Below are 576,716 nucleotides of genomic sequence, written 5' to 3' on the forward strand. Positions count from 1 at the left end.
GATTTTCTGATTGATAATAAAACCGTGTGTAAGATAATGTAACCGTGTGTAATTCGTAGACTAGTTATAATATTTGAGCTATTTCTTGAGAGCAAATTGATTTTTTCTCAAAGTTTAGTGTTGGATTTAACAGTTTTTTAATTTATTATTAATGTTAGCTCATATTCTAATTCTTGTTTCTCTCGTATCCTTTTGTTAATTAAAAATTTTGTGGCATTTAATAAAGCTACAGTTTTTAGCTAATTTATCAGTTGCTTGATATCCATTAATGTAACAATGTCCCGGTATTCAAAAAAAGGCCATGCTATTTGATTTTTCTTGCAAAATATCCGCAAATTCTTTAACGTCAAAATTTTGTTTTCAGTCTGCAAACTGTCTGACGTATAAAATTTTTACGGATAGAAATGTAGTAAACTTTTTACCCGTAATTGACTTTGAATTTTGATCATTCGTAAACGTCAAAACAAAAAAAAATTTTTTTTAGATTTAAAATAATTTTATACTTACATATTAAAAATTAACAAAAAAAATATTTTTTATATTATTTTTAACGTAATGATAGTCACTCAATACATCAAATTTATTTACTGAATTACTACGTCAGACTGTCTGATGTAGTAATTAAAAGAGAATTTAAACTTTGACTGAAAGTAAAAACGCAGTAGAGTATTCGTAAACTCAGACAGCTCAGATTTTGTAAAACCTTGACGTTTAAGAATTTACATTTCTCTAATTACTAAAAATAATTTAAATAAAGAATGTACTATTAAAAATTATTTTAATATTCTTGCTTAATAAATTAGATATTTTAAGATACATATTTGTATTTTTCTGTATTTTACTTGCGTGTTCCATGAAGTCCTTTATTTCAAAATTGCAATAGTACATCTTATGAGTACATTAATAAATATTGCTGTGCAGCAATACAACAAATATTTCAATTTTTAAATCACAAATATCCTTCCGATTAGAATTAAATGCAAAATTCCAATCTTTATCTTTTTTATTTCTCTGGGATTGTATAATTGGATGTATGTATGTAATTATGTGTTTGTTAATAATTCACTCGTGCATTCTAATTTTTAAGTAAATGATTTCATTAACTTTCATAGATGATTTAAACAACAACTTCTTAGTACGCTTTGTTAGCTTCGCCTAAATGTATGCAAATTATTTTTCAAAATTATTTTTATAATTCCTTTAATGTTTATTTTGCATAAATTTTCTTTCTTATTTATCGAATTGAATGAAAAAGAATCACGATAAAGTTGCTTTTAAAAGTTAATTTTAAAAATAAATCCAAAACTATATTATTATATTATAAATTTTATATACATTTATATATTCATTGCCTACAAATTTTATTGAAATTAAATTTTGCAAATTTATACAAAACTAATAATATTTTGAATATTTATACAAAACTTATATTTTTATATTGAATGAGGCCTGTGATGGTTTTTAATCTCTTATTAACAATTAAATTTTGAAGTAAAAAATATTGTAATATAAAATATATAAAAACAAAATTTAAATTTATTATTTTTGTGTTTCTGTAACAAATAAATACAATAAGAACTGTAGTAGCAACACGGAAAAATAAATGTAGGTACTATAAAATATTCCAATCAAAGCGAATAAAAAATTAAGAATTTTATAACATCTCTTAATATTAACTTGCTTATATAGATTATTAAAAAATTATTATTAAATGAAATACTATTACAATTATTAACTAAACAATTAGTTCAAAAACAGGTTTTATGCGTATATTTGTAAAAATATAAAATATTTGAATTGCAATAGTAATTAAAAATCATTAATTATTGGATTTATCATTATAATATTGTTATAAAATATAATGTTAAGATGCATTGTTAAATAAAGTTAGGACCTCGATGTGAAATAATTGAAAAAAATAATTTAATAAATTAATTGAAATTCTAAAAATAAAGAGCATTAATTCGAATTTAATATTTATGTATAAATAAATTTTCAATATAATTTGTGTTTCTTAAAGAAATTTATTTAAATTTTAGTTTGTAACATTTATTTTTTTTTTTTGTTTTTTTTTTACTAATATTTTTTATTATATTAATTAATATCAAATATATTTTAAATTTAATATATTTATTATTATTTAATAACATCATAAAATTAATTTACATACATATATTTTCTTTATATAATTATATAAAACAAAATTTACAAATATTTATAAATATTATTTCTTGGAAATTTGAAAAATTTATAATTACATTAATAGACTGGGATTGTTATTTTTTATTATACTGATCGCAAACTTTATTAAAAATTATCGTCAATTATTAATTTTTTTATAAAAGATTAATTGGGGATAATTTTTAAGGTTAAAGCAATCACAAGAGATTAACTCTGGTTAATAATAAAAGAAAAATTTATTTAAGAAGAAAATATTTATGTAAGTAAAATATTTAATTTTATTACATAAATATATTGTATATTCAAATTTTGTAATATATATATATATTAATATAAAATTTATTTATAAAATATATTAAATGTATAAAATTTTCATTTAACTGAGTAAATTTTATAACTCTTAATTTTTAGTGTTTCTTTTTTAGATTTATATTTTCTTTTTTAACTTTAACTAGATTTATTAATTATTTAATTATTTAATATTGTATTTTTAATTGTTAACTTAAATTTTATTACATATAAATTATATTGTTAAGTTTTTATTGAAATTTTGTAGAAAAATTGTTGTTTTTAATTAAAAATTATAATATTAATTTTAATTTTTATAATATATTAATAATTTTTCATTTTTTAATAAAATTAATAACAAATTTTTATTTAAATTATATTTTATAGTTATATATAATATTATATAAATGTAAAATTATTTAAAGCAAAAATTTCAAGAAAAACTAAATTTATTTTTAATTAATTGCAATTTCTATTTAAGTACAATATATTCATTTTTATTTTTAATTTGAATTATTTATATATTATATAATTTAATATTTTTTTTTTTTGTATAATAATTTTAATTAAATTTTTTGGAATTTATTAAGTATTTACAGCAATGCGTTAACAAATGTTTTTCATTTAATGAATTATGATTGTGATGCATTCCAACTTCACGTGTATAAATATCCAAACCATATTGTCCTTCCTCGGGGAAACTAAAAAAAAAAAAGTTAGAGAAATTTTAAAAATATCGTCAATATTATGAAGTATTATAAAAAATAAGAATACATAAAATTTTTTTATAATTCAAATTATCAAAAGAAATTTGAATTTTAAAATTGCAATTGTAATACCCAATCGAGCTTATAGGCGGTTTAATTGATAAATTTTTGATGATCAATTGCAATTTTAAAGCCAGTCTAAATTGTTTTACTATTTTAATTTATTAGAAAGGACATAAAGAAATTTAATTGAATAATAAAAAATTGCCATTTGTAAATTAATTTCTTCCTAAGCTTTTTTAAAATTTTAATAGCTTATCTATTAATTCTTCTCAAAATGTTTAATAAAATAAACCATAATTTTTCAATTCTAAGTTTAGGCGTAGTTACTTTATGCAACCTTTCATACAAAAGTCTGAAAATACTAACTTTATTGTAAATGTTACAACTTCATCTGAAACATTATGCGTCACATATTTTGATAATTTCTTTTCTTCAATACCATTTTTATGTAATGTTGCCATAAAATCTGTTAATAATCTGGACATTCTGAATTGTATATCAACTCCACGATTTGCAAATATTAAAGGTTCCTAAAAACAAAGAAAAAACAAACAGTTAATATTTAAAATTTAAAAAACAGTTTTTTTTAAAATTTAAAAAAAAAATTGAAAAATTTTTACTTGATGTGTAATTGGTATTAAACCAAATAATCTTGTTGCTTTTGTTGGTCCCCATTCTCCGCTTGCACAATCTGGTAATGGTACCATAACAGTTTCAAGAACTTCACAACAAATCTAAAAAAAAAAATAAATAATTAAATAAAATTTTAAAATTTATAAATGTTTCCCTTGGGATTATACCTTAAATTTACAAACAGATTTAAATTTCATTGGTTCACCGGTGAGGTATTCTTGTGGTGTTACAGCATTTGCAAATATATCTAATAAAAATGCACCAGAACATGGTGCATGAACTCTGAATGCAACAATATTACCAATAACTGATTGCATTACAAAACGTTTTAATGAAACACCATCAAATGAATCCTCTTCGCTATCATAAAATTTTAAATTATAATGAAATATTAAACATGATTGCATATCAGATGGCATTGCAATTCGTACTGTAGCAGCTCCTATAAAATTTTCAACAAAAAATTTATAAATAAATTATTAAGAAAAAAAAATAATGTTTACTCTTTGATATACCAGTATCGTCAGTATATACAACAGCACCATATCCTTCATCAGCAAAATGTAAACCATAACGGAAGAATAATGATCTAACAAATGGTAAATTTTCAAATTCTTTTAATGAAATTGGCCTTTTTAATAGTTGCCATTCCTCTTGTAATGGGAAAAATTCATAAATAAATTCACGTGGATCAGTTAAGAAATAATGATCATCATATTCGTATCTATAAAAATCAAGGTATCAAATCAAGGATTATTTATTAAAATTAAAATTTAAAAAAATATTTATATTACCTCAAGCTATCATTTTTACCACGACCAGTTTTTGGTGCTTCTTTAGCATTTACCAAATGTCTAGCACCCCAATTACATTGAACAAATCTCCATGCTCCAGCAACATAAACAGCATTCCATGAATTTCTAAAACGTGAATCTTGAAATTTAACTCCAGGTTGATATCCAGCACTTTTTGAATAACCTTTTATAACAACACAATGTAGGCCAGCATAACTGCATAAACGTTTAAATAGAACATGATAACTTTCTGTACCATATTTAATGCCTCGTAATAGACCCATTGGTGTATCACCACGTAAATCATCATCAAAATGCATTGCATTCAAATTTTTTACTGTAATCCAACGGAATATCGTACGTGCTTTTTCTATATCTGATGTACTACGACCGACTAATTGTCGTACAAGATCTGTAAATGTTTTTTGATCTTCTTGAGCAACCTAAAATTATTAAAAATATGCATTTAGAAAAAAATTTATTGCTGTGCTTTCATTTTCGAGCAAAATGTAATTTACCGATATAGCAATTCGGTCGACATCTTCGAATTCAATTGGATCAGTGTATATTTGAAATTTACTAACTGTTGGTGGTGTTGGTTTTGGTGGTGTATGAGGATATTCTGCCATTGATATTATTGCTTCTTCTGGGAAATCATCATCTAAGAATATACTTTCATTTTGCATATATTCACTTCGGCGTGCACTTATCAATTCTAACATTTCACTTGATTGCCGATCGACTAGAGCAGCGGTTTCAGAACGTTCATGTTCTAACATTTTTCTAGTTAAACTCTCTTTCTTTTTTGTTCTTCTTAATGTCATATTCTTTTCTAAATCTTCTTTTTGTCTTTCATGGCGTAATGTTAAAATATTTTGTTCATCACGATTTCGTCTCGATGTTGCCAATTCCTTTTCGAAACGATGTGTTAAACGTTGTAATTCACGTTCCCATTCATCTTGAATTTCTGATTGTATTTTTCGATCTTCTTCTTCTCGTTTTCGAGCAAATTTTCTATATAAATCATCTTCTTCTTTTCGATGTTTCATTTCAAGACGAGCTTGCTCTTCGCGTGCCTGTAATATAAATAATAAGAAAATATTGTTAATGAAATATAAGTTGATTTCAAGAACTTTTTGAATATTATTTTTAGGACTTAACAAATCAAAATACTATTTTTACATTTAGCAGGTTTTCTTTTAAAAAAACGGAGATTTTTTTAAGTGAAATTAAGATTTCTTGTTACTTTCGGGCCTAATATTAATTTATTTTATCAAATTCTAGTCCATTGTCAATAAAACTGAGTATTAAACGATTAATTCCTTAACAATGTTGCGGACTTCTTATCAAAGATCGCAAACTGTAATATTTCCTAATGAAGTTTTACAGTGTGCATGCATGTACTCACTTATAATTGAATTTTTTTAATTAATTTTTTAATTTAATTTTAGCAATTTTTTTTTAATTAACATTTTATTACTATAAAATTTTGCTATTAAAACTGCATAATTTTGGATTTTATATGATAAAATCTTTAAAAATCACCTAAAAAATTTCAACAAAATTTCGTAAACGAATGATAATTATCATTCCTATTAACAGGTTGCCATAAAAATATAATAATCTTAAATTGCATCGCAAAATGAAAAAAATAGACGCACTTAAATTATTGCGAACTTTTAAAAATAAAAAAAATAATAAAAAATGTTGTCATATTTGTATGTGCACATTTGTGTAGATAAAAATGTTTAACCATAAAAATTAGATTAATAAAAAATATTGAAGTATGTGAGAATGTGCTTACGGTATGAAAATGCAAAATTTAAAATTTGTACGCGTATACTTTGAAATTTTAGGCCAATCTTGATTAGAGAGCTAAATGTTATTACAATATTAAATATACAATGAAAATTTTAATAACAAAAATTTGTTAAGAGTCAATTGCAAAAAAGAAGACTCGTAAGTTGTTTTACTACTGCTACTAATAATTATTTTAAAAAAGTATAAAGAGGGGAAATTTTACCATCTATCATTTTCTTGGTACAAAATATGCCTCAATTTTCAAGAATCAAAAAATTCGTGACTAATTTTTAAAAAGTTGTCGTATTTATAATTGCAGACTATTATTAACGATAACCCTACACATCCTTATACTACTAACATTTCCTTCTGCCGAACCTACATATACATATTTCTGAAATCTACTAAATCCCCTTCGATATATTAGTATATAGAAATATTTAAAAAAAATTGAAGCCAATAGAAAATGTTTTGGCTCTAAAATGAGCAGTGTAATGTGGAAAAATATTTTACAAGAAATGTTTTTAAATATTTGAAATAGATACAAGAAACTTTGACTTGACCATCAAAGTATTTTTCTTTTATAACTTGTGAGTTTTAACTTTTTAAAGTTATTCCAAACCATTTCAAAATTTTTCGATATGGAAAATTTAGTTTTTAAAAATTACGAGATTAGTTGTTAAAAATTAATGTAGCTCTACAATTAATGATAATTCTGTTTGGAAAAAGGCAAATTTAATTGCGAAAATTAGAATTCTAATTAGAATTTTTATTCAATTTGTTAAAAATGTTTGGCAAATATTAAGATCCTGAAAAGTTTTATTACTTAATCCAAATAAATTCTTATAGTACATTAAGCAATAATTTTATGTTATGAAGGTTTGTAAAATTGCTGCCATGGTAATTGACTTTATATGTTTTTCTTGATGTCAATGAAAATTCAGTAATCTTAAGCTTTACTTGATACAGTACGCCATAAAATATTTTAAGACTTTCATATATAGTTAGAGCCCTAATTAAATATTAAGACATTTAATAACAATTAGTAAGTGAGTGCAAACAAGAAGTGAGCAATTTTTAAAAAATATTTCTAAATGCCGAACTAAACATTAAAATTTTTTTCAAGTATTTTTTTGCAATAAATGTTATTTTTTTTGGTTTTCTTTTTAAAATATAATTATGAGACATAGAAAATATTTTCAAAGTCACACGTTACAAGTTACAGTTTTTGTTGTTTTCTTTCTGTTTTTTGTTATATGGTAATTTACTAAATAGTTTTTTTTTGTACAGTAAATTTTTTGTTTTTCTTGTATACTGTGTATAAGAGAACACACCTTCTTTGACAATGAATTTTATTATTATATAAATTGTGTGTAAAGTGAATATGGTCAAGTTTATTATTTTTCCATAATGCCCTAGTTAGAGTACAATTTCAGTACTTGAAAAAATATTGATACAAATATATACGTATAACACTTAATGTAGTAATTACGTTCTCGTAACAGATATGCGTTACCTATTATGTTAAAAATTTATAAGAGTATTTATAATTAGAATGAAATTAAAACCACAATTTAAAAAATATGCGGGAATATTTAAATTTTTTTTTTGTAAATTTATAATGCTTATGAAAATAATTTGCTCGGATACCACATTTCTAACAATTTCTCAAATATATGCTAAGTGATTATAGATCTATAAGTTTAGGTTTGATGTCCACCCAGCTCTTAATTAATATATATAGAAATACATTCATAAAGTATGGGATTTCTTTTATTTTTTGTATGAGACTACTGTCATCATAAAAATAATTTTCTTCAAATTATAATTTTAATAATCAAACGCGAAATCATTTCATTCTTCTATACAATTGCCAACTTTTCGCAATTTTTGAAATGTGGAAGGCATACCTGATAAAAACGTCAACAAAGGTGTGCAATGGATGGGCTATGAACTAAAATATTGTAATAAGAACTCGATAAATTGAGTAATGTGAACTTTATTACTCCAATACTAATATAAGACTTAAATGCATGTAGTTAATGAAATATATGAGTTTATAAAACAATAGAAACAAATTAGTGTTGCCATATATATAATAAAATATTTAAAATTATTATAACAACATGAAGCTTCTTCTCAAGTTTTGATATAGGTACTCATTGAAAAATATTCAAACATATGAAACGTTGCCATAAAACAATATTTAATTACTAATCAAAATTTTTTCAAACAAAAATAGGATAAGCTCACTTGCACAAGCTGTGGCTTGGTTTACAGATACTCATTCAAAAGCTTTGAAAAAATTTATCATATTACCATATTCAATTAAAAACTCCTCATATAAAAATTTGAATTCACTCTTTTGCTGCACTGACCTACCTTTTCCCATTTTACTATTAAATCATGAATTGCCATTAAAGACAGTTTATTGTATAACATGTCATTTCAATCAGGCATTGACCAGTAAGAGAAGAATCAATTATTAAGTTCCGCATCAGACAAATACACGTACATATACGTAAGTCAATGTAAGCGTGGTAATTAAATGCACTAAAAGAACCTATATAAAATTTAATTTCAACTAATTTTTATTGAACAAAATAATTTTTTATTTTATAAAAATAAAAATATTATAGGATATGAAAATAAAAATTTTAAAATTAATATCAAAAATGATATTATAATCTCTTTAAAAATATTAAACTATATCTTGAAAGGTTAATTTAAATGACCTTAAACCATGGAAATTTTATATAGAAATATAATTTTATTATATACAAAAATATGCACACATATATGTAGTATTGTTTTGTATAATTGAATATTATTGTGAATGGTTGTGAATTGTATTGTGATCAAATTTATATTATATTTTGTTAAACAATAGATTTGCAATAATATACTCTTATATACCTATATATTGTAGTTAAATAAAAATTAGGTTAAAAATAACTATTCATTTTACTATATTCTCCACTCACTGCACTGTAATATAGTGAGGTATTCATGCCATTTAAAATTGAATTTAAAGAATATTAGTGGGAATTCTGAAAGAATCTAACGTTTTGAAGAGGTTTCAAAAATTTCTTTTTGAATTAAGTGTTTGTTATAACATATAATGAAGCATGTATATACTATGGTCGTACGCAGTCTAGTGATGAGAAAATGCAACTAACACAAATTAATGATTTCGTAAGAGATCGTCGAAGAAATTCTTAAACTTCTAAGAGATAGCAGAAAATCCATTTATATAAATTTTTAAAATTTTTGTGGTTGCACTCTTTCATTAGGAGAAAGACCACGTCTCATTACCCAGACGTGGTCTTTCATTTTTCGATCTGCAATCGCGGTTCTTTCAGAGAGAAAAAAAATTATGATATCGAGCTTCGTTTTGTATAGAACACTCAAATTTTCTTCGTAGCTGGCTCTCTTGCATGCGAGTAAATAACAATTAAAATAATTTTAGAATTTATATAACGTCATATCTTGTGCAATACCGCATAAAACTGAATTCATTGGTTCGTCGTTTTTGAGCTGAGCAATTGTTTGTCGTTTTAGAGACGAGAGTTCGTCATTTTTTGTTATGGTGCATATATGTATTACTTTTTTGACAAGAATTATATATAATTTTAATAGTTCAGTATGTGTAAATATGATGTTTTAAAAAAACCTCCGCACTAAAGTTGAAGTTGATTCAAGTTTTTGAGAGAGGGAAAAAAAGGTGTACTAAAAATAAAGAGAATGTCAAAAATTCTAATTTTCATGTAAAATACATTAGCTCGTCGTTTAACTGACGAACCAATGAAATCATATTTTTCTAGATACAATTTTCGTCTAAAATAAAATTTACTTAACATAGTTATAGTATTTCTACATCGACAAATTACTAAAATCACTATAATTACGAGTATTATGCCAAATCTTTCTAGAAATTCTATATGGGCCGGTTTTGAATGCTACTCGCTACTATATACTCGAAAATTTCATTGAACTCTGAAATGGATGAAGTTTTTTTGTAATTAGTTTGAAAGTCACATTACTTGGCCTCAATCACCGGGTTCCGAAAAACAAAAAACAAATATCCTATTGATTACTTTAATAACTTCTATTTTAATTTAAAAAAAAAAAAATTTCTTATATTTTTATGATGCAATTTAGGTTAAATTGCATTTTTTCTCATGCATTGACATACCAAGGTACTATTGTAGTGTAATCGTAATGTAAGTATAATGTATACAATATAATTGTATAAGAATATATTATAAAAGACCATATCTGTCATTTCAGAATAAAGAGACGACAACGGCAAAATAATAAAAACGCACAAACAAAAAAAGAACGTACTTAATGTGAGTGTGTTTATGTGCATACTTTGGCTGTAAAAAAAAAATGGTGGGTATTTTTTAACCAATTCTACCCAAAAACCACAAACAATATAGTGAAATAGAAAATTATATTTTAAAATTATTATAATTATTTGAGAGAAAAATATTATGAAGTTTTAATTTTTCTTGCTCCACATTTTATAATATTTAAAGAATTGTTGTATATGTATGTAAACATATGAGTAGTAGTTAAAATAATGCAGGTGTGTGTATTCATATTCATATTTTTTACCTATTGTTTTTTGAAGGTATTTTATATGTTGAGGAAAAAAAAATTAATAAAAATTTTTCTTTAACCTATTTGGAAGAAGTATGGAGCTGTAAACTATATTTTTTAAGTATGTATATATAACGGTAATAATCATTAAAAAAGATAAATTTTTGAATTAAAATTAAAAACTCATACATAAGTCAAGTAAATAAATTATTTTTTTTTTGAGATTTATTAAGATTAAACTTAATTCTACAAATTCAATTAGGCAATAAGAAATTTCATATCTTAAGTTGATATGATTACTAAACGGAGTACGCAGAAATTTCCACATGTACCATGGTACATTTGTGGTACATTTATGGTACATGTAAAGAAGAAGTTCTTGGAAATTATTAATAAACTTGGAATTCTAATATTGTTAATTATTGTTATATTTTGTACAACTTTTAGATTTATACAAAAATGATTCAATGTGAGAGTAAAATTTTATGTACTATAGAAAATTTGTAATATTACAATAAATGTTGTGAGGTCATACTCGTATTAGTTTTTCTGCGTATTATTTCTTATGAAGAATGGTAATCTAAATAAGATTGTTTATCTTTAATTGTAGTTTACTGAGTCCCCCACATAATACACTAGTTCAGTCAAATAATAAGATAAAATGCCATTTTTCAATTTAAATATAAAAACTTTATGATGTTAAATTATAGCCTCTGCTTTACTCATTTTTACTTTAGTTTACCTAACATGTAATTTTGTTCTCCTGCTATATTTCAATATTACTCGGATATCCTTGTTTTGTAAAATTTGCATTTCGTCTATTTTAGTTTCTCTCCAAATGAATAGGAGTGAAGAATAATAATCGAAATAAGGCAAAATCATTGTATTTATTTTATATTGTTATTGCATCCGCCAGTATTAATTTTTTATGTAGTCTATAAATTCTTTCAATATTTTTTTGTAGTTATTTTGGTTTTTGCTTAAATGTACTGGAAATTATATTTAAAAAAATTTCAGAGTAAATTTATGTATATGAGTTTCTAGAATGTTTGAACTTTAATAAAGCTCACTTTTATAGTAAAAGATTACTTTAATAAAGGGTAAACGAACTGTGTGATAAGCTAGTTTTCTCTCGTATTTTTTTTTTGGCTACAATTAAAATTTTGACGAGAAATGTGGAAAATGTTGTCAATTCACATTATTCAGCAATAATGTAAACTCAATTATTGAATAAACAATCTGAATAAAAATCTGAGCAGTGCTAAGATAAAAATATTATTTACCGTTCTTTTATTTATTCCAATCAATTTTCCAATTACGAATTTTCAGCATATCTTTCATAATATACCATCAAAAATTCTTTAATCGTAAAAAAAATTCTTCAAATAACAATTTTTCAAAAAAATAAACTATTGTTAACAATAAATTTTATTGTGAATATTTTAAAATATAAAAACTAAAAAAAATTCTTTTTGTGTTAATTTACACTAGGCTATTACTCGTATTGTCAAAGATCAAAATGTCACAAAAATCATATTATATAATAATTTAACATATCTTTTGTGTCTTGAATTTCTCAATGAAACAAAAAGTGTTTGGGAATCAAAGCACATACAAAATATGTAGACACACTAAATTTATTTTCAATAATAAAATCAAAAAGTTAATTGGTCGATTTACTAGCTAAATAGCAGTTTAAATGTAATGTATGCATTTAAATGTAACTACATTTACAGTGAATATATATTTTACTAAGTGCATAAATAAAATTTGAATATAGGGTTGCCAACTCTTCTTTAATAGTATTAATGATATTTATTTTAATTAATATTTTATATATAAGGTTTGGATTCTGTATAGACTTGAAATATTCATTGAAATTGAAGAATTATAAAATCATTTTAGAGTTTGCAGAGAATGAAATGTATAGAGCGAACATAAGTTCGTTCTCCCATTGAAAATAAGATTTCTTAATTTGTTAGAAGACACAATAAATAAATATCTAAATGCAAATTTAATATTTCTAATTTGACTTAGTCAGAAATTTGAATTGTACTGCTGAGAAGATCAAAATGATGTCAGCTTTACTGAAGAGAACGTCCAATCCCGAATAAAATATTGTTCATATTGAATTTAAAATTGAGTAATTATCAAATTAATTGCAAGTTTCTAATTATAACCACTTATAATTAAACTAGCACTGTATATAGTCTTATTTGGGAAAATTTTTGTTCCTATAATTTTTGTTGCTTAAACGTATACGCCTATAAATATGTTATTTACTTTGAATTTTTTTTATATATTTTTAACTTTGTTTTATGTTAATTTGGTAACACTTTATCATATTTTAAATTTTAATCATATATTTTTGTTTTACACCTTTAATAAACCACGTCTACCATATAAGTCCATGCATATCTATATATGTGTATATAGAGCAAAAAAAATAAGAAAAAAATTTACATAATATTTTGTTTATTATCCTAAATACACCTCTGCTTAATTTTATTTTTATAAAATATACAATAAGTTCAGTAAATAAAAATTTTGCTAAAAAATTTTATTAGAAAAAATTTACAAATTAGTATATAGTTATGTAATATGTGTATGTACATAATGTGTGTGCATAATATATTTTACATTCACATCCATTACGAGTACATGTATGCATACATTAGTTATTTATTTTGGTGGACTGATACATAGTTGTACTATTAAAATAGTTTTGTTATAAGAAATTTGAATCTTATTATGGTTATTTAAAACTAGAATTTCATTCACAATTTTTGTTTTCATTTTAAAAATATTTTCAAGACTGTATAATGGAGCATTTAATGTGTGGTTTTCATTGATGGTAAAATAAATCAATGTACAATATATATATATATATACATGTGTATATATTTATGTAGGTGCTCGTTTGTACGAATTAATATCGTATAGAATGGTAGATGGCATGGCAGTTGATTTTGTACTAATAGAATATGAATAAGGGATTATTTTGGTAGTGTATTATAAATTTCTTATCAGTTTTGTTTATGATTTCAATTTTGATATATGAGGATTAAATAAATGTTCCTTAAGTGGTTGAAACGAGATGAGAAGTAGTTATGGGGAACATAACCCCGGCCGAAGCGCTTGAGCTTTAGCCAAGTCACAGTCTCACACTCGCATTGCAGATGTTCCATCGTCTCGTCCTTAAAGCACAGATGACACAGCCGACTTTTCGTCTTTCTCATCCTTTTCAGATGAACCATAGTTTGATAATGTTCAGTGAGAACCTCAACCATCAGCCTCATGTGGGGACGACTCAGTCAGATCAGCTCTCTCTTTCTGTCCCCACGAATTTTTTGGAATACCTCATTCCTAGGCCAATATTTTTTTTACTTGCACGGATCGGATTTATTGTTACACGAATTGCGACTGAGAGTTTCTATAAACCAACTACAACATCGTGTATTTGTATTTGTCTTAAGTTATTTTTTAAATATCTAAACCATATAGGAAATTAGGAGTAATTGGATTATTTTAACAAAATTGAAATCGCTTTATTTATTATTTAGTTAAGTGGTTTGCGATTTTTCCATACTGATATTGAATTTTTTCTCTTTTTTTTTTTTAAATTAAGCTTTTAAAAAATATTTTTTTTTTTTTAATGTTTGTAAAGTAAAAAATATTTCAAATATTTCACCACCATGTCATTTTGAATTAGTTTCAATTTTGAGATTTTTCTTTTTTTCTATATTTAATAATAGCAGAGCAGTGAAATAGCGCAGCAGCACCAGCGCACCAGGTTTTTTTGTTTGATTAAAGCAGAGCAAATGTTAAAAAGCTGAGAATTTTTTCTTTGCTTACAAATTTTTTTTATTGTTTTGTACATTATTTAATTTTGTATTGTCGCTGTTAAAAATACAGAAAAACCAAAAAAAAAAATAAAAATAAAAATTTTTTGTTTTGTTTTTGAGAATGCATTGCAATATAACGGTATTTAGGTAAATGGCCATTATGGGAAATTTTTAAGGCAAAAACAAAAACCAAAATAAGAAATATGTAAATTCACCTGTATATAAGGTATTTTTTTTCTGTTATGAAATATTTTTTTATATTAAAATGGATAAAATTGATATTTTATTATACAATGTTAGGCCATTTTTATTTTATTTTTCAATTTTATAAGATTTATATCTAATTATATAGTTGACTGTTTTTGTTTTTTTGTGAAAAATAATTTGTAAATTATTTTAAAATCAAAGTTGCATAAATATTTGGATTAGATTTTGTACATTGATTTTTATGGGATATCATCGCGTCTTTACAATATGCATTCAAAATAATAGAATATAAACATACAGTAGCGTGCAAAATAATAGTACTATGGTGAAAAATTTTGTCTTAAAAATATTCAATTTAATTAAAAATACCAATAATTTCTTTTCAATATAACAAAAAAAAAAAAAACTTAAAATATTTCTGTCTTACAACAATAGTTTCATAAAAATTAGAAAAGTTTAATTTGCAGGTGGTTATATGCATGAACCTTTTAAAATTAACACGGCAATACTGCCAGTATATTGGTATAGTTTTTTATTATCGTATAAAGAAACTAAAATTAAATATGTATTAAGCATCACCATGTTATTGACGTGTACAAGAGTTTCAATTCTCAAGAGGTCTCCAGTCGTATTTTATTCGTTCATTTGGTTATAATGTTCTTTTTGAGTGTCTTCTGTTTATTCAATGATTTTTTCATTCTTATTTGGTGAGTATATGAGATGGAATTCAGTGTGAAATTCAAAAATTAATAAGTTTTCGTACAGAAAAGCTTAGTACAGAACATTTAATGCTGAATACAATTCAGGGCAATCAATTTAATTTAAACTAACAACAATCAAGTAAATAATAGCTTATTGTTTCGTCACTTAATTTGAACCTAATCAAGATTGGAAGGAGGTAGCTAAATAACGTATAACGAAATCAACAATTTCATATATGTATTAGATTTGTTAAAAAAAATTTGATAACAAAGTGAACTTAAAATTTGATAAGAAAGTATTGGGACTCGCATTTCAGGCACAATAACTTTATACAATACCTTTGAATTAATTGAAAATATTTATAATTCAAGCAACTAACGAGCTAGATTGTCAGATTGTTAGATTTCAATGGAACCGAATGTAGCAAGATAAATTTTGCTAATAATTTAGGGGAATTACAAGCACTTAGTATTTATAAAGAACTCAATAATATATACGAGCATCTAGTTTCGGAAGCTATACAAGATGAGTGTAACAATTATAACTATAAATAGTTAATCGTAACGATATTATCTTAAGATTAGTTTTTGTAGTCTTTACGATATGTAAAAGGAATAACATGGAACTGAAAATCCTCTTTGGTAAATTGTTAAATTAAATTATGGTAAAAATGAAACATTAAATAGATTGTTACATTATCAATAATGTTATAAAAGCTTTCCCATACATGATTTTCTAATGTTTCCTGCTCACACCAATATTTCAAAATATCTATAATTATATTAAAGTTTTCCGAATTGAAAAATAAATAAAATCTGGGGATTGTTTATTAAATCGATAATTTTAATTGCTAAACTGATTTAAAGATAATTAAATAATTATATAATGTGCGTTTAACACGCTTTACTAATAAAACGAATGCTTAATGCTTCAAATTGTAATTGAAATAGACAAAAGTTCAATAACCATTTACTCGTATTATGATATTTTAGAATTTTATATTGATTAAATCTTAATTATTTACCATTTTTGATTTGCATTTCAAAAAGACATTAGAATTGAATAAGTTCTAACATACTATTAAAATAGAAAAATTAGGTGGGGTAGCGAGAGACATAAGGTTAATAATAACAATATTTTTTGTAACGATAAGACATTTAATGTATTTTTCATATATAGGTTATTGGATTAGATTGTGTACCTTAATAACTATTATGTATATACGAGTATGTATAATATTATATTGTATATAACAAGAAAAATGTAATGCAGGTATTTTAAAAACCCTTAAACTCATACTAAAAATAGAATAGAGTTGGTAAAGAATTGAAAATTCATTTAGAACAAATGTTGTAGTAAAAGCGATTAAATGTTTTTATTATACGCACGAAAATTGATATGGGGGTGGAGGGATTTCGGTAGAGGTTAATGGTTTATTAATTACAAATGCTACATTTGAGCATAATATCTTATGGATAGTCTCCGTCTTTGTTAATTACTGTATCATCTTACTTTTAATGAATCGAAAATAAAGTTAGAAATTGACTTAAGTGCGAAGATTTCAACTTGTCTCGGGTGTAATGTAAAAAACATAGGTACGTAATATGGATGTCTTTGGTAAATCAAAAGAATATCCCTAAAAATGAAATATTTTTGCTACAAGTCTATTTATATCAATGAATGAAGTAAGGGAGGCGGAAGACTATACTGAATATTGCTAAACTTTGACAAATCTTTAAATCTACAAATTTCCTTGTAATTATTAAAAAAATTTAAGGAATGCTGCATCATTAATATGAAGTTCAAGGGAATTTACTTTTGTCCATATTTTTCCTAAAAAACATTATAACTCAGAATATCAAGTTTATAATATAAATATATACGTACACACATTCACATAATAATATATGTAGATATCCTCCATATAATATGTTAATTTTAGTTTTTCATTTCTTCTAACTTTCTTCAAGCTATATAATATAAAACGGAGATTTTATTCTCCAACATCTTGTCAACTTTGATTTATGTAGGTCGTTTTATATACTTTTGATCCAACAAACGCAATACAATAATGTGATTTTCAAATACATATATACAAGCACAGGTACGTTATATGCAATATATATAAGAATATAATGTTTTATTAATATGTCTGTGTTAATATATTTTTACTATAAATATTCGTATATATATTATGTGCATAAGATCAAAAATAAAAGAAGTAGAGAAAAGTAAAATCATGAAATCATGTTTTTAATGATTTAATTTAATTTTCTTATAATATCCCCCCTGGAGTAAACAAGTTGAATGAACAAGTTGTCAGCTTTTACTTCTATAAATATTAATATGTACACAAAAATATAGATGTATGTATGTTTGTTTACGAGAAGAAAATAATAATAAAATTATATTGTAAATAAATATTACGACTATAATAGAACAATATAAATGGTATATATTTTCCTAAGATGATGGTTAGTTGGTATACTTTCTCAGTTGGTTAGCTATTCTTATTAGAAAAACTGGTTTATTTAAAAATATTTAATGTATACAAACTATACCTACATTCAGAAAAAATGTGCAAAATGTTCTAATAATAGGTAATAGATGGTGTTAGATGGTTAAATATAAAAAAAGTATTAAAGAATTTCAAGGAAATTGTGCTGAATAGTAAGCACTAGTTTTTCTTTGCAAAATATTTTTAATCAAAATCTGAGTCATGAGTTTGGCAAAAAATATGGACACTTATGTGTCAATATTTTTTGCCACACAACAATAATATTCTATATCACATTTATACAAATTTATTACTTAAATTCAGAAATTTAGGTTATGGAATTTTCATGATCAATTTATTTAAATACTTTTACTTAAATACCCGTAAAATATTTAAGAAACAGGAAAAATATCCTGTAAAACCAAAATTTTTTTCTATGATCACTCTCTTCTCATATACAGACTTTATTGAATATTTAACCCTTATTTACGCATATGAGATGAAAAAAATTTCAAATGGGGGGGAAAGAAATATATAAGAGAGCTCCAAACATATCTTCACTCAATCTAACGTATACCTTCCTATTTTGTTGTCAACTACAGAAATTAGTTTTAATTAGTTGATTAATAGAGCACCATCGGATCAGTATAGCATGTATTCTAGTTGATGTCTATCTAATGCGACTACTTAAGAAACAATTTTTTACGAATATTCATAAAGGCAAAAATTTTTATTTTTAATTTAGATATTTTTCAATAACAATTTTGTTTATGCACAAAGTTGCCTAATGAATTGGACTAAACGTTTTTTCTTGGAATTTTTCTTGGATAAGCCAAAAAATTAGTAGCTTTGCAAAAGCGATTAAATAATTTTTTTATAATTATTTTAAAATTGTATTGCAAATTATGCTTTTGTTGTCTAGATCAGATTTTGAATAGAATTTCTCTTAATTTTTGTTTTCTTAATTTTACTGAGGTAACTAGAGATACCAACCGGCTAATTGTGCGATTTTCTTGATGCACTCAAGGGTTAAACAATATTATGCAGGCATTATTATACACAAGCTTACATTGTTATTATATAAAAAATATCCAGTTATTTTCATCTTATTAAATTCATTTTTGGTAATACAACAAGAGACAAAACAACTTTGTCTGGTATACTCATATTGCAATACACATATAAGAAATTAAAATAAGAAAAATAAAAAAAATTCACAATTTATCCATAATAATTTTAGTGATCTCATGATAATGTTATACACACATATGTATACTGTGATTACTGATAAATAATCGGTAAAATGATGATATTGATACAATGATTATGATAATGGTGATGATATTATTAATGACATGAAAATATAGGTAATAGTATCGAATATAGAAAAATTATGGAGTTTATTAACAAGTTTTCCTGTTTCACTTAAATATGTAAAAGAAAAAAAAAACAGAAAAAACAACAACAAAAAAAAAGTGTATCAAAATAATTCGAATGAAAACTGCCTATACAAAGAGAGGACAACAAAAACAGAAAAAAATTGAAAACTTGTTAATTTAATAATGTAGAGTTTTATACAATGATTATTTAAAAAAAAACAACAACAAAACATACAAAATTCAATTTATTTTTACGCTGTTGTACATGGGGTTGTACAAAAATATTTCACAGAAATCGTCACAACAGAATGTTCACTCAATGCAACGGATGCATTTTTTTGTTTCTTGTTTTGGTTTTTTTTTTTTTACATCTTCCTATATACATAAATAACACAGATTTTTCGTACACTGATTGCAGAATTGAGTGAAAGTAAATTTTTAATTTTTTTTTGTTGTTTTTTTTTTGTTTTTTGTTTGATTAATGTAGTTACCAATAAATTCTTGTGTATTTGCTTTTTTTTTTGCTGTAATCATTGTATATCACATCTATACACTTCATCATTGTTGTGATGATTATCATCATCATCATCATCATCAACTCGGCATATCATGAATATAATTATAACAGAAGTTTTTTTTCAAAACAAGTCAAGTACAATAAAAACAAAAAAAATTAAAACATTTTAAGAAAATATAAAACAAATATAATGTATGTATGTATGTAAGTATATTGTGATATTTTCAGGAAATGGAGCTCTGCTGTTGTTGCTGTTGTTTAAATATTGCAATAAGAAATTAAAAGAAGAAGAAAAAAAAACACAAGTAACAAATTTTTTATATCTTGAATTTTTCCTCCTTTTGTTTTGTTATTTAAGACCCAAGATTGCGGAATTTTTGTAATATAAAAATATGTTAAATTTTTTTATTATTTATGATTCGTAATAATTTTTAATTTTTAGAAAATTAGTTTAGTAACTCATCCAGTAAATGCCATCCCAAATTATTTACATTTTATATGAACAACCTAGTATATACAAATGTTATCGAGCACAAGTTCATATATATTAATATAGGCTGCAGTATATTGAGATCTATAAATATTGTGGAAATTATTATGAGTAGCGCATTTAAATCATATAGACTGAATTCCTATACCAATTCAATAGATGCGCTACTCATTACAATTGCTAAGTATTACTGGCAATTTAGCAATAATTGTCAAGTAACATTACCTAATTTAAACAAACATAAAAATATAGCGCAGCTTTAAATATTAATTGTCCGGTAATGAAAATTCCAGATTTTAAATTATTGTGTTTATGAAAATTTTATAATATTTGCAAATAATTAATTTCACTGTATCAAAAACTATACATAATTTGCTTGTATAACAGGAATTAAATTTTAGCGCAGATTTTAGCAGAGCTCAATAAATGGATCTTGAAAAAATGGGAAATTCATATAAATTTTTCATACCTAGACATTTTACACCAGATTGGTAGCCTGATTATATACATACATATGTCGTTTGACTTTACAAAATTTTGTAGTTCTGTATCTTGGAATAAAATTGCTTTTATTATTGACGAATTTTGCTTATAATAAGGGAGTTCTTGCGAATTAGGAACTAAATTCCATATATATATATGTTATAAATATTTCACTGCCAGTATCTTTTAATTTAATTTCTTTAAACAATAACATAAGTGAGGTAGGGTTCAATATGATTTTACAGGATTTCTATATGTTATCAGGAAGAGTTTAAAAAGCTGATTTATTTTATAAAGTCAAAAGATAATTCTAGAAACGGAACGCCAGTTTTAAAATGGATAAAATCTAGGATTACTAAAGTGTCCTATTGCCATAATCTGTGTAAAATATTGAATAATTAATCGTATAAGTTATTAAGAAAAATTGTACACATGAAAGTCATTGAAATTTCATTTAAAATTAATATCATAGTTAAGATTGATTTAAGAATAAATTTTAGACAAAAAGGCAAATATAAATAAAATTTTTGTTTTTATTATTTAGTTCAGTTTCATAATACATTCATGATCATTAAAAAAACTTGAAAAAAAATTTATTAAAATTAGAGTACTCGTAACTCTTAAAAAGATTCAAATAGTTAAAAAAATTTGCAGGTTAAGAAATTAAAAACCTTCATCAATCATATTAAAACTCTTAAAATACATTTACAAACATGAAAAAATTTTATTTGAAGATCATGTATGACAAGCCCTGCTTACTTTAAGGTAATCAAATTTTCTATTTTACTTATTAATTGTAGTCGTAGTTTACATATGTATTTGTTTACATATTAAAAATGAATTTTAATTAATTAAGGATAAAATTAAATGATATATAATAAGTAAGCAAGTAGTTATTGCGGAGGTATTGAATTGCGAAGTTGCAATGCAATAGACAATATTCCTCATGAAATTCGATAAGTCCGGTCAGTTATATTTCGGCATATGAAATCTTTTATATAAGCACAATAATAATGTCATATTGTCTCTTTTATACCTAAATTTAAAAGAAATATGTGAGATTTTAGAGAGTTTTCTACTGAACAAGAAGAGGGAAGGGTGTTTTAGATGACATATTAGATTTTGGAGAGCATATTTCTTTGTTTTGCCAAATCTTGCTTAACAATATTGATAAATAGTAAAAACATTAATGTATATGTTGAAATTTCTTTTAATATTAAATTGAAAGAAGGTGGGGAGTATTGAGAGACCTTGATGCCCATCCTGGGGGAGTTTGATGCTCTCGCTTATAGGAGCGAGAGGTGCTGGGGGACTTTGTTCTAACGGTGGCGGGCTTACGGTCTTCTGGTCCTCACAAGTTGCTTCAGTTCATCAGGAGGGTGGGTCTCGAGTATGTGTCGTAGGGCATGCCCCGCACCCGGATGGGGGCGCACAAGACATTCTTATATGTGGTCGCGGTGCACTGTTGTCCCCGTTGTACAAATCTACAAATCAAATCTACAAATTGATAGTTAAGGGGAGGTAAAAGAGCTGTGTTGAATCGTGTACAATAAAATATTTTCAATAGTATTGTACTATATTAACAAAGTATACATACAATTTTAAATACATAGATAGAGCTATACAATTTGAAATTAGAATTTTCAATGAAACTTTATTATATTCTGAATGAAATTTCTACTTCATAATACGTGAGTTAGTATGCGATTTCTACTAGTCATTTACTAATGTTTACTTAAGAAAAATGAAAATATGGAAATTTTAAATGTGAATCAAATTTTTTTTTCAAGTTTTTGACAACTTGACGAGATGAAGAAATTTTATTTTCCTTCTTTTCAAATTTATTTTTTTGTATTTCTTTTAATTTTTTTTCTATTCAAGTTTAAATTACCGCAAATTTTTTTTTTTTTGTTTTTTGCTTGAAAAATTTTTCAAATTTTGCAATAATAATTGAGGTTATGTTAAAGTTATTCAATTATGTACTTTGAATATTAAAAATACATACCTACATATTTGTACGTTTGTATATATTAATTTAACCATTTGCAGGTTTTAAAACACAAAAATTTGATTCTTGAAATTGATACGGTTCAAAAATTAACTAATTCAATTTTATTTTTAAATAATTTAAATTAGATAAGTTTAAAAATTATTATATTTGTTTACTTCGCATAGAAACACATTTATATACATATACAGTATATAAAGTTTTACGAAAAATCGAAAGTAATAAATTTTAAAGACAAGAAATCAAAACGCATTCTCATTTTTGGTTTTTGGGATAATTTTAATGGATAACATTGGTATTAAATAAAATTCGACTTGAGTGCGGGTCTTTTAAATGAATTGTAAAATTTATTTGGCTTTTTGTCAATAATAGATTTATTTTATTTATTTTGACGTTTGCAATATTGGTAGCATGTATATTTTAATTTGATAATTTGTTCAAAATGCACGTATGTATGTGTATACTAAATTTTAAATTTGTTGGGTCCAATGTATCAAGCCTTGGGCTCATTTTTATATTGAATATTGAATTTTTATTGGTCATGTATTTGCGTGCAGCACAATAATTGTATTGGAATGTTGTACAAGTAATCAAAAATTTTGCTTCTGTTTAATTTGAAAAAAATTAACTACAAATTTAGAATTAAAAATTTTTCTAAATTTTTTCTAATTCTCTATTGCTTTTCAAATTAATATGTTAATCATTTTTAATTTTGTTTCGAAATGTCATAGTATTTGAGAATATGAACATAAAAGCTTAATTTGAACATGAAAATTTTATGTATACGAAGAGATTTGAAGGAGTGATTTTTCTCGGTGTATATAGAATCTCATATAAAATTTTAAACGAGTATAAATTGTCTTCCGAAAAACTCTGAAAAACTTAAATATAAGGTTATTTGGGAAACCTAGTCCTTTTAAATTTATAAAACCCCTACTTTACGTAATTTAAATCTAGTATTTTTATCTATCCTATATTTTAAATAAAAAATTTCAAACGCCTTAATGTATGTTAAGAATTTTAATAAAATTTGCATTAAAAATTAAATTTCGAATTTCTGAATACTAAAGCTTTTGGACAATGTATTTATTATTGTGCATATACTTTATCTGTGTATACATATGGTGTTTAATTTTAGTGATCACAAAACGATATATTGACATTGGGCCTTTTCTAGAAAATATGTAAAAGTTATTTTAATAAAGTTGTGTAAAACAAAATTTTCAATACTATGTAGTTGAATAAGAAACTGACAATTTAATTACAAATTATAAATTTTGTACAGAAGTTATCGTAAGGGATTAGAGTTCTTAGCGCCATTGTAAATTTTTACTACAAGAATTTTTCCATGGATTGCCCTGTTCCTTCAATAAACTCCTCTATAATATTTTTTATTATTGCATTTGTCTTATTTCAAAATAAATTATTTTTACAGAAAAAAAAATTAATGTAATAAATCAAAATAAAATTATTTCATAAATTTATTTAAACTTTATTATTATTGCAATAATTTTAATTTCCTAGAATAAAGCATGACTTTATTACATACATTTTACGCTTTTTTTTTACGAAAAATTTTCAAGATGATGTAATATAAAAATTAAAGGAAATTAAATAATACTTTGACTTTGTTTTCGCTTCGTTTAATTTCTGTATTGTAGTTTTTTATAATTTTTTTGAATTGAAATGAAATTTTAATTAAAAATTAGATTTTTTTATATTTTTTTTTTAATATAATTGTAATAATCTAATTTTCATTTTATGGAACAAAATTTATTTTTAATAAAAATAAAATATTATTTAATAATTTATTCAATGGAAAATTTTGATATTTTTAATACAAATTTTATAATTAAACAAAAAATTTCGCATATAATATTCGCCTATGTGTATTCAACATATATGTATAAACATGTATATGCACTTTAATAGTTTTGGATTGTGGCAACAATGGATTTAAAATTGATTAATAAAAACAAGTAAAAACATTTCAGTCGGTATAAACCGATTGAATTATTCGCTACACCTTGCATTACTCGAGTATATAGCAATTACTCGAATCTTTGAAACATTTCGATAGAAACTTAACGGACATGTCTCATCTATAATTGAACACACAACTGCCAAGTTTCATGAATCTGCCCTTATTATTTTTTCAAATATTAAAATTGTATGGCAGCCACCCGTACCGGTGCAGCCATCCCATTAAAATTTTTAAAGCATATGTAGAATTTAATTGGACACACGTAAGCAAAATTTCATATTTATACCTTTATTAGTTTTTGAAATATTTAAAATAAACTCTTTCAGTTGCATTGCAGCTACCCGGGCCCGTTGTCCGAATTCGTCCGATTACAATAGGGTTCGCTCTTGGCACAAAAGAAACAACTTGTGAAAGTTCAACTTGTGACGGATGGATATGTGTAAATCAACGCAGAATTTTACGCTGAGCAAGAGTATATATAAGTGTCCGTATCGCAGATAACCCCGTCAAGTAGTTAGAAACTTCATACCAAAGTTAATATACCCTTCACAAAGGTATAAAAATAAACACCAGAATTTCTTTTAAATGCACTGTACACACAAATAATGATAACGGATTATTTTAATTATATACGGATTGATATGACTAAAAAGCATTGCCAAATTCAAAGAATAATTTTGTCAGAAATTTATTAATTATAAGAGTATTATTCGAAATTATAAGAAGTTTTAATTAATTTTATTGAATCATGAAATTTTTGCAATTTTTTATATTAAAATTTATAATTGATAATTTTAATGGCAAATATTTTAAAACAGTCTTATAGCTTTCAATGATAGCAAAAACAGATTTTAAATATTCTTACAATTTGGTTCATAAATAATAGTAAATATGAATAAAAAATATAAGGTATATTCGCTTTAAATTTTTTGTCTATATGTTTATCTGTAACAAATTAATATTTATTAGCTAAATAAGTCAAAATTTATTTTAAATCTGGCAATATTTGTTTAAATGTTTTATTTCGGTTTTAACTTTTCATGGAGTGAAGATCACAATATCGAAAACACATTTTAAAATTTTAAACAGAATTTTGTGATTTTTAATTCTTAAACCACCAATAGACGAAAGGAAGCCGTATTGTGATAAAAAATGTCATATTCTTATTGTTTAAGGTAATTTGAGTCACATTTATTGTGTAATTTGTTTTTAGTATTTAAAGTTTTTATAAAAGAATTTGATATAGAGGAAGGTTTATAAATATAAAAATTATGCGGATACTGCTTCATCTTATACGAGTATTTGACCATACGAACCTTTACAACGTGAAAAGAGAATTTTTACGCGCTTACGTTCAATTTAGGTATTTTTTAATTGCAATTACGTATGTTTGAGCATGACAAAAATTTCTAAAAAAACTTGCTTGCTATATTTTTCGTGTGATATTTTCGTTTTCGAAATTTTTTAATTCGATTTTATTACTTTTGCTCAAATATTTATGATTCCAGATTGAGTTAGGTATTTTAGGCATATAATGCAACTTAATTTTAAACAGTTTGCAATATATTTTAGTGACCTTTAAGTATTTGATTAATTTATTTCGATTTATTTCAATATTACGTAATATTAAAATTAATTTCTAAGTAAAAATTTGTAAAATAAATTTAAAAATTAAATACACTTGGAAATTAATTATTTAAATTAATCATGAATTTTATAACAAAATCTTTGATATTTTTTGCAATAATTTGCTTAACTAATTTTGGGAATTGTGAAGGTAAAAAAAAAATTAATTTAGCAAAAATTTAACAAAGTACGTTTTTCAATTAATTTCTTTAATCAATCGAGTAAAGTTTTTAAATAAATATTCTTTCAATAATTTTAAAATTTTTTATTAAAAAAATTTCCATGTGGTTTTTCCAGCTAACCATTTCTTTTTCTTATACAGTTAAAAATTTTGCATTGCAAGTATTCTAGTTAGAACTTTTGTTAGAAATTTCATGTCTTAAAATATTGGAACCATATTGGTTATGAATTTTGACTGTTTGATTTTCTAAAAATTATGAGAAGCTGTAAAAGCATATTTAAATTTCAAGCATAAAATTTTTCAAATTTTTGAGAATTTTCTAATTTAAGCGCTAACAAAACATTTATCTCTCATTAATATTTTTACTAATAATTATAATTCCGTGATTTTAAAGCCAAAAATTTTATTTAAATATGAAGCCATTAGGGTTTGTCGATATTCTACATTATCATAATTTCTGTACCTCTGACTGTTATGCTTTTAATTAATTATAATATTAATATTATTATTTTATTTAAAGAAATTTCAGATTTAGTTGATTTTTCATGTAAAACAACATCAGATTGTTCAGAATTTGCAAAAGCATTTCAAAATACAACTTGTATAAATCAAGAATGTAAATGTTATAATCAAAATTTTGAAGAAGTTCGTTGTGAACCTCCTCCAGTAAGTAAAATTACATACACTATTTCGCATTGAAATTTTTCTATAAATTTTTTTTTACAAAATTTGGCAATAAAATGTATAATAATTTGTTTTTTTATTATTTGAAAATAATTTAGGAATCATTTTACAATAATATCATAGGTGGTGGTTGCCCATGTACCCAACAGAATTCTGAATGTAATACTAAAACACAAATTTGTTATTGCGAGAAAGGATATCAGGCGACTCAAGACAAACGGCGTTGTATTAAAAGTAAGGAAAGACTCTTATTCCTATTCACATTGTTTGCATTTTGAAAAATATAAAATTTTTTTTGTAGAAAGTGTTCTACTCGGCGAAGCATGTGAGGATGATTCACAATGTATTTATCAGGAAAAGTTCTCTGAATGTAGTTTAAAAGAGAAGAAATGTATGTGCCAAAAAGATTTCATAGAATTTAATAAAGGCTGCATATCAGTTGTTAGTAAGTATTATTTATATTACTCCCTGCCACGCAGAAATATTGAATCAACATACAATTTTACAATTAGTATTGGAAACCAGAATTGTGTTATATTACAATGTTCCTGCAATTTCAATTTTAAAATTTAACCATTAAAATACTTTTATTGATTTATAATTTAAATATTAAATTTTCCGTATTTATAGATCTTGAAGAACACTGTGAAAGTAATGATCAATGTAATAAGAAAACAAATCATTCAATTTGTGCTTTGAAAAAATGTGCCTGCAATACAGATTATGTAGCAAATTTAGAGAAAACAAAATGTTTACCAGGTGTCGGACATGATGGTATTTGTTCTGAAGATAATCAATGTAAATTAGTATTGGGTGTTGGATCAATTTGTGATAGTGGATTATGTTCATGTGATATTAAACATAAATTATTAGAAACTAAATCGAAAACGGATGGTAAAGTACATTATACATGTGAAAAGGAAATTCGTAAGTTTATTAGAATAGTTTTATACTATAAGTATTATATTTTTTCCAAAAATTTTATTGTACCTGTAATAGGTTATGGAGATTATTGCTACGAACATACAGACTGTTATACTTTTAAAGATAATTCAGGTGAACAATCAATGGAATGCTTTCATGGAGAATGTGCTTGTCGACCAGATTTTACACTTAAAAATGGTACATTTTGTGTAGCAAGCGGTGGGTATTTCCTTGAATCATACATACAGTCAATCAGAATTATTGTCATTGTCATTAATTTTCTTCAATTAATTAGATAAATTTAATGCATCTATTTTTGTTTTAAGTTTTTGTTTTAATTATTTATTTTAATAATTATAATTTAAATCTCTTATATTTTTATTTTTAGGTGCACATACCATAGGAAATATTCAATTTGCTTCAATATTGATTGGAATTTCATGTTTATTAATATCAATTTTTTGGAAAGATTCCGCATAATTAATTGTTAACATCTTGTATGATGGATGAAGAGCTAGTAGCACAATTTAAAGGATAAACATTTATTTGAAAAATATATTATACATTTAATCTTTATTGAATTAATATTGAATTTAAATAAATATGTATATATATGTACATTTTGTACTCGTTTATGTAAATAATTTTTGTAATATAAAATTTTGTTAAAAAAAAAAAAGATTTTTTAACAATGAAAATTGTAAAATATTAATTTTCATTTTAATGAACCAAATGTTAACTTATTTTTACTATCTGAAATCTTGTAAACTTTGTAGAGCTGTTAAAAAATGGTTTGTTCTGAGAATGTTATAGAGGATGCCCTCTATAACAAGTTGCATAGTAAGGGGACATTGTGATGACGTGCCTTAAATTTTTTTTTGAAAGAGGAACATTGAGTGTTAATGGTTTAATGATTATCTGAATTATTTTCAAATTTCATTTAAAAGTTAATTGTAAATTAATGTTCCCCATATTATTCTAATGCACGTTTTTTTATCGATGGACAACTAGTTCTCATAATCATTCAATGTGATAATCCCTTGTCCCCTATTATAATTTGTGATGTATTGTGACACATTTAGCCAAAATATCCGAATAGAGAACTGAAACAATTTGACAAATAATTGACAAAGAAAATACCAATTCTAAAATATTATAAATTTTAAGGTATTTTAAAATTTATGCTTCCGAATGAGAATTTTTCCAATTTTAAGATTTCGAAAGCAATAATATTTAAGTGTAAGCACTATTGCATTTCTTAAATAAAATTTGTATTTACCGAAATTGATTCCTATTAAAAAAAATTTATTGTTGAAATATTTTATTAAAATTTATTTTATTAATTCCATTCAATCTTACGCATATCCTTGTAATTCTTGTTAATTATAATAGCATAACTGATTCTATGTCTATATTAATTGACATGAAAATATTTTCATTATTATCATTACTATTTGATCATATACATATATAATTGCAATGAAATTAAAATAATTTATATTAATTATTTTTATATTTATATTTTTATAATTAATTAGTTTTCACTTTTGAAAGTAAAAACTTTATTTTTTCATATTTAATTTTTTATATGCTTAGCAAACATGAGGCTATGGCATAAATTATAATTATTTAAATATATATATGCTATGCAATATGCAGTAACGTATGTATATAGCTATAACGGAATTTTACGGTTTTTAATTATTATAACATAAGTATATTGTATGTTCATTACTATTATTATTATTGTTATTACTATTATTATGGCTTAGTATAATAAATTATGAAAAACATAAAAAAAAAATTGAATTTATAAATACAAAACAAGTAAAAACGTTTCAGTCGGTATAAACCGATTGAATAATACCCTGCACCTTTCGTTATTGTGTAGCAATTACTCGAACCTGTGAAGTCATTCTATAGAAACTTCACGGATATGTCTGACCTATAATTGGACATCCGACTGCCAAGTTTCATGAATCTGACTTTATAATTTTTCCAAATATTTAAAATTAGCTTTTGGAGTTGTATGGCAAGTACCTGAACCTGTCAAACAATTCCATCAAAACTTCACAAATATATCTGATCTATAATCGGACACACAACTGCCAAGTATCATGAATCTGACTTTATTATTTTTCCAAATATTTAAAATATGCTTTTGGAGTTGTTTGGCAAGTCCCCGAACCTGTCAAGCAATTCCACTAAAACTTCACAAATATATATGATCTATAATCGGACACACAACTGCCAAGTTTCATGGATCTGACTTTATTATTTTTCCAAATATTAAGAATAAGCTTTAAGACTTGTATGGGAGCTACTCGAACCTGTCAAGCAATCCCATTAAAACTTTAGAAATATGTCTGACCTATAATTGGACACACAACTGCCAAGTTTCATCAATCTGACTTTATTATTTCTCCAAATATTTAAAATTAGCTTCTGGAGTTGTATGGCAGGTACCCGAACCTGTCAAGCAATTCCTCTAAAACTTCACAAATATATCTGATCTATAATCGGACATCCAACTGCCAAGTTTCATGAATCTGACTTTATTATTTTTCCAAATATTTAAAATTAGCTTCTGGAGTTGTATGGCAGGTACCCGAACCTGTAAAGCAATTCCTCTAAAACTTCAGAAGTATATTTGACCTATAATTGGACACATGACTGCCAAGTTTCATGAATCTGACTTTATTATTTTGCCGAATATAAAAAATTTGCTGTTGGAGTTGTATGGCAGCCACCCGAACCGGTGCAGCTATCCCATTATGATTTTTAGAGCATGTGTAGAATATAATTGGACACATGTGTACAAAGTTTTATATTTATAGCTTCATTAGTTTTTGAAATATTTAAAATAAACTCTTTGAGTTGTATGGCAGCTACCCGAACCCGTTGTCCGAATTAGTCCAATAACAATAGGGCTCGTCCTTGGCACAAAAGAAAAAACTTGTGAAAGTTTGGTGTCGATTGCATTATTCGTTTTTGAGTTATCGTGCGATCGGACGGACGGACGGACGGACGGACGGACGGACGGACGGACGGACGGACGGACGGACAGACGGACATGTCTAAATCGACGCAGAATTTTACGCTGAGCAAGAATATATATATATGTCCATACCGCAGATGACTCCTTCAAGTAGTTACAAACTCCATACCAAAGTTAATATACCCTTCACGAAGTGCAGGGTATAAAAAGCGAGTATATTTTGTACTTGTATGTTTAATAAAAATATTGGAAAATAATATAAATTAGAAAAAAAAAAAACTTATCATTAACAACAAGAGACCATTACAAATTATTGCTTTAAGACAATAGCCGTGAAACAAACATAACAATAAAATATAAGTGTACATATACTTATGTGTGCACTATGTGAAGGCTTATATTATGCATGTATTCTAAAAAAACGAAAAAAAAAGGAAAGTAATCAAAGTATTTAGGAAGAGAGAGAAAAACAAAAAGGAATCAATAATCATGACAGTAAATTCCAAAAAAAAAAATGAAAATATAAAATATTTAACTGCAAGCTATTTTTATTGATTACCGCGTGCACCTAATGGTAGTAGCATGTTGTCTGATTATGGATTTTTGTGTTTCTAGTAATTTTTTAGTATTTTTTTTTTTACTCGATTTATTTTTGACATTATTTATGAAGTCACGATTATTGTGAAGTCAATAAAATATAAAATAAGTAAGTAGTTTTTTATTTAATTTTTTAAAATTGAAAACCATAATAAGATTCTCATTGGTTATTTTGTTAAAATAAAATTTTTTTTTTGATAGCCATAACGAATTTATTGTATTTTGTTGTTTTTTTTTTTGTTTTATTATAATATTGATTTGTAATATTATTACAATTATAATTTTAAAATTTATAAAAAAAAAAATATTCTGTTTTTGTTGATATTTTTAAAGTATTTTTGTAATTTTGATTTGGTAACTCTTCAGTCATTAAATAATTATGGAATCGGAAGCATAAATTGTACAGGTATGTACATCGTACGTTTTATTTTAAATTTGAGACGATTGGTTAAGCATTCTATTGATTCCGCTTTTATATTCAGGTACAGGATTCTATTAAAGTTTGTTTTAGTCCACAGGTATTGGAATTTTATCAAATTACCCCTTTAAACTTTCATAACAAAGAGAGTCCCATTCCAGAGTATGTTGTTCAATTCAAAACATCTTATAGTAAAAATTTTGTATTCAATTATATTAATGTGAACTCTATTTGAATTGGTATTTTATTTTTAAAATTTAAGTATAGAGGGGATTTACTTTGTATACCTCAGCTGAGAATTTTATGAATTTTGTATAATATCGAGAATATGAATTAAATGGCCAGATTTCGAATGTATACGTTTAAAAATATTTACATACAATTATCGTAAGATTTCTAATATAAAATACAAGTAAATTCGATTATATGGCAATTAGAAACAAAAAATTAATTTATTGCATTGTATAACAGGAACTTCTTAAAGTCTATATTGAATTGAAAGTTTTTACATTTAATTATGCGAAGTTCATTAGTAAAATATTTAATGTATAATAATTTCGAAATTGATTGAAATGCTAACTGAATCAATTTAAATATTTTTTTTCAATTTTCACTTATAATAACAAAACAAGTGCATGAGTTGAATATAAAACCATAATCAATTAATTAATATGTATAGGGTATTAAAATTTATTTTCCGTTTTTCTAAGTAAACAATTTAATTTAAGTATTATAATAATTGTTTATATTGAATATTATATAAAATATTTTACTAAATTATAATTAAATGTGGACCTAATTTAATTATATAAGTAAATTTAATACCACAATTCTAGTATAGTACTTAGAATAAAAATGTTGTTTCACTGTTGAATTTTGCTGAAAGACCATTACAAAATACGGAAATTCATAAATAATAATTAGTTCAAATACTGGAAATTGAGTTAATTAATTTATAGTACACTATTTATTCAAAAAAATTCCTTCCAATATGGAGCTTCCCAATCAATTGTACACTTTACTAATTAAAACAGTAAAAAAAAAACATCAGTGATTAGACCAGCACAAATGTAAATATTAAACACTCGCCTCAAACTGGGATCGAACCTGCAACCTCTCGGTTACAGCATATTCCGATCTCAGTATACTGACCACTGATCTCCCGAGAGGGTAACAGTTTTAATGCACGCAGTTGATTATATTTTAAAATTAGCTGTATCTCGTGCTTAGTGAATCGAAAGTGAAAATTTCAAAAAAAATTTTTAAAAATTTAACTTCATTTTAGGAATGTGAGGAACTGGACCTTTATAGACCGATTTCACATATTCAAAAATAATAAACAGACACTACTTTCTTGTTTTATTGAAATTTGTAATTATTACTCTGAAAATTCAAAATGTGGCCGACTATGTACTGATTGTTACAGATTTTTTTTTAATAAAAATTTTATAGCGTCCATTCTCATTTAAAACTAGAAGAAAAAAATATAAGCGATTGCCAACTTAAAATGTTTCCATTTTCCATTTTTATTTTGCCTCAAACTAAAATCGGACCTGTACCCCCTCGGCTACAACACACTCCGATTCCAGTATCCTTACTACTGATCTCTCGAGGGGGCAGTAATTATGATGTGGAAAGTTCACAACATTCACGTATTTAATGTAGATTTTGGAAATTTTTCTAATTGTTTTTAGCCTGTTTATAATTTTGTAAAATTTTTAATTTCAGAAATTTTGGGATTTTTAATATTTTTGTTACATTTTTTTTTTATTTTAATACAAAAGATTTTTTTTTTAAATATTCATAATTCTGATAAAAAATAAATAAAGAACAATAGGAAAAAATAAATTAAAAATAGGTGTGTTTTATTTTGTACAGGTGAAAATAATATTCCGAACTGAATATTTAAAATTTAAATAAAATAAACACGAAGTTGTGAGCATATGAGGAAAGCAAGTAGCAACAATAACAGTGACGGTGAATGAATTTTACTTATATTCGTTGCATGCGTTATGCTTTTTATCACTTTAAATTGCATGTCAACAAAATTTAAAATTTAAATTTTTTTTAAAAATTAAAAAATATCAAATTGATTTGAATATAAAAATTTTTAAAGTGAAAAAGGTAAATGCGGTAATAATAATTAACTGTTAAGTACAGGTAAAAATTTTTGAAAATTTTATATTCTACTATATGAAATTGAATTTTAATTCGCGACAGTATTGCGAATTCAGAGTGTATATTATCAGAAACGGGAAAGTGAAATTACGTGATAGTCTAACGCAAATTAAATATTTCATATATGCACATATCTAATAATACATGACAGTGATAATTTTTTATAGTATTAGAAAATTGGTTTGTAATCTTAAATTTTCTGCATAATGACTGCACAATTTTTAAAATAATTAGTATATATGGGTTTTAATAAATTTAAGCTATTCAGGAAGTGTTTTAGTGTCTCAAACCAACTCACATATCTAATTAATTATGGGCAAAATCCATAGATTCAGAAAATCTAATTAAGTTTTTCATTCAATTTTAAGTTCAATTTAATTTAATTAGCACTTCCATGTCTCATTATAACTAAATCAAAACCAAAACTGAGCACAACCCCTATCAAATGACACAGTGTTAATATTTGCTTTGGAAAATCTGAAAATCAAAATGTCTACAATAAGAAAAATTATCAAAATGTAGACATAGGTATAAATATTATAAAAAGGAAGAATTAGGTCACATACCAATTCATAAAAAATTTTTAAAAAAGAACTCGTTAACACTTCACCTGACATACACCTGAGAATGAGATTTTTAAATTCATTCAAATTTTATTGTTAAGTTAATAAAAAATGGAATTGAAATTTTTTTTTCTCCATTCAAAATTTAACATAATATTTAAATTTTATACCCTATACCTAAATACTAAAAAAGTAATTGTATAGATTTGCTCCAAGAAGTGACTCTAATGGTTCTTTAATACTAAGGGGGATCAACGCTCTTCTCACGTCGATTCACAGTATTTAATCTAATTCGCGATCCAGTTACATGAGCATTATTTACAGGTTCCTGACAAATCTCAGTATTATGTACATTTGGAGCTATGAGATCTGGGGGGGTCTCACAAAGCCCTACCTGAAGCACTTGAGCCTCACACTAGCATAACAGACGCTCTACTGTTTCATTCTCTTCCAAACAGATGCGACACAGCTCACTCTTCACCTAACCTATCGATTTCAGATAAACCAAGGTGGACAATATCGAATGAACAATCAAATCACCAGCCTAATTCTTAATACCTTATATAATGATATTTAAATTATTGATATTTAAATTTTAAAGATTATATCTTGTTCCTGTATACTAGTATAATAAAATTACGGCATTACTATAATCAACTATTCTCAATTTATTATTGCTTATATACTCAATAATAGTTTTTAATTAATTTGTATTACAGTACAGAAAAGTACAGGAGAAAATTTTTAATTTTTTGTTCAATACTTTAAATTATTTAGCAATATATACCCCTCCCCCCTCCCCTTCAGACTGATTCACTATGTAATATTGACCGAATAAGATTACCTACAATGCCAGTGCCGTTTACCATCTCACAGTTTTGCTCAGTATTATTTTTAATACATTTTCCCAATAAATGTAGGGTATAAAATATTTTCCATAACCTAAATGGAATTTTTGTTTGTTGAATTTTTTTATTCTCTCATACGATCATAATATTATCACACCTTGCAGCTAAAATATTAATCAGTTAATCATATTGCAATATTTATTTGGAGTTGCATTGATTTTAAAACTCTTTCTCCACATAATATACCTTTCCTTAGACATTTCCTTTTTGCAATTTGATAAATACGCATGATATACATACATATAGAGAGAATTCAAAGAAATTGAAAACCACATATAAATTAGATTAATGTTGGTTAGTTCAGTTTAATTTTTTATTGAATAAAGTCGGCTAAATTTAAATAAGATACCCGATTATATAAACCAACATATTTTACTTTTTACAGGTTAACTTGTGTATATCTACGCATATCTATACGTATATGAGTAGAGCTTGGTGCAATGGTTTATTATTATGCAATTTAATAATAAACAAGCAAAAAAAAAGTAAAGGGAAACAGTAAGTTTTAATGCCAAAAAAAAAAACAACATGGTTACATGATTGATTACAATATTTTTGCTCGATGACAATTTAATTTGTCGGTTTGCTGCTGTTTTGATTTGATTATTGTTTGTAAATTTCTATACTACTTGTTAAACGTATGTTTTAGGTTGAGCCACCACCAAAAAAAAAAAAACCAAAACAAAAATTAAAATACCAAAAATTAATTGAAAAAAAAAGTATAGATATGGTAAAGGTAGATTATAAAATTTATTATGATTAAAATATACAAGAGATGACGGAAAAAGATTTTAAATTGAATTGGTTGCGGTTTAATTTAAATTGAATTGTAATGCAAATTTATATATGTATGTATAACCATAATGTAAGCATTTATTATGTAATATAAGTTAAATGTAAATGGTTTATGAAAAATAAAAATTATTTTATTGTTAATGAATTAATAAAATTTTAATATAGACATTAAAAATTTATGCCATTTAAATAACATTTTTATATATTTTGGGTTAGAGAACAAGGATTATGATAATTTTTTTTATTTATGTGGTTTTACACACGAATATAACACACGTATCTACAGCTATTTATGGCATTACGCTACATATTATGTATGTACTAAATAATATTTACATACATGCAACAAGCTCAAACTTTAATGGAGTAAAACTCTACAATGGATTTGGAATAGCCTTAGAATATTTACTAAAATATTTGAAGAAGAATTCATGGAGTACTAAAAATTTTCAATTAATACAAAGTGTTGAAATAATAATTTTCCCCTGAATTGTATAGATTTGCTCCAAGAGGTGACTCTAATATTCCTTAATACCAAGAGGGATCAACGCTCTTTTCACGTCGGAATTTTGAACTTCTTAGAAAATATGATTTTCTCCTAGAATTCTAAGAAATTTTTACTTGAAGAAAAGGCCTCATATTCAGAATCTTTACTTTGTACATAGAATATTATTCAATGGCTCTAGTTGGAAATCGTATATTTACACGAATTTATCCTATTTTATGTTGTCAATATGGGAAATTTGATTCTTAGAAATAAATTTAGGTAATTAAGTAAAATAGCACAATTAATGAAATAAGTCAAAATGCTATTATAAATATATTTGAAAAACTATTATACGTTTGTTAGTTTAATATTTCTGTTATACTAAAACTGTTATACTTTTGAAAGTTTAGTATTTCAAAAGATTTCAAGCCAGCTAATGTGATTAATAGTTATTTCAGTATAAGAACTTGATCAGTTTTCATGTCATTTAACTGAATGTTATTTAAAATACTTTTAATAAAAAATGGAAAACCTATAATAGAGGGAGTTTTGTTTTCCAAATTTCATTTACAGTGTCGGGGCAACTTAATTAAATTAAATTATTTCTTTAAATTTAGCAAACTATAGAATTTTTTCAAAATACTTGCATCGCTACTGATATGATTAAATTCATATCTGTTATATTTTGCTATAATAATATAAGAAAATTGTAGCAGTACGGGCGCTTATATATTAAAAGAAAAAGTAAATAATTTTTGTATTATATTTTATTAGTAATTGTTAATAATAGTAAGATGAAGGTTAAAATTTATATATTTGTTATAATTAAAGTTCTCCCAGATTTGTTTTACTTTTATAAATATACGGAAACATTTTAATTTAACCGAATTAAAAGGTCAAATATACATAAAAAGTCATTATGATAAAAGTAATTAAAATTTTTATTTTATACTCTTGCAATTTTTGGAAAAAAATCAAAATGTGTGATTATGAAATTTTTATTCAATTAAATATTATGCATGTACTTAAAATTGAAAATCATGAAAAATGTTAATTAGAAATCGTATAAGATTTTAAGATCATGTAAAATTAGCAAAAACAAGAAAGAAATAAGTATAATCTAAGTAAGTAATTTGTTTTTTGTTTTGTTTTTACGTAAGCATTCGTAATAGTAATCTTGCGTTATACTACGGGTACTAGCCAAAGATTAAATTGTTACCCAATTGGATCATATTTGTGTTATAATTTTTTTTCTGTTACTTTTTCTCTTAATTTTACATTTTCATTAAAAAAAAAGAAAATCAATATTTAAACATGATCATTTATAATATTGGTGAGCTTATGCTATACCTACTTCTGTATATCTGAAAACCGAAACTAATTATTTTACATTGGATTTTCGGACTACACAGTTATACAATCTCTTTTAGATATTTAGAAAAATTTTACATACAATTGTCTTTTTTTTCTAATGTTTTAAGTATTTTGGCAACAAAAGTTGGGGAAAAAAAATCTGCTTAAAATTTAACACAGGCTATTCACCTTGTGCGTCATGATAGATAAATCTCAAATTTTTATACACAAATGGGTTTTGTTAGGAAACTAATTTCGACCCGATTTAATCTTAAATAATTTGACAATTTAATAGTGTCAAAATTAAACATACACGAATAGATATTTTAAACTCTACAAGCCGGGCCAAATAGCAAAGAAATCGTAATAAAAAAATGGACGTTGAAATTGATTGCTTCATTGATTTTGATTTTTCTCAAATTTTTAACATTGTTTTTTTCTTAGACGGTAAACTGTAAACCTCAAATTTCAGCCAATCTCAGACATTTGTGAGCAATTTATCCTGTTAAAAATTATCGTTTTTCAAAATAAGGAAAATCCCTCTTCAACTGCTTATTTTTTTGAAATTTTACGATTTATCAAATTTCATTAAAAACAAACAAGTAACTATCGTACAGTTCCATGAATTTATTAAGAGTTTTTTTAATACTGTTATTATGCTAAATGTATGCACTGTATACAACAATGTAGAATGTCGTCATTAACAAATGCGTTTTCTCTTGGAAATGTGCTACTTCACAAACTATTTGTTTATATCAAATTTATTATTTCATTCCTTTCAAATTATGTTATTGTAATTATGGCATTCGAATATTTTGTTTTAATTTAAACTCATGTTGTGTTTAACACTATTGCATACATGTTGTAAGTACAAGCATTCATATAATTCGAATGATTTAATAAACAATTCAATTTAAAACATTAATTTCATATTATATGAATGATGGTGCCGTTAGGGTTAATGAAAATAAAAAAAAAAATATTAGCTATGTAGAAATTTAATTTTTACAACATAATTTTATTTAGATTATTACAATGAAACAAACTATAGGTAATTTTTGATTTACTTATATTTTTCTATACTTTTTTTCGTAAATGAATCGAATAAGCATAATGTAAATCAATTTTTGTTGCGAAAGTTATCATGAAATATTATACGCAATGTCATCTTATATTGATACTGGTACAAAAGATATATATATATATATATATATATGTACGTAGTATGTATATAACATAATAATGTTAATTTACATATTTACCCGTATGAAAGGGTATTTATGATCGCACTATATGAACGTTTTTAAGTTTAGGTATAATTGAAAAATTGCTATAATGAAATTTTAAAAATTTAGAGGTCAATTATACGAACATATATGGCATTTTTATGCTGGCTAGATTATTAGGCTAGATATTTAATTTCTTTATCAATTTTTTAATTTTAAATAAATCACATGCTATTGTTAACATTTCTATTATAAAAGAATTAAAATTAAAGTTAAAATTAGATAATAATTTTTTAAATTCTATGTATAATATAAAAATTTCAAACGTATATTATTAGAAATTGCTTAAGGGAAATATTTGATAACAATGTTCAATAAAGTATTAAATTGTTAATGAGATTTTCTTTGATTAAATCTCTTACATAATTCAAATACTCAAATATTCAAATAGTGAATTTTAAAATAAAAATTTTAATTATACCATTTAAAATTTCATGGCCATGTATGACTTAGGATAAATGCATTAACAAGCAGAGTTAGCCTTACTTTTATGTACCAATAAAAGGAATTTTGTTTGAACGAAAAAAATTGGGATTTCGTTAATTTGACCATATTTTTCTTAAATTCAAAATTTTGTAATTTATTAAGAATTTAATAAAATTAAGTAAAAATTTCACTTTAAAATTTAAATTCGGTTGCAATGCTAAACTCATTTTTTTAAATCGTGAATTATTCAGATTCAATGTTGTTCAAATATTGTTAAAATTATCCCAATTTCATAAAGTTAATTAATCCTAAATATATGCAAAAAATTGATAAGATTTTATAAATTTTTTAATTCGAAATATCTGGCAGTTAACTAGCTGGTGAAAATTTCAAATTCTTTTCGAGTAATTTTTAATTCAAAATTTTTAATAATTTCGTAAAACGTAAAATTTACCCAATTAATTTACATAGCAGAGTAACGTAAACTATTATTTATTGAAATCAAAAATGATGCATGTATAAAATATAAAACCCCATGTAGACATTTTCTTCTTCAAAATATGAAACGCATGTAAAATTTCGAAATCAATTTTTAAATACAAAATGCGTAAAAAGCCAATACATACTACTCGTAATTGATAATCAATAATATTGAAAGAAAAATGAAGATTTCATTTTTTATTAAAATTACAAAAAAAAAATTAAAAAAAACAACCTTAATAAAATGGTGTACATACTCACATAATATAATTCATAATATGCATATTTTAAAATGTATGTATGTATATAGCCATATATTATATTTTATGATTTCAAACACAAAGTCTTGAGTATGATGGAAAAAGTTACAAAACAATTGTTCATTAAAAATAAAAATTTATCAAAAATTAAAAGAAATTGATTATTGTCTCATACAAATTTAATTATATAACAAAAGAAAATGGAAAACATGTAATGATAAACTGTTACAAGTGGATTTTATCAGGGCCGGCTTAAAACATAAGAGGCTTCTTTAACTACTTTTTATGACAATTATTTTAACATGGAATATTTTTCTCTTAAGTAAACGGAGAGCAGTCACATGTTAATATGAAAATTTATGATTTAAATAAAATATGTTTTTTAAATATTATTTTGGGTAATAACAATTCCCGATTTGAAAATAAAGTTTTTAGGTGATAAATTCCCGGGTTTTGAAATAGGTCCTAAATTTTAAGAAATTTTGGGGATAAATTCGGTCTTACAGTAGTTCTTTTAGACGTAAAATACACAAACAAATTAGAAGAAATTAGGGAACTGTTACTAGAATAATTTTGGAATTCTTAAATCCTGAATCCCCCTCTGCTTTTAATATATCAATCAATTTAAATATTTTTTTAATTAATCCAGTCATAATTTTCATTACATATAATATTAAGTAAATTTTTCAATTATAATTTAAAGTAATAATAATATTTGTATGTAAATCTAAATAATTGCCTGTTCTTTTCTATTATAATAATGTTGAATCTATAATTTCAATATTATTCCAATAATCTATGAATTATGCTATTATATTAGCGTCAAATTATCAAGTAGCATATAATTTTATAATAAAATCAAATGATAAATGCAAAACAAGAAAATTATATGCATATTTAGAAACACTAAAATTTCATTGAAAACATCAACAATCTAAAAATTAAAAAAAAAAAAAAAAATAAGAAAAATTAAGAAAACTTACCAGATAGAAATCAATTGGTTTTTCCCGCCTCTTATTATATGCTTTTTGTATTTCAGTTTGTTTGAGTGCATGTGCAATATGTAAAGCACTTGCATCAAATCTACCATATTTATAATCTGAATCAATTTGTGATGGTGAACTGATATCACGGTTACCGCCACCGCTACTATATCCATTTGGTGTTGATTGACGTGGTTGTCCTATATTTTTTTTTTTATATTTAAATAATAATTTATTAATTATTATTATAATATTATATTATTATTAATTATTTTAATAATATATTTAATTATTTAAGTTAAATTAATTTCTTGATATTTTTGCTTATTTTATAAAATTATATAGAGAAAATCTTATTAATTTAGCACACATTTAGATTAAATAATATATGTATAACAGTTGTCTATGCACATTTTTATAATAATATAATCTGAAGACAAAATAGCGATTTTATTATTATAATTTGAAAGATTGAAATAATTATTATTTGTTTATATTTTTATTGTTGGTTGAATAATAATGTCAAAAATAGAGGAAAAAAAAATTACATATGTTGCAACAAAATATTGAACAATTAACTAAACACAATAAAGAAAGTAAATTTGTAAAAAAAAAACACATTTTGTAAAATATACAGGTGAAATATGAGGAAGGAAAGTTGAGTATAGAGCAAGTCAGTTGAATAAATAAATTAATAATAGTTAAATTGCATATTTAATTTTTTTATTATTATTAAAATTTCAATCTATGAATTTCATTTAATAAGTTTTTTATAGAGCATAATGATTGGTGTTTTAAAAAAATATTAAAAATTGGATTGGAATTTTGCTTATACTCTAGATTAGTTTAAAATTAATGAAAGTTTTTTTTTGGATTATTAGACGTACATATAATTATTTGGGATCAGACTAAAACGGAATTATGAATTTAAAATAAAAGACAATTTTATGGTGTGTGTTTTAATTGTTTTGAGATTTTATATTGAAATTTCTTTTATAAATGAAATAAAATTCGATTAGCTGCAGAATTAGATAAATTTTTATATGAATGAATCGTTTATTGAATCTAAGCTCCTTTATGACCTTTGATATTAGAATAAATATTGGAAATTTCTTCATATTACTGCAAAACAGATGGATGACTTAACCAAAGGAACGAGTCTAAGCAGAAATATTAAAAAATTTTTCTCCTTGAACTGGACTTGAACTAGTGATCTGCCGCTTTTTAGGCGAACACTCTACCACCTCATCTTCTTTTATGATTTCTTACTTCCTTTAGTTTCTTTTAACAATGATAATGTATACATACAAATATTTAATCACTACTTCCAAAAGCAGATGTTGTGCAATATCTTAGTTAGAATAAGAGGTGACGTAAGATCGCTTTGAACGTAAACTGTTTAAGTATTAGTAGACTTTCAAAATCGATGAAATACTGCTTTGAATTTTTTAGCCGGGTGTTTAAGCTCATTTTTGTTAACTAATTTTTCGACATTGCAATTTTTTATATTCTTACTTAATATTGCAAAATAAGATACGATTTTTTACTCTGAATCCCAAATTTAGAGATAACACGATTAATTTCGACATTTAAAACTTTTTACTTATCAATACTTATATATAAAAAAAATATTTTTTTCGAGAATTTTTAAATGCAAATGTTTTGTTTTTTTTTTTACAAAATCTTCTTTTGAAATTTGCAGGAAATGTGCTTTCATAATACTTTATTATTTTATATGTGCATATTACAAAATTATGTTGTTAATTTTTTTTAATAAATTAATTGCACATATTTATAATGTTATACTTGTGATTTAATACATGAAAAATTTTAATAAATTTACAAATTTATACCACAATAATAAATAAATTTAAAAGTTGAATATAAAAATAACTTTGAGTACTTTTACATAAAGTAGCACTTAACATGAATTTGAAAATAATTAGAGTATGTAAATAGTGTTAATTATGAAGAAAAAATAAAAATTAATTTACACAAGAAATCTATTTATTTAAATAATATGCTGCTAATCAATTATTTAATGTATTTATGGCATTGAACTAATTTATAAACTATGCGAATATCTAGATTAAGCAAAAAACAATTAAAAATAAGAAAAGAAAAAAAAACATAAACTGTAAGAAAAAAATTTTTATTTACCATCGATTTCAGTCCTTGAACCACGTATCTGTTCATTAACATATTTACTTGAACGAGGAACATTTAATGCTTGACGTATTCCAACTGATGTTTGATCAAGATGACCAGGTCCACTTTTTGGTACATGTGAACTACAATATACCTATATAAAAAATGTATAAAAAAAAATAATGGAATTAATAATGTTGTATAAGTTTGTCAAAAAAAAAACTTTATCTTAAGTTATAAAAATTATTAAAAATAGTGGACCAGTATTAAACTCAATAATTTGTAGTAAATTACCTTACAATTGCTAAAGGATTAAGGTAAATTTTTGATTTCAATGGATGTTTCAGTGTAAATATATGACAAATGTATTAAAAAATAATTCATCAATTATTGTCTGATTGGTTCAATAAATAGGCGAGAACAATTTTGGTGTATGTTTTGTAAATTTTCTTGAATATGCGTTGAAACCTTTCAGCTGTATTTAAAATCGGGTCACGGGACTTAAGTGAATTTTTAGGAATTAAAAGCTCAAATTATATTCACAATATTCAACTACACACAATATCATATTTCCTTCCAAATATTTAGAGACCAAATGCGTTATGACAAATTGCAGTATAATTGTGTTTGGTACTAGAATTCTTCATTATTTTACATAAATCTTGTATTTGAATTACATGAATCCTGAATCACACAACATAATGCAGTATTTGTGAGTGGAAATATATAATATATACATATAGTTTTAAGTACAATTTATATACAAATAATAATTCTCTTTAAGTAAATTAAACATTTTAACTACTTATATATAATTAAATTATTTTGCGACATTAATTTTAATTTAAGTCAAAAATAAATAACGAGTTATAGATTTCAATCTCTACCAAAAATTATATTAATTAACACAATTAAACTGTCATATTAGCATAAAATAAGCATAATTACAATTCCATTTTATTAAAAGAATAATAAAAATAAATTATAAACCTGAAAAGATTCAAAATTTTATGGAATGAAAAAAATTTTAAAGAAAAAATTTACATAGTATGGGATAAAAATCTTTAACAATAATTTTAATTTCAACTGGAAAAGCGGACTGGATTAATTGAACTTAATTCATTATCAGAGGACCACATGCAAACAAAGATTTGTAAAAATTTGATTTCTTTTCGAATACACTAATTTTCCAATTGAAATTATTTACATTTAATTTTTAAAATTAAAACTTTGAAATTTATAAGGCAATTTTTTTTATAACACCTTGCCAAAATCACCAAAACGTAAAATTTATTGTTATATATTAAATATTCGAAAAATACCAACAAAAATAAGGATTTTTATCAATTAATTGGAAATAATTTTTTATATTTTTTCTCAATCTATTGCAAGTATTTTTAAATTTATTTTTAAATTTTTAAGTTTTTAAATGCCCTAAAGACCTGTTTCCTTTATTTCTATATGCCTTTTGTGTTTTTTCTGGTTTGTTATACGTTTTGAAATGCCTATAATTATTGTCATTTCACTTTTCAATTTAAAAGGGTAAAAATCAAGTGTAAGAAAGAAAAAAAAAGAAAAAAAAAAGATTTAAACAGATAAAAAAACAAATTCAATAATTTTAAAAATTTATTTGACATCAATTGCGAAAATAAAGAAAAAAAATCCAAATAATAAATAAGGTATTCACCTTAAAAATCTCATTGCACTTTAAAAATTTCACTTTTTCAACCAGCGTTCGTTATATATGTTTGCATATAATTGTATGTTTGTTTGTATTTACGTATGGATGTGAAAAACGCCGAACCTTTTGCATTGTATATTTTATAATTATAATGTTTTTTTTTTTAAATTTTGCTTCCAGTACCTATTACATAAGTTTTATACTATAGGTCACACACAGTATAAAATTATGTACAATATGTAATAACGTCATATTCGTCATCAATTAATATAAATTTGTAATTAATATGGCTTGCGGACTTTTCATATAAAATTATATGGTTTACAATATAATTACATACTATATATCTTCATTATACCACTATATATGTATCTTTTATATTTATCTTGCATATAACTGTATTTAACAGGTAAAAATAGTATAAACATATGATTATTAACAATTAAATTCGCACCCTTAGCTGTTGGAAGGTAGCATAAAATAAAGTGGTGGGCTTTATCAGTTGAGTCTCTTCTTGTGAAAACAAGCAAAAATAAGTCATGTTCCTTTATCTGTTTTCAATATGAGTTGATCTGATCATACAGTTTTGCAGTCTGTTAAACTGTCCTAACTAGCTCCCGCTGTATGTAGTAAGAAAATAAAAGATGTATGACTTGTTACAATTCTCAAAGAAACACGAACGAAAGTATATTTTAAGAAATTAACAGAGTTCGCCGTCTACCAGTCCACACAACTTCTTCTCACTATCTTGAACACCATCGTGTCTGCGAACTAACACGGGAGTAACTAGTTGTTTCATTCAATTTCAATTTAATCTATACAGCAAATTTTCAAATTATTTAATATCGGATTTGATTAAAGGTAAGCCTTATTTAATAACGGATTTGAGCCTTATTATCATTGCAAAAATAGAGCGGCTTAAGGAGTAAAAAAGCTGTTCGAATGTAAAATATAAGATTTTTTAAGCATAATAGTAATTTTTCTCTATGCATATAAACATAGAATGCTGAAACTAGATGAACGTGCCTGTCCATACCAAGCGTGGTTATTCTGGGAAGCAAATCTACAAATATCACTTTTAGTGGTATATAGTGATCACTTTTACGTAGTGAACGTTGTTGTAATCGAATATAGTACAAGGATTAATAGAAGATCCGATTCAAATGTCATTTAAGTTAATATTTGATTTTTTTTAAATTTTGTGCTCTTCTTCTTGGGGTGTGATTTGTATACTTAAATGATAAAAGCTTTATTTTCATTTATTTAAAGTTGATTTTTCAGTGAAAACGAATCATTTTTCAATTCCGGTGTTAATAATATACAGTTTGCTTTTTATAGTATTATAGGGGTGGTGCGTATATGTGTTATAAACATACTTAAATAAAATTGGACATTAAAGGTGTCATATTTTCCAGTTATATTTTCTGTTATTTTAGTTTACTTTGTTTTCCATTTGACTGAGATCATCTTTGAACTTTTTTAATTAAACAGGAATTGTAGTTTTATAGTAAAAATAATAATAAATAATATTTTTTTCTTCTTTAATTTTATTGTTTATATTAAAATTAACTTTTCAAGACCTACATATATTGTTTACGTTTTGAACATACCCAGCTTTTTTATGTACATATATACAGCAAGCGGTCATAAGGTAAAATATAAATATACTATTTTAAGTTGCATAATATTTTCACTTAATTAATAATAGTGTGTAGTAATTTAACTTCCCTTTCTCGTTACTTTTCTCTTGGATAAAATTTCATAATATAAATAGGTATATGTATGTGATTAAAATTGCCCATAATGAGTATGAATACATGGGTAATTTTAATGCGATATATATATATAATAAAAATTTCACATTACTACTCTTGTATTATTTGCGATTCACTCGCGTATATAGGCTTATGAAAACATTTGAAATTTGAGAATAAATGGAACTTGACTTTTTTTTTCAAGATTTGCCATAAATAATATTTAATAATTAAGCCGAATTTGATTGAATAACGTAATACAAAAAAATGTTTAAGAATACTATTTTGTTTATTTTAAAAGACGGGAATAAACAGAGTGCCCATTGAAATTTAAGATTAGTACAATTTAAATTTTATAATACACCGAACCCGGCTCAAAATCTTTTACATTAATAAATCTTGGCAAAAATGTTAATATTCAAGTAAAATGAATAATTTTCTTAAACAATTAATAAGCATTTTTTTTCCTTTCCCCACTCCTAGGAGAAGCATAAGGCTAGTGCATGACATCAGACTATGTCATACCTAAGTTTCATTGCGTTACAGAGTTTTAACTAGATAGGTGCCTGCCGTAGTTTTTCTTTATATTTAATATTTAAAAGCTAATTATTATTTATTACTTATTTTTCTTGGATTTTCATATCGAATTAATTATGAATATATGAAAATTACTTGTATATACTAATTTGTTGCTTCATAAATATTGTATATTTAAGCTATAATATTGAATATAATTTTAATAGTGACCTGACCGGTGTTTGAACCCGAGACCCTTCGGTTAAAGGACCGGTGCCATAAACACTGCACCAATGGTCAGGCAATTAATAAGCATGCCACTTTTAAATTATTTGGAGCGCTACAGTATCATCGTTTACAAGAGAACAAAAATTAAATAGAAATATCGAGAATATTAAAGAAGAGATGTGTATTAAAAATCCAAACCAATATAATATAGAGTACTGAACCAGCTTAGAGTCAGATTTTAAAGGTAATGAATAATTATAGCAGTAATTATTATAAGTTAAAATTCATTGAGACTTTCGAATTCACATGAGTCTACAAAAATCTCCAAATGGTCTCTGATTTATTATTTAATTATTAAGTTAGTCCATTTAATTCAAGTAATCCAGGAAAAACAAATTATTTTTTTTAAATCTTCCGAATATGAGAAAGCAAAACATTAATTACAAATTTTACTTTTTTTCCATATCCATTTAAATAATTTCTTGATTTCTCATAAATTTTTGTTTTTTACTTTTTATAGTGAATTTATCCGGTTTCGTTCGTTATATGTACAAAAATATAAAAAAAAAATAAAAATTAAAACAATAATAAAATAAAAAACAAAAATTAAATGAAAAATTCGAGAAAATTAACCAGATTTTAATTCAAATGAAAAATTTTCGAAAAATTATGTACTCTCAAGCCATTTAAGCTTAATACACAAAATGAGAATTAATGAAAATATTTAAGCACGTACATAATATTTTAACGATCTCATTAAATGTTTATCTATTACCACATTATTATATAGTATAGTTTTAATTTCGAAAAAAAATATAAATTTTTATTTCTTATTTTATTTCTGCTATTTCCAATGTATATAAAAGGCTCATGGCAAATTTATTTCATCCATTTTTATAACCAATTAAAAGTAAAAGTGCACATACTTATATTTAAAAGAGCATTCTTTCACATTTCTGTTATAATTCGTATACCTATATGTAATAATTCTGCTTCGAATTTGGTATTTATAGGCGGATTGCTTCCTTTAAACACATACTACATAATATGTGAATGTGTACAGTATAAATTTGTTACTTTACAAATAAAATTAAATTTTAAGATGTAGAAGATTTGTTAGTTAACAAATTATTTTATGACATATAATTGTAAATAATGAAGGCTTCCTTCAGTATAAATGATTTTATTCACTATAAATTTAAATAATTTCAAAATTTTATATGTATACATATGCACAGGACCGATTCTGACTTATTAGGTCTCCGAATGGTACACCGTCCCTCACCAAAAAAAAATTTACTACGTCAATATTTTCTGGTGCTCATCGCAAATGCTTACTTTACATATGATAACTCAGGCGCTGTATATACATATAATACGCTGTATATATATATATATAATGCTCGTACTGACCTATTTCTATAGGTTTGTCGTATTAAAGTATTATAGCAATTTCTAATTTTTAGTGTTAGATTTTATTTTATAAAATCTAAAAGTCGTAAATATACTACAAAAAAAATTGCAAAAAAAAAAACAACATTCATGTTATGTAGTTTAACATTGCCTTTCGGGTCCAACCTTGCGTCAAATTTCAAAACTTCCATATCGTTCAAAATAAAATACCGAAATTTTATGCAGAATTGAATCTTTGCGAGAAACTCATTCTTCGGAAGAAAATATTGATTTACTACTCCTCTCTCGTAAAAATGGCCCTCGTAAAAGTTACAAATGACATTTTTGAAACAACTTACTTTATCAAAAGCACATAAACTCTTTGGAAATTCCATAAGCGTAAAAATATACTGATCTGCTCTTATCGTGAAGTGTGCAATAAGATAACAAAGATTTCTTCAACGGAAATGTGTTATTTTACGAATTATTGGCTTGATTCATTGTTTATATAATGATAATATACTTGCTAATTTTATATTTTAATTATTAATTATATTTTATATCTTCAATATTTTTTAGATTTGGTTGAACTTTGTTTACTGAATTATTATTTTAAATCAAGTTTTAGGATAGACGTAAATAAAGAAGCTTGCTGTCAAATTATATATGATTACGAAAAGATCAGTGAATATAAATAAAATATAATTAAATTATTTATTAATTTAAATTAGCCCTCCAGGTAACCATATCAGGTATATATTTTGTATTATTAAAAAATTTGTGGACATAATTGCTTATGGAGCCAATAATTAAAAATACACAAACCACTCCTTCTATGGTTAGCATTTATGCTAAAAGCGAAATTTTTCATATAAATATACTTATAAGGTAAATATGAAAAAATATATTGATATAATAAACAATAAAATAAAATTAAAATAATAAACAGTTAGACAAAAAGAAAAATGGAAATGAAATAATTGTAAAAAAAAATTTTTGCAGGGTCTATATAAAACTGTGAAGGGTCCCACAAGTCGAGTATACTAATTACCACAATCAGACTTGAAGTATAAAAGCAACAAGTTCGAAATTTGAAAGAAGAATTTTTGATAAGCACCTCTCTGTTTGAGGCATAAATAATGAGTGTGTAATTTGTAGCTCCACCATGCCATATAGTTTTAATTTTTATTTTGATACTTACGAGCAGATAGTACTTGTGGTGAAATTTCTATATGGTGAATAATGTGTATGGTGGGAAAATTTCTATGGCGTTATACGAACTACATAAGAGAAAGTATATGTTCCGCCATTATTACTTGTGATCCAAAATGAATATATATTTTATCACTCGATTACAACAGATTTCAAATGAATATGGTTAAAGAGTTTTTCTTAGCAGTTAAGAGCTTTTTAAGGAGTCGTTTAACACACCGATCTATGTATGTATGCAAGAGACACTTTTATTCAAGTAAATATCTTTAAATTATAATGTACTACTCAGTCGTATTATAAATGTTAGTCTACCTGTATTTGCTTGCAATTCTCTCAAACATATAACAGTTTTATTGTTATATATATATATATATATATATATATATATATGTATATATAGCAATATAAACGAATAAATGTTCAAATGAGTTATAGTACGAAAAAGGTAAAATTTAAAGGTAGAAATTGAGATTTTTCTGTTTTAATTTTTGTTTTTCAAATAATACAGCAATTATAAATAAATAAATAAAAATTAAAATAAATATAAAAAAATATTAAAAAAAAAAATATATAAAAAGAAAAATTTACTTTACCTCTTTATCTTCCTGTCTATGTTGATTATTGTAATAAGTCTTTAATGTTAGTTTTGTACCGCAATGAACGCACTTAAAACATCCGGAATGAAAAAATGTGAAATCTTTAAGAGGTCCAACCCGATCAACTTGATAAACGATTTCATTGCAACGTAAACATTTTGATTCATAAAAATTTGGTCGATACATTTTTGTTTTATGTTTTTTTTATTTGATTTTGTTTGTTACTATTTGAGTGTATGTTTGTTTATTGAGTTTTATCGTAATTTCTTATTTTGTTGTTTATTCTCTTTATTCTTTAATTATAGTTTCGAAAATGGTTAATTTTTAATATTCGTTTAATTTTCTTTGAAAATTTTGTAAGTAATTCATTTAATTTTTAAAAATTTTTTTAGACTTGGATAAATGCATTATCATATTGAAATTTTTCCAAGAGGTTGTTTTCTTCTTTAATTTTCTACATACGTTCATATATAGAATATTTCGTAATTTTTAATTAATCAATTTAGAATATTGCGTTCGATCAATCGATTTTTTTGTGTTTTTCTCAATATGTTTGATTCATTAATTTATCCCGTCATCTTTAACTGGATTATTTGAGTATTGGCTATTTGTTCCTTTACGATATAATTGACGTTTCTTTTTTGGTTTGCCTGTAAATATAAATTAAATTAAAATTGAAATTAGAATATGTAATGGACATGTTCGTAATTAAAGAAAAAAATTTTACAATATTTTCAAATTAATTTTTTTCTAAAATATATCAGTTTAACGCCGGTTTAATTTCTCCTATAAAAGATTTCGATAAGGATTTTAAGAATTTTCAACAAATGTTGCAGCTTTGATTCTACAAATTTTTATGGACCGCATTGCATACAATAAGGGAAGAAACGCACAACTCCTAAGTAGGGAAGTGTAAATAAGCTAATTTTTGCTTAAACTAACGGTCTATGGGTCTGTGAGTCTGTGTGTGCACGCGTGTATCTCAAGTTCAACTAAACCGATTTGGATTGGATTTCACGTTTTTACGCATATAAAGAGAAATAATCAACTAATTTTCTTGAAATTTAATATTCTGATTGATACCGAAACTAACTGGTGAATTTTTCAGGGAATTCAAATGACATAAGGTGAACCTCTTCTAGTTGCAAATACTACATTTTGGATATGTTAGCTAATAGGTATGTTAGCTAAAAGCTTCATAGCATCCTTAAAATTTGAAAGAAGCGTCTAATACACGTTAGATATTGCGGTCAGTTATGTGCGGATCATACCAGATTTTTTGAAAATAATTTCTGTAAGATTTCAGGCGGTATACGAGTATTATCAAAAAATTTTCAAAAAACATTACAATATTTATGTGGTACTTTTGGTTTTATTATTTTAATTTCTTAATTTCATAAAAATATTAAATTATAAGAGGGTGAAACATAACCATGTTCCTGTATATTAAAACATTACAAAATATTTATATTTAATTCACGTATAATATAATATGTATTGGGTTTATATTCTTGCAATATTTAACAAATTGGTGTACTCTTAATTTATCACGATAAAAAACTTGTTTTAAAATTAAGTTGATTTTTACGTCGTTTTTCCCATTTTTCAAAGAACATTTCCATTTTTAATTTATTTTTTTTCTCTTTTGGTTATTATTTATTTTCGTGACCCGTTAAATCACGAATTTTATTTTGAATTCAAATGTATATAACAATTATAAAAAGAAAAATTGTCATAAAATCTTATATCCGCGGCATAATTATTATGTTTTCTAAATGATCATTAAATAATTTATATTACCAACACTTTCAATTGTATTCTAACATAATACAAAGTACATATTTAAATAAAGTAAAATAAATAAAATAAAAATTTAGATTTGGACATAAATTATGTTTAGTATGTATTTATTCATTAATCACTAATTTCATGAGTTAATATTGTACATATTCCGAGTCCATTGTAATTTCTCTTGCGTAATATCTTTTATTTAAAGCAATAAATTATTCAAGTAAGGTAAATAATCTAAAATTATAAAAAAATTTTGTAAAAAAAATTTAAACATGCATAAATAATAAAATATTGACTAACTTTAAGAAAGTGTTAATTTTTAAAGTAAATTTGAAAAATCGAAATTGATTTGGAATAAGTTAATTATAGAATTCTTTTATAATATTGACAACAGATTACTTTGAAAAGCAGTAAGAGTGCTTCACCAAAATTATATTGAATTTTACATTTTTTTATCAATACAAAATTTAGCATGCACTATTTTCATTTAGTATGTCTTAATAAACTTCAAAAAAAAATATTATTAAATAAAAAAACTTAAAAAGCTCAGCTGTTTTTCTGTCAGGCTTAAAAAAGAAAAATTAATTTTTTTCGTTGCCAGACTTAAACTGCCAGAATCTTTCGTCAAGTGCAGAATCTACGATTATATGTTTATTTTGGAGAATTTAAAAAGTTTTGGGACTAAAAACGCATGACGCGTTTATTAACAGATCAATATGTAAGAAAGCTATATACTAATTATACCTATGTATTTATTTGTTTTGCGTTTATTATTTATGCGTTTTGACGACCCCAGCCAACTTATAATTATAATTTTTTCACCAGACAGTGTAATTGACTTGACGGTTTAATTCTCGGAACCAAAATTAAGAAAAACGGAATTCAGAAACAGCACAATAGACCACTAATACACTGATACACTAGTACCTGTACAATCCACAACATGATTCTGTGAGCCCTATAAATTTTTGCATGTACATACATATATTTACAATATACTTAAACTAAATGAACTAAAACTAATTAAAATATCAATTAAATTATTATTTCAGATCTTAATCGAATAAATTGAAAAATTTAACGAATTATTTTATCTCAATACTTTTTAAATATTACAAACAACAATAATAATAACGAAATTTATTATAGGAAATCGAAAATGCAGAAAAAAATTAAAAATATTTTATAATTGGAATGTTAAATTTATAGAAGATTACAAAAATTACTGAATAATTTTATAATATACTTAATAAATCAAATTATTTTAGAGTTTATCTAAAATATCAAGTGATCTGGCACCACCTGCTGCTACACGCTTGTACTATAAATAATTGTAAATGGTATAACAAAATTAAAAAAAAAAATAATCGATCTAAATTATTATTTTATCTACAACCATTACAATATTCATATGTATATCTATATGTAAGTACAAATAATTATAATTAAATTGTATAAATCAACCCAATGGTTTATATTTTATTCTATAATTTATGATCACCGCCATCTACATATATTTTTATACATTTGCACACTGATATACATTTATACAAATTATTTTTGCATGACATAAATCCCTAATTAACTGATTTCGAATTACCGTTAAACATGATTGAAATTATAACCCATAAATAATTATTTTTAACAGTATAGAAAAGAATAAAAATAAAATGAAAAAATAAGATAAACAAAACAAAACAAATAAAGTACTGTATAAGTTGTCAATGTCAAAAGCTTTATTCTTTCTGTTTTTTTTTTTTGTTTTTGGATATTTATACATTTTCAGTCTGTGTAAGTATATGTGTGTTTACGTAATAATACTATTTCTTATTTACTTTTTGACATTTCATGTACTTACATACATACATACTTGTTACTATTTAAATATTAATCATTGCCAAGTCACGAAAATTTGTTGTTTATTTTTTTTCCTGTTCTTATGATTTTGCTTTGTTTTATTTAATAGTCTGTTCTAGTTCCCGGAGCATTACTATATAGCAAAAACTGAATTCTAGAATAGCATATTATACAATTAGCACGTGAGACATGATTTATTCTATTTTCTTATATTCATTTTTATTTTATTATTATAATACACCTATATTTCATTTAATTTATAATTATAATTTTAAAATAATATTTACTTTATTTTTAATTTATTGTGAGTTTTCAAAAAAAACAAAAATGAATTTTTTTATTTTTGAAATAATTACGAATTAATGGTATAATAATGATCTCTCTATGTGTATTTGCAATAATTTACGGTCATTATACACGAACAAATTTTTAATGTTGTATTCCTTATATCGTAAAGTAAAATTGTAGAATTCCGTTTATGAGTGTTAAACTTCGTTAATTTCGCTAGTTTGTATGATTGATTAAGTTTAATTTGATTGCAATTAAAATTACAACAATTGATTGTAATTCCATACACATTATATAGGTGTTAGTTAAACCTGAGCATATTCAAAGTCGAGAACATTAAAGAGAATACTCAGAAAGCATAATATCAGAGTCCAATTAAATAACAGACTATTACTAACACTGATGGTAGTTTGTTAAGCCTGCATAAGCAAGGAATTATTATAATTACAACTTATTATTATAATCAAACATGTTCGATTAAATACAATCATACAATTAATGTTTAAATATTAAAATTACATTTTGATAAAATTATCTTGTCTTTATTAAATGTGTACAAACACAGGGTTAATGTAAAATACTAACAATTTGAAAGCCCTTGACTTCAAATCTTACAACAATGCATTCTCATGTGAAAATCCTACAGTATATGTGAATATTCAAAATGCATAACTTACTTTGTGTATTTTATTGTTAAGTTTTTCAAAAGTTAAAAAGTTCAAAAATCTACCAAGTGAGTTCATAATGATTCTGAAAGGGAAACATTTTTAAAATGACGTGATTTCTATGTCTTTATAATTTTTTTTTCAACAATAAAAATAGAAAAACAAAAATGTAAATTTTGTTGAAATAGATCTCAGGCAATTGTTATAAACAATTGAAATCAGAATCGCACATATTTATTTATAAAGATTTTAATTTTATATTTATAATAATCATAATTAAAATTTAAAATGTTTTAAAATTAAATTAACATTATTTTGCTTTTTTTATGTATAGACGTAATTATGTATACATATATGAATGTATACACACCTTTTGTTGGAGAATTATTTATGTTTTTACGGAAATAAATTTAAATTAAAAAAGGAAAAATTTTTCGCAAACAATAGGTTTATTGCTCATACGTATGTATTTGGTTTATAAAAATAAATATAAGTGCATTATTTAATAAATTTGATTTAAATTTCATAGATTTTTTAATTCAAATAATCTAGAAACGCCTGCATATATGCAATTTAAAATGCACACACGCAATTTTGTCTTGTTAATTATAGATGTTGGTATAAAATGAAGCTAAACATCTGAAGGTGTTTTAAGCACTGTTAGTTATGAATAAGTCAGTTAGCAGTAAGAAAAAGGCAGCAAATAATAATAATTATGTTCCATTATGGAATAAATAATACTTGTGTCTATGTATGACATCTCAATTTAAAACTACTTCAAAGAAAATTGCGTTCTCGTGAGTCTCCTGTATTTATTCAGTAGTTTTTATTTACATGTCGTTTAATTCTCTATTTATCCTCTTTTGTTTATCTTCGGGCATCTAGCAACAAAAAATTAAAGGCTTTCCTTCATCATAAATAAGGATGAAGCTCATAAATATGGACATTCTAACATAGGGAATAATACCGTTTACACTTTTGTACGAAATTTGAGTTTGTAAACAATTTTATTGTACATATCAGATGAAACTTTGACTACTATCACTTTTGCAGTTATTTTTCTGTATAATAAAGCACATAAATACTGCAAAAATTTTTAACCTAATCCCCATTGTTTCTTGAATGAGAAATAAAATCAACAAACGCTAACTCTTATTTTTCTTCACACCATAAAACCACATACAACATAATTGAAAATAATTATATAAAAAAAGTAGGCAAAATGGCAAATTCAAGTATATATACTTATATATATATGTACCTACTGATTTGAAGTTTAATACTATTAAAATTTTTTGTTGACGCTTCAATAATTTAATAAGATTTTTATTTATCACAATTCACAATAGAATAAATTGACATCCCATATTATCATTATAACCTTTAATAACTCTATTGTTTTAAAATAAGAGTTAAACCCTAACTGTAGAAATATTCATATAAAAGGTATTATAACAGATTTTAAGGTTATCCATCATAGGGTATTACTTCATTATAAAATTTTTTTATAAGAATATACATGTGTACATATATGAATAGACAAAAATATTTTTATCTTCGAAAAAATTTGAAATGATTGACAAAAATTTTTTATATGTTACTTTTTGGTTTTTATTTTTATTATGAAGAGGATTTTATTTCAAATATTATGCAATTCAAAATATGGAATTTCGAGTTCTGTTGTGAAGGCGTACACTTTTACAATATATAAAAAATAAATATATAGGTTTTGTTATAAAGAAATATGTGACATTATAACTATATGCGATTCTGAGGCTATTAACAATTGTTTTATATATAGTGAAATATTTGATTATTATGTCAGTCAGGAACTTTCTATACTACATTTATTACGCGAATTATGTGGGATCTATGATTAATAGCTCTCACTTCTTTTGAAAAAAAAAGATCTTTTTACAATTTTATTTTTCATTGGATATCAGAAAGAAGGAAACTGTACTGGTATAATTCGCAAAAAAACAAAATTACAGCCCATATACCGCACACGTCCGCCACCTAAAATTTTTTTGATATGTTTTCAAGTTAGATATATTATAATAAGGTCTCAAAAACTTGGCATAACGGATAAAAGGATCTACTTCAGCTCACGTCTACCTCACGACTGGTGTTTTTAAGGCGAATTCTAATGTCTTTCCTCATAAAACGCCAAACTGCCTTGACATAAGTCCAGCTTTTACCAGTTTCGATATATACTTTTGCAATTTCACGAGGCACTTCTGGTCCGATTCAATGCAATAGCAGAGAATAAATCGACCTGTTTCAGAAATTCATTTCTAAACAATGGAGCTAAAGATTCACAAAGTGAAAATAGATGGCAGTACTATAAACATTATTGTTTGAGAAAGAAATTGAATAAAAGTTCAAAAAAAAAAAAAATGTAAACAAAAAAATTTCAATTAAAAATTTATGCATAATAAATATTTACAGGTTCATTGACCTTGTAAAATTGAAAAACAAAAAAATAATAATAATAATAAGAAAAACGTTGGAAAAACAACAACAAAATATTAAACATAGTTTCTCATTTTTCTCATTAAATTTCTTCTTGTTTTTTTTCTTTTTTGCATTTCTCATTTCAGAAAAAAAAGGAGTGTTTTATTAAAAATGAGTGATTTAGATGAGTGTTAAGTTGTTAAAGTGTTTTTTATACTTACATATATGTATGTAAGTATATGTGTATGTTTACTAAATAATTGTGTGTATTCATAATTTAATTGCATTTTTTAAGAATTTCAAACTTTTCTTTATATACAATAAAAAACAAAAAATCAACATGATTACATTATGGATTTTTTGATGTGATTGGAATAATTTTATTGAATGAAATAAAGTTTATTCACTTGTAACGTGACGATATTTAAAAATTGTAGTATTTTTCTTTTTCAATTTCAATTTATGGTGGAGTGCAAAAAAAAAATGCATTTAATGGGAAAGTTGATTATGAAATTATGCTTTTTCTTCAATATATTTATGATTTGGATTAACAATTTTCTTAAATTTATTTTTTAAATCTAATAATAACTAACGTATTAAGTATATGAATGAATATTCAATTAGTATTTTTGCATTAATGCAGTTTGTTTTCATTTTATTATCAGAAATAATGGCCATTAATTTTTAACAACTTTTTGATAATTTTGAAATTAAAATTTCTATTCCAGATATACGAGTAGTAGGAAATTTTACAATATTTGAATGTCTCAACACAATATTTGATTGTTGTTTCTAAAAGGGAAACAACAGATTATCATTTAATTTCTCCGAAAAATGTCTAGAATTGTTAAGAATATTCGGTTTTATCGGATTCGGTGTACATAACACGAAAATATATAATATGTGTTAAAATTTTTTGTTTTTGTTATCCTACTTTGCTCCTGAGAGCAGCATATGGTTTGTGTATCATATCGTAGAACCAAGAACCAATTTCTTGCGTTATTGAGCTTATTAAGTAGATAACAAGTCTACCGTAATGTGTTAAAATTAACAAATCCATATTTAAAACCGATTTTTCAACTACATTATTATTGAAAAGCATCTTAAATTTTCAGGAAATTTTTAAATTTTTAAATATTTACTTTAAAAAATTTATTCATATACATGTGTAGGTATACATTTTCCTCATAAATAGAATGTAACAAAATATTGTATGAATAATATAGCGGAAAAATAATATATTTTTTAAGTTTTATTACCATTTTAATTTATTGATAATTTTCTTCTCTGTTTTTTAACTACAAATGCATTAAGTTTTTATTATTTGTTATATTATTACTGTTTAACCCTTAGTCACTGTGCCTAAATTTTATAAGCACATATAATAATTCTGGGAGACTTAACAAACCAACGTCGTAAAACGGAACAAGTGATAATATTTTTAATTTTTTATTTCGTATTTATATAAAATATTTAATTGCATCAAAAAAATTATTTTTACATAGTTATTTTAAGTAACACATATATGAGAGTCAAAAAGCTATTAAATGCATTACAGCCATTAAATATAATTTTGACGCTATTTATATTTGGAGTTCATCTCCAAAAACCAGTGATATCAACTATAAAACAGCAAATATCAAGTATGACAAACTAAATGTGCCCATGTTGGTAAAATGAGCACAATACTAAAAGAAAAGGTATGTGCTTACGACTATATGAAACTTCCAAACTCAATCACGAAAAATAAAAGAAAGAAGAGAAAATTATTTTTTTTATTTTATCTCTTTGTGGTACATAATTGTGATTAAGGGTTAATAAAAATTATACAACACCTGTAATAATTCATATTTGTATGTTTGTATTTATATATGTAAAATTGTATATGCGTATTTTTATTTGAAAAAAAAAACGCAAAATGCATAAAAGAAACATAAAAATTATTTGCTGCATTTTGCGGTATGGCGTATACACATAAAGTATTTTTATTATCAATGAACCCAATTATTATATACATATATACATACATATGTTTATATTTTGTGTAGTAAGTATTATTGTGAGATACGTTTGAGTTCACCTGTATGCATAAATAATACGCAGGTAAGTTTAATCTTTAATCGAGCAAAACGGAGTAAAATTTCACTTTTACTTTTTAATTTCTTTTCTTTTCCTTTATTACTTTTTTTTTTTTTAATGTACATAATATTCTTGTTTTCTTTCTCCATTTCCATTTGTTTTTTATCATTATTTCTTTTTATATTATTTATTGCTTATGAAACTGGTATATAATATTATGTACTATAATATGTGATGCATGTATAACAACTTGTACATACCTTATTATTAACTTGACGATGGCCTATATTTTATTGCCATATAAATTCAAGAAAATTGAACAAATTTTTATAGTATTCTTACCATTGTAGGTAATATTAGTACATATAACATTATTATTATGTTTGTTTACCAATTATGAGTTTGTAGAGATGTTGAATGATCAAAGAACTTTATGCTTGAATATTTTTGTTGTAAGTATATAAAAGGTTAAGTAGTTTTTGTCCATGAAAAGTCCATGAAAAGGTGAAAAAAATTCGGTTCCCAGTAAACTTCTCACAAGAATTTTGAAGTTCGTTCATTTTTGAATTATTGAAGCCGTATCTCTCAATTAAAGTTAATTATAAAAAGAATGTTATAGACCCCGATCAGATGCGCTTTTGTGTCTTGTGCGATTTGTAATAATACAATAATTTTATATTTAATTTAATTTGCAGTCAATATTAAGAATTCAGGGCAATATTTTTGAATTTTCGGAAAGTTTATTTTTTTGAGAAATTGTTATGATATACAACGGTCTGCAAGAATTAGCTAAGCCCTATTGGTTCACTCGAAATATATTGCCTGGTGAATACATTCCCTAGCATGTTTTACTTTTATCAAAATAAAGATTGAAGCGTTAACAACATAGAAGGCATACTGTGATCTCAATTTTCTACATAACTTGAGAAGACAAAAATTTTTTATTCTCAGTTTTCTAATGTGAATAGATTGAAAATAACAACCTGTAGCAATCTCAACCTCCATAGTTTTTGCATCAAGTTCATAATTTCGATCCTCTTGCACAACTTATATACTTGTCACCCACAATTTTTTGCCTCTATATATACTCTATCAGTCGAATCTTTGTTAGTCGAAGTTCAATGCCACCTTTTAATTTTTACATAGTTCGGTCAGAAATTTGGAAATTTTGAATTTTTTTGTTAAACCATCGTAAAGCTTCTTGTATATAGAATTGTTGCAATATGAATTTAACAATTTCATACATAATGTGCTTATATACATAGGTGTGATTGTGTACATATGCATATCTTTACGATTATATATGGTTATTTTATGTAAATTTGCATGGTTAGTTTAGCTTTAAAACATATTTTTTTTCTCTTTCATATTTTAGTTTATTTTCTTAACTTTTAAATTGCGCATTGCGTTACGGTATACGAAAGTTTATGTGCGCATTTTGACTCAAAACCGTTTTTTTCGTTTTATATTCTCTTTGTCATTATTATTATTATTACTATTATTTTATATACCAACTAAAGAAGCAGTAAGATACAAGTAAATTATACTTGTGTATATTTGCAGAAAATGCAATTAAATTATTGACCAAAAGTGAAAATATTGTACAAAGTTGTTTTTTCTTTCGATTTTTTTTAATTAGTTATTTTTTTGGTTATACGTTAATCCTCTCATATAAGTTGTACAAGTATAAAAATATAAGGTGTAATGTGTGTATAAGAAAATTTTTCGATTTTTTTTTATATACTTAGTTATTTACTAATTATCTTTATGACTTTTCCAGTGGTTGAATATTTTACTTCCTTTAAAATGAAAATGGTAATACTCGTAATAACAATAATGTAAAAAAAAATATTAACTTGTGATGAATTGAAATGCTAATTGGCTGGTTTTTATTGTATAGGAAAGTTTTGACAAAAATAAGTACTTTGTTTTTCCATTTCTTAAAGCCCAAAATGTATAAGTGTTTTCAGACAATGACTTTCTTTCAAATAAAGAAATAAAAACAAGAAAAATATGAAGAAAAAAATTACATTTTGTCTCACGTTAATGAGTATGAATTTTTCCTTTAAAAATAACTTATTTTATTTTATTTTTTTAAAAAATCATCTTTGTGGAAATGAGTTTTATTAACTTTGTAGATATATTTAGAAAATATATAGATACATATATATTTTATTAAAATACAAGGAAATACATAATTTGATTACAATAGAAATCGAATATTCAAAATTATACTCTATATACATAACACGTGTATTAAATTAAGGCAATGGATGTATGAGAACAAACAATTGAATTTATTCAAATTTAATAAAATTGAACAAATTTTTCATCTAATTTCTAAAACAACTTCTTTGAGAGTTAAAACTTATCTATTATCTGAGAAATTTTCGGGGAAAATTTACTTTAACTGAGTGTTCTTAATTAATTGAATGTAACTGCGATAACATACTTTAGATTAAGAATAAGGTTATTGTCGCTTAAGACTAGCAGATTATAAATTGCTGAAGAGAGTTATAACGAAATGCATATTTTTACTTTCGACGACCATAGTCAATCGTGCTCCCGTATCTCATCTCATCTATATACTTTGTTTATTCAAGTAAGAAAGCCCCACTCAAATCATTTATACCTCTAGAACGGAACAATCATACAAAATATGTATAACAGTTTTATTATCGTCCTCCTATAGAATTTACGCAAAAGGGAATTACCTAATTTGTGTTGATAATATTTTACCAAATAATATTTAGTGACGATGTTAGCAATAGCACGAACTTAATTTTGATCCATTCCCAAAGTAACTTTGAGGAAAACTTTCTTGAGTAAGATGAAAGAAACCATTTCGTATAATGATTTCTTTTCGTAATCTTCCAATAGAGTTTCGATTCACCCTCAAGTAGAAGGCCAAGACTGCTCTAAACGGCAGACTTACGTAGCCATTGACGACAATTGCGTTGCCCCTTTTCCACTGTAATCCGGCGATCCAAATCAGTTTAGAATTAACGTGAGCCTTGAGATTAGTAAAAACTAGCAATCTTACTATTAAGTTATCAGAAATTTCGAAAATATATATTTAAAAATTAAGAAATTATACAGTAGTTATGTATATATATATATGTATATATATATATATATATATATTTTAAATGAAGAAAAGGATCATGACAAATTTAATATTATTTAATTGGTTAGAAATTGAAGCAATCACGTTTTTAATTAAATTTAATAGGTCTATTAAAAAAATATATATACTTATATTTGTAATTAAATATGTTATTTCCAGAAATAAACTTAAATATTTTGTTAAAAAAAAATTCAAGTTAATTAAAATTTAAACTAAAATAATTTTAGTCAAGTTATTTACAATATTTTGTAAACATGTTTGCACTATGACATAATAACCGATTTGTCAAATAATAGACTGGGAGTGTGAAACAATCAATAGTTATTATTCAATAGTACTTTTTTTTTTCCATGTATTTTGTGTAAATTGTACTTGTTCTTGTTTTATAAATTTCATGGTTTGTTAGTTGATTTAATAATTTCTTAAATAGTTTTTTTTATTTAATGTTAAACATAACGTTTTGTTAGTCATACATTAATTACTTGAATATTCTCTAAAAATAATTAATTGTAAATGCTAATTATTTTATTGACTCATTACAATACAATATGTTTTACCTATTGTACTACTATGAGCATGTCAAAAGAATGCTTCATAGAACAGTTTCGTATTTTGAAAATAATGTATAATGATTGATGACACAATGAAATGTTCAAATCATAATAAATTCCTTATAAATTGAATTTTTAAGAATAACTGTTATACAATAGTAAAAGTGACATAATTGTTATACAATAGTAAACTGACATGAAGTCCGATGGTATACTGAAAGTGATGATAATTTTTTGAAATTTCAAAATGATATTGTCTAAATATTTTTTATTATTATTTATTTTATTTCATACGGGAAAATGGCGCAGAGGGAACAAAATTAAAGATTTATGCAATGATCTACTTCAATTTCGGTATTTTTTAATAATAACAAAGTTTTCAGACAGAGAATAGAAGCAATAAATGAAGAATAATACTAACATTGAAAATAGCTAAACTGAAAGTGCCTGAATACTTAGTTGAACAACACACTCTATAGTAAAACCGCAATGAAAACATCTTTAATTTATGCCCGATAAATTATAAATTTGTAATGAAAACTTTTTTAACAAAAATACAAATTTCATTGCAAATTTTTGCATAATTATTTTTCAGGTAGAATTTGAAAACAATTTGAATTTATACAAAAATTTTTTTCGTATTTTTAAATTATTTCTATACAACTTTTCTTAAAACTCTAAAAATATAATATAAAAACTTTATAATAATGTCACATTTATGCAAATGTAGTCTGCATGCATACTACAGAAAATATGCGTGAATATTTAAGAAGACAAAATGCAAATTCAGAAATTACCTTAAAACACAAAAATATTTGACGCAAACCAATCGTGTTAATAATCGCACAAACTAAAATTATCGTTTAAAATTCTAAATATACATTAAAGTTTACATATTATCTCACAATTTCCAAAGATGTTGCCTAATCTATATCATTAAATTTTACACAATTTAAATATAATTAAAATTTCTTCATTATTTTTTAATTAATGTCATTGTTAAATGTCAATTTTATATGAAAACGCGCAATATATTTATTTTTATTTTGTAAAATTATAAAACAAATGACTTAAGAGAGAAACTTGATTTCAACCTTAAGATTTGAGACAAGACGAGACAACAAAAAAAAAATTTTTTTGTTTTTTAAGTAATTTTTGCTCGTTTTTGTCTTTTTTTTTATAAATTCAAATAATACAAAAAAAAAAGAATAAAAATATTCTAAAAACTTTCGAATTAATTTTTTTTAAATAATATTAAAGAAAACACAACAACAAGCGCAAGAACAAAAAAAAAATTAGAACTTCTGTCTGTGCCGCGCCATACATCGTTTTTTACACTTCTAGTTTTTGTTTTTTTATTTTTCGTTTTTAGAATTATTTGCGATCTTCAAGGTAAACTAGTTAAATTTGTTTCTTTTTTTTTGGTTTTTTTTGTTTCGTTCTCTCTTATATACAAAAATAAATATTATAATATTTAAAATAAAATAACAAAAATTCTATGTACTCGTATGTATATTGAAGGCACTCTTATCCGAAAAAATTTTTTAAAGCTGACATAATTTTGCATAATATTATGTTTATATATAGATTTATATAAATAAATTTGTTTTTATTATGTAATGTTTTATTAATGATTTTACATACAGTGTGTTTCAGTTCAATGTTCTTTACACATTTAATAATTCACATTCAAATTTAAAATGATATTTTCATGTACTGAGATTATAAAGTAAATCAGTATTCGACAGCCGGTACATTGTGTTGACGAGACGACTCTGTATTATCTACAGGCAATACGATACTAAATAAATTCAAATGAGAATTTTTTGTTTAAGAAGAACCATTGTTTGTTCAGAGAGATTTCATTAAATAAAATTCGAATGGCATTAAATATTGAAAAGTTCAGTTTATTTTTGGTGATTTTTCTAAAGATTACGATAAAATGCTTTTACGATTTCGAATTAAATTTCGAAAATTGTGTATTACTCAACTTATAGGAAGCAATTTTTATAGTTTTGTTATTAGTTTTGATAGAAAATAAAATCATGTCAGTAACCCTCCTTAAATGTATAGTGCAACAGTTAAAAACAGTTCTAATTGCATTCCTATATTTCAGTACCATTGAGTGCATCTGGAACACCCTATTTCCAAAAACATTTATCATACAGATAATCTATCAACAGTAAAATAAATTATATAGAATGACTTTGCTTATGTCTACTTAAAGTAAGCAAAAAATTAAAAATAAATTATACTATATAAACGAAATGGTTAATGTTAAGATTAAAATTAGAATTAAGCGTAAAAATAAAAATATGACAACAAAAAAAAAAATTCAGTGTTGTTTAAACAATAAATTAACTGTAATTTAATGGGATAATATTAAATAAGTAATTTATTTGTTCACTAAATATTTACTATAAATTTTTAACACAATAACCAAAAAAAAAATAAAATAAAAATAAGTACCGAAAATTCTAAAATTTGTGCTTCTAAAATTGAAGCTCATTTAAAAGGAAATTATTATTATAATTTTTTTTTTTTTTTTGGTCAAAAATGTGGGTTGTCTTCTTGTTTTATAGATGGTATTTTATATCTGAGCAGGAAATATGAATTTATAATTTTAATGGTTTGTTACTAGGCCACATATACATTGTATATTTCTATAAAAATAGGAGAAACTTTTTAAAATTGTAGAACAAAATCTTTAATTTAATGAATTAATTTTTATCTGTCATTTTTTCGTTTTTTATGTATTTAATCTAGAGATTAGAATTAAATTTGCTTAAAATAGATCTTATATATTAGTAAACTAATTAATATACTTCTAAATTAAATGTTAATGTTTTTTGTTATTTTCATTAAAAGTAAAAGTTTTCTGTCCAATATAAGTTAATTCTAGTTCTAATTTTATAAAATTACTTAAAACAAATACGATTTTTAATTAAAGATTTTTCTTAAAGAGAGAACGTACTTCTTGAAAAAGAAATTCAATAAAATTTTGAGTCAAAACGATTTTAATGTACATTTAGAGTTTTCTTTATCATTTTTGAATTTTTAACAAGCAATTTTAATGGTAGTCCTATACATGTAACAAGATTTTTGAGCTCAACTAAGAAATATTAAAATTTCGTGACTGATTTCTGCGGTAAACTTTAAAAAAAAGATTAAAATATTGCAGAATTTTAAAAAATTATGAAGAAATTTTCTAGGTTTGTTAAATTTGTAAAAAAATTTTACTTCAATCCTATTGTTATATATAGCCAATATGTTATATTATTTGATGTTGAAAAATCACATATAACAGAGATCACATTATACATAGCACCCAATTATTTAAATAAGAATAAAAATAAAAATTTTAAAAAGTTTTAATTAATTTTGAATATTTATTTCATTTAAATTAATTTTATTTTCTAAAGAACATTTGAGACTTTCATTCTGATTATAAAGTTTGATAATAGTAAATTTGAAATAAAAAAAAAATAGGTTTTTAAATATCATGTCAATCATTGAATTAAACTTAAAATAATTGCAAATTGAAATATTCTTGCCATTTTTATTGCAAAATTTACTTTTATATTTTATTGTAATTAATTCAGCGATTTAATTGTGTGTGCTTGTCCACAAGCTCATCTATCTTCATTGCAATTTCCGATTTAAATAAAAATAATAGTCTGCAATTAATTAGTTCATCCATATTATTGCATAATTCTTAGGATATTGTGCATTATTGCACTCAATGCAAGTGATCATTCAAAAAATTAATCAATTAATTTTAACTTAAACTTAGAAGACAATAGATTTTTTTGTATTACAATAATGAATTGAATTGAAATTTGATAAAAGGTGTAGCAAATCTTTTGTTATAAATTAAAATTTAATATAATTATATTATATTACAATATTATAGATGTATTGCATGAAAATTTCAAACGATAACACGAAAATTTATAGATTACAGGGGTTTTTAGGAATATATAATGGATGGAGGAATATATAATAAATTTAAAGAATGCATGAATTGTCACAATTCAAAATTATTTCTCATTGAAAATGTTGAAATTTTTTTTTCTTATTCTGATTAAAAATCATCAACAGAACTGAAATTTATTGTTGAAAAATTGATTGTATTTTTAATTGCACTTTTAATTGCAAATCATTCTTTGGAAGTTTTACAAATTTGCATGATTTTATACTATTGTTAAAAGTATTGAATAATTTAGAAATGCAAAACGCAAACTGCAAATTATGTGACCTACACTACCGAAAACATTAATTTCTTCTGAATATTTATACTTTAAAAAATTTTGCAAAATAATAATAAAACGTTAAACTAAATCAGCTCTTAAATTAACTAGCAAATTAAAATTAACAAAATAATTGTTGTTTGTGTATTTTTTTTTTATTTAATTTTAATTTTCTAAAAATTTACATCCGTTCTTGAAATAATTATAAAATGACATTTTTATGTTGTTTTACATTTAACATACTCGTATATTTTTAATATAATTAATAAAGATTTTTTTTTTCGATCATGGCATTGATGCTTTTAATTTTGAAAAATAAAAATAATAAAATATAAAACAAAAAATAAGAAAATGCAAATTAAAACTGCCCTCAGTCAATAAAAAATATTTTTTTTTTTAATTCATGATTGTATTTAAATAATATTATAGTAAAACACCTACATGTAATTTAAATAGAAAGAGACAAAAACAAAAAATAAAAGTATCATTTAAAAATTCATTCATAATGAAAAATATTTTTAAAAAAAAATTGAAATTACAAGAAAAAAGAAAAATTTTTAAAAAGTTGAATGAAATTCATTAAAAATTTTTTACTTAATACAAATTTAAACACACACATAGTCAATATTCACAACATTACCTACAACATTCATTCAAAATCAACACACACATTACCTACATAACCCATACAATGATGGGTTAAGACAAAAAAAAACAACCTGTAAAGTTGAAGAATAGTGTTGTAATTAAAAAATTCTTGCGATTCAATGCAAATTTTTTCCCATTATTGAAATTAAAAGTTCATTAAAATTGAATTTTTTTCAGTTGATTTTGTTCAAATTGAAAAATTCACAGTATGAAAACTTTTAAATATGGCTTACAATTTTTTAATAATATAAAAAAATTTTTTGGTTTGTTATTGAACTCGAATTAATATTATTGTGAATATTACTTATGGGAAATTATAATAAAATGGCACAGTATGATAATTTTAGTGTTGACATCTTTTTTGATTAACATTTTTCTTTAACAGTCTAATATTTTAGTAAAATAGAGCAATGTTGAAATTTATATTAAATTATACTGTAAATAGCTGATATTTATAGGCATTAAAAATTTGTTGCTTAGAGAATAATTTAATATCGAATTTGGAAAATTTACATTAATTTTGTGTATCTCATTACATATTTATGAATTATGACTAAATAGAGACATTTAAAATAAGCCATCTTTATAAAACTTATTTGAATAAATATGATTTCTAATAATCTAAATGAAAATTTAAGAAAAATATTATTAATATTGGAAATTAATGTACTTGTATGGTAATAGAGTTGACAGACATAAGGGCTAATTAAAAAACAAACAAACGTAATTTATAAAAATCTCAAAAAATATTAGAAAAAAGCCTCTAATTTATTAAATTTCTGTTAGATGTTGTTTAAGAAATAGTCCCATAGAAAATCTGTAAAAAATTGTGGATAAAATAAGTACTTACAAGTATTGTTTTTAGATCAATTGTAATTAAGCACACGATAAAAGTTCCAAGAGTACACGATTCAAGAATTCAAAAAGAAATTTCATTTTACGTCATCATATTTAATAAATAGTTTTAAATGTTGTAATGTAATTCACTTCATCCATATGGTTGATTCCATTATGCTTATTGCCCATAAGTTATTGTATTAAATTTCTAAGTATCGGATGACACAAGTGAGTAATGGCATGCAACTCATCTTACTGTTGCTTGTTTTGTTCTTTAAATTTAAATTGATAAAAGAGAAAAGGAGTAATTTAGTGTTATTATTAAATTACTGACATCACATTTTTAGTTTTAGATTGCCAAATATGTTAAGATTATAAGTTACGTACAATATTCAGTCATTGTGTGTGTGTTGGAGATCATTACAAATATTTTTTGAAATCATGACTGACAAGAATTTTTTCCTTTCTATTGAAATTTATAGAATAACGTACCATTTAAGGATATAAATTCAGTAAAAATTGAATGCATATTTGAAAATGTGATGACAAATACAACATTGTTTTTGTCAAATAAACTACTTAATTGTACTTTAGCTTAAGTACTTCAAAAATATTAGTCATACTGCGCTTTTTTCATAATCTTTACCTTATTTGACTTGTAATATTAATTACGATTATTATTATTGCGGTAAATTTCAAAGAGTTTGTTCTTAACATATAACAATATGTTTTATTTCCTAATCTTAATAAAAAAATCCTCTACATATTTAATCTGTTCTAATGTAGTTATATATAAGTAAAAATTATAATATGAATAAAAATTAATTATAAATTTAATTCAATCTTACAATATGAATGAATCATTAAATTTTATGAGTTTTTAAACACATTATAGTCTTTTATTTGTAAAATTAAATAGATTAAAAACTTGACATTGAATCTAAACATTTAATATAAAAGGAAAATATGAAATGAATCGTTCTAATTTATTTTATTGTTCTAGGTCATTATAATTCAGCTGAATATGCATATATACATACATATATCCGAATTAAGATTAAATATTTAAAATAATGCCGATTATTAAATTCAGAAAATAGAATATAGCATGTACTATTGAAGCGCTTAAATATTATTGGAATAATTTAATTTTGGCTGTTTAAGTAAGTTTAAATTAAAATTACAGCATAGGTATATATAGAGGTATATCATATGTCGCGGTTTGTGTTATTGGAACGTTTCTATTAGTGGACTTACAAGCTACAATTACTCTGTACAATTTTAGAAAACCACTTTTTTTTTGAAATCCCTCATTCATTGGAAACGACTTCATTCGATTGGCCGGCTGACGGATACAAAATATTTTGGAATGACACGAAATTAACTCTAAACTTGTAGTTTCTCAGGTGAAAGAACAAAAAAGAAATTTTGCTAGGTCGTAATCCAGGGCAGGGCATATTCGATTCAGGATTCAAAATTTTTGGAAAAAGTACTGCGTAGTATGAATGGGGTTTCATTTTAAAATTTTGTATGCAAAAAAATTTGATTCTTGTTTTGGGACTTAGTTATGTAATTAAGAGTGAAATAAATTTTTGCATCTCTTTGTATAGAAATACATATGTATATACATATATTTCTTTATTTACACACTTGCTCTTAAGACAAACTACTTGAGTAACAATTTCCAACTAAGTATATACTTGTTATGAATCTGATTTAACCTGGAACTATAAACAATTGAAAGCTCTAATTCTTATATAATTACTCTGTCAAATGAACATGCGTGTAGAACATGTGTAGAAATATACATTTATGTAAAAGTAGAACTTCAATTATAATATTAATGTTTTTTTTTGTTATACATTATAAATAAATTACTTAATAAAATAAGTTGCAAAAATATTATGCCAATAAAATTTAACTGCTTCTCTATATTTGAAAGAGTTTCAAATTACCATTATTCAAATTTTATTCTGACCACACACTAGATTTGTTTATATGTATTATGTAAAAAAAAATAATAATATTGCATGAAATCGCGTCACAAACTATAAAAGAATAACAAAAATCTTCATTTTTATAATCGAAATACCAAAATTGGTAATTCCATTATATTGTACAACTATTATGAATGTATTAATGTGCAACTTCGCTTTTGTAAATAAAAAATCCTATACACATATTATATGAATGTCCATTGAAAAACTGTTATTTACTACAATACACATAATATGGTCCAATACAGTTTAATCATCTGTTTAAATAAAAAATTTTAAAAATACTATAATTTAATCGGGTATGCCTATATGAATATTTATATACATACGTTACGTCGTACATTATATAGATATACTTGGATAAATATTCGTAATGACGTGCTATATCCATAAAATTTTATTATACTCGTAAGGTATTATATTCGGGGGTGGTTATATACAAATGCAATATTTACATACCCTCCATATATGAATGGCATAATGTTTAGAAATTTATTTACATAGGTATATAACCTATGTATGTATGTATGTACATAAAATTCATATTCATAATAATAATGATAAGTTTACCATATTCTTCTATAATATGCGACACTTTAATAAATTATATTTGATGGTAAAGATCGTAGGTTGTTATTGGTATTTAAGAAAACAAAAAATAGAAATATTTTTTTTTCTCATTTTAAAAGTTTTTAATATACAGAGTAAGTGTACTTATATGAATATATGGTATATACATATAATAATGTATATGAATATATGGTATATAAATATAAGTAATGTACATAAATATGTTGAATGAAAAATGTATTAAAAAATAGTAGTTAGTAGCGCCGAAGGCGTTATTGATTTTTAAGATTTTTTTTTGAAAAAAATTTTAACTATAGGGTGAACAAAAATATATCGGTGATTCATATCGGAAAGTAAATATAAAACTTGAAAGTTATACATAAATTTTTAATTGAAAGTTCGAACTATAAAAATAATTTTATTATAGGGTTTTTATAAACCGGAAATATTTAGTAATTTTCATTTTTAACTTTTGCAAAATTTTATAAGAAAAATTCAAAGAATTGAAATTTACTCATATATTACACTATTATTTATTTTTATGAACAATATTCAGAATAACGTAAGCTATTTATTTAAGGCTCTAAAAATGTAATATAACATTCTTATCAATATTAATTGGTATGATGAATTTGAAAATAAACAAATATGAACTTCTTTTATAATATTTTCAGAATTTTCGATATTAATTTTAGGTTACATTACATAATTCTCTTTCTTGTGCTTTAATTACAGTGAAGTTTTGATTTAGAATAACTATACTGATTAAAATTTTGTCAACAAGCGAGAGAAAAATTAATTTTAAATGTTATACATATGTTCTCTGTACATATTATAAAATTTTGGCATAAGGAAATTCTTTGTCTATGGTTTTGACTTATATTACTTTCATAAGCAGTCATTAACATCTATAATAGTTTTTAATAGATTTCTCAATTTTCGACTCTAAGTATTAAGAGTTTTGGTTGGGAATTTATGATTTCATATTGAAAAAGGACGAGTCAAAAATATTCGATTTAATTTCATTTTGAACCATTTACATGAAGAATATTTATTTCGCATTCCTCAAGAATTTTTAAATTGTGTAGACAAGTAAAAGGAATCGGAAGGCAGAGAAGTCAAAAATTTAACCCAAGTGGAACAGGCCTCCTCCGGTTATTAGCTGTATTATATATTTATGGTAACCTTATTAATAAAAAATAAGTTTTAGGAGTCTACCTATTATCATTTTTATTAAGACACTCCTAGTAAAATAACACTCTGTATTTCTAAACAAAACAAGCCCGTATACCTAATTATATACATATGTATATTTTTTTTTGAAAAATTAAAATCATAATTGAAAATAGATTTCGGATTTAGAAATAAGAAACAATAATATGGGTTATATTTTAATAAAAAAATATACTTTTTATATAAGCCAATTTTTTAGCTGTGAAAAAATAAAATTTTAAAATAAATTTCTAACTGTTATTATTTTTATGTCATGTTCATAACTTTTGACATTAAACTCATTAAATATGTTATGTCATTTTCCATATTTTTAGGAACCTATATAAATGTATACATAGCTTTTAGATATTTGAAAAAAAAAAAATATCAAAATTTATCAATGCATATAAGGCACAAGAAATGCATATTTGTCTTCAAAATATTTTTAGAATTTTTTTTTGAGGAAAAAAAATAACTAAATTAATAAATATTCAAATTTTTATTTGATACGTCAAATATTTGACAGATAATGTCAAATAAAATTAATTTTCTTATGCATGTATATGGGGATATACTCGTATATGGGGGAGCGCGTGAGTGTAAATTTTCAAAAATTAAAAAAAAAAAATTTGTTTTTCTTAATCAAATTTCATTTTCATATGACCTTGGATCTTATATAATTGTCTATGTCAATGGATACGGGCATATTATGTGTTTATAACCTATATATATATGTATGCGTATATGTATATGTGATTCTATGTTTATTTAATTTTTTCCGGATAGATAAATTCGGGTGAATAAATTGGAAAATTATGGAAATTAGATTATTTTTTTTTTTTGTTATTTAGACGAATGTTTATTTAGAATTTTGATCTAACAAGTTTTAATACGATTATAAATTAAATTTAATGTTATATTTTTTTTCATTTATTTATTATTAATTTTATTTTTTTATGTTTTAAACATTTTATATTTTTTTAATTTTTTTTTTTTCAAATTATATCGCATAAAAAAAAGGAAGCTTATATAGAATTTATAAATTTCCAAAAATATATTTTTAACAGTTAATAAAATATTTTGTAAAAATAACTGATTAATTTCCGCTGATGAAATTTTGTAGGCCTGGTACACTTATGTACATACATCCATACGTACTACTTAAATGATAATCTTTTAAAATGAAATGTTAAATGTCATAAAAATGTCATTAAAAATGATATTAAAATGTTATACATAATTTTTTGAGGTTAATTTGGAATTTGAGTGTTATAAATTAAAGATGTTAATGTTGACATTTAATTTTTTTTTTTTTTTTTTGGGAAATTTAATAATAAAATATTTTTATGTTGCAAATGATAGTTTTTTAATTGTTTGTTTATTTTAATAATAACCTGGAACTAAAAATGCATATATGTATGTACATATGAAGAATTTTTAAATTATAAATTCGATTTGGTATCGAGTATTGGAGATATTTTATATATGTATATATATATATGTATATATACACCAAATATCTACACATTTAATTAAATTATATTTTAAGCATTATAAATTTATTATTAAGTATAATATTTTTTTAAAGGCATGTAAATGGAAATTAAATATAACCTTTAAGTCTAATAATGAATTTTCTATAAAGAGTAACTTTTATAACTTAAGGCAGTTAAATATAATCCAAAAGGTATTATGATATTTAATAGTTAAATCCTATTTAATAAACATGTTTATGTTTCAAATATTTTAAATATGTTTAAAACTTTTTCTAATATTTTCCAATATACATTATAGGTTTATTATTGTTATATACAGGGTGATTCCCCAACAAGTTTGGAGCCGTATACCAACGGGTAGAGGGTCGAAAACGAATAAAATTTTTGTTCGGAACATAGTGTTAAAACAGAATCATTTCCGAGCTACAGGGATATTAAGAAAATTTGGTGAAATTGTAACACACTTGATTTTTTTTTTTGCTTATAACTTCCGTTCCAAAAAAGATGGAAATTTTAAACAAATAATTTTTGTAAGAGATTTCAGTATAACTTAATTTAAGAAAATGTAGTTTACATTCCGAAAATTGTAATCAATTTTTATTTAAACTTTTACACAATATTTTTTTCAGCACATAAATGGTTTTGTAATTACTGTGGTATAATCCCTGTGTATTACCCCTTGGTATAATTCAACATTTTTTTATTTATTAAAATATTACGGTACTAATGAAACATTATCCAAGGAAAAAAATTGAAAATTCAATTAATTTGGGTATTTTCCTTTAAAAATTGCTCGAATTTCTTAAAATTTTCTTTATCTAAGTATAAAATAAGCAATTTTTAAGATTACACAGGAGATTGATCGCTAGTCTTAAATCCACTTGATTAGTGAACTTTATTAAGAAATTGAAAATTTAAAACTAAAATCTTCTTTTACATCTTATAGTTGTTCTTGTCAACTATGTAGGCATTTATAACATTACATTCTATTTTTTCTATATTTTTCTCAAATCATTTAATACTTTTAAAATAACATCTAAGTGAATGAAAAAAAAATGGTTCTCTCCTAATGTTTCTTTTGCTTTGTTTAAAAACACAAAATGTTTTTTTTTCAGTTTTTTTTCAAATTCATTTAATTTCTATTGATTACACCCTTTTGTAATTCAAGTCATTTTAATATCACCTCTTTGTCAGTTTTGAAAGGTTTTCAAAAAAACAATATTTTTTTTTTGTTGAATGACAACTTTAATAATAGCAAAATGAAAGCCAAATTGAAGTGTGGAGAAAATGGTTTTTTTTTTCTAAAGGTTTTCTTGTAATTTTCTTAATAAAAAACGTATAAGCAGTATTTTTTTTTTACCAGAAGCAATTTAACAGTGATAAAGAAAATTTAGTAGAAAAAAAATTTATGGTAAATATTTCTTAACTTTTGTTATTTACTATTATTTAGTATATAAGTATATATGTATGTGTATTTTGTTATTATTTGAGGCACACCCGAAGAAATTACTTAATTGTAGTAAATTAACAAAAAAAAAACAAAGTTTTCTTTAGTAACAAAAAAAAAATTTAATATCAACATCATGGATCATTTACAATACCTAAATGAGCACATATTCGTATATATACCTTGCATATGTGATAGTGATAAAATATAATTTTATTGTAAATAGTAAAAAAAAATTTTTGCTAATTTGTTGTTAAGAAAAATTTAATTTTTTTCGAGAAAGTTTTATAATAATTTTACAATTGATAATGGATTTAAAATATAAAAAAAAAATTATTTTTTTTTTTTTGATTTAGTCATGAGCGCATTTATTATTTGTAAGATCTCAATAAAGATCCACGAAAATCACTTTTAATGTTCCTTGTACTCGTATAGCTATATAAATCCCATGTACCCATTAAATGATAACATTTTTTCTTTGACAAGGGTTAATGACATTTTAAAAATTAACTTATTTTTATTTTTTTTTATTTGTTGTAATACAAAGTTATTGTTCTCAGTTCCATAAAAGGTGTTAAGTTTCATGTTTTGAATATAATGAGTTTTTGTAATGAGCCTTACTCGTATACGTACAAGTTATTAAGTGCGTTAATAAATAAATGAGGAAAAAAAAAATATTCAAAATTATGAGGATTTTTTTTCTTGTTTTTTGTTTTTCTCAATTTGTTAGTTGTAAGTATGAGCGCAATCAATACATTTTAATAATAATCGCGGGGGGGGGGGAGGGGGGGGACAGGTAAAATTATTTTAGTAATATTTTTAAATTTACTTTGAAATAATTTTACCTGTCAGAGTTTAATGTTTGACAGGGTTTGTGTACTTTGTAGTTAGTTATCATTGGTTTTGTTCAAGGTACCCCGAAAACTTTATAAAAAGAAACCTAATTTTGTATAGGTTTTAATTCTGATATTTGTAATATGTTGCGGAATCAATTGGCATCGTTGGACAGCCCAACACGTTAATTGAAATGTTAAATGTTTTCAAGTATTTTTATACCCGTACGAACGTATGTTCGAAGTGTTCGCCAATGTGTTTGATAAAATTAGTTGAAACTGCTTGGCTCTTTCTGGTAGCTAACTTCAATAGTAGTTTGGTAACTTCAATAGTAGAAATTTTACATAGATTAATACGGTAATATGGCAACTTAAAATCATATTCAGTCCCATAGTAAGCTATGACATACTTATTCGCATGTAGGATAACAAATTCGTACGGGTTTCACAGAGTTGATATGGTCAACTCTATTTTTTTTCGTTTTTCTTTCATTTGTTCTATTTAGAATTAAATTTTAACTTAAATTGTTGAGTTAAATACTTAAACCAAGTGCTTTGAGGATGTTATTTATTGACTCTATCTATATAGGACTTTTATTCTTTATCTTATTCGCAATCGTATTCTTATATTAAAGAGTAAGGTTAAGTTCATGCGACGGCAGTGCTAAACTAGATCTGCAAATACAAAGAATTTTTGTTGTTTTTCTGCTTATAGCATAGAAGTAATTTAAGTTGATGATTTTGTGAAAGTTTGACAAAATTTTTGGTAGTGACAGCAATTTTACCCTGTCGAATTTGTCAAATGACGTTTGTTTTGTACTTTTAATGACAATTCAAAATAAATTTTAAGCGTTTTGAAATATTTCACTATATTATATTATGTGCGGCGTAGTTGCACTACAGCGGTTGAATTTATTTGCACACATCATACTTATTTTTGCAGATTACAAAATATGAACTCAACCTAACCTATACATAACTATATTAATGGAATATATATATTACGAGGGTCACTATTTATATTTCGGGTCTAGCAATAAAAAACAAACGAAAATTTTCACGGGACAATTCCATTTTTTGACCGAGATGAATTTTTCAAGTCACTGTAAACAAAACAATTCGCGCTCGAACGACAAAACGTTCTGAGTGAAGTTGTCCTAAAAAATGTCAAACTTTCCAATGGAAGTGTCAGATTGCACCTGGCAGCACTAGTATTGCCAGGACCCGAAATATAAATAGTGACTCTCGTAATATAATCCAATTAGTTTATAAAGTAAAATCCTCTAATTGAAGACTATATCTGTTTTTAATCTGATTTTACACATGTTTTTACAGTAAATGTTTTTAAATTGAAATGAAGCAATGCTTTATGTCTTAAACATTCCATTCTTAAAACGGACGAAGTTGGCGATAAATATCTAGGACCAAAAATCATTAGTGATATTTTTATTGGTGTCATTATATCATGGCACAATAAAAATATTCCATTGAACAAAGTTGTCAGTCAAATCAAATGTCACAATTGGTAAACACTCGTTTTCCTCTAAAATTTATGCATGACTATTCAAATTAAAAGTATGTGTTTCACTTTCAAATTTTTCAAATAAAAAAAATTCACGTAGATATACGATATTTTGCTTATAAACTTTCACTAACTATACTTGTACTTGCCAGAATATTTATAATATTACCAATTGATTGCAGTTGTCAAAAAAGTCACATTGCAATTTTTTTTTCACTTTAAATATACGCCACTCCACATGCTGTTCAAAGTTCAAAGAAATATTTACACTATAATTTTATAGCACTAAATACGCGTGTTCCCAATTACACTAATAGCGTGTATATAAGTAGTTTCTAATTTGAATTTGATAGAAATTATGTTAAAAACTTTCATTTGTATTTTTGTTTATTTAATAAATTTACAAAATAAGAATAATATTTTTTTACACTTAAACTTTTCTTTTTCAAATTGCAAAGCAACAAAAAAAAAAATTTGTTTGTAAATAAAAACAAAATAAAAATTTCTACAAATGAAAATTTTGCTCTAATTCCCCATTGACTCAATGAAAATTGTAAAAAAGAATCAACAGAAAAAAAAACTAATAAAAAGTGAGTAAATAAATAGCAAAAAAATAAAAATAAAATAAAACTGCACCTCTAATCACCTACCAATAAAGTTTCATTTAAACTTTTTAGTCATCTTTAACCACAGTGTTTACTACTATATACCAAACGCATCAAATTAATCCACACCTGTATGACAAGAATTTTCTTCAGGTTTCAATTTTAATCGACAACATGAATTTAACTAACGTGTAAATTGTAAGAAAGAGAAAAACGAAAAACAAGAAAAAAACTTAAATGAACCAAATAAAAAAGTGTGTAAATGATTAATAAAATTAGTTTTCTATTGTATACACGGTAACTGATATCACTTGTCGTTCGTTACCTACACAACACTACATATTATTTATAAGTATGAAAGTTAGATATTAAATCGTAATCGAGGTTACCATATTATTATTTGTTTACGTTATAAAAAAGAAATTTAAGAAAAGAATTGAGAACAAAATTTACTTTATGAAGTATAAAAGTTTTATTGACTTTAAACTAAATTTTAAATTTTTTTTTAATATTTTTTAATTACACTTAATATTTACAATTAGAAGAAACTTTTTAAATATAATAAAACTGAATAATTTTATCACAGCATAATTATACACACTAAATAAATAAAAAATAGAGCCCGTTCTTACAAATGATTTTCAAAATTGTAAAAGAAATGTGAACTCGTAAGTGTATAATTTTGGAATCAAATTAAGCGAATATTACAATTGCGATAGTTAATATCAAGACTATAATAATTTCAAAGGTCGCGCTACTCTACACCGCCTAAATGTTGTTTTACAACAAAATATGCAAAAATTTAGATTATTTTTGAATTTTTCGCACATTTTATTAAAAATTTAGTTCATTACAATTATGTAGGTGACAAATTATATCATTTGAATGTCCATAATGAGCATGCCTACAGGCTATAATATACGAAAATCAAAATTTTCCAGGATTCGCTCAAACATTGTCACATGGAATGCAGCAATCTAGTCCTGAATGCTATGTTTCACCTTCGAAATTGTTGCTAACTTCTTCACAAAGACCGTACTTTTCAAAAAATCCCACAAAAATTAAAAAAAAAACCCAATTTTTGCATGGTTTATTTAGAAATAACACTAGAGGCGAGACTCTTGAAAGACCGTATATTTTTAAATTACGTTTTTGGTTTTCGTATTGCCTTTGTGAACCCAAAATAAATATTAAATAAAAAATTTTATTGTGGCGAATTCCGTTTTTGTGTGGAAATATTTGACTTGTGATGAATGCATTGCATAAATTGCCGAAATTTTTCTCTTATAATCTAATAAGTAATATTAATCTTTTACATTTACAAAAATGTACGCCTTGAAATTGTCTAGACATTAGAAAAAAATTTACAAAATTTAAATATAAAAAATTTCAATACATTTTTCATTTTTCAAGAGAAAAATAGCAAAATCTATAAAAGAATTAATGTGGGAAATATAACTCGTATGTAAGTATGTATGTGTATAATAAAATCAAAATTATAATTTAAATTTTAATTTCAATAATATTTTAAAAAAAAAAACTAGTGCAACAAACACCTTAATAAAATAAAGAAATTATTCGCTAATATGAAAAATGAATGAAAAAATAACAAGAAAAAAAAATAAAATGCTGTGGAATAATTTTTTTTTATTTTCTTTTTACTTTATATTACCTGTTCGTTTATTGCAGTTTTTTAATTTTTTTTTGTTTTATTAGAAAAAAAATAAAAACAGGTTGACATGGCCTTACTTTTTGAGTTTTGAAAAACAAAAGATTATGCTTAAAGGTTTATTTTGCTTTTTGCTATTATTATTTTTCTTTTTCTCCATTTACCTTCTACCATACTATTTCAAAAGCAATATTAGATATGCAGCGACGGTAATGTGCTGTCTATCGTACTTGTAGAATGAAAAAGAGATTTTTTTCCTAAAATCTTGTGCATACTAAATTTTTTAATGTTAGATATACAGTATTAAATGTTAAAGATTTTGAGCGTAACATAATAATGTTATATTGCAATAACATAACACACTCTTCTCTACTAGTTTAGTAGTGCTGAGTATAGACTATGGGTTCTCAAACTGTTGCGCTTCGTGACCCTTTTATCGGAAAGAATCGATACTTTTGTGATGCCTAACATAATTTAGAGATAAAAGAATAAAATATGTTAGAAAGGAGAATGATTTACAACTTTTTTTGTTTAAAGATTGAATTAGAGCCTTTAATAGGCATTCTTGCGATACCGTATAGCGCCGACATCTATTATGTAATGAAACAAGTGTGTGTAAAAATGAATTTGTATACAAAATTTTGTACTACAACGAATTTTTTGTGCGTTAATAAACTTCATGAAAAAAGTGTTGCAGTGGTTGATGCTGCTTCTGTTTTTTTATTGCCTTCTATAGTTTTGGCCCTAACAACATTTGCTTTAGCTGCTTTGGATGTCTTAAATTCCTGAATAGTAATTAAACCTAAGACACTTCTTGTAACATATGAAAATTGTGTACTCATATACCCATTTGTGCATGTGACATTAAAAAATCGATTGATTGTAACCAACAGATGCCTTTCGTATCGAAATCTTATTTCTAATGTTATTCATGTAAAAAAAATTTAAATTTACTATAAATGAAAAATTGTATATTGGTTTTTAACATATTTGAAATTTGATAAAGTATTTGTGGCCCTAAAATATAGTTTTACAGCCCACAATTTGAGAAACCAGAGTATAGATACTTTACAGTATTCTTATGATATTCTCTTTTGATTGAAAATTTTTTTTATCAGAAAAATTTTCCATATTAAATATTACCTGTTTGTATACTTTATAAAATGTTCGCAATAACATAGGTAATTTTTCTCATTCAGTTACCTTTACTCACACCACACACATTACATGTTACCATAATATTATTGCACAATACTAACAAAATAAAGTAAAGAATTGTGTTACATTTTACATTTGCATTACAGGAAAAAATCTCTCCAAATTCTTTTTGTTAAATCTCATCATGATCTTCCTCTTTTCTCAATTCTCTTCTCAAATGAATTACTATTGTTACTCATATGAGAAATGCAATATTAATTTTTGTGTTGCTCATTTTGAAACTAAAGTTTGTATTTGTGAGTAAAATTTGAATTTAAATATTTTTTGTCTAACGTAAATTCTTTTTTCGCCTCTCTTTTCACTACATTAAGTATTTTACGTTTTTGTTTTTATACCTAATAACATTTTGTTGGAATGATCGCCCGTTTGCCAACACATTTGAAATTATTACAGGTTATTTTATTAGTAACTAAGTAGTAAATATGTACATATATAATAAATGAAATCAGTCAGGTGTGTTAAAGTGTTAGTTACAATATTAAAAATGAAAAATTTAAACATTACCACTGTAATAGAACGTACTCGTATAATACGCGGTATATATATATGATGTGTTAGATGGAAAATAGAAAATAGACAAACGAACACAGGTAGAGGAGAAAAACAAAAAATCAACAACTGAAGAAAACAAATTTTACTAAAAAGAAAAATTTTATAATGGTAAGTCTATTCGGACACATTTGAAAGCGGTAATAAAAAATAAAAAAAAAATTGAAATTTCTTGAATTCATACACTTTATATATTATTCTATAAGATATGACCCTTTTGAACTTTATATCGAAAATAGGTAACCTAGCTAGAGCTAAATGGTATTTCTAACGTGTAGGAGATTTTTCATAGAATATAAAATAAAAGAAAAACACAAAATAAATGAAAAATCTTTTGCAAAATGCTTTTGTAAAAAACTTAAATTTTTCATTTTCTTTCTAAATATTTGTGGTTTCATTAATATTATATGCGGGCAAAATACCACTAGTGTGGTATATTAGCAATTGTTTAAAATATTTTGAGATTAAAAAATTGGAATGAAAATTATTTTTGTTTTACTTATTAATAAAATTTATATAGTATAGTGTAAGTGGATGTGCATACATAAGAGTAGTAAGAAAAACGGAAGAAAATTGGTCATTTTGTGAATTTTTAACATTCAAATTGAAATTTAATATTGTTATGAAGTTTTTAATATAAACAATTAATTACACCTTCTAACGTTAAAATTAATATAACAAATTTATTTTGAAAATAGTGTCGTATACTTAAAAGAAGATTTATAACATTTGGATAGTTATGTTAAAAACCTTCTTTTAGATAAAAAAAATTGAAGATAAGTGCTTTTTAGTTTCATTTTGTCCATCGTCCTCCGTCCGTCCGTCGTCATGTTTACAAAACTTCTATAGACTTTAGACTTTTGCTAGAAATTTATTTTCGTAGAAGAAAATTTTTCTTTATTCCTCCCCCCGCAGAAAAAAAATAATAACACAAATTTTCGAAAAATTTCGAATTTTAAAAAAAAAATCAAAAATAGAAAACGAAAATTTTGACTAATTATTGACGAGCTTTATCTCGATAACTATGGCTCAAATCTAATTGATTGTAAGACCAAAAAGAAAGAGCAATCATTCGCATATGAAACGATGCGACATAGAGTAATCGATTGAACCATCCAACATAGATATTTATGTCGCATGTCACTATGTCGCATGGTTCCGAAGTAATATGCATTTATTTTCATGCACGAAAAATCTGGGGTGCAGATATACTGATAGCCTTAGTATATCTGCAAGCAAGTATATCTGCACCCCTCCCCCACTCATACAATTTTGTGCTGGAAGTTGATCAAAGATTAAGCCCTGAAATTATTTACCATCTTGTACGACACACTCTACAAATTTGATATATGAATGAAACTGGCTTAGATAATGTAGTAAATTGCTTTTAGGAGCTTTATTTTCACTTGCTGAACTGAAAAGAGCTTCTTTACAAACCGTTGGTTAGACCCAACTCTATTTGTTTTTGCTTATTCTTGATTAAATTTTAAACACAAAATTTAAAAATAATTAAAATAAATTATATTAGTTAATTATGAATGCACATACATATGTAGTATGTTAATTATTAATTAAAAATATTATTATTAGTTGTTTTTATTTCCTTTATTTTCATATACATACAATCTGCCAAATTTAAATTGATTGATTAACAACCATTTGTTAATTATAATTTTGTTTTTTGATTTTTTAACTTCATATATATATTTACACATACATACTTACATAAACGATAGATCATTCACACTTTTCATGTAAATATATTTTTTAATGATAATTTTCGCTTTCACTATATATAAGTATAACTTTTTTCTATTAATTTTGTTTTTCTTTCTTTATTATCTTTTTAAATATTATAATTAATACTGAAATGATATTCATACTTGTTCATATAATATATACAATTCAAAGTTTTTCATCATTAATAATCTATTATTAATGAAAATATGTTTGTATAAATAAATTAAATAGAAAAATAAAAAAATTCAATTATAGCATTTCTCATCAAAAAATTTTATGTATGTTTGTTTAATACACTCTATACATAGTATGTGTTTATTCTCCCTCTGCACCTCTATTTTATATTCATTAAAATAAACTTTAATTTTTCAATTCAATCAGCCAAAAAAAAAAAAAATTAAGGAAAAAAATTGTTATTTTTGAACTTCTTCTAAAAGTTTTGATGAAAGAAAGCGGAAAGATAAATGACGGTATGGTTACATTCTTTTCTTTATAAACCGTATACACAATAAATGTACATAATATACAAAGGATAGGTGACCTTTTCTGAATGGGGACTAATCAATTATCACGTCAAATAAAATTTTATTTAAAGAATGGAAATATTATAATAAAAGAATCATCTATAAAATTTGTGGTCCAGGCTCTCTTTGTTATTTTTTCGCCTAATACAAAAAAAAAGTTGGTAAAATCAATAAATCAATTTTTGTATTGTTAAATGAAAAATTTCTTTGTTAAAATGTAAAGAAAACCATACAAAATTTTTTTTAATCTTTCATTTTTCTATTTATTATTAAAAAATCATTTAATTTTAGTTTATAAATCATATAAGAGGCTGAAGTGTTAATTTTTTAATTTGAAATTTAATTCTATTTTATTCAAAATGAGAAATGTGTACAGTAGAAACTATTAGAATAGAAAAGAATAGTTCAATGTATGAGAAGGTTTCATTAAAATTTTATTATTGCAATCAACCTTTTTTTTTGAAGAACTTTTAGTAACACAAATAAATAATATAAATTCTATTCTTTTGAGATTTTTGCTCTCTATTCGATTCTATTCTAAAATTTTGAAGACAGCAATATTTGTAGATGATTGTGAAACCAGCTAAATTCAAAAGTTTTCTTAAAATTTATTGTAATTTTCTGGTCTTACAAGTAAGTGTATTGTTAGTGTTACATAGCACTTCTTCTTTTGATCTTGTAAATTATTTCAAATATTTCAAGTTTTTCAATATTTTTTATAGTGAATATTCCATAAGCTACCAGACTTATATTTGAATGTGTACTTATGCGTCTTAATTGATATTTCATTCAAAACTAATTTATTACTTGGCTAAAAGACTCGAGAATTCTTATTTTTTACCTCTTTTTTTTTATTAATAGTCGAATTTTCAAAATGTATTCATATTTTAATATAGTCCGATACTACTCATTAAGAATTGGCATGTTATACTCGTATTTTAAATTGATTGACATTGCAATTAATATTAAAAATTTTTAATTGATTTTGATAAAAATTTTGATTTAATTGACATATCAATTAAGTCGATAATGGACTAATCTGTTTATTAAATTAATTTTATTAAAATGTTTTTTAAGTATATGAGAACTGCAGGCGACATTCAACGACATTCAACATTCAACATTATTGACAATAGAAAATCAATTAAAATTTCACACGAATCTTGTATTACAGTAGAATAGATTAAAGATCTTTATAAGAAGATCTTTATAACAAGATCTTTTTTAGCAATATGGAGTCTCATATACTCATAAGCGTAAAAATATTTGATATTGAAACAATATGACCAAGATCTGAACATTTTTATAAATTATTATTACTTAAATATGAATTTAATACAACCTGTTACTATATACTTAAAAAAACAAACGCAGGTGATCTCACAATATTTTCATAAAAAATATGAAATGAAATATGAAAATTTGACCTCAAATTATTAAACATTTTTCTCTATATAAGCATCATTACCATTTTACTTTCAATAAATAAAGGTAATTTATGCATAATTTAGCATAAAACCAATCCAATACTTATATTCCAATATTTATGACTTGCTCTTTTATTACTTATTTAACTTAATGCAATTAAAGTGTATTGAAAATTTTTTAAACAAAATCCTCTTGACAAAAATAATAAAACAAAAACAATGTTAAAAAATTAAAAATCACATAAAAATCCTTGTAGTACAAAAGCAAAAAAAAAATTTACTTTTATTATAGGAAAGAATTTTAATTATAGTTTTGGAAAAAAAAATATTGTAAATAATATGAAAAAGAAAGTTATTTTATTGATAGTTTAAATAAACCATCATAATTCTTAATGGTATTTATGACTTAGCACAATAGTTCAAACAATATAATGCACTGGTGACTATAGAAAGTCATTACATACAGAATTATGAAGAGTGGCAGAGTTCTCTTTTAACATGAAAAGAAAATATTGAAATTTATTTCGCTCAAATAAATTTTTTGTTGGTTTTCTTAGAAGTGAAATTCAATTGAAAATATTTAAGGTACTTATTTTTAATTTATTTATTTATTTTTGGTCACAAGTTTATTAAATTTATTGCTATACTTTATCCAAAATTATGTGTTTTCTGTATTTAAAAAATGAAAATTTTCTACTTATTCTCTTGATATGATTAAATTTCTATTGTTACTCTAACACACTTGTTAAATTTGGCAAAAATGAAAAATAACCCTTTATTTTTCTCGTTTGCTAGAAATGATGTATAAAATAAAAAAATCATGTCCGCGTTAAGTAAAAACTCAAAATTTGTTATTGTAGTTCTACTGTAAAAGCTATTGTGAATCAATAACCTTATATAGGAAATAAGTTAGATTTAAGTTACTTTGATATTAATACTAGGTTAAAAAGCGTATAAGATGATAATTTTTGTAATTAATAAGAATTAGAACTGTCATATCCGATTACGTAAAAATTTGTATTAAAAATTCAAATATATAAATTCGATTTTTCCAAATTTTACAGAATTTTGAATAATAGGACCAATTTTTGCTTTTATTTATTTAATATTGAATTGAATGCATTGAATTCCGCTAGTAAAATAAAAATTGACTTTATACATAAAAAATTTTACATTTCAACACTCTCCAACGAAAATGTACTAACCCAAAAAATAAATTATTTCGGAGAAAATTGGTAAAAACACACTATTTAAATTAATTTTTGTGATAAAATGAATAAAATGTTAAACCACAATTTGAACATTCTTCACATACAACTGATAGGTAAAATTTTTAATTATTTTGGTTTAAATATTTGGAAAATTGCATTTTTTGAGTTTATATACATTTACCGTAGGGGTGCAATATATAAAATATTCAATAAGATATAAAACTTTTATTATATAGTATTTTTGTTTAATAAATACTATGATGTTGAATTAATTTTGAACAAAAGACTTAAGTGAGGAACATGATTTTTTATAGACTGTACATACGTTACGTAGTCTCTTCCTCATTTACCAGCATATGCATATACATAATTACGTATAAAAAAAAAAGCTCATAAATTTTCGGGTACGTTAAAATATTAGTAAAAATAAAATATTAGGTTGCTACTTTTTCAGTTAATAGAGAGTTGTACCCTATACTTTCTCTGTCAAAAGCAAGCAGTAAATTAAAAATTTCTGTAAAATATAATTTTAATGAACATAATTTAATATTTTCGATATAATGTTATAAAAAATAATCGAGTCCTTGAAATTTTTGATAAATTCGACAATATTAGAAATTTTGGACGTTAATATAATTACAATGAATTCATCACAAAAGTTTTCAAAGCAGGATTAAATAAATTGCCTATAACTAAAAAATATAAGATTCTATAATTCTTTTGAATGAAAGAAATAAAAAAATGATGAATTATATAGAATTTTCATTAAATTTTAGCATTTTAAAATTAAATTGCGTTAAGACATTGTAGAATTCATTATTGAACAAATATTAAACCACATTTATTGTATATTTAGTGACCCTAAGCAGATGAACAAATTATAACATTAGGAAAGCGCAAACTATATATACCCGCATTATTATAAAATATGTGACAATAAAACATTATACTCTGAATAGCGATAAAAACTTATGTTAAAAGGCTGTATACAAGATACTGTATAAAACACAGTATTGCAACATGTTATATAAAAACATGTTAATGATTTTCGTCATTCTCTAATATAGCTGATTATTTTGAGTTCTTATAGCATTACAATTTATAGTTGACTAGATCAACTGAAATATTTCACATATATATATATATATTTAAAAAATAATGTTATATGGTATACCTATGAAAGTATATTGACGGGAATCCATAAAATTTAATAACTCTGATGTCAGAATTTTAATTTTATTATAATAATATTAAAAAAAACTAAGTATTTATATTAAATATTTATATATACATATATAGACATATTATTATTAACGTAAAAATAAAAAAAAAATTCACAATTTTTCTCGAAAAGATAACAAAAAAATTCAGTGTTGCTAGTAGCGTTCTGAAATTCCTTAATTCATTTTATTTTTTATGATTTTTTTTTTTATTATTTTTAAATACCTTTGATGGAAGATTCTAAAAAGAATAGTTTGGATTGTAATAAACAAAAACAAAAAATAAGAAAAATCTAAAATTAAAAGTTATTTTCTATAAGCTTATATAGTCATTTTTCTATATACAATGTGTTATACTATCTAATTGTGAATATTTATATATAGAGATGGTATTAATTTTCAGATAATTCTCGAAATTATATAATGACCAGATTTTAACATTAGAACAAAAAAAAAAAAAAAGAAAAATAAAAAAAAAATAATTTTTTTTTATTCCTGATCAAAAAACCATTAAATGTTAAGTTTCTATTTTTAGTTATTTTTTTTTTGTTTTCTCCTTTTGTTATTCTGCCTTTCAAGACATCTTATTTAGAACTTTTTAGAATATATAATAAAAAAAAAAACAACACAGTTGTTATGAAATCACCTCAAGAATTCACAATTCACATCAAGAATTTAAGAATAAAAAAAAAACACTGCTTTTGATGTAATTTAAAAATAATTTTTGTGCTTTGCAATTTCGAATTGATGTAAGACAGTGGTAATATGACACCATCTTCTTTAAAAATTTATTCTAATTACAGAACCAGTAAGCTAGTATATATATATGTATAGAAATTTTCCTTACATGTATCAAGTGCGAAAAACTTAACTACATACAAATAAAATATTATAATAAAGCCTTTATAATCAGAAACTGTACAAATCCAATTTTAATTCAAAATTACGAAATTCTAAATTTTATAAAAACAATCTGGAATACATATTGTCATCACTCCATTCTACATTGAAAATTTAGTTGGTTGCGTGAAATTGGTTAGTTGAATAATTTTTTGTATAAAAATTCTGTTATATAGGTAAAAAGAATTTAAATAACATTTAATAACAAGCATTTGACACAGGTTTCATTTATAAAAATTTTAAAGCAGTCTACCGGGATTAATGTGAGCAAGTTTGCATCTTAATCCTTTTTTTGAACTAGGACTGTTAAAGATGAAAGAAGTACATGTACCATAAAAGGAACGTTCCAACTATTGATAAATTACCAAACCATTATACTAAAAAAGTAATTGTGAGAATAATTTCTTAATGGAACGCTGTTTTGTTATTTTTTATACTTGTTATATAATTTTGTTATATATATAAGAAACTAATCAGTAAATTAAATATTCAAACCTTGACTTCATATAAAAATCTGTGAACTGTTATACGTTTAAAGTGTATAACACATAAAGTGTTATACATTTAGAATGTTATATGCCTGCAATTGGAACGATGTAAAAGTATTTTATAGAATTGCTTTGTGAATTTTTTAAATAAAAGAAATTTTATTTAAATAATTCACAAAATAAAGAAGAGGAATTTGGAGACAACGGAATATATTAATGGAATAATCGAATCTTTCAAATAAACAGAAATATAACAAATACTTAATTTAATTTCCTATATTTATAAAATTTTTGACTTATTCAATTTAATTTCTTAATACCTCATATGTATTCCTCATATTATTTAGAATTTTAACTCTGATATATGAAAGATTCTATAAAAATAGTTTTGATAATCACCATCAAGATTTTAAGAATTTCTGTAAATATATAACGTGTGTACTTATTTGAATATGGGCATGTTATACGTTGCTATGGTTACAAAGCTTATACAAAATAATGTTTTTAAACGACAATTAGAATTTTGTAATTTATACGAATTTTTTTTTTTCTAAAATTAATTCTATTGTAAAGTTGAATTAAATCACAGTTTGTTGTTAACACTCTCTATCTAGAATATGTAGCTATATAGAAGTAATTTAAAAAAGTTTTGTTAATTTTCTTATATGCTTATGAGAAAAATAAGTATGGGCTAAGTGTATAGAAATCTTTGGAATGAAAATCTTTTATTTTTTCAAAGAAATCTTAGCGTTTTTTTTTTACATTTTTTTTTATTTAAGTAATTTTTTGTGTAAATGTATATGTTCAGTAATATTAGAGTGGAACTATACAATTTCTGTATAAGTATATAAAAAATATTTTGAAAGAAATGTTTGTGCTACAATGCTTCTTAATTTTTTAATGATAAAATAGCTATGGTGTTCTTACGTCATTTTATTATGAGAATTTTGATTTATTAAAGACAAGCTATAAAATTTTTTCGTTTTTGTTAAAAACGAAAGAAATGTGATGAACTGATGCCTTTAGGTAATAACATGGTAAGCAATGATGTTTCTGCCTTGTATATATATACAAATATGAAACGATGTTTGTATACATAAGTAAAATATTAGGTGTATTTGAAATAAATTGATGAGTTAATTCTATGTGATTTGGAATCAGGAATCTTTTGAACTTTTTTGAATTATTCAAAGATATACGAAAGTAAATATAATTTATAAAAAGAAAATAAAATGAGAAATTCGGGCTCAACTTTTTTTACATTTTCTTCAAATAGTTGTCTAGAGAATTAATCGTTTAACATATATAAAAACCTTCTAAATTTTGAAATAAAATTGCAAAATAAATTCAAAATGATGGAAAACATGGTAGCATAAATTTTAATAATTATAGATTTAAATTCTCTATTCTATCGTAGATTTCCCTATAAAAACATAAAAAATTTCAAATTTTAGTCAAAAAACGCTAGAACGATAAATAAATTACATTAGTTACAGAATTATTATATTTGTTTGCCATTGTATAGATTTTATTTTTTTGAAAAATTTCAAAAGTAAAAATAAGTACATACACAATTTCATATTATTTATCGCCTAAGTAGTTTCGTATAATTTTTATTACCCCAATTTTATCTATATCATAAATTCGAAGAAATTCCGAAAAATTCGTATACTATTCTAAAAAAAACCATCTATATATTTAACTTTTAAAAATAATGATTTGTATTCTTTCTATAAATGTGAATATACGAATATTTCCATAAGTTTGTGAACAAAAGTAATCACTGAAAGTAAATCCGGTTCACTATTCCTATTTTTAGATCTAATCAAGTAACTAGTTAAGTAATATGTACTTATGTGTATTATAAAATAAATTTATCTTGGATATAGATAAATGTAATCCTAGAATTTATCCTGAAATCCGGAAGTTCACTTGATAAAATGGGCCTGTAATTATGCAACAAAATGTTATTACATTATGTTCTGGGGGAGTAGAAACAAAATATGTACATAATATCTTCAGCGTTTTCAAATACATGCAAAAATTTTATTGAAAAAAAAAATTTTCGAACATTTAGCATGGCCTATTAATAAAGTTATACTAGTTATACTCCAAATACATGTACATATATTACGTTTTTTTTGGATTGAGCTACACAGTATTTTACTAATAATAATATTATTTGCCACTATATTGGTTAAAACTTAAAAGATTTGTTATTGTTATTCAATTAAGCAAATTATAATTAAGGCATTAAATTCGAGCAAATATGAAACAAATATTTAACATACCCTTGATTTCTTGATTAGTAAATTGATTCTCTTCAATCCTTATATTGTATTTCGATCTTTTATATTGTATAATTTTAAATTTTCAAATTATTATTTTCATTTTTATTTAGCAAAAAAACTTGATAGTTGTGTGCTTATTTCAATTCCCAATTCAATATTAAATTTTTCAATTTTATTTATTAATTTTATTTTATTTTACATGTAATAATATGAATACTTTGTTTCAAAATTTTTATTATAAATTTTATTGAATTTTTAAAATTGTATTTTAGAAAAATATTCCAGCATAGGCAATTAAAGTGTATTTGTTATAAATTTCGAATTTTTTAAAAATTTAATTTTCTATTTATTTATTTTCTTCCGTTTAATATATTTGTATGTAGAAAAAATTACTTGACTTCCAGCAAGTTTAACATGTAAAATATTACAAATATACAAAAAATTATATGTATATATGGTATGTAATAACTAGATATTAAATATAAAGTATATAAAATCGTTTATAGTTGAATAAAATGTAATTTGTATGTAAAAACTTGAATAGAATTTGTGTGGGCTTATTAAATCTAAAAATAAAAACGTGTAACTACTTACAGGTAAAAAAAAAAACAAAATACGCGAGAACAGTCAAGAATTTTTATTTTTTACTTTTTTTTTTTTGGTTACTTTAGGTAATTTTCTATAGAAATCTTGGAAAAAATTAATTGATGACGAATAAGACTTCCAAACACTTTAGTATTGAAAAAATACACTTGAATTTTGTTTTCTAAAAAAAAAATTTTTTTTCGACAATTCTTTTCATTTAGTTTAAATAATTGTTTTGTTAATTTTAATAATTTTTTTTTTTTTACTTTTTATTAAGAGAAAATTCATGAATGTATATTTGTATATATATATATACAATTATGTATGTAATTTTTTATTATTTCTTACTTGTTACGAGTATAAACTTGATTTTCCGTAGAAATGATGAAAAAAAAACAAAAATAACACAAACTAATAAAAAAATTTCTAAATAAAAAAAAAACTTTCTTTTAAGAATTTCAAAGTTGTTGAATATAGAAAATCTAACAACAATAATAAGAATAACAAATTTATTTTCTATTTATTTCAATGTTAAAAACACACACATATATATACACATTAATATTTCTTGTGTACAGGTAATTCACGTATACAGGTAAAAATCTCAGTTTATTTTACAAAACAAAAAAAAACAAAACTTGTTAAACGGACCGAATTCTGTAAGCATACACACATATATATATATTTATAATATTTATACAGTAATGCATGTATGTATATATCTATATATGTATATATTGTTATTGTAGTAATTAATTTTTTTTTACTTTCGTGATTTAAAAATTAATTAAAAAATTAGAAAATATTCAAGTTAAATAACAATTTTTATATATGCTTTTTTTTTTATAAATTTCAACAATTCACAAAAAAAATTATTTAAAATAAATTTTCTAACATTATTATTCTTTTTTGTATTATTAAATTTCTGAAAACAAAAGTAATTACAAAACAAAAAACAAGAAGTAAAAATAAAAAAAAAATAAAATAAATTTAATATTATTAACGCGCTTAAATAAAAAAATATCCAATCGATTCGGAATTAAACTCACTACTGATCTCTGAGATCAAAAAAAATTTCTATCATAGCAGTGGTATGGTAGGGTAAACGGAAAGTAAAACACAATTTTCCATGAGGGAAAAATTTACAACTTAAAAAATTAACCATAAACATTTATAAGTAAAAGTAATAAAAAAATTAAATTGAAGGGGAAATAGTTACTCTTTTAAAAGAGTGGCTCTTTAAACGAACAAAAACAAAAAACGCTCTTCTCTTTATAGTTTATATTTAATTTTAGAAAAAGAGAAAACTTATTGAAATTTTTAAATTGAGTTGATCTGTGGATTTGTAGATGAAGCTTGAATTGATTTAATTTGCTTAGAATATATTTGAGTTACCTTCTCCAATAAATTCTCAAATAAATTCAAAGCACTACTTTATGCAAAGAAGAGAGTAATAATCGTAATTATATTGTTTGTATTAAATTGATTTTGAACAATTCATTAATTTGTTTTTGAATTAAAAATATTTTTGTTCTTTAAAATTTTTGATTACTGAAATTTTAAAACTTTAAATCTTACAATTTAATCTGATTTAAATTAGAATATTAAATTTTCTAATAAAATGGGAATTTGTAATTTGAACTCAAAAAAATTACAAATTTTTAATTATTCAAAATTTAAAAATATTTTTTTTTCTGTTTAATTAATTCTTTCTAATAATTTTCAATTCAAACTCCAATTTTTAATTTCTCATATGTATTTATTAGTCACTCTCATCTTTTATTCAAATTTTATAATTTAGCTTTAACTTTATTATTGCTCTCTTTCTTATATTCTTATCGGAGGAGAATTTTAAAAATCATAATATTTGAACAAAAAGTAAAAAATTAAAATCATAATAAATAAAAGTGGTGCGACAGGTATTTTTATAAACTCATATTTTAGCCTTAAGCCACAAAAGAAAAAAAGAAAAAGAGAAAAAATAAATTTTACTAAACTTTGATTTTCATTATGAGAATGTGTTCGTCTTATACTATTGTGTAGCTACAAAATGTACAAACTCAGCTACGCAGTAATTCACAGAAACAGTGACGTTATTCGTTATAATATAAGCGGTTTTGTATTATGTGTAAGGTAATCATATATGAATTACATATTTATTCCAAACAGAAATTCTTAAAAGAAAAACCTGTAATAAATAAAAATTTTCTCTCAGGAAACTTGTAAAATCGTAATATATATGAATTTTGAATTAAATGAGATGAAAATAATGGTGAACGGGAGATTAAAATAAAATTAATAAAGAAAATGAGAAATTTTTTTTTAAGCTCAATTTTATAATGTGTTGTATTGGGTAATTTGTTTTTAGTATAGGATTTTCTCTCACAGAGAATCACAATGTTATGTTATTATGTAGAAATTTTGTATTCTGTTAAATTGATATGTATTTTTACTTTATTTCATATTTCGAAATTAATGAAGTGAAAGAAAAAAGTGTAGAAAAATAAAAAAATAACAAAAATAAAAAAAAATAAAAGAAAATGTAATTTTCTTGTTTTTACAGAAGATAAAATTTTATACACATGTGTATGTTTGTGTATATATAGGCTCCTTATATCCGTAATGTTCACCTGAATCTTTTTAATTTCCGTAAGTTGATGTTAATTAAATTCTATTGCATATTATATGTACATACATACATACATATGTAATATAAATTTCTTTGATAGTCCTTATGCCGCCTATGCTTCTAAAATGTGTAAATCTATTAATGGTCAATTTTTGAATGATTTTTTCGATGATTTTCTTTGCAGTGAGCAACTTTAACATTTAAGAGAAATTTTCTTGTATATTTTATTTTTTTGATATCGTTCTTCTTATTCTTCATCACCAATTTTGTAATCGAATAGAAAATTTTTATTAATATTCTATTTATTTTTTTAATGCAATTTAATATCTTACCAGATATTACACTTGAGACAACTAGTGCATTATTAAATTAAATGTTAGTATGTTAATTTTTTCGGCAAGTGTGTACGTATGTATTGGATAGATGACTTTTTATATGAGCTTCCAAACTATGTGTACGAAATATAGTATTAAGAGTGTTATGTGGGAAATATTTTCATTTCATGTAATATACTGTCATGTCGTGCGTCTATTCATTATTATTGTTCGTATATATTAAATGAAATGAGCATACTATGATATAGCAATATACTTGCATGCAAGTTAATAAGCAATGATACAATGAATTAAGGAAGAATAACAAGTTGAAAAATATGTATGTAAAAAGAATCAAAAAAAAAAAAGAGGCGAAATAAGCGCACTGCTCAGCTGATGACGATGATGAATTAAAGAATTTGGATCCGGTTTTGGGGGCATATGAAGTATACAAGTGTGTGAGTGTGTATGCGAATGTAATATCACTGTGGAAAAATTATAAAAGTAAAAAAAAAAATGAAAATTTTGTTTTCCTTTATTTTCTCAAATTCAAGTCACAAGTTGATATTTGAGTTTAGTTAGAAATTTTCGGCTGGTATACTCACTAGTACAAAGAAATGGAAAAGAAAATCGAGGAAAAACTGAGAGAATTGGCAATAAGCAAGGATGACAAATAAAATCTGAATTTTTTTTTTTTTTTTATTTGGAATTCTTCTACTTCTTCATCTATAGTGGGTTTAAAATATTTTTCTTAATTTTATATATGTAATATATGTGTGTATGTGCGACTTCAAATATTTTTGAGTTTATATAAAATTAATAACCAGAGATTGTATGACGCTCATGTAAAAAAAAAAAATATAAAATAAAATTCAAATTGCAATGAGAATATTGAGAATGAATCTAGTTTTACAAGGTTGTGTTATGGCATTACAATGTGCGCTACATACGAGTATACTCTCATCTAACTTTTATTTAATGTGGTTTTTATGATTCTTCTCTTCTTTGTTTTTGTTTTTTGTGATTTTTAGTTTACATTTATAGCAGCATTTGCTGTGTCGTTAAAAAGTCTGCAATATTTTCGAGGTCAATTGAAATTAAAAATTAAGATTTTTGTGGTCTCATATAATTAGATTTCTCTTATAGATGTCAAAAGAAAATAAATTGGAATATGATTTAATATTAATAATATTATTGTATATTGTATATTGTGCATATATATATACGTGATTTACATGCATTTGTATGCATCTGCGTGTAATATTGTGGGTATTTTTTGTTTAATAATTTGTAGCTATATGATGAATGAATTGGAGTAAGGGAAGTCTATACCTATAAATATATGGAAATTATTCATTTTTAAGCACATTTAGATTAAAATTAAAAAAATGTGTGTATGACTGTCATTTTGTCCGACTACATTATAAAAACAATGTCATTTTGAAAAGAAATGATTCATTTGGAAATGTGCTTTTTTAAAAATCGTCGCTTTGATTCGAATTTTTTAGACCAAATATGCATTTTTTATTTGATATTATATTAGGGTTAGTTAATTAATTAAAGTTTATATGTAAAAAAAATTATGCCCTTAAATGTACTGGGCCTACAAAATATTATACATCTACTTTTCGAAACTTATATAAATGCTTGTTATTTTGGTGTAATAATATTGTGAGATCAAAATTAATCCATATTAACGACCCATAGGATCGTTTGTGATTCCCATCCCTACTTACATTAGCACTATACCTAGGCCCCTTTAATATTGCAGTATGGCGGCCACTTCCAACTTCGAGACTTCCATCGCGGTCACTAAACCCCTTCCGAAGCATCCCAGTCAGAAAAGAGTGACAGCCTCATGTTCACAAAATAAGTGCTCTACCGTTTCGCCTTCCTCCAGGCAGAGACAGCAAACCTTATCCCTCGCTTTGTCCATCCTTTAAAGAATCATATAATAAATTAAAAGCTATTGAGCGCACGTAGCACGCATAATTTTTTTTCTGTATTTTGAGCAGAAAAATTCCAAAAAAAAAATTCACTTGAAAATTTTAATAATATATTCGTCATTCATACTTGTAGAATGTAGTGTATATTTTCCAAGGACAGAAAATCAAAATCACTAATGTGATGTAGGACAACAAGACTTTAAGAGAATTAAAGCAGTCATTCAAATTAGCTCAAATTTTTTCAATATAATGACAATAATTTAAAAAATTTTAATTCTCTGTTCTAAATTCAAACTAAATTTTTTTTATTGCATATATTTAGGATTCATAAATGAAATTTTTAGATCATAAAATATTTCCTATTTTTTTTTTCTAAAAATTTTGCATAATTTCAGGGATAAATGTTATTATTTTTTTAACGATAAAAATAATTAATTTATGATGACGAAATTTTGCATATATTTAGGATGAATATTGTATTTTTTCATGAAATAATGCAATTTATATGAGATTTAAATTTGAATTTAAAACTAATTAATGAAAAATTTATTATTAACAAATTATTAATTTTGATTATTAAAAATTTTATTTCTTGTTTTTCATATTTCGGGTTATTAAAATTTTGTTCTATGAGTGGATTAGGTCTAGTAGGGTATAATGAAAATATAGAAGGTTATACTTTTTTTTGATTTTGTGGAAGTCTTTTGGGTAATTTTACGAGTAGGGACGTATTGATACGCATTTCATATATAAGTCTATTGAGAGACTCCAATTTCGATACAAAAATTTTCTTTAAGGGCAATAACAGAAATTTAATGCAAGCCAATAAATACGAGGCTAAGAGCAAACAAATGACATTGTAGGATTTTGCGTTCTATTTTGATTCTATATGGCGAATTGGAAGAGGCTTGTTAAGGAATTCTGGGAACATGAGTATTTCGTATAGTGTTCTTTCATAAAGAAGGCTAAAAAAAACTGAAGTGTTTTTTCTGGAAAGTTAAAAAATTCTAGAATTAAATTTTTTCCCCTTTTAAGTTTTTTTCTTTTATTTTTAGTTTTCATTTTAAATACAAATATAGCTAGCATTTTTTTTCAAATATTTTTTTTTTTTTTGTATATAATTTAATTTTTTTTTATATAATTAATTAATTTTAATTACAAATAAATTTTTTTCATTATTTCATATAATTTTCAAATGAAGCAAATTTTAACAACATTTAATAATATTGAATTTCTTTATTATTAAATTTAAGAATTTCTATATTATATATATATTTGATATACATACATACATATATATATAGTGGAATATGATCGGGTTGCCATATGGTCCTTAATGATTAAGTAAAGATTTATTGTTGACTTTATTTCTATGTTTTTATCAGAAAGCCGATTATTTAAACAACGTGGAATCCATTTATGTACAATATATATATATATATATATATATATATACATATATATATAGTATAATATTTGTGTTATATAGGTATAGATAAGATAGGTATATATAAGATTTTCAAAAAAAATCTAAATATTTTTAAAATTGAATAATAAAAATTACAAAATGATCATTCATAATATTATTGATAAAAGTTTTCATATCAAAAAAAAACTGGGTGGGCCGCCATCTACTTATTTGCAAGCTTAAAATTTTAATAGTATATAAGAGTATATAAGAGAATATATATATATAGTAGTATAATAATAAGTATTTAATCTGGGCCCAGTATATTTATATTTTATGCACACAATGTTTTATTTTATATGCAGAGCAATAATATTTTATAAAAATCTAATAGCTATAATGCCTTTAATTTGTAAAATTTATTAATAAATATTTTAAGTTTTAAGATTAAGTAAGTATACATCTACAATTCTTTGGGTATATAAATAAAATGTGAATGATCATTTTGTAATTTTGTCATTTTGATATTATTTTTTTGTGCAATAAAACATTGTCTCTTTTAAGGATAATTATTAAGGATATTATTATTATCTTTTTTCTAGATGATTAAATTAGGTATATATTACATGTAGTTATGAAAATAGAGTAATATAATAGTATATACAGGCTGATTTTGTAATGAGAACTTTAGCATATACTATTGTTTAGGACATTAAAAATGTGTTAAATTTTAATAGATTCAATTAGTGTCAAAAATCTTAATAGAGAGATTTTAAGAATGTTTTGGTGAAGCTCTTAATAAAATTTAAGATTTCAAAAAATTTTATTTCGAAACAATTTTTTGAGGAATTTAGGATTAGGTATGAATTAATATCATATCACTGTATTATCTCGTGATTAGCATTAAAATTTTTGTAAAATTTTCTTGCAAGAACAGTATAATAAAGAAAAAGAGAATTCAAAATTTTTAACCCCCACTTCCAATAACAAAAATATAAAGAATATACAATTATAATAGTCATTGTTTATGTTAAGGTCTTCTCTTAGCTCTTTCAAGAAAAAACTTTATTTGAAGCTTATATTTTCATTAGGTTAGATAATAAGAGTAAGTAGAATTTCTACTAAACTTTATATAAAATCCATGTGTTTCTGAAACTAATTAGATGTGACACTTTAGTTTACAAACAAATGTTGTTAAACAAGTGTATGTTAAAGAACTCACTATTAAATCAACCTGTATATGAGAATATATTTCATATTATGTATTTAATTCGATTACAGTTGGCAGCTCTTTACACCTTTTTAAAAAATAATATTTTGTTTTAAAATTTTTCGAATGCAAAATTAATTTTTTAATTTTTCTCATAGAGCACATGTTTATTTTATTAACAGAAAAAAATTATTCTCACATTTAAATATTTGAAAAATAATTTTATTTTAATGAAGAGCTTAGACACTTGAAACAAAAAGTTATTATCGGAGTTGAGCTGTAGAAAACGACGAGATTGTAAAACAATAAAAACATAATTTCTTAAGTTTTGCAAATAGGAAATTTTGCAAACCGCTGGCAATCCATCTGCAATACTTGTAATGCAAGCCCACACGACTATTCTCATACAATAATGAAACATAATTCTCTTATACTTCATTATTTACTTTATATTCTATATGGTGGTAATGAAAGAGTGCACTTAATTATATTAAAAATTTTACTTAATCATTAAGAATTCATTCTCTTTTTCTTGTAAATTATTTTTTGTCAATTTGTAAATTAAAGACATTTTTCTTACATAGTTATTAATTTCTATATTTTTTTTTATTGATTTTTAATAATACTTTAGCTACAAAAATATTTAAATGGGAAATTGTTTTCTTTTTTTTTGGTAAAACAAAATTTCCCATTTAATTTTGAAGAGCAGAAAAATGCATTTTTTATATAATTTTTTTTTTTTTTTTTTTGAATTTTTCTTTATTTTATAAAGGTTGTTTTTCTTATCTGTTTTTAATAACAAAATAATATGATTTTTCTACTGCACAATGATATGTCTTCTTTTTACATATATACATATATATTTATATTATAATTATATTTGTAAAAAATGTTTAAATTTTGTAAAAAAAAAAATTATGAAAATTTTGTGAATTTTAAAATAAAATGAGAGTTGAAAAACAAAAACAATTTTGGAAAAGAGAGAAAGAAAATAGAAAATTAAATTGAAAAATTTTATATAGTATAATTAGAAAATTTTGTGTCTCTTTCTCATGTTCTCGTTTTCACTTAATGTAGAAATAGAGTACAAGTAAAGAGAGTAATAGTGGTAAGATGAAAAACAGAAAAAGAACAAGAGCGATTTTTCCACGACGAAATGTCAAAATTCATATAGAATACTCATTACGAAAATGACACTGCTCGGATTGAAGCCATAATTTTAACTGACAGTAAAATAGCCTAAGGTGCTGTTAAAACCTACAACTAAATCTGAATTTAATGAAAAAAAATAAAACATTATCGGGTTATCATCAGATTTTCTGTCAGATTTTTTAAAATAACATGACGGAAAATGAATTTTTAAAAAAGTTTTGCCACAATCTGCCGATTTTTGTTTTTCAAAATTATTGTTGCCAGTGCATAGATTTAAAATATTAAAAACATTATCGTCAAAAGTATAAATGGAATTTGATATTTAAATGCTCATCAAATGTTATCGTAAATTAAGACTGATGTGTAACTGGCACCTAAAATCCTATTTTATGACTGGCGACTTTTTTTGACATAAAAGCTCATTTTGCCGTTCTGAAGTTCTTCTCTGTTTATAACGGAAATCGTTCGCCATATGTATTTGTTCTCCATTTTGGTTCTATTTTTACACTGATACTTTCATTAAGTGTTGTTGTATTAAAAGATATTTCCGATATTATGGGCGAAACTTGAACATACTTTGTTTAAAAATTTACTTAAAAATCGCAATAGAACTTGTATGATGGAATAAATATTCTGTATGACAAGATATTCTGTATCATAAATAAATGAATGAAAGTGTGATATTTTGTATGACAAGATGAAAAAAATCAACATTTAAAACCAAAATTAAAACTCAAAATTAATTTGTTTTTTGAATAAATTTAAAAATATATTTACAATTTTAATTTAATTAATAGCTAATGTATATATATATATATATATATATAATATTTACTAATAATTATTAATTAAATTTCAATTTTTTTTTCTGTTTTTTTTTTTTTTTTTGTTTCTCTTTCTTAATAAACATTCACATTATACTACAATACTATTTAGTATATAAATGAATTTGTTTTACATTGTATAATAATTTATAATATTACATATATTGTATATATAACAGTTTTTATATTAACATTCGTTTTCATAATATACAAATTATAATAATAATAATAATATTATGTATTAAATAGTTTTAAAATATAAATTGTAAATATGAATAAATATTTTGCTATAATACACACTGTAAATATATAACGTAGGAATGTGCATGTTAAAACATTCTAATAGTGAAAAAATAATATTTATCTATAGTTATATACGTATAACTATTATATTTATATACTGGCTTAAAAAATATAACGTAAATATGAAATATTTTTAATATTATGTATAAAGGTATGTAAATTTTTAATATTCAACTAAAGCTATGTTTGTGTTTTATCGTAAAAACTCAATGGAATTTTATTATGATTCTATTATTCGCTGCGAGTAGATTTATTAAAAACTATAAGGTATTAGATGGACATACAATTTTTAGTATTACAACTGTTTGATTGCTTATTTCTGTTTAATAGGCATATATACAAGCTCACACACTAGCAAGGCTTTTAGTGAGTGTTTGAATATAAACTTATGAAATACAAACAGGCAATCAAAGAGTTGCAAAACTAAAAATTTCATGTCTGCCTAACTCCTAATACAAGTATGGCTACTGTGATAATGTTAAGACATACATGTACATAATTATGCGTATATAACAGTAATGTCAAACATTTAGAAAATCCTTAGAATTTAATCAAATAAAATTAATTTTCCCATATTTAAAAAATATATATTATTTTTAATATGGATTCTATGGAATTTTAGGGCTCATATAGTTATGCAGTTTTTAATTTTTGCAATTGTTTGATTGCTTATTTGTATTCCAGAGGTATTCTCAAGCGCGCACACATACAACTAACTGTATGATCCCATACAATTAAGCAATCAAACAGTTTGCAATCGTTTACAAACTTTGATTGCATTTGATTTGAATTGACGCAATCGTTTAGTTGGTTAGAGGTGAGAGCAACGATTCTACAATCAAGTAGCAATTATGTAATATTAAAAATTGCATACTTGCCTGAGCTATTATTTTATTTGGTTAAAATGTTCCCAACAATATGTAATTTGAATTTTAAGAATGATATAAGGTCATCTGAGAAAATCGTTATCACTTTAAAAAATTCTTCTTGTACCATCATGCATTTGAAAAATTCTAAATCTAATTTCGGAATATTGTTGAAATTTAATTAAAATTTGAATAATTATTATTGAGTGAAATTCATACAATATTATAGTAATTTGAGAAGAACTTAATGCGAGAAGAGAGTTTAGTGAATATAATGAGAGAATATAACTGTAACAGAGTAACAGAGCAACATTAAATAAAAAAAACATTGTAGAATAATAATTAAATAACAATAGTTTTCAAAGAGAATTCTGTAATCTGTCTATAATAATAATAATAACCACTTTCAGTTTGCGATATTTCATGAATCCATATTATTGTCTTGTCATTTTAACATCATATTAATTATACAATACATGTTAAAAAGGGCTGGATCGTTTATCTCAATATTTTAATCGGAAAATGAGAAGAAAGTGAGTATAACTATCATATACTTGTATAAGATGTAATTTTAAGTGGTAAGAGTGAGAAGAATTATTTGGTATTCTGTGTCTCGTTTTTTCTTCTAAAATGCATACAAAATTTATTCACTATTATTTTCTGAGAGGGAGACGTTAAGTCGATAATTTGAGAAGAAATGCAAAATTTCATTTAAAAAAAATTATTAATAATATTGGACAAGTGAAATATCCATTAGAAAATACTGAGAATTCTGAAACGATCAGGTTGAAAATGTAAATTAAATTTTCAAAATTATTTTATTAATAATAAAATTTAATTGTGACTCTCCGCAGCAATTAAAATGAGTAATATAAGAATATTATTACTCAAATAATAAATTAGATTTAAAATTTTCAATTTTATTTCTCCAAAAATTTTCAACTTGTATACAAATTACAACACATTCGAAAACTATATTTATTACTCTTCAAGTATACAGTATACCTTATTTAACATTACGAATTTCAAGAGATTAATGATAAGAGAAACTTTAAGAGATGATTATTATAAATGACTTACGTACTCTTCTATGTGGTGTAATTATTATGAAATGAAATTTTAAAATTTTTTTAATATTCTGTTTCGGTCTATTTGTTCTCATACACAATATTACAATATAGAGATTAAACTACATTACATTAAATTTAACATAGCCTTTTAAAAATATGGTTTTCTATAAAATATTAAGTATATATATATATATATATATAGATAGGTAGAAGATTTTCAGATTCAGAAAATTGGATACACAAATTTTTGCTATAATTGTTTTCTCTTTTTTTAAATTAAATCTTATTTAAAGTTTAACTATACACCATAAGTATTATAATTAAATATTTTTCTACATAATTTTATTAAAATATTCATTCACATTTACTCTTTTTAAATAATAAATATAATAGTAATAATAAGTTTTTCTTTTGTATATGAATATTTGTATGAATTATAATCTAAATGTATATATACATACATATATTTATAAGCATATAGGTAAAATATTTGATTTGAAAAATAGTTATTTTTTATTTAACAATAATTGTTAAGGATTCTAATTTTGTTTTTATTGCATTTTAATATTAAAAAAATAAATTAAAATCAAAAAATAAAATATTTGTAGAATATTTACAAAATCATGATAAATCTCGGTATGGTCTAATATTTTCTATTAAAAATTGAATTTACTTTAGAAAATATTTGGAAATTTTAAGTCACAAGAAAAGTATGTCTTTCATTTGATATTTTTTCATGGATAAAATCAACGCAGGACGTTCGATTTTCTTCAAACACTCGAATTAATAAAGAGAATGAGGTTTCGAATTAATAATCCAAAAAAATTTTGTTGTAACATTTGGGATGTGGTCTAGCAATAGAATATATTCAATTTTAAGAATCACGATGAGATAAGAGTTTTGAGCAGATTTTTTCATAGCTAGTCTGCAATATCACTATATAGGATATTGAAACTTGCAATTGGAACTTAAATTGAAAAGCAAATCTTGTGGTTTCAAAATAATCTTCAATTGTATGTTTTGAGATCAGCTCCATTATACATAGGTCAACTGAGGAAAAAAAAATATAAAATTAACTCGAAATCCTGTGGTTTCAAAATAATCTTCAATTGTATGTTTTGAGATCAGCTCCATTATACATAGGTCAACTACAACAAAAAAAAAATTAAAATTTAGATCAAATGCAGTGTTATCATGTTTTGTAAAAATTCCTCACATATTTTTATTATATACTTTATTATAAGTTTTGTATTTATTTTTGAAAATATTTTCGTTTCTATTTAATTTTTAACTAAAATGCTTAAGTAAAATTTCACTTTAATTCTTTTCTATTTCTATTTTTTTTTTGTTTTAACTATTTATAATACTTTTCGTTTATTTTTCTTGTTAACATTTTTGTTATATTTAAAGATCAATTAAAATTTTTTAATATTTTTTAATTGTGTTATAAAAATGTTTTCGATATAATTAACCTGTTCGTTCTGTAAAATATTGGTAGCAGGTGATCTTATTACACACTATTTATTAGGCGTTATTCACCACAATACAATTCACCACAATCAATTACATCCTATTGACCATAATATTTTCACCACAATATGAAAAATAAGTCTATCTGTAAATGAATTTTAAAATTTCTTAATTTTAACAATTTAATTCTTCAGCTAATACACATACGAGTAATTTCAATTAATTTTAAAATTGTTAATGAAAGTATCTAAATCCGTGATACTGAATCCGTGAAAATTAAATTTTAACATGATTTTGTGACTTTAAAAATTTTTATATCTAGAAGTACAAGAATTTCGTTAATACGGTCTTCGTCATAAATATTTTTTAAAATCAAAATTGACTTTTTCAAAAATTTTTTAAATATTTCTTTAATTTCAGCTTTAATTTGAATAAAATTTTACCATTTCACGGAAATATTAAAAATATGAGTGAGAATTGTAAAATATTTTACTCTCTTATTGTTATTACATTTAACTTGTACGGTTTAAATACAATAATAATTTAATATTGACAATTTGACATAACAATAAATTTTAAAGAGAAAAATTTAGTCAAATTTTCATTAAAAAATAATTATTCTCTTAAATGATTTAGAAAAATGCATCTATGTAATTTGTCTCTCTTTTATTTATAAAATTTTATTTATTCTTTTAACGTATATACTAAAAATTCTCTTTTTGAGACAAATTTGCGCTCTCCCGTTTTGTTTAACTTTTAATAAATAATATGTAACAGCGCACTTTCAAGACAGTAAAATTTTTCTTAGTATTAAAAATGTTTAAAGTTTAATATTCCACTCATGCTGTTCATTTACTTTTACGACGACTCTTGTTTATTTTAAAAATGTAAAACAAATCTATATGCATACGGAATAATGTTACACGCATGCCTTAAAGTGTTAAAATCACCTGTTATCTTTGATATGTAGAGATGAATAGGTTAATTTTTAAGTATTCTTAAATAGTCTGAATTTTTTTTTTTTATTATCTTTTATTATCCTTTTTTTCATTGTAAAAGCACTTTACGCAAAAAACAATAACAATAATTTTTATTAAGAGAAAAATAAAAAAAAAAAAAATGAAAAAATTACACGCAATATTTTTCAACAACAACAATATTGTTTAGCTTCGAAAAGGACTTAAAAATTATATAAGAATTTTTTTTTTTTTTTGAATTTTTTTTTTATTTAAATTTTAATTTTTAATTTTTTTTTTTTATAATTATAAAAAGTAATTTTTGGAAGACAACGAATTAAAAAAATTAATCAATTAATTAATTATTATCAATGCTTCTATTTTTTTTTTATTTTTTTTTTACATATATATATAAAAAATATAATCTAACTATATATTTAATAATTTAATTTGTTTTTCTTTTTTTTTTTGCATTATTTTCATTTTAGTTTAATATTTTAAATAAATTAAATTTGAAAAATATAAATATTTATAAATTAGATTAAAAAAAAAAAAATTTAATAATTAAAAATTTAAAAATATTTTTTTTTTTTTGTATTTTTATTAAAAAAAAAAAGAAAGCTAATAATAAAAAATTTTGAAATTTTAATAAAAATTTTTTTTTGTTTTTTAATTAATAAAATTTAAATTTAATTTTAAGTATAGTTATTATGACCATTTTGGCCAGAATTTTGATGATTATTTTGTTGCTGATGATTTGTGTTGTTGTGGTGTTGTTGACGTGATGATGTTGTATTTATATTATTTGCTGTTATATCATGTTGTGTTCTTGGTAATTGTAGTACTGTATCACGAAAATCGGCAACACACTGGGACTATTTTGGTATATTTGAATAAATAAAAAAGAAAAGAAATTATGTAAATATTTTATTAAAAATATTAAATTTAAAAAAAAATTGGATTTTTATATAATTAATAAAAAAGATAAAATTAATTGTAAAAATTAAAATTACTTCCTTTATTTAAAATTAAATGAGAAATTTTTAAAATATGTATGGTATACTATAAGAAGCAGGTTATTGGGAATAAATATTAATTCTGGAAGATGTTATGGTTAATAGATGTACAATTTATATGCACTCTTTTAGTTGGCCACTCCTATACTCCTTGCATAAATAGTAAAGTAATTTAATAATTTAAACAGAGGATATATAAAAACCGTACTGTAATTCCATGACATATGAATATTCAATAATAATAATCGTACTGTAATTCCATGACTATTCAATAATATAATTGTGGTGACAAAACTGTGTTATAATATTCACATTTAGCTATATATATATCAATCGCTCAGTGTATTAGTGGAGTATCCAACATTTTAACAAAAATGAGTTATTATGTTCAATAGAGCTGTAATGGCCTAAAAAATTGTTTTATTTCTCCTAAATTTTCAGTTTATTCCTGTTTTTACGCTATTTTGACATAAGTTCGTTTTTGGTTTTTAAAAATCTTTTTAATTATATAAATAATTAAAATGCAGTTTACTCAAAATGTCATTTTTGCAAGTAGGCCACTAATGTACTATGAGTTCCTCATATATGCAAGAGAATTTTGGATACTAAAGAGCGCTATATAATTTTTTCGAATAGTTATTTCTAATGTTCAATTACAGCCATTAAATTTCAGCTTATTCAATGGTTTCCATTTTGATTTGCTTCAAACATAAAGCAGTTTATTAATTTTTTAGTTGTAAAATGTCCAATTTCAATAAAATATTCTATATATTTGATACAATAGTAAAAAATATTGAAATTTTATAATATTAGATTATTCATGAAAAGGAAAGCGTTAATTATTGCGTGTAATATTTTAAAAATCTTGTAAAATAAGACCACAATCAAAAAGCACATGGAAATTTTCGGTATATAAAATTGAGTACGATTAATGTACTGTTACAATGTAATAATACACAAAATATATTTGCATGCTTATATTTGCGAATTGCGTGTTTAATTGACACAATTTATTAAAATTTAAAAATTATTAAAGTTAGACAGATATAGAAGAGAAAATCAACTTAATTTTTGAATGATTTATTTTGGCTTCCGTTGCGACTTGCCACACTATAATTTCATATCACATTTTTTTGACATTTCTTTTACACTCTTAATATCTTATCATCAACAATGTTGCAATTTTCATATACGTTATATTTTCTGTTACGTTACAGGTAATTAAATTGTAGTAATCTAATATTCTCATTTCAAACAAGTCTAAATAAAAATATACGTATCACAACTATACAAACCAACTACAAAAATTTTTTAATTGTCTTGTTTTAATCAACAAAACATTAAATGACATAAAATTGTTGCACGGTCATCTGAATTGAGACGTATGAAAACAGCCATTAGGAAAAAATCATTTATGAATAAATTTGTTAAATAATGAAATCCAAAATGTCAAATGTCAGCGGTCACCTGTCAAATATCAACTGTCACCTTTCAAATGTAACCTGTTAACTATCACCTGTAAACTGTCACTTGTCAAACACTTGCTACTTGTTAGTTTTATAGATATGATAAAAAATCTGAAATTTCTCACTAATTCGATTTCCGCGGCCTGAACTTTTCAAAAAATTTGTAGGTTCATTGTTTAAGCAGCCCGAATTTTTTAAATTTCATGGAAATTAGTTTATTGTTTCTGTTTATACGAGTATGTGCAAAAATCGGCGCATAATGTATAAAATTTCATCGACATTGGTGTAGCTGAACTTGGGATACACGCTTGCACATACAGCCAAACACATCGATAGACTGATATCTCTCTAAAAGTAGTCTATTGATGCTTCTTTATTATGGAGATATGCGTTCTCAGTCGACATTCAAAATTTGGTGCCATCACAGGCAATGCAGTCGGTAAAAAGACAAATATTAAAATTATCCAATTGAATTTGTTATTGTTATAAAAAAAAATTATGTAAATTATGCATTTTTTATTAAATATAAACATTGTAGGATTTTTGAGCCCACTATAATGAATATTTAATTAGACATTTATATGTTTAGGTCGGTAGTATAAATAAATTATTTAACAATTATGCATAATTAGCGGAATAAACACTAGCATGATAATATTATGATGGTCAATAGAATAAACATTTTATTTTTGTAACAATACTAAATTTTACTTGTACACTACCATAATTGTGTATACATATGGCATTTTGCTTTTAGAGAAATTTTAGTTTGGGCAAATACAATTGTGGGAATTAAGTTTTTGAGAGAAGAAAATTTATGAGTCCTTATTGATTTATTTTTCTATAAGTAATAATTGTAGCTGGGAGAATTTCTAATGAAAAACATTTTTTTTAAACATAAATTTTTTATTTTCTATCTGACCATCACACAATTTGAATGAAAACAATAAAAAGAGTGTTAAAATATAGTTCATTCTTATAAAAAATTTTCTAATAAATTAAAACTTAAAATTGTTATAAAACTACTGAATAACAGGCTTGAAACTCTTCAGAATTCTTATGAAAACTTTCTAATATCATTTTTAACTAGCCATTGTTTATAAACGATTTAGGAGTTGTATGTATACATATGTATATTAATATTACAGTTTTGTTAATAAATTGCAGATTGTTCTAACCGGCTCATTTCATTGGAAATTAATTTTTTTGACAAAATTTCAAAATGTACTTCATTGTTATACCAATTTTTGTGTTATACCAATATTTGTGTATATTAAAGCACAGACGGTCAAATATTTTTCATATACGAGTATACTTCCTCATTGGTGTTTCTTTCAGATTGAGATTGCATGCTGACATGCACATTTACAAAAAAAAAAAGTAGGAAAAATAAATCATTAAAATTAAACTGTTATACGAGTATGTACCATCATTTTACAGAATGAAATATTTATCAAAAAGAAAAAAAAGTATTTGAGCTGGCATAATTTAATGATATGCTCAACCAAGCTAATTCTACTTGACTTACCTAAATGCAAAATGCATACAGAATTGTTGTTATACACAACAAATTTTATTGTTATACCATAATAGTTTCCATATTAAAAAAAAATATTTTAATGAGATGCACACACACATATAAGAAATTTATGCAAATTATATTTAGAGAAAAAATAATGCATTCATTGAGATGATATTGAACAATATAATTTTTTGGATTTTGTTTATTTTAATATACTTTGGCCCAAATTATATAGAGAACCCATCTATATATGTATACTGTAACACAAAAATTCATCCTTGCACATATTTAATGTAATGCTATCATTATAATTTTGATTCATTTTAATGTCAAGAAGATTCAATGAATTATCCTTGTTAATTATTCGCACTATAACGGTCAATCATGATGTTTTAATGAGATATTTTGCTATTCGAGATTTTCTGAATTCAATGTGATAGGTATCGTAAGTAAATTGGTATATGTATAGGGCTATATGTTGAATACAGGTTTAAAATTCAAATAACATTATGTTACCATTAACAATTATTATTGTTTGTTACAGTTTCTAATAAACGTGATTTATTTAATGTGTATATCAAATTTACATTGAAATTTATAATACCCTAAGGGTCGTTTAATTAAGGGGTTTGAATTTCTTATTATTAACATAAACTATTTGTCATATTTATAGAATAATAAATTAATTTTTATCTGCTCTTAATATGCAATTAACTATTATTATAAAAAATAAAATTTCGGAGGAATCGGAACGTTCCTTATATTTAAGCTTTAAGGGAAAAACTTGTTAAAAATTTCGAAAAAAAAAAATTTGTTCAAACAAATTAAATTCAAAATTTAGAATTTATTAAAAAATTAATAACCCGTATAGGGTTGACGTTTGTGCCTCAATGCCATCCAAAATATAATAAAGTAAGTTTTATAACATTAAAACTTTTGAAGTTTTATAGCACTTATTTAAATCGTCATTTTAATTATATCCAAGTTATATAAGATTTTTAATCAGTTTTAAGTCAATTGTCAATTACATTTTATATATATATTACGAACAGATGCACAAACATGACCAAATACTTTCAATACTCGATGTTTAAGAAGAATATTATATAGACAACATAGATCATCACTTTTCAATTGTTCAAGTAAAACTTACATATAGTTTGCACGGATATTTCTCCGGAATTATAAAGAATTCGAATATATAAGATTATCGAAAACTCTCAAGTTCGAACCAGATATACATTTTACTCATAATCGGGAAATTTCTGATCTGTACTTCGGGTACACAGGAATAACTTTAGGTTTAATATAGTTAATGAACTATAAATTTTCTATCACATTAACATTTTAAGGAATAGAACATCATGGTCCATTATTATTGTTACACGTTCATAAAAAAAACATAAGCAAAATTCATTGAAACGAGTGTAAATCAAAGCAATAATTATTAATTGCTCATTGTTACATTAAAGAATTCTAATTATGTGAACACTTTACTGCATATGTGTATGAGTGTACGTGCATATAGTTTAAATTAACCTTTGCAATACAAAGAATTTTTAATGATAAATTGACAAAAATCGTAATTTCATAGTTTCCATATTATGATAAATTCATAATATAAGATTGAATATGTTCAAATTTTTGTGAATCAATTTTGATTGGTTTCATTCTTTATGGGTTCCGCTTTAATTTTTTTATGGGACATTAATAAATAAATCGTCTTTTGACATGAAAATTTATTCTGAGATAGCAGAAAAAAAAAAAAATTTTTTTATTCAAAATTTTTGTTCAATGCCATGGACCATTGATTTTAAGATTTATGGTCAATTTCATTGCGGTATGATAATAAAAGGCTTTAAATTTAATGGAAGATGCATTTATTGTGCAAAAATTTTGTAGCATCTTTTTTTTTTAGTTGTTTAGTTTTTTGTGCTGTTCTTAATTTTTTAAAAGAAATTTGTTTTGTTGCTTTGAATTATTTTTTTTTTTTTGGGTTTAATTAAATATGAAATTAAAAGGAACGAAAAATGCATAAATTGTGACCGGTTTGGACAAAAATTTTTGCAGGAGATTCAGGAAATTTATTTAAAGATAATTTGATTTTTTTTATTCTTTTTTTGGGGTTAAAATTATACCAAGCTGGAAAATCCTGTTCTAAAATTAAAATATTAATTTCGAATTTATTTTTTTTTTAATTTTAAAGTTCTTAAATCGGTCAAAAAACGCAGGAAGAGAAAAAAAAAATAATTTTAAAATTTGATGGAGCAACTTTTTTCTTTAAAAATTCAATACTTTCATAGCAGGAACAGCATATTATGTATGTAGGATGGATAGCAATTGCTTTCAGATATAAGAATGGGAAAAAAGTATAAAATTACATATTTTTCTTAAATTTCTTTTGCTGGCAATATTTGACACATAAAACCTGTATAACAATGCGAAAATAAGCCTATATAGTAAAAATTGATTTTTATCTGTTGATTATTTTGTATTTGCCAAAAGTTGCTCATTAAAATTTCAATATCTTATGAGTGTATGTAAGCATAAATTACAGATACGAATGATAGTATGCACTGTGTGCGCTGTATAACACATTCACATGCGTACATTTAAGTTAAATTTGAAAGACATTTTTGCAGTGAATATAATAAAGAAAATGACAAATAAAATTTAAAATAATTGACGTATTCAAGAGAAGTTTATTAGAGTTTTCGAATTTTTTTCGAGGGAAACACGTTCTTATATTTTGATTTTAAGAAGCTGCAATACTTTAAATTTAAAATATTATTTTTTTGTACTTCAAAAAGGGTTATTCTTAGTGAAAAAATGTGATTTCGGGCGGATATAACACTTTTAATTATAATTCTGAATTAATAATTTATTCAAGGGATAACTTTTCAAATTCTAAAAATATTGCCTCCAAAAATTCATTTTTATATCGGATATTTAATAAAGTGTCGTTCCATACAGATAACATTTGGACCATAACAAAATTTTGTTATTTTGTAAAATAAGTCAATTGAATTTCAATGAATTCTTTGCGTAACAGAGTAAGGCAAATCGCAATAAATTTAAAATATATTTCGTTCTCTTTTATTGATTCCAATATTCTTATTACTTCATAATGTTAATTGGAAAGAGTAAGGCACTAATTTTGTAGTTCGAAGAATCGGACATTATTGCAGACTTGCTTGGTATTACACTTTTACCAACTAATTAAAGTTTAACAGTTTCAAATGGAAAATTGAAACAAAAAAAAAAGACAAAAAATCAAAAACTTACCACCACAAGTGCAAAAACAATACCAATAACACCACCAGCTAAAACATCTGACCAATGATGTTTATAATCTGATATACGACTTAATGCTGTAAACCATGTTATTGAGAATAATAATAATTGTAAGAAATGTTTGAGCAATTTTGAACCTCTCCAATTCATTCGAGCTTGTAAATATATCTGAAATTATATAAATACGATTTAGAAACTATATATTATGCTCTATATGTGTACTTATATAATAAAATTATATTATAATTGTTATATTGAGTGTATATAATATGAAATAATTATGTTATTTTTTTTGTGACTTACAATACAATAAATCATTGTAAATGCTGAAAAACTAGCATGTCCACTGGGAAATGATAAACGCATATCTTTTATCATTCTTGGTGTTGAATTATGTGCCTCACATGTAAAATCTTCTATATAACGTCCTAAATTAATTGGATCATCACATCTTGTACCATCTGGCATAATTGGTTGGCATACCTTTTTAATTGAATAATTAGAAGAAATAAAATTTATTAGTATTAATGATTATTTTTTTTTTAATTTTAATGTTATAAAAATTTAAATTTAATATTTATGTAAATGGCTTTTATAGAATATATGAAATATTTGAGGATTTCTCGGTCGAATAGTTGCTTCTCTACTCTAAGCTTTCAAACTATGATAATATTATTTGTGCTTCTCTATTTTGCATGTTCTCTATAAGGTAATTTGGACATAATGTAAACAAATTTATAACTTGGCTTGATTTTATAATCTTAAAACCGTTCAGTAAATGTTACTCTTCCAATTCTATTCTTCTACTTCTATAACATGTAGTAGTTTCAGAAAAAACTACTATTTCTTATATTTTCTCTCTAAACTATTACATTATTAATATTACATTTTTATTAAATTTTCAAAAAGATCTTCATTAATATTATTGATATTGCGTGCAATGCTAAGCGATTCTAAATGCGAGAATTAATTAAAAAAATTATTATTACACCTTGTACCTGTAGAATTGTTATACACATTCACCATACGCTTTAATCTTATACCGCATTTTACACGTTCTTCTAATTTAAATTGAATTTGAAAATTTTAAAATTATTATTTCAAATCATGCAATTTTAAAAAAATATTAAATAATATTTTTAATTTAGATCTCTAAAAATGTTCTCAATATTTATTTTTTTTAATATTCAACAATGTGTGATGCACGACTCTAATACCAATTAAATGACAAGCAATTTCGAATATCTTCATTTTTTTTTTATAAAGATTTTAAATTGCAATTAAAATAGAATTTCTGCTGTTTGCAACAAGATGCAAAAAATTTTTTAAAATAAATAAATATCGTCTATCATAACATCATAGTTTTATATAGAAGAAAAAAAGACAGAAATCACTTTAATGGTATAACAAGTAAATTGTTATACGTTTATAATAGAAAACCATTTTTACATGTTATAATCACTACAATGTATTTTCTGAATTGTTCGAATAAAAATTATGATTTTAAGCCAATTTAGTATAAAATAATCTAAGATTTTAAAAAATTTTGTAAACTTGTCAATGGTTTGTGCTCCATGCTTTTATTATACTAATAAAAATTGAATAATTCTGTTCGGACAAGAGTGAGGAATATACTCACTTTTGTCAATAATTCAGTCCAGTACTACACTGACCAATTTAATAATTATCGTATATAACACGTAAGTAACTTATTACGTTAAAATTTATATTAATTAACAAACTAGCGAATGTTAAAAAATTGGAATGTTAATCAATGAAAATGGTGATATTCTCGTATGTGCCCCAAATACCCTATAGTTGAGTTAATTAACTATAAATTTTATATTTAAATTTAAATAAACATCATTATCACTCTATAACTTCATCATCATTAATACTGTAATTGTTGTTTATAAAATACTATCATTAATTATAAATTTTTAACGCCGCGTTGTTTTCATAAAAGGAGTTTAGAGAAAAAAAAAATTAAAAAACAAATGCCTTTTACTTTAATTTTTTTGCCGACTTTTGCATATTCTTCAAAATTCAAATACACTGCCATGCATGCAATGTAAAAATTAAATTGTAATTTCAATAAAATGTAAAATGAATTTTTATTGCTTAGATCGCAAAATTTTGTTTATGTAAAATTCGTTCTCATGAAGATCAATAACATGTTTACGATATGAGCAAAGTGAAGAGAGAGATTTTTTTTTTATAAGAACATTAAACACTATGCAAATAAAAAAAATTGTACGCATGCAACATTTCAAAGTCAACAAAATTTATTTTTGTCTTGTAGAAATTCATTTTTCATTTTGTATTTATGTTTGTTTTTTAACACGATTTCATGTTAACTAGGCAGATGTACTAAAGCTGTAAATCAAATTACATATTTAATAATAATTTTTTTATTTATCATGTTTGAATTAAAAATTGGTAATATATTATGTGCAATATTATTATTAAATTTGAAATTCAAGGACATTTCAGTATAACAGTTAAAATTTTGTTTTTTTTCGGAAATGTCAGGAAATTTCGAAAAACGGTAAGAAAATAACAGAAAAATGAATGTTTAATTTTAAAAATTAAATTTTAATTATTAAAATTTTTTTAATAGAATTGCCGAAACTCATGTGGGACTTGAAGGAATATCGTATTTCTGGATTGCATGTTTTATTTTTGAATTCTCAATAGAATTCTTTTAAATATTCTATTTTCTAATTTTCTGTTATCGTACGAGTATATAATTTTACGTATGTTATGTGAATATAAAATTAACATGAAAATACTCATAATTTACAAAAAAAAAAGAGAGTGAAAAACTTCTCAGATTTCTAATATATTTTCTCTAATTTCTATACGTAAAAATTAAATGTCTAATTTCTTATAAGCAGGTTGTAGACGCACCAGTACAGTAGTGCAATAACATTAACTAAAGTATAATAACATTACTATAATGCCATAAGAAAATGAGAGAATAAATGTTTTACTTCTGTTATATTGAGAATATTATAAAGTGTTTAGTAAAATTGGTGATATTTTATAAAAATTATTGATCAATTAAAGAAAAATATTCATTAACAAAGTATGGGCTATTAAAAAAATTAAATTTAAAATGTTTTTACTGTTCTTAAATTAAAATTTATTGAATTCAATTTATTTTCGAAAATTATTGTTATTGCTTTATTATTTGCATACAATTAACAGTTTTGCTACACAATTTACCATTAAATAATCTAATTAACGTTTAAACTCTGTAGAGTGAATTCGTTTTTGTTATAAAGAATCATACGGTAACTTTTAGTCATTTTGAAGAAACTATTCCAAGTAAAAAAGTCTAGGTTATACTTTCTAACAAAATTAACATAATTTTTAGTATAAATGCGAAATAAAACTTTTTATTTTATTATAGGTTTAACAGTAGGCTACTTAAAATATGAAAAAAAATTGTAATTTTTTGATAAAATGCAGAGTACATACTTAATATAATATACGAGATAATTTATGCAAAATTTCAGTTGGTATAAGGTATTTAATTTTGTAAGATTTAGAAATTGTTAAAAACATAGTAGTCAATTGTTTCTAATATTTAAACATTCTGCAATAACAAGCACAAGCTTCATATTAATTAAGTATTTCTCGAAAGAGAAATATTTGACGTCATACTTATTTGTTTATATATTCACGACTTATTTGTTTTTACATGAGTACTGAAAAAAAATTCAGCTTGGAATATGTGGGCATATTTGGTATATGCTTGGTATAAGAAAATTAGAAACTACTTTGGCAACATAAAGAAACTACATACGTCAATATGAACTTTAAGCTTTAGTGTTGAATTTTCTTAGAAATTTTCTATAGAGTGTACTAAAATTTGAGGCAATAAAATGACATGCCAAGAAAATCGAAAAAGTATTATACATGACTGAGTAAATGCATATTTTAAAATTAAAAGATGGATTACTCTCTCTTTCTCTACTTATTGTTATATAGCATTTATTTAGAACATGAAAATGGTCAGTACCACCTGCTGATATCACGTATTTGAATACGCAATAAAATACTTCTCAAATTCGGAAATTGATATTATTGCTTCGTTGCTTTTTCGTTCTCTTTTTAATTTTTTTATTTTTACTCTTTTAAACTGCAGAGTACGTACTTTTTTTTTGAGCAACACATCGGGTGAAAATTTCATTTTAAGTGCGCGGGAGAAATACTCATAAATTTTTAAAACTATCTTTTTGATAAAGTGTAAAATTACTTATGTTGCCGTTTATTTGCTTAAATAAATTTATTCATAATATCAAAAAAAAAATATTAAAATTAAAAGAAAATCTTTTTTTATGATTGCCTGCAGAATTTTCTTATCCATAAATAAATAAAGTTGCCTCCAAAGCTGGTATTTGTTTTTTTGGCTCCTTTTATTTTTTGCATCTCAAATTTTTTTATAATAAGAGTGGAATAATCTTGAATGGTGAATAAATAATCTTCTTCAAATAATAAACAAGAAATTTACACAATGTGAGTATAAAAAAAAATTGTTGTTTTTGTTTTTTTTTAACTTGTACTAAAACTTTACGTGTAGTTGATTATGAAAAAATAAAAAAAATTACTTGTAAAATTTTTAAAAATTTTATGCAAAATCTTAGGTGATAATTCATTATTAAAATTCTTTTCGATTATTTTCTGCGTTATGTGGCATGTACCAAGATCTGTATCTGATGATAACATGAATTTTTAACATAAAAGTTTCGAAAATTCTGGGAAGAAATCAAAAATTCAAATGAGGAACAAAATCACCTCACCTCAAATTTGTTTACTTACAAAATAAATTACAAGAAATTAATTCAATTTTAATTTTAATTATTTATAACAGAATTAATGGTGTCCTTTTACTTTACTATGTAAGTTACCGAAAAATTAGAAGCTATAAAAAAATTACTCAAATATAACATTGAAGTTGTCAAAATTAAATGAGTTGAAAAGGAGTTGAAATTAAAAGGGGCTTAACAATAAATTTAGTATTTGTATAACAGTTTACGTTTTGTTGTTCTATCTTGGTTTTTACATAACCCTGCTTTCAGGAATGTCATTTGCGTAAAAATTGCAAAGTATCATAAATTGTAGTTAGAAATTTCATACTTTCGGGTTTGTAACTTAAATAACTTTCTTTTGGTAGAATAACGCATTTTGTTATTTAGCACTCATATGTTTAGTTCACTTTGCGTTTAGGAATTCGGTTATTTTTCGAACAAGGTGGTGGTCGAAAACTGGGAATAATTGAAATAGGATAGCAATGGATTCTAGTTTATTTTTTGATTTACAGTAATTTTTATTTTCATTCGTCAAGGTTTTTTCACATATAATTGCAAATTAATTTTCAATTTGACAATCCCGAAATGCAGAGATACTCAAAATTAAATATTTAAAGAGCTTTATAGTATGTTTATATTATACATGACCGGAACATACATGACCGGAACATCTTATAGCAAAGGGACGTTAAACAACAATTTTTAATATAAGATGATTAGGATAAGGCAACTCTTCAAATTTTTCTCAGTCAAATGAAATGTGTCCAAAGTCTAAATACGTGATTGATTTAGTTCAAAGTGACACCACTGATTAAGATTAGTTAATTTTAAAATTTAAACTTAAATTTTGCTTCCACATAGTTTTTTGAATCCACATGTAAATATCGTTGTTTGTGTAAGTATTCCATTTCGGATTTTGAATTAAACTTGTTATGAATGGATGAACAATTTACTCACGTTAACTTAAAAATATGGGGACTTCTCTTATAAATTCAAACGCAATTTAATTTAAAATTTTTTTATCGTGATTACCTTATTTTCCAGAGAAATTTATCATACGCGATGAAAAAGGATTTAAGATTTTCATATTTTTTTTTTTTGCTTTTTCATACTAAGCCAAATTTTCATATTCTTATCTATACGCTTGATTAAAAATTATGGTTGTCAGTTAAAATATAAAGAAAGAGTTGCAGTAAGATGAAAAATTATTAAAATTAAAATTAAATTTTGTCCTTGTTATTTTCATAAAATTATTTATTACGAGTGTATTCAAATTTTGAGAAATGGGTGCACTTCAAATATTCTTTAGCAAATTCTTATATTAAATTAGAAGTTGAGATATAGGAATCGTTATTCATAGTGATAGAGGATAGAGAATTGTGGTAGAGAGAAAAGAAATTTTTTATAAGAGTAGAGAGATTGTGAGTAAAATTCTCAATATAATTTCAAAATTAAGGAATATTTCGAAATTTGGTTAGTTCTTTAAAATTACAAAAATTTGCTATTACAGTTTTTTACATTGTTTCAATATATCCACTCCATGACAAATTCACATGTCAATTTCGAACCATTTACTGCTTACATTCTACATTTGATGATGACTTTAAAAAAGCAGAACCGTATAATTAAAATTTTAAATGAAAATTGCTTTCAAAATTAATTGGAAAAAATCAGTTCAGATTAATCGATTCTTTTACATTATGACAAACATAATCTGATTATGACATCAATGTACACAAGCACATGTTTGTCATTTTACAATTTAATTCAAATCCAAAATGCATTTGAAGTGCAGTCTAATAAATTAAATTTTTATTTTCTCTAATTCAGAGTATATGCTTTTGCTGAATGAATAGCAATGAAAGCCCAATTTCAAGCCCATTACAAGATTAAAATTGTTTTATCCAAATGCTTTTTTTAATAATAAATTATAATGATAATTAAAATTTAGAAAAATAAAACAAATTTTGAAAACAAATTTCTCTTCATTATCATTATGAGGGGGAAAAAAACGCATTATTATTTTTATGCACATAAAAGAAAATTTATGGAAATTTTCTCATCGATTTTTAAATTTTACACAATTTGTTATAGAGAAGATTCATCAAACTTATACAATAAAAAAAAATTTATTAAATTTTTAATTACAAGATTTTTTATTTCTTTTACTATAGAGGATCCCGCTCTCTTCAAGAACGCCAGAATATATAAATATTAGGAAGAGCCCCCTTGAAAAATTCAAAATATTTACAACATAAATTACAATTTTTTATATGATAATTGCATTGCAGTGTTTAAATGATATTTTTTTTTCAACACATTTCTCCCATGTAATAAATTAAAATATTAATTTAATTTTTTTTAATACTTGATTTCAATTTCATCAATATTACGCCCATTTTTAAAAGAAAATTTTAATGTACAATTACGTAATATCAAAATAATTATTATTTCTGCTATAATTTATTTATTTGGAATTTGGAATGATGCAATGAAAACAGTGCACTTTTGAAAAGTTCGAACAAAATCTAAGAATCTTGACGATTTTATGAAAAATTCCTATTGGATAGCAGATGCCCTAAGCGAGTACAATTATAAAATCACATTTTTTCTATACTTTTTGTCTGCGCGATTTAATTCTTCTCAAAATCAATTGATTTCTTCTAAGCCACAAATATTATCTAAATTCACTTAACTTCTAATTCAATTGGTTTTTTTTTTATTATTTTAATTTTAGAATACAACCGCCTCGTTTACAAGTTATAAGAGTTTCATACTAATGTTGTCTTCTCTTATATGACATTTTTTTTCATAGAATTTTATAGAATTTCCGAACAGAAATAAAATTAATTATTCCCATATATTTCTAGTGGAAAAAGCGATTTCAATTAATCAAAAAAAAATTTAAAAAGAAAAAAAAACATTAACAATAAAATTTTTAATTTTTTAATTTTTCATTGACAGCCAATTTAGGGTTCACATTTCATTTTTTTAAGCGCATCTTTTTCTAACTTCACAAAAAAACAAATTCAATGTTTGTACATTGAACTATTAAAAAAATTTATAAAAAACTTTTAAGAATTTTTAGTAAAAAAAAAATTTGGGGAGAAAGTAATAAAAAATGTTAAATGCATTTTCATTTTATTTTGGAAGTTTTGATGAGTAGATCATAGGAGGGGACCTCGGCAGATCTCTCATTTGTATACCATCATTGTTATACCATATTGCCGGATTGCTATACCAGAAATTCAATTTAACAACTGCAAGTAATTTCTTTAAATGTTTAAGTTTCCATTTTGGTTTTCGAATTCAAATTGAAAAAAAATATTGTTAAATCCATTAAATTTGAATAATATTTAGACAAGTTCACTTTCAATTTAATATTCGAAATTTCTATTTTTTTTTTTTTTTGTTCTCAAACAATTTCTCCATAAATAATAAAATGATTTCAAAACTTTGCATATTATAAAAGAGGTCTTCAATTCGATTTTCATTTTAAATGTGAAAATTTTATTCAAAACTTCTTGTGAACGAATCAAATATGGCATGATAAAAATGACGGCCAGCAAAATGATATTTTTAATTTTTTTTTTAATTCAGTTTTTGGTTTTTAGCACTTTTACAAAAAATTTTTTGAAAAAAGTGCTTATTAGTTTCACTCTGTCCGTCCGTCCGTCTGTCCGTGTGTCTGTTTACAAAACTTCTACACCTTTGAAGATAGAAAGCTGAAATTTAATACGTACATAGATCATCACTAGAAACTTATTTCTGTAGAACAAAATTTTTATCTATCTCCCCCCCCTCTAGAAGTTATACCCCCCAAAACCATAAAAATGGCCTTTTTTAAATATTTGTTGCAATGAAACCATAAGCATTTTTGAAATTTTGCAAACGCAGAAAGGCAGTGGCTTGCTTCCCCTTGCGCAGTATACTATAGTTCAACTTAAGAAAAACAAAATGGCCGCTCAAATTTACCGTTATTTAAAGTCTTTTTTTTCCAAATTTTTGATGTCGTTTTTCTTCTAGACGCCAGACTGTAGAAGCTTGAAATTTTAGATATTAATAAATAGTTCATTTTGTTAGAAGAAAATTTTTTTCCATCTTCACCCCCTCTAAGGTAATCACCTCTTGAAATTCGTAAAATTTGAATTTTTGACACCTTATATTTCCGAAACCGCAAGCTTTTCCAAATTTCTATAAACGCATAAAGTTAACGGTAAATTCCATGACATTAAAAAATATAATTAGTTTTCTTAACTCACACAATTAACCCTTAAAATCGAGCATTATGTTAACCCCTGTTTATATTAATTTTTGCTTTATTTCAAAGACTGCATAAATCGTTCATCCTAAATATATGCAATCCTAGAAATAGTTTTGTATATGAATGAAAATAATTTTAATAGTGTGATAGGTATACATAGACTGTATTTAAAAGCAGAATTTTCACTTGTTGAAGGGAAAAGTGCTACGATACAAACCATTGGTTTGACCCAACTTTATTTATTATCAAAAGCAAAATCTATACAGGAATTAAGTTGAAAATTTCAAAATTCTCTTTTATATAGGATTTAATATGAATGATGCAGTTGAATTCCAGAAATTGAATGATTGATTTCATGATAAAGTCTATGTAGCTTAAAGATTATAGTCTTATCCTTCTTAAATATTATTGATGCTTTTCTATATATATATATGTAGTTTTAATACATTCCGAAAAGAAAAACGAAGACGCCGACAAATAAAGCGAAAATATGTCAAAAAAAAAAAAAAAAAACACTTTTAAGATTTTATCTTGTAGCAGAAGAGCTCAATGAAATAAAATGAAATTGAGAATTAAATAAAAGAAGAAGAAAATAAAGAAGATCAAGGACGATTGCCTTTTACGATTATTTTTTTATTTATTGTAAATAGAAGGTATTATGGTTACCTTGAAAAATCTCTTATATTTAGAATAGAATAAATTAAATTATTTTCTTTTTAAATTATGCACTTTGTACACTACTGCTCAATTAAACGTGTCTGTCATAGTGGCATAGAAGACAATAATACTTTATTGCTCAAAATTGGAAAGTGACTTAAATATTCTCAATTTTTAGGTCGAGCCGACAGTAGTTACTTACTTCAATTTCGTAAGAGAGTAAATGAGTACAGATTTACATCATTACATCAGTGGCTTCAAGCACAAATGACTTAAGTCTGTTTTAGTGATTTCGAGATAAATGCATTTTAAACTTTAAATTTAATTTTGAAAAAAGTTATGAAGTTTTTTGAGCCAATTTTTTTTTTGATCGAAAGATAATTAAAAAAGGAAGCGATTAACTCATAATCTGAAGTAAAACAACTAATAGTATTCTCATAATTATGAAAAAAGTGAGATAGGCGGTTATACAAAATTTATAAAAAGCACTTTGCAAAGCATAACTCGACTTAGGCGATTTGTGAAAAATTACTTTTGCATTTTCGTCAAACTTAAGTCGACTTAAGCTGTTGTTGCAAAACTGAATATATGGTTTTAGGTGACTTAAGTTATATTGAAAAGGGAAGAAATAAATGTATTATTTTTACGTTATTTGATTTTTCACTCTTTTTCCAAATCATTGTCATAAAAAACATAAATTGAGGTAAAAAATGAATAAACTTCAAATAAAAATTATTTCTAAAAGTTTAAAAATAATTTTTTCATTAAATTTAAGAAAGGTGACAGTATCTTTTATTCTCTCTCGGATTCTCCAACTAAATATGGATGAGTATCTGCTAAATCTCCAGTCTTAATCGTTTTGTAAAATTTGTAAACCAAAAGATTAAAAAATTGCATTAAGTACTCTAAGTTTTTCTTTTTTGGGACTAATTTTCTCTTCTTCTTCAATTCGGAGTATATCTTGAAAATCTAACTAGTTAACACCTCGTCTTAAAATATAAAAAATCTTTGTATAAACTGTTCTTGTAAAATATTTTTGGAAGTGAATTTTTTTAAATCTGTGGTGCGACTCTTTCCACTTAAGAGAATTTCAAAAAGTAATTCAATTACAAAAAGGCTTCATTGTGCAACGGATCTGACAAAGTTGTTACATTATTGTAAAAATTAGTACATAAAGTAATTTCTAAAATGAGTTTATGAGTTTGGTGTTTGTTATTTTATTTATGTACTACTCGTATAGTCCATATGACTTTCTTACTTGTTCATAATGATACTAAATGCGAATTAATTAAAATTTTTAAATCAAAAACAAAATGAAATCGAGTGTGAGTCATTACAACTACTGTAATGAAAAGTCAAATTTGATAGTGAACTCGAACTCGTATAGAAAATAATGATTCGATACTTGTGAAAATTAAATCTTGGAGACGTATTATTAATTACATAAAGAAAATGGTTTGCTCGTCAGTTTTTCTCTAAGTTCTGCCGTAAAAAGTATATAGATCTCCTTAAAAAGTTGTGGTAAAGTAAATTGGTTCGGAATTTGCTCTCCTATCATAGAGTATATAAGTATTTGATTATCAAATAAACAAAGAATATTGTAAGTTTGCTCGACATTTTTATTTTAGCTGTCAGCATTTACTTTTCAATTAAGACTCCATACAAATTAACCACGAGTCAGTTTCGAGCGTTCATGTACTTGAGTGCATTCAGCAAGCCCAGTCGCGAAAGATTAAGCGAATTTTCTAACCGTTCGGCAAATTGTAAAAGGATTTTTCTTAAAAGAATAAAAGTAGAAAGCCTTTCATATTTTTTTATCTCTACAGATATGTTCACATGCCCTATAGGACTCAAAAACTTGCTTTTGAAGGTTGTCAATTTTAAAATCAGGATCATTAATACAGTCACCACGACCAAAGTCAGTTGCGGTTTTCAAAACTGTATTAACTTCGGTTTTCAAAGTAAGATCTGTAGTGTAAATACTTGTTTATTAACTATAGGACCAGTTTCGCTAATTTCTATGCTTTAAAACACACTGAATCCGTTACGTTAGTTTCAAATATATTGCAATACCTCTAACATCCGCCACAATAATCTCAGCTCTCCTAGCAAGTTCCAAAATTTTTAACGTACATTTATTAAGCGTGAATAAAGTTTATATTGGATAATTTTTGCATTATTTAACAATTTCCAACATCAGCACATTTAAAAACAATAATAAAAAACTGTCTTTGTAAAAAATACTTCCTTCGAAATAACAAAAATATAATAAATATTTGAAAATCGAAGAAATTTAATCTTACGGAAATGAGTAATAAAAAGTATAACAAAATATTGTTATTCCCAGACGTACCAATTTTATTTATTGAAAACCCTTGCAAATTATATGAATATCCTAACAAAATGTCTTTTACTAGTGTATAATAAAAGTGTTGCTTTGTAATACAATAATTAGAATGAAAACTCTTGTTAAACACAAAAATTTGTTCTTCCTAATAACATGTGTTTTACAAGGGCATAATAAAACAACACTTTGTTTAATAATACAATTAGACCACAAAGGCAAAACAATCTACCATCAGGTAGCTAGCCACGTGTCATCTTAACATGGGAACTCCGTCAATTGAAAAAAACATTTGTCGCAGGTAAATCACGAAATGACCTACAATATTATTTGTTAAATAAAAAAATTCAAATCTTAAACATGGGATATTTGGGTAATTAGAGCACTAATAATGCAGGTAACTTCTGCAGATGTTTTATATTTTGTGTTAAAAAATACAATTATTTTCTTGTCGCTGAATGTAAGATTTAATTTTAACTATAGTGAACAAGTTTTAAATCATGGACATAAAGTAACTACACTATATATCACATAAAATAATATGTTAAGCGTTATAAAATATTTTTTATTATAAAAAACTAAAAAATATTCTATACTGATCATGTATTATTTCGAACACTAAACGCTTAACTTCGATGTATTGTTCTTATTTGCACGCGTTATAAAAACCTAACTCGACATAAGAAGCCTTTTGGAATATAATTGTATTTGCAATAATCGCCTAACTCGAGATGAGTTTAAAAAACTACCAATTTTTATTTTACACAAATCGCTTATGTCGAGTTAGTATTTAAAAAAACTCAAAATTAATTTTGCAACAAAAGCCTAACTCGAGATAAGCGGTTGTAAAAATTCATACAAATAAAAAAAAATGTCACTAATTTCGATTTGCAACAATAGCCTATCTCGAAATAAGTGGTTTGTCCAAAACATAAAAAAGATGTTTTCTGCTCTTAACTCGATTTAGGCGATTAGTGCAAGTGCATATGGTTGCCATTTCGAATTAGGTCATGTGTGAATCCGAAAATAACTCCGGCTGCAATAGTCGTAGAACCACCAAAATTTGTGAGCATATGAAACTCAAAACGGAGAATTCGCTGGTAAACATATCTCATTTTTGTCTTAACTCGAGTTAGGCGGTTTGTGTTTGAGGCCACTGACATAAGAGCAAGTAGTTTTCGCTCTTATTATTAGAAAATACATAATAATTACATAAACGTGAGCAAAACTGTATGCTAATTTAGCAATATTTAAATATCGTTAGAATTGTAGCTTAATCTTATTTACATTAAAAATCGTCATATTAGAAATTCTTGTTATCTACTGCTAATGACGTGAAATGCCATATGATTTCCTTTTCAACTGTCATTTTTTCGATAGCTGCCGATTTTTGTTATTGACATACTACTTTGGTAAATCTTTATTTTCGATGTCAGCGGAAAATATTATTGTCGACATGGATTGTAGTTTGAAAAGCATAAATAAATTTACTCATTTTGCAGGTTAGCATCATGAGAGTTTTCTGTAAGCACGAAAAATTTGACAATCTTTAAAATTTAAAAATTTTGTTAAGAAAATATTTATTTTATTGGTTTTAATTAAGTTTTACGTAACACTAAGTGACTTTATTTAAAAATATTAAATTATGTGTCCAAAAAACAATATTTAAGCGACAGTATAGAGAGAAGCGTCACCAACGCTCAAGCAAAATGAGAAATATATAAATGAAACACATGTTTTCTCAATTATAACCAATACAATAAGTGGCAATCAAGATAAAATTATATTGGAAGTGAACCTTGAACCTTACGCTGTCGTTTCGGTTTTTCGTTTTAATTATTTCTTTTTATAACAAGACGTTTTCCTTTTATTTTCTGCTGTTGTTTTCAAATGGTCTGGCATTTTTGTATTATTGTCTTTTTTTTAAAGTTGTTTATATTGTTGATTTGGTCGCTTTAATGAATTCCTTGTATTTATCTGACAGCATTAATCGCTTTTATTTTACTTTTGTACTGCTACCAAGTTCATTCGTACAACTCTGATTCTTATAAGTTTTTAATTAGCTTGAATCCTATATACAGGAGATAATCTTTTCAAATTGTTTCCTACGATATCTGCTTATGTAGATACTTATAATTAATTCTAAAAATCTTGCGATTCTCTTTTGCTTATCGCGAATTAAATACTTTTTCGAGATAGTTTTTTAAAGGCAAGGAAGATGTTAATTACCTATGTATTTATAGAATATAAAAAGACGGTGAAAAGATTTAAAAAAAGGAAAGACAAGAACGACTTCATGAGCTAAACCAGGATATTATCCATTAAAAATAAATGACTGCGCTTTATTAAAAAAAGAAAACGAAATTAATAAAAAAATTGTAAGAAATGTTGATGAATTTTTCTCAATATCTTCATAAATCGCGATGATTATTTAAAAAGGTTTCTCCTTTTCGATCTCCCTATACAGAGTGTGTGTTTTGAATTGAAGAGAACTTGCAAAAACGTTGACTACAAATCCGGCTTTCACATTTGGCTGAATTTTCGACGTTAATTATCGGTTCGCTCTAGAAAAATTACATTAATAGGGTTATGCTTGGGCAAAACAATCAAATTAAGAATAAAAATCATTCGTCGATTTGCATTGATTAGGTGCTGGTTTTTCTCAGAACAACTTTGTTATTTAAGAAAAATTACAGCATATGGAATGGGACTGATCATAAGCTCATACATGAATAAGACCGACTACATATTCTGCTTCAGTCAGAAAAATGCGTCGTTTAATGAAGTTCATACACAGCTCACGTTATATTTATCGCCAATTATTATTGTTCTTTCAAATAATGGATGATATTAAACGATCCTTCCGGATATTTCTATTATGGCTGTATTTTTGTATAAAAATTATTTAAAAATATTTTCTATCTTCATACTTAGCATTCGTGAACGTAGTAATTTTTTGTACTAATCCCACTTGATTTTGCTGTTTGTGTTATTAACGACGGAATAATTTCTATATTATGGCTTATAGGAAACAATTATGCATAATTTGACAATAATATAAAAGATTTATACTTATTTAATTTTAAACTACTTTAAAATATCGGAAAATTAAAGTATTTCAAAAAAAAATTACAATAATATATTCCAATTGTAGAAATTATTTAATGGGCTGAATAAAATCCATTGTAGATGAAGATGGGAGATATAAGCTTATTTTATGTGTACAAAATTTTATAGAATCAACCTATTTCTATCGCATTAAAATATTTTATTCTTTAATGCTTGCATTATTATATAAAAAAGTATTAAACTGAAAATATACTGCCCATAATAAGTTGCACAAAGCAACAAAAAAAATTTAAATGCAAAATTATATTAAAATTATTTTATGATTCAACGATTAAATTCAGATCCTGATCTGCTACACCTGCTTAAGCTTATATACAATATAAAGTCTAAAAGTGTATTGAGTAACATTTTTTATTTTAAAATATTTTCAGTTGAAAAATTTTTTTTTGTGTTTAATTTAAAAGGATTCTCAAAGCGTTTTTTCATCCACATTTATAAATAACGAGAACGAAAAGGATAAAATTCAAGGAATTTAATAAAAAAAAAAAAATACAATAAAATAAAATAAAAAGGATTGTAATGCAAGTTATGCACTGTAAAGGCATAAAATAAAATATTTGTTTTTATATATATGAAGTTTTGTGTATATGGTGACATGAAATAAGGCCCTGAAGGCGTTTTGTTTTATTTTGTATGACAAGAAAATTTTGTATATCCTTTAAGAATAAAATAATTCCAAATATGTGATATTGTTTTTGTTTTCAACCCGTTTTAAATTTGTGAGGACATGCAAATTTAACTAAACAAACAAATTTCAACACAAATTACTTAATTTATAATAGACGTGGGTTTTCTTTGTTTATTTTAGTTTAATTTACAGACTTTTCGAAAATGTAGATTAAGAAATATATATATAACGCAAAATATGCCAATAAATAGCATATTTCTCCCACCCGGTCTAGTAGCAGTGCCGTAAACAAAAGAAGTGTTGAAGAATATTAGTAAAGCTTACTATCATATCATAAAATTGATAAAGCGACAGAAATATGCTGTGAACTAGAATAAATAAGTTGGATGGAACAAATGTTTCGAGGGAGAAGTTGCAAAGGCGGGTATTAGACGATAAATGAGAAAATAATAAAATGAACATGAACTCTAATGGAATAAAAGACTCTAATGGAACTGTACTCAAGAGGAAATATTTGTAATAACACAAATCTGAAAAGCGTTTTTGCATTTCCTGCAATACTTATGAGATTTAATTTATCATGGGGACTTAGTTCACGTCATCGATTTGAAAATAATTCATGTGTAATTTTATGAGAGCTAAATAAGTTGCTATTATTTTACAGAAAAGCCTTAAAATTTTTTTCTATTTATGGATAGTATAAAATGAGAAGAAGTTTTAGACAAGTTGGATGATAAAATTTGAAATTTGTATTGCTGGATAAGTTTTTATAAATTAAATAATTTAAATATTTTGTGAGGCATTCATTGTAAAACTATTAAATTCTATTGAGGGAATTTTTTTCTTGTGATTATCATTCCGAATATATTTTTTGTGATTAAATTAGTTTACAATATCTTTAAAATTGACTTGTATGTCTTCTATGATGTCCGTAAAGTTGAAAACTTGAAAAGTCAAGCAATTTATTTTAAATTCTATAAAATGTGAGTACGTCATGCTAGAGCTATGCATATAATTATTTATATTTAACACATTTAATTTCTAAATGGGATATTAAAAGGGTTTTATTAGGAAAAAAATTTTAAGGATTTCGGAAAGAAAATATTTTGTACAAATATTTGATGTTGTACATTAAACATATGCCAATCCATATAATGAGGACTAGAAAGAGATTTCTGCCTCGTGTTCATTAAATTCCCTATAATAATAAATCTGTATAATCACATATAAAATTTTGTCAAGGTTAGGTAGGAATATTCCTTTGTAATTTAAATATTTAAAATTGAATATTTGAAATTTTTAAATTAATTATGAATTTAAAACAAAAAAAAAAAGGTCGTATAGAAATATTTTATGTTCGCATATATTAAATCCGGAAGCTAATTACCCCTTTTACCGTGTAGGTAATCTAAGAAAGGAATTTTTATACAAAATTTCCTATTTATTTATTTTTTAATATTAAAGGTTTTAAACACTATGGCCAATGGGTATTACATATACGATATAAAAAATTTTAAAATTAAGAATGTTTGAGCTCACTAATTAATAATTACAGACGGTTGAATTAATATCACACGGTAATTTATGTTTGTTTAAATAAGAGAAATTTAGTTATGTATCTGAAATTTCGTTTAAATTCTGAGAGCATGTTAATCATAATCGTCATCTCCGAAAAAAAAGAGTCTTGAATATTAAGGCTTTCTAAAAAATATGTGAGTATTAAAATGATAATTAAATTTAAACCTTAATCTGGGGAAAGAATATTCAATCATACAACTGCAGAATAGATGAATGACGTAATCAAAGCAAGGAGTCAAAAAAATTTCCAAAATTTTTTTCCTCAAAACGAACTCGGACCAGTGACCTATACCGGTTTAACTGAAGTACAGAGATATGAAGTGCATCTTCAATTGAATATCAATTATAGATTAAATTTTTTGATTTATTGTTATATGGCCCCATATCAGGCGGCATTATAATTTTAATTTAAACAATTTCTATTCAAAAATTTGAACATATTTAAGCAAAACTTCGTTTTAAATGGAAAATTTTCGGTTATCGCTGTTCTTTTAGTAAATTCGATATTAAAGATATTTCAAATATTTTAAATAAAGTAATTTTTATTAACAGAAAAAAATGCACAAAAAGAAAAATTCATTTTTGTATCAACAAATAAAAAAAAAAATTTAAATTAAATTGTAAAAAAAAAATTCTGAATGTTATTTTTTTTTCATTCTTATATATACGTATACGTATATATGGAACAGAAGTCTGTTATACAATATGCAAATAAAAATAAAAATTAACACCGTAAAATAAATAACTGTGCGATTAACCGCATAAGTAACCTGAAAATAAAATTCGATTTTTGGTTTTTTTTTTATTATCGTTATTTTGGGTTCCATTCGATTTAAATTAAATTGGAATCCGCAAAAATTTTACCACACTTTAAAATAAATTAAAGAACAGAAAGAAGAAAAACAAAAATTGGGATTCAAAAGCCATCTTTTGCTGTTGGACTTTTCATATTATGTGCACTTTTATATTTGGAAATGATCATTTTTTTTTAATGGACTTGCAACTGGCATAGTAAATACAAAAGAGATAAGTAAGATTATTTGGGATTTTGAAAACATTGAAATGATTTTCAACTAAAAATTTAAATGGTATTTTAGTAAAAAATTTTATTTGTGATTCAATTTTTGGTCAATAGAATTATTTTTATGTAAAATGTTGGAAATTTTTTTTGTTCTGGAACGTAGATGTTAGATTTTCGGTTTCCTTTCTGTTTCGGTTCTTCAGTAGGAAATGTAAATTTAAAGGACCCTTTCTTATGTATTTCATTTTGTGTATAATTTTCATTTTTGTGTATACGAGACAATGCACCAGTTCACACATCTACAATCGCCATGGCAAAAATTAATGAATTGAAGTTTGAACTGCTTCTTCACGCACCCTATTCACCAGATTTAGCCCCCTCAGATTACTTTCTATTTCCAAACTTGAAAAAATGGCTTGGTGGAAGAAGATTTTTTACAAATGAAGAGGTAGAGTCTGGTGTTGATGGCTATTTTGCAGAGTTTCCCAGTTCTTACTATAAAAATGGTATCGAAGCAATTCAACACTGCTGGGAAAAGGGTTTCGACCTAAAAGGGGACTATGTTGAGAAATAAAAATAAATTCTGCCAAAATTTTTGTGTTTTCTTGATTAGGCTACTTAATTCTGGGACAGCCCTCGTAATTTCCACAAAATTGAAATCTGGACATAGCGAACTAGATTTGAAATCAAAATAAATCCTTAGTTTCAAAAATTTTCATTACTTGCAGTTCCTCAGCAATAGAATTTTACAAATTTTTAATGCTGTTCAAATGATTTTTATTATTGAATTAGAATATTCAATATTTCAGAATTTCCACAAACAAACGAATTTAGTACAGTAGGGCCACGATTATAATAAAAATTAATAGTAATAGTTCGATTTTTTATGGTATAGCTACAACGCAATTTTGAACTGTTACCAATGCATTACAATATGCAGTTTATTAAAATTACTATGCATAATACCGAACCTATTCATTCTATAATTTAGAATCAGTTATTATGAGAGTAATTTTATAGAGATTTACTACGATAACACCATTTCTCATATTCCAAAATATTATTATATTTTATGTAGAAATGTCGATATAGCAAAACATATATATAATAGATTTCTAATAAACGATAATCGGATCGAATAAAATTGTTGCTTTTACGAGAATAAAATGCAAGCTCAATGATTTCAAAAAAAAAGAATAGAAATTTTATAAATTCACAATGTTACTTTTAGTACCCAACCCCATAAACAAGTGAGTGTAAATTTTAAGACGTGTGTTTATGTTTCTTTATTTCATAAAATAATAAAAACGTAACTTGGGCTTAATACTGTATGGACAGCTGTTAATGCTTAAATATTTATTAAGTAAGTAGTCTTAATTTTATATTTTATTTGCATATTCTTATAGTATACATTTAAGAAGTAAAAGGTTTTATATTTTAACATGTAAAATAGATATTGAGTATAAAAAAGAAGATAAATGTCACCAGACAAGTGCATAATTTCAGTAAAAATGGCAGAAAATAACAAAAAAAAATTAGTGTTAAAAATAAACCATTATAATTGTCACTAACCGCTTTAAAAATTACTTATCTTATTAATAGCAATAAATTCTTAAATTATTAACTATAGAAATAAAAAATTTTTTTAATTTATTTTAAATTGGTAAGTTGAAATTTATTAAATCTGATGACAAATGTATATATACGAGTATGTTCATGTATGAGCATTGTATTTTGCATGCAACTCATTTTATTAATCTTAAATATTTTGAAATTACTAAAATGTAATGTTATATTTATATTACATAATGTATGCTTATATAAAATAACATAACAATAATCATACATCATAGACTTTGGACACATTATTTCAAATTAATAAAAACATAAATTTTGAAATTCAATTTTAGTACGTTTTTCAAGAATACAAGAATGACACTGAGAAATTTGCTATTCAATTTACTTTGTATGAAAGTTGCTCTTCGAAAGAATGGTGAGTATTATTACGGAACAGGCTCTCATCTCACTATATTTTTCAGCTATTGATGATTAAAAATACGTAGTCTCCTAATATATATTTTCTCTCTCCTAATATATTTATTTATATCTAATTACTACGAGTAACATTTTAGATGCAAAGTGTTTATGTCAATATGTTCAAGTATAATTGGTGACATTTTCATTTTCCGCTCTCTAATTAATGTAGCGAATCTACTCTTGTTGTGTTTGAAATTCGCTTCTTTTTTAATAATAAAACTAAAAGAGTAAATATCAATATGAGAATAGTGAACTAATCAATTGAATGGATAATTTAGGGGGATAAGTAGGTACTACACGGGCCTTACTATTTGATTTGATTTTCATGAATCGTCGTTTTCGAAAAAATGATAAGGTAATATCAAACAATTTGTATGTTATCACCTTTTCATTTCTGCAAATACGAGATCCCAGTTCTACATTATATGAATTTGATCGCAAATTCTATTGAATGAAAACAATTATATTAAATGTAGTTATATATGAAATGTATAGGCTTGATACAGAAATTTTAATGGAAAAATGGCATTAACTCCTAGTAGGTTGCAATGATGTACAATTATTTTTGAGTTTCGCTCCCATTATAACATTAGGGTCAGTTTTATATGAAAAATTTTGGCTTCTATAATAAGGTGGTTAAAAAAAAGTCCTTTTTGTGATCCCTTTATTAAACACTAACTTGTATTCTTTTTTTACATCTTGTTATTTTGTTTGATGACAAAAACATTAAAATTTAATTTTAATTATCAATAACATTTATTTAACAAAAAAAAAATCTCTTAATGTCTAAATTTATTACATTATTAAAAACATTTACATAATTTGTATATATATATATAATGTATATGTATGTTTGTATTAAAAAGCAAAAAACAAATATAAATACTTACATCAATAAAATGAGGCCTTAATCTTCCAACTGAATATTTTGCAATATCTACAACTAATTGCTGTGAACCGGCACCAAATGCAAATATACCAACTTGTTTATAGGATTCAACAATCCATGATGGTAAATCAAAGTCCATAAATCTATAAGTTGGCATTGATTTGTTTTTACCATGAAAATATTCCATAGGTACAATCTGCAAAAATAAAAAAAAAAGACAAGAAAATTATAAGTGTCACATAATTATGTAAAAATATTTTATAAGGTGGGTAAAATGTTAAGGTAAAAATAATAATGTGTGTGTGTTTGAAGCAAAACTATTTTAAGGTATGAAATATTATTTAATTATAATCCTAAGCTTATTGATGATGTCAAATTGATGAAGACTTTAATACAGGAGAGAAATTATTTTTTAATAACTTAAGGTGGTGACGGAACTTGAATATTTCGAAGTCATTATGTATGACGTCTAAATTACTTAACTATAATTATTCTTATAAACAAGATTTTGTAGTCTTGTAATGACTATGCACTAGTAATTTTGTGTTATTTTTAATTTATAAATTATTTTATTGAAAAATAAATTTTTTGAGAATCAATTATTAGTTGCATTGATTGTAAGGACTATTCTGTTGGAAATGATCGTAAAACTTGGCATTTTATTATGAATTTTACTAATACAACATCATAATTGTGAAATTAATAAGTAATGTGCTTATTACACTAATAATTTAACTTAATGGAAATTTCTTCATGCAACTGCAGAACAGATAGATGACGTAATCAAAGGAACGAGTTAAAGGCAGAAAAATTAATTAAAAAATTTTGCTCCTCGAACTGGACTCGAACCAGTGACCTACCGCTTTCTAGGCTGCAGTTGATCCATCTATTCTGCAGTTGCATGAATAATTCTTTAACTGGCATACGAACATTTCAAAATTTTTGAGAAGAAAACAAAATTAATATATTTGTTGAGGCCTATAAGACTTACTAGGCTTGAACACTCCCTGGAAAGCGTAGGAAAACCAACATATTTGTTAATATTTACGATTATTTTTTCGAGGTCTTTCGATTTCGTTTGGATTACGTTCGATAAATTGAAATTCGAAGCAACCAGATTGATTCAGGATATCGAATACTATTTAAATATTAAAACATTGAAACCTATTGAAAAATTTTAACTTGTATAAATATTATATAGACAGTGGTTTGTGACTCAACGAATAAAATATTGTTGAAGAAATCGATCAATGTCATACTCATACATCTCTTTACACACACATTATTTGTTTATATTTCAAAAAAAAAAATTTGGTAGTTTTTGAGTGGAGACACCAAATTACAATTTTCATTTAGTTTCCGGAAAGTAATTATTCAACTATATGAGCTCGATAGAGATTAATTAACAACACATGAAAACTTTATTATTATTAAAAAAATTTTTTGTTGCCTTGCATATCTTTATTCGTTTGGATCTTTTTGATTGAAAGTTGCCGTTCATTCTGCACAAAATCTCCAAAGTATCGAAGAAGAATAATTTTTTTACCGCTTTCTGAGTTTTTTAATGAATTTTTTTTCCACCAAAACATCTTTTCATCAATGATATATAATTTTAACTCCAATATTTTTGAAATATTCTTAAAATAACACTTTTCTAAATTGGTTTTAATTAATTATTTCCCTTAGAAGAAAAAAAATGTTTTCTTAAAAAAACGTGCTTTAATTTTTTTTATCAAGAGAAAAAATCAAAGTTCTCACATTAAAATATTAAATAATGAATTCCCCCCCCCCTTTTAAATCTTAACTGTTTTGTATAATTTTCTCCCAAAACACACAAAAATAATGCGTTCATACCTCTCCCACCCAAATGTACATTTCATACATATAGAAAAGTGCAATGAACCATTTTATTATTTTGTCGGCTGTTCCCCAGTCCATTTTTCCCGTCAAACATAAAAACGATATCGTATATTGTGAAACTATAATGTTATATAATGATTAATGTCAACATTATTTTTCTGGTTTTTTCAAATAAAGGGAAATAGTAAAAAAAATCAAGTCGAACCATTCCCCCTCCGTTTTTTTTTATTTATTTTATAAAAAAGCATACAATTAAATATACGGAAACCTACAAAAATAAAAAAACCAATTTTTCTTCCTAACACCACTTAAATATAACAACTTCTTAAATCATAATTATTATAACACGCACACTTCTCCCATTAAAAAGTCATCAATCTATAAAAATTTTCCTTTTTGATTTCATGAAAATATCCACAAACCTCACTTGACTGTCACGTTACAATAATCTATAATGACAAAGAAGAAAGGCAAGGCAAAATCTAATCATCATATTGAAAACTGAACAGTCCATACCGGTATGTTTGACGCTCAACTTGAATATCAAATCAAAGATTATTATTGTTTGTCTTAACAATTTGTTCTTTTGTCTCAAATGGAATAAACAAATAATAAATAAGAGGGAAAAAACACAAAAGAATTAAAAAAAAAATGTTTACTTTTCTATTTTTGAGCCTAAAACAAAAAAAAATTCCCAAAACATTCCGAAATTGTTTTTTTTTTTATTTTTCGTGATAAAAATTAATAGACAAATCAAAATTTTTTTTTAAACAAACGTTTGAGATGTGATGAACAATCATGTAACAAAATCATGCCGAAATCTAAACGAAATGAGCATAATTTGATTCAACAGTCAACAGTATCACAGCGTTTCTTCTAACAGAAATTTAATACTTAAAGCTGTCCCGGAGTATTTTGTAATAGTTTGTAAATTAAACATTGTCCTGCTTGAAAACCCCTTAGTATTGCAGTTAAACTAAGCATTAAATTTAAATGTTTAAAATTAAATATTTATTTTCCATATAAAAATTCGAAGCCATCTGCTGGAATAAAGTTATATGCAAATATTCCTGCCACCGACCTCATCATTAAAGGTCGTGTTATATTATACATTTAGTTTTTAACCAACTATTACATAAAAATGGAATGCATTTTATAAAAGTTACAATTACAAATTTTGGTTATTTTTAGACATTTTCCTGTCTGTCTCACACTTGAGAACTTTAACCCCTTAGAAGAGTTCTTGAACTTGAAATGTTCCCTAAATATTAGTCATATTTTTTCTCGAACCGATACTACATTCATTTTTAAAAATTGCTAAGCTGCACTCGTTCGCCTTTATAATTTTTGCTTTAATATCAAATATTCAAAATTGTAAAACTAAAATATTTAAATTATTTTTTTTTTCTTTTTTAATATCTTTAATGTCCTTCTGTATCTCTTATATTTTGCACGCGATTACAATCATTTTCTTATGAGTAATTTTGTTTGACCTTGCATGAATAATTTTTTAAATAAAGATGAATTGCAATGTTATAGAAAATGCTACTGAATATACTCATATCTTTCGCAGTTCTACTCAGTTCTTATTTTCTTGAGCACTAGATGTATAAAACAAGAACGTGTAACATTATGATAAATTTTAGATATTTCACCCCAATTCAATTTTTAATAAAATTTTTACAAAATTGGGTAAAAAAATGTGTCCATGTGTTACAGTTATGTTCGTCCTTTCGTTCATTCGTGTGCTCCTTTTAATAAAATTAAAATATATATTTCACTAGAAGAAAATTATTCATATTATTGCCAGCCTCTTCAAAAATTATGACCAAGGTTGTTAAAACGTGATTTTTCGACAATATGCCTTCTCCATCCCAAAATTAGCAATATTTTAAAATTTCATATCATTTACGATATACAACGGTATACGGTTAAACTACAATGGCGTATGTACGGTTAAAATAAATGAAAAGAAAATCTTGTCAGAAAATCTGACAGTGCTTTAAATTACCTGTAACCAATAACATTGATTGAAGTTCGACATCAATTTATACGATTTCTTTTAAGTTTGCTCTCATCCTGGAGGTATGCAATTATTATGACAGTATATTTTAATATGATGATTAATTCGGAGCTAGGCAAATACTGAAATCACTTTTCAAAAATGTGCTACTTTATAAGCCATTGATTTGAATCGAATTTATTATAAATTATATACTGTAAAATGCTTTAGAAAATTAAAGAAAAGGTAACACGTATATCAAATATGATTTATTGCACAAGATTAATTGATTTATTGTGAGAGAGTTATTTATGAAGATTAAAAAAAAAAAAACTAAAATAAAATTCTTGAAACTGAAATTTTTTTTTTTATAAAAATTTCGAATATTTTTCAATCGCTTACATTCTTTAGTTATGGAACCGTTTAAGTTTCTGTGTGAACTTCCCTGTTTTTTTGTTTTTTATAAATTGCTTATAATATTATCTTTATTTTGAGATAGTTAACTACCGTTTTTCAGGCTATATAAATTTTCTTTAATAATATTATGAGTACATAGAATCAATGATAATGTTCTGAAAATTTTCCACCTGCTTGCATATAAGAATAGATGAAGCATAACTATGATGAATGATAAATAATCGATAAATGTTAAATTTTATTAAGTTATTAAGGTATTAAATTACATAAAAGATTAGTTTAAAGATTAATATCTTAATAAATTTTCAGAAAATTTATTCAAAAGTTCGAAAACTAAAAAAAAAAAAATAAATATTTTTAGAGAAATTTAATCCGTTTTTATGGCAATATCGTGGAATTATGCAGTAGAACGTAGGGATTATATGCCATAATAATGAAATTTATTATGTGAAGTGATTTATGATTTAATTTTTTTTTTCGAGATATAAAGGAAGAATTGTTTGTATTATAAAAATTAGTATTGAAAAAAAGAAACAAAATCAGAAAGAAGAATATGAAATTGAATAACTGACACTCTAGTGCATATCCAGTAATAGGATTTATTCCAAAATCAAATTGTTTAAGCGCAAAAGGTCTTATTAACTGTATAAGCAAATTTCATTGCACTCTTTTAGAAGACGTTGGTCCGCCAACATGAGTGCGCTTCGAGAAAAAATAATTTTTTAAATATTTCATTCATAATATATTCTAGTACATAATTTATTCCAGTACCTGTACCAGGTTTGTGAATTGCAGTGGTATTTTGAATTTAAATTGTAGAATTAAGAATCTGTCGTTGATTTCATATCACATAATTCATTCACTTTCAATATTAAGGATACCAATAATGAATATCTTTGAAAATTTTAACTCGAATGAGTTTGTTGATTTCTCTTTAATGATGTTAATGTAAGGAGTATTACACAAACATATCGGACCAAAATTATAAAATTTTTTTGCCTTTAATTCGTTCCCCTGATTATATCATTCTTCCGTTCTGCAGTTGTATGAAGAAATTTCAATTAGTTATTCTTATATGAATTAATAAAAAATTATAAAAAAATTAACAACAACTCGTTGTATTAGTAATATCGGACACATTAATACAACGTAATATCGGACTCAATCATATTTTGCTCTCTTTCCTCTTTGCAATTATAAATATTACTCTCTTTGTAAAAAAAAAATTAATTCTAAAAATACAATATTATATATTGCAGTTCATAATGCTTTTTCTACACTACATAAAAGAGCTCTACTTACATTTTGCTGCATTAGAAATTAGATTAAAGAGCGAAATTGATATGCAAAGAGTAAAATTACAGGAAAGAAATTCAAGCGAGACGAAATGCAAAATATGAACGTAAAATATTAGAAAAAATTGTTCATTCTTTTATCTTTATCTCCCTGAGGAAGTTATTCGGTTCGCTGCAAATAATAGGTACTATTTACGATTATAAATAAATTGATTATCTATGAAAAATGTGTAGCATACTGAAAAATCAAAAAATTTCATGAAAATCATTTGTCAATTATACTGGAAAATAAAATTACAAACACACAATGTATTTTTCTTTTATAGCATGAAATGCATGTAATGTATGTACGTAAGAGTATGAATAACTATCTTTCGCGTGTCATGTTAATGTTTTGCTAACATCAAAATATAAAAATTTTCAGTACATTTATTTTGATTTTCTGTTTTGTCTCCTTACAAAATTTTGCACAATTTTCTTTTATTTTCCGCGTTTTTTGTTATTATTGTTTTCCTCTTTATACCCACTGTTAATTCAAAAAATAATATTGACATTGTAATAAATCTTTTATAGAAAAGATGCAAAAAAAAAATGTACAAAAGAAGAAAATAAAAATCTCTTTTATGCTCTTATAAAACCATAAATCAATTCATTTGCCTTTGATTATAACATATCGTATGCATATACGAGTATAATAAGGGTAATCCGTAAATAGGAACTAGAATATTTCCGGATAATTCGAGTAGAATAATTGATTTTTGAAAATAGCCTATCATTTTAAATAGGAACTTGTGATCTTTTACAGAAAATTCAAATTATAATTTCATGCATGGTTGATTATTAATTTTTTTACGATAAGAACTCAAATTTAGTCAGTATTTATGCACTTATGATTAATGCTGTGGCAAGATTTTCACACAGAATATTAAAAATTACCACGTATTTACTTTGATATGGTCACAGTCAGTATTATTACATTGATGGATACTATTATTAGTTATAAAACATAAAAATATGCCTCTGTTTACTTATGTTTAATTCTGGGAACAAAAGAAATTAGAAGTCTTCCCAGCCATGTCCAGGTACTTAAAGCATGAATTAAATTCATTTATAATTCCATGAATTAACAAAAGAACATCATCTATTCTAATAAGTGCATACAACCAAATTTTTATAAATTTAACCAAATTGGAATTTTATCTAATATTATCGAAATTACGGTATGAATGTAAGTAGCAATTTCAAGTAGAGATTACTATTGTTCCACATGTTATTGTTATTTTAAACCGTTTTATTTTTGGCATTGTCCTATTTTTAATCGTAAATTTTATTCATAATTTCCTCTTTGTTTTCCTCTGAATTTAAATTATTCTGGGATATTACTGATTAAAATGTCAATATGACACAATATGATCGGAACGTAAAAATATTTTACACTATGGAAATAACGTAATCAAATTTATCCTTTTTCTTTCTTTTATTGTATTTATTATGCGAAATTTTAATAATAATAATTGTTTAAAATGACGTCAATGTGTATCGAACAGGTCCCAATAATAATTACGTACTAAATAAATGTTATATAATAATCAATTCCTTTTTTCTTTGTTGTTTTTTTTCATATTATGTGAATAATAAACCATTTCATTCCTTTTAAAAATCTATAAAAAAAATAATAATGAACGCGAATGATAGTGCGCCATTACGGTATACGTTATAAAAATTGAGATTGGAAAATGTTTAACGATAATAATATGATTAATTGTGGTAGACAAACATACTTGCATATCTTTTACATTCGCAATATAGATGCATATATAAAATTGTACTTCATTATATCAAGGATTCAAGGAATATTTATTATAATTTTTCTTTATATACTGAATATGACGCATGAAATGGGATAAGTTAACCTATATAAAACATTAGTAAAAGAAAGAGATTGAAAAATGGTGACAAAAAAATTTCAAGTTTTTTATAGTTTTGAATTTTATTCTTATAAGATAAAATCAATTTGTTATAAAATTTATGTACTTGCGGACTCTTGATTATCGGATAGTTGTGAATTTATGGAGGTTATTTTCATATTATGTACACAATATATGTAGGCAATAAATAATTGTGATAATTTAATGTGATGTCAGAAGATACAATATATACATATATAAATCATTAATATGTATTATTACCATGTTAATATTATATGTAGAATAAAATATTGTAAATAAGGGATAAAAATTAAAATTTTGTAATTCTTTTTTTTTAATATAACATGCCAATTCAATGTAATCAATATAATGTATCAGATTTCAATTAAAATAAAGCTGGGCGAAAACAAGGATTTTTAATGTAGCACTTTTCCTTTTAACAACTATGTGTGTACTACATTATTAAAATTACTTAATATTGGAAAAAATTTTCTTCTATCGAAATATACTATGTATTTATTAATATTAAAAATTATTAATATCTAAAAGCTGCCAAAATTTCAGACTCCTGCATTCTGCGGTCTTAAAGAGAAAACGATATTAAAAATTTAAAAAAAACGGATTTTAGATAACGGTAAATTTTGACGGCCATTCTGTTTTTTTAAAGTTCCCAAAAGCAGAAAGCCACGGTAGAAGAAGAATGCCACTATTTTTCTTAGTTTACAAAATTTGGACAGTGCTTATGGTTTCGCTGTAATTAATAGTTGAAAAATAGCATTTTTAGTGTTTTAGGGGTACAGAAGTACGTTTCTAGCAAAGATCTATGTACATATGAAATTCCAGCTGTCTATCTTCAAGGGTGTAGACGTTTTGTAAACGTGTCCACAGACGGACGGATTGACGGACAGAGCGAAAATAAGAGGCACCATTTTTCAAAATTTGTTTTGAAAAGTGCTAACAAAAAATTATAAGAACTAAAAAATAAAAACAAAAAACAATTTTTAACGTGATTTTAATTACGATGTAAATTAGGTACTAACTAATCATATATCGTAAATTTAATATTATAATTTATTTTTTATGTATAGTCATTAATTAAAAATGAAATAATGTTGTATATGTGATAATTTTTAATCTGACTTTGTATACAATGTTTAAAAATTCCAAAAAAAAAAAATTTAAAAGGACGCATATTGTAAATCATAATATTGAAAAATTTTAATATTTATGCAGTGGCTAGCTAATAAAATATATTGAAGATAATAAGTTGTAGTTCATATGTTGACCACATATAATGTTGAAAGATTACATATAAATTATTTATAATGACGTATATTTTAGAAATATCTAAATTAATTATTTATTAAAATAGAAACTGCACATATGTATACGCATAAGGAAGCTAATAAATATTGTAACATATTATTATAAAATATTATCTAACTTTCAAAATTATTAAGAAGCAATTCATAAATTTAAGCAATTCTTTATGTGTACATAGGATGTAAGTTGCAAGGAAAAAATTATTATATTTGAAAATGATCCGGAATTAATTTATTTGCAATATAAATGGATTTGATTTATTTTGATTAAATTTGAATTTGGAATTTATAGTACATTTGGGAATGGCGTAATCTAAAATATACGTTCTTATTCTGTATCTATTTATTATTTTAAAATTAATTAAAAAATATGCATAGGAAATTTTAAATTATTACATTAACTATGTAATTTATATTTTGTTCATATACCATAACCTATAAATTTTATTCATCTCTGACATCGAAATTGTAAAAATACCGTATTGATACACAATTCAGCAATTGCCATTCATTAGCTGAATTTAGTGTTATTACAGTATTATTACAATTCCAATCTCAGATTAAATACATATTTATGTAAATAATTCTTAAATGTATTGAAATTTGTTAAACAGCTTTTAAAATTTCAGAAGTTCTTATTGAATTTTACAGCAATATTGCGTTTCAGGAAATTACAACATAGGAAAATATTGCGATATCAAGAAATTTTCTATTTGTTCTACATGTATAACAATTTCGTTCTATCAATCTCTCGTAATTAAATAAATAAAATATTCTGTAAAATTTTTGCTTTCCAATTTAGAATTCAATTGATCCCAATTTAGAATTTTAAATATCACAAAATTTATCACTACTAAACACAAAGTCAATGGGTTTTACTAATATTAAAAATTAAATGTGACATAATATTGAAATGACGCTCTTACACAAACGCATATTACGTACATATATGTGTTATTATGTACAATAGTTTTCACATGCACTTAAAATAATTTAAAACAAATTTTTATAATCCGATACAATAGATTTAAAGATTTCAATTTTATTAATTGTTTACAAAACAATATTGTGAACCTCAAGAGTTTTCTAATGCATATACCGTTTCCCTTTTCGGAAATCAATTAAATTCTATTACATTGTTTATTTATCATTAGCAGTTTGTATTAATTTTTATAAAAGAACTATTTCAGAAGGTTTTTTTTTTGTTTTTCCGATAAAACAAATCTTATAAATTCAAGGCAATCAAATAAAGAAAAATTAATTGATAGATTAACAGGGTGTTTTTAAATGCTAAAAAATAGCAACTTTGCGTTACTAAAATTGATCTGCATTTCGGTAGACACTCTTTATATGTAAGAAGCGTCTCGCATTTGGTAAATAACAATTAATTTTGTTTCACTGATTTCTTTTAAATTTATAAATTCAGTGTCTTAGGGTGTCGTAATGCAGTAATATATTTCTCATCTTCGATTCAGCTATATATGTGTAAGCTGAATATATCAAGTCATACAGTTGAATTGGATTTACAAAAATGAAGTTTTATGGTTTTAAAAACGGAATTATTTAAACATAAAATTCACAGTATTTTATTGAAATTCATATTATTTCTATAGAAATATTGGAACTCCCTGACTTCAAAACTGTTCCAATACGAACACAACTCAGTTCACGAATTTTAATTCCGGACTTGTGTAATAATAGAGCCTGGAATTTGTTGAGATTTAAGCACAATATTGTACAAACAATGAAATACAAGAACCCTGTACATGACACACTTGTTCTTATACATATTTGTATGTAAAGTGTGGTTATACTATTGTATACACATGCGTATACAATAGCTTTTATTGTATATTATGAAAAGAAATTTGAGAAATAATTTAATTGTTTTTAATTAATATCAAAAGATTTCGAATGACCTAATTCCGACTCATACTCGTATAATATGTACTCGTGTATGTGAATAATATTTACATACATTTTCAAACAAAAATGCTCACTCAACAACACAAATATAATTATAAATACACAAAAGACTTATACACCTATATATATATATATATATATATATATATATGTATATAGACTTTTGTCAAATATACAATAATTTTCTCAAGATACAACACTCGAACAATATGGGGAAGTGAAAAGAGCACAAATAAATCAAGTTAATTGAAATGAATTCAATCGATAATTGAAAAATTCAAAAATGCAACTCTAATACATAGGTTTGTATGAATTAATTTTGATTTTTGTTTAATAATAATGCGACATTTTGAATGTCAAAATTGTTATATTGGTATTTCATATATACAATTATTTTTCGTTCATTCATATGGGAATTTAATAAATTTGTAAATTGTATAAGTCAATATAGATAACATGTAATTGTATACTAAGTTTCATTTAATGATGGAAAAATTGCAGATATCAGAAATAATTGTTTTTATAGATTGTAATTAAATACGAAGTATTTTTTTTACTATGGTTTCGATTTTTAAACATTTCCAATGAAATTGAAAAAAAAAATGTTCTTAGTTTCATTATCAATTGGTCTGTTCAATCACTCATGCATCTGTTTACAAAAATTCTACAACCTTTAAAATAATCTTTGAACATTTGAAGGTAATTTTCTTCTTTCTTCCCCCGCCTTGATTGTCAAAAGTCATTAGTTCCTTACAAATGCTATTTTTTGTCGAATTTTTGTATCGAAATTGCAAGCAACTTTCTACAACTTTTAAATTCCGGAATTATTATTCCGGAATTATTATATTAGAAAAAAAAATTATTTATTTTGGTAATACGCAATTTATTTGTTTAGAAGGCAGTGTGAGTTACAGGTGTCTGAAAATAGTTCACAATTTGTAGTCATTATAAATGGTACATTTTTTTAGACCGGAAATCCCTCCTCACCTTTGCTAATATCGCCTTGAAATATATTCTAAAAATTTGTGAAAATATATATGTAGAAGCACAGAACTAGTGGGAAATATTTTCTTACAAATAAAAATTACCAATTTTTCTTAGCTGATGACCCTAATTAGCAATAAAATTAAACTATTAATGATTAATACTTTTTTATATGTTCTCATCCTAAAAATATGCAATCCGAAAACTTTTTATATAATGCGCTATGAGAATGCTTTTAATTAAAAATTATTTAAGGAATATGTGCTACTCTCCAAAACGGTTCGAATTTTATTTTAAATAATTTAATTTTTTTTTTTAAATTTCAATTGATTGATGTAATCATAAGTTTGAAATACTATATGGAATTAATTTGATTGGAAAGTTTTTTGTTTTACAAATTTATTTGTTTGTCATATTACAAAAAATACATTCGATGGTATTCAATTAATCTCAAAGATTGGATAATATAAAAATAATAAAATTAAATATTATTGTTATTTCGGTTTGTTATGATTGATACTCTTGTATAATAAAGAGGAGTGTATTTTCAATGGTATTATTTTAATATTAATGGTAAATAATTAAAATGTGATTAAGATAATTTTCAGAATTATTCGATTTTTACTATTCGGAAAACATAAATTTTATAAAATTTCATTAAAAGTTGCATGCTAGAATTCTAGAATATCCTAGATTTGTATCCTTGAAATCCTAATGTTTAGAACTTTGTGTCAAATTTGATATCTATTGGTTTAAACAAAAGTTTTGCCATTTTACACGTTAAAGCAAATATTAATGGCTCACACTGTATGTATTGCTATATTACAGTATAAACCATAAAATTACAACATTTCACGTGTGTAGCCCATAAAATCAATTATTTTCAATAACAATGGCTGTCCTCTTAAATTACATACAAAATGTATGCCATCACGTAACTTTTTAATTAAATTCAGAAAAGAAAAAAAAAAAATTCAACTAGAATAACTTTAAATATAATTTAAATATATTTTGTATATGTGTATGTATATAGCTAGCATAAGGTTATACTTACAATACATAATGGTAAAACTAATCCAATTATATATAACATATAATTTTTAACGGTTGAATCATGGAAAGGATGTTTTAAGGACTCATCATCACAGAAGAAACCTCGTTTGTATGGTTCAACAAATAGGAAAAAACACAAAATTGGTAATCCAACTGCAATTTAATAAAAAAAAGAAAAAAAAATTATTATTATAATTTTTTTTTTGTGTGCGAATTACGCACTACAATTGTAGCATAAATATAAATAAATTTTAATATTTTTATAAAAATTTATAAAGAAAATTTTATTTAAAATTTAAAATATTTAAAAAAAAGAATATTTATAAAAATTTTTTTTAAAAATTTTTCCATTTTTTAACAAATTTTAAATTTAATAGCTATGGTTAATTTTTTCTTCCTCTTTAATTTGGAATTCAAACTTTACCCAAAAACTGTAGTCAAACAGTTTTTCTACAAAAAATTTTTTTCAAGTATCAATTAAATAATTTTTAATAGAATTCCGCGTCAAATACATATTAAGTAGGGTCTTTTGTGTTATACGTTATTTGTAGGTATTAAAGAGTATATAGTAAGTGTTTACTGACAAATTAAGTATGACAATTATGTATGCTTTGATATTTGATATTTTCAAAATGATTGAAACATTTTTAATTAAAAACAAACATAAATCTTTTGAAATGATTTGAACAAATATACACACGCATACATATATGAAGACAAAATAAAAATTATATAAAATTAATAATGATTCTTTAACAAAATATTAATCCCTATATAAATATAGAAAACATGTGTTCTTCTGAGCAAATAAAATATTTAAATACTATTTTACTTATGGCATTATGTTTTAATTTGTGAGTATATCAAATTTCAAATATAATATAATTAAGTTTGTGAGTAATTATGAAGATTGTGTTTATGAAAATGAAAGTGTGTATTAGTATATTCATTTATGTGTGTATTTAATTTTAATCGCCTGTTAAATTAATTTAATTTTAAAATTCATTCCAGATAAATAATCAATATTACAGATTTTTCTTAAAACAACAGGATTTCGAAAAATACATAAAATTAAAATGTCGAATAATATTTTGCACTATAAAAAAATGCTGCATAAACGGTATATTCTTCGAACATTAAGTTCATGTTGTTAGAGCTGCAAAGTTTTAGAAATTCAACCATTATAAGCACAAGCATGTTTAATATACGTAGTAAGAATTAACTAGGTTTTTATTTAAAATTCATTTTAAGTGAGTATATGAATGTGTGTATTATTTTTGAATTATTTATTAATTATGAATTTTAAGCATATAGAGAGACGGAATATAATTCAATATATTGTAACTCAAAATCGTGTTATATAACTAATTGTGTTGATTACTTAACTTTTACTTTAACTCCTATTTCGACCCCTACGTAATTATGAGTCCGGCTCTAACTGAAACTTCAGCGAAACTCTGACTTTATGGAAATTATTCCGAAATTTAAAATCAATTGGAAATATCAGCAATATGAATAAATGAACTAAGTACATGAACTAAGTGCGTATGTATGCCGCATTAAAGGAAAAACAAACAGTTTTATTCCAATTTTTATCAAAATATATTTTATTTTTTCTAGAAATTGCTATTATCGATTAAGAATATTAAAATTTCGATACAATTTTATGAACTTTAATTTCCGCCAGATGTCATTACACTTGTTTTCATTTCTTTCTAGTTTTTTGTTTTACTTATTCTTTTTCTAATTATTTATTCATATACAGTTAATTTTTTTGTATTTATTTAAGAATTACAATAAAATTTTTGTGTTTTTTTAAAAGAAAGTTGTTGAATTTATTTTGCTGTCATAAATTAATTCCAAAAAAATTTTTTTAATTTGATTTATTTCCTTTAATCTTAAAAGTTTTATTTTATGAACTCATACTTAAAAAGTTGTTTTTAACAAGAAATTAATTTATATTTTATTGATTCACTTTAAAATAGACGAATATTTTTTTTAGTAGCATTTTGTTCATGCTATGTCAGTCGACCAAATGTTTTATATAACATACATATGGGCATATTGTATGCAATTGTAAAAGTACGTGTTTATTAAAATTTATAACTCGCACATTTGCGAGAACAATGACATAAATCAAAATTCAGATTCGCAAATTTGCTTTTATTACTATTATACTTTAATATATAAGGCTATGACAAAATAACACAGAAAATTTCGTCAAATATACTTGTAGAATAGTTCTATATCAACAGTTTTTAGCCTTCGACACTCGGAATTAAATTACTCGGCTATAAATACTTTTCACACTCGGCTGTAAATAACTGCGAGAGTCGAACCTGTTTTTGAGTTGTGTCATTATTCTTCCTAATGTGCGAATTGTATTTACATTATATTGCACACAAGCTTTAATCAAAATATTTTAAACAATTTCCTATTATACTTTAGAATCTAGATAAATTTCAGAAAATGTTTCCGCTTACCGTTCCCCTATTAAAACTACTTGTAAAAATTTATTCAACATATTAAAAATTCATTCATAAGAATGGGTTCATAACCTGTAATAAAATTTCGGTTAGTAATAAGATTAACTGTTAATAATTTACCGTTTTTTTCATATTTTCTTTTTATTACAATTCTGTTCATATTTTATTTCTCTGAACGCTTGTGCTCGAGCAAAATGGAAAATATAAAAAAGAAACGAAATTAAAAAGTCAAATGCCCAAGTCTTTAATTCGAAATTGAAATGTAAATAAAAACAATTAAAAAATAAAAATACTAGAATTTACCGTAAATTATAAAAACTATAATAAATATATACCGGGAATAATAGCGGTATAAAAACAAACAAATAGTGTTTATTCTGTTTCTTTCTTTCGAATTTTTAGTAAGCAGAAAGAGAACAATTAAAAAATATTAAAAGAGAAAAAAGGAAAAATTATGAAATTGTTGCGTAAACATTATACAATACTGTTTTGTTGACATAATGAGTGTGTACACTATACAGTATCTATGTAAGTATGTTGGTACGCACTTGCTTGGGAATATAAAAAGCGCATTTATAAAGTCATAAAGCACATAAACATGAGGTTTTTGTTTATTTTATGTTCGTTTTTTTTAGGTCACATATGATTAGAAATTAAAATTAAAATTTTGTCAATAACTGCAGGGTGTGCATTAATTAATGTCCTTATTATAGGAATAAATTGACAAAATGGGAGATGAGCGTCGGAAATACATAATTATAATAGATGTGTCAAAAAAGTGTCAAATAAATTCAAATAAGAAAGGATCCACTTAGCTTATTTCGGGTGAACTAATAAACCGACAAAAAAAAATTGGCCTCACAATAAATGAGAGCAAAACAAAATATTTAAAAATGTCTCGAAACGAAAGACAAAGAACTCCACAAAACATAACAATTGGAGAATATAATTTTGAGGGAGTTGGAAGCTTCTACTATCTTGGAGTAATTATAAGTAATGAAAATAGTATGCAGCAATGCGTACAAGACAGAATCAATGCTGGAAATAGATGTTACTACGCACATAAGAGTTTGCTTTAATCAAAACTACTATCATGATCAAACAAAAATGATAGTATATAAAACTATAATACGCCCAATAGTGACTGGACACTAACAGCACATGACGAGAGTAGTCTAAGAATATTTGAAAGAAAAAAAATCCGAAAGATTTTTGGCGCAAGAAGAATAAATGATGACGAGCATGAAAGAAGAAGCAATGACGACTTAAGCCAATTAATCGGGCATGAAAATATCACACGTTATGCGAAGTCGCAACGCTTAAAATGGGCTGGCCATGTTGTTAGAATGGGAGAAAATAGAACGCAAAATAATATCTTCCGTGAAAAACTTATGGGCCCAAGAGCAAGAGTTCGACCAAGGACTAGATAGATGAACAATATAGAAAATGACACCAGAGTTTTGAAGGCCTCGAACTGGAAATCAGCGGCACAAAATAGAGACCAATGGAGACAAATTGTGAAGCAGGCCAAAGTTCACCCCGACCTGTAGAGCTTCATGATAATAAACGATCACAAGAAGAATTAGTTTGACTTGTTCTATAAGAAGACTTAGTTTGACTAAGTTCGCATAAATTTTAGGTATGATTGTGGAAAATAGTGAAAATTTTGTTCAGAAAAATAACAAGGTTGGTACCTTGGTTTTTATATTAAACACTGCAACATTTTCCCAATTTTAAATAACATTCTAAGTTTTTAATGAAAAATCTAAAAAAATGTCTAAAAAAAAATTTAAAATAAATGCATTTAGTTTTTAGGTTAAATGACAGAAATTGTTAATTTCATAATTAAATCTGGTCTTAATTTGTTAAAAATGAATTTTATAACAGAAACGTATAACATTAATAAATTTGATTAATGTGTTAAATGATTGTATATTTATAAATTAATAAAATATATAAAAGAAACAAAAAAAAAAGTAAAAAAACAATTTATTAGAATTTTTTTTTAATTTTTTGATTATCTTTATACCAAAATGGAAAACAATTAACATAACAGGCACGTGTTAAAATTTTAATAAAAAAAATGTGATTAAATTTTTTTATAAGCTTTTTATGTTTTTGTCATATAATTCAATTTATGTGATAATATTTAAAACAAACATACGTACATGATACATAATGTATATAACAAATATGCACTTAGTATAACAGTAATCAAATAATTAATTATGTGTATTTAATGCAATTACAAAATTATATTTTATATTTACAACTTCAAATGACATTTTATGAGTGAGTTAATAGAATTATGAAATATCAACACAGATCAGACAAACACGTGTTAAATTATAGGTTAAACTATTATTTACACATTCATGTTAAGATGAAAGAGCAGTTTATTTGATCTAAAAGCTGAAATAATTCAAACAAATGATAAGAATTTCTAAGAGTGAGTTTAACGCACACCAGTGGGTTTATGTATAACTTAAAAGAGAAATTTTTGACTTTTCTTTTGACTAGAGATAAGAAGTATAAGTTAATTGGAAGAGGGAATGGTAAGAAAAGTTAACGGTAAATCACGTATATTTTCTGATTTATTGCGAATTATTCTATTTGAATGTTAACGGATGTAAATTTGAAGTAGTATAACAATATTTTTAATAACTATTGTAACTATTTAATTTTGTATTTACTTGTTTTTTTGGCCATTGATTTTTATTTTGTACAATTTACAGAGTGTTATAAAAATTTCACATCAATTGTAGATTCCAGTTCAGATCAATCCTAATTTTAATCCACAACAATTGTGGGCAAAATTCGAATTTTAAATATAATTTTCTTAAACAAAAATAATTGAGAGATATTTAAAATACATAATGTATATGTTCAAGAGAAGCATATAAATTTTTACATCTACATACCTACGATATAAAATGTAGAACAGTTTTTTATTCAAATATTGCGAAAGATATCGTTAATCTATTGTAGATAATTAAAATATTATGAACTCTCACTATATTTTTTTATACAGAGCAATTACATTTATATATACATACATAATGTGTATTTCATCAAAAATTTATAACTTAAAGTACAAAGAAGAAAAAAAAAATTTACATTATTATTATTATTTGCAATCTAGTATATGCTAACTATATATATACTCATAAATGTCATAATTATCGTATATTACAAATCTTCTACAAATGACCTTCAAATAGGAAAATACAAAAGAAATGAGAACACCATTGAAAATCATATAAAGCAATCCTTCTTCTTTATTTTGTGCCCTATTTAATGAAAATGCATTTAATATTGCATAATCGTTCTACTTGCAAATACGAAAAAAATTTTTTCTTCAATGTTGCTTTTGAATTCTATATGTAAAATTGTTATGCATGCATGTGAGTATGTTTTGCAAATGGAACTATGAAGAAAGGAATTTCTATGTCGAAGTATTTTGGCCGAATATTCACTTTCCAAATTTATATTAAATGTAAACTTTAAGTTTAAACTGAGTTAACCAATAAAACCATGCAGTTATTCGATATGTTCGGGCTACAAATTCATTTCAATTAATTTTATATTTTGACATTTTTTACAGTATTTTAATACAATTGAACCGATAGAGCTCATATATAATTGCTGACACATTTATGTGACACCTTAAATTCTGTCTTAAATTGCTGATACACTGACTCTACCTTTAATTAATAAGAATCTTAAATTCATTATAAAAAAATCATTGGAAGTGTAAAAATATTTTTTTATGTGATGAAAAATAATTACATAATTAATTTTACAGTGAAAGTCAAAATTAATTGAAGATCTGTGAAAATTTCATGTTATTTTGTAAAAATCGTAATTAATAGTTTTGAGACCATTCTGAGTTCGTATTTGCAATTGTTACCTATACAGAATAGAAACATAAAATCAGATGATTGCTTAGTAGGTCAAGCATTTGAATAATTTTCAATCAATTTTGTACTAAAACGCGTAAAATCAATTATTTTTCATCAATATTTTTAATATGTACACTGTATAACTGCGAAATAAAGTATATACTTGATGAAAACTCTGAAAGCAATGAGAATTCACAATCAGAAAGATAAAATAATTATTTCCTAGAAAATTTTTTATATAGCATATGCATACATACAACGTTACCTTTATACACAAATACATAGATGTAAATTTTGCAGAAATTTATCCTCTTGATACTACACGTGCTTTAAGATTGTAAATTTTTTTTTTAAATGTTATGCATATTGTTACCTCATTTGAATAGGAAATTCTTAAAGAATATTTGAAATTATGTGAATTTAATTCGAAATGAATAACGTATATTGTGAGAGTTAAAGTAATCTTCTAAATGATTTTCTACAAGGATTACTAATTGAATATTTTACTGCATGCAAAGATATAACAAACAGTGCATAAGTTAACCGCTTCCAGCGGGAGCCAGACAAATTATTTTCACAACAAAACAATTATTTAACATTAGAAATAAACTAAATTGAATGAGACCGTAAGGGGGGACTCCAAATTGTTAATTGAAAAAATTGTTAATTTAAAAAATCATACCATAATTATTTTAACAAAAGATCTACTCAAACTCATCCTGGTATGAAGAGGAAAAATTAATAGAATAAAAAATATGATCAAAAATTTCTTTGCAGAAATGAAAAATTAAAAAATTTTCTTTTAATTTGAAAATTTTATCTATAGATGAATTTGAAAATCAACATAAATTATAAAATGTGTTATCATCATCAATATTATGGTAATTAAGCTTTTAATAATTTGCTGAAAGTCAATGATATTATCTCATTCTAATTTAATTGAACAGACACAAAAAAAAATAAAGAACCTGATTGCATAATTAAAATCCTTTTCATCGCATATCCTTTTTCAAATACATACACATATTTTAAATATGAAGATAAAAATTTAAAAATTTTATTTAGAATACATTTGGAATTTTTGAAATTTAGGATACATACGAGGATGCAGTAGCTTCATGTACCTATGAATTTTTATTTTAAAATCACCTTTGAATATGTGTGTGTATGCTTTTTTTATATGAAAACTATTATAGATCTTTCATGAAAAATTAATAGTCCTTTGTAGAAATTTTATTCAAATTTTAATTTATTCAATCCAATTCTATTGAAATTCACATTTTTCAAATAAATTCTGTTTTTTCTTTTTTATTAATTAAAAATAAAAATGAATCAATTAGTTCCAGAATATTAAATATGTGATGAAAAATATTTTATTTGAAACAAAGGTGTTTTTTGTATAACTATGTAGCTTTGTATTTAATAAATTAAATTACTTATAGATTTTGTAAACTTTAGCAGATTTTTATAATAACCTACATTCTGTTAGTCAATTCACCTGACGTGATAGGTTGTTATTCAAAAATATTGTAATTCCCTGAATAAAATCAATTCCAAAATAGAAATAGAATTTCAACTATACTGAAAAACAAAATTTTTTTCAAAAAAAATATTCCTCAATTCACTTCAAGTGATACGACTAACAGAGTATGGGTGAATATTATTTTCTTTTCCACAGATAAATATTATTGAATACTCCATTTTAAGATTTACTGCGAATAGTGTACTTTGGAACTTAACCAAAATATAAATTCTTACTTTTTACAGAGTCTAATGACAGATTTCACGTCTTTCTTAATGAAACTGTTGAGAAAAATTTCAACTCCCAATTTTACAATTATATTTAGCCCAACCTCTACATTCTCATATTTTCAATATATTGCTTAAATCGTCTGCTTTTATAATAATAGCCTAGAAATTCAATATTTGGAAATATGCAAAATTATGTTAAAAACGGACCTTATATCACTTATAAATAATAGTCCTTTCTGTATAACATTTTTATCTATATAACATATGTATAGAAAATTTTCATTTCTGGTTTTGAAATACATAATATCTGTGAAAATTTAAACGATTTAATTTTGATACACACTGTACAAACATAATAATTGAAGAGACCAATACGGAACAATTTGTTCAAGCTCCTGCAATTTGCATAAACTTAAATTTCGAAAATTTAATATCGAAACTTCTTCGAAGATTCATAATTTAAAGAGAAGACTACAATATAGGACGCAATATCATGGTAAGAAGAAGACAAGTGAAAATATTTTGAGCTCTTTCAAATTAATTAAGCGTATTTCTGATTTTTATCACGTTGTCGATCCATCCATTATACTTTGCTTTGTTGGCTTTTAAATAAAAAATAAATAATTTATATGTAAATATTAATAAAATGGTGGTTAATACTATTTTTTAACTCATATATACATACAAGCTTTACTCAAATATTCAAATTATAAAAAAATTCTATGAATTTCTTAAATTACTAAAGATTTGAATAAATTAAAATAATTACCTATAATCAATCTTAAATTTTTATGTAAATATAAAAAAAAACTTTCCCTTAAGACATTCGATATTAAATCTTAACTATCAATTTACCAATTTTAAAAGTAATTTTTTTAATTAACTATATTGTAAATGACCCCAAACCTCAAATTACAAATAATATGTGAATTGCATTAAATGTTTTTTAATTAAAAATTTAAATGGAAACTGCAGACAAACAAATAGAAACGTTTCGGTCGATAAATGACTTAATAATACCCCGAACCTTTGCAATTTGAGTTTAAAAATTTGTTTTTCAAATATTTAGAAATAGCTAACCGAACCCGTTGCCCAAATTGGTTCAATTAAAATAGAAACCGTCATTGGCAGAAAAGAAATCTTATGAAGTTTGGTGTGGTCTACATTATTCATTTTTGAGTAATCGTGGAATGGGACGGACACACATGTCTGACTCAACGCAGAATTTTATGCGGAACAAGAAAATGTGTGTACAGGTCCATACTGCAGACAACTCCTTCATGGGTTACAAACTCTATACTCTTCACGAACTAGTAGGGTATAAAAACAACAAAAGTAAATATTGGGTTTACAATTTATTAAATAATTGTATTTAAAATTTTAAATAATAGTGATTATCGGGCCCATACCAAACGTATGTAAATTTTGCAATAAAAATAACAATAAAAACAAATTTACAATTTTTATGGTATGACTAAGTATACGCAATGCTTTTACAATTTGTGTGGCAATATTAGTGATTTTTTACGTTACGTTTACATTTTTTTTTGTTAAAACAAACAACAAGCATTTTAACAAGCATTTTAAATTAAAATTAAAATTTTTTTTAATGGTGTAACATATTCAATGTAATTAGTTTATTGTTAAAAAACAATGTAAGATTAGATATAGAATAATAAAAGGCTATCTGAACTCATAAATTCTTAATAAAATTTTTGGAAATTTTCTATAAAAAAAATTTGTTATTTACCCCGTATGATCTACATAAATTTTTGTTTAAATCCAAGCAAGTTAGAAATTTTATTCATACCGCAAAGCAATGCTAAATTTCGGAGTTTTAAAACGATCTGAAAACTAAAGGTTATAGTAAATACGAGCATAGGAGGGGAGAGGGCTGGGGGGTTTTGCTCTAACGGTGGCGGTTACGCTCTTCTGGTCCTCACAAGTTGCTTGAGTACATCAGGAGGGTGGATCTCGAGCGTGTGCTATAGGGCATGCCCCGTACTCGGATGGGGGCGCACAATAGATCCTTATCCTTAGTGGTCGCGGTAAACTTTGTAACAATATTTGTTTTGTAATTTGATTTTCATACTTAATCAGTACAGATAAATGGTAATGGGGAAAAATAAATTAAATATTCATATTTGAATAATAGTTTTCTTTTTAAAATCATATATAACTATAGAAAGTTTAGGAAAAGTTCGGTATTATTTTTTGCACATTGCGTTAAGATTATTGAAATTCGTTCATATAAATAAATTGGAATTAAGTGTCAATTATATATTGTTAATCATTGATTAATGAATGTAATTTGATTTATATACATGTATATACGAAAACCAAACTGCTTACTTATAAGGCACCTAAGTAAAGGTTTGGTGTGGAATGTGAAGGCACATTCTGTGGAGAAGAAGATTTCTTATCTGTACTGAGGGGCACCTTCTCTCACCCGTTGCTCTCGCGACGGCGAAGTTGCGGTTTATTGCGCCTGCCTCAAGAGAATAGATCTCGTGCAGATGATGTTTTGGCATGCTCCGCACTCGGAGGGTGAGGAACACAATGTACACTGTCATCCCGGTTGTAAAAATCTACAAATTGCCAATATATGTATATGTAGATTATAAGAAAATTATATCCAACAATGCAAGTTTATAATTAACACAATGTAAGTAAAACTTATCGGGTACTCATTTATGAAGTTTCAACATTCTAATTTATTTAAATTTTTTCAATTTTCCGACTATTATGTCATTTATAATGAGATAGATCATTATTATTTTAACTGGTCATTATTATTAGAATTTGTAATCTGATTCCTTCCACTTTTTTCTTCGTTCATTTATTCGGTTTCCAAGTATCAATTTAAATTTGATATTCTCAATTCAAAGAACCTTTTAAATTAAAATATTTTAATGATTATTAAAATTATTTAAAAAAAAAAAAGTATAAAACGTTGACATTCAAGAAAAATTTGATATTATTTAGAAAGTAGTAGGTAAGTATTAAATTACAAAACGCAATCTTAATTTCTAAAAACAAAAAAAAAGAAACGAAAAATAAAGTGAGATATTTGATCCGATTTCATAACCTTGCAAATAAATTAAAAGTTCATTGTTTTTATCAGGTGCATTTTAATGTAGTAAATCAGGTGAATTTAAATGTAGAATTTAGGTAATTAGTACATTTTTTATGTTAAATTGTTATGAAAGCAGCTATAAATAAATTATGCATAAGTATTCTAAGTGGTGGCGGTTTTTAATATTGTGTCATGTGTGGTGGAATTGAAGTAATAGAAATTTATTTTGAAACAATTGTTTGAAGTTGAACAGCTAGATCTAGAACAATAATATGAATTAAAAATACAAGAATTTCAAGAAGAAGAATAATGAAATTTGAATTTTGGAAATATAGAGGCCTAGATCAAAAATAGCTATTTAATTACAATTATTTAACAAAATTAGAATTCAGAATTAAAATTAAAAATAAAATTCAAAATATAATAAACGCAATAAGATAATTTGTCGATTTTCTTACTGCCATACCAATTATTATTTTTGAATTATATTAAAAATTTAAAAATATATGAAATGTCTTGTTAAATTTATTTGCTTCAATAAATATTTTTTTAACAACTTAGTAACCTATTCATTTAAAATAAAATTTCATTACAAATTTTAATAAAAATAAATTTGGTTCTATTTAAAAATTTGTTCAATTATTTTCATATTATAAAAATGCTTACATAATATTCAAACTAATTATGTATGTTGTTAAGAAACTCATGTGGAAAAAATTTAATAATGGAATAAATTTAAACCGTAGTCATGGGATTCATCGGAAAATTTTAAGTAAATTCACATGTTCCGTTTAATGCTATGGAAAATGAAATGCATCGGCATAGTTACAGTTAAAAAATTATTTTGTGATGCAGATAATTTTTGAAAATGAAAACATTAAAGTAAAAATAAATCCCAACACTGCAAGTGAAGAGACAAACTGAAAATAACATATTGAAATTTATGAATTGGGCTTCGATTTCCGAACTGTGTACATGATATGCAGCATCAGAAATAATGTCGAAAAAATAAAAATGATACTAAATGATTTAATAAACACAGAAGAGTACAAGAGATATGGGTAAGAATTCTAAAATTGTCAATAATTCAAGATTTTCAAAAAAAATTTGTTAAACCTTTTTTAATATGCTTCAATATTGCTCTTAGTTAAGAGACTTCTCATGAAAAAAACGCATGAAAATGCAAAATTTTTAATTCATTCAGACAATCTAACTTTAAATTTTATTTAAATCAATTGATTATTTGAAATTAAACTCAACCCCTATCTTTTTCGTAAGTATTTTGTGTGTGTTTGAGCGTTGTTATACTTTCAACCTTTATTGGCATCCCACTTAACAAAAATATTAACTCTGAACTTCATAAAACACAATTAATTATTTCCATTTCGTAGGAAAATCATCTAACAAATATATACCATGCCTTCCTACTCAAAAATACTGAGAAAACAGTAAGTAAATTCAGTATAATTAGGGTTTCTACCTTAAATTCCTCGAACGAAAGGAAAAGTTAAAAAAAATTTTACATTCATAAAAATAAAATAATTCTAATTTTTGTTTACAGTTAAATATTTCCTCTTTTTTTTTCTATAAAAAACTCCTGGAAACGACCGAATATTTTAACATAATTTTCATGGAAAAATAGAAAATAGAAGAGAAAAAAATAGAAAATTTAAAACTTATGAGAATTTCCTTTGAACATCCTTGCGATTCAAAAAGAAAAAATTATTTACTCTTTTGACTCATGTATGAAAATAAAATTTCAATTTTATTGGTTTTAATGCTTTCTAATTTTTGTAAATTTAACTTGAAAATTAACACTTAAAATGGAATAAGTATACAAACAAACAGAACAAACCGAAAGAAAAACACAAGAAATCAAATAGAAAATTTCTATGTGGTTGAAAAATTCTACGGAAAAAGAAGAAAAGAAGAAAATTTTAATAATTTGTAGCACGTGCTGTAAATTGTAAATTATTCAAATTCGTGAGCGGTTCAATAATTTCAAATGAAATTAAAAAAAAAAACACCAAAAGTGGAGTTTTTTTTTCAACCTCCTCCAAGGTATATGCAAGGAATAAGAAAAAAGGAATTAAAATATAATTCGATAGCACAAATTATGTTTGAAACGAAAGGCGTTAAATATAAGAGTTAAAAGTATATGCAAAGTTTGTTTAAAATATTTAAAAAAAATTCTCATATTTTGAATTTTCGGCTGTCTAATTTATTGAGCGCAATTCTATTGTTTGGTGTTTAAAGAGAGAAAGTACCAAATTGGTATGGGAGGGCTTCCGTCTGGCGTAGAAGAACAAAAATTTGTTTGAAGAAGTTTCAGTTCGAAAATTGGAAGAGATTTCAACTAGGTCTGTTCGTATCTGCTGAGATTCCATAAATGATGTCACATAATTGTAGTAAATATAATGGTTTCCGAAGAATTATTTGTGGGTCTACTCTACAACTACTCTACTAGTATTGAGCGGTCGAATAAGAGCGCTCCATATACCTTACTTCTGTTATTAAAACTTAGTCAGTGCGGGATAATTTATTGACAAAACGACAACTGTCATTAATCATAGCGGCCCCTTAAGTTGAAAACAGAATGAGAGTGATTTTCTGAGACGAAATGTCAAAATTTATACAGAATACACATATTCAAATGGAACTGCCCAGAATCAAGGGAAATTATCATAGTGAATTTCACCAGTCGAAATTAGACAAGTTTTGTCATTTGTGTGTATGTGACATTTTATGCAAAATACTATTAAATTTATTTTGCCGTTCCGCTTTTGTTCTAATCTAGGTTTACAACGGAAATCCTCGGCCGTTGCTGTTCACCGCCTTGTTTCTGTTTTCACAGTTAATTTAATATTGTAAAAATTTCTAAAACACCTTATAAGGCGAAACTTTTGTATTAAAATTCCATGTAAAACATGCATTCTGCATAATTTGCTTTTGTTAGCATCGAACATTATGTCTAGTCTGTATTGCAAAATCTATGATGTAATAAGGCTCATATGATAAGTTTTATTAAACTTTTGCATATATAATAAGTATTCCATAACCTATTCCAAATATATGTATAACAATTTTCTAATAAAACCAATAATTATTAACAAAATTTGGTTGTTTGCCTATTAAAATTTTAATTTTGAATGTCATAAATTTATTTTGTAATCAAATTATATTCTGTTATATAATTATAGTAATTATTTTGTCTTTTGAAATGTCAAATGTCCGAAGGTAGGGAATGTGTAGGTGTTACGTGGGAATATGTGTTCTTTTTGTAAATAATAGAACATTTTCATTACAATCTTATCAGGTCTGTATAAATTTTCCAAAAAAAAAATTTTTCATAATTTTTAAAAGGTTGACAAATTTCCTGTTTATTTTCTTTAAGTGGGCATCATTAAATTAAAATTTCCTTTAATGCTTGCGTAAACAATGCTTTACTCCAACACACACACAAAATATTCACATAATAGAACATTTTGATAACAGATTTAATTGCAACATTTTTTCTGCCTCTTTGTGTTATGCCTACTAATTATAAAATTTAATTAAAAAAAAAAAACAATTTTTAAAGTTTGTGATTTTTCCATAAAATTTAAGATTTTTCTATATTTTCCAGTATTCTGAATAATTTTATGTTGTTTAGTTAGGATTGTTTTATTTATCAAACTGATTAATTCTCATGAAAATGACAGCAATTGTTATGACATCTTGACAAACGCTTCATATTGAAAATGTAGAAACAAACAAATTTTTTTTTCCTTTCTCATAAAAATTATGAGATATTTTGTTGAAAAGTTTGAAAATGCATTGAAAATCGTAAAAAAAAAAGTTTTAATTTTAAAGTGCATCCCATTTTTTTCTGTTTTATTAATGTTATATGTGGGGAGGAAAAATGAAATGAGAATGGAAAAAATTCATCTATTCATTTATGAATGTAACAATCAATTATACCAAATATTGCCCAAATAAATTTCAAAAGAATTTTTGCTCAGCTGCTGCTTTCCTGTTTTCCTCTACATTACTATTCATTATATAGAATAAAATAGAATGAAAAAATTAACAAAAAAAAAAATTCTTTATGAAAAGATGGCGACGGCATAGGAGCAAAAATAATGAAAATAAAAAAAAAGTCGAGAAAAAAATCCGAACATGGCAATGAAAAATTAAATGCTTTCCTTCTTTTCTTTCTGCTTTTCCTTTCATCGTTCTATTTGCAATACGGCTTATAAAAGCATCATAATAATATTTTTCTCTATGTCTGGAAGTGAAATCCAGTGATGCATTTAATGTCATTTTAATTTACATGAAGTAAAACGAAAAATAATATCTTTTTTTTTTTTTTTTTAATTTTTTTGTTTGAAATACTTTAGAAAATTTCATGGACAATGTGCTTAAATTGTTGTCCTTGTGTCGGTACGTCTATAAGATTTTATATCTTTTTTAATATACGGGGGGAAGGAGTTTTAGTGGTCGTGTTGGATGTATAAAAATTTTAATTTCAATTAATCATTACGAATCGTACTTAAAATGTGGGGGTTATATAAAAAGTTAGCCACTGAGTCTATAGGTGGCTTTTCTTCGCAATTTTCTAATAAATGTTTATTCTGTATTTATACATTAAAAATATTCTTGCCAGTCTTGTTTTTATAGAAAAATAAGAACATAATTTTAAATATTTTCAGGGATTCTTAGAACTTGCTTACTGTAATTGAAAATTTAGGAAATTTTTCGAATATTATCACATATACTTATTTCATAATATAAAAATTTTATTTGATTCATAAGAATTTGATTCACACTTCATTCTGCCCTCCTCTTTTAAATTTAAGGCCCTTAATTGTGATTTTAACCCTTCGTAAATTCGACTATCTTATGTGGATTCACAGCTTGCTGCTCCTCAGACATAAGAATGAAGCGCCTTTTTTTTGAATCAAGGCTCTCAATTATTTCAAAATGTGTATTGAGATTACACTATTATAAAATGCAAAATTGCATGCCTTATACTTTAGGTCAATATTCACCAGGTGTCCACTCAGTACACAATGTTCCGCGAGAATTTTCAAATATGGTTGTTCTACATTGTAATTGTTTTTTAAATATGGGAAAAAAAAAACTTTTTCAAGGGAGTGAATAATTAATCATAAGAAAATCAGATCTTTTTAAAATAAATGATCGGAGGGAAGACCTTGTTATCGGAGGGAAGACTCCAACCATATCGTCGTTGATTAGTAATTACTTGAAATTCACATAAAACTAAGTATAACAAAATTTTTCTTAATGAAAAAATATTTTGATAAATTTTTTAAATTTTAGAGAATTCAAAATTTGTTTTGAATTTTCTGGTTCGATGAAAATTTTTCAATTCAACAATTGGTATGAAGTTATTTCTTGTGTCTTTATAGGGAAATAACCCGCATACAACACACAAAAATGTTTGTTAACAAAATGGCTCCTGCATTTGCTTATTAAGAAAAGATAATTTTCTAAAAATTTCAATATTAAATTTTTTCTACATTATTCTAAAGAATGAATTCAAAACATTCCATACTTTAAGAACAAAAAAAAAAACGTAATATGGCAAATCAATTATGTCACACTTGAAAATATTCCATTTATCTTCATTTTATTAATCTAAAAAATAATTTTAAGAAAATCTTAAATAACGACCTTGTGAGGGGTTTTCTTGATTTATGAAAGGATTTTTTCATATTTCATCTTATGATTGATTCTCCTATCATTAGAATTAAGTCACTTTTTAGCTATTAATTTCAAAATCATCGTATACTTAACATTCAAAGCAAATCAACCATTTGATATCATTTTCATAGTTAAATATTTTCTACTTGAATAAATCCAAGAACTAAAGAACTTAAATGAGAAATTTTAAATGTTAAAATGAAAAAAGAAGAAAAGGATAGTTAAGTGTATACCATTTTGAAAGGTATACCAAGTAATTAAATAATCATTAAATTCTCACCTTTCATTTTTTTTTTTTGTTTTTGTTGATTCTCTTCTTTAAAATTTAAAAACTTCTTTAGTTAAGTATAAAATTAAACCAGATCCGACAGTTTTTACCATTAATTCACAAAGGACATAATTAAAATTTAACAAAAAAAAAATAAGAACGTTTTTTGTATTCAGGTTTTTTGTTTAGGTTTTGAAAGGAATGGTTAGAGTTTTTGCTACATATTTCATGTTTTTCCCAAATTGAATAAGAAAAAATAATATTGTTAATGTGCGTAGTCCTAGATCAGATTCTTAATGAATAATGAAAGTCGAAGCGAACTTTTTTAAGTAATTGTCAATGGTAACACTTCAATTATAAGGAGACCTTACGATGGTTTACTTATGTTGAAAATCAGGTTTCATGCTGAGGAGCAGTCAAAAAAGAACAATTTTTTTCCCGAAATTTTTCTGAGAAGCACAATTAAAAATAAACGAGAATAGGTAGAATTGTCAACTCTGGGTGATCCGTACAGATGAATGATTTCAAGTGCTGAGTGTTAATTTCGATATTGTCGCATAAGTACTCCTGTTATACACTAATTTCAATTGTTTCGACCAGAAACTACCAGATAGTTTTACCAAATATCTACATAATGTATAAGAGCCCTTATAAAATATTTGCTTTTGTGGAATTTCAATACTGTATATACCATTTCTGAGATTTACCCAAATAACTTTTGGAGTTATATTGTAGCTATCATAAGCGCTCATGACACATTTACAGATTTTACCGAAAATAATCGCCATTTTGCAAAATTTTATTAATGTTGCTTTAACAATTTCTAAGTTTTTGGCCCAGTTACTGTTAAAATTGTTTTAATTAGATTTAAAATTAGAATTTTCGATTGAGAAGCGGCATACGGAAAATGAGAATAATAGAAAATTAAAAGGGATTCCCCTAATTAAATACCAGTTTTAGTATTGCATACCTGTTCTTTTTCCAAATATTTTTGATTTTTTGAAAATTTTCCATAACTCATCCCCAATATTCTCATTAAAAAACTAAACTAGAATAGTAATTGTTTATATTTATTCTACTAAATACATTCTACAACATTATAAACTGAAAGATTTAATAAAAAAAAAATCGTTTTAAATAATCATTCATAAAAATATCCTTATACAATAATAATCCCCTTTTTTTTAAGACAAGGATTATAGTATGCTATATAGCTCAGTTAACCTTATACTATTATAATATCAAAAATACAAACACGCATTCAACCCAAAAAAAAGATTTTTTTTTTTTGAAGAATTTTTGACACATTAAATATACGTTTTTGTGCCTTTATATATACACTTTTTACCTGTATTATATTATTATAAAGGTAAAGATGGTGGAAATACGAGTATGGAAAAAAAATTGTAACATTTTTATGTACGGAACATTGAAAAAATACAAAAGAGAAAGAAACTTGTCAACAAACGCTTCATTTTTTTTTCGCCTATTTTTTTTTGTTATATACTTTATTACTGTTGGCTTTTTACCGGCCCCATTGTATTCAATAAAAAAGGTATTGTAATCACACCAAATTTCATAATGTGATATTTATTTAAGGGAAATCGATATATCTATATGTTGGAGGAGAAACGTTAATAAGCTAACTTTAGCAAATTTGTCGGTGTGTAGCTGTCTGTTTCTCTGAGCAATTCATTCGAACAGATTTTAATTAGACTTTATTTTTCAGTATTCTTTTCGAATTGGATCAATAATCAACTTTTGGGAAACATGCAGTTTCTATTGTTGGCAGAAGACGAATTTTTCTGGTATTATAATCCGAGAGTCAGATTTTCAGAAAAATCAAGAGTCAGAGATTGGAGCTTTATCTCAATTCATTGTTACATTTTTGATCGTTATATAAAAAAATGATAAAAGGTTTTTTATACGAAAAACTGAAATTTTATCCAGATTTGCAAATATCATTAAGGAAAAATATAATGCATTCGGTTATGCGATTGCCACATCAGATTTTTATTTCACATTTGTGTTACACTATATATATTAAAATATGTCCTTCATTAAGGATATTACGAGTATATTTATGACAATGTGACTTAATACTTAAAACATGTTTTTAACATTTCATTTACTCTATACACAAATTTCCTTGAATACTCTACATTTTATATAAACGCTAAAACTTACGTCATTTTACTTTGTAGTGAAAAGAACCTTTTTGTTTCTTTAAGTTTTATGAGAACAGCAAAGAAAAAAAAAACGAAAATTTATTTTTCATTATAATAATTATCGATTCATTAGATACAAAGTACCTACAACTATACATTGTTTGTGTACCGTAAATTTTACCGCATTACAAAACCGGTAAGTACTGAAAAATATTAAATTAAATGTGTAAAAATGTTAGTATAGAATAACAGAGAAGGTAATGGTGGATTTCATTAGTCTTATATTAATAAAAGAAAAAAAATATTCAAAAATAATAATTATTGTTGAATATTACGAAAGTATTGATTTTCTCTCTTATAATTGTTGTATAAAGGTTTATGACTTTTATAAATGAAATTTAGTTATTTTGATTACTGGTTTTCTCATTAAATCATTTTATCTATACATATTTGTCTTATAAAACTAAAGGATATTGGAATTTCAAGCTCCATCTACAGAATATGTCAAATTATAAAATAATAAATTGTAAGACACACTTCTCAATTTAAACTAGTTTTTTAGTTTAAACAAGACTTTAGATATCAAACATTGTTCATCTAGCTGGTTTGATTGAAATATTGAATACCTTATGCTTTGATTAAATAATGATGAAATTTTTGATCAAACACAATCAATAAATATTTGAATGATATCGAACTTTCATCAAATTTTGAATAAATGGAGCAATTAACTAAAATAACTGGATAATGTTCGATGTGATCTATGAGAAGAAGTATATGTAAATGAACTTGGTTTCTGAAAGGGGAATATTTGATTTAATTTTCTGTAAATCAAACTAGTTTTAGAAAATTTTTGCTCTTCATTTGAATATACATATATATTTTGCATTACGGCGAATTTTGTAAAATGTAAGAATATTTTTACGGAAATTTTGGGGTATTATAAGAAAACAAAAATCGATTTAAATCAGTATTTGTACAAAAAATCTATACCTATTGTTCAAATATCCGTTCTATAATCCAAAATTCGAAAATATCCGAATAACCTTTTTAATATGCTACAAAAAACTTTCTACAGCATTCAGAGAACAAAATAATTACTTCACTTCACTTTTCTTTAGAAATCATACTAAACCTTTAAGCTTAGTTTTATTCGAAAATACTAATCGAGACTGTATTTTGTCTTATTGTAGTAGATATATTGAATTAGCATAAAACGTTAAGCTGTATTGTAAAAATTATGTATAATAGACCATTTGTTTTGCATATTGTAATTCACTCAAAAAAACTATAAAAATTCAATAAATTTTTACTTACTCAATACAGTTGGAAAAAAAAATAAATTCAATATTGATATTGTTTTAAATATCGTTCTTCGAATATAAGATTTCCATGATTCCTTACCTGAAAAATAAAATTAACAAAAATTAGATTATTTTATTTATATATTTAATTAAAATAATTAAAAATTTTAATAAATAATAATATATAACAATAGTAATTATAATTATAGTGATGCATGATCATAGTTGCTAGATTTCGACAATCAAATAGTATTAATCATACAGTATTAATCATACGGTTATGTTCGATGTTGCTAAAACCCGTTGCTACATCATATTTCATACAATTAATTGTGTTCCTATATAACATAATTAAAAATTGGAAATGTTACACGAAGTTTTTCCTTTTTAGATTATTTAATTAGGTTTGGATTAATAAATATTGTTACAAAATTATAACATTTAATCAAGATTAATCAATAACAGAATAAAAATGTTATTTAATTTAATTTATCAAAAGTGAAAATTAACACTAAACTGTAACAGAATGATCTAATTCTTTGTTGAAAATGAAAGAATTAACAAAATTACAAAAAAATTATTTTTTAATCACTTAAGCAATTTTTTATTTAAACATACAATTTTTTTTTAATTAATCCAAAATTTTATTTAAAAAAATGTTAAAATCCAAAATTTTAACAACTTTAATTTAATTGAAAATTAAAAATTTATTTTAGATTGTTTATTGAAAATTAGGCACAGTCAAAAATGAACTAATTCTTGTTTTCAATTATTGATAATAATATGTAGATATATATTTGATCGTGTCAACTCTGTAATCAATCCTACAAGGAATAAATCCTTATCAAGGACTCATTCTAAAAATTTTGTGGGAACTGTGCCAATAATTCAGAAGATCGTGAATGCTCTTTCTTAAAATAAATATAGTTTCTATTAAAATATCAAGTACGACGAGGCTGTAGTAGCCATATATACATAATTCATTTATTTCAGAACTGGCACCGCTGCATCGAGAACCTTTCAATAAAATAGGTTGTTGTGATTTACTTTCTCTTAGTGTCTTTCTTAGATCTTTTTTATTTATGAACCTATTTTAATTCATTTTTAAGCTGTTCTTGTGACAAATTAAACGGTAAACAAACGTGGCTAAATTGTTTAGAATGCGACGCTTGGGCGCTAGGCGATAAATAACTGTCCTATTCACTCATTATGTAATTTTATTAGCACTAATATGTATCTGACTACAGTTATTCAAATTATACTAATCAATCGAAGAAATATAGCTTAAAAATCAGAAGGACATAAAAAAATTAACTGATTATTGACGGAGTTCTTAATATTTTTTATATCAAGCCTTAGATTTTGCATTTTCGATTGACAGTGGTAAAAGCACAGTAAATATAAAAGCAAAAACCTTTAACAGTATAGCTAATTTTTGACTACCACCTGGTTCTATTTTACATTTATTCATTTTGGTAGTTGTTTAAAATGATCCGTGTGGTTGACATAATTTTCAAAATTGTGACATTCTGTAAAAGTGTGGTATATTTATATATTTTATTGATTTAATGTAAATTTTTTATTTATTCCCAAAATATATTGTAAGAGTAAAATCTTTATGAATTATTAATGTGAATATTAACATGACATATGTATGTTAATGAATGTCATATAGGAATTTTTAAGTAAATTATTAATATTTAATTATTTATATAGGTACTTACAAATAAAATAATATAGAATTAGAACTAAGTATATTTAATTTGAGCAAACTTATTCATAATTCAGAATTCAAATTTATATTTTCAATTTGATATAACTTAGCTTAATCTTAAGAATTTAAATTTTATTTTAAATAATTATATATTTTAATATTTAGTTTAGACACCTTCTAAATATCTTCTTTAAACAGCTATATGTATGAATTTTAATTAATTTTTCTCAAAATTTATTTGAGAACCCTTTAGAACTTGTGAATTAAATTCTATTATCTAACCCTAGGAAATTGTGAATTAAATTCTAATATTATTATTAATTCTTCGACACAGGGAACGGAGGCTCAAAATTAGCGCTAGTCACGTCGACCCATAGGATTCTTTGTGAAATTTTTAACTTAAAAATTAACTCAAATTTTAATCTTACTGGTAAGTTCATATTCTGATACAGATACATCATCCATTGCACTTTAATAATTAAAATTTAAAATGTACTTATTTATTTTGTTTATTTATTTTTCGAAATATTTTTAAAAATTAATTTCAATTTAAGGTATTTAAGGTAAGAGATTAAATATTATAGAACCGCACCTTATCAAGCACAAATATTCTTTAATACTAAAATAGTAAATTGACAGAAATTATATTTATTTTTTTTTATACATATATATAAATAAATTTACGAATATTCATGTATGTATATGTATTTGAAATACATAATAAAAAAATAAAGAAAACAATTTGTTACTTCCAAAATTAGAGTTATTAAAGAGGTTTTTTTTTTTATTAATCAATAAAGATAAACAAAAATAGGTGTACGTACTTCTATCTATACCTAAATACGTTTAAGAATACAAGTATATATGAATATGAGTGTATATGTATGTACAAGGAAATTATATATATATTTTATTAACGGTTAAAAATAATAACAAAGTCATTTTGTACGTAAGTGCCTTTACTGATATAATTAAGTTAGAATAAAGAAGGTAGGGAATTTCGTAAAATTGGTTTTACTTTTAATTTTTTTTTTATTGAATTTTTTAATTGCGATTTAAGTAGATTTTACACGTTAATTTAATTTTAAATGTTAATTTGAATTTTATCAATTTGTAAAGGGAAAGTAGCAGTGGCATGATATCAGTAGTGTTGGCTGGCAGTTAAGGTTTCTTACTCCTTAAAATATTATTTTATGTAGCGTCCACGTTTGTTATACCTTGAGCTTGAATAGAACTTGAGTAATTTTTGTTCTACCTTAAGCTATATCAAATGTCATTTCTATACTATTTTTTTATCATATTAAAATATATAGTTTTGGAAACGGCTTGTTGCAACTGATTTTATTATCTTAATTAAAGGGAAAAGAAATGTCATATTACTTATATTTTAAGTTCCTCATGTGAATATACTTTTAACAAAAACCGTTCTTTTTTCTTATTTTTAGAAAAATTAAAACTCTTAAATGCCTCCAAGTGAAAAGGAAAGGTGAAATTGTTATCTTTCTTTCAAAAAACACGTATTTTGGAACTTATGTACTAGCACCACTTAATGTAAGATATTAATGTCGCTGTTCATGAACCCTTGAGAGCACTGTAATATTTTACAAGAAATTTTAAAAGAAAAATATTTTATAACCATATAGAAAAATTCAATTGTGAATTTCATATTGTGACGTTGCAAGCTTTTCTTTTTAATATATTAAAAAAAATTGGGACAATCATTTTTGGATTTTATATCCTAGCACCATTTAATATAAGATATTTATAAAATTATTCATTGACCCTGGAGAGTACTTTAGCATTTAAATAAAACTTGTTTATATAAGCTGAGAGAGAAAATTTCTAAGAATTCAATTTCTTTTACTAAAGGACTTTTTGACTACTGTAAGCAATAAGGTATTCAAAATTCGTAACGTATAATAAATTTTTTTAATATTCATTTAACTTTACTTTCAATTCATCGGTTCTTTGTTATCCGTTCTACATATTGCTTATACGAAAATTTTGATGGTAATTGACATTTTCATGTAAAATTTTTTATATAATATGGTTTGTCATTCTAGTTCATAACTGCATATTTGATTAATTTTATTTTATTGACATGTAAATTTGATAGTAATTATCTTAATAATATGAAATTAAAAAATATGAAATTATAATAATGTCTACTACAATAGAGTGATAAGTTGACCAACAATGTGATAATTTCAAAAAATTCCAAAACTATAATTATTGTCTTCTGTAAAATGGAGAACTAATTACATTATACAACAATATTATATAATAGATATTTTTACAAAATTTTCTAAAATAAACAATTAATACACAAATTTTGTATGATTGACAATATGACAGCTATTTAACGTCAAACTTGATTTAAGAATATTAAAATTAAGTAGGCTTTTGTTTACTTACTATATTAATTGATAATTTTTTTTTTTATAAATATTAACAATAATATATTGATTAAACTAAATCAGAATAAATTTAAGCGTCTATGTAGTCATTATTACTTGAAGTATTCAAGTAGTTCTTAGTTCGATGAGTTTGTAAATCAAACATTGTTTCTGGATTTTGTTTGATCGAACAACATTTTGATCATAGTTTGACGTTCATACTTATATTTTGTTTGATGAAAAAAATTAAACCGCATTAAAAATCTAATTTGACATTGAATTTGAATGACAAATTTAGTATACACCTAAATTTTTTTCATTAAACCTTAAATAGTAAACTATTTTAAGTTTTTATTGTAGTTATTAATATAGCATACTAGTCAGACACAATTAGATACCAAAATAAATTCTTATTTGTTCAAATTCAAAGCAAAAATATGCTATAAGTAGTCGGAAAATTATTCATATATTTTAAAAATTTATGTAAATTTTATGATGATGACAAAGAGCTTAGTTATAAATACTTATCTTAACTATGTGCTATTATTGTATGTAAGTGCTTACAATGAGCATAAGAGTGCGTTAATGAGCATAAGAGTGCGATTAGATACATTAATGTTAAAATAATAATAATAGTAACAAGACATAATAAAACATAAAAATATTTAAAAAAAATTGTTTAATTTGCAGCTTTACCGTTGTAAAATATTTTTATAACAGTAAATCTGTATTATCAATTTGTAAATACTAGAATTTTATGATCAAATAAACCATATGAACTGAAAGGAAATTTTAAAAGCAATTTTCATTTTGCTACTTAATAAATATTTGTGGTTAATTTTTGTATATGAAGACGATTTAGGTATAGATTCGGATGTAGAAGAAAATTTTCAATCCTTAGAAAATTTCATAACAAAATGGTAAATTCTGACTCATTCCTTTATTGCGAAAGTACGACAAAAAAATTTGTTCCAAACCAACTTGGTTTCATTATGATATTACATATTTATTAGTTATTGTACATGGTGATTCCAAAATAAACACAGATATTCTACATAATACTTTATCTCTATATACAGCCTACATATTTTCTTTTACTTTATTTACTTTAGATCGTTTCCAAAACATTATGAAAATTTTGTCACTTCATTTCATATTTTTTTACTAATAACTTAATTCTTGCTACAATTAGGTAAATTCGGTGAAAATTTCGGGAAATCTCTAATTAAGAACTTGAAGCTGAAATGTTGTCTAATGCTGTCTAATTTTATTTACGTTCAGAATTTATTTTCTGAATCACCCTCTGTGTAAAAGTACACACCCTGTGTATAAAAAGAGAATTTATATAAAATTGAAAAATCATAATATTGTTTTCCAGAATTTTCTTCAGATTTCTGCAATGAATTATAAGCAGAAGTTTGAACACATATTTTTTAATATAATCCTTAAGATTTTAATTTAAAAAATTTTTTCATAAATACTATAAACTAAGCATTGGTTAACCAAAATCTAAAAGAATTGTTCAAAGCAATATGAGACTATTGAATAATCTTTATGTAATAAAAAGTTTTTATGAATATGAAAAATTATATTATTTTCGAAAAACATTGTTGAATTAATTTTAATATGCAACTTTTTCAACTCTCTATGTAGAATATTGTAAAAGGACAAATTATAATTTTGGGTTCTTATTTTCAAACTATGTTAGCACTTATACAACCAAATCATTAATTTGAGACTTAAGTATTGATATTGATGTCTGAGTTTGTTAGTCAAATTATACAGAAGCAAAAGTTCCAAAAAAAAAAGAAATTACCCACTTAGATTATGCGAAAGTGATTTTACATACTTAATTGATTATTTCTTTATATACGAAAAAATGTAAAATCGGCCCGCAATAAAATTCATTTGTCATTATCCTAAAAGTTGATCAATCCGTGACATAGACAGATATACCGATAGACAGATAGACAGACAGACAGAAATTTCTCTAAAAATAGTTTATTTATGCTTTCCTACTATGGAAGAGTGCGTTCGCATCGAAAACTCGACATACGAAATCTGTTGCCATCACATAACCTTCTTGCAATGTGACCAGGAAAAATTAAATGGTGCAGAAAAATTTTCTTATTCTTCTATGTAAAGCGTAATGTTCTTTTCAAGGAAAAGTTTTCACACAAATAATGTCAGCTTAAAAATTTGCACATGATGCTTTCTAGTATAAGTTTTTTTTTTAGAAAAACTTATAGTTCAAAAGTAAGCATTCTTCATAGAACTGGATTTTTCCAGTTAAGTGAAATGGCAAAGTATAGGTAAAATTTTTCGGTATGAGATGAAAATGTCCGATAATTAATTGAATACATATATCTATATTTTATTTATATCTCATGATTGAATTGGTTCAATTATGAAAAAACTGTTTTCCATTCAGACAACAGCTCAATAAGCATTGACTTGCCATAATTATAATTGGCAGCTCTTGAACGAGAATTTTTATTAGAATTGGAATATTTCGTATGAGAATAACAACTAGAAGAAACTTTTTTTTATTATTAATAAAGAAAATTTAATATACTACTGCACTTTAGTTTATAAAAACATCTTATACTTGCTCATTAAAACTTTAAAGAAAATTGATTCTATGTTGGCCTCAAATTTAAATTTTTATTTTAATTATATTAACGTATATATATGTACCTATTCCGAAAGACTATATAAAACAGTTCAATTCTGTTAAAATTATAAAGACAGAAAAACCTTATAACCTTGGCAATTAACCTGAATTTAAAATACATTCAATTTATTCTCAAAAGATTTTTATTTTTTTTTTTTATATTAAAAGTATAAGAATTGTATATAAAGAAAAAAAAAATGAAACTATGTCAGTCTTATATTTTTTTTCTATCTTCAACTTTTTCTATCTCCTTTTTATATACGATTTGCTTGTTATTTTAATCCTTTTTATTTTTATAAACAGAAAATTCTTATATCCTTTTAATTTTTATTTTCTCGATATGAATTTGAAGTGTTGTGAACGGGTTAATTGTCACATAGCTTTTAGTTCAAATGAAAGCTCTTTTGGAACAACGTTACTATTATCTTTTATAAACCATTTCATATAGAACAATAGAAAGTACAAAAATTTCAAGATACTGAAGAGCGCCACAACTTATAGTCAGATTCTCTTTCAGTAAGTATAACAAAATTAGAATTTTATTTTAGAAATTTCCATGAAAAATAATTACAACAATAACAACCAATTAATTAAGAAAAGTATGGCGGTACTTCTATATTCAATAAATTAATCTGGCCCGTTGTGCCTCTCTAGAAAAATAAGGAAGAATTCCAGAAAATCACCCATAAGTTAGTTTTATTCATTTGTTTCTGTTTTTCCTAAAATTATGCATATTTTGTGTTTTTTATATTTGAATTTTTTATGTCAAGTATATTTCAATTTGCAACACCAAGTGAAATTAATTTAAAATCAATAAAATTTCACTTATAAAATTCTCTATATCTACATACATATGTATATGCACATGTATGTTGAACTGTAGCTTTGTATTTTTAATATCTTATAGAAAATGTTAAAAAATGCATGTTATGTGCATATTAAATTGCATATTGAATATATAAAATAAATATTACAAAAATTTCCCACATAATTGAAAAACGATTTGTGGTGTTTTCCGTGACTTTTTTGTATTTATTTAAAAATTTATACATGACTTCGTATATTCAAATTTTTTACTCGTATATACATATATACTTTTTACTATTTTGGCACAAATGTTATTTTTCGTTGGCAAAAATCCAAAATGAATACCAAATAAATTTTTATTCTATAATGTCAAGTTTAATGTACTAAAGTTGCACAATTACTATTTTTTTGTTCGTTTTGTTTTAGTATAAGCTTTAAAATATTTAATAAATTGTAAGAATCAAATAAATTCGTGTGTTCATGTACATAGAATACCTATAATTTAGAAAATATATTGTATAACTGGCATACTTACCTAACACTTACTTAAGCTCTACCTTATTTAGCAGTTATAAAATGGAATTTAATATGAGGATTTGCAAAATAAAATTTAAATATGAAACAAGTAGCATTGCCACATAAATAATTGGAAGGTCAAAAATTTTAATTTTGCATATTTCTACCAATTTCTAACAATTATAAATTGCTATATTAATCGTAAATAAATGTTAATAATTAATCCCAGTAAATGTAAAAGTTCTAATAGAATGTTTGAAATTGTACGGCAGCTACCATAAACGCTCATGATATCTTAATCCCTTCCACCGAAAATAATAGCCATTTAACCATAATTATTTTAACAATATTTCAGTGCTGTAGCTTCAACAAATTCTAAGTTATGACCAAGTAAATTTTGAAGTTGTATGGCAGTTACCACATGATGTTATGAAATTTCAACGGTTTTTAGTCGAAAAATTTTGACATTATAGCTTCAACATTTTTTAAGATATGGTCAAAATAGTTTTTGAGTTGTGGGACAGCTAATCGAACCACTAATCAAATCCAATTTAAATAGTATTCTGACATTTATTACTATAAATTATTTGTGAAAATTTGGTGAGCTTAGCCCAATTAATTTTTGAGTTATTAAGGGGAAGGACAGACATGGTCAAATTGGCTCAGAATTCGACGCTGATCAAAAACATATGCTTAAGTCTACATCTCAGACCATTTTTTACTATTTTATTATAAATTGTAAGGGGAACTTTACTACGATATTTTAAAAGAAATATTTTTCAAGACCATATTTTAGTATTCGAACAAATATAGAGACTAAAATTATTTTCGATATACTTAATATGATCACTTTTTTTACTAATTGAATGATTTTTCTTAACGTTTATAAAATCAATAGTTACCTATATAACGAAATTTTAATCGGCTAGTCAAAATAATATTAATAAAATATTTCTAGTATCAAATTAAATTGTGCTCTAACCACATTTGTTGGTATTAAATTATGTCAAATAATAGCAGCCCCATTTATTTAGTTATAACCAGAATTATTGGTCACAAGTAAATATTAAAATTAAATTGACATTATTTTTTTGATTTCGATCGATTTCTTTTAATATTTAAAATTAATATTTGTGTGTATTTATGTATAAATTATATACATATTTATATTTATTTAAAATCCTAAAAAATAATATTATTTAAATTTTAAATACGGAAGTTAGATAATCTTTTATTGGTTTTAATATGTTCGATGAAAATTTAAAAATTAGGAAGAAAATTTGTATAACAATTACTATCTCCTATCTCTTCTTTTGCATTCATAATATTTATGTATTATAAAAAAATATAGTATTATATTAAAAACAAACAATAATAATAATAATACTAATTGAAAATTATTTGTTTGTCATTCTCATTCTCTACAGGTTACCAATGTGTACATAATTCTGACATATGTACAAGTTATTGTATCCATTAAATTTTCGTATCATAAAATCAAAATACAAGACAAACAATACTCACATAAATACTCATAAACACAATGTTTCATTATAGTATATTAAAATAGAGTTGAAAAACAATAAATATAACACTATAAATAATAATAAACTATAATTTTAATATAGATAGGGTTGGGGTAGTTCTTTAACTTTTATACACTTAATATATTATTATTATGGTATTGTCATTGCTCTTTAAAAATAGTAATACAAAAAAAACCGGAAATGATATATACATATAACAATAACTATGTATATATATTATGTATAACAATAATAACAATAAAAATAGTGATCGGTAGGGGCTTGTTCAAATCTAAAACAAAATATTTTTATATTTTTAATGTTGTTGATTGAGGGTAACAAATAGAATATTAATTTTTATAATATTGTAAAAATAAAAATATTATTGTTTAGAATTTATTTTAGAAAATTTTTATTTGTTTTTGTTATACGATTTTTGTTATTCCGATTTTGTTTTTGAATAATATTTATAAAAGTAGGGTAAAATATTGTTTTGATTTTAAAATATATAAAAACAAAAGGGGTATATCAGGTGTTTATCTAATTTTATGACCATTTTATAAAGTATTATACTTTAATACATTTCTAAATACATATATATATATATATTTTTATATTACTTGTATATAAGCAAATATGAATTGTATAATATTATGCAAATTTATTCAAAAAAAAAATTACATTTTAAAACTTAAACTCTTCTATAAACAATGGGTTAATCACATTTTTGTGTTTCTATCATTTAGAATTAAATGATTTTGTGACAAGTGTGCTAAGTATAATATAACCTTGAATAATGTTAAAAGTTCAATTGTAATATGTATAGGTATAATCTTTAACACCTATTTTACATTGCGTATAACACATATGCGAGCATAAGTATTTCATATAGGTATATTTTAATTAAAATGGACAATGATATGAGGTTTTATTTTGTTTCATCTTCAGTATACTGACGCCTATAAGTAATGCGTAACTGTACATAATATGTGTATAATAACATTTATTGTTCTTGGAGTTTTAAATTCAATATTGCTTCTAAATGGGATATTTAATTCTAAGTTGCATAATAGAAGAAAAGAAGCCAAAAATTGAATTGAAAAAATGAAAAAAAGTATGACAATATTGCAATTTAATACGAGTAAGTTATAATAATTAGGAGTTATAACAAATAATATAACAATTTTAAAAATTGTTTAAGCAATGAACTTTAGAATTTTTGAATAATTCGAATCTTGGAGTCGAAACATAATTGAATATTATGTTTTTGTAAATCTGTAATACTTCCATAGCTGTAAGATGCTATGAAATCAATGTCATAAGATATTCATTGTTAATGAACTGCCAGTTTTTTTTTTCTTATTCAATTAATTAAAATCCATATATTAATTAACTCCAAGTATAATTAAGTACATCTTATAGTTTTCTATATAAAACCCGTAATAAAATATTTCGCACCCGTAAAGCAACGTCGCAGCTATACTCGTACATATCGAAAATTTTACATTAACGGGGTATTTCCGGGGTAAATCTGCAATTTTTCTTTTAACTTCAAATTGCCATTTTAAACATACCTGAAGAGTATTAATTAAGAAACCGTCCTTCGTAATAAAGGCTTGCTATTCCGTTCTTTACTATTACCTTCAATGGTTAAAGGAAAATGTTTGTAATGAATACAATATTTTTTCTGCTAAATCCAACTATGTATGTATGTAAACTTTGAGGCATATGCAAAATTATAGTGATCCTATATACAAGCCTTAAAAAATTACTTAACAAATATACTTCAATCATGTGGGTTAAGTAAATTTAAAAGTCAAGGAAAATTAAATTTTTGTATGACATATTTAACATGTTAAATACATAACATGTTTAAAAGGTTACAAATATTATAACTACAATATATAGAGTCTGTTATATTATGCTAGAATTATAAATAGGGTTATTTACAATATTAATATGTTCAATATAGATAATTGTTTTCTTTTACTATATAGGAAATTTTTTATAGTTCATTTTATTAGTTTAAAAGTTGTCAATTTTTGTTTCTTCAATTGCAATTGAAAGCAGTTTTTGAACAATGATTTTTTACATATTTACATACTTATTCTATGTATGTATGCATGTCTAAGATAGAATGTTATGAATACAGATTCGGTACCGAATAATATTAGATAACAATTCTAAATATAATAAAATAATGAATGCTCCCAAAAACTTAACATTTAAGGTTCATTTCTCAAATATACAAGCCTTACGTGTCTAATACATTTAAGTAAACTAAGAGTTTCGATTCCAATGAATTTTCACTATGCAATGCACAGTGTTGCAATTAGAAAATAATCTCAATCAATATTTTTGTCTTTACACCAATCGATCTTTAATTCAGTCGAGTAAATTATTTGCCTATAATGAATCACCTTGTACAATATTCATATTTCTATACAAGAATCATATTGAAATACAGTAAGTTGATGATGTGTGAATAAAGTTGTAAATTAAATTAATAAAGTGTATTCAACAACTACACAATAACAGAAGTGATATTTTATATTTAAAAGAAATCATGTTAAATCAATATTATAAAAATGTTTATAATATTATGCATATTTATGCATAAAATTATTAAAATTCAGTCCAACTATATCTGTCAATGTTGTATATCCGAAGCAAAATTTATAACGACATCATTTTATTCGATAAATGGGTATTATACTCAGATACCAGGCATTAGTTGTACAATAATTGCCTATATATTTTTGTGTACAAATTAAAAACCCATGTTGTACATTTATTTTTTGCTCATACACACTAGAAAAGTCCGTAGGTTGGATAAGAAAAATCTTTCAAATCTTTTAATTAATTCATAAGCGTTTATAAAAGTTGACAAGTTTTCTTTTATTTTTTTTTTCTTTTCCTTGTTTTTCTTTCTCTTCCTATCTCTTTTCATTTTGTTATTTTTAAATTATAGTTTGAACTTCTGGTATTAAATTTCCAATACAAAAGTTGAGTTGTACGTTCAAATAAAGTTTATCGCAAAATATAAGAGAGTTCAATTTTTGAATAAATTAAAGAAAAAAAAAATTCTTCAAGTCTATTTTGTGTCTAATCAAATTTTTTAATGTTAATTTTGATTATATACCTATATACATATAGGCAGATTGTGTAGTGGAAGGCGTTTCTACATATACCTACTTGCTATAAGTTAATTGAATTGAAATGAATGAAAAATGTGAAAAATTCATAAATTAAAACTTAAATAGACATTGAGTGTTATATATTAGGCCACCTATATACATGCATATGATATATGTGTTGCGAACACAAAGCGTATTCTTCCATTTTTCTCGTATATAAAGGGGTAAATGCACTTTTAATGATTAATTTGATCTTATCTTAATTGAACACATAAAATAATGTCAGATGTGTGTAATGTTAAGGAAATCAAATTGGATTTGTCTTATTTCCAGAAGAAGCAATATTAATAATAAATGTTCATTTTAATTCTTAGAATATCTGAAATTATGAATACGTAAATTATGTATGGTATGTGCATTAAAATAGAATTAGTTCATTTGCACTTATATCAAAAATTTATATAATGATTTTCCTACTATAATAAAATAATGTGGCCTACCTATTTGGCACATGAAAATTCGTTAAACAAAAAGTTTCTCTTCCAGTTTCACGGTGTCTGTGTTCGTTTATAAAATTATTAGATCCTCTCTTTATATACAATAAATGAACTTCACTAAACTCTTAAGAAGCAAACACTTAGCACGAATCATCATCTTATTCAAGAAGATGCCGTTATACCTTATATATATCATAATATTTTATAACAGTTATAACAGTTCATTAAAATAAAATTGATCTTAAACAGAGTAACGAATAAGAGAGTGATTTTAAAAACTTTATTATAGACACGAATCAATAATTAAGTATATAGAATATTTTGCGATAATTGTCATTAACACTATTACTGACCCGATAATTATAATAAGCAAAATTCATTCTCAGAATAAGTACCAATATTGCTAATCTATTTCCATCTTTCTAATATGCTAGCCACTTTCTTTAAATTATTTCATGTTTTAAAATTTCTCCTAAATATATGCAATATGAAATTGTAAAAAAATTATCATTTCAATGGAACACCGTATTTAGGTTAATTTTGTTTTAATTAATACAACATTTTTTAGAGATGAGAACGTTGTAACGGAGTGTATGTTGTCAAAAGGACAATATCAGCGATCAATACTGGAACCCGTTTATAATTGCTGCTTGTATTCCATATACAAAAAATCAATTTCAATGGGAAATCAATAACAATTTTAACATTTTTAATTCACGTTTTTTAAATGAGTTTTAATTGTTGAATTTATTTTTGACAATTAATATAACCCACAGCTTTAAAAAATTACAAAAATTTGTCTATCAAACACATTCACGCTCTCGAAAAATACTTTTTCTCATATGACATCTACTATAAAAGTTTAACAGATTTGTTAATCTTTTAAAAGTTTTTTGTCCTAAATGTCAAATTTTATTGTGACACAGTGATATTTTTTTAGGCCAAAAGCAATTTTCATTATAATTTTTAACTTTCTTTACAAACTTTTACACTGTTAAATTAATAATATTTTTTTTTTTTTTGAGTACAATAACCTACCATTACTCATTGTTAATTTCATAAAAAAAAATAAGAATAAAATTCAAAAACGTAATTTTGAAGTATGTATATAGAAAATAGTTCAAAAGTGCCATTGAAATTGATACACAACTCATGTGTAGGTTAGGTAAATTTATTTATTTTATTAATGTGAATGAGATATCATTGTGTATATCAGATATTAAATTTATGACTTGGCGTAATCTTTTTTGACTACCTCATATACATCAAAATAAATAATACTATATATATAGAGGTTATTTTTCGTACTAAATAACTACCCAAAAATAAGACTCATTCATCACAATATGAAGAAGAAAATAATAATGAGCCATAGAAAGATGAAGTGAATAACAGTCATTGTCATTTTGTATATAACTTATAATTTGACATGTACCGCCGTATATATACACTATATATTCTGCCAAACATAGAGATGATATTTACATAATTATATGTATATAACACGTATAGCTTTCATATACAAATAAATATGGTATTTAATAATTAATTTTAAGTTCATAATATGCACACAATGGTTAAAATCCTTAATAATATATTTATACAATATTGTTTATGATCTGGATAAATTCTACTGACCATTAGTCAGAATGTGATAATAACGAGTAAAACAACTACACATTTTTTATGTCCATGAAATACAATTATTGTCTCAAATGGCAAGCCTACATTTCTCTGCAAACAGAGATATATACAAGTAAACATATACCAGATATGACAAAGAATATGACAGTGACATAAGAGGCTAAGCATTTCGTATTATAATGTTACATAATAAGGCTACACTTATTTGTGGAGGTGGGCTAAATATGCGAACGCGAATGTATCGAATCGTATGGCAATAAGGTAAGGAACATAAGAATATTAACAAATTTTAAAATATTAAAACTATTAAATAGTCTTAGTATAGTCAGTCATCAAATTACTGTCTTTATTATTTTTAAAATATATTTTACTTTCTTTCGTCTTTTTCTTCTTCGTTTATTTAAAAATTAGCTTAAGCTTTCTGTATTGGATTGTAAAGTAATACATCTTTATGACAACAGCAGTAAGGAAGACGAAAATAAAAAAAAGACAAAATTGTCTCGGCAGTAATTTGTATAACAATTCAAAAACATTTATTTTATTTTTAAATAATAATGAAATGACGTCATTGTATATTTTTAATAAGAGAAATTACATTTACAATGGTCATCAAAATAACTTTTTTTTAAATTAAAGATTTTAAGATTAGAGGCATGGCAATCATAAATTCAACATAAATTTATTATTATTATTAAGGAACAGATCACAAAATCTTTATTTAAATTTAAACTTTTGTTAACAAAAATGAAATGCTTTCGAATTATGCTTTTAATGAATCACTTATGAATATTTAATTGAAATTTTTTCAAATTTCTATTTCAAATTCAATATTTTTTCAAATTCAATAATTTTGTCTTATTATCATTAAAATTGAAAAAAAAAACAATCACAATAGAAAATTATTATACAAGAGCAGGAATTGTTGGTGAAAGTTCAAATTTTTTTAAATAATATTTTAATTTTTGAATAATAATTATTTTATAATATTATTCAAGAAGCTTAAATTCTTAAGTATAGGTGCTTATAAATAGTTTAACATAATACAGAATACTTAACTTTTTATTAGAATTCTATAATTTATTATGAAATTTTCATTAGGTAACTAAAAATCTGTTATATACAGTTCACACAATTTAAGTATCCAGAATTTGAAAATAGAACAAAATATTTAGAATATTTAAAAAGTTTGTTCACGAATTTGTAGTTCTAAGTTTAAATTTTTAATCGTCCAATATATTTATAGTAATAAAAATGGAAATATTATTGTATAACAAAAAAATATTAAAATATTTTAGAAAATTATTGTGACTATATAATGGTTTAGTGTCATTTTATTTCTGTTCACTATTGTGTATTCCATTATATAACTGCTGAGTTTTTTATACTCTCTATTGTATTCGGGCATAAACTTTAATATTAATAATAATTTAAATGCTGTTAAATTTCCTCTATGACATTATATTACTTTTTTTATTAATTCTTAAATTAAATTTATAAATTTGTTTTTGTTTTCTGTTTCGACTGCGTATTCGATACATTTTAGAATAGCGTACATTGTCAAGAGCTTTTAATATATAATTACATTTTGGAATTTGATACATTGTAAACTTTACTTTCCACTGAGTTTCGGAAATAAAAAAAATTTTGCAGTAAAACTATATTTTGACGGTATTTAAAGTGTATTAAAATTTTTTCTTCTGCGTTTTGGAAGTCACGGTATTTTATTAGACACATAAATTATGACTCAAATTGCGAGTTTCGAGTTTCGAATTTCAAGTTGATTAAAGCACTTTAATCATTTCTAGTTGAATGAAAAGTGTGATTTATCATACAGCGAGCAACTTTTATTTTGACATATACATAAGTTGAACATTGCTAAATATCAACAAGAAATATGAAAAATGTGTCAACTATGTCAATCAAAAAAATTTCATATTTATGTAATTTAAAAATGTGGTGTAAACCTCTTTTGGTGCGATGGTTTGCAGCAACACAAAAGGTTTATTAAAAAAAATTTATATCATAGTCAAACTATTAATTAAAGCAATAAATTGTTTAAAAAAAAATTATTTTCCTTACAGGTAGATACATGTAAACATAAATTTTGTTAAATAGGTAATTTAAACCTTGTTGCATAATATTTAAATTTTCATATTACATAAAATACATTTTTTTTTATTACAATGAAATTTACCCATAAATAAATTAACTGGGTATAATAAATTTTTTTTTAAAATAAATTAATTTTATCATAATGCACCCACCATAAATATATTTTATGTTGCGCCTAATATTTTTAAAAATAATAAATATTTTTTTGTATTTATTAATTTTAAAAAATAAAATTTTATCCACATAATAACGGTAGAAAAATATTACTGTAAAATTTACCATTGTGAATTTTTATTTTTTTAAAAAAAATTCACCTATAATTCAATTTGCGAATTTTCCTGGAAATGTTAATTAAAAACCTAATTTTCACCAATTACATAAGTAATTTTTAGGAATAAGAATTTGGTTTAATCTCATGTTACTGTATAATACGCGAACTGATTAATTATTTTTTAAAAATGTGTCTTTCTATGTATACGGCTGAAATATTGGATTTTGTCTTAAATGATAACTTAAAAAAAAATTTTTCATTTCATTTTAATATACTCAATTAATTATAATATACTCAATAATAAAAATGTAACAAATTAAAAATTATTTTCATAGACCATAATTTTACTACTGAATCAAGAGTGACTGACAATTTAATCATTTACTCAATAATGTTAATTGAAAATTGTATGAAAACCATTAAGGTTGGAAAATTTAAAAAATCGAATAAATTTAAATTTTAAATAGGCTTTTCGGGATTCAGAAATTAATAAATTTTATCAAATTTTTATCAATGTTATATGTGATGTGCCCAAAAAATTAAACAAATAATGAATCTCGTACATTCCTTTAGTATAAATACGAGTATGGAACTATAAGGAAATTTGCTTCTATTTAGTGCTAAATTTATTGTTCAATAGAAATCAATTAAAAAAAACCTGCCTTCACTTTAATTTTTAAATACAAATAGTACTTTATTTTATATTTTCTATAATCTCTCCCAAAATTTGTAAAATATCAATATGAAAATAAGAATTAATGCATCCAAAATTGCGTTCTACAAAATATTTTCATCAAACTAGAAAAATTATTTTTTTGAAAAATAGATTAACCCAAACAATGGACTCAAATTTATCTAATTTTTTTTTGTCAGAATTGAGTTTATAATTTAAATTCACATTAATAATTTCATTTTTTTTTTATAACTATCATTAATATTTTCATAGCAATATTAAAAATATTATGAAGAAGCAAAAAAAATTTAAAAAATAATTCCTTAATATTCATTTATCAAAGTTATAAATTTTCTAAGAACAAACAAAATAAAAACATCCGAGTCCAATTGGAAAAAAAAAATCTTGGTTAATAACTTAACTATTGTGTCTGAATTTTTTTCTCATTATTTTCTATGAATTTTTGTTTTTTTTTTTTTTGCTTTTCCGACAAACTTCATCATTTATTCAAATTATGAAAATTATCACTTTTGTCTATTCAATAGAAAAGTTTTCTTTTTAAAGAAATAAATAAATCAAGTTATGGAGGAAGATAACAAAAACAAAAATAGGAAATTATAGTTTTCCTCATTTTTAAAGTTTTTCATAATTTTATAAAGAAAATTTCATAAAGAAAATGTAATTAGTTCTCTTTAAATTGAAATGGAAGCAAATTCAGAATTAGAATTTTTTTTCTTACTAAAAGAAAATAAAATAAATTATCAAATTTTTTCATTTGTCATTTCCTTCTCAATTTTTTTATTGGTATATTCTTAGATCTATATTGTGGCATTATCGATTTTCTATACATATTTTAGATTCCAATTCAAAAACTAGAGGAAAATTAAGTTGTATTTTCTTTAATTATGAAGAACTATTTGCCACAAAAATCTTTTAAAATTTAAATTACATTAGATTAGGAATATGTCCTAAATGTATTATGAAAATAAGAAAACCCAAGACAAAAATCTGTTATAAATCGTAATTTTTTAACCATCACGTATAGCATGATAAGAAATTACCAAATCGAGCAATTTTCTCATTTTTTAGCTTGTCCACAAACCATATATTCCGAATTTGCTTATAAGTATAATATTAGTCTAGTATATGTAGCTACAAAATATTCAAAAATATATAATTACTGTACTTTTCATAATAATTGTCATTGATATCAGAATCGTCGATTGCTGTAATTATTTGCATATGTCATTGAATCATTATGAAAATTAAAGTGACGCTGGTTGACATAAACATTATAAAACATTATAAAACAACACATTTTTATTAAAAATTTTAATTAATTAATATATTTAATTAAATATTGATTGAGTCCGTCTCAGACATCTTGTAAACAAAAAAATTTTTAGCAATATGAAATATTTTGACATCTTGCAGTAACAAAAAAAAAAAATTGCGGCATTGCATTGATTTTTACAAATTTTTGCGTTAGCGCCAGATTATGAAATCAAGACTGACTTTTCAAAATTATTATGAAAAGCTATTTTTGACGAGTGTCAAATTGATGACAATTGTGATGTCAATCTTGAAATTGATTGAAATTTAAAAAAGTGAAATTAATGCTATTTTACTAAATTTGCATTACATTAAAATATATCTCTCTAAACCAAAATCGACTAGAAAACGGGTAGTCATAACTAGATTGAGTCACTAGATTGGAGTCACTAGGACTCTAGTTGTCAATCTAGTTAGAAAAAAGTAACTAGATTCTAGTAAAATTTCTTTACTAGAGTTTCTAGTCATATCCTAGTTAGCTTTACTAGATAGTCTAGGTATTATTACTAGGAGAATTTTTTACTAGAATAACTATTGCCGTAGATGTTTATTCTAGTCAAAACAACTTGAAAAACCAGTTCGTCAAACTAGAAAAAACTAGACTTGAGTACTAGAAATTTATCGCTACAACTAGTTGAAGTATTGTGGCATAACTAGAATCTAGCGCGGTATTCAACTAGAATTTACAGCTCTTGCAACTGGGATTCGAGTGCAAGAATGCTAGATGTAGTTAGCTAGTACAACTGGATTTTATTTAGGCATTCCTAGTATTTTTACTTTGAAATGTGGTCATTACAGCTGGAAAGTAGTTCCTGAAAAAAAACTGATTTTTAGACAAAAATTTTTACTATTTTAAAATATTTTCTAATACTCAAAAATTTTATTTCTATAATATTATTTATCTATTTATAAAGATCTGTCCGTAACTTCAAAAATCTTTTTTTTATTTATTCATTTAGATTCAAGTTTTCAAATCTGTATCAAAATATAAAATGGAAAAAACTTGTTAAAATTTTATCATGAAAATTTGGTGTGAACTTACATTAATTTTTTTTCGTTAAAATTCGCTATCATTGTCTGCTACTAGATTAGCGGTTGTGAAAAATGTTTTTCTCGTTGAATAAACTAGGTAAACAGCTAAACTAACTAGAAAAATATTTGCAACAGATGAAAATCTAGTAACCAATACTTGAAACCTAGCTGCTACGTGTAGATTGTTGTTGTGTATTCATGTTGTTGTTTTAATATTCAGTTTATTTCACAACTTCCAATAAAACTATAAAAAGTGGCAATAAAATGTTGCTTTCTTTAGAAAATTGGAAAATAAATAGAAGATTAACTGGCTTACCTTTAAATAAAGTTGCAGATTCTTCATCTACTCTTTTTTTTATATTAAAAGTTCTACTGGAATTCTAGTTGAATTCTAGTAAAACTAAATTCTAGTTAAATTCTGGTGAAACTAAATTACTTGGATTTCCAGCTTTTTAACTAGAATCTCAGGTATTATGAATGGATTAAAAAAATTTAACTAGATTTTCAGTTATTTCGTACTCTTTTTTTTCGCAATCTAGGTACAACAAATGAAATACTAGCTATCGTAAATAAAATTCCTAGTAAAAAAAGCTTAACTAGGATTTAACTCCGCATTCTAGTCGAATTTGGTTTAGAGAGACATTTGCATTATTAAATATCTAAAATAACAAAATTGAATTAATAAAAAAATTAATTTCCATTAATTAAGAATACTTGTAAATTAATTAAATGGACGATTATAAAAATATTACTTACAATAAAACATTCTGTCGTTTCCGAAACACAGGTTTAGTATATAGTTTGTTAGTGTTAATATTACTAATTTTATATTCCATTAAAATGTCAATTTAATTGTTATACAAATTTATTAAAATTCTAATTGATAGCATCAATTTTTTACCTTAATTTCCCGATATTTCAAACAAAAATGTTAATTTATAAATGGAAATCATTAATAATAAAAAAAAAACAATAATATTAATTACTAACATTAGTAATGACAACTAAATCTAAATGAGAATATTATGCTAATTTCCAAAAGATTACAAATTACATGTAAAGAGAGAGAACTTAGAGAGAAAATTATTATTAATTGTACCAAATTTTGAAATGAAGCTTAAAATTGTTTAGAAATCACCATCCATGACGAATTTTTACATTAACCTATATTTTTTGTTATTAAATTATATGGGTATATTATTTAACTGTAATACACGACCCATATAATAGTGTGGAAAACTGATTAAACATTATAAATCATTTTTTATCTTTTGTCTTACAAAAATATTTTTTTTTTTCTTAAAAAGTTTTAAGAAAACTTTAATGAAGTAGAGAACATTTTTTATAACAATGGACTTATCAATGGTTTTTGGGAAAGAATTTGCAGTTATTTTGTAGGTAAACAATAGGTAAGCAATATTTATTTAACAAAAATATTCGATGAATTTGACGATATTAAAAATTTCTTACGTATGCTATATGAAATGTAAATATCATGTTTTTTGAGAAAAAAGAGTCATCAGTACGGGTAGTTTTTAAAATAGAAATGAAAGTTCCAATATCTAGCCTTAATTTTATTAAGAAAATTCTTTATACCTATTGAATTCAAAAGATGTTAATCATGCTTGTTTGCATAAGCTGCGGGCTCATACAATTTTGTATAACAGATTTTATTCAATAAATTAATCAAAAAAAATTTATCATATTTAGGATTTTTGAAATATTTTCAATATTTTATAATACGTGAGGCAATTTAGGAGAGCATAACGCTACATTATCGGTAACATTCATTTAATAAAACTTTGTTATCTATATGATATTAATTATTATTAAAATGCTGACCAGAATCAAAACTTTTTCCGAACTTAATTTAGTTAACTGATTCTAATTAAGGAAAATAATATTTATATGTTTAGCGCCAAAATTAGGAAGAGTCACCATAACTTTCACTATTATTCATCAATATTCTTCAAGTGCTTAATAAGTCTTATACTAAAGTAAGTTTTATAATTTGAATACAATATTAATATAAATTTGTAAGCAAGAGTAAAATGCAAAACAATAAGAAATAAAATCTTAGTGGTTTATAATGGAAATACACGTCAGATGAGCTGATTATGTGTAAATGCATTTTGCAAAATATTAATCCATGACAAGCGGATATCAAAATAAACAAAATTAAGATACCTTCCCGAATATTTTATTGAAAGTATATGAGAGAACTCAATAATAAATTACATAATATAAACAAAGGAAACATATTTTACAAGAATATAAGAATAATTATACATATAGCTACATTATTCATGACATTTTCAAGATATGTGCCCAGCAAATTAATTAGTTCGAAAAATTAATAAGTTGAAGGTATGTGGAACTTATAAATTGAAAATAATAAATATTTTGTAGAAGGATTTTATTCAAGCAAAAGTCTTTGCAACATACAAGCAAAAAAACTTTGTTAAACAAAAATATTTCCATGATCCTTAGACAAAATCGTATTTTGGCCTTATAAAAATCATACTAAATTGCAAGTTTAAATTAAGATATTTTATTATTGAATGGAATTGAATGTACCTCCCTATTTATACGGCAAAATTTCGACAAAATCTCCATAAAATCTAAGATTTAATCTGAGTTTGATTAAGCCGTATATGTGAACACTGTTTGCTATCAGACTTTGACTAACAGTGAATAATAAAAACTGCTCTATTCTCATTAGAATTACTATCAGAGATCATTTCCTTCAAGAGATCAGGTGATTTTTATTTTGGCTGTAATTTTTGTAATTCTTAAATTTTGATATAAAATCGAAGTTGTATCAGATAATTTCAATCTGTTATGTAGACAGTCATCAGACTTTGTCGTAGATTTATTCTTAGATTTTGTCGTATATGTAAGCGGTATTTAACTATAAGTTATTCAATTTAAGCAATAACATAAACAATTAATGTTTGCCATAAATTAGAACAGTTTTCTTAACAAAGCAGGTATTTTCACCTCCCAAAATTATAAATTATGACAAATTTTCAAATAATTATGAAAGGAAATTTTCAACTATAACAATTTCACCCTTTTGCGTGGAAATACAAATATCTTTAAATTTATCTTTTATGATATTGAAAATATTCATACATTATGTAGGTATAGAATAAGCATATACATATGTACATATTTCCACTAAAATATATAAACTTATTCTTAAATTTAATTTGATTATAAAACAACAACCATATTATAAAATTTAATAAAAGAACATGTGCCATTATTCAATCGATTGATTTTCTTTATTGAGAACCCACTAAATTCTTGTTAATGCGTTTAAATATCTTTCTGCATCGGAGTGTATAAGAAAACGCGCTTGATATATGGGTATGTGTACTTCTATACTTGTGTAGATAATTATCCGAATACTGACATCATTCAATTAAATTTTATTCCATTTGGGTATTTTTCTATAGTTAAAGAATTTAATCCTTTTAATATAATGGCAATAAAATATTTTTTTTTGTTAATTAAAATGTTGTTTTAATCAATTAAAATATAAAATATAAATTTTCTTATTTTTTATTTTATGGAAAATAATGATTTTCTGTTTCCTTAATTAATTAAAAATACAAAAATTCTGGATTCGAAGTAACAATGCAAATACATTGAAAAATCAATTTTTAAATTTTTAAAATTAAAATTTTATTTAAAAGCCGCCAACAATTTTTTTGTATTTCCCATATTCTTTGATATTTTAAGTTTTCATTTCCATTCTATAAAATTTCCTATTTGTTTTCACCGAGAATCATTTTAAGGGATTTCATAAATAACCTGGAAAACAGCCTAATCTAAATACATTATTGTTTGTTATGGTTTCAATATGAAAGTTATTAAACTATCTTGATTCGATTATAAAAAAATAATTTTATTTCACACAATGTCACAACTATTACTTAAAAATTAAATTTACAATTACTTAAATTCGAATTGATAGTTTAATTATAATATTCTATTCTTATTAACACCAATTTTAGACTAAATCATATCTTAAAATCTAACAGTATTTATAGTAATTAAAATTAAGTTCATTTCCGGCCTCGTGCAAAATTATAGACGTTTCGTCAGCATTTTTGATGGGAACGATAATTTCGTAATTTCTTCATGTTTAAACATGTTCGATTGCAGACGCTGTGTCAGCAATTTTCATGTGAACAGAAATTAGTATCGTACTGAAGATGTAATTTGATACCACTTGAATATGTAACTAAAGACGGTGATAACTCCTCCCCCTTCAAAGATCTGCGTCCCGTAGATCAAGCTGGAATTTTGGTGCTTCTATGACTGAAATTTGCGGAATCTCTATAGTAGGAACCACTGTTGGAGTGCGTTTTCTCACAACCTTGCTGATGTTTTTCTTGATGACCCAAATGATGATGACTGCAATGATGACGAGTCCTATAGTAATATCGGATGCTATAGAGAGTTGGCTCCTTGGTATTAGCTTCTGAAGTTGTTTTGTGTTGCTGATATGAAGATCGTGAATGTAGTCGAGGCTTAGCTTGATATCTCCTTCTTTTAAATTTTCTTGAAGAACAGGTGGTAAAACTTGCGACGTGGTGGCAGATTCGCTTGTAAATTTCTGACCTTTTATGTGAACGGTTTCGTTGGTATGCTGTATCATAAAGCTTCCAGTTAAGTGTTTGCTCGTGTTGCCACTTGTTAGCTCCCCATTGAAATTATTGAGAAAGATGATATTTTCACTTATGGTTTCTATGATTTCTTCCTTATTGTATTGAAGGCTGCAACTGGCGTTTATTCCCTTTAGCAGTTGATACATACAGTGTCCTTCGTCCAGTTTTCGAATTTTACTTCTTTCGCATATGGTGATGTTTCTTAAATTCTCGCATTTTGTCGATATGCCATATACGTCATCTTTCACGAGAAGTTCCTGATATTCGAGGTAGACTTGTTGGGAGTTTCGGATTGTTGATCTCGCTATAATGTGGTCATAGTACTGGTTGCCTGTCTTCGGTATTGATAATATGTAGAGAATTTCTCGTCCATTGGTTACTACCTGTGGTTTTGCGTATTCTATTGCCTCAATTTCGTTGACGTAGGGTAGTGTATCGATCTCCTTCAGTATTTTTTGGATTTCAATCCTGCTAAGAAGATTTGTGTTGACAATTCCATTTTTTGCTAATTCTGTCGCTAACACGATTTCTCCCAAGGCTTCTTTTATGATTCCAAGTTTGTTAAATATTATTTGTTCGGATCGATGATCTAAGTTCCCTACATGTTCCAAAATGTGGTTAAATCTTTCTACTACTTGGTTTGTTATCCTCATAACTTCACGATTTATTTTGTACTGTTGATTATTATTTTGTATCAGCTTGTCTTGGCTTGTAACGATGTTGTCCCAGTCTGTGGCGTCTGGTGTTCCTGCCAGCCATTTCCATGCTGTACCAATCCAATTTATTGACCGTTGAACTCTTGATTTGCTGCTTCTCAATTTAGTCAGAAATTCCATTATTTGAGCCAGTTGGTGTTCTAACTGTGGTTTCATTATGCTGGTCGAGTTGATTCCATCAACCAAAGGAATGATTTGTTGTATAACCTCGTCATAGCTCTTTAAATCAATGATGTGCACCAAATTGAAATTTCCTTCCAAGATTTGACCTTGTCCTTGTTTAATGGTTGCTATTGCGCCTTTGAATTCGAAGATTTTCGGAAATGCTGTAATTCTAGTGACTGCTAGTCTAAAAAGAAACCTTGTGATAACACCGCTCCAATAGCTGTGTCGGAAGCATCGGTTGTTAGGATGAACGGCTTCTCGAAATTTGGAAATATTAGGACTTCTGAAGATATAAGTAATTCTTTCAGCCTGTTAAATGCCTTTAACTCTTCTGCATTCAATTTGATTCCAACTTTCTTAGATTGATTGGCCTTTATTTGTGCGTTTTCGCCTCTTGTTAAGCTCGTTAGTGGTTTCGCCACTTTTGCAAAATCTTGAATAAATCTGCGATAATATGATGTGAGTCCCAAGAATGATTTTAGGTCCTTCAAATTTGTCGGTGGCATGATGTTCTGAATGGCCGCCACTTTTCTGGGATCGGGTTTGATTCCTTCGCTTGTGACTATATATCCAAGAAATTCTGTCTCGGTGTTGAAGAATTTTGTTTTTTCCAGGTTGACCTTCAGGTTAGCTTTTTCCAATATGCTAAAAATCGTTTCAATGTTCCTTAAATGTTCCTCCTCCGTTTTTCCATATATGATAACGTCGTCGATGTATACGTAGCAGCTTTTGCCTATCTGATCCTTTAGAACATCATCTATCATGCGTTGGAATATTGAAGGCGCATTCCTCAGCCCGAATGGTAGTCTTAGGAATTCGTACTTTCCATTCATTGTTGAAAAAGCCGTCTTGGGAATGTCCTTTTTGTGCATCATGATTTGGTGGAATCCGGATGTCAGATCTAATGTTGTAAAGAATTTGGCCTGGCCTAGGCTTGCTAGTGTGCTTGTAATATCCGGTATAGGATATGTGTCTGGTACCGTTACTGCGTTAAGTCGTTTAAAGTCGATAACCATTCTATACTTCTTCACACCTGATGAGTCGGGTTTCTTGGCTACTACCCAGATCGGTGAGTTGTAAGGGCTTTTCGAAGGGCGGATAATTCCATCCTCTAGCAGCTTTTTGATTTGTTCCTCTACTTCCTTCCTCATATTGGCTGGGTATGGATATGACTTGGTGTATATGGGATCATCAGTAGTAGTTTTAATTTCTGCTTTCACTTGTGTGTCTATTATTTCCCTGTCGTTTATTGGGCCAAATATTTTCTCGTATTTCCTTATTATTCCCATAATTTTTTCTTGGATTGCCTTCGGTAAATGGTCTGCCCCGATTTCGATGGTGTTGACTTGAGCTGATGCCTTTGCCTTTAACGGAATTTTTATATCTGGCTTGATCCTTAAGGTGTTGTTCTTTCTGTCTATAATGGCTTCGAGCTTCTTAAGCGTGTCGTCTCCAATTATACCATCAAAGGTCTTCAATCCTGGCAAAACAAAAAATTCAATGAAGGTGTTGTTTCCCAGACTCTGAAAAAATCTTCCTCCGATCTTCTTGGTGATTGTTATATCTCCTCCAGCTGAACGTATCTTGAATGGTTTTGTTGTTGGTTTGGCATTTGTCGCGATCTCTTCTCTTACAAAATTTTTATTAGCTCCTGTGTCGACTAGAAATTTTAGGAGCTGGTTGTTTTTTGTCTTGAATTCTAAGTAAGGAACGCTTGAAAGGCGTCCGTCATAAAATTTACTTCTTGAACCTCATCATCTGCATATGCTGGTTCTTCGTCATATTCGCTGCATTCTTCTGGGTGGTCATCTACGTCGTCTTCAAGTGTTTCCATATTGAATAGCCTTTGGTGCTTATTGCTAGGCATGTTGCCTACTGATGGTGGCCTCTTGTATATTCCCCTGTAGTTGTCTGGCCGGTTCATATAATTAACCTGACGTGTTTGTATGGATCGGTCAACGTCCATCTTCTCTAACGGTTTTGGCGGTCTAGGTGGAGGTTGCGATTCTCTCTGATGTTGAATGTTGTAAGCCAAGTTCCGTTGTTCCACTGTTAATGGCTGTTCTGGTTGATACGACCTTGGGTTCCCAGCACTTGGTTGTTGTCGTTTCATGGACATTTTGTTGAATGGTACAGTGATTCTGTTGTTATCATTCCTGTTGTGTATAGCGAAGTTTCGGCAACTATAGTTCTGGAGCTCTAGACACGTTGAATATGCTTCTGGCAGAGTTGACGGTTTCTGAAGCATCAAGTACCTGGACAATTCCCCATTGAGCCCTCGGATAAATACGTCCAGTGCTCTGTTTCTTTGTGATTCTATCAGTACGTCTATAGTTTCTTTTGTATAATTCTCGGTCTTGATCTTATTGATTATGAGGGAGAATTGATGGTTGACTCTGGCGTAGAATTCATCTATGGTTGATCTTCCCTGTGTCAGTGTGCTCATTTGGTGCTCCAATGTGCGTATGTCCCGTTTGTCGGCATAATGCAGGGACAAACACTGCTTGATTGCGGCCCATTCTTCGTCGAACAGGTTGTACGATATTAGAGCTGCATCTGCTCTACCTCTAATTTTTCCTCTAATAGCTTGTAATATTGCTCTGTATATGGGTTTGTTTCTGACAACTTCGTAATCTCGTAGAATTGATTCTACGCTGTGCACCCATGATACATACTGCACTGCATCGCCATCAAAGGTTTGTAAATCTTTGACACAGTCCGGAAGTCTCGATATTTGTTTCAGGTCGTCTTCACTTTTCGGTGCTGCCAAATTTGTTACCTGCGGTTGTGGTGTATTGAACTGAGCCTCTAGTTTTGCTAGGCGAATTTCAAACCGTTTGCTTTGTTCAATTTGAGCATTGATGGCTCCATTTAATTTTTTGAGCTCTTCCATTATTTGTTCCATTTTTAACTTTTTATTAAGGTGATTTCACTAATTAAATTATTCTATTACGCGGTTTTAAACTTTTAAATTATATTTTTCTTTCAAATTTTGTCGATTAATTTCAAATTTTTTGTTAAATTTAAGTTTTTAGTTGGTTAATCTTATTAATTTTTCACTGGTTTTATTTAAATTTCTGATTACTTTTGTTTTATTTTTTAATTAAATATTTCTTGGTAATATAAAATTTAATTGGTTAATCTTATTAATTTTTTACTGGTTTCATTTAAATTTTTAATTACTTTTGTTTTATTTTTTGTATTAAATATTTATTGGTTAAATTTTAATTTTTCAATTTATTATCGGTTAATTGATTAATTTTTCAAATTTTCAATTTAATTTTCATTTATCACTTCAATTTTTTTAAATCTTAATTTTTTTAAAATTAACGAAGCTTCTATATTTTTAAAGCTTATTCAGTGAGATGCAGTTAGTTTCCCTCAGTTAAGTTTTTAAGATTAAGTGTAATGAAAAACTACTTACAGGAAAAAAACGTAATTCATCTGTTTGAGTCTTGGTGAGTAATGCGAATAGCGGTTGAGTTGTGTTTGTCCTTTTTAGACGTGAACTTTTATTCTCGTAAACGTCCTACTGCGGCACAATCTTCAACACTTTTTTGTAAGTACGGTTTGCTTCAGTTCCTTTTTCTTTTTATTTCACTTCGGATTTCCACAATACGCGCACTATAGTTGGGTACACTTTTATCGCGATATGCTTATTTTTCTTCTTTTCTTTTAAAATTTAACGAAGAGTTTTGCGATTTCACGATTCAAGTCACGTTGGGCGCCAGTTATTAAACTATCTTGATTCGATTATAAAAAAATAATTTTATTTCACACAATGTCACAACTATTACTTAAAAATTAAATTTACAATTACTTAAATTCGAATTGATAGTTTAATTATAATATTCTATTCTTATTAACACCAATTTTAGACTAAATCATATCTTAAAATCTAACAGTATTTATAGTAATTAAAATTAAGTTCATTTCCGGCCTCGTGCAAAATTATAGACGTTTCGTCAGCATTTTTGATGGGAACGATAATTTCGTAATTTCTTCATGTTTAAACATGTTCGATTGCAGACGCTGTGTCAGCAATTTTCATGTGAACAGAAATTAGTATCGTACTGAAGATGTAATTTGATACCACTTGAATATGTAACTAAAGACGGTGATAACTTGAATAATGCATGAAATGAATACCATGAATAAATTATTTTATTTATATTTTGTTTCTATGTAAGACAACAAACATAATTTTGAATTTTATAAATGCTATTATACGAGTACAACAATATAAACATAACATTATTTTTGTAAATCATTAAAAATGACAATGCTATGTCAAAAATAAACTTGGTTATATAGTAAAAATGTGATAATGTCGTTGTATTAGCTAACTATAGGGTTACGAATAGAGTAATAGAATATCGTAAATGGCAAGGTATAGGCGAGAAATTTCGTTTATGCAGTTGATTGATAATTCTAATTACATATGCAATTGTTTTTTTGAATGAAATGATTTGGTGTTGATCCGTAACTCCCTTTTTGAAATTGTCTAGGAAAGGAATTGACATTAGTTACGTCAAAATTAAAAAATAAAATAAAATTATTTTTTATTATATTGAAATTTTTAGCTAAACTTTAATCAAAAATTTTCCTAGGAAATCAATTCTATATTTTCAAATTGGGCTCAAAACTACTTTGTATGATGAATTATAAAATAAGTATTATTACATTAATTGAAAGAGTTGGCAAAAGATAGCACAATTAACTTAAACAGCCTGGCAAAGAGGCTATTTATTTTATGCTTTTTTATATCTGAAATATTATTTGTTGTTGTTTTCAAAGCTAAATTAACTCAAATTGATTTACCATTCAAAGCCTGGCACCCGAACTGAAACTATTGTGAACTATCGGGTAATATGAATTCGAATATGGATCCTAAACGAAAATCTAACAAAGATAACAAAAGAAACTTTCACGAGCGTGAGCACATTGCCAAATTGGGTATTGTGAAGAATTTAACGTTTTCACTTCGCCTAAAAGAGAAAGTAGGTAGGAGACTATACCATATCACATTTGATTGAGGAGGCCTCCGATTGGAAAAGCATTGGCGCTGCTGAATATTTTACAATTAAGTGGCATTCCTGTATCGTTTCCACTGCGTTCTAAACTATTTTCTCTTTTTTCGTAAAGAAAAGAAAAAATAGTTTTAACGAAACTTTTCTTAAAACAATATTTTTACTGGCAAAACGAATTTATTATACCATAAAATTTATTTAACTATCAATCAAGAAAACAAAAGGAGTAAAGAATAACTTTTTTAAATAAAATTTACAAGAAAATTCAATTCAGAAGCAAAAAAAAAAAAATTCAAAACTTTTTTCTTTTCGTTATGTCTACTTCAATTTGGAATTAGTTTTCAGTTTTCTGGACATTTCCAAAAAAAAAGTATTTATACAAAAGAAAAGGAAAAACAAGAACAAAAATTATTTGTGTTTCTTGGTTTGCTTTTACAACACCTGAAAACTTTGACAACGATGAGTAATCGGTATTTCGTTATAATAAAAAGTTTCAATTTTAATAAAATAAGTAAAAAGAAATTCGGCTGGATACGATTTTATCGCGGTATATTTGAGAAGACAGACGAGAGGCTGCAGAGAGAGAGAATGAAAAATATCTGGCCATTGTTTGTGATGATTTCAATCAACTATATAGTTTTGTTTAGTGGAGCATTCATTTTGTTTTCAGCTTAATTTTATTTTATTGTTGCGCCTACTATTCATAAGATGCAAGTTATACTTTATATGGTGATATGCATCTTTTAAGGTATTTTACGAAACCTGAAAACAATGTTATCATTAAAAAAATATTTTTTTTTTTATTTTCAAAAATTGAAATGTCTTTGAGAAAAAAAAAGTAAAAAATAATCGGAAATTTTTTGTTAAAGAATTTTTAGAATTTTTATGTATTTTGTTTTTTTTTTATAATAAGGCAGGCTAGTTGAAATATTTGACATTTGAAAAGAATATTTATTTACTTGTTCATGCTGTAAGAATGCCTCGGAAATTCATTATAAAAGAATACCTTCGATTACAAAAGAATATAACAGTTTTATTGCTTGTATAACAATAATAAGAAGCAAAATATTTATGTCCGACTATCTTAAAACGAGTATATCATGATTGAAACTGAGCATACGAGTATAATTTTTAATTAAATTTATTACAATAATATCATCAGGAAAGCACGTAAGTATTTATTGGTTACCATATTTGATTTAAGAATATTATGAAAATTGAAAACGGAAATGAGAGATATGTGCGTAAATTGACTAGAAGAGATTTATGAAGCTTAGTATTGTGCTATTTTTTCATACTATTTATTTCACCGCATTTCGAAATGGGAATATTTGACAAAGAGAAGTCATTCCATAAATGACAAAGAGAAGTCATTCCAAAAAATGAGAATTTTGAATATTTTCGGAACATTCTCTTTGAATGTATGAATTTAAAGTGTCAAGTTACTTTAAACAGTCAGTCAGTACTGATATTTCGACAGATACGGGTTATACAATTATCGAGAAAATTGAAGATGCTTGGCAACAATTGCCATTTTTAATAATTATTGGGTGTGGCAACTATTATTGATTTCAATAGATTGTAACTCATAGTTATTTTTGATTAGAATTCAAATGGTGAATTAAAATTAAAGTGGTGAATTATTGAATATTTTTAGAAAAACTTCCGAGGATAAATATAAAATTAAATCTTGACATAAAAATTTAATATAAATACTAAAACTTTTATTTCAAGATCTTTTGAAGGTTTATTTAATTTTTTTTCACTGTTTTTTCATTTTAAATCAATAAAAATTTGTTTTTTATTCAACGAAATTTAATTTATTTATCTATACTATTGCATTCATAAGAAAAACCTTTAAATGACATTATTGACCTTGATATATCCTTGAAGAATTTTAATACTATAAAATATAAAGATATAAACTTAAAATATTAAGAACACAAAGGGTTTTCTCTAAATTTATTATGAAGAATTTCTTATTTTTCTCTTAAAAATATTTCTAGAATCTATGGAGGATAGATTGAAATTTAATATTCCTTTACTGCAGTATTCAAAATTAATTATTAAATTTCGAATGGAATTAATTAAATACATAAATTGTTTGTCGCACTAATTGATTAAATATAGAAAGTAATATTAAATAGGTACTTAAAATTGATTAGATATGTTTTCCGAAATCCACGGCATCATTTAGCTCTTTGGAATTATTCAAATAAATAATATTATTATCGATTGCTTTATATTCAATTAATTTAATTTATTATTCAAAGTATACAAAAATATGAATATTTTTTTTAGAGTCCTCATTGTATAAAATACAGAAGAAATAAAAGCGATTCAGTATGACGTACACAAAATCCAATTAAGGGACGCATTTTATGGGAAGAAAACATCGATATTAAAATATGTAATTGAATTTGACATTAATGCTCTTATTTGGTATTATTTTTTTTGTGAAACATTCAAGTTTATTCAACATTTTCTTTTTCTGGTTTATTTCTGTATTTATTATTTTATTATTAAATTAAAGATTTTAATCAGATTTCAAGTAACTTTCTTGTTATTGTAGAGAATTATATTGGGCCAGCATGTCAAGAAATCAGATTACACCTATTAAAAATTTAAAAATCAGAATGAAAATCAGAAAACAGATTAATTAGTAAATCTTTATCAAAGTAAAGTTTTATAAACTAGCACATTTCAAAGTTAATTATACGTATTACGTAATTGTATGGAACAATAATTTATGTATAAAATTTCAGATTTCTATCATAAAGGGTGTGTGAACTGGTGTCTGTTCAGAGTTAAAAAATAATGAACATCTAAATTTATAATAAATTTTGAATAAGACATTTCTAAGATTTTCTAGTTTATCAAGTTTGGGATTGTTCGAATTGAATCAAACTATTCTGGATTATAAATTTCTATTCAGAGTATTCAAATATAGTTATAGGGATAAGTTGTCTTCAAGACATTTCAATATTTACAAAATCATTTTATGTAATGAACCTATGCTGGCTTGCCTCATTTATGGGCTAAAATAATGCTGGTGCAAAAATAAAATTTAATCGGCCACATAAACCAAGGACGAAAATGTGGAAAACATGTTAAAATTGTAGAATATCATAAAAGGTAGAATAAAATTTACCGAAAATATTAAAAAATTCATAAAATTTCCAAATGCACATAGCACAACAGCATGGAAATATGTGAGTTGCAGATTACACTCTTAAAAATTAACAATTTTTTCTCATTTATATTATCAAAATATGAAATCTCCTATCCAATATTTTGAGTTATAAAAATAAGCTTAATTTCGTGACAATATTATAAATATTAATTTTAAAAAGTATCAAAATATTTGCTCTTATAAAACTCTAGAAATTTGTAAAAAGGAAGGATTATCGTATATAAAATTGAGAAAATATTTATATGCCATGATACTGCTATACAAAAAATTTTTGTCATACAATGTTGTGATAAAGACGGATACTTCTAATATTATTTAAACAGTATTTGAATGCATGTGTCTTCTCTTCGAAGTATGATTTATTCTTCTAACATGTTAAAGGCATTCGTATACGATTGAAATTTTGGTATTCCTTTCCAGAATATACCAAAATTTTGAATTTTCGTCATAAAACTAAAACTAAATTAAAAGGATTTTTTTTTATGATACAAAATATAAAATCAAGAATAAATAACAACTTCATTTTTTTCAAGATTGAGGACATTTCAAGATTCATCTGCCAGCACATTCACAATACAATATAAATTTAGACAACTAATCAAATGAAAATGAATCTTCACATTTGAAACTCAACATCTCAATTTCATAAATATTCTATAAACATATTATGACGATATTGGATTAATGGATTTGTAGCTTTATATACGCGGATATCAAGGCTATAAATTCTTTCTTCACCAAAATTTTGGTATACGTTGACTTGAGTAAAATTATTAATTGTTAAAAATTTTAACAATTTTTTGCACAGATGACTGATGTCCCTTTATGGTCGTCACGTAGGATCTTTTGTGATTCTCATCCTTGCCTATCTTATTTTTATATTTTTAGTTCTGAAAACTTGAAGACTACTTCTCCCGAACTTAAGGCATAAAATTTAATTCGAACAATCCCATAGGGTGGGCACTTTGGGTTTAGAGCAATGCCACTTAAAAAATTTTATCAAACTACTTTTTGCAAAATAAAATATTAGTAATATTTTAAAATAAAATCGTAATTTTAAAATTCCTCAATTTTCATCAATTATTTGGGTAAATTGACAATGCCAAAATAAATATTTTTGATTAATTATTAAAAAATTTCTCTCAAAATATAACTGTTAAGTACAAAACCGCATTCAATTTTTTATAAAATTTATAAACTTGAAAATCTTAGAAATTCAAAATTTTTAATATTTAGCACTATTATTAGATATTCTGCGGATGTACATATTGTAGGGAAAAGATTAAAGCACATCAAAATTTGCATATTATAAAATATGTGTATACCTCTATATACATATATATATGTACATATGTACATACATATAAGTGTTAGTATTAATATGCAAAGAATCAAGGATATTTTTTTAATACCATTGCATTTAAATGGAATAAAAGTCTGTTATGCAATGAATATTAAATTTGCATTTATTAAATTTTCATTTTATTTCAAAGATTCAAAAATTTTTATTTTTTAATTTAAAAATTAAAATTTTATCATAAATGTTATGAATTTAATTTATCACTTAATTCTGCTTTTGATTTTTTGTGTTTGTTTTTAGAAAGAATCATAAAAAAAAAAATTATTAATTCTGTTTTAAAATGTAGGGGGAGAGGGAAAGGGGGAAAGCTTGTTTTACATTTCTAAGCTCTATAATTTTTTATCTTAATTCTTTTCAAATTTTTTTGTCTATTTTATTTTTCATACATTAACAGCCTAGCCGTGTATCTCGCATTTTCATTTCACTTGTTTTTTCACTTTCAAATCAGAATTCTCCGTTTTTTTATATGATAGTTGAATATTCCAATAAGATAACCAATTTTTCCAATACAATTTTAGAAATTTTCTCAAATTATCGACTGAACGTCTTACCAGCATAAACAAACTGAATAAATTTTGTATTTATGAAAAAACGTGCTACGCAATACCGAATAATTCTTCTCACTCGAAAATTATATTATACAAATACATTATTATAATTACTCACTTTCTTCTCATTTGTCGAGTAAAATAGAGAGTTACACAATCAGGCTTTAAAATAATAAAACGTTTATAAAATAACGCAATTGAAAAATATTAGAATTAGAGCTAAACTGATTATCAAATTAAATTAAGCAAACAAGAGCGGTTTGTTTTATATAATATTAGTTCTCCAATTGCCATTCCCTTCGACGTCTAATAGGAAGTTCAAAATATGACAGAAATTAGGTTTTTATAATTATTTTAATACTTCCTTATCAAAATTTTAATTATATTTTTGGGTTCATATAATAATCCGTATGACTTAGAGTTAAATTGTTAGGGCATATAATTATATAATATTTTGTAAAAATCTCATATTTGTTAAATTAAATAAAAAATTAAACAGCTTAAAATTTCATATTTTTTAATTAAATAATTTAATTTAAATAAATATAAATTGTTTACGGTGTTTATTTTGCAATGTAATTATTTTAGTATTCTTATACAAATTCTTCAAAATAAGGCAGTTTTTCCCTTTCCCGCTCATTATTATTCACCTACAAAATATTATTTATAGCGGTTGTAAATATGTAATACCCGTAAATTTACTTGTAATTATATATATATGTATGTATAGGTATATTCAGGTACAAGTTAAGAAATATACTATTTAAAAAGCTATTAAATATTAATTTAATCTTGAATAAACACATAAATTTTATCTAAAGTTCATCATAATTTAAGAGGCACTTAAGAAATATTTGCCAAAATATTCTTTTAAATTTATTTAAGTTGGTATTAAAAAACAATTTATAATATGGGCTAGCACACTACTGAACTCAAAAAAATTTACGAATTGCAACAAATTTATTCCTATATTAGTTGGGCGAAAGAGGGCTACACAATATTGTGAAAACGTCTTTTATACATTTACTTTAAATTTTTTACACTGTCCACAAAAATATGTATTTGATTCTTATAGAAGAGGTTCAATTTTTAGGAATCCATGATTTTGTGAGGGTTTTTCGAATAGATTTACATATAGATTCTAGTCTGCTATGGTTATTCTTATTCTAGTTTTATGGTAAGACACAACCTATTAGATAAAATCTCAAAACATATAAAGTTTTTTGAAATTTATTCAGCGTAATTAATGGGAGGATAAATGGCAGATGAATGGGAGGACAAAGCGTCAAACGTTAAACCCATGTTTATATTATTCCACCTTTTCTAAAATAATTTAATTGCGTTTGCATAATATGGAAAGATATGTACATTTCTGTTGAAAACTCAACATGTGAAATTTGCTTCGATCACAATACCTTCCTTATGTGTGTTTAGTACAAATAAATTTTCTAATAAAAAGTTCTCGTTCTTTTTTTGCATCACAAAATGATAATGAATGTTTAATGTTTATTTAAGAATCAGGAAAGCTTTGCAACAAAAAAACTAGAATGTTTTAAGACTGATAAGTGATAATTGATAAGGAATTTTACTTTGTATGACTGGATATAAAAAATTTTTATGCAGTGTAAAAATAATTTTCTGGTTTCTCTTATTTTTAAATTTGAGAAAATCTTTAAATAAATTTACGTAATTTATTAAAGAATAATAATGATGAATGTTTAGTGATAATTAAATTACACTGAAAGTGATGAATGAAATTTGTTTTCTTTAAATAAATGTTACCATTTAAATTTAATTGAAGTAAATCTACTTCTATTTACTACTAGCTGAAACGTTATTACTGAAATATATAAGAAATGTTGTACATATTTAACAACCGGTACCATATGCATAGATGTTTCTTAAAGTTAGATTAAAACAAGGGGCCTAGGTGACTCATTAATAAATAAATTAACTGTTACTTGTTCCGGTAGCGTAAATTTAATTAATCTTTATATAGAATATTGATATTGTATGTATTAATTATTAAAATGTATGCTGCAGGCAGCTTCCCGTCTTCGACTGAAATCATTGTAGTAAGCTTTTTTTATATAAGAGTGAGTACTTATATAAATGGAATTTGATTTAATGAAATATTCTTAAAAGAATTGTTAAGTCTAACTATTTGCTTTGCAGTAAAGATATAACAACGAGCTCGAATGTTTTCATAAGAAATAAAACTGTCATTCAGTTGTCTACTGTTGATTGTAGCACAAAAATTTCTAATGCATATCATAAAAAGTCGGATATGATTTAGGATTACAACCATACGACGAAGGGTACAAAATTAATAAAAGACCATTTTTGCTTACCCCGGTATGTTGGATGTTCGAAATAAGTATACCAATTTGAGTATCAGCACAAGGGTTAATCTATTAATTATTCAGGTATGTATGGAGATATTTTGCAATATTTTTTTCAAAATTTCTTAGCTAAACTACAATTCTCTAAATTTAAGCGAAAATCTACTTTATTAATTTAAAAACTAAAAATGGTAACACTCTTTATTATTATATGAAAGAATATGAGAGAGGAATGGGTAGATATACGTATACATATTTCTAAGTAAGTAAGTAAATTTATAACAGAAAAACAAGTAATAATACAATCATAATAATGTCTGTATAATGTTAAAATAAATATTGTAGTAAAAGTGACATTGAATTATTTGAAATTAAAATATTTATGCGATTTCTTGTGTCTCTAGGTTGTAAATTATAAAAAAAAATCGTATATAATATAATATTTGTATACGCGGGAGTATTTTCTGTAAAATTCTGAATTAAAAGTAAAAACAAAATGAATAAAACTGGTATTAATCAGTAGGTGTTCTAATTGTGATAAAATTTACAAAATAAAATCGTATGTTTGTACCTACATAAGAAAATTTTCAAAAGAATTTAATTAAATCTTATTAATTACATGCTACGATAATACGAGGATAATAAAATATGTAAGTAAATTTACAAATCAACACCATTTATTTACGTGATTTCTTTACAATGTTATTATTCTTTTCGGTTTTCCATAAAAAAAAAAATAAAAATTTTGTAGTTAGACTTTTGTTGCTATGTTCAGCATGCTCATAAGTTTTACATAATATCTTTTTGTTCCCTACTCTGCACTATACCTACTATAATGTGTTGTAACTCAACTTATGATGAAATTGAAATATTATATTGTATGATTGGGAAAGATAATTGTGAGGAGCATATGTTGTGGAGAAAACTTGGTACCCGAATCCGTTGCAAAGCAATTATTTACTATTGAAGAAAAAAAATATAAATAAATTCTATAATTATTTTATATAATATTTGTGTATAACAATAAATAATAATGTCGCTTCCAATTAACATGTACCTGAATGTTTAAGTAAATTATACAATATTCAAATGAATTACAAAATTTCGTATATTTTCGTGGAAAAAAATCAATTCAAATTATTTTGCACTTTATTTTAATTAAAACGCTTTAAAATTAAAATGTTCCAAATCACATAATTGCAAGACGGGGAGGGAGGGGGAGGGGGGGGGGGGAAGGGTTCCTCTTTGTACCAAATTAATTATTAAGTTTTAAATGGGTGTATAGATTTAGTGAAATAAAAAGAAATTTTTTACTTATAAAATCTATCATCATAACCCTATTATATGACAGAGGCTTATGAAAATATTTACCTATCTTTCGAATTCAGTTCGATTTGCAGTAGCCGTTTACTACCATGAATTCTCGAATTTCTTGAAAAAACATCTATTGTTAGAAAATTCAATATTTTTTCTGCTAAATACAAATTTTTTGTTTCCATTTACTTAATAATTTTAAAATTCAACTCTTGTTCAATTCACGTTTCATATCAAAATTAATGAATAAGCCATAAATGTTAATAAATAAAAATAATTAAATAAATCAGAAAAAAAATTTTTTTTTTAATTTAATTTTATTATTTTCGATATTTCATTTCGCATATTAATTAATTTATATTTTAAATTATATTATATAGTTAATAAATTTTATAAAAAAAAAATAAATTTGTTATTTTTTGCCATCTTCTTTTTAGCAAATTTCTACAAATTTCGGAAAAGAATATTTTTAACAACTTAACTTTATCTCTCAGTCTGTCCTTCCACTCGTTTTATAATGCTCGTTTTTTTTTCAAATATTTCAAGCGGTTTTAATTTAAGTGCAATCTGTAGGAACCTAAAATTTTCGCAGCTTATAGACAAAATAATAAAATTTTGTGGAAAATTACTTCTATCCCTACCGGGTTTTCGCCTTTTAAAATTAGCATTGAATTTGGGTATCAGCACAAGGGTTAATCTATTAATTATAGCTCAACGATTCATTACTTTGAAATAGAAATTTGAAACTTTATTAAATTTCTATAAAATAGAATCAATTTGTGTTACTTAATGTCTTTTTATCAGAGAAGATAATCAAATATCTTAAATTACCCAATTAATCGAACAATTCTATTGTTACGGGTTTTTTAAAAATGGTCTTCTCATCCTGAATTTATGCAATAATTATTGCACATCAAAATAATAATAAGTAATTTAAGTAGGCATACATATATTACAGGAAATCTTTTGCTTAAAAAAAGTTTTTGTTTGGAAATGTGCTACTGGAAATGAGACGAACTTAATTGCAATAAACAGATTTTAAATAGGCAAATCGAATAATTCCATCCAATTTTTTCACTCATAATTTCTAATAACCTCAACATAATTTTTATTTTTTTTTTTAATTTCACTGCAAAGCTGGTTTGGTAGACCATTCATTTATGACAATAATTTTAAATTTATTTCTATTATATAAGAGACTATGTTACTTTGTATATACACATTTGAAAAAATTAAAATGTATTAAAAAGTAGTAATCTTAAACATTAAAAGCATAATATGAATTGATAATATTGGTCATAAATAATACTGGGGCTAGAATAAGAAAAACTAGATATTTTGTAATTTTCTTTAAAAAAATATTTAAAAATTATGAAAATTTTATGCTCATCTGCTTGTATATTAATAATATTATCAATATGAGAAGCAATATAATTAAAATTATAATTGATTTTTAAGAAATGAACTATAATGTTAACCAACTATGATTTCTTAATTTTGAACAATTTTCATTAATTTTTCTTTTAATATGCAGATTGAGAAAATATTGAAGTGTTTGGTAATTTGTCGTATTTTATATGAAAAATTGTAAGAAATGAAAATTTATTTACAATTTTAGATACCGGAATATTTTGGTATAACAAGTAATGGAAAGGAAATTATGCAGGCATGTTAAGAAAAAAATCGTTGAGGGCCGTAAATTTCGGCGGCCTATGCAAATAATTAGAATTATTCTTATAATAATTGCAGTTTTAAATTTACAATTTTTTAATTATTTGTAGAAAATTCTACATAATTAAGAATTTTAAGAGAAATAACTTGGTAATGAATTGATTTAGAGCGCTATTTTTTATGAAATCTAGCATGTTACTAAGTTAAATATGTATACAAAAAGCTATGCAAAATTGGGAAATAAAATCTAGAATCTAATCGACTAGTTTAGGAGCACATATAATTAAAAATGCTATTGAAATTTTAACATTAACAGGACAATCAGTAGCACTAATTTTGTATCTCAAAGAAGAAACTTCAATTAAAATCACTGAATTGTCAATAATGATAAGTAGTTGCATATGCCTGTTAAAATACGAATAACACTAAAATTATGAGTAAAATACTTCAGAGTTCTAATGGTATAGTCGTATAAGTAATTGTAAATTATTTAAGAATCCGTAAAGGATAAATTTAATGTTTTTCTTTTTTAAATTTCTTTTCCTCTATCTGCATATTAAATTCGTTTGGAATTGTTCATAATACAAATTCAGGTCAATGGAAATTATCATATAAATGTATGTATGTATATATATGTATAAATATACTATAATTTTTCAGTACAAACACACGTAAACATTAAGTACTTAAAATAAAATCACAACTCTTTTTCTTTTTTTTTCTTCCTTAATAAATTTAAAGATGTCAAAAGCAGAAAAATATTATAAATTTTAGTATTGTAAATGCATACATGCATATGCACATGTGAAATCTAGGTCTACGAATACAAGGCTGTACAATGTACCTAACGTATACGATATAAGGATGAGAATTTTTATTTTTCTTCCTGTATTTTGTATTCTATTTTTTTCTTTTGAATTGCTACTCTTTGTAATTCAAATAATTAATTTAATATATTAAAAAAATTTTAATATTTTCTAAAGTATATGAAAAAAAAAAAAGAAACCCATATTTTTTACATTTTCCTCTTTTTGCATATTTTTAGTATTCATATTGTGAATTTTTAAATATTTTCAAAACTTCTATGTACATAATATAATTTCTTCTTAAAATTATTAATGCAAATTATATATCTCAACACATATATGTATGTATATATATATAAAGTGCTGTAAAGTGAATCTGTTCTATAGGTTGCTGCTCAATGTAATTTCTTATGCAATGTAGATTTCCGTACACAAATGTGGAATGAATATAGTTATTGTATATGACACTATAATCAATATCTTTAGTAATCTTGCAAAACAATAATAAGTATTGAGTGTAACATACAATATGTATGAGGCAATACACGTCTAAGAATATTTTAAAAAACGTGTGTGCATATAGAATGTTCAATGTTTAATGCATTCATTATTATTGTATAGAAATTATTCTCTCTATATAGAACCAGACGTAGACTAAAAATAATGAAAAAATGGAAATAGTTTAACAAAGAAAAATGAAGAAAACAAATCATGTACATACATATTTATATATACTCGTAACTACTTATGTATAAGATCTAACCATAAGGCATCAATATATTCTTTTTGAATCTTGATAATTCTGATTATTCTCACTTTTCGGAAAAAAAAAACATGAATAGATTGCTAATGTCTAATTAAGACTTGTGAGTAAATAACAGATAAACAAAAGTTGTAAAGAAATTTGTTTGAAAAAGTTTGATTTTGTACTAGAGAACCACATATAATTATGGAGAACGCTCATTTCCATATTATTTTTGGTCAGTTCATTCTATAATATTGCAAAGAGGGTAACATCACTGAGTTGCAGTCTATATTTCTTAATTTTTTTAGAATTCGGCAACAAAACACAATTTTTATATGGTAATTCTTTTGATGATTATATAGATAACCGTGAATTAGAACCGTTTGATATTTAAATATACTCAAACCATTTTAGGTTTAATTCAAATAATTTCTGGTAATATTTAAAACTATTTCAGGTTCAATTAAGAAATGTAAGGAAAACATAATAGAATTGAATATAATTTACATATACTTAATTGAAATAATTTCAAACTTATTTTGATATTTACAACACCACTTTGGTGTAGGGCGACAAATTGAATAAAATCTACATCCAGTCATTTGTATACAATTTTATATTATATTGTTGCTATTTTGTTTTGTAGTAAAAATTTTCAACACACATCAAGAAATATTTATTATATTGCATCTAATTTAACAAAAAAATTTTAACACTATATACACTTTATAGTGTTTGCAATATGGTAATAATGTAAGGCGTATTAAATGATATCAATAAATTGTCGACATAAAATCAATGAGTATGACCACCCACTATTTAAAAAAAATTTTCTTATTTCATTATTTATATTTCAATTACTTTATGGATATGACATTAATTTGTAAATTGATCTCACATTTTAAACTTAAGTAGCTCAAGTTTGAAAATATTTCTGTAAGTACTTACTTACTCTATATTTAACTTTATTGGATATTAAGAGAATGCAATTTCGTGAATGCAAGAAATGTTAATTTTAAATTGCAAAATGAAAAGACAACCATTGAAATTATTTTGTATTTTTATATTGATCTATATTAGTTTCTACGTTTAACCGAGATAATTGAATCCTATATATTATTCATTTCTTATTTGCGTCTATCTGAGAAAATTGATTGACAAAAATTTTATTGGTATATTTATAGTTTACTTATATTTAATGGCCCATTAAAAATTACTTTGTGAAATAGTGACATTCGAATTTAGTATTTAGAATTAATAGTATCGAATTTATAATTATTGATGATGATTGTTAGAATCGAATGGTGTGAATTTACATTTAAGATTTCTTTTAATGTAATTCAAGTTTAGAAAAAGAATAGTGTAGAAATTTTAATTTTTGATTGATAAATAAGTTCAATAAGATGCTAGACTTTTGATTAGTTTTTGAACGTTCAAGAACCTCAGTTTTAAATTGTAATAATTTTTCTTAAGAACTCATTAGCAAAGTGCTTTTAAAATTAAACAAAAACACATTAATTTTGCATGTTTAAGCAAAATACCCTATCAGCTGTGGGAGGCTTATGATTTGGATGTTTTTTATTATATTATATCTTTCTCTCTCTCTCTCTCTCACTACAAAGATATTTTTCTATTCTATAAATTGTTTAATTCATAATTTTCATAATCTTGAAACATAATAGATTTCTATAAATTTCAATTTTAAGTTCAATAACAAAAAAAAAAATATATCTTCCTATATATTGCATTCTGATCATTTTAATTAAGTATGATGAATGAATGAAGCCAACATTAATGTTACATTATAAAAAATAAATAAAAAATAAACAAGTAAAAACGTTTCAGTCGGTATAAACCGATTGAATTATACCCTGCACCTTTCGTTATTGTGTAGCAATTACTCGAACCTCTGAAACCATTCTATAGAAACTTCACGAACATGTCTGACCTATAATTGGACATCCGACTGCCAAGTTTCATGAATCTGACTTTATTATTTTTCCAAATATTAAGAATAAGCTTTTAGACTTGTATGGGATCTACTTGAACCTGTTAAGCAATTCCACCAAAACTTCAGAAATATATGTGACCTATAACTCGACATACAACTGACAAGTTTCATGAATCTGACTTTATTATATTTCCAAATATTTAAAATTAGCTTTTGGAGTTGTATGGTAAGTACCTGAACCTGCCAAGCAATTCCACCAAAACTTCACAAATATATCTGATCTATAATCGGACACACAACTGCCAAGTTTCATGAATCTGACTTTATTATTTTTCCAAATATTTAAAATAAGCTTTTAGACTTGTATAGAAGCTACTCGAACCTGTCGAGCAATTCCACCAAAATTTCAGAAATATATTTGAGCCATAATTGGACAGATGACTGCCAAGTTTCATGAATCTGACTTTATTATTTTTCCAAATATTTAAGATTAGCTTCTGGAGTTGTATGGCAGGTACCCGAACCTGTCAAGCGATTCCTCTAAAACTTCAGAAATATATTTGACCTATAATTGGACACATGACTGCCAAGTTTCATGAATCTGACTTTATTATTTTGCCGAATATAAAAAATTTACTGTTGGAGTTGTATGTCAGCCACCCGAACCGGTGCAGCTATCCCATTATAATTTTTAGAGCATGTTTAGAATATAATTGGACACATGTATACAAAATTTTATATTTATAGCTTTATTAGTTTTTGAAATATTTAAAATAAACTCTTGGAGTTGTATGGCAGCTACCCGAACCCGTTGTCCGAATTAGTCCAATAACAATAGGGCTCGTCCTTGGCACAAAAGAAAAAACTTGTGAAAGTTTGGTGTCGATTGCATTATTCGTTTTTGAGTTATTGTGCGAACGGACGGACGGACGGACGGACGGACAGACGGACATGTCTAAATCGACGCAGAATTTTACGCTGAGCAAGAATATATATATATGTCCATACCGCAGATGACTCCTTCAAGTAGTTACAAACTCCATACCAAAGTTAATATACCCTTCACGAAGTGCAGGGTATAAAAATATAAACTTTATTTTTTTTATATTATTCAATTATAGTTGACGCAATTGAATAATGCAATAATACTCGTAGTTATCTGTATACTGTTTTAACATACAACACGAGCTTGTTGTGATATAAACTGAAATTCAAATTAGTATTACCGTGCTATAATATTTTTGAGAGTAAAATAGTATAAATGCTACTACATTCTTGCATTATGCTTTATAAAAATGTTATTTAAATTCAAATATATTTACCTGCATTATGTAAAAAAGCATGATTCAGGTTCTTGGAAAAAGCAAAATTAGGCAACACTGGAATATAAAATCAATTTTTCATATACGAGAATTTGCTACATCCTACTCGTATAATATAGTAATATGAAAAATGCCCGAACAATTGCCTAAATCACATTAAAATATTTAAGGATTCTAGCAATTACTAGATTTGTGAAAATTTTCTAACCATTTAAACCTGCTTTTGAGTTATCACTTGAACAAACAAGCTGATAAGCGAAAACAGGCCGAAGTATACTGGCAACTAGACTCACAATTTAATGCTGAATAATGTTTATAAGTAATAAATTGGAAAATGCAACAGTTTATTATAGCATATCAACAGCTCATTTTTTAAATTTGCTGAATGCAGTAATACAACTACATTAAACAATACAACGTTAATATGAAAATCATAATTATAGTTTTCACTATATTTAATTCTCTTTTATGTACTTATTTTCATCTTAATAAAACGCAAAACAATATAAAATTATAAAAATATAGAAAAAAAATTGCATTCACATGTTAAACGTCGACCTTGTATATTGCTTTGAAATTGTTTAATGTACATACGTGTGTATGTGCAGTATTCATTGATATTTTCAAAGTTTGCATTATGTAGGTATATACCAAGGTCGAAAAACCGCGATCGTGAATCGAAACACAATTTTTTTTTCTGTTGTGATATTCTGTCATACATTCTTGTTTTCCTTTTCATACTAATTTTATTTTTATATTCCATATTTTCGATTTCTATTTCATTTCACTATATTTATAGTAAATTGATAGTTTCCTTATTAGATTGAATTGAAAATTGTATAATAAAGAAAAAAAAATATAAAAAAAAAATACTTAATTGTTTTTTCTGCTTTGTTGATTAATAATTAGCAATTGAGATATGTCGGTATGGGTACTGTGGATATGAGCCTGTATGTATAAAATTTTGTAATATTTGCAACAATAATTATTATATTTTTTTCGATCGCATACATAGTAGAGCAAGGTTTCGTCAATTCGCTTCAAATTTCACATTTTGAATTTCAAACTGAGTTGTACACTTCTATATATTGGAGAAACGTGGATAAAGTATTTAGAACGAGAAGTCGTGCCTATATTTGCTAGTCGATTACTGCCTGACAATAAAACCGGCAACATTTTTAAATAAATTGACTTTTTACCTTTATTTTTAGGATTTCTAAATTTTTTCATATACCCATATAGGCAAACGAATATTTAAAAATCAACTTTAAATTTTAACATTAACGTAAATTACTAATATACCGATAACAATTTGTAAAAGATAACAATATTATTTTTTAAGTGAACGTGTTTAAGTGCATTATTGTTATACATAGTATGTACATAGTGTATAAAATTCAACACGAATTGAATAACAAACACACAGTAATAAATTATTCGAAAAAAACAAAATGTAAGAATGAAAACTGAATTTAAGTACTAAAATACAAAAAAAAGAATTCACTATTCCTATGCTATAATGTTCTTCTATAGTATACTATATTGCATATACACACATTTATAAAGTCCTAACTTATATTTACGTTACGTAATATACAATACCTTATATATTTACTTATTTAGGTCACACATTTTGAAGGTAAAGAAAATTTAAATAAGAAAGAAATTTCAATAAAAAATTTCTACGTATAATAATTGCACATATGTATATACACATGTATATAGCTCATTCTACCAAGTAATATAAATATCATAGGAACAATATCCAAGTTATACACAATCAATTGTTAAAATTTTAAATAAGAATGTTCAGCTACATTTGTGAGAGTAGCGTGCCTATATATTTAATTATAGATGAAAAGTTCTATGTATTTATATAGAATAAGAAATTTATTTTTAAGTTACATAAAAGAATAGGCATATATGTATGTACATAATGTATAGAAATATATAACTACAAATTGTAAAGACAATTAGATTTTACATTAAAAAATTAAAATTTTTAATCTTTTACAATAACTAAAATCCTTGTTTCTTAATATATGAAGTACCTTCATATGAATGCGAATCCGTATATATATGTATGTATGTGTATACTTATATTGTATGTGTTTACTTGAAAAATGTAAATTCTCTAACAATTTAATTTCATTTTATTTCAAATTATATTAAGACACTCATAAAAAATTATATTCTACAATAGCATCTTATAAAATTGCATACGTAGATGCTACATAATATATAGCCGATTTACATAAATATTTTCAAATAGTATAAAAAGGGTATGCAATGTGCATACTAAGTATATTATATAATCTTGAGATGCAAAGTAATGGAGCATAATATATAAATATAAAATTTACGTTATACCATTGAATGTGCAATTTTGAATAATAAAAATTTTTCAATTAAATACCTTGTACCTTATACTACAATCTTAATATACTTGTATATTAAGATTATAACATTATAATACAAGTAGTATTACTAAAAGACTTTTATAATGTTATAATAAAAGATAAAAATCGAAAGTATAATTAAAAATTATATTGTGCCTCTTAATTTGCAATTCGATTTTATTTATACTTGACTCAATATTAATACATATAAATTTTTGGAAAAAGATTTCGCAAATAAAATGTTATTACATTAATAAATTTTCAAAGTTTTTCAATTAAAATTTACCTGCAATAATAATTTTAAAATATTTATCCAATTGTATGCCCTTAAATTATATACTTTACTAAATGTATTGGAAAACTCATTGAATATTTTAAATTAAATTATAACTTTGTAATTTAAATATTTTAGTTTAATAATTAAATTTTTATTGCTTAAATTTAAACTCTACATAATATACGATCGACCATTATGTACTCTCATTCTTAATTAAGATATGCAATGAGGACCTGGATATTCTTATGTATTAATTGAAAAATCTTTAAATTTCTTTATTTTTTTTTTCTTTCTTAGAAAATGTAACCATTTTTAATGCCAGCAGCATTCTGGAATGTCCAACAAAAATCTTATATAAGAAAAATTGTATATAAAATTACTTTTGTGCTTCTTGGTTGCATTGCAGTGATTATTATACACTTAGTGATAGTAAAAGTGTGTGACAAAATGAAATGCATACAATCTAAAAGTTGGACTGACTTTGATATATGGTTGAGTTCACATGAATAATATCACAGAAAAGAATTCCTCTGTTCTACTTCTGATAAGAAAATTATAAATTACACTCTTTTTAACTTGTGAATATTTTTTTTATGTTATACAATAAGATGTAAGTGCATTTGACACATTTAAATTTTGTGTTGTAGTTGAAAAATTGCAATTGTAATGAAATATTTTAAAGGTAAAAACAATAATTAATTATTTAAATATTTTATTTAAAATTCTTATAGATTTTGTTTACGAATATAAGCACAAAATCTTAGTAAAATAAATCTTAAAATTCATTTCGATAGTTTTAGGTCTATAGTTTAGGTTTTAGGTCGATAGTTTTTCCATCCATATAAATTTATTTTTATTTATGTAACTATAAAATTTTAAGCATTTCGGAATTGCCACTTTTAATAAAATGAATAAGAAAAAATTTTGGAAAAGAATCCTTGATTTAAAAAATTTAAGTAATTTAAAAACACTTACATTTTGAGGTTCGAAAAAATAATTCGAAAAATGTTTGCTTTTAAAAATTCAAAAACTTCATAGAGTTTGACACAATAAACATGCATTTTTGGCAATTTTAACAATAAAATTAGGAATGAGGAAAAAATAATTCGAAAAATTTTTGTTTTCCAGAATTCGAAAATTTCTTAGAGCATTTTTGGCAATTTATAGAAATTAAATTGCAAGAGAGAAAGCTGAATGAAAACCTTTTTCCGGAGAAATTATTTTCTAAGCAAAAGATCTATTGATTTCTATACATCATCTTTTAAATTAATTTAAAATTTTTGCCAACGGATGTGTAGGCGGGCAAAGTAAAATTATAATATGAATAATTAAAAAAAATAAGAACATTTTGTCAAAACTTTTCAAATTATAACAATGATGTATATAATACATAAAACCACATACAATGTTGAAAAACCTTATCAGACATCCTTCATGCATTTTACACAACTTTTTTTTTGACAGAATTGAACTATACGGCATCTTTCTTTAAAAAAGTTCAAATATTAATATTCTCATAATACTTCCGAATCCAATTTTAATTTCAATATTTTTTTTTTACAGTACAGATAAATATTTCTTTCTAAAAATTTCTTAAAAGATTTTGATAACCTTAATTTAACTTTTAAATATTAGAAATTTAATCAATAAAAGTACCCTACATTCTAGAACAACATAATTTTCAATATACTTAATGTAAGTATAACCACAAAAAAAATTACGATTAACAATCAAATTTATTAAGTTATTTACTTAAAATATAAAACAAAGACAATATTTTTTTTTTCAATTATTATTTATTTTATTATTAATGGACCGTAAATTATTAGTTGACAAATAACATTTTCTATTTAGGGTCCATGTAACATTATGTTATATAGAATGTTGTAAATCACCCAGATAGACAAAACAGAAAACAATTTATTATACTTAATACAAAGTTGTTGATAATTACGAATGACTTTTGAATATGGGGGTATTTTGGATGTGTTAGGAAAGTTAGGAAAGGTTAGTGTGGAGTTAGGAAAGAAAGTGTCTTTATGTTTAGCTACCTGGCGTGAGTTTTGGAAACTACAAGCATTTACGTTACTCTTTAGCAAGTAAAAGTGTATGTCATACTAAAATTTTATGATTGTTAATTACATTTATGATTACAACAAAATTTCGAACAAATAAACGCCATCTAATTTTTACGAATCTAATATGCGGAATAATATCAATTAAATCAATTGCTGAATGAGGAATTCTCTTTATGCATACTATATTGATATAACTACATTCGGTTGAATTAAAGAATTCGAAATACTTAAATTGAAAACTAAATTTTCTTTGTTCCTAATGAACTTCATAATGCGGTATTTAAATTTTATACAGAAATTTTTAATTAAGCTAAATTCAGCAATCCTATTTAAAGATTGTATTCCTGTGCAAAAAATTCAGAATTAATATTTTTTTAATAATTTCATATCAAAAATTTTGTAAGCGAGTATTTTAATCGTAATTGAGTTTGATATTGACTATACTACAATATTAGGCTATCGCATATCTGAAGTCTATTTGGGCAATTTTTGCTATTACGACTTCTTAAATGTATAGAAAAATTTTATATACGTAGTATTATGCACGTATGTAGAGAGTTCATTGGTATTATTAAATTAAAATAAATTTTTATTTAGTTTTGTTGTTATTTTTTGCTAATAATATTGATTTATAAGAAATTCATGTGACTATATTTTAGGTATATAACAAAGCTCTCAATATATATATGTATGTATGTACCATGTAAATATAAATATGTTAAATTTTCTTTTAAAAACTGAAGAGTTATGCTTGCTAGAATTTTAAATTTTCTCACTTTTTGTTGTTCCTTTTATACTATAAGTAAAGTAGTTCGTAATAAAAATCAAATTATTCATAATAAATTTAGAAAAACATGCAATCTATTAGAAAATTTTAAATATTTTATTGCTATCTTTATATTTTATATTAAATTGATTTTTGGTCTAGGTCAATGTTTTTTTAATAAAGAAATTTTAATAAAAATAATTTGGAATAATTTGGAAAAAAATTATTGTAGAAAATAAATATTTCTGGTGAGAACAAAATATTTTTTATTGAAAATTTAAAATAATAAACACATAGATGAATTTTAATATTAATTGAATTAAATTGCTAGAATCCTTAAAATTTAAGTGTAAATTTAAAATAATATAAAAATTTAAAAAAAAAAATTAGTATTTTTTTTCAATACAGTCCAGATTTTATAACAAATTCAACTTTCATTACAGGTTTACATTAATAAGAATTGCCATTAAAATTCTATATTAAAAAAGGGGATAAATTCCTATAGGAAATTCTAATTACTTATTATAATTACAATTGTGAAAAATCTATGAAAAAAAAGCGTGCCTTAAATCATGCTAGTTTTATTATTGAATAATCACAGATTAAATTTAATTGCATGGCCGATTATAATTTTGTTACCAGGTTGGTGTTGAAAATAATTAATAAAGAGTTAACAAAATCCGGTACCCAAATCTAGATAATTCCAATATTTCAATATACAGATAAGTAGTAAAATTTTTTAATGTGAAAGCACAATTTTAAATCAATTATTTAATTAAATAGCAATTAATTGTGTTCAATAAATGTGATTAAAATTATTTTGATTCATTAACAATAAAATGATTAAAATTCAAAAAATTATAATAAAATTATTGAATCAATTTACAACTGCGATTGTTCTTTCCAATTTTAAAATATTTTATAATTTTTGTACAATTACAACAAGATTTTTAACACATATTTTGGTATTTAAATTTTGGGTTGAAAATTCAGGGCATTCTTTATATGAATACGTATGTAACATATCTATACACTAAAAAATTATAATCATTTGCAAACTATTATACATCATGAAATACCGTCGTTATAATTAAAAATCAATAAGATCCCAATATCATGGTTGACTGGATGGTTGATGTGGCATGTGCAAGTTGTCCACTGCATTTCAATTAGTACAAATGGTCTGTTCTGAGACCAGTATTCCATATAGACTGCCGTCAGGAGGCCATCCGATTTCCTAAGGTCGTACTTTGGCCACATCATTCTTGCCGTCGGGTATGCAGACATGGCTTTCTATCTGCGGTACGATAAATATTTACTAGCCACGACAGTGAGACCACCAAGATCGTGCATGCTCTTCAAAACACCGGCCTGAAAGAAACTCGACCCATCAGGAAGCCGATACGATTCAGACACCCCATGTACCAAGGCCTAATATCATTGTTATAGAAATAAAACTTTATTTTATTTCAAATTTGAAATTCTAGTTCCTTAGACAGATTACCGTCGGTTTTAAAAAAAATAAGAAGTTTTCATTATAGTTGCTATATCAATATTCAAAAGAATTTTAATAACTTTAATTTAATTGAATTATCTTTAAAAAAATTTAAATAATTCATGACTCAATTTTTATAAACTTGAAAGATTTTCCAACTTTAAATATATTTTTTCCCCCCATTGCAAACATACTACATTGTACAAATATGTACGATAAAAATTTACACAACAAAATTTAAAGTAATTTTTTTTTTATTATTTTTGTTTTCTCCATGAAAATTAGTTTACTCACTTAGTCATGCCTTACTTATTAACAAATATATATACTTAATAAAAATAATTATATTAGTTTTAGTTCATATATTTCAATTATTAAAGGTATAGAGATAAAGAGATTCTAAGAAATTTTAACTAGAATCACATTCCATATTCTGTTTCTAGCTACGTTATTATATTGTAAACATATATTTTGTATAATTATATAAATATTTTAAATTATTATATAAAATTCCGAAAAATAAGTGATTAGATTAAAATCTTGAAATCTCATAGAATTTATAATATCTAAAAGTATTAGTCAACTTGTAATGGCAATTAAAATGTGATTACAGCGCCATAGAATATCAGATACGTTATGTATTTATTTTATTTATGACATTTACTTATGCTCACATCATTAAATATCATAAACGTATAACATTACGTAAATTGTATAACATTAACTTAAAATTTTATAATAATATTCTCATTAAATTATTATTACGTAGTAAGTATTTTACCTTATCTACAATGATTTATCATTAATTAAATTAAATATAAAACTAATACTTATTAAATATGTTTGTGAATATGTAGATTTTACATACAGCCCCGTTCAAGATACGTTAATGCTCACTAATAATAAGAATGAAAAATAAAAACATAGTAAAGATAAAAAATTTTTAATTATGAAAGAAGGCAAGAAAAAAATAAAATTTAACTTTCTTATTCTCGTACGCACCACCATATCGTATTTATATCGTAAGCAATTTTTATGAAATTTAATCAGACTGTGCCTTAGTTATAAGCGTTTATCAATAAAAAGAGAGAAAAGAGAAAAATTTTATATTTTAAAGTAGGTGTCATCAAATTTTGAATTAAGCAATTTTTTTATTATTTGAAAAAATTCGAACAGTCTCCAATTTAATGCAGAAGTAAAGTAATGAGTTAAACAGGCATGTTGGACATTTAGCAACTAATCTGTTACGTTTTTTACTCACCAATTAAAATTGTATTATACTGAAGAGGTAAATTTGACGTTAGGTTCGGATTTAATTATTGACTACCGTTAGTTTTATAAGTAGCATTAGCGTTACAAGACATAAGAATTTTAAAAAAATTTCGTATGACATATTAGAAAACTATTGTATTAATATAATTTTAATATAATATGTACATAAACTTATTGACATTACTGTTAAACACATTTTAAGATTGTTTGTTTGTAAAAGAGGAAAAGTTATTTAACAATTTTGGGAACTACGTCAAATTTTTTATAATCTGAATCGTATGTTATGAATGTATGCAATTTGAATCGTACGAATATAAATTCAAATTTTATATATGCCTAGATTTTACCTAAGAAGTCACTCATCTTATTAAAAATTTATTGTAAACTTTACAAAAATTTGACGGACGCAAACCAAGTTTGCCTCCATTTCTAAAATGAATTCGCATAACTCAATTCTATTTCGAATATTAATATTTTTGAATTCAATGTAAAATTTTTATTCAATATTAGAATTGACAATGATTTTTATTTACAAAAGGCATAAGTAATATAATTTTTATAGTCGTTTAATTTTTAATGCGTTCATTTGATTACTAGATTGTATAACCCCAATAATTTCTATTAAAACAAAAATTCTAAGTAATTAAAAATTCTAATTTAATTTTGTAATGATAAAGCATAATAAAATGTTAAAAAATTGTTATTAACTTTTATTTTTCACTTTGAAATTAAAGCGTAAAATTTTTACGTAAATTTTATCTTTGTTATTGAACATTATTTTTGCAAAATCTGCACAATTTATAGATAAGTAATTTTTTTGTTTACAAGTTGAAAATTAAAAATATTAAATTTTCATTAAGAATTCAGCGTATTTCCTATAGAAAATATTAGAAATTTAATAATTTCATTATCATATGGTTGATTATATTAAAAAAAATTTTAATAATAATTAAATCATGTTATCAGGTCTTATCCTTAAATCCTTTTAATCTTAACAATCATTAATAATCACAAACTTATTGAATTCTACGAGTATTATTTTTATTAAATTTTTATTTCCGCTTTTAATTAATATTCTTAGACACTAAGTATACGCGGGTCTATTAATTATATATACGTACATAATATATAGATAACTATAATGTGCATATTTTGGAGTTTATTAGCAAAAAAAGACATTACAAATCTTTAAATGCAAAGCCCCACATTTAATTTCAGTAATTTTTATTAACTCTTTAGTGTCATTTTCCCCCTATTATAATTTGAAATCGAACAATTAATGGAAGTTTAATTAAAATTTGCTAATAAATTAGTTAATGGAAAAGTAATTTCGATTTCGCTGGAATCACTTAAGTTGTGAGTAATAATTGAACTTTGAATTCCATTAAGTGAGTTCACATTTATCAAAGCTTACATTAATATCAAAATAGTACCGATTACAAAATACTCGTTACTGCTATTAAAAATTTTAATTTAAGTCTAGCAGTTTAACAAATTACTTTAATAAATTTTCTTATCTATTTCAATTATAAATTTTCTGTAAATTGATAAATGTTTAGTAAAATAATAAATCAAATCTTTAAATTTATATTGTAGTAAGGAAATGAAGTAAAAATATTTTAAATTTTTTATTTGGAAATTAAATGGAAAAATTTTTCTCATATACCATTGATCGACTTGAAATTGAATTGTTAATGAAAATTTCTAACCGCCTCCGCAACACGAACTAAAAAATATATTTTCTATAGCTAGAAATACATACACGTACACTATGTACGTACATACTCTTTCTTATTTATTAAAATGTTCATTACTTTTTTATCCTGCTGTTATTTAATAATTATGATCATTTAAAATGAGAATAAAATCAGTTAGTATAAAAAGCGCAAAATCAATAAATCTTTGATTCATAATTTTCCACTTAAATAAAAAAGAAATATGGGTAAATGGTTTAAAAATACACGCGCTGTTATTTTCAATTAGTTTTCGGATTTTATTAAATGATCACGACATTATGATGTCGGGAAAATTTTGTGAAGTTTAATTTACAATGCAATACAAATATGTTTAAAGTGCATATGAAAATTGAATTTATTAAATAGTGAATTTCTCTTTAAAAATTCAAGTTTTACAAAAGGGTAGAGTTTGTATTTGCACATTTACATGTAGCTCCACATTTTCATCTTAGTCATAAAGGTCGAGTAGCGATTATATGGCGATACGTAAATAATTTTCTTAATATCACTTAATTAATTTTGAAGAGATCGAGAAAAGATCAATTTTCAACAAGTATGAATATTAGACGATATTACAATTTAATTTAGTTAATTTTTAAAGGTATACTTATTGGGTAAAAATTTAAAGGGTATACTATTGGACATTTTTTTAAGTTTAGTCGTATATTTGTAAGATTTTAAAAATTCAAATATCCGAACTGCCGTGTAAGAAAAATGTTCTGCAGAAAATTAGTAATTAAACTGCATAGATAAAGTTAAGTCAGAGAATCAATTCGACAGTTATAGTAACAATCCGGAATGATTTCTTTCAAATAACTTTACAAATCTGGCCATTTTCAGCATAATTTTCCCCTTATATAACAGTATTGTTTTATAATTTTTTAATTTTGTAAATTATCTGATATATGAGAATATTTTAGTAGCGTATAATTAACACGTGTATTTTAAACACCAATTTTCATTAAAATTATTAATTCTATATTAATTCCTGGTATTTCAGTATCAGGAATTAAATGACAAATTTGGGTTTTTTTTAAACCTCACATTCCCATTTACGTTTACATATTTTAAAATTAAAATGAAAAATCATTCTGATAATTTGCAATTTTTCTCTTACTTAGATAAAATATTTTAAATTGTTTTCATGTACGTACGTTAATGATAGTTCCTATGTAATATTATATATACGATCGTATATTGTGATAAAAATAATTTTCATCATTAATTCATTATTATTAAATTTAAAAAATAAATTGCAAACAAATTTATTATGTAATTTTTGTTTTTTTTTTAATATTCATTCAATACACTATTCAAAAATAGAAAATGAATGGAAAAAAAATTGAAAATCCACAAAATGCCAATTAACTTTATTTGTTTTAAAATTTCATTGTACACACTGCCATGCCCCCGCCCCCCCCCTTCCTATTCAATTTGTTATCATTTCTACTGCACTTGTTGTTATTTTTAAAAAATTCCAGGTAAGTAATTTATAAAATTTCATTAAAATATTTTATGTAATAGCAAAACATTCCACATAATCAATATTGCATGTGTTTTAAATGTAGATAGTGTGTATCTAGTGATTGTACGATGTACATATTTTGTAAAATTATCGCACTGTACAACATATTTCATATTAAATATTAATGTTTACATTAACCAAAAAAAAACAAATTAAAAATTAATTTAAAAAATGTATGCCATTTACTTATATCATATATTCCACTATTGAAGCACTTTTATGGAAAATTTTTGTATAACATATATAAAAATGCATAAGTTAATGCATGTATGCCATGTATTTTTCAAAAAACAAAAATAAATTTCATATTTATATTTAAATAAATAATGAATATTGAAATTAATATTGTATAGATTACAAAAGTAATAAATAAAATTTAACAGAATAATTATTTTTAATAAATAAATAAATACACTTAGTGAAGCAGCAAAATTGCAAAAAAAAAACCCATCCTTTCCTATATATGTACGTATGTATACCATTGGAAATGTAGGTTTACATGTTATACAGGTATTATATATAATTTAATTTTAATTGATAGTTTAACATTATGAAATCAATCTCATCTACTCATTACATACAGTGAGCAACAAAAGTCTTCGCACCTTTCTGTTTTTACGATTTGTGGATAATTTATAAAAAAATATAAACGTATTTTTATGAAAGTAATATAAAAATTGAAAGTTTTATTTATTCTCAAACTCCTCTTAAAATATAAAAAAAAGAAAATCATAATTCATTAACAAACTTAACAAAAAAGAAAAACATAACAAAATTCATTGCAACAAAAGTCTTCGCACCTTAATAAAAAAAACTTAACTATTTATACATTTTAAATCAATTAATATTTTGTTGGGTATCCTTTCGCATCTATAACAGCTTGGAGTCTTCGGGGCATTGAGTCCACCAAATTTTTGGTCTCCTCGCGAGTTATTTTACTCCATTCTTCTTTTAAAACCTCTACTAACTGCGGTTTACTGGAAATATTATGTTTCCTTATCTTTCTGTCCAACAAATCCCACACATGTTCGATAGGATTTATATCCGGAGATTGCGGAGGTGTTACTAGCATGTGGGGAGTGTTGTACAATATCCACATTTTGACTTTGTGGGCTGTATGCTTAGGATCGTTGTCCTGTTGGAAATAATAAGAATCACTAAGCTGCATTGAATCGGCGCTCTGCTTTAGGTTTTCCTTAAGAATTTGCAAATAAATATCTTGATTCATTGTATTTTCAATGATTTTCAAGTTTCCAACCCCACAGGCTGACATACAGCCCCAAACCATTACTCCTCCACCCCCATGTTTAACTGTGGATTTCAAATTTTTTGGATTCAACGCTGTGTTTGATTTTCTCCAAATAGAAACTTTTCCATCTGAGCAAAAAATATTGTATTTACTTTCGTCTGAGAATATTACTTTATTCCAAAACTCAATCGGCTTGTTTAAATACATTTTTGCGAACTCTAACCTTTTTTTTCTGTTACGTTTATTTATTAAAGGTTTATTTCTCGCAGTGCAAGACTTGTAACCACCAGTTTTTAATGTGCGGCGAACAGTTTGAGGGCTAATATCTTTGTCAAATTGTTTCTTAATATTATCAGCTATTTTGGGAGCACTAATTCTGGGTGTATTGTTAACTATTTGCAAAATTTTCCTTTCTTCACGATTAGTTAACTTTTTAGGCCTTCCACTTCTGTGTTTATTTTCTACAATATTCTCGTTGCAAAAACGTTTTATAATACTGCGAACTGTAGACTTGCTTCTTTTTACGATTTCTCCAATTTGATTGTAGCTTTTACCATTATTATGCAGATTTAGAATAATTTCTCTTTCAGCTACTGTGGTTTCTTTTCTCTTTGGAATATCCATAACTAATAACGTCCTGCAATCAAGACCTCTAAGCACCTACTGAATTTAAAACAATGCGGCGTCTATTAAATAATTTTAATAAAGTTTTTCGAATTCAATACGTTTGGTTATAGTGATTTCTGGCGCTGTTATTGTTATTTTCTTAACTGTTAATTTTTCGAAGAAATGTATGAGGGTGCGAAGACTTTTGTTGCGATGAAATTTGATTTGTTTTTTGTTTTTGTCTTATAACGAAGTAATTATGATGTGAATGTTTTCTATTTTTTTACAGAAACTTAAAAATAAAAAAAACTTTCAATTTTTATATTACTTTCATAAAAATACAGTCATATTTTCTTTAAATTTATCCACAAATCGTAAAAACGGAAAGGTGCGATGACTTTTGTTGCTCACTGTATGTATATTTATATCTGATTGAGTATAGTGCTGATTATTCTTAACTCTTAATTAACTTTAAAAAATAAACCTTGACTTCCATATATTGTTGCAATGTGGTTTTAACTCTAATTTAGGTTAGATATAAATTTCAAACCAAAAATATTATGAATAAATTTACAAAATTTTTAAAATATAAAAAAAATTGCATGTAACCATAATATCGCTGAACGGTAACACTTTTCCACTGCCTTTGAAAAGTTTGTACATTTTTTAATACGCAAATTTTGTTTTTAGAGAATTCGAACACGTATAGGCAGAAAATTTAGTTCTTTTAGTCAAATCAAGGCAATTTGAAAATTAGATTTTCTAATAGCGTAATATTAATTCACAGTATGTGAGTATGTAAGTGGGTATAATGAGTTTATTCCAATTCATATGAGATTCAAACCAAATTTCCTTGAAAGTAAACGTTATCAGTTATAATAATGTCAGTTCGAACTCATTACACAATATCAAACTTATTTTTTAATTATTTTAGTATTTTCAATTATATTTAAAATTAACGTATATACTAATTTAGTATACTATGATATACTAATTTAGTATATCAAAAATTTTATTTGAAATCAAGTGGTAAAAGATTTTTTTTAAAAAACTTAATGTGAAATAAATATTTAGTGATCAATCACATACAAAATTTTTTACTAGTTTTTAAATTGTATGGCTTTGAAAATGAAAAAAAATATTAATTTTTATTAAAAATCATAAAAGAACGAATTAATTTTATCTATGTATGTAATTATATGAAATTTACAGAAGTTGAAATTCAATATTATAATTAATTATTATAATTTGCATAAAAATATTTTTATGTAAGTAAAGATAATAGATAAATTTTTAAGATGTGATTTATCACATACAATATTCTAAGAAATTTTTAATAAATAAAATATTAATTATTAAAACAAGTCACGTTGCATGGTAGAATGCCATTTTTAATGAAAGTGTAGACTTACATAGATTAAAGTTAAGAATATTTTATTGAATTAATAAGTTTAATATAGTAAGTAAGTAATCTACTGATGTTATTTATGATATTGAAGATTAAGTATTGGAAATAAAAATTAAAATAATATCAATTGCTTTATGATTGGAGATTGAATCTATAAAATATCTTAATATCAGACTAGATCAGACTTAATCAGACTGATTACACGGCTTCTATAGTTATCGGGGTTGAATTGAACTAAATCTAAACACATATTCCGATTTTCAATTGAAATCCCTTTAATTTATGTATATTTTAAATAATTTTAATATCTATTTCAAATTTAAATACTTATTTTGACATTGTTTCATTGCCATTTTGTTTCACATAAAATTGGAATTTTTAAATTTTTATCATACCTTATTTCGCTAACCCATATTTGATGACATTTTTTATATTGTAACTTTTTAACAATTCAATAACCATAGAATGAAAAACAGATGAAAGTTTATTTATAGATTTGATAGGTAATAATTATTAGGTACGATATACACATAAAGAAGCGAGAATTACTGGTTTTGAATAAGTGAAAAAAAAACCGGTTTATTTTTCGGCAAAATTTAGGTAGGTATATTTCATTTTTATTTTTGGCAACAAATATTCCGATTTTGCCTGTGCTAATATTTTTATTTTTAAAGCTTTCAAAATACATTGACATTGTATTTAAATATGGTGTTAGACATACTATCAAATTTTTCTCACATTTATAACAATGCAAAATGACAATATTCAATAAAATTTTAATAATAATATATACCAGTTATAATGACAACAGTAACAGTATACTAGTAATTTGATTAAAATTGTTTAATTTTGATGTAATTGTGGATCATTTGAGTCACAATTGTCAGTTCTATACGTCATTCTCGTTAATTCTTTCTTGGATAAATTAAGTAGTAACAATAAAAAATTTAGAAAATATTTTTCTTTTTGTTGGAATTATTGGAATAGTATTTTTAAAATTTCAAATTAATGAGGCTGAATTTATTGGAAGGCTCTGAACTTCAAACTATAAGATTAAAATGATATATTTCAAAATTTTCAACAATATTTTCAAATTTTAGGATATTTGATTCTAAACTTATAATTTGATGTGAAGTTGAAATTGAATTTCTGATTATCAGGAAACGCATTATAATAAGATTTTAATAATTTCTTTTAAAATTACGTTAGTTCAATTTCATATGCAAATTGATTAAGGTCAAATTACAGAAATCATAAAATTTATTGCAAGATACATGAAAGATTACTTAGAAAAAAATAATTTTCTGGTTAATTTTTAATTTTCTTTGGAAATCTTCAACAAGGTACACAACGTAGGTTTAGAAAATATGCAATTTTATTAAGACTTTTTTTTTGACATCTAACTAAAAAAATATAATGAATAATTAAAATTTCGAAAACTATGCTCTCGATTATACAAAAAAAAATATAAAATATTAGATTTTGTTAAGTGTGCCCTGCAAAAGGTCCGTTCATCAAATTAATGCAATAATATAAAAGTGGAACGCCTTAATATATGCAATTTTTCTCTTTTGACATGTTAACTACATTAATAAATTTTACAATTTTTGTATACTTATTGACAATTTTTCTTAAAATACCAATTTAATTTTCTATAATTACAAAAAAAATACAATAAACTACTTATTTTGTTTTCGTTTTCTTGTTTAAATGCATTCTCTGACAATGAACTCTCCATTTTTAATGAGTTTTTTGTATTTTAGAATTGTGTATTTTAGAAATGTTGAGTATTTTGAATGATTTTTCTTCTTTTCTATTTAAACACTTGATTTAAATTAATTATTGTAAATTTAAATCGTACACAACAAAAGCACTTTTAATTTTTTAATTTAACAAAAATTATAAGAACATTGAATTCATTGAGTTTAATTTTAATTTTTCTTTGAAAACTGTAGCCTAGTATATTACTTTAGAATTGTTATTAATGTTTTTATTTTTATTTTACAATTTTATTCTATTTTAATGTTAAATAAAATAGAAAACATTGAATTCCCGGTAAATACAAGTGACCTATTCAAAGTTGCTTTTAAATCTGAATCAAAAGAATTATTTGAGTTTTTTTTTTGGGGCTAAGTAAGCAGCTAACATTTATTGTAGTCATAATGAATATGAGTACAAAAAAATTATAATAGACCGGCTAAAAGTGCACATTACAAAAAAAAAATTAAATTGATTGTGGTTGAAAATCTTTTTAAACGATTTGGACACGTGTTATATTAAAGGAACATAAAAAAGAATCACAATAATAAAAATATAAAATATGAATATGAACATTTTTATTAAAAAATTACCCTCACATTTGTTTAAAACTCATCATAAATACGAGTAATAGTGTAGTTGGCAACGTTTCGTGCAAAATGTCTAAATTAAAGTACTTGTTATTTTTTTTTTTCGTAAATATGCATGGGGTTGATATAAAATTTTTAATTAAAGTTTAAATTTAAATATAAAATGGCATTTAGCAAACATAAAATTACTTAATGTATGAAATATTCAAATTGGTTGTGGGTAGCTTTGTATACGTACTGAAATAAGCAAGTGATTACATAATTTCTTTTATTTCTTTTATTATTATCAATGGTCGCATTTATGACATCATTGGATTGCAGATAAAACTTAAAAATCATAAATTTAATTCCTAATACCTACATTAAATTAGCATGGGTTTTGTGTATATGTATAGGTACGTGAAAGTTGAGGGATTATTATGCCAATCATAATTCAAATTCAAAAAGAATCGGTTAGCATCATATTTTATCCGGTTGATTTTAATTTTTATTTTTAAATCTATTTATTCGAAAGCTTAGTCTGTTTTAGTTCCGCGTTTAATATTAAATTTTTTTCAAATTTTTATTATTTATTTTTAAAAATATTTCTTCTCAGGTGCCGCTTATATCGTATTTCCCTTTTTATATTAAAAATTTAATAAGAGTTTAACAATCGTGATATCTTGGGTTAATATTAATTTAATTATTAAAGTAAATGAATCATGTGTTTAACAATTATGAAATACTGTAATTTGTATACGAAGACAATTTCCAAGAAAATGAAATCGGGAAATATATATAAAAAAATTATTAATAAATATTTAAATAAATTTTCATTAAATGTTTTCATTAAATTTTAATTTAGTTTTCTTTTTCGAGTTTGGACCCTTGATTGTCGGTTAAGAAATTCTACCCAAAAGATTTTTCACAAATTTAAAATATTAAATTGGCAATAATATCGTGCGCACCTTCATATTGTTAGAACAAAAAAGGCAATACAAAGGAAGGATAAACTCATAGCATAGAGAGAACTGTAATTGCAGATTATCCAAAGGTACAAAAATTTGGGAGCGTTTAACACAAAATAATCAGAAACTTTATCAAAATCTTTATGTAGGTATACAAATTTTTTATAACACAGTCAAGTATAAATTATTTCTTCAATATCTAATTAAGTAAGTATGTCAAATAAATTTACATTGCAAGTAGTTTAAACTATATTAGCAAATTGAATGAAATCATTTAAGCATTACTATCGCATAATATCAAGTGTGTACTTATTTTTTTGCTTCTTAGATATTTTTAAAAAAATACTTAAAATATACTATTTTCGTGTATAGTACGGTATTAGTATATGGTTCGTGTCATTACTAATTAATCACACTTCTATTACTTAAATTTTTAAATTCGAAAAATCTAAATTTTTCCAATTGACAAAAATCAAATTTGAATCAAAAGCTGTAATGTAAGCTAATTAAAATTACATTTTAATACATGCATTATTATTTGCACTATATACGGTTTTTTATGCAATGAATAATTTCCAAAAAAAAAAAAAACATTTAATTTAATTGTAAAATTTTTATACAAAATCAAATGAAGAAGAAAATCAAAAGGTAAACTGAAACAAGTTTAATGAAATTGCACTACTCGTAAAAAACGTAAGATTGAAGAAACGGAATATTTAATAAATAACGTAATCTCGTATTGTATACGAAAAATTTTTTTACATTGTACAAACAGCAGTAAGCAACAATTATTTTGTAAATAAATTTCAAAAGAGAATCATTCATAAAAAAAAGCAAAAATGTGTTATACATAATGTATAACGAAAGTTAAGTAAGTATATATATAATTAATTTTTTACACGCTTTCGACATTTTTACAATAAAATAAAAGCAAAATTGAAAAAAATAAAAAAATAAAAGTGAATACGTAGACAAAAACTCACAGCTGTATTGAAGGAATTTTAAAGAGAAAACGCATTTTTATCAGTGTATAGTTATTCGTTGCTCTGTATATAAGTGTACTTTTTATGAGTATATACATATATATACATATATATATCTTATATATAATTATTTATAGTCAACTAACACTGAAAGAATTTTAATAATTATGAGTATTATGACTCACTTGTCATACTTGTCTCGTGAGTCTTGACCATATTATTATAATACATTATCTATATACTAGCATATATATAGGATAAATTTAGTTCATTAAAAATCGATTTGATATATTATTAAGGTCGATTACAAATCTAAATTTTAGTGTTAAGAAATGCATTATTATAATAATTTATTTTGTATAACAGTTGCAGATAATAGAAAAAAGCAAATAAAATTCACTACTTATAAGTGAATTTACAATTTTATTCTTAGATAATTTTTAAAATTATTTTAAAAATTTTTAAGAATTATAAGAAAATTATTCAAAATTTTAAGATATGATTACAATTATAAGTAAAATAAATAGTTTACAAATAATTTTGGTTATCAAAATGAAATTGCCCTAAAATTACCCTAAAAATTCGAAGTAATAAAATAATTTTTAGAAATAATTTAGATAATTAGCTATACTATGGAATTAATATGAAAGGAGCAAGTGAAAATGCCAATTACCGCAATAATATCAATACGATTAAATTCGATTATTCTAAAATTATTTCGAAAATTCGCAATTTTATGCGAAATAGTCTATTAATGTGGAAAAACAGATAATTATAATTTTCTACTAAATTTACGATTAAAATTTTATTGAAATTCAAATTATTATACTTTTAGTAAAATCTATTAAATACGTTAATAGAAAAATTCTGTTATACGTGTCCTATTAAAGATGAAATTTTAACTGATAATACATTAATATTAAGTATGTAGGTATTTTTTACTACAACTTCTTTCGAATAAATAATTATATTTAATATTTGATGGGTTTTTACCAATTTTCTAGTGTTATAATATTTGAATTAATATTATAGTTACTCAGATATGATTTTGTAAAAATATAGAAAAATGGAACATATGCGAGCATTTCGAAATACTAATTAAAAAATTGGGAAATTTAAAGAAATGTTTGACGTACCTATACGGGAAATCAATATTTTAAGGTGGAAACACTGACTAAAGACATTTAATTTTTGCTTTAAATTTATTTATAAACATTTCAGAATTGTATATTTCTCATGATTTGAATTTTATAAGAATTGTAAGTACAAATGCATTTTCGGATTCACAGTTGCAATTGTTAAAAATTAATTTAGATCTTTTTAAAAGACTAAATTGAATGCAAAATTTTAAAACATTAATTTTTAGCCAAACACCAACATAAATGTAATTTTAATTACTTTAAATTCAAAAAATACATTAAATTCAAAGATTACACTCAAATTTCGTAAAATATTTAATTTCACCTTTAAATGTTTTTATATATGTTTAATTTTAACACGTGTCGCAATTGTATGTATTGAAAAAATTTTATTATTCATTTTGTGTACCAACATAATTTATTCGAGGTAAAATTCCAAAATTATTGTTAAAATATTAAAATGTAAAAAAAAATATTCATAACTTCATTTAAAATTAATTTTTGCCTAATTTTCATATGTAATAATATATTCGTGAGGATTAACCTCATTTCCACCAATAATTGTATTTTACCAGAAAAATTATTTCTAAAATAATTAATGAAAAAAAAATCATAAAAATGTAACTTACCACATAATAATAATACAAAATCCATTGCAATTTTCCTAACCAATTTACGATTTGTATCCATTTTATCTTTATTATTATTATTTAAATTCCGACGTAATATCCGATTTGTAAAACCGTTACGATTTGAATTTAATCCAGTTTCTAATTGTACCGTTGTACCAATTGTTGTTGTTGTTGTTGGTGTTGGTATTTCGTTTCCTATTGCACTACCCGATGTTGTTATATTATTTGCACTATTTATTAAATTATTATTATTATTATTATTATTATTTATATTATTGTTATTATTATTATTATTATTATTATTTATATTATTATTATTATTTCTTCTATTATATGGATTAGAATTTGTATTTGTATTATTACCGTTTCGAATACCGTTACTATCGCTATCACACGTAATATTATTTGAATTACGTGAATTAGCTATCGCGATTGCCGTCGTCGATGATATTGCGTTACTACAATCACTCTGACGTAACGGTGTTGTTTCACTGAAAGCAAAATCACTACTCATTTGTACGAAGATTTATAAAAGCCTTTTCAACACTATATAGAATGAATAACAAACAATTTACAATATTATATGTATGTAAGTATGTTTGTATGTATGTATGTATTTAAAAGAAAAAACAATATAAAATATAAGAAAATAAATAAGAAGCGAATATAACACGACGAAAAGAAAAAAAAACAGAATGTCAATAATAATAAAGGTAAACAGGTGAAAATGAAACAACAACAACAAAAATTAAATACTAAAAAAGTTTACTTTTATTTTAAATACTCTATTTTTTTTTTTGTTTTGCTTTTGTTATATTTAAAATTGTTTTTTTTTTTTTTTAACTGATAAAGAGTTATGTTTTAATATAAACCAAATTTCTCGTATTAAAATTCAATATGAATGTATGGCTGGCTCTCTTTTAATACATATACGACGGTCTGGTAAGAAAGAGTGAGAAAATATTTTATAAAAAAAATTTCGATTTTTATTTAACTTTCATTCTTCGTATATCGTAAACTTTCATACATTTGCAATTACGAAATTTTTAACTTTTATTTTGTTTGCATAAATAATTACAAATATAAATTATATCTGTATCTATGTATGTTTGTGTGTATAGTCTACCTCTTTTTTTTATATTATTCCTATTTAAATTGTATTTTTAATTCTTTTTCAATGTATTCAGTTTTAAGTCTATCTTTTTCACTCTAATTTCAATTAAAAAACAAATATTTTTATTTAATTTTACTTTTTGTTTTTTCTTGTTCTTCTTTTTTTCAATATTTCTCTTATATTCTTTTAAAGTTTTGATTAAATTTAAAAAATCTTGAATACTAAAAAATAAATAGAACGTGTGTGTATGACAGACAGAATGCCATGTAATGACGAAATGAACTTGAAAAATATTTGCAAAAAAGAAAAAAAAATTGAAACAAACAAAAAAAAAAACAAGACAGAATAAACGAGATTTTTTTTTGTTGTAATTTTAAAAATATTATTGAGCTTAATAAAAAGCTTTTCTCTCTATATTACGAAAATTGTGTAAAGGAGGAGAATGTGTGTGTTTACGTCATCAATTATTATGTTTGTTATATTTTTTTTCTTCTTCTTCAATTTATTATTTTTTTTCTTTTTGATATTCGAAAATGTCTGATTATTATTTTTATATTGTTGTTAAATTTTTATTGCTTTCAATTTATTTATGTGTGTTTGCAAGTATGTATATAGTGTGTGAGATATGATGATATCACTATTATAGATTCATATAAGAATTTATTTTAATTTATTTGTATTGGTTTACATGTGCACAAAATTATAGCACGTGCATAAATACAATATTATTTAATAAACACAACAAAAACTATAAAGATTTTTCGAATTCGAATTTTATATTGAAAAGTTTTAGTTTTAAAATTTTTTTTTTGTTATTTATTTTTTCTCTCTCAGTTTTTCTCTAATTAATATAAACTATTGTGAATTGACAAAAATATTAAAATTTTAGCGAGAGAGAGAGAGAGAGATAGAGAGAAGTATGACATGCGCACTGTTATTGTTTTTAAAATTTTTTATTATTTAATTTTATTTTTTGTTTTTTTGTTTTGTTTACTATCAAATATTTTATCTCTTTCTTTCAATAATTTTAATATTATTGTTTTGGTTTTTGCTTTTTAATATTTTTATTTGCTTGTTAGAAATTCCTCTTTTTTTTCTGTTTTGTGTTTTGTTAAAGAATTATTGTTGTTTTCTCAATTTTATTTTATTATTTTCAATGTTTACATTTTAAAAACTTGTGATTCACTATCTTTTTTGGGTTCTATTGTGAATTAATGTTATATATGTAGTTATTTCTATGTATTTTGAATATATTTTCTATTTATTTTTTTGCAATGATGTTGATTTTTTCAAAACTTCTTAAATATTTACTTTTTTATTTATTTATTTTGGTTTTGTATTATTTTAATTTTTTTTCTCTTTCTATTTTTATAATAATATTGATATTAAAAAATATTTATTGAATAAAAGTAGAATTTTGTAATAATTTTAATAGGATCAGGTGAATTTTTATTCGTACGTTCTTCTGTATGTTCCTAAAATTCTCTTGTATTCTAAGTGAGTGTCTCTTATCGTAGTTCCAATTATAACGGAATAAAATTAATATTGTATTTTGGAATTAACTGTAAAAGTATGTTTGTAGACACTTTCTAATTTTAGATGTTTTTTTGGTGAGAATTAGCGTCCGCCTGAAAGAAAAAAGAAGTAAATAAAATTAATAATTACTTTTATTGCCTCTTAAATTTTTAAATTTAATTAAAAAATTTATTATTAATACAGATACATTGTATGTAATTAAATAAATAATAAGAAAAATTTAAAAATATTATGTAAATAAGAGCAAGAGAACCACAATTCAAATATTACGTGCGTATGTATGAAAGTCGTTTACGATATTTGTAAGATAATGACATCAAGAAGTGATAAAACTTTAAGTAATAAATGCTATAACATAATAGTCATATATGAATCAGCTTAGTTTACATATCTTTTTAATATGGTTGTTTATAAGAATGTATTTGTATTTTGACAAAAATATTTTGGCGCCATTTAACTGATTTATTTTATTAATCATTAAATTTTCTTTATGAATGACACATAGCCAATTATTTTATAAGAAAATATTAAGAATTTAATTTGAATTTAAATATTATGTATGTTATGCATTATTATGTATGACGTCTTTTAAAAATATAAATACTTGTATATGTAGTAGTATACTGTACCACCTACCGTAAAAATAAAATTTTATGGATTCTAACACCTAGATTTCACCGACTTATATTTGCAACTCCTGGCTTCTTGTGAGGGAGCAAGCAACTTTTTCTCTTTTTAGATCTTTGATGATGTCAAGCGGCGGCGATTTTATTAAAATAATTTAACTTAAAAAAAAAAGGAATGAATTCCAATTTACTCTTAGGTTTTCATCTGACCTCTAAATCAGTACTGCCAAATAGAATAGGCCAAATATCTTCATTTTTAGCACTTTTCCAAAAAATTTTTTGAAAAAAGTGCTTATTAGTTTCACTCTGTCCGTCCGTCCGTCCGTCCGTCCGTCCGTCCGTCCGTCCGTCCGTCCGTCCGTCCGTCCGTCCGTCCGTCCGTCCGTCCGTGGACACTTTTTTTGTTTACAAAACTTCTACACCCTTGAAGATAGAAAGCTAAAATTTTATATGTACATAGATCTTTACTAGAAACTCACTTCCGTAGAACAAAATTCTTACCTATCTCCCCCCCTCTAGAAGTTATACCCCCCCAAAACCTTAAAAATGGCCTTTTTTAACTATTTGTTGCAATGAAACCATAAGCATTTTGGAAATTTTGCAAACGCAGAAAGGCAGCGGCTTGCTTTCCCTAGCGCGGTATACTACAGTTGAACTTTAGAAAAACAAAATGGCCGTTCAAATTTACCGTTATCTAAAGTCCTTTTTTTCCAAATTTTTGATGTCGTTTTTCTTCTAGACCCCAGCTTTTAGAAGCTTGAAAATTTATGGGCTTTTAGACATTAACAAATAGTTCATTTCGTTAGAAGAAAATTTTTTTCCATCTCCACCCCCTCTCAAGTTATCGCCCCTTGAAATTTGTAAAATTAGAATTTTTGACACCTTATATTTCCGAAATCGCACGTTTTTTCAAATTTCTATAAACACAAAAAGCTAACGGTAAATTCCATGACATTAAAAAATATAATTATTTTCCTTAACTCACACAATTAACCCTTAAAATCGAGCATTATGTTAACCCCTTTTTATATTAATTTTTCCTTTATTTCAAAGTCTGCATAAATCGTTCATCCTAAATATATGCAATCCTTGGAATAGTTTTGTATATGAATGAAAATAATTTTAATAGTGTGATATGTATACATAGACTGTATTTAAAAGCAGAATTTTCACTTGTTGAAGGGAAAAGTGCTACAATACAAACCATTGGTTTGACCCAACTTTATTTTTAAATAATATCTTCATTTTGAAGATTTGATAAAAAAATACCCTCCGACATCTTTACGTACCGATATCTTCAATTGAAAAATGTAGTTCGAATTGAAATCGTGATATTTTGAACTTTCAAATCGAATTGAATTAAATCAGACACATACACAATGACATATGCCGTATGCGCATTTATTTAATGTGCCCAATCGATTAATATTGAATTGATTGCAGTGAAGAATATTAAAAATTTACTAAAAACTGAACTTCAGAAAATAGGGGAAAAAGTGTTAAAATTTCCTATTCTCAAAAACTACCAGTAACAGTATAAAACCAGTAGCAGTAAAAAACCTTAATATTGAAAATAATTCTTATGTAAAATTTAAAAATTTTAAAAATCTTTTTTGAAGTTTTTCACAAAAACCCTTCATTTTGAACCTTGATGAGCAAATAATTGCTGATATGACAAAATCTTAAATCAGCAAAAGATTTAGAGAAAGAAAACATCAACATTGTGTTAAATAACCAAAAATATTTGCGCAGATGTAATCAAAAATTTGAAGCGTTCGAAAACAAATTTTCGCATTTCCATGCAAACTCGTACATCTACGTCAGTTTAAAATTAAGTATACTCAATATATCTAGCAATATATCTAATTAAAATACAACATTTTAATTATTTTTTTGAGGAAAAAATAACACTGATTTACGATTGGTAACTGCAAAATTTCCCATTGAACATTTTGTATTGACATTCAAATTTAATTTATGACAATTTCATTTCTATATGAATTTGATCGAGAAATCAATACATAAGACAAGTTACATGTAAAAACTAGTCATTTTAATATGCAACACCATTCAATACCGTGCAAATCATATGCAATATAAATAATAAATTTATAAAGTTGTAAAAGGAAAAAAAATACATGATTTTCTTGTTGCCAACTTTACATGAATTTAAATTTTTTTTTTGCATTTGGAGACACACAAACAAATAAGATTGGATTTTTTTCTTCTGCATTTGATTATGGCAAAGGTAGGTACCACATTTGTTTTTTAATGTAAAAAAATTTTTTTTTCAATTGCTATTTTTTCATTTTTTACCCACCACTCTAAATTTATCTAATAAAATTGTTTTGATTGGCCAAAGAAGCTTGTTATATTCATCCAGGTGGCATTATAAGAAAAACCAATAATAAGGAAAACCAATAAAAATGGAAATGGAATTTTTGTTTAACTAAGTATGCTGCCAGGTTTGTTTTGTATTTAAATTGGAGTAGAAAATATAGAATGATGCAAATGGATTGCATAATTGCATGATATAATGACCAGAATGGAGTTATACGGAGGCAATTATAGCAAATTGTTAGAATTTTCTGAAAATATTAAACAATTTTTACCATAAAATCTCTAAAATGGTTAATAAATTGTGAATTTTTATTCTAAGAAATCTCAATAATTTTCCCGAAACTAAATAATTATAAAAATTAAAGAAATTTTTGAATAAACTATCTGAAAATTTGAAGTAGGGAATTGAAAGACTGAGATAATAAGCAAAAACATATAGAAGAAAAACCATTTCCTGCTTGAATTTCCTAATTTTCTTTTTCTAAATTGCTTCTATTGAAAAATTGTTAAAAATATTTTTAAAGCTTCATGGAAAAATAACCGTTTAAAATGAGTGTAATGAAAAATCAGGTGTTGGAAATTATGTTCCAAGTATATTCCCCCCTTGGGGTTACTATAATTGAATTACAATTTTAATAGAATAATAAATTTTTTAATGTAGCATAGCAAGAATAATTGGAATTCTTTTATGCACAATTTAATAATTAAGTCACCATTTTTTTTTCCCAGTTTTCCATTTCTATTTACTTATCTTTATATTTGCTTATAATTATTTATATAATAACCGAAATTAACTGGAAATTTCTTTGATTTTAAATTGGGTTAAATCTATAGGTAAGAAAGGACTATAGTTATGTTTTGTCAGATTAAAAACTCTTTAATATCACGTTACAATTCATTATTCTATCAGCACTTAATTTTAAATTTCAAAAGTTTATTAGAAAATTAATTGTTTATCCCAGTGATTCTCAACATTTTTTTATCACAGTCCAATATTAAACACTTCAAAATTTTACAGAGCACACAAAGCAAATAATTAACTTAAAAATGATTTATTTACCCGCGAATAGACTGCGACGAAAAGATTTGAATGGGAGATGAAAAACAGTGAAACATTCTAGTCACTCTATAATTCAATGGAACCATTCGTATATATACTTAATTTCGGTTTCCTTCCTGCTCGGATTAAATGACATTATGAAATTGTTTCCAAAGGATGACATGCGTTTTATATAAGCCAATTTGAGGTATATAAAAGTGGATTTGTATAATTATTAAAAAGAATGCGTTACAAAACATGTAAGAGATCAGGCTGACATGCAATCGTTAGTTTTGCAACTATATGATCCCATGCAATTAAGCATTTCGAGTTTTTGTTCAAGTGCTCTAGAATTATTCTTATTGAAATAACAACCATTATTAACTTAATAGGACTTAATTCCTATCAAAATAACAGCGCTTGAGTGACACTGACCATAATACCTGCGATATAGAACAATGAGAACAGTATACGAAAAACATAAGATATACCGCATTACCCAACACGTTTTATTTAGGAACCCATATTTATATGTATGTGTATAAAAATATAATGGCATGTAATATTGTTATAAATTTATTTTGAATTGATTAGCAATAAATCTATGAAAATTGCATCGACATCAACTTTATTTGTTCTTTCACCTGAAAATATGTTGAAATGAAATGAGAAAATACGGATGATAAATTGTATCAAAGAAGATTAAAAAATTCAAGTACACTGTTGTCGTTCTAAGAAAAGCAAAATGTCGGGTTAAACTTTCGATTATAGGATTTAAATATGAATAAGATATAGAAAAATATATAGAAGTGTGAACTATTAGTAAAACTTTAGTATATAGTAAAAAATGCGCATTAGAAAAACATTTAGCAAGTAGTAAAAAATATTGATGTATTTGTTCAATAGAACACGACTCCGCCGTTTGGACTAACCCTTGTTTATTGTACTATGTGGTGAATAATACATTTACTTGAAAATTGCAAATCTTCATTCCCTCTTTTTGAGTATTACCTTTCAGATATAAAGAATACTGTAGCAAAATATAATATTTTTGAATTCTGGACTCTGGTGTAAAAAAAATGCTTGTATACGAGGGAATATTCCTATTCCTCATCTATATTCTCTCCTAATATATCATGCCTTAAATATGCTCTCAATTCATGTAATTGAAATCGAAACAATATTTTTGAGAGAGTAATCTCTTGCTTAATAAATTTGCTTCATATTTGTTATTATCCTATTTAAGTAGCCATTTCATTGGATATATAGGCAGTGAGTCATATTTTACATATAGGTCTATTTACATATAGGTGGAACTCGTCTCACTTTTGAGAGTACACAGTTCTATTAAATTGTAGTAGTAACTTGATTGTTAATTGTTATAAACGTATTAGAAAATCTAAAATATATTTTACAATATTTTATAATCAGATTTTTTTTTTGTCTACAGGAGGATAAGAGGTATTATATTGAGTTATGAGGTAACAAATTTTCTTACAATCATCTGCAAAAAAAAAAAAACACATGAGATGTCTATAAAAAGCAAAAAAAAAAAAAAAATAATTTTTTATTCTTCATAAAATATTTTTTATTTATTTTTTTTTCTTTTACTTTATTAAATTGAAAGACATTGAATGTTTTATAATAGAGGACGTCTAAACAAACATCCAAACAAATATCTTATATATATACAGTTGGATAGTTACTATGTCATTTTGAACTGTGCACAATTCACATAAGGTAAATCTTATACTGCTATTCATTTTTTTTTGTTTTTGTTTTTACTAGAATGTTACAAAACTATTTGGATGTGAATCTGCAGGTAAAAGACAAATAAATAAATCAACGATTAAAATCTTGTACCGATACCTTGTAATGTATATGAGAATATAAACACAAACTGTTATACATATTACATAATACTTGGCTATGTTATATACGTTATCGCTATAAAATATTTGTAACAATTTAGTTTTGGACTATTTGTTGTGTACTTATATGTATATGTTGCCAAATAAATACACATTTATATGTACAGATGTGTTTTGCACATATAGCACAGATAAAATATAGTGCAACTATACTTCGTATATGTTTGTACTATTGTTAATATGTAAGACTATTATTTTCAATTGCTTTGACCGGTTTTTCTATATAAGTTATTATACATTCTTTCTTTTATTTTTTCGTTATATTTTTCTTCATTCTTTAATTTATTTTTAAAGGTTACACCATATATACAGGTGAGATTTAATATATTGGAGTATTTTTCTGTTTTATAATGATAATAAGATTGCCTACTTATATATAGTATTATAGCTCTGCATTTACACATACTATAGATAGTTACTTTTGTACATAAATTGTGTAACGAAGAAGTAAGTAACATAGAATAATTCGATCACAAGCGTATATATAAGGAATAGGAACTTGCCTACTTAGTTGCTTTTTTTTTGAAAACGACAGTTTCTGATTTTATTACTTAATATTAAATTTCTTTAACGAGATACAAAATTTTTAAAAATATATTTATGTAACACTATGGTTAGTTTTAAACGAACGAAATAGGAAAAATAAAAGATGAATTCAAGACAAGAAATTCATTCATGCATGTATAATTTATTATAAGGTTGACACTGCGACAATTCAAATTGCAAAATATTTTAATATAAAAAACCTTTACATATGTGTATGTACTCTAGGTCCTAGGAGAATAAATGGTACAGGTGAGTTAAAGTCATATTTCACTCTATACCTTTAGTTTAATTTTGTTTTAAAAATAGGAAACTTTTGAAAATTTTTTTAATAAATTGAAAATGAAAGGAAATAAAATTTTTTTTTTCTAGAAAACTTGGAATACGTGGAACTACTTCTATATATATGGACACAGATTGCTTTGTAGCAGACGTCTTTTAAATTTGTTGTCATACTATATTTATATTGTAGATAAGTCGCACAATAAGAACGAAAAAATTTTGGAAGAAAAACAAGAATAATTTCATCAATGAAAACTTTGGCACTTTTCCGAGAAGTTTTTGACCAGGGATATTATTTTTTTTCTTTTCTCCGAAATTTTGTGAACATTAAGGTTTCGTGGGAAGGAATGTCTTTAAGTAATGCTCGTAATTGTGTTAATGCAATTAGAATCTTTTATAAGCGGTTTTATAACCTGTAAGCGGGATTAATTTAAACACCTTGTTAGTTATTATGCTTGCTAAACTTAAAATTATTGTAAAAGTATTATACTAGAAAAATAAACACAGCAAACAAAAGAAATCAACTACCATAACTATATTATATTTTAATGAACCTCATCTATACGCAACAAATTGTAGTCCAAGGAGGATTAAAATTGCCGAAAGGGTTGTCATTTGAAAATTCTTGTTTAAATGCAAACAAATCTCGAATTTCAATTATATTGCATCGTGTTATTAATTTATTTTTCAAAATTTTGTGGTGGGTTACCGCTCTATGAGCATTATAGATAAGAAATCTTAGCTCTACAACACAAATTTCGAAAATCAATTAATTTTTTCGATCTGCATTAAATTTATTAGAATTTTTATACTTATTATTAATAGACCATCAAAATTTTGGAATTAATTTTACCATTAATTTTAAAATTTCAAGAAATTCACTCCCATAAATCGTTATGAAATTTTTCAACGCATATTTTTTTCCAATTTATTTTATGATAAGTAAATGATAAGATTATTTTTATTTTATATTTTAAAAAATGATTAATTAATTGTGAGCTTATACGTACATAGAGGCCCACAAAAAGTTTTCTAATCATAAGTTCTTATCTTAAAATTTAATAAATTAAAATTTGAGTGGAACCTTCGAAGAATTATTTTTAAATTGCACAAAAATGGAAGTAAAACGCTCCCAATTTCGGTGTAAATTTTCTGTTATACAGAAATAATAAAGATAATTAAAAAGAACGTGGTTAAAGAACCTGACTACTTAATGTACTTATAAATTCAGACCTTTATTCTGAAAATAGAATTTTTTGAAAATCTTTATACAAAACTTAAAAAAATTCTTCCCTAGTCTATTGTTTACCCTTTAAATATTCAATAGCATGTAAGTACTCTAGAGAATCGAAGTTGTATAGCACCTACAGAAAATTGAAAATTATAAACTTAAAATTAATTAAATTTTATTTTGCGATGATAAATGATCCGTCAGGAATATAATTGGAAAAAGTTATTATTCAATTCTATTTCTGGTAACAAAAACAGCAAAATTTACATAACACCAAACTACAACTTATAATTTATTTAAATAACACATGGTAGCGAACAACATTTTTTTCTGTATACAGGATATAATTTCATACTTATTTTGAATTTAATATTTATATAGTTCGAGACTAACTACTAACTCGTGTTATTACATCGTTATATGGACATATTAGAAATAGTATAATATAATGGTAACTATAAACTGCATTTCCGTGTTATAAAATTGTGGATTTTTATAATAAGTACCCTATGTACATGAATTTTATTTTATAGTCCAAACGTATGGTTTATATATGGATTATAATTAAACATGACCAGTCGTTCGTCAAGTATAAATTCTTGAAATTACATATACGTTCTACGAAAAAACCATATACATACATATGTACATATACTAAGCTACATTTTGTTATTTTAAAGTATGAATATTAATTGTTATATAGTATAAAACAATATGAAATTGATATTTGAACTTTGATCACATGTTAAATGTAAATATTTAATTTTAAAATATTTTATATTCATAATAAAAAATTAAAAGAGTTTTCAACAAAGTATTAAACAAAGCTGTTTAACTTTAATGTAAAATCTGGAACACTACTCTTTGCGAAGGCTGTATTAACAAATTCAGAGTCAAAACCTGAAATTACCATTGAATTTTATGCGAAAAGAATGATATAAATATAATTTTAGTAAGTCTATAGCCCAAAAGAGAACTGGCAGTCTCTGGGATTCTGTTATAAATTCTACAATTTATAACAGAATCCCATATCAACCAATTGATTTGGTTTTCTCAAAATTTTTCGAAAAAAGTCAAAAAACTGAAAGAATATTTGTGAATTCACGAAAGCAGTACATTGCAACTGATGAAATACCTTTTATAATTCCGGTATTATCTCCGAAATTTTATTCTCCTAGGACCGGCTTCCACATTGTAAAATGAAAGGCTTTTTTCCTATAAATTATAGGCCTATACTAACCCACAAATTAAAATAAAATCAAAGATTTCTACAGTGTTTAGGTTTTGAAATTTTCAATTTGACGATATTTCACAGGCTTCCATTAATTTCTTTCGATCATGTTAACTGTTCCTTTTGCATCTCATATTTAATGATTACTTTAACTGAATAACCCTATAATTATGAAAATATTTTATACCTATAAAAAGTAAATAAGATTTAATTTTTAAAATAAATATTTGTTCAGTTTCACTCATGCGAAACAACTGAAAAATGAAAAAAAGCAAAATGTTTCTCATGAACATTGTACACAAAAACTGTAGTTTAAGTTGTTTGTCAGCGACAAGTCACGCAGTTATGAACATTAAGCAAGTAAGTATAATTAAAAGTTTATTCACGTGGCAACGGCATTCCAATATACTCTCTGTTTCTAGTTATTCTTGTTAAAATCTCAAAATGTCATTTTAAAATATTTTGTCAATAACATTAAATTTTTATAAACTTGTGTTAATTCATAAATATTATACAATATTGGAATTTATATTTCAATTTTTTCATTCATCAAGTTACAGTTTCGTAAAAATTATAAAGGAATTGAAAATTTAACAAGTTTTTCTACTTTAACGTGAGTTTGTTTACGGAATTTTTGAACATTTTTTTGGAAAAAAATCAGCTATAAAGTATTTGAACTAGAAATTAAATAATTGTCATTGTAATAGGGCTATTGTGTTATTGTATGATCAAATTTTTTTAAGTTAAAAGTGCTTATACTTATAAACATACGTTATTTTTAAATAAAATTGGTTCAGAATGGAACAATGATTTCGTCCTCGTTTAATAACAGTCAATAATTTGTATATATAAGATCATTCGATATAAAGGTCACCCGTTGGCAATTTTCGATACGCCTGCTGCAACACCCTTTATTTCAATAATATTACAATATTCTTAACTTAATTCTTAAAGGGCACACAAATTATACTCATAGATTCTTGAAAATTTTATTACAATATAAAAAAAAATTTTATAAAATAATGCAACATGTAACCTTAAATTCAACATTTTAAATACAATAATTACCAACAGGTTTATTGATTAACTTTTAAACTTAATTTCATTAAGAAGGCCAAAATTATTTTAACAAATTTTATTAACCCATAACTCACTACTCATGATTGTATCTACCAACTATACTATTCTGGGAATTTCAAATTACACATCGAAAACTCGTGAGTACAATCAAACGGAATGCAATAATTATGTATGTATGTATGTATTAATCAATTTTGTTTTAAATATAATCGAAAAAAGCATATTTTTCGGGGCTCTTATATTAAATTTCAATATTGCAAATTGTAAATAATTTTGAAAATTTTCAAAATATTCTCACATTTCTATTTAAATTTAATAAAGGAAAACATATTTCAAGAATTTATTATAAATTTTAATTTTTCCAAGTAAATGTATATATATATATGTATATAAGTAGAGAGCGAGAAAGAGAGAGCGGAAAATTCTTAAGTCCATAAAACATTATAGTTATATCCGTTTCCTAAATTGTTAGGTATTATTGAGTTAGAATGCATTCCTTGAAGAAAACTTTTATTTTTTGCTGTTTTTCTCTTTTATCATGGATAAGTTTACAAAAAATTAAATGAAAAATTTTTAAATATTTTTAAAAGAAAACTTTTATTTTCATTTTAACGTTTTTCTTTTCTAAATTGTAATGTTTGTCAAGGATATTTGTAAATAGACTTCCGTTTTCGTGACTTGCGGTAATTCAACATTTATACTCTTGTATTTAACTAAAAATTATTTTCCAAAAAGTTGTTCTTTTACTCCTATATATTTAATTTTTAAATGCACTTTGCAATTATAAGGATACAGTCTTGGTCTTGCAATTTTTTTTTAAGGTTATTATGGTTAAATAAAAAATTTTTTTATAATTTTTGACAGTGAAAAAATTTTTCTTGTAATTAAAAGAAAAAACATTTTTTTTTTATTAATTTTGTTTTCTTTGTAGATCATAAAAAGCATTCCTGTACAAGTAATTAGAAAATTCTTATACGAAGAAAAGCAATCTGCAGAATAATTGCAATTTTTGTTTTTGGCTAAAAATTTGAAGAAAAAATTTATTTTTAAAACAGAAACAAAAATGAAATTTTAAATTAATTGTGAAAGAAAAACTTTACACAAAAAAAAAAAAAAACTTTTTTTTTGGAAAATGTTACGCAATATACTGTCGCTGATTTTTGAAGAAAAAACCAAGGATATTAAGATTCACATTGGGTATTTGGGCTCATCTTGGATATGATGAAAATGCAAACGATGGTAATTTTATTTTTTAAGTTATTCATTTCAAGTGTTAAGTAGATTTTTTGTTTCTCTAACTGAATGAAAATTTAAAAATGTTTGTAAAAAAATAAAAAAAATTTCACATATGGAAATGAAGATTTTTGACGAGATTAAATTAAGTCAGAATTTAAAGATTAAAGGGAACATCAAAGTCCTTGAATTTCTTGCCATCATTTTGAAATGTGAAATTTTTTTTATGTATGCATTATTATATAGGGTATTTTACATAAGATAGCAAATAATTTCAGGAATGATTCTTTGATCAATTTCCAGCAAAAAATTTTATAAATAAGGCTCTAATAATGAATCTAGCTTCCGGTGGTTATTTTCTGTGGCATAGTTCGAAAGTTATAAGAATTTATTTATATACAGAAAATATCTGGTAAATACATTTTTCTTCAACAGGCTGTAGCTTGAAAACGAGCATATCTGCACCTTTCGAACTAAAATTATCCCTAAAATTATTTACCATCTTATGCGAAACATACTGTATACACTGATAAATATTCAAAAATGTTAGAATTTAATTAAAAAATCTATGGAATTCAAAATTCTTTATTCCTAAGCTATAAAATAATTCTTATGAAAGTACTAATTTAGTATACTAAATAAGTATAAGTGAAATTAGTATTATGGAAGAAGTATCTATTTACGTAAGCACCGCATTTCATATTAATAATAGATGGATTAAGCACCTAAACAAAAATTATGGGCGGCAATTCACCTTGTTATTGAATTTCAGAATTCTAATCTTATAATTTTAAATCGAAGCTCAATGTGTTTTGAGTTAAAATTATTCTATTTTTATTAATAGTTCTTTACTAGTTAATTAATGTATTGTTTGCCTATTTCTTATAATCGAAGCTCAATGTGTTTTGAGTTACTTAAAACTATTCCATTTTTATTAATAGTTCTTTACTAGTTAATTAATGTATTGTTTGCCTATTTCTTATAAAATTACCAAAATATTTTCACCTCCAATGTGAAAGAAATATACCCAATAAAGATTCAATGTTTTCCTATAATTAAGCTTCACTACTTAATATATTATAGTTCAGTATATTTTTAATGAAAATACTATATGTATGACTCAAAACAAATTACATACACAAACGTATATAATGCTCACATTGAACATCTAAATTATTGAATTTATAATAGTTTGTATGCTCACGTAATTCGTTAAACTTCCTTTAAATTTTTATTGATATATCCTTGAAAAGTTGCAACTAAAAAACAAAAAACAACAAGAACAGAAAAAAAATTCAATAATAGTAAATTATTTTCAAATCATCTTAAAATTGTAACTGAATTGGAAAAATAAAATTTTTTTTCGGAATTTTTATTGAAATATTTTTGAAAAAGTTATATGCACTTTTTCCCCACGTTTACAGCATTATAAACATGTTTTGCCAATAGCAAATCTTTTAACAAAAATCGCATACACAAGTAAAAAAATATTAAAAACGACGTGCACACCATAAATTTGTATACAAGATTATTCCCAAGTAAAACAGTACAAAAAAAAACCCTATGAGTTCATCTTCAAAATTCCTTTACTTATACGAAGTTCAAATAATTTTTAACAATCATCAAAATATTAAATTGAATTTTGAACGTTTTATTAAAAAATTTTCAAATTTCTTATTTGATTATACAAGTTTTCTTCTACAGTACTTTGGTAAGTAAAAGGATTGTGATCAATATTCAATTAAAATTTATTGTTTTCCTTTAAGTTTACTTATTGGTTAACAATTCCAAATATCCTTTTTAAAATTGTTAATATGAGTGTTGTTCTTATAGAATTCATGTAAATTTTCTTTTATTTTCCTGGGAAATAAACAAAAGTTTTTAATCATAGGTACGATTAATTTTATATAGGAAGGATAATATTCAATTTTGAATAAGTTTCTTGTTATTCGGAACAACTATATTGCTTATTCTTGGGAATTGAATAAAAGTTAATATTGTCTCTGAAATTTTTGTATTCTGAAATATTTCATTTAAAGTAATTGAAAGTTAAAAGTAATTGAAAATAAATATAAGTTAAAAAGTCCTATTCTGAGTAATTTAATTTCAAAGATTGATGGTAATTTACTTGGAAATAAATCTAAATTAAAATGTATACGTATTTATTTTTAATAATAACTTCATGAAATTTCATAAATTACGTATCCTAATTCAATTTTTCGAAAACGGCAAAAATTTGATTTATGCAGTTTTTAGCTACGGAATTTCAGAGATATTAATATTCTGGTATGATCATATTCTGGTTTTTTGTCCTACAGAATATGTTCGAAAATAATATAATAAGTGACTTGTGTTAATAGTATTAAATGTTTCAAACTAAAATTTTAAGTTAATTTAATTTTTCTAATGAGTTTGATCTTCTTCTTCTTGAATTAGGCATATCTGCCTATATCTTTATCAAAAACAACTCTTCGCCATTATTTTTTAATTGGTGTGATAATTGCTAATCTTCGCTATTAGTTTTGCAATGAAAATGTCCAGCATTTGTCATATCTTTTTGGGGTCTGACGTTTAAAACTAATTTGGCCATTCATTCCCACCTTCACCAATCGACCTTCAGGCATCCTATTTATGTAATCTTTCAGATTTGTTCGCCTATTTCGTACATGACATACGCTTCTAATATCGCTGCTACATTTTCTGTCTCTCAAGACGTAGCCACATATTTGTCTTAGAGTCTCTATACTTTTATACACGACTGTTTTGTTTTGTATTAACATGTATTTTTTTTCTCCATATATATGTCCATATGTTCAGGACGATACATACCTAAATACAGCTGCGGCTTTCCTTCTTGATCCCGTATTTCTGTTCTGTATAAGCACTTGTTTGATAGCTTGACTATCTTGACTTGACTATTAATTGGTAATTTGCCTTACTGGTTTCTTAGAGATAGTCATAGATCGTCTTTGTTGTATCTCCATATTGTATAGTTTTGAAGTTTCACTAAATCTGAATAATATTTCAGTTATACTTTTATACCTGATTTGATAATAAGGTATAAAAAGGTTAAGGTGTGTTAACTATATTTCTAATAATTTTATCTTTTATTACGTTGAATAGAGTTAGGGTGAGACTTACCGTGTTTGGTAAGCATTCAAATTCAATTTAATGCACCATAAAACTCCTGATAACTGAACACTATTTTGAGTTATTAAGCAAGTTTCATTCTAATTTTATATGCATTGTACTAAAACTAAATCAAAATAATTAAATCAAAATTTGGATATTATAAGGCCTCCATCCAGTAATTATTTTACATAATATGTCAGTATATAGATATAATAACAAAATTTTACGAGTATTTAAAAATTTATTTATGAATGCAAAAGAGTTAAAATTTCAAGAAGATTTTTGAAGGCAACTTAAATTAAATAAAATATTTAAATTACAAATTTTGTATAGGTCTATAAAATATTCAATTCATATTTTAGGTACCTGTACCAAGTAACTATTAAAAATACATTTACAAATACACAATAATAAATCCAAAAGCAATACTTGTTGTTCAAATTTAAGAATTCAAAATTCTCAAATATATGAGAATGCATTTAAAAACAAAAAAAATTTTTATTTTTATACCGTATAACACAATATATAAAATAAAAATGATTTAAATCTAAAAATATTTTCTTTTAGGGAAAAACCCAAAATAAATCCCATAAATCCCATAAATAACACCTTGAAAAGAATGGTTTAATGTAGTCTTCACATTTTTATACACCTACTTATATACATATATGTATTTTATATATATTTATGTATTTATTTACATTACGTAGATTTTCACATATAAAGTTTATGTACGTATAGAACCTAGGATAATATTGTGTATATGTAAGATACGGAGACTAAGAGTAAGATAACAACAAAAAAATCATTTGTTATAGAAATCTATATATGTTTGTATGTAATGTACATGAATATAGGTAAAAACATATTTGCATGTTAAATTTTTTGTTTTTTAAATCCTTGGCCTATAACAATATATTATAGTATAAAATTGTTAGGATAATGCAAAAATTACAATAATACACTTATATATTTACATACGTATATAAGTATGTGCCTTCAGATGTCTGTATAATATTACTTTGCATGCATAAAATACATAATGTCTACTTGGGCTGCCAACTTTATTGTGTAAATGTTGAGGTTCTTAGAAAGGCGTATACAAAATATTTATATTTTTGTTATTAAAATCAGTTTTTTTAAATTCTCAATTGAAAACCTTGAATTCAGCTGGTGGAATGAAAATCACCTATCTATAACGCACAAAAATAATTATCAATTTGAAAATTTTGTTTTAGAATTTTGAAATAACGTAGAAATTTGAAGAACAAGCTATATAAGTCACGACAAGCTGAATTAATTAACAAAACTGATAATAAACTGCCATAACTGCGGTTTCAAATACCCTTTGAGGTTTAGTGTATTTATGTTTTGCCAAATCTACCACACGAAGCCGATCACGCTTATTTTTTTGAAAAAAAAACTTTGATATCGTTTTGATTCGTTCCTCTAACGAAAAACGAAGCCGTTTAGTAAATTAATTAAATACCGAATGTTTGGTAACCTTTATATTTATTTTATAGGTTTAAATTTATATGAGCGCACTCTATATTCTATCATACACACATTCAAATATAATCATGAACGTTGATAAAACAAAATAATAGCTTCAAGTTTAATAAAAAAGTATATATCTGCCTTTAGGATTTTAAAACAAGAAAAATAATAAATGAAACAATAAAAATATTGTTGTTATAATGTGCATGAATATCCTTTTAAAAAATAACCTTCAGGTGAATATTCAAAACTACATACACATCCGCATATAAAAACATCAATAGTAGCAATAAACATTACATAAGATTTTAATGAATAAACGGAAATTTGAAAAAGGAGAGAAAAAAAAATGAAATTCTTTACATATAAAAAAAATTTTCTTATATATTTTTGGCGCATTTCCAAAAAATATTAAAAAAAAATTTGTCTATTATTTACATTTTGTCTGTCTGCCTATCAATTTATGTTTTTATGAAATATTTGACATCACTCAAGGTGGAATACTGAAAATTTGCCCTGCTATTCCAGTTATTATGATCTTATTATATTTTTCAAAATGACAACTTTGGATTTTGTTCGTCTTGCACATCACAAGCTCCATCGAACTGCTATTAAAGAAAAATTGTGCCAAGAATCGTACTCTTATTGAAAAGTATATCACTGCTGCCTTAAATAAATTAATTAGCACTAAAATTCGATACATATGCTATAGAATATAGATATGTATAATATTTCTCCTAAATTTATGCAAGATTTTATGATAAAAGCATGAAATTATCTATCTTACTATAGCGCCGAAATATTTTGTAATTTAGAGCCATAATAAGCTGTACAAAAATCACAAATTCTAATCTCAAATAATCTATTTTATAAACCATGGATTGAGCTCGTTGACAATTTGTTTTTTTTGACTCGAAATACCTTTAACATGTGTACGTTTATCACACCCATTAAAAGCAAAAGGAAGAAGAAAATGTTCATTTGAGGAAGCTTAATCTCCCACATCTAAATAACCATTTTGTTTTTTTTTTTTTTTTGTAATCATTTTTATCAAGTAATCAAAAAAATGTAATCATTTCATAGCTCTTTTGTTATTAAATGTATAAAATACTTTTAAATTTATCCTTTTCTCCTCAATTTTCCACAATGAAATGAAAATGAAAATTTTGTCTCCATTGTATTTTAAAAAAAAAAATCCGAAAAAAATCTTACATTATCTCTCTTTTTTTTTGTTTGGTAATCTCATATCTCTCATTTATCAAATCGATTTCCTACATTTATTTATTATACAAGTGTTTAACATTGTTTGTAGACTATTAGAGAAAAGAAAATTTTAAATTTCACCATTATTCTGTATGCTTAATGTCATTTATATGTATAATATACATATACTCTTGTACACTTATTGAACATTTTAAGTGAAGAGAGAAAGGAAGATTATATTGTAATCAATAAGAATCATTAACAAATGAATTCAATTCTGTGATCATCCGAAATAATGTAATATACCGTAATAATGATGGCACATTGAATTTGGGATAATAAATTTTTATGGTAATTTTATTTAAATAACAGTTTTTATATAATTTAAGTATATTGGTTCATATTATTATAATTAAGTATATGAAGTTGATGAAGACATTTCAAAAGTATCACGTTTTCGAAATCAGTGATAGAGTGAATATTATAAGGATTATTCCGGCACATTTTACACACATTTATCATTATACTATAAGCGAACCAGGCATAACATACCTTCTGATTCATATAAAACTGCTTTAAAAGTCAAAAATTGATAATGGATTTTGGAGCAATTTCATCTTTAATTCCAAATTAAATTTTCAAATCTTCGATATTTAAAAATGCTTGGCCGTTATTCAAGCCCGTATTCGGCACTTTATAATCACATTTAAAAAACTTTGATTGAAAACTCGAATTCTTAACTGATTACGATATTAATTTACGATAAAAAGCGATATTAAAGTTTTCTTCTTCTAAAAAGAAATATCCTTAAATATTTTACAACGAATTAGTTTCTTTTGATATTTAGAGTCTTACAAAATCAATAATAAAATTTTCCGTTTTAAACTTGATAACATTTTTGTAAATTTAAGGAGTCATTAAAATACTAACGACTTTACTTATTGCAATTTTAGTAATCAACAATGATTCAATGTCAACGTCTATTACATCAAAGCATTATTAATCCGCCTACTATACACATAAAATTTTATTTACATAATCTTTTTCTTCTTCTGCACTTTTATGTAAGTTTTTTTTTTGAAAGTATGAAACGTAAATATAGTTTAATCATGCATACATTTACGTTTATATAAAAGTTAAAACTTAATCCAAGTTTTCAATATATTTTGTTAGTGTGGAAATTTTCTTTTCTGTTTTTTTGTTGATAAAAAAAAAAAAGAACAGCCTGAAATGCATTCAAAATACGGGCGTAGTTTATGCTGAGAACATTATTTTTATGATAATGTTACTTGCGAACATATTTAAAATAGGGTGACCATAATTCGATGAGAGAAAAAGAGAACAAACATGAGATGGGACCAAAGCAGAAACAAGTTCTAAATGACATTACTGATTACCAACACAATTTGAAGTATAAAATTGCTTCATACCTCTGTAGCTCAATTGGTAGAATGCCCGCCTCTAAAGCAGTAGGTCACTGGTTCAAATCCAGTTCGAGGAGATAAATTTTGAATTTTTCTCCCTAGACTCGTTTCTTTGATTACGTCATCCTATGTTCTGCTGTTGTATGAAGGCATTTCTATTAGTTCTTGTGAGTTATTAATGATTTAAAAAAATCGTATTCAATCCTATACTTTTCTGATTTTTGCATAAAAAAACCGTAAAATTTTTGCGTAAAAATTTTTATTGTGCTATGTAACTATGATGCTGACTCTCCCGATCTTAAATAATCTCCAACCCAATGCCAACATTACAATCGATAGTCAGTCAGGGATGTTAGGAACGCATTGACGGACGCAAGGTATTATGTTTTCAAAAAGTATTACGTACCTAAATTTTTCGTGAAGAAATCAAAGAAGAAAACTAAAAATAAATGGTACGGCTGTGTATTTTAATTAATAATTAATTTTTCGTTTTAATAAAAAATTGTAGATGTCGCTACAAAAAATGTTTTTGTTGCCTTTTTTGAACGAGTTATAAATAAAATTAGAATCTTTCGCAGGGCACAAATCACAATTGAACCATAAAAAATTTTTTATATTTCTTGAATTTTCTTAAGTAGGAGAATCGTGAAATATTCAAGTAGAATCGTGAAATATTCAAGTAGTAAGATATTCGTTTGAATATTGAGCACTAAAATAAGACGTTACACCATTGTTTGCTATTTGTGATAATTAACGGAGAACAGATGGTCACTCTAATTTACATACATACTATATCATAAACAGAAAAATATATGTTCAAGTGAATTTATAAGTTGGTTTAATACCAGGATATATAAAGATTTTTCTTATTCTTACACAAAATCCAAAAAAAAAACAAGTTACTTATGTTTTTTATCTTTAAACACAGAAACTTTTTAAACTTTTCTTTTCCTTCCATTCTTGTTTTTTACTCAAGCATCAGGATCCATAATCTGTGGGAATTTTGATTATCTCAATTTGGGTTTGTTTTTTTTTTTTGCTTACTCACATACACAGTTTTCTATTGTAATATGGAAGAGAATATAAGTGATGAAAAGTTCAATAAGTATTTTCGTTCAAAAATTTATCCTTATTGTATCCTTTTTTACTCTCTTAAATATCGTCATAATACACAAAAAGTTTTAAAAAATTTAAAAGAAATGGGGAAAAACTGAAGGAAATTCTTTGTTTTATTTATATTTATAGTTTTTTTTTCATATAACAGTTATTTTTTATGTATATCGTACATATAAAACTAAATAAGGATATTAAAAGAACAGCTAATGTTCCTTTTAACGTTAACCTTCTTTATTAAAAATATATTTAAATATTTTTTAAAATATTTTATTAAGTAAAAGGAATTTAAAAAAAAAAAACTTGTTTTAGTTCAGCATAAATGCTTTGGTAATTATGTACATATATAAAATTAGCAAAGTTATGGTTGAACATTTAGTATGACCATTTTTGTACGATAAATGCAATTTGCTGTACCATTAAAACTTTGTAAAACTGCACTAAGAAAAATTTAAAAAATGTTTGAATTCAATTAACTCAACGTTTTTGTAATCATGCACCACCACAGCTTGTTCTTGAAATTTTAATATATATTTGGCTGTTTAGCAAAAATATTGCATAAAATAAGGAAGGTTTTGTGGTAGGAACCGAAATTTGAATATTCTTTGGGAGTTGAATGGAGTTGAAATAGAGTTTTCATTGGAAATGCACTTTTTTGTGATAGGAAAACTGAACTATTTCTGGTGTAGCCTAATAGGGATCAGAAGAGCACGAAGGCGTTTTCGTGATACAGGGTGGATCTTAGTATACTGGTGCGGTTCTTGACGGGGCATTGCCTCTTAGAGAAAGAGGCTGGCAGTCGCTACGATGGATGTCTGCCTGGGATGTGCGGATATCGCGGAGATTGTGCCTATCCATCTCTGTAGAAAAGAAAACATATGCTGCCGAGCCCTTGGCGCGGATTTTGAGATTCGGCAAGGATGTTAATTGCTTCCAGTAGTTGATGTTTGGAATCGTATTACGTGGAGGAGGATGTTAATTTAAAGGTTTGTTAAAGGTCCTCTATTGCATAGTTTTGGTAGAATTAACTTTCGTTAAAATTTATAAATATTTTTATAGTGTTACCGTTGTATATTGCTATGAAACACTTTACTTTTGGGTCATATCGAAATTATTGCTTTATAAGTGAAATAAACCCTTAATCATTTTAGTTTTTGGTGTGATTACCCAATTTCTTTTTAGATAACGAAGTTCTGTTATAATTTCCTTTTAGCCATAATCTTCTTAATTTCTGGAAAACACTAAATTATAATTTATGTTTGAAAGGAAAATTCTGTTCTGTCTTTTTCTTTAAATTTTTCCAATCTTATTATCTTATTCTTAATTAACAATATTGTGTACTAACGATAAAAAAAAAAACAAAAAAATCTAAAGTCTTAATTTAAATATTTTGCCATTTATTTTTTTTTGTTTTTTTTTTGAAAATTAATAGCACTAAAGTGCCTAATTGTAATCCCAATTTATTCATTTAAAATATATTCAAAGATTGCATTCTTTCTATAAAGAATTTTTATTTAATTTTTTATTTTTTATAATGAGAGTTATGGCTATAATGTAGAAAAGTTGGCAAAAAATGTGAAAAAAACATAAACTATAATAAAGTAAAATTGTGTGTTGCGCATGACGCTAACAATAAATTCATTATTGCAAAAAAATATGTAAACAATTTTTGTAAAAAAACTAAAAAAAAATTTTAAATACCATCATGGTTTTACTATTTTTCTTGCATAATTTTCGTATTTCCATAAAATATAATTATTATTTACCTTAAAAATAAGAATGAAAAAATTGTGACAGGATAAAAAGGACAAAAAGCAAAAGGATTTCATAATTGTATTAAAAAAAATGGCAAAATGGTAAATTATGGGAAAGAAATGGAAATGAAAATGTAAACATTAAAACGCGAAAAACAAAATGAAAAAAATTCTATGGTAATTTGAGAAATGCAACACAATGTACCCGTCGTTACCTTCACGTTTTTTTTTCCTTGCCCCACAAATAAAAACAAGTCCTTTAATGACACCACATTGCATAATTTTCTATATATGTATAAAATTCTATGGGAAAGAAAAATTTGAAATTTAATGTAATAAAAAATTTTCTTTTTTTTGGTTTGTTTTTTCACTTCAATTTACAAGGATTTAAAAAAAAAAATCGGTTTATGCGTTCTTTCCTTTAATTTTCTCTGTGCTATCTTTGAAAGTTTTTTCTTGTTTTTTTGGCTTAATGTCAAAACTATATTAAAGAAAATCAAGCGCAAGGTTAAATTTTATTGAAGAAAAAAGAAAACATTACAATATTGAGAAAATTTTTAATTACTTTGAGTTTGTAGGAATGATTCATGTGCATTTTCTTGGAAAAATTTTTTAAAAATTTGTAAGAATAATTATAGTGTTATATGTTGAAGGAATGCAAGACGTTGTCAAGAAAACCTTATCATACCAAAGAGTGATTTGATATAGGGTAACTATGTGGAAATGGGGCATGTCTAGCAATTTGGGCAAGTATGACTGAAGCTTTACTACTAATTTAATTTAGAAAAAATTTATTAAATGTACTTACGGTCTAGTACAAAAATTCAGTTCATGATTGCATTTGAAGGTGTCCAATACCTTCGTCAGAATCAAGTCTATTCGTTGAAGATAAAAAGTAAGTCTAATCATAATTTAGCGATTAGACAACAAATGTGAGTTTCTAGAATCTGTGACTGTTATTCAAAGTATATTTTGTAATCTTGGAACAGCGTAAACAGCTGAAATTTGAGTCTATTCATGACAATATGGCTGATCGTTATTTTGTCAACTGAAATAATCATAATTTTTATCAATAAGAAAATTTGCATTTGTAATCTTTGGCAATTATTTTTATTAATAACAAAATAACTTTATAAAGTACTATGGTAATTTTTGAAGTTATTATTTGCTTTTAACATAACTCAACACACTAAAGTACTCCCAGGCGTATTTGCACACGTGTCTTGCTATTAAAAATTATTTATTGTAGGTATCCTTTTTTTTTTTTGTTTATGTTTAAATAATGTTGATAAATAAAAGTGAACTCTTTTTCTTTTCAAATCTCTGTAAATTGGAAAGTAAGTTTGTAAATTTAAAATTATTGCAAAAATGTGCGAGTGTTGTTTGCATATATCAGGGAAAATTTCAAAAATACTCGTATTTTCAATTTTAGCAATTCAAGTTGTAACAATAAACAGAATGAATTTTTTCTTTAAACTTTTACAGAAAAAACTTTATGTAAGCGTACTTACTAAGTGAATTTTGAAACTAGAATGCTATTGAACATGAATTTAACATTGAATTATTTCAAGTTTTAAATTGATCTTGAATTGGTTTCTTGATAAAGTTTTGAAAATATTTGATTTTTTGAGAAATTCATAATTAAAATGCAAGTTTGAAATAAGTATAAGACGTTCAAATATTGTTTGGTGCAAACTAAGATCTTTATGAAATTAAAGTAAATATCTGGGCAAAGTAAAATTTGCCGAAGGGTGAAGCAATTACGTGAATACAATTTAGCTAAATTTAATTAAAATTCCACTAGATTTAAGTCTCTATATTTATAATTTATTATCTTTGAATTTCATTACATGTGTATTTAAAATAACAAAACATTGAAGTTAGCTCACAATATTAATAAATTGGAAAGAGAGACATTTGCGGTTCGGAAAATTCTACACCAGAAGCGAACAGAGTGGAATAGATCAAAAATCAAAATTGGCACCGAAATAACTCTCATTTTATGGGATTTTGAAAAACCATCAGTTTTTCCTTAGTAGTAATTAAAAAAATTTAATTTGACTATGTACACCTTAATTTTGTAATTACAGGGAATGTGTTTTCAGGTCTGTTTCATGCTTTTATGTTCTTTACAGTAGAACGCGTGTTATAGCAGGTATCATAGTAAGAATCAATAACAATCTGCAAGCATAGGTAAATTATGTTTTAGAAAAGCTTACATTGTATAATAAACAAAGTCGCGTTCAATGAACGTGACGTTAGCCGTGAGAATTTTCTTAAACTTAGAAAAGTTTCATGATTCTAAAGCCAAGACAGTTTAAGTTAATTTACTAAAATTTTAATTTGAAAAATGAAAATTTTTCGTAGAAAATTTTACGTAACTATTAAATTAAAATTTAAAAAACTTTAATAAAATACGAAAATATAAAATTTTTGAAAACATCCTTTAGCAGTTTTAATATTCATTTTGTCTCTATAACTTTCTTAAAGTTTCTTTTTTAAAAAAACAAAAATAAAATAGAGCAAGAAATTTTTTTTCTTTCAAGGTTTCTTGGAAAACTTCCTTCTTAAATTCTTGGCACGCAATCTCCTTTCTTTTTTTTTTTTGTTTCTTCTATTTTTTAATGTTCTTATATTTTCCAGATTTTTATTTTACTGTGCAATGTTTGATTGTCAGAAACAAAGAAAAGAAATAAAAAAGAAGCAAGAAAATAAATAAATAAATAAATGTTTGGTATTTTTGCAATCGCAATTATTTTTACTTTAAGAGTACAGGATATGAAAGGATATTTTAGTTGGTTATCTACAAACATACAATATAATGAAATAGCTATAGTTTAAAAAAAAAAAAATTGAGTTGTCTTATTAAAGTTTTGAATTATGGGTACAATAAAATAATTTAAATGAAAATTGGTTTCTTTTTTTTTTTGTCCTGATTTGATGTCACAAGACATTTTAAATGCCTAGATATATTTGAATTTCTTGAAAGGATTTATTGCTTACTGCATTTTATCCTAACCTTGCAATTTATATTCTTCTATAATAACTTCTTGAATTATATGCATCCACTATACCACGTTTGTCAGATCCCACAGTATATTATACGTACCCATTCCAATTTATAAGGCTTTCAAGAAATTTTAATAGAAAAAAAAAGAGAAAAATTAATGTATTGCGTGCGCTTGTCTCGACTTTTAAATCAAATTAAAATCGAAATTATATAGCTTAGAATATAAAACTGATAAATACTAACTTGTTAAAATACTATTGTGAATTCTATGACATGATGAGTAGGATTGTGTTTTACCTTTTTTTTTCTCTCATATACTGTTACAGAAATGATATTATAACAATAATTAATAAATCAAAAAGTATAACAGGACTAATACTTAATATAATTCTATACGATAATGAGTTCCCATTCCCATTCCACATTTTTACAGAATGTTACCCTATCTAGTTATGATTCAATCCGTATAATTAAATGCATATATACGCAATAAGTATATAATGAAAGAGAGCAGTGAATATAGAGAGTAAAAATAAGAACACGGTTTAAAATATTCCGTCTCTTCTCTCAATAAGTGTAGACAATTTTTTTGTTATTTGATAGGAGCTTGACAAATCGGAAATGGAACTTACGTATAATGAAAAAATTTGTACTAATTATTGATTTTGTCGATCAGAAGTAAATTTTGAATATATTTAGAAAATTTAATTTAGTTCCTCCTGTAAGTATGCTACAATTTACAAAATTTTCATCAGTAACAAACATTTTTTTTCTCGTATGTTTTTCCCCTAATTTCTATATGATTCTAATACAGTGGTGCATTATAAACGAAAAACATAATAAAACATACTCAACTACTGTATTTTGTACAATATTATCTGTCAAAACTTGTTAAAATACTTGTACGTGCCGTTATAAATATAGGAATGGATTATGCCATAAAATATAGTTTCCTATTTATGTGTCATATTATATGATAAGGTTAAAAGGTTATAAGCTCAATGCAATTTAAAGAAAATTTAAAAGTTAATAAAAAAAAACAGAAGAAATTTAGAATAAAGAAAAAAAAAGGGGAAAAACAAAAAAAAAAACTTTAAAATTGCTTACATACATTTAAAATTTAAACAAAAAAAAAGTTTTGCTTTCAAACAGCCTTTCAAATGTTGTCATTTTATTACGACAATTATTCAAAATTATGACATTTAGTTGAAATGATGACGACATTTTATATGATATTAGAGTTATAAGTAAATTTGCATATTAGAATTTATGAGATTTGAAAAGTTTATAAGCAACATACTTCCATGCAAATATTATAAATCACGAGTGTTGTATTAAAAATGTGAAAAATTCAAAAACAATACTTGGCTAAAATTGGTTTATTGTTGAAATAACCACAACATTGGAATGAAAATATGTAGAACCTCTAACTCACATAATAAAATTGCATATAGTAATAAGTTACATACTTATGTATAGGTAGACTAGATTAGATTTGTAGATTTGCTGTGTTCAACCCTAGACCAAGTCAAATGCAGCCATAAAGACATGTCACCGTAATATTCATAACTTTTATTGTATCATTCCAACGTCAATCATTATAAAGCCCCAGCTAGACAATCTTTACGTAATTACAAATTCGTCCAAACGCTATCTCCCATAAGCGCGTGTGTGCTAAAAAATAACCCTCTAAGTGAATAAATCGCGTTCTAGTCAATGCTTCACAAAAGCAGATAATATATTCAACCGTCTCATCTTTATCATGGCAATTCATCTTCATCATTTGAACAAATCAACAATATCCTGTGCTTTCATAGGCTTTAATTTTAATAACGACGTCTTTTTTCACTTAAAAAGTGAAATAGTTCCTCGGGATCGAAAGAAGTTTATAAAAAATGTAGTACTATTTTTTATGAAAAAATTGTTTCAATCGAAAATTCACTTGCTAAGTAAATTAAACAAACTTTAATCTGTGCGATTATTAAAGCTCGTGAATTTAAAGTCTCCTATTCTAATGAAGACAGATATTAAGACTTACACAGAATACGATTTTTGTTCCAATTTTCACGTTATCTTACACAATCTCAAAACTATCACAATAAGTAGGAATAGCTATTAAAAATTGAAAATTAATTTTCTCATTTTTAAATTCTTGTGTTCTGTTCAGTACAGATATGTCAAAAAAAATTTTCTTGTACTTTTAAACACACAAAAAAAAAAGGTACATTCGACAAATTTTTTCCATTGTTATAAAAAAAAAAAATAATAATATAAAAATAAACTAAAAAGCAACCTCATTAGTGTTAAAAATTTTTTCGAGAATTTGAGAAAAAACAAGCAAAAGAAGTTTTTTCATTAAAAAAATAAAAGCAGAAGAAAAAAAAACAAAAATAATCGGAAATTTTTCATTTTCCTAAGTAAAAAGAGCTTTTCATTTTCTCAACTTATTTTCCAAAAAAAAAAAAAATAATTCTTCTGTCGCTCTATGACACCACGTTTTAGCTTTTCCGCGTGTTCCTTAACTACTTTACCATTTTTTTTTTCCTCATATTTTCTTTTGTTTTTAAATGGAATTCTCACAAGGTAACAAACAGAACAGCTTATCTGATAGTTTCGCTCTTGTCTCTCACGTTTTAACTTTTTTTTTCTGTTCATGTTTTTCTGCCTTTCTTGTGTTTTATATTTTATAGTTAATGACATGCTACATAATAATAATTTTATACGGTTGTACGTTAAGTACTGCGTTCTATATAGCATGAAAATTCTTTAAAAAGACCTTAACAATTTTTGTATTATGAGTTGGAAAGCGAAAAAAATCTTATTGTAGACTTACGGTGTGAGGTAAATATTATAGAAATTTTGATACAAAGTTTATAATCCAAAAACATAACAAATTTCATACATTAAAATAATTTTATACATTCGTTATACTTATACCTAGTATGAAACGTATAAATTGTGATTTAATGATTAAGAACAAGTGGCGTACATTCAACTGAAAGTGTTTTAATCTTAAATGGAAATCTGATTAATAGTTAAGATAAATAAAAAATTCTTATATAAAATATTTGTGAAATTTACATATGACAATTGAGAGTGAAATAGAATTTATGAAGAGAGGTGAAAAATAGTTAAAGCTATTATTTTAAGAGCACTGAATGGAAAGATAATGTATTTAGTTAATAGAAAAGAAGCAGAGTAAGAAGTATAAAAATGTATATATGAGAGTAGCTACGGAACAATTATCATAAAGACTTTTAACTGGTAAGAGCGAAAGCAAGAACGAAAATTATATTCGAATAGGACTAGTTGAGCTAATCAAAATATAAAAGAAATGAATTCTATATTAGAAAAAATTGATGGATCTACGAGAGCTGATATAATAAACTCTCATATACATTATAAATATAATGACAGTTTTCTAATTCTCAATATAACCGAAGAAATTGCACAATACCATGTGGTGAGTTGAGAAGTTTCGAATGTCTTGAGATTAAAATAATGAATTTCTAATATTTCAATATCCTAAACAATTATATAGAATATTATTTATATTTATGTTTTATAATTATTAACTTAAATATTAATCAAATTTATGTTAAATGCAATATACGCAATAAATGTGAACAAATTTAATTTGTATACTTATAATAATAAAAACTAATTTATTTTAAAGCAATACTATAATTATATAGCTTAAGTGCATCATTTAACACACAAATAATTGCGTAAATTCATACATATACGTTCTTGCCATTCTCATATACAAAAAGAATTTTAAAGAAGAAACCATTATATTTGTATTTTTTAACAAAGTACATAAGTAATTAAGTTAACAAATGCTTCATAATTTCAATTACAGTTAGAATTAATTGAAGTATATATATACATATGTGTGTATAACAGTGATGTCAAACTATTCTCTTATTTAATTTTAACTACATAATTTATAATATAATTTTTATGTTTCAATTATAAAAGTACACCTTATACAAACAAACAGGCATACTCATTTATTATTGTTATTCTTATTGAAATAATTATATTATGGAGGAACAAAACTCTTCTTATATATACAAACTTATAACCATATTAAATTTATATAAGTACTTATAGTAAAATTATAAAGTTTATTTAGATACTTTTAAGTACATACATACATATAAATAATGTACCTAGATATTCAAATGTGCTTAACATTCTCTCAAATGAAAATTAATTAAAAAATTGTAATAAAAAAAAAAAAAATAAGTAAAAAGAAAAAAATTATTATAATTGTTAAAAAACTTTTAAAAAAACTCATTGCAATATTATTTAAAAGTTACTCTTAGAATTTGTAACGTGAAAATAAGTATGATTGCATGAAATATAATTAAAAAAGTTGACTTATATAATTGAAAATAGTACACACACTTGTGATGCATTCATTATAAAGTGCATAATACAGAAGCATATAGGACTCGTATACAAAATGAAGAAGTGCATATTGTAATTTTTTAATTATAGACTATACAAGTTAGATGAATGCAGTGCTAGTAAACAATTTGTTTTTTCTATTTTATGGTACTTTCCGTGCGAGGCTCTTATAATCGGGACAAATCATATGTTTGTATTGCTTATATAGAATTTCAACTTTAAATATTCTAAATCAAAATTTTATTTTAAATTTTATTGGAATTTAAATTAATAAGTATGGATTGTGCTCCAATAATTTTAAATTTCCATCCAATGTTGTATTCTACATAAAATATAATTTTTCGATATTGTTTTCTTCATTACATAACGTATAAATTTTAATCACGTTTTAGCAATTTTTATACAATTTTTGTTGGAATTATTTCTTAAATTTTTGCTTAAAATTATACCTAAAGTAATAAAAAAAAATTTTTTTATCACGCTAATAAAATAAAATGCGATAGATAATTGACATATTAAACATTTCTCGTAGCGCTACGGAACCTTATAAAATTTAAAATTTTAATTTCCTTGTAACAAGCACTTTTAAAATTCTTTTATGAATTTTAGAAGCAACCATCAAATCGATTCACTAATACCCAAATCGTATCAATGCTATACCATTAAACAACCCAGCAATAAATTAGCAATTATAAGGTAAAATTGCGTTACAATGTTCAAAATTTTATAATTGTCACTGAATCATGATGAACCATATAATTTAATGTAGGTTAGGTTAGGTCAGGTTAGGTCCGTTGTGATACTCGCAGGATTCAAAAAATTTAATGTAAATAATTTGATTATTTCTTAAGTTCAATTTATTTTATGTTTTCTTATTGAAAACTTTTATGCCCTTTTGTTTCATTATGCCATTACAATAATACAGTTATGACAATTCATAATCTGTTGTGACAATTCGTAACACAGTATTTTATTGTAATTTTGAATTTAGGAATTATAAAGAATTTTACCTTATGAAAATAAATTTCGATAGAATTTTCTAAATTAGTTTGTTCTTTGTTGCTGCTTCTTCCTATATCAACTTGAAATAATTAACATTTCAACTCAAGTAAGCAAAATTATTTGATTAGATTGAGTGAAGTCGCCTTTAAATCAAGTAACGTTTATATGAACATAAAATAGGCTTCAAATATACGTTTAGAGCTGAAATATGTTCATAGTATGTAATTAAAATTCATTACCATACTTATTCTATATTTTAGTATTTTTACTTATAATAAACATTAGTTTTCAACTAAACATGAAATGTTTCAGACCCCTGAACATTTTTCTATCATAAATAATTTTTACTCGCAATGACGATCACAATAATGAACAGAATGTTTTCATTTTTATTTTTACGTTATTGTGTTTCATTTATTGTTATTGTTATTATAAACAATAAAATAATAATATAATATTTTTTATATACATACACATAGGTATATATATATATATATTATCTATGTACATAATTGTAGTATATTTTGTTTCTGTACGTTTCATATAACAAAAAATTTCGTTTTGCTAAAAATTTTGCTCTTACGTACTAGAAGAATATTTCGCGCTGGCATAATTTAGATATTTTTGTTATCTCTATAGTACGTACACTAGGTCACTGGGGGATATAAAAATTCATTCGGATTGACATTGAAATTTAATGATTTGATATTTTTTTTATTTCTGGTCTTTTGTTTGTATTTTATCATTTCGTATATGCATACTTTTTGGCAAAATTTTACTAGAACGAGTCATAAAACACATGATTAGATATTTTTAAATAGAAAAAAAAAATTTTGTTTGCAAATAAGAATTGGCAATGAAAATAGAGATAAAAACAATTTGTTTTTTTTTTTTCAAATATGCAACAATAATAGGGAGGTGATTGGGAATTAAATAGACGGTTATATTCAATTGATATAGTATTTAACTGTGCTACAATATAAGTATAGGTATATACATAAGCATATCTCTAGAATGTATAAAGTTTAGCACTGCCAATCGTAAAGCACGAAATCTTCCGCAAAAATTTTTATATTGCAGATAGAAACTGCGTATTTGCCCGTAAATTTAACATGGTATGGAAGCCTATTACTTACATACTTATTGTAATTTTCAAAATGCTTATTCACAAAAATTTATTTTGGAAATTAAAAGTTTTGTTGTTTCATATATAACAGGCAATGGTGATAATCAACTTAATTTCATTAAACTAACTTAACCAAGGAGGAGCTGATAATCGATTTGTACCTTTACATTAAATTATTCACAAAGTTTTATGACAATATAAAAAATCTTTATTCTAGAATTTCTGGCGATGAAGACACAAAGAACTTTGAAAGATAAAAATTTTATAAAATCTTTGTAATCCAATATTTTCTCAAACCATATTTAAAGTGTTAAGGTCAATTGAATACTACGTTATTATAGTAAGTATACAAGGTGAAAATGTGTCCTTCAAATATAAGTATGTATACAATATAGAGTTTTCTTCATGAAAAATTAAATAAATTAAAAATTGAATTCTCAGCCAGACGATATTCTGACTATATGTGATTTCCGTTCATTTACTGTAAAAAAAAAGAAAAGATGAAAATTTATTTTGCTAAGTATTTTTTCTAACAAGCAGAGATAATGTGTGGTTCTCCATCTCAAAAATAGAAAATTTCCAATTTTTTATTATCCTAAACGGAAAATTTTTACATCTTAAACGGATCCAGCTATTATTATTTTGGTGAATATATATGTGAATATATGAATCGATTCATTTAGGGCCAGAAGTCACATATTATTGCTACTCTAATAAGTATTTTACTTGCATTTTCTTGTGATTCCTTCCTTATTTAAATACATTCATCTCTCCACGTGTAACAACAAGTTCACCCCTGTTTAAATAACACCTACTTCCAATTCATAGAACATGGATTTCTTAACTCAAATACTTAGGCTAAAGGAGATATACAATTTTTCTAAAAATTGACTACTAGAAAACTGAAAAGAGTTTTTTTTTCTATTATTTATTTTGAATAAATTTCTGAGTTATTAGCTATAAATAATCCTAATTCCTCATAATTCCTAGTTCAAATAATAATATAAAGAATTTTAATTCTATTATCAAGCATTCTCCCTATGCTAACTGTAGATCTATTCATATATACACAAATAATAATCTTATGAAATATTAAACATCATCTTACTTATATAAAATTCAAATTTATTTAATTGAACGGAAGTCATTTCTAAAATTTACTTACTTCATTTATACTTGCTTAAGTATTTATTCTTATAACTTAAATAAACTAAAATACAGAAATCTTTTGAAGATTAAAAAGGTGTGGTACGCAAAATCTATTTAAGCATTACAAAAATATTAAGAAATTTCACTTCTTCCCCCTTTTACTTTTGCAGTAAAGAATCACAAATTTGAATAAATAAAAATAAAATTTATGCAAAATATTTTTATTTATAAATAAAATTGTGAGTTCATGGTCACAAAAACAAAAAAAAAAACATTTTTTTTCTCTTATTCCATAATTTTTTTATTTTAAAATTTTTAGTAACTCAAAATTATTTTGTGTTTTTTTTTTGTTTTTGCAAGAAAAGAAAGTTCTTTTTTTTTTAAATAAATTCATTTTTTACTTTTAATTAAATCAGTACGAGAATTTTATGTAAAATTTTCTATGCCAAGTCAAGGCTAAATAATAATTTGTAAAATTATGCCGGTTTTTTTTCCTAAGATTGCTTAAAATTCAGATTTCTATTGCAATGGCCATATATTTAAAAAATTGCGTATCTAAAGAAAACATCTAAATTAATTATGATTTTACGATATTTAGTTTTGTCGAATTACATACGGCATATATAACGTCATGTTTTTTTCGGTTTGGTGTTTCGTATTTTTGGCACTGGAACTACAAACGGCTTGTTGTAGTTGCCAACGTTGAATCAACTCAATTTGGTTTGCTATTTCACCACGCAAAGATTTACAACCTAACAATAGAAATCCGAAAATAGAAATCAAGAGACAAAAACAAAACTACGTTTCCTTTAACTCCGATCACTTTATAGTTAAAAGTAATCGAACTACTGAATAAGCTATGGCGGCCAAATTTCGAATCCATTTCTCGTTAAGAGCTTAGAAATAAATCTGAAATGCCTGCCCTAATATCGAAACTTGGGTTTGTGTTGGTGCAAACTGAATCACATTCAATGAAAATCGATATTAGTCTATGTTTCCAAAATTTTTCAAACAAACGGTTTTGACCTGTTCATTGGTCTTTGAGAATACGAGATTTGTCGCCAGTTTAAGCTATTTTCTTTGACACCAAATTAACATGAAATTATAATGAAGAAAATCTAATAGGCACATTTCGGCATTAAATATACCAAAATGTACAACAACTTGTTTTAATTTTAATGAATTTATGAACTTGCTTGTAATTTGTAACAATTTATTATCCGTTAACAATTTAGTATTATGCGAGAACAAAAGGCTATTATATATACTTGGACTAATACTGCTGTAGATAATAAAACTTAAGGGTATAGCGTAAGATTTGCGAAGATTGAAAAATTAAAAAAAAAACAAAAACGACAACTACTTATAATCGAACGGTTCAATAAATCTTTATTGAATAAGTATTTTATTGTTAAGCAGTGAATAATTATTTTTCAATATTTCCTTCACTCGACTTTTAACTATTTTTCTTAAATTAAATTTGCAAAATACTCAAATTGAAAACAACAAACCAAATAATTGTCTGTTACACTTAAATGGATTGAAATCAATTATAGTGCACTTCTTATAGTTAAAATCAAATGTTTTAAATACAATAAGTAACGAATTTGCACTCCTAAAATGGAAATAAAAAATTTTTGCACTTCAATTTCAATAATTTATGGATAAGGATTATTTTTCAATGTCATATTTTTCAATAAAAACATTTAATATAAATATGTTTAGTATAGATTTTTAGAAAACCTTCGAATTTTCATTGAATTTTCATGCCGCCAATAAATTTATTTTACGCAATAATCTTTTATAAAAAATTAATATGGTTTACAAGAACAATACCAGTACAGCATTGTAAAGACTAAGTATAAGAAGAATTGGAAATATGTCAATAATCGATAAAAATTCTATGAGTTACAAAATCTTTATTTTGTCAGAAGCCGGTAAGGCTAGTCTAAAAAAACAGAATTAAAAAAGTGCACTTAACACATTTAGGCAAAGGCAAGAAAATTTTCAAATTGCTGTAAGTATCGGAAAATTGCAATTTTGGGTATTTTAAGCTTTGGATGATAAGTTAGATTTTATTGTCTTGCAACTTTGGGCAGCTAAGATTTGAGTACAGCATTTTTTAATAAACTATACAGTTTTGTTCATTTATTCGATTTGCTAGCGCTTTCCATTATAGAAATACCCGTTCCTTTCAAGTGACATGCAAGTAAAATATTTGACACACAATATCAACTATAACCGACGAGTTGCGAACCATCCCATTTGATTTCTGTATTTTGTTTAAAATACTGCACTCCTAAATCATTGTAAGATAAAATTTAAATTGCGAATTTACTTTCGAATATTCATAAATACTTAAGAACTTACATAAAAGATCAGCAGGAAAATGCGAACACCATCCTTAAACCTGCACCACCATTGATTAATATTTTCTTTATTTTAAAAAATAAAAATTCATTTTTAAGAGATAATCTTTGAGTAAGTACAATAATGATTTATAGTTTGACAAAGATTAAATTGTTAAAGTCTTTTTTTATTTTTTGTATATTTATATATTTTTCTTTAGATTATTTGCATAAATAAATTATTCAATTTTAAAATAAATAAATAAATATTTATTTGTTTATTTATTTATTTTTAAATTTTTATAAAAATAAATTAAAAAATTTATATTGCATAAATAATAAAAAAACACTTAAAATGTATAAGAAAAAATATGGTTTAGTTTAACGATGCGCTGTGGTAAAGTTGTTTATAAAATTAGCAAGTGCTTCAAGAATAAACGAATTGGTATAGCTATCTAATGATTTTAAAAAATCTCTTCAAAAGTTCATTTTTCACTTCTAGTATTTTTTGTTTACAAATTTAACAATTAAAGGCAAACTTTAAGGACCAACATTTTTTTAATTTTTGAATTTCCTCATATTTTTCCGGCCTTACTCCTCTTGGAAGCATAGGCCTTACTCCTCTTGGAAGCATCCACAATGCTTCTCCAACGAACTCTGTTTGGAACCATTCGTTTTAACTCGCCCATGTGATGTTGATCGTGTCGATTTCTTTCTTTATTGTTCTTTGCCATATACTCTTGGGTTGTTCAATGGTTCTTCGTTGCGTGTCTCACTCCAATACCTCTATAGCAATTGTTTCATGTTGTCGTCGGAGGCCAATCCACCCCCATAATTTCTTTCTTATTACTATTGCGATAGGCCAGAGAACCCGGCAGATGATTCTTAAACTTCTATTTATGAATACCTTTATTTTGTTTGTGTATTAATTTTTTGGTACCCATATTTCGGATCCATATGTGTTGAAAATTCTTAATATTGTATTTCTTAATAAATGTAAAGATTTCCAGATGGCCCGTAGTCTGCCATATGGCATCTTAGCCATTCTCAACCGGTTTTATATGTTTTCTTTGGCCCCTCCGGTAGTCGATGTTATACTGCCGAGATAATTATTGAATTGTTCGACATCTTGTATTTGTCTGGAATCTATGATGAAGTGGAAAGGGTTTGATGTGCTTATTCGGAGTGATTTAGTTTTTCTTGTCTTAATTTTCAGATCGACTTCTGTCGCCATTATATGCAAAAGCCTAGTTCGATATATTTCAGTTAGCTTAAATTTATTATTTATTTATTTCAGATAATCTTCAAAAGCTTCTTTAAATTACATCAAAATGAAGGGTTCATCCAATAAATTCCATTTGCAATATGGCCATTCACTCAAAATTTATTCTTTATTTTGTAATAGAAAATACATAAGTATGATAGCGTTTTTCATGTCAAACACAACTTTAATTCAACATCAAACATGAAAAGCGGAAATTTTATATTAAAAATCCTTTTTTTTTTATTTTTAGCCTCCATTAATAAACATTTGTTTTCTATTAACTATTGTTCATACTTAAATAATTCATTTCTTTTATTGCTATTTAAGTATTTGCAAATTAATTCAAACTCTTTAAAATTGAAAAATAACCAGAAACAACTAAAACTAAATGTTCAAGTTCGCGGCATTTCGGTAGCATTCTGTTTGTTTTTAAGAAAGAAGCGCGATATTTCACAAAAAAAGAATTAACAGAAAATTTACATAATGGGAGAAAATATTTACGCGATATTAATAAAGCGGTATCGTTTTTTCTCATTTCACATTTTGCTATACACACAACAGTTTGTGTTGCAAATTATACAAATAGTGGTAGGTGAAAAAGGAAGAAGAAAACAACAATTGAAAAAAAAAATTTTAACTACCTTGTTCATTGTATTTGCTAATTATAACATAAATATTGAATAGAAGGGGGCAAGAACAAATAGTAGAGCGCTTTTATTTGTCAAGCTTTAAACCTATTATTATTGTTTATTAGAATCGCATTTAAATATTGGTTTTCTTTGGTGATTTTTTAGCTTATTTAAATTTCTTACTGCTTTTAAATATGAATGCGAAGGCTAACATACCTTTATATATTTAAAGACATATTATTTATGTTCATACTTGGGTACTAAGGTGTTTTACTTAAAATTTATTTAAGGTGTACTTCCGGTGTTCTAGTACAACATGGAATAGAAATGATTTTTTAAATTCTTTTCATTTCTTTTTCAACAACTTTTAGCTTTTTTGTGTTTCAATTAAAGTCTTTTTTTTTTAAAAACTATTATGCTTTATTGCCGGTTGCTACCGAAGAAGTCAAATTCTAATTAATTATAATTTATAAATCTGTTATACCTAATAATAAAATAACCTTTCGATAGCGGTTTCTTTATACAGTTATATAATCAGATATAATGTAGTTATGAATTAAACAACCGGAAAAATGTGTTATACTTAAAAGGGATTCTAACAAATTAAATAAATTTCTAGTCACGTATAATGTTCTACATATAAAAGTACCCACTTACAGTTTTTTAACAGAGCTTAAATTTTAGTAACCAAAATGCAAAAAAAATTATAATTTCGGTGCTTTTGTCATTGCTTTTATACATCAATTGAGAAACAATAAAATTTACAAAATCAGTTTAAGCATAGTCAACAATATTTATGATACCATCAATAATTCTGTGGTTAGAAGAAAAAATAGTGTAAGTGAAATTACGATTTTTATCAATTCTGTTTAAAAGCTCAATTTCTTTATAATTTGATCTACATTTTGTAAAATTATAGGGTAAAAATCTGATAAGTACTTAATTGCTATTAAAAACTAAATAGAAACTTTGAAGTTAAGTGGCTCGAAATTACAATTAGGTGTTATTAAAATACCGCAATACGAGCAATATTGAGCTAAAGAATAACACATGTGTTTTATGTAGAAGCATTAGCAGTAAAAGAAAACTAAGTATTTTCAGTATAATTTTATTAAAATTATAGTTGTAGGCGTTTTTCTTAAAAAATAAATAATTTAAATTAAGATATGAATATTGAGTACATAATTACAATGGTTGGTTCAGATGAAAGTTAAACCGTACAAACCGTATTCAAATTATTGAATTAAGTAATTAAGACACTCATTTTATGCTATTTTTTAACTAATTAACTCATCACTTACTTAGGCACTCATATTGTTCTAAGAAAATACTCTTGTTAGTAAGAATAAGAAATTTTATGCGAGTCCATTTAGTGAAGACTTGCAATAATAATAATTTCAGTAAGTATATGTGTAAGAATATGTTAGATTGCTTAAACGCACACACTATTCATTGAAAAAAACACTTTCTTAAGCTGCCAAAGACCGCATAAAATTCTTAAAATATTAAAGATGTACGAAATGGTATAAAAATAATTCTATAGCAGATTTTGTTAAAATGATTGGATTTTGAGAACTGAAAAATTGAATGTAAGCTTTCGCGATCATTAAAACCATAATTTTCGGCATATTAAATTTTTATAATTTTTACAATGTTATTTTGCTTTTTTTTTGTTTATTTAATCTTTGCCGCAAAATTATGAAAATTAATCTACATATTAAACCTATTATTAAATCTTTATGCTCATTTTCAAGAATCTTAGTTTTTAAAAGGAAAAGGTTACTGGCATTAGAACATAAAAAAAAGATCTAATAAAAAATCAGAATAATAGGAGGTCAATATTTTAAATTCTTGACCAAATACATTAAAAATTGTATGTATACCTATAGCTAGATATTTCTTATATTGTTTTTTAGAAATTTCCATTCCATGCAATTAAATATAGAAAGAGTTCTAGTGAAAAATATGCAGATTTTTTCTAGTTATTAAAAACCTACTTTTTATCACCAAGCAATATGGTCAACAGATTATAAACAATAAGTAAGTATGAACATTTTAAGTATCATAATTAAAATTTAACAAGTTCAAGAAACTAATTAAATATTAACTCTTATATAAACAATATTTTTTTTTTTCGTAAAAACAATTTGAAATTTATTTAAGGCACTCGACCGTTAAACAATATCATATAATATTAACAACACAGGATGATTCAGAGAACATGTCCCAAATTCTGAACAATTTTCGAGATTTTGGAATAATTTTCGATTTGCTCGTTTATTCTGCTTTTATACGTAAAGTTTTCAGCTTAAATTTCATAAGAAAATTTATTTTCTTAAAATTTTTAAGTTGTGTTCTAAACACAAAGTTCTTAACACAAATTTTGCTATCTTTTTACTTCCCATACACTACGCAGTGTATTTATTACTGAATTACCTTGTGCAATTAAATATGAACATCTAGACGATAGTATTCCGTATTGCAAAAAAAGCAAAATTTTGCAACCACCTTTAAATTATATCTAAAACTAAATACAAGAACACTGCAATGTTTAGTTTATAACATTCTTTACAGTCGTCTCCCTTTAAAATTAACAGGGTAACGTAAATTTTCCACAATGAAATTTATAACGCAAAAAATCAAAAACTAGCTCTAAATCGAATATAAAATTAACTAAAGCATACTGGTAATGCTTACTTATAGTCAAATTTTACATAAAGTATTCAGAATTTTTATGGATGTACGACTTGCTTTCCTTTGCATTCTTTTCAATACGGAACGCGTAATATTGTAAAATTTTTTTAAGATATGCTTAATAGAGGACGTTATACGTTGTTAGAGTTTTTTGTTAACACTGTTTATTTTATATAAATTTTGTGCATGTAACTTGAACTAATAATGTAAACCTATATACAAGTAATATAACATACTTGTTATACTTATATACTTCGAACTTTATGTGGAAGTATGTTGTGTTTATTTAAGAAGATTTTTTGTTTATAATAATCAACTTGCAAAAAAAAAAAAAATATTTTTTTTCCCATTCTGTCCATTTTTACGGGGGACTTTGTTTTGTTATAGATTTTTTCACAATCAAATTGGATTTCATTTTATATACCTATATTCATATATGTGTATGTATGTATGTACGAGTATGTTTGATATTTTGTTTTGAAAATATTAAAGCAAAAATTAAAAGAAAATAAAGCAAAATTCTTATTTGTTTTAATGTTTTCTTTTATAAAAATATTTTTATTTACTAACATTATTGAAATCTGTTGAAATGTTTGTAGTCTTGTTGGAAAAATTCAAATTTAATATTCTTTTTTATAATATTATTTTCCCCACTATTAGAACTAAAATGGTTACAACAATCAAAATACTTATAAGAACACAAGTACTCTCATTGCATATACATATGTACATATATATTAGCATATAGCCTAAGGTTTTTTGTCACAAAAATTATTCCTTTTCTAATTTTTATTGAAACAAGCCCAAGTAAGTACTTGCAATAAGGATTTAACTGTTTTCTTTTAATACAATTAAGTAACAAATCCTAATGGTTCACTTATTTTTTGTAAATTTATTTTAGTTTCAATTTAAATGACTAAATTAATGGATCAATTAACGCTGTCGAAATTTTTAATATAATTATCTAAACAAAATCTATTGAATATGTGTGTTTAATCCAAAATGAATGTGTAATACTTATGAAATATGTAAAAATTGCGACCATTAAATTTACGCAATACAGAATTTAGCATAGAAGAGTACTGAATCATACTTATAGAATAAACGAAATTGTTTAATGAGAAGAAATTTGAAAAAAGTAAGTTCTGGCTACATTGTGTAAGCGTACTTGCAACTGTGTCTACGAATATCTTTATTATTATATTAATATTACTTATATTATTCCATATTATATTTAAGTATAGATTCGATATACTTAACTCTAAGAGCAATTTCTCGATTAATTGGCGTATAATTAATTTAGTCACAAAAAAGGAACTCAGTTGCTATAATATCATGGAAGTAATTAGTTTACTTATAAGTAAGTATGAATGTTTTTTTAAGTTTCTAATTATCTATTTTATAATAATAAATATTTAATGTTGATTCAAAAAATGTATTAGTAGTGATTAGATAAGTAAGTAATCGAAAAAAATTTGGTAAGTAGGTACTTGCTACAAACTATATGCAGCTTCAAAATAAATTTTTTTTTCACTGTTAATTCTAACCTCCTCAATATTACGAATTTATTGAAATCCTACGATTTTAATCAGTCGAAATTTACTTATATTATGACAATTTCAAAAATTAAATAAAGGTTCATTTCTATAGAACAAAATATTTAATCATATTAAGGTTAAATTTTTTTTTCAGTGTCACTCAAAATTTTCCTTAATTTTTAGTTTACCAATATTATTTATTTAAAAATTCTAAATATACGAATACAATACACGAATTTAAAAAGAATTGAGATTAATTTTAAAATCAAGGTGAAGAAAAGAAAACACAAAATTCGACCATAAAATGTTGAGCAAAATAAGAACAGCAAGAATAGCGCCATAACTATAATATTCTTACATTTGTTGTCTTTACATAATTTTAGACTAACAAGTTAGTAATATATTTCGTATGTCATCACAACTTACATAATAAGTATTATATTATTTAGAACGCACTTTCTTTATCAAATTTTAAATTAAAAGTCAAATTTTTTCATTAAGTACGAATAGAAAAATTTATTAGTTTTAAATTATTTTTGAATGTATGTGTGTATGTATGTATGCAAATCTAAAAAATTTCAATCTAGGTAAATCTAATTGCTATCATTTCTATGTACTTATACTAATTAGTTTATAATGTGTAATAATTTTTATTACTTACCCCAATAAAAATTTTTAAAATTTTGAAAGAAATGCCGTCGTATTTTCGACCAAAATATTTAAAGTTCCAATTTTTTTTTTTTAGTACTTATTATTAATATTATTATTATTCTTTCTCTGTTACTCTACTATACAATTTAATAAAGAATAATGAATTTACACAAGTTTGTAGTTTAGAAGTATTTTAATATTATTTTCACTGTTTACTCAAAAAGTTAATCACCAAAACTGATCACTAATCATAAATTATAAAATTACAATATTTATTTTAAATATTAAAAGAATTTTCAGTAAATTAATATGAAAGATGGTGCACAACAGAATAATTATTAATTAAAAAATTGTTCAAAATTATTATTAAAAATTTCTTTATGTCACAAATTTTTATTTAAAAAATCAAATGCTTCTATACTACACACAAGTGATTATTTTTATTTTAAAAATAAAATCAAATTTATAAAATTCAATAACAAAACAATAAAATAATTTTTATAAATTTTTCTCTCTCCAAAATGACTTTTTTTTTTGATAAATATGCGATCACCGAAAATTACAAAAAAAAAAAAATTATTCTAATGATATTTTCAATACACAAACAATATTAGTGTATGAGTGTATGTTTGATACAATTGGTAATGTTGCGTTACCTACTTGTTAGGTCATCAATTAATTTATATATTATACTTATTATTTTTTTATTTATGTGTTATTATTATTATTTTTTGTATTCTTTTGATGATATTATAATTTGCACACCACCATTCAATCTTTTCAATAATTGTTCTTTACTTCAATAATACAAGAACATCTTAAGTATATTCGAAAATTTCGAACAAAATTAATTTGGAGGTAAAGTTCAATTATAATCACAATTCACAATATAAAATCAAATTTTTATGTACATACATATATATGTATACGTAATATATATATTACTATTATGTATGTATAAATGAAGAGCTTAAAATACAATACAACATCATAAACAGCAGCACTTGCTCATACCAAAATTAAAATTCTAATAAAATATGAGAAAGAACTTTTTTTTGTTCCTTTCTCTAAATCAAAAAGCTTTTACAACTTCTTCTATATTTAAATTACGTTATTCGAATGGTTGATTCGAACACAAAAATTTGTAGTATAATTTTTTTTTCTTTTCACTCTTTAATATTTACTTATAATTTTTAGCAACAATTTTCAATAATTATACATAATGTGTATGAGTTTTAAAACAACAACATTATGTAGGTATGTATGAATGATGAAAAAAATTATTATTTAACTGTAATTTCGAAATAAAAAAATAATTTGTTCTAATTTTCTAATAAAATCAAATTTTGTATAATTAAAATTTTTTTTGTTAATCAAATTATGTATAACAAATGTTAATAAAATAATGATCGAAAAATTATTAATTACGATGCAAAGTAATTTCACTTTTTAATTCTTAAAGACAAAATTATTACTTGTATAACGGTAAAAATTTCAAAACACCATTAAGAGGATATCAATAAATTTTTTTTTTTTTTAAATTATTTTTTCTCTTACTTTTTCATGTACATCTAAACTATCCGAAGTTCAAACAAATACTGATTCGAACATTTTTTTATTTACGAAAAGAACAAAATGTCTTGATTGAATTTTTTTATTATTATTATTTTCTTCTTTTTTGTTAAATTATACATTCAATGTAAAATGTTATACAATGTATATACATGTTATGTTTTATGCTGTAATTTCCTATTAGTAAATAAGTGTACAGTAAAAGGAAAATGCGATAATCATCTGTACTACGATATTTTGATTATTTTTCTTGTTCATTTCTTATGGGGATGATATAGAGCTTATTATTGGTACTTAGTGCCATCAGAGGCAATCATACGAAAAATATTAACTTATAAAAAAAGGTTGTTACATTGTTACATTATATTTTGTATGAAGAGAATTTATTGTATTCAAGTAGCTACTATTAGTAACATGATAGTAAACAGTTGGAGTATTTCAAGATAAGTAAATACAGCTGTTATATTTATATACATACATATGAATATGTACATATATAAGAAAATATCTATTACGAGTAATTAAAACGAAATAAATAGTAAATTGTTTGCTATACAAGTAGCATTTTTAATTCCAACAAGTTTTTCTTGTTGTTTAAAATTATAAATAATAACAACATAAAATGTTGTACAAAATATTATGGTAAGTATGTCTGCAATTGCATTTGTATAAATTTTGTTAAAAAAAAGAAACAAATAGAAATCTTGTTTTTAAAATATTATAAATAAAATTTCCAATTGGATGATAATTCATTCCAACATTATATTATTTACTAACTTTATATGCATAATGTATACATACATTTTACCAATCTAAACAAAAAATTATGTTAACAGTTTTCTATTAAAATAAGCATTAGTATCATACTTTTAACTTAGTTATGTTGGATATACAACATTTCATACAGAAAATGTTATGATTTTAACAGTTTTGTATGAGGGATGTTTTATACATACAAATTGTTGTGTTTATGTTGTAAATGATTTGTATTATATTGTAATATTGATAGTATTCGTCTAAGGTTATTATTGTTTGTTATTCATATTTTTGTTATCATACAAAAAATAAAGAAATTTGTTGCTTTGTAGTTTAATGTAGTTGACAGAATTTGTATAGTAAATAAAATTTTTTTTTGCTGTACGGTAAATGGTATTGGGTAGTAAATATATAGTATTGCAAAAATAATGAATGTATATTATAAGTATGTATGTATAACCAAAAAAAAAAATATTCTTTGACGTCATCACAAAAGTTCAATTTGGGCAAAAGCAATATAAAATTTTAAATATTATATACAATATATTTTTATTATGTAAGTAATATTAAAAAAAATTTTTTGTTTGATTCTAAATGTTATACATTGATTTGATTTTTTAAATGTCGAAATGATCCCCTTCAAAACTTATTAATTTTGTCAATCGCATAGCTATCAGGTTTTTTAATAATTCTATTTTTAAATTTTTTTGATATAATGTAGATTTCGAAAGAATTCAATTAATTATATTATTATATACAATGGCAGATTGTTAAAAATGTGTAACACACTATAGAACTAAATTAAGTTTGATTCTTATCATTTATTGATAATAAATTTTTATAAATATTGTTTAATTTAGAAAATCAATAATATTGATATCTTTTAAAATTAATTTTGTATAAACAATGCCTTGATAAAATTAAATTACATTAAGTTTCATGGAGAAGTTTTTTTTATAAATTATTTTAGTTTTTTATTAACTTACTGCTTTTCCCGTTAAAAATTCGTACGGGCGAATGCCGAAAACTAATTTTTTTTATAAAGAGAGTGGTAGTTCCCACCTCGCATGCTGGGAATAGGGCATTTGAATCCGTTGTTGTTGCCGCATTCAATTAGGGACAATATTCTTAAGCCCTTTTGATTATAAGTATGTTGTAAATATAAAATTATGCATGATGTCAAAATTGCGACTAATCAAAACCAAAACTAAATGTTGTACTAAGAAATAAACTTCGCGTACAATAAATAGTATGACGTAAATTGTAAGTTTTTAGTATGTTGACAAGCATAAATTGAAATATAAAAATATTTACAAAAAAAAAGACGAGTGGCTGCTGTATTTCGAATGTAACAAATTTAATGAGATTCACTAAATTCGCAGTAAATGCCATAGTGATTCCTGTCACCACAATTCTTAATTTTCATATTATGCTGACATAATATACATACTATATGTATATATGCGCCTCTGTGGTACAAATACTGTTAATACTAATAATTACTTATTTGACATTATTTACTTACTTGACGTTATTACTTATTTGACATTTCAATTTCGTTATCATTTTTATTACAGCGTAGCGAAAAGTAAATTAAATTCAAATTATGATAAAAAATTATATATTTCATTACTCTTTATACTTTTAAAATGAATTTAAGTAGCTCTTTTACTATTTAGAAATATTTTACGCAAGAGCACGTCCAATCAATCAATGACAATTGATATAACTTGTTTTGACTTACGACATGCATAGGCATAGAGATTAAAAATATGTATTGGCACATTATATATAATTTTTATGTAAATTGAAAAATATTGATAGTATACTTGTCAACACTGTTCTAAATTCATTAAAACAGAGTTTCGGAAAAGCAGTTGTACTTTCTTATTATAGACTCACAATTGCTCAAATATGCTCTACTTTAATAAAATAATGCCAACTTAAAATTATTAAGGTATAAATGGCCATCTGACGATTTGTATTTGAATATACTTTGTTGCCAGCAAATTATATATTGATAACAATAAAAAATTTTTAGTGTAAATCAATAGTCTGAAACCCTTTATAATTTTTAGAAATGCATTCAGAACGCTAATAAATTTAATTAACAAATTTTTCCAACTATAGAAAACATGTGAAAAGCTTTTAATCAAGTAATTTTTCAATAAATTAAGAAATTTTTTTCCCATGCAAATTTAAAAAACAAAAAGAAAACCAAAACTCAAAAATATGACAAAAATGCTGAACAGTTGATTTTTCTGTTATTTTTGTTAGCCATGTCAATTCTATTGCGGTTTCTCTTTATAAACGGTATTTTGATAGAAAAATTCAAAGAACCACTTAAAACATTAAAAACAAAATAAAAGAAAATCGATTAAACCACTTAAACAAATCGACTTTAACAATATTAACGAAAAAAAATAAAAATAAAGGAAGAAAGAAAGATTCAGACAGAAACCACTAAAAATACTAAATTGCAAGGCAACTACTGTACCAAGCTGTTCAATTTTTTTATTATTTTGATTATTAAGAGTTTTAATTTTTTAATTCTGGTTTGAATTCATCAAATAAAATGTGTTTTGTGTTGAAAAATGTAAAATATTCCACTAAAAGATCAATAAAATATACAGGAATGCTTTTAATTTAAAATTAATCATAATATATGAAGGTATGTATTCAAAAGAAAAAAAAGAAAGAACAAGAAATATTTCAAAGTGTTCAAAAAATTGACAACACTGCAAAATGTCAATATTTTTATATTGTTGTATACATGGTAGGTAGTAGACAGCTACACTAATAGCAGAATAGTCACATTTTTATTACAAGTTTTAAAGAACAAAAATGTTCTAATTAATTAAAGTGTATGCGTTGTTTCAAACCGGAAAATCAATTCAAAATTAATTCTAATTTAATTCTAATATTGGAAAATTTAAATTATTTCTTAAAGAAAAGTCAAAAGATTACTTAATGAGATTTGGTAAGTTTATTATCCTTTTAAATACAAAAGTAACTTTAAAATTTGTGCAACATTGAGTAATTTGTAGTAAAACAAAAATCATTAACACTTCCAAAGAATAATAAACCTTGTCAAGTTAACCAAACAACGATTTCTTTGCTGTGAAGAAGAAATAGTAAAGATTATCAGTTCAAGTACTTAAGTCGTAAGGTAAACGGATTCTGACCACGGCTACCTCTATAATTTTGGATTTGGAATTTGTTTTGTGTTTGGATATTGTAATAGGATTATGTTCTTTGTGTTTGATTTGTTGCTATTATATCTCTAAAGGTGTGTGTTGCTTAACATGCTGCTGAAATTGGAGAAATATAGATTAATTTTTTTACATCTATTTCCGATTTATTGTTTTGAGTGATTTGAATTTACGACATGACCGTGTAATGGAAAATAATATCTGTTTATAATAAAATTGGATTCCAGTAGACGTTTTATTGTATATAGACAGCATGTGGAAGAGAATTTGAAGTTTGTTTCCTTATCAAAGAAATAATGGGTGCTTAATATTTAGTACAACATTAATTTTAAATATGATGCTTGTTTGATTTACTAAAAATGTGAATTTACTAAAAATGTGAATTTACTAAAAATGTGAAAAATGAATTTAACGTATCGGAAGAGTTTAACCAATTCCCATTAGTAAATATGGTGTTATGCAAAAATATTTGAACTGGTTAATGGTATTTTTTGTAACATAGTATAAGTAATGTAATTTAGGTTTTTATACTTAGTAAACATAATCCATTTCCGGGAATTAAAATAATTTAAGGCCAAAAAATGTTTGTTTATCATACAAAATTTTAGGATTATAGGAAAAAAAAATATTTTGTAAATAAATTCTTGAAAAAACCAGAGTGACCCAGCAAGAAAACGGAGTGTAACATACAATATGTACATATATTGCAGAAAAATATATTTTCATCTTCAAAATTGGGTTTTTCACCGGTATTAATGTTATCAGTCTAGACATAATCCATAACAAAACAGGAATTTGGTTTTATTCAAAAATTTTATGAAATTTATCAAATTGAAGCAAAATAATCGGCCGTAAATTGTAGCCGTAAAATTCAATGGTGATAAGTGAAATGAATTGTTTTAATTCGATTTATCTTATTGTATCAGGATTTAATTTCAAAGGTTAAAACTAGTCTCTTAATAGTTCTCTTCATGATATGGCAGGACATTTCTTTTTTTCCATTAACATTAAAAAAAATAAAATTTTGTGATCCTTTAAAAATAAAATTTTTAAAAGATTTTTCATGTTTTAAGAACATTATGAGAAATAATTTTTAATAATGGAAAAAATAAAATAATTGAATCATAAATTAAAAAAGGATATGACATTGGAAAATGTAAAATTTTAATAGTGACATTTATTATTATTTTTATTATCATATGATTTTATTCTTATTATTATTATTATGAATGCAATGTTCTTTAAAAGAGCGTGAATTCCTTTTCCAATTTGATGCACACGACTTATTATAATATAAAAATTTTTACACACATTTAAACATTTATGTCGTAGGTCAAAAAGTTATACAATATAAAATATGTATAGGAACTCACCTTTTTTATTTATTTTTATTAGTTATATACGTGTAATTCAGAAATGAGAGACCTTACAATATTATTATGTATAAAAATAAAATAATGTTCTGTGGCGATTGTGAAAAACCGTTTATGATAGGATTGGTATGGTTTGGAATAGATCATGTTTAGCAATTTAAAACTAGTGTTAGAGAAATTAAAAGGACTCTACATGAAACCGAGTTTTTATAATTTGAGTCAATATTTTAATTTAAAAATTTAAATTTACGAAAATCATGGTATGTTTATCAAATTTTCAAAATTTTCTTTAGAATTTCCAAAAAAAAAAAATTTCTTACTACTTTAATTCAACTATCCCAGATCCATCCGAATAAATAATTCGTCCGAATTATTCACCCAATCCGTCTGAATAATATGCAAACAAAATTATAATTAAAGTGTTATATAACATCTTTTTGCTTATCGACTTAGACCATTCTGCCTTATTACCACAGGTATATATAACACCATAATTTTTTTCTTCTTCTATCTATACTATTTTTGTAGGTTCTCATCATCATAATTTCTTATTTAATGTACATGGTAATTTGTAATTTTATGGGAAATGAAAAAAAAAAAAAAACAAGAATGTAGGGCACTAACACACTTATCAGCAGGATGCTCTTCTAGTTTTGCATTGCATATCTCATGTTTATATAAACGTACATACCTATATAATATATTTATTTTTGACATAATTATGTATAGGGACAACAATATACAGGTATATAAGAATGTACTACTTATTGTGCATAGGTACATAATATATATATGTATGTATATACATTGACATAAATCATCATAACATTGTTGAAATTTTATAAAAAGGGTATATGTAGCAATGCAATTTTAATGCACCTCTGAAAGGTTGAAAGAGGAAAAAAAAAACAGTTAAATAATTTTGAGCACGATTTTTTCATATTTTTGTTTTTTTCTCTTTTTTTTCATCTCTTCAAAAATGCAAAAGGAAAAAAAAGGATACTTTTATTTTTATTTTATTTAATTTTTTTTAATTTTGTTTTTGTTTCTGTGTTTAATAAAATTTTTTTTTTTTTTCAAAATTCTTGACGAAAGGAAAAAGGACAATCTTATTAATATTGTTGATGAAAAATAAAATGTTTAAAAAATGACATGGCAAATATATGGTAAAGATTAAGGTAAAAGTTACGAAGGAAAAAGATTGATTAAATTGATGTTTTAATTGAGTTGAAATTAAATCAAGGACCTTTTATTATATTTTATTATTTTAATATCTTCGATTAAATACAGAATCATACAATTTATTATTGAATTTTTAATGGTAAAATGCTTGACTTTTATTTTCTTAAGTTTTCTCATTTCCCAAGGATTTCTGTATTTTTCGAATATCCTCCTTTAAATTGAATTATAAAAATTCATAATTCAATATAATATTTTGTGATTGTAACTGCTTGATTTCCAAATATACGAGTTAATTTAAGAAATATGAGTATACCATCAAAAAATTAATAGGCAAAATCGCTTGGAGCAGAGCAATTTGTTATGTCTCTGCTTACATCAGTACGCTCTCCTCCTGTTTCTCAATAAGTCTATTTATAGTACAGTAAAAGCTTGTAAAACTGACAAGTTTTTAGTTGTAATCCAAATTTAAATTTGATTTTATATTTAGACCAATTTAAATTAAATGTCTCATTAATTTATTGCTTATAAAGAAGAAACCCTTAAAGCAAAATTATTTAAGAAAAACTCAATTTAGGTTATGTGTAAAATATTTCCAAAAATACAATAAGTAAGAGTGTATGTGTTAGTGAGCTTTATTGCACCTATCTTTAAGTGTGTTCATTTCGTAGTAGCTCATTTACAAGCAAAACACGCATTATTTATATAATCATATGAGTCATATGAAAAGTGCATGTTTTCTAAGTTTACTTCGGAGTTTCGCCTATAATTGGACCTTAATCTATAAACAAATTCCGGTATAAATTTTTTATGAAATTTAGACGAGATATGATGATGCTCGTATGATTCATATGTGTTTCGAACCACAGCGAATGGGCATTGCTTAAAATCTTATATTATTATATAGTCTAAGGAACCGGTCATAAAGCTTAATATTTTGTTTTAAAGGATTCTTGTAAATATAAAAAAGAATCAAGGATAATTTTATTCATTTTGAGTTTTGCTCAATTTTTTTTTGCTCAAGTTTTTTTTTTTTTAATGTTAAAATATGATGATAAAGTAAAATAATTTTTTTTTTGATGAAAAATTGCATTTACACTTAAAATGTGAGCAAAAAGTGCAAAAATGATGTTATGCATAATTTTTTTTTTGAAAAATAAAAGAAAAAATATGAAGTCATATAGCGCATAAGATAAAAATATTTAAAAATTTTATTTTTATGTTCATTATTATTCGTCAGGGAATTTTTTTGATATTTAATAATATAACATTATAGTATAATAGTTATATTATATATAGAATGTCATTTTGTGGGTATACAACCCCATTTTATATAATATACTTATTTATATTATGTACTTTGTATATGTAAAGTATTTCAAATATTAATGTGACTATTATTATAAGAGTAAAAAAGAAGAAAAATATTCTTGTTTAATGTTGGCAAACTTCCAACATACTAAAGCTAATAAATCATTAGTATACACACCATAATTTTTGGAAACTTGTTGACTATACATGAAATTTTAATACTTAATTGAAGAGATGACATGACTTTAAATTTTCTAATCAAAAAAACTAAAATACTTAAAAAGAAATATTTGAAATATTTAAGTTTAACAATGTTTTTTTTATAAAAATCCAAAATAAATTAATTGAGGGAATTAAAGAAATTTTTCATTATATTTTCATCCTTTAAAAATTTGAAATTCAATTTTTTTAAATTTTATAAAAAAGTTTCTATAATTTTGCTGTTAAATTTCGGAATTTAGAATACTTTAATAATGAATTTTTATTTTAGTAAACACAATTGGGTTTTCACATAATGTCAAGCCATTGCTCATAAAATTTATTCGTAATACATCAAAGATTTATTAATTAGAAAGGACTTCAAAATTCATAAATAAAAAATGCCACTGCCAAACTAATTGTTTACTTACATACTCGTATATTGATTCAACCCTTGTTAATATGGATTCAATTTTATTAATATTGAGGAAACAATGCTTCTGCAACAAATTACTATTACTATGCCAGGGATGACACAATATGCAACATAACTACATTTTAGATGATTGACACTTTGGATTGTTTTAATAAAATTGAAAAATTTTTTGATATGAAAACTTTGAAATCATCTTTAAGATGAATAAACGTTAGTTAATAAAAAGTACTTAGGCTGTTTTAGAACGTATTGCACTTCACCGCGCTGTAATGTAGTTCATCACACTATTTTTTTTTTATTTCGAAAAATTTATGAACTGTCACAAATTTTTATTTCGGAAAATACTAAAATATTTTCGGATAGTGATAGAACGAAGCCAATGTGGTTTCAAATTGGCAAAGTAAACTTTTATCGAACTTTTTTAAGTCGAATCATTCGTAGTATCGGAAATAAGAAAAATAGAAAGCTCGAATAAAAGAGATTTAAACAAGGATTTATTGTAACAAGTTGATAAAAAAAGAAGTTTAACTTTGAGAGGAATTTTAATTTCACGGGGTTCGAATTAGGGAAATTCGACTGTGTAATGTTTTTAGGTATAGAGAATAACGACATAAGTAAGTTTTTCGTCATTTTTTAGAATAAATACATATAAACTCCGATGTCCGTTCATTTCGCAAATATTCTAGACCTAATTAACGATCAAAATCTCCTAATTTCCTTTTTTCTCCAATCTGAATCGGCCATGAATAATCCGCACAAATATTCATAAATCGACTCGGATTGTCTCTGTATGCTACCTACTTTATTTTTTTCAAAAAATTTATTCTATTATAGAAACTTCTCTCATTTACAAGTTTCCCATATAACTGATAACAATAATCCAAAACTAAAATTATCAGAAGTGTTTTTGATGACAGTATGAATTTCATTGAAATCTAATGCTTCCTTTATAATTTTAATTTAATACTTTTGATTTTAATGTAAATTTAAAAAAAAACTCAAGTTCTCAATGAAATCAAAAGCGTTATTATCTTGCATTCATTAAAAAAAAAAACCAAAAAAAAAACAGAACTACTATCAGAAAGTTATGAATGAGATTGACTTAAGTGACATTCAATATCCAACAATAACAACCGACGACGATAATTGCATTTTTTTTCTCTTGTTGCTCTGTTCGTTCCCACTTTAACCACCATGGTTTTACGTGTTGTTTTTTGTTTTTACGTTTTTATTTTAAATAATTATTGTAATATGATAACACAAGACACACAGCGCCTGAAGGTTTTTGTGGTTTCAAATTGGCAATATACTTAATTTTTTTTTTTGTTTTTTTTTTTTTTTCAATTCACATTAAGCGATTATTTTTGTTTAAGTACGCATAATATTTTTTTCGAAAAAAAAGGAGTAAAATTTATTATTATTTTTTTTTTGTGCATTCATTCATTCATAACAGGCTCTTTAATTTTAAATATGTGAGACGTTTTTGTGTTGTAAACATATGCAACTATGGACAAAAAAAAATAAATTAACTAAAGGAAACAGATGAGAATGTAAAAAATTGCAAGCGATAAAAAAAATTGTGCGCGACATGTGCGATCATTTTATTGTTTGATGCAGAACCAAATTCAAGGCTAATAGCCGCAAGTGAACAAAATTTCCACTTTCGTTCATAGAGTTAAAATGAAGAGTTTATTTATTAAGGAGGATTTTTAATTAATTGCCAAAAATGTGCTATAGAACTCTGTTATTAAAATTTTTTAACCTAGCTAAAAATATTAGAAAGCACATTTAGGCTAATTGTACTTTGCTTACTTCAATAGTGGGGCTTATTCTGAGTATCGAATCACTAAGCGATAGTGATAATTATTCTCGTTCGATATTACTATTGTAAACATAAACCAATTCATACAAAATGATTCGGGTCTATAATAAAATTTTTGAAATTTTATTATAGACACAAACCATCTAAGAACTCAGAATAAGCCCGAATGTTTTCTTATTATTTCAATTATTTTATTAATTAAGCTTGAAATTTTCAAGAAAGTAAACTGTTTCTAATTCTTATATATTACAGTCAATTCATGTCACCTACCGACTTCTTTTACGCATAGATCGCCTGTTTCGTAGGTTTCGAATATGGCAGAATTAAATGTTTAAAAGTTTGTCTTAGAACATACGAATTTTATGCATAAATTTAATTAGAAATGGCGAATACCTTAAAGTTGGGTTTTGCTTCCTTGTAAGTTATATGGATAAAATTTCTTGTTGCTTTTTTCCCTTTTCTTATAAGGTTTGTACTCGTATGTATATTTTTAAAGGGAGTTTTAATATTCAAAACATCTTGAAGAGTTAACAACATTTATAATATTAGGTTAGTGAACTTAAAATTTATATTAAAAAGTAATTTGGGTGCTCAACTTGTATTTTCAATTTACTAATTCCTTACCTACGAAGTAATAAAAAATGAAGATTGATTTGAAACATTTCGGAACTGTTACATTTGGATTCTTGTTGTCATATGAGAAGGTCATGAAGAGTCTTGAACATTTTTTCCGACGACTTAAAGAGGGTTTCTCGAACGACCGGGAAAAAATTATCTATTACAATAATTTTTCTAGTCTTTTTTAACCTACCATTCCCTTACCACTGAATAAAGGCTTATGTTTCGCAGGCTGCCCTTCAAAATTGCTCAATCAAAGTTTTTTTATTTTAATTTTTTCTATCCATACCATCAACCACAACAATAATCAATATAATATTTACCTAAATTCTAAATTCTTTCTTTTGTACAAATTGAAGTTATAAATAAATTTTTGTTATGACATTGTGGTAACAACAATTTTGACATTCGCTAGTATGTCAACCTTTATATTTTATTGCAAATTAATTTTATATGCATACATGTGTTTTATCATGAATGCTTAAAAAAGAGGCGTAAAAATATTCATGTGAGTAATTTGAATCTCACATTTGCATTGACATGATTGTTGTACATAAAATAGTGGTTAATTTTTTAATTACTAAATTTCGAAATCTAAGCAAAAAATATTCAATTATATTTTAAAAATAAATTATATTTTGATTATTTTGAAATAGTGGAATGCATTATACCATGCAGGTATAAATTCATTAACCGCAAAATTTTAATTTGTCATTGTAGACAAAGGTTTTGTTTGTTTTTTGAAAAGAAAATTGTAATTTATGAGAACGCTTCTTGGGGGGGCTTATTTATATTAAATCTATGATTTATGGTAGTTTTTTTATGGATAAAAGTATAAATTATTATAGGTAAACTAGTCTTGTTTAATTACAAAAATTTATTTTTAGGAAACTGTAAAGAATGAAATGCAAAAATATTTTTTCCAAGTAACATTAAAGTTTACCATGTAAGTTGCATTAAAAATGGTGCATATTTTAATTTAGTTTTATTAATAGTAAAATAAAAATTTAATCGTGACATTTGCACTGTTGTACACACTTTAATAATTACTTCAAAAGTATAAAAATTAGAAAATATATCCATTTTTATTCATGAATTATTGTCCACAATTGTAGAAAATAGACGTAGAATACACAGTACATGCAATTCAGCTATAAGTTGAATTTTTAATTACCTGGAGCGTTCCTAAACACAAAAAATTACAACTTACAAATTATATACAAATTGATACTAGGTCTGCCATTAATGAAATATTTAAAATTGCTGTCATAATATTTTATTTTCAACACATACAAAGATTAATGAATAAAATTGTGTAGAGCGATTAAGCCTTGAAATATCGCATTGTTCTTGGTCTTTGATAAGCGAACTGCATCTTTTTTGAATTAATTTAATATTATTAAATTTTACGTAATATTTGTTTTGAAGATTTCTTATTTTTAACTTTAATTCGAAAACTCATTTTGATAGTATCTATTTTCATTGTACTTCTTACTCCGGATTCAATAACCATGGTAGTAGTGTTCAATAACTATCAAATTGTAAAACAACAGAAGAGGAAAGCATGATCGTGAATTCAAACACTGACCTGATTTTAAGGATCGATTTTCTATATTTGGTTCTTTTAAAAATATCTGGTTGACTTGTTTCAATTACACCCGAATAATGCACGTATTTTTACAACAGAAAACTTTTTGATGTGAAATAAGATACCATACAGTCTAGTTGAGTATGTTGTGAGAAATTTTTGAGGTACTTGAAAAATATTTTAGTAAGAAAGTCTATTTATCTGTTCTCTTATTCCCATTTACATATATTTTAATATTTTTTGTATTTATTTAAAATCACTACTTTTAAGTGGCGCTGTTATAAGTTAAAAAACTTAATACTCACTAGCGCTTCTCCAAAAAAATTAATTCGTTGTGTAATTTCAAAAATTGTCTTCTGTGTATCACTATGAACTACATATATACATAATGTAAATATTTACTTAATTTATGTATCCTATGCAACAATTTAACAATCACTTTACTTACTTCTTTAACGCAATTTCAAAATGAAAATGGTTCACATGTAAACTCACTATCTTTTATTTTAATCCTCTTGCATAAATAAAGTTCTCACATATCTATATTATGTACCTTTATGCAAGTTATTATATCTATATGTAAGCGATCCAAAAATTATTTCCATTCTTGTCAAGGAAATAGCCAACAAATCTAAAAATTTATATATTTGAATGGCATTTTCTTACAAATCTTGCTGATTATATAAGGCTTACATAATTTTTAATATTGCCATAATATGTTGTAAATATCAAACTTTAAGGAATTTTACAAGGTATAACAACAATATGTAATTTTCATAATAATAGATTGCGCTTATAATAACTTGGGGGGGCATTTATAACAACCTCAATAGCAATAACATTTTATTTTAAATGGCAGACATTACAATTCATGCTATTGAATGGTTTCTTGTTTTATGAAATGGATAACATGGAGTATTTTTGAAATATTTACTTTATTTAAGAAGATGAGAAAAAAATGATTTTTCATTTTTGAAAGCAATAAAAGGATAGTGGATAGAAATGAGTAATAGAAATGGAAGTTGGCATCTTGGATACGGTAATTTTATTGTATTTAATAGGAAACAAATGGCTTAAATTTAAGGCCCAATATCTCAAAGAATTCTCAATTCCAAACATTTTAATGTTCTCAAGTTTTTGAAAAATTACTAACATAATTTATTCAAAGCATACTGGAGGAGATGCTTACTTTAAGCGGATGTGGTAATATCAAATAGTACCAGAATCTAAAAGAAATAAATGACACAAAATACACGTTTTGTGGACCAAATTTTTTATTCTTAATAAATTGCATCCATGTTTTTCAATAAAAGTAATTTAAGATCATTGAATGAACGGCAAAATATAATTTACAAGCACATTTTTACAAGATTTCACTTTTCTATTTTGGAATTTTTTAAGATGTGCTAAAATGAAAAATCGTTTTCAGTGAGAACTAAAAATTATAGTTTAAGGCATAAGTAATTTGAAACACTGATGAAAATATCAAATTGTTATTTTTCTTCCATCAAAAATTTAATTAATTTTTATAATTAACGATCAACTGATCATCATGAAGTTGATTTCATCTTATGATCTCTTCATATATCTTGAGTTGACTATTAAATATGTACATTTTGTGTTGAATTTTTTGTGCAAACGTATAAGGTATAAATCTAGGTATTCCTAAGGATATACCCACCAATTTAACGAAATATATAATTATGGTTAAATTGAGATTTCATGCCTTAAGAAAATTCCCTTTAAGGTGCAAGCAAAATCATTTTTTGTTTTTACTATCAAAAATGTTAAGGTGTGTTTTTTGCAAGGAATACATGATAAGATCGTTTCGATTTACAAGTAAATTAAAAGTTAAGAAAGTGTTAAAACATATTTTATTGTGTTCTGTTACCAAAAATTTTTATTAAATAAGGTGCAAATCATATTTAGTTTTAATTTTACTTTTGGTATGAAAGATTTTTTATTAGAAAATTATAGGAATTGCAAGTAATTGAATTCAAAACAAATGTTTTAGATTACCAAATAAACTCTTGTACAGTCTTTCTTGTATTTCATCATTAAAAAAAATCAAAATCTGAAATTCAGAGCTTAATTTGAGGAAACAGCAAGGATTTAACTTTCCTAAAATAGTAAATGACTCGAATTTTTCAATACTAATCTATCACTTTTAATTCTAATCGTATCACTTAGATTTGATTAAGTTTTTACGCTATTCGTATAAAAAAATAATATTAGAGCCCCTGAATTTTGTTTTATATGGAAGTCATAATATTGTTAACCATAGCATACCCCAATAACAAAAAATTCCAAAATCACCAGATGAAAATTGTAATTCATCATATGAAAATTGTTCGAAATGTTTTCAAAAATTTTTTTTTTAATTTTTGAAGGAAAATTAATTGGTACACTTTAGGTATTAATGGAAAATCGTTTGGTACGCTTATATTATTTGTACATGAAGGTCAATTGTTGTATTTCTAACTATATTCAGTTCAAATAAATCACTTTAAATAAGAATTCCGGTCCTCTTTTTCACCGATCGCATTCGATGCACCGATCGCATGGACGCACCTCTCCTTGTTAGGAAAGCATAAATAAAAAATTTTTCGAGAGATTTTAGTCTGCTGGTCGATTATTAGCCGCGATCTGTTGTGTCTTAAACTCAATTGAGCCGATTTTAATGAAATTTTATATGTGAGTTTATTTTGGCTGTTATTTTCTTTAAAATTGAAAAAAAAAAGTGTTTTAAAGCCATTTTCATAATCTTGTGTAACATTTTCACTAAACTAGACAATACACATTGCGGTCAGATATAGACTGAATACACATGTGCTGACCACATCAGATTTTTTTTTTAATTTACGCTAAATTCCAAAATTAATCTCCAATAATAATGATGGAGAATATTTGGATAATCACTCCTAATTCTTTAGTAATTTTGCCAGCTTATTAGTATTACAAGCAAACTTTATTTTCTCATAGTTTTTCTTACACATTATTTTCAGGAATCGCACTTTAGGTGTTTATAAAAAATTACGATTCAATATAGTATACCAATATGAACTATACATATTGAAGTTTATATTTTAATCACATACATAAAAAACTTGACAGATTTATGTTTAAGGCGCTTAAATAACTCATTTGTCATTCCACAAACAAAAAGTATATTGTAATTCATAAATAACTTCTGTTTATTTTAATGTTGAAGCATATGAACAAGTTATACCCACAATGTATTATGATTTTCTTACAAAATTGCATGCTATTAAATAAATTATTTTGTTCAATGGCCACGTCTATCTTCACTATTGTAATTCATACATAATAATATGAAAAATGACTTGAGTATGAATGTATACAAGAAACTTAAGTGTACATTTTTGCACTGATTTCTATGGAAATTTATAAATAAAGTACCTTTTGTTTATGTGTACCTATATAGAAATGAATATATGCAAGTACTGCTTTTATATATGATTAATTATTATTCTTTTCATAAACTGTAAAATGGTGTCTCAATTAATGTTTGAAATTGTATATTTAAATTAAAATTAATAATGCACGTGAAACAAGTCGCCATCAGCTAATCGGAGTATAAAATGTTGCGATATTTATCAACGGAATTGTGTACGTTCTATGTTTATGCAAAATATGATTATAGTTTCCTATACCTAATATGAATTATTTTTAGAGCTATTAATTATATATAAAAAATAAAATAAAAGTAAGAATGCAAATATTTAATGTGGTTCCAGTGTAGTTCATTTAGAATTCAAATTTGGAATTCTCTTTTATTTTATTAATTTTATTTATTTTTTTTGTTTTTTGGTGTTGAGAGTGGCTACTGACTATTATAATTGTTGAGAATAATTATAGGATGAAGATTCATATAGGCATTTATTTCTCTTCGTTTATTTCTTCAAATACTAGATAAAATACTATAATTGATAGGATTCGGATACAACCAAATTAATAGAATTCGGAATTCGGATGTGAAGTGCATTCTCTGGAAAGACATGAATTTTGCTTGAAAGTTAATTTAAGATGGAACATGGTGTAAGTGATTAATTTAGGATGGAACAAGATATTTAAGATTTCAACAAGTTTTAAAAAATTCATTTAAAGTTAACAAGGAAAATCATTTAGTCCTCGGGTTAAAATATCAAAATTCATTGTGACTTGACGAAGTTCAAATGAAGAGTGCCAAGTAGATGTGACTTCCATTATAATCATTTAAACCACAAATAAACAAGGGTAGAGGAAAATAGCTGAATGAATAAGTGACGTAGATATTAGAGCAATAAGGAAATGTCAAAAAATGCATTGATATACTCAAATTAAAAAACTTGGAGATATTGTGCCGTAATACATAAAAATCTTTACAAAAGTTTTAATAAAAGGAATAGCTCACAGTTATCGCTCTATCGCAAATTTATGATCGTATTTTGTGTGAGCCATTTAATAATTCCTTAATATTATGTTTAATTTATTCATTTAAATTATGATTTTTTCATAAAATTCTAAATAGTATAATTAGTATAACAATTGTAGTGAAAATATATGTATTTTAAATATTAATAGATTTCTATAAATCATTATATTCTGTACATATTTCCATACTAGTTCAACAAGTCAGCAAATGTATATATAACAATTTAAAACAATAATTATCTATAACTACATAAAATACAGACATAACAAAAAGCAAATATTTACTTATCTGGCGTATATTTTTTAATTGTTATATTTACTATTATCAAGTTACACTATAATTTAAAAGTCTGTTAAAATTTTATAACAATTTTCTAATTTCAACTTAGAGTTTCCTATATACCTATACGTGATTTATTTTCATTATTGTATAGCCGCGACTTTAATCGATATAATATGTCAAAAATATAACAATAAAACAAGATTATAGTGAAATCAACTATGATAGGTACATGTGTTTACTTTTAGCACCTACATGGTTATAATATCGATTTTCGTTATAATATTAAAAGTGTTAAAAGGTATTAAATACGAGCACTCACATTATATTCCATATATAATGTTACAATAATATCCACTGTTAAGAGATTTATTTTTTATGTGTACATAAACCTATAGCACTTAAATGACGTGAACATGGCCTGCATGAAAACTGTCAGTCAAAATATCTATTGTTGTAGTTACTGTCTATGTACAATTTTTTTAGGTTTTTTTATTCAATTAACGAACATGTTACTCAAACTGAATATACACATTTATAACAATTTAATCAGCTTTATAAGTTTGAACATATAATGTTATATTTATGTATAGTTATGTGAATGTGCGTATTTGTCATAAAATGTAATAGCTCACTCAAGTAGGTGTTAAAATATATTTAATAATTTTCCAATATTTTTTAAATTTATATATAATATGCAAAGCGTTTGAAGCATACGTAGATATGAAACATTAATATTATAATTTAAGGAAAGCCTTAAAGGTATATAATGAAATTTTATACTGTTAGAATTTAAAATATTTGTAACAACAACTTCTTCTCACGTACATAGGCTTTAGTAGGTAAGTGCCTAGGCCTAATAGTACTTATACCAAATTTCAGTATTGCAGTGGCAGACGTACTTCCGGTAGATCATACAACACAACTTTTACAGACCACTCTTCAAGCATCACAGCCTCAAATAAGCTTTGCCTTAGAAAATGTGTTTTTATCATATCGCCCCCCTCCAAGGAATGTCACTAAAATTTCGCTCTTCGTTTTTTCCGCTCTCTTGAAAAAAATCATCGAAAGTGAGCAGAAACCACTTATCTCAAGTCTGGAGAAACATACCTGGTAAGTGCTTCTCTAACAAATTTCAAACGAGGTATGAATATTTTGGTGTTTTTATTGTTTCTACCAGTCTACCTCGGCATGCCCTTCCAAATCCTTTGGGACACACACCACCGTTGTCCTTGACATCCAAAAGTATAAGATTATGATCAAATTAGTCGAGTTTCCACCCCATTCCAAGCAAGATTATCCGGCTTCTCACTTCCCATGAACACCTCCACGTCAAAGCGTAACTATCAAAATTACTTTGTTGTGCTTAGCTAAATCGGGGGGAGATATCCTCTATAGCAGACAGTTCTGGTATTTGACGATAATGTAGATTCCGTTCTTTTTAAAGTCCGTTTGATACACTCAGTTCAATGGAAAAGCTTTCTGTCCTAATTCTAATACCAATGCAGGTTCTTGAATGTATTATTTAATATAAAATTTAATAATAAAATAAAATTAAATTGTGCACAATTTTTAATACTCGACAGACAGTATATGTATAGGAACATATGTATTAAAATTAATATTAACGAGAAAAAAAATAGAGTTGACCTTGTCAACTCTGTGATACCCGTACGAATTTGTTATCCTATGTGCGAATAACTAACGTGCCATAACTAACTATGGGGCAGACTATGACTTTAAGTTGCCGTATTACCATATTAATTTATGCAAAATTTCAATACTATGTGTTATTCAAAATACTGGTTGTGCCAAACTACTATTGATGTTGTATGGCAGCTCCCAGAAAGAGCCAAGAAATTTTAGCGAATTTTACCAAGCACATCGGCCCTACTAATATACTCACTTGTGTGAAATCTCAATATCACAGCTTTTATAGTTTCTGAGATATAGTCAAATAACTTTTGAAGTTGTATGGCAGGTACCAGAAGGAGCCAAGTAATTTCAACGACTTTTATGAGACACATTGGCCCTACTAATATATTCGTTTATGTGAAATTTCAATACCATAGCTTTAATAGTTTCTGAAATATAGTCAAATAACTTTTGAAGTTGTATCGCAGGTACCAGAAGGAGCCAAGTAATTTCAACGACTTTTACCAGAAACATCGGCCCTACTAATATATCCACTTGTGTGAAATCTCAATATCACAGCTTTTATAGTTTCTGAGATATAGCTAAATAACTTTTGAAGTTGTATGGCAGGTACCAGAAGGAGCCAAGTAATTTCAACGACTTTTATGGGGCATATTGGCCCTACTAATATATTCGTTTGTGTGAAATTTCAATACCATAACTTTTATAGTTTCTGAGATATAGCCAAATAAATTTTGAAGTTGTATGGCAGCTACCCGAACCGGTACCCCGATCATGTCCAATTTAAATAGGGTTCTGGCACTTACTACAATAAATCATTTGTGAAAATTTGGTGAACTTAGCTCAATTAGTTTTTGAGTTATCGTTCGGACGGACGGACGGACGGACGGACGGACGGACGGACGGACGGACGGACGGACGGACGGACAGACAAAGCTAAATCAACTCAGAATTTGACGCTGATCGAAAACATACACTTGAGTCTATATCTAACACCGTTATTTCTTAGCGTTACAAACGGTAAGGCAAATTTAGTATACCCTTCGAACATACGTTCGTACGGGTATAAAAATACATCTGGTTAATACAAAAATTTTTCGCCTTTAACACAATGTAATTGAATAAACTGGTACTCGTACATTCATTTTTTGACTACAGATTGCTTAAAGCATTTTATTTTATAAATTAGCAGGTTCCTGAATAGCAAGTAGACGTTTTTTAATAAAATCAATTTATTAAAACTTTATTCGCGGTTATGAATATTCAATTACCTTAACAATATAATTGATAAAATGAATCGAGAGCTGATTGAATTAATTTAAAATTGCTGTAGGAAATATTAAAATAAATATTTTTAATATCAAAAATCATTCGTAAAAAAAAAAGTAAAAATTTTAATATTATGAAAACTGAAAATATCGTAATCCATTTAATGAGTTTGTATTGAAATGAACCTATAATTTTTTCCTAGGATGCCTTAAATATTTTTGCATTCTATTTTCCATGTTGTATAGCATTGCCTGTTTTCAATAAAATTTAATTTCCAATATTAAATCCCAACTAAATTACGTATATGATTTCAATATTATTTTAATTGCTATTATAGAAGATTAACTAAATATGGGGGAAACTTTATAGAAATTGTTTAGGTATTTTTTAATAAATTAAATAATTTTAATCTGTTCAATTGAATAATCAATTCTGAAATCTCTTTGCATTAGAACTTTCAATATGGTTGATTTTAATCCCATTATTATAGTCGTATTATGGGAGACTGAAATTTTTTTTGGATATTGGCAAAAAAATATATAAGCTCTGACATATGATAATTAATATAATCATATTATGGATTAGCAAGTAAATATTTTAATACTCTTTAGTAAATAGTCAGTCTTCCATATATACAAATAGATTGCAATGTCATTCGGTTTAAACTGTTGAAAATGGCTAATTAAATTAAATTCAGAATTTTAATTTTAATGCACACACGGCAGTATAGATTTTAGAATAATTGAAAAAATAAAAAAAATATCAAAGTCATTTTCAATTTAATTTAAATAATTTCCAAATAACTTTTAATTTTATTATAATGTTAATAAAACCACTCATTATCAATCGACCGCATTGGATACAGTAAGGGAGGTTATGCAATGGTAACAAATTTTGCATATCGAGTTTTCGGTGGGAACTCACTTCTCCATAGTAGGGAAGCGTAAATAACCTATCTTTAGAGAAATGTCGGTCTGTCTGTGTGGGCACTCGCGTATCTCAAGTTCGGCTAGACCAATTTTCGTGAGATTTAAATGTGATTTTTTTGGCTATGACACGATTGATTAACTTTTGGAAAATATCAGGTCTTGGGAACTGGGCTTTTTTGCGAGCCAATTTTAGATTTTTGCCTATATAAAGAAAAATAATCAACTAATTTCCTTGAATTTTAATTTTTAAATTTGGAATGTTAAAATAATGAACATATAAATTTTTAGGATCGCAAAAATTTTGGGGCTCGCAAATCTGACTGGGTGCCGATCTACGGAACGGATTGATAGAATTTTTTGAAATTTTATATTGAAGTTCTGGTTATTACCGAAACTATCTGGTGAACTTTTCAGGGGATTCGGGTGGCGGAAAGTGAAACTCTACTAAGAGCCAAATTAACACTTCTCTCGGTATGTTAGCTAAAAGCTTACTAACTTCCTTAGAAGCGAAAGGAAGTGTTTGTAAGGCATTTTTTTAATATTCTGTAACAAGTTCGCTTCACTAGACAACACATATTGCGGTCGGTTATGTGCTGACCACATCAGATTTTTTTTTAAATAAAAAATTTTTTTTTTAATTATTTAAATTATAGAACCTACAGAATAAAAAAAAATCAAACAAAAACACACAAATTAATTAATTTTGATTCATTAATAATTGTAAGAGTAATTTAAGTATGAAATTTTGCCTTATCGAATTTTTAATTTAATTTGCTTATTATTAAGTGCAGTCAGACGGAAAGTAAAAAATTTCAGACAGAATTGCTCATATACAAATGCAAGCAAAAATCAAGTTAAGCCTTAATCAGCAGCTTATGTGGCAGCTAATGATAGTTTTTAATTATGCGGTTGTGTTTCTCATTTCGATTGAATATCTGTTTAAAAATTTTGAATGCAGCTAGATAATTTTAAAATTTTTTTGTAGGACAATAGAAAATTTCTCGTTTGGATGTACATAAGTGACAGTAATTATCTAGCTTTTTTTGGTAGAAATAATTATTATTCACATTAAAAAATAATATAAGAAATTTTTGCAAAAATCTATTTTATACCAATTTGTCACCTTTGTAGATAGACCGTGGTACGATTAAATTTTTATAAATCGTATATTAAAAATTTTCAACCAGTTTACTTTTTTGAAAGGCTTTTTGACTCCGAAACATGAATACAGCAATAGAAAAAAACAGTTACTCTGGGTAAAATTTTATTAACTGGTGAAATAAAAAAAAATGAAATTAGTTCAAAACAAAATTTGTAAGGCATTGAAAAATGAAGAATCCTTAAGAGAATTTTAAAAATTCCAAAATAAATACTGAAAAACTCTGACAATTTATTGGTAATCGAAACGTTTTCTTCTTCAGAATAAACTTATATAACAGTTTAATAAAATTTTTTTGCTCATTCACATATATTACAACATTCATAACGATAATACTATTATATGTTCATACAATCAGTGACTTCTTCTGAAAGAGGTCAACATTTTTTTTAAGGGGATTCTCATGGTCGAAGTGTTAACTTGTCAATTTTTTACATTTAAAATTGAAACTGTTTATTTATTGTTGATTTTTTAATGTAATAAATTGCATGTACACTTTAATTAAACATCCTGACACACATTTATTGTGTCAACACACACACACACAAAGAAAATTAAAAAAAATTCGACTACGTGTTTATATTTCCTGATCCTTTTACGATATTCATACATCAACTCTATAAACGAGGGTTTATTATTGAAAAAAAAAAATATTCATGAAGGGGCGTGACAAAAAAAATTCCTGTAATAAAATTTTACAAACATAGAAATTAAAGTACATATGTAATCTATTTTTTTAAATCAGAAATAATTACCCCATGTGGCTGGCTGTTTTTTTTATATCTACCTTGTAATTCATGGGTTCATAAAATTCTGTTATATATTTCTGGTACCTTTATAATAGTTAAAACTATAACTATTTTGGCAATCATTTAGAATATTTGTAAAATAATTGTTATTTTTACAGTTTATTATACAAATAAAATTTTTGCAATTTAAAAATTTACGATCAATAATAATTTTTTTTTTCTAACAATAACAGGAAACCTTCTAATCTCACAGAATATCAAGGTCCTTTAATATATCTACAAACATACTAATTTTTAATGTAATAATGTTAAAAATTTTTTATTACAGTGAAATTTCATATGTGTACTTGGAGGTCTAATATAATAAAAAAAGGATTACGGCATAATGTTGTTGTAATAAGGGAATGCGATGTGCGAAATAAAGAATTTTGTATATGTAAGTTTTGGGCAATTGTTTGCTTACAATTTAATATAATATGCCGATTCAAAAAATGTTAAAGGATAAAGAATTTCAGCGGAATAGAAAATTGCAATATATTATTGTCAAAGACCTGGTGAAAATAGACTTAGCTAAAACTAAGTCACTGAAACAAAAACGTTAGTCAAAGACTGCCGCAATATTGAAGTTTTGTTCAAGCCTAGTCTTGAATCTAGCCTACCTTAAATCAAAAATCTTTTTTATGTATCTTTTATGCACTATATTTGGAATTAGAAGTGAGGCTCATTGACAAAATTTTGGGTAAGATGTTAGTTTATTTTCTAAATTTGCAAGACTCTTAGTTTCAGAAAAGTACAATACCCTCAGTTCTTCCAATAAAAAAGTCCCCCTGATCGATTCAAATTCGATTTTTAATAAATTTTTTTTTCTTATATAAATAATTTTCGTTTTTTTAATTTATATGGTGCCAAGAATCGAAATTTATGTTTATAGAAAGTCCTCTTTGTTTTCATTTGTATTATGTAATGTACACATATTATATACAGACTTACATGCACCCAAAATTTATAATAACAATGCATTTGTGTTACCGTATGAAGCACATATACAGGGTGATTCATAAATGTATACAACAACGTATACCATTGATTAGAGGGTCAAAAATGAATAAAACTTTTATTCCAGACTAGGTGCTAAATCTTAAAAGTTTCCGAGTTACAGGGATTGTAAAGAATTTTCACGAAATTTGTAATTGTCCAAGTTTTTTTGATTATAAATTTTTTTCCGAAAAACATGTAGACTTCAAACGAGCAGTTTCGAAAAGGCCTAGTAAGGAACTTAAAATCAACATGTTACTATAATCAATGGCATATGTTGTTCTACAACTTTCTTAATCATCCTGTACATAAAATTTTTTTTTCTCGGATAAATTTTTGTTTTAATAGGGAGTAGAAAAAAAAATTTATGTTTTTAATTTGGGTGCCTTAAATAATACAAGCGCACATAGCAAGGATTAAAAATATATTTTGTAAGAATTAGTAAAGCAAATGATTCATAACTTGAGTACAGACCTAGAATGTTGAACTATTTATGGAATTATAGAATTTTATATAGAATTTTTATATTATGAGTTTTATCCTTCCCTAAACAATGCATGTAAGAACATTAAGTCTATTAAAGAAATTCGATGCTATATACGAGTATACAATAACTAAAAATATTTTTACTCAGAATAATTGAATTAAAACAGATTAAAAGTAAATGCAAGTTTTTTTCTTTCGGAATCGCGGGGTTTCTGTTCTTTAGAAAAAGAAATAAAAATAAGTACATTTATCGGGGAGGATTTTTTTTATAGTAAATAACATTGTGTTGCCGCGAATGAAGTATTTTTGTTTTATATACATAGTTTGTTTTCGAATTAAATTTTTAATTCTCATTGAACAATCATTTTAAATAAAGTTTTCTTTATCAAAATATTAAAAGGATTTTGGGAAATTTTAAAAGATTTCTGTTTCTTTTTTTCTTGTTTTCTTGTAATTTAAGGATTATAACATTTTCAACGTAAGAAAAAGTTACAAATAAAACTGTAATTGAAAGAGACCACATTTTTAAAAAAGTTATTTGAAGTAGAGCGAAAGAGATTTACGAAAGAATTACAGACGATTTTTAAAAGATGACGAATAATTTTTGTGAAAGAATGAAGGGATTTTATAAAATGGGAAAATTTAAAACTCTTACGTTCATATTAGATGTGTTATTTCGAGTTTTTAGATTAAGTTATCATTAGATCTAATATTTTAGAGAAATATGGAAACTGAATTTGTTTTTCCATGGCATGCTTAATATTTTTAAATTTAAAACTTATTATTTCGGCATCGCAAATTTTATATTAATTCTGATAAACAAAATATTGATGTGTTCAAGTTCGTATAAATTTTTGAGAAAAAAATCCTACATATCTGTTACCTGTTATTATTTTGGACTGTAGATTATTGAAGAAAGATATGGGCAAAGGAACATTTCCAATCCGATCACTGCAGCCAACAATAACTCATTGTAACCCTCCCAATTCCCGCTTAAATTATTCCGATCCCAAGTAAATATCCGGAGATATCCTTCATAGAGTTAGACGTGAGGTCTCCAGTACTGAAAAAGTCCCGCCCATCTACGCGCCTCCTGATGACCAGAACATGACAGTTACTCAGAGGTCTAGAGTATGGCCCTCTTATCGTCATAACGGTAAAATCTGATTTGTCTACAGTTTATGCAAATCATATTCCACCGGGCAACGCCGAGTGATACGCATTAGCTAAGAGATATAACATATTTCAACAGTTCGAATTTCTAAAAGAAGCAAAGTCTTTCTAATTTCATGCTTGATCTGAATTTTCATAGTATTTTGTTATTGCCTCGAATAAATGAGACAAGGAAATGACATTAACAATCTCATTCCGAAAGTACTTTCAAAATATTCTTCAAAATTGCGAATGCTCTAGGTTTTTTATTGTTACAAAATGAAGAAGCTAACAATTACTCATAAATAAACTTTAAAAATTTCCAAATAAACAATATTCTTAAAGAATCTCTTTCATTTTAAATCAAAAGTGCACAACTACATATATTAAAGAGAATCATAAAATCATTCTCAAATCAAACAATTGAATGATTTATTTTTTATATATCAAGGATATGCTTCAATAATATCCTTGATAAAATAAATAATAGATCAATTGAATAAAATAATAGAAATAAAAATAAATTTTTTTTTTCTAAGTCATTAAAATTTTGCAGCTCTCCTAATAAATTTAATTTGTTCAAATTCTCAATCCATGATGGCTCATCAATTGTCTGCCAAATATTTGAATTAACGTTCGAACCAATGTAGAAACATAAAACAAAAAAAAAAACAAATGCTATTTTAGTTTTTAGTTTTTTTTTTTAATTTTTTTTCTAAATTGGAATTTGAATAATCAAATATTTGCACATAGCTAGTCAAATTTGCTATAGTATAAAATTTTTGCCTTAAAACACCCATTCCATTCAAATATTGAATCAAAAGCATTTTTAATTTGTGTGTATACGTTCGTCTGGAAGAATGAAAGAAAACAAATTCGGTTCGGTGATGGTTTCACTATCACGGTGGCTAATTGGTTTTGTGCCGGAAGAAGAATTTTTATTTGAAATTGGTAAAAATTATTTTTTTTTCCTATTAATTTTTTTTTTTTATAATTTTGGAACAAAATTTGTGATTGCTATTTTAGTATTGTTTTAGTCACACTACCATTTTAAGCATTGAGAATTTTGATTAGAAAAATTATTGAAGAAATTTTTATTGTCATGGGACTACCATACCAAATAGATGTGGGTTTGGGAATGGTTGTCATAAATTTTGCTAAAAATAGTTGTACTTTAAGTTGAGAGTTAAGTTCAGAGTGATTTGAGCAAAGGCATAAACTATCTTGTACTTAACTTGATTAACGTTTACAAAATAAAACGTATTGGTTTTAAGAAGGTAGAAAAATATCCCAAAATTAGATGCAACCTGTTAAAAATTAGTTTTGCATGAAGTTTTCTCAATCCGGTTTATCGCAATCACGATAAATTCCATATTACGAACTTTATTGGCCAAATTTCGCAACAGTTTTACCTTATTGAACATAAAGCTGACGACACTTGTATGCACGTGTGTTGTACAGAAACGTAAATTTGAACTCCGTAGTTAGTAGTGTTAATTAAAGCAGTTCACAGTACTTCGAGCGCTGTCACTGCATTCCGTTGAAGTTTTTGCTTCAGGAACTTTGGTATTAAATCTGGAGCCGGAAGAGTTGTAGTAGCCTCTATATTTTGGTAATAGTACTTCACAAATAAGTTTACAGCTTAGTATGCAAACTTTTAACGATGGTACGAGTATTATTATTTGGTGCAACCTTCACTGAGAAATACTTAAGTAACTAATTGTTAAATACCTTTTGTAGTTTACATTTCCTTTATTTAGTTTAATGTTGCAATATGATATTTATTAAAATGTTATTTTTACAATATTTTGTAAAATATAAATTCCACGTCGACTATAACGGTATATATACACTACGTTAATCAGTCTTAACTTCTTGTGAACTTTGCAATAATAAAGCTAATGTCAAAATAGTCGTATGCAAAATAATATTATTCTTTCGGTAAATCAAATTGACGTCTTAAGGTGGCCGTATTGTGCATTAAAGACTCTTAACATATTAAAATAACTTGAAGTGTTGAATGCTATTTAAACGGTATTGTTACTTTGTAACTTTTAAGATTTTGACATTTTTCAAGTGTTTTTGTTCTTATGCAATATGATTTGCATTTTACTTTTTACATGTGTCTAATATAATTTTTAAATTCAATAAAAATGGACACGTTGAAAGGAAATTGTAATAAAAATGGCTATTATAAATATAAGGGTAGTCTTATTTGTTTTTCCTTACTCCATTTGGGCTTACAGGGCTTTTACTTGATATCTCCATCTGGTTCTAATGGTTCTTGGCCAATTTCTTAACGTGATCTGATGTCAAAGCTGCGGTATGTAACGCGACTCTTACAGATCTGCCCCAAGTTTTACTGGGGCGGCCTGGATTTCTCGATTGCTGTGGGTTTCAATCTAAGTTCATTCTAGCAGTGTTATTAATTGGTTTTCTTTCGGCCAATGTACCTCCATTTTTTCTTCGTATTTGCTTGCTAATAGGTTTTTCACCTGTTTCTTTATTATCCATAGGTTCTCATTGCGTATCACAGTATTCTCAACGAATTCGCAAACACTTTATTCACCTTCTATGTACATTTTATGCACAATTTTTGAACATATTTAATTTTTTGCGTGTCATATTAGTGATGATTTGCAATAATTTTGAAAAATATTAAAGACATGAAATACAATGTCATTGATTTATTGAAGAGAATTTGAAAATTTTCCAGAATTTTTGAATTTAATGTAAACAAAAACTATATCACATTGAACTACGTATTTTAAAATGGAAAAATAAAAATGAATATAGATTTTGGAAAAACAACGTTTAATATGAACAAGTACTCCTAAATAATTTGAATTTGTGTAACAAGAATCACAGCAACGTATAACTTTCGTACATTGGAAGGAAATTTTAAAATAAATATTTTTATTCAATTCTAACCGAAAAGATATTTTGCGTGTTTAAAGAGATGAAAAAATTACAAAGCAAGCGAAATATGTGACCGTGTCGAGCAGAGATTCTAAATACATGGGCTCAAAATAGCAAAAATTTGAATAAAGCTTTTTTATCACACACGGCAATGACATATTCGATTTAGTTTGGTTTCGTGGTTCGAAGCTTTTTTCGGATCTGCTAACTCGCAAAACATTTTTTTTTTAAAAAAAGTCATAGAATAAAATTTGTAGAGATTATCAGTGCATCTTCTACGGTATGCCTTACAGTCATACATATTTTGTGGTAATTTTTGCAACTTTTTGGAACTAGAAATTTTAATAGGTTTTCATGATCTTCTCATCGATTCAGAGCTGGCAAGCTATTCCGGCCAGCCAAATTTCCAATATCAGAGATTTTTCGAGTTCTTCTAAGTCCTAAGAAAAACTGAATTAATTGTCGGCCAACAAAAAAAATGCGGTAGTATACAATAGGTTTGCACTTCACCAAAAGAGAATATTTCACACTGTAGCAACAAAAATTTCAAAAAATTTAGTGAAAGTGAAGTTTGATCCTCTCTACATCTAACAAACATTGAATTTGACGCGATTTGATACAGTATTGCATAATGCCCGGCAAGAAATTATAACACCCTCAAATCGTAATGTATGTATAAACGATAAACATACTTATATGAAGTATGATTACATTCATATAACATAATAAATTTAGCTAGTACAATTTAAGGTCAACACCCTTTTCGAAGGTCTAATTTAAACTTTGTTCTATCTGTCATAATATAAATGTATTACATTATACTGCACGAAATTTTTTATTTTGTATGATGCCAATTTAATTCAATTGGACTTTAAAGACTCTTATTTATGAAGATTATCTCAATTGTTAACTCTTATATGTTTACTTTTATAATCAAAAGAAATTCTTCTTTTTATTATATGTTTACTTTTATAAAAAATTCACACTTTACATAAAGGGATTATTAAAATTTAAAATATTGTGTATGACAATTTTTTTTTATTATTTGTTAAATTTTTGCACATCAATTTAATCTTAAGAATTTTAAATTGAATTATAAATAAAATTTTGTGTATACGTTTATATAAGAGATAAGGAGAAAATTAGTGAGTTGGTATTGGTACTAATATACTTGTATAACACAGTATTTTTTAAAAGGGTATTCAAAATTTCCATTTAGTTTCCCAGATATTACTAACAAGCAAAATAGTTTCGTTCGACCTAAACTGATTGAGTTATAGCAATATGTGAGTCAGTTGAACAAAGTTTTTGAGGCGCGTACAAATTATAATAAACTCTACACTTTCACACCAATTTTCATAGGACTTGCCTCAATTATTTTTTTCAAATACTTGAAATAATCTTTTAGGTTTGTATGGCAGCTATACAAACTTGCCGAGCCGTTTCGCAGAAAATTTTTGGATAAGTATACGTGAGCTGATAAATTTCATGCAGCTAGCTTTATAATGTGTGCAAATATTTAAAATTAGCTTTCACGATTGAATGGCACAGAATTCGTTCTATTTCACAGAATTTTCTGGGATCAAATGAAAATTATCAAAAAATTAAATATACATTGGTTTTCAACACTCTTTCTAATTTAGATTACAAGTTTTTGGTTTAGCACAACATACACAAAAGTATATCATACATGTGTATGTGAATCTTATACACCTTCACATACACACACTAATAATCATTAAATTTAAATTACGTCACAAATTCTGTTTATACTTTTCCAAAATTATTTAAGTATGTATAACATAAATAATATGTTGCAAATATTTTTGTCGTATCATCATGTATGATTGTGTTCGTTTTAAAAAAGCTTTGTAATACAAAATGTTTGTCATACAAAATTATCATTGAATCGTTTTCATTCTTTTAATTTTTTTGTGTGGATGAAAAGATTATTGTCCTCATTCGTTTTAGGGTACATACTTGCGAAAATTTAAAATTCAGTAGATATCTGATTGTCAAATATTCGACAATGGAAAAAAGGGATTACGAGGATACAATATATTTGTGTATGTACATAAGTATATCACCCCAAAAATTTATATTCAAGACTTTTGTTATGCCTTCATGTAGTTAGGATTGTGAAAGGTCTGTTATAAAGATATAGGTTTGTGTTAATTTCCAGAATTGCGTAAAAGCTTTATAATAAAAAAAAAAAATCATATAAATTTAAATTTACGTTACTATGTGCACATTTGTAAAAGGGAAAAATTTAATTCTCTTACACATTCTTACAAACCGTATTACACTATATGGAGAAAGAGCTTTCGGAATTTTTGTATGAGAAGACGAAAAGCATAAGTTTTATAAATATTTATCTGTCTGTATAATAATAATAATAAAAATAATAAATACATCCTTATTATAACAAAGGATTAAATAAGTAATGGAAAAGGAAAATAAAACAAATATTTTTCCTTTTCAAATAAATAAAAAGGAAAGCTATCTATGTACACATTTTTCTATATAACGTATAGAGGTACACGAAAAATAAGGGTTATATACATAAGGTATAAAATTTCGTCAAGGTTAGTTAACGATTTTATAGTGCAATTTAAGTAGGTAATAAATTTAATAAGTTAACAAACTGTAACAAATATTTTTAACATTTTATTAAACATTTTGAAATTGTTATTCATGAATTAATGCTACCAGTTAAAGGGGAATTGAGTCTACAAAGTAATTTGACTCTTTTAAAGTTTTCGTCAAAGTACATTGTTATATAGTTGAATATGCAATTTATTATTTAATTTGAATTCGGCAATTTTCTATTATTTTTGGTTTACTCATTTTTGATCAATCTTTAACATTTAGTTACTTTATTTCATAACAAACAGGGATGTTACTTTATAAAAGAATTAGGTGCTTGAATTAACTGCTAGATTATGATATACTATCTACAACAATGTACAGATTTTGACAAAATTCGAAAGGCGACAATTATATTTATATGTGAAACTCTAGTCCAGGTTCCAATAAAATTTCAAGAAGAACCGGAAAAAAGTGAATAAAATGTAACAATGCGGTATACTGTCAGAAAGATAAAGCTCTACAACTTTTTTTTAAGAAACTTTTTCGGAAATCGAACCCGGATACCTAAGCAAAAGAATTCTGTGAGAAACCGATAAAAAGCGGTGAGAGGATACAGTTTTTTTTTTTGTATATGTAAGAAAATAATCTATTGATTTTAGAAATCCTTAATTTAACCCATTAATGGTTTATCACAAATTTCTCTTTCGATTAATTTCGAGAATTTATTATTGAGTAAAATTAAGGGTTGCCGTTCAAATTTCAATTATTTTGTAAATCTTAAAGAGCATTTTTTTTGCAAGTTCTTCATATTTCTAGTAAAAAACAACAAACTTTATAAATTATAAACTCTAAAATAATTTCGGAGTTATAGTTATTGAATGTAATAATGTTGTTCCTGCATAGATTTTTTAGTGTCAATTCTTGTACAAATTCTGGTCTTTTAATTATAAATTACTTACATTTATGTGCGAAGAATATAAAATTAAAGTATAAACTAATATTTACCTTAATATTAAAAACTTAAAGTATGGCAGGTACAACGTGTGCCATACACTATAGAATTAAAATGATGTAAAGACTATTGGAACAACAAAGTTTGAAATCAACACTCATACCTAGTACTTTTTCTATACACATATTGGAACAAACTAAAACAATAGCAGCGAAGGTGTTTTAAGAACGAAGATGTTTTAAGATTCACCTTGCTCAATGACCAGTTTTTTTTTTTAGATATTTTTTAACACTAATGTTGCCCATAAGGAAACTCGATAGTATTCGCAAATGATTCCAGTTTTAATGACTTCAAATTTCAAATCGTTTTTTACTTGTAAGACAGTTACATAAGAAATGATTCTGTTGCACGCCTTCATATATAAAAGTCGCCGATTCAGGAGTTCGACTCTGTCTCTATGTTTTACAATAACAATGTTGTTTGTCAATAATTTTTACTGAATTGCCTAAAATTCAATTCACAACAATTTAAAATTTTAAATTTGGTAATATAAAAATGTTTTCTAGTAGTTGCCTCTCCCAACAAATCCATAAAAAACGAAAGAAATGGTTGGTTTATTGAACTTTCGATAAAATAGTTGAACGCAATTTTTATTTATTTTTCACATGCTTAGAATTTTAATTTAAAAAAGCTTTTCAATTATTTCATTAAAACAGTTATTTTGTTTTTTTTTTTTATTTCCACCTTTTAATAGAATTTTAATAGTGTAATTGGTTTATTGTTTAACCATTTTTTCATTTTCCATTTACCCACATTATTAACATTGTTAACAAATTGAATTCAACTTTTTTATGTGAAAATTTATTAAAGTGAGTAAAATGTGAAAATGACCATTCCATAATTAAATTAAAGAGTAAAAATTTTCATTCGAATAACGAAAATTAAAATTTTTCCAACCGTATGAAAAATTTTTCTTCCCTACACTTTACTCTTTCTGCTCTCCGTTCGTGATTTTAATTTTTATTTTCTTTAATGGAAAATTATTTTTAGTTTTTCATTGATAAAATTTTTATTTTCTTTAAAAAAATTTCACGAGTCTTTTATTGTCTGCTTCATCATTTTTATTTTATTGTGGTTCTAATTTTAAAAACAGGCATTTGGAAAAGTTGCGTATCAAGAAAGAAAAATTAAATCATTAAAAAAAATTTCAATGTCAACGAAAAGGAAAATATACAAAAAATACGCACAAAGTGTGTGTATTTCCCTCACTGACCTAGAGTAAAAAAACTAAATACAAAAAAAAAAGTGATTTTCTCATAAAGTTGTGGTTTTTTCTAAAAATAAATTTTATATTTTTTTTTTTTTTTGGAAAAAAGAGTCAAGTGCGTATAAATAGTACCATAATAATCTATCTATAATGAACCACAAATTATAGCGTTGACAATGCTGTATACAAGAGTGTGAGGGTAGCAGAGTACAGCAGAGGAATGGGAAGTATATTGGTCTCTATACGTAATGAACAAGAGCAAAAATAATAGAAACATTTTTAGAAATCTTAAAATTAGAAACGAAAAATTAAACATTTAGTCACGTATAAAATCCGTGTACTTTGTATATTATTTCTCTATGGGAATACACATAATAGGCAGTAGTACTCGTATATACACAAAGTGGAGCACGTAAATATACTTGTGGGAATTATACTGAAAAGGATAAAGAACTTTTTAAAAGTAGTTCAAATTTTTAATGAATTTTTATTTTCGCAATTATTTATGAAATTTTAAGTTTCTAATTCTGAATAGGGGGTTTTTATTGCATTTAGGACAAGAGGGAGGGCGGAAAATTTTATATAACAACCAAAATAGTATTTTTTAGACCACACACAATACTGTTCAAACTAAATATTTCTTGTTGTGTTATTGTCAAAATTTTCTCATTACATTCAAAAATATTTGTAGAAAAATTCCCAAATTTCTATGTACAAAAATGACAATTTTTGGGTAAAAACCTTATTTAGATTTAAGAACGGGCATCAGTTATTATTTGGTTGATTACCATAAGAATAAAAAATTGTACTGTAACAGAACGAGAAACACTAATCATTTAATGCACAAATCTTACACCTTTTCGTGTATTATTTTGGCTATATAATCTTACTTTTATTATACTTGAAAGGTCCTTAGATTTGTGATATTGAACCTTAAAAAATCTGAAAATAATCCAACCTAAATCATCATATATTTTCGTTAAAAATGATTTTATATTACATTTCACTCTAGTGTAGGTTTGTGTAATAAAAAATCCCCAAAAGTAAAATGGTGTACCATTAGGTAGAATATTTTCAACATTTTCATGAATAAATGATTAAAAATGGATCGTATAATAAGAAGAGAATCAGAAAATAAAACTTTGATTTATACTAGGTTCATTTTCAACTGAATTCACTGCTTTAAAATTTTATATATGTATGTATATGGATATTGAGACACTTGTTATATTCTTCTTAAAACTGTAGAACAAATGCATGGAACGTGGAGAACAATTTCCCGATAAATTGTTGCTTATATCTCTAGTAGTTTAGTTGATAGATCGCCTATATAGAAAGCAGTAAGTTTCGAACTCTTAGATCGATCGAGTACACTTTGAGGAGAAAACTGTTCGATGAGTGCCAAGGCAGAAAAGAAATTGGCTCTGTCATCCATCTGTTCTGTAGTCGTTCGAAGAAATTTTCTTTGCTTATTTTCATTAAGAAATTTACACTTTTCAAATTCGCAAAGTACCAATTTTTTAATTCTCAAAAATTTAAGTTTGACTCAAAAATGACGAAGCAGTAGGTAGCTATTAATATTATATTTGTCGTATATAAATGTGCCCGAAGTCAATTTTCTAATGGGTTTTCCGAGAACCATTTGTCTATTTCAATATTTTTGCAGCATAGAGAATGTACTCTGGCTTTTTTGTTAGAATAATAGCAAAACTATTCAAATTACTTTGTTTTAAGGCAATAACAGGGTCATGCAGTGTTATAAGTCAAAATTTTAAATAACCAACCTCATTTCAAAACTAAATGAATATGCTAAATTTCTCTCTAAAATAATTTTTTCTTTGTTTAATCACAATTTTTTAGCGATTATATAAACACAAACTCTAAGTCAATCTATATACCCAAAAAAAACTATGTAAGGCGACCTTTTTTTTAAGTAAATATCTTTGAAACAATTATATGACATTACACCAGTTAATATATAGGATTCACAATTATATATGTATATGTTGAGGGATAAATGAGTACCGTAACATTATATTTATTTGTATACCGTTAATAATAATAATAATAACAGATAACATTACAATAAAAGAAGCCATTTTAAAAGGCATTTTCGATATTTATAGTAGGTACTTAATAAAAAAAAGATTGAGTAGGTGTATATGAGACATTCTCCTATATACTTATTATAATGAAAAGTCAACCTAATATCCTTTTCAAGGAATATATATACTATATTATAATATATGGAACACCTATATAAACAGGGTGCCTCCTATCAAATACCATTGCATAAGTCCTCATGAGTATACTAAACTTTTGTATGAAAATGCTGTTCCCAGCTCAACAGGTTTGAAGTTACGAGGGTTTAAAGTCAATCTCGATCGATTTTTCTACTTTCTGAAATTTTAAGTATAACTCCGCGTCTGTGTACGACTAGTGCATTAATAAATATGATCTGGGAACCACACAGTAAGGGCTTTCTTATGAATATCTACATTAGTTATAATCTGTTCAAATTTCGGAATTACATGACTTAAAGTTCGAAAAACTTGAAATTTTAACTTTTTATTTTCAAAAAAAGTTAATTTTCTATAGATCACGTAGCATTGTAGCTTTATCAAATTTTAGTACAGTTGGCAACCTTATTAACTTCGCCCCAATTTTGTATGTGAGTCGTCCTGCTACCTGATGTGGTTTAGGAGTTATTGAGAGTCTATTTTTCTCAATAATTGCAAATGTTATTTTATACCAAATTTTTTTCCTTAATGACTTAGAAAAATTTATAACAGCCCATCAAAGTGGTGTCTCTCTTCTATTAAGCAAAAGCTCAACTTAACAACATAGTTTCCCTTATATTTATTAAAATTATTGGCCCGATGAACACAATGGTATATAGCAGTGCACTTTGATACGACACACTGTGCATAATATAGAACATCTTTGTTTGGTCTGGTATACTTCGTTAAAGCGGAGAACCTTTTACAATTTCATTTATGCAGTATCGTATTTTATATTAATATAGAGTTCAATTCAGATTACAAAAAATGCGTAATTTTAGGTTTACGATACAAATATTTTCTTACACTTATATAGTATATATATGCGTATTTGTAACACGTAGGATTAAAAAAGGACGAAAATATTTTGATATCAAAATCAGTTCTTGTAACATATAGATAAAAAACAAAGTAAATAAAAGAATAATACGCAATTTTGCTTTAATAAAGAAGCAAATTATTTTTTTTTTTGTTGTCACATTATTGTGGGAAGAAAATTGTTTAAGATATAGTTTTGCTATTTTTAAATATGTAAGATTTTTTTTTGAAAAAAAGTTTAATTATTTAGTTAATATAAATGCCTATAAATAGTGGGTAAATATTTATGTAGGATAATAAAATAAATTTGAGGACAATTTAAAAATCTACACGAGTTTTGTATATGACTGCGTATAACACACGATTTCATTATCAAAAGAAATGAAATTTTCTTTTTACCTTTGATCTACAAAAATTAATTTTCTGTAGTGTGTGTGTGTGAATGTGAATCTATTTGAAAAAGGAATAGCTATGCAAGTACGTAAATTTATTTATATAGATTTACGTCAGTATTCAATTTTAATCATTTGCACAGCGTGTGTTTACTTTTTAATTAAATTAACATTTTTTTGTGATTTATCCTCTTCTTAATAAACCTTGTCAATGTCAGAATAGCTATTTGAAATTTAAATTAAATTTATTCTTGAAATAGTTATAAAATTAAATTTCATTATCATTCAATCCGAAAATATTAAATTAAAAAAGGATTTTGACGCACAGAGAATATTTATTAGAAAGTTCATTGACCATTAGAGCAAAATTGCTGATTTGATTTTCTTTTAATATCGTATATAAATTAAAAAAAAAATTAAAAATTGAATATCTAATATTTTAGTATTAAGGTCAGCATTATTTTATGAAAAATATGTGCACTTAAATTAAGTTTTCTTACAGAAATTTTCATTGCAGTTTAAATCTCGAACTTAAAAACATTCTTCATTAGGTGAGCAGTTAGTAGTATCAAATCACACCACAATTCGAAATATAACAAGTAAAAATGTTTCAGGCGATCTGAAGCGACTGAATTATACCCTGTACCTTTACAATTTGAGTATAAAAACTTGCTTTTGAAATATAGGCTAGAATTAAATTTTATTGTTAAATGGCAATTACTCGATTACCTGTCAAACCATTCTATAGATATTTCTGATATGACTTCACGGATATATCTAACCTGAAATAGGACACACAACTGCCGAGTTTTATGAATCTAACTTGTTTATTTTTGCAAACATTTAAAATTTACTTTTGGAATTGTATGTGTGTGGCAGCTACCTGAACCCGTTGTCCAAATTGGTTCAATTACAAGCAGATCTCCTTGGTGGAAAAGAAGCAATAATTGGGAAAGCGTTATTCAATTATTAATAAATGAATCAAATTAAGCTCGATAAAAAAATAAAGTTCGAATTATAAGAGATTCAAGTTCGAATTAAAAATAATAGATTCAAGTTCGAATTCGGTAATTGATTTCAAATTAAATAAAATGCATGAACAATATTTGATTTCTATAAACTTAATAGCCTTAATGGATGAAAGCAAACATATTTTTGTTAAAATTAATTTAGCCGAAATTGAGAGACAGGCGTGCAGATCGACATTTTACTAAAAATAGTTTATGTACGCTTAGCTACCATCAACAGTACGTTTTCACCCAAAATTCGTTCGGCATTCGATATTTGGTGCCATCACATAACCTCCCATTGCATGCAAAACGGTCGGTAACAAAAAGAATAATTTAAAAGTCTTGATTCTCTCAGTAAAAATCACTTATGATATCACTTAAAAATTTCTGTATATTTTAAGAATCAAGTCCAATTAAATTTTAAAAAAAGTTTGAGTTTTCTCAACAATAAATGAAATAATTATAAATTTTATAAAAATTTACGCAAGCCGGACGTAAATGGTTTCAAATATTTTAATATTAAATTTCTGAATATTACGAAATATTCAAAATTTCGAAAACAATTACAATTTAATTGTAACAAAATATTAAAAAAGATTTTTTTTGTATTTGTTTTTGTTAATGAAAAACCTCTGACATTTAAACTTTTCAAAGTTTTAATCAAAAATTTTTTTATTTGGTTTTTTGGAATCTTATCTCACTTACTTATACCACAATAGTTTTATAAATTCTTTAACATTCTTGAAACTTGTAAGAAATTAAAAATTTTATTATAATGCCTCTAAAACATTTTAATGTAAAACGGAAGTATAACAGCTGATTATATGCAATATAATAGCATAAAAATAAATATGTATACAGCATAAGGGCTAAAGAATCCGATAGTTAAAGGAAGCAAAGGACTAAAAAACTTGCTTCAATTATTTTGTTTTATAATATTGTTAGTTTGTGTTATATGCATGCAATGCAATCTTTTATTATAACTACAACATACTTTAACAGTAATAGTGTCAATTTAACATTCTGTAGGTGTATTTGTATAAAACAATATCTACAAATATTCTCTTTCTATTCATTTTATATAAACATGCCTATAAGTAAATATTTTATATTATGCACACCACAACAATAGTGTTGTGTCAGTTTAATTTGCATTGTAATGGCAGTGTACTTACAAAGTATTGTAAATTTTTTTTTTTTTAAGAAATATTTTCATTACAATTACTGACATGTAGTTCTCTACTTAGATTATTTGGAAAATGTTTAAAAGGAATCACATGTATAACAATTAAAGTATATTTATATAAGTTGTGTATGTATGTATGTGTGTGTTTATTGTAATAAATGTCATACGTTTTTATATAAGTGCTATATAGAAAAAAATTTTGTAATTTAATATTGTTTTTAAGAAACTTCACATCTTCATTGTAAATAATTTTATTAAAAATAAAGACTTGACATTCAAGGTTATGGGTGTTCATTTAATTAAGTACTTGAAACGTGCTTTCCAAAAATTTTTTGTTATACAATCTCTTTTTCTCTTTTGAGAACTTTTGAGTGTTAGTGAATTTCAAATCTATTGAATTTCAAAGAATTTAAGGATATAATATATTACTATTGTATATGTATAACAGATACCACACTTATATACTAAAATTAACATTGTATTTTACACTGAATTCTATTTAAATTAAAATTCATTGTGATGTTGATTAATTTGTCATATTAATTTGAATTTTATTAATGTATAAAATTTAAAGGTTTGAAAGTGTCCTTGAAATGACAAATTGTTGAAGTTAATTAAATTTAATTTTGAAAAAATAATTTGTATGTAGAAGGGTTATAATTGTATAACATTAATAATTTCAGTGAATTTCCTATGATCACGTTTAGATTTTGAGTATAACAGTTTTTCAAACTACCTCTACTGGTATTGGTAATTTTTGTATTGGTACAGATAATTTGGATATTATGACAAAATCATTCGAAATTTTAATAAATCTTTGAAAAATACTGTGATTTCTTATTAACTTTTCTCCAAAATTTTGAAAATAATTAAGGTCTAATTAAACAAAATATCAATGAAATGTAGAATAAATTAAAGAATATTAATTTGGATTGAGATTCAGATCTACTGAATTCGGCTTTAGCAATTTTTACTTGCATTCACATATTTAAATGCAACAATTTTGATTACTCGTATAAGCAATTACTTTAGTTCAAAAAATATTAAGGCCAGAAACAAGAGAATTAAAAAAAAAAAACTTAATTGTTATAATGACGGCGACCGAAATTTAAAGATTTTCAAGCAAACGACCAAAGTCTTTAAAAAAATTTTTTACTAAAATCTTTAAAGAATATTATATATATATGTATAACAGTTTAAACAGTTTCCCAAATATATGTATGTATTATAAACAACGAAACAAATCTTCATCTACACGTCTTTCTATTTTATTAGTTTTTTTTTTCTATTGTTGATATTTTTACATTTTCTGTATATTGTACAAGTTTACATTACCCTAAAGGTTACTTTTTTAACAAGGATATTATACACTTTTTATATTGTTACATATATACATTTGAACGTGATAAACCCTAGAGGATATTGTTATACAAGAAATATAATATTATAATATGAAACATATTACTTTCATTATTCTATTTATGTTAACGGCAGCCTTGATATTTTGCATTGAAATTTGTTTATATTATTCTAGGTCAAGGATTAGAATTTTTTTTTTGTTTTCTATACATGCAAACAAACATTTTAAGACCTCATATGTAGGTACGTACGTATAATGTGTAGAAAAGTTCGTTTCTATATATTGTTGAGCTTAAGAAAAAAAAGAATAGAAATTTTATTAAGATTTCATTTTTTAATATAAAATTTAATTTTATAAATTTATTGTAGATTATTTAATTAGTATTATTTTATTTTATTCGCATTCAGAGAAAGGGAGAGAAATTAAAATTTAAATAATAGCCATATTTTTACACGGAATGAGGACGAATGAATTTTCCTTCGACATTTTATTGTTACTTCATTCATCCCCTCAAAAATTTCCCAGAATCCTGAGAATTGAAAGTAGATTATTCCGCGAGTTAAAATTTCTTACTATTAAAGTAGACTCTCAGAATCCGAGATTTAAAAGTAGATTATTTAAGAAATTTTTGTAATTTGCTAAAATTTTTTTTCTTTCGCGAATGACAATCTTTAAATTAATTATATTTAATTCGTAAAAGAAACGAAGTTTAATAAAAACTGATTTAAGTGTTTAGAACACGAGGTAAATTCAATTTAATTTCCAGTTGTAATACAAAAATCTAAATAAATTTAATCCATAAATTTCCAAGCAGAAAAGGATGTTCACAGGCTTAGAGAATACTAAAAGAATCTGGGCATAAATAACGATTGTAAGTTTTGTGAATTCCGAAGTCTTCTATAAGAAAGTTTTATAAATAAGGCGATTAAACCCTAATTACTTTTTGTAGATTGATAAGAGAAGTGGCTACTTAATTCTCTTATAATGATAATCGCTGTTGAGCAATTCGTTTCCAATCTAATGTTTCTTTTGGAACTCTAGATGTAGGAACGGTAGACTAGGAAAAGTGGCTAGTCATTTATCAAATTCAAATATTATGCAATCCATGATCTACAATCTACACGCTAGATTATTATGTACAAGTGGTCATATGAAATGTGTATAATATATAAATTTCTCAAAACAGTTATTGGTTTCAACAGTTAATCTTTCTCTATATATAATATGATTGTACTTATTATTTACCAATATGTTATATAAGTAGTTAAATTTACTCAAATATCTTTTATATTAACCAGCTTAGGAGATGAACAACAAAAATAACCTTGAACATTATTTTAATAAAATTTTTCTCATATTATTCGCATTTATTAATTTTATATTATTAATATTGATAGGTGAAGTACCTTTGAAAGACCCAGAAGTCAGATACAATATATGTATATCAGTATATATACGTCAGATACGAATATACTTAATAATTTACACATATTATTTAATATGCATAGATCAATAGTACTCGTATTAAGAGGAATAAATTTGGGAAATCAACAAAATATTTGAAAATAAATTCATAAATATTTTTATGAAGTATAGTAGATTTTATTATTCAATCCGAAAATAATCAATTTTTCCAAAGAATATTAGGAAAAACCTTAAAGAAGATTTAATAATACTACATTCATATTACATGAGTGCCTATACATACAACTATTATACCAATTATATCATTTGTTTATGACAATATGATCTATTTGTAAGAAATTGAATTAGATTTACACAAAACGTTATATAAAATTAATTTTTTATTAATTGAATTAATTCCAGGATTTTTGTTATTTAATTGAAATTTTTCTTTTCTAAATAAGAATTTTACCTTAAACTAGGAACTGCCTATATTAAATTATGAAACCTTTAAATTTTGAATAACATTTGGAAAATTGCTAAAATTATATTTCATTTATGAGATCAACATACCTAAAATAAAAATCTAATTTATAGCTAAAAAGCAATATCAATTACATAGTAGACAATAAGTTCATTTATTATTGAATTAAAATTTCAATTTAGAAACCTTCCATTTAGGTATACGCAATTTAAAAATTATAATTTAACTTTGATATTTACAATTTATTGTTATTGTATACTAATTATGGATCTAAATTTCATGAAGTCATGAAATTTCATATAGTACATTATTTGTACCTACAAATCTATACCCTTATATTATATATGATAGTCTCAGAAAGAAGCTAATTATAGTTTATTATTTTTAAGTTTACTTAATGCTTTAATACAAAAAAAAAATTTAAAAGATTATTCATGATCACTGAAAAAAATTTAACATTGAATTTATGATGAAGTAATTCAATAATAAATTGTTAACATTTTAGTGTTACTAATAATAATTTTATACAATACGACGTTAAATGTTATGACAATAAGTAATTAAATCGGCTCCTATCGGTTTTGACATGATAAAATAATATTGTCCTCAATTGATCATAGTCCATTCTAACTATAATTCAAAATTAATTAAATCGGGGTTATTTTTATATTTTTCTTATATTTTTGATTAATACTCGTAAAATGACACCAAATACCGATTCCACCACTCACTATTTGTACTGTCAACTCAACCACCAAGCAGAGCAACACAAAACACATTCTCATTGTCGCGACATTTTTAATACTCTTTTGAATAAGTTTTTTTCTGCCTGGCAAAAATAAAGTTCAAAATTGTTTTGGCAGGCACTTCGACGTTATAAAGAACTATTCAAAAATTGCCTCGTGAGTCACTCTTCGAATATATTTTTATTATTTTGAGAGGGTTACGGTCATTATATATAAGGAATATAAGCTATCATTATAGATGGACTTCTTTGATCTCTTGAAATGGTACTTATTAATTTTTTTATCCTACGATGTATCGTTATCATTAAAAATATCGTTAAAAAAATCGTTACGGTAGCGGAAATCATTTTAATAATTTTCTTTGTGACCGTTGTTAACTATAATAGGTAAGGCCTTTTTGATTGATCTAGCAGCAGGCCTGGTTCTGTCTTGTTCGGCATCTTTCGCGGTTTTCAAAAAGTGCGCCTCGTTTCTTTCAAAGCGAGGAACAATATGAAATAAACTAAGCAAAATAAACATCGCCCATTGTGCATAATAATTGGACGGATCTACCATATGTGTAATACCATATATTACTTATATATTAGAGTGTTATAATATTCTTTCAATAGCTATAATAAGACAATCATCGAATAGAAATTATATTGCAATTCTGTCTTGAATAAATTTGTATTATTAAGCTAAATGCCTCATATATCGAAGCCTCATTTTAACGCACAGGTATTTAAAGTTTAATTTTGAACATATTTGTATTCACAATTTGAATTTTTGGCAATTATTGTCTTGTCGGCTTAAATTTAATTTTAAATATCATTCTGATTCGAATTTACTTTTTTATTATAGACCAGAATAATCTTAACTTTTTATATACATACATACATTTAATATTTACAGTAATTTTTTTTACCAGTGTAACTTATCATTATTACGTAAAACAAAATTTAAAGAGTCATGTTGTGTGTGGCAACATTTGTTGCTGCATTAGATTCACTGAATCGAAAAAAATACACACATTAAAATATTTTTGTAAAAAGGAAGAAATGAAATATTGTAAACTTTTAAACATTTAAAAAAAAAAATAAATAACAAAATTGTCTACACACATATATAGGTACATAATAATAAGTACATTATGTACCTTTTTATGTACATTACAACCTTACAACTAAAAATAATTTCATGTCTGAAAGTAATTGGAAAAGTTTTTGTTTTATTTTCAAAGAAAATTTTTTATAATTATTTTTTTTTTGTTTTGTAATTTTTTATTCTTGAAAATTTTATTACAAACTTTTGTTCTGCATTATAGAATTTTCCTACCTATGTATATAAAATTAAATATATGTATAATATATTTTGAGGTTCGACAGTAATTACAAAAAAGAAATATAACAATTATACTGAATTCTTTGATGTTCCATAGTACAATTAAAATCATTGCATTATCAAGGTTCTCTGTAGAGCGTAATTCCTATTGCCCTCAGATTTGTAGGTACTTTTTAATTAATTACTTGGACCGACTGAATAAATTCAGGAAAATTCAATCTTATCTGAGACTAAAGATTAAATTCATTATTAGAAATTTCCCCAAGCTGAACTATATTTCACATATATATAGAATCTAATTAATTTTATATAAACCTCTATTCCAAGTAGATGCACCTAAAGCTACCGTAAATCAAATATTTGTATACGTCCCTGGAGAACAGAGAACAGAGACATGTAACTATTTTTCTGTATTGCATATAAGAAATATTAATATTTTTATGTATACATGATTGTGTTGAAAAACATAAAAAATAATTAATATAGTTTAAAAAAATTTTCTAAGCAAAAGTTTTTAAACTATCGTTGATCGCTTTTATTCTCATAAAAAAGTTTATCATCTCACCTAATAAATGGAAAAGTTTACGTTTAACTATAAACAAATTCCATACATAATTGAACATTTACGGAGCTATTTTAAATTTTTTATAGTTTTTCTTTTGCCCAAAAGGATATTTTGTGTTTCCAGTATTATAGCGAGATACAAGAATGACGTGGTACATAATATTCATATGAGTGTAATAAGGGGTAAATTTGTTAAATATTTTGTCAATATTATGAAAAAATAACTTTTAAAATAATAACTTTAGTCATAACAATATTTTCTAAGTTATTTAATAAAAATTATGATTATGGAAAAATTAAAGTTAGCCTTTGCATCACTTAGGTATCCGCACACATCTTGTAAAATCAAGTACAAATTCTTATAAAATTTATAAATTTTAGAGCTTAAACTAAAAATATTAATTGAGTGTAAATTTAAGACATACAGTACATTTACTGTCAGACGAAAAACATTTGAGAGTTCAGGCATTCAAAACCTAGCGCAATTAAGTTATTTTTTATAAGGGGGTTTCCTTAATTCTTTGAAATTTAAGGCTTATTAATCAAAATTTCTAAAAAGTTTTTGACACATCAGAATTCCGAAAAGTTATTTCAAATGTCAATAGCAATATGTAAATATTGGCTAAAATCTTTGGCTGTCAAATCAAATACGAAAATCTATGTTGAATAACTGTGAAATTCTTGGACAATATTTAGCAAACTATATAGTCCTGATTAAATCAACTAAGAAATTATTTTAAAATTATGAAATAATATAGTTTTCCTACCATATAATTATTAAATTCGGATAGGCAACGTTATAATATACTTAGAAGAACACAAGTTATAGTAATTCACCACAATATCGTAGAAAATTTATGCATCATCTGAGAAATTAATTTTTAAGCGTCGCGTAAACAAAATAATAAAGAAACCTGAATGAGAAAGTTTAATTTTATGTCTCTAAGGTGTATTAAGACTAAAAGTAAAGTTTTTATTGTAAATATTTATATAAGTTAGTTTTTTAATTGATTTAATTAAGATATCGATTTCCGAATAACTTTCTGACAAACTATGTAATATGTGTAAACTTTCTGCGCAATAGCGGCAAAATTTTCATACTTATAAGAGACAATTAATATCAGAAATGTGATATAAAAATATTTTTTTAATATTTAAATAAATTAAAATTAATTTTTTATTTGCTCATAATAATTATGAATAAATTTTTGAACTAACTTCTAAATTTAATTGCTTTTAATATAAAAATATCTTTTATTAGATTGGAAAACACCCATAATTTGTATTATTGATTTTACTTTTAGATAATATTTCTAGAATTTATTAAAAAAAAAAAACGCTTAATTGTTTAATGATCTGAATTCAATTTCTCAGAAATCACTAAATTAAATAAACATCACTTTAAATTCGGAAGAGTATGGAATCGATACCCATTTGGATTCAAATGAATTGACTAGTCTACAACGAATTTGATAGTTTTCCTGTAGGATTTTTGTGATTCGTTGTAATTAATGTTTTAATAGGTAATAATACAGTTGATGTAAAAATGACTAAGGAATTGGTCATTCCCACTGAAAGCCACTTGATTTTGTATCAATATCTTCACTCTCTAAGTTTAACAGCACTAGGTTAACAGTTAAAATACAGATAATTCTCATAAAGGAACAGATTCATATCATCTATAAGTCGAATTTTTGTCTTGAACAGCTTTGCTTAGAATTCTAATTTCTCGTCATAGGAGCTAACAAAATTATATATTGCTTCTAAAACACTACTAATTTTTGGAAGATCGAAAACCGTACTTAGAATAACGAGATTTACTGAATATGTCACAGTCTTGATGTCGAATTCCAGAAAGACATCGTCCATGACCACGAACAATATAAGTGAAAAGACAATATTTCTCATTAAGTTTTTTTTTTTATATATGAGGTATGTGCTCTACCTGAAAACCATGATGCTATCTAAAAACTTTAGTTTCAAGCATCGTTTATTTCCTACAAGCCATTGGTGACTCAAATATTGAGCTATTTAATATTGTTAAATGATTAAGCTGTACGTTTGAAAGCCGGAAAAGTATTTTTAAATTTTTGCTGTTCAAATAAACTCATGAGGAATAGTGGATCTATCTAAATACAACAAAAGTCACGTACCTTTCTCCGCCGCTCGCAGTCGTTCTCATCGTTCCGCTTTTCGGCAAGTGATATTTTAGCTCAGAATTAAGTGAGGGTGATAATTGTTTACTAATAATAATATTAAAGCTATAGAGAAATTTTAGCAAAAAAATTTTAAAATTAATACTTGAAATATTAAAGCTTGCTATACTGCAACCTCATAAACATCTAAAATATAGCTGCCTTCTTTTTTTTATCAATTATCTTTTTGTTTTTATATTAAAATGTACAATGCAGCAAACTTTCGAATACAAATTAAATTAATTTTCGCTGGAATTTTCATTTTTAATTCAATTAATAATTAAATTATTTTTATTATTTCATATGCAATTATTAAATTTCTTATACTATGAAAATATGGTGTAGAGTGTGGCGGCATCAAAAATGAAAAATAATTTTTTCTTTTTTTCTTTATTATAAAAATTTGTTTCAGTTAATAAAAAATTATTTTATGCGAGCACGTGATATTCAATAGTGCAATGTTTATTTTAAGTTTTCATGTTAAATTATTAATTTTAGTTTTTTTCTCTTTCTCGCATATAACAGTACAGAATATAATGAAATTGAAATATTTACAACAATATTTTTCATATTACAAAACGCTGTGTTTAATAGTGGTTTAAATTTCCTATAATAATAATTTTTATATTGCCTGGTTTTTAATATTGAAATATAGTAGAAAAAAATTGGACTTATTGCTGTTATACAATAGATACAGAAATTTATAAGGAAATGTTATTATTGTTTATACAATAAATAGAAAAAAAATATTAATTACACTTACACAATATCTTTGGGGGATTTGTTTTTAATATCTTTAATTTTTGTAATATGCAAATCCATGAAATTAAAAAATATTTTTGTATAAAAACTAAAATAAACAATTTTTTAAATGAAAACTATTAAAAATGTGGTGTAATCCAGTACCATTTAACAAAACTAAAAAAATATGTAACGCAAGCGAAGTCTTGTTAGTCTACTGATCTGTTTTTGTGGCTATTATGGCATTTGCTTTCCTAAGTGTCTGGGAATCGAAAACAAAAACCTGAAATATCTTTTGGTTTTTGTACTGGATATAGTGTCTACTAATATTATAATTAACATATCGTGATTGTTGAGCTTAGTTGATATGTTGCCCCTATGTATGTATGTATGTATAAAAAAATTAAAAATTTTTATTTTCTAACCTAAAACAAAGTTTGAATTGTCGTGACATTGAGCCTTTGCTAAACATAAATTTTAAAATTCATTAACTATTTGCTGAAACAAATCATCACACAAATGGGAAATATTGACATTATATAAGTATTTTGAAAACTTGGCGTGTAAAACAATTACAGGTCTTATAAATGCATAAAGCCGATTCTTTTGAAAAGTTTACGTGTACTCTGTAACTTTTAAAGTTCATTCTAATCATTAAAATTTTTATATAAATAATAAATAATTAACGCATAAGTCAAAACGCATAACTCATACATTATTCGGAGGGTTTCCTATTAAAAATATCACCTTTATTTTGTGATTCATTCATTCTTTATTAAAAAAAATTAAGAAATTAAATGATGAGTAAAAATTCTTTAAAGCTTAAAAATTTTCTTTCTACAATAACAATATTTCTTTTTAATAATATAAAGACCTAACAACAAGTTCTGATTTTCTCTCTAATCAATTACCTTGAATAAATACAAGTGGATATACAAAGTGTTAAATAATGTAACAAAATTTAATTATAGAGTGTATGGGAGCCAAAAAAAATTGGAGAGAAAAACTTACTACTATGTTACTATCACGTAACTGCATGTCAAAAGCTATTATGTTTTATCGTATCAGACTATACAAGTACAATAAATATATATACATATATTAGTGTTAATATTGTAACAGGGAGTAGACGTAACAGAGAGACATAACAACTTTTTTTTTCTTATTTACTCTCCGAATAGTGTAACATGCTACACTTTCAAAATAGAATTTTTTTTCATTGACACAGAAGTTAAATTTTAGTATATTGAGTAAATTTCCCGATTTACTATATTAATTCCCTCCATAAATTTCCCGATTTACTTTACAATTAAATATAAGTTCCAGAATTACTTCATGAACATGACCTAGAAAACAAAATGAAGAATCTGTGAATTTTCTTCAGAATCGACTCAATTTTTTGTACAATTCAATTTTCATACATCGGTTCAAACTGAATCGGGTGGATTCAAACTGATTTGGGTATTTAACTTCCATCGATTTCTGTATATCTTAAGTACTACTAGTTATAAACTCAGATAGTAAATCAACATTTATATATTATCGTAAAAAAAATTTGTATTATCGTAATTTTGATTTCGTTTTTAGTTTTTGATTTATAAATTTTTCTATAAAATTTGAATCCTAGATTATTAGAAAATATATATCTCAACAAGGACAATTTTTCAGTGCTTTTGTAACTCAAGAGCGAGTATAAGAATAAAATCGAAATAAATTTCTACATATTTTACGTATGTACCATTTTCGATGCAATTTATCACACTGCTTCAGATAGACTGCAGTTCTTTAAATATGTAGATGGATGAACTCTATGTCCTACATTCACTATATCATTGTTGACAACTAAGCTCTCATATTTAAGAAATAATCTTCTTGCCGAGAAAACTTGGAGCATATATGTATAAAACTTTAATTATATACGTTTGAATAGTGCACAATAAACTTTTATTTATTTTGTTACGGCTTCAATTTATACGTAGAACTTTTCGACAGTAGAACAGGAACAGGTTAAAAAAAAATTTTTTTCTCAACTTTTTTTTTTGTATTTTTAAATTGGGAAAAATTTCTATATTCTAGGTTCTCAATAATCTGATTTATGAAGGCAATCAATACCCTATGCACTTAAATATTGTAGACATAAGATGCATATATAGAACTTTATTAAATACTTTAGATGCCTTCCTATATATTGTGTGTTTTTGACTTGCACATGTACTTCACGTACATTCTTCTATGAATAAATATAGTTTTAGGCAATAATATGAAAACTGAAATATAGAGGAAAAACTTATATGAAGTGCATCATCAGGACATTGTAAAAAAATTTTTGTAGACAGAAAACAAAAAAAAAAGTAAAAATCAAAATTAAAATTTTTTTTTTTAGAAAAATTTTTCGAAGTAAATAAGGAAATTGTGAACTGAATTTTGAAATGAATTTTTATTCTCTTAGGAAAATTCATGAATATTTTTAATAAAGAAAAATTTAATGCAACAGAAAAAAAATTCCAAGTTATAATAAAATCAATGAATTAGTTAAAGGATTCTTTAGCCGAAAATTATTCGAACTTGGTTATAGTTGTGCATAATATTGTTCGAATACGAAACTGAAACTCTCAAGAATTCATGCTGTAAAACTTATTAATTGTTATGCAATATATGTGACGATTCCGAAAATATTCTAGTTTGGGCCAGAAAAATCAAGCTATAAAGTAGTGTTCTATTGTATTTTCCCTTATTTTGGAACCTATAGTCGCTGCTTTTCAAAGTATCTGATAAAATAGTAGCAATCTCTGCTAAATCCCGAAATGGGCTGGAAAAAACAAGATAGAAATAAATGTACTCGTACTTTATTTTTGCAAAATTTCTCAAGATTTTTAAAAAATTCAAAAAAGATGAGTGTAAGAGTCTTTTTCCAAAAAAAAAAAAAATATCATGCTTCATATTGTAGCTCTGTCCGCTTTCAGAAATGTATAAAAGTTTTCTTAATTGGACAATTGTACTGACAATAAATGCACATATTTAGAATTCTTTTTTATCATTCAAAAATTTACTTAAAAACTTTTGACATCACAAAAACATTTTTTATATTATTTTAGTTTTTCCTCAATGAGTTTTATTTTTTCTTTTTGGACATTTTTATTTTCTATGCAAAATAAGGATTCAAATTGAATTATCCTGTATATAGCTCTAAATACATGTATGTATGCAAACATCAGTGTAAATTTAGTTTTTTATAGTAATGCAATTTTATAAAAAAAAAAAATCGAAAAACTGTTTGTTGGAAGGCACATGAATCCTTTGAAAATTTTTACATGAAATTTTATTAAACTTTCACTAAATATTCAAAAAATATAGTATAGGTACACATAGGAAATTGTAGGGGACTGGACAAAGTTATAAAAAGAGTGTATACCTAAAGTTTAAATTTTTTTGTGCAGATTAGTTAAATCAAAAGTTTTTGAAAGTTTTTAGCTACGTGAAAATTTCAACATTTTAATTTTTTTTTTTCCAAGCTTTAAGAAATCATTAATGTTGGACTTATACGAGTATTAAATATTTTAAAAGAAAGAGTGATAAAAATGAAAATTTTATATCCACGTCGTTAAAAGATAAAAAGAATCATGTTATTAAAAAAAAATAGACCAATAAAATTCCCTAGAATTTTGAGCCAAAAAATTGTTTCATAAATGTACGCCAGACGGGTATTCTATTTGTATTAAATGGAGTGTACACTTGTAGTTTTATCTAGCATTAAATTTGTATATTAACTATTTTTTTGAAAATTTTTTTTTTATATTGCTTAAGCAAAGCACGAATAATTATAGAAAGCAATTAACTATTATTTAGACACATAAAATTCTGCTATCAGATTACTACACAAAAGCGTCATTATTTAAATAAGGCGAAGAATGAGGAATGGTAAAAGTTTAGTGGCGACTGAAGTGTGTTATTGTATGAGATACTGTATAGGGATGCCGCGTTAATTATAATATGTCAGTATGAGATACTGATAGCGGTGCTACATTAATTATAACAAAACACTAAATGGGAATACTATGGGTATTGTAACTATATAACACCAAAAAAATCCTACAGTAATTAGTTCATTTCTGCTATTGGCCATGTTCACATTAGAAATATTGAAAAGCTTAGCCAATATCAAATTATTAAAATTTTCTCCAAAAACAAGAGCCCTGCTCCAGCAAAAATTACGGAGCAACGTTCTTCGTAATAAATTGATGAATTAATACTATACGAGCACTAGCGATCACTTTATAACTTCAGTCACTTTATCAGAGCGTCACTTTTCTAACAATAATAACCTACATATCTAAATCTAGTAGCAAATATAGAGGAAATTATATCAGTATAAGCCTCAAATGAGTATACGCGGTCAAGTATACGTAGATATTAGGATATTACAACTTTCGATGATGAATCAATGAGTACATTATGCTTTGTAAATTATTATACCATACGTAGATTTCGGAATTTCACCTTATAACGTGTGACTCACTTTAGGTATACTTTATTTAGGAATAAACACAAAATTTATCCCTCTACATCTTACAATTTTGATGATTTTTATTCAGGTCTCTGTCTGCTTGTAACGTGCGGCAACTGAATGAGTATAGTATTTTAGTGGAATGCATTTAAATATCGTTTATATTAAGTATACACTGTTATATTAGATTATTTTTCTGAATCCCGCTAAACATTTAATATAGCTACGTATTTAACGTTCCTATTCAACCAAAAACTTGCAAATCAAACAACATTTTCAAATTGTAAAACAACCATTCCGAAAATAACTTAATCCATGAATTATAGCTGTACACATATTTTGATATTTGCAACAATTTTAATGTCCTATCTAATCAAAAGCTTATTTAATTTTATTTTATAATGATCACATTTTAATACACACTAGATGTCATACATATTTTACATTTAAAATTTTATTTTTTATGTGATAAAATTTTCTATATAACAAGTTATCAGAATAATTACTTTTACTTAAGAGAACGACCGGCTTTTACTTATAAATAATTTTTACAAATCTAAAATTAGTTCATTAGTATAGTTACAATGTTGCAGGAATTTTGTTTGCCTACTAGGTTCTAAGTTTAGAAAAGTTAAAGAAAACATGATAAACTTATCTGAGTATCAAAAATATGTGATTTCATTTGAATTGAATTGAATTCTTTTAATGCATATAGGTAATACAAATATAATAAGGATTTAGATCGGACACGATTTAATTACATGAGAAAGCAAAATATTTTAATAAATGAGAATAAGCACAAGTTCATTCATTTGGACGGAAAATCTAAATAAATAGCTGTAGAACAAAATTAAAAAAAAACGAGAAAAAAAAGAGTTCAGCGTGTCAACTCTGTGATACCCGTACGAATTTGTTATCCTATGTGCGAATAAATATGTCTAGTTGACTATGGGACAGACTATAACTTTAAGTTACCATATTAATTTATGCAAAATTTCAGTACTGTATTTTCAATATTTTCTTAGATATGGCTAAACTACTGTTGAAGATGTATGACAGCTACCAGAAGGTGCCAAGCAATTTCAACGACTTTTATCAAACAAATTGGCCCTACTGATACATTCACTTGTGGGAAATTTCGATATCACAGCTTTTATAGCTTCTGAGATATAGTCAAATAAATTTAAAAGCCGATCATATTCAATTTGGTGAATTTAGCTCAATTAGCTTGTGAGTTATCTTTGGGACGGACGGATGGATGATCAGACAAAGCTAAATCGACTCAGCATTCGAAGCTGATCAAAAAATTAAACTTAAGTCTATATCTCAGTGCATTATTTGTTAGGGTTACAAACGGTAAGGCAAATTTAGTATATACCCTTCGAACATACGTTTGTATAGGTATAAAAATCATCTTTTCCTCGACTTGATTTTCTGGATTTGATCAAGTGTATTTTGTTCATAATTTTTATTTTAAAGAATGTAAAATTTTCATTAATGATTTTAGATTTTTCTATTAATTAAAATTGAAATATTTAATTAAAAAAAAAATGTCATATACAAGACATTGGTATTTATTGTACAAGTGTACAACAGGAAATTTAAGTCACAAATCAATTTAATTAATATTTTAATTAATTAAGTTTTAAAAATCATTTTTAAATAGGAACTTATTAAATTTATCAGAGAGTAATTAGTTAGAGTACATGTACATAAATTGAGGTTAAAGGTACAACAGAGTAGAAGAACATTGCCACGTTATTCGATACGGGCTTACGTACAATGAGTTTACTAGTTGTTATAAAAATATTTTGTGCCTTAAATCAGTTGTACACTTGTAGGGTATTATAAATATCTTTAAATGATATGGCAATTTTAAATAGGTAATGTACATTCATTTCTTTTATAATCAGAATTGGCACTTCATACCATTTTACGATATGAAAAATTAAAATATGAATATTTTTTGCAAATTTTAAGGACGCTACTAAATCCTTTAGTTAACATATATATAAAAATGTGAATTTAACTGTTAGTAAAAATTCACTTTATGGCCTAAGACAGTTGATTCCGATGTTAGTCAGCTAGTTCCGATAGTAAATAGAATTTAAGATTTAAATTTTAAGATATGGTAAAAAATGAAAATCGCTTGTATTACTGCAAAATGAACAGCCGTCAACCAATAATCGAAATTTTGCAAAATTTATAAAACAAGGTTTCAAAATTCAGTAAAGAAAGCTGCAAAAATTCTGTCATTTTCAAGTCTTCGAGGACTCTAAATAACTTGAATGGGAATTGGGTAAAAATTTTCACCTAGAACTAGTACCTACATATACATAATTTTTTAAAAATTATTTCTGTGCTTGTAAAATTTCAGACGCTGGACGTATGTATATCACAGACAGATGGACGAATGGGGTGAAAACACATACACGTTTTTTTTATTAGGAATTGAATCTAGAAATCAAATATCTGCCGAATGTTATTTATTTTTTTAAGCAAAGGGCTTAGAATTTAATTTAATTCTTATATTCTTAAATATTTGCAATATTCCAAGAATTAAATTACTAACATTCTCTGATATATCAAAGTAGTTTCGCGTAGACAAAGAAACAAATGTTATTAATTGCATTTAAATTAGTCTACACACATATGTCTTGTGTATGAAGGAATCAATGAAAATTAATTAATCGAATCATGGTGAAGAATCAATTAAAAAACATTATGTGGGTATATTTTTACCTATGTTAATTAACTACAGATTAAATATCTATGTATATATTAAAATAAAATTGAAATATAAAAATCAATTATCAATATTTTATATAATTATATTATGTGTTCGTATATGTGTATGTAGAAACATATGTTTACGCACATTAAAAATTTTAAATTTATATTATTAATAAAAATCATTTCATATGTCAAATTAAAAATAAAGCAATTAAACTTTTATTATATTATGCCGAGATGAAGACTTTGATTCTTAAAGCAATGCTATAAATGAAAATGCTAAAATGCAAAAATATTAAATATTAATTGAAAATATTTTTTTTCAATATCTTAATTCTTATTTATGTCCTCTTAAATGTTACGTCAATTATTTTTCTATGTCTCTCACTATATACATATGTACCTGCGAATTACCGCAATTTAAAAATTTAATAATGAAATTTGTATGAAAATTATATGATCAAAACAGTTTTATTTTCAGTTTCTAGCTTAAATTAAAATTTAAGACTGTCAATATTGACATTTCGTCTATAATGTCAAATATGTAATATATATATATATATAGACTGTCAACTTTAAGGCTTAGATTTTTTGTGTTAATATATGTTAAAGTCAGTTAAGTTTCAACATTGGAACCTTTGGTACAGCCTAAAACCATGTGTAATATCGTAAGTTCATGTAGGCTTTTGTATTGAGCTTCGAATATCTTCTTAGAAGTCAATACACTATTCTCAATTTAATATTCAATTTTGGTTGCTTGTTTTAAACGTTCTACTGCCATTTTAATTTAGAATCGTGGGTCATACCTAGGTATTTTGTTTAATGTGCGTATGGTTAATTTGTATTACATTGAGTAATACTTTATATGAGACTTCGCCACTTCTGTTGGTATAATTTGAGTTTATACTCAAATTTAGGTAGTTGAGCTAAACGAATCGTAAAAGCATTCGAAATCATAAGTTGATAACTGCGTTAAGTTTTAATTATAATATATTTACGAATATACCGAAGTTTTAATTTAGGTTCTCAAACAGACATGCAATTTGTAGTTTTTCAACTGTTTATGTGCTTATTTATATTCAATAGGTTTATATTCAAGCGCGCACACATGCAACTGTATGATCGCATCAAAATTAAGCAATCAAACATTTTGTAATTTTTTTCAATTCATTTGTATTGTCGCAATAGTTTAGTTGCTTAGACGTACGTGCAACGATTTTACAATCAAGCAGTAATTGCAAAACAAAAAAAAATATATGTGTATCTGGGCCCTGACTGCATCAAATACATTTATACTCATACATTTTTTGTTTGATATTGTTAAAATATGTTGAAAATTGTTTGATGTTGCTTATCATTTCTATGAACAAATTATCATAAATGATCAAACAAATTTCATCAAATGTTTGATATCTGAATTCCGCCTTACATTTATTTGTAAATTTTGCAGTCATCAATTCATTTATTCATTATTTTATGTTGAGTTGTATAGTGTTTGAAGAAAATTACAAAAATTATTTTAGCTCCGTCATTCAATGCCTACCTAATATTGAAAAAATCTATTCCAATTTAATTTTAATATCAATATTTTTACCTTTATCGTATTTTTTTTATAATATTGAACAATATATTCAAATATATTAGCTACATTATATAGAAATTTTTTCATTTTAAAATAAATAATATTATGCGGTGTAAAATTTTAATCTGGACATGCTTTTACTAAGCACATACACAAATAAATAATATTTTTATGGAATTTTACAAGATAATCGTAGTGGACAAGTGGAAATTTAAAAAAAAAGAAACTTTACAATAGCATGTCATGGTATTTTAATATTCTAATTCAAGAGGACTGGAATAAGTATATTAACATACATATGTACATACATAATGTGTGTGCATCAAATGAAATTTAACTTTATCTGGTTACGTGTATGTAGTAATAAGCAATGAAAACGATAAAGAGTTAAAAGCAAATTTATTTTTTTTTTTTTTATGTAGGAAAAATAAGTTTATTTTTTATGATCAAAAATTGAATTTTAATGTCATTTTTAGAGTATTAAAATAACAAATGAGACTAGTCACAATTTTAACTGGCATAAAGAGTTTTTTTTTTTTGTGCATATCATCGCTTAAATCTAAAGAGATGTCATAAACTTTTGAATTGGAATATTAAAAATTATATAAAATAAAATTCCAAAACTAAATGAATTAATAAAAATATTTAAAATAAAAGTAGTTTATATAGGACAAGAAAATAATGCTAGTTGTTTTTTTAGTAAAATAGTTTGTTGCATAATACGAGTAGTATGTCTGCCAGAACTTGAAATGAAAAAAAAAAGAGAAAAGCTATTTTGTATTGATAATTTCCTAGTAAATTTTGTTTTTATAAATAGGACAAAATATTAATGGCATTTTATATTTTTTCAGATTTAGAGATCTAGAGTAAATATATGTTGACAATAATCAACAACATTCAAATCAGAGAAGAGTGAATAAATTTTTGCGATAACAATATAATGATCATTCAGTGTTCAGTGATGATAATATGAATCTAACATGTTTTGAAGGGAATGAGAGAATTGAATCCAATAACTATCTCTCATCGTTTGAATTTGAAGGAGTATGCAAGAAGCTTCAAACTTCATAAGACATGTCTTATGTAATACAGTAAGTTGCATTAAACATGTCTGGAATATTCATTATTATTTTAAAAACAAAAATGTTACCAAAGAGAGTCATTATAAGCGTAGAATAGTCGTGCTATATAAAATTCATGTGTGCTTGTAGAAACGAAGTCATAGTTCAAGTCCATTTATAACATATGTTATCAAAATTCAATCCCACTGAAAGTAACGATTTTTCGAGCTATTTCATTTGTTTCAAAAATTAATTACAAGATTATAATTAATACTATAATTATTATAACAAGATTATAATTTTTAGACTATAATTAATTATAAATTGCTGCAATAATAACTAATTGAAATAATTGGAGTAATTTTAAAAACGCATGATATAGTTACAATTGTGATTTTTGATTGGTTGGTTGGTTGATATAGCCAGTCAGCTGGTTCACTTTATTGGCACTAAGGTGCCATTTTGCTACCACTACTCCGTGATAACCAGGCCGTCGTTGAGTGTACGATTACAAATAGCCTATCTAAATCAACCGGTTCTCTTGACTAATATATCTAAATCCCCAACGCTAATCTTCGATATCTCATCTAGCTACACTTACTCTGCTCCACGTGACCAGCCTGCCCCCTCTCAGACACTAGCAGAGATAATGAAAAAATTTCTCTTTCTTGTTCATTTCCCAGCAGCTACGGCACGTTATGTTGGGCAATCCCAGCCTAGATAATTTTTAATTGTCGACGTGAATTTGATTTAAATAAATATTTTCTCTTCATTTCTTTTTTGTTTTAAAATTTTTAATATTAAAAAAAAAATTAAGAGATTAATGACTCCCTCCTTAAAATCATCGCATACATTATGATAGTTGTATGTTGTGTATAATTTTAAAACTTTTTTTTAAGATGAATTCTTTTAATTGATTATTGGGCTCACTTACAAGTACATGAATATGTCAAGTATTGTATTTGTTATGAAACAACAAGGGGTCGAAAGTTTTAGAAAAAATTTTTTAATGTTCTGCTTAAATTCTCTTTGTGTTTTTAAGCACTATAATATTTTTATATTCTTCCGATACCAATTTAATAGTAATAAATCTATCAACTTATATGAAGTCATGCAAAAAACAACAAAATTATAACAATTTGACCTAGTTAGTCTAAAATTTTGAGACGGAAATGTATTTTTTTTTTTCTTTTATGATCAAATCAATTAAAATTTGAAATTTCGTAATAATTTTAAAAGGCACAATATATTTTGTTATTTCGAATATTAGGCATGTTACATAAATAAATTGCATAAAGCGTGTACGCGTATATTAAAAATTTATATGAGACATAAAAATTATAATTTCACAGTTATTAGAATTTTTCAATAAAAAACATAAAGAAATTACTTTTAAAATGAAGAAGAAACCATTTAAATAATTTTACAAGATTTCATCTCACAAGTTCTCTTAAAAATATTTCAACTTATGCAATTGAACTCTATATAAATAATGTGTTACAAGCAATAAAAAAAAAATTAGTTAATTTTAAAATTGCGGAATATTAATGTTAAAATTTGAGCTCCTTGTGAGTTCGCCACGTACAAAATCGCCTATAAAATTCGTTTACTATAAAAATGCTATAAATTTAACCATAAAGTGGAATTATATCTACAAGCATAAGTGCATTTAAAATTCACAAGAAAAAATATATGAGATCTGCATGAATACAGTAATAAAAAATCTATACAAAATCCAATTAATCTATGAAAGAGATTAGAATAGTGCGTCGAGAACTACAAAAAATTTGAGTACTGAATGACCCCTTTTCAATAACTTTCAAATTTAATTAGCTGTAGAAGTGCCTATAATATAATCAGGAACTATGGAAATATTCCCATAAAATAGGATGAAAATGTTCGAATAAATTTTACCATTAAAATTATTTATAATTCTATAAAAGGTAAGAACACTAAATTAAGCAATTCATTTCTATATTTGCAGGATAGAAGAACAACTGGGGCAGGCGGATTATTTTCACAAACATTTTGCTCTTACCAATTTATTAGAATGACATTTCTACAACACAATTACCCTAAAACAAAAAAAAAACATGATTCTAAATTTAAATGTGAATGTGAAGGGAATAACTTTCTAAAAAAATTTTAGGAAGAAAACAATTGGAACTGATTATCACGTACGAAAATGTTATGTGAATGTTTTGAATTCTGCAATAAATAGGATTTAATGTTTTCATTCGTGCGGAATTTTCAATTTTTTCGATTTAAAAAAAATTTTTTTTAAAAGAACAAAAAATTTTTTTCCTTATTTTCATATTAAGCACTTTAAAGAATTGAATGCCTTTGTTTTGAGTCCTCAATAATCAATATTTTTAATGAAATATTTTGTATAGTGTTAAAAGAATTGCAGGAAATTTCGAAATATGTGCGCAAATTACGATTGCAATATCCAAATATTTTAATTTTTGAATTAAATGGGAAGTTTGTTAATTTAGATAAAAAAAAATAATCATTAGATACGCTCATTTACTAAATTAAATTCTGATTTCATAAAATCACAGCCCACTTTTAGAAAATTTTAATATTGTTAATATAAATAAAACATTTCTAATTTACATTCTAATATAATAAAAATACATAGATTTATTTTATCCTCTATATTTTGTTATACTTCTTAAAAAATAACCCTTACACAATAATAACAGGCTTTTCTTTAAATAAAAATTTGCCTACACAATATGTAACAAAAAATTTTCCGAACAAAGAGATGTGATTTTCATATACATTTTTATTACTTTAATAAAGTAAGGGCTGGTATTGCTGATGGAAGGGATAAACAATAAATCGAATTGATTCGACACGCTTTTTATATAGAAAATTTAATATTCTCAACACAAATGCATAAATATTTATACAATTTTAAGAAAATTTAATGCTCAATTTATTTTAGCTCAATAATTTGAGACTATTTTGGCTTAGTGATATTTTATTATGTGTGTTTGTAACAACGTGGTATTATTTTAATATTAAACGGAAATAAGATGTTTTGTTTTCATACATACAATATAGATTTTACAATTAAAATAAATGTAGATAATTTATGTTTTATGTTTATTATAAGAGAAGTAAGCACCTGGCTTTTATTATATGTAACATTTCGTTGAACTATAGTTATTTACGTATAAGATTTTTTTTATCAATATATTAAAAAAGGTTATTGCACTTCTCCAGATTAAAATTCGTTTTGTATATGAGCATGTATAACAGTTGAATATAGTAAAATTTTTAATATAAAATTAGACAATTCTAAGAAAGAAAGAGAAAATGTACTATGAAAGTTATGAAGGGTACATTATAACGGTACGTGACTGCTGTAACTTCATGTGCTATGAAGAGTATGTGACTGAAGTTACTGCTGCTACATACCCTTATAATGTACTCTACACTATTATACCAATACTTATACTATAATTTCATGGGAGATATAAACACACAGCTCAATTTATGTATTTGAAATTAACTTTCATAACCGAAGTATTCTATTAGAAATTTCTAAGAGAATTTAATTTGAAGTTCCAAAATTCAGGCGCCAATACCTTTGTAACTATTATATTATTCAAGTCGACAAGTTGCTATTACATTATTCTGAATTTTGTGTCAAAAGCTTTTATATGAATTTTTTTCAGATATTCGAAGTAATTCATTAAAAATTTCTTTTAATTTCTTCTAACTTTCTTATACGGTTTCAAGAGAATTTTAAACTCGTTGTTTTGATTTTATGCGATTTTATAATAATACGCCCTAGCTCTAGTATTTCAAGGCAAGTAAAGAATTTTTTTAATGCGAATTTTTTAAATGCGATTTTCTGAAGAAGGTATCCACGATACAGTACCATGCTTTGCTCAAACAAATAACTGAAAAATATCAGTAAATCTCAATTTTATCAGTGTATTATACGGTACCAGACTTAACTTCATATTGTAAATAAGAAACGTATAACAGTAATATTTTTAAATTACAAGTTTATGAATTTATGCAATTTTTACTAAAAAAATTTTGTTTTCTAGAATTAAAATCAAACATCTAAAAAAATCTTAAATTTTACTAAAATTTTTCAATTTACTATTTAAACACTTCTATATAATAATATTTAAAATCTGTATAACACTTATTAAAACACATAATATTTAACAATATTTTTAACTCTTACACAAACTTTAAGTTAAAATATTTTTAAATATTTCTCGTATCTACATCACGGTAAAGACAAACTTTAATTATTTTATAACCTCAATTTAAAGCTACCACTTTTAATCTTTTATACAAATAAAACATAACTTTTTCAAAAGCAATTATGATATTAACAAAATGAGAAAATAACTTGTAATAATATATAAAAATATTTACATAATTCTTTAGTTTATTGCCGCAGTTGCACCATAGTTTTAAAATATTTTAAATAAAATTCCAAAAAAAACAGAAAACAAAGAATTTTCTTTTTAATTCCTTTATTCAACAAATATACCCTTGCACTTTTACGTTAATTACTAAAAAATATACATACGTTACATACATGCATTTCTTTTCTAAACAAATATATTTGCGTGTTGTATAACATTTTCTAATAAAACAGAGTGCGGTTATAATATAATTAAATTGTTTTAATAAAATTAACATTATATCTTATAGTTATTCACAAACATGTACGTTTTGTGTATTTAAGAATGCCGCAAGCTGATTTACTTGATTTTAACAACACTAAGTATAAGGTATGACAATTATTTTGTTAAATTAATAATTTTTTGTTATTTTTTTTTTCTTTAGCTTGTTAATCTTTCTAAATATTTGTCGTTGAAAAACAGTATGCGGTATATTATTAAAACCTAGCGGCTATATATATATACAAAAGGTTATTGTTAAACTTGATAATAATTGTTATATTATTTTTAAAATCATAGAGAAAAAACAACAACGACTATGTTATTATTATCATTAATATAATTGTTAACATTATTGTTAAAATAACAACTTTAAAGAGATTAAAATAGTTTTCTTAAAATAATAGTTTGTTTATTTGCTGTTAAAATAAAAGTGCATAGATATTGTTCAATGATATACGCCGCGAACACATTGTGCATTGTTAATATTAAAATAATTGAATGATCAGAATATAATAATTGGTTAAATTGTTAAATGTATAATGTAAATTGTTTTTTAATATTAAACGATAAAGATATTTGAATATGAAATCAAGTAAAACTTCTGTATTTTACGAGTATCTTAAATAATTGGGTTTTAAAATGGTTTAAAGGCTTTAATAACGAATTGCGGCATTTTCAATTGGGTATTCAATAAAATGCTTTGTATTCATGCAGAATAAAGAAAAAAATCTATATAAATTTCATTCTAATGATCAAATTGTTTAATAATTTTTTGAAATTACTAAAGTGAAATTGAAGAAGAGCATTTTTCTTCATTGCATTCTTCTTCGTTTATTAACTCTTCCGAAAATTTCCGAAAACTCGTCGATTGTCAATGTAATTATTATTAAGTAGAGGTATTTTTACGAACAACATTTATGCACATATATTTCAGTTACAAAAGTATACATTATAAAAGTGAAAATTGTTTACCGGGATGTACTACTGCATACTATACTGAAATTTATTGTAATATATTATGCCTCTATAAGGATTAAAGTTTTGCCACACAAAGTCATAACAATATATATTCACTATTAATTTATTTAGAAATATTTGAAGAAAAAAAAAGTTCCTTCCATATAACAGTTTTAAAGAAGAGTTGCAGTAAATTAAATGTAAAGTTGCAAAATTTTAATTGGGTGAGTGGATTGGCCGCATTCTAAATTCGCAAAAGTTGATGACATGCTCTATATATCTGTTACAAAAGGTTTCCTATAGGGTGGGGTTCTTTCGCTCCTTTGGTAGTCTATTGTGGTGGATAACTTCATCGTTGCCTTTTGGGGTTCCAGGGTAGGAATGTGGAGCTACGCTGATCATGTGGCCTTTAATAGCGCAATCTGGTCAAATCGGACCCCCTTTTGTCTAGATTTTGACGAGGAGATGAAGAAACCGCCACACATACTATTTGTGACTGTTCTACTTTGACCGTCAGGAGGTGCAGATGGTTTGGACGAGGATTTCTCAGTTAAAAATTAATTTTTAATAAAAAGAACACAAATCTTATAACACTCCAATGTGTTACATCTGTGCTATATCCTATAAGTATGTATGGACTACAATTTAAAATGCTGACAACTGGTATTATCGCATTTCTTTAACTACGGAATAATATTATTCGCATTGTTTGAAACAAAATGTCCACGCCATCATAATAAATAAATAAAAAATTAAATTTATGAATTCAAAATTAATTCTAAAAATTTTTTACCGAGATTTTCATGTTATTTTTTTTAAGAATCAGAAAAAATGGCTTGCATTATAGCGACAAAATTCTAAATTTTAAATCTTTTTTAAAAATTTTGCTACTTAAAATCTAAAAATAAAAAATTACGATTTATTGCGAAATTTTGCAACATTTTTTCCTATTCTTTCTAATTCAATTCAATAATATATAGAGTTTCCGATTGCAATAACATTCAAAATAAAAGGAAACCAATGTGAATTTTTTACTTATTTCAAAAATATTTAAATTCTATTTATGCGTGCATTTACATTGAATTTTTATGAATAAAAATGTCTGCAGTGGAAATTTGCAAAACAGAAAAAATGAATATCAAATTCAAAACACTTTCTATAGAAATGCAAAAATTTCCTATCAAGGACATTATTGATTATTTTTATACCCGTACGAACGTATGTTCGAAGGGTATACTAAATTTGCCTTACCGTTTGTAACGCTAAGAAATAACGGTCTTAGATATAGACTCAAGTATATGTTTTTGATCAGCGTCAAATTCTGAGTTGATTTAGCTTTGTCTGTCCGTCCGTCCGTCCGTCCGTCCCCACGATAACTCAAAAACTAATTGAGCTAAGTTCACCAAATTTTCACAAATGATTTATTGTAGTAAGTGCCAGAACCCTATTTAAATTGGACATGATCGGGGTACCGGTTCGGGTAGCTGCCATACAACTTCAAAATTTATTTGGCTATATCTCAGAAACTATAAAAGTTATGGTATTGAAATTTCACACAAACGAATATATTAGTAGGGCCAATGTGTATGATAAAAGTCGTTGAAATTACTTGGCTCCTTCTGCTACCTGCCATACAACTTCAAAAGTTATTTGGCTATATCTCAGAAACTATAAAAGTTATGGTATTGAAATTTCACACAAACGAATATATTAGTAGGGCCAATGTGTATGATAAAAGTCGTTGAAATTACTTGGCTCCTTCTGGTACCTGCCATACAACTTTAAAATTTTTTGGCTATATCTCAGAAACTGTAAAAGCTGTTGTATTGAAATTTCACACAAATGAATATATTAGTAGGGCCAATGTGTTTCATGAAAGTCGTTGAAATTACTTGGCTCCTTCTGGTACCTGCCATACAACTTCAAAAGTTATTTGGCTATATCTCAAAAACTATATAAGCTATGGTATTGAAATTTCACACAAACGAATACACTAGTAGGGCCAATGTGTATGATAAAAGTCGTTGAAATTACTTGGCTCCTTCTGCTACCTGCCATACAACTTCAAAAGTTATTTGGCTATATCTCAGAAACTATAAAAGCTATGGTATTGAAATTTCACACAAGCGAATATATTACTAGGGCCAATGTTTTTGATCAAATTTGTTAAAATTTCTTAGCTTTTTCTGGTAGCTGCCATACAACTTAAATAGTAGTTTGGCACACACAGTATTTTGAAAAACAGACAGTATTGAAATTTTGCATAAATTAATGTGTCCCTTAGTCAGTTATGGCATCTTTATTTGCACATAGGATAACAAATTCGTACGGGTATCACAGAGTTGACAAGGTCAACTCTATTTTTTTTCTCGTTATTTCATATAATATAGTCTCGCTTATATACAGAAAATTCATTAAGAATTTTGTATACGTACTTCATGTTGTTTACAAATTATTTTAATATTAGTTTTCCAATACGAAACTTTACACATATAAAAATCAAAATATTATTTGACAATAAAACCGGAAATTAATTAAAATTGAATAAATAAAATAATAATAATAATAAAATGTCCTTAAATATTACCATATTAATGGTCATATTAAATTTAAATAATTCTAGAAATTCACGAAATTTTAGTTTTAATCCATAGATTTGTAGTATAACAGTATATATGTATAGTATAATGTTTTTAAAGTTATTTATAAAAATATTCTATTTTTCTATTTTAAATAATGAAATTGATTTGAGTTCCAGTACTATATATACCAATAATGTTATTCAGATAAATCTGTGAAAATTATTTTAAATTGTGAATTTTGAAATAAAATGAGATTGTATTTGCTTAAGTACCGGAATATTTTTCTATTCTGAAATAAAATAATTTTGAAGTGTAGATTCTATATGTATAAAAATTAATTTAATATTTAGTATACAGGTTGTTCGCATACGGTGGAAAATAATTGCAGGGATAATGTTTTTGATCAATTTGCAGTAAAAAATTGTATGGGCGGAAGGGGCAGATATGCCCGTTTTGCAGTTGTAGCTTGTTGAAAAAAGAGGTACCAAATTTTTCATGTATATTAATATCTGCACACCCTTCCCCTTCACCCATACAATTTTTTCCGAAAATTTATCAAAGAATCATCCCTGTAATTATTTTCCATCTCATGTTCAATACCCTGTATCAAATTGAAAATAAATATTCCTATTGCAATAATGATAAAATTATATTGTATGCACATATACTATATATGTATTTGTATATACACTCAAACCCTTGCAAAATAAGATGAAGTATCTCTTATTGAAATAGAAGTTGTGTACAAATTAAGAATTTACTACTTAAGCACGTATAATAGTTCAAAATACAAATATTACAATATATAGAAGTTCCAATATATTGTTGGAATTTTTTTTAGAAAAATGCTGATTTGATGTTAAATAGTAGCATAATTAGATTTAAGTTTTATTAAATTAAATTGAATTTTTTGTATTTGATTTTACTAGAATCAATGCCCAAAGAAAATTTTGTCATACAGGAGTTATAGGAATTCGAAATTTTGTCATATTATAGTCAACTTTATTCCAACATTAAAAGTGTGTATTCTTTAATCCATATATACATTAACTAGTGTAACTGTTGTATTATCGGTTTCTTCAAAATACAAGAACTGCCTTAAGTATTCTTACAGAACTTGGATTAACAACAACTATACATATAAATGTAACAGAGTTGTTATAATGAAATCAAAGATTTTAAATAGTATATGCCCCCGCCTTCTAATGTTATATTGTAACTCAAAAATACTAGAGCAATTCAAAAGATTTTTGTATTGCCTTTACTTCGTTATCAATTTTAAATACAATTTTATCCAAATAAAATATTCCATACAATCTGGTAAGAAAATTTATACAAAATTTTGACATATTGAAAAAACTTAGTTACTACAAATTCAAAAATTATGATATTTCAAGCATATATAAGGAACACGTGTGCTCAATATTTCACATAATATTTTTATAATATCAATTGCTTCCGAATTATTATTTATGATTACATTTACCGCTAGATCTTTATAAACTTTTACTTATTTACAAATAGCAGCACGATAAAAAGTGATAAATTTTTTCTTTTAAAACTTAACAACAAAAAATTTAAAATTTCGTACAGTTTTTACTCTTTATACCCGCACGAACTTATGTTCGAAGGCTATCATAAATTAGCCTCTTCCTTTGTAATTCTAACAAATCACAGTTTGATTCTGATACACAGACATTATTTTACATTTCTGCTCAGCGTTAACTTAGAGGGATAATTTCATGTGCCATGTCAGTCCGTCTGCCCTTCCATATTTGAACTCAATGCGGCACTATGGTTCAGGTAGCTGTAATTTAACTTGAACTTTGCGAACTTGTTTTATTACGGAAAATATTTAGGCCGCATGTTATTGAAATTTCACACAAACGAATATTTTATTACAACTTTGACAGTAATTTCATATAAGTTCACAAGCAAATTTGGTGATTCACATTCACAATTTAGTGATTTGGTGAAAAACTGTTAAAATTAAAATGTGCCACATGTATAAAAGAGCACTAATTTAAAATGAAACATAATATTGAATGAAGCATTGTGCCAATTATCATACGACTCTTAAAATCATTAGTTTGTTCAGCAATCACAGAGTTGACATGGTTAACTCTACTCGTTTTTTTTCTTTTTTGCTATCTAAATAAATTTATATGCTTCGGGTGTCATTATCAATATTGTTAAAGTAAAATAATGACTTGAAAGAAAAATCAATAAATTAATTAATTGAAAAACTCTGCATTCATTATTGCAGTGTTGTTTTTACTCTTTCATTTTCTGTATTTTCTTTTTCATTCTAAAATAAATTTACCTAGTTAATTAACATAACGTTTACTTAAAATTAATAGGAAAGGTAACTATGAATTAATGTTAAAAGTTAACTATTTTGTAAACAAATTGAATTTCATAGGTTACTTTTGTGTCCAAATATTTTCACATATTTTATTTAAATAAACTGATTGCTTAAGCAAACAGTAAACACTATAAAAATTTACATACTCTAACTCATCTATGTATGTATGTATGTATGTATGCCAGTGTATATATGAACGATCATATTATCGGAAATTAAAGAAATTTGTGTAATGTTGTGCTTTAAATAAAGGGTGTGCGTGCGGACCAAAACGATGTTGTAGCTATAAGAAGGTCAACGACATTAGAATTCAATAATTCAAGTTTGATCCCAATTTCTGTGGCACATCTATTGTATAATTATATTGTTATTAAATTCAGTATAGCAGATATTGCTTATTGTTGTTCTAAATAAAGTATATTTGGAATGACTTTCGATAGTGAAGACTAACAAACAGAGAAACCAGTATAATTCCTGCAAAGGTACAATGCTATTTGTACAATGAACCTATGTTCGCTTATACGCTTCACATTATTCATTGGGAATTGTTTAACAATTACAATAAACGTACTCTGTTTTTGGGGTATTTTCAAATATATTCAAAAATTTAATGTACTCTTTAGATTGTGTACCTCATTAAAACCTCAGTGTGCTGTTATTCAATACCAAAATACACACATCAAACCTTTAAGAGTAATAATGCACGTACATACCATTTCGTATCTGGGACGAAATTATTTTAAGATAAATGTAAATACCTCAATTTCTAGTGTTCAGTATCCTAACTGCACTTTCTTAATTTCATTGAAGAGTTCATTAACTTTTGGCTTATGTTAGATTTCCAGAACGGGCACCAGTTTTACATTTTGATAATTTCAGATTTCCCGAGTTATTATTTCAGGAAAATTGATTTCCATAAAGTGAATGTTAAAGCCAAATTTAATTTAATTTGAGGCTCCAATCCCATATTTTGAAAAAAGTTTTCCAAAGCCAAAAGTTACGTAATGCAGTCGATTATTTTCTCATTACATCAACATTTTTTTCTTTTCCTTATTCTTTATCCTCTGTGATCTCTCTCGGCCATGTATTCAATGCATTCCTGCTGTTTAATTTCAATTTTATCAAATTATTTTCTAGTTTTTTATTTTTTCTTTGTAAAGTTGTAAAATATAAATTTATTTAATTTGATTTTAAATTTTATAATTCCAGATTTCTTAGATTATTAAAGCATAATAGTAATAATAATTCGAAAAAAAAGTCAAGGATTACTTAAAATGAAAAGAAAAACAAAAGAATACCTATGTAATGAATACACCAAATTCAAAGTACTCTGCTTTTATAGTCGACTGAACTCTATTCAGAGCATATCGGAAATGAAGTAAGTATTCCTCTAACATAATATTAATTGTGAAGGTTTAAATAGCATCCTCGATTGTTATTGGAACAAATTTAAATTCTTGAACTGACAACACAATTATTAAATGTTACTCTTCTTAAAATCATCCATAGTCCAGTTATTTTGTATCGCGAAGAATTTGTTAAGTTCTTTAAAGCGTAGGAGGCAACAAATCAATTTTTCTTTGTTTTGTAAAAGTTTGTAATATTTTTTTTTCACTTTTTTTTTACAGCTCCTCGCACTTAGTTTGGTTTGGAATAAAAAATGAACCCATTATTAATTGCTTTTCTCTTTCTCTCTCCCTCTGTTTTTTACCGACCGCATTGCATACAATAAGGGAGATGATGTGATGGCACCAAATTTCGGGTATCGAATTTTCGGTGTGAAGGCACTTCTACATAGTAAAGAAGGGTAAACAAACTTTTTTTTAGAGAGAAGTGGTTCGGTCGGTCTGTGTGTGCACGCACGCATCTCAAGTTCGGCTGAAGCGATTTTGGTGAAAATAATATATGTGAGTTAATTTTGATATATTGTTGAAATATTATATTATGTGAGTTAACGGATAGATAAGCTTTTGGGATTATATTAGAACTCTGGAACTGATCTTGTTTCCGGGCCGATTTTAAATTTTTGCCATAAAGAAAAATAATCAATCAATTTTCTTGAAAGTTAATATTTAAATTCGGGATGTTAAAACAATGAATCCATAAATTTTTTGGAAAGATTTTGGCTCGGAAACTGGTGTCGATTATACTTTTTTTGTCATATGTACGGAACGGATTGATGGAAATTCTTGAAATTTGATATTTAAGCCCCAATTGTTACCGAAACTAACTGGTGAACTTTTCATTGAATTCGAGTGGCACAAAGCGAAATCCTACTAAGAGCCAAATTTACATTTTTCTAGGTATGCTAGCTAAGAGCTTACTAACTTCCTTAGAAGCGAAGAGAAGTGTTCGTAAGGCATTTTTTTAATATTCTATAGCACTACTATAACATTTAACTAGGCAATACACACACAACTGTCGATTGTGTGCTGATCACATCAGACTTTCTCTTCTTGGTTTTACTTTTTTATACTGTTTGTTCTTTATCAGAATGTTTACCCATGCTTGCATTAAAATTTTTGTACCATTGTTATAGCCCTTCGGTAGATGGCATATTTTTCTTCTTTTTAATAAAAATTAAAAAAAAAAATGCTGCCACATAGAACAAAGTTGGTTTCTGAATAACCAAAACTTCAGAACCAGGTGACTTTATTTATTTATTTTTTTCTATTTATGATTCTCTATGAATTTATTTGCCTTTTCAGTTTAGATAAAGAAGAATAAAAGGAGTTAAAGAAAAACAAAGAAAGAAAGAAAAACTGATTGTAATGTTGGTGTGTTGGCTTAATTTTATACTCGTAGGTCTTTTTGATGATTATTTTTATGGTAGACCGAAAGCTTGTATGTACCTAGATTATTCCAGACGGCATTTCTTGTTATGTTTAGCTATAAGTTCTATTTTTAAAAAGGTTTTTTTTTTCTTTCTTTCTTTCCATTTTATAAAATTGAAAAATAAAAGAGATTTTAAGGTTTTTTGTGTATTTATGGGGCGCATACAGGCGCTTTGAAATTGATAATAGAATTAAATAAAATTTGTTTTAGATTTTGTGGGCAGATGTCTTAAAGGAATTAATATTTTGTGTATATTTGAGGCATGTGGTGTCATATGACCAGTATAAGCAGCATGTGTCATAATAAGAACGGTGATAAACCAAAAAAATTTATTAGGTGATGAAAATAAATAATTTTTCTTTTTTTTAATTATAATATTAAATCAAGAATATTTTTTATTTTATTACAATAAATATTTAATGAAAAAAGGTTATAAAAATCTGGAAAATTTTATGTTCAAGTTAATTTTATAATATTTTTAATTAATTATAAAAAAATAATAAAATCTAGTCTATTAAAATTGAATTTGTTAAATAAATTCTGTAGTGATTAGAAATCTTAGTCTTTTATGACTTTGTGATAAAAATCAATTATAAAAATTTACATTAAACCATACCCAAACTAGAGAAGAGTAGTAAAAAATTAATATTAATTAAATTTTCAATATTATTAGCCCTTTTCTAAACTCAAATGCGTGAAAGTGCATAAGTTTATTAATCATATCTCTAAAATCTAATATGTTTTTAAAGTCTCCGGTGTAAAAGGGTTAAAATGTAGGCTATTGTTAATGCAAATTATAAATAAACTAAAATTTAATTAATTTTATTTCGGAATGTAACGGTATATGCAATAATAACGGTATATGCAATAATGAGAAATATGTGTACATTATGTTGGTAATCATTAATTCACTGAACGTCGATGAAATTGTTTAGCAAATTTATGTTATGACCAAGAATGTATGACTTTCGACAATTAAGAAAGTTTGAATAAAAATATACTAAAATAACGCTCAGTTGTTACTCATAAATTTTTGAAATGAATCAGAAAGAGTATGAGATAGGAATCACATCGAATTATACAAGTATGATTAAGGCGTATACATTTGTATTTAATTCAGCCTTTAGAATTGAACATCACGCCAATTTTTCGGCGTCCACGCATGTATCGAAAATTCGGGGAATTTAAAAATTGTGTTCTAGAAATCGTCACGTAAATTATCGACTGTCGCTCTATGTCGGTAAGCATGGACATATATTAACATATAACTGTCTGCGATTCAAACAAATTGATTGCAAAGTGAAGTTCAAACAAAGTGGATCCCAAAGGTTTAAAAATTTCAATTTTTCAATTAATGAAAATGAAGCGGTAATGCTGTGTGATAACTAGTAAATTCATATTTTTGAAAGAAAGCTTAAGAAAACCACTATAAATTGAATCATACAATCATACAGTCGCATAATCATACACTCAAACAATTCTCGTTTTATGCAATCATTCAAAAAAAAAACAAAAACAAATGCAAATTAGTTTTTGCCCGAGAAAAAAAAATCATGTAAATTAGAAATTTGTCATAAATTGACTATCCTATGGGGTCACAAAACATATATAAAAAGTATGTCGCAACATAAATAGACTCAATTTTTTTTTTGTCTCCTACATCACATAGAAAATTTGGTTTTGTTTGGGTGGATTTAATAAAAGTCTATTATATACATTTTGCGTCTATTTACAATATATTTGATACAAAATGCAATGTACTCGTTGAAATGTCGTAGTAGGGTGACAACTGACAATATTAATAATAAAATTTTACTATAATACTTGTATAACACTTTTTATTTTTTTGCTACAATATTTTAATTTTTTTTAAGTAAAATTTTAAGAGCACGCATTCATTTTACTATATTATAACGGAATAATTAATTTTTTTTAAAAAAATCCGAAAAAAGCCAAAAACAAAGACCTTGTTAAGAAATGAGTAATTTTTATTGAAACCCTATAGCTATCGATATGTGAAATTTTATAATATTCTTAAGATTTCAGAAGGGAATTAATATGATAAAAATATTTTTCATTACTACAATAATTAATAATATAATCTGGCTTAAAAATGTACCAGCTTGTAATTTGAAGTGACTTCACCTACATTAAGATTTGTTATTAATTCCTCGTTACAATGTGTAAGATACGATTTGAGATCTTGTACTTTATATACAGTTAAATATTATTATACAGAATTGTAAATTGGAATATTGATTAAATTAAGAATTAAGTATTAATATTTATACCGTAAGAGGGCGCAGAATAATAATATAGAGTGTGTTCCACAATAAAGTGCAAAGTGAATGTAGCTTGAATTTCAATAAAAGTACACTTAACGAATTATCGGACCCGATGATCCCCCGATAAGTTTGTAAACATTAATAAATTTCTAGTGTTTGTTTTTATGTGTTTTCCTTACTACTTTTGGGAGCATTTCTGAATTCTATTTGACTTTAGAGCCGTGCTTCAATTTAATAAGTCATAGAGCTACATAAGGCCGGAGACAGGTCTGCCTGTCTATATAAATATATAGATAATTAATATATAATTATCTATATGTATAGATAATTATATATTAATTTTAATATTAATTATTTAAGTTATATAGTATTGGATATTGAGCTATATAATAGTGAATTTTAACGATGGCTTTGCTAGGATTCGAACCCAAGACTCCTCGGTAGAAAGACTGATGCCATAGCGACTGCAACATTGCTCAAAAAGCTTATTCTTTCGATAGTTTAGATTTAACTATTTAGTTCTCGAAATTTATAATAGAATTAAGAATTGAAATACTCAATTTAGAAGTAATTCTTGGTTGGAATAATTTGATGTCAGTCCATTTTAGCAAAGTTAATGGTTATTAATTTTAGTTGTTGATAATTTTGTTCTTAATTTGCATAATATTTTGTTATAAATACAGAATGTATATACAGAAATGTATAATATATGTATAGAGTAGCTTACTGAACATGAGAAAGTGTTAAGGAAAATAATTAATATGCTTGCAATTAAAATGTAAATTTTAATTGGTGATTTTATCAAAGTGCAAATTTAGAAATTAAAGTGAAAATTTCTTGAAGAATAATGTGATGGTACAAATTTATTTGCTTAAAATTTATTAGAGATCTAAGAGATCAATTCAAGATGAAACATAAATTTTGTATTTATTGAAAATATTTTGTATAGCAATCAAAGTAAAATTGGTTACATAAATATTTTTGAATTTCTGTTTTTTTTCTTAATCAAATATTTTCTCATATATTTTTCGTTTTCCGAACTATTATTGGTAACAATCCTATAAATTATTGTACGATATAATACTAAATTTAGGTGTAAGTTATTTTTCAACTATACAAGTAACAATTATTTGCCATTATTTCTGATTCTCTAATAAAAAAAGAAAGAAGCAACTGGTTCTCTTTTCACGACTACAATGACGTAAAGTGGCAAATTAAATTCCAAATTCACACGATTTATCTTCATTTCAAAGCTGAGAATAAAATTTATTGTTCTATTATCAAGTTAACACATTAAACCTGTTTTATATTATACATTATATGGTACTAAGCCAATTTCTCAGAAAATTAACCCTCCATATTATATAAATATTATTTATTGTCCAATTAAAATTGTGACAAAAGTAATTTTATGAAGAAAAAAAAATTTATGTATTCTCTCTATCAGCAGTTTTAGTTTTTAACATAGCACATTTCCAACAAAATTTTCAAATTTGTGAATTATATAGTTTAATTCGGTTCGCCCGTTCTTCTGTGTGCCGGTTTATAAAATTTTTAATTAATTTGAAATAGAAAAATGAGATTTTATACATGACCCAATCTTTGCGAGAAACCTAGATATATCTCTAAGAGAGAAATACGAAGAGAATAAAAATTTTCCTACTTTTCATTCTTTAAATTTTATATAATACCGTAAAAGTTTCTATCGTAAAGTAAAAGAGATAAATATCAATTAATTGTTAAAATTTCGCTTTACCTTGCATCAAGTTTTTCCAAATTTTTATAAAGTTCTAAAAGTGTTACATTAAATTCCTTGCTATACTAATTGTCCATCTCAACTCACCCAATTTGGCGTCGAATCTAACTATTATATTAATGCTTCAGTTATTTTTTGTTCTCATCCTGAAAGTATGCAATAATATAACAAATTTGTATAAATTAATAATAAAAGTTTAGATAAAAACATTTTGATTTTCTTTTCGAGATAGGCCCGCCTTCACTTGTTCTTGTTAAATGTACTACTTTACAAACTATATTTCTTTGATCTGAATATATTTATAACATATTATTGTCTTGTCTTGATCACCAATTGACCACGTACATCATAATTATGTTTTTTACGGTCAAACATAAAATGGAAAGAAGTTGTAAGAAATTACTTTAATCTAATTTTATGTTATAAATTTAATAATAGCTTACACATATATAAACAATAAACTCTATATACAACCGTATGTACATATGTATGTTTGTATTACGATATTACTTTATTGTTCTCGTTTTTCATTTTAAATGTTTTTGCTTTTATTTCTAATGTTCTAAGTTATTGTTGGAACATAAATTTTAATTTTATGCGTTTTCAAACATTCTCAATAAATTTACTCACATATAAATAACATATTATGACCAGATACTAAAATATTATGCTATACATACATAATATATGTATATACGAAAATACATACAGCATCCGTACATACATATATTATATACGAAACATTATAATTAATCATAGTTGAAATTTATGATGTCAATTTTTATTATGTTTTGATGTCATTCTTAGCGCCACCACTATCATCCAATTTGTGGTATTAATACTCTACTGAGACCTACTACATACAATGTCTATCTGGCTGACGATACTAAATACACTCTATAGTTTTCCTTTTAATTTATTGTAGTATACAAAAAAATGTTAAAAAGTTTTGAGATATCATCGCGCTCCGCTCATATTTATTGACGTATCAAGGAAAAAGGAAAAGAGAGAAAACATGTTTTTTTTTGTTTTTTTTTTTATAAAAAATCAATTTTTAAGTTATGGATTCAATTAAGTATAGATCTATTACAACAAGGTCGTAGACATTTGAAAATTGACTTATAAAGAAGAGTATTGATTAATCGATAACACTCTAAATTACATACTTTGTTTTTGGTTGCGTTTCTTATTTTTCTTCAGTGAACAAAATCATTTGCAGACTCAATAGTAACGTGGGTTTCATTTATCTTGTATAGTAAAATTGCCATAGGAACAGTTTTTTTTTTATGAGTAATATGGAGTTTATTGCTTATTGCACAAAATATGATAAATTAATTCAGTATATAAATTTGTGATTCACCAACTTCATTTTATATTATTCATAAAAGCCGTACTATAAACGTATTTGATTGTAAATTGATTTTATGAATAACAAATGGTGTGATTTTTTAGAATCGAATATAACAGTTGAAAAAAACCGGTGGTTCATATAATAGCACATTTTTATAATTAAAAATTTAGCGCTTTATTTAAAATTTTTACGATATAAAATGGTTATACTGAATTGACGTAAAGTTTAGGGTTAAATGGTGGTAAAATGATCCATGAATATTCAAAATCACGTAATAAAATACAATAATCACTTTTTTACAGGATTTCCAGTTTTAAAATAAAATGTGTAATAATGTTCAATATCACTATAATTTTAAAGTGGTACTAACACTACACAGTTCGTGTTTGATTTTGTGTAACTTGCTAACTAACTTGTGTAACTTGTGTAACACAGGAAAATTCCGACATTATTTCTTCAGTTGGAAATTATTATCGTACAAAAGTGCATATTTAATAAATTTAAGAATATTAAGTTGCGTCAACTCTATTATGCTTCATAAGCGTATGTTTCATGCGTATGTTGGGAAAAATAAAGCTATATGACGACAAAATTCAAATTTTGCTTAAGAAGAGTATTTTATAGCTCCATTGTTCTATTATATTTCTTTTAGGTATTATATTAAAAGATACCAGGAAAGCTGTAGGGTAATTTGGTATACCTTAATGAGGGTATTTTAATATAGTGTATGAAGTAGTCGCATACTGTATCTTAAACCGTATGTAAAAGTCGCATTCACTTAAAGCAAATAAAATAGCTCTTGCTTCTTTCTCTTTCTCTCAACAGACTTTCAAATTTATTTTTTAAATATCATGGGAAATATTCAAATCCCCAACAAAGCAATATAATAATAATTTCAATCTTGTCATATTTTAAAAAAATTTAAATCTTTAAATCTAATTATAAAAAATCTAATTTTTCATTCAATATCAACTTGTTTTTTTTCCGCTTGTTTGTTTGTTCTCATGCCTTTTTTATTTTGCAAATATTTGCAAACATTTCAATAAACTTGTAATCTCCTTTCAAATCCGAATATAAAATAATATTAAAATTAAAAATCTTTTATATTATTAATTTGTGCTTTCAAACATTGCACATTGCACTTTTTCCCAGACACTTGGAATATACTTTAAAAATCTACTACTATGCGATGGTTATCTTTAATATTTTTTTAATTTTATTCAAATACAACACAAATAAATAAATAATTGATTGACTGCTGCAACTATTGAGCTTATAAAAAAAAATTACTATTTTTTTAATTTATTTGCGATATTTGAAAAAAAAATCAATGCATTTCGGTTTGGTGTACAGCAGGTGATTGTAAACATGCTGAGCCTATACATATTAAATAAAAAATTTGTATTACATGTATGTATGTATGCTGAATTGTAGGAATAATGATCAGAAGTTAAAATAATTTTTTAATGTCAATTATAATTCAGCAGGCTAACAAAAATATTTTTTGATAAAATAATTTGAAAAATATAAGAAACTGGAAACTGATATTATTGTGTTTCTTTCAAATATTTGCTTTCAAAATTTGTTACTAGCTATGTAAAATTAAATTGAAGACGATTATAATTATAAATGAACTTGGGTCTTGACTGCTATGCATATTAGTGAGATTAATTTAATTGGATAACTGCAGTGTTTGAACGTTAAAATATAAGCAAGTATGTATATTTGCGGCGGATGTAGAATGTAGAATTTTTTGTTTAACATTTTTGCTGTTGAATAAATAAATAATTTATTCGAATATTTTAATAAAATTTTAGAATGCAATTTATAATTTTTATTTGCATATTAATTAATATTTAATAAAATTATTAATAATTAATATTAGCATATTACTTAATTTTATATAAACTAAAATTTTCTTAAGTATAATTGCAATTTTAAAATTATAAATAAATTCAATCTTTAATAAAAATTCATTTTATTGAATGCATATTTTCCGCATAATCCCTAAACCCTGAAATTACTACCTTTTATATTGTTTTTAAGTGTGATTCCCCCATAGAATCGTTCGAATTCAAATAATCAACACGGGCTATATACGAACACATGATCATTTCTTGTTCCTCTACGATACATACTGAAATTATTCTACTTCGTGCACGGGTTTTTAAGTGTGATTCCTCACACAGAATCGGCCGAATTCAAGTAATCAGCACGGAGTGTGTGCGAACAGATAATTATTTGTTGTTTTCTCAAATACCGCGGTAAGTATCTATGTATGATTGTTGAGATTTTAGCCTTAATACAGTCAAACATAAATTTTAAAATTGAAAAACTTAAGTGAGACTGAAATTGTGCTTCACTTTTCTGATTTTTAAAATTTTTACTAGTTTTTTAATAAGAAAATTAAACCAAAATATTTTAAAACTGCAAATTCTTAGTTATTTTAAAAATAAATATTTTTATTGCCATTAAAATTAAAAAAAAATTAAATTTTAATTGCTTTTCACACCTTGTATATGTCAACCATTTTAACGATTTTCTTTTATTATAAAAATTTATCCTCTGTAGCACAAACGTACAGGAGAAAGAATTAGGATAACGATTATCCGTTCCCTACTTAAAAATTTAAGAGGTACAATAAAATATTCGAAAATTTTTGAATGTACTCAAAAATTATTATAAAAGGGATGTCTTCTTTCCTCTTCATGCAGTAATGTTAAAAATTTCATCATAATTTCGAATTTATGTTATGAATTTCTACATTATGGAAGGGCTTAAGAACAAATCCCAGTCGAATAAAAAAATTATAACAATAGTCCAAATATTAAAAATCTGATGTGGTCAGCACATAACCGACCGCATTGTGTATTGTCTAGTTAAATGAAAGTGTTACAGAATATTATAAAAATGTCTGCTAAATACTTCTTTCCAATTTTTAGGACATTAGTAAGCTTATAGTTAACATACTTAGAAAAATGTAAATTGGGCTCTTAGTAGAGTTTCGCTTTGTGCTACCCGAATTCCCTGAAATGCTCGCCAGTTAGTTTCGGTAACAACCAGAACTCAAATATCAAATTTCAAGAAATTCCATCAATTTATTCTGTGGATATGGTGAAAAATGTAAAATCGGCCCGCAAATCAGTTCTCGAGCCCTGATCTTTCCAAAAAAGTTATATGTTCATTGGTTTAATATGAGGAATTCATATATTAAATTTCAATGAAATCGGTTGATTATTTCTCTTTATATACACAAAAGTGTATGTTTGGCCCGTAGTAAACGTCTAGTTGCCGATGCCTGATCTTTCCAAAAAATTTACATGTTCATTATTTTAATACGGGGAATTCATATATTAAATTTCAATGAAATCGGTTGATTATTTCTCTTTATATACACAAAAATGTATATTTGGCCCGTAGTAAACGCCCAGTTGCTGATGTCTGATTTCTTCCAAAAGTTAGGAATTTTTGCGTATGATCGAGCAAAGCTTATATATGAAATTTCAAGTAAATCGGTTGAATACTTTCTTCAAAATGTTCAAAAATGTAAAACAGGCCCGCTAAAAAGTGCAGTTCCCGAGGCCTGATATATACCAAAAGTTGATCGATCCGTGCCATGGTGGAAACAAACTTACATATAAAATTTCATCAAAATCGGTTCAGCCGAACTTGAGATACACGCGTGCACACACAGACCGACAGACGGACAGACCGACAGACCGACAGACCGACAGACCGACAGACCGACAGACCGACAGACCGACAGACCGACAGGTTGCTAAAAATAGTTTATTTACACTTCCCCACTATGGAGAAGTACGTTCCCACCGAAAACTCGATATGCAAAATTTGTTGCCATCACATAACCTACCTATTGTTTACACAATACGGTCGGTAATTATAAAAAAAATCTGCTATATTTTTTATTTTCCCTCACATCTGAATTATTATACGAGTACTCTTTCGGTTCTACTTTAACACATATGTTAATTCTGGGTATTCTAATCTTTTACAACTTATAATCCAATAATTTTTCCTCCTTTATTTTTCCCCTCGCATCACCCATACATTTTATGCCCTCCTACATTACCACTTGTATTTTTTTATTCAACTAATTAAAATTTTTCCTTCTGGCAATCCTTGTAAATAATCTGAAATATTAAAAAAAAAAAGCAAAATAAATTTCTTAGAAAAATTACAATTAAAAGAGAAAAGAAAAAGAGATTAACAATTTGAAACAGATCTAAAGGATTATTTAAAGAATTCGGGAGATGAAGGCAATTAAATTTTCACAAGAATTAAATCCGAAAAAAAATATTATAAAGCCGCATATAAAATTGTCAACTAACTGAACCATAAAAGGGTAAATTTAATGTTGTTAAGGGGGAGAGAAAAATGAAAAAAAAAAACAAGAGAAGAGCAACAGAAGAGAAATAAGAAAAAAAATTGAAATCTGTTGTTTTAGGCGAAAATCCAAATTAATCCAGAAAAAATGTTTTTTTTTTTTTTTGCGTTGTGTAGTATTCAACAGTTTTGAAAAATGGGGGCCCCTACATTTTAATTTGTTATAATAAAAACATATGTATCTCGTGCTTGATTTTGCGTGTGGTGTTTTGTGCCACAATATGGAAGGGAGTCTATAAAATCAACATTGTCAATAAATTATAATCAAAACAATAAAATTTATACAAAAAAAAAAAAAAAATAAAGAAATTTGATATATTTTTATTATTTTTACTGTGGCAAAAAAAGAACTATTCTTTCGGGGTCAGAGTAAATTTTCGAACACTGAAATATTTTGTACAAATAAGTCATTTTTAACAATCTAATAATAATATAAGGCACGAAAGCTGGTGAGCTTCAGAAATTTTTGATAATTGATAGCTATAATCGATCCCATTCCATTTCACTGGTGTTTTGGGCATTCGATACTTCTATAGCTTTGAAATTGTCAGAATTTAAGATTTGCCATAAATTGCTGTGTGTTTGCCAATTTATTCAATTAATGTTTAATAAATATAAAACCTTAAGTTTTTATACTGCAAAAACTTAAAATGAAAGTAAATTGACCCGAAATGAACCTTATTTTTATACAATTGAACTTAACTACAAATTCAATATCGTAAACATATTAAATGAAGAATAAAATGAAAATTAGGTGGTTCAAAATATATTTTTGAAATTATCGATAGCAGAAGTATTTGCTTTGAAAAACTTTCGATGAATTGCCCCTAGTATCGAAATTCAAGTATATTTTATGAAAGTTCAAATTAAAATACTTACCCATAGAAACACAAAAAACAAAACTATTTTTAATGTTTTTTCTCTACAATTTAATGGAGTTTTAATTTCATAGTTTTTGTAAGAGAAAGAATTTATTTTTCTTTTTCCACATAAAACAAAACAAAAAAAAAAAAGAAATTTATCTACAAATCTATTAAAAATTTCATCAAAACTCTTTAATTTTACAAATTAAAGATCTTGAGAGTTTCAAGTAACCGTACAAACAATTAAGTTAATTACTTTTTGCCGCCATTAAAAACTCTCTATGATTTAAAAAAAAAAAAAAAAAAAAAACTTTGACTAATGCAATGCAACAAAATTTCAAAAGAGAAATAAAGTCAGAGGGTGAAGGGCGGGAGGAGAGGGAAGGCAGAGATATGAAAGAGAAATAAGCAGAAAAATAATCTCAACTCAATCTTATTAAATATTTATAGAGTGACAGTGAAGAGTTGTCTAACTTTTTTCTCTGTTTGAATTTGATGAATTTTTCCGTTTTAAGAATTCTTGAAATTAAGATAAAAACTTTTATAAAATTGTATGAACTTTTCAAAGAAGTAGAAGCAGAAGAAGAAGAAGAAGAAGAAGAAATTTTAAAGAATATTTAACTTTTATACAAAAGCATACACGGAATGACCATTTGGGAAATCTTTAAAATTGAAAACAACTTTTTCTCATTTTCTTTGAATCTTGTTCTCTTCTTTATCTTAATTTCCATTTCAATATTTTATTAAATGAAATTAGAGAAGAAAATTTTTTTAAAAAAGTTTTTTTTTTTTATTTTCTTGGCTAAAATTTAATTATTCTGGAATTTAAAGGGTTGTTTTCTTTTCTACTTGTTAAAAATAAAAAGTTTTATTGCATCAGGTTTTTTTTTTGTTTTAATTTATTCAAAGTGAATTTTTTTTTTTTGTAATGTTGATGAAATTTTAAATTGAGAGTGACCACTTCTTGAAATGTGCTTACCGTACCTATATACGAGTAGTTATTTTGGTATTTCAGTATATAGAATTTCAAGCTGATGGATCTTATGTTTGGAAGAAAAAGTGTGATCTAACGATTCTTAAAATTTGCAATATGTGCACAAAGAATTTTTGAAGATAAGATTTTGGAATAGTTATTATTCTATAAAACTGGTATTGGTTAAGTTATATGATTTATTGGTGTCATAGTAGTTTTTATTCTTTGTTGCATTAAGTCTAAAAATTTGGAACGTACCTTGTGTATGAGATTTGCAGAACGACTGTCTAACGCTCGGCATTAATGTGAATACAAGATTAACGAAATTTAATATTAAAATTTTAAAACGAGTTCTTCTTTTTGTCTGTTCTTAAAATTAAAACTGTATAGAATTAAGCCCTTCGCAAATACAAACTAAATGTAGAATTTTATTAAAGTTTTTATTAGGAGTTTTAACTTTAAAAATTGAATTATTTAAGAATCTAACAAAATCCCAGTTTAAACTTGAAAAATTTTATCATACAGGGTGATTCAGCAGAAAGTTAGGAGCCATATACCATCAGGTAGATCGTCGAAAATTAGTCAATTCGGTAAGTTGAAAATTAATAGCTTCCAATCGGAGCCACTATGTTTTGAACAAAAATTTTAATGATTTTTGAATCTCTACCTGATGGTATATGGCTCCTTACATTGAATCAACCTGTATAAATAAATTGTGCATGTAATGATTTAATAAATAAGACTTACCACAGTTTGTCCATTTCCATCATATTCAAAACCTCTTAATAAATTGTATACTTGAAAGCAAAATGTCAGATTCAATACGTGTATAGGTAGGACGCTTTAAACTCTGTTTAATTATTATGTAGGTGATTTATCATTTTTTCTAATTCTTTATCAGTGCTCGTAAATGGTCACATTATTCTAAAATTACGGCCTTTAAAATTACATGAAATTTGTAACTATATAATTAGAATCTAAGAAATGATAAGTTTTTGAAAGTAAATTTTTTTTTGAAAAATTTTTTTAATATTACATAATTTATTCATAAAATATTCAAAAAAATTTCAATGATGGTTGAATATTAACTATACATATGTATATATATAGAAAAATTTAGTTTTAATCAATGTCATATGGAAATATTGTTAAAAGTTTTTTTGTTTAAAAAAAGGTTCAAGTAAGAAAAATGTTAAATTTTTAAAAGTTATCCTTAAAAATTTGTCTTTTTAACTATAATTACAAATTAGGCAGCTCTAATGAATACTTTTCATTTAAATTATTTTTTGGAATTGTTTCTAAATTATAAATCTACACAGGTGAGGCTTTGAATACATCAAAAATTATTTTATATTTCAATGGTTTAAGCCAACAATTGACAGACTTTTGTGTGTAATAAGGAAATATGTACTATGTGAGTGTGAGTATGGGCCACTCGAATTTTTTACATTACAAGAAGAAATGACATTTTCAACTGACTTTATTGATTGTTTTGTTTTGGAAAATAATAAATTTGTATGGAATTTTATGTATTACGCATCTTTATAATATATTATCTATGATTGAGCTCTTAATAGTCGCAATCGAATATTTCTATTCTTGCAATCAGAATGACTGATCGCGTTTTGTAGTTGAATGTGCCGTATGCTGCCCATGAGCCGCATTTTGCTGACGACTGGTTTAAATTTTAAACATTTAATAAAGACTGACACCTGAAACAATATATTATGGCTATTTATAAATATCAAAATTATCAACCTCTCAACAAGTTCAAATGATTCACCAAAATCTTCCAATTAAACAAACAAGAAAAAGAGAACAGAAACAAAAAACAAACGTGGATTTGCAAAATTATTTTTAATAAATTTTTTTAAGTCACGTTCATTAATTATGACGGACAATATATAAGACAAGCAAACCGGAAATGGAAATTGTAATTACATTTAATCTTCCATATAGTCTTTCTTTATATTATTCTCTTTTATTTTTATGGCATTCTAAATTAAAATTTAAATTTTAAGTTTTAAATTTTTCTTATTTTAGATTCATATGTACACATAAATTGTTTTAAATAAGGAATTTAACAAGATTTGACTATGAACACAAAACATTGCAATGTCACAACAACAATCATCGCAGTCATCAGTCATAATATGGTGAATTTATTATGCGCCATCATTTAAATTCAATTATCATCCTACATATTATTATACAAGGAGGGTACTTAAAGTCATTTTAAGTTCTTAAATTTTACCATATTATAAAAAATTCTTATTTTATTCTTACTATCGTACTTCCTCCAATTATAAATTATCGCATATAAAATTTATTTTATTTTATTTGTATGTACCTATAATAAGATATTGGAAGCACAACTGCTTCTCAAAAATATGCTCTTCATACGCTCAATGAAAAAATATAAAGAAAAAAGCAGATTTTAAATTGATTAAGACATCAGATTTGTAAATTTCATCTTTTATCATTTTTGATTTAGAAATGAAAGAGCAGTGAGATTTAATTTAATAAAATTAATAAATTCAATAACCACCTGCTGATAATATAGATTTAAAGTGGAAAGAAAAAATGCACTACACGAAATGTTTTTTTTTTTTTTAAAAATCGCTGGACGCAAGTAATCTGTTTGCAAGCATGTATTTCTGTTCTTTTTCTCAAAATTTCTTGATTTAGTTTTAAAAATCATGCCAGTCAAATATTAAATTGTTATAAAGCTGCATTTATGTATAGGTATGAGTTGAATAATCGCAATATTATTGTTGACACGTTTATTTCAGGTGATTGTCAATTTTTTTTGTATTATAATAAGCTCATGGTTATGAATATTCAGATGAAAATATCTTACCCAAGTTTTGTAAAAAAAAAATGTATTTGTAGAATGGTAGAAAATAAACTTGAAGTCACTTTAAAAATCAACATTTGCAAATAGTGAATTGAAAATTTAGGGGTGACCACTCGTTCAAATTTCTCATGATAATAAAATTGTTATACTTCAAAAAAAAATGTTGAATAAATCCTTATATACAGAACGATTTAGTAACTAGTAAAGAGTCATATGCCATCGGGTAGTTGGTCGAAAATGAGTAAAATTTATATTTTGTGTCAAATTACTTTCTGGACCCTATTGCCTGGAACTGGAAAGTAGTTTTATGCTAATAGAAAAAGTATAATTTTAAAAAGTGCTCTATAGTTCATTAGAGTTTTGATTCTTGGTGCAACAGAAATTTCGCAAATATTTTTACTATAAATGTTTAAAAAAAAGTGCAAAGTGATTGGTGCAATAGACCCCTACCTACATATACGAAAAATTTTCCAACTAGATATTTTCGAAGCATTTTGCAATTTTTTTATACCCTCCACCTTCGTGATGGCTATAATATTAAGTTTGGTACGGAATTTGTAACCATTCGAAGGAGTCGTCTGCGTTATGGGCATGTATTCTTGCTTAATGCTCACCATTGAGCAATTCTTGCTAAAATTTTTGCTAATTTTATATATTCGGAAAACAAAAATAAAGATAGGTCCAGAAAACTTGGCAGTCGTGTGTTCACTTATATGTCAGACATGTCTGTGAGGTTTCTATAGAATGGTTTCACAGGTTCAAGTAATTGTTTTACAAAAATGAAAGGTGCAAGTCGTGTTATACCAACTGAAACGCTTTTGAATTCACATTGATTTGTCGATTTTAAAATTCAGGTACGTGCGTTTCTTGCAGTACTCTTTTTTAATATTTCTGCTTTTAATCTTAATCTTCTTCTTTTTGGATCCCGCCCATTTGATCCTGAGAACGTGGAACGCACCTCTTCTTCAAAAGCTTTCTAAATATTTAAAGTAAAAGTATTAGATTTTGGCTATTTGAAGTTTGAAATTGATTGGAAACAAAGTTGGACTAAAATTTGTAGGAGTATAAAGAAATTTAATAAACGTATTCATTCGAAAATATACAAAGTAAATGCTAAAATGAAATTATTCGAATACAAGGAAGTTATCTAAGGCTAAACGCCTCTCTTCCTAAACTTACATAAATACAAAAAAAATCTCTTACTATTCTTAATATTATGTGAAATCCAATTAACTTGAATAACATTTTATTAAAATTGATTGTTTTTGTGTTACAGATATTAATCTTCATAATAAATTAAAAAATACATATGTACATGTAGACCTATAATAATTATTAATATCAATGTAATATTTCAAAAAATAAAAAAAAAATGTGACCCAAAGCTACAATTTTAAATTCAAGTTATTTAAAAATATTTAAAAAGCAATAAATTATTTTTTAATAGTTGTCCAATTTTCTTCATCCTCATACTTATATTTTGTACATTTTCAACTCAAAATAATGTACAAGAGTGTAAAATAAAAAGGTAAAAATTAAATTTCCACTTCTTCTATGAGTATCACTTTTTATCAGTCAAAGCACGCAATTGAACTAGAAAAATGGGCGTTAATTTTTCATAGTATTAAACATGGTTAACATTTCGCAATTTCACACTCATAGTAAATATATGTTTACAACGACTTACGAGTATAAATAAAAATAAAAGAATAAAAATATAAACAAGTAAAAACGTTTCAGTCAGTATAAACCGATTGAATTATACCCTGCATTTCGTTGTTGTATAGCAATTACTCAAACCTGTGAAACCATTCTATATATATTTCACGGCTATGTCTGATTTATAACTGGACACACAACTGCCAAGTTTAATGAATCTGACTTTATTATTTTTCCAAATACTTAAAATAAGGTTTTGGAGTTGTATGGCAAGTACCCGAACCTGTCAAGCAATTCCATCAAAACTTCAGAAATATATCTGGCCTATAACCCGACACACAACCGTCAAGTTTCATGTATCTGACTATAATATTTTTCCAAATATTTAAAATTAGCTTCTGGAGTTGTATGGCAGGTACCCGAACCTGTCAAGCAATTCCTCTAAAACTTCAAAAATATATTTGACCTATAATTGGACACATGACTGCCAAGTTTCATGAATCTGACTTTATTATTTTTCCGAATATAAAAAATTTGCTGTTGGAGTTGTATGGCAGCCACCCGAACCGGTGCAGCTATCCCATTATAATTTTTAGAGCATGTGTAGAATATAATTGGACACATGTATACAAAATTTTATATTTGTACCTTTATTAGTTGTTCGAATTGGTCCAATAACAATAGGGTTCGTCCTTGGCACAAAAGAAACAACTTGTGAAAGTTTGGTGCCGATTGCATTATTCGTTTTTGAGTTTGGTGTCGAGCATTATTCGTTCGGACGGACGGACGGACGGACATGTCTAAATCAACGCAGAATTTTACGCTGAGCAAGAATATATATATATGTCCATACCCCAGATGACTCCTTCAAGTAGTTACAAACTCCATACCAAAGTTAATATACCCTTCACGAAGTGCAGGGTATAAAAATAGCGTAATCTTTCCTATATACGAGAAATTTTAATTTTTTCCCAATATAAAAGCCACACCATTGCACTTGAAATTTTATAAAACAAGTAAAATGACGATAACACATGCTTTAAATTAAAAATTTACACCCATACCTCATTCAACGATAATAATTTTATGTGAAAATGATATGATTTTTTTACGATAACAATATCGTAATAATTATCGTAAATAATCTTGTTTGATATTTCATTTATTCATGGCTAGAAATTTGTTTTGAAGAATAATTTTATTCTTTTAATGCTGCAAAAATAAATAAATAATTCACCCATAACCCATTCATTCATTCATTGGATTTGTTGAGAAAATTTGTTACCGTAAATTTCAGTATGGTAAACATTCGACTCTAGTCCAACTGAATTTTCCTGCAGAAGTTGTGTTTTTTTATTTTAAACCTACTTCCCTCCTGAGAGGAGCATAGGGCTAGTGTGTAATATCGTAAATAACTATGAACCAGTTTCTTGCGTCATTGAGTTTTACTTCAGATAGGTGACGAGTCTACCGTAATTATAGAAGTTACAATCCGTAATATCCACAGAAGTTACAATCTGATTTTTTTTTCCAAAAGCAAAATATCAAAAAGATCAAAAATTTCAGACAGAAGTGCAACTACAATTCTGCAGTTCAGTGGTCCAAATTTTATCGAACTTAATTTTTAATTTCTGATGGAAATGTAAGTATGAACAATCGAATTTAAATATAATCGGTTTGAGCTCCACGTAAAGAAAGGTATAAGTGTATATCGATACGAAATTAATTCTGTTATACAACATTGAATTTAAAAAATTATTCTAAATCTCGTAGAATGAAAATCTATTTTTTCCAATTCATATCCCATTCTACATAATACGAGACTATCCTATAGGTATATAACACGAGGCTCATGTACGAATTGTACTTGCGATTTAGATCTTATGAAATAAATCATCTACATATATAAAAAAATATTATTTATTGATTATCATAACTAGTATTTTATGATAATGAGAGCGAAAAGAATATTTTATTATATTAATTCAAAAATTTTATTAATAGTATGTATATAAAATCGAAAGGGCTGTAACTTTAGACAAAATTACATCGAAACTATAATTTAAACGATTTATTAATAGAAAATTAAAAATGATATATGAAAACATTTCTATAAATATACAAGATAGGGAAAAATGATAAAAATGAAGAAAATTTGCACATGAAAAAAAATAATAGGCCGCAACCAGTGACGACGTTGATAACATGTAATTAAACAAGCAGGGTTTCAAAGATTCAATGCTGCCCTAGAAGGAGAAGAATATAATGAGACAAACGATACAAAGAATTACTTATAAGGGTCATGTTCATTTTACCGCTTTACTTTTCGAATTATTTGGGAAATTAGTCAGTTTGCAAAGCTTCCAAGTCTTAGAGGTTCTATAACTAAATTTTTGACAATGTCTATCAAAATTAAGTTAGTAATGTATAGTTATGTATAAGTGATGGATAAAAAGGAAACTTGTTTGAAAACATTCTTAAAAATTTTTATTTTATGCACAAATATTTAGAAAACTGAAAGAATTAATGTCATCGACGACATACCGTCAAAAGAAAAAATTTATGAGGCTTATAAATCAGCTCACCAAATTTACTCCATCACGTGTGTGCTAAAGAGAAATATTACAAAAAATACTGAATTATTTTCAGAAACACTACCTGTGAGGCCAAGAGGAAAAGTTAAAAAAAAAAATGCTACCGAATTGATTTTGACCGCAGTTCATAGAATTACATACTACCATCAAATAGATCAGTTAAACCAAATATATTGTATTAACAAACATGTACTTCGTACTCAAATTACTAAGAGACGTCACTGACAACAGAAAAATTATCTGTGAAGAGAGTTTCTTTCTATACATACATATGAGCATCGAACGAGAATAAATCAATTTACACTTTGGATACTATTTTATGGTTTACCTATAAAATAAACCACTATACACATCTGGTGATAAGAAAAATGCTGCAAGTTATGCTAGCTTGTATTATGATAAATTATAAAAGAAAAAACAATTTTTTTGATCCTGCTGTGCAAGTTTCGTTATTATTGAAGGCGTTTAGCTTTTAAAATAAAGAAAAGAGAGTGAGAAATGGGAGTTGATTCAAATATGTTAAGTTTATAAATTATTATTGAAATTTTCTTGTATAAATTTTCATTATTAAAATGTTAATAGTTTTTATCGCAGGAAAGGTTTTTGATAATCGGCTCTTTTGAAAATTTTAGTCAAGCAATGAAGGTACTTACATACATACCTATATATATTGTGTGGATTGTATGATTTATGTAAATACAAGCATTTAAACGAATAATATGAGTGCATAATGTCAATGATTATATTAAAATAAAGTTCATAATGTTAGAAGTATAGGAAAAATTTTTAAATACTTGCATATTACGGGCGAAATAAGAATACGAATGCTGCAAATTTAGATTTTTGAAATTTTTAAGAATTAAAATGCAAGTTTTCATTGATTTGTAATTGAATTTAAAAATGTTGTACGAGTATCAACCAATATCTATAAAATTTAAGTTTTAATTTAAAAAAACTTAAAACTTAAGTATAAGACAAACCATGCTATCAGAAGTGCAGCCACACAAACCATGCTCTTAATTTACTTGGTTTTTAAAGGATTTCGATTGTCTTTATACAATTAATATGCTCAAGTGATAGTAATTAAGAATTTTTACCTGTGACGCCTTAGTTAGATCGACAATAGGCGACTAGTAGTGGATTTTCAATGTTTTCGATTTGGGAATATTATTTAACATATACAATTACAGATTAACTGAAATTGGCAATTGTTAGAGTTAAAAAATTATGTAAATTTTTTACATTATGGCAAATAATTAGCTGTCAAGTTGATAATCCCAACCCGGAAATTATTCTCTCATCGTATTTTTGGAGAGCAAAACGTTTATTTGTGATTAGTTTGATAAGATTTTTTTGAAAATTGTTCACGAGAAAATTTCGATTACAGCCCGAAATTCAAAGGTTTTAATAGGAATTATTAAATTATTAGTACTCCGCAACATCTTCAATAATCTATTTAAAATAGAAGTTTATTTAATTTATTTTTAATAAATTTTAAATTAAATAAGAGAATTTTTGAAAGACGCGCAGTGCAGAACGTTTACAATCACATTATTTAAGACGCCAAGCATTTACAATTAAGAACAATATGTGTAATTACAACAATTTTGAGTGACAAAATATTATGGAACATTATTTAAAATTACCCTCATTATTTCTAATTTATTTCTTAATATCTAATATTTTATACCTTTACAATGTATACGTTAAGTATAGCTGTTTCATTTAATTCCAGAAATTCTCTACTCAATTTAAATCCTTTGTTATTGCCTTAGTCATTATGTCAGTTAAAATACAACCTGCAGTGTAAAAGAATACAATCTGCACCTAACATAATATAAAAGAATCCATAATCAGACTTGATATTAAAAATAATTCAATTTTATTTTAACACTTAATTATAGAACAATAATTATTCTTTTCAGTTCAAAAATGACTTAACAAATAATTTTTAGAGAGAAGCAATAGAGCAGTGCATAATGACGTGTAATTTTGCAAAATTATTAACGTCATTCTACAATTATTATGGCGACTTCATTAAAGTATTTTGTTTATTTTTCGGAATATTGCAGTTTTAACTGACATTTTTAATATGGTAATAAAGACAATCTCACCATTTAAGTTTATTTAAGTAAATGAATGGTTAATTAACTCTGTATGGCAATCAAATGTAAATGTTGCAATTATACTGAATACTTTTTTGTATGATTGCATATATTGTGTACACACACATGTTTATTTAGTGTCTAGTGGAATTTCATTAGAATTTTGTTATTTTCTACATAATTTGCATGAGTTGGTATATGTGTATGTGTGTATATGTATATTAAAATATTGTGTTGCGAAGGTGGTTACATTTTTTTCTGTTCAAATTATTATTCAAATTCATGTCGTGTGTAATGAGTTACAAAATAAAATTAAATGTTAAATATAAGTAGCTAGTTATACGAGAGAATAAATTTAAAAATAAAAAAAAAATGGGGAGTTATTTAAGCGCCATAACCATAAATTATTTTTTTTAATCAGAAATAATATTGCTTTAGTTGTGGCTGTAAGTTCAGTTGTTTCTTAAAAAATTACAACATGAATTCCGAGTAATAAAATTATTTTCTTAAAATTAAAGGAATTTAAATTAAATTTATTCTTTAAAATTATCAGCAAAACAATAACAAAATTTAAAAAATAATTTTAGTCGCGTGATATTTAATCTTTTTTAGGTGGAACACATGTTGATTAAAACTATAATGTAGAGTAATATGAGGGAATTCGTTATATGTGCGAATTACTAACTTGCTGTGTACACATAAATATTACGAAAATGGATAAAAGTAATTTATTAAATTTTAAATTATTTTTTTTTACATTATTATCAATGATTACACAATAATATTATTGTTGCCATTATTTTTAAGGCCCAGACTAACAGTATTATAAAAATAGGAATTTGATTGTACTGTAAACACTATGGGCTGCCTTATATATAAATATGTGAAATAAATTTTAAATGTCTAGAATAAAAACATTTATTGTTTGTTATTCTGAATAAAATTACTTAAAAAAATTAATATAAGCAAAAAATTATTTGAAATTCAAGTCACTTGACAGAATTTTTCAAATAATTTTAGATTAACTCTAAACTAAGATTAAATTTGATTTTCATGTTGTGAAAAGGCAATTATAAACTAGATCATTACAGTAAATATTCCATTAGGTATACACCCCGTGCATCTTAACATATGATATTAAATCGTGCATCTGCAGCAGTACTATTTTCTATAATTTGAAATTGCCATCAGATATAATTCCAGATGTACAATATTACCGTGAAGGGTGTATTAACTATATGGTATAGAGTTTGCAACCACTTGAAGGAGTTGTCTCCGGTATGGACGTGTATATATGTATATATTCTTGCTCTGCGTAAAATACTGCGTTAATTTAGACATGTACGTCTGTTCGTGTGTCCTACTTTCAGAAGTTGTTTCTTTTGTTTCAAGAATGGACCCTATTGTAATTGAACCAATTCGGAAAACGGATATCTGCCATACAACTCCAAAGGCTAATTCAGAAAAATAAATAAAGTTACGTTTATATGACTTGACAGTCATTTATCCAATTATAGACCAAACATATCCGTGAAGTTTTCGTGATATTGTTTGACAGGTTCCAGTAATTGGTTAAACAAGTTTTTATACTGAGATTGTTAAGATATAATTTAGTCAGCATAGAGCGACTGAAATGTTTTTCCTGGTTTTATTTTAATTTACGCAAAAGGCTAGCAATTAGTTGCAATTTTTCCAAATCAGACGTTAATTAATCCGAAATGTTTAGTAAGTGGATCAACTGACCAATAATTTTTTCATACATTAAAAAACCATTGTTCAGTAAAGCGGCTTAGGAAAAAAAATATCTTATCAGCATGAAATCTAGTCTACAATCCCAGATATGCAATTGCTGAATTTTGGGGCTTAGGTTAAAGAAATCCGCCTGTTACTTAAAATTTTAAATTGTTGAACTTTTTTTTTCAATTTTATCATAAATAAATCTTATCACAATATTCCCATCCTCCCATATTACTCTCAGAATACCAGCAATTCTTATAAAAATTAAGCGATAACCTATATTATAACTCAATTGCTTCTTAATTTACGATGTGTTATTTACGATAATGTTTAAGTTAAATTTTTGTCGTTAATAACTACGTTTACTAACCGGAAATTAAATTTAATATTGTTATAAATATAAAAGCGATAAAATTTTAAATTTAGGTCGAATATTTTGGAATATTTTTTGTAAGTATGTTATTGTTATACGCACAATTATTTAAACGAAAAAAAAAAGGTAGAAAAAAAAAAATTAGGTAGAGCAAAAAAATTTTTTTTTTTTATTTTAAGGCGACATCATTTTCTACAACGTGAATTTATAAGCCACTCAATGTGTACATGGCATATATAACAATTTAGGTGGTCTTCGACTCTTATACTATATTATGTACATTAAGAAATTGTTGTGAAAAGAAGTACTTCAACACCCACTTGACTTTGAAAACCAGAAAAATTAAAAAAAAAAAATTGTTTTATTTTTGGCTTTGTATTCTCCGTAAGATTCAATTTTGATACAATTTTTTGGATAATATAATGAAAATGATAGGGGTGGTGTTAATATTTACAAATTTCGGTAATGAAATTTTGAAATATTGAATAAAAATCAAAGTATATAAAGGCGTATAAGTTAATCGCTAATAAATTTAGAAATGAATTATAAAGGTACACAATTTTTCAATTTCAATGCTTAAATAGGAAATTTGTAATGAATGGCGATATTGTAGCTAATAACAAAGTTTATTGAACTTTAAGTTGAAAATCAGTTTATGTGGGATTCTCTTTAAATAAATGGTAACAAATGATATTGACGTAAAGTTCAGGAATTGTTTATATGGTAAAGATTTATAATAGATTTTTGAAAACAATTAAAGTATTGGTAGTGTTTAGGAAAATTTATAGTTTGCCGTTTCTTTTTCGAGCTTTTATTCAATAGATAATCTTGCGTTCAGCATGTCATAAAAATTTAATACTAAGTTATAAGTAAATTTAAGAAAAAATGCAGTAAATATACTACTTTTTACCTTTAATCATATAACTTTTTAAAAAAATGGTCAGTCTCAATTCCTGGGTTACTTAATTGATATAGCTGTAATAGTAAAGATGATTCCAACCTACTATCACTACAGTGCTGAGACCTTAATTGTAAGAGGCTGTATATATTACAAAATATTAAAAAATAAACAAGTTCGTTCCGTAATTGCAGCATATTTCCGCTATGTTAAATTGAATCTGTAATTACAGTTTATAATTTCCGAGTCACAGTTTGGTATAGCTGGAATTTCATTGCAAATTCGAATTTGTTCTATATTCTGTCCAATTTTTCCTAAAATATGTTCCTATTAATCTTGACATTTATATTTTCTGTAACTAAGAAAAGCAAATTTTTGTTTTACTTAATTAATCTGAAGCTTGAGCATCATTTCCTAAATTTTGAATCCAGAATCTCGAATTATATCGAGTCGAGAATTTGGTCACTGTTAAAAATTTTTTTTTAATTAAATTTTTTTCAATATCGTACCAATAAATTTTTATCAGTACACATTATATCTCACCTATTTGCTCCGAAACTTAATTTGTGGTTTTAAAGCTCGACTTTCGATTTTTGAAATTGTTTACTATAAGAGACATGTACATAATTTTATGTAATTCATGAAATTTACCGGAACTTATCTGTAATATACAAAAAGGGACATAGACTTCACCCAGATTAGTCTACAAAAATTTTGCATATGAGTCTTCTTCTTTTGTGATTTAAATTCAATGGATAGATGTCTTACAGAACTAGCTGAAGCTGCATTACAACTAAATGAACAATGTTTTATTTCAAATTCAAAATTTTCATAATTTCTTAATACGTAATTTACTGTAATTTTAAGGTATCACCCATGTACTTACATAATTTACAGCAATAATATTTTATAAAACCTACATGATTGCTAGCATCAAGTAAAATTTCATTTTGATAAAAATGCAACCTTCGATTCGACCTTAATTTAATAAAAATTTAATCAAATCAGTATGTCACTTCCATAGATCACACAGAATTTATCAATTTCAAGAAAAATTTCCCAAATTTTTTTAACCAATTCTTGAAATGTAAAATGTCAATTTAAAAAATAAAACTCCTTTAAATAGTTTCCTCGCGTAGAAATTCTTACAGTTTTGTGCACAGTTTATTAAAAAATGTACGCGTATTATGTAGCTTCCTACACACATGATATAAATGTATACATATATATATGCGTTTATACACAGTAGTTATAAAATTAATTTTCTTTATTTGACATTTTAACAAATTCGCTAAGTATACATAAGCCATAGTTCCTACAATATTTAGTTTGCAAGAGCAGAAGACATTTTCTTGTCTGGTATAGCAATAAATTTTAGAATAAATTTAAATTTGTCTTAATTGTCGGAAATATATTTTACATTTAACTATATAACCAAGAATACACAATTTAGATTGACATCAGGCAATTATTTATAGTTCACTGTCAACAGGGAGGAAAAAAAAAATACTGAATTCTAGTAGCGTAGTACTTGTATTGGGTCTTGGGCTCATTATACACACACCTGTAAATTTATACATTATGATATGTGTGCAATATATGAATGGTGAATAACATATAATATAGAATTTCGAAACAGATAACCAAAAACAACAACCGCAACTATGAACCAGGAAGGAGAAAAATGTAAAATGGTAAAAAATTTATTTCTGATATGCCTGAAACCATTTTGAACATGAAAATGACAATGTTAAAAAATATCTTTATATCATTTTTATTTAAAATATTATATATACAAGACCTACTGTCTAAATACTTCTTTTATACACTAGACGTTATGAAGATAAGGACCTCCTTTTATCTCTTGCAATAGAATGTCAAAACGAGATTAAAGTCATAGACAAAAATGAATTTAAACCAAAAACAAAAAAAAAATTTATGAGTTAAGGAATCAGGCTCATGTTTTTTTTATATACAAATTTTTTAGTAATTTTTCAATGTTAGCCATCCAGGTCCTATAATAATATAATATGAAGAACCAGATATTTGTTTAATGAATTTGATTTTTCATTTATAACACGAGTCACTTTAATTAAGTCCGGTATTTAAGTTAGAATGAGCTTGCGAGATATGGAAAAACTTTCGGGGTTTTACCTTGAAAGGAAAACCAGGGCGTGCATCTAAGCACCCACAGTTGAACGTACCAACCTCAGATGGGCGAATACAACAACATGTAATGCGACAAGGAAGTTGCGATCAAAGTTGAACTTCGCATAAGGTACGTTAAATTGGCGCACTGATAGGAACCCTAACTGGATACTGTCTAATTTGCGGCCATACCAGAAAGATGGGTCGTCCCGCAAGCGTTCTCTGTATCAGCTGCTGTGACGAGGAGTGGAAGAAGGAGGAGGGGGGGGGGGGGGGGCGGAGACGGTGACCCTCCTCGATGTAGGCCATTTTTTTGGTTTAATATTGACTCGTCCAATTGGGCGATTTCATTTAAATTCAAAATTAAATGAATTGAAAATACAATTGCCCTCCCGCTAGCCCCTCCTTTGCTACATTTCTTTTTACATACCTACATACATGGAGCAATTTTACTAATTGAACCGAAATATTTAAGCTTAATTCTTAAAAATTTACTTTCTCCAATTTTCTATTAAATATTATAGTTTAAAACATTTAAACATTTGTAATAAAATTAGGTCTTAGTATATCCCAAAGTAAATGGTACCAGTTATTTTGTAGTCTTCATTGGTTTTGTTATTTTGTTATTCATGTGGTACGAGTAACATCAAAAATTTGTAACATGTCTGTGAAAAATTTTATGTATACGTATCTACTACAATAAACTCAAATGTACGACATTTGAATGATTATATTTAACATGTTAACACTCCTTATATTCCAGCAGGCGTTCAGGAAAATTCGTTACACTATTATATAATTTCAATGTTAACCGAATATAACATTATTTTTTTTATTGTACTTTCATTTTTCTTTTTAAATTTGAAAACATTTTGTTTTTCTGGAACATAGGCACATGAGCACATCCAATATAAAAATATTGCGTATATACATACGTTCTAGGATGTAGGTTTATAAATGACCATTTAAGTTGTAATAGTGAAATTTTTTCTCTATATTGCAATAAAACGAAATTTAGATGGTATTTAAAGATTAAAAGATTTAGTCAGAACATTCATAATAATAAAATTGATATTGATAATAGTTTAGGTTAGTAATGATTATTTATATTGTATATAAAGAGTAGCTGTTATTTAATTAAAAATAAAAAAAAAATTCTGTTAAACTACCACAGAAGCACACAATAGATTATGTAGAAATTAATTTTAAAGTGGCAGATGTTAAGTTATGGAATAATAAGTGGAGGTAATTTAAAAATTAAAACACCTACGATATTTGGATTAAAGAAAAAAGTTTAATGTTTTTTCTTTGACTTTTTAAATTAGAATAAAAATATTAATAGCTTCTCGTTACATGCCAACAGTGACCCATTTTATAATATTTGCGTTACGTATAATAAATTCTTCATTAAATAAACATAACTGTATTTTAAAACATAAACTTTCTAAAGTTTAAATTTTCTATTTTAATGCAAATGAACAAATTTTTTAGAAAAAAAATCTCGTTTATCGTAATTTTAACATCGTAAAAATTTCTGAAATTTAAACTAAAAAGTGCCATCCGAAAAATATGCAATATTGTAAAGGGAAAATGTCCAAAAGATTTTTTAATTTACGATATTCGAAAATATGTTTTGAAGTTTCAATTTTCGCCTAAACATATGCAATTCAAAAATTAACTTTTATATTTTTACAAAAAAGAAAGGATACAAAAAAGGTAAAAATTTAAACTTTAGTTCAATGTTCTATTTGTTAATAATATTTTTCTCCTATTTTCTAATGCAAAAATATTTACAAAACTATAAAACAAATATGCTTGATTATGTCGCTTATCAAAACAGGAATTAAAACTCTAAATCAATAGACACACATTGCTTACTGTCTATCTTAGATTTAGGTGTTAATTTTATTGACAATGTAATTTAAAGTAAATAGATGTTTGGCATCTTGGATTGGTCGAAAATATGTGCTGGTTATATAGAATTTTTATATAAATGGAAATACAGACAATATTATAGACGTAAATACTATAAGCATCCTTTTTATTATTACTATATTTTCTATAAAATTGTAATTTTCTTGTTGGAAACATATGAAAACATATTTTAATAGCAACAGTTTTTTGAATCCATTTTCCTTGAACTTTGTTATAATAATATTTAAAATTTCCAGCATTTCATTTAATCTTCTAAAACTAATCGCCCTTATAAGTAAAATTAAATGTTGGTCGTTCATTTTTCGTCTCTAATATACAAAACTCAATTCTTTGTTCTTATTTAATACAGTTTTTGCCTCTTCCTCCTTATAGAATCCCAAATATGTTACCATTTATAAAAGTTATATGCAAGTTTTATTCGATTGAATAATAATCAAACGTTAATTCGATACTGAATCTGAAGAATAAGAAAGATGTTTCGTCTCTTTATAAAATTCGTTTGCATATTTAAGACACAACAATTTATGCAAACAACTGATACATTCACTTTTCTAAAGTTATTAAATACTTAAAAATTATGTACATAAAAATATATTTAAAAAATATACTAGGATTATAATATCGTGAGATTAATATGCTACAACTAAATAACTCGTAATTATTGGTTTAGAGATATTAAATTTTAAAGATTTAACAATACCAAATAATTTATCATGAAGATATCTAGTTTTGACATTCTCATTTTCAGATATTTAAGAATACTTTTAAGCTAAAATATTGATTGCAGATGAATGAGCATTCGATTCTATGACGCCTAGGTCAATTATCTAAAAATATAAAATTTTCGAGTTATCTAGTTGTAGCATTAACTTCACTATATTATAATCCTAGTATATTTTCTAATAACCTCACGATGTTATAATCCTAGGACCTAGTATATTTAACTGTATTAATTATATACAGTTCTATTATAATCCTAGTATAATGGAATTGTATTAATTATATAATTGGGGCTGTTCTAAGTTAAAAAAAGTATTTACATTTAATAAAAACACACAATACAAAATTTCTATAAAAAAATTTATATTAAAATAATTTATTAATTTATAATAACTTAAAAAACTATTTAAGGAATCGTATTTGCTATTAACATTACATATCTACATATGTATATATATATATATATAAACCAATTATATATATATACATATTATATAAGAAAAAAAAAATGTATGGCTTTCTTTTTACAGAGAAAAATAACGAAAACTGGAATTATTTTTAATTCGATTGATTCAATAAAAATGATGAGTGAGAAATGCATAAAATTAAAATTAAAAAAAAATAATTCTTGTACAAAAAGAAATTAATATTAAAGTGAAAATGAAATGAATCGCGTGTCCTTGAGTTTAACCTCTCTCTCTATACATAGTAATAATAATTATATAACTTAGTTATTTTATAGTAGTGATTTTGTGATACTAAATTCTATTCTTTTATTTTTGCTAAATATTTTTGTGATTTTTTGAATTGTTTTTTTTTTTTGTTCTTTTTTTAATAAATGCAATAATTAATTATTATTATATAAATATTATTTAATAATAATTTAAAATTAAAGAGGGCAATAATTAGAAATTAGTTTAATTTTGTTTCTAAAGTTCATATACTTTAGTAAGTTTTAAATATCCTAGAAGAATTTGAATTTCTATTTTTAAAGATATTCAAAAAAAATTTCATATAAACAAAATAAATTTTTTCTAACTAATTAATTGAGCATTCCGCCTTAAACGTTTCGTTGCTGCAATATCACCTGATAATCTACCAATACTACCTAATGGGACATGATATGATGAAACTCCTGAATAAAGTGATTTTCCAGTTTTACCATCATCATCTGATAAATCGAGACGACGTTGTGCTATTGGTATTTCATTAAATATGGCTAATGGATATTGTGAATATCCTTTAACATTATTATTATTATTATTTAATTGATGATGATGATGATGATGATGATGATGTTGTTGGCCATTTCCTTGAACGAACGGTTCATATATTTGTTGAGTCTTTGGTTGTGGTGATGAACCTAAAAAATACAAAAAAAAAAGAAAAAATTATATTTGAATTCAGTAAACAAGTTAAAAAGGGGGAAAATTTATACGATACAAGCATATAAGCATTTGATAAGTGTTATACTCACTTAACAAAATTGGTTGTGGTGGAAGACTTCCAAATTGATTAAAACTAAATGATGATGTTGTGGGATTCGTTGGTGGTATATTATGATATTGATGAACAAAATGCTGTTGATTTTGTTGTTGTTGTTGTTGTTGTTGCTGCTGTTGCTCATGTTGTTGAATGTTATTTATAAAACCTGCAAGCTCTTGTTGGCGAATTGTTTGTTGATTAGATTGTTGTGATAATTTTTTTATATTTTGTTGATTATCTTGTTGAATATTATTTAATAGAGCTGAAGTTGAAGATGATGATCCACTAGATGATGATGATGATGACGGTGATGTAAATAATCCTCTATTATTTAAATTTAATTGTGATTGTTGTTGCTGTTGTCGAATCTGTGAACCCTGCTGAAGATTATTATTTAAAAAATTTGTTGTTTGTTGTAAATTATTTATTTGACTAGGCTGTGAAATGAATGTTGATGTTGAGGGTAATATACTAATTGATGGCTGTTGCTGTTGTTGATGTTGTTGCTTTAATTGTTGTTGATGTTGAAATATATTATGATTATTAATGATATTGTTGTTGTTGTTGTTGGGGTGGTGGTTGTTATGATTAATGTTATTATTACTATTTACAATGGAATTTACAATTGATGGTCTAAATGTCGGTAATATTGGTGATGATGTAAATGAAAAAATATTATGATTATTTTGTGATTGTGTTGATATTGTTGGATGAATTGTAATTTGTTGCAATGGATTTATTGTTGTTTGTCTAGATAATTGGCCATTTCCAATAAATTCTGGTGATGATAGAGTTTTACTAAGTGTTTGTGTTATATATTGTTCTAGAGGGACATATCCAGTTTGATGACTAGCTGAAACTGGTTGTGGTCTTAGTCCAGTATTTGGATCAAAAGAAAATGAAGCTTCTTCATTTGATTTCGATATTTTTATATTAGTTCCGGGAATTTGTGTATATAGGGCTTTGGGTGATAAATGTGATTGTGTTTGGTATGTTTTTTGTAATCCTAAAATAGAAATCAATAGGGGAAAAAGGATAATAAATAAATTCTTTTGAAGGAAATCCGAATAAATTAAATACAATAAAAGAATTTACGTAAACGTCAAAAAATTATGGCAATTCAATTAACTCACCTCTTAGAGTATCATTTATATTAAAGCGAGATTGTTCTTGTTCTTGTAAATTGTGGAAACGATTTTTGAAATTCTGTAAATTTGTGGATTCTGTATTACCATGTATAGCTTTAGATAAAATGTCAAATGGTATTAGATTTGTGATAGATAGATTATTGTTAGAATTAGAAGAAATAGAAGAAAAAGTAGAATTTGAAGAATTGACAGATGAAACAGTAGTTGTTGTTATAGTTCCAATAGTTGTAGTAACATTAGCAGGTGCTGATGTTGTTGTTGTTACTGCATTACGATTACGTAACAAATTTGACGAACGATAACGATTATTTCTAGTATATTTTGTAGCTGTTTCATTTTGTATTCTTAATCTACTTAATGTTGTTGTTGGACGATATGCTCTATAAGAATTAGCGATTGCTTGTAAATCATCTGTGTCGGTTTCATTGTTTCCACTGGCAGTACTATCTATAGAAGCCGGTGTTGTCTCACTATTTGCTAAATCTTTTAAAGCCAAACGATTCAGAGGACGCCTTTTAATATTATTCGTTAACTTGTTTGGTTTTGCTGTTGTACTTGTTTTGGGATATTGACGTAAACTATAAGGTTTTTTAGAATAATTAATAGGCTTGACTGTTAAACGTCTTAAACTTATTCCTTTCAATTTTGATGCAGTAGTTGTTCGATTGGATAAACTTATTTGTGTGGGTCCTTCAGTTGTAATCAATGCTGTAGTTGTTGTTTCAAAATCTGGATTAGTTGTTGATAGAACTGGCACAATATCCGTCGTATTGAATGTATCACTTTCAGTTGTCGAATCTGAACTTAAATTGAAATCATTTGAAACAGTTGTTTGTTCAGTAATAAGATTTGTTATTGGTGATATTGTTGTTTCAGATGGGAATATTCCTACTGTTGATTGATCATTATTCTGTTGCTCTGCATCAAAAGTGTCAATTGTAGTATTTTCAAAACGTTCGCTGGATTTTATTTCGTTTTCAATTCCAGTTCGTAAAAAATTTCGTATGTTTCCAACCAATAACTTTTCGATATTTGTAACATCGCTATCTTTCCGTTCCTCCTCATCAACATGAATTACTAATGGATCCAGAACCGGTGCTTTATTAGGTTGATTCGAATCATCAATAGCATTTCCATTGTATTCATTCTCGAAAAATGCTTGTTGTACACCTTGAACAAGTAAAGCTTCTGCGCGACGTTTTACTGTTACATCTTCATTAGATGATTTTGTTTCTTCGGCTGCATTAATATCACCAACCATTAAAAATAAATCTGGAACATTTGAAGCTGGTTGTTGTACACGAGATGAAAATCTGGCAGGTGGTAAATAATATGGACTTGGCTTTCTTGGTACAAGTGATTCGTTTTGTGATATTGATTGTGTTTTTGATATGTCATTTGTAACTTGGTCATTTTTCTCTTCCGAAACAATCAAATTCTTTAATATTAACGAGTTAGGCGAATAGTTAACGAAAAAAAGTTATAAAAAGAAGGTGGTTAGGAAAAGAGTTTGTTATAGAGATTGAAAAATATACAAGAGTCTTTAGACTTAAGTAAAATAGGATTGAAAGTAAATTAGGAAATTATAAAAGGAAGCGTTTTTTCAAAGAACAGTCGAATTATAAAGGAAACGTGTAAATGAAATGTGTCTCAATGATTTTGAATTGATGGATTTAAATTAAGGAGCAATGAATTGATTTTCATAAATATTTCTATATTTGATTTTAAGAAACTTACTTGAACTGGTAAAGATGCTGCTAGACTTACTCTACCTGGACCTTTTACAACTTGTCGATTTGGTATATTTTGATGTTTAGGTTGCCTTGACGATGAAAACTGTTGTGCTTCATTTTGTTGTGTAGAGCCATGTAATGGTACAACTCCAGGTCCTTTTATACTTACCCTACTACGAACTTCTTCTACTTTATTATTAGAATTTGAATTGAATTGAGAAATGAATGGTTGAACATGAGCTGGTGGTAAATATTTACTATCTTTATCACCATTTCCATTAAATGGTGCTAAAGTAACTGGTGTTTGACCAGGTTTAGTAAACCCTGACCCGAAAAATTGAAATTGTCTTCCAGAACGGTATTCATCAACTACTGGTTTTTTTGTTGACGAGTCTGTAGACTTTGTGCCCTGGAAAGCTTGTCCAACATTAAGATTGGTAGCAATTGTGTGTGTATTTGTTGTAGCCGCTCCAGATTTAGGAGCAATATTATTAATTGAACTTGAAATTGAGCTTTCTTTTGGTGGTCTCGGTGTTACAACTACTTGTGATGATTTATGCGATTCATGTATTGGTTCACTCAAATTATCTTCACCGTTAAATACTTTAGGTCCACGATTCTGTTTACGCTGATTGTTATTATTATTATTATTATTATTACTATTACTATTATCGCCATGGTAACTTACAGTCTTATCTAAATGGTATTCTTTATGAATATGAGTATGAGTAGAACCAGAGTGATCATTACTTAAAAAGCCACCATTAACATTATCAGCTAAATTTAAAAATTTATCATGATCATCTTCAGGCTGTTGTTTTTTCGATTCATTTTGCTTTCGATTTGTTTTCTTATCAATAAAATTTCGTACAAATTCTGGTATATTTGAAGTATTTCCATTGGCAGATAACTCTAACGAATCGGAATTTTCAAAACCATTCAAACCAGCATTAATACGTTCAGCAAAACTTAATTTTGTTTTTGAAGCTACAGCACTGTGATTATCTCCATTGTCATCGACTCCTCCACTAATGGAAGCTTTAATTTTACCAGAAACTCTTACACGTTTACTATCTGTACCTGGTAAGCCTTGCTTTAATTTTTCGCGACGTTCTACTTCAACGTGATTTTTGCCTGATGCTGAATCTCCTAAAACATCATCTAATGATTTCTTTTGATCACGATTTCTAACTTTTCCTCTTCGGCTAGACTGATCTGGTTCAATAACATATGATGTTCTTGGATCAAAATTAACACCAGGATCAGTTGATAATTCACCTAAACTATTAACGTATACACGTGGTGGTATAAATTTATCTGATTCATCTGTTTCAATTCGATCTCTACCAGAATTTGAAGATGAACCTTTTAATTTATTTCTTGATTCAGAATTATTCTGTCTTCCATTTTGATTATTACGTCCTCCATTTCCATGATGTCCATTATTACGATGATGTTGATTTTGATTATGATGTTGTTGTTTCTTAGATGATTTTACTTGAATTTCTTCATTGCTCTCATTTTCCACATTAATTGTAAAATCTTTATTTGAATTTGTAACTCTATTTTTATCTTTACCAGATGCACCTTGATTTCGATTATCATGAACGTCATGATGTTGATTAATTGAAGATTTTGTAGGTTTTACACTTGGAGCAGAACCTTTTGGTGTTTTCTGAATAGTTTTCGTTATTGTTTTCATTGGAAATTCAACCATTTCTTTGACTGCTTTCATTAATTCATCTTTATCATCGGGTGTACCAATACCTTCATTTTTGAAATAAAAATTTTCACTTTCAGTACAATCAACATTTCGATACCAATCACAAACAAAATCTCTCTGACTAAAAAGTGTTCCATTGGGGCAGAGAAACGCGAAACCTAAAAAAGAAAATGAATAAATTCAAAAAGTTTTTATATCTAAATTGAGTTGAATTAGAATCATTAAAAAACGATCTATTAATACCTTCTCCTGATAGATCTGTATTTGTACAAATTCGAAAAACTTGACATCTTGTTTCAACATCAGCATAATAACCTTTATTAAAATTCAGAAAAAAAAAAGTCATCTAAGTAAAAATTACTTAAAACAATGAAAACAAAATAAAAAAAAAAATACCTTCATGTCGATTATCACATGAAAAGCTAGTTTTTGGTGCTACACTGTAAATTGGATAATCGATTTCCGGTTCACCAGGTATACTATGTCGTAAATCCCATTGCCCATCTGCATCACCGAAGCTATTGATATTTTTTTATAACAAAAAAAAGAAAATAATCAAAAATAGAAAATAAAAAATGCGATTAAGACTTTACGATATCTGATGCTTTTTTAACTGTTTAAATTCCAAAAACAAAAAACAAAAAATTTTTTTTTACCTCGAAGTTGCAAAATCACTGCCACGATCCGCATCTTCAAAATTTCCATTTTCAGCTGATTGTACATGCCAAGATGTAAATGAAATCGATAGTAAAAGGCAAACTAAAAATAAAAGAAGAAATAAAAAAAATTAAATTTTAAGAGCAATAAAAAAAATTAAACATAAGAAAAAAAAAAAACTAAAAAGGCAGGTGATAAAAACTGTTGTCACAGTCAAGATTTTGTAGATCTTTTTTTTTCTCTTTTTCCTTTCGCGTGCTTACAAGTAATTTTTTTAATAATCGTTTATATTTTATTATTTAATTTCTAAATGATACGATTCTGATACAAATTTAATTCTGCAATTAAAATTCGAATAATTCTCAATTAAGTCACTTAATAAATTGAAATATAGCCATTTTGATGGAAGAAATTACTTTAGAATACAAGAACCACACATTAATTGAAAAATTCGGCTCATCTGTTTAAATAATTTGAATTTAGCCCTAATGTTAGTGGGAATAAGAGAGGAAGCTCGAAACCTGAAATTTAAAAAAATTGTTCTTTACATAAGGCAGCAAAAATTTAAAAAGCCTGGAGGAGGACGAAACTATGGAGCAGTTACTGTGTGAATGCGAAGCGGTTGCTCGCCTGTGACTGAGATGCTTCGGGGGGGTGGCTTTGGGACCCTGGAGAGGATCTCGCAGCTTGATGTGGCTGCCATACTGCGGTTTGTCAGGGTCCTAGATATAGAGCTAATGTAGGGGAGTTGGGAATCACAAAAGATCCTATGGGTCGACGTGAGGGGGCCTAAAGGCCTCGGCTCCCGTGGGGAAAAAAAACAGGCAGCAAAAAATTAAAATTTATTGAAACCATAACAATTTTGATTGATTATTTTATTGATAATAAAATTTTAATGGTTCCTGTAATGTATCCTGTATAGATAATGGTAGCGTTTTGGTTTCCTTAATTATTTTTGGGTAGTCAGTGACATTATGCAATAAAATGTGTTTCTAGATTTTACTAAATTATTTACTCAATTATAGTTTTAAAGTGACTACGAACTTTAAAGCAAATCACTACATTTTCTGTACTAGCTTTTAATTTTCAGAATATCATAAAATTTTTTAGAGAATTTCTGTACCTAATTTTAAATTACAAGACTCTTCGTGCGCCGCTTTAGTAACTTTTATTATAATTTATTTTTACATATACAATGTAGGTTTATTGTGTATATTTTAAATGTTGTTAATTGAATTTTCAAAATACTCTCAGAAAACTCATGAAACTCTTTTTTGTGTTAAAAAAATTATTGTAATTGTCTGAAATCGGTTGGTCCTTTACCATATGAAGCAAAAATATTTAGCACAGGTTTATAATTCTGTTAAGAATTTTAATTTTTTACAAAGAAAAAATTTGAGAGTATTTTAAAGAAATGTATCGAGAATTAATGCTTTATTTACTGACAATTATAAACTGCGATTGAACAGTGACTATTATAAACTAAATATGTGATTTGGATGAAAATTTCTTGATCATTTATACGATGTTTCGTATAAAATAGAAAATAATATGGAAGGGATCATTCTTTGATCAACTTTTCAACACAAAATTGATTAGATATGCAGGGTTAGGGGCAGATATTCTCGTTTCTGAGTTATAGCTTATTGAAAAAATTTTACCACATTTTCCTACATGCAAATAAATACTTATAACTTCGGAATCATCGCGAGGGGAAGGGGTCGAGTAATCATCTTACAGGTAATTGATTTCTCCTTATATTCGGTCCAATTAGATTTGAGTCATCAATTAATTATAATCAATTAGATTTCGAGATAAAAAGCTCGTCAAAATCAGAATTTTTTGTTTTTTTTTTTTGAAAAAAATCGAGATTTCTCGAAAATTTGTGTTATTTTTTTTTTTTGCTTTTTACGATGCGCTACAATGAGAGCTAAAAGTTAACCCATATAAGATTTTCTTCTGGATATCTCCCATAGCTTTGTGTTAAATGAGTTTAAAAACATGCGAATAATTTATTTTATTTTATCATCAATATAATTTCATTTAATATAATTTAAATTTTTTGAGAAAAACTATAAAATACAAAAACCAAAATGGCAAACAATGAATGGCATAATTTTGAATTTCATTTTCTAAATTTCCACTTTTTATGTTGCATTTAACCATATTTTGTTTAATTATATTACGCTACAGAAAATTTGTTCTTCCATAACACCCCATATTTCAATAATCTATCTATGTACACAATATATATTAGAGGAACAATATTTAAGCAATTCGAATATGCAAAATAAAATTATTAATAATTTTCAATTTCAAAATTATTTAATAATATACATACAAAATTTTGAGGTCATCAAAATATGAAATACAAATAATTTATACCAGAAATGTCCCCATGGGAATTACCAAACAAAAAATAAAGTTCATTGTAATGTTTGTCTACAAATCACCCACACTAAATTATAAGAGCATGTTTGTTAGTATAACTGTTTTACATATAAGTATAAAAGTTAACATATGACCAGCATTCTCGTATACATGATTAAAAATTTAATATATTTGATAATAAAAAGGCAATTTATTATTAAACTAATAGAAATTTACAAAAATATTTCAACAATAGTAGTAGGTTTATGTAATTTAATCTATATTAGAAAATTAAAAAAAATTGTGTTATACATTTTTTTCCATAAAGAAAAAATATTGGCAATTAAAATTACATAATTAAGAAATACATAATATAATATTAAGTACCTATATAAATCTATATAACATTTGTAGGTGGTTTCACCATATTTTTCTGATTTTATTGTGAAAATAAATAATTAAATTAAATACACTTTTAAAAGCCTTAAGATTTATGAGTTTAAAATATTTTGTATTGCTTTATAAGGAATTTCATAAATTTTATAGTTTTAAAATTTTATTTTAAAAAAATACAGAGCCTGATTCATTTTTAATTTGTTATCAATAATTTTGGTATTGTAGACTGATATAGACATGTTTTCTAAAACAATGAACCCAGGAAATTTTTAGTATACTTCGATATAAAGTAGATTAAGATTTGTTAAAATTTAGGGTATTGTTAACGAAAATATTTTAAGAATAGATTGAAATTTTGGAAATTTTATAATTAAACGAGAAAAAAAATAGACTTGACCTTGTCAACTCTGTGATACCCGTACGAATTTGTGCGAATAACTAATGTGCCATAACTAACTATGGGGCAGACTATGACTTTAAGTTGCCGTATTACCATATTAATTTATGCAAAATTTCAGTACTATGTGTTATTCAAAATACTGGTTGTGCCAAACTACTAATGATGTTGTATGGCAGCTACCAGAAAGAGCCAAGAAATTTTAGCGAATTTTATCAAGCACATCGGCCCTACTAATATACTCACTTGTGTGAAATCTCAATATCACAGCTTTTATAGTTTCTGAGATATAGGCAAATAACTTTTGAAGTTGTATGGCAGGTACCAGAAGGAGCCAAGTAATTTCAACGACTTTTATGAGACACATTGGCCCTACTAATATATTCGTTTGTGTGAAATTTCAATACTATAGCTTTAATAGTTTCTGAAATATAGTCAAATAACTTTTGAAGTTGTATGGCAGGTACCAGAAGGAGCCAAGTAATTTCAACGACTTTTATGTGGCATATTGGCCCTACTAATATATTCACATGTGTGAAATCTCAATATTACAGCTTTTATAGTTTCTGAGATATAGCCAAATAACTTTTGAAGTTGTATGGCAGGTACCAGAAGGAGCCAAGTAATTTCAACGACTTTTATGGGGCATACTGGCCCTACTAATATATTCGTTTGTGTGAAATTTCAATACCATAACTTTTATAGTTTCTGAGATATAGCCAAATAAATTTTGAAGTTGTATGGCAGCTACCCGAACCGGTAACCCGATCATGTCCAATTTAAATAGGGTTCTGGCACTTACTACAATAAATCATTTGTGAAAATTTGGTGAGCTTAGCTCAATTAGTTTTTGAGTTATCGTTCGGACGGACGGACGGACGGACGGACGGACGGACGGACGGACAGACAAAGCTAAATCAACTCAGAATTTGACGCTGATCAAAAACATACACTTGAGTCTATATCTAACACCGTTATTTCTTAGCGTTACAAACGGTAAGGCAAATTTAGTATACCCTTCGAACATACGTTCGTACGGGTATAAAAATGCCAATAATATTCATTAATTTATAATTGGAATTCTGACCATTATAGAAAAATAGAATCATATATTTTATTTTTTACAAATTTGAAATTAATTTTACATTTTTTTAAATATTTTGTCAATAATAATCCATTAGAAAAAGTAAATTATTTACAGTTTTGTTCTTAAAACGTAAGTGTTCTTAAAATTACAATTATATAAACATATGTATATTTCAAACAGCGTTTCTGTTATACTCCCCTCATGCAAATGCTGCCAAATAGATTGGCCCAAATATTCTCTTTTTTTTTGTAAAAAAAATCTACGTTTTAAAGAGTCGATAAACAAAATCTTCATTAATTTTCGGGATCTTCAATCGGGAAGTTCAATTGAAAAAAGTAAGAAGTCAAAATATCACAATGTCAGCTCGAACCAAATCCGATCCCAAAAAGAAAAACTATTGATAAACACAATAACACATGTTGTCATTAGCCGTATGCGTATTTAGGTAGTGGGCCGAGTCGATTAATATAAAATTAATTGCAGCGAAGAATATCAAAAATTTTTATGTCATGGAAGTAGCACCAAATTGACTTTTTGGTTAAAATTGTTTTTTGGTAAACTTTGGAAAACTTCTCTTGTAATGTTATTATTTTTGCTTTTCAAATCAAACAGTGCTGTTACAGTAAGAATAGAATGGTTGTTCCGAAATTTGTACCAGTTTACTTACTATCCAGAATAGCGTTCTCTATTTGTCGTATTATTTGGAATATAATTACGAGAGTAGACGTTATTCTCATAAAATTTTATTTAATTGATATAATAATATTGATCTTAACCCTAATCTTAATGGAAATTATAAGTTTAATTTTTCTTGGTTTTTAAAACTGCACTGAATATCATGACATGCAAAATAAGAACTTGAAAATATTTTGCGAATATTTTGCAAGTATTCCAAAAATTTACTCTTTTTTCTGATTTATTTTTTATACTAAATAAACACAAAGTAAAACCAGTATAACGATTCATTTTCAAATAAAAAAAAGAACAAAAATTAATAATATTAATTAAAATTAATGATTTCAATACCAAAAATTTTATATGACAATCTCTTGTTTTTTTAAAAAATAATAAAATTCATAAAAAATAATATTTTTTAATAACAATTAATTAATTATTTCTCATAATAAGAGTGTATATATAGAGATGAGGAAATTTTATATGTTTGTCAAGACAACTGTTGCAGCAGCATGTTCTTAAAAAAAAAAAACAATTAAAACTATAATTTTAATTAATTGAGTACAGCGATTTTATATACTCCTACATATGGTTACGTAAAATATTAATGTTAGAGGAAGAATTCGAAATGCAAGTAATCTACATAATTAATTTAATTTCAATATCATTAAATAAATTTTACCTTACAATATCATTAAATAAATTTTAAAATATTATCAAATGAAAAAATTGTCAAATAAAACTTATTCTCTACTAATAATTAAGGAGAGGGCTTGAAAATAAACAGGAAGAGGGAGGAAAGGGAGGAGGGTATGTGAAGTCAACTTGCCATATTATTGTCAATATTTTCTGAAATACTTCAACTGCCTTCCTTACACACTGTTATTTCGATTATAATGTTATTAACATTATAAATCAGAATTGAAATTTAGAATACCTCTTACATATTATATGTTTAGCTTTTTACCGAAATATTATATACTATTCTATAATAAATAATGTTGTTGTTGTACAATACAACTTTTTCCAGTTTTAAAATAAATAATTAAGTACAATACAAAAATTTTTTTTTTAGATCAGAATTGCTAGATTTAAAATAAATTTATTTTAAACATATTTGCTAGATATATGAGTGAGCAGGGTCTTCACACTCTTTAAAAGCTTTACAAGTAGAACAAGAAATCTCATTATGGTTTCATATTACTTAATTATTAATAATATGAACTTGAATTCTAGAAAACAGCATGGTGTGTAAAATGCAAAAAAAAAAAATAAAAATCAAAGAAACAAAAAAATTGGAGTCAATTAAAAATTATTAAAAGGCGTTATTAATTATTTTATTCTAGTTATGATTTTATAAACATTATTAACATGTGTAAAAAAAGAATGGGAAATTAATTATGTCAAATATTGTAGCATAACGGTAAAAATAATAATTTTGGAGAATAAATACTAAAATTAACACAGATTCATAAAAAAAAATTATAATATTAATTGTTTGGAATAATTAAGAAGGGGAGGGTTGAAATATAAACAAGCCTAAGAGTAAAAATGTTGTTAATCAAGCCAATGATTAGAAAAATAGTAGAATTTTAGAAAATAATAGGCAGTATATTATATTAAAAGAATTTCTAAATTACCTTACCGTATAATAAATTTTGCATAATTTTAGGGGTAATCTTAAAGCGATTAAAGCGATTTCAAAATGAAAAGAAAAAAAAAATTGAATTGTAAATTAATTTAGTAAAGGCAAAAAGCAATTTAGGTTCTTGTGTTTTTTATAGAGAAATTTAATCACTTAATTTCGTAATCGAAATATATCACGAAATTAAGTGATCGAAAAATGACATTTTGTTGAAATGATTCTAGAGGGGAGAGTCAATTACTATATAGGCTGATTTCTAATTTAATTGGCTATTATCGCCTGAATTCAGTGCAGTACTTTTCCCGCTAACTAACATATAAAATGAAAATTGGAATTTTCTATATCTTTTTTTTTTCAGATTTGTCAGAGACATAACTAAAATTTTGCAGTATTAATGTTGATCTAGATGTGTTTCCTTACTAATATTAATAAATTATCAACACTTTCCATATATATGCAATTAAAATTTAAAAATCTAAAATATTTGAAGAAATTATTTTCTTTTTAACAATCCTCACTTTTAATAAAATTTTTCAATATAATGTGAAAGTTTTACAATAATCAATTTGAGTCAATAAACCATATATTTTACGATATTATTCAAAATACTATTCTACATGTATATGTTGAACAAATTTTTAATATTTTTGTACAAATTTAGAAAATGAAAATAATAATTAAAATTACCAAATTTAGACATTTTTGAAAAAAAATTTTTTGATAAATGAATTTTCTATATTATATTTTATTTCTCCTGTATTGTGTTTTTTTGTTAACTCTCCCCTTTTCATGCTAGTTTCAATCAAAATTTTTATTTAGACATTATTATAACATATACTGGTACACACATACATAATATGCAAGTATAATACCGAAAATGTTCATTAATATAACAATAATATTATTAATCATAGAGGCAAACACAAAAATGTTACAAATTAAAGGTTCCGGTTAATATTTGAAAGTTACCGCACTAATAACTGAGATACTCGAAATTTTTGATATTTAATATTTTCGATATTTTTTGTCGACATTTTTATGACATGTGTAGTTGTTATATTACATAATAACACAACGTATGTAAGTATGTGCACATGAATGTTATTTGATGTTCAGAAAATTCATTTTTCATTTCTTTTACCATCATAGATTAACATCTGATTGATTTATCTTTCATAAATTTTTATATATATATAGTGTTAAATAATTTCAATCATTTTAAATGTTATAAATTAGCCACTTCATCTGTTTATAAACAGAAAATAAAAACATCTTTTTTTTTTTATTTATATGTATACGTACATTGTTCATATGAGAAAATAAATTTTGTGAAAAATATTTTTTTTGTGGCAAAAATTTTAGTAAAAAAGCAAAAGCATTTAAAATGCTATCATTTTTAAGATTAGATTGATTAATCAACGAGATATCGGAGATCTAACAAATTAAAGGAGGACTTTACTTTTCAGCAAACGCTATGGTTAAATTCGCGTTTCCAGTAATATCAAAGATCTGCAATAGTCAGCATGTTTTGTAGTTTGAAGTATTCCGTTTTTGTTATAGTAGAATTGCAAAAGATCTTCTATCAAACTGACAGCATAGAATTTTTTTTTGCTTTTATATTCAAATTGTAATTAGTATAGAAAAATCAATTTGTAAAGAATATAGATCAAACTTTTTGACACTAGAGTTTTTGTTTGCAGCGCTGGTTTAGAAATTCTATTGCAGTGCAATTTTAATATTTTATGATTTTTCGCAGTCGGATTCGCAAACGCGAATTCAATATATGGTATTGAATCTACTATTGAATAATTGCAGACTTTTCTTGTAAAGAATGAGATTTATTGAATGAAAAAGATTTTCATTCAATAATTTTTGTTTTCATAAATATAGTAAGAATTTTTTGATAAATTTCAAATTTTATGAATTCTACTAATCGAGCTTTAAGAGACTTCCCATCTTATTTAGAATTCATCTAAGAAAATAGTAAATTCTAAAAATTTTGCATCTTTGAAAAAAATCATAACTAATTCTATGAAAAATTTTAATCTTAGGGTTATTTATCGTAATTTTAGAACACAATATCAATATATTTAATTTTGTATACAATTTATTTAATAAATACTCATAGATGCAAGGAACTGCTTCATGCACCAGCTCCATGCTCCTTCTCGGATTTGCAATTAAACTTAAAATTAGTACATTGAGATGGCAAATAATTTCAGGGGTGGTTCTTTTACTTATAAAACAAGTTCCCGATTACTCTAAGTCGCATGGTTTCGAAGTTATAAGCACCCTCCCCACCCCCCCCCCCCCCCCTCACCCTTCATACAATTGTTTGCTGGAAATTGATCAAAGAACTATCTCTGAAAATATTTGGCACCTTATTTGCCAATCTGTTTACCAATTATTCATCCTTGCAAAAGAAAACTATATTTAAGCATATTTTATTCAATATAAAAATTTTAACATTACATGTTTACAGTCGTACAAATTATAGAGATAACAGTAATCAAATCATCCAGTAATAAATTATAAAAACTAAAATGATAATTAAAACACAATTACTACAATCAACAACAACAACAACAGCAACAACAACACGCGTTAAAAAACACAAAAAAATGAAGGAACTAAAGAGAAAAACAAAAAAAAAATAAAACAAAATGGCATGTTTATTAACTTAGGATTGTTGTGCAACAATTTCTTTAACAGTAATCATCATAACATTAAAATGAAATCAAAAACTAGGTATGTATGGATGTATGTATGTAAAAATATGTTGATACATGTGTTGCCGACTTTTTAATTTTATTTCCAACTTCAGGTGATATTTTTGTTTTTTATTTTTTTGATTTTGGAATTTTTTCCCCTAGAGTTTTTGCTCTTTTAACTAAATAAACCATTAAGCGGGATTAAGATTAAGATATAAAAATTTGATAATTCAATAAATGAAATTTTTTTTTTTCTCTCCCTCTTTAAGCTTCAAATATTTGCAGGCAAACGATTTTGAATTGCTGTCTTGTGCATGTTTTTTTTTGTAATATCAAAGTATGTAGACGTTATGCCATATTAATTTAAACAAAAAATTTCTTATGAAACAAGTCAAAACATTTCATTCACATAGTATGTACACAAATATTTTAGGAATATTAATATACATATGTATGTATGTGTGTATACACATTTATGAAAATATGAATGACAATGTGTTTTACACTTCATTATACATGCATATCTAGCGAATATTCAAATATATTTCTTAAATAACGACATACGAGTATGGCAGGAAAAAAAAGTCCAGCATTATAGGGATAACAAACTATAATAATGTGATCATATTAATCTCATTACGCTTGTCAACGTAAGTAGTGAATTCGAGTCAAACAAAAAAATAAAGGGTTGTATTTGGGTACAATTTATAACAGTTATAAAATTTTATTTTTTTTAGCACTGTGCAAATTTGTAAAAATTTATAAAATTTTTTTTTTCTCTATATTATTTGCGCACGTTTCTATTTAACGTGTGTGCACATTTGTGAATGTGTTGTAAAGAAAGTGTTATTTATTATAACAGATCAAAATGATTTTAATTATAGATGTCAGGTTAATAAATTATATATGTATATACATTTTTCTTTTGAATTTTTTGATATCTTAATAATTGGATTAAATATGCTTCTATGACATTAAGTTTAAAAATTCAATAATAAATTAAGGTTTTATCAATAAATACATGCATGTATATATATATATGTATATACATATAAATATTTTATAGTTATGTAAGGCGGTTTAGAAAGTTAAAAGCAAAATTTAAGTAATTTTTGAGATTTTAATTTTCAATTTTGTTTTATTCATTCGATAGTAATGAAATTAAATGGTAACGAATATTAAAAACGACAACACTAATTTGTTATGTAAGTGATTAGATGTGCATTTAATATTTATATCTTAATTGATTTCAGAAAATTTTTCATCATAAACAATTAAATTAATTTAATTATAATTAGATTTTTTAAAGACCCTGTATCCGAAAATTTTATTATAAACCTGACTTTCAAAAAATTTTATGTAGTATTCAGCCCGATTTAAACAAAATTCTTCGGATTGAAAAATTTTTAGTTCTTTGTGTGTAACGGCTCACAAATTTATGTTCCACAGAGAACTTTGACTGCACTGTCACGCACAATGATATTTTTGTAATGAATCAAATACAAAGTTATGTGTGATTTTATTTTTGTGTTTAAAATTTTTTAACTGAAAAGAATTGCTAAAAACCAATTTTGCTAAAAACTTTAACAATGTCACACCCTTATCTTCCTTTTCGGGAAGCCAAAACTTTGGTTATAAAAATTTGTAAATTCAATAATTTTCCTTTCTCTACAATTAATAATTCACCCTGTATATAGATAGGAAAATAAATAGGTATGTATATAATAAAGAAATTTAATCTTATATTATTTTAAATTCATATACAACTAATTTATATCTTTTGTCTTATTAGATTTCAAATTTATACCACAAAATTACATTTATTATAAGACTTGTTATTGTTTTTGATCATTGTTGGAAGTAGTTTGTAAATAAAACAATATTGCAGGGAAATACTGTTATACACCAGCCAAAAATGGATCTATCAATACAAATATATTGAAGATTTGAAACTTATGTTCCATTTAGTGAGTCATATATACCGAAAAGTGTCTAAGTACTAATAGTTATTGGTGTATAAGAATTATTTTTTTCATATATATTTGCTCGTGTAGTTAAGAATAATATGTGATATACTACATAATATAGTGTTATAATTTCCCCTTAAATGGAAATTAAAATGAAAAAAAAATAAATTAAAATTGCATATATCAAGGCTCATTGTTCAATTTTGTGATTAATTCATGTGTTTACTTTTTAAATAATTTCTCAAATTGTTTATAAATAAATCAAAAATTTGAATAAATTAAAATATACGAAAACAAAAAAAAAACTGTAAATTTTTAACTGTATTTCGCGTAAATTTTTTTTAAGAAGAATAAAAAATTTAATTCACCTTTTCAATTATTTTTTTCTGTTATTCAATCGTCATAAAAAATTCTTAAATTACATTGAAAAAAATTTCACCTATCTCTAAAAATATAATTTTTTTTTTACGGAAACCGGTTTTTGTACATTTTATTTTTATTTTTTTATTTAATTATATTATGCGAAATAAAAATGACAAATTCTTTTTTCAATTCTAATTTATGTTCTTAAATCATCTGATTTCATTCTATAAATTAATATTAAATTCTTTTACTTAATTAAGTAAATCTCAAGCCCACATTCATTATAAATACCATAGTCACTTTAAAAATAATTTCTATGTGATTGTATGGGTTTTGTGTTTATATTTATTATAGTATTTAAGCATACAATATAACTGTTCTTAATAGAGTTCAAAATTCGATAGTCAAATCCTTGTTTGTACATAATTATCTGCTTGTGTATAACAGATATCTCATATACATTGATATACACATGTATATTGTATTTTGTACATGTTCTAATAATTTATTTTTTTTTACCATTTATTTTGAATATATGTGTTTAAATTTTTTTTTTTATATAATTTAGGAAAAAAAAATTATTTAACAATTTTTTTTATTTGTCTGTGAACCGGTTGAAATCATACGAATTTGATAGTAAATTATATGACAACATTTTATCTTTAACGATTATTGATCTGGAAATATTGTACAAAATATAAAAGTATATTATTGCATAGGAATAACGATTTTAAATTGAATCTTCATACATTTAATTAGATTTGCATTTAAAATGTTAAATCAACATGGACGCAGTATGCGTAATCAGAATTACTGCTTTGCCTATGTGAAATGTCAAAATTGTATACTGCGCAGGCCTAATACGCTTAAATAGTATGATTGACGTTTGTATGAAATGAGAAAAGCAATAAAATTAATTTTTTAATTCTAACACTGCATGGTTGGGATTGAAAACTCGAATCCAGTGCGTATTTCGTTCGATAAATTCGGTGGTGCACGTTTAAGTTCACAGAGAAAGATTTTTTTTGAAATATCAATTCCGGAAAGCGTGTCCATTAAGGATTTAACAATAAAGTTTTGTTCATTGAGCAATTTTGTATAAGCATGCGAGTATAAAAATAAAGTTGGTAATTTATCTCTAATTGCACTTTATATCAGTACATTTCTCATGTCAAGATTAGTGCTGCTATACATAAATTATTCTAAGCAATGCAATTACAAAAACTAGATCTGTTATATAAAATATGTGAAATTGCAATACAATTGTTCAATCATGCCAGCCAACTTTTGTAGTAATCTATATAAAATTAATTATGTACCTATAATACACAGTTTAAACTTATATAATTCGAAAAATTATTATGGAAATTTTTTTTTTTTAAAATCAATAGCAATAGCTCTAGGCAAATATTAATGAAAAATTGCAACACTATATATTATAATGATGTTGCTCTTAAAATTGCTATCATAAATTTTATATTTTATAGGACCTTTTTTGTTTTATTTTTAAAACAATTTGTTTTCTGAAATTATTTGCATATTTTTGGGACTGTCATAATGCGAAATTTTAAAACAAAACATTTAATTTTTTTTTTTTTATTAAAAAAGTTGATTTCTATTTGGGATTAGATTATTAATTAAAATATTATTGAAAAATTGAATTTTAATTTAAATAATATTTAAAATACAATTGATGATAGAATTAAACATTAAAATGACATAATCTGAGATTGTATGTATATATATGAATTTAAAATTCCATTAATTTTTAAAATTATTTGATATAGAAACAAAAAATTCGAGATTAAGAGAAAATAATTGGAGCGCTTGACGATAGAACAAGAATTTATTTAAAATTCAAAACAATTTAGAAAATAATTAAAAAGTGGGGCTGGGAAGATATATTGAGCTAAGAATCCTGCTGCATTACCACTTGTGAAAAATGCAATAGATATAGAACAAATCAATATCAAAAACTTGAGGAATAAATACTATAGAATTCACTATTCAAATCCGCCTTTTAAGAATTTCGTTCAAATTTTTATCTTATTTGAAAAATGGCTTCTTCACCCTAAATTTGGACTGCTAATTAAATTTCAGTTGAAATCAATTTTTAATTGAATTGCACTCCTCTATTACCCCACTTTAAAAATTTTAAATTTCGACTAAAAATTGCTTTAAATTAACAAATTTCCTATACCTAATCCTTAAGCATCTATATTACAAGTCTGAAGAACAATAATAATTTATGAATAAAAAACAATTCTAAACTCCAATATTTCCTTAATCATTACAATCTTATAATTACTACATTATCTTTACATAATACACAATCATTTCAAAAAAAAAAAATCTCACTATAAAAGTCTTATAAACTGATAAATAATGAGAAGAATAATAAAGTTCTCCACACACTATATAATATAAATATCTATATGATAATTAATAACTTCCAGGTTTTAAGGGCTACCAATTACAATAACTCATACAGAAAAAACAAAAAGCAAAAACAAAAATTAATAAAAAATCAAATTGTGTTTAATCAATTACAAAATACGGATTGAATGAAATATTTTCATAATACATGAATAATCGATAGTTCAGAGACCCCAATTTACAATTTTTATAAATTTTTTTTTTTTTTAAGAAATACATAGAATATATTTAACATGTACACATAACTATATTCACATTATTCATATATAACAATTTTAATATTTTTATTTACTACAAAATTTTATAATATTATTGATATCTATAAGATTAGTCCGTAGTATGCTTTGATTTGATAATATGGAATTCTTCCTTATGAACACCCCCTGGAGAATTACAGTATAACTATATATGAATATTAACCTTTCTGTTCTTTTGAATGAATTACGGAATTTTAATTATATACGTGCGTATATACAGGTCAGCGTGTACATGCGTTTAGACCAAAAATTAGAAAAATTTGAGGAAGTTAATAATTTTTCCGAAAAAATGTAGAATATTCATAAGATATATTTAATATAAGACAAAGACTAAGTTATACTGTATATATAGATTTTATTCTGTTAACAGTTGCTGTTGTATAGGTAAAAATTATTAAAAAAAAATTAATTTTGAAATCAAGAGCATAACCCTATATCTCATGTTTTTCCTTATATAACAAGTTAGAATGAGAAAATAATTGTTATCGGCTTTATTTAATTGTATAAGCTTTATTCAATTTTACCCGATTGGGATCTAGCCGAAAGAATGATGAATTTCATTAGAAAAATAATAAATATGAAATTTTTTTGAGTTTTATTAAAAAATCGAGTACAAGCCTATAATTACTATTAAAACTATAAATCGCACTCTAATTACTGTAAAATATAATATAAAAGAAAAAAGTACGGCAGTCTAGTCACCTACTTAGTTAAAATTCTATGACGCAATGAAACTATTTATGATTATCTATGATATTTTACACTAGCCCTATACTCCTCCTAGAAGTGAACAAGGAAAAAAAAATTACTGTAAAACGCAAATAGATTTAAAAATTTCCAAAACTATTATTTAATATTTAGAAAATTCGGGAAATATAAGTGAATCTGCAGTTTAATATTAAGTAAATATGCCATTGGCCGAACAAATGTTCTAATAAATTACTAAGAAGCGTCAATTCAATTCAAGCATTTCCACTTATACACAAATTTTAAAAGCTTCCAATTTGGTATTACAAAATGAAAACATAATTAATAATGCAAAATTTACAAAATCGAAAATTTTTAAAAATTAATTATGCGTAATTTTGATTTTTTCTTCTATACAATTCTTGTTATAATAAAGTTTTCTTGATTATATTTATTTCCAATTTTAATATTGAATTGTATAAAATAGATATAACTATACGAGTACAATACAAACATACTTACATTTAATATTGACGTGTGACTAATTAATAAAATGGCAAGTTATACAGCTGTTATAGTAGCAAAAATAAAAAGCATAGAAAAACACCAGCCAATTTTATTGAACTTCTGGATTTTTATTTCAATGATTTGAAATATTAAAATATCATAATTAAATTATTTTTCAAAGTCAATAGTAACCGCATATACCGACATTTTGAATACTTTATTGTATACAGAAGAGAATAAACGATCATACTAATATAAAGACTGTTTTTAACTGGTATATTGTGAATATTTTCTTAAGAATCATTTTATTTCTACCTTAATCAAAAAATTTTTTAAACTATTTATAAAATTAATTATTAATGATATTTCATATATCATTTTTATCTATATATAAATTTATGTGAACGCGCGGTATTTTCTTGATGTGTAGCACTACGGCATTTTTAAATTGAAGCTTTACAAATTCCCAATGAAAATTACGAATTCAATAATTTACAAGTTAAATTTGATCGTATAACACATTATATTTTATAAATATAATATTGTTTGTCTTAAAGATTTTGAAATATTCAAATATTGTAGGGTTCAAATTTTGAAATTAATATAAAAATTTTCAAAAAAAAATTTGGAAATTAATATTGTAAATGAATAATGAATATTAAACTTACCTATTGCCTTTGGTTGCAGCATATTTTTTTAATATACCTCCTCACCTTGCCAACTATATAATTTTCTTCCAAGATCGATCTGTTAAATATACAAAAAATAAAAAAAGAAATATAATAGAAAATATTTTAATTTTTTTAATAGCGAAAAATAATTTAGTTTTTTATAATTTTAAATTTTCAAACACAATATTTACGTTCGACCTATATATGAAAAGAATAGTTGGGAGTTGTTTGTAAATAGAAAGCATTTTCTTTGAGAAATATTCCCAGATACATATTCCTCAATTACTGTTCTATTTAGACTGATTTACTTCCAACTAGAAGTATTTTATGTTCTACCTATAATACCCAGCCATTATTTACTATAGAACCTTAAGATCCTTGCTCACTATGACCATAAAAAACACATACGATGAGTGTCAATGTATTGCCGGTAAATAAATCCAATTTAGTTACTAAAGATAGTGCTTACCGGTGAATTATAATAAAAACAAATACGTTAGAGACTCGAATATCGTAAACTTGAAAGTAGGTAAACTTTCTAATTTTTTGACAGTTACGATTCTCGAAAAAAAAACTTACCAGTATTTTAAAAATTAAATCCCGTTCAGAATAATTATTTGCGAAATTTAGCGAAAAATAAGCATAAATTCTTAAATTTAATATTAAGAATTTGTTATTCACTATATTTCCATGAGATGCTAATAATTGGATGAACTATTTAAGTATGCACATTATATTTTTGGTAAAAGTTTTAAACCACCCCATGTATTACAGGAAAATTAAAGCTTTCTTTTATAAAGATTATATAAAAAATTAAATTTCTTAAATTAAAAATTTATTACAATTATTTACAATTTACTGCTTAATTTAAATTTTCACTCGTTCATTAATTATATAATCCGCACAATTCCTATAAATTAACATTAGTTATACTTTTTTTCTGGCTTTATGGGGGGCCAAATAAGAACTCCTTACTATTAAAAATACAATTTTCATTAATTTTAATAAAGTTTTATGAAAAATTCGAACTTTTTGATTTAACAACTGTAAAATATTTTTTTAAGTAGAATACGAAAATTAGAGAAAAACTCATTGTTTTCGAAAAGCGGAAATAAAATTTCTTCTATAGCATATCATATTTCAAAAAAAAAAAAAAAATAACAATTTCCCACAAGACAAAAAAATATTATTAATTTCTATGAAAAAACAATTAGCATCTATCAAAATCTATAAAAAGAAACCACCTGACACCTAAAAACTGCCTTTAAATCAAAATGTACACAAAAAAAAAAAATATGGAAATTACATACAATTTAAAAATATGCGTTTACCTTTATTTAAAACGTTTAATTCAATTTTATTTACGAAAAATTTATGCGAAAGCTACTTAGTCATCAGGCAGCAGAAAACAAAAAAAAAAAAAAACACCAAATTATATTAATAAACCTGCAGGTGATAAACGTTATTTAACCCATCAAGACACAAAAGAAAAACAAAAGTGTCCACGGTGATCTTTTCACCAATTATTTAATTCTCTAAAAACATCAAAATAGAAAAAAAAAACTCTAAAGAAACAAAAAATGGTATATAATAAATATCTAGAGAAAGATCGATAAAACTGCGGATATCTTTTTTCCCCCACATTCCATACAAACTATGTGTACATAATAGCAATAAATATTACCATAAACGAGAATGTATTAATAAAGTTTACCGTTCACGCCGCGCTTACAAAAGTGTAACATATACAAATAAACATAAATTTCTATTAATAATAACCTTTCTTTTATATTTACGGTAAATGTAGGTATAAAATATTTTTAAAAGATTGGCAAAATATGATATGACAAGCATGCAAAATTTTGACATAAAATTTCTTCCTTTCTTTCTCTCTTTTTTGTTTTTGTACTAATAGGTAACAATATAAAGCTAATAGGTAACCCTACAATTTATCAAAATGAACGTAGAAAAAAAATTTAAATTAATAACTAAATTACATACACATGTTACGATTAAATGGTTATAATCAAAACGTCATTGTACGATTTAATGTCAATCATTTTTTGAAATTTTTGCAGTTGCCTTATGTATATGTACATGTATATACATTCATTACAAAGAAAACTATATTTATTATATTAGTATAACACATATGTAGTAGAGTATAGAGATTATGTGCTTTTATACAATATTCATATGTAATTCGGGGGAATTTTGGAAAAGTATAAAACTATGAATATTAAAAATTTATTTTGTATTCAATGAAAAGGTGTTTACACTTAGTGTGCAACAAATATATACAAAATATAATGCGTTACTATGAAGAAACTGTAATTTTACCTATTAAGAAAAAAAATCTGATAATTCTTAATAATTTTGTGAAATAGTGGGTGACTTTACAAAATTTACATATTATGCAAATCTCAAAATTTAAATGAATTCATGATGCTCAAATATTTCATTTCAAATTTCTTTTATAAAATTCTTTAATACTTAAACTTACGTCGTCTAAAGAAGAATTCAATTCCATCAAATTATAGACTAATAATAATAATTTCAATATTATGCGTACGTATATATGTATATATATGTTTTTTTTAATACAAATTCAATAAGAAACGACAATTGCCCATGTTATCTCTGTGGTGCCTACCGATGCTAATGGATGATCCTAAGAATTATATGAATATTGCCATTTATCTTAATTAAAGTCTTTTTTTATGTTAATTATATTAGATATTTAGCATACGATTGAAATTACTCTAAAATACTTTGCCAATCGCAAAAAGCACTATTCCAACACAATCAAATCTCTTGCATCCAAACTAAATATGGTAATCTACACAAGTCTCTCCCATCAAAAATTAATATGGCAAAAATGCATGCAATTTGTTAAAATTGTTAAAGAGGGTTTAGCTTAATTAGTTTTTGAGCTGTTCCGCATATAGACGACTGGATAAACCCAACAATATTGACTCAGAATACGATGCTGAAGAACAATTGCATTTTCTTAGACTATTTATTTCCTAGCATTAGAAACGAATTGCTGTATTCGTAACATATTTTTTACATGTATACAAAATATATGTACATATATTATGTCTGCGTACAACTCGAAATAAATCAAAAATTAGCAATAAATTAACAATTTTATAGAAAATTGAATGAAACCGTAACCAACTAGAAAATAAAAGATCTGAAACTAATAATACAAATCAACAATATTAGTTTTTAACAAAAGTTTCGCCTAAAATATTAAAAACCAAAAAAAAAAAAAACGCCATAACAACTGAACTCCTTACATATAATATAGAATATGTGTGTGTATGTAGACGTTAAACTGTCATATTACTTTCGCTATCTTTATTATCAATCATAGTTTTGACTGTTAACATTCTTCTCATATACGTCATAGACCAAAATACAATAAAAAAAAAATCTATTCATTTTTCAGTCTTCTGTCAAAGAGTATGTATATGCAATCTTGTGGGAAAGATCTCTAACAATAATATTTTGATGAATGAGTGAATAAATGAGTGAGAAATTCAAAATATATGCTTGTCTGTAAAGAATTCAAATTTCTAGTAAATGTGATGCGTATACTTACTTATTAATTACAGGAAAAAGTATAATTATTTATATACCAATATTTCTCCATTATTATTTTTTTTTTTCTTTATTTTCAGATACAATTAATTGGCTCAAATTAAAAACAATACGATGGCTCGAATTAAAATTACGATATTTTTTTTTAATTTTTGTTACTATTGCAAAGATTGGATTACATTTACCTTGCTACTTGAAACTAAATATTAATTTGTTTTACTCTAGCTTAAGCAGATTAGCTAATTGTAAAATTTAGTAATAATGAAACTGAGAAAAGAAATAACTGTGATGCTTTTATGTAATAAATTCAGTTTTGCAAAAGTTCAAATGTCAAATTTTTAAAAATTTATGAAAAAGCGAGGTGTGAAAATTTGTCATATAAATTTTGATATTTTCCTTGATTGATTGATTTGCGATTTAATGATTTGCATTAAATAAGTTGAGTAGCATATAGAAAGTAATCACAGTATGATTAGTGTGATTCCTAAAATATTCCTGCATTATAAACGAAATATTGTAAACATACAAGTAGTGATTGGCAGCGAAAAAATTCTTAATGCGATTTTGTTTGGATTCGGATTCATATTTGAATTCAAAATTTTCCACAGAACAACAATTTTTATCTTTAATTCTCTCGTTTGGTCTATATGGTGTATAACAATATTTTTATATTAATGATTTAAACTTCTTCAATATTTTTCTCAATATTTTTCTTATTCTTTTAAAAGGCCGACTTACAAATTACAAATTTGATTTTGTGGTGAAATATCAAGATTTGATCTAATCATAAAAACTATATGCAGAGCTATTAACATGCAGTCATATAATTAAAAACTAATTAATAAAATTTGAATATGAATTGAAAATTTTAACATAATTATATTATTTAAAAACAAAACTAATGATACAATGTTATCATTTGAGTTCACTCTGTTACGACATTACATTTTACATAATTTAGTAAAAGACCGGCTGTCGGCTTGCATTTTGAATTAAAAGTTTAAAAGTTTAAAGATTATACAATTTTTCTTATATACGAGGGCTCCGAATTATGATATAAAATTAATAATATGTGAAAAAATTTAAATTTAAATAAATTTAATTAATTTTAATAAAATAAATTTTCTATTATAATTAACTCATTAATTGTAATTAATATTATATTTGTAAAATATACGATATGATTGTAAATTTTCATTATCGATTATTGAAATTTCAATATATTATGTATATGTATGTATATGAACCTACACCAAGCAAATGGGACCCAAACAAAAATTTTATTACATCATAATCAAAACAAAATCAAAATGAACGTCCTTGTAATTATTTTTTATTTTAAGTTTTTATTTACAATTTAAATACTTTTGTCTTTAAAATTAAAATATTTTTCTTTTGTTTTTCTTTCTAAATATTTTTTTCGTCTCTGATGTTCAAATAACTTACACGTATCTCAGTCGTATACCTAATACCTATCTTGAAAAATGACAAACAGAAATTTTTTTTTGAAGCGCATCGTTCTCTCCTAATTATTTCAATTCAAAATAAAGAGAATTTAGGTAAGTTTCGAAAGAGAAGAATGCTGTGTGTAAACAAAATAAATTCGAATTACTTTATAGCTATCTGTCAATTTACTTATCATTAATATAATGTATTTTTGATAATCGATTTTATGTTTGTACGTAAATGAATTGAAACAGAAAGTAAAAAGAAATGAATTGATTGACGTTTTCCAGATCAATTGTTCAATTTATGATTTTCAATTGAGAACTTGCAATTATTTTTGACATACATAATTATTTTGAAATTTAAATTTATTTACATTAAATTTTATTTCTTAATTTTATTATTTTCTTTATTCTTAAATAATAGAAAATTATTAACGCATCTAATCAATCCGAATTTTTCTACAGACATGATTTGGTTCAGGTTCCACCTAAATTTTTACAATATTGAAATATTTTATATTAATGAGAGATTGTTAATTTGTATATGTTTAATAATATAAATTTGGATAAGTGATGAAATTTCAAATTTCATAAATTTTATTTGAAAAATAAATGTAGATTATTATTAATGTTAAATTTCCATTTTTATTTTTATTTTTTGAAAATAATTACCTTGTTTGTTTGTTTGTTTGTGATGTTTTCTTCTTTTACGTGTTAAATATTGTTAATGAAGAAATTTTTTGTATTTAGAACGCCTTCAATATTTTTAAATAACAATTTTTACTAGTTTTGTGAAAATTTTTTTTCTTATGTAAAAATATTTCTTATTATAAGTAGCTAATAGCTTAGATAATTATAATTTATATTGCAGTTTAATAAAAATCTTTTATATGAACGCAAATTATATGGAGAAGAAATTTAGACCAGGAACAATATTAAAAAATAATTAAAATTAAGAAAATGTAGAATTTCTTAATATTCAAAATAAATGAATTCAATGAATAATAATGTCAAACAGTTTAACTCAATTAATTTAAATAATTATCTTGGCTTTGTATTCGACGTGGGGGTGTGAAGAAGAAGACACTTTAAACTAAAAAAAAAAGTGGTAGAAAACAAATTAATGGTGAATAAAAATAAAATAAAGTTGAGTCAAACCAATGGTTTGTATTGTAGCACTTTTCCCTTCAACAAGTGAAAATTCTGCTTTTAAATACAGTCTATGCATACTTATCACACTATTAAAATTATTTTCATTCATATACAAAACTATTTCTAGGATTGCATATATTTAGGATGAACGATTTATGCAGTCTTTGAAATAAGGCAAAAATTAATATAAAGTGGGGTTAACATAATGCTCGATTTTAAGGGTTAATTGTGTGAGTTAAGAAAAATAATTATATTTTTTAATGTAATGGAATTTACCGTTAGCTTTTCGTGTTTATAGAAATTTGAAAAAGCTTGCGGTTTCGGAAATATAAGGTGTCAAAAATTCAAATTAAAATTTCAAGAGGCGATAACTTGAGACGGGGTGGAGATGGAAAAAAATTTTCTTCTAACGAAATGAACTCTTTGTTAATGTTTAAATGCCCCTAAAATTTTAGGCTTCTATAGACTGGGGTCTAGAAGAAAAACCAAATCAAAAATTTGGAAAAAAAAGACTGGATAATGGACGGACGGACAGAGTGTAACTAATAAGCACTTTTTTTCAAAAATTTTTTGGAAAAGTGCTAATAAAATAAAATGGTGAAAAACTTTTCTTTATTAAGAAATTTCGCGTTAAAAATTCAACTAGTGAAATTTTCGGTGCGATATGGTAATAGTGAAATATTGCATACCCTACATTTAGTAAAAATAAATAAATTAAACTGAATAAATATTATTAATATTTTGACATATATTGACATTGTTATAATTAGAATAGTACCATCTACCTTCCCTCCCACCTCCACGCTTCAATCACTTCCTTATTATGAAAAGATAGAAAACATCATTATAGGTTCCGATGTTTTATACTTGATGAAAATCTTAATGAAAATTTTCAAATTTTTTACGATAAAATATCGCTAACAGTTAGAGATTGACCCACAAACCATGACTAATTACGTTCAATTAATATTTTGGAATTCCAATATTAAAAACTAACTGAGTAGTTTTTTTATAAACAATTATTGACAAAAAAAAAAAATATGTAGCCCCGCAGCATATGCAATAAATATTGTGTTCTGTTAAAATTAATCTCTGTACGATAAAAAATAAAATTTTAAGCCACAAAATTTTTAAAAATTTAAATTTTTTTAATTTTACACATAACTGGTACATTGTTTAGAATTCCTCAATATATTCTAAATATAAAGTGAAAACCTAAAACGATTTGCAACTCCCCCATTTTCTCTTACATTTAATAAGCCCCCCTTTAGATGAAGATTAAAAGTACACGCATATAAGAAGAAAAATTTAGGGATGATGTGATCCTCTTAATTACAATCGGATTTCCAAAATTTTATTTTTTCTTGTTGTTTTTCTTTTGTGCAAAATTTATAATTTTATTTCCTAAATTTTAAGTAAGAAACCTAAAAATAACTTGCATATTTGACGTCATTAAATATAAATATGAAAGAGCAATAAAATTTGAATACACGCTTATTTTACAGCATGTGACAAGATTAAAAAAAGTTCTTTATAGCTTTTATTTTCAAAACAAAAGAATATTTCTATAGAAAAATCAAAAAAATTTTAAAATATTCATAAAAAAATTAAGAGTTAAAATACTCAAAATAAAAGTTATTCAGTCGTTAAGATTTGATAAATTGATTAAAAAATAAAAATAAAAACAGAAGAAAAAAGAAACACAAATGTGCTTTTTTAATAAAGCTAAGCTAAAATAAAAATTTTTATCAAAACTCATTAATTTTGTTGGCTAAAGCATTTTTATTTATTTATGCTCTTTATATTTACCGGGTGGATCAGATCAGTATTGGCTATTGTTAGTATTGTTATTGAACATGTGATTTAAGGACTTCACAATGAAATATATGGGGTTCAGACATAAAACATTAAATTGTTTAAATTTGAAATTAAATGACGAACTGCTTTCTTTTTTGCTAAACTTTTACCGCACGAACAATGCTAGGGTTTTAAAATAATGTTTAGGGTGTAAACTCCGACCACTCAATAAGAAATTTTAAAAATAATCTACAAATTAATTAGAAGTTCCCTTATTTATTTATAACCATTGAGCTATTGTACACCGCATACACTGCATGCGATGAGTACACTCACACATAACTCGTATATTTTTGATAATGAATAAAATTTATTATTTTTTTCCTTTAAATTTGTAAATTAATTTATTTATTTTCGTAAAAATTTTTTGTGTTATTTAAAAAATCATAAATTCTAAATGTTATTCGTTGTACAATTGCCTAAAATTATTTATAAAAAATAAAATTTTTTATTTTTCTGAATATTTGTCCTATACGGATATGCAAATGGGATACAAATGGGATAGGTAGAAGAGGAGTGGATAAGCTGATTAAGGAACTTGAACAATATAAAAGACATTAAGACTTAATATCCATAAAAATAAAGTGTAAGTGTATTTTTAATATTTATTATGTATTGTAATAAAATGAATTTGAACTAATTATTTTAGTTTTAATACTTAATAAATATGTGTAGCACTTGCATAACTTTAACATTTTGATTACATTATCAACGCAAAAATTTGAAAATTTAACGAGAGGAGGGGGGTCACGAAATCATTGCCTATTAATTGTTGTAGACACTTTGTCATGAATTTTGAGAAACGCTTATCTATAACATTTTCACATTATGCACATATTAAATATAGTAATTGTTATCGATCATATTAATTAAACAAATTTTTTGTATTTCATTTCAGCATAATTAAGAATTTCTTATGACTGATTAAAATGTTAATTCAGTTTTTTTTTCAAAATATATGAGTATGGTCTTCCAAAAACCCCAAAAGTTTTCTCAAAATTATAAATTTATTAATAGATTTAATAAAATGGTTATTCTTAAATGGTTAATCTCCTGGTACGGTCACAATTTTAAATTATCATAAAAATTTTGTAAATTGAATAATTTAATAATTTCATTATAGGCCGACTCAAAGACTTTTAAAGTTGCATATGCATTTAAATAATAAAAAATTTAAAATCAAAAATTAATTTAAAATTTTTGTGTAAAAGCTTAAAAATATTTGGAAAAATTTAAAATATTATGAATTTCCTAATTGAAATTTTCTTGCAACATTTTTATTTAATCAAAAATCTTTTATAAATTGTCAATATATAGCTATATGGCTAATAAAATAAATAAATTGCCATACCAAATTAAAAAACAATTTTCGATTTTCTATAATCATGTCTCCTACATCTTATTTGTAGATTTGTGTATTCAATAAATAATTTCCAATAACAGCAAGGTATAGTGATTAGTGCGTGTTGCACAAAATTAACTTTGTATAACATTTATAACATTCAAATCTAAATGTATTTGTAACATGCACTCAAAATTGCTATAATCAATTTTTTTTTTTTTTAATTGAATATTTATAAAATTTCAATTTGATTAGGTTTCTCATTTCTTAATAAATATATATAGTATATTTACTTGTAATTTACGATAATTGATAGTTGAACGATATATATATAAAATCAATCAAAAATTAAATTGTAATTTAAAATATAACAATATTAAATCTTTTATAACATGTTATTATTATTTTTGATTATATAAAATTATTATGGTGTAGTTTAAAATTGTACCGTAAATCGTGATTTTGATATTTTATGTTATTTAGACGTCAATGTCTGTTACGTTTTGACAAAATATTATAAAAGTACGAAATCGAAAATGTTATTATTAAATTGAAATAAAAAAAAAATATAAAAGTTTTGTTGTGAAAATTACATACCTTTTAAATTTTTATAAAATAATCAATTTTTTGTAATATTGTAATAATTAAATGTCGATTAAAATTTATAAATTTAATATGAGTCATGACTTTGCTGTAATTGCAATTTTGATTTTAAATTCAAATATAAATATGACAGTAAAACCCGTATTTTAATGTTCTATAATTTGAAAGCTATTTTAAGCATTTAAATGCCAAGATTCTTTTAAAAATATTAAATAAGTTCTGTTAAATGTTATAAAAGATTTACCCCTTAAAACTTATGAATAACTGATATACGATTTCATTACTACAAAAATTTGACTAGATGCAGTTAAAATTTTCACATTTAGAAAATCTATCATTGAATTTTGCACAATTTCAACTCCTTCATTCATACTATACTAAAAGATGATACATTTTAACAGGCCTTATACTCTATTACGAACTATTAATAATGATAAACACACATCAATACATTTTTGCAATTATAGAAAATTCAAAATCCTCTCTTATTACCTAATAAATTGTTTGCTAATTTCAGTTTAAAAATAAAATTTATAAATTTTTATAATTAATTTGCAATATTTTCAAAAATTTTCTGCAAAATTATAAAACAGCTCAAGGGTTTACAAAATTTGATATGAACTAAAATTCATCTCTATAATTAAAATAGTTCAAAATTTACAAATATAAAAAATAAATACATAGGTAACAATGTTGTAAACTTTTATTTTCTTTATAATTTAAAACGAATCGAAGTAAAACTAATTAGTGGGAGTTATTTATGTACACGTATAAATCCTAATAAAAATATGTGAATCTTTAGATCAAAAATTTTTTACTTGTGATTTAGTTTTGTAATAAAATTACTATTCCTTGTTTTTAGGGTGAAAATGTAGTAGATTTTTAAAATAGCACATTTACTTTTAAAAATCAGGAATACAAAACTAAGAATATTCAACACATGTGTGAAGCCGGTCATGTTGTATGGTTCCGAAGCATATGATAGATACGAAGCACATAGTGAAAAATGAATGCACAAATAAAATGCAGGTATTCATAAATTCGAGCCTAAGGATCATCTGCCGTGTATTCTGGCCCAGACGAGTCAGCAACACAGACCTCTGGGCTTTAACCCACCAAGAACCAAGAGCAAGAGTTATAAAGAAGAAAAAATGGAGATGGATAGGCCATACATTGCGATGCCCTCCTGTAACCATCGCCAGACAGGTATTGGAGTGGAATACGCATGGAAGAAGAATTGTGGGACGGCCAATGAATACGTTACCAAGAACAATAAAGAAAGAAATCGCCACGGCTAACATGACATGGGCAAAAGTATAAAGAATGGCCCCTAACAGAGTTGGTTGGAGAAGCTTTAGGGAAACCCTATGCTCCCAAGGGGAGTAAAGCAGGACAAAAAAAAACTTTTAAAAATAAAATTTAATATTATATACTTATCGTACTGCGTCTAACTAAATTGTAACACAGGTCCATTGAATAGAATGTAAAATCTATTTTCTATATAATTTTGCACCGATTTAGAAGAAAATATTGTGCTAGTCATTCCGACTGTTAATTAAAAATGGATTTAAACCGATTATTTTCAAGCATTCATATGATGGTGGAAAAGAATTCCTGATAGTTACACGTAAGCTTGTCAAAAATTTGTGTACATATTTTCATGGCATTGAAAGGATATAACATGGTTCGACGAGGAGGACCGATACTCAAAAATTTGATCTATATGCAGAAATAATGCTTTCGAATAAACATTTTGCACAAAAATGTTATCGGAGCAAAAGGACAGACGACGACTGAATAAAACTCATAAGTACATTTTTTTTTGGAAATGTGATTAAAATATTGTGATGCAAATGGATCAAATTTTGCCTTCGATTTTCTGGAAATTCTAATACACTCATTCTTTTTATAATAATTAATTTTATAAATTATTATTATTTTGCGAAATTTCTGTCCCAGAATATCAAATATTTTAGCAAAACATACGTACATATATAAACTAATAAAATAAGTCGGAAACTAATTTTAATATGTTAGTATATTGTATTTCATGTATATATTATTATGTATTTCCTTAAAATATTAAATTTTAAATAGAATTTATTGAGTAGAATACACAAGTTGATTAAGTTAAAAAATTTAGTAAAATTTTTCTTTTTCTCTTTATTTTTTTCTTTATTAAATTTCCACCGGTTTTAATTCATAAAATTAATAAAAATTTTTAATAATATTATATTTTTACTATATTTTTCACAATATTATTATATATAATAAAGAATTTATATAGAGTAATATTTGTATAACAGTGTGAATAAAAACTGCCAAATAAATTACAGTGCGATTTAAAAATTAAATACAAGGTTTAAAATAAAAAATATTTTTCTCATGATTTATTTTAAAAATTCATTGTAGGCTAAATTAATAGTTAGTATATGCACATGTACTATCTATATATACATAAATATAAGAAAATTACGAGATTAACTAATAAAATAAAATTTTACTAATATTATCGATTTCTATTTGATTATATAAGAAATTTTAACTCTCATATACTTTATATTTGAATATTTCCGGACTCCTACATTATGATACTATGAAGACAATCAAAATTTTTATAAAAGAAAATTTTAAAAATAGCTTAGAAATTGGTGTTTATTAAATTGGAATTTAATACATATATATGTATATGTATAAAAACAAATATGTATGTTTTTATTATTTACGGATAAAAGGTGTTAAAAACGCAACACATATTTATTATTAATAAAATATTATAAAGTAAAATTTGAAACCACATGTTTTTCACATTTTAGAGATTTATAGTGAAATTTACTAGTGGATTGTAAACTGGGTGGGTCATCCAAATGATCGCATATAATAAATTTTATGAAATTTAATACAAATAAGGTAATATTATTAGACACTATAATGTTGAAATTCAATAAAATATAATTAATTATGAAATTTTTAATATAAATTTTATTAAGTGCCACTAATTATTACATATGAGTGGTTTACCAGTTTGTTTTCTTTAAAAAGAAATATATTGAAATTGTCCCATATTGTATTTGGTTTCCAAATATAAGTGTAAATGTAGGAATATAATATTATGTATTAAAGCAGTTAGATAATATGTAAGTTTTCAAAGATGTTTTAAGTTATAACTAAAAAAACTATTTATTAAAAGAAAATTCATGCCATATGTGACCGAATATTGGAATTACAAAGAATATAGGATCAATTATTGGAACTGTAAATAATTTTACTACTGTAAATCAGTTATTAAAAATTTGCATAACAGATATATACGAGGTTGCGACATTAAAATAAAAACTAAAATATTTTTTGAAAATTTAATTTCAATTTAAATAAAAAACATGTGATATACCAAAACCAAATGATTATATTATATGAGGGTGTCAGAAGCAGAGTGGCGTAAGCTACAAATAAAAAAAAATTTTTTTTTGGTGCAATCGGTTATGTACATCTTCTAAAATCAGTAATATTAGTGTCCAGTTTCGAAATAGCTTTTTTCCTATTTATTTTTCACAAACGTACTTTTGCTTTTGTAAAAATTTTTTGATTTTGTAAAAATTTTCTAATTTTTCAAAAGCAAAGTGGCATAATCCACATTGTGGCTTACGCCACTCTGCTTCTGAGCCCTTCATATAATAAATACCATGTATAACTAAATTATGCTCTGAAACAAACGACATAATTTTAAGGTCCCATACATGTCTATATGTTATTAAAAATTTTTGAAAAATAATTAGAATTGAACTTCAATGGAACTTGTGGATTTCACTGAATGCCGCACTGAATTAGTGTAACAATATATTTTAAATGACATCTTAAAAACATCCAATGCTTTCCATATGAAATTGTTGTCAACCATTCAGTACTACTTTGCATACTTCTTTTAGTGATTTATAAAAATTGTGTTTCTAACTAAGACAATTGGGACCAATGATATTGAATTCGAAGTCGGAAAAATTCTATCTTTGCAATACTTATTTCAATAGTGAAAGGGTAAAAAATAGGCAATAGTTCAGGTAATTTTTAAACTAAAATTATTTAAATACTTTAAATTCATGGTGGCCGCCATAAAATAACATCTGTATTTATAAACCCCTTAATTTGTTAAAGTAAGAGAAGCTTGTAATACAAAAACCGATAAATATTCCAAATCCTAAATTAATTTTATACATAATAGATCCCCTAGATTAATTAATTAATAACTATTCTTAAATAACTAAAATAAAATGCTCAAATAACTTAATCAACACTTTTCTCAATTTTTCATAAAAAATGCAAATTATTTTCAAAATCTTAATTCTTTAAAATTAATTAATTTTATTGTTGATTTGCACCTTTAAAACATCAAAACATAAGACACGTGCGTTTTATTTAAATTTTAAATTGATTTTTCATTTTTTTTTTTTCTAATAGTTTATTTCAGTGTCGATTTTGAGGTTAAAATCTCAATATTTATTAAAATTTGTTGCGGCAAACGCGTACAACTCTTATTCTATCTATTTTTTCAAAAAAAAAAAATTAAAATGTTTAAATAAGATAAGGTCATTGTTTGATATTCAAAATAACAAATTAAATTTATGCCCTTCTATTGAATAGAACAAAAATTCTTAACAAAAATCTCATTTCAATTTAATCTTACAATAGCATAGGTACACAAGTTAATAAAGTTCAACTTTATAAATAGAATGAAAAATTGTTCAAATTGAAATTCAAAAAAAAAAATTGTTTGCATATAGATGACGTGATAATTATTTTAATTCTTGCTAAATTGAAATGAAAATGAAAATGGCATAAGTAACTATATTCAGCTTCGTACATCTAGTATGACTAATTTTTAACAAACTTTCTTGAAAAGTGTAATGACATTTTAATGAATTATTTGATTTATATACTTGTTTGCATCAATTTCATTCTTTATTTATCAATTTTATTTTTTGTTATATTTTCAATTTCCAAACACTTAAGGCGAGATTGGATACGCTATTTGTATGCTATAATTACAATTATATTTAATGCAATAAAGCGAATTACACATTAATGTACAAATGCGTACAGTAAATATATGCGTACATATATGTATATACATATATTTTGTTACATACTTAAAGTAACTTTGAAGTAAATTAATACCGTAAATACAATATCAACAAAATTTAAATAAAAATATTTGATGAAACATATTGAAGTTATTGAAATCAATCTCCGGGAAATAAAACCAATATGTAATGGTGCCCAAAAAAGGAAAAACTACGTCAACTCGCCAATTATTTGTATGTAAAACCTCATACTAAAACTGAAAATAATATAATTAAAAAGATGGCACTGTCATAGAAAAAGTTTCCTTCAGAAAATTTAAGCAGAATAAGGGTAATATAGATAATGAAAAAATATCATATTGCTCTTATCTATTAAGGCTTTTCTAGTGAGAGCCAAACATTAAAATCAATTGTTTGTGGCAAATCCGTCTCTCCTATTTTCTTTTATTAGAAATCTGTTTGTTCTCTTTTGTTGAAAGGATCATGTCTTTTACCCCCGCCTAATTTGGAACAGTACGAAATTATTAGAAACTTTTTTAGAATATTGAAGGAGCTTTAACAACTTTTACCTCACAACTTTTACTATTATTTTCTTACTTGCTTATTTAACTATGAAATTTATTTTTAATCCAAAGAAATCAGACATTTAAGCGAAAATCGCCTCTTGATTTTTGGTTAACAAATTAACAAAAATAAAGATGATCAAATCAATAAATTTTATTTTTTTTTTAGTGTGGAACTATTTCCTTGCACCTCTACTATAATAAAGGTTGGCATATAATCTTTCAATTTTTGATTTAGTTACGGCTTCCCTACCATAATGAGTACTTATACATTATTATTTGGTTAAATGAAAAAAAAAAATATCAGTAAAATTTATTTACACTATAAATATTTGTAGTGTTCATAAAAATAAATGTATGTATGTAAATTAATTCAAGTTTAATGTCAAATATTATTATATAGTTGTCATGTTTGCATACTTTACATGTACACATACATATTTGTTTTTCACTTTATAAATTACATTGTCATCATATGTATGTAAATTGCCTATGAAAATTAAGTGCATAACATAACACAAAATAATTTTCAAAATATTTAATATTTTATTAAGATATTTATATATATAAATGAGTGTGTGTCTAGATGATGTCAACATTCAACATGAAATGAACGTAAGATTGAAATATGATTTTAGCCAACTTTGCTAAATTATGCTAATTTTCATCATTGAAAATGTGTCAAAAATCTTATCAATTTTTAATAAAAACCTTTTGACACTTCATTTTAAAACAAAATTTTTCACAAATTTAAGCTCGTGAGTATTTCGTATTACATACATAACTTAAAAGAATTCAAATCAGGCAGGTACAATTTCATCTTTAATATTATTTTTTGTTTTTTATATTCTTAAAACTAAAAGGTCTTAATTTATATTAAGTAAGAAGAATTTCCGGGTGCTCTGAACTATATTATATCGTATGAAAACGCGCACAAAAAAAAAAAAATTAACAAACAATAAAACAAGAAGATTATCTGCGCTAATTGATTTCTCTCTCTTAAAAAATAATACGGAAATTAATTTTCAAAATGTCATGTGCGTTTAAAAGGTTTGATAAAATGTATTATAAGTGCGTTTATAATTATAAATACCTTCAATTTCATATGAAATTCATTAAAGTAGAAAAATGATCTAATTATATACATAGATTTTTTATACAAAATGAAGTTTTATTTGTTTTAAATTGATTGCTCTTCAACATCATGTACAACGCAAAATTGTAATAGTCGCTAGAAAATAGGTATAGTAAAATTCTTCCTTATGATTTTTTTCACATCTTCTTATGGTATGGAAGATAATCCAAATTTAATTGGTTTAATATTAATTAGTACTAAGGAACCTAAAGCAAAGAAAATTTTCGTATTTCGGACATGTTATGCGCGGAGAAAAATATCAGCTTTTGCAACTTATAATTCAAGGCAGAATTGAAGGCAGAATAGGTCGAAAACAACTGTCCTAACTGCGTAATAATACGGAACTGGACAGGTATCCGAAATATTGACGATTTGATGCTCGCTATGGAAAATCGGAATTAGTTTAAAGATATGGTTTCAAAAGTTCAAAACTAAAAATAACAACAACAATAGTAACAACATCCAGCTCATGGATATGCAGACGAGAGAGAGAATATTAGTTGCTCTGAAAACGTAAATCAGTTGCATCCTGTGAGCCATAAAGTAACGCACGATATTATGCAATAGTAAGGGTTGACTGGGCAAAAAATAATTTTTTAAATTTTAATAAAACTTCTAAATAGAAATTTACTTCTACTTCTTCTGCAAACTTCTAAATTAAGATAGATAATGCTCTGTGTGTTCGAAATTTTTTTTTAAGATTTCACAGACTCATGTACTACTTATATCGTCATTTCAAATTTGAAATATTGTTAAATGACAGAATCATATTCGTTCTTAAAATAATCAAGTCCTAATAATTATTAATATAAATATTGTTAATATGTAATACTCATTATAATTAAATAAATATAGTTAAATTAAAATTATACTTACAAATTATTTAAAATATACCAGAATAAAAAAGTTGGCAATACTGAAAATAGAAAATTGAATTTAATTAGTAACTTAAAAACTTATACTCATAAAACATATATATTTATATATAAAATCATACTATGTAGTACTGTATTACTAAACACTAAGCCAAAGAACCGATACCAAAAAATGGTTATGAAAAGAGCTATGCTAAAATTACCATTTAAGCATAGTCTTAGCCTATAAAAGAGTTGAATTTTGAAAATAATATGGAAGCTTAGAAAACATTTTTATTTATTGATCAAAACAATATAAAAAACGACTTATGTAAACTTTTTTTTAAATATTATTAATTGCTTAATTAGTCTATTGTAAATTTTAATTTTATTTTTCTTTTTTTATTCTTAAATTAAATTTAAAAATATACAAATTAACTATTTTTTTTCCTGCAATTTAGTTTTATTAATCATAGAATATAACCATAACCATATATTGTATGTAAAATATAAATTTTGAAAAAAAAATTAATAATTTAATTAAATTATTAAAGTTTCCTAGATAAACAAAAAAAATATTAAATATTCACACATACTCATTTAAAAATGCTTAAATGTCATTAGAAAATTTTGACAATCTGTCAGATATTCAAATTTTTACAACATTATTCTTATTATAAAATATTTAATTAAAATAAATTAATATAAATGACCTAAACAAACAAATTTACGTACATAGGGGAAAATAATTAATTTTTTTTTTGTTATCAGGAAACAGACTCAAATAATTTAGTACAAAATTTAAGTGTATGCATAATTACATACATATTTTTTTTAAACTTCACTTATTTAGTCATTTTTATGAATTCACACAGGTATAGAGACAAACATTTTGTATTTATTTCAACTCAAAATGACTCTCTGTCAAAAAATTAGTTTATATACCTACACAAACATAATAATATTATTATGACGTGTAAGCATTATCAATTTGATTTTTAAACAATATGTGAGAATAACAGTACAGCATACAATGAAATAAACAAAATAAAATAAAATAATTAAATCTAGAACATTTTAATGAACATGTTATATATATATATACAATATGTCATTTTACAAGTGATCTGTTATAATATCAAAAAAACTAGTTTATAATTAAAAAATAACAAATCGAGTATAACAGAAATAAAATAAAGTTTTAAAAATAATGTTTCCGGATAAAATATAATTTAAAGTACAAATTAATTAAAAATCGATTTTCAAAATAGAAAAAAAAAATTAATTTAATTTATTTTTCAAAAAATAAATTGCATGTATTTTGCATACGTACAAACATGCACAGTTATATATTTTGCACATTCATACAGTATAATAAATTGACAATCCATGTTTATTTTGGGCCCTCTTGTGTTTATATTGTAAAATAATTGTGTTATACAATAAGGTCACAGGTACAACCTTGACTTCATATTAAAATTCAATATTATAAACAAAATTATTATTTGAGATTAGGATTTTATTCAAATACAATTACAAGGCTGTCATCATAACACATACATTGCTATCAGCCGATATATCAATCAATCGATTTGTTATAGCCGATTTTTGAAAAAAAAAAAAAAAGAGTACAGAGGGAGTAAGTACAAATATATTTATAGAATAATCGTAAATATTGTAAAAATTTCTTTTATTATACGTCAAATAACATTTTTTTTTTTTTTTTCAAAATAAATTAATTTTTCAATAAAAATTTTACTGCAAATTTTATAACCAGAGGTTTAGAGGTTTGAATCTAAAATAATAATTATAATAGATAAAATCAACTATTATATTGAATTTTTTCTATATTTGTTTATTACTTTCATTAAACAAAAAATGTGTACTCGGTGTTTTATACAATTTGTTTTACAACAAAACAAGGTCTATTAAAACAAAAGTGTTATATATAAATGTGAAAAAATTATCTTACAAAATCTGTAATAATCGTAATTTTTTTTTTGTTTTGTTTTGTTATTTTTTTTATAAATTAAATGAAGACTAGTTATATGGAATACTTGCAACCATTATAAAATTTTTAAACAAAAAATCTAATTAAATTTTTTTACTTGTTTAATTTGCAAATTATGTTACCACCTTTTAAATTTTTTTTTGTGGCTCTACTCTACATAAAATGTAAGTTATCAAACTGTTATATTGTGATCTATTTGTTATTTAATCATAAAAATTAGAAGGTTATTAATTAGTAAACAAATTATCAACTAAAAAATAACGGTAATAACAACAATAAAAGTTCACTTTTTATTTTAATTTTTAATCAAATTTGTGCTCTTTATCTTCTATTTTATCTTGATATCTTCAATATTTCTTATGCTTTCTTCAAGACGCGTATTTGTACACAGTATAATAGTAATTAGACCGAAGAAAAAGAAATTTTGCAATTCATTAACCCAGCAATGGTAGTTTGGCATTCACTAATCAAATTATAAAAATGAAAAAAAAAATTATTTTAAAAAAAAGGGGCGAAAAACTACAAAAAAAAAATCAAAGCCTAATTATTCAGATGCCAAATTAATTTAATTCAATATAAAATTAAGAAAAAATAATTTTGTTATTTTTATGCATATTTATACTGGATCATCCTACCGAAAAAATAATGGTAAGTCTAGTAAAGCAATTAAATATCAACACATAAAAAAAATCGTGTTACACAAGAGGTCTATAACTATGGGTACTTTTTCCTCTATAATTTTAAATAATTTTATTTTTTCTCGTACACATAAAATTTAAATTACAAAATTACGTAAATTTTCTCGATATTTACTGATTTATTTTTTGTAATATGATTTTTCTCACAGTCTCAAAATTTTAATATTATTTTTTTAATTAATAACTAATTATTTATACTGTACATACTTGAGACATAATAATGTCACTTAATAATTTAAAAAAAAATTGAAAATTATTGATGGAATTTTGTAAAAACTTGATATTTTAATTGTTAAGTACAAGTGTCATAGGAATTATGTAAAGTATTTCACAAAATTTAGGTAGGATGCTGGATGACCCATAGTTGTGACATTGGAGAACTTCTTTCCAAGTATGTGGAGCATGTTCTTTCCAAATATACAATTGAAAAGGAAAAACACATTACAGAAGGTTTCGATCTTTAATCGTTTAGAACAAGTATTAATTTGGTGCTGTTCTTAAATTTCTTGAATGAAGTCTCTTGATTCAATATTTTAGAATAGTGTGTGTGATCTGGCGAGTGTTTATTTTTTTTTTAATAAAGCAATGCCAGCATGATTATTACGAGTATATATTATTATTAAGGTAGGCAGGACATGTTGTGCAAATGAATGAAAATATGCCACAACATCGAACTTTTCAAAGTAGACCTATATTTAATCGTAAAAGAGCAAGGCCGAGAACAAGATGGGAAGACAATATTAAAAATGACAGCATTAAATTTCAAGTCAGAAACTGGAAAACAGAGGCTAAAGATCAAGAAATATGGGGGAAAATATTTAAAAAGGTCAAAGCTTATCAAGAGCTGTAAAGTCAAAAAAGAAGAACAAGAATTAATTTGAAGACTGGCGGCGCACTTTCATTTTGACCTAGTATTGGACGTCGCTTGAACTGTTTTAGTCGGGTCCCTTCCATGACTAATTTAAGCTTTTTGGTTTAAATATATAATTTTACTCTATTAATAAATTGACACGAAAATTTCAAACGGTGATTGTATAATGCCAAAACCCACAGTATAATTGAAAGGTTTCGAATGGTGGAATAGGTAATTTTTAAGTCTGAGACCAATAGAAACTTGCAAGTATTAAAAATAATCTGTTTTTTATTTATTGAATTGCTTTCAATTTTGATTGTATTAATTCTTTAATTTTATACTGAATCTTTCATAAGACATCAGAAAACATTCTTAAATTTGAATTAAAAATTCAATAAGTGTTAAAATTCAAAAAAATTGTGAAAGCGAAATTTAAAGCCAACTATTTTATTTTACTTGCTTATATTGACAACCATTTGTATTGAAAATACAGGAAAAAAGGGTCACAAAAAAAAAATCAATTAACACGAAACTAGATTATTATTACTAACAATCTGGTTCAATTTCCAAAAACTAACACAAAAAAAAAATTGAATTATTGAATCTTCAATCTCTTATACTTCTCACTTCCCAACAAAAAATCTTCATCTTATCTAACACAATATTTAGAATTAAAAAATAGTGAAGCTTGAAAAACTATAAAATTCTCATAATTATGCGAAAAAACCACTTAAATACATAAAAATGGATCTAAAACAAAAATAATTAAATAAAAAAAAATTGGAAAAAAAAAATAGTTGGATCTTTAATTTTTCTCTTCTTTTTTCATTATTAAATTTTTTATATATAGAAAAAATATTGTAAATAAATAAGAAAAATTGAGACTAGCAAAAAATATCTATAAACTTAAACTTAGTAAACGACCTTCATAAATTTAAAAATAAATATAGAAACAAAAAAAAAAAATTTTATTGGATCTTGAACTTTAGCAGAATTCAACCAAATTGAATTTTTTCAGTTGAATGAATATTTTTTGTTTTGTCTATTTCATTTTTGTTTTTTTGAGTCTTGAGATTGTAGACAGTGTAGAATTTAATGAGTTTTCTTCAATGCAAATTAAATATAATACAGAAGTATTTTCAATTTGTTTCTGCAAACACAAGTTTTAATGAATGAAAGTTGGCGTCATCAACATTTTATTATCAGTATGTTAATAGATTGTGTTGAAATAGATTTTGAAATATTGAACACGTGGATTCGGGTTCTCAATTTTACATTCAAGCTACACAGAATGCATTTAAAACAAACTTACTAATGGAAATTTAATAGATCTTTTCTTGCAAATCACAATATTGAGAATTAACCATAATGTAAAATGAATTATTCGTGCAGAAATATCTTTTTCCTTTCACAATTTAACTTGGTTTCAAGTTAGTATTTTGCAATACTTTCATATCATTATGCCAAAAGTATATCCTATTGCAGCATTACAATTACTAAAGAAGTTTTTAGTCATTTAAATAGTTTAATAATATTCGTTCTTTCATTTAAGATAATAGATGAAGATGTTCAATAAAACGAAAGAAACGCCGTACAGTTCTTCAAGACAAACAAACAAGGAGCAAAATATGTCTCCTCTTTTTTATCGAAAATATACTAGTGCAGAGAAAAGAATCGACGTTATCTGCTGCCGTAGTATCCTGACAGCTTTTGGTAAAAAAGTAAATATTTATGTAATTCTAAATGAGAGTATAACATTATGACTTACCGTTCTATTGAAATTATTCTAATATATATTATGAATATAGTAGGCCGTTTACGATTTAATTATAATGCTTACATAAGACAATTTGCTTTTCATAGTTTACAATTGTCCGAAAAAAATTTCTTCTGGAAACATCAGTTTATAAAAATCAAGAGCAAATCCAATTTAATTAATGCAGTTTATTACCAAACGAGTTGCATTTAATAAGGCGAATTATATGTTGTGTTTGTTGATCGGCCTGTCTCTGCACTATTACATCTAAAATTTGTTATCGCTTAAAAATGAATCCATCCCTGTGTAAGCAATATTAAAATTTATTTTTATTATACAAAAAATTATTTTATTATTTATTAATTTTCTCTTTTTTTTTTTGCCATTTTTAGAGAATTTGTCAAAAATGTTGTTTTTTTTCTTGGTCTTGCTATATATAGGAAATGCGATGCGTTTAATAGTCTAAAGCTGTAGTTACTATGAACATGCTTTTTGGAATTCATTTGCAATGTGTCATTTGAAAATTACAATATTTAAAAATTTTTGTTATCTTGATAAAACGCTAATAATCAATGGATTCAATAATATTGACTTTTAGTTTTTGATATTTCAAAGAAAATTTTAAACTTTCAACTTAAATAAAAATCTAATTAAAAAGTATTTTAAAGAAACGCAGTGTTTTTTTTGGTTAATTTTCTACAAAAGTACCTTAAAGCGACAAAAGAAGGTTTGTATTTTAAAATTTACTTTTTTTTTAAATATTTACGAGTATTTCTAAGTTGATTTATTTACAGATTTTTCTCCTGGAGCTAATTAAACATTATACTACATTGTACTATGTATAACAGCATAGTATAAGTGCCTTAATAACACGGCTAAAATATTGTGCTGTTTTAGATGAAAACTTTCACGCCTTATTAATTTTTAATACATCTATGGCTAGTCAGAAAGTCTGATTTATTAACTTTGATTATATAAACACTATGTATAATTGTATGTATATTATTTATGACCATATATAGATTGCCACAGATTGCATATACTACTTATATTATTGACTGTGTATAACTATACATTTTAATGCTGCGATAGCAACTAATTATATTATAGGTACAGATGATAATGATTGTGATGATGAAGTCGGTGTCGAGAGTTTATTTTGGTTACTATTATGTTTTTTATAATTGTTTTTTTTTTATACTGCCTACTAGTTATAGGTCATAGTATAATTTTGTATTACATACATATACCAACACTTTTTGATTTTCTTTTCTCGTTACAAATCCAAAGATTTTTACCAACCGCATTGCATACAATAAGGGAAGATGTGTGTTGGCATCAAATTTCACATGTGGAATTTTCTGCGGAAATGTGTTTCTCTATTCTAGGGAAGTGTAAGTAAACTATTTTTAGATCAAGAGTTGTTAGTCGATCTGTTTGACTGTCGGTCCGTTTGTCGGTCTGTCTGTGCAGATCAGTATCCCAGGTTTCGCTGAACCGATTATCACGACAATATATATCTGGGTTTTTATCGAGGATGAGACGGTTTATTCAACTTTTGAGTAATATCAAGTCTCCGGAACTGGACTGGACTGAATGAACTTATATTTTTGGGAATATCAGAGCGCAAAAAACCGAATTGGAAGCCGATTTTGCATTTTTCGTGAACTAAACGACGGAATTTGTTAAAATTTAATATTTGATTTAAGGTTGCTATCGGGAGCTGCTGATGAACTTTGTGAGAAATTAGACGTCAAAAAGTGAAACTCCACTAAAAGTTTTCTAGGATTCCTAAAATTTGAAAAGTGTGTCCTGCAGTTTTACTAAACTTGATATTTTACATTGCGGTCGATTATATGCTGACCACATTAGATTTGTTTTGCATTAAAATTACTTAGATATTTTTCTTACTATTATTTTCATTGATAAAATGCATGCGATTTACTTAGTATACAATGGGAAGAAAAAAAAAGTATATAAATTCGAGCGCGAAATAATTTTAATGAACGAATGTATATTAGCAATTTACACACAGTTTACACACCGATGATTTGATTTTGATGGATATTTGGAAACAAATTTGGTATGATGATTTTTATACATACATACATATACATGTATGTATGCACACAGGTAAAAGTACCGTAAAATGAAAATAAAAAAATTTGAAATTACCTTTAATATTGTAAACAAACTAAAAAACCAAATAAGACGCGATCTATCATCAATATTTTTTCTTTTTTACTTCAATGATGGATAATTAGCGTTTTTTTTCTTTCTTGTGACTTTTGAGTTGGTTCACTGTGATACCTTCTTTGTACCATAGTATGTTCGTGAAGTAAGCAAAAAAAAAATAAATTTTGGTAATTTAGATCATCATAGCTGTACTAAAAAAAATTTGCCTAGTGCAAGATCAAAATATTCTCCTATATAATAATTATAATTTAATTTAGATATTTTCTTCTTTAAAGATTTCTTTAGTATTTCGTATTATAATAACGTATTATAGGCCACAAAATTATAATTTTCATAAATGATACGGTAAACCTTTTAAGGAAATAATTTAAATATAAAATCTTTTTTCTAAGTCAAGGATAGTGTAAAATTTTCATTGTTTGTTTATAACATTGTTAAATCTTTGTAAGATCTTTGATAATAAAATTCCGTAATGCAGTAATACAATTATTAATTTGCAATAATTCGGTTAAAATTAATTGGATTTTATTAAGTTAGAATTTCAGATTTAGAAATTATTGCAATAATAAGGTTTGAATGCCTGCTTTTTCTAAAATTTCAATTGTGCATTTTTTATTTCTAAGACACACAGATTTAAAAAATTTAATGTATTCTCTTTGGATGTATCAGAAATTTTTGAGCGAAAGCAATATAGGATGTATCTTGGAATCATGAAATTAAATAGGTTTCTTAAAGAAGGGAAGTGGATCTGATAAGTGATTTATAATCGAATACAAAATGATAACCAGGTTTTGTAGAAGAATATTTGAAATGGTATGTTTGTGGTTATTAGGGCGACATTCAAATTGTACAATTCATTGTTCACTAACAGTCGATCAATCATAGATTTTATTTTGAATTATTAGTTTTACGTATAAACAAGAACAAAGATATTTCTATTGGGCGGGAATGTTTCTACTCTTAGAATATTATAAATTCAAAAAATCGAGATTTCTGTTCTGAATGCAGAAATATTCGTATAATGCTTTTTAGTACTTTTCCAAAAAAATTTTTTGAAAAAAGTGCTTATTAGTTTCACTCTGTCCGTTCGTCCGTCTGTCCGTGTGTCTGTTTACAAAACTTCTACACCCTTGAAGATAGAAAGCTGAAATTTTATACATACATAGATCTTTACTAGAAACTAATTTTCGTAGAACATAATTTTTACCTATTTCCCCCCCTCTAGAAGTTATACACCCACAAAACCCTAAAACTGCCATTTTTTAACTATTTATTGCAGTGAAACCATAAGCATTTTTCAAATTTTTCAAACGCAGAAAGGCGGTGGCTTACTTCTCCTATCGCGTCATACTATAGTCAAACTTTGGAAAAACAAAATGGCCTTTCAAATTTACCATTATCTAAAATCCATTTTTTCCAAATTTTTGATGTCGTTTTTCTTCTAGACCCCAGGTTGTAGGAGTCTGAAATTTTAGCAGCTTTTAGACACTAACAAATAACTTATTTCGTTAGAAGAAAATTTTTTTCCATTTCCACCCCGTCTCAAGTTATCACTTCTTGAAATTTGTAAAATTTGAATTTTTGACGCTTTATATTTCCGAAACCGCAAGTTTTTTCAAATTTCTACAAACGCAGAAAGGTAACGGTAAATTCCATGACATATTTTTCTTAACTCACGCAATTATCCCTTAAAATCGAGCATTATGTTAATTTTATATTTTTGCTCTATTTTAAAGACTGCATAAATCGTTCATCCTAAATATATGCAATCCTAGATATAGTTTGGTATATGAATGAAAATAATTTTAATGGTGTGGTAGGTATACATATACTGTATTTAAAAGAAGTATTTTCACTTGTTGAAGGGAGAAGTGCTACAATATAAACCATTGGTTTGACTTAACTTTATTTTAAATAAATTCCGAGAAATTTATCTCCTTTAAATATTTCTAAGAAGTTTAAATGTTCTTCGTGTATTTACTGAATTAATTGATAATAATTATAAATTATATAAGTACTTAATCTGACAAAATCATAACATTTTCAAACTATATAATTTTTGACAGAAAATTACCGAAAATTAAGTCATTATTCTTAAAATTAATTTAATAAGCATTAATTAAATTAAATTTAGAATAATAGCTTAATCTTCTTTTTAATTCAACTATTAGAGTGATTTAAATTCAAACGCAAGTTTAAAAAAAAAAACCTGTTATTTTATACAAGATGTTGCTGCGTATAGAAAAAGAAAACTGCAAACATTTTTGTATTTACACGTCATTCAAATTCATCAAATGTATCATAAAATTTAATTGGCATAGCAAAGGCTATAATTAAAATTTTTTTGCAATAAACTATTCTAATTTATTTTTTTTTATAAAATTGTTAATAATTTACTCTTAAGAACTGTATTAAATTATTTGTTTGACATATTTTATTTAATTTAAATTTAAACTTTAAACTAGGTGACTATAAAGGAGCGCCATCTTTAAAATTCAGATTGCGTAATCGAACATTAGATTTGTCTATTTTTAGTGTACTATACAGAATATGATATTTAGCTATTGGTGAAATTTATTTTAATAAGCCAAATTTATCCATACTTTTAAAAAGTGAAAGTATTCAAAAATAAAATTAGGCTAAATTGATGGAATTTCTGATGAATTCAAAATACATACGTATACATAGTTTTTTTAGGGGGATGAATTCTAACTCAGTTAGGAAAAATAGTCGAAAAATTAATCATTGCCCCTTTGCTTTTAAAATTTTATTTCATTTAATTAATGTTGCTTCCGATTAGGATTAATCAAATTTTTCGTACAATTCGACCAGAACATCACAGCAACCATATATTTAATATTGTTTTCCAAAGAAGCGATTTACAATGAACGTATAAATTCAACCAGATATTTCACATTTGTGCAAAAAAAATTTATTCATAGTCGTAAACCGGAACATTTCGGAAATGAATTACTAGGCCGGCCAAAAAAATGAAAATTTATTCTACCGACTTCTCATTTAATTTTTTTTTAAACTTTAATAATCGAAAAATGATCTCAGGTTAAGCAATTATCCTATGTACGGGCACCAGTAAGAAATGATAAAGAAAACTAACTAAATTTTGCATTGATAACTGTTAAAAATCACTTACGAAGTTTCAAATCAAAACAGAATCACAAAAAAATTTGCCGAACATTGATTACGTAACATTTCAGGTTTTTTCAAAAAAATATTTAGATTAAAATATTAAAAATCGAAATTTTATAACCAGGTGGTAGCTTCAATATTGTCTATATATAAACGCAATTTTGCAAAATGCAAAAATATTTTGATTATTAAATTAATTTGTAATTTTTTTTTTTTTTGAAATTCCAATAATCATTTATATAGTAGTAAATTCAATTGTCATGTAAATGGAAAAAAAAGACAAGAAAAAAATGTGTTGATAGCTATGTACTTTTTTTTGAAAAGTTTCTCTTCCGCTGTATTTCTATTATGGACTCTTTGTTAAATGATCTTTTATTAAAATTTTTTTGATAATAATGTGACAATAGTAATGACACTTTTTGTTTTTTTTTCTCGTTTTTGCTTTTTTAAAAAAACACAAAATTTTTTATGATTTAACACTTTGTGCTAAAAATTAAATGTTATACAAACGCACCAATATATACCGGAATTCGTTTTCTTTCATATATAAAAAAAAATTCGAATAATATGAAAAAAAATATTCAACACCATCACAATACCTACATATAACACTTTAAAAAGAGTCAAATTGATTAACTAATAATGGTGATTTATTGGCTCTCCAATAAATCAAATTAGCATATCAAGGACGATTAAACAAAATATACCTATCAAAAAAAAAAAATTATTACAAAATATAATTTCAAATATTTTTTCATTTAAGCCTCATGAAACATAAGCCAATATAATCATAAGTAATTTAAAGGCTAAATATTTAAATATTTATATAAATTTTAAGAAAAGAAAGAAAAAAACAAAATAAATAAACATTTATACAATATGTATCTGTATTGTATAAAAGAAACACATTCTATATGGCACGATTCTTGAATAAATTAGAATTCAAATTAGAAAATTAAAGAGACTGTCATTTAAATTAATAAAAATTAAAAAAAAAACGTGTTTTAATTTAGGCAAGAAAAATCTAATAATATTTTTTTTTTCAATTTCAATTATAATTGTTGTTCTATTTGTCAAATTAATTGATATTAAATCAATTAAAAATTAGGCGTGAACAGTTCTTTAAAGTACACTTAAGTTCGTTATTATAGGTGTTCATAAAATGTTAAAAACTTTCTATTTTACAATATTTATAATTTACAGCTTATATATAGCTATACAACGGTATTTACATAATTATAACGGAATTTCCGCAATTTTAGTATTTAGTTTACACAATTAAGAATTTAGGGGAAAAAAGTCAATCCACTTGAGTTCGATGTAGCGAGAAATATGAGTAAAAGATAAATCACAAAAGATGCTATGGTTCAGTGTCAGAACGGTAAGGGACCCCGGTGCTCCCGAAAAAAATAATATTCGATAAAGACAGTTTGTGGCTTCTTGTATAATAATCGTACACTTTCAATATAATAATGCTGTATTGAATAGAATTTGATAGAAATATTTGATCAAAACTTAGATATTAATAAAACTTAATCTCTAGAATTCAAACTTACTTAATATATCAATAATCGTACCTCATAACGGTAAAATTTTGCCCAGAAATGTACATAGCTATTTTATTCATGAAATTTTCGTTAATGTATAATTTACGAAACATTTCAAACTAAACAAATCAAAGATCTAAACCAAAAAAAAAATAAAAAATAGTCTTACCCCTGGTCAGTGAAAATATAGTGATACACGAAACCAGACATAAGACTGTGTGGCCATTCAACAACCCCATATTATGTTTGGTGTATAAAAAAAAAAACAAAAACAATTTTAAATTTTGACAGTAACAAAATTAACAATTTTTGACATATTGCAGTTTTCGACATATACTTTGAGCTGATTAAGTTATTTCCAATTACAGTAATCATGAATTCTAATAAAACATTAAAATAATTTTCAAATTTTGCATTATTGTTAAATTATTATTAAAATTGTTTACTAATTTCCCCAGCAGGGGTACACGCATTGTATTTCGCAATTTATATCGATTTTAATACCAAAATCAACAAATTTTTAAATTAAATTGAAATTTTAAGTATTAATTCAAATTGTTTAGCAATAATTAAATTATTATCACCTGTGTTTGTGTATGCATATAATAACAATAAAAGTCATACAAGAATAACAGTATGAATGTGTTAAAAAAAATTTTAATATTTATTTTTTTTTTAACAATTCACGCTGCGATAACAGTTTTCCCTATATATTTGAAAAGTTTTATTTATTTATGTTGTGTTGTGTTGTTTTGTTTTTGTCATCACATGTAGTTCTTGTCTGGCGACTAAAAATTATTATTTTTATTGTGTTTTTTTAATTTTATTATTTCATTTAACAATTTTGATCAATTCGTTTTTTTTTTCTGTATTTTATTAGGTACTAATAACATTCTTTATCATTTAAATCGCTATTGATATTAAAAAATCTATACAGAATAGCCAAGCATTGTAAACTATTATTTCGAATATAATAAAAATGGTTGATTTTTGAAATTTTTAAAATACCTACTTGAAATTTGAAGAAACAAAAAACATATGGAAGTTAGTCAAGATTTATTTTTTTATTTTTTTATTACCATTACGTGATATATTAAATTTTTTTTTGTTTTTGTTTTTTAAGTTGATTTTTTTGATATATTGTAGACATGGTTAAATAAGTTGTCTAAAATTATCAAATATAAATCTAAAAATAACATTGTAAATTAATTATTATTTAAGATCAAATGATTTTAATATTATAATTAATAAGAGTATTATAAATACTTAATTAGTTCATTTTTATATTATTGTATATTTGATATAGCTAAAACTGTTATATTTAATTTATATTGTGATTTTAAGATTATCAGAGGTGATTTTTTAAAATATTTGAACATTATAACATTTACATATTATGGTATTTTGGATTATAAGCATGATATTACTTGATTATGACAATTTTATAAATTAAATAAAAGAAAAATCAAGTTTTCTTTTAGAAATATTTTTAAATTATATATTTTTATGTGTACATATATACATATGTATATTAAACAGTAGCTTTATACAATATTTGTATCATTAATTCTGATTAAATAATTACTATATTTAATATTAAAATTATTAAAAAATTTATTACTTTTTAATGAAAAGTATGAGTCTTAGATGCCTTATATTACAAGTTATTTAAATTGTAGGTGTTCTGTTAATAATATTGAATGAAATAATTGTTATATTATGTAGAATTTAAATAAAAATTTCATAAATTGAAAAAAGAACTTCCCCAGACAAAGCAACACACATAAGTACACACAGAAATTTTACAATTTATGAAATTGAAAAATCGCAAAAATTCGTGAATTATTTCATTTTTATTTTTTTTTGTTTTAAAAATTTTGCGAAGGCTATTATAATTATTTTTTGAAATATATTGTAAGAAAACAGAAAAATGATAAATTCTTTCAGAAAAAATAAGAGAAAATCGAAAAACAAAAATGAGAATTTTAAGGTCAAAAATGGATTTTTCATTAATCCAATTCTGAACTCATGCTATAACCATTTTTGGATAGAAATCTTTTTCATTATGAATAATAACATAGGACGAATTGAGAATATAAGTGTTCAAATTAAAATTAAAATTAAGATTTAATTATATTTACTTTGAATTATATCATATAAAATTTTTTACTGACATATATTATACAGTTAGCAGGAGGAGTTTCAAGAGGTAAGAGGTATTTTAAGGAACCAAATTACAGACAATTATTGTGTTTACTAAGTCTAACCAAATTTATTATATCATAATATTAAATGGTTATATGTCAGCATAATAATATAAGACCTAATTGTACTCTTACTAACACCGTATGAAGTATAATAAAAGTAAAGAGTAAATTAACGCAAGAAGTAATTCTGATAGAAAACACAGGTTTATAATTGAAAATTTTAAATTTTTTAATGATTTATATAGTTTAAAGAATAGGTGTATAGGTAATGGAATAGCATATCGGGTAAATGGCCTCCACAATTTTACTTGCACATACGCACTCTTTTGTTGAAATTTTCCATAATTGTTTTGCATAAACGCAGCTGAATTATGGAGAAAAGTAAAATTTCTAAACGTAAGGAAAATAATTGGTAAAAAAGGTATTAGTATGTATAAATTTCATTTATGCATATAAGTAAAGATATAGACACTAAAACAGAGCAAAACTCATAAAACTGTTTTAGAAGACAGTTATATAAATTCACTTCGAGAGGTTTCACTGGTTTATTCGTTCAGCTACATCTTATTCAACTATGGATTAAGTAATTTAATTAATAAAATAAGATTAAATTTAATTAAAATAATTAATGAAAGAGAATAATAGAAAAAAAATTTATTATGGAAACGAATCGACAACACTATTGATGAAAATTGAAAAGAATATTTTGAGTATTTAATGAAATTTATGTGTATATAATTAAATTTCAATCACAAATTAATAAAAAATAATTAAGAATTAATTCAAAAAATTTTAAATTATATATTATATAAATTTCTTTTATTGTATAATAGTTAAATATATTTGTATAACAAATTAATAAAATTAGTTTAATCTTTTCGATTAATATATATTAAAATAAAGCACTTAATACAAAATTAATACTTTATTCATTATTTAATTAAAATATTTAGGTATGAAATTCAGATTAAAAAGAAAAATTAATTAATTAATTGAAATCATTCAAGTAAATCATTATTAATGTAGAATCGCCATGAAATATCAATAATATTTGAAATGGTCTAAAAAAAAAATTATTAAAATTATACGATGAACTAATGAAAAAGTTGACCAAATATTTTGATTTTCCTGTTTTATAAATACTGCTATAGTTCTAGTTTTATAAAATAATTATTACCAAAAATTTACTCGAATTTCTAATAATAAAATAAACAAATCAATCAAATTTTTGGTGCATAATAATTAAAATTGTTGCCAAGTATATCAAGTATATATATATATAGCGATGATGCATAGACCGTAAATTAAACAAGAAATCAAGTAAATTGAACTAGCTTTTTATATCGTAATTTGAATATTAATTGTTACTCGTATGTAGAGCATAATAATAATAATTCATTCTAGGAAATAAAATTCATCGAAAAATATAAAAAATTTTAAAAAATTTGGTTTTTTATAGTTGCATAAATATTATTGTAAAACTGGTGCTATATATAAAATATACAATTATTAACCGTTAACGGAATATTTTTATTACTTAACACACAGCTCAGAAAATACCAATATCTAGTTGAGGAACTAAATTAAGTATTTGTTTTAAATTATATTTCTTGTGGTAAAAACATATTTTAAAATATCAATATATTAATTAATTAATATAAATCAAAAATATTTTTATTATCTTTAAAGCTTGATACATATACTAATAAAAATAAGAGCAAAAAACTAATTAAATTCAAAAAAAAAATATACAATCATATAAATCTAAAACAATATAATTTTCAAATTAATGTTAAAACATTAAAAATTAAAATATTCAATAAATTTATATTATCTATATACCATCAATCAAATCGTATCAATATAAATGTGTGTATATATATGAATAATTATCGTATTTATGATCATTAGCATTCGATTTAACATTTCATTACTAATATTATAATAGAAAATCGAAATATAAAATAAAACAACCTTAATTTATAAAATTAAATTTGAAAATTTCATCGAAAAGAATTTCGTTCAATATGATGTAGGTATATAGCGTAAGGGATACAATTATTGGCATACTGAAAATTCGACATAATTATTGGCAACCCGATTTCCGTAATACTTCTCAAGTATATAATTATTAGTCACGAAAATTATTTACGGATTCTAATTGTTTGACATATTCTGTGTATATAAAAAATAATTTAGGTGTATCTTTATTGCAGTTTAAATTGCATTACTTTCTATTATTCTCTTATAAAGAAATGTAAATAATTGTACTTTTATGCCATGCCAATAGCTATACTTCAATAATCAATAATTGTACTGTCAATAATATTAAACCATATCAATAATTGTACAATTTGATATTGATGCAAGTAAACTTAATGTACAATATATTTTAGAATATTATGATTATGAGAGAGAAATATTCAATTTATATTTTACCGAAGCTCAAATTTTTATAATTCTGCCTAGAAAGGTTGTTAATTATATTTTGATATTTTAAAAGGTTGTTAATTATATTTTGATATTTTAAAAGGTTGTTAATTATATTTTGATATTTTATTCCATTTTATCAAGTTTTATATTGTCAAATAATTTTTTAAACTTGTATACTAATTGAAAGTATTGAAAATTAAATTTTAACAATTAATAAATAAATATTAAAAATGTATACTTTATATTAACTGTTCAAACATCTGATAAAAATTCGGAAAAGCAACGAAAAATTGAAAATATTTTAAAAAATATTGCATATTTACAGGGGCATTTAATTTGTGATATTCGTGAACAAAACGAAATGCATTGGAAGAAGTATGTAGCTGACTGAGAAGGAAATTTTTTAGAAAAGGTACCGATTTTTAATAATTTAAGTAGAACCTGTATATTTTAAGCAACCAGTAAATATTATTACACTCTAAATTAGAAATTATAAAAGGTTAAATTCACTTTTCAATACGGAATTATTCAAATTAAGAAATTAAGTAAAAATATTATTTTAAAAACTATAAATGAAAATTTTTATAAAATTTATTGCCGGAAAGTTAATAAAACTGATTTAGTTCTTTAATGATTTTATTTTTAAATAAATTCTAAGAAACCTACTAATTTTTCCATCTTTCATAAGGAATGCATGCATATTATACAAAAGCAATACAAATTTTTCGTTTAATTTCCACATTCTTAACGTAAAATATTCAAAATATTTTAAATAAATCACATACATTACATACTTATGTATTTATGTATCTATATTTTACTAAATTTTTGATCAGGAAAATTTAAATTATTGTTTTTTTATTAAAATATACACACACGTATATAGTTAAATAGCTTAAAATTGGGTCATTGTTTCCGCAACAATATAATTAATTGAATTACCATTAGTTGCTTCTGAATTTTCGTTGTTGTTGTTTTTTTTTTTATAAAAAACTATCTTCATTTAATTTTCTAAAATTTAAATAACAAAAGAAAAAAAAATTTCTATTGAAAAATTAAAAAAAAAAAGAAAAATTAAAAAAACAAAATAAAAATTTTTTGACAATTTTCTTGCTTAACTTGTCAAACTTGTCAATACATTAGAAAATTTCATTTTCGTTAGTCTATTGTTTCTCTACTTAAAAATAATAATTAAATGATATAGCTTTTTAGTTTTTTCTTTTACTTTTTATATTATATAAAAGAAATAGATGTTTAATATTGCGATAAAAAAGAAAAAGAAGAGTAAATTATTAGCAATAATGCGCGCATCAACTGCTTTAATTGACGGCCCATTAAGGAGCTAGTTATTTAATAAACACCATGTTTTATTTTTGTTTTTTATTGATCATGTATTCAATATAATAATCATATAGATTTTTTCTATAAAATTATTGGTAGATTATATTTCATAATCTATTTATTTCTCTATTAAATGTTATTTTCAGATTAACATAAAAATTTAATAAATGTTAATAAATCATGATTTTTGATATCCTATTTGGAATATTTCGGAACTTTAATGTTATTAAGTATAGAAAGTTTATGAAGAAATTCTATTTGAATTGTTTAACGCCATTTTTAATTAACTTAATCGTTGTTCCGCCGTCAATGATAAATATAGATTATTATATACATCAGATATTGAAGATTTGCATGAGTAGATCGGTGAAAATAGCTTTACTTTGTATATTGGAATAATAACTTTTTAAATTTTCATAATTTTTAAGATTCTCTCAGTAGTTAAATGTGTATTGCCTAAAATTCTATTATTTTAGGGGTGTATATGTACAAGAAATCTTGATGTTTCATTCCAATTTCATTTCACATTCGAGCATAAATCTATCTTAGAATTAAATTATCAATAGTTTAATATCAACAGTATGTTCAAATATTCACCATTTCCAAGATATTCTCATATTTGGTTGAAATTAAATTTGATCCAAATTGGAAAATAAAATTTTAAACAAACAATTTTTTATCCAGTTCCTATTATTCTTAGAATAAAACTAGACATTAAATTACTAAATTTGATAAGAAAATTAATCTTCACATGCGGAAAATACTTATGTCAAGTTATTTATATAAAAATCTACACATTGTGTTCGTGCAAAAAATTAAAACAAAAAACTACAATAAAATAAAAATTTTTAATATACTTGATTACTGTTTCATTACTACTCGAAAATCTAATTCCAAATATATGAATTTTCTCAGTATAATAATTTTAATGCACATATACATCAACCTGTAATGTTAATGATATTTTAAATAGACGTACACAGCTGGAATTCTTTAAATTCATGGATACTTTGCAAATATTCATTTTAATTTGATTATACTTTTCAAATTATCATGTTTTTATTGCACGCTAAAATTATGAAAAGTTAAAAATATTGAAATTATTTCGTTAATATTTTATTATTTTCTATTATATTTTTGTTAGTATTAAATTTAATATTGCAAGTAATTTTAACATACACTATGGGCTTTAGGAAGATGGATTTTGTAATTCACAATATGTTAAGAAATTTTTAGTTTTGAATTTTTTGTGTTACTTTCGATATGCGCCTTTAAAATGTGTAAGTTAAAATAGTTTTGTTTTAAACAATATTTACTGAATTAGTAGTGGAATACCAGATAGGATTAACAATCCAATTAAAATTAAAAAAACTACTCTAGCCAAAATTAAGTTTTATAAATTTCAATTAATTCATTTAACTATATACAGCATCAAAGTTGAAAATTTTAAATTGAGAATGGTGGAAATTTTGGGGAATAAAATTCAAATGTTTAAATGCCCCACATAAGAAAATATCATAAAACCTCTCAATTTTTTTCCCTAAATTTTACAAAATATCTATTCCTAAAATAATTTTTGAAAATAGGAATACGTAGGTGCTCAAATTGTTTTCTAGAATAGAAATAAGATTTATATAAATAAAATTATTTTAAAGATAGTTTAAAAAAGAATAACAAAACATTAAAATTTCATTTCGATTCTTTAGGAAGGACAATTTAGAAAGGATCTTATAATTATTTTTGGAAATATTCAATTTTATTCTGACCAATCTCTGTCGCACAAAATGGAGCTCAGAACAGCCTCAAATAATAATATTTGACTAAAAGTAAAATTAAAATAATTATAATACTCGAATAATCAAATCTTCACAATATATTTTTAGCGCAAAAGGCTTGCAGGAAAAATCTTCTTCTAATTTGTAAAAGAAATTCAAAAATATTATTACAACCTTGTAGAATTATGGTGCAGCAGGTCCACCGCAATTAAATTAGCACAAATGTGTTGCTTTGCTAACACTACTTCGTGATCATGAGACCGTCATTGAGCGTACAATTATAGGTGTTCTATCTAAGCCACTCGGTCTAACTAAAATCCCGAAACTAACTAAAATCCCGATACTAATCTTCTAATCCGTTATGCACGCTCTGCTCAAACTGACCAGCCTGGTTCCGCTCAAAGCCAAAAAGTCGTATTTGGAAACCTCTTGCCGTCCGGGATCTGGACTTGGCTTTCTACCTGCGGTCGGCGCACGATAAATAATGCCTACATATATTCATTTTTACAGTGTTGATTGGAACAAAAAACTCGTTCCGCCAATTTTCAATCAAGATTTCGGCCAATTTTTAGCCGAATTAAGAGGTTTAAGAACAAAATTTCATCTAAACTATATCCTATTTAAATATACTTCAGTTATGCTTAATTAATTTTAAAATCCATAATTTAAAATATCATACTCAAAGTACAGATAATATTCTAAAATTTCAAATAAAAGGCATATCAAGCGAATTAAATCTATATCTTCCACATTTCTTTGTCTTTAATTATTTTATAACAATGGCAATTATACGAAACGTTAATTATATTGGACGCATTTAAAAATATAAATTGATAAAAGACCTTTTTTAATGCACATTATAAAAATTTTATTCACTCAACAAAATTTCATAATTAACCACATCAAAAGTTTTAATTAAATTTTGTTTCAAGAAAAAAAAAAATCTAATTCCGGTTATTCGCCTTATCATATTATACTCGTATCTAAAAATAATAGCTAACCTTCTAATTCAAACATCTCAAATATAAATCTTTATTAGTTCCGATGGTATCTTATTATTATAATTATTGCAAATATTTACATAGATAGTTACAGAAAATGTTATATCGGTCAAAAGCATTTTTGTTTTTGAACGCACAGATCAACTTATACATGACATTTCTATTAAAGATTTTAATCTCCTTAGAAGGTTACAATACAACATAGGCATCACCTTGTTTAATACTGATTTTTGTTTTTGTTTTTCTTTTTTTTTCGATCGAAATTGATTTTTGACATAGTTGTCAGAAAACAACAATAGAAATCGATTGTAAATTAATTTTTGTATTTTTTTTCTTTAGTTCTTCTATTGTTTTTCTTTTTAGTTTTTGTTTTAATTTATTTAAAAACAATGTTTTTACTGTATTGTGAGTTAGAGAACACGATCGTACTAAAAACTTATTTCGGAATAATCATGTGGATTTTAATAGATTTTTTATTTTTTTTTCATTTATTTGTTTTTTTTTTGTTTTAAGTATAGAAATTATTAAGTTAATAATTGTTTATTATCAACAGATTTTAATTAATTATATAAGAGGAAAAAATTGGGTCACTCTGTGTTTGATTTTGTTTCAAAAATTTATTTTGAAAAAAATTTTCGACAAAATAAAGAAAATTTATTATTGAATATTTCCTTTTAAGTATGCACCGGTATTGAATTGGAAAATTGATTTTTCAAGAATAAATTACAATTTCAATTGAATATTATACAGCCAAAGGAATGATGTTCAGCCATACTGGGTCCGTGCCGGTTAATAAATTTGGAAAGGCTTTTATCTCGGTTACTAAATGCTTATGATTCTATTGCTTTTACTCACTCACTTAATAAAGAACATTTTTCAATTACTGTATTATAAAATATTAAAAACTTTCTAGTAGAAAATTTTATTAGGGAATCACTCAAGGAAATTATTTTGTTACCACAAAAAATCGAGAAGGCAATTCGAGAATTCTTTGCATAATGTTAATCATTAATTATTGCTTTATATGAAACTAAGGCAAATATACTCTTTCTTAATTTTAATATGTAATATCGCAGTATTTTATAGCATTCCCGATTTTGGGTGAAATATAACGTCCCGATTATTATAATAGTAAATTCAATACTGCATTTTGGCTAAATGAAAAAAAAAGGATATAACATAAAAACCAATGAGTATGTCAATATGAGGGTAACAACAAGATAAACAGCAGTGTACTTAGAAAATATTAATAAGTTACAGCTGTGCAGTATAATAAATGACATAATAAAGGTACTCAGACCTAATTTACAATATCCGAAGAAAAATGTTCCAAAAGATATTGTTAATGTCTTACAGATTTATTCCAAAAGAAAGAGGTAAAATTTTGGCTATACAATATTGATCAATTGGTTCCTAGTTTTCTAGTCAGTCCGATACTAAAATAATAAGAAAAATTTATAAAGGTTTATAGATTTTATTAACATAAGTTTTTGCAGTTCCTTTGCTGAAATATTTTTTTACATTGCCAATTTACAAATGAAACTTTTGGAAAATTCTGTTAATTCTATAGAGGTGTTTTTTGGTTTCATAGGTAATATAACTATAATTTGAGAATTCTGAAATGTTTGATAATAAAAATATTAAATCTTCACTGGTTCATATTTAATATTCACACTAAACGGCTATATTTATAATTGATTAGCACATTTTCTAAACATGTGCTATATACTATGTAGTAAATTTCATTTGTAATAAATTAACTAAATCTATGAATGAAAAAAATTTACAAATTATTGGAAAAAACAACATTGTTGAACTTGAAATACTTAAAAAATCTTAAACCACAATTTTTAAATTACTTTTATTTAATATTATGTTGAACAATTTCCATATACATTATTATATTTCAAGAGTTTTAACTAACTATGGTCTCACCTTATTTAATGTATATAAGTAATTATAATTATATTGAATAGGCAAATATTTGAGTTACATTTAATATTTCTCGACTTTTTGAATGTAAGTAAATAAAAATATTGTGTACCAAAAATCAAGAAGTTTTTCAAATATTTGTTTTTTATTTTAATAGTAAGTATGTAAGATATGAGTAACATGATAGGTCCATATATCATGTATGTAAATATTTTTTATTTTTATTTTTTAACTATAAACGTATATGTACATATGAAATATACAGAGTACTAATAATAATTAGCGTGATTTGAATTTTTTCATATAACGGATATATCATTTTTGATATTTTGATTTTAATTTCATGTTTTATATGAAGGTCACACTTATAAATCAGTTATAATCAAATAATTTATTTATTTATAAATAAAATAGAACTTTTAAATTAATTAAAAATTTCAAGTTATACTAATGTTTAAGAAAATTACTCAAGAATAATAAAAAAAAAACAATAATCATTACGATTTTTGATTTAATAAAAACACAACAATAGTACAATTAAATTTATTTTCAAATACGCCCACTGGTATGCAATTTTCTGATTTTTTCCTTTCCTTAAAATTTTGCTCTATATATACATATACATACTATATACACTGAGTTGCGTAAATAGTTTTTAATTAATCAAAAAAAAAATCACAAGTTTTGCAATAAAGAGAATTAGATCTCTAGACAAAAAGAACGTTAGGGCCCAGGCAGACATGCAATATTCAAGCGTATAGACATGCAACTGTATAATCGCATTCAATTTTTTAAAAACTAAATACAATTTTCAGTTAATAGATTCGATTTTTATTGATGCAGTAGTTTAGTGACTATGAATTGTGCGATTTTAAAAACAAAGATTTTAAATTCAAGTAGTAATTGCAAAACTAAAAATGTAAACATGTAAACCGTTAGAAACATGAGCTGTTAGAAATATGAGCCGTTAGATGAGCCTTAAAGGATTAAGACTAAATTCATGAAAAATTACAATCAATCTGTTATTGTGCTTTTATAAATCCAAAAAGAGGTCAGATTTACGTTGTAGTGTTCATAAATACCAAATATAAATTTAATTATTGCCTAATTTAGTTAGAGTTTATAGACAAATATTCTTTTAAACGTTCACGAAGTTGGCAAACAAGGGAAATTTAATTGATTTTGGACTTAAACAAGTCTTGTTAGCGGCTACTTTATGAAGTCAGCAACAGAGGCAACTCTCAGTTTATAGCTATGAAAATTAACTAAGTGAAAATTATTAATTTAGCTATGGAAGTATAAAGAAATCTATGGAAAAAAATTTTTTTAATAAAGAAAATTTAATTTCCAGTTCATGTTTTTCTATTTGTTCTTTAGTTTTATGTAGAATTTCCTTATATGATCTAAATAAACTTCTTTAAATTCTAAAATATGTGAAAAATTTCAAATTATCCTTTCAATTTTAATAATTTATCATTCAACAACAACTTTTGACCACAGCGACCACAACAATGAAAAGAAATTTATGTTTTTCAAAAATATACAATTTTAATTAATTCTTTCACCTTTTTTTTCTTAAAAAATTTCTTTAAAACACCTGTTTTCAATAAAAGTAACATAAGCCTATAATATTTCACTTTTCAATTTTAATAAAATATTAATAATTTAATAATCAATCATTCAATATAGCAGCCCACCTACTCAGTCTCACTTTACTTATTCGAATTACTCGTCTTATTCAATTATGATGAGAAAAATTTATTTTTATATACAACATTGGTATTCATTTGCCTATTAAGTTCTTTAACCCCTATGTACCTATATTTATACCCTGTATACATGTATATTATTTAAATTCAGTTACGCATATAGCTTTAGCGCTATATAAAAACCAAAAATTCATATAAGGTATATTATTATTTTATCTATTGAAATAGAAAATATTGATATAGGATCAGATATGCGCATATATACGGAATTTTTTGTAATTATTACGTAATTTTCAAATTAAAATGAAAATAAAAAAAAAAAAAGACGAAAAAAAATTACCATTTATAGCTCATTTAATATAATGAAAAATAAAAAAAAAAAAATCAATTTTTTTTTTTTTTGTAATCATGATGGGTCGGTCAGTCATCATTAAAATCATCTTCGAAAAAATTTCTTTCGAATATTAAATAAGAACTTTCTCCAAATTTATAAAAAAAAAAATTTTTTTTTTTTTGTTTAATTTTTGGATTCCCATTTTTAACTTATTTTTAAAGCCCAAATCACCAATATCACCAAAAAAAAACAAAAATGAGACAAATTAAATACACGTTTTTTTTTTTTGTTTTTTTCTTATTTCACTTTGATTTTCTATTTCTTTCTATCATTTTTAAATTACAATCATTTTAGTCTATCATTTTCTTATTATTGTTATTATTAATTTTTGTTATTGTTGTTATTATGAATATTAGAGTTTATGTAACACCTTGCATATTATTGTTATTATAAAAAGGTGATGAGGAACAAAAAGCTGATCTTTTACAAAACCATAAGAAGAAACAACAATAATAAATAAAATAAACATAATAATTTAAAAAATGCATATAAAAATCGAAAACACTCACAAACAAACACACTAACAAGCCATTTTTACTAATTTAAATGTGTATAAGAAACTGTGTGTGTGTCTATTCAAAATATATGTATGTATGTTTAAATGCTTATTTTATAATTTGTTCATATTATAAAAATTCACAAAAAAAAAAAAAAAAAATTTTTTTTTATGAGAAACTTTCGTTTTCATTAAAAGGTTGTTTTTTTTCTCTTTTTCATTTTCATTATTATTTTGGAAATTAATAAAATTAAATATAAAAAAAAATTAAAAAGAAAACTACAAAAAAAAAGAAGAAGAAATGGTAGATTTTTTTAAATGATTCAAAAAGATTTGCTTTTTTTTTCCCTCTGACCATCTTTATTAATATGTTTATAAAGCTAATAATGTATAAGGTACTCTGTAGTTAAGCCCAGACATATTACACATATAAATTGGTTTTATATATCATACTAAATGGTTTGAATTGTTTTAAGATAGATTAAAATAATAAAAAAAAATAAAACAAAAATAAAATGTATGTGTTTTTTGTCCAAAAAATCCGAAAAATTTTAACCGGATGATAGAAAAAAAAAGCAAAAAAAAAAAAAGTATTCAAAAACCACACAAAAATTAGGAGAAATTTTTCTTAAAGCATGAAAAACTAATTTTTAAATTTATGACGGAAGAAATAGCAAACGAAAAAGAAAAAATTAAAAATGTTTTCAATTTATTTACTTATTTAAAAAAAAAAAATAAAAAGATTAATTAAAATTATGTAGGCATTAGTAAACAACCTTTACCACACACATACAGATTTAATTGAATAGTGCAAGTGCTTCTGTGCCTTAAAAATAGTTTGGTTATAAAATACAGTCGAGCAACTATATCAGCAACACGGTTAAAAGTAAAACTCATTCAAAAACAACTAAAAATATTGACTCCATTTTTTTTTCTACACGTTTCCGCGTAAATTTACTTACATATATGAAAAGCACAAGTTTTAAGCATGCAATGAATTTAAGACAAAAATCAATATGCATATATCCGTGTTCGACTGTACAGTTAAATAATTGATTAGTCATAACCAACGAGAATTGCAGTTTGGTATAAATTATTGTTTATACAAGGCTTTCTTTGGTAATGAAATAATTTTTGTTTTCTTAAAGAGATTTAGCTATGTTATTAAATATTGGTTTCTTACCCTAAAAAATTTTACCCTACTAAAATAAAAAATTTTCGTGAAAATCAGTTCAGCTTAACTTAAAGTAAAAACCCGCACAGAACTTTATTGTATCCAATGCGGTCGATTAAAAGAAACAAACATTTTTCAACATTAGTATTCAACTTTTGTTCTAACATATTTATTTTTGCACATGGTATATGTGACTCATAAAAAAAATTTAGTGATTAAATGAGTACAAGTAAATAACATTACTATGGCTGTATAAGATTATACATATATTCATAATTAAACTGTCTTGATCGTACAACTTTGTATGATGAGTTTTTGTTATACTAATTTTATCAATTAATTGTTAAAGGAGTTCTGAGCGTAATTGAGTTATAATATCTTTACTGCAGAACACGGAACAGGAGTTTTGTTTACTATTTAACAAATAATGACATGTTTGAAAAAAAAATGGACTTATACTCCATATAAAATTATCCTTAATCTTCTTGCATAATTTTTTTACTAATTTATTTCTTGGTCATTTTGCAAGTCTTATATTATTAATATTGATGCCAATCTTCCTGCGTTTTACCAATTTTAATTATAATCTTTAAATTTTTTAGTTTCGTTCCATACGAAGTTAAGTGCTTACTCATTATAAGCGAATTGATAACTTCTTTTCTAAATTATGTCGAATATTTTGTTAGAGATATCTAATATTCTTTAAAAGGCATAGCATATAAGAAAGATAATTGGAAATTTTTACAGTGTTACAGAATAATATTTTTGAAGACGTTTTAAAAATTAAATTTTATTATTTTTTAACCCCTATGAAATTTAATATACTGTGACCATAAATTTATTTATTTTCAATAAAACAAAAACAACCTACATTTACATATTAAATACTTTACATAAGGAGTACCTATATATTATGTATTTTAAGTGTTAAAGTAGAAAAAGTAATAAAATTTTTATTAATTTTTCATTATAAATAAGCATAATTGGAATCAAATAACAAATTTTACATACTTAATAAATACAAAATAAATTTTAGTGTTACCATAAATTTTCTTAAAATTTTAATAATATAGTTATAAATTTCCAAATAAAGTCATAAAACTTTTTCCTTCCTATATATTATAACAAATTTATAACATTTTAATTATATTAACATCATTTTCCTCATATTATTGAGAAAAATTTAGAAATACATATATGAATAATATTTGAAGACCAAAAAGAAATGTAATACTCAATAGTTTGCTCCTAAAAATATGATCCCATTAAAATTAGTAACCCATTAAAATAGTCAAAATTTTTAGGAACCAAAAAATATTTCTCACACTCTCCGAAAAATATCCGAATTTTAATATATATTTGAAACATAATATTTTAAGTATATTAATCACATTTAATACATTCGAAAATATTGCCCTATTCGAAAATTAATTTTACATTATTTTATAGCATTTTTTTATTACCAATAGGTGCTCTTCCAATTCATTCAGTTTGACAAATTAAATATGCAATTTTATTTTATTACTGTGCTTAAATTACATTTAGGAAAATCATTTCTTTAAAAAAATATACAAATTTTTTGTGTGAAATATTGGTTACTGAAATGTTACTAACTAAAATTAATTAAAATTATTTCAATTCATAAACAGAATCGTACATCCAAAAACTTGACTTATTGCGAAATATTTTACCATAATGTTGTCGAAAGTAAACATCATTAGTAAAGCTTGCTTTAAAAAATGTTTTAAGCAAAGGTTTATTCACATTTTAGCGATAGAATTAAGTACTTATGTAGTTTATAAGTGATATACAGAAGACAATTTTTGTAATTACACAATAGAACTACTTCTATTGAGTAGCGCTTATTAAAACTTATAACTCACAACTTTTTACCACAAAATGTCATCACTGTATGATTAGATACTTGGAATAAGTCTGATTTTAAATGATTAAATATTGAGCTGATTAGTGCATTAGTGGCCTACTTGCAAAAATGACATTTTGTGTAAATTGCGATTGAAATGTTAAATATTTAATTTTCAAGAAGATAGTTAAAAGGCAAAAGCCAACTTATGTAAAAATAGAGTGAAAAGAGGAATAAACTAAGTATTTTGAAGATATAGAACAAATCTTTAGGCCATTACAGCTCTATTGAACATAATAACTCAGTTTTGCAAAAATATTAGATAGGTCACTAATGCACTGTGCTCCTCATATATCATAAAATATTTAATATTATTATTTTTAACGCAAACCACTTAATATACAATAATAGTTTTTCAGAAGACTCTAAATTAATACTTTTTTACTCCTAACATTTTCTATGAATTTAGCAACAATGGAAAATTTGTAAAATCCTGTTAAACTCTTAGACCGGATAGAGATAATTAATATATGTTTCTTCTTAGAATAGAAATTTTATAATTCTATATTTTTTGTTCTTTATATTATTCTAATTATTTAATAATGTATATTTTAAAATGTGGCTTAGAACAAATACAAGAAATTTAAATACAAGAACAAATTAAACTAAAGTATTTAATTTGTTAATAAGTTCAAAAATAATTTTAAATTTTACTATTGTTTTCCAATACAATACATTATGTTATATTAAACTTATAGAGTACTATAATTTTAAAATTTTACAATTAAAAACTATTAAATCTAAAACTATACACGAACAGTTAAGAATTTCGGTGAGAACAGTTCTATATCACAAGCAATTATAACCACAATTTATTGACTTACCTTTAAAGTAGCCAATATTTAAAATTTTAAACTACATATCAATATTATACAATATGTAATAGCACTATATAGTACACAATAGCCTATGTTTCAAATTTTGAAAATATATGAGAATGTAATTTAATACACAATAATTTTAATGTAGAATTAGAAGCAAAACAATCTAATTTTAATTAGTCATAGTTGTGTCTAACCAATATATTATAATCATAATGTATTAAATAACTTACATAAATCTTAATATATAGATAATGAACATGCGTATGCCTATATTTTATTGCCCAAAATAATCTTCCGGTCTTTGTATCACTTTACGTATATGTTCAAACCCAATCAATTTAACATAATTTTCTTAAAAAGGAGTCATCAATGTTAATATGATTATGCGTTTTTTTTTATTTTCGAAAATTTTTTTTTATGTGTAAACAAATTAACATATAGCCACCTCGGGTTTAAATACCATTTACTAAAATAGTAAATTTTTAGTAAACTTTTGCTAAAAATTCTATAATTTATTGAAGTTGAAATAATTTTCGATTTTATTATTCAACAATAGGGTACAATAGTGAATATTTACTAATTGAAAATCGATTATTTATTGATTTTTATATCGGTTTTCATTTTAGAATATGATTGATTAGTTCTTTTACGTCATAAACAACTAAATGTCTAAAAGAACAGCTAAAAAAAAATTATTAATTTTTAAGTTTTTTTTGAAAGGTAAAAATTGATTTTTAATATTTGCAAAATGTACACACATACCCTATTCAAAAAATTCAACAACTCTTATACAATGATAAAAATATTGATTTCTGTCATTAATTAAGAGTAAAATCAATAAAAATCACAAAATTTAAAAGTTTTTATGATCTAGACTAGGGAATAATTAAATTGAACAAAGGAAAAAAATTCTAGTCTCAAGTCATTTGTCTAAAAATATTGCACTAAAAACAACCAAAAATGGGTATAGAACACCAATAATAATAATATGGTGGTACAATTATTTTACAATAAAAGTGTCAATAATTTTTTTTTTGTTCTCAAATTTGTAAATTTAGAATATTGTACAAAGGATTTATTGATTTGTTCTGTACAATAGGTGTTTATTGATTAAATTATGTTTAAATGCTAAACAAATAATTTAAAAAATGAAGTTGAAGCTGTTGAAATATATGGTATATTTAATATCAAATTTTATGGCAAAAAATTTATTGCCCAAGAGATAAAAAATAAAAAAAAACAAAAAGTGTTCTATATTTCCTGATATTTTCTTGCCAAATTTAGAATAATTCTAAATTTTTTAATATTTTTGAATCACAATTGAATTTTCAAATCAGATTTAATCATCAAGATTTGATTTTGATGTACAATACCCAAAATATTAGAATTATTTAATTATTAGAACCAGCTTATATCTATTATACCCGCGAGTATAGGAACAAGAATTATTTTTGTAGATAGTTTCGCACAATTATATTAGAGTAAGAATTTAATTTTAATATTGTTCTAATTTCAATGCAAATGATTTTTATTCCAGTATTTTTATACTACAATTTATTGTAAGTGCTGATTAATTTGCCCAATTAGTCGATGTAATGCCCAATATTTTGATTCTTATCTTTGATTTGTTAATTTTAAATCATAAATTTTGATAAAATCTCTAGTATGAGCAAAGATGTTAGGTTTTTTTTGTAATGTCTTTGTTATATATATGAGTTAGTTAGCATGATAAAAATATTTTTAATTTAATAATCCCTTCACTTTTTGTAATAATTTGTTATATGAATAAGGGTATTAATTTTAAAATCGGCAGTTTTTATAATTATTATAAATAATTTGTTAAATATGTATAACTTAATAATATACAGGGTGATTCAGTAACAAGTTAGGAGACATATACCACTTGGTAGATTGTCGAAAATCAGTAAAACTTTTTTTTCGAAACATAATGTCAAATCTCAACCATTTCCAAGCTGAGCTGCAGGTATTTCAAGAAAATTTGCCGAAATTTTAGTATACCTAAGTTTTTTTTTATAACTTCTGTCCGAAAAAAATATAGAAGGTTCGAATCATTAGTTTTTGAAAGAGCTAATAAAGGGCTTAAAAAAGAAATAGTATATTATTCAATTTTTCATATTTTTTTTCAGAAATACAAGCATTCGAAATTTAGGAAAATTCCAATTTTTCTCAATTTTTATTTTTTAACTTTTTTTATTCCGATAATTTCTTATGAAATTTTGCGAATCTTCAAAAATGCTTTATATGAAATTTTGCCTATAGCTACTTAAGCTTCAATTTAAGTCATTAAAAGTTAAAAAATCTTTTATGGTACAGAAGATATAGCAAAAAATTGTACAGGAGGTATTGCAAGAAAACCATTTAAATTTTAGCTTCTAACCTATTGCTGAACCACCGTGATTATATAACTATTAAATATTTTTTAGTTTACTGCACTAACAAGAACTTGAACTATATTTTTGAAGATTTATTAGCACATAAATCATCTCAAATTTTTACTTCTGTATAGGTAGGTAAAATTCTTATTTCATATACTTATTAAATTTTTTTTTGTGCATTAATGAGTTCATTAAACCTTCTATTTTAATGCATTTATTGAAAAACCTTCATTACACCTATATTATTATTGAAAAATTATTGTTAATAAAAATTTTTATACCGCATATTAAATTTACTTTGCATACTTATATGATTTTAAAATAATAAACCTATTTCTTTTAAGTACAATGTATATTATTAATTGCATCTGATTAAAATTTTGGTTTTAATGAATATTTTTATGAATCAGAAACAAATCTCTGAGCTACTTGTGTGTACTTATAAGCAAATTATATGCATCAAACAATAATGAAAAGTAGTTACATTAATGAAGTCATAAAATTTGCAATTTAAAATTTGTATAAAAAAATATATAAAATTTAAATAATTAAAATTTATATGGCGGCACATGACATTCAAAAGTCAGTGTTTCAATTTGGATCATTATCTAAAATCTTAGATTTTCGTTAAAACATTTTCATTTAAATGAGTGACAATTTCTCTACACAATCTAAACCTAATAATTAATATTATAGAAATACAAAAATTATAAATCTGACCTTACATCATATTTTTTTGTCGTAGTTATTCAATTAATAAATAAATTTAATTAAATTTTAAAAATTAATTCTATTTCAACTCAAAATAATCAATTTTATTATGTTTTTATTTTAGTCACATACAATATACATCAGCGTCACATACATCTAAATATAAAAGAAGAGTAAGTATTTATACTTACTTTTTAAATTATACAATAAAGTAAATATTCCAATTTTAAAATTTTCAATGATAATTTTAAGTATAAAACAGGTCTAAATGTTATATTTAATTATTTAACTTGAATAATATTGTATAATAAATATTTTAAAATATACACGCGTACTATTTAATTCAATTAATAATGTTACATTATACTTGAAATAAATTTAGGTATGTATTTTAAGTGTACTTTAAAAAAATAATCGGAAATCTAAATAAAATTCTTATATAAAATGAAAATCAAAAAAACCAAAACTAATATATCAAGATTATTATTAAAAATAAAAATTTTTTTTTCTGTTATATTAGTATAACAAATAACTGGTATTCTTTTTAACTGGTTTCAAGAAGATAAACCGGCAATTTTTTTTTGACAAAAAAAATACCAAAACCATTTAAATAATGTTTTATCATAAAGCATAACCAAACAAAAAAAATTGTTATACGTGTAGTAAAAATTTGATTTAATGTTAGGTGGTCGAGGGTTTATTTATGGTTAAAAATTTTTTATTTCATTTGAATACACTTGACGCATTTATATTTGTTGCCATATTGCATATGAAATTCTAAACAACGTATGTAGGTACGAGTATATATGTAAAAGGTTGTGCTTATTATGTATAACGCTATTGTAATTGTTATTAAAAATATAATTGCATAATATAGTAGTGATTAACAACTAATAGGTAAACACAATTCAGGTATTTACAGGGACAGTAAATTATCTCAACAATAGTAAATAATTTTTCGATTTTGAAAATACACACTTAATGAATAAATTATGGGACATGAAGAATATAGTAAAATTTCAGCTCTACGCTAATATTATGTACACTTTTGGTGAATTTCAAGAAAATAAAAAAAAAATACTATGGGGAACCTGTGGTTTATTGGTGTGAATTTTTACTACTTCTGAAAGCCCTGAATGAATTCTAAAATTTAGACAAACATACGAATTGTTATATGCTAATGTATGCTAATAAACTTACGAATATGATTACTGCACTAAATTATTAGTCTTTAAAATTTTAAATTTCTGTAACAAAAATTTTAGAATGCAAGAAATAATAAGAAATGCAAACGATTTTATAATATCGTTCTTTTCCGCAAGATTTTCTCCTTTAATGTCCTTCTTCTTAAAAGATTTTTAGAAATGTGGTTTTATACGAAAAGCTTATAAATTACAGCCTATAAATATGTCCAATATTTGCAGTGCGACTCACGTATAAACAATTTAAAAATCATTTTTTTGAAAATACCAAAAATATTTGATTTACGAACCCTAGCTTAACCCCAATTAACATACAATTAATTTGTTTGTGTTTGTGTGTATGCACGCAATTGTACCTACATACATAAACTACAGAAAATAATATTAGCCTATAAAAATTGCTTTTTTTATATTCTCGTCCCATACAAAACATTTTTATATCATTCCAATTATAAGAGAGTAATTTAAAAAATTTTAATTGAAAAGAAAAAACAAAAACAAAAAATTTTTTTTACTACTTTTTAAAATTTTCAAGAAAAAAAAAAGTTATAAATTAAAATATTTTTATATAATTTAATTTAATTTAAAAAAAACATAATTAAATTAAAATTACCACAATATAATTAGCATATTCAAAGGCGATTAAAACTGAATACGAGGATTCTTTTAAAATGGCGGTATATAAATAAAGAAATTAACTTAGAAAATTTGAGCATTACTCCCTATATTACATACATATTTAGCGAAAATTTAATTACTTAGGGCTATTAATCATTAAATGAAAATTTTTTTTTGTTTTCAATTAATTTAATATAAAAATTAAAGATTTTAACCTTTTAAAGGTTAAACTATAGGTTTAACCATATGATTTTATCTATACATATATGTATAATGAAATTATTTACCTAATTTATATAAAATATTTTATACTGTAAAATAAAATGTACAAATAAATTTTTAACATAATTTATACATAAAATACTTTTATATCTACAAACATTAATAATGTTTAAATTGGTATGTGTACAAATATTTTATGAGACAGTTGCAAATTTACATATTTTATTATAAATGAGAGATGACTATTTTATGATGCCCTTTTTTGGTACTAAAAACCAAAACCAAAAAAATATTTCAACATTTTAATTGAATTTCATATATTAAAATACCGAATTTAACCGAAAAAAAAAAATAAAAATTTTTGTAAAATTTTAAATTTAATTTTGAAATTATTCACATTTTTTATGGTGTTATTTAAATTAAACACATACACACATTTACACATATTGTAGCTATATAGCTTTACTTTTTATTTGTTTTTAAATTAATGAAAATTCCAAATATTTTTTTTTTTTTATTTTCTTATTTTTTTTTTGTATCTCAATTTATTACTATTTTTTTTTTTTTAAATATGTAGGTACATTACGTTTTTTAAAGGTCATAATTTCAAAATAAATAATAGAAAATCATCATTTAGTTTGTTTTTTTTTATATAAAAAGAAATATAAAAAATTTCAAAATATTTACAACATGCATTTATAAGTACACACAAGCTCATATTATTATTATGTGTGTATATTTAACATAATTTTTTAGTTTGAAGCACAGCAACAACAAATTTAAGTAAATTTAATTAACTTTTTATGGATATTTTCTTTTTTTGGATTAAATTTTGTAATAACATATGTAATAATTGTCTGTATATATGAGTATATGAGAAAATGAGAAAATCTAAAAAATTTCCAATTGATATACTTATGTAAATATATCTATATTTATAACATTTTTGTGTAAATTTAAAATTTGTTATACTTATAAAAATATAAAATTTCTATTACAAAATTCCAAAAATTATAACACTATGCAAGCATTATAATTTTAAATTTTTAACTATATAGTCCATGGAATTATATTAAAAATTATATATTACCTATTATTTATTTTGTATTTGAATTCCCAAATGTATATATTATTAATTTATTATCTATATTTTAAAAATTCAGTTCAATATATATTTGGTATATGATGATACGTTAGAGTTGTAATAATTTTAGTTTAACCAACTTATTTGCAATTTGATGTGCAATAATAACATACTTGATTAGTTTAATAACCTTAAAACAAATAACCAAAATTTATAAATTTATAATATTACATTATTACAGAATCAAATCAAAATAAAAATTAAATACCTACATTATTGTAAAAATTGCTAACTGAATTAAAATTTTCAATTGTAATTTTAATTTACTTTAATTATTTTAACCTAAATTTTATATAGTATCTTATAGTAAATAAATTAAATTTTGTAATTCAGTTATCAAATTATCAGGATTTTTAAATTGCATATTAATAAGGTTATATACCAATGTAAATCAATCACCAATTAATCAAGTACAATTAATTTAAGAATATAAATTGAAATTTAAGTACTAATAATAAGTGTTATTAAAATTTAAAAAAAAAATTATTATTTTAAAATTAATATAATTCTTAATTAAATATTTTACATTTTCTTAAAAATTTGTGAAATTTTTTTTGGTATAACGTGATTTATGGCAAATTAGCTAGGTTGCATAATTATATATAGTTGCAAAATGGGATCTTATAAAACAAAAGCGGAAATTATTTTAAAGGATTGATAAGAGATGATGCTGACAAATAATTTTAAATGTTACATTTCCAGAAAATAGATTGAATGGAACAACGTCTTTTCTAAACGAAAAAGAGAATAAACATGATAAACGAATTAACTAATTGTAAAATTAAATGCTAAAAAAATATGCATTTAAAAATAATTATATTGTTTATTGGCACGATTACGACGGATATCAAAAACAGATTTTTTGTTTTTCGTTCTTATGGAATGCTCAATGCTCTATAATATGCTTTGAGCTATATATTAAAAATATATTATTCTATTCGCAAGTGTAAGTGAAAATATTTTCGGGAATGCTGTGCAGTTAACCTGTTTTTTTTCTAAATGTTTTCTCGGAACAAGTAACATTTAAAGTAAGATGATTTTCGCTATTCATAATTCCATTTGTACAAGTATAACAGTATAAAAGTATACATTTTAATTTTATTGAATACAAATAGTTTTTAACTTTCAGTGTGTTAAGTAAAGAATTTCCCTTACCTAAGTCCATTTTTTTTAAATTTTTAAATTAATTAAGAAAAATATTTCCCTACAATATCTAGATATTATATTATATTCACTGAAAATATCTCTTAGTTAAACAGGACATTCCTATAACAGAATTAATAAACATAAAATATACAATTTTTCTAAGAAACTAAATTTATATAAGTATATACAAATTTTGTACATACTTATAAAAATATTCGCCCTATATCATAAAGCTGTACTAAGTATGTTTTTTTTAAGTCAGAAACAATAAAAATATTCAAATTAATGCAAATTAGAATTAAAAATTTCTAATAACTAAAATTTATAACTCATAATTCATAAAATTAATGATGGCTAATCCTTAACAAAATATGCAAATTTAGCAAAATTAAAAACAAAAATCTTTTCTTTTGTTATTATTATACAATTCAATCTAACATAAGCAAATTATACTTGTTTTATTAATTATCATCCTATTATATAAATATAGGTATATTTTTAGTATATGTAAGTATATAACAATATATTTTAAGGATAAATTTAAATAACAATAAAAACAATAAAAAGTTATTCAGTAGGAATTTTTTCTTTTATATAGAAAGTTTGTGTCCATTAATAATAATAACAATAATAGTAACAATAATAATAATAGGATATTTTTTAAAAATTTTGTTAAGTATTTAACTATTTTAATAAACTTGTGTATTATGCAATATATTTTTAATATTTAGTTTTAATATAACATTATATTTAAAATATTTTATAGGTAATAGGATATTTTCAGGTATAAAATACAGAATGTACCAGTAATAATCTACTGCTGTATATATGAATTTACTGTACAATTGTAATTAACAATATTAATAAATTTAACACCACTTTATATTAAATTGTTTTACTGAATAATGGCAACCTTAGATCGAATTTAAATTTAAATCAAATTTAAACTCTTCTTGTATTTAACAAAAAACTTTAAAAATTATCTCTTCCTATGATTATTGTCATCCCCTGTCAACTTGAAACAAAAATTTTTTTTGGGTCTCAATTCTTCCTGCTAACTTACTTAACTTAGAGAATGTAAATAATTTTAATAATACGAATAATAAGAATTTTAACCGATTTTTGAGAAATGTCGACTGTTTCAAATTGGGAGAGGGGGAAATGGGGATGTTCGGTGCGGTATCAGAATAAACACATTTTTCCTCAGTGCTCTCTTTGGGAAATCGTAACCTAATATTTTGCAATAAAATCAAATTTTAATTTTCGGAATCTAGGTCCGAAGTTCATCTAAGATCGTTTACTTTTGTTTTTTTTTTTAATAAATATTAATTTCTGTCTGACAACTTTTAAATTGTCTTTAATTTTTTCTCTACTAAATTCAATATTGGCAATACTTTTTCTTTTAATTATTTTTATTTTAACTCTAACTATTTTTAGAAACGACTTAATAGACTTACGCAACATCTGATTGAAAATTTTCACGCTCCACGATTTTAAAAATATAATAATAACAACAACGATAATAAATGTGATTTGAAAAAAAAACAAATGTTTATACTACTTAATTTAAAAATGGAAGATAACAATCTAAAATTCAGTTTTATTACCGCAAAATAAACTACATTATTTTATAAATATGACTTCTGTTCTAAATTTTCAACACTATTTCAATTTTATTATTTACGGTATGCAAATATTTTACCCATTTTTTCATATAACATAATCAAAATTTTTCTAAAAATTCAATATAAATTTAGCTACTAAAATAGTAATCAAAATACAAAACAAAAAAAAATTCTTTGAAATCTACCGTATATAAAATGTTCTATTCAAAACAATGAAATAATAAAGACCATTTTAATGGCACACAAATTTTTATAAATATAAAATTTGCATCTCAAGAAGTTTTGGTCTTTTTTCTGAATTTTTCTAAATCTTCGAGATTTTCCTTATATTTTATTTTTTCTGATTCTAATACAAAACAATGAAAATGAAGACACTAAGTATATAATATAGTAACAATATGTTCGCATTTATTGCGTCTTTATATATGACAGAGTGTTTCAAGATCAAATTCAATGATAATATTAAAATATTCAACACACGTTTAATTTGTAAGGAAATTTCCGGGTGAGAACTCAATTTTCGAAATATTTGTTAAAAATTTCTTCGTCTAATTAAAATCCAAACGTCAAAGAGCTTAGAAGCTAGAAAAATTTCAAATTTTAAAACTTTCTTCAATAAAGGTGAGTTTTTTAGAGATTAATCAGTAATAGTTGGCAGTAATCATGAAAATTAAGCTAATTTTTTTCAAAAATTTTTTAAAATGTGTGGACTTAGTCAGAATTTTAAATAAATTTTCCATTAAATCGACAATTTAAGGTATACTACAAGAAAGTGAGATTATCATTGCAGCACATATATCCTGAACACTGCATTTCATTCTAAAGCACCTTATTATAATACTTCGTAAACCTTATACATACATAATTTATTGTTCATTATTCAAATTATAACTAAATACATATATTATACATTCTTTATAATTATATATACATTTATATAAATATACGTAGATATTTTAAATACATAAATTATGTAGGTGGTATAAATGTCCACGTTCAAAATATTTATTAGAGTGCTAATAACAATATTGTATAAAAAATATAAGATTAATACGTTCATTCATTAACAACAAAAAAAAAATAATTTTTTCTATAGTTATAATTCATTAATAAGTACGAAATATAAAAAAAATAGTATAATTGTTATAAAAATTCGCTAATATTGTCATAAATTTAACAAATTTTCTTAAAAATTATTTTATGATTATGCTTATTTCACTTATGGAAGCAAAAGAACAACATTTTTGGAAACATCCATTAATTTTATTACTTTTTATGAAAAAATTTATTATGCCTCCTTTATAAAATATTAGTCGTAAAAATCAAGTGTGGTAATTAAATCAATATATTTATAATATTTATGTATATAAGATAACACGCATACATATTTTATGATTATTGGAAAATAGGAAATGGTCAAAATGCTTTTTTGTTTTCCATAACAAACAATTTAACGATTGAAATTTAAAAACTGGTACTTACCAGTCAAATAATTGGAAAATTTCTATAACTACTAAAGATTTATTTAGTGGTAGTGCCAATAAATATTCAAAGCCAAAACAATAAAACAATTGGAATGTTTTTGCCTTAAATTTAAGAAAATTTAGAAAATTTTATGACGGAAAAGCAAATAAACCTTAAAGTATGCAAACAAACAATAAGGATATCAAATCCTTGGTTTCCAATTGAATAAGCTTATTATAAGTTCAGCTTAATGGTTCTCTGAATGACAAATTTTCCAAATAAAATATTTGCATATTCTATAAATGGTAACCACTGATTTTAAAATTTAAATGGGATGGCAAATCAGAGGAGTATCACACATACAAAAATTAACAATTAAGTAGTCTTTAATATTTTATATATAAGCAAAATTTACCCAAAGATGATTAAGAGAAATTTATTTGAAAATTTAATTTAATTTAGTTTTAAATATAAAACAAAATTATTTTTATATTTCTTCCCAGGATGTTAGAAGAAGATGCATACGCAACATTTGAAACATAACTTTAATTCTCTTATACAATGAATTTATTTAATATAGCACATGCCACAAATTAAATGCACATAATATTATGCCACAAATTACAATACAAAATTGTATTAAATTTTATTATAAATAATAAAATAAAATTTAATATGCCTTAGTATAAAATGTAATGTTCCATTAATTACACCTACAGAAACATTTTAACACTAAATTTGTAATGAAAAACTTGATTTAAAATTTTCTTATTTAAGATTTAATAATAAGTTATAGAGTTGTTTCAAAAAAAAAATAATAATACATAATAATATCCGGTACTACAAATATTATTTAAACCAAGAAATTATTTCAAGAATTCAACAAAAAAAAAATACTATATAGAATTTATATTAATCTAGTTTATTAACAAAAATATAGAAAGAAAAGAATCAACTACATATTCTGCCCATAATTTAGTATTAAACACACAAATTCGAACATTTTTCAAGAATAACTTCCCAATTAAATTATTTCCTAAATTATTAATAGAAAATATTAAATAGAGTTATTTAAACTAATAAAGAAATTATTTAAATAATAAGTAAATAAATAAAATATAGAAACAATGTGACTTTTATATACCATTGCAGTTTTTTCTTAACAATTAATATTTTAACCTTCAATATTATAATTACAATATTCAATATTATAATTACAATATATAGAACAAAATGTTTTCATTTCTAACATTTTCAACAATTTCTGGTATTATACAATTTCTGGTACATCAAGTGCGTGGTCCTAATGTAATTCAATTATTAAAAATTTGAAAAGTTGAAAAATGATACAATTAAGGAAAAAGAAATAAATTGTATTAAGAGTGAAAAGCAAAAAAGGTAGGACCACATTAAATTTAAAATGATTCATTGATATTAAAAACAATTAAAAAAAGACAATAGCAGATCGCATTCATAAAATTGATTCACTCCGAAAAAGTCAGTATTTTTACAATTTTATTCCGAAAATTCAAAATCTTTCGGAGTGAATTAAGTTTAGTGAACGAAAATAATTTTTGAATTTTGTGATATCGTGAAAGTTGTCATGGTAAAAAGGGTATAATAAATTTCACTCCGAAAAAAATTCAAATTTTCGGAGTGAAATTGTAAGAAAGATATTTTCGGAATAATATTGACTGTACCATTTACAATGACAACTATAATCATACATCATTATATTTTCAATTCAGCATGCTTATATCATCATAACTCCGAAAATATTTTCTGGAATAAAATTGATAACAGTCTTTAAGTAGTACCACGACAAATTTTATATCTTAACACAAAATTCAAATATTGCAATTGCAAATTTTAATTCTTAAAAACTAACACATTTATTATATAAGATTAATTTGAATTATTTAATTTTCTAATTACTCAATCATAATGTCATATATAGCAGCATAATGTCGCAATATACTTGAAAATTAAATAAACAACTGTTAATAATTAAGCTTCTAAAATTTATAATAAAAATCTACATAAATATTTATAACTGTAAAGTAAACTTAAATGACGAAATATAAAATTTTGTTTACCTTAAACAAGAATTGATTTCTATCTCCCAATTAGCACTATAAAATTCTCTAAATAAACAAAAAAAACAAAAGCTTTCTTTCTTAAGAAGGAGTTATATAACTTTAAAATCTATTAGTATCCTATTTCTATTTCGAATTTCATCACATACAATAATATTCATTTTATTATTATTTATCATTTTAATTGTTAGATTCAAGTTTCCATAATATTTTCAACATTTTTTGGGAATTAAAAATATTACTGCTTTAATGGGTCAAATAATAAATTAATCTAAAATCTTCATAAAAAGCATTTTTGTTAAATATAAATAAATAATATGCACTAAAAAATTTATTTTATAAAAGACCAAGTTTAATTGACTATAATTAGTTAAAACTGATACTTAAAATATGAGCTTTATTGAAAATGTAAGAATTTGAAAAATAACATTAATAAAATCAGAATGATTTTAAAATTAGTGTTTTGTTTACAAATTTCGGAATTGTATTATAGATCTACATATTCATATAACATACATACATGTACAATAAAATTATATTTTAAAAATTTTCGATAAATAAATGTACCTCAAATATTTAAAAAAATTATTAATGGTTATTTACAAAATAAAAATTTAAAAGAGGATTTGAAATGAGGCGAAACATTTTTTTTAACGCAATATTTAAACATCACAAATTATTCATGAATTTTGTTTAAGGAGACGCAAAAAGAATCTTATTTTTTCTATGAAACAAAATCCATGAATATCCATTGACATATTAAGCTTTCAACAAAATTTAATTATAAGTTAAATAAAGCCCCTATTTGTACTGTTAGCCCTTATTTGTTCTATTTGTACAGTTTAGATGCAAAACTGATCAATTTTGTTCAATATAACATTTTAAATAAATAGAAAATATAATGAGTATTGAAATCTTATATTACATTTTTTTCACGTTTATTTGAAAATGAATCTAAAATTGACATCCCTTGCTTTCATGTCCTTCATATTTACTCAAAAGTAAATTTCAAACATTTGGAATAAACTCTAATGTTTCCATTTTGCGACTATCTTTGAAAATCTATATGTTTGTATACAGGTTTACGGGCTAAAAGAGTACTTATAGGGAAAAATATAATCTAATCAATAATAAATAATTTATTTACTTCAATAAATAATAATTGGGTAATTATGTATTTTAATTTAATAAAAATAAAATTTTAAAACTTACATCTATTTTTTAAATTTTCTGTATCTGGTGATCTTCCTTAATTTTATTTTATATCCTTTTTCGGTTGAATATCTATCTCTTTTCAAAAAACTTATCAAATATAATTAAAATATCCAAAAAAATTTGTTGCAAATTAAATTTTGTGAAAAAAAATTTTAAAAATTAAAGTTTAGAATTTTTTCCTTAAATTTTTTCTCTTCTTTTTTAAAAAATTCTTTAATTCAGTTTATATTTGACAACAGACTTGATTGACAATATTAAAATTTTCATAAATCATATACAAACTTTGATTGAATAAAAATTTTTAATTTTCAATTATTCAACATAAAAATAATTTTTTAATTAATTTATGTAAATAAAAAATTTCAATAGTATTCAAAATAATAGAGGAATTTAATAAAATTAGAAAAAAAAAAATTGAATTTAGAAACTAACACGCACAAAAAATTCAAACAACAAAAAAAAAAGGATTAAAATTTATGGATTTGAATCCTGTTTTTTAAAAAGCTGTTGAAGAACCGTTAAAGCCGTGAAAAAATTCACACACAAAAGCTTTTTTTTTTCTAAATATTTTTTTAATTTTTAATTCTCGTTTTTGTTTTTTTTTTTTTATTTTTTTTTGCAATTATCCAAATAATGTTTTAATTTTTTTTTTGTTAAAATATTTGCTCGCGATCAACAGCGCAACTTTACCGGTTAACCTACGTTTTAAAACTGATATCAACGCTGAATGATTACAAACTTTTTGGTTCTTTTTTGTTTTGTTTTCATTTTTTGTTTTCTTTTTTTTTTTATTTTACTTTGTTATTCTCTTTGATTTTTGTGGTTGGATTGGATATGAATTGGAATTGAAACCAAAAATAGATAGTAGACATTAAAAATTTTTCTGTTCCTCTGCTAACTGTTATGTTATTTTTGAAATAAATTTTTATTACTTTTGGTTTTTTTTTCTGTTTTTCAATAGTCTTCCAAAAATTTTTATGTTTTTTTGTGTTAATTTTTCAGTTTTTAATATGAATTTTGGGTATTTTTTTTTGTTGGCCAGACTTAATAATCATACTCCTAATAAAATGCGCACACGATTAATATCTTATAAATCTATAAATACTAAAAAGGGGCTGGGAAGGGGATAGCAGTTATACACGACATATAACAAAATAGAGACAAAATCTATGACGTCGTCGATTTCACGTTCACTTTTATTTTGAATATTTTTTTTTTCCCTATACTAGTATAAAATTTGAACAAAAAAAGAATGTTAAGAGATGATCATAACAACACTGACAAACATAATAGTAATAGTAGTTATAGATAAAAATGTTAAGATATCGGTTATTAATTAAGGAGTGAAAAAAATATTTGTATGTAGTAATAATACAAAACAATTTCAAAATATTTTATTAGTTGTAATTTTTAAAGTTATTAAATAAAATTTTTACTTAATGAAATTTCATTACACAGTAGGTACCTACACATATTTTGCATAAAAATATTGAGGAAATTTACAAATTATTTCTTTTTTAACATCTTCATTAATAAAATAAAATTAAAAATAAAAAAAAAAACTTATTTATAATTTACAAAATAAAAAATAATAAAGAAAAAATGCCGCCTCCTGTAATTTAAATTATAGTTTTAACCACTTCTGTATTTGCATTTTTTTTACATAAAATTTTTATTTAATTTACATGGCGGTATTACGCTCATAACTGTTCAATTGAATTCAATTCGAAAAATATTAATGTGAAAGGGTGCTTTAATTACTAAAGAAAAGGTTGTGTGTCAAACGCGTTTCCAAGTTGTCAAAAATTTTTTTTAAAATCAAGCGCCGATTCATTTGTAGAGGATTTAGTAAATTATATGACGTTATTTTCGTACATAATTTGCAAGATACCCGTCAAAATTGTGAATATATTCTATACGACATCGTATTTAGATGATGCCATAACACCAAAATGTCGAAACAATAAGTATTAAATGATGATTTTGGTTAATAAATTGTAGGAATTAAGATTCTGTTGGCCCAATACCTACGAAAAAAATAACAAATTAAGGAAATTTTTGGCACATAACATCATACGGTGTGAGAGTAACCAACAAGATAGTCGGGAATCATGTTACGATCCATGGATATTTTTACAGTAACAAGGTCAATGATTTTTGTTTGAAATGATTGACATATAAGTTGATTATTGGACTCGTCAATTAAAATCAACAAAATCATTATAGTCAAAACTTACTAATAGGTGGATTTCGATTAATCGATCTGTTAATTTTAAATGTTCAAACTATCAGATTTTTACAAAAAAAACTCTTTACTATATGTAATATGTACTTACAAAAGAAACACAGCTAAACTGCTAAAAATAAAAATTTTACATTATGTTTTTGAAAAATATGCATAAAGCGTGTCTTATTTTCCCCCACGAATTCATTACCAAATAAAAATTGCGCACAAAAGTTATCTTTACAGATCGTCACTTACAAGTTAGTTTTTTTTTTGCTCAGACAATAACTCAGTCGTTTTATACAAAGAATCCGGAATAAAATAAGTGTGTGTGATTAAATACTTTTAAATACAAAGCGTATTTCTTGTATAAGGTTTACAACCTTAAATTCTCCTATATGTATATGTATGTATTTTAAATCTGGTAATTTAGACATATAAAATGTAAAGCTATACTGAGATTTCCAATTTTTGAAATATTTTAATATATCACTACCTACTGCCCAGCACGTAATCAGAAAATGCTCGATTCCAGGTTGACTATCTCATCCACCCTGCTTTTTGAGGATATAAATCCCTGATATCATTCAAGACAGGTCACTCCATCATCTGCGGTCAGTACACGATAGGTATCGTTTACATATCCCTTGATAGTGTAGATGGGAACCAAATGTTGTTCGTTCCGCTCCTCCTATGCCCATGGTTGAGCTAAGTAATGTGTCTGTTAATTTGCACCTATATTTTGGCTATCTAGAACCAAATTACACTGTGATGAGCGCAAAACCGTATCAACCCTTGAAAATGGGGTCTCACTAGTTTCGAGTATATTTCCGCCCATTTAAGGGCCTGTATTACTATCCGACTGTTCGTCACAATATCGACATTATAGATAGGGCCACAACAGGGAGACTATCATGCAATGCCTTTCTTTAGCCAAACCTTCCATCTGAACGAAACTGGCTTTCAAAGTCGTTTTTCAAAAGGATGTTTTCAAACTAGCCTCATAGGGTTTAAAAATAATAACAGTTTTATTATCACTAGATTATGAATAAAACACAAGTCAAATTGAAACAACAAAAGAAAAATTTTCTCAGCATATAAATTATACACTAAGTTAGAAAAAGAATAAAAAACCACCACTATAACATTCAATAAATTTATTTGTTTTAAATGAAATCACCACATAAAATTTCCAAAAGAAAATCCAAAAGAATCGGGAAGTCGTACATTTTGTACATGTGCTAAAGATGCGTGGATAGGAACGAAATAATTTATTTAAAAAATAACAAATTTTTATTTTTTTATTTTTGGAATTTACAATGTCAAATTTTATGTACTAAAATTGATTGATTTCACAAATTTTTTATTTTTATTTTTTCAAAATTCTAAAATAAGAAAGTAAAATCAAATAAATTTCAAGATTATGTAATTGCTAATAATTATAATATTAAATTACTTATATAATACCATATTGAATACGCAATACAAGTAATAAACATTATTTTTCAGTATTAAATTAATTTGATTTTTACTTAATATGAAATATGAAATTTTGTTGATTTCATCTTTTTGAAAAAAAAAAAAAACAAATTTTTTTTTTAATACCATTATATTTATGACTTAATAATTAGCACCTGGTTTGACAAATTTCGATTTAAAATTACCATCAAATAACATGACAATAATTTTAATATAGAATCATGTGTAGTCTATAAATTAAATGATTTATTACATAAATAAAGATTAAATTATAAAGCGGAAAGATAATTTTAAAATATTAGATTTGACTTCCTTTTGCTACCGTTTCTATTTTGCTATGTTAATCATATGAATTATTTGTTTTATTATTTTGTTTTGAATACAAAACCATGCTAAATTTTACAAAAATGTTTAGAAATACTCGTATGATTCACAATTCATCTATTTTGGGAAAATTTTTCATTGTTCTTATACATTATATGAAGAAGTATATGCAAAATGCAAATATTTTTAAAATATGCAAAATTTTTAAATTATTTTTCAATATAGAAAGTTACCTCACAGAGAGGATCTATTTATATTTCATATATATAGAGAGGAAAACGTTCATTTCGAGAAAAATTTGATAAGGAAACTTAGTTTACGGTTTTAAGTCATGACTCGTGACAAGCACCTTTTCGTTTTGTTTTAATTTAAATACATTATATGTTCCACATAATAAAATTCAAATCGCCCTATTTTCCTGTAAAATTGTTCCCTGAAATTGATTTCTTCAACAAGAAACATGCGTACTTCCTTGCATGCAAATGCACTGTAAATTTTCAGATATTTCAGAGATATTTCTTTCAGTGTATTAACTTTATCAATGATTTACATTTTTTTGAAAATTCTAATGTATTTCGGGCCTAAAATCTTAATTTTCAAAACCAGAATTCTACTGAAATCAAATTCTATATAAGTTCATATAATCAAAATGTTTATAAATTTTCCCACAAAATTAATGAAATTTTAAATTGTAATGTAACAATATAACATAATAAAATTAATTATATGTATGTATGTAAATATATTCAAAAATACTTCTTCTTTCTAATATCGTAATTTTTCCAGGTCCGTCAAAATACTACAGCGTACTCTTCAATTAAATAAAGTGAAAAGAACGAAAATTCGAGGAAAATTTTTTTTGTTAAATGACAACTAAATAGAAACTGTTTGAAAAGAACTGTCCAATATTTCTGAATAAACGTTCATTAAGTGAAGTATGTAGATTGGAAAAAATAAAAATTTCAATACAATTTTGAAATTTCAATACAAATAAAAACTTCTGGATCTCATTATACTTTTAATAACCTCTTTAAGTAAACAGAATTTTCAGTCAAGGAAATGACAAATTAGTCTGCAAAAATGAAAGAAAATCTTGACTTAAACAATTTCTTATATTTCTTTAATGCATATTAGATTCCTAGTATGTATTTAAAATCAAGAGGTGTTGATGATAAACAATAGCTAACAAAAGAAGAAATAAAAATAAAAAATTTTGATGAGCACAATTCAAAATTTAACTAAGACCAAATATAGTTATTAAGACATCTATAAGAATTCAACGCAAATTGATAATTTAAATAATAATATATTACCATGTTTTCTAAGATGTACCATTAACAGTAAACGGAATTTCATTAAAAGAATGATCAGAATTCTGGAAGAATGTTCATATACTGATATTGTTGTTATAACGGGTTGCTTTGACGTCCGTACATTTGTTCACCGACTAGTGATCGCTCGATAAACTGACCAACTAATTGATCCGAAAATCCAACCATTTTGACCAATTTATATTTTACCTCAAATGAGTAACTTTGACATCCATACATTTGATCACCGACAACTGATCATTCGGCTATAAACAGATCGGCACACAATTAACCAACCTATTGATCCGAAAATTCATTGCATTGGGATCAATTTGTAAATTGCGAAAAATTAATTCAATCCGTTGTTCTTTATTAATATTTTTTAACATTAACATATCAACATTACTTGTATAGAAACTTAAAGAATAAGATTTATAATACACTTTCCAATAGATTTAATTGATACAATCAACAAAAATCTCAAAATTTTAATTGCAATAGAAAATTTTTTGCTTCATTATCAAATTATCCGCCAAAAAAAAAGGAAAATTAATCACAGAAAGAGTTAAGAAACAGAAGGGAAATTTTTTTTTTCAATATTAAATAAAAATATTTTCATTATTACATCAATTGATTACTTTTTTTTCTTTAACAATACTATGTAATCTCTCCAACCATTAGAAGAGCAGAAGAAAAAAAAACACTTTCTTTCTACAGAAGATCAACACTTAAAAGACCTCAAGTTGAGAATGGTATTTTTTTGTTATCTTGGTGACTTTACAAATCACAAAATTTTTAAAATGTACTTGAACAGCGCAATCATTTTACCTTTGTTTTTCTTCTTCTTTTCTCACAAGCATTTCCAACCATTTAATAAGTGATAATAAAAATGTGATTTCTTAAAATATAATTTCTTATTTGATTTTCCGGTTTGTATTTCAAGTGTTTGTATTATCTTTAGTACTTTTCTTTTAAATATAAAATAAACGTTTGATATTTATTTCATTTTAATTCGCTTCAATTAATGAAATAAAATTGTTTTGTGAACAATTTTGACAATTAACTATTGTTATGTTGAAACTGAATATTGGTTATAAATGTGTATGTGATGTCGTACAGTGGTTGACAAAAATTTTAATAAAAGTAATTTGATTTTTGTTGGAAAATTTGAATATTGCACACTCGGTCAATATTTTTCGTACTGAAGACGTTTAGAGAAAATTGTTTTAAAGAGTCTGTGTTGGTCAGCTAGATATAGATGGATTCCTGCTGTATGAGGATAAGCTGTTGTTTAAAAACTCGCGATTATTACAATTATAGTGGTGACTGATACAATACTGTTACATCATACTGTACTCAAAGTCTTTATTTAGCTCTCATTATTCGTTAATTAATAACTTTGGAAATTTAGAAGCAGTAAAAAATTTTACTTTTGTTCTCACCAAATTGATTGTGGACAAGGAGAGTTTCCGTTCTATATTGAAATTATATTCCGTTATATAAATTTTAATTCTCTTAATAATGTAGGGCTTTCTTATTTAATTTTGCTTAATATTTCAATAAATAAAACTTGTAGAAGCATATCTTATCAATTTGCTGGTACTAGTAAACTAATGAGTAATTTTTTGTGATCTATGACAATGAAATATAGAGATTAATTTAATATAAATTATTTAAATGAAATATATACTCATCTTGGAAATTCTACTAATACAAATAATTTACACAATATTATAATAAGTTCAATAAATTCTGTAATTTATATGAAAATATACCACTATAAGACTTAAAAGAAATAATTTGGGAAGCGCTCCTTGAAATGTTGTCACAATATTTTTCTCTGTTAACAGTCCAATATTCTTTTTTTTTTCTATCCACTGTACATAACTGTTAAAAAATATTGATTTAATGTGTATAAGATTAAAATCTATAATAGTTCAATATTATCTAAGTATAACTAATTTTAAATTATCTGGTCAATTATCAAGCAATTTCTTCTTAATATACTTGTAATGTATTGATAAATTAACTATTAAAAAAAAACAAAGTACAAAAAAATTTATGGAACCCACACTGATCATCATCATCGTCTTCATCCGGTCCCAAATGTCATAAAAACCCCAAATATAGATAGAAAGAAATTTCACTTGAATGAATTATGAAAACTATTATTATACTTACCATTATTAATATTATTATTAACTATTTTTATTATTACTTATTATCTTTATTATTACTATTATATTGTTGTTCTATTATTTTATAATATATTTTGAGCTATTACAAATAATTATTATTAAAGTTGAATATTGGTTGCTATTATAAATTTTCTTTACCAATATTTTTTTTATTCCCTGCCGATATAAAATTTATTTGAAAATATCATTTTATTGCTAAGAGAGAGAGAGAGAGAGTGACAGATGTTGTATTAGTAATGAATGTGATGATCTTCATGTCAATATAATATGAAATCCGATATCATTTGATCTTTATAATATCACAATATGAAAGCGTAATACAAGGTGTCAAGAAATTGAAATTATTTACAAAATGTTGAATAAAGTAAAGGAAAGTGAAATAATAAAAGGAAAACATATCAATTGAGTAATAATTAAAGATAAAAATTTTTCGATTTGAGCCTATTTTTTGCTTCATCAATAAATTTTTTGAGAGAAAAAAAAGACATAAAATGTTAAAACAAATAAAAAAATTAGGTAACACTTAAAAAAAAAAAAATAGAAAAAAATATTATTTTATATTTTATTTTTTTTTATTATTACAAAATCAAATTTAGTATAACTTTGAAATTAAATCACTATAGGTGATCTGAAAATGAATTTTGTAATCAAGTAAAATTTTTAAATTGTATTTAATTACAACTAAATTGACCCATTTTTTGTATGATATTCCAAAAACTGATATTGTTATTGCAAATAAATTGATGGGAAACATTGTTAATCACATTGATTAAAATAATAAACTATTAAAAAATTTTTATTAATTTTAAGGAAACTGCTTGAATTAATTGTAATTTTATAGAAAGTCTCGCAAAACACAGCAGAAGAAAAGATTGGAGTAAGAAAAAAAACCAGAAAAAAATTCAAAAATCTATATCTAATTAAAATTGGATGGTGTGACGAGGAGGAGATGGTGGCTCATTTTCAGTGCTCATGTCCAGCTTTGGCATGGAAAATATGGAGACTACTTGGATCGCACTTCTTTTTTTGAGTTACGACCTGGTGAATGTAAATGTCAGGGCCTAAACCGGTTCTCTATATAAAGGACTCAGGATTTATTCGCGTGAGGGAGTGATATGGAAATCCAATAGTTTCACAACGGGCCTAATTGGAGTAAGTGCATGCGTCAGTCTAAGCCTAAGACTGAATTTAAATTCCAAAACTATTAAACATAACTGTTAAAAAATTTAATTAATTTCTACTTTATTATTTATTGAATCAAACAATATTTTTGTTTAGAGATTTTTGTTTCAGAGTAGGTGTTGCCGTCTTTTTAAGCAAATAAATTTAAAACAAAACTTACGCAGTAAAATTTAAGTAGAAAATTTAAAATTGAAAACATAATATATTAACACGTTCACTCTGATGTTCATTGGTGAACATAAAAAATTCTTAAGATGAGTTCCAATGTATTACCAGCGAATAAATATAAAATACTTCTTAGAGCCGGAACTAATCGGTGAGCAAAACAAAATACAGTGAGCACCCACTTTACTATTTTAGATTTGCTTACTGGTGATAGACTGGGATGCAACATGCTAAGATAAAATTCGAGTTTTACTTGACTAAGCTATGCAAACTAAAGAAAATTATCTAAGGATTTGTTTGTCAATTTGGGAATAGCAAATAAAAGTTACCAAATCACAAATTTTCGCGACATGAAACCAAAACAAAATTTTAATTAAATCGTAAATTTAATCCATTTTAAATTTTATTTGCTTTTTACATTGTATATAAGAAATCTTGTAAAAATAGTTTAATAATTTATTATGGTTATTAAAATAATAATAGTAATATTTATGTTTTTTTCTTTTATGTAAAATTTTATAGCAAAACCTTGTAAATTCTATATTTGTATTTTTAAAAAATTTTATATATTTTTCTATATACATACATATATGTATATATATATGTATATAATTACAAAATCATCACAGCACTAATAAAATAATAAATAATTGCGTTTAAACGCATCAAATCAATAAAATTATCAAAAATTGATTTATTTATAAAATTACGCTCTCATATCAACACAGTATTGAAAAAAAAAGAACAAAAACAAACAAACTATTAACACCGATGTTATGCATTTTCTTTAATTTCTAAATTTGGTAATTGGGGTCGATAATCGTATATCGTATAATTTATTTTCAATATATGTACCTATACAAAATAGACGCGCACATAAATTTATTTAAAAATAAATTTGTTATAAAAGAAACCGCCATCTAAAATTTTTTATTCAAAACAAAGAAACAAAAAAAAAAATAGAATAAATCTTGACATCCATTCAACATCCAAGACAAATTAGTTCAAATTTTTGATTTATAAGGTTATTTGCTACCTCTATTAATATTGTTTTGATTGAGAATGCCTCTCAAAATTATGTGTTCAATAAAATTTTTTGTATTCCTAAAACTGGTATTAGAAATTGGAGAGAAAAAATTTGTTTTTTTTTTTTTTAATTTTACATTTTTTAGTCTCATTGTAAAATTTTTGTTGCCATCCTTATATAAATTACGAATTCTTTATTCTAAATTGCTCATGAAAAATAAATTAAAGTTACGAGAATATAAAAAAGTCTGATGTGGTCAACACATAAGCGTCTGCAATATACAATACATTTGGTTTAGCAGAAGTGGTACGGAAGTTTATGGAAACTTTAAACGCTTTTCTCCAATCTTGAAGAAGTTAATAAGTTTTTAGTTAACATACCTAGAAAAATGTGAATTTGACTCATAATAGGGTTTCGTTTTGCGCCATCCAAATTCTCTGAAAAGTTCATCAATTTGTTTCGGTAACAACCAGAACTCAAATATTAAATTTCAAAAAATTTCATCAATTATATCCGTAGATATGCTAAAAAACGTGAAATTGGCCCCCGCAGTTAATGAACCGACATAGTCAAAAAAAATTCACATACAAAATTTCATGAAAATCGACTAACCCGAACTTGAGATACACGTATGCACAAACGGACAGAGAAACCGACATGTCTCTAAAAATAGTTTATTTACGCTTTTGTATAGAGAAGAGTATTTCCATCGAAAACTCGATATGCAAAATTTAGTTCGATCTCATAACCTCCCTTATTGTATGCAATATGCGGTCGATAAAAACTATTTTGATATACGAGTAACAAAATATAATTAAATTTTCAACTCAATTGAACTGATGTGTGAAGAGCAATAATTCATCATCAAAAACTTCTTTTTTTTTTTTGTTTATCAGTTTGACATATCAAATTTAAACGTTTTGACATCCAGATTTTTCTATTTGATTTTATATAAAGACAAAATAATTTATATATGACAGATATACATGTCAACAACATGCTATCTGTCATATAAAGAAGTTATTATGGAAAATAGAAAACTAATAAATTTGAATATGCAAATAAGGTCCGATTAAAAAAAAAAATAATCTATTATAAAGAAATTATTTTAAGCTTGTCAATATTATAGTAATTATTATACTTGTATCGAATATGAATCGTAATATTATAAATAATGAAACTTTTTTGAACACGTAAGGTGCTACCAGGGGGATATACTGAATTTAAAAGATACAAGAAAAATATGAAGAAATCAGAAATCATTATTTAAACAAATTTAACATACATATTATATAGATATTATTTCAGAACAGGAAAATTTAAAAAAGAGCATACTTTAAGGAGTATTTCTTAAATATGGTTAATTATTGCAAAAATTTATGCACAAAATTCAATTCTCAATGTTTTTTCTTATTTTTTTCTTATTTAGAATAAATTAACGTAAAATACTCATACTCTCTTGCAATGCCACAGTATTGCGTTATAAATTTCAAGGCAACTCCACAATACTACATACTAATACCATTGGGTCTATACGTATTATGTTGTTCACATCTACTGATTCAGTGGTATTACATTTAAGCTATTAATAATTCACTGAGCTATTTATAATTTGAAAGCTACTTTATCTTTTTTATAAAATAAATCAGCTCCTTTTATTTTTTGTATTGACCGAGCCATGATTCCCGGTGGGATGATTTGTTTGTAAACAAAAATAGTTACAAACTTATTAAAAATCGCTTTCTTTTATTAATTTTTTTTAATGTTTAATCAAGGAATAGATAAAAATGAAATGAACCTTTAAAAACTATTCAAAAATTAACTATAACTTAAACAGCACCATAAACTTAATTTTCGAATAAAAATTTCTTTTTTTTTATATAAGTTATCAAAATATCAAATAAAATATAGGTGCGAATTATTACTGAGGACTAATAACGTTAATATGCTAATGCAAAAATTTTATATCGTAAAATTTCATTTTCATAATCACTATTTATTTTATTACTATTTAAATTTATTATTTAACTTTATTATTATTATTTATTCATTTTTTATTTTTTTAACTTTTATTGTTTAAAAACCTAAGTGAAAATAACTAGATATTTCCTATTATTTTCAAAAAATAATGATTTTAATGAATTTTTTTTTGTTCATTAATAAACAACAAAAAAAAATGAATTTGAACTTCCTCGTCTATAATAAATAACTATAATGTTATTTTAATTATCAATAAAAGTAACTACTTTCAAAATTTACGCAAAGAAAAGAAATGAAAGAAAATAGAAAACAAATTTCTTTGATCTTCTTTAAAATGTTTAAAAAAAATGTTTAAACACATAGAAACTCACGCACATAATAAAAATCATAATTATCTAAAACGCCTACTTGTCATACAGTCGGTAATGAAATACGTGCTTACGATGTTATGTATCTTATTTAATTGTCATTAAATATAAGCTGTTTTACATGGTGTGAATACTTTTTAATCAAAATATCTCTCTCTCTCCATTGCCTACTCACTACTGAGTGTTAGTGGTCATATTAGTTGGATGTTGCTCTGTTTAAGATGAATGCACATCACTATTATTTGATATTTCTGTCCAATTTTTGATGTTACGTAGCCATGACATTTGCTTACGGCCAATACCTCTATTACCTTGAATTTTACCCTGTACGATTAGCTGCAGATGTTCGTATTTTTCACCTCGCATTACATGTCCAAAATATGAAATTTTCCTACGTTTTATAACAGTTAGAAGTTCACGACTGTTATTTATTTTTCGAAGAACTTCGTTATTACTGACATGATGACAAAATATCTAACCTATGCGTAAATTTTTATTATATTCCATAGAATAAGATCCTTATTTATCAAACATATTCATTATATGTGATTTCAAATTAAAAATTTCCCAATATTTTTACAATATTCGAAACACTGACAGTTATTATTTAAAATGTCATTGTATATACTCGTAATGAAAAACTTCATTTGCAAACTAAAAAGAACTGTCAAAGAGAAATAACTTAGTAAGTTTTAAATTACTTAATTTTAAAACGCAGAAAGTTGACAAACACAACTCATTTTGAAAATTTGGTGATAGATGCATTTTTCGTTTTCGGCGAAACGAAAAACCATCTGACGGGCGCGGACAGGCATTACTAAATCAAAGTAGGATTTTATGCTAAGAAAGGATGTATATACTTGTTCATACTGCAGAAAACTCTTTCAAGTGATTAAAAGTTAGTATATCTTTCACTTTGTTGTGTAATCATGTAATGTATAAAAAGTGTACATTTTTAATTACGATTCTTGCAATATTTCTTGTTATAACACCTTTCTTCTACAGATTCATCACCTATTATTACTATGTATCACATTAACATTCAATTGAAGGGCATATAACACAATGAATGGAAAACAGTTTAAATATGTGTATCACTCTCAATCATACCAGCCGGTATAATGGAGTAGTTGAAAGGAGTTGTTACGCAGAGATATCCATGAGGATGGTTTCCATATCGTTAGATATGTTCCTTTAAAGGAAATACATAAAGATAAGTACACTTTAAATATGATTATTTATATAGTTTAAGCTTGAGTGGCTATAACGATATAAAGGAGAATAATGTTAAACTTTTTAAAAATTATCATTTTTGGATTTATATTTTTTCTTACACTAATTTAATACACATATTACACCAACGTAATGTTATACCATTAATACTAACTAAGCTGGCTTTAGATCAGAGTTTTTTCTTTTGAATATTTGGTACCAATACAAGATGTACCATACATCTACCATATATTTTATATTTTAATTGTATTCGTACCAGATTCTAATGAAATATGCTATTAAACTCTATAGTTTACATGAAAAGTATATATGCCTACGATTTATATACGATTTATTTTTTAATTCGGTATCGCGCGATCATGCTGACCAGACCAGGTTTTACTATTTTTCTTCTCCAAAAAAAAAAAAAAAAAATCAACCAAACCAATTCAATATTATTATTGAATTTATTTAAAATATTCGATATTTTAATTATTTTTTATTAAAGAAAAAACAACTCATTCAATAAGACCGCATTCTCTTATACATATGCATAGCCTTTTATTATACTCTTATATTGGTTATCGGTATGATACGAATTTTTTATTTTTGGTTTTTGATGACAACCGTCTTATTTTCATGCATACATTTTTATATTTTACAATTTATATGTATACGTAATAGGAAATTAGTAGTTTATTTATTCATGCGATAATATGATGAGCCATTAATGATTTTGCAGATGTGAGCTTTGAAAAATTTTTTTCCTTTACAATTTTTTTTTAAAATTCGTTTTCATTTTATTGATACATTAAAATATTTATTACAATCGAAAACAAAAAAAAAAAACAAAAACAATATTTTAAATTCATCTTCATTTAATAAAAAAAAAATTTGTGTTTTTTTCTCCTATTTAATAATTTTGACAGCCTTTTGTCAATGTGCCGACAACTTTTACTATTTTTTACAACTTTTTTTTTTATTTTGTATTTAAAAAAAAACTTGCAAATTATGTAACTTAAAATTGTGATAAATTTTTTTTTCTTGTCTCGGTTATCAATTTCTATTAGAGTTAATCGAAAATATTAAATTCTTTATAAAAATCAAATATTATTTAAGAATAATGATGAAAAAATATTTTAAAAAGAAATTTTAATAAGCACGAACTGAATTTGTTTGTCATCTAAATTCCATTTAACTTAAATTTAATTAAAACAAATAAGAGAAACATGATTAGAAGAGAAAAAATACCAATAATTAAATGAAAAAGAGTAAAATATAGAAAAGAGTATAAGGTATGAGTAAGAATCGTACATCAATGAAATTGTAAAAAAGCTGTTCTCAGTGACGCATTGACTACAAATCAGAATATTTTGTTTTATTGAAAAATTCAATTACTCTAATAGAAATGGAGAGAAATTTTAATTGTAAATACATTATACACTTAATATTCTCCTAATTCTCTTAATATCCTTACGTTGCATACAATTGGGGGCATGACAAAAAGTAAAAGCGTTAATTACAGTTAAAATATTTGCAGATAAATTTGAAAGGAATAAATTGCGAAAAAATAAAATTAAAATAATTTTGATAAGCAAATTCTTGTAAGGGAAAAATGATAGTAAAAGTTTTATTCTAACGGATATTAATAACACGAGAAAGTGATAATTCTAGTTTCGATATAGTTATATGCAGTTTTAATTAATTTAATGAGCCATAACTCCTGAAGAGCGAAACAAAAAATAGAACATTTTTTCTGAAGAAATAGATTTATTCTACATATTCATTTGTTTACTCCTTTTCTAAAGACCATTTTTTAAAATTTGAAGAATTTTACACTGCACAGAATGGTCCTAATCACCACATTTTTTTTCACAATTTTATTCGAAAAATTGAAAAAATGAGAATCCTGATTCAAAGTGTATTAGAATACAATCCGGCGACTAAGCAGTGACTAAGCAGTCAATAATTAGATATTCAAAATTTGCAATAATTTCCATTATATGAATGTGCCTAGATACATAAATACTATCAAACACTCCGTTACATAAAAATAATAATAAATTCAAAATAAGAGACAAACTATTCAATTAAGAAGTAATTATTGTTCCGTTTTACATATTTATATGAAGATATCAAATATCTTTCAAATATTTATATAGAAATAGTGTGCAAAATACCTTTACATATATAAACACATATATGTAATATAATATATTAATATAACAGTTTGCATACATTTGTAAAGATATCAATATGCTCATATAATTATAATATAATTAAAAATTTTGGATGAGATGAGTGGCGATACTTTTGATACACACATCGCGTATATATTTACTTACACATGCATATATTTATATATACTTATGTTTATAAATAATGAAAGACAAAAAAAAATTCATTTGAATATTATATCAATCAAAAAAAAAAAGAAGAGAAAGTTTATAATACCCATTACCTCCCATTACAATATTATACTAATAAATGTTTATTTATATTAATGTACGTAATATATGCGTATTTATAATTAAAGTTAAGATATTTTGTATATACATATGTAAACACACATTTATATGTAAAACATAATGACATTTAATATAATTTTACAAAACAAAATACACCATCAAAAGTGCGAACATTTTCGAATTTTTGTTCAAAAAAAAAAAAAAGAAACCCTCGTAATTCGTACAAAAAAAAAACAACACAAATAAGAAAAGAAAAAAAATATTTTTAAAATGATCAAAAGGGTTATCAAAAAACACGATCAGTGAATTTATTCAAAATACTTAAAAAAAAAAATATTAGATAATAACGAAAAAAAAAAAAATAAAAAGAGAAGAAATTGACGAAAAAAAATTTTTCTCTCTGTAATGTGACATTTGTAATCAAGGAAATAAAATCAATTGTCAAAAATTAAAGAAAACAATATTGTTTTGGTATTTTACTTCACAATGTTTACGATATTTTTATATCAAATAATTGTAAATCTCTCCGCTAAACTATGACATTTTATGTCAAACAATTTTTTTTTTCTTGTAAATTTCTTTTTATTATTATTTTTAATGTTTTCCTTTTTAAAGAATTTAATGGAATTTTTATGACAAATATTTATTTAACAAGAAGGCGAAATTCTGTTTTGAATATCGAATTTTGAATCAGTAAAATTAGTAAAACAATACTAACACTAATAATATTTACGGTATCATGACTGCATAACCGAATGAAAAACAGGCAAAATAAGAAAAGCATCTCTAAAAAAAATCATGAATGAAAATGAAAAATCCTAAAATAGAAATTTATCCTCTATATTATGTAAGTGGGTATGTACATACATTTCTGTATGTACATACATTTCTGTATGTACCTCTTTAGATTTAGATTTATATTCAATTTACGAGTTGTCGTATTATTTTTCTACCCGCATTCTTGAGTTATTTTAAAAAATTTTATTGCTATTTTTGATTTGATCTCACAAGTACGTAGTATCAACATTTTATTCATATGCACTTACATATATGAAAGTAAGTTAGTATGTGTATGAATGTAATATGTCAATGTTAACCGTATTAGTAATTTGTATATAATAAACGTTTATAGAAAATTTTTCTATTAACTTTAACTTATCATTATTATTTTTGATAACAATAATTTTGATTAAAAAAAAAATTTTATTTCAATAAAATCAAATGAAAAAATTGAAACAGAATCGAAAAAAGTAGTGTTGGATCCAGTATATTTAGAGTAAGCTGGTTCAGTCATAAGTTGTTTAGGAGTTTGAACAGTAAATCCTTATAGGAATTAATATACATATACGTAAACAAATAAATTTTTAATTAGCCTTAAGACAACTCTCTTTCTTGATTTCTTTTAAAGAGAAATGACTTTGAACTGGAACTGCCTATAAGCATTGGTCGAACTTAAAATGAAGAATAAAATTTTTCTACTGTGGGCCTCTATAAAAAGTTTAACACCAGATCTTTTGTGTATGATTTATTCGACCAGAGCTTTTTATGACGAGCCAAGATAATAACTAGGAATTACTATTTGCGTGTAAATTTTATTATGTCTAGGGGAAAGATGGACAGCTAAAAAAAAAGGTTTTAAATATTCTGGACCGCTAAGGAAGTTTTGTTTAAAACATATTATTTACTTGTAGGTTTTCTGGAACTAAATTCTGGTCGCGATCGATTGTTTAGGATGCCCTATAACCTTGTATCAATATAATTATATATGTATAATAATATAATAGTTGCCAATACCGTTGTCAAAGCAATAATAAGAAATATCTACTACATTCAATATACATACATACTTCATTCATTTGATATACTAACAGGCACGCTGTGAAAATAAAAATATTTTGTTATTGATACGATAGTTGTTGTCATACAAGTGATGTTAATCACCTGCTAAAAAAAATTTTTGGTGAATCTTTCATCTCTAATTTCATTGTTTCTTCACTATATTTTCTTTTTTTTTATTATTTTTATTTTCATTTTCACTATATTTATATTAATTTTTCAATTTGATTTAGTTTCTCCCCTCAAGCATGTGAAATAATTTTTAACCAAAAAATTTATAATTAATATTTTAGAAAAAAGAAAAAGTTGAGATTTGTATCATTTTTAAAAGAGTTGAAGTTTTACTTTTGATATGTGCGCATACTTATTAAATTTGTCAGTTTCGGACTTCGACTGTCTTGTTTTTGTTTTTGGAAAATTTTGCAAAATATTTTTTTTTTTATTTATCTTATTAATGCTCGTTAGTATCTGTATATACTTCATGAGTTTTGTTAATCTTTATTTTCTGTATAAGTATAAAAGGTATGCATATAATATCTAAAAAAACATAAAAATTTAAATTTTATTAGATCTCATACCGCATAGGCTCAAAAAAAAAAAAAAAATATAGGCTTAAAAATTTTATAATTATTCCAACTTTCGTTTTTTATTTTATCCAAAAAAATTTATTAATTTTACGCATTCAAGTTTCTTTGAGAGAATTTTGATTATTTTGTATGAAAAAGGTTGTGGTCTTATAGCCAAAAATTGAATATTAATTGTTTAATGTTTACCCTCTTCTTGGAATTATGGAATCCGCCTGACATGACAGCCAAATCTTGACAGAATTCGGAAATAATTAATATTGTTTTCGTATATTAAAATTTGGCATTATTTTAAATATCCTCGTGTTATAATATTGAAAAGTGTAATTTAGAGTAGAACGAAATCAAAATATACAAAATACATATATATACATATTAAAATTGTTGTAAATTAATTATGTACGACAATTTAATGGTGAATATTTAAAATATTTATATATTACTGGCTCGTTCAGTCTTAAGTTGTTTAAGGAGTCTGAACCGATATTGAACTAATTTAATTTTTATATTATCAAATCTGACAAATCATTCTTCTAATGGAGGGAGGAATGACTTTTATTAATTTCTTCAAATACTTCGGTGAATTTATTAAAAATATCTCTTAATCTGTTTTAATATAAATTTACAAGCTTTTGTGTTATTGTTATGAAAAATATTGATGGGAGGTTTACCATATTTATACTAAATATATGCACTATTACTATTCTTTAGTGCATTTCCCTATACTTCACTAATCAATTATCTAGTAGTATCTACCGCATATACGGTTGGGAAAATCAAACCTTTATTGTTCGACAATTTAATTATTCCAGGTTACAGAAAACCTTATAATTTTATATCATGCCATAAATTTATTTTCAACAATGAAATAAAATTTTCTTTATTTGTAAAAATATTTATATAAATTTCTAGCTCGTTTTTGTCTTTATAATTTTATACTATATTTGGGTACGTTTTCAACTCTATATTATTCTTCGTCTTTTATATATAATGAATTCATTTTGTGAAGAGTTTATGAGATCAAGTTAAAAATAGCAAGTTAAATATATTTATTTTTTTTTTAATTGTTTAAAATCATATATTGTCGAAAACCATTTAAGAAAACTTTAATAATTTATTTTGCAAACATTTTCAAAATATTATATTCATTCATTCATATTTAAATTTTTCTGTTTTTTATTCTATTTTGTAAAATTATTTTTATTAAAATAAAATTTTGGTTATATTTTACATGCTACAATTTTAATCAATGGCAATATTTTTTAATAGTTTGCTAATAGTTTTAATAATCGGCTTAAGTTTTTTAATCAATAATGTTAATATTACTAAATATCATAAATATTATTAAAAAATCGTATAATCCAATTATCCATAAATGAACTTCGATTTTGATTTTGTATTTTTAAAATGAAATGATTGACATGTGAAGAAGAAAGAGAAGAAGCAGAAGAAAACAACTCGCAGCTTAGCTCCAAATTTTGAATAAATTTTCATATAGAATTAATTTTCAATAAAAATTGCTCTAAATTTTTTAAATATTAGCTATTTAGAAAAAACATAATAAAATTTTTTTAAATTAAAGGTTAAACATTTTATAAAAATTTTATTATGAAAATTTTCAATTTCTTAAATGTAATTAGGTTACATAATATTATAGGCTGCGCGATTGTATAAAATTGATTTGAATAAAAAATATTGCAACATTTTTAATGAAATATTATTACTCTTTTTTTTCTAATTTAATTTATTTCTTATTATATTACTTAATCGAACTGATTACATAATACAACTTAATGCTTTTTATTGATTATAGAAGTAATGAATTTTTATCAATTCATTTAACATTTATTTGTTCATTTTTATAAGTGTTTAATGACATTTAAGCATTTAATTTTTAATAAGTGCACTATTTAATTAAATTATATAAGTAAAAATTTGCGGTATTGTTAAAAAAAAATTTTGACCTTAAATTTTTTGATTTCTTAACAAAATTTTATTATGAAAGGTGTCAGTGTCAATTATTGAAGGAAAATTTTAAATTTTCAAAATAATTTGAAAAAATTAAATTAAAATTTGAAATACGTAGTTAATGGCAATTAAAAAAAAGTGTCTGTGACACATTAATTTTTTATGTTTGTTGCATTTAATTAGGAAAATTCTGATATTATTTAGTTTTGGGACATAGAACTTTTTCGCCAAAAATCTCCCTAACGTCAGAGTTCCTTAACCAAAGTCGAGCTTAAAATTTTGTTAAATTAAAAAATTAAAAAAAAAGAACGTAAATAATTCAAATGATGAGAATACAACTGCTTCCAATTCCCTGTGAGGTATTTATCTTGAGTTTCTAATTTCCAGTGAAGTTGTTGTTGAGTTTAAAGGGCACATTTTCGATAAAATTTCAGTCAGAAAATCACACTCTTATTTTGACAATTGAATTTGAAAATATTGTGTTTGTTTAATCGAATTTTTTTTTCTTTAAAATTTGCCTTCATTCTCCAACTTGTTATAGCCCTCATTAATTTGGTAATTCTGTATAAAATTAGAATTTATTCGCTCAGTTTAATTCTCTCTTCTTTCTACTTCTATTTAAATCAAATATCTATAAATTCTTTAAAACTGCTAACTCGTAACTCTGCCCAATAACTCGTAATTCGTGGTAAATATTTCACCTCCATTCTATCCAAATTAATTTTTTTATTCAAGTTTTTTTATTTAATATTTTAGATTTTCAATTAAATTTTCTTAAAATTTGTGTTTTTCTATTGTAAATATTTCGATTAGAGCAAAGGTCTCTAGATATCAAAAAATCTTTTTATTTAATGTAAATTTTATGGTTTTACAAAAAAAAGCTTTAAAATACAAAAAAATATTTTTTTTTTCAAAAACGGTAAAATATGGATTCGAACTCAAGCATATTATTTTAGTATAAAAACAAGAAATGTCAAAATTTTGAAGGATCCAGATCTCAATCCGGCCACTAGTCACAACCCTTGCAGTTGAATTACAATTCAGAAAATCCGAATCGGAAAAAAGATTTTGAAACCTTAACCTAATTTAATAAACATTTCATAGCTCACACAACATTCTCTACTACACTCATTCCAAATTTAATATGAACAAGTTCCGAATACAAACCTTCAAATTTTAATATACACATATAAAAAAAAGTTTTAATTTTTATGTAAATATTTACGAGGATAAAATTTTTTTTTCATATTTCATGAAAATTAAAAATTGCTGTCAATTCAAAATTAAAATATTGACAAGTCAAAAATTTTTTCTTTCAATCAGAGTAACATTATAAATAGTAATATATGGAAAGAGTTAGAATTAAATTAAAATTAGAAAATTAATAACAAAATTGATGAAAATAAATTAAATAATATAAGGAATTTGAAGGAGATTGACTTAATAACAATCAACTTATGCAAGAAGAATGTGGAAGCAGTGAAAATTATACAAAGAAATTCGAACTATTTTGATGAATTTTTTAAAATCGGAAATGAAACGTACAAATGTACACAAATTTCCAAAAAATTTGGAATTATTTTAGGTTCACACACAGAAGATTTTAAAAAATATAGTTTTATATAAAAAGAAGTCAATTTGAGAAAGCGAATTTGTTGCGAGGGAAGCAGAATTTAAACCGAAATTAAAATTATTGGAACAGTATAGTTGAAAATATTCAGATATAATAAATTTTACACGACTAGGTAAGATAATTTTGTAAAACTATTGAATTCGAGTCTTATGTTAATGCCTCTTTCGAGGTTTTTTTTTGTTCTGCTTCAAAGACTGCATACATTGCTCATCGTAAAGGTATACAATCTTTGAAATATATTTGCATGTGAATGAAAGTAATTTTAATAACGCTATTCTTAAAAACTTAGATTATTTTTAAAAGCAGGTTGTTAACTTGTTGAAAGGAAAAGTGCTAAATTACAAAACCATTGGTTTGACCCAACTTTATTCTTAAGAAATCTATCTCTGTACAACAACCCCCATTCTTTCGCATTACAAATCTAAATAACTCAAAAAAAAAAATTTCTTTTGAATAAAAAGTTGTTTTCCTGTTTTTCAAAAGGAAAAAACTTTTTGTGAGAAAGTTCAATGATCTATAAATGCAAACTATTTTTAATTTTTTCATGTTATTCTCATCACTAGTGATTAATATTGTATTTATTTAGAGTCAAGTTTTATATAAGTATTTGTTGAAAAATGATCATTCGTCGCAGTTGATTAACTAATCCATCAAGTTTAAAAAAAAATTTATATTTTAAGAAGATATTAACGAGCATATAATTAATTGGATCTAAAATAAATGGAATTTTTCTCATCAAACTATACCAAATGGTTAAGAAATTAAAAGACCGTATAATACGAAGTCAATATTTTAATTCAGAATAATGAGTAACAATATTATACGAAAATTTTTTAATCTGTTGTGGTACTTCTCGTGGTATTGGGTAGTTTTTCTGGCCTTGGAGTTTTGCATTAAAATGAAATTTTATATCATGACTTATTTCAGTTAAATCATAAGGGTTATAGTTTTTAAGTAAGAGGACGAAATTGGTGAATACATTTAAGAAAAGTCTTCCAAGAACTGCAATATAAAAACGGTTCAGGTATTTGAACAAAAAGTACAATTAAGTTCGTTAAATACTTTTTGAATTGTTTATTACACAAATTTTCAAGCGACAATTTCAAATGTCATTATTACTAACACAGCAAGTATTATTTATTTTTTTTTTTGAGTAGAGGACCGAGGCTCCGTCTCATGTCGATCTATCATGTCTCGAATTTGCACAATGGGTGCTCCACCGATTTGTCATCTTTTAAAGCGGCAAGTTTAAAAGATGACAAATCGGTACGTTTTCCACATCCGTTGTTCAGGGAATTATAAATTTTTTGGAGTGAGAAAAGCCGCTCAGGCAGTCGTTTTAAAGATCGACCTTAGCCCGCTTTCTCACCCCTTTTTTTATTAGAGCGCTGTTCCATGTACAATTGTATTCACGTACTAACAAAAATTTAATTACAGGTAATTATTTCATTTTTAGTCTAATTTGCTACATGATAAAATTATTTGATTTAATTTTGACAATCATGAAATTCAGAAAATATTCAATAATTAAAAAGTATCAAAGTGTACAATGAGCGTGAAAAAAAAACAAACCCGAACCCAATAAATTTTATTTTAATATTCTTTTGAGAATTTATAACATAATTTATTAAAGAATATTTATAGCTATAATCTGATAAAATATTATTGTATAATTTTTCACTTCATTAACATAATTTAAGACCCCCGTATCTTGATATGCATATAAGATATGTCCCATCAATTTAATTTCGGTTCACAATACTATTTGCATACTTTCTGTTATACCTTCATTAAATTTTATTGGAGTTTCCGTATACCCGAAAACCCTATATGTTCACCTTTATAAGTTGATATGTAAATTAAACACGCGTTTTAATATACTACATGAATAATAATATAAATTAAAGACATATATGTATATATATATAGATTATTATGTAAATAAATTAGAATAAAACAAAAAGAATATTAGTTAAACATTATCTTTAATTTAATCGTGTCCAAAATGTCTTAATAAAAAATTTTATTCTTCCATATCTTCCTTATTTTAATGGTAAGCATATGTGGATAGCCAATATGAGATATGATACCCGCGTGTATTATATGAAAGGTGTGTGTATAAACACATTAAACAAATTAAAAATTATTGAAAATATTTTTTCTAGATATTGATCATTATATTCTTTGCAATATATTTCTAATAGGCATACAAGGTCATTATCATGCCTATATATTCAAATGATATATGTAAATCAAACAACTAAAATATTATACATTAAAAAAATAAACATACAACCGTAAACATATTAATTTTAATTTCGATCAACTTTTTGTTTTTTAAAATATTTGAATGATCTTGTTTAATAATTAAGAAATACATCAGAATAGGTGCTTTTATTTATATATGTATGTTCCTATACATGCTCTAAAACACTCTCTCTCTCTCTGCCGCCATTATCCAATTGTAGCGATCACATGTTTAATTTTTTTTTATTCAGAGTCCTGCAACGATATTGCTGAATTGATCTCGATTACTTGCTAAATGAATTAATTCCCCCAATTGAGCTGATTTTTGTTCAATTCCTAATATTTCTTGCCCATAAAACACTATATGTGAATACAATGAACAGAAAGACAAAACAATCAAAGTTCTTATTTCACTTATAGAGATTTTTCACTATACAACTACAACTTTCACAGTCCACCTACGCTTTTGTCTAAAATAAAAACAGTTTCAAAAATAAAGTGCATAAAAAGTTTTACAAAACACACGAACAATAGAACGGAATAAAACTAATAAGCATGGATACTATTCTCAAATTTTGTTGCAAACGTGCTAAACAGGATGCTAAAAATTAATTGAAGCATTGAAAGGCAGTTGTTCAAAGTATAAAAATTGACAGACCAATATTTTGTAAAATTTAATAAACAACTTCTAGTGATCTGTCAAACAAATTTATAAAATTATTGTAATTCAAACACTAGACAACTAATTATTATGGTAAGCAAACCCTTAAATATACAAAATACACAAAATACTTTTTATTTCAAACTGTATTACAGAACTTTAACAAGGTCAAATGGTGTGGCTAGTATTTTCAATAGCTATCTAAGAGTCTTTAAAAGTTTTTTTCTAATACATATGTCTAACACTTTGATTCTATAATAAAATATTCATACTCCAATTCTTTATTATAATTATGTAAACTGAGAATTTAAATAAACTGTGAAATGGAAAACACATCACTACATAACAAAGTATTTATGAATATTTTAATAATACCGCTTGACTAGTCACAAAGTACTTAATGTACATAATGTATGTACGAGTATGATATAATTTAAATTGTGTGAATATTTTTTATGACGGTTCCCAACAATTTGATTTATTTGAAAGAATGTCATAATTTCGTATAACACTTCAACTATAATTTTTGAATTTTTTGTAAATAAATATTGAAATTTAAAACAGAAGTTAAAAAAAGTCTATTTTATATGATTCATAACAAAAAACACCATAGTTATAGTAGAAGAATATGATTTTAAAGTGATTTCCTTAAAAGACCTTTATCATTCAATAAACCAGTTAACATTAATTTGTTTTATATTGTTAAATTACTTTTAATGGAATTATTAGTACGGTTGAATTAATTATATTCCATATATTATATGACAGCATATTTAATAGGTTAGATTAGGTTTCGGACGTTAGGTTAAATTTTTGTATTAATTTAATTTAAATTAATTAAATTCGCTATACTTAACAGTCCTTCTATTATATTATTAGGCGAATATTTAATAAAATTAACTGGAACTAACAAATTTATTTATAAATTATTAAAAATAAGTGATGAGGGTTCATTAGAAAATTTAAAACAATTTTTCCGTCTTTGAAACCACAATGTCCTTTGTTTTTAAATTCCAAAATACACAATACCTCCTTGCTTCTTTTAAAATAATTGTAAACTATTTTTATTTTAATTGGTTTTAGTTTCTTGTATTTATATAATTCATATGGGATATCGATACGCGCTGACGCTGACGCGATATAAATTTATTTATAAAATAATTAGCGTGTAAATTTCTGTATATGCGAAAGCTAGAATCAACTCATAATTACATTCGGCCTAAATTTTTTTTTTAATAGAAAGAACCTCAGGATCACTATGTGCGAGAATTAGAAATTTTTATTTTCATGTATCTAAACTAAAATATTTACATTAGGTTGACATAGTTAGCATAATCATATAGGGGTCTTTGAAGAAAGTTATTTGTTCTACAAAGAAGTTTTTTCGTTGGAAATTGTACGTACATGAAGTAAGTGAAAGATAAATTAAGGCTCTTGTAATTATAAAAAAGTCAACTAAAAATATAACCAAAATCTCCATAAATTTTTACAAATGAATTTTCAATTGAGTACATAAAAAAATTTATTTAATCTGAAGACCTTAAATTTTGCAAAATTTTAAAGATCAATGTCTCTTTTCAAAACGGATTATTGTTTTAAATGCACAGGAACATAAATACATTTCGAAATTCAATCTTGCACGCCAACTTTTGCTATAATTACCAGTCGTTTTTGAAAACTAATCACAGGGTCAGAAGTGAGAAAATTTTCATTCATCTTTTTATGTAAAAAAAAGTGAGTGAATTAAAAAGAATTTTCAAAAATTTTTAAACATTTAAAATAGCAAAATAATTATTGTTCAATTTTTTTTTTTGTTATTTTTATTATAGTTTTTACTGTTATATTGAAAAAGAAAGTTATTTTTGTATTAAAATTCATTTTTCAAAATTAAAAAAAGATTTTTTTTTTTTAATTAAAACTTCCACTTCTTACGCTTGCTTTTGTTTGATTAACAAAATTTTGTTTTAAAAGTGTTCAAAAATCTTTTTTTTTTTTTAATTTTCTTTTTTATGCTTTCCACCCCAAAAAAGGATTTGTTTTTCTTTTAACTAAAGAAAAAATTTGTTTTATTTTCTTAATTTCTAAAAAGAAAGAAAAAAATTCATTTTGACAATTATTTTTCGATAATACAATTACATACTTGCTGACAATAAAATTTTTTGCACAGTGTGTTCCAGTAATTCTGCAAGTAACGGAGTACATTAGGGTATATGTTACAATACGTATTATACAACGATCGAAGAAAGCCAAAAGTTAAACTAAGAGAAAAGCTAAAATTTAATTTTCAAAAAATTAATTGTTTTGTAACCTCTTGAAACCTTTCCTGTACGGAAAGAGCCAAACAAAGGTCTTCTTGAACGGGTAGTCCAATTACGGAATTGGCCGTAAAAGATCCGGAAGGAGCTAGACAAACAAATTGAAAGTGCAAAGTCTAACGAGTTTACGACTAGGCGTACTAGTACAATACTAGTATGCAACATCTAGGCGATTTAAATAGCGGCTTTAAAAAAAATGAACACAAATGATGCAAAATTCTCAGGGGTTTTTCGACTTAGTATTGTCAACACATAGGGCAGCAGAAGAACAGGAGGACAAAGACAGATGCTAGTTAATGAATGAACCGTTTACAAGAAAAGCAACTATCTGATTTACAAGAAAAGCAACTATCCGAGAGATTGAGTTCATGTGGAAGGGCAACTGCAATACAAAAGACGAAAGCAAACTTCCGTAAAATACATCATCTCGTTTTGAATGAAACACCTTACTATTACTCTTTTTAATTAAATTATTATACATATAGATTAATTCATTTATAAAATCATTAGTTACAGAGCTATATTTCAAATGAAAACGGAAATATCCGCAACTGAAAAAACAATTATCTTCGAAATATTTTAATAACAATATATTTTAAACAATTATGAATAAACAAGTTGGCAAAAAAAAAAATAAATATTTTTTTTTTTTTTTTTGAAATGTCAAAGGTGTCAGTTACACCTATATGTCTTATCTTTCATATCACATAATAAATAATTATTAACAATAAATCATAACACCATAATTGAAATTTTCATTAATATTTCATTCGATCAATATCAACATCATCAACATCGTCATCATCATCTTACTATCTTCATCATCAGAGCGTATTATAAATTCTTTCTCTACTTAACTTCAATTATTATTAAATAGTATATGTGCAGAGAAGAAAAGAAATGAGAAATGAAAGGGGGAATATAATAAAAACTTACACCACTTATATTGGTGAAGATGTCCGATAATGATAAAATGAATAATATGTGCTCAACAGGTATACATAAGTACCTACTTTTTCGTTCATATAACAATCATCCAGTTAAATATGTTAAAAAGATGAAGAAAAAAATTGAAAAAAAGTTCATAAAATATGAGTAGGCTAATTGAAATCGAAAAGAAATATTAAATGATACGGTTAAAAAAAAATCAATTTGTATACAGATTCCAGGTGTAATTCAATACGGCGAGATCCGAAAAAATTATTCCTTAAAAAGTTTAAATTATAGCATGACTGTTGTTAATATCAAATCTACTAATGTTTCAATTTCCATTCCATTATGAAGAGAACACTGGCGCTTGAACAAACGCTTAAATAGTATTTAAGTTTTGGAGATATCATTTGCTCACCGAGGGCCGGCGATTTTTTATTTGATATATTGTTTTATTTTGCAGAGTCCGTAAAATATTTTGTTTTTCTGAATCAGAAAACATATAAATCACAATTCCGCCCGAAATTTGACCAAATAAAAGTGGAATTTTTTCTACTTCGAATTGAGAAGAATGCATGAGAAACTTCGCTTGTTCGTTATATTATCAATAATAATATTATAAATCTATGTATATGTATTTATGCATTCCTTATTATATAATTATAAATTTTATAGTCCTTATGTAAATAAAACTGTTAAATAATTATATTCCACTTAATTTATGCTTTCCATTAGAAAATAATATTAAAAATTAGTAATATTTTCTTTCCTATATCAATTTACATTAAATATTCCAAAAAATGTGGCTAACTGTGATCATAAAAGATAAAATCCTCTTAAGAGGCCTCTTTTAAAAAATATGAATTGTAAAATTGAATTCATATATGAATTTTAAAGTATTCATCATAAAATTATGCATATTTTAAATAACATAAAAAAATTTTATTATAAATAAATAGTAGATATAAAATGTGTTGGAATACGTACGTAATTTGTATTCATATATTTAATTTCTTATTACATAATTATCGAAATTTTTTTTTAATTTTAGAAAGAAAAACCCATAGTTAAAAAAATTTCAAGTTTAATGGAAAAATTAGCATTTCAGCATCACTAGAAAATGTGTGTGAGCTTTTCTTCATTTAATTTAAAATTTAATTTGTAATTAGACAAACCTACTGCGTGGAACACAATCTCCCGCACCACCCTTTTATTACAAACAATACGAAATCTTTTAAAAACATGCGTATTAACATTTTTTTGTAATTAAAATAAGTATTTAGCACTTACTTGTATAAATTGTGATGCTACAGAGTTGATACTACATTTTATTCGGCTTATTCCATTCCAGAAATTATATTAGCCTAGGACACCTGATATATAATAGATCCACCTTTCGATATATTCTATTATTCTGGGGATATTGTAGGGTAAATGTTATCTGAAAGCATTAAACATAAATATATTTATTAATTATATATAAATATGTATATTTTCAGTATTTATGCTAAAACAATACCTAATGTTCAAAATATTCAAAAAACGGTCTAATTTAAACGCGGCGTTGCTAATAATTAAATGATGCGTTATGTATATTAATGTAGACATACATTTTTGGAAGATTTTCATTTCTATATTAGTATAGAAACTTTTATAGGACCTAAAAACGGTTATTTCATTAAAAAAATTCAATTGTTCCTTTATTTTTTTTATGAAAAATTAATGTAAACAGAAATACATACATAAGTACATTATATTATAAATACAACCGAACACTACAAAATCAATTCATAAATATTTATGAAAAAAAAAAATTTTCCGATAATAATGAAAGTGAAACTTTTTTCGATTATTGAAAAAAAAAATGTTTTTTTCTTAAATTTTAATTTTATTCAAAAATATTTTTTTTAATTTATACATACATCTACATAGCTATGCATAAATACCGTAGCAATCTAATTTTAAAGTTACAAAAAAAAAAAATTATTTGAGCGCAAAGCATGTGATTACATAACGTTCTTCATCTGTATAAATATATCAAAAATCATAAAGCTATACATATATACATACGTGCTGTAAAATGCTCTCATAGGTCCGCGTTTATGTATATTTACATATTTATTAATTTTTATTCATTTATAATATATGAATTTACGATTGACAGCAGGCTTATTAAAAAAAAAAAAAATTATACAAAATAGACTGTTCATATCTTTGTTATTTGAACATACATACATAATTATATATTATTAGCAGTAGACATAGGTATTTTGGTTAACATTATTATGAATTGGAATAGGTACTACATGCATCTTACCTTAAAATAACTATGTTTGTCTATCTACTTATTTATAGTAAAATTTATTTTAGTGCACAATTATCCTGATAGATCAAAGTTCTTTTAATAACTAAATGTAATAAGGTACATTGAAGTGCTAAAAATATTCATCAAATATATCTATTGATAATTTTTCGATTATTCATTGCATATTTATTGATTATACATAAAAACATATGTATTTTGTGGCTTCATTATATATGTATACGCATTAACTTCATTTTCATTCCCAGGTTGCCTTAGGTTTCTTAAGGTTTAAATCTTACCTAAAATAATAAAAATTATTTTAAAATTGCAAAACTTTTTTTAAGATATTAATTTAAATAAATTGTATTTACTTACTTACTGTATCTTAGGTAAGTTTTACATTTAATCCTCCTAGGATTTTTATATTTGTATGTTCTCATAACTTTCTTTTTCTTAACCTATTTGATGACTTTTAAGTTAACCGCCGCTTTAATCCATGCCATATACGAGTATACCTAGAAATTTATGTTTATCGCAAAATTCAATCAATAAATTCAAAACTTGAAAACTTCTATTTTTCCTTGCCCGTTTCACTTTAGTCAAATGATTTTTTAATCTTGTTGTTACTTCTTTCTTTATTTGGGATATTGAAAATTTATAGCAATGATTACTTTTCATTTACATAAGTAGTTACATATCTAGTTATGCTCCCGCATCTCCCGTTCATATTGAATTTGTTCCTAGAGTAGCTCCTCCTAATTTGTTCCTAATAAGCTCCTCAGTATTGGTAATTACTGTTATTCTTAGTGTACTAACAAGACCAGCAGCACCTAAAATGCTAATAAATTATAAATTTTTGATAAATAATTCAACAATATTTTCGTCATTGTCTATTATAATTTAAATTCACAATAAATAAGTTAATCATGTATATTAAAAGAAAAATTAAGTTTTGCGTAAAAATTATGTACTCAAAACGTCAGATAGGGATTGATTCAAAGTAGAAAATTAAGTTACAATAATTTCTGTTGCAAATAAATATTTATTTTCCTTGGTATAGGATCTATATCTACCAACCTATTATTATTTTTGCGAAATCTATATAATTTTGCATAGACTTTGCATGTAAATAATTTCTTTTATTGATTGATAAAATTGATTTTTTAATTTCAAATTTGAATTCACCTAAATTTACTGGTTTTGATTAAATTGTAAAATTTGGTTTGATCTAACAATTTACTTGTCAGTTTAATACATGACATAACGGCACTTGTGTTGTTTGTACATATCATATCTGTTGCATGTAGCTATGCGGTATACATACTTAAATGCATACATAAATATGGTGTGTAGATTTCTCCTAAGATCTGTAGTCGTAACACGAGACTTAAAATGTTTTAAATTAATGTATATGTATAATTAGAAGGCACGTATGGTTTTGTTGTGAAATGTTTAGCAATATCTTTTTGATCAATCAATCCATCAGGTTGAGATTCTATATGCATGTTAAATTACAAAATCGCCTGCGTACACTGTTTTGTTATTATTTGAAGAATTCAAAATGTTTAATGGCAATATTTTATAATAGATGTTGGTCTATCTAAAACTAAACAATAATTCTTAATATTATGCGTGCGGTGAGACCAAGATAGTAAAACGGATCTAAAAATATCATGTCCAGTACTGGAAAATATAAAATTGGAGCATTTACCAACTTAAAATTTTAATTCTTTAATAACTCATTATAAGTTGACTTACCAAAAAAAATATAATTGTTCCTGTTTGTGGATTCTTTAATACATTCTCAACATAATTTAAATTCTTTTACAAACTTTTTATCAAAGAAAATTTTCTAAATTTTTACTTTTTTAATATTAACATAAGTATAACACAAAGCCAAAGCACACTAGTGTTACCGTTGACTGAAGGATAACCCTATTCTACGCAAAGCGACCAGGGTACAAGAATCAGATTAGCGGTATAAAATCGAAACAAACAAATTTTAAACAAATTTAGTACAGTTACTAACCAAAAATATTTTACCCTCCCGATCAATTCCAACGTTCCATTACAAAATAAATGAACCAGTAAACCGGTACAAGTGTTTTTAAATATTGATAACAGATAGCTCTGTACTTTTCAAAACATTGAAATGTCATACCGCTAGACAAACGTGTGACATATGACACTTGTGAATAAAAAAAAAATTAAATTTTATGTAATTTTGTGAAAAAAAAAGTGTGATTGCAAAATTTAATTCAAAATTTTAAAAAAATATAATTTTGCCAATAGTAGTTGGCAAAATTAACTGAAGAAGTCAAAAACTACTTAAAAATTTTATTTAATATTAGTTTCATTTAATTATACTGATTCCTAATAAACTGTAGAATCGGGCCTTTGGGGGTCCGATGAATGATGTGCAGCTATTAATACCCCTGCCGAGAATAGAAGCGCTTTATTTGTTATTATTAGTTTTACATTGAATTTTGTGAGGGTGAAAATATATTCTAATATAAAATTATTTTGTTGCAAAAAGTAATTGGAGGTAAGTTGCAAATATTTGCAGATATACATATGTGTATGTATGTTTGTGTATGTTTTGTACTTCGTTCTTGATTATAAAGAAAATTTCTGATTCATTATTATTTTTATAAAACTAATTTTATTAAATATAGAATAGTAAAAGAAATGGTTAGCTGGAATGCTAAGCGCAATGTACGAATTTTGTTAGTTGGAGACCGGGGAGTTGGTAAAACGTCATTGATTTTATCATTAGTAAGTGAAGAATTCCCGGAAGATGTTCCAAATCGGGCTGAGGAAATAACAATACCGGCAAATGTAACACCGGAACAAGTTCCAACAAATATCGTTGACTCATCAGGTATACAAATTTACAAATTTTTTTCATAATCATAAATTTACTTGTTCACATGACAAGAAATACATATTAATTGAAATTTTTAGCTGTTGAGCAAACTGAAGAGCAGCTATCAGAAGAAATTCAAAAATGTCATGTAGTTTGTATTGTTTATGCTGTGGACGATGATGAAACTTTAGAAAGGATAACATCACATTGGTTACCATTTATTAGAAGCAGTTGTGATGCAGACCAGCGTAAGCCCGTTGTTTTAGTTGGAAATAAAATCGACTTAGTGGAGTATTCAACTATTGATGTAAATAGCAATAACATTGTATTTAGAATAAATAAAATAATTTAAATATAAATTTAAAAATGTTGTAGAGCGTACTAACAATTATGGAAGATTTTCCTGAAGTGGAAAGTTGTGTAGAATGTTCGGCAAAAACCCTTCACAACATTTCAGAAATGTTTTATTACGCGCAAAAGGCAGTTCTCCATCCTACATCACCACTTTATATAATGGAAGAACAAGATGTGAGTATATTTGTAGTGTATATTGAAATTTTGACCAATAAGACATAATATTGAAATGTTAAGTTGGTTTCCAAGTAACCAGCCTTAGTAATTCATGTTTTGAACACATTATGTTACCGGGTGCAATTGAATTAGAAGTAATAATCAGGAAAAAATTATAAAATGGATTCTTTAAATTTAAATGAATTGATTAGCAATTCAAAATCAAAATATATTTTAATTCAAGTAAAAATACTATTTTAGTAATAGAATAGAAAAAATATGTTTTTAGTATAATATTTTATTTGTTTTAGTTAACACCAATGTGTAAAAAGGCTCTTGTCCGAATATTTCGTATTTGTGACATTGATGGCGATAATTTGCTAAATGATTATGAATTAAATCTTTTCCAACGTCGTTGCTTCAATACACCATTACAACCACAAATTTTAGATGAAGTAAAAGCTGTTATAATGAAAAATATTCCAGATGGAATATACAACGATTCAGTTACTTTAAAAGGATTTCTGTTTTTACATTGTTTATTTATACAAAGGGGCCGTAATGAAACAACATGGGCTGTTTTGAGGCGATTCGGTTACACTGAAACACTTGATATGTGCAAGGAATATTTACAACCACCACTTAAAATTCCTCCAGGTAGCAGTACGGAATTATCACATCGCGGTCAACAATTTTTAGTAGCACTTTTTGAAAGATATGACAGAGATGGAGATGGTATGTTTTAAAATCTTACTTTTCTATAATAGAAACAAATTACTATTTAAAATATTTTAGGCGCATTATCACATGAAGAACATAAAATATTATTTAGTACTTGTCCATCAGCACCATGGTCATATTCAACTGATATTAGAAAATCATGTCCCGTAAATGATCGTGGTTTAGTTACACTTCATGGTTGGATGTGTAGATGGACCTTAATGACATTAATTGATGTACCGAAAACGTTAGAGTATTTAGGTTATTTAGGCTATAATGTTCACGAAAATGAAACACAATTATCAGCAATACATGTAACTCGAGAACGTCGTATAGATTTAGCTAAAAGACAAAGTAGCCGTTCGGTATATATGTGTCATGTAATTGGTCCAAAAGGAGCTGGTAAAACTGGTTTATGCCGTGGTCTATTAGTTGATGATATGAAAAGTCTGATTAATAAAGAATTTCGTTCTAATATAATTTATTGTGTGAATACCGTTCAAGTATATGGGCAAGAAAAGCATTTAATATTAAGAGATATTGACGTTAAACAAGCATTAGATCCTTTACAACCACAAGAAATCAATTGTGATGTTGCATGCTTAGTTTATGATGCATCCAATCCACAGTCATTTGAATATATCGCTAGAATTTATATAAAATATTATGCGGAAAGTAAAATACCCGTTATAATGGTTGGAACAAAAGGCGATTTAGACGAAGTAAGACAAGATTATTTATTACAACCAAATGAGTTTTGCGATAAATATAAATTATTGCCACCACATATGTTTAGTTTAAAATCAAATAAAAAGGAATTGTACACAAAATTAGCAACAATGGCCGCGTTTCCGTAAGTATTTTAGTTTTTTCTTCTTTTTTTTTTTTCTTAATCAAAACATTTAAATATTTTAAAGGAGGGCTTTGTTTTTTTTTTAGGTAAAAAGCATTAAGTTACTATTAGAATTTCATTTTAAAATTTAAATTGAAAAATAAAAAAAAATTAATTTATTTATATCTTAATTTTTTTCCAAAACTTTAAAAGCTTCTAAAGAATATCTGATAAAAATAATGCTTACTTAAGTTGAGTTATACTGCAATAATGTCATAAATAAAAAATACAGCGATTTTAAGTGCTTGCTTAAGATTGCCAATTCAAAATGTTTATGTACTTTTCTAGAGAATTATAATACTTTATTGGTAAATATTAAAAAATGCTATATTCATTTATTTTAAATCATATTCCACTGATAAATTATATTTAGTTTCCAAATTATGCTTTCTCAATTAAAAATAAACTAACATTATTCAAGATTGAAATTTACAGCGTTATTGTAATTTTTTTCTTAACAAAATGATAACTCGTATATAATACAAGATTAAAACAATTTAGACAATATTCGTTGAAATGTATATAAGTATATAGCGTGTATATTGCATAATTACGTGTTTCGTTAGTTCTATTCAAACCCATTTATTTTCATACATAATAATTTCGATCATGTATGTCTTAAGCATGTACATATATCATAGCGATATCAAATCAAAATGAAGTTCACAAATTAGTTAATTTATAAGTGTTATGTTCATAGCTCTATTTGTTCCCTTTTGGATACCGCTCGCGCTTAAAAATTTGATCATTTAAAAACCTACATACTATTGTAATGTTTTAATATAAAAACAACTTTTTTGGGATGGAAATTTATTATTCATATCCATTTTGTAGATGTTTCTACTTCATTATTTACATTCGGCATTTGGTTATGCTTTCAATGATTTTAAAAAATTTTTCAAATTTAACTTTCTGCAGAATTTATTTTTTTAGTTTTTATTAACAAATTTAAAAACAAAATCAATAATAATTAATATTTCAAAATATTTAACTCACATCTTTTTACTTTTTTTTATATTTTTTTTTTTTATTTATTTTTTTTAAATTTGAACTTTGGATGCGGTCGATATTTTCTAAAATATAAATTATAAACAAACAAAAAAATAAAATAAATAAACTACTGTATTTTTTCCTTGGTTGGTTGTTGATCCTGGGTTTGTATAACGTAAACCGAAAACCGAATTAAAAAAAATATCTACATTTCATAAAATAATACAAAATTATTGTAGTCGATTCCAAGCTGCTTGGATACTCTTCTATAAGCACAGGTTGGTACAGCTTTGGGAATCAACGTAAGTGTGATATTACCATAAACAATGAAATTAACGTCATATAAATTTTTTTTCTTTCTTTTATATTATTTGAAAATAAAATACAAAATGTGAAGCAAACTGCAGTGTAAAGTTATTATTAAATTGCTATTCTTCAATTTAATATTTAACTCATTTTGTAAATAACGCTATTATTTAATTATGATTTTAAAAAAATATACATATATTTTATGTTTAACTTTAATTTAAAAAAAAAAAATTGAAATTTTGTAAATACAACAAAAAGTAGAAAAGTCACCAATATCCGGGAATTCGTTTCGATGAAAGTGCCATAATGAAATTTAAGGGATTAAATTTTTTAATAATATAAAATGCCTAGTGCAATTAAAATTATTGCAACGTCTATCAATTTGTTAAGACGTTTCGTCTTTCATCGAAATAAATTCCCAATTACAAAATAATTTTTTTTAAAGAAAAATTCCTTATTGTTTTTAATTTAATTAATCAAACTTAAATTAAATGTTTGAATTGACTTTGTTTGAAATAGTTTTTCTATTTGTTGACTAATTGAATTATTTATTACCTAAAATTAATCAGAATTATTGAATTCCAATCAAATTGCTTACGAGTAATGAATTAATAAAAAATAATTTGGATAATTTTTAATTAAAATGACTAAAATATAGGGTGTTTTATAATTTTTAATTCCTAATTTGAATGAACTTTGCCAAATTTTTGTTGTGAATTTTATAATTGAATAGTTTCAATTGTTTCCTGATCAAAAAATCAGGAATTTTTTAATGTATTGTTTTTTTTTTCATGAATAAAATTACTGTATAGTTTGTTTTTAATTGATTTTAAAAGTTTTATAAGATTGATTCTTGATTGAAAATTATTGTATTTAGTGATATCACATTATTTTACCATTTAAAAACAAATGAAACATTTTTGATTTTTTATTTTATAATTTAATTTCATTAAAAATTTCCATTTAATTATTTCTTTTAATAAATATTCACTGTATGAGCATGTTCAGCAATGGATCTTATTCTTCATTGATTTATAATCTGTTCAAAATTCTTTCCTTTAATTTTTATTAGTAAATCACATTTAGTAAATCATATCTTTTTCTAATTGATTTGGTGCTAAAGCATTTTAATTCTTCTTAAATGCATGCATTTAATAGTTTTCAATAAAAAACAAAAAATATTCTGATTTTCCATCATTTTTTAATCTTATATTTTTTTTAATAAATTTTTTTAGGCATTTACGTCAATTCGGATTAATGACTGAAGATCCTCAAATATGGTGGAAAGCTGGTCTTGGGATAGCTGCTGCAACAGTAATTGGTTTCTTTGTAATGAAAGCTTTTCAATCACCAGTGACACATTCACGTTATTAATTTTTTAATCAATAATAATAATTGAAATTAAAATATTATGATATTATCATATTAATTAAATAAACGGATATTTAAATATACAAAATACAAAAAAATAAAAAAAGAAATTAAATTAATTAAAGGAAATATAAACGAAAAATACATACAATATTATAAAATTATAATATTCTTAATAGAAACAAAATAACAGAAAATTGTCACAAACATATGATGACTGCGGAAATTAATTTTAAAATATAAAAGAGCTTAAAGAAAGTGTTACTTAATATACAATATTTTTATTTAAAATAAAGAAAATTTGTTTGTTTTTAATAACATATTTCTTTATTTTTAATCTACTTATTGTTTTAAATTTTTAACTTAAAAATATTACAACTACCCATACTTTTAAAGTATTATAAAATTGTTGTGTTCAATTTAACATTTATTTTTTCTTTTTAATAATTTTTGATATTTATAAAATTTATTTAATATCTTAAAAACAAAACGAAAAACAATTTAATATTGTTTTTATTTTTCGTATGTTTATTCCGATATAATTTCCTGCCACGAAATAAATTCTTTTATTTTTATTATTATATTTTGAATAATTTTGATTTTGAATATTTTTGATATTAAATATTTTCACAATGGATGAAGGGGTCACATTTATAATAAAAAATATAAAAAAAAAATATTCTTTAAAAATAGTTTAGCAAGTAGAAAATAAAATAATAGATGAAAAAAATAAAAAAATAGAAAATTTCAAATATATTTTAATATTTGACAAAACAAATTATTTTATATACATACGATTAAAATAACTTTTTTGTTTTTATTTTTTGAAAAAATAATTAATAAACAATATAAAACTATTTTAATATTGTAGTATTACAAACTATCTAAGAAAATGAAAATACTTTCTAAAGTATTTGTACTTTAAAATTTATTATTAAAAACATTAATTTTTATTAAGTTGTAAATAATAAATATTTAGTCACTCTTAGCTATAAATTCTTATACATTTTATGTATTAATTCAATCGAAGTTGATGGTTTAGAAATTGTTTTATTTTTTTAAATTTCCTTTTATATTCTGACAACAAAACCATTATCAAATTGATATAATTTTTATTTCGAATATTTGTCAAATTTATTCAAAAAAACAGTTAAAAATAATAAAATTAAAATTAAGCAATAATAAAAAATAATACAATTTGCTTTCTTCGCTATACAAGAATATTTACATACTTAATTATATTCAAATGAAATAATAAAATTTAATTTAAAAAATAATATCATAATAGTAAAATACAATTGTTATTTCTAATAAAAAAAAAAATCTGCTTCCATTAATATTTATGAAAAAAAAAATAAATCATAGCGAATCAAAAAATTAAATAGAATAATACTAAATGAAAAAAAAAAATGTTACGGCAAACAATAAATTTTCAAAATTCTATATTTTTATCATATTTTTAAATTATTAATTAAATTTAAAATAAAATTAAAATTGTAATTTCTCCTAAATAGTTTTAGTACGCAAATTAAAATTTATTTTCTATTTCATTCAATTAGGTTTTGTTTTTTTTTTTTTATTTTTTTTTTTTATATATGGCTGAGAATTCATGAATGTATTTTAAGGAAAATATTAAAAATTTTTGCAAATAGAAACTAAAGCAAATGGCATATATTTATAATCAATATAATTTTCTTAAAATGAAGAAAATTTGTAATAATTTTAAGAAAGTTTGTAAATATATAATCACTTAAAAATAATAAATTTATTTAGATCATTCAATATTTCTAAAATTTTTTGTTTCTTTTTTTGTGGAATATAAATTCTTAATTTTTAATAGCTTAAATTTAGAATTATCTAAAATTAATTCATTTACTATATGTGTTTTATAAAAGAACTCATTTTATGATAAATTATTAATTATTAAAAAAGATTTTTTTGAATACTTTATTGCAAGGTATATCAAGGGCATAACATTTACGTATTTTAGTAATATAATTTATTTAGCTTAGCAAGTTGCAAAACAAAATAATAACAATTTTACAAAATAAAATCCTAAATTATTAGATGACTTAATATTCATAATAACAAAATACATAATATTATAACAAGTAAAGTCTTAGAAAATTGAATAATATTATTAGTTAAATTTTAAAATTAATTGATTTTATAATACACATTTAAAATGATTTACTTTAATTACTTATAATTTGAACATATCTACGGTTGTTCCAGAAAATAATGCCGAATCTTCTGTTGTAAATGGTGCACCCATATGAAACCAATTTTCTTCAATCCCAGCATTTTTTCGTGCTGAATCAAGGGCCATTCTCAAAGCGAATAGTATTGAAACAGATAAACAAATAGCAGGTTCTCCAGTAGCTATCGCAATAATAAATTTATTAAAATACTTTTCAAAATTTTAATAAATAAAATTTTTACCTTTAGATCTTAAAACACCATTATTATTTTGACTATTCTTTAAGAAATTTATTCGAAAATCAATTGGTATATCTTTACATTGCGGTACTTTATAAGTCCAAGTTCGATTTGTAACTAATTGACCAGTTTGACTGTTATAAATTAACTTCTCGGTTGTAAAATAACCAAGTCCCTGTATAAAAGCCCCTTCAACCTGTCCAATATCTATTAATGGACTCATACTTTCGCCTGTATCTTCTAAAATATCAACGCGTCTAACCATGTGATTTCCAGTTATAACATCTAATTCAATTTCTGTGCATGCTAATCCCGGTATTTGATAACTTTTTAATTCTTGCATAGTAGCTTGATCACTTTCTATTAATTTAATGCTTAGTACATGTGCAGCTTTAACTATTTTTGACCAGCTTGCTCCGGGTAATGTAGCTCTTACTGGGACTAAGCGTTTTAAAAGATTTTCACAGGCTTTTTTTGTTGCCTAAAATTAAAAACTAAATTTTAATTTTGTTTTAAATGTAAAATAAGCTTGGCTTTCTTACAAAGCAAACCATTTCGGATGTAACACTTGCACCGGATACGATAGCATTTGCCCCTGTTATTGTATTACTAGGAAAAACTTTAACGTTTTCTAGTGGAATTTGAAAAATGTGTGCGGCAGTTTGTGCAACTTTTGTATTTACACCCTGTCCCATTTCAATGCCTCCATGTGTAATAGCAACAGTACCGTCATCCTCGTATATTACAACCGTAACCGGAAAGGAGAAGAAATATAAAATGTCATATTGCATCAAAGAAATAGCTATTCCCTTTTTAATCCATCGATTTGTTTCATTGAATTTTTTTAAAGCTTGTTTTCTTTGCCTGTATTCTGTGGATTGAATGAATTGAGGCAATAATTTTTTCATAGGGTTATCATTAGCTATATGTATCATTCGGACGTCAACTGGATCTATATTAGATACTCTAGATGCATGCTCCATAATATTTTCAATCATACATATTGCTTCTAATGATCCAGGCGCTCTCATCCAAGTGTTACTCGGTGCGTCAGTTGTTATTGGTACTCCAACAATTTTCCAATTGATTATACTGGCTGAATAACAATTTCTTGCTAATTTAGTTATAAATAAATTGACAGGGCTTTCATTTATTGTGCAACCGCAATCAGAGAAATATGACGATAGAAGATGTACAATTCTTCCACGTGAATCCACAGTGCCGTGATACGAATTATGAAGTCCATTTCTTTTACCTAAACAACTCATCATAGCTTCAATTGACATTATAAATCGAACAGGTCTATTAAGTAAATAGCATGCTAAGGCTGTTGCACAAGATATTTGAGCATTACGTGAAATTTTCCCCCCATACGCTCCACCCACACGTCTTACTTCAACTTGTATTGCATTCTGATGCAAATTTAACATTCTAGCTATTGTAACTTGTGTTCCTTCCATCCATTGTGTTGCTGAATATATTTGGAAACCTTCTTCAATTGGTATACATACCGTAGTTTGAGGCTCCATTGTATAATGATATTGGCCACTTAAATATAAATAACCTGAAAAATTATTTAATTCTAAATCAACATCATCAAATGATAAGTCCTCTAATTGAAGACCTATAGGTTCAACTTCATAATCTTTTGGATTTGATTTAATATTAGAAGATTCATAATTTTCATCTGATGCTTTATTTTCGCTTGGTTTTCCAGTCATATTAAACATTTCTTCAACACTTAATGGCGTATATTCTCTAGCTTTTTTACCTTCTAAATTTGCAAGCTCTGGATATAATTTAAATTTTTCTTTAATTGTGGGGGTAACTGGTTTTTTCGTAAGATGAGAATATAAAACTTTTACATATTTAGCTGCTGATTCAGCAATTTTTGTCGTTTCTGCAACAATCATACCGATAGGTTGATCATAATATTGTACTTCAGCATTTAATGGTAAAAATATTGGTTCATCAACAACAAAAAGAACAAAATAATCAGTATTGACAAAGGAATTTTTTCCTGGTATATCTTTAGCTGAATAGAAAGCAATAACACCAGGTATTTGTAAAGCATCTGTTGGATCAATTTGAGTTAAAATTGAATTGACATTTGTTGCAGTAACAAATGCAGCAAAAACTTCATTTGGATACCGTGGAATATCATTTGAATAGTGAGCTTCACCACTTGTTTGTGCAATTCCTTCAATTTTTGGGACAGCTTGTGTTAACGGATATTTTGTCGGTTTAGTTTGATATGATTGTGTACCATGTGATAACGGTCGTCTTAATATATCTCCAGCAGATCGATTTACAGAATTCACAATAGAACTTGGTGCAATTGATAATAAAAATTTATAAAATAAACCGCATGCAAGTAATTTTCGATATTCAGGTGAAGTATCTGGTAAATAATAATCTGTTTTTAATTCTGGATATAATGTGTCTGTAATTGCATCATTTTGAAATAAATTTCTTCCAATTAAATATTTTTCTGTTTCCGAAGCATGAACGAAATTTGATGAGATTCCACCGTAACAAATTCTTGCTGAATGAACAGTAGGATTTGCAGAACTTGTATTATCCACTTCAATTAAAAATCCAGCATTTACAATAGCTTTAGCATTTTGGGCTACAGGTAAAATCTAAAATATACAAGAATTGATTATTAGTAATTCAAAAATACTTAATATTGTGTTAATAATAGATACGAGTACCATATAGTACTTACTTTGTATGACTTGAAAAAGAATATATTTCTTGGATAAGGTTTCAATGTAATATGCTCTATTACTCGTTTGTGCATATCTAAATTTAAAAATTCTAAAGGACTAAGAGAAAATGTTGTACCATCGCCATTTATTATTGATAATTGAGCATTAGCAGTTTCCATTGTTAAGAAAATATCTGATGGAAAATCATTATATTGATATTTTGTCATTAAATTTCCAGCTAATGTTCCAACCTATAATTAATAAATATAATTGAATATATTGGTGATCAAATATCAAGTAATTATAATTACTTACATTCCTAACTTGTTTATGTGCAACTAAATCATAATGATTATAAATTTCTAAACAATATTCAAAACCTGGATGATTTGCTGCTTCTAAAAGTATATCCATAGTTTTACTTATACTAACATTTGCTCCAATCGTAATCATATTATCACTTATTGAATAAGAATGTAAATCTTGAATACCATTTATATCAAAAAAATGTTTAACATCAGTTGGTCTTCTATATACACCATGTGCTGTTCCACCAGCAATTAAAATATATTTTTCATCATTTGGAATTTTTTCAAATATTTGAAATAATTCATTTAAATTTGATGGAAAATACCAATAACCATCATTTATCAAATCAATATTTTTATTTCCAAAAATAATTTTACAATTTTTCCAACATTTTGAATTTTTATCACATTTTGATGAACAATTTTGTTTTGTGATATCTTCAATATCAATTAAATTTTCTTCATTTGTTATTGAATCAGATGCAAAACTTTTCATTGAATCTAATATTGATCTATAACCGGTACATCGGCATACATTACCACCAAATGAATTTTCAATTTCTTCAGATGTTAAATGTGAACCATTTGATTTCATTAAACCGTACATATTCATAACGAAACCAGGTGAACAATAACCACATTGTGATCCATTTAATTGTGCTAATCTTGCTTGTATTGGATGATAACCAATATGACGATTACCAATTCCTTGTATAGTTGTTACATTCATATTATGAAGGGTATTTGCAAGTACAAGACACTATAAATAAAATTTTGATTTTTTGAATTTTAAAATTTAATAAAAAGAGAAGAATTTTTTATGTCAAAATTTCGACAATTGATAAAAAATACGAATAGCTATAGCTACAAAATACAATAAACATTTTCAATAAATTTTTTTATACGGCCCATAAATATGCAAAATTTATCAATTGTAATCTAAAGTGTGTTATACAGAAGAAGCAATATTTTGTAATCAATGTGTAGTTTTTATACCCGCACGAACGTATGTTCGAAGGGTATACTAAATTTGCTTTACCATTTGTAACGCTAAGAAATAACTATCTTAGATATAGACTCAAGTGTATGTTTTTGATCAGCGTCGAATCCTGAGTTGATTTAGCTTTGTCTGTCCGTCTGTCCGTCCCAGCGATATCTCAAAAACTAATTGAGTTAACTTCACCAAATTTTTGCAAATGATTTATTGTAAGTGCCAGAACCCTATTTAAATTGGGCATGATCGGGGTACCGGTTCGGGTAGCTGCCATACAACTTCAAAATTTATTCAGCTATATCTCAGAAACGGTGACCAGACACCTCATCATACGGGACATTTCATCATTGTAACATTTCATCATTATAGCAATTCATCATTGCACATTTCATCATTATAGCAATTCATCATTATTGTATTTCATCACCATAACATTTTATCACTGAAGATGGTCGCCCACAACCAAAAAAGAAGAAGTATAGGGAATTAAATGATAAGATAATTGCAGCTGTACAGGGGTATTACAATGAAGAGGATAAAATGAAGTACTTGAGAAAATTAACTAATTTGCAGTAGCAGACCATAAACTCAAAACTTAATCTAGTCAGTCATGTTATATTTTATTATTAACCCTTTTTTACAGGAGTCTATGCACCTGGCGAGTCAGAAAGTTGGAAATATTTTCAAGAAGTGATTTGATACATTTTTGTGTGTTTCGACATTAAATTTGTTTCGTGTGTAATGTCTTTGTGTTTTACTGTAATGAATTCTGTTGTGGGATAATAAATATATGAAATAAAGTCAAGAAAAAACAAAAAACAAAATTGCCTTTACGTGGTAAAAAGGATAAGTAACCAAAATTAGTGAAACCAATATGTCCTTTAATTTAATTACCTGTACAAATTTACTTTACATCCTAATCCTCTTAAATTTTTGTTTCATTAGTTGCACTATGCAACAAAACTGCAAACTGCTTCAACATGTTGCCAAAATTGCTCAGTATGTTAATTACTTAATTACACCTACATGTACTTATGTTTGCAAAATGCACTTTATGCAATGATGAAATGTTATGGTGATGAAATACAATAATGATGAATTGCTATAATGATGAAATGTGCAATGATGAATTGCTATAATGATGAAATGTTACAATGATGAAATGTTACAATGATGAAATGTCTCGTATGATGAGATGTCAGGGAACCCTCAGAAACTATAAAAGCTGTGGCATTGAAATTTCACACAAGTGAATATATTAGTAGGGCCGATGTGCTTAATAAAATTCGTTAAAATTTCTTGACTCTTTCTGGTAGCTGCCATACAACTTCAATAGTAGGTTGGCACACATAGTATTTTGAAAAAATACAGTACTGAAATTTTGCATAAATTAATATGGTAATACGGCAACTTAAAGTCATAGTCTGTCCCATAGTCAGTTATGGCATATTTATTCGCATGCAGGATAACAAATTCGTACGGGTATCACAGAGTTGGCAGAGTTTTTTTCTTATAATTAATAATTATATAATAATAATAATAATAATAAAGTGTTCATTCAAAAATCTGTCCCAAATTCATTTCACTTTTAAAGCTCTACATTTAATATAGAAATTTCAAGCATTCATGCTAGTTCAAAATTTATAAAATTTCTATGTTAAGAAAATTTTAAAAAACTATTGCAATTAAAAATATTCAAAAATTCCTTATACAAGCCGTAACTACATATGTACACTCATATGTATGTATGAATATGTATAACACATAAAATCCAAAATGGTCACATTAATAATACTATGTAATAAACATTATTGAAGAGCTTATAATAAAAATAATGTTAATTTTTTTTTTTATAACTAAAATCTAAGCAATTTGTATAAACGTGATCTAAATATCCAAGATTGACAATGTTATAAATTTAAGTGTTATACATATAAAGTATAATACATATAATTAAAATTTCAAAAAAAATATCTTCAATTTTCTTGGTTAACAATTTTTAGACTGCTAACTATAGATAATTAATTTTTCAACTTTAAATTCATAGTTTAGTTTTACTCAAAATATGAATTGTTTTTTTTTTGAATGTAAATAAGTAGAATGTAATTAAAGTAAATAATAGGCAATTAACATGTTGAATAATAATTACATATGTACATAAATTTAAACAGAAGTATGACTTGCCGACTTATACGATATAAAAATATTTATAAAGAAAAAACGAAAAACAGAAAAAACTTGTATTGGAAAATATAAAAATCCTGTTTTTGTTTTTCTTTTCTTTCCTCTCTTAATTCACTTTTAAGTGACAAATTCACTTTTAAGTCACAAATCAAAAATTACGTACATATTTTATGTTTTTAACAAGTGCATAAATATAGTTAATCTAGTTAGGCGTTTTTGTTTTTTAGTAAAATTTTTACAATGTTGTAGAAATCTTAAAATAATGTGGAAGCAATTATGTACATAAAAGCAAAATATGTGATATAGAAATGCATACATACAGTGTATTTTATGTATACGCGTATAATGTGTAAAATTTGCACATTAGAAAATGTGATATTTGAAAAAAAAATTAATAAATGCATGTTTCCGTAGCAAGGGTATACTTACTAGTAATTAGAATACAAGTTCTGTAAGAAATTTTAAAATCATGTAAAAGTAGGCTATTCAAAATTTGATGTTTTTATAACAAAATCAATTTTTTTTGAGGCATTAACAAAAAAAAATTTTTTTTTTAATAAGAATTGCTATACCAATTTTAAACTCAACCCTAAGAAGCTATTATAATATTGATTTATGAATTTAATTTTGAACAAATTAAGAAATATGAAAAAAAATTAATCATTTCCGATCATATTCCGATGCTAAGAGAATGGGAAACAAGAAATGAAGAAATCCATGGGAAAACTGAATTTTTCTAAATTTGTTAAAATTTCCTTAGTCATTGGGAAAGCATGTTACATACAAAATACGGTCTAATCTAAAATAATATCTTAATTTCATGGATTTTACTAGCTATTTCAAACAATCTGCATTTGAAGCTTTTTAAAACGGAAACTATTACAAAAAACAATTTTAGGTAAGTAAAAGTTTTATAAAATTTTCTTAATAAATTTGTACTTTTTCTTGGAAAACCTTATTCGTTTGGATATTAAATTTTAATTCTCTTTAATATTTACCGTAAATTATTATTTAATCACTCTGTAATAATTTTAATTTTTCTATTACTATATTATACACTGCTACATAATGTACTTTTTACATTAAATATGAAATTAAAAAATTTATCTTATCAAATTTTTTAATTAAAAAATAATTAGTTTGTAATAGCTACTTTTTTATAATTAGGCTTTTCATATAATTTTTTAATGATTTTTTATTATAGAAAATAATTAATAGAACTGGTTATAAAACTGGTGCCCTGGTAAATTTTTCTTATGTGCTTGCATACAAATTATAGCGCGTTTAAGGAATTTTAAAAAAATTGTAAAAATTATACTTGAATTCTTTAAAAAATAACAGAAATTTTAATTAAAAACAAAATTGACATCATTTCTAAAATTAGAAAACCTAACAAATATACCATAGAATTGCGAGGTAAAATTATCAATTTATTTTATTCAAAAATTATTTTTTTAATTCTGTCTTTCGTTCATAATTGCTTCACCTTTTGCAATGCAATTATAATATTAAATCCTTGTTTAATTTTCTGGTTCTATATTCTACCATTGCCACATCTATTCTGAAATCTGTTATATACACATACATGTGTACATGTAAATGTGTATGGTGAAACATTTAAATTGAGGAAATTTTATTAAAATTCCTTTAGTTGTTGTAATAAATTATTAAATTATTACACAATTATTATTTTAATATCATTTTATAATAGCTACTATTGATAACTTTAAAAATCACCATGTTTTTTTTTTTTAATTTTAATTTTTATATTAATTAAATATTATTAAAACCAGTCCATTTAAATTTTTAAATTTAATTAATAACAAAACTTTCTTTCAATTCCATTTGTACAACCAAACAAAAATTGTATAGGAAACTCCTCTAACATTTGCACTAATAATAAGTTTTTTCTTCATCACAGAGAATACAATTGATGCTGTTAATTTATTACTTGTTTTCTTGATTCATTTATATGCAGCGATCATTTTGTGATATGAATTTTCTATGATTCGAATTTAAATAAAACAAAAAACTGGAATATATTTTTCAAATGAATAACTATACATAAAGAGAAAATCAACCACTTTTTTCTTGTACAAATTGCATGAATTTTCATTTTATAACAATTATCCTTTAAAGAAATTCATATTGTATAGCAGTCTATAACAAATTAGTATTATATCACATATTACATTAAGTACACATGATATAATGTGGTATGGATAAGGTGGTTAACCTCTTTTTGTTTTCAAAACAGGATTATTTTTCTAAATTTCCAATTGATTGTATAAGTTAAAATACTGTTATTATACCTCTTTCTGAAAGTATGTTATATAGATCACACATATTAACATGAAGATAATATAGTGTTTATTGTACATTGAACTTAGTTCTGAAACAATTGCGGAAGGCTGGCCCCGCCTTGGTACCCATATACTCAGATAAAAATCAAAAACAAATGATTCCACTTCTATTTTTAAAAATCTCTTCCACAGTTTCATTAACATTTAAAATATTTACTCTTTTTTCGTAAACCTCATCTTCAGGGTCAACTTTTTTTATATTTTTATTATTTATGATTTGCATAATTATCATTATTTAACGTATCCTTACACATATATACAAAATTTTATGCATGTTACGTAAGAGCATCGTCTGTATATCAGTTTGATTCCAGCATAATATAACTCTCATTTTACTAAAAATCAAGTTTTTGTTGATTAAATTATAAATTTACACATAAATTCAGACATGTATACATTTATGTACATATACCCACGAGTAAAATTTTTTATGCAATTTATCGTACAACATCCTAAAACAGAACGAAATTAATAACAAAAACATTCAGTATATTAAGAAAACCGCATCTGATCTGTTCTTTTTTCATTTCTCTTTTAGCGAATATTTTCTTTAAAAAAAGAAATTAAAATACGAGATTGGTATCAAAAAAATCTTACATCCAAAAAAATTATTTTAGAAATTCTCCACAATAACAGAATTAAAGTTGCCAAATTTTGCATTTCCTAATATTGGTTATTTCATATTAAAATAAAGTTGGGTCAAACGAATGGTTTGCACTTTTCCCTTCAACAAGTGAAAATTCTGCTTTTAAATACAGTCTATGTATACCTATCACACTAAAATTATTTTCATTCATATACAAAACTATTTCTAGGATTGCATATATTTAGGATGATGCATACATGCAGTCTTTGAAATAAAGCAAAAATTAATATAAAGAGGGGTTAATATAATGCTCGATTTTAAGGGTTAATTGTGCGAGTTAAGAAAAATAATTATATTTTTGAATGTTATGGAATTTACCGTTAGCTCTTTGTGTTTATAGAAATTTGAAAAAGCTTGCGGTTTCGGAGATATAGGGTGTCAAAAATTCAAATTTTACAAATTTCAAGGGGCGATAACTTGAGAGGGGGTGGAGTTGGAAAAAAAATTTTCTCTAACGAAATGAACTATTTGTCAATGTCTAAAAGCCCCTAAAATTTCAAGCTTCTACAGGCTGGAGTCTAGAAGAAAAACGACATCAAAAATTTGGAAAAACAGGAGTTTAGATAACGGTAAATTTAAACGGCCATTTTGTTTTTCTAAAGTTTTTCTAAAGTTTGCTTATGGTTTCATTGCAACAAACAGTTAAAAAAGGCAATTTTTAAGGTTTTGGTGGATATAACTTCTAGAGGGGGGGAGATAGGTAAAAATTTTGTTCTACGGAAATAAGTTTCTAGTGAAGATCTATGTACATACAAAATTTCAGCTTTCTATCTTCAAGGGTGTAGAAGTTTTGTAAACAGACACACGGACAGACGGACGGACGGACGGACGGACAGAGTGAAACTAATAAGCACTTTTTTTCAAAAAATTTTTGGAAAAGTGCTAACAAAAACAATTTGGCTAAAGTATAACAAAAAAAAATCTTCTTGGATATTATGCGATTCTCTTATTCTCAAAGATATACGAAGAGATTACAATTTTAAATTCCTTTTGCTGTTGCCTATATGCAAATTGCAATGCATAATACACAATTATTATTAAAACCATACAAATCAATTGTCATTGTAAGCCTCAATAAAACTACACCTATTATTTTTCATACAAAAAAAGCCATTCAAATGTAAGAATTAAAAAAAAAACAAAAGAATGCATAATATCTACAACACTCGTTTCGATTAACTTGTTTTCTTTTACAAAATTTAATTTGTTCACCTCTTTTAATGTTCATTCAACTTAGTTCTGAAGCAATTAGGAAAAGCCTGTCCGGTATTTGTACCTATATATTCTTTAACATTCGAAATGGTAAGTTAAGACAAGATTTACGAAGACCAGATTTTATTTGCACCAATACTTTACATATTTTTCGTAAATTGTAAAAAAAATTTAATTAATTATTGTGTCACTAATTTTCTTAAATAATCAACAACAAAATTTTTAATACAAAGTTAATATCCGTGATATTGAGAAATTAAGTCCTTAAAAATATTTTCAATTTCAAATTATTTGAATCATAGCACTGCGTTCAAAAATTTCTCTAACATTTTATGACCAGCTTTTATGTCACTTTATCCAAAAATATGTACGAGTACTTATAAATTTTCACAAGAAATCACAAATAAAATTTTTTCCGAAAAATTTTTTAATTTTTAAGAAACCTACCGAATTTGCAGCATATTCAATTGGTCTTCCCGAATTTGTATCATTTCCTTTAATAACAACAGTACATGAACCGCAACCACCTTCAAGACACATAAATTTTGTACCTAATAATCCAGCACGTTCTCTTATAAATTCCAATAGTGTCATATCTTTTGTAACTGTTCTATAATCATCTATACAAACACATATTTTACAATCAATAAAATTGACATTGAATAAATCAAGTCTTAAATCAAGTCTTGATTATTTGAATTGTATAAAAAATTAAGAAAAAATGGAAAACTTACAAGCATAATGCTCGCCATCTATTGTCAACGATATTAGGTATTCTGACATAATTTATTTTTTTATTAAATAAGCGAAAAATTTAAAAAATTATTTTTAATTTTCAAAAATATTTATTTTTTTTTTTTAAGATAAATCACTTTTTATTATAAATATTCCACCGATTTTTTTTTCTTTGCTCTTATTTCAAAGACGGTTACTGATCAAATGATCATAAATTAAATTTACTCAAGTTATAATCCTTGTTATTTTTCTTTAATGGTAGTACCTACCTACTACAAGTATAATGTGTAGCTTTTAAGAGTTGATCGGTCGTCTGGAATGGAATGCGAAATTTTATTTTCATTATTTTTGGTTTTTTTTTTCTTAAGGAAAAAAGAGAGAGAAAATTTCTATAATAATATAATTATTATAATATTAAATAAACTGGTTTAAATATACATACATGTATGACTATAATGTAGATGACTTTTGTCGCAAAACGGAAAGGTTGAACAGATTGAAAGAAAACTTAATATTCCGGTACACTCTTATACATACTCGTATAAACTGATATATGTATGTATATATTAAAATATAAATCAAATGATATTTAATATAATTCAAAATTAAATTAAAAGAATCTTTATATGAATGAAAAATTTTAAGAAGAAACTGTTATACAGTTAACTGTTATACAGTTAAATTAAAGACTACGTGCACATTTATTAATTACGAGTACGTGTATACTTTAAAGCATTATTGTTAGATACTATCAGTTGTGAGAAATAGTTTGAAATTTCGTATGACTATTTGTCAGTTTGATCTTGTTTTTTTGACAAAAACCTTATGGATATCGATATAAGTAGCCAATATTGTTAATTACTTAATTTGGCAATTTACATACATATACAAAACTGAGGATGCAGACATTGAGATAAGAAATTAATGGTCAGCGCAAAAATCAGGGCTTATTAACTATTTAAAATTCTATAGTTTCTAATTCTAATATTAATTTTAATTTAGCCTCTTATATAAAATAAATAATTTATGAATAATTCATTATAAGCAAACAATTTACCTACTTACTTATTTCTGAAAAAGTAATATAACAAGTGAAAAAAATTATGTAATTAATCAATATTTCGAATTATATTGTACAAGTTTTTTTATAGCATAAATTTTGTTATTCATAAATGAAAAAAGTAAAAAAAAAATCTTATATATTCTGTACCTTAATTTATTCCGATGAAATTTAAGCGTACACTACCCTATGTATATGCCAATTACAATGATTAGATCTTTCAATATTAATATTGACAAATTGAAATTAACAAATTTTTCTCTCTTTCATTAAAAAAAAATAATGACTTTTCTAATATTTCTAAAATTTTTTGTATATACGCATGAATATCACTTTTTTAATTGATTGGTACACTTATGTATGTACTTAACACTTTTCACTATTTTACATATATTTAAACAAGATGGTTTTGTTTTAATAACTATTGAGTTTTTAATTAAAAATTGAAATAATTGTGTATATCATAAAATTCAAAACGTTTTATTGTCGGTCGAGCAGATTTTACGATGTCGACATTTTGACTTAAAAATGCTGCTTTATACATTATAATTAGGTCTATTTTAAAGATGTATTTAATGTAATTAAGATTTTCTATACAGGTAAGTAATAAATCTGCTTATATTTTCTTAATATTCATATTTAATAAGGGCTTCCTCATTATTCCAGGTGAGAAAACAGTTTCTAGTATGAACGGATGTGTGTGTTTGTGCGATATGACCACCTAATTAACATTTGCAATTTTATGAGTCATGATAATTTTTGCCTGTAAATAATTTATTTTGTTAAGGTATAAGTAGGTATTTAAAACAAAACTGGCATCTTCTATGTCAATGGTACAGCAGGTATATGTATAACACAATTTCAATTAAAAAAACGGTTCTTATATACAAAAATGCCGTAATAATTTTTGGTTTTATTATAATTTATTTTTTAACTTAATTATTTTGAAGAAAATAATTTCTAATATAAATTAAACGTGCTATGAAATTATTCAAATAATTCTAAAAATTTAAAAAAAAATTTAGTCGTTTCCACTTAAATAAATTATAGAGAGTACAAACGATATGCAAAAGAAGAAAATAACTTTGTACTTTTATCTCACTGATACTCAAGAATCTTTCAATCAAATCAAATCAAATAGGACCTTAAATAATAGCGTTTAGTGGAATACGCCACGTTCTGTTGAAATGAAAAATAAGTTTTAAGAACTTAAATTTAATCTGATTTTAAAATAAATAATATACGAAATATCCAATTATTTTTTAAACAGAAATATACTTTTAAATATAGGTTAAATTTTAAAATTAAATTTATTTTTATTACATACTCATAAATTTATCATATTATTCATGTTGGTAAATTTATTATGTATGCCTACATATCGCACGTTAACGAGAACAATGACATAAGCCTAAATGCAGAGTTGTAAACTTACTTTTATTATACTATTATATTATTAATATACAAAGCTTTTCTGTAGCAAAATAATATACAGAAAATTTGTTCATATACTTGTGGAATAGTTCTATATACCAACGGTTTTTAGACTTCGATAGTAATTTATACTCACCTATAAATACTACAAATCCCGAAAGTCGAAATTATATTTTTGAGGTGTGCCGATATTCTTTCCAATGTGCGATATATGAAATGTATACAGTTATGTATATATATCGCACATACATGTCGACTTATTCTGTTTTTATTTCGAATTTACATTTACAAAAACGGAGATATAAAATACGAAAAAGAATGGAAAAACAAAAGAAGCAATGCAATAAAAATAATTCAGGTGGAAATCAGAATTTCATTGACCTTTACACTACATATGGGATAATCAAAATTTTGCAATTTATTTTTTAACTAAAATTTTTTAATCATTGGCAACACTATATTTTTTTTTTTTACTACTTATAGTTAAGTTCAATACCCGCATTAATTATCATAATTCTATCAGTATATTTAATGATCAAAAATCATTAATTTTTTTTCTTTTTTAATTTTAATTGAAATCAAAAGTACTTACTTACCTCATACCACCTCAATCATATTATAACCATTAGTGAACTTTTCTTGTGAAAGATAAAAAAAGCGCTACGCATGTAATATAGGCTTAAGTGTTTGATTAAATGTGTTATACTATTATACTTAAACGTATTCTCAAACATTTAATAACAATTTCGATGCGAATATTACCATAAACTCTTATAATTTTTAACACCATAAAATATTTATATATAGGTATTTAACATATGTACATATAGTTTAGATGGGTACATACGGAATTTTAGCTTAAATTAAAATATGTACGCATGTATATATACAATAGTATATGAAAGAAGTTAACAACTTGTATGTATATGGAAAAATCTTAGACTGGAGGCTATATAAGATATCGAAAAACTAAAAAATTGTATAAATTCGACAGTATATGTAATTGAATATTTTTCGATAAAATAGTAATTTTGTTCAATAATCGCATATTTGATTCTAATAGTTTTATTATTCATTTATAGATGATTGCTGTCAAAATTCTAACAATTTTATTCAAATGAGAAATATACCATTCAATCATTATGCCATAATAAAGCTGAAATTATAGTGAAGACTGTACATACATACAACGTAAATCATTATATAAAAATTAAGGAGTTTTAAGGTTGCACTCAATTTTAACAATAAATCTATATAGTAATTATAACCACAAATTCAATGTTTCAACATTCTGTTCCACATCTCAGGATATGATAAAACGATGGTCTACAATTAAAATTTATTATTATTTAGCATGTAGTTAAACAACTCTCAATTCAGAGATTGTGCACCAAATCACCCATTTATGTTCAAGCGTTATCGCAAAATTCAATTAATCGCCAAAATCTAAATTTTAGTGAGAAATAATTTTGTCGGTCGTAAAAGAAACCTGAAACGGGAAACTACTGTGCATAGCCAAACTTGTAACTTATAAACATGTTGGATTTTTAACAATTATTTTATGAATTACGTTATGGAATTTCGATTATACAAGGAATAAAATTTAACACTATTAACACAATACTGGCAAACCAACATTAATTTGCTTGTTGTTCCATATTCCGTTCAATTTACCGGCAACCGTTACATTTTAAGGAAATTAAATTTGCAAAAAAAAAAAATAAAAATAATTGCATTTCCCTTCATATTTTTGTAAATTACAAGTACCAAACACATTTTTATATGTCCAAAATTATTTTCAAGGTTTAACCAAAAAAAAAAATCGCGTGAAATATGCACACATGCACAAACAAATTTGTTTATATTGTTTAACAACGGTATAAATGAATAGCCTGACATTCTTGCATTTCACGTTTCAAGTGCCTTTTTTTTTTTAAATAAAACTTTTATAATTTTTATTAACAAATTTTTAAAGTAGAGGATTGAAAATTTTAAGAATTCTGGAAATATTTTTTTCGCTGTCATTTTTTCTTTTTTAGGATTAAGTTTCCGATGACATGCATAATTACACTTTATTTATATTCGCACATCCACAATATTAATGTCACTGCAATGCAAAGTATTTATAATGCGTGTTTTTCAAATTTAAAGTTAATAAACTGGGATTTTTTCAAAAAAGCTCGCAATCTCAAATTTAACGTTAAATTTTAGTAAATAATAAGAGAAACAATGACGAGGGGCAGATGAGTGAGCGTACAATATATGCCCTTGGTATAATATGATATTATTATGTAAACGGAAATAATAAGGGCTAAAAATTATAACTGTTCTTTTCTACTAGTGTAAATTCAAAGAAATCTCAATTAGTAAAAAATATTGTTCTTGAAATTTGATATTTGGTACTAATTTTACATATTTTCCAATTTTTGATATTATGACAATTCAGTTCCTGAGATGATCAAGATCGCTGAGAAGAGTCACAAACACTAAGCAAAGAACATATTAACGATTAACATTAAAAATTTTTATTGAAACCTCTAACATTTTTCCTGACAACATGGCTTTATTTTCTCTTACGAGAAAGCAATTTTCTACTAAAAGCAATGTGAGTAATGTTATATCACGTACACTTTAATACACTGCGTTTATAATGAAAAACAATGTCCAGGCCTACATATATTTTCTACTCTTCCTACTTAAATAAACAAGTACTGAATTTATTTTGGAGAACATTTTTTGTTTTTGAATGCGGAAGAAAGTAATTTGTAAATATTACAGATTTTATACAAACAGGTTGTACATTCATGTGCTAATTAAAGAAAAGTGAAAAAATTTCAAAAATTACGCCCTTCTATATATTTCCTTATTCACTGTTATGTTGTATAGTTTATACACTGTGTAACGAACTATGGCTAACCTTACATTTTCAATGCGTTTCAAAATTCATTAAGGAATTCTTAACGGATAAAAATCCTCTCCCTTACCGTATCAATTCGCAAAAATTCACAGATAGAACTTCGCAAGCTTATGAATCAAAAAAAATTTAAAGCAGAAAAATTCGTATGTTGTTGCCAAATTTAAATGCAAGTTAATAATATCAATTTTGCTTGATACAAAAAAAAAATCTGAATAGCCATGCGATTCTAACAAAATGTTACGTTATGAAACTCAAAATTATGATTGTGATTTGAAATTTTTTAATATGTAATTAATTATTCTTCTTAGAACATAATTTTTAGAAAATTTTATAAATAAATTTGGGAAGGGAAAATTCGTATATTCCAGAACATACCAGAATAACTTGCGATATACTTAATACCTCCTTTATGTCACATTTTGAATTGAATAAATTTCAGCTTCACTTGTGTTTCATATATTAAAAATTTTTACTTTGTATTTTTCAACTACTTTAGACGATATTACACAGTGCAATTTTTTACATTTTGACATATCGAATGACGTATGGATGTACGTATAAGTTGTTTTAATATAAAATATTTTAAAAATTTATTTGATATAAAAAAAATTAATTTATGTATGGAAAAATTTTAATGTTTTATTCAAGGTCAAATAAGATTCAATGTCATATGAGCTTGTTAAAGAAAATATGTTCAAGATACTTTAATTAATATAATTTTTTAAATATTTAAGTATCTATACGGTATAAACACATACATTATGTACAAATATTGTGTTTTAATAATGAGGCGCTAAATTTCAATTTTAATAATAGTCATAAATAAATAGAAATTTTAGGTATAAATTCTATGATTTTAGTAGGTGATTCTGAACAAATTGAACATTATAGGTACCAAAATATGCAGTAGAAATGAATTGGAAAACTAAGTTAATAAATATGACTGACTGTATTGGAATGTAGTCTTTCCTGAATGGCACAATTGCTTAATTCTGTGGCAGTACATAGTATCACTGCAGTTTTAAAAACGGGCATTTTACGCACTACAAAATGAATAAATTCATATATAGTATATCAAATTATTCAGTTTAAGAGTTCTGTGTATGTAATGTATAAAAGTGTATTGGAATATACTTCATTTTCATATTTACCATGAATTCATATTTAATTAATATTTTCGAAACCCAATGATTAATAATTTTATATTTATTTTAATTTTTAATTAAATATAAAATTTTCTTCATCAGCTTGTTTTTTTTTTTTTATTATTATTACTTATATATTGTATTTAGGTTCAAAATAGCACAATACATGGTTATGTAAATAAAAATAAAAAAGAAAAAAATTTCAAAAATTTTAGAATAAGCAAATATTTTCTTTTCACCATAACACGGGTAATACGAGAACTTGTAAATTAATTAAAATTAAATATCGATTAGCATTCGTTCTAGTACACTCTTGTCCGAATATTAATTGAGAACGGTCTATAAAAATTTGACAAAAAAATATGAAAGTAAATTTTACAGTAAATTCTGTCTGTTATACGGGTAGGCATATTTAATCAAATTATATTCGTATATAAGTTTTTTATTCTAATCATCAGTTAGATTAGAGCGAAATAAATTTTATATTTTAATATTGTAGTTAATACAGATGATTATCCTGTCGATGCAACATTAAATTATTTCATACGAACTTGTATTGGATTACATGGTACAAAATATATGTGTTATGAAGGTGGTTGTGGTAGTTGTAATGTAACTGCAAAAATATTCAATCCTTATTGTAAGACTTCTAAAATTTTATCTTTAAATACGGTAAGAAAAATTATTTATATTAATTTACAGTTTATTAAATTTGTATTATTAAAGACCTCGTTTACTGAGAGATTTTGAGTCTTATTTGAAAAGAGAATCAAGTGAACTAATTGAAAATTAATTTAAAATTATTATTTTTTCTGTATTCTCTCAAATTATATCTCGTATACTCAATAATTATTATCGCTTTTATGACTTAAATGAGTAATTATTTGAATACGATTCTCTTTTATTTAGATACAAACTATAGAGAATGAATGCCTCAATTCAAAAATAATTACTATAATGCGAAATTTGTTTTCGTCACTTTGTGCTGTACCTTCTATTCTATAGGATTTTCAACTATAGCATCGAATCAAAATATTTGACAAACTTTGTGCTATAACATGAAGGCATCCGAATAAAAAAATTTCTTGCTTTTATGAGTAATTCAATTTTCTTTTAATGAACGTATTTATGACACGTTTATAAAACGTGTGTGGTCAATATTTATTCAACTTGTATATTGAATCAATAAAAGTATTTTCATTTAACTCAAAAATTTACAAATTTTGATAATTTTAAAATATTTCAAAAAATTTCATATTCATATATTTTGTTTTCTGTAAATCTTCACAAAGTGTTTACGATTACTTGGAACATGTGATGGATTAGAAATTACTACCATCGAAGGTATTGGTAATAAAAAAGACGGTTATCATCCAATTCAAAAAACTTTAGCCAATTCAAATGGATCTCAATGTGGTTATTGTAGCCCAGGAATGGCAATGACTATGTACGGTTTACTAGAAAGAGATGATAATAAACCTTTGACGGCAGAAGAAATTGAAAAATCATTTGATGGAAATATTTGTCGCTGTACTGGTTACCGTCCAATATTAGATGCAATGAAATCATTTGCTAACGAAAAAATTATTGATATAGAAGATTTAACAAAAGGATGCAAGAAATTAAAAATTTCAAGGAAAAAACATGTATCAGAATGTGATGATTTTGAATTTATAAACTCTAGTGAGGAGTATAAAGAATTATTTTGTCCAATTATGAATGTTGATTTGAAAGTTAAAAATAGCCCTGCTTGGTTTAGTCCACAAGATTTAATTGAGTTGTTTAAAATTTTTAATACAGAAGTGCTTTCTAAAAAGTACATTCTGGTTGCTGGTGGTACTGGTGATGGCGTTTTTAGACGTCCAAATGATATTGAATATTTTATAAATATAAATAAAATATCAGAACTTTCTATGCAACAAATTCTTTCTGATCGAATTGAAATAGGAGGAAGTACTACAATTTCAAATGTTTTAGATTTGCTATTAGAAGCGTCTACAATAAGTGGATTTGAATATTGTTTAGATATTTATAATCACTGGAGTTTAGTTGCAACTTTAGCAGTGAGAAATGTAAATTATTTTCTAAAACTTACTAAATTTTTGTATGAAAATTTATTACGAACTTTTCAATTAAGGTTGCTGGATTAGCTGGAAATTTAATGATAAAACATGATCACTTAATTTTTCCATCTGACATTTTTATAGTTTTGGAGGCAATTAAAGCTCAAATAGAAATAATGGATAATTTAGTCAGAAATGTACACAGTCCAATAGATTTTCTTAATCAAGACATGAACAAGAAGGTGATTACTAAAATTATATTGCCGTCATACAGTACGAATGAATATATCTTTAAATCCTACAAGGTAAAAACAAATTTTATAGAATTTTGCTTTTTGATCTATGACTTTCTTTTTATTCTTTGAGGTTATGATACGATCGCAAAATGCACACGCACTGTTAAATGCAGCATTTTTACTTCAAATACAAAGTACAGCAACTCAATTGATTATTATGAGTGCCCGTTTATGTTTCGGTAATGTTTCGCCATATTTTGTGCATGCTACTGAAACAGAAAATTTCATGATTAATAAAAATTTACTTGAAGAAAATGTTATCGAACAAATCCTTGCAAAAGCTTATGATGAAATTTATCCAGGCATAGGATTTGATGAATATCGACCGCATTATCGTCGAATTCTCGCTTGTGGACTTTTGTATAAATTTCTTTTATCTTTAGTACCGCCAGAATTTATTGCCCCACAATATTTAAGTGGAAAAGATACTCTTAAACGTGAATTATCTTATGGAAACCAAACGTATAGCATTCCATCAGAAAACTATCCTGTTGGTCAGCCTGTTCACAAATTAGAAGCTTTAATACAATGTAGTGGAGAAGCTTTCTATTCAAATGATATACCGAGTATGAATCAAGAATTGTGGGCAGCATATGTAACAGCGACCAATGTTGGCTCAACTTTAATTGGTATAAATCCAGTTAATGCTCTAAAGATGAAAGAAATTGTGGCATTTTTTGGTGCCAAAGATATTCCCGGCAATAATTCATTTATTTTAGTCGGCGCTTTTCCATTTTTCATTGAAGATGAACCAGTTTTTCTGAAAATAAATAAGGTTGTTAAGTATTATGATCAACCAGTTGGAATTTTAGTTGGTAAATTAAAAAAAAATTAAAATCTTTTGGTTACTGAGTTCAGTAACATTAATTTGTTTTGATTATTTTCAGGTTCTGATCCATTCTCTTTAAAAAAAGCAGTAAAATTAGTGAAACTTACATATGAAAAAGTACATCCTGTCACTAAATCACCGATTTTTTCCCTTAATGACATTAAACAAAAATCTGATCTTACTAAAAGAACCGTCTCGAGTGTAACTCACAAAACTTCAAATTCACTCAAAGATTGTGTACATAAAAAACAAGTTAAAAGTAATTTTAGCATTAATGGACAATATCATTTCACAATGGAGCCTCAAACAGTTGTTTGTAAACCGACAGAAAATGGAATTACACTTTATTGCTCTAATCAATTTATTGATTTGCATCACATAGTTTTAGAAAAATTTTTAAATATGCCCCAAAAAAATATTTACATTGAAACGGTACGTATAGGAGGTGGATATGGCGGAAAATTTTCTAGATCTGCTCAAGTTGCTTGCGCAGCTGCATTAGCTTGTATCAAATTAAATCGACCAGTAAGGTTTGTACTAACTATTGAAGAAATGATGCGTACAATTGGAAAAAGAATGCCAATAAAATGCGAATATGATATAGAAGTGAACATGTCAAATGGGCATATTCTTGACTCATCCATTGAATTTTTTACAGATTTAGGCTGGAGTCCTAATGAAAGTCCAGTATCACCGTATACTTTAACAGCAATAAATAGTTGTTATAAAGATTTTTCAAATTGGGTTGTTAAAGGAAATAATATATTAACGGATGCACCAAGTAATACATGGTGCCGCGGCCCTGGAACTTTTGAAGGAATTGCAATGATTGAAACAATTATGGATAATATTGCCTATGAAATTGGAATAGATCCAGTCAATGTAAGATTAGAAAATATTGCAGATGATAACAAAGTAAAAAAATTGTTACCACAATTTGTTCAATCAGTTGAATATCAAAATAGAAAAGAGGCAATCGAACAGTTTAATAATGAAAATCGTTGGATTAAAAAAGGAATTTCAGTATCAGTTATGCAATACAGTTTAATATATTTTGCTCCACAAACAGCTTATTTAGTTATATATCGAGATGATGGTACAGTTAATATATCTCATAGTGGAATAGAAATGGGACAAGGATTAAATACAAAAGTTTTGCAAGTTGCATCAAATTCTTTGGGTATACCAATGGAAAATATTTCGTTTCGACCAACGAACAGCTTTGTTACAGCAAATTCAATATTTAGTGCTGGTAGTTGTACAAGTGAAACAATATGCCTTGTAAGATATGATCTTATAATATTTTGAAAAAAATATGATATAAAAATATTTTTAATTTTTTTAAGGCTGTTCAAAAAGCATGTAATGAAATAAAATCAAGACTTCAACCAGTTCGAGATTCAATTTCAGAACCAAATCCAGATTGGGTAACAGTAATACAAAAAGCCTATGCACAAAATGTTTCCTTAAACGTAACACAATCTGTTTTCCCGGGTGAAATGCAATCATATATGATTTTTGGTTTAGCATGTTCTGAAGTTGAAGTAGATATGTTAACTGGTAATGTTCAAGTTAAAAAAGTCGATATATTAGAAGATACAGGTGAAAGTTTAAGCCCATTAATTGATATTGGCCAAGTAGAAGGATCTTTTATAATGGCTTTAGGATTATGGCTTACCGAAAAATTATCATATGATCGATTAACAGGCGAATTATTAACAGATAGACCATTTACATACAAAGTTCCATTAGCTACTGATATACCACAAATTTTCAATGTTAATCTTTTACAGAATAGTCCAAATCCAATTGGATTTTTAAGATCGAAAGGTTATAAAATTACTTTATATTAGATCATTAAATTTTTTAATATTTTTGTATAAAAAAATTATACTATTTGTTTTAGCTACTGGTGAACCTGCTATATCTTTAGCTATAAGTGTTTTATCTGCTGTTAGACATGCTGTACATTCTGCACGAAAAGATGCTGGTATAAATGAATGGTGTCCACTTGGTGGTCCAACAACACCTGAAGATGTTGTTTTAAATGCTGGAACAGATGTTACACAATTTCATTTGCATTAATTAAAGAAATTAATAATTTTAATAATAAAATATTTATAAAATTACGGACTTATTGCGTGTATCGAATAATATTTAACACTATTTTGTTTTGAATATTAAAATATTAGAATATTTCTTCTACTTATTTATTAATACTATGTTTTCAACGGAATCAATTAAAAATAAATTTTTTTTTTTTAAAATATCCTGATATTCAAAGTAAATTAAATAATTATTTTCATAATGTTATAAAGTAAATAGCCAATAAATTACATACTTACATTTTTTTCCGTGTATTCTACCTTACGTACATTTACATATGTAAGAATTTCTATATGTAAACCCATTTATTTCTATAATATATGTAGGTATGAGTTCTAATATAATGTTTATTGTATATTACAATTATGTAAATTGATTTCAAACGGTAAATTTACATAAGGAACTGTTGTGGACTACGATGGAAAATCAATTTATATAATAGTATAATTCCATTAAAATAATATTTCATTAATATTAAAAAAAAGAGAAAAAAAAAATTCCCAAGGTAATCATGATATAGACAGTACACTGAAAAAAATTGAAAAAATTTATGCATGTATTTTATCGCCCGGACGGGAAAAATACCACAAAATTAAATAAATATTGATAATTTTATTAAAATTACTTTAAAATTTTTATGACACCTTCAAGCTATTTACGCTATTTTTAATTGCAACACGTACTTTATTATTTAAAAAAATATTCAAATATGTTCAATTTAATTTTCATTTATAACAAATTTAAAGGGCCATTTTCGAAATTCCAAATGACAACTATATAATTTACATAGTTACATAATTTTTATATACCTTGAGCTTCATATAGTAAATAAAGCCATTTCTATTTGCCAAAGTTCAAAATTCCATATTATATGTCCAAAGCTTTCCAAAATCCTTGACTTCAATAATGCGCTCAAGTATATCTTGTCATATAAATGTTGCCAGAAATTACCAATAAAATAAACTAGCATATATTTTTAGCAATAAAGTTCTAGTTATTAAGTTTTTTTCCTAAAATACAGCATAAAAATGCCGAATAAACGTGTAATATGCAGATATATGATCCAGAATGAAAACTTGTACAATTTTCTCTGAGTGTATGAAAAATTTTTTCATTCAACTTATTAATTATTATAGAAAGTAATAATTTAAATTGAATTTCATTACGCCGTATATGTTTAATAAAAATTTTAGAATTTTAAGAATTAAAGGATAATTTTAATAGTTATTTTACCATAAATCATAAAGTTATTTTGGAGAATACTTGAAATATAATTTTTTACTTTTAATAATAATCTATTTAATATTATATAATTATTATATTATTTAAAATATAAAATTTTTCTTAATATTAAATTTTTGTTTGGAAAAAAATAGAAAAGATTACAATAAAAAAATTAAGTAAAAATGAATGTTAATTTTAACGTTGAAAAGATTTTAATTCCAATTGCACAGGTAATTAATCAATGTATAAATTACTACCTAATTATCAATTAATTTAATTAATTTAATTTAAAATTCTATTAATTTTTAGTATTAAACCAATTTTGTTATAGAATTAGCAGGAAATTGTTATTTTTCACTAAAATATTTTCGATAATAATAATTAATTCATTGGAACTTTGTATGTAACAAATTTGGAAACTCTTAATTACCTAAAATCAATATGTAATTAAGATTTTGGACTTTATTTCATTTACATTCTATGCAAATATAATATTAAATTCCTTTAGAACTTGTATATTTCGAATTTTTTATTATTCATTATACGCAGTCCTTAAATTATAGTTCGGTCTTCCAATAAATTCGCATTGTTACTTTTTTTTCCATGAAATTCTTAAATAGGCAAAATTAAACCCTAAAAATTATTAAAAGAAGTAAAAGTAATAATAAATACGCATATACTTACTCGCATCATTGCAATAGTGAAAACATTGTATGCAATATTAATAAAAGTGGTTCGCCTGAAAATATGCAAAATTTTTCTTAACATTAATGTATGTAATTAAAAAACCTAATATAATTTGAACATCATTAGGAAATTATTGAGTAAAAATATTCAAACTAAAATTCAATACTATTTTAAAATAAAAAATTTATAAAAATTCTTAATTTATTTATTAATTGATTTTTTTTTTTCAGTTTTTTGGTATATTGCCACTCAATTATCGAAGTAAGGAGGCTACAAGTTTTGGCGAATATACTTTAATCTTTTCGAATTTTGTCATATATACTGGATGTATTATTTACACATTATTCAATCATCAGAAATTATTTTTTAGTAAGTATTATAATATTTATAACTATAGACAAAAATGTTGTTCAAGTACTTAATTTTCAATTAGGTGATAGGTAACATACTCTTATATATATTACCTATTGCACCTGTATGGCTATATTTATTTAACTGTAATAAGGACATTGTAAGCTTACGAACAAAAAATTATAAAATATATGGAAGTCTATAAAATAATAATGTTAATAAATTCTACTGAAAACCTAGATTACAAAAGAAGATTTTAAAAATTTTTTATATTGACAACGTAAAACATATAAGAAATCTAAATTTTTAAACAACTTTTAGTAAAAATTGAATATTCTCTAAGTGTTCATAACAAAGTACTCAATTAAGTATTCACAATAATATAGATTTCACCAGAGTAGGTGCCATAAGTTGATTATTAGACCCTATTGGAATTGGAAAATTAAAAATAAGTTCGAACAATTATCAGAATCAAATACAGAACTAAAAAATTAATAATTAAAATTTTCTTAATAATTAAAGCAAAATTCATTATTAAATTTTATTTATATATTTTCTTTTAGCTGAAGAATGCCGGCACATTTGTTTTGTTGGGAGTATGACATTTTTTTTACTTGGAATTTTCGTTTATTTTGTTACTTTATTATCAGTAATCAATAAGAAGAAATTTTTTATGCATTATTTTGATGAACTTGCCGAATTTGATGCACGCTTTAATATATGCAATCCAATTAAAAAAAATATTTTAAGAAGAGATTATGTTAAAATAATTATGAGCATTATTCTTTTATTAGCAATTTTTTCATCAATTGGTTTCGATTTTTATTTTTATCAAGTACATTCAAACAAGTAAGCACATCTATTTTATTCTATAATTAATTAATTTATTTATTCATTAATATATTATATAGGAATAATACACTTTTATATGTAAATATGGGTATAACATGCTCATATCCACTTATATCAAGTAGTCTAATGCAATTGATATTTACATTATTAATACAAGAAATTGGAAATCGTTTTGAAAAAATCAATTTCATATTTAAAATAATAAATCGAGAATGTTCAAAGAAAATTGGTTCAGTTAAAATATTTGATATTGAATTAAATGGTAAAAAGGATAAATTTAATTCAGATACAGATAATTTAAAGGCAAGAACAAAAATTGATAACATGGAAAAAGAAAATAATAACAATAATAATAATAATGATAATAATAATAAAAATGATAAAAATAATGATGATTTAGTTGATAGTGATGATGATGATGATTTTGATTATGATTCCGATAATATTGATAGTATTTTAGGACCAGTACATGAAAGGTAAAATTTTATATATAATAAAAAAATTTATATTTTTGAAATATTCATTTTATTAATTATAATTTTAGTTATAATTGTGAACAACATATGGTAGAATTATTTACAATTCATGAAAAGATCAGTACATTGGGTGTTATAACAAATAAAGAATATGCAACTGCAATTGTTGTATATATGACATCAACATTTGTAATTAGTATATTTGGAATATTTTTAGCTACAAAAGTTTTATTTACAATTGGTGGACAAAATTCATATTTTGATAATTTGGCAATATCATATATTTTATGGACGACATTTTTATTGGTAAATTTATTAACAAAAATTAAACTAATAATAATTTTGTGAAAGGAGAATTTAGATTTTAAAAATTTTAAATATACAGGGTGTGTCACTTATAAGGTGGCAAATAATTTCACGGATGATTCCTTAATCAATTTACAGCAAAAAATTGTATGAGAATGGGGGGTGAGAGGGTGCAGATATACTCGTTTTCGAGCTTGAGTCTTGAAAAAAAAAGGTTCCAGATTTTTCGTATATATAAGTGCTTATAGTAAATTCGATTTTAACTGTAGTTTTCGAGATAATGTTCGTTAAAATCAGAATTTTTGTTCTTTTTTATAATTTTTTTTTAAAAACTTGAAATTTTTCGAAAATTTTTACTATTTTTTTTTCGATGCGGTACGATGAGAACTGAAAGTTAGTTTATATAAAGTTTTCCTCTAACTCTCATAGTTTTGTAAAACGTGTTCAATGTGTTTTGCTGGAAATTGATCAAATATAATCATTACTGAAATTATTTGCCATTTAATGCGAAATACCCTGTACAACATATTTATTTTTATTTTTTATATTTTTACTTTAATTTAATTAATTATTTCTTTATTGATTTTATTAAAGGTTGCAGCATATTTAGTATTAAGATTATGTTGTAAAGCACAAACTGAATCAAGAAAAACTGCATTATTAATACATGAGATAATGCAAAAGAAACCATCATTTATGCTGGGGAACGATGAATTTTATAATAAAATGAAATGTTTTACATTACAATATTTACATTGGGAACAATATTTTCATTTTAATGGAATCGGTTTATTTTCATTAGATTATACATTTATTTTCTCAGTAATATTTCAATTTTTAATATGAAACAAAAGCAATAATTTACAATTTTTTTTTTCATTTAGGCTGTTAGTGCTGCAACATCTTATTTAATTGTTTTATTACAATTCGATATGGCAACAGTAATTGGAAATACTGAAAAGAAACCAGAAGTGAAAAGTTAAATTTCTGAAATTAATATTTATTTAAATATTATTTTCTGTTTGAAATCCTAAAATATTAGTAATTTTAGTATACTATTGTCTGTGCTATAATATTTTCAATATAAAATATAATAATCAGTATAAAATAAAAGAAGAAATAATTGTAAAATCACAAGAATTATAAATAATAAAAATCACTTGAAAAAATCTTATTCATATAGTTATATTTAAAGTTTTAGTATATAACCCTGTACTCTCCCAAGAAGAAATTTTCATTTATATTTGGGATGTAGCGACGTCATGTAGTCAAGAAAACCTTCCAACTCAAAACGTTGTTACGTATATGCTATGTTTGAGGGTGGAGCAACGGATTTTGGGAATTATGCTGGTAACAGCGTGAATAATGTTTCATTGAAGTCATATATAAATGCAAATTTCCTATTATCTACAAAAATTTTACTTCGCTTTTGTTTTTGTCTAAAAAAAACAGGATCTATAATAAATAGTAACTTAAAAAAGAAGTTTGTTTTTTGGTAATTTTAAAAATATAATGTGCAAATTAGAGTAGTTCCGTCTCGGAAAGGTAATCTGCAATGCAGAGCGCACTTTATTGCTATTATTACTTTAAGTGGACTTCTGCTAATAAGAAAATATTATGGGGGTTTTCGTTTATGCACACTGCGCTGAGAGTTCTATAAATCGCAGCGTTAAACAGTATGCAAAAACTTTAGCAAAGTTTTTTTTGTTTACGCGGTCTGCAAATTCTGAAACTTCCAAATAATCTATCGTTCAAAAATAACAAAAATGACATTGTTTATGAAATTGTATCCCAAAACTTTTCGCTTCCAATTAGCTGCAAAATAAGGAAATTTTAACAAGTAAGTGAAAACTTAAAGAAAACTTACTTTATTAACCCTTCAATATCTGAATAGAACATTTTGAAATTTAGAATTTTTTTTGAATTTTAAATTTAAAAAAAAAAATTTCATGAGGCAGCGACAAAATTTATACTAGAGGTCTGCGCTACATTTCAAACATTACTTTGTTGCAGATTGAATTTCCGAATGCAGTTTATTGCAGCCAATAATTTCCGAACGATCTATATTTTCTACAGCTAGAACTATTCTAGAACTGAATAATACGAAAACCCCCTATATTTAAACTGTGGAAACTGTGAAAGGAATTGTGTCGAAAATAATTTCTATAATATTATAAAAACGATTAAGAACGTACGCAGGATGAAAATATTTTTAAAGTTATTAAACATTGCCCCACACTCCTAAAAACTCCTGATCAAATTTAATTTTCCTTATTAAATTAAAAATCTTAAACATTTTATTACTTTAAATATTTTTTTGTGTTTTTCTAAAGATCCTTGTTACATAACAATTTATTATTATTTTATAACTTTTGTTTTTACATTCCACATTAATGAGTAAAGAAAACAAAATAAATTCATTCAATGAACTGAAAATAATTTGTTCAAATTGATGTCTTCATATTAAATTCCCAACTGTGAATACTCACGCATATAACAGAAATATTATACTCGTATAGCGAATCCTGCAAATAAAATAGCTATATTCCCTCACACAAGTTACATAACATTATAGTATTGAAGACAAATAGAGAGATGTCATAAATAATTTTCATATTATTACCGACCTCATTGCACAAAATAAGAGAGGTTGTGCGATGGCATTAAACTTCCCTTTTCGTGTTTTCGGCGCAAACACACTTCTTTATAGCAGGAAAGTGTTAATAATGTGTTTTTAAAGATATGTTGATCTGTCTATCTTTCTATCCCTCTGTCAGTCTATTGGTAAGTCTGTTTGCCGATCTGTCAATCTGCCAGTCAGTTGGTCTCTATGTGTATGCGTGTATCTTAAGTTCGGCTTGATCAAATTTTTGGGACATTTTCTGGGCCGATTTTACATTTTCGATATTATAAAAGAAATAATTAACTAACTTCCTTGAAATTTAATTGTTTAAATTCAGGGTACATTCAGAGTATTCAAGCATAGTTAAAAAGTTACAGTGTACTTATAACTTTTTTGAACTTATAACTGTATTCTTTCAGTGCTCGGACTCCGAAAAAAAAGTAGATTTTACCTTTTTTTACCGTATCCAAGGAACTAATTTAGGAAATTTCTTGATATTTAATATTCGAATTCTATATGCTTTCAGAATTAACTGATGAATTTTCCAGGGATGGCGCAAAGTCAACTTCTACTACGAATCAAATGTATATTTTTCTAGGTATGTTAACGAAAATCTTACTAGCCTCCTTAAAATTGGAAAGAAGTGTTTAAATATCATTTTAATAATCCTGTGCAACACTTTCACTAAATTGACAACCTACCATACGGTCGGTTATATGCTGATCGAACCAGATTTATTGTTTAATATTGCTCTTACGCACTATTCTCTTTAAATTTTTTTTGATGACATTTCAAAAAATGTGTCAAATGTTCTGATTTCTAAAATAGCATTTCACTATATTACACGAATATACAATGAAACCATAATATAGAAATGTAGAGGCGTCAAGAATTTTATGTGATTTCTATTTTCATAAAATAGAAAAAAAAAATGATAAATCGATTTTTTATGGGACGTAATCGATTTTTTATCGAATAAGAGTGAAAAAACAAAAATGATTAAAACGACAATCACTATCACTTAATATAAAAATTTTTATATATATAGTATACTTTAGGTGAGTAACCAATAAATTGTAAAAATAGAATGATGGTACTTGTATAGTAGTGGCAAGTAAGTTGGTGTATAATAAAAATTGTTTTGTTTGTTTACAACTATTTTCTATATAAATAAAATTTAACGCACGAATAACTTCAAAATTTATGGCTTAGTGGTGTACAGTATTAATAAATTTCTTACAAATATATGTAATGCATAACTGTATATGTATCTACTTCTGAATGTATATATAAATTTCGGCTATATACGTATGTATACACAAAATATACACAAAATTAAAAATTTTATCTTAACCATAGGTAAATTTTTTATAAAAGTTTAATTGTAATTGGGAGCTGTTTGGACTGCAATTAGAACCTGTATATAAATAATTTACAATATGCAGCGGTTAAGCTTGTTTCTTCTGGAACCTGTTCATAATAAATAATACTTATGTATATATTGAGGAAGCTGGTGTTCAATATTCAATGTAAGAGCTCGTATTACATTTTAGACATTTTTGTTTTATAGATATAGTAATTAGAAGTTCTCCCAAATTTTTGATTCCAATCTTGATCAAGATTAGAAATGGTTAAAATATCACCATTTGATATAGCGTATTATTCATGTAAAGGCACAGTGTTCGCGGTTATCTCAACAGTAATATCCCAGGAAATATTATTGAAAATGGCCGAGATTTTGGTTAAAAATCTCTTCAAATTCATAATGAGGGAATTGACTTTAGAAAAATCTTACTGCTATAGTACCTATTTTTATGATTTTTCACTTTATATTTGATATTAATGAGACATTGTTTCGTTATTATTTTTATGATCATATTTTGACTAAATATAGCCATAATTATTATTTAATTTTGCTCAAAAATGTAATCAGTATTTCAATATTTATTTCAAATTAATAATTACTGATATTTATAGATAAGTGCAAAAATATTACGTCATTAACTTTATTACCAACCGTATATTGCTTACAATATAGGAGGTTATGTAAAAACACCAAATTTTGCATATTGAGATTTTGGTGAAAATTGATTGTTGAGATTGTTGAGATTTTGGTGAAAATTTGGTGATTTCCTCAATACACTAGGGAAGCATAAATAAACTATTTTCAGAGAGATGTCTGTTGGTCTGTGCACTCATCTCAAATAGACCCCAAGTTCGACAAAACCGATTTTCATGAAAATTTATATCTGAATATTTTAAATTATAAACTCGTATTGCTGATATAACAAGTCATACTTCCATTTTATGAAATGAGGTGTCAGCAAGTGAATTTTTCGAATTTTCAAAAAAATATCATTAATAAATATTTGAAAGACGTTGTCCAACTATGTGCAACAATTTATTTCATATCAATTTTGGTTTTTTTTGAGTAATTTGTCTATCAATAAAATTTTGAATTTCTAAATTCATATTAGATAAATTGAATACTAAAAATAAATTTTTTAATAGAATTTTATGATAGCTTTTATTGTTAATATCGTAAAATAATAAAGATTTTACATAATAAATTTCAAACAAATTTTTGATATTAGCCACCATTATGTTTAATAAAGGACGTCAACAGAAATAATGTTTTAAATATAGAATTTAATTATTGAAACAGTAATTTATAGTTTTAGTTTTTGCATTTATATAAAATAAATTGTTTTAAATCCTATATGTGTACGAGAGAACACTTTACCTCTAAAACTAGTAGAACATGGGAATGTCAATCTGTATAGATATTGTATACTTTATGGTAAAAATTTTGTTGATAATTTTAATAATATTTTTATGGCTTAAATTATAGTCCTTAAAATTTAGAAGTTGCTATTAAACTAAACTAATTTTGCCACTACACCTGAAACACAAATTTATTACATTAATGATTACGATTAGTATATTTTGCTTCAGCAGGTTTAAAGTATAAGAGATATACTAAGGTTTCCTTGAAAAACTATATATATATAATAGGTACATAATTAATTAACAGATTTAAAACTATTTCTGCACGCCTGATCTTTTATACAATCTAAAATTTTTAACAAAACGAAAATTAGGAACTGTATTCCTTTTTGTTTTTTGGCAAATTCAACATATTTCATGAAAAATGCTTTAATAAAAAAGCGTACATATATAGAGAAGAATATTTTGTTCTATATTACATCTAAATTGACTAGAATACTCGTACTTCGTCATTGTCCACAAAATTAATTAGTTCATTTTATAATAATTAGTCAATTTTTTTTCATTATTTCAAGAGTTTATACCGTACATTGCTAACAATCCCAATCATCTTACCAAATTTGCCAGACTACTCACCCATATACAAGACTATACAATTTCTTGCATGTGTATATAGAATGTATTTTATTGGAATTTTAAATTCTAGGAAGTTATAAAAGCATTTTTTTCTATTAATAAAAATGTTCTTTAAAAAAGATCCTAAAAATATAATCAATCCAAAAATATCTCCAAAATTAAAATATGCTGCAAAACGTTCTTCAAAACAATTTTAAGGGCGAGATATACGTGGAGGAAGAGATTGTAAAGAGGACGTGTTAAATACATTTTGGATTAAAAAAAGAAAATTTGTCGTCTAAAAATAAGGAAAGTTTTTTTATGGGACTGTCCAAAAAATAAAACACTAAAAAACCCCTTTGTTTTTAACTTACAATAAACGAGAAAAGTATAAAATATTGCATAATTTTAGGATGAATTCTAATTATTGTGGTAACGAGATTTATGACTGGATACAATATTTAAAAATAAAGTTTAATTATTCAATTCATTTTTAAAATTCTGAAAGAAATTTATGAATTTAATGAGAGTGTTAGAGTATATGGGAGAATTTATAATGGATATTATCAAATTACGGTTATACTCGTAAATGACAAAATTATTGTAGAACTCTGAAAAATTAGCTTTTTTTAAACAATTTATTGGACAAAAATTTTTATTTTTGGAATTCTTTCAATTTAATCGAGAATGAGATTTCAGATAAATTTTTCATATTAATTTAATTATGACTTTTTATTGTCCATTGAATTATCAATTAGAACCAAATTACTAATTTGGTTTAATAAAAGATATTTCGATTAGAAATTATGCCAGCCCTTAATACTGAAAAACTCACTAAAAGTCTTTAATATTATACAAAGAAAAATAAATATAGAGAAAATTATTGGCTCCTAGGTCGTAAGTTCAATTTGGCAATTGATAATAAAATCTTAATTTATAACCAAATCATTAAAACAATATGGCGATATGGCATTCAGCTGTGGGGTTGTGCCAAGAAGACTCACATTAACAAAATTCAAACCTTCCAGAATAAAGTTCTACGGGGCATGGTAAATGCGCCATGGTATATACGTAACAGTGATATCCACAGGGACTTAGGAATTCCTTTGGTTGTGGATGAAATTAGGAGTTGTGCTATAAAGCATACGGCTCGTCTAGAACAGCATGTAAATATGGAAGCAGCTCGGCTGCTAGACAATGGCGTTATGACAGAAAGACTTAAACGAACAAGACCATTCGATTTAACACGAAATACCAATTTCCTTATGGAAGGTATTTAATTCCTGCACGGAAAAGCCAAGTTGGCGCGGAGGTAATAGTTGGTCTGTAGGACCAGCTTTATCCGTTCAGAATTTAGGTGATTTTTTAGGGTAGAAGTCATACTCCCCCACTGTCGAAGGAAAAAGGCAGATAGAGCCGTTGTTCTTCGTCTTTCGAGATTTTTTCACCTAGTAGAAAAAAAAAAAATTATACAAATAAATGATTATTCTTTCGATGAAATTCTTTATGATTTTAACTATGTAAACGAGGAGACAAAGGGAAAAATTTTATCCCTTGATTAATTTTTTATATACTAAAATATTTATGTACACATAAACATTTTCAGGATTCGGTAACATTTTTTATTGCTATTTTAAGAAAAAAAATATTTTTATTTTTCCTTGAAAATTTTCTCAAGATTCAACATTTTGTAGGTCATTTAATTTTTGATATTTCCGGAAAAATCAAGAAAAACTTTTTTTTTATTTTTATTTTTTTTTGGCTTTTGATTTTAAGACTTAAATAGCCGGATAACTTACATATTTTTTTGCCTTTTTTTGAAAACAGAATTTTCCTTCATGGAAAATTTAATAATTTTTCATTTTTGAAATGATTTTTCTTTTTATTATTTTTCGTGTTATTTTTTTTTTTGTGGGGGTTTCGTTATTTTTTTAGTGAAAGTTCATGACATTGTTTATTTTAGTATTCATTTATCATATTGTTATTTTGTTGCTCATTCTTTATTCTTTAGATGAATTTTTACAATTGAGATATTGAGTAATAAAAAATTAAAGTTGAAAAATATAAAGGAAATGAAAGAGAATGCGGAATGACTGAGATTTTGTGAGTGAAAAACATCACATCCTTTTCTAAAAAATATGAATGAGAGCTAATTATGACTAATTGCACGTGATGTTATAGGCCATAAATGTGTAATAAAATACCATATTATTCACAGAGGAATTTGATTATTCGTACGAGCTTTATGCAAGCAAAATATTATTGTATAAAATTTCTAATTTCAAAATGTTAGTCGTCTTTATAAAATTGCAATGAAGAATGAAACTATAATTCTAAAAATTTTACGATTTTGTTATATTATTAAGAACCTCCTCCAAACTTAATAATTTTACGAAACGAACTGACAAGCAAAAAAAAAGTAGAAAAAAATTTGCATTTATATTTTGGATAAAAACATTTTTTTTTTCCATTTCTCTTTAAATAATATTAATGACAATTAAATTTTGTATACATCATACTTAATACATTAATATCTACCGCTTTTGTATACCAGTAAGGATATTTTCAGGATACTGACATCAAAATGATGAAAAATTATAGAATTCTAATGGGTGAGTTCCCAGTTTAATCTTTGAACTGCGATTTTTTTATAAGCTATGAATATTGTATTTTATTTATTAATCAGTTTTATGGGAATAGGTAATTGCCCTAAATGCTCAATTTCAGATAAATCTTTGCTGTTATCTTATTCTTAATTAATTTCTTTATTTAAAATTTAATATAATAATTTTTTTAGTCACTTCTTGACTAAAATGTGTTTGATATTCCACTAAAGATTCTTGATTTTTTGAATGAAAAATATCAAAATTCGGAAAAATTTTTTAATTAAAATTTAAAATTTTAGTTTCCCTGCAATATAACAATTTTTATCAGCAATATAACAAAATACTACAATACAATAATGCAATATAACAAAAATTTCCCAGCTATAGAACCGAAAAATGAACTAAAATTATTTAAATTCCATTTTTTTTTAGATTTTCCAATTCATTGTTTTTTTTTTTTTATTTTTATTTTGAAATAATTTTGTTCTTGAGTCATTCAAAACTGAAACATAAAATCCTTATATACAATCAAATTAACATAATCTAACTGTATTTTTCCATATATTTATAATATAGAATTAAGTGCTCTCAATTTCCTTAAAAAAAAACACACACACAATTTCAATTCACTCAAGAATAATAAGCGAATCATTTAATAAAGACAACAACCCCAGAGCGCAAATTATAAAAAAAATTTTTGAAATCAGCGTTTTATATTTGATATTTTCCTCTTTCTCTTTTTTATTTAAAAAAATAATTTATTTTCTACTTTTTTGATAAGGATCTGTTCTTGCTCTCAGCATATTCTCAGTTCGAGAGTATGGTAATAATTATGGCAATATCCTGCAATTTTAATATTTTTGTTCTTTTGTTTTTTGTTATTTTTTATAATTTACCGTTGTTTTGTGAAAAAAATCCCTTAATTTTACAAAAATAATAATATTATGAGAATTATGTACATATGCGTGCCAATTCAAACAAATTTAAATATTTAAGTATAAGTGTTATGGGAAATTTTTTTTATAAATCATCGCATATAAGGAAATTGAGGGATAATTTTTGGTTTTTCTTTTTTTTCACTCTTGGTCCTTGTTATTGTAATTGTTGAATCATTTATGCCAATTACTTGCAATATAGACAAGTGCTTCATGATACTTTAACACTCTTGTCTTACATTATTCCTTAAGAGAAAACAAATCCACAATATTTAAAAATATAACGTAATTGTTCTATAAATTGGAAGGATACATTCGAAAAGAAAATTTTAAGGATCTTAAAAATCAAAGTAAATTCACAAAAAGATGCAAAAATGAACTCTTACATAAACTCTAATTCTAAAATTCTAATATTATAGTATACACGAAAAATAATAAGAGAAGAATCAAGATTTAGTCTAAAGAAATATAGAACAAAATAAATGAAGGACTAGAAACTATCAATAACAAATTCCTTTAAATCTATTTTGCTAGTAGTTCTGGAGTTATTACTATTACTAATCCAAACAAAAACACCTGTAACATTTAATAAAATTTTCTGAATCCCTTGCTTTCTCATAATTTTAACACAGGGTGTTTCACATAAGGTGACAAATAACTTCCAAGATAATTCTGTGATCAATTTCCAACAAAAATGGTATGAGTTCAGAGGGACGGGGTGCAGATATACTCGTTTTCGAGATAAAGCTCGTCCAAGTCAGATTTTTTATTTTTGTTGTTATTTTTTCAATGCGCTACGATGAAATTTTAAAGTTAACTTATAAGACATTTTCCTCTATCTCTCATAGTAGTTTTTCCAGTAAACCGTGTTCAAGTGTACAAAAAACATGCATACAATTTTTTGCTGAAAGTTGATTAAAGAATCATTCCTGAAATTATTTGCCACCCTATGTAGAAAACATAATTAATATTTAACAGAGTATTTTCATATTTTGCATATTACGAATACACATACTGTTAAGTATTGTTATTCACCCAATGTAGGTTAAACTATTAAAAATGCAAACAATATTTTAATCAAACTTCTAGTTTTATTTATCATCTCACTTAAATCTCTTACTCATATAATATTCCATTTCCATATAGCTAACATCTTTTTTGAAATTTCTTAATATTTTTGTTATATTATAACGAATAAGAAATTTCTGATGAATAAAGAAATTATCTTAATAATGGCTTTTCATATAATCTAATAGTATTTTAAATACTCTATTCAGTTCAAATCACCATACTTAGATTTTATTATTATTTTTCTTTACAAAATTTCTACATTTCATCCTTTGCATATTGCACCATTTTTTTTTTGCTTTTCTTTTATTTTGTGGGAAACTTCTTTTTAATAAGTAATCTCAGCAATTTTGATAAAGAATCTGATATCAGCATTTTTATTAGATTCCTTTTTGTCCTCAGAACACATCCTTTTAGCAAAGCAAGAAAAAAAATTTATTATTATATTTATACATATATGTATATAAATGTAAAAAAAAATGGACAATGCAAAAAGGATAAAATATTTCCACATTTAAAAAATAAATAAATAGAAACGGTAAAGTTGAACCTCAACAACTCTGTGATACCCGCACGAGTATGTATTCAAACCGTTACTAATCATCATCAATTGCTCTACAACCCGGACTGGGTCTTAGCCTCCTCTAGAATTTTCCAGCATCACTCTCGTTCTTGCGCTAGAGTTGATAAGCTTCGTGTGATTATTCGCCTGGTATTGTTATCCACGCATTCATTCCATCTCCCTGGTCTTCTGGACCCTTCAGATCTTTGTAAAATATCTTCTTTGCAGGATGGGTCTCTTCACATCGGATGAAATGTCCTACCCATCTCAGTCGTTCAATTTTGATCCTTTTCGCAATATTCTTCATAAAATGCATACATGTTGTACATACATACATGTTGTAGCTTGTTCTCAATACCTGATTTTCTTGCTTAGCTCCATAAATCTTGCAGGGCACTTTTCTTTCAAAAATATTCAAATTGGTTTCTTGTTCTTTTGTTAATACTCAAGTTTCAGAGCAATATAATAATACTACAAGTAAAGATCATTGTTTGTATAGGCCATAATAACATCTCTTCTGTCAGAATCCGTCTTCTAGATACTTCGTTTGCGACATTATTTTCATTGTTAACAAGGCAACATAAATAAACAAATTCTTGAACCACTTCAAAATTATAATCATTTATTCTTATGTTTTGGTCATTTCTTTCACTGCGTGTTGATATCATAAATTTCATCTCATATTCATTAATACTTAGTCCAATTTTTATAATGCGTCTTTGGTATCCATTATTGTTTTCCTAACTATATTGAAAACGTTATATGACGGCCAAATATAAGGCAAATACAGCCTCATGTAAATATTTCTTTAAATTGCCATCCTATTACTTAATTTGTTCATTTGAGCTTTGAGTCTTTTGGTGTAAATAAGTTTAAATGAAATTATTTTTCGAAATAGCAACCATATTGATCTATTTCTTTTTTTGTATTATCATTGAGTTAGTATTACGATCAGGTAGTCCAGAGATTAAAAATATAATAATGCTGTGTTAATGCAGGATTCGGCTTATAAATACCAATTGCTGAGTTGTCTTATTGTTTAACGGTATTATTACAATTCCGATGTTAGGGTAGCTAAATTGATTGGAAGCTCCATACTGTGCAAAAATATGTGACGTATACTTATACTATGTCTACATTTCGCAGGTCTATTTCTTAACATTACAAACTTAGTTGTAATTCTCGAATATACGTTCATATTAAGAATAAAGATAAAAAGATAACACATGAAAGTGAACGACGTGTATTTGAAAAAATATTTCTTTGTTCAAATTTGTGACATTTTCTGTTTTTTACCTTTTTGAAAAAATACATATCATTCCATTATAAAACAAGTAGGGATTACTCAAATATGACATTAATTTTGATGGTATACTAGGGAATTTATACGGTCTAACATAGAGAAAATATAAGAAACAAATTAATAGAACGAAGGTGAAGAATTTTATATGATCTTCGTATATCTTTTTAAAAAAAAAACATTAAAATAAAAAAAAAATTATTTTAGAAATTACCTGAGAAACCTCCATCTTGCATTATTTTATATAAAATAATGAAATTTAAGCTTAAGTGACTTTATATTAAATATGTTGAAGCTATAAAAAATAGTTGGTAAAGAATAATGTTTTCTGAATAGATTTAAAAAATAAATTAGAATTGATAAAAGGAAAAATAAAATGTTTTTTTCTTTTTTTTTTAGTGTTATTAATAATTTTATGTAATATGTCAATTCTAAAGTTATTGCGATCTTATATACCTTGCTAGAAAATCGAAAAGATCTTACCTTTTGACTTGAAACATAATTTATAATTATTACTGAATTAATTGCAACCAAACCTTAATTTAAAATGTTCTAGAAATATTTCAAAATTTTTTTCCGGAAACTGAAAATTCATTTTATTTCTTAAATTTCTAAATATGCCAAAATTTAATTAAAAATTAAATTTTCTTTGATCAGCGGCGGATCCACCATATAATATGCAAAGTGAGCAATGAGCATCAGAAAACAGGGGCGCCATTGATTGACAAAATTTTTTCCAATTTTCTCTATTACGTATTTTCTACCAATTTTTTTTTTCTGACCTAATCAACTTGACAACATTGTAAAAATATACAAACATTACAAAACAAAAAACTAAGGCTTTAATTCTAGGCCTTAATACTAGAACTAATCTGGAATTCAGCATGATAAAATTATACAAGAAAGTGATTTATTATGCGCAATTTGCGCTTTTTATTGAATATTATTCATTGTCTTGAAAACGGAATGAGGGCGCACTTTTTCGAAAACTACGTAGAGCGACGTACAAGTCCGAACCAGCCCTAACTTCGATTAATCAATAACCTAACGTCTTAACCTAACAAAACTATATTGAGGTATTCATTTAAATAGAAGTACGTTTCCGAAATAACTATAAATTGATAGGATTTGTCAAATTGAATTCTAGGAAAATTTTCCATCTGAATTCTAAATTATAAAAAATTATGAAAATTCCAAGAATTAACCAAATTAATTTGTGGAATTCGCTGTAAAATTGATAAAAAATTTAGATTCAGAATTTCAATAATAAAAAAATATAGTGTGTGCAGCCATTTAAATCGTGTTTTATTCGATTTGTTTTTATAATTTGGTAGAAAAATTATTGATTTTTTTCGTTATATAATGTTACATAGAAATGCCGAAAAATGCACATACCAATATATATGTCCAATTCTAAGTAAATTAAATTAAAAACTAGTGCAGATATACTTCACCGTGTCAAGTGTATGATACCCATACCGTACCACATCAGCATATTCGTTTATTCAAAATGTCAGCTTTGTATAGCTTCAATATAGTTTCTTATGAAGTGGTATGGCACCTATCGCAAGCGCTCATGAAATATCAACAACTTCAAACGAATATATAGTTGCCATTTTACAATATTTAATTTTGCAAAATTTCAGTACTGTAGTTTGAACAGTTTTTAAAATATAGCCAAATAGCAGCTACAAGAACGAGCCAAGTAATTTCAATGACTTTTATCAATTTCGAAATTTCAATGCTTTCTATAATTTTAAATTTTTAAGAAGTTGTATGGCAGCTACCCGAACCAGTATCTTGATCATGTCCAAATTAAATAGGGTTCTGGCATTTACTATAATAAATCATTTGTGAAAATTTGGAAAATTAAGCTCAATTCGTTTCAACACCACAAACTAATGTAGTCGGGTAGGCGTAGTTAAATCGACTCAGAATTCGACGCTGCTCAAAAACACATACCTGAGTCTTTATCTCAGACTATTATATTTATTAGCTTTACAAAGGACAGGGTGAATTTATTATAGTCTTCGAACTCAATTCAAAATTTCACATTTATTATGCTCTTACTATAGTCAAATATTTTTCAATAGTACGATTACCTACAACTTCAAATTCTAATAGAGTATCCTAAGTAATTTTAAATCAATTAAGTTAATTTTAAGTGTAGGTATTCTATTCCAATTAAATCAGAAGAAAAAATACAACTTTTCTTTTTATTAATTTCGTTTAATGAAATTTGTTGAACAGAATTTTAATCTTATACTTAATACAGTTGCATCACCTGCCATCAATTCAATATTTTCTTCAAAGAATTTTAATTAGAGTCAAGAAGGTATTGTGCATGTACATACATAAAGCTATTTATATTAGGTCTTTTTTTTTATTGAAAATCTAAAACAGCTATAAAATATATTTAGAAAGAGTATAATAAATTTTCAATCACTTATAATACTGAAATATATTGGAAGGATTAATCGCTTTAATTAATATTACCTACATATATATCTATAATTATACTCGTATATTCAGATTATTCTATTTCAAGAACAAAAAAAAATATTTCCGACACTGTGCGAAACTGTGCGAAAATTGACAATTTAAAAAAATTTTTTAATTAAATCGTATATCAGTTTATTATATTGTATATTGTACATTGTACTCGTATGTACATATATAGAATTTTAATATTGAACGATTTAGTAACGTAAAATTTAATTTTAAAAGGATTATATTGAAGGTAAAGTATATAAGGGAAAATTTAATAATACGAAGTAATATCAGAATAGCTTCTAAACAGTAATCAAGTGAAAGTTATCTGCTTTTTATACCATGTACTATAATCAAGGCTGTATTAACTTTCTTATGGAAATTGTAACAACTTGAAGGAGTCGCCTGCAGTATGAAGATATAATATAGTTATATATTGTAGCTCACCGTAAAATTCTTTGTTGAATTAGACACGTCCGTCTAATTGCAATTAGACTAAAAATTAATAAAGCTCACACAACCAAACTTTAACAAATGGTTTCTTTTCTCTAAAGGACGGCTATGATTGTATTAAGATGAATTCTGACAACGGGCTCGAATGTCTGCCATTAAAACTCATAGAAATTTTTCAAATATTTCAAAAACTACTAAAGCTATTAACTACTAATATGAAATTTTGTATGTTCAAGTTATATGTTTCTTGTAACTGCCATACAACCTAAAAGGTATTGTTAGTAAAGATATTAGTTAGATGAAAAAATAATAAGCCCAGCTACATGAAATTTGGCAGTGTTAAGTTTGAGGTTTTGGTAGCTGCATTAACAAAAACAAATCTTTATTGTTTAACGAGTTTTAATAGTAAGTTTTTCACGGTGTAGGGTATAATTTAGTCAGTTAAAATCAAGCAATTTTCCTTACAAAGTTGAAATTTTAATATGATTTATTCATGACCAAAATTTTCATCCATTTCATATAATGAGTTTTCTATATAGTTCGTTATATATATCACATACTATTATATGTATATCCTCTTACAATTTAATAATTAATATTATTAGTTAATTAGTAATATTATGACGTGACTCCTTAACCCTCTAAATAATGTTTATACAGTTGAAAGTGTACTATTTGCAATATAGAGATTATCAATTGAACTACATATGCTGCCAGCTTGAAATATGATTTGTTATCCAATTTAAATAAACTTATAACTTCAAATTCAAATCGATGCCATTTTAAATTTAATAAATTAATATTAATCTAAAATTAGAAAATAAAAAATTATAAAATTATTAAAAAAAAAGTAAATTTATAGGGCGTGATCGTGTATTTCTTCGCTATTTTACTCGCCAAGTCAGTATAAAGTGAGTAATTATCATATATTTGTATAATGTAATTTTTGTGTAAGAAGAATTCTTTAGTATTGCGTATCTCGTTTCTTCTCTGAAATGTATTTACAAAATTCATTAACTTTGTTTTTAAATGTGAGATGTTCATGAAAAAATGAGTAAAAAAACGAGTAAAAAGTGAGTAAAAAGCGAAATACACGATTAGGCTATCAAAATCTAGTTGTTAAGAAATTATTCAGCCTAATCGTGTAACTCGTTTTTTTTACTCACTTTTAATTCACTTTCAAATAAGAATTCTCAGAATTTTCTAATAAGTGTTTCACTTCTCCAATAAGATTACTTACTTTTTTTAATTGAAATTTTGCATTTTTTCTCGAACTATCAACTGAACGTCTCACTTTCAAAAACAAAACGATTTTGTATGAATTTCAGAGAAAAAAAACGAAATACGCAATACCAAATAATTTCTTTTCACTCGAAAATTATTCACTTTCTAATCACTCTTCAAGTAAAATAGCGAGATAAACGATGCGAGAAGCAAATTTTTTTAACTTACCATTCTACTAACACTTCTTATTTGATTTATTGAATAATGATTTGAATTCAATATTTTAAGATGTAGATTTAATTGTAGAATAATTGAATTTCGTTTTAAATTATCAAGTAAAATTATTACCATGCAAATATTTAAAATATTTAAATAAGATGACAATTTTATGCATTCTGATTGAAAAGTGTACTTCATTAGAATTGAAATTAATATAGGAATGAAAGCAAGTGAGACTTTAATTATTAAAAATATTACAATTAAAAATCCTAAAACACTATAAATTGCAATAAAATTTTTAAATATTTTATAAATTTTTAAATATTTTTTTAATATTAAATTAATTTTTTTTAATTTTACAAAATAATTTTTCAAATTTATTAATTCAATTTTATTTAATTGTTTCATTTCATAATCAAAATATCTGATAAATATTAATATTAAATAAAATAATTCATTTTCAATTCTTAATACAAAATATAATGAAATAAAATTAATTATTTTACAATTTCTTGTATTCACAATACCCTCATAAATAATATATTCAAGTTCATAAATTGCATAAATTTCTTCTATGACGATTACAGTAAATCCTGTTAATTTTAAAATAATTATTATATTTAATTGATTTTCACAGTTTTTCATTTTATATTTTACTTTAAATAATTTTCTCTTAAATTTTTTTATTTCATTGTAAGTACAAAATTTTATTATTATAATAATAATAAATATTATCAATTTAATAGTATAGATGACTGTGTATATAAGAATATAAATATATTTTTTGACGCCATCATAATATAGAATAATAGTATTGAGTTCTTCCGGTAAAAATGCACAAAATTCAAAAATTAATATTAGATTTAGAAATATTTCAAAAATATTAAAAAATTTTTTATTAATTATATTCCTAATATTATTTATAGGAAATCCAACTAGACAAATTAATAAAATAAAAATATTTGGTAACATTTGCTGGTAATTGAAAATTAAATTCATAACTGACTTTTATTTCATTAAAATATTGTACTTATGAAGCTTTTCAAATGGCTGTCATTTAGCAGATGAGGCAACACTTTAATAATATATTTTTTCGAAGAAATAACACTAATAAAAATTGTATAATTTAATAATGTATATTTAACGTACAAAACTCTTTCCAAATATTATTACAATAAAAATATTAAAAACTTTTACAACAAAGTAATTGAAATTAATATTTTGTGTTATTCAAGTTAAAATATATCAGACACCATTATTAATTGTGAGCGGGATGGCACTAAAGAAGTTACAATTTTTGTGTCATATTAAAAAAATTTTAAATTACAATCTAAGGCAGACCAATTTAAAGAGTATAATTGAAATTCAAGAAATTTGGGCTCAATATGAGTTCAATACTCAGAACGCGTAAATTAATTCCTTAAAAAATTTCATATTTTATGTATTTGAGGCCGACATTTAAGAATATATATAAATTCAAACTAACAATAAAATGACAAATATCAACGGTTCTCTTCCTTAATTACCCATGAGCCATAGCTAATAATGTTCTGTTAGACATATAAATGCTCATGCTAAAAAGAATGGTTAAGAAAACGCTATTTGATTTTATACAATTTATGGGAAACAGTAAACTATCCCGATTAACTTGGAAACGTTAATCAATTAGAAAATTAAGAAACTGTAGACATTAACGTGAAGTTGAAATAACTCATTTATTTCAAGTGCAACATATAGGTGAAGAAAAACGGAATAAAGATAGCATTTAAATTGTTACTATTTGGCGATCAAGATATTTTATTTTATTTTTTATTTATTCTTTATCTCATGAGAGCCCAATCGCTCGTATAGAGTGTATAAAATTCATAGGTATATATAATATACAATAACAAAATTTGTAAATAATTAACTAAAAATATATAAATTATTCCAATGCAAAATAATGATCAATCTAATTTCTTAACATATTCATCCAATAAAAGAAACGAAAAAGTAAAAAATTGATATAACAAAAATGATAAAAGAAAAAAAAATTAAAGCTAATTTGATTTTAATGCGAAAAAAAGTATGTATTTTAAATTTGGTTTAAATAAAAGTCCCTGACTACTGCCTTAAATTTATCTAATTCATTAATTTTAAATTCATTTTCTAATTCATTATAGTTTCTATACACTATGTTGTATGTTATATAGTATCTTGTCTATTAAATCTAATATTTGATGATAATATTCTTCTAATATTATTATTAGTTAGCGAAAAAACTCCAGCTATTCTTCTGGCCTTCTTGATCTGCTCTTGTATTTGCATATTCCACGTGAGACTGCTGTCAATTATAACGCCCAGATAATTATAAGCTTCAACCATTTCTAGATTCACATTATTGTTCGATTTGGTTTTTTCTTTACTATCATATACTTCGTTTTTTTAGCATTAACTGTAAGTTTATGTTTCTCCATCCAGTCATTTATTATAATTAGATCTTCTTGTATCGCGTTTTCTACTTGATTTAACGATTCGTGACTTTGTATAATTGCCAGGTCATCGACATACATGAAGGGATTTCCCCTTAATTTTATATTTCCAAAACCACTCATATAGCAGGAAAACAGAGTTGGTCCTAGTGAACTACCTTGTATCACCCCATATGGTACATTAAGTAGGTCACTTTTAATTTTATCACACTCCGTGTATTGCATTCTTTCGCTTAAATAACTTTCGAACCAATCGTATTCCTTACCTTTGACACCACATTCATACAATATTTTTAATAAAATACTTCTGTCGATAGAATCGAACGCTTTCTGTAGATCGAAAAATACGATCGTAACTGTTTTTTTTCATCGATTTCTAATTGTATTTCTGAAATCACGTCAAACAAAGCTGCTTGAGTACTAGAATTTTTTCTAAGGCCGTATTGTTTTTCATTAATTAATTTTTCAGATTCTAGATGTTCGACAAGTGGATAATTAACATATATTTCAATAATTTTACTAAAAAAAGAGGAAATTGAAATTGGTCTAAAGTTACTTGCATCATTTATATCACCCGATCGTTTATAAATAGGTACCACTCTATTAAATTTTATTTTTTCTGGTATTTTTCTTTGAGATAGTGATGCATTTATTAGATATTTAATATTTTTTGAAATCTCTTCCTTGCATATTTTTATTAACTTAGGTGAAATTTCATCTACGCCTACTGACCCTGAGTTCGAGATTTTAGCAATAAGTTTTTTTGTTTCATATTCATTGATGAAGTTGAATTTAAATTCTTTTTCTATTCTCACCTTCGGAAATTATATGCTGTCAAATTTTTTGGCCATTTTTTCACCAACTGTACAGTAATACGAATTAAATTTATTAATATAAAAGAAGACGGCCCTAAAGAAGGAAATAAAATAAATTAAGGAGCCCCAGTTCTAATGTCCCTCCCTCGCGGTGACATTGGAGATAGGAGTTATAGTTGGCTGTTCGATTGATGAACACGCAAGAAGCTTTGGACACTCCACTAATGATCTCTACAGTAGCTGAGGTGACGAGGTAAACTTTTGTGTTCGTGCCGAGCTTCGGCACTGTGCATGGAGATATTTTTTGGTTCGCATTTGTTGCGGTTTATGAACCTGGCAGATGCAAATACCTGGCATCTAAACCGGTTTGTAAAGGACTCGGACTGGTTTATGTGAGGGTGGTGATCACAATGAAAGGTGTATCACAGCGGACCTACCTATCTCAAGAATATCTTCTGATAGCTGCGTCAATTTAACCTAACCTAACCAACAACTAAAAAAATTTCGAAATAAAAAATTTATTAAAAATTTTTTTTATTTTAACATTTTTATTTAAATACCCAAAAAAAATTTTTACAACTTGAATAAAATTTCAAAAAGCCGAGAATTCGTTGTTAACGTAACTTGCATATATTTGCGCATACATTAGTTGTAGAATACAAAGCATTGATTGAAATACATATCCTGCAAACTCAACATATGATTTATTATCCAATTTGAATAAATTTAGAATTTTAAATTCAAATCGATGCCTTTTTAAATTTAGTACAGTAATACAAATCTAAAATTGACCAAAAAAAATTATATTTTATTTAACTAATTAAAACAAATGTAAAAGTTTTGAAATTTTAAAAATATCGGCTCCTTTCCATAGTTAAGTGATTTTTTGCTTGATCATTCTGAAAATTTATATTGCAATACCAAAGTTTATCAAAAATGACTACATATAATTTTGCGTTTAAAAAATTTTTTCAAGATTCACGACAGATTATAAATTGGCTTGGTATATAACATTTGTGCTGTGGTTTCTGATTACCGCCATCAATTTAAAATCAGAATCTTGAAAACTAAATTATACCTCTGTGTCTTTATTGTATGTCTTGAACCACTTTTATCACAAAACTTATAACAAATGCAATATGATGCAATATGATTCTCTTAAAATATTGGCAGTAGTGTGACATGCTACACTAAAAACAAGAACAGTCATTTTAAAAATAGGCAATAGAACTAAAATAATCCGGCAGGAAAATGTAATATATAAATTGAATTTTCACGAGCATATCGTTACCGATTGATATTATTCGTAGCCTATGAATTAAGTGGCATTTTCGTTTTATTGCTTTACCTTTTTCATACAGGTTGGGCTTACAAGCAAAGGATTTTAATTCAATCTTTTACTTGTAAGCTAAACTGTTATGATATTTTTATTATAAATTAATATTAAATTAAATACAGCGTACCTCTTTTATAAAATACTCTGCTTGTTTTTTTGTTGAATATTCATTTAGATTCAAAATTTTAAAATGAGCATTCAATTGTAAAAATATTGAATTTTGTGTTAAGAAACTGAGCTGAATCAGTATTACACAAATATTTAAAATATTCAAATAAAATGATAAGTGTAAATTAAAGACTGGTTTTACAAAAAATATCATAACTATAATTAGAAATAAAATAAGAGTAAGTGATACTTTAATTAATAAGAAAGTTATTGTTAAAAATCCGACAACATTATAAAGTGAAACAAATTTTTTAAATGTTTTATGAACTTGTATGTATTTCTTTAACATTAAATTAATTGTTTTTAAATTTTCAATATTATTTTTCGCAATCTCATCCATTTTAATTAACTGTTTCATTTCATTATCAAAGTATTCGTTAAAAATTAATATAAAATACAAAAATTCATTTTCAATTCTTAAAACATAATAGTATGCAATAAAATTAACTGCTTTACCAGGTATTGTATTTGAAATGGGTTCGTAATTTAAATATTTAACTTCAAATATTGCATAAATTTGTTCTAAGACAATTGCAATAAATGCTATTAATTTTAATATAATTAATTTATTTAATTGATTTTCACAGTTTGTCACTTTATATTTTATTTTAAATAATTTTATTTTCCATTTTTTCATTTCATTGTAATTAAAAATTTTTATTATTATAAGTATGAAACATACTATGAATTTAGTGGCATATAATAATAAATATGTTATATACGATTTGTTGCTTCTTTCGAAACATTCTTTAAAAAATTCGTCGATTTCTTTTGGTAAAAGTACACAAAATCCAAAAACTATTATAATATTTAGTATAATTTCAAAGAAATCACGATATTTTTTATAAACAGTATAATTTATTGGAATTCCAACTAGACAACGTAATAGAATGCTTAAAAAACTTGGTAACATTTTCTTAACACTTGGTAACATAATTATAATATATTTAACGCGTTTAACACCGGTACTTTGGAAATTAATAACATTCTTATAATTGTACAACTGACGCAATGTTTTGTATTATATAGTATACCATCCAATAACAGGTACTATACAAAATTATGTAATTTAATAATGTTAGTAATGATTATGAATAATGTAAAGTTGATTTAAAGATAGCTATACCAAACATATTCTAATAATAATTCTAATATTATAAGTTTTTGTAGAAGTATGAAATTGAAATGTATTAATTTTTTGTATTCTCAAATTAATACCAATAGTATTGATAAATATTCCAAACCTACTGCTTTGAAGCGAACAATTCAAGGGCTACCCACAAGGCCTCTTGCAATTTGTCTACTGCATAGTATTATAAAAAATGTAAAATCAGCCCGTAAAAAATTCGATTTTTCCAGACCTGACATATTATTGAAAAAGTTGATCAAATCGTGACGTAATCATGCGTTTTGAATGCGTTGAAATACATGCGTTCCCATACAGACAGACCGGCATCTTGTTAAAAATAATTGATTAACGCTTCTTCATCATGTTGAAGTGCATTTGAATCAAAAAGTCGACATCCGAAATTTTATGCAATCACATAAACTTCATCTTTATTGTATGCAATGCAATATGGTCGAAAAACTTGGACAAGTAGAAATTTTATGAAAAATCAATAAAATCACTGTATTGCGGAAGCCCTTTGGGATCGACTTCGGAAAGTTTTGCTCATTTTTAATTTTTTAATTAATGCTTTATATTTTTGTATGCCCTCTATATCATTATATATGTATAGCCTCTTTTCATTTTCCCATTTAAAATATTTTCAACTATTGTCGATGCCGCAGTACTTGTTTTACCACGTTTATTTTAATTGGATGTTGCCGCTATAAAATTTTCTTCATATTGTATTTTATTATATTTGTTATACGAGTACTTGTATTTTGTATGTTAACGTAAATGCATAAAACTCTACAATAATGAATTTTCATTGACGAAAATATAATTTTCACTTTAATTAAAATTCTTTTCACATTGTAAGACTGCAGAATATGGAAAAAATATTAAAGCTTTTTAATAGTTTTTGACATTTTGCTGCAAATTAATAGAATAAAGTAAAAAAAAAAAAAATTTGCATATTTCTAAAAAAATTAACTATTTAAATTTTATAGTATGCCTACCAACTATAGCAATAAATGCTATACAAGAATTTGCTGCATTTTAAAATTTTATTTCAGTCATTTCATTCGAATATTGCCATATACAGGTAACTTGCACATACAAACGTGTTAATATGTTTCCGTAAGTGCTTTGAAAAATTTTACACAGTACACAATAATTTATGCGATATATTGTAGAAACGTTCTCAGTAAACTGTTTCAAACATTTTCAAATGAACATTCACTTTTCAAAATAAACGAACGAGAGGAACTGAACTCTAATGACAAATTTTTACTTTGTGTATACTTACCTATTCCATACAAAATGCCTTACCTACCTCAAAAAACCATTCTTCCTTACAAAAAATTGTTGTAGTCAAAATCAAAATACAAAAAAAAAATAAAATTTAAATAATAAGAAATAAAGGCAAAAATCAAGAAACAAAATCATTAGTGTTGTTGGTGAACCCGTATTATAATCCTGGAAGAAAATTTCTTGATAAAACTTTTTCTTTTTCCTCCACGCATTTAGGAATATAGTTTGACAATGTAAGAAATTTGAAACAACATGTTATAAAGTTAACAATAGTATTCTACATGGAATTCTAAATTACCGTAGTCATGCTCGCTCGTTTATGTTTCTGTCATTGAATCAATCATTTTAGTCCGAAAAGAATTGACGAAAAAATGACACGCGATAATAAAACGGCACAAGATAATAAAATTAAATTTGAGGAATAAAAAAAAAACGAAAATGAATTTTTTAATTGGAAAAGTTCCCGAACCATTTTAACACTGATAATTAGCCTATTCCAATCTATTATCACTTGAATATTCATAATTTCATTCAGATTTAATAACCTTTTTCTTATATTGTATTATACGAGAAAGAAATCATCATGGCCAACATGATATAGGAAGAAATAAAACGAATGACACCCTATAATTTAGTTCGTTTAAGAAAATTTGTGAAAGTCCTATTCTCCCAAGGGGAGTGAAGTAGAACGAAAAAAAATTATTATTAAAAATGGAATAATGGCTAATCAAAGATTATATAAAGACACTCAACCTTGAAAAATTCTGAATTGCCATGGTTGATATCTTTGCATTTTTATACAAATTACGCCTATTTGCAATTATTATGCCTATTTTTAGGCAATTTTTCCAATATTATTTTAATATAAATTGCAAGCATAAAGGAATTATTAGAGACTTTCAATTAATTTTATAAAATTCAAAGGTCATTTAAAACAGCCAAAACTCAGACAATTAATTCGAAATTGTAATAAATTTCTCATTACTCTTATATAGCCCAAAAAAAAAAAAATATAATTTAATTTCAAGTTTTTTCTATTATTATCCTCTTTTAGAAATAGAAGCACACCACAACAGAACAAAACTATAAATTCACAATCTCAAGGTTAAGGATTCATTTAATAAAAGATGAAATATAATGATCGATATACTTTTATTGCTTGTTATATACCCACAAGAAATTAGGAAAAACTTAATTTTATAGCAAATTTATTATTTTATAAAAAGAAACAAATAAAAACCAGAAATATTTTTCCACATAATTTCATTTTGTATATATATATATATATATATACCCATACAATTTTACAAACATATATTTTACGATTGCTTCTAAATGCATGCAAAGGATCTATATGTAGAGGAAATAAAGGAAAATTAAAGATACAAGAAGAAGAGAAATTAAGAATATTTATACATAACTTTTTAACAGCGTATCTATACTCAAGGTTGATTATGATCAAATTCAAATTACATTATGCTAATTTAAAATAAAAATGAAAAAATATTCATTTAAATTTTGACGAAATCATCCACAAAATTTTCGTTGACTATAGATCCTTAAATAATAATAGATACGAAGCTATTTTTTTAAAAGGTTTTTCTGCAATATTTTTTTCTGATTAAATTCACCTAACAAAATTTTTCTTATTAGTCAGCATTGTAATGCTTACTAATCAATGAAGATATTAAAATTAGAATTATTTTATGTAATTAAATTATAATATTAAGGATGCATACCATTATATCAAAAATTATTATTAAAAATGTTTCTGTGTAGATCTCTTCAAAGCTAGGGTATTGAGACAAAAACTTTATTATTAATTGGTATCTAGGCCTCAAAATTTCTTATATGTTAAGCTTCTCATAAAATAAAAGATGGTATAACATCATTTTGCAAATCCAAATTCAATTAATAAATTTTTTAATTTAATTAAATTCTCAAAATGAAGGCTCAACAATTGCTTTCGAGGCATAATCCAAAATTGTGAGTAATATTAATTGTTTATGGTTTATAATTCTTTCGAAATATTAAACTTTTTCAATTTGTAGACAAGTACGATAAATACAATATTAAAATCTTGTAATTACAATACTAAAAATTACAGGACCAGAAATTCGATAAGCTTTGGCCATGTGGTCCAGTATATAGTGATCTAAATCAACTGCCAGACAGAATATGGTTACATATACATTTATATCGAAAATTATAAAGACCGAAATGTTCTAATTTTGCATAAACTAATTAAAAAAAAAAATGGCTTTTACTTCGAATATTTTAATGGTTGAAGTACTCAAAATTTCACTATATAGCATAAGTTTAGTAATTAAACCAAATAAAACCGTAAAAAGTGTCATACAAATCGTAAAATAAAATCTACAATGTATTAAATTTTTTGTTTTATAACAAAATTAAAATGAGATTTTAATTTTAAGATTTTACTTCAATGAGTTTTTTCCACTTATCAAATGCAACTGAAAAATTCAGTAACCAGTTTGAAGAGTGGCACAATATTTATTTAATAAAAATTCTACATCAATATTCTTGAATTTATGTGAAATAACTAAAATAGATGTAATCTTAACACTTAACCTAAAGTTAACTATAGCAAGGATATCATCACTTTTAATATTATATTTGAACATAAAATTAAATATTACGAGTACTTTCCTTCCTGAACTCCAAAACTAGGTACAGTAAATTTTTAATAATAAAGGAAAATCAATTACTTTACAAATAGTTGTTGAACACTTTATGGTCATGGAAACCCAAAAATTTAATATTATACTGCATAATATTTAAATGATATTTTTTATAATTTAGAACACTAATTCAATCCATCTTGAACACCAAAACTCCAATAATTGTAATAAAGGGTACCCAAATTCCATACTTTGTAATAAATATGAAACGTGTTTGAATTTAATTAAAAATATTTAATTAAAAATTTAATATGAAAAAAGAGACAAAAATATTATTAATTTTTTTTTGTAAACAATTTTAATTTTATTTTAACAATTTTTTTTTTTTTTTTGTAATAAAAAAATGTATACAAATTCTTTTTCCAAAAAGGATAATAACATGGTAATCGCAGTAATTGAAAAAATTTTTATTTTATTTTTTTTTTATTATTTATTTATATTATAGTCAAAATATCCCTTTTACACCATATTGTTCACTAATATACATACATATGTATATAAATTTTAATATTATCTCTGATATTAACAACTTTATTAAATACATACATACATGTCCATACATATTTATTAATTTTAATTCAAAATTATTTTACCTATACGTACAATTTATTCATAATTCAATCATATTTATTACTTATGTGTATTACGTAGGTAAATGTATGCATAATTTGTAATTCCATATTGTAAAATACCAATTTACATGAAGATTTATAAACATATATGTATATGTAGCTCAAAATTTATGAAATTCCATAAATGCCAGAAAATTATTCCATCATATTATTTTATACATAGCATTTATTGCCTTCGTGAATAGGATACTGGGGCATAGAAATTGAATGAATAAAGTTATAAGATTTTAAAATACAAAAAAAAAAAACAAAAAAAAAATAAAATTAAAAATTTTTTAAGGATTATAATTTTTGTTTTGTTATTTTTCTTGTCTTCTTTCAATTTATTCAGTAAAATAATCCTCGCTTATTAAAAAAAACACAATCCACAATAACAAGCCGCTCTCTCCTTTTTATTTCAGAGTTTGCAAAAAATTCGATTTTTTATTTTCTTGTTTATTTTTTTTTATTATTATTTTTTGTAATATTTACTTATTCCTTAAAATATATTAAAGTAATTTTATCCATTTTCACCTTTCTCAATATTCCTTCATTTCCATTTTCTTTATTTTTGTTTTTGTTTGCTTTAAATTTTTTTCTATTTTTTTTCTTTTTTTGTTTTGTTTCTTCTTCTTTAATGTTAGCCCTGTTTTACATATATAGAGCTAATTCAATCAAAAATAATGATTTTAAAAGGATCAACTGATTTAAATCTTCCAATAACCCATACAATTCGTACACTAGAACACACGTATAGAGAAACTATATAAGCGATGGTATCTAATTATACGTAAAATAATTTTTATATTTTTTTTCTTATTTTTTTTTTTTCAAAAAAAAACTTCGATCCGAGATTCAACCATTTCGTATAATATTTAATATTAAACTATTTTTCTTTTATGAAAAAAAAAATATCAATGAAATTTAAATAATTTTTGCTTTGCAGAAAGTGCTGCTCTACGATTACTTCGAATAAAAGAATTATTATTTTTATTGAGAATGCATTGAATTGCTCTTATAATATAAAATATTAAGAATTTTCTCTCTTATTAAATTAATCTTACTTTGTTTTGAATTGTAAGAGAGAAAGTCTCCAAAAAAAAATATGAAAGCTTTAAATTTTTAACATTTTGCAGTGAAATTGCATTTTTACAATAAATTTGTTGTTGTGTTAAATTTCGAAAAAAAATTTTCTCTTTTTTATTTCAGAAACAGATTCAGTTAATATACAGAATATTATTTTTAGCAACATTTTATTTAGTTTAATAAGTTTAGTGTAAATTGAACACAAAAAAATTTTTATCTTCATTGTATAAATAAATCCATTAATTTGTAGCAACATGTTTGATTTAAAAATATTTTGTTGTAAACAAAAGAGATAAAATTATGTTGATCAACATATTAAAAAATTATTGTTCAAACAAGAGAGAAAAATAAAGTTTTGTTTATAAAAATTGTCTCGTAAACATAAAAGAGAAAGTTATGTTGAGCAACATATACTTGATAAATATGATTACTATAAAATTTATAGCAATAATTCGTTTTTTGTATACAAAAATAATATTCATAATATTCATATACGTACAATTTATACTATAAATTGTACATATATGAATATTATGAATATTATTTTTGTATACAAAACACGAATTATTGCTCTTATATTTTTGTTTACAACAAATTACTTATAAACCAAACCAAGAAAGTTATGTTGAGCTATATTTTATTTAAGTAGACAAACTAACTGCAAATTGAAATTAATATTGTATACAAAACAAAAATAGTTGTTAACCAATTGATTTGTATACAATAATCTCTTAATAAACAATGTAGAGAACACAATTGTTAAAAACATTTTGTAGATTAATACTATTAATAGTTTTAAATTGCATATAAAAAATTTCAATTTTAAACTTTTTTTTTTTTGCAAACATAAAAGAGAAAAATTATGTTAAGCAACATTTTGTTTTGATTTAACCGTTTGAGTGCGGCACAAATTTTGTGGATATATGCCAAAAATGCGGTAGTACTTGGGTATATATATAAAAAAAAATTCACAAACGTGGTTAAATAATTAGATCATAAATATTGTATTTTTAAATAAAAAACATAAGAAATAGGGTTTATACATTTAAATTGTCTTTGATTTATTTCTTTGAAAACAATAAGAAAATTGAAATTTACAAATTTTCCTTGCAAGAATGGTTTGCTGCACAAAGCGCATGAAGCCCTCTTTTCGTGCTATAGAGCGGCGACTGTATAAATAATGGTTGTACGATAAAAAAAACAAAAAAATTGTGTATTGTACGAAAAAACTGTACATACCGCTAATGTAACCAAAATGATACAACAAATAGGAGCGCTATCACTGCAATTTTGGCATAAAGCAAAAGCAGCGCTATCGCGCTTCCCGCAGTTTTAGCATATAACAAGAGGAGCGCTTTCGCGCTCCTCCGCACTCAAACGGTTAAATATTAATGTTAATTGCTTAATAACAGACTTTTTTGTTTATAAAGGTGGAAATTGTGAATTTTGTTTTGGTTTCGAAGATTTTTTTACTGCATGCATTTAAGACTAACATCCTTGATGCTCAATGATATTTGAATCATTTTTTTGTACTTGAATAAAGGATCTTGTTTTGTTCGGTTGAAATATTTCAATAGAATTGAAATCGAATTCTATTGGACGACCTCTAGTAAGTTTGGCGACTTTATACACACATAAATTGAACTGATGGATGGCTCAGTTAAATAAATTTTGCAATAAAAATTACGAAACGCTTTTTGTCTTGGTAGAGCTAAAGATTTATGGCTGAAATAATTAGGTCTGCCGACACTCCTTTCTATTTCAATAATTTCAATCTAAAATTATTTAAAAAGATTATTTTTAATTATTAGTGTTAATTAAATTCAAAATATGATTTTGAAACACTATCTTAGATTCATTGTGCCAAAATTTTTTTTTAGTTTAATTGCTATATTCACCTACTTCCAATATAAGTGTCTTAAAGTAAAATTTTACCTCTTTATTAACCATAAAACAAAAAAAAATAATCAATCAATAAAAAAACACAAAAACGACATGACATACAAAATTATGATTTATGTCATCACTTATAACATTCTTCGAAATTTGACATAATGACAACTTCCATGTTATCAAAAAATATTTATAACTGATTTCAATATATATGTACGTTGTGAGAGGAGCAGCAATACCAAATTATGTATAAAGTAATAAAATAAATAAAATTTTATTTCCAAGACTAGAAAATCATAAAATAAAAGTAAAGTCATAAAAATTCCCATATATTTACAAATTTTACATGAACACACATACAAACAAAGTAAAGAATTATGCTTAAAGAATTCTATGTAAGTAAATTTGTTTACGTTATATTGACAGAATGTAAAATTTTTTTTCAGTTATAGGAGCAAAAAAAAAAAAAAACAAAACTCTACAAAATTTTCCTTTTATTTCTTTTTATTTTCTTATTGTTCGGAAAATTTTCCTTGAATCCTTGAATGTGAAATAATGTGACGAGAAAAATTATTACTTTGGTTCGTTATTTGCCAAGTTATACACCTTCGATTGTTTCCAATTTTGTAAAAGTAAACACATATGTTCACATACATTGTGTGTGAATTTAAAAACGAAATAAACTCTTACATGCAATACAATAAAATTTTATAGTATTTGAGAAAAAAACCAGAGTTTTGAGGGTATAAACAAAATGAAAAACATTGTTGTAAAATAAATAGATTTGAAAACACTTAAAAATGTGCTAAAATTATACTTACTTTTATATTTACAAATTTACTCAATTTAATTTAAATTTTATAAAATTTTATGATGTGTTAATTTAGTTTTTAAATTGATTGAAATGTAAAAGTTATACAAAATAACTCAAATAAGGGTTTGATGGAAAACTGAAGTTGAACCAACGGAATTTTTATAAGAAAAAAATTAATTCTAATAATCGTAAAAGGAATAAATGCGACGAAAATACCGCCAAAGAGTTATGGAATATTTAATAGTGTCGTCTGTAAGCAACTGTAAATTATTGTAATGAATTTTTTTAAAGGAAGGAGACATTATAAGCCCGAAACACTAAATTTGAATGAAAATTGAAATTTTCAAATAAAAATATTAAGGTAAATTCGGATCCTTTTTTTATAAAATAAAATTTTTGAGCTTCATTTGTATCTAAAAGTCTTGCTCTGAATTAGATAGTTTTAAACTGTTACCATCTTTACCCTGAACGTTGATATTTTACCTTGACAATAGACTATTGTTCAATGACAACGATTTTAATATGAATTTCGAACTGGTCTATATTGCACTGTAATTAGGTATTTCTATTCCTTTTCTGATTGGCTGGTTGACATAACAGGTGCAGCTAAACACCACATTGCGCCAATTGGGGATTTAGGTGCTAATTTTCCATATCTCATCCAGCCTCGTCACAAATGCTCTGTCCCGCCAAGAGTCGGACACCCGCAGATATAGTGAAAAGTGGTATCGTTCTAGTCCATTTCCCGGCAGCTGCGGCTCGGGACTCAAAGGAGTGTGACACTATGACGAGCGCTAGAATCGCGGCCCGGTTATCGAACGCTACTGTAGCATTACTAGTCACAACATGGAGATCTCCTAAAATCTCCCATTCTTTGAATATGGCAAAAACTTCCACCTGAAAGACACTCGACCCATCAGGAATCCAATACGATTCCTTTCTCAATTCCATGCTCAATTTTAATATTACATATAATTTTTAAGTTAATTATTGAGGTCATTAAACTTTATAAAACGCATTAAATTGCATTATAAATCAAATATTTTTTTTATCTCTATTAATTAATTAAATTTATTATTATTTTAATAATTAATGTATTATTTAACCTATTTTATAATTGAATGATTTGATCTTTTTACCTATGATTTAAAAATTATAAAATAAATTTATTACATTTATTATAAAATTACAAATTAGATTTTAATCAAATATAAATTCAATTAAAAATTCATTCAATACAAAAAAGCAAATGATAATATCCTTAAATATGTGTTTAACCCGTTGACATATTATTGATATCCCTAATGGAGTTCTATTTTAAGCGCTAAATTTAAGAACTGACTGCAATTGACCAATAATTATGGCTTGCATAATTTAATTATAAAATTTACGTAACAAAAAAGTTATTTTTGATTTTAGTAATTTGAAGGTTACAGCAACGTCAAAATGTAGAAATGCAAAATCGTCCTTGAATTTTATGTAAGTCGAAGTAATAGTTTTAAAGAATATGTAAGAAGAATTCTTATGTAAGTCGAAAAACCTAGTAAATAGTTTTAAAGAATCAATTAAATTAAAAACTACTGAATTATACTACTGTTATATTTGCAAATTAGTTACTTGATGGGACAATTTCTTAGAATTTATGGAAAAATTTTCACATAATATATAAAATTTCATTTACCTTTAATAAGAACCTTTAATTAAACCTGCAGTTTTTTTTCTTAAACGAAACTTATTTCACGTTTTGAACCGATAAAAATGTATACTATATATAAATTTCAATAAAAATATAAATTTCAATAAAAAGATTTTATCAGAAACAAAATAAAAAATAATTTATTATGCCTATAACACTCATACCTATAACCATTCTCAAGGTTTTCAATATTAAATTTTCATTCAGAATTTTCAATAGCATGTGCTTTTATTATCTTAAAATATTCTATTTATTTCTATAAAATATTGTTTGCCATAATAAATTTGTGTACATATCTAGTACATAAGTCGTAGAATCTTAAAATTATTAAAATTTATTTGCATAAATTAATTATGTATATATATATATATATATAAAATGAACATCTGTAAATTTATAAAATAAATATAAAGAAATATTTAAAAAGTAATCAAAATAATAATTAAATAATTTCATTTTATTATCATTAATATTTACATTTGAATAATTTAATTACAATACTGTTTTTTCTTAAATGGATTAAAAAGACTTTAGAGATTGAAATCTAAGTATTGAAAAAACGTTCATAATTAAAAGATGATAAAAGATGGGGAAAGTAATAAAATTCTTTTAACACTATTAAAACGCAACTCTTTCATAATTGCTATAGTCAAATTGTGATTATCAATTTTATAGCAGATTTCATTCAATTATTTTATTGTTCACAATATTTTTAGAGAGCAGAAATTAAATATTATTCTTAGTTTTAAAAATATTCCCGGAAATTTCTTTGGAAATTGTTTAATTATAATGTGGAGTCATTCAAGTGAATTCTCAGGTTTAAGGCTTTAGAACGATAAAAAATAAATCTAATTTTTGAACCCAAACCAAAGCACAAGCTCTTATATTGCTAAATCTTTTAAAATTTCATTAAAACTAAACCAAGTTAGTATGGAATTACTAAACCATTAAAACTTAGTATGGAATCGTTTTAATCACTATATATTTAAAATTTAAAATAAATATATAAAACAAAAATTAAATATTTATATAAAGAAGCACAAGTCGTTATGAATTATGAATAATTTTATAATTAAATTAATTCGTAATCACTATTTAATATCATACATTAATTGAAGCACTTCCCTCTAAAGCAAAGGGTTCTATAGCACCGGAATATTTTATATTTTTGAATTGTAATAGTTACATACAATTATCCAAGATCACGTCCTTAAATTATATAACTATAATAGACGCGCTACGTGCAAAATTATAGATTATAACCCGGATTAGCTGAAGGAAGTTCCACTACTAAATACGATATGTTCATACCTGTGACGAGTTGATAAAAAGTGATTATTGGTGATTGGAGAATATTCATTAACATAGGCCTAAAAAGTACTATGAAGAGCATTTAAACTAGACCTAATTAGTTAAGTTGGACTAAGTTTCTGCCTTATAAATTTAGATCTAAAATGGAAAAATAATAATAAAAATTAATAAGATATCTAGAAAATTATATTAAAAATTAAGACCTTAAATTATTATTGCAGTCAATTAAATTATTGCAGAACTTAAAATATTGCATTTAAATATTAATAAAAAAATTTAGTACATAAGCCGTTTTTACTGATAAGCAATAATATTGCATACAGTTAGGGGTTATGCTACTGAGAATAACACAAATGAATATTACCTGAATTTTCCATTGAACTATTATCAAGAGCAAACTACAGATTTAAGCAAATTAATTTTTTTTTTTAAATTGAAATTGTAAATCTTCTAACTGAAAATTAAAGGATTTTTAAGGAATTAAAAGATTGGAAACTAGAAAAAGATTCTTGTGACATACAAAGTAAAACAAAGAGCATTTAGATAACATTTATCTACTCAGCTGTAATAAACTGTTAACACAATAAACAGGTGATATTAAAGTATTAATAACACAACAATTACAAAAAATAATATTTAATATTTTTACTATTAAAATTTTATCATTCTTTTTCACTTCTAACAAGGCTATTAAGTCTTTAAGTAAAACAATCGAAAAATTTTCATTTAAAACATTAAAAAATTAAACTCTTGACCTTTTTGTTTTTATTAAAATATTAATATTGTGTAAAGTTAATTAAAATTTTTAAAATCTTTTTCTTTATTTGGAAAATTATTATCTTTATTTTATTACACCATTTTGTATAGTAATCTTGAAAACGGTTTCATTAATAAAATCTTGTCAACAAAAGGATAAAACAGGATAACATTGTGCTTTTATATTTAAATGTTAATGTTCATTTTTGTAAGTACTTTTGAGTATTTACTTAATAATAGCGGAGTAAATAAGTTTTCTATGCTATAAAATTAATCCTTTAAAAAATTTTTCCTTCTTATGTACAGATGATAATTTTAAAACTTTATGTGAAAATGAGATTTGGTGCGACAAATTGTGAGAGAAAAAAATTGTAAGTTAAAAAATATTTTTCTCGTATCTCATACTCTCTTCAATGGTTTTCTATCTTGAATGTGATGATAGAAAGTATAATATTATTCAACATTTTTTTGGACCAAGATAAAATATTGGTATAAAGCAAGAATCAAATTATTTAGTGATTCGGTTTTATTTTCTTGTTGCAATCTCGTATTATCGTTTTTCTCAAAACTTCAAAAGTAATAAACTAATTTCAGAGTATTGAACGTAATACTCTTTTAATTTATTATTGCTGACTCGTTTCAGTAATTGCAGTCTTATACCAGAAAATAGTCTCCATCTAAAAGCCATTGTTTTTAGGTTGTTTTAAATCCGAGTAGTAAAAAAATTTTATTACTCGATCATTTTAGACAATTCAATTAAATTTTCTCTTTTATTAACGGTATATTTTTATAAATTCCATGTCAATAAAATAAGAATACTTTAAGAATTCAAAAAATGATCTATACTATATTTATCTACTTAAATAAACCCCCCTACCCACCCTGTTTCTTAAAATTGTAAAGATTCAGTCATGAAACAGACTTACATCTATTTATTTCTCCTTTAACGTAGTACCAGAAAATCATTTGTCTTTCATTATTATTTTATTATTTATGTACATAAAATTGTATACTAATACATGCATGTATACATATACGTTATTTTGTCTTCCTATATTCTGTAATACAAAGTTTCAAACAAAATCGAATTGCAAAGTCTAAGTTTCAGCGCAAGAATAATATCAGCATTGAGATGTAAATTCTCACAGACCAATAGTTTTTTTAACGAAATTTTAGGAAAACAGGTTCTTCGCAGTGCTTTTATATAAAAGCTGCTTGTATATTGAGAATAAAAACTTAGATCAACTTTCCCAGATAAAAATTCTTAAGAATTTACTAAAATCACTTTGAATTCAATTATGTGTTCAATAATTTTCTATATGGGAGTTGACATTCAGTTGCTTATTCTGTACTGTATTTGGTTCCATTTTATTCATACTCCTGTCTTGATATTTTGATGAATAAATTGATATCATAAAATTCTTGAAGATTTCATCTTATCAGCATTTTACTTTTTATTAGAGAATAAAAAAAATTTTAGGACTGTCAAATTATATTTAAGATATTTTCATCATTAATATTAATGAAAAACAGGACAAAACAAAAATACAAAGAAAAATAAAATAATAAATAAAAATTGAGTTTTGGTAATTTAGTCCTTTCTATGTACATATATGCGAAGATTGCTAAAATTAAGCTAGAAAAATAATAAAATAAAAAAGAAAATTGAAAGAAAATAAAATTCATTTCCGGGCTATTAGACTTCCTTATATAGTTAGTAGAAAACAAATTTCTGTTCTACAGGATTGTTCGGATTTGGTATTATAGTTCTGGGGTGGTGATTATTTGGAGCTTTTTATAGAAAAAAATTATTCGTGTGGGTAGTAGGTTAAACTCGGACATCTAAAGGTTGCTTTGTAGAGTTAAAGAAAATCAGATTGAAAATATTCTGTTTAATAATTATCGATAGTAATTTGGAAGCTGCTAGAGTTAAAAGAACATGATGTTCAGAACTTTTTTTCTTAATTAATTGGCTTATATAACGGTAATAGGAATGATTAATGTTAGTTCTACTATTTTCGAGAAATATCTGCTTAAACATAAAATTTTGCGAAAATAACTTGAAATTTTTTTCAAAAAAAGTTCAATGCGCTACATCATACTCTGCAGCTTTGTTATAACTAATTTTCATATCATACGTACTGTTTCTCAACTTTAGCATCAATTCAGGCCCACCCTTTATATACAAGGTTGTAATAAATTTAAAGATTATGTAAATTTTATTATTCAATGTTGTCCGTTTTTGATGATTTTTAAATTTTTAACATAGGAAGCTTCAATACAAGTCAACAATTCACACAGTCTTTTGGGAATCTATTAATTTCAATTATCTCAATTATTCCAAATTGAATTGAATGAATTTCTTTGTTTTTCTTTTATATCACATTGAAACTATTTAATCAATTATTATCTAATTTCTACTATTAAATAAAAAATCACAATAGAAATCAAATTTTTGAGTTAAAAAAATTCAATACTAAAATAATTGTAAAATAAATTTTTAGGAAAATTTAAAAATTTAATTTGTTTTATAAAGAAAAATATAAGTGCAATTTTATTTTCATTCAATGTCATATCGTTCTCAAGGTCATTTATCTTTTAGTTTTATTTATTTATTTAATAAAATATATTTATATACACAACAAATAACTTTATTTGTATAATGTTATAGAAGTAGTTATTCCACAGATTTCATTGAAAACATAAATTAAATTGACAACACTTCGAATAGGAATATGAATTTCCAAAAACACAGTACCTGCTACCATTATAACAGACCATTATAATGGAAACTTTCCACATGTTACCGAATTGTACAAGAGAGTAGTAGATTTTTATAGATATTGAGACTTAAAATTGCTCTGTCTACTTCCAACTGGTAATGGCGGAGGATAGAAGGTTTATTGAAATTAGCAAAGTTATATTTGTGTCGTGTTTGTGTTTCGAGTTTCCCTTCCTTTTGTGAACTTCAGCCTGATATCTATAGGTCAGCTAACGGCTGGCGTTCCAAGTTAAGGCAAATCAGCGTATGCACATGACTGCACGGCTAAGGGGGAACATAGTCGTTAATATGCGCACTCTGAATACCGGGGGCACTCCAGTTTAAATCAGCCTTCTCATGGTATGTCGCGCTCTGCCATAGGTGACCGTACTTTACCGCGCTTCTCATTGGACCATACAAATGGATTTTCAAACAACAAAAACAACAAAAAGAGAGTAGTAGTGATCTGGAATTTCAAGCCGAATTGTTATGTATTTTTTGAATTTCCTTAAGCATTTCTTCATTTTGTAACTTTGTACCCTTATATTAATTTCACTTCTATTTTATTGGAGTCTGTTTTTTTTTCTCGTAAAAATTTTTGAACTCTAATACCTCAGCTCTCAGGTGAACTAACAAACTGGGAATGTGCTCGTTGGAAAGGTGGATGGCACTTCATTTTCTCTTGTTCCTATATTGCTCTAAAAACGTTTTTATCTTTAAAAGCTGCAGGAAATATATTACCATGAGGTTTGTACATGATAAATTAAGATAAAATTTCGATAGGGTTAAACATAATCTAAACACTCATCGAAATTTTTAAACTTTTGATGAACTCTCTATTATAAACCCTAATGACTTGAGAGACAACTTTCTGAAAAGGACTTGATGTCGGCTTCAATCCAGTTGGGTGTGGATGGGAGGGCATTGAGTTGGTCTAAATAATTACAAAAGGTTTTCGAGTTCTGTTAGGGAGAAAAAGTACTAATTTTTAGGAACAAAACTTGATAGCAGTTTTAAAAATATCTAATTATTTTTAATAATCCGATTTATTTTTATATTATAATTCAATATTCTAACATACAGTAAGTAATAAAAAACAAACATTTATCATTGGAAATGGTTTTGTTGTTTTTCAAAATATTCCCCATGAAGATCAATACACTTTTGCATGCGCTGAAACCAATTTTCGTAGCACTTTTTCCACTCCGATTGAGACACCTCCAAAACATGGTTTTTGAACGCATCGACTGCTTCTTCAGGTGTTGAAAATCGTTGTCCACGCATTTTTTTTTTGATGTGAGGGAATAAGAAGAAGTCATTGGGTGCTAAATCAGGACTGTACGGCGGATGACCCATCAATTCGACATTTTGAGTGCTCAAATAGTCCATTGTTTCAGCTGATTTGTGAGAGCTTGCATTGTCATGATGAAGAAGGATTCGCCGGCGCTTGTTTGTTTTCCTTATTTCTTCGAAAACTTTCGGCAAACAGATGGTGGTGTACCATTCAGAATTGACCGTCCTACGTTCCACTAAAGGTACTGTGGCCACATGACCGGTTATACAAAAAAAAAACGCGATCATTTGCTTCGATGTGCTTCTTCCACGAACAACTTTTGTTGGATTTGGCTCGTCTTGGAACACCCATACGGTCGATTGCTGTTTCGTTTCGGGCTCATATGCATAGATCCATGATTCATCACCTGTGACTATCTTATAAACGTCTTTTGACGCACCGCGATTGAATTTTTTCAACATTTCTTTGCTCCAATCGACACGAGCCTTCTTTTGTGCAATCGTCAAATTTTTTGGGATCCATCGACAACACACCTTTTTCACGGCAAGATGTTCAATCTCACAGTGTATCACATGCCGGTCCATCATTATCATTTCGCGCACAGCATCGATGGTTTCCGGCAAAACGACCGAAATTGGCCGACCTTCACGAAATTCATCCTGGAGCGAACGGCGTCCGAAACCAAACTCTTGGTACCAGCGATTTACAGTGGTTTTTGATGGTGCTTCATCACCAAAAGTCGAAACAAGTTGATCGAGACACTCTTGTCTCGATAATCCGCGCCGAAAATCGTAAAAAATCATCGCACGAAAATTTTCACGGGACAATTCCATTTTTTGACCGAGATGAATTTTTCAAGTCACTGTAAACAAAACAATTCGCGCTCGAATGACAAAACGTTCTGAGTGAAGTTGTCCTAAAAAATGTCAAACTTTCCAATGGAAGTGTCAGATTGCACCTGGCAGCACTAGTATTACCAGGACCCGAAATATAAATAATGACCCTCGTATTGCTATCCTTCATTACCATATTTCGTTATTCATAGGGAATATCATACTTCCACATCATTGATAGAGCACGTAAAAATAAAAGAAGGAAATAATGATTTGATGATAAAAATGAAAATAAACATGGTATCCGATTGAAGAATAAAACAATCCATATCTACCCATTCAACTTCTTATATTCGCAGTGTCTTCAATTTTTCATTGACCAAATAAATGAAAACGAAATAAGCAAAAACATTGAGATCTTTAAATCCATTAAAGATTTATTCATATCAATGATAAAAAAAAAATAAAATTAGATTCACTTTTTCTTTATTATACATACATACATTATATACCAATACCATCTAAAATCCCTTATAGCTTTTCACGACACGTTGAGTAAAATTTATAAATATTTTCTCATTCCAGACTACCCAACATCATATACAATTTATTTGATTAAGTAAGTAAGAATATTTTATTATATTATATTGTATGTATATGTAGGTTAAGATAGAGATGTCAATTTTGCTTGTGGTACTAAAGATTAATACTCTCTCCATAAAAGATTTGAATTTCAGATAAAAATTTAAGAATACTGTTTTTAAACAGATTGATATCCTGAATTTAATTATAAATTTAAATTAATAGTGCACGGATTTGAAATTTTTCATTTATTTAATTTATGGAAATATTGTATGAGCCTTCATAACATTTTTGAAAATAGATTAAAAATTAATGCAAATTAAACATTCGCAGACACTTCTTCCTAATAAGATTTCGAAAATTAAGTCTTTTATTAATTATTAAGCTCAAATCCTCTTATAATTCAAAATATTGCAATCGTTTTCAAAAATTATTACCAGTTGTTTCGAAACTATTGAACACAACTAATTTAAATTAAAGATAGAAGCTCCTATAACCTCTCACTATTAAAATTATAGAAATTTTTAACAAGATTTTGAATTAAAATCTTTGAATTTTTAATAGAATCAAATAAAATCCAATCAAATAATATATGCAAACATTTTTATTCGCCAGTAACCTTAATATTCTTCTCCTCTTCCTTTACTATAATTTCCATGTTTATTTAACATTTTACTCTTCTTATATTATGACTTAATTTTCTTTTTCTTTTTAAAATTCATTTTTCTTTAAAATTGAAAATGTAGTGAAATGAAGTACAAATAATTCGAATATCTAAATTGGAATCACAAAAAAATCAGTGCAAAATAAAAACTCACACCAAAATGTCATGGTAATAAAATTCAATGAGTATGACTTAATTTGTGGAATGTATATGCAATGCATGTATACCCAATTATAACCAAATCTAGTGCTATACTTAATATATAGTATATACAATACTAGGTACTAGTATAACATGTGTGTTTGTTAAAAATTCGCAAAATTTTCTGTAGTTCAACGAAATTTGAAGCATAATCCTCTGACTGACATCATCATAACATTATGCAAGAAAAAATGTCGAGTAGAGTATAATGGGAAATAAAATTATTTGCAATTGCTTGAAGAATATTAAGGATATCAAGAAGATTTTTTTCTATTTTGGTTATATGCTTTTGTCTCATTATCTCATTATTTTTGATTGACAAGTGATTTTGAGCACATAAGACTAATAATTACAATATCAAATAAATGACATTAAAATAAAATGATTAATTAAAATTTATATTTTTTTTTGTTTTTGTTCTAAAATTTATTTCATCTGACTTTTGTGAAATTATAATATGACATTTCTGAATTTTAACTAGAAGCAATCGCAGCACAGAAAACCTCATTTGTAATGTGTAGCCGACAAAGCTATAAAATTTTTGAATTTAATTACTGTAACATATTTACGATAAAAATCAAAAATGATGCTTTAATTTTAAAAGTATTTGAATTTTAAATTTACTTGATTTTAATATAAGGAAATAAAATTGGATTCGAATTTTTCAGGGAGAACATTTTCGACGAAAATGTTGAACTGGAATCAGTTTTTTTTTAGATGGTTTGCTTAAATAATATTTTACGCTAGTGAAAATAAGATTAATATGATGACACTATTCTATTGTACAAGATCCTATCTTGCATGAAATAGTCAATTTGTGCAGTAGGATCCGGAAAAAATAAGAGTATAAGCTTAGTTGTATGAAAAAATGTACAGATTTTCATTTTGTCTTGGAAAACTCTTAAATTTTCCCAAAAATTTTTGTGCAAATAAATTGGCGGTAATTAAAAAATTCATTACTACGAGTATAAGAAATTTTCTTACAAAATAAAATTCTCAAAATTATTGAAAATAAATGCAACAATTTCAAATTTAAATTCATCCAAAATATTCTATAAATTATTTAAATTTAATTTTAAAAATATTACATTTAAATATAAGGATATTTGAAAGGATCACATCATTAAAATTAAATAAATAAAATTTTGGAAATAATTTAATTTTCCAACCAGACATTTTCAATCTAATAATCTTAGGAAATTTATTATCTTAACTTAATATTTACTTTTTATATAATTTTTCTTTTACCTAAAACATTGAGTATTGAAGGCATAGTCTGTTCGAGGATTAAAAGCCTGTTAAATGTAAGTCAAAAATCAAATATTTTTTGTTATATAATTTAAATATTTACGATTTTTTTTTTTTTCTAAAAATGAAAAACCAATTTGTTGTTTTAAGATTTTCCAAATGAAAAAATGAAGAAAGGGAAAATGTAAATGAACCAAGAAAATGTCCTTTAAATTTTCCTTTTCTTTTTTTTCGGGAAAAAAAATATTTAAAACCTAAAGTAAATTTAGATATTTTTTAAACCTTTTTCTTTAAGG

General features: G+C 24.9%; 8 protein-coding genes across 15 annotated transcripts; 4 read left to right on the forward strand and 4 right to left on the reverse strand.

Moving 5' to 3' along the window:
• Positions 1-2,943: 2,943 nt before the first annotated feature.
• On the reverse strand, positions 2,944-93,874 carry LOC129610775 (hillarin). 2 transcript variants are annotated; one of them, XM_055523488.1, is made up of 11 exons: positions 93,324-93,874; positions 51,855-52,507; positions 44,491-44,632; positions 42,331-42,530; positions 5,185-5,742; positions 4,667-5,109; positions 4,388-4,596; positions 4,040-4,314; positions 3,860-3,973; positions 3,606-3,769; positions 2,944-3,170 (listed from the first exon to the last, which is right to left on the reverse strand). In XM_055523488.1, exons 2-11 carry the CDS (start codon positions 52,041-52,043, stop codon positions 3,032-3,034), a joined length of 2,433 nt encoding a protein of 810 aa, XP_055379463.1. In that variant the 5' UTR covers positions 52,044-52,507; positions 93,324-93,874; the 3' UTR covers positions 2,944-3,031. The 2 variants fall into 2 exon arrangements, with proteins under 2 accessions (XP_055379463.1, XP_055379462.1); XM_055523487.1 differs by having other exon boundaries at positions 4,376-4,596.
• On the forward strand, positions 26,805-29,233 carry LOC129610776 (protein draper). Its single transcript, XM_055523489.1, has 7 exons — positions 26,805-26,960; positions 27,511-27,656; positions 27,773-27,908; positions 27,976-28,119; positions 28,305-28,601; positions 28,674-28,817; positions 28,987-29,233. Exons 1-7 carry the CDS (start codon positions 26,891-26,893, stop codon positions 29,076-29,078), a joined length of 1,029 nt encoding a protein of 342 aa, XP_055379464.1. The 5' UTR covers positions 26,805-26,890; the 3' UTR covers positions 29,079-29,233.
• Positions 93,875-107,791: 13,917 nt separating the features above from the next.
• Positions 107,792-282,042, reverse strand: LOC129610718 (putative phosphatidate phosphatase). Of its 4 annotated transcripts, XM_055523383.1 has the most exons (10): positions 281,347-282,042; positions 238,327-239,942; positions 237,970-238,139; positions 237,198-237,746; positions 170,181-170,267; positions 149,507-149,658; positions 136,720-136,914; positions 115,658-115,837; positions 115,346-115,522; positions 107,792-108,931 (listed from the first exon to the last, which is right to left on the reverse strand). In XM_055523383.1, exons 4-10 carry the CDS (start codon positions 237,712-237,714, stop codon positions 108,752-108,754), a joined length of 1,488 nt encoding a protein of 495 aa, XP_055379358.1. In that variant the 5' UTR covers positions 237,715-237,746; positions 237,970-238,139; positions 238,327-239,942; positions 281,347-282,042; the 3' UTR covers positions 107,792-108,751. The 4 variants fall into 4 exon arrangements, with proteins under 4 accessions (XP_055379358.1, XP_055379357.1, XP_055379359.1 ...); XM_055523382.1 differs by having other exon boundaries at positions 237,970-239,942; XM_055523385.1 differs by lacking the exon at positions 170,181-170,267 and having other exon boundaries at positions 108,455-108,931; positions 237,970-239,942.
• A 101,710-nt stretch (positions 282,043-383,752) lies between these two features.
• Positions 383,753-409,046, reverse strand: LOC129611137 (uncharacterized protein DDB_G0283357-like). The gene is made up of 11 exons (XM_055524103.1): positions 408,986-409,046; positions 389,464-389,566; positions 389,204-389,325; positions 389,051-389,122; positions 387,089-388,965; positions 385,337-386,789; positions 384,827-385,209; positions 384,490-384,583; positions 384,196-384,378; positions 384,025-384,081; positions 383,753-383,958 (listed from the first exon to the last, which is right to left on the reverse strand). The coding sequence occupies exons 1-11, from the start codon at positions 409,044-409,046 to the stop codon at positions 383,753-383,755; spliced, it is 4,611 nt and encodes a 1,536-aa protein (XP_055380078.1).
• Positions 409,047-499,124: 90,078 nt separating this feature from the next.
• On the forward strand, positions 499,125-505,445 carry LOC129610740 (mitochondrial Rho GTPase). Of its 4 annotated transcripts, none has more exons than XM_055523412.1 (8): positions 499,125-499,486; positions 499,617-499,822; positions 499,906-500,114; positions 500,183-500,335; positions 500,629-501,052; positions 501,113-501,890; positions 503,159-503,197; positions 504,464-505,443. In XM_055523412.1, the coding sequence occupies exons 2-8, from the start codon at positions 499,630-499,632 to the stop codon at positions 504,600-504,602; spliced, it is 1,935 nt and encodes a 644-aa protein (XP_055379387.1). In that variant the 5' UTR covers positions 499,125-499,486; positions 499,617-499,629; the 3' UTR covers positions 504,603-505,443. The 4 variants fall into 4 exon arrangements, with proteins under 4 accessions (XP_055379387.1, XP_055379386.1, XP_055379388.1 ...); XM_055523411.1 differs by having other exon boundaries at positions 503,159-503,221; positions 504,464-505,442; XM_055523413.1 differs by lacking the exon at positions 503,159-503,197 and having other exon boundaries at positions 504,464-505,444.
• A 1,232-nt stretch (positions 505,446-506,677) lies between these two features.
• Positions 506,678-518,312, reverse strand: LOC129610928 (xanthine dehydrogenase-like). Its single transcript, XM_055523758.1, has 7 exons — positions 518,191-518,312; positions 517,904-518,076; positions 510,065-510,817; positions 509,767-510,000; positions 507,581-509,680; positions 507,042-507,519; positions 506,678-506,981 (listed from the first exon to the last, which is right to left on the reverse strand). The coding sequence occupies exons 1-7, from the start codon at positions 518,237-518,239 to the stop codon at positions 506,803-506,805; spliced, it is 3,966 nt and encodes a 1,321-aa protein (XP_055379733.1). The 5' UTR covers positions 518,240-518,312; the 3' UTR covers positions 506,678-506,802.
• Positions 518,313-524,140: 5,828 nt separating this feature from the next.
• On the forward strand, positions 524,141-530,020 carry LOC129611138 (uncharacterized). Its single transcript, XM_055524104.1, has 8 exons — positions 524,141-524,153; positions 525,247-525,365; positions 526,040-526,819; positions 526,885-527,115; positions 527,177-527,921; positions 527,994-529,216; positions 529,282-529,765; positions 529,842-530,020. Exons 1-8 carry the CDS (start codon positions 524,141-524,143, stop codon positions 530,018-530,020), a joined length of 3,774 nt encoding a protein of 1,257 aa, XP_055380079.1.
• Positions 530,021-533,805: 3,785 nt separating this feature from the next.
• LOC129611139 (gustatory and pheromone receptor 33a-like) lies at positions 533,806-534,920 on the forward strand. The gene is made up of 3 exons (XM_055524105.1): positions 533,806-533,937; positions 534,532-534,759; positions 534,822-534,920. Exons 1-3 carry the CDS (start codon positions 533,806-533,808, stop codon positions 534,918-534,920), a joined length of 459 nt encoding a protein of 152 aa, XP_055380080.1.
• The last annotated feature ends 41,796 nt before the right edge of the window (positions 534,921-576,716 follow it).

Source organism: Condylostylus longicornis, unplaced genomic scaffold (genome assembly GCF_029603195.1).
Source record: "Condylostylus longicornis isolate FDR11 unplaced genomic scaffold, ASM2960319v2 ptg000048l, whole genome shotgun sequence".
NCBI lineage: Eukaryota > Metazoa > Arthropoda > Insecta > Diptera > Dolichopodidae > Condylostylus > Condylostylus longicornis.

What these genes read in the sequence shown, in the direction of transcription:
- LOC129610776 (XM_055523489.1), top strand. Translation starts at nt 26,891, where the DNA reads ATGAATTTTATAACAAAATCTTTGATATTTTTTGCAATAATTTGCTTA. An exon ending in AGGCTGCATATCAGTTGTTA is followed by an intron (nt 28,120 to 28,304) that starts GTAAGTATTATT and finishes CCGTATTTATAG; the next exon opens with ATCTTGAAGAACACTGTGAA. An exon ending in TACATGTGAAAAGGAAATTC is followed by an intron (nt 28,602 to 28,673) that starts GTAAGTTTATTA and finishes TACCTGTAATAG; the next exon opens with GTTATGGAGATTATTGCTAC.
- LOC129610775 (XM_055523487.1), bottom strand. Translation starts at nt 52,043, where the DNA reads ATGTATCGACCAAATTTTTATGAATCAAAATGTTTACGTTGCAATGAA. An exon ending in TCGACCGAATTGCTATATCG is followed by an intron (nt 5,110 to 5,184) that starts GTAAATTACATT and finishes TAATAATTTTAG; the next exon opens with GTTGCTCAAGAAGATCAAAA. An exon ending in TAATACCAATTACACATCAA is followed by an intron (nt 3,770 to 3,859) that starts GTAAAAATTTTT and finishes CTTTGTTTTTAG; the next exon opens with GAACCTTTAATATTTGCAAA.
- LOC129610718 (XM_055523383.1), bottom strand. Translation starts at nt 237,714, where the DNA reads ATGAGTAGTGATTTTGCTTTCAGTGAAACAACACCGTTACGTCAGAGT. An exon ending in TTTTGTATTATTATTATGTG is followed by an intron (nt 170,268 to 237,197) that starts GTAAGTTACATT and finishes TTTATTTTTCAG; the next exon opens with GTAAGGAATCATGGAAATCT. An exon ending in TAGTTTTACCATTATGTATT is followed by an intron (nt 136,915 to 149,506) that starts GTAAGTATAACC and finishes TTATTTTTGCAG; the next exon opens with ATTGTACCTATGGAATATTT.
- LOC129611137 (XM_055524103.1), bottom strand. Translation starts at nt 409,046, where the DNA reads ATGACGTATATGAGAAGAATGTTAACAGTCAAAACTATGATTGATAAT. An exon ending in GTCATCATCATCATCATCTA is followed by an intron (nt 384,379 to 384,489) that starts GTGGATCATCAT and finishes TTCGCCAACAAG; the next exon opens with AGCTTGCAGGTTTTATAAAT. An exon ending in ACCGTTCGTTCAAGGAAATG is followed by an intron (nt 383,959 to 384,024) that starts GCCAACAACATC and finishes ATAATGTTAAAG; the next exon opens with GATATTCACAATATCCATTA.
- LOC129610740 (XM_055523411.1), top strand. Translation starts at nt 499,630, where the DNA reads ATGGTTAGCTGGAATGCTAAGCGCAATGTACGAATTTTGTTAGTTGGA. An exon ending in GCAACAATGGCCGCGTTTCC is followed by an intron (nt 501,891 to 503,158) that starts GTAAGTATTTTA and finishes AAATTATTGTAG; the next exon opens with TCGATTCCAAGCTGCTTGGA. An exon ending in GTACAGCTTTGGGAATCAAC is followed by an intron (nt 503,222 to 504,463) that starts GTAAGTGTGATA and finishes AAATTTTTTTAG; the next exon opens with GCATTTACGTCAATTCGGAT.
- LOC129610928 (XM_055523758.1), bottom strand. Translation starts at nt 518,239, where the DNA reads ATGTCAGAATACCTAATATCGTTGACAATAGATGGCGAGCATTATGCT. An exon ending in TTGAATATGCTGCAAATTCG is followed by an intron (nt 510,818 to 517,903) that starts GTAGGTTTCTTA and finishes TTTTATTTATAG; the next exon opens with TGTCTTGTACTTGCAAATAC. An exon ending in TCTTTTTCAAGTCATACAAA is followed by an intron (nt 509,681 to 509,766) that starts GTAAGTACTATA and finishes TGTATATTTTAG; the next exon opens with ATTTTACCTGTAGCCCAAAA.
- LOC129611138 (XM_055524104.1), top strand. An exon ending in CAACTTTAGCAGTGAGAAAT is followed by an intron (nt 526,820 to 526,884) that starts GTAAATTATTTT and finishes TTTTCAATTAAG; the next exon opens with GTTGCTGGATTAGCTGGAAA. An exon ending in TGGATTTTTAAGATCGAAAG is followed by an intron (nt 529,766 to 529,841) that starts GTTATAAAATTA and finishes TATTTGTTTTAG; the next exon opens with CTACTGGTGAACCTGCTATA.
- LOC129611139 (XM_055524105.1), top strand. Translation starts at nt 533,806, where the DNA reads ATGACATCAACATTTGTAATTAGTATATTTGGAATATTTTTAGCTACA. An exon ending in TATGGACGACATTTTTATTG is followed by an intron (nt 533,938 to 534,531) that starts GTAAATTTATTA and finishes ATTTTATTAAAG; the next exon opens with GTTGCAGCATATTTAGTATT. An exon ending in ATTATACATTTATTTTCTCA is followed by an intron (nt 534,760 to 534,821) that starts GTAATATTTCAA and finishes TTTTTCATTTAG; the next exon opens with GCTGTTAGTGCTGCAACATC.